Here is a 576716-nt window from a genome sequence, read left to right as displayed (position 1 = left end):
TGTCTTTCCGTGTTCTTTTGAGCGTGATTGGTCAATCTGAACGTCATCCAGAAATCTGGCCAATGACAGTGCGCGCCTTCAGTTTGAATTATACACCCGTTGTCTTGGAGTTACTCGTGGCTCGCGGGGACGCGACGCGATCGCGGCTTCTAATCTTCACGTCGGTCTATTAATGGCATTGCATGGACCATTTAAACCTGTTAAAATCTTATTTTGGACGAATTTTGATTGTGGGATGTCGACTGAGAACGAAAAAACATGAATACGAACAGACTAAGTTTCCAATGGCGGACAGCAGACGGCAGAAGGTAACGTAAATCCCTTTATATTGTTTCTACTGCTCATCAAGATATAACGTTAGTGCATTAAAGTCATATGCTAATCATGATTAACTTACATATTCTGTTTCTGTGTTTTGTTGTAATATTGTTAAGCTAGGGCTGGGTGTTATGGCGATCTGATGATACTGACTATTGTTAGCGATTTTGCTGTAAACGTTAACATTACCTTTTTATATTGCGGAATGGGAATATAGCGTATATAACGCAGCACTGACTGTACTAAAACTTTTTGACATTTTGACAAGGAAACATGCATGAATGTAGAATAATGAACGGGACATGTGTTAAAATAAGCCTCTCTCAGACAGCAGGCGATCCCGAAATCAATTATCTTTCTGTAAAATGCACACAGTTATCTCAGAAACCTTGTCATGTGAGGTATTCACTTGATTTAAACAGTCAGTTATGTCTTAAGTAAGTTAAACAGTTCAAGTTAACGTGGGGAAACCCGGATGCGTGTCATTCTGTGCATCCGTTCTTAAAGGGGCTGCAGCTTTGTCATCATTTTAATAAAACAAAAGAATAGAGAAGACCTTCTGCTTCTTTAAGAATCAAGTGATATTAATTAATTGAATATCATACAGTGAAGACTTTTAAAGCAGTATTATTCTGTAGCATTTTAATAAAATATCCATCAAAATAAATATATTGTGATATCGTTATTGTAAAATATAATTTCTCATGTATGTATAATTATATGGTCATAATGCCCATCCCTACTGTCAGCTAGTTTTAAGATCAAGCTTGTCATAAATGTAACAGAGTTTTGGAAAGAGTAATCTGAGAACACTGTCATGTACACTTGTTCAACAGAGAGGACAGGAATCCACCATACTTGGACTCTGAAGAATTATAGGCAAACCAGGATTTTGGATCTACTGTAAAGTTTTTCTATGGGCCTGGTGAGTATGTTTTGCAAGTCCTTGTCCGTAAGTTGATAATTAATATTAATGTTTTATCAAACAAATTAATATTCATTTGTGTGTGTGCATGTTTCTTCCCCCCTCATGATCCAGAAGTTTTGGATCCATGATCCTGAAGAACTTTTACAGATGTTGACCCTGAATGTGTAAAAGGTAATCTTAAAAATTATTTTAATGTTCTCTGTTTTTTTCTGTAATGTAGACACATGCATTTTCTGTGAAGTTGCTTTGAAACAATATCAGGGTTTTTCCTACATTGAAAAATTTTTGCCGGCCGCCAAAACAAATTTTTGTCCCGCCAAAGCCTTATTTGATCAGTTATTGTGATTTATGAGTGATGTAGAACAGATGAGTGCTGCACTTGAGTTAACTGAGTGACAGAGAGAACGACCAGTGAGCTCCTCTCCCGCGCACACTCTCTCTGTCTTCAAAATAAGCATTCTTAGCTTTCTAATGTTTCACATATTACGTTAATCAAAATCAAAAGGTCGGAAGACCGAATCCATGTTGCACGTGGCGCTATCAGACGATGTTTTCCTTTAATTACCGCTGGGTGTGAAATGCGCTCAAAAAACATTGACTGATTCTCTGACCAGCTGACATAAAGCATACTTTAAATAAACAGGAAACAAATCCTATCCGGTTATGAAGTGTTTTCTGTGTGTTGACAAATCTTTCGCGATGTTCTAAAGACGGGATTCACACACAACGCGTCTGCTAATGTCCGATTCGCCACCTAATGACTCCTTTGAACTGAATCATTTTAACGACTGGTTAGAACAACTGATCTGTCCAACACTGAACTCACGAATTAGTTTAATCATTTACTCAGAACAACACCTGAAATGAGAACACAAGTGTGCTTACACAATTTAGCAAGAGTGGATAGTAAGAATTATTTTTAATTATCAACAGTCTTTCAGCTTATTTATGTTCATAATGTGTAGTAAAATAAATAGCCTAAAATAATTTAGTTTAGACTGGAGTGAGGTGAACCCAGAACAAATTTGTTGTTAGCTAGCTGATTGTATATGGCAGAAAATTAGGCTATTTGTTCATTTTTTTAATATTGATATGATTACCAAAACAAACAATTATCAGTAAATAGTGTAAAAATGAGGAAAAAAAACAAACATCAAGGTATCAAAATAAGATAAGCAAAAGGTACAAACTTTCTTTGAATTTATTTCAAATTTATTGTCAGTTTTGCGCTTGCAGATCAAGTGGGTAGGGTATTTTTTTTTTACCGTGCGTATGTGTGTGTATGGATTACCATGTCTGTCAGCCACCACCGAAGACCATTTTTGACCCAGGAAAAACCCTGAATATGTATTGTGAAAAGCGCTATACAAATACATTTTAATTGAATTGTTTTACTTACTTTTATTGGCATTAACTATATATTATTAATGTATTATTTGGCAGGTCGCAAGATGTATTTTATTTTGTGAGACTTTGCTGAGGAAGTATTCTTTGGCTCAGTCTGAAAAGGCCCAGAAAAGAAACACTATGAAGAACATCACACAGAACCGTCAGAGAAAGAGACGGGTAAGTTAAGAAACCGGTTAAGCTTTTTCCCTCCAGAATGTTACTATACTCCTCTCTGAGTTTTAGTGGTTAATTTACTGTCATGTTTTACAGTTGCTGGAGACCAGGTCCAGGGTTGCGCAAACCAACACAGAACCTGTGGAAGACTGCAACTATAGACCTGATGAAGATGAAGATGATGCTGTTGTTGATGGAAGGCCAGTGTGGATGGTTTGGCTAGCTCAAACAACATTGTGTTAGAGTTGGTCACAATTATTTTATAATTATAATTTTAATATTCAATTGGTCCATTTTATATTTTCTTTATTCCTATGTTTATATACTTATACTTTTATTGGTTCCCATATATAGAACATTTACATATATTTTATATACACTTTTTAATTTATAGATTTCTTTGTCTCGTTTTATATTGTATACTTTGTATGTTTGTTCCTTTTTAGATGTCCATGTTGCTTTTGATCTCCACGTTTTGTATTGTTGTTCCTCTTACGTCGCCTTCCTTTAGAAACATTTTGTTCACTTATCTTTTCCCCCATTCATTTGAATGTATGTTTATAATGCTCTTTGTTCTTTTTATTTGGTTATATTGTTTACTTGGAATATTTATGTGTATTTTATATACACTTTTTTTTTGTCTTATAAATTTATTGTTCTCATTTTATATTGTTTAATTTGTATATTTATTCTTTTCCTTTTTATGTTCACTGTGTATTTTATTCCTTTACATCTGTCTTTTAAATGCATTTTGTTCATTTTTTTCCCCTTTTTGTTTCTTTACCAATTCATTTTAATGTATATTTATGTTCTTTGGACTGTTTATATTTTTACATTTGTTCCTTTACATTTTCATCCCTTTTAAATACATTTAGTTCACTTGTTTTTGTTTCACCATTGTTTTAATGTTCGTTTATAATGCTGTAAAGAATGTTTTTTTTTATTTATTTTTTATACCTTTTTAATAAATATTTCAGACTTTCTCAAATTGTTTTGTGTGTATTTTTCTTTTGGGAGGGAGAGGGGATTCTTTTTTATATATATATTATATATTAATTAGCAAAATCTGCATAGCTGGCCTATAACCAATCAAGTCCCTATGCTACAAAACCTAGTCCACCCTTAGCCTTAGAAGTAACCAATAAAGTCACTTGACTGGGTTTTCAATGCGTCCTGTCCTCCAATAGCAGTCTGGGTTTTGGGAGTGGTTTTAAAAAAAACAACCAATCCAGTTTGAGATGAAGGACCAATAGGGGGTGGAAGGCAAAGCTGTTTAGAGGTGTGAAAATGTCTCCTGGGAAAAACTTGATGGGATTATTTGCCATGGCAACAAATGGCTGTAGCATGGGAGTATACGGCCACAACATACATCCGATTTGGTACCATTTCGGATGAATACGGACATATACGGATCCATGGAATTTGACCTATCCGGCCAGTATACTCCTGGATTCTTCCGAATTTCAGCAGTGTATACAGGAGTATCCTGGTCCGGATACACCTTTTTTCATGCAGTGTGACATCGTCTATAAGCCCAACCATAGGTTGTACTGTTGTAATGCTAAATAAATATAACGGTACAATTGTGTGTATTACTACCTGCCGGGACCCGATGTGAGATCCACCAATCAGAGAGGTTCTCAAATCAATTGATTGGTTACAATGAATGGAGAATATCTCGTGTTTTAACGTGGGTGATCACCCATTTCTTGCACCTACGGTGACATTAACCAACAAGGATGGTTGTTTATCCTTAGTTCATGACACCTAAAGCATTAACTAATATTAATGAATTGAACCTTATTGTAAAGTGTGACCAAAGCACTAGTATCAACACTACTAAAGGACATGCGATCTGAAGGAGACGCATACACAAAACATGACTGTTCCAAAACCAGCAAAGAACTTTCGATTCTCTATTCCCTTTCTAAACTTTCCATTCTTACAAAAGTTCAATATGAGAGAAGGCTGAGGTGCACCTGCGGACAAACACATCATAGCATCCATGGCCTTCACGGAAGGCAAGTTTCCTTTGATTCATTTTAGAGGGAGAAGCTCACACTCAGCAACGCTGCGGATTTCTATATCAAGCCTTTTAATCATAACACGGTATTTGGAATTGAACGAGGCAGAACAACCACCCTGATACAGCTTATCTGGGCTAAACGTCAGGTGTTTTCATTCTCTGGTGTTAGTATCCATGCATAGGCAAACCCGCACACACACACACACACACACACACTCGCACTGATGGCTTTGGGATTTGGAGCTCTAAATTAGGTTGCTTGTCGCATTTTCCCCATAGCGAGCTGTGCTCTGATTAAAAGCGCCCAATCTCTGGTTTGGTTGTAGAGCGTGGTATTGGTCTCTCTCTCTCTCGTGCGCTTAATTCCGTGTCTACCGCCACACTGATCCTGGGATTTCAAGGATCTACGGCTCAATTTATGCATAAAAATATATATATATAACAAGAGCTGTGGAAACCAATTATATAACATCGGCTTCACCTTGGGTGGCTGCTTGCACATCATGTAGCATGAAGGACGTTACCTCCATCTAATAAGATTACCCTTTTGGCTTATCTGGCTGTCAATCACATCCATGCACGTCCTTCACCAAAAGCAATACCTAATAATTTGATCCCAGGCCATGAACGCCATCTGGGTTAACCTGAGATATATTACATTGTGCCAAGCCACAAAACGTCCTGAGGGGTCAAGGTCCAGCTGGCTACGGTTCTTCTGGAGGAAAACATCCTGGCCTGTTCCTGAAAGATGATACGAACCGAGACACGAGGACAAAAAGGCACGTCTGAAGTCATTGTGCAACATCCTTCCTGTCTCGTGTGATGGCTTTGGGGTTCCCACACTTTCTGATGAATTCATTTCCATCATGTTGCTTCCAGGACTTCTAAGGGATTCGAGATTTAAAACAATTTCTATAGAGATTGCGCTTCTAAATGGTCATTTCTAGTGCAAGAAAAACTTTAGAACTAGAAAAAAAATATATACTGAGAATAGAAAAATATCCATGACCTTTTAAGATTTTTCTTATCTCTGACTTTTAAAGGCCACAATTTGGAATTCTCAGATATTTTGAGGTTTTTAAGGAACCTTGAACGCTCCTCTTGCCGATTTCTGCAGGTAGCAGATTCTTCACTGCCTATGATATCCCATAATCACACAGGTGAAAGAGTAAACTTGTCAACCTGTTGCAGGACACACTGGCCAGCCAAAAAAAATAAATAAAAGATGCTGTTTGGATTTAAATAGGCAAATGCTTAAGGGTCAATGATTGGATCATTATTGCAGTGATTATGTTTCTAGCATGTTATATGTTTGGCAACAGTTCTTCTAACCCTTACTGATGGAGTGTGTAGCATTTCATTTCTTAAACAACCATGTAGGAAGACACATCATGGCCATATTCCAGGATGACAATGCCAAGATTAATTAGGCTCACATGGTGAAGGAATGGTTGGGAGGGAGCATGATAAATCATTTTCACACATGAATTGGCACCTCAGACCTTAAATTCATTGAAAGTCTTCGGGATGTGCTGGAGGAGACTTTACGGAGTGCTCGACTCTTGCATTGTCAATACAAGATCTTGACCAAAAACTGATGCACCTCTTGATGGAAATAGCATCACAACATTTATTTTCATCAAGACAAGAGATGGATCAATGTTTGGTCAAGATCTTGTATTGGCAATGCAATGACAAAGCTCACTTGAATACATTTTTTTTATCATTAGGAAGTACTTTTACACAAAAACGCTCCCTGTGAACTCTTTGACGGATTGAGGAGCGAGGAGGTTGTCTTTTCAGACACGTCGCTGCACTCTCAAATGTAGATGGCTGTCACATCACACCTCCTTTCCCTGTGTGTAAGCCCTTCATTCAGCTTTTCAGACGCTAATCCTCTTCACACACACATAGCCACACATCTCTCTCACAGATGTTATGCCCCTCAAATCAATCACAATACATCTAAACGTCCTAAGCCAAGATTACTCTGCACCACCACCCCTGAAATCCCCCCCGTTTTCCATCCCTTACACAATGTTAAAGAACCACAGCCTTTAGCATTCAACTATCATCTTTTTTGGAGTCAGAGGGCTGTTCTCACTCATTAGCTCACAGTTACTTTGATCAGACGGGGCAGATGCGGATTTGACCCGAGATCAGTGCCCCGATATAATGCCCTCTTCGGTGTCTATTGCAACCCTATTGCAAACACATCCTTATGCATGTCCGTGTCCTGATTGGCTTCTAACAAGCTTGCCCGGGTTTGTTAGAACAGGGCTTTAACAATATGCCGCCGATATGTGCTTCCCCCGGAAGAAAGGTCGCCCTTCTCTGCTTTGAAAAATAACACAGACTGAAAAAGAAGATCTGATCAAAGGCCAACACAAACAAGTGCGTCGACACATCAAGAGAAGAGGATGGTGAAGGGACACGGGGGGGAAAAAAGCTGCAATCTCGGTCACGCCCCTTGTTTTTCCAGGAACATTTGTTGTGGTGATAAGAGTCACTGTCGTCAAGGCGACAGCGGGAGAAGAGGCAGCTGGGTGACGGAGCAACAGCTGCTCATTCACAGTCACATCTGGCGACAAGAGCGTTCATCTATGTGCCAACAGAGCAGAGAGTGCCAGCAGAGAGATGGAGAAACAGACAAGAAGAGAGAGAGAAAAAAGTAGGGATGTTTAAACCTGCATATTTTCCAAAATATACTAACCAGTTCATTGCCTGAACAACTAGCTTACTAATTGGCTTTAACGAAGTCCTGCAGAATTAGGCAAGTTTTTAAGAGGGCCTTCATTTCCGACATGTTCTTTTCGCATTAAAAACAAACGCAAGGGACTTTTCCTTTAGCACACATATCCAAGCACAGCTTTATACATATATATATTATATATAACACACAAATGATATGTTAGGGTGTACTCACACTAGGCACGGTTGCCCAAGTGCAATTGTCCCCAACTCCCCCGCTAGCCTGCACTCACATTGCACTTAACGTACCGGGCCAGAGCACGTTTACGTCATTCGCGATGCAACTTTTTGTTTTGAAGAAGACAGGAAGAAAAGTGCTTTCGCTAATAGACTGCCTAATAGATTTATAATTTATGCCGTGCACTGCAGTGATTTTCACTTGATCATTCTGCACGTATCAGAAAACTATTACAGTGGCAGCTGACTTAGATGGAGGAATTTGCAGCTTTCCTCGCAAACTACATTCATGTTCATCAATAAGGTGAGACCCAGGACCGTTATAAACCTAAATATACTTTATTTAATCGAAAAGTGTATCCAAGTTTGGTGTTTGCTGTCTGTTCTGTCACTGTGCTCTGGCACGGTTAGCGCTCACACTGCATGCGAACCGTGCTCGAGCCCAACCGAACCGAACCACGCTCTGGCCCACCTCTTCCAATTCAGCAGTTTGGATCGCCAATTTTCAGCAGTTTGGCGGTTTGACACGCGATCCGAGTCATGATTCGACTCACTGATTCATACCGCTTCGAAGCTTCATGATTCCGTGTTTTGAAATCATCATCACTATATAAGTCGTTATTTAGGGTTTTTTTGCGCACAAAAACTATTCTCGTCACTCCATAAAGTTATTGTAGAACCACTGTAGTGAGATGGACTTTGTAACGACGTCTTTAGTACCTTTTAAGGGTCTTGAGAGTGAACCGTGCCATTGTGCCAATGGAGGCCTTTCAGAGCCATCAGATTTCAACTAAAATATCTTCATTTGTGTTCCGAAGATCAACGGAGGTCTTACAGGTGTCCAACGACATGTGGGTAAGTAATTAATGACAGAATTTTCATTTTTGGGTGAACTAACCCTTTAAACCTATTAAAAACAGACAAAGTAGCGTTTCTCTGTATTCTCAAATACAAATATAGCAGGACTTTTTAAAAACACTGAGTGGCCAAAAAAAAAAATCTTGTATTGACAATGCAAGAGTCGAGCACTCTGTAAAGTCTCTTTTAAGAATTTAAGGTCTGAGGTACCAATTCATGTGTGAAAATGATTCTTCATGCTCCCTCACAACCATTCTTCAGCATTTGAGCCTGATTAATCTTGACATTGTCATCCTGGAATATGGCCATGATGGGTCTTCCCACATGGTTGTTTAAGAAATGAAAAGCCACACACTCCATCAGTTAAGGTTCGAAGAACTGTTGCCAAACATATAACATGCTAGAAACATAATGACTGCAATAATGATCCAATCATTGACTATTAAGCATTTACCTATTTAAATCCAAACAGCAACTTTGCAGGCTGGGCAGTTTATATTACAGGCCTATACATTAAACTATCCTGCTATATTTTCCGTGAGGATGCAGAGAAACACTACATGAAAGGGCTGGAGAATAAGTCCAACTGTTGCAAACTTGTTTTTTGGATTCCTCATGTGCCGTCAATAGTTATTTTGCTTTGCCTCCAAGCATTGTCTGTTCTACCTCAGAATGTGACATCTGTTCTCTTTCTCCATCTGTTTTTTTTCCTCCCTCTTCCACTGTCTCCATCTATTCATCAACATCCGTCTCAAAGAACAACAAACAATGTGTTAAGCAGACCCTCAGAAGCATGAACACACACAGGTTCTCCTCCGGCACACCACGCTGATCATCGCAAAGGGTCAATTTACTGGTTGAATGTCACAAACCTCGTCAAAAACATCTCTAGGTGATATTTCACCCCAAACTCAAAAGAAAGAAAAGCGAAAAATGGTTTTTGCAAGAAAATAAAGCCTATTTTTTTCATTGTGGCACTGTTTTCATTCAAATTAAGCATGATTCTCATTACCGTAATGCAAAAAAAATGTATTTAAGCTGTAAAGTATTTATTAATCTTGGTTATATGTTATGTACTGACTGTACTGCTATTTAAATAATGTATTTAATAATTTACAGTAATGTTTTACAGTACAAATTTGTTTTAATACAGTAATGAGAAGCTACTGAGAATAATTACAAAAGCACATTACAGCATCAAGAATTTTATGGGGAAATTATGTTTGTCATGAAAACGATCACACAAATATTTACCAACTAATCATAAAAATAGGCTTAAATAATAATAATTATTATTATTTGCTTATATTAAATATAGACTTCATAATTTATTACTTTCCTTTTAAACTTCAGAGTGAAATTTGAGCCACAACTGAACCCTAATAAACACAATCTTAAATTTTAATATTAAAAGCTTCTGGGCTACCAACAAATTATTAATCGGCTATTTAAAGAAACTGCGTAAACAAGGTGAAAGATTTCCTTACACGCAGAAATTCTTTCTTGACAGTTACAGCCCTCCTGTGCTCTCCCTCCTGCGTCTACATTATTATTTAATAATGCTTACATCCATTTGTCACACTAAAAGCAGAACACACCGGTCACAATAAAGATGGACTGCCAGCATTAAAAAAACCTTCGAGACCCACGTGCTTCCTCCAACTTGAACTGGCAAGAGTATTCAAAGGGCTGGGCAGCACAGGAGCTTTAACACAATATACAAAAATCTGCACATCAATCTTCACTGGGGCTCACAGGAAAAGGGTACTTCAGCACTTTAAAGAGCCTCTGTGATTTGGCAATCCCCTAGCAAGAGTCTGCGGCATCTCCAAATGGCAGCTTGCTCACCACAAGCTCCGCTGTGCTAATTTCTCACCTATCAAGCAAAAGCAGAGCGACCGTGGCAGGAAAGCCTGGCCAAGCTGGCTCCAGAAGCTCTCGTCTGCAAACTGCACTGGGTGGTCATGCAAACCTATTGGGGGCTAATCATAAAACAAATGGCCTAGAATTGCTTTGGAGGAAACTGGGTGAAAAAGCCAAGTCATGAGCCTTACTGATGTTATCAAACATTTTTTTCGTGCCCTACTTCCTTTTTTCAAAGCCCGTCTAAACAACTAAGCCATGCAGCAGAAGTCATTCAACTCATTTTCATGTCATTTCCTCTTTTTGGTACGCCCAGACTCTTTTTTTGTTTCCCACACCTCCACATTTTTCATTTGCACTAAGTAGGCCCGGAAAGAATTGCAGATTCTTCTGCATTTTCAGGTGCTGATTTGATGGAGAAAAAAAGTGAAGATCCGTGGAACGAATTTAAATATGGTAAAACATGCAAAGTGCGGAACTCTTATTTAAAACTAAAAGCATCATCAGATTTGCTAAAATAGAGGTCATCGACCTTTTTCAGCCCACGGACCCCTTGGTGGATAGAATGATGGTACAGGAAAGACAACCAGTCACCCCTAATTTTTTGTTTTGTTGTTGTTGTATTTTAAGTCTGTCCTCTGACAGTTCCATCATAATGGATGTATGTACAGTCATACATTACATTTAGTTTTACTTGCTTTTAAAATCTGGGAGCACCAATATCAAATTTAAAAAAATATATATAAATAGATAAATAAATGTACACTACCGTTCAAAGGTTTTGGGTCAGTAAGACTTTAAAAAAAGAAATTAATACTTTTATTCAGAAAAGATGCATTATATTGATCAAAAGTGACAGTAAAGATGTTTATAATACTACAAAATAAATAACTGCTCTTCTTTTGGACTTTCTATTCATCAAAGATCCTTGAAAAAAGAAATGTATCACAAAAATATTTCCACAAAAATATAAGTAGCAAAACTGTTTTCAAAATTGATAATAATAATAATAATAATAATAATAATAATAATAAATGTTACTTAAGCAGAAAATCAGATTTCTGAAGGATCATGTGACACTGAAGACTGGAGTAATGATGCTGAAAATTCAGCTTTGCATCACAGAAATAAATTACATTTTGAAATAAAAGTTATTTTATTTTTTGTAATATTTCACAATAATCTTTATTGTATTTTCTGGTCAAAAAGGCTCAGTTTACACTAGCATAAAAACAATTTTTTTTTTACTCACATCTGACATAGATCGAATTTATTGCACATGTGTAAACACAAAAATCCGCCTGAGATTCAATTTTTCCGCACCCGATCTGAGCCACTTTTTGGTTTTATATCTGGACATCCGATGATCCGACCTATACGCCTAAATATCTGATTCCCCTTTCAACTCCAAGCTACCACAAGTCGAGGGCGACATGTTTGCCGACAAAGATAACGTTTTAATGTTGTATTATGAAGCAGGCGTGCCTGTATGCGCTCGCAGCTTTTTTTTATTGAGGTGGAAACTTTATAAAGGAAAGAGATTGCGCGTGCACACAAACATTCAGGAGCTGGTTTTCAACCTCTGCCCCATGAGTTTTTTTAAATAAAACTTTTATTTATTACTGTCTTTATTACTGAAAGCTACATTAGAGGGTATGCGTGTGACATCACCGTCGGACGGAGTGACTGCGGTTACACCCACTGAGTGGCAAAAAGACCAGGTGGCAGCAATGGTTTCGTCGACTGTATGAATAAATTTGACAAGAAATATGAGGTATATTTTTACAGACTGCCAAAAGCTGCAGAAAAGAGAAGTAAATGGATTGCTGCAATTTACCGAAACAACTGAACTCCAGGCAGCGAAAACATGGATTTGCAGTTATGACTTTGTGTCAACATGTTAAATCATACCCTATATATTGTATTGTTATATATTGTATTGACAACTCATCAGTTAAATATTTACCATCATATATTCTGCATAATTGGACGTTTTTATATAAACACTGACAAAAAAAATCGTACAAATTTTAGGGCTGGAGAATATATAACATTGATATAAGTGATCACCCGGATTTACAGCTACCTATATTGTATTTATATAAAGTGTTCACAGGTACATTTTCATAATGTATTTCCACGGCGTCGAAATCAGGCTCATGTAAATGTCAGGAAACACGATTCCTGGCTGCATGTCAATATCCATGGATCACTGGATCTTTGATAAGCTGTAAAGAACACTATATGGAGTCCAACCTTTAGTTTAAGCTTATAATCGTTCATTTAACTGGTGTTTTTGCAGTTTCCCCTATTAACTCCGATCATGCAGCAGCTCTTTTGCCACTCATTCCGGCTGACGGGGCATGATCCGGCGGGAAAGTGATGCCAATGCATACTCTCTATATTTCTCAGCAATGAGGTGATAACTGTGATTAAACCAACAAGCTTCACAATTACTCACTCGTGCACGCTCTCTCTCCCCTTAATTCATTCAAATTCATAATAATCTTACAGCGCTACTTTATTTCACAGAATTTTAGATCAAACGAGCTGTAATTAAAATTACCATTATTTTCCTGTCCGTTCAGTCAGATTTTTTGCTGCAAAACATCCATGACCGCTGTTATCTTGTTCATGCTGGCAAATAATCACGGGCCACGGCACTGGACATGAATTATATAAATAATTTTATAGCACTGCCATTTAAAACCAGAGGGTCTACCATGTGCACAGTAAAGCGATCACTGACAAACATTTTGGGCGGGAATTGTAAACACAGATATCGGATACCAGTCGTGTCTAAAGTGAATGCAAACAGGCGCGCCAAAAAAATGCATCGGATATGGTCAAAATATCGGATATGTGTGCATAAAGACTTGCAGTGTGTAAACAGCCATAAATGCAGCCTTTGGGAGCATAATGGCTCGTTTCCACCGAGTGGTACGCTTCAGTACAGTTAGTTACGGTACACAATTTTTGCCGTTTCCATTGTCAGAAGTTGTGAATGGTACCCTAATTCCGAACCGTACTGTAACCACTTTTTTGGCACCATACCGTTGGGGTACCTAGCTAGGGCTGCCACTAACGACTATTTTTATATCGATTAACCTATCGACTAATTTAATCACAATAATTTTCAACAATTTTACTTAAAAACATTTCATTTAACTTGCAACGTTGGCCTTCAGCAGTGTACTATAAAAAAGTATAAATGTAAACAAGCCCTTGACAAAATGTAAAACTAAAAGAGTAAAAATGTAAAAAGGTACAAATTTGTAAACCAACATAACAAAAAAAAGAGAATATCAGCAAATACTTTTTATATAGAATAGTGTTGTCACAATACAAAAATTATGACTTTGATACGATACCAGACTAAAATACCTCAATACCGATACTGAATCGATACCATGGCAAAAAAACTGTAAAAGTAATTTAATAATATGACAGAACTTACTATTCATTGTTTTATCATTGTTTTAGGGTTAAAAAAACCTAAAAACTCACTTGGCCGGCATGTTCCTGCCCTGCTTCACACAGAATATTAGGTCCGGCCCTTTAAGAGCTGCACGGACCAAATTCATTGTAACACCCGATTTCTCATTCAACTCTGTATACGTTCACTAAAGACATATCCGACTGCGTTTACCTGAATACTCGCCAGGACGAGCATTTGTAAATACTTTTTACCATTCAAACCCAATAATCTGCGAAACTGGCGTCGCAATCTGTCTGAGTGAAAGGTGTGTGCGCGGCTGCGTGCGCTTCAGGTCAGAGTCCGGCAGCGCGCGCGAGCACATCCCACTTTTTCCTGAGCTGCGTGTATATATTTGACTGATCTGCTTCCACTGTTTAGTGAACGGTGGAAGCAGAGCTCACACACACATCCTTAAAGGACAACTCCGGTGAAAAATGAACCTAGGGGTAATTAACACATGGTTACCGAGTAGATCGTTCTCTGGGATGCGTTTTCATGAAAATCGAATGTAAAGAGTTTTATCTCTAAAAACAGATTAGTTTATAACGCTAGTCTATGGGGAATATAATAAGTCAAATTAAATCGACGAATCGAGCCACGAACGCTGTGCTAAGCTGAACTTAATTCCTATCGACCAGCTCACTTAGCACAGCGTTCGTGGCTCGATTCGTCGAGACTGTTTTCCAAGATGGCTCCTGTCTGTATACGCGTAATGTTCTGTCTTTATAAAGTATCTTCTTATTAAACTGTTTGTACACTTACAAAGTTCTCAATGCTTCGTTTTGCATGTAGGGACCCTCATTATGCTACCGTGTTAGTGTGAGGCTATTTTGAGCCTTGTTAGTGGTATTAACTAGCGATTTAATTTGACTTATTATATGCCCCATAGACTTGCGTTATAAGCAAAATCTGTTTTTAGAGATAAAACTCTTTACATTCGATTTTCATGAAAACGCTTCCCAGAGAACGATCTACTCGGTAACCATGTGTTAATTACCCCTAGGTTCATTTTTCACCAGAGTTGTCCTTTAATCCTGTTGTCACACATCGACGCAAATTTAGAAATACTGCTCTTATTAGAGTGCTGTCATTTTTAAAGTACCGGTACTAATACAATTTCATATCGTACCCAGTTGACTAAAAATATTGACGTTGACTAATTAACAGCGTCGACGAAGTCCAATCGCGACAGGCCTATACCTAGCACAGTAGTCTGGTTCTAAAGGGTAGAGCTAGACTCACTGCAGAACACTGATTGGTTGACAGAGAATCGTCGTTTTCGGCTGTGTTTTTCCTTGCAGACTTTGCTCAAACGAAGCTTGTCTTCTTGTGACAACAGCCACATGCGGAGAATCAAGAATGAGCTCATCTGCTGTATGTTGTCCACTGTTGTTTACTGTGTCGCTTTCCTCTTCATGTGAGAATGACGTCGATTGCTACACCACGCCTCTCATAAGGGTGCTGTTGGAGGTGGAAACGCAAGCCGGATCAGGGTTTAGGTTCCCAAATCGTTATGGAAACGAGCCATAAGACACTTCTTTCAAAGACAAAAAAAAATGGGGTACTGTAACTTTTTTCCCCGTGAGAGACCAAACAAACAAAACAAAACTTCAAAGCGGGCACAAATTCCATGTGGAGTGGTCAAAACCTCTCCTCATCTTAAACTCAAGCATCTCAGCAGCGTATAATTGCTATTGACTACAACTCTGTCAGATGCTATAGATAATTACCCTCAATGCAGTGCAAGCTACATGACACGAGGCATTTCAGATAAGCAATCGGACAGACTATTGTGATAGAGTGCGCAGAACTTGTGTTTGAAGAACATGTAGTATCTCACGAGTTCATAAATCCACACCTCAAACTCCAAACGAAGGTGGATCCACAAAGGAATTCTCACCCCTAACAGAAGATGATGGGTGGACATCTCCCGCATGCCTTACAGAAGTTCTCCTGCGCTCCGCTATGCTAACAATAACAGGCTACAAACACATCTCCACCTTCAAAGAAAACCACAAGCTGATTTTTTTGCGGAGCGACGCCTTTAAGGTCCTGTAGCTAAACTAACAGCTTCTAAGAGGAATCTGCTGTGAGAAGTAATAACACAAGTTGTGAGATCTACTGATCTGTGCAGTCGCCGGCAGTTTTTTAGATTTCTTGTAAACCACTTAAACCGGCCCACCACGGAACAAAGCGGTCCGCAGCAGCTACGTTACGGCTACACACCGAGACGTAGCGGTCCTCAATAAGCCTCGAGGTCAGCTGTGAAGAGCAACTCGGAATCTAGAGGAGAGGAGCTCTGATGCCGGCTGAGATCAGAGGCGGAGTGCCATTGATCTGGCCCGAGTTTGTGTCAGCGAGCAGGTACGGAGCTGAATTCGCAGTGGAACCGTGCCTCATCCATCTCCTCCGGTGGCTTTTTCCTGCGGGAAACTCCAGCACCAGGCCTTCCTAATCTTCATCATCACCTCGGCGCTGCTTCTCGCCGACTCTGATCTCCGCTCGCACAAACTCACATCAGCTCATTAGCGGGCTTTACAGACACCTTCACTGTCAGACTCGCACTCCTCTTTCCTGTTTTTAGATTCCTACACTTATAATGAGGTTACCCCACACATTTTTTTCCCGTTCTCCTCTTCGAACTCGTTCAAGCTTAAGTGCCAAAGAGACTACCAATTGAGCTTTCGTTCGTGCTTTCTCACTCAAGTTTACTGTCATTTCTAACCAATTTCTTTTCCACCTTTCTGGCTCTTCAGCTGATTTTATTTTGATCTTCTGTTCCATTTTATTTACTTATTAATTTTGTTTTTACAAACAACTGTTTTCCTTTTTAATTTTCCGGGATTATGAAGTCTAATCACAAGTCATAAAACTTAATTTAAGTCATCATAAGTCAAATTAAAGTTTAACTATTACATTTACAACAACGAAAAGTTTTTTATTGCACTTTACAAATATATATTTTTTATTTTATTTTTGCTGTGCAACTGAACTTTACTGTATAAATTAAAATTAGATGTAAAAATCTAAATTATGATACTTTAAAATAATTAAATAATAATACAAATAATAATTATAATAACATAAAACCATTATTTATTTATTTTTATTATCAATAACAATAATTATATTATTATTATTAAAAAAAGATTAATAATATACTATAGGAATATATTTATATCATAATTTCTTTAACCAAACTTTCGTTTTGGCAGATTGTCATGAAGATTTTTGAGTTCTGTGAGTATTTGACATGCTCATTACTCTCATATGGCAGTCCATTTTGTGGTTTAATAAAAAACACTTCCTCTAGTTCATATCGTGATTTAAAATGTAATTCATTTTAGAGCTCTACTTTGATTTATTGTTCCAAAATTCTGTGACACTCCATGCTACGCAGTTAATTCCATTTTAAAGCTTGGATTCCGCAATTCCGTCCTTGCTTTCTGCATCACGGAAATCACAGGGCCCTATTTTCTGCAGTATCTGTATCCTTCCTCAATCTTATCCTGCTTTTAGTCATTCCCGAGCTTGTTTAGCTTTAACAAAACATCTTTTTTGCCTTTTCTACTTCTTCCCCTCTTGCTTTTCTCGAGCACCTGTGCCTCATTAACCCCCAAAAAGGCCCTATTTGACTTTCTGCTCGTCACTCGATTGCTGATCTTCAATCACGCCACAATTCACATTTAATTCAGATACTCCAAGCTAATTTGTATCAGTTAAAACTGACAGCAGTTTCGGCGGTTATAAATGGTTTACTGCACGACTGCTCCGGCGAATAATAAAGCCACACTTTTCCGGCTCTTTTCAGCGAGCTAATTAATTAGGCAACTCCTCGCAGGCTGTCTTGTGCACATGGACCATACACACGGCTGGTTCCACTAAGAATCCCCTGAGTACAAATCCCGTCTAATAAAGTCTTGTAGCCGTGGCCTGTAATGGAGTCATCAAACCGTTCCCTTTTTACGGAGAAGGCCCTGGACCGTCTCCAGTAAGCGAGTGTGTCCATGTATGTGTCTTTCCCATCAAAGACCGCTCTGTCATGCATGCTCGAGCTTCGCCGTATGATCTGCTGTTGATACTCGGACTGTCTCTGGCCATCAGTGTCATATAAAAACACATTACTGGTGGGTGCTCAGGGTCACCAAAACCAGCTACAGATATTACGACACTACACTGACATCAAGTCGCCTCTATTAAGAGAAGCAAGCTGTTAATTCGACCATAACATGCTAGGTCTATATTTCAGCTCCGTCATGAAATCAATTTGCCCGTGAAACACAAGCAGACTAACACCAGACCTCGGCTAGGCTGACCTTTACAGCTGGACATAATGTCTAAAATGCTACATGCCTATGGATATGCATAAAATACTTTTAAATAGTATTCCAGTAGCTCAAAACTAATTAAAGTATCTGAAAACATATTAAAAATATAATTAATACTATATATATATATATATATATATATATATATATATATATATATATATATATATATATATATATATATATATATATATATATATATATATATATATATATATATATATATTAGGGCTATATATTAGGGCTATATTAAAAAGATTAATCGCATCCAAAATAAAAGTTTGTGTTTACATAATATATGTGTGTGTACTCTGTTAATTATTAATTATATATAAATACACACACATTCATGTATATATTTAAGAAAAATTTGCATGTATATACTGTTTATACATTTATATAATCTATTATGTTTTATATATAAAAATAATATTTTTTCTTATATATATATACATGCTTGTTGTGTGAGTATTTATTAGGGGTGCACCGATCCGACTTTTTCAGTCCCGATACCGATACCGATGCCTGGGCTTTGTGTATCTGTCGATACCCGATACCGATCCGATATATTGTTGAATTAATAATAAACTGTATATCTTCCACCTTATACCTTCCTTGAAGAGACTAAAGGCACCAGACTCTACTAACTAAACATAACTAAGACAAAATAACAGATGTATGTAAGGTGTTGAATTCTTATTTATTTAAAAAACAATTGTGCATTCAAATCTAAAATAGAATGTAATCTAACTTCTTTAAATAAATAAAATGTAGCAGTGGAAACAAAAAACAGTGTATTGGTCAAACATACAATAGTAATCTGACAGTTACCAAACATTTTTTTACACTACAGATAATTGTTTTGGTATATAATCATATCAATATTAAAAAGTAGCATTACAAATTAACAAATAGTCTAATTTTCTGCCATATGCAATTTAATAAAAATTTTCAGCTAGCTAATAACAACTTTGTTCTGGTTTCACCTCACTCCAGATTAAATGATTGTAGGCTAGGCCTATTTATTTTACTACACATTGTCAACAGAAATAAGATGAAATACTGTTGATAATTAAAAATAATTCTTACTACCCACTCTTGCTAAATTGGGTAAGCACACTTGTGTTCTCATTTCAGATGCGTTCTGAGTAAATTAATAAACTGAGTTCATGAGTTCAGTGTTGGACAGATCAGTTGTTCTGGCCAGTCGTTAAAATGATTCGGTTCAAAGGAGTCATTAGGTCACGAATCGGACATTAGCAGACGCGTTGTGTGCGAATCCCGTCTGTTAGAACATCGCGAAAGATGTCAACACACAGAAAACACTTCATAACTGGATATAATTTGTCTCCCGCTTATTGAAAGTATGCTTTATGTCAGCTGGTCAGAGAAGAGTCAATGTTTTTTGAGCGCAATTCACACCCAGTGATAATTCAAGGACAAAATTGTCCGAATGTGTCACGTGCAACATGGTTTCGGTCTTCCGAGCTTTTGATTTGGATTAATATGTGAAATATGAGAGCGAACACTGATTATTTTGAAGACCCAGAGAGCGCGCGCGGGGGAGGAGCTCTCAGATCGGTCTCTCTGTCACTCAGTCACAAGCGCAGCATCTGTTCTACATCACTCGTAAATCACAATAACTCATCAAATTAGGCTTTGGCCGTCAAAAAAATGTCAATGCAGGAAAGACCCTGACTTTGCAGCAATACCCTCGAAACAGCGACGAACTAGTTGGCGTGGCAAGCGTGAAATATCTCCTCCACACAGCCGTGGCTCGCTCCCTTCTAGCATGCGACACACGTGAAGCTGACGAATGACGTAGGTTCTGCTGCGACGGAAAAAAAACACCTGGATCGGCTTGTGGATCTGTTAATTTTTCCGATCCCCGATCCAGCTATTTTGTCAGTATCGCGGCCGATATCCGATCCTAATATCGGATCGGTGCACCCCTAGTATTTATATATAAATAATAATTAACAGAGTGTATATATATATATATATATATATATATATATATATATATATATATATATATATATATATATATATATATATATATATATATATATATATATATATATATGTATATATGTGTATATATATATATATATATATATATATATATATATATATATATATATATATATATATATATATATATATGTATATATGTGTATATATATATATATATATATATATATATATATATATATATATATATATATATATATATGTATATATGTGTATATATATATATATATATATATATATATATATGTATATATGTGTATATATATATATATATATATATATATATATATATATATATATATATATATATATATATATTATAATAATAAATAATTGTATTTCTTTTTTATTTATTATATAAAGATTTAATTGATACATTACTAAGTTTTGGAACAAGCATAAAAATAATAATTGAATTGCGTACAGATAAAGAATTGTAAATTATACAAATTAAATACATAGACTGGTGTGTAACTCTAAAATGTAAAATATATATAATTAAATATAAAAATATTGTATTACATTTACACAAATTATAAATGAACATATTCAATAAAATATAAAATGCACCTCCAAACTGCACTAGCTTGTTGTCATATGCAAACTACAAAACTTGCAGGGCCCGTTTACCATCCGCCTCAGGTGATCTGTTCATAAATGGCCAGCCGAGATACTTTGTTTACACTAGGTGTTACATGTGTCTTAAATATGTCTTTTTGACCACTTATCAACAAACTACATGCACACGAACTTGTGGGATCCATGTTAATACCAGTTGTAAAGTAAGAGCAGAAGTATGCAAATTTGAAGTATTCTACTTCAGAGGTAATCTGTCGACCCTCGGATTGGTTGTCCAATTCTATTTTAACATGGAACGTCAGATACAATCATTCCCACTTCTCCACTGACCTCCTCTTTGCAAACCTCCCTTCCGCCTCAATCCATCCATTTTGCGGGGTCTCTATCTGTCTATCTTTGCTCTCTGCATGTGAATAAATCAACACAAGGAGGGGGTGCGGAAAAGAGGGTGGGGGGAGAAAAAGTAGGGCACTTCAACCTGGTATGGGCAGACCTAAGTAATACCACTGAGAGAAAAAAAGAGCCCTACTCGAGCGAGAGAGAGAGATGTAGTTTCTAGCAGAGAACACAAATAAGCAACACGCCGATGGAAGAACGAAGAGAAGAAAGGGCCATTGGATGTGGAAATAGGAAACCATTTACGCAGCGGGCAAAATGACAGATAGCGTATGAAAGAACAGGGCCGAATCTGGGAGGGGGCAGCGATAAAGAGAAGAGAGGGTAGAATGGATTGAGATGAGGGAATGATAGAGGTGAGCAAATTAGGGGAAAGGATGTCGGCACTGAGAATACAGATATAGACGGCAAAAGAAAAGGGGACTTGAAAAGAGGAGAGAAAAGTAGGGAAAATGAAGAAGAAAAACATTACAGACTGGAGGAGATGGACATGCTAGCTAAAAGACTTTTCGAAATTACAGAAAAGTAAAAGAAAGATGAGGATGACAGATCAGGAAAAGTGCACTAAAAGGTAAAAGTGTGAGTTGAGAGAGCACAGAAGGGCCATGTGTACATAGAGACTGTGTATGAATATCTTATGCAAGCTCTGCAGATGAAAGCACATGGTTCTGACATTCTCTCTCTTTTGCTCTCTATCCGTCTCTCCTGAGGCGGTGTCTATTTAAATGTGTGTTTAATCGGGGAGTGTTACAGCTCTAATCGCGGCTTGCGTCACACAGAACGCGCATATGAACACATCTCCATATCTAACCATGTTTTCACTCTCCTCTGCTTCTTGCATCTATCTCCTAATCATGTCTCTTTTTCACATTGTCACAAACAAGCCAGAGGGAGCGAAAGAAAGAAAGAAAGAAAGAAAGAAAGATAGATTATATGAAACAGAACTAATAAACAAAAATAAAGGAAGGACAAACGAAAGAATGAGGGAGCAAGTGAGTGAAAGAAAGAAAGAAAGAAAGAAAGAAAGAAAAAAGAAAGAAAGAAAGAAAGATTATATGAAACAGAACTAATAAACAAAAATAAAAGACAGACAAACGATAGAATGACCAAACAAAAACAAACAAAACTGTGAACAACAAACTATGGACAAATAAAAGCATGAAGGAAGGAAGGAAGGAAGGAAGGAAGGAAGGAAGGAAGGAAGGAAGGAAGGAAGGAAGGAAGGAAGGAAGGAAGGAAGGAAGGAAGGAAGGAAGGAAGGAAGGAAGGAAGGAAGGAAGGAAGGAAGGAAGGAAGGAAGGAAGGAAGGAAGGAAGGAAGGAAGGAAGGAAGGAAGGAAGGAAGGAAGGAAGGAAGGAAGGAAGGAAGGAAGGAAGGAAGGAAGGAAGGAAACAAATGAAACACTGAACAACAAACTAAAGACAAATAAAAGCATGAAGAAAGAAAGACAGAAAGAGCAATAGAGGGAAAAACAAACAAAAGAGGAAAAACTAAATGGAGCAAACGAATGAACAAGTTTGAACCAAACAAATTGATAAACGAGCAAACGTATGAAAGACAGTATGAATGAAAAAAAGAAAAGAACGAACGAAAACAAAGACAAAGGTACAAATTAACCAAAAAAATGCAAAGAATGACTGAACAAACCAAACCGAATGAATGAACAAAAGCAAGGAAAAACAAAACAAACAACAACAGAACAACCTGAAGTAACAACAAAAAAAAGGAGCAAAGAAGAGGACAAACAGTGGAACAAATAAACACACAAACACAAGAAGAAACAAAAGAGCAAAAGAATGAGAGAAGGGCTGTGAGGCTGGATGGTGGTAATGAAGATGAACTAATGAGTTGCTGACAAACCCTCTTCACACTCAGCGGGGAGTTGACAGAGGGAAGGAGCTACAGGAGAAAAAAACAAACCCCTTTAAAAGGCACAGCAGACGAGTGTTTCCTCTGCAGGCTTTTAATCTGGTTCTGTTCAAAGTGTGCTCGGAGTCACCCCACATGAGAGGAGCATGCAAGAACGAGTAAGGAAAGTAGAGCAATGCAGATTGAAGAAAGGGGTGCTCAAGAGGGGAAGAGCAATTTTCTGGGCACTGAATGAGCCGGCTGCACGGCCAGAACGACTCCCTCTCCTCATCCAATCCCCCCTTCCCATTCCCCTCCGCTCTCCGCTCCCCAAAAACTCGATTACACACTGTACCCGAACACACACACACACACACACACACACTCTCAAGCACACTGAACAAATTATAAACACTGGCTTGCGGCAAAATCATGAGGCCCTCTTAGGGTAATAGTGCGTACGGGTCTCTATGCGCGAGCCCAGAACCGCAGCATTAGAGAGGAAAAGAAAGCGAGTGCAGTGTGCCACGGGAGAGATTGCGTCCATTCTTGTCCATGCGCTTTTGCAAAGCAAGGACAGATGGAGCAGACAGTGTCTAAAGCCCAGAGGACTAGCCAGGCTAAACACTACAGATAAGCCAAGCTATGCTTCTAAAAGCCCTGTTATCGTCTCTCTTCTGCTGCTCTGTTGATAAGCTCTCACCACCCAACAAACACATCCAAACACACTTTACTCGTCTGTCCAGGGGTCGTAACCTTAAACAATTGTCCCTACACGAGCTCGAGATGAAATAATGGAATGGAATGGAAAATGAAATCAAATCTATCGATCCATTAGGGGTGTCGAAATTAACCGTTTCTTCGATGCGTCGCCATGCAGACGAGGACGATTCGGTATCGGTTCAGTAATAGACCATAACCGGTTATAATGTACTGATTCTTTTCTGACGTCATTTGTCGCGGTAGCACACAATGGCAGAGGGAGGCGAGATGTAAATCAACTTTCCCTTGAGCCTTTGATATATAAACAGTCCTTCCAGAAAAACGCGTCTTTTTTTGTGATCGTTGCGGGCAAAAATCCTTGATTATGCGGCACGTTTTCTTGAAAAATGCGATGGAAAATGCGGGATATTTATGCAATTTTATGCGATAAAATTGCGGGAACTTGCAAAAACTGCGGTTTGATGAAAAAGAGAAAAAAGGCACTACATCACAGAAAGTGCTGGGAATATTTAAGTTCTCAACTTAATTTGAGTGCTTCCAATGCACAAAGTGCAAACTCTTAAAGGGTTAGTTCACCCTAAAATGAAAGTTCTGTCATTAATTACTTACCCTCATGTCGTTGGACACCCGTAAGACCTCCGTTTTTTCTCCTTCCATCTGGCCTGAACTCATAAGGATTCAGGAAGATGTGCCGTCGGAGCTACCGGAGGTTCGGGGGAATGGCGTCTGTGCCGTGGGCAGTGTCAGATAGGCCGTGGGCTAGACAGAGGTCACACAGGTCGCTTGAGAGTCAACGTGAAGACTTTGACAAATATGGCAGACCAACCCTGAAGAAAATAGTTGGAGTTATTAGGTGATTCGGAGCGTATCCACACTGGAGTGGGCAATAGCTAGCGCTCAGCTCACCGACCTCCATCTTCGGAACACAAAGGAAGATATTTTAGTTGAAATCCGATGGCTCAGAAAGGCCTCCATTGGCACAATGCACTGTGCACTCTCAAGACCCATAAAAGGTACTAAAGACGTCGTTACAAAGTCCATCTCACTACAGTGGTTCTAAAATAACTTTATGAAGCGACGAGAATAGTTTTTGTGCGCAAAACAAACCTAAATAACGACTTATATAGTGATGACCGATTTCAAAACACAGCATCATGAAGCTTCGAAGCGTTATGAATCAGCGAGTCGATTCATGATTCGGATCGCGTGTCAAACTGCTGAAATACGTGACTTTGGCGATCCAAACCGCTGAATCGACTCACTGATTCATAACGCTTCGAAGCTTCATGATGCTGTGTTTTGAAATCGGTCAACACACCGGGAAACTGCTTTGTGCGGTCTTTTGCTGTTATTTTTGTTGGCAAATGGTAATTTGCGTGCTTCATCATTTCACCGATATCTATGGTTTCACCACGGGGTTTGCAGCTTTTCAATGACGTTCACATTGGGTAATTACGTCACTTCAAAACGTTCCCATGGCAATAGGGGGAAATGGCGGCTCTTGTGTGAAGTAAACGAACAACTTTCTAATATGCTAATATATATGACCTTTTTGCAACGAAAATGCGGAGATTATGAAATCATGCAAGCCACGCATATTTTGCACGCGTAAATAGGCAATTTACGCGGCAAAACTGCGGCGTATTTGAAAAAATGCGGCCCCCGCATAAATATGCGGACATTGGCTGATTATGCATTAAATCATGCGATCGCATAATCACGTTTTTCTGGAGGGACTGATATAAAAGTTCATCGTGATATAAGAATATCCTGTAAGTTTCAGAGCTGAAAACGTCCTTGTTAGTCAAAGAAAAGCTTTTATTGACACCAGGCCCAGAAAACGAGAGATCTCAGAATATGTCGACCACTGACGTCATAGAATGCAGAAGCACCGCCTCAAGCCCGTCCACCGACTAGTGGAGCTAAACGTTTCAACTCACGTGCGTAAGACATTGCGCATTTGTTCGCTTCATTTCACCGCGGAATCGATTGTAAACAAGATACAGGTTGAGACTGGATTACCATACGAAATACCATAAAGAAATTCTAGTAAATTTTTTATATTTTGTACTTTTTGCCACGTGCACAGCAAAAAATGTTCTTATTTAGTATTTTTGTCTTGTTTCTAGTCTAAATATATATACAAATTCTTAAATCAAGATGTATTTATTAGTTAAGTATTAGTTTTCTGTAAAATAAAATGAAATTAAAGTGAGTTTTTGCTTAAAACAGAAACAAGATTATTTTTCTTACCCCATTGGGAGATAATTTTGCTTGTTTTAAGCAAAAACTCAATTTGTTTTGATTTTTTCCCCGCAGAAATAAAGAAAAAAATACCACATGTCATTTTTCTTAGTAAAAGCATATTGATTTATGAATTTTTTTATATTTGGACTGGAAAAAGACAGAAATACTAAGTAAGAAAAGCCTTTTTGCAGTGTGGTTATCTAAATAAAGTACACATTCATTTAAATAAGAATGAGTTCTAACTCAGTAATAATATTTAAATTTCACAGATTAAAACTTTTTGGTTAATGAAACTTTTACAGATATTGTTAAATATCTATGCATTTATTACATATGTGTCATATCACAAGCTACTCTACTGTCAGCTCAAGCTTTTGTCAAATCTGTCATGTTTCCAAGAAACAACACATGTTAGTTAGTATATATAAATAGAAAAGGAACCGGTCCCCGGGTGTCTATACTACACACTGCACCATTAAAGCCAGTCTTATTTATCCTTGAGATTTATTGGTCGACTAGTTGTGCAGGCATCGCACCACTAACTACAAGTGTTGCACATTCCTATGTAAGAGGATTCAGTAAATCTTCTGGTATCTTTGGAGGCAAGGCTGTAGCTTTTCATATCTTTTGGTTGTATTTTTAGAGAAAACATTAGCTTTTAATGCAAGTCTTAGAGCAACATTACTGTCAATTTATCTGCTTGACTCATGCCGCATTTTACCATATATGTTGGCTTGCTTGCTTACTGCTAATGTTCATGTTGCATTATGCATGTTAGTGTACCGAGTAAATGATGTATAAAAAAAATTAAAAAAACTTTTCTGAAGAAAACATGAGTTGTTGCCTGTGCGAAACACACTGACATGATGTGGTTGCTAGAGTATTGTTCGGTTGTTGCCAAGTGTTTGTTTTTTTGGTGCTTCAAAATTGTTCAGGTCACTCTTATGCCTGTTTAAGTCAGATCAATTAGAAAAATAATACAACAAAAAGGAAAATGCCTACGTAAATGTAACAGCAATTGTGAAAAAAATAAAAAACTACATAATTAAAATTATATATTAAATAATAACATGTAATTAATAATATTAATAATAATAATAATAATAATAATAATAATAATAATATTTTACAAAAAAAATGTTGACAATTTAAAATTAAAAAGTTAAAAAATAATTAAAAATAATTAAAAATAAATAATTTTTTAAATAAAGTATTTAAAAAACTGTTAAAATAATTTAGAAATAAAGAAATAAAAAAAATGTCATACGTTAAAAATATTTGTTTTGTGTTGATATCTTTAAATAATTGTGAATTAAATAATTTTACATATGTTAAAAATAAACAAAAAAAATTAATCTATATCTTTAAATAATTCTAAAATAAATAATTTTACATTTGCTAAAAATAAACAAAAAAAATATGTTTTAATAATTTAGAAATAAATAAATTAGAAAAATGTATAGGGAGAAAAAAAAATCTATAAATGAATTCAAAATAAATGAATGTAAAAATATTTTTTAAAAGAAAGAAAGAAATTAAGAAAGAAAGGATCTCTTGATAACAAAAAAATAAAAAGCTACTGCCATGCACTGTAAAATTAACCAAACTTACAATCGCATTATGTATGAACCGTACTTACAAACAGTGCTAGCAATGTTTGCCTTGGAAAATACTACAAATTAAATGCAATTCATACAGTACTGTCATTAAAAATATATGAGCATACTGCTGTGCTAGCAACTTTCATAAGATACACGATTACATCCAGAGATGAGAAAGAACCCTCTGAGAGTTGTCATTGTTTTTTTGCTTCATCTCTCCTCCTCCTCTCTTTCACTGTTGTGTTCTTGGATGGCTGAGCGCTAGCTATTGCCCACTCCAGTGTGGATACGCTCCGAATCACCTAATAACTCCAACTATTTTCTTCAGGGTTGGTCTGCCATATTTGTCAAAGTCTTCACGTTGACTCTCAAGCGACCTGTGTGACCTCTGTCTAGCCCACGGCCTATCTGACACTACACAGACGCCATTCCCCCGAACCTCCGGTAGCTCCGACGGCACATCTTCCTGAATCCTTATGAGTTCAGGCCAGATGGAAGGAGAAAAAAAAAGAAAGAAGAGGAAAGAGAAGAGGAAGAATGTGGGAGGAAGAGAATTAGAGATGATTAAAAAGACACAAAATAACGTGCCGGCTAAAACCGAGAAGGGAGAACGTGAGCGTTTAAGATAGAAGGGAGGGGTGATAGAATGCAAATTTCACAACATCTGTCCGCTTTGTATTTGTAGCCCGGAGAGGAAGTCTTATCAGCAGATGATTGTTAGCATGTGCTTAAATTTAGAAAAATCCGGGTGGGCAGCTGCTAATGACTGCAGCGCTGCCGCTGAAGTTTGAATGGCCGTTGAATTGAAATGTCAGGAGGGCCTCTAAGGAAGACATATCAGGCCTGACCATCTGAAAACGTACATACGTGCACACACACGGCTCACTGGAGGGGAAGGTTAAGTCACCGTCTCTCAAATCCATGGTGTCTGTTCCCTTTTCTCAGATGATTGCGCCCAAGCCACAAGCCCACTTGCCCTTTAAACAGCACAAAACACACACTTCCGCACACACACACCCTTTTTTGTGTCTGAGCCCAATTTGATGACATTTCTTTTTAGCAGAAAGTAGTTCCGGGATGGAATTGGACCGGGATTGGACTATTTGACCTCACTAATTGACAAGTGTTTTTTTGGATTTTTGTTGGGTTTGACCCATTTTTTTTAAACGTATTCTTTATTTTTTATCTTCTAAATGTGTACAAAATGTCTTATGTATATTTTGTGTATTGTGTATTAAATACATGATACAATGATAAACCAACAAACAAACAATTAAATTGATTAAATGAATACAAAACAATATTACAAATAATACACAAACAAACAGACAGACAGACAGACAAAAAAAAAAAAACAACTTACCAACTTAAGACCTGTTCACACCATGAACAGGATCTCTATAATGATAACTATAAAGATAAAGCTCTAAAAATAGTTCTAAATACGGTTGTAGCAATATATCATGTCACAATATATCGCAATACAAAAATGCAATAATATGTATCGTGGATAGTGACAATCTGTATTGTGTACAGTTCACCCAAAATGAAAATTACTGTGTGAGAAAACGTTTTAGTGTCAGTACTATCTTGAATATAATGTATAATAATTCAATGGGAGAATATTTGTGCGTCCTCCTTTAAAATATAAAAAGTCAGTGACAGACTGCAAGCATATTCGTCTGCAATAATTAATTCTGAATTTTCAGCTTCAGAATCATGAACAATTTTATTCTGGTGCCACCAATGTCCTGTGCATTGTCCAAGTCCAAGCCGCTAATGTAATAACCATTTTAGCATTTTAATCAACAGTACATTTTTGTTAACCTTTTACCATATGTCTTGGAGTATCGCATTAATATCGTATTATGAGTTCAGTATCGTGATATGTATCGAATCGTGACATGATGGTATCATTACACCCTAGTTCTAAATATAAAAAAAATAGCGGCCCACACAACTATAACGATATGATAACGGCACGGAGGAACGATATCATTGGAATCACTTTCAAAAAAAATGTTACCAGGTGATGAACGATAAAAACACTGACAGCCAATCAGAATCCATCCTATCATTAAAGTGACAGAAGACATCCTCAACTGGTGTAGACATTAACATACTATAGGTATCGTTACAGTTGTCCTTCTTGGTGTGAACAGGCCTTTACTCCTGTAGTCTTAAGTAAAACCAAAAAACAAAGAAACAAAAATGTAACTCTGCACACAGTGCTTTATTAATCCTATTTAAAGCACTTTTACCCTGGCTGTTGTGTCTCACGCTGTTTTTAAGCATCCTGCCACAAGTGTCATCGGGTACTTTTAAAGATGTTCAGCTGCTTTTGACACCTCAGTTTTTTTTAAAAAGTGTCCCTTTGTACATCCCTAGTGTGATGTGACTGCAATTAATTGTATTTGTTATAAATTTCAATAACTTTTGACTTATTTAAACCACCTTGTGATGGCAGATACATCAAATAAGTACAATTATTATAGATGTAAAAGAGTAATACGTGTAAACAAAATACTGTATGCACTAGGGATTCAACAATACAGTTAGTCCACGGTTCAATACATACCTCGGTTTTTAACCACGGTTTTCGGTTCGGTTCTGATGGCTTGTCACATACATTTTTTGTTATTCTATTCTAAGGCGACAGGAACCGCAAGAGGTTAAAGAGAAAAAAGACTATTTTTTATTGCAATACTCTTTCTTTATTTTACTTAAAAGAATTGAAAAACCTTACTTAAACTTAAAACTTTACTTAAAAAAACCCTTGTACACATTCCTAGTGTATTGTATAATATAAAATAAATATATATAAAGATTTACACTGGCAGCTCAGAGCTGTACAGCAGCATTTAAGTATGAAATTGAATGAATGAATGTAAAAATAAAACACTACATAGACTTCACTATAAAATATACACTTATTCTTAGCAACTGTATTAGTTTTTCAGTCAAGAGCAGCGAGTGATATTCTCTCTTTTGTTGTTGTATTAACATTAAAGGGATATTTCACTCAAAACTGAAAATTCTGTAATCGAGAAATGAATACAGGTTTGAAACAATATTAGAGTGAGTAAATAATGATCCCTTTAAAAAATAATCCCTTTAAGGATCGCGTGTTCACTATAGGCTGCGCCGCTGTCAGTTTAAGACCTCTACACATCTAATATACAGACACGATTGCGATTTTACTTTCACTTTAGACATAACCGACTGTGTTTATGTTAACCTTGTGTGTATTTGACAGTATTAACGCAGTAAGACTACTTAGTCCTGTATTCACGTGTTTGACAGGCTTTTAGTGCGCACGCTCTGAAAAGCGCATGTTAAAACCGCGCACGCGAATGAAACCGGCAAGGCTCTAAAACGCATGCAAATAATGAACTTTCATGATTGTGAATAACTATAGTGTTCCGTGAGTATAACTCTACCACTAATGTGTGATGTGAATGTATGTCGCGTTGTTCAGTATTGGGATGGAGGCAAATTATAGAATTTGTAGAAAAATAATTAATTAAATGCGAAACCGAAAAAAAAACGCAATTCACAAGCGCGTATTGAACCGTGAATGCCGTACCGAACGGTTCAATATTACATTGAGAATTGTGGCATCCCTAGTATGCACTACACTGTAAAATTTGTTAAACCTATTTCAACTTAAACTTAAGTTAAGTTGCTGCCTTAAATTTAAGTTAAAGCAACTTAACCTTTTAAACTCTGCAGACCCTGTACAGGGTCCGGAATGACATCGCCAAGTATATACTTTAAATTTGAAATGTCTGTGGAGGAGCTCTGACCTCATATGTGGTACATTTGAACGCTTAGAATGTCTACTTTATGGGTATGGGGGGTGGGGGGATTACATAAAAAAGATAATATTCCTCCATTCAGATCCATTTGAATAAATCTTGCATACAACGAAAAAAATAATCAATTTTACAGCAATTTTACTGGGTTTTTACAGCTCAGACAACATACACTTACATGTTTATCACTTTCAGCAGTGGTTTATGTAACTTCAAAGGGTTTCCTGTAAAATTACACCAAAATTAGACCACTGTATGTGGGTATGGGAAGCTTTTCAATTTGGGTAGGCCAAATCCAGGCGGAAATCCCCCAAAACGGACCCAGAGCATAAGAGGTTAAAAAAGTCATTTCAACTCACTATATTACAACTTACATTCAACTGACTTACAATTTTGAGTTGAATCTTGTATAACTTGAATTAAAAAGTTGAAATTGCTTAACTTATTTTGATGAGTTAAATGAACTTAAAAACATTTGTTGTAATAACTTATTGATCCTATCATTTTTTACAGTGTACTGTAAGTTTGAGTGTGGGCTAGTGATATAGTCAGTTACTTTATTGTTCAGCTCAGTTTAAGTCAGGGAAAACATGCTCAGATTAAAAAAAAGTTTCTGCACCAGCTCAGCATGAGAATCAGCACCATTTTGATGGAAAACACAAATACAGTCATACTCCGTCATCCATCATCGTCACGGCAAAAAAAAGCTTTCGAACACATGGCTGAGAGCTTGTGTGAAATACTTAACATGTGCGGCTCTATTAGTAACTAGCTAATGCCATCAGCTCGCTCACCATATGCACATTATGAGATTTGTACTCAGTAATGGAAATGTAAGTCCAATCCCAAATGCCCCAATCACATTTCATATTCACACTGGTTAGACTGAGCAGGAAATGAAACTGACACAACCCGCCATGTCACCACTAATGAGATTTTTATAGTGAAAAAGTGAAGAAACCAGCCAAGAACCGCGCATTTAAGTGTCCATGTTAAAGGGTTTACAGACATTCTCCAGAACTGTTTCCAAGATGGACTCAAGATTGATATTCAAGGGGAATTTGCACAGAGAAGTACTGCATTATTTCCCATATGGGGAAATCAATTGAACCATTAGCTCTCGTTATCAGACAGTCTCACATTACACTGTACAGTAAAAACAACGAGTGTCTGATTCACGAGCTTGCTGTAACAGCTCTAAAATATATTGGTGGTAAAAGTTGTCCACCATCATCTCTATTAGCATTTTTTTTTTTCAGATATTGCATGTAAAAGATTAAGCATAGGCAAAAGCGATTTTAAGTACAAGGCAGAAAACGCCTCAACAAAAAGCTGACTTCTGCCTCTGTGCTGAGAGAAACAAACGGCCTGCCAAGTTCACCAGTAAAGACTTAATAAAGCTACACCACAGAGACTGCATGGTTTTTCACCCCTCCCACCACTGCTAAAAGAAAATAACAAAAATGTGACAGACAAGCAAACCGATAGACGGCAAATTAGCCCATTCGACAGACAGACAGATCTATCAGATAAACTAACCCACCAGACAACAAACTAGTTTGTTGATCTCTGATCTTTCTGTGGACACCATTGCATTCCCTCCCTCCCTCCTTACAAACTAGCCCACTAGATATACACACAGAATGATAGAATGAATTCTAGAATAAATGTTTAAATGAAAGTGTGAGAAATGAATGATAGAATGAACATTTGAGACAATACAATTTTGGTTGGACCTTATTGAGATTTTATCAAAAATCTTGAGATGTACTTGGTATCCTTATATAAATTGTTTTGATTGTTTTTTTTTACTTATTTCACTAAATGTATTTATTTGTTTTATTTTTATTAAGTCTTATCTCTATATCTATATTGTGGGCGGATCTTGTTGTAAAGAGTTAAACAATTTAAATGTTTAATAAAGAATCAAAGAAAAAAGAATGAACATTTGAATGACAGAATGCTAAAATGAACAACAGAATGAGCATTTGAATTATAGAATAAATGACAGAAAGAACGTTTGAATGAAAGAATGAACGTTTGAATTATAGAATAAATGACATGAGCATTTGAATGAAAGAATGAACGTTTGAATTATAGAATAAATGACAGAAAGAACGTTTCAATAAAAGAATGACAGAATGAACATTTGAATGATAGAATGCTAGAATGAACGTTTGAATTATAGAATAAATGACGGAACATTTGAAAGAAAGAATGAACGTTTGAATGATAGAACAATAGACATAACGATAGATGTAACAGCAGAACAACAGAGAGACAAAACAAAAGAAAGAGATAGACAGACAGAACGACAGACAGACAGAACGAACGAACGGAACAAACGAACGGATCAAACGATAGATAGATAGATAGATAGATAGATAGATAGATAGACAGACAGACAGACAGACAGACAGACAGACAGACAGACAGACAGACAGACAGACAGACAGACAGACAGAAAGAGAGAGCGACAGAAAGACAGACAGAAAGAGAGAATGACAGAAATACAGACAGAAAGAGAGAATGACAGAAAGAGAGAACGACAGAAATACAGGCAGAAAGAGAGAAAGACAGAAATACATACAGAAAGAGAGAACGACAGTATGATAGACAAAAAGAGAGAACGACAGAAATACAGACAGAAAGAGAGAACGACAGAAATACAGACAGAAAGATGGATGAATGGATGGATGGATGGATGGATGGATGGATGGATGGATGGATGGATGGATGGATGGATGGATGGATGGATGGATGGATGGATGGATGGATGGATGGATGGATGGATGGATGGATGGATGGATGGATGGATGGATGGATGGATGGATGGATGGATGGATGGATGGATGGATGGATGGATGGATTAACAGAATGACAGATAAAACAACAGAACGATATACAGATCCACAGAACAATAGATAGAAGGACAGATAGACAGACAGAAAGACAGACAGAAAGAGAGAACAACAGATCGACAGACAGAAAGACAGACAGATAATAAGGCATGTGTTTCAGGCTGTTAGTCAGTGCAGCAGGAGACTGATGGTGAAGTGAGTAACCTGTCAGAGCTCTCAGCAGGAGTGGGATTGAGACATTTGGTAAAGGCCAGTTCGACTGCAATATGGGAACTGTCAGCTTTACAAACACTCAAACATACACACAGCAGCACGAACACACACAAACACACACATGTGCATAAACAGACTTCATAAAGCCGACAAGTAGATGATTACGCTTACATACACACAAATTACCAGTTAATTAGTCAGAAAGAGGCAAAGAGCAGTCCATACAAACACCCACACACAAGACGGATAAACTACAGAGGAAGATGAATCTAAATAATAGACAACTTTAATGCTAACTGATATAGAACACAGAGAGAACCGCAGCACTTGGCATTTGGCCTGCTGAGAGCACGAGCGCAGTATTAACCGTCAGACTAATGATACCAGCTATACCGGTCCGTCTACTCGCTCTTACATCATCTCATTCCCGCCTGACACACTCATCCCGACTAAACACCCACTAGTGGCCCTGAGCAAGAAGAAACAGACATGTACACATACGCAAAAAACAATATACAAATGAAAAGAAGGTGGAAAGCACCTCGGGGGAAGGAAAGCAGGGAAGAAAGGTGCCGAAAAGAGCTTCTAAGAGAACGTAAGAGAATAGAGAGAATAAACATGTCTCGCGATGACAGTTTTTCAATGATATCTGCTGAGCCAGGCACAAGCTCGCAGTGCCTCGGAATGACAGATTAGGAGTGTATATCCGGAACAGAAGGAGGGGAGAGATAGAGCGGTCTGTTATCATGCACTATAATCATTTATGATATTTACATAGTTTGGTAATAAAATGAGGAGAATTTGTCACACTAACTAGACAGTCGGGACAGGACTGAGCAGAGAGGAAAGTGCATGCGAGTGCGTGTCTGCTGTGCAGAAGTACATATTTCCATAACCGAGTGGTCGGTCTTCTGAAAACGCTGTTCAATTACCGGTAAGCGTATGCATGATTTAGGGTCATGTGTGATCACAAGCAGCTCTTAGTCGCACAGAAAGAATGCATTCTTGTCTTCAAAAAGAGCTAAATGATAGAAAAGTTCAACTTAATGTAGGAATTCAATTTGAAAACAATGTAAATCCATAAATCACTTTTACAGTTGACAAACGTGGCATATTACGTAATATGGTATATTACGAATATTGTTGACTTCTTGAGTAATTGCTTTTGTTTCTCTCTTGTAACTGACAGTACAGATCCACTTTTGCGGTGCGACTGAAGCGTGTTGTGTGCTTGAAAAGTTGAGAAATCTTCAACTTCTGCCGTTTGCAACGCAAGTGAAGCGACGCGATGGAACCCACAATTCAGTTCGTCACCCATTTGCATAAAGATGGGCTTTGGCCAGCTTTTTTGACGCGCAGCATTTTTTTTCAAATGCGGAAGTATCGCACGGACAAGTGGATCTGCACCCTAAGCGACTTTAACGCACCCGCAAAAGCATCCCGGGAAGGCGGCGCTGCATTTGAAAAAATGCTGCGCGTCAAAAAAGCTGGCCGAAGCCCATCTTTATGCAAATTAATCTGTTGAACGCGACGCGACTATCCAATAGAAGTAGATCACATGGAAACTGAGGGAAGTACACATGAGGGGAAGCGTCACAACACCACAAAAGTGGATCTGTACCGTAACACCGTGTCCTACACACGACACGCAACTTGTCTCGGTTTGGATCCACTTGTCCGTCAGGGTTGCCAGGTTTTCACAACAAAACCCGCCCAATTGCTACTCAAAACTAGCCCAAAACAAGCCCAATCACGTTTCAGGGTGGTTCCCCGGTAAAAATTGCATTCGGGGGGTAAAAAAGTTTTTTTTTTGCCAGGGTTCCCTGCTAAAATTCGCATTCCCGGGGTTAAATATCACATAATTGGGGTCGCTTCAACCCGCGGACATGAAAAACAGCCCACGGCTACAGTGGGAAAACCGTGGACTTGGCAACACTGTTGTCCGTGTAATACTTCGGTCGCACCGCACTCCACTTTATTCCTATGGGTGACGTTGCGCGACTTTAACATGGCCGCAAAGCATCCCGGGAAGGCGGCGCTGCATTTGAAAAAATGCTGCGTATCAAAAAGCTGGCCGATGCCAATCTTTATGCAAATTAATCTGTTGAACGCGACGCGACTATCCAATAGAAGTAGAGCACATGGAGACTGAGGGAAGTACACATGAGGGGAAGCGTCACAACACCACGCTTCAGTCGTGCCGCAAAAGTGGATCTGTACCGTAACACCGTGTCCTACACGCGACACGCAACTTGTCTCGGTATGGATCCACTTGTCCGACAGGGTTGCCAGGTTTTCACAACAAAACCCGCCCAATTGCTACTCAAAACTAGCCCAAAACAAGCCCAATCGCGTTTCAGGGGGGTTCCCCGGTAAAAATTGCGTTCGGGGGGTAAAATATGTGGTTTTTTTGCCAGGGTTCCCTGCTAAAATTTGCATTCCCGGGGTTAAATATCACATAATTGGGGTCGTTTCAACCCGCGGACATGAAAAACAGCCCACGGCTACAGTGGGAAAACCGTGGACTTGGCAACACTGTTGTCCGTGTAATACTTCGGTCGCACCGCACTCCACTTTATTCCTATGGGTGACGTCGCGCGACTTTAACATGGCCGCAAAGCATCCCGGGAAGGCGGCGCTGCATTTGAAAAAATGCTGCGTATCAAAAAGCTGGCCGATGCCCATCTTTATGCAAATTAATCCGTTGAATGCAACATGTCTATCCAATAGAAGTAGAGCACATATGCCGCATTTACACTGCAGGTCTTGATGCACAATTCCGACTATATCCGACTATATTTTTTTGACGACCACTATACACAATACACTATACACTGGCGAAACAGCCCAAGACGTTCTGACCAGGAAAAGCCCGTAAAATGGCGCTATATGCAAAGGATGCAGACGAAATGATTATTCAATGTTTTGCTTTCCGCACTCTCTTTAAAGGTCAGCAAAACATTTCTCTCATAAGGCGGAGAAAAACAGAGGATCGCAATTCGTGTCCACCTGAGTTGATGTCATTCGCCTCCGTCCCTTTTTCAATGACGTAAGACTCGCATTTACTGGGGGATATCCGATTTGACCGTTTACATGGCAGACGTGAATGCACGTATCTGAATCATACCGGATTTATTACCACATATGAGTGAGGCCTGAATCCGATCTGAGGATATCGGAATTCATGCGTTTTTTTCCTACTTACATGTTCACATGTCATAGCCGATCTGTGCCACATGAGAGGGAAAAATCGGAATTGGGTCACTTGAACCATGCAGTGTAAATGGGGCCATGGAGACTGGGGGAAGTCTCTCGCGGGTCCTTTGGTCTAGACATCCTACAACAAAATGCTCTTTAGTTCCGAGTACAGAAAATGGAGGAGAAATGAATTGTGCCATTTGCAGCATTTCCAAATCTATACGACCCATCTTTGTTGTCCTTTAGGGACAACGAGCAACGTAATTCTGCCTGGAGGAGGGTGGCAGAGGTCGTTGGAGTACCTGGTGGGTTTTATGAGTTTGCACTGTGTAAAATAAAATGTTAAATTCAAGAGGGAAGAAGTTGGTTTTCGAGAACATTTATTAAAAACACAACATTCCCCACTTGCTCAAAACCACGGCCATAGCAGTAAATTTGAGGAACGCCCATCAACATACAAATGAGGGGAAGCGTCGCAACACCACAGTTCAGTTGTGTCGCAAAAGTGTATCCGTACCGCCTGTCCACACTAGACGCGGCGCGACTACGAGATGCGACAAATCAATCAAAAACCACCGCCAATCAGATCAGCGTGTGGGCAGGCTCTCGCAGCAAGTGTACGGCACCAGAGATTAATCTTGTACTAAAGCATAAAAATGCCATAATGATTGTAGATATTTCGGAAACATGCTAAGTTCACACAAACTTAGAGATGTGCGTTCCGTATCAAAATGTCTGTTTTTGTTTTGGTCTTTGTGATCCCGCCCACTGTCAATTTACCCAATTGTGTTTTGACACCCCGGGTTGCCAGTTGGGAGGAAAACACCGCGTTAAGCAGCCATGGAAGCCAGTAAAACAAAGATATTGCAGATTCTACCTGACCTAAAAATCCTCTGCGTCCATCTAAAGAGCTTTTTGAACAGACTGAGGCATATTAAAACATGAATAAATCAACTTGCAGTATAAAGCTTGTTGCTTTCCATTGTCAATTACACTCGTTTCTGTTGCGTGTCCTCAATCTGGCAACCGTGAACGTCGAGTCTGAGGAGGAGGGGTGCAAACTCTCTCCAATATTTTGAATTTCAACCACTAGCTGTCAATATTACATACTCTGCACCTTTACAGTGGTCATGAACTGCATCATTTTATTATTTTATGTTTCCTAAGGTGCACTCATAATGTCAGTATGATTTTTACATCACAATTTGTCATAATTTAGAAATAAAAGGCCATTTTCCTATCCTGATTTTAGCCCTCTGATTTGAACGATCTGTTTGAAGGGGCATGTCTGCTGTGAGACTTCAGTGTAAACGCCCACTGCTGTGATTGGCTAACATCTTTGCACATCTTTTAGCACGTTTTTACTATTAAAGCTCTCAAGGTTAACTAATCGTGAAAACGGTTGATTATAGCATTATATTTTAACAATTATATTTTATATTTGATCGCATGAATGCAGCAATCTCGTCATTGCAACTTGATTTCTGCAATGCTTTCATCATTAATAACAGTGCAAACATGATGTAACTAAGAGATTTGTTAATCATAATGGGAGTTTTATTTACCAACACATTAACAGCAATAAACGATTTTGGACGTTTTAAGTTATGGAACTTGCAGATGTATTAATTATGTATATATGTATTAATATATATATATATATATATATATATATATACATACACACACACACTGTATATATATATTTATATAATTTATATTATGTATAAATATAACACATTTCCCTAAATATATACATGCATGTGTGTGTATTTATATATACAATTATACACTGTACACACACATATATTTTGTAAAACAAACTTTTATTTTGGATGCGGTTAATCACGATTAATCGATTTGACAGCACTAAACGCAAATCAAACATGCCAAATTGTACAGGCATAATTTTTGGCCAGGCTTTCATAGAAAGAAATTATGAGCACATAAAGGAAAAAATGAGAACCAATTAAATATTAATCATTTAGTCAATGATTATGTGACCTTTTTGCAGCAGTAGTTTGCCTTTTTTTGCCAAACCATTATGTCAGATAAATAATTTAACCAAGTTTAGGGTTTTGTTCTTCCCTCATATTTAAAAATGAAAAGAAGAAAATGTCCTCATATTTTGATGGTTTAAACTTGTAGGGTGGTCATTAAAAATAAATATCCCTTCCGGACATCACTTTTGGCCACTACTGTATAGAATAGAATATAAAAAAAACATGTCTCAGTCAATTTGCCAAGATAGTCACCATTGACATGAGACATGCCATTGACATGAGAGTCACCATTGATCTGTCGATTTAATGTACTAACTTATTGTGATTTATCATAAAAATGTAATAAAATATTTAGGCGATTATGGCAACTAACAATGGTGTCAGGATGCATTTTTATCATGAAACAAGGTCTTAAAAACAGGGCACTCCTGTCACGAGGCATGACACAGCAGAGATGCCAATCTGCATGTGTACATAGATCAACCTTTAATCAAAATGACAAACGGAATGGAAGAATGCACCCTTAAATTATCTTAAATTATTCTCTCAACAAAAATTTGTTGCAATTCATTTCATTAATAACGTATTACGTGGCATATCGTGTACTTTGATTACAATTTTTAATCGATCGCCAGCCCTAATCCTCCTGACCAATCCCGAGTCTGTATTCCGACCGGCAAACTTTAATTATGAGTGAGAGGAGGAGTGGGAATAAGGATAAGGAGAATAAAAGAGATGATTGAGGTGACAAGGGAGGAAGAAAGACAGACGAGAGGGAGGGGAGATTGAGTCAGTCTGTCAGACATCAGGGGACAGAATCTCTCCTTGGGTTGAAGGAGGTCATTGACAAAGATAAGAACTAAAATAGACACACAGTCTTGACCTTCTCAATATACTTACACAAGAGAACCAAACAAGAAAGAGAAACAGGGAGGCTTCATTTTCAGGAGCGCAGAGGTTTTTTGTGTTACAATGTATGAAAGAAATAAGGAGTTAGTGAGTAGCAAGGCAGAGAGAAACAAAACAAGAGAGAGGGACTGGAGATACAGAACGGATGGCAGTGGAAGACAGGGGGCAGAAAGCCAATTTAGCTTTCACAAGTAATCATTCTGCTAAGCCCTTTTACAGCACAAGAACAGAGATATGGTTTTTTTCGCCTGACAGGGCCATTTATGTGTTTTCTCCAGGCTGATGCATTAAAACCCTTCCATTGTTCTGAATCTCAGTAGAGAAAACACTCTAAATCGAAACCAATTCGCGAGCGAACGCAGCAAGGAAATGTCATCAAGGCGAAGGAAAGCGTTTGATAAGAAGAGCGTCAACGATGCAGTTGTTAAAGGGCTGAGCTCTGTTTCTATAACAGAGACAGAACACCTTGGCCCAGGAGACAGGGACCCAATGGCATGTTTTTGCTTGGGGTGTTTGGAAAGAAAATGAACAAGTGCTGGATTCTAAATCCCATACTATCCATATAGAATGCAATATATAGATAAGTGGACGACAAATCATAGTGGTGGGTAATACTAGTCTAAAAAACCATGCACGGATATATTTGGGCAGTTGCGGCTTATCATTTTCAATGGGTTTTACATGTATCCATGCTTGCTTTTAAGGCTAGTATTACCCACAATCCCTTCAAACAGAGGATAAGTGTGGATATGTGATAGTTCTTACTCATCCTTCCCTCATTTAACAGGAATAGGGCCCTATGAAATCCGTTTTATTTTTTCCCAAATTCCATTTTATTTTTTCCCAAATTCCGTTTTTTCCGTTTTAATTTTTGGGAATTCAGTTTTTTTTACCCTTAACTGTTATTTTAGTCGTAAAAAGAGTGTTTTTAATGTTAATATAATAGAACATAAAACATAAAATAGGAATGACCTTAAATTTATTGAGGTAACAAACATCACATTTACTTTTCAGGACAAATACTGCAACATAATACTGCACTCTAAGCACTTCAAGTCACAACTTGATATTAGTGCTGTGAATTGATAATAAAAAAAAAAAAGAATTAATCACATTTTTTTCTGTAATTAATCATGATTAATTGCAATTAAAAACATTGGAGTTTTTTATATTTTGATATTGTAATAATTTCAGTTACTCTCCAAATTAATTTAGAAACAATTTAAAGACAGCATATTTTAAATGTGTGTTGTAATGGTATCTTTTTATGAATGAAGGCCAGTATCACTGATATTAATGTCTATATGAAACATTGATGACGTTACATTACAGTATAACCGAAAGCTACCAATTTCAACATTTATTAGGCTTTAAAAAAACTTTTAATAAATGTTATATTTGCCTGTGGCCTTCCCTCTCAGACATAGTCTACACAGAAATTGAATAAAGTTATCAACACCTTTATTAACTGCATAAATAATGAGTGAAATATAGATTAATCATCATTAAAGCTACAATCTTCTGTTCCCGTTGTTCTTTGAACATTAATGACAGACATTATCAGTGCTACTGTCACTTTAAGAGCTACTTCAGCCAAACATGATGTGGATAATGCTGCCTTCACGTGCTATCGGAAATTTGATGATTCCGACTTATGAAGTCGTGATTACGAGCGCATTGCATTCAAGTTTCAAAATGTGAGGGCGTTCATGTGCAATGTTTACCTAGGAAACTTGTATATTACGATAATTCCGAGAGCACGTGAAGGCAACATAAGACGCGTTGACCCGCGCATCTCATTTCCTCTCAAGTTCATTTAAGGCATTATTTCCCATACAGTACATTAAAGTGCATTAAAAAACAAGGCAAAATACAGCAAGCACTCCCTGAGGGAACTGCTCGGCTCGGTACTGAGGGCTTATCGTTGAGTTTCTTAACTTTTTCGCCGACGAAAGCAGAGCCGTGGAGCCGCTTCGCCATACTTTCAGTGTTTTGGAGGAGGAGCTGAAATGACGGGAGGGGTTGTGTTGCCCAAATTTGCTTCCCCCGGTCTGCATTTCCCCAGACATACGTTCTTCTCCCACACAAAACCGCATTTCATTCCAAATATGTCAAATTCCGGGAAATTCCGCGTTAACAATAGATTCCGCGTTAATATGCCAATTCCGCGATTCCGTCCGCGATTCGGTGATCGCGGAAATCATAGGGCCCTACAGGAAACTCTTATTTTTATTATTATTAAAAATTGAGTGTTCATTGGTGTGGTCTAAGACCCTTGGACTTTTGTCGCACGTAAATCACGAAAACAAAAAAACTTTGACTGGGTTCGAGGAGTTTTGTGCTTGAAAAAAAAAAAAGTAACAAATCCTTCCCTTACAAGTCAATTTGAACCCCTTATGGTGCGTTCACACCAGACGTGAATAAAGCGGTTAGAAGCGAGTGATTTACATGTTAAGTCAATACAAAGACGCGAATAGACATTCTGTGGCGCGATTCGCACGAATGAGGCGTATTTTTAAAACAATCCATGTCAGTCATTTCGCAACGAGATGAGCCGGCTGGCAGAAGCCCCTTCCATGACGCGAATTCGCTTCTGTTGTGTAGTGAATGTCACACGCAAATTAAGCAATTTTCACGCCCAAATGAAGCGAGTAAACTCAAAATGTTCAATCGTCCAACTTTGCGCGAATAGCGCAATTTATTCTCTTCATTCACGTCTAGTGTGAACGCACCATTAGGAATGAATGGAATGTGAGGAATGCTGCAGTACACATACAAAAACTAAAAAGGATCGAAATTCAAACAAAAAATGATAAAACTTTACCAAGAAATTATTTTATAAATGTCAAAATGTGTATCTGAATGCAACCTTAAGGGAAATTACTTTAGGACCCAGCAAAACCGCTCATTTGTCCCATATACAAGTATAACTTTAGAGCTTCGGGTCATTTTGACCCGCTAGGGAAGGGTTTGTTACAAAGTGCGAAGGAAGGATGAGGGTTAACTAATAGAAAAAGGAGAAAAATGCAGGAAAATGGTGGTTTTCAAAATCCTGAACCTACAGTACAAGCTGCTGTCAAAAGTTTGGAGTCTGAAAATTTGGAAGCATTTATTTGATCCAATATACAGAAAAAAAATATATTGTGAAATATGGACATTACTCCAGCCTTTAGTGTTACATGATCCTTCAGAAATCATTCTAATATGCTGATTTAGTGCAGTTGATACATTCTATTTCAGAATTTTCTGATGAATAGAACATTTGAAAGAACGGCATTTATTTGAAATAGTTCTTTGTACTTTCAATTGCTCATAATATTCCATCAATGCTTCAGATCCTTGTAGTAGCCTAGTTTAGTGTGGTAGTAGTTTTGTTTTGAACTTTTTAGCTCTAGAGATTTAATTAACATGCATAAATGTGTTAATTTGTAAAAACTCTAGTTTTGCACATCAACGTACAGTTCATCCAAAAAAAAGAATTCTGAAGAACCCTGGAGTTCAAACCACATTGGACCCCATTGATGTTCACAGTATGTAAACTGACACATCTCTCAAAATATCTTCTTTTTATATCCCACAGAAGAAAGTCAGTCACACAATAAATGATGACACAATTTCCATTTTTGGGTGAACTATCACTTTAAGTGCGTAATGCAAGTATGCAAATCAGAATGCAGTAAACGACTGGAAGAAGGATATTAAGAAGGAAGGAACAAAGTGAAGGGGTTGATGTGGGTGTAGACAGTGAAGGAGAAAGACGAAAGAACATACAAAAGAAGAAAGGAGAAACAATGGAGACAGAGAAAAAAGGAAAAGAGGAAGCGCGATTGATAAAAGGGAGAGGGAAGAGCGAGAAGAGGAGGATCCGATGAGAGAACACTGTGGTTGACAGTAATTGCTTCGTCTTGCTCTGCTGCCCATATATGGTAATGGAATGCGTGACTGAGAGGGGGTAACCTGTATTGAGCGAGAGCATCACCACGTTCCCACACACACACACACACACACACACACACAGAACAATCAGACATGCTGATTACAAAACGCATTAACACTCAGAAATGAGAAGGCCGACACTCAGAAATAAACACTCAACAGAAAAACCTTACAAGAGCTCCTGACAGGCAGAAAGAGACGAGAGATACTCAGTCAAATTAAAATCACATGTAACTGCCATCATCAAATGATTCGAGTCAACAGGAAATGACCTCCGCAGCCCATTTACTTCTGTAATCAGAGGATATTCAACCAGAAAATAAATGCATGGGACTTGACTGGATTGCAACAAGTGTCTCTTCTATACCAAAATGGAGTCAGGCGATCGGAGCGGAGGGGTCGATTCGATTTCGATAAAACACTAAGGACAAAACAAAATTATTTTTTAAAAAATGCTAGAATTTATCATGCACAAAAGGTATTCAAGAACCGCTTTCACACATAATTGAATTTTTCAATTTAGAGGTTGTGTGTGGGCACAATGTGTTGTTGAAATACAGAAGTTGCAAAGCTGCAAAAATTATGATTTTTTATGCCCTTTAAAACAATGAAAGATTAACATTCTTTGAGCATGTACGATGTTAGGGTGCTTTGACCAACATTCATTTTAACACTGTTTTTGTGTTAGAATTTTTGCCACTATCCTTGAAAATTAAGTCATTATTTCATCAAGTCTTAATTATTAAAGGGGTGGTAAAACACATTCTTTCGAAGGCTTGATTGTGTTTGTGGGGTGCACTGTAACATGTGTTCATGCTTCATTTTTAAAAAATTGCATTATTTTTCATATATTTTACCTTTATTCTACACTGCTCTGACCCTCCTTGTAAAAACGGTCTGATGGTTTCCGGATTCTATGAAACCAGTCCCTCAAAAATACGCGATGGGCTCAGATTGGTTAGCTGGCCCAGTGTGTTGTGATTCGCTAACCGCCTAGTGCACGTTTGTCGGAAACGTCACGCCCCTTACCTTTACCGGTAGACTGTGCTTTGGTAGTTTTAGAAACAATGACGTCAATAAAACCATACCAATTTGAGCCCGAATCGGACCCAGACAATTTTAGTGAAGATGATCGAGCAGAACCTGTTCAACCTGTTCAGTCCTCAAGAGTAAAGACTGCAGATCTATAGTGATCGCTACTGAATGGCACTGTTACTTTTGTATTTTTAGAACGATTATAGCCAAATATCTGTCGCAAGAACTATTAACCCAAAACAAACACTAACATTGGCTCTACTATAGTAGACAAATCAAACACAAAACCATGTTTAGCATGCCCGTAGATAAACAAGCATGTGGATAAACAATACATAAAAGCTCTAATCAACGAAAAATTTACACTAATTCAAAGTTCGCTGTTGAGATTTAAAAAAAGTTTGTAACGTTAGGTGTTTGTCGGATAACGTTAAGTATGAATGAGCATTTGACAAACTGGTTTGCAGAGCCAAACAGCGTTGTCATCTGTTTACTTCCTTGCTACAACGTACAATTAACAATACGAACTATTACAGGAAAACACATCGACGAAAAATAAATCATACTTACAGGTTGTGGCCCGTAAACAGCTTCTGTTTTTAAATCCATCTTTCAGGATAAGCCGTTTTGCGAATCCTGCATTGAACTCGCAAAGATTGTGGAAGCTTTCCTCAGTGAAATGTGCAGCGGGAGCCGCGCGCGCCCGTCGTGCATCCACACTGGCAGTGTTTGTCTCTCGCAGCTGAATCGCGGCTCGTGTATTGCAAATACAGATGAATATTGTCCATTATGTCACATTTTCTGGTCTTCTCCTCCGACCCCTGTTTGTCTCGTGCTTTGATTTATGATGGGCAGCATATATCTGCTGCAAATGCGACCGTGTTCCCCTCTGTCTCATACACACATGCATATAACATGTTGTAGGTTAAACGCACTGCAACGCACCCCCGTCCCTAGGAAGGCTGAACAAAGTGGACCTGCAATCCGGATGAAAATAACAGCGTTTCGTCGGCATTGCGGCAACAACATTCCAGCCTACTAACAACAACTCTTCCCCACAGAAATACAAAATGGCCTCGCCCCCCCTTATTTAATATTCTTGGAGGAGGGGTTTATGTAAATATTGGGGCTGGTGATGTCAGAGACCCTGGAGGAATGTCTAGTAGTCTCTAACGGCCGTTTGCTGTAGTCCTTAGAAATTGATTTCTTTAAAAGCAAATATCTCCCTTTGCTTTAAACTTTGAACGTTGTAACTTTGCAGATGTTGTTTATGCTCAAACAGCAACATTACACACTAGCTAAAGTTAGAAAAGTGAAATCGTGTTTTACCACCCCTTTAAGAATGCAACATTAAACCAAGCAAGCAAATAAATAACATGGATTTGTTTAAAATAATATACATATGCTATTTTTCATCAAAATCTTTCATCAAAATCTTTTCATGACTGAAAGCTGATGCGTGTGAGATTAACAGATGCGCTGCATTTACTGCAAAAGGTAATTCACGAAATGTATAACAAGTACGAAAATGGCTATTAAAAGTGGCTACTATCATCCGCTAGAGTAATCGTCATGCTTTTAAGAAATCCGTACAGGGCACTCAAAAACCCATATTGTTCAACTACTACTCAGATATCAGCCAGTAAACTGCACTTTTCATACATTGTGTTGGCTGAATGCAAGCATCCTCATTACTGCAGGTATTTTAAAAGCAGAGATTGTGATACAACTACCTCCCACAAACACTCTCTCTCACACACAAACACCTAGCTACGGCCCCTCTGTGCTGTACGAGCGTGACTCATCCCATCAGACATGAGGCTGAGGACACAGGCATAGCGAGTCTTGGCTATCTCCTCCGTTCCTGCAAGTGCTGGGCATCTGGAAGGGCACCAGGCTACCTCAGCTCCCTGGCATGCCAAGGACGCCCACATGACCGGCCCGGCTCTCGTGCCAACTCAGGACCCCTGCATAGACTCAGCAAGATTTGACAGGATTCTTTTGGGCTCATCTGTGAAGGACTCTAGGACTTTAGTTATGAGCAAAACCAGTGTTGAGGGAAAATGCAGTATGTCGACTAGTGAATGTGAAAAATGCCTTATTGATGTTGGTCTGCAAGCAATATATATATTAGTGCTGTGCAAATTAACGTGTTAACGCGGGCGATTCATTTTTTCAGTTTAACGCATTAAAAATATTTAATGCAATTAACGTAGCATCCATATCCATTTTTGCCCAGTGTTACATTATATGATCACGCTCTCATTCATGTAAATGCTTTTAAACAATCTAAGCGCGACAAGACGTGCGTGTCAGTCTCGTGCACACAAAACAAAAAATAAAAACAACACAGAGAATTTTGCCAAAATGAAAGTTTTGTCGAGTATTCTCATATTAGGAGTTTGAAATTAGTTAAATAACATCTTAAATGAACTTGTCAGAAAATTCGATGCGTGGGACCAGCGCGTCGGATCCGAGTCACGTTCTTAAAGGATTAGTTCACTTTCAAATAAACTTTTGCTTATAATTTACTCACCCCCTTGTCATCCAAGATATCCATGTCTTTCTGTCTTCAGTCGAAAAGAAATGAAGATTTTTGATGAAAAGATTTCAGGATATTTCTCCATAAAATGGAAGTCAATAGACTCCATACGGTTCAAGGTCCAAATGAGAGGTTCAGTACAGCTTCAAAAGGGCTTTAAACCACATCAAACGGTACCAGACGATCAATAAGGGTCTTATCTAGCGAAACGATCGGTCATTTTTTTTTTATAAATAAAGTTTAAGTTTTATAAGCACAAATGCTCGCCTTGATCTGTTCATTGATGCGTGCTCGTGACGTCGCGTAAAACGCAATTACGTTGAAAAGGTCACGCTAGACGCAGGTGGAAAGACGTTTGAATCATAGATATCCATAATAAAGGCTAGATGTCTTACGGCGGAGTCTCTAACGTCAACACCGGCGGCCATCTTGTCACAGGCAGGGCTCTGTGGTCCCTGATGATCTGCATGAACACAAATACTCTTATCTCACTGAAATCTTGACGGATTTACAAATGGTTAGGTTTCTTACAAATACTTGCTATAATTATGGATGCTTGAACAAATTATGAATAATTTTTCATAAGTATGCAGTGTCATAACTACATCTCTGACGTTTATAACAAACCAAACAGTTTGAAAATCGGTCAAAAATTGAGGAAGTTATGGTTATTTAAAAAGTGCAAGCACCCATGAAAACAATGTTACGAGTGAGCGAGCTGCCTGTGACAAGATGGCCGCCAGGTGCGGACGTCGACCTCCATTGGCCAGCAGCGCGGACGAGACATCTAGCCTTTATTATGGATATCTATGGTTTGAATATGTGGATACGGTCCTCATTCCGCTCATTTGTAAACACTGACTCGGTACTTCCGCCTGCGTCTAGCGTGACCTTTTCAGCGTATTTGCGTTTTACGTGACGTCACGAGCATGCATCAATGAACAGATCAAGGCGAACATTTGTGCTTATAAAACTTAAACTTTATTTATTTAAAAAAAAAAGACAGATCGTTTCGCTAGATAAGACCCTTATTGATCGTCTGGTACCGTTTGATGTGGTTTAAAGCCCTTTTGAAGCTGTACTGAACCTCTCATTTGGACCTTGAACCGCATGGAGTCTATTGACTTCCATTTTATGGAGAAATATCCTGAAATCTTTTCATCAAAAATCTTCATTTCTTTTCGACTGAAGACAGAAAGACATTGATATCTTGGATGACAAGGGGGTGAGTAAATTATAAGCAAAAGTTTATTTGAAAGTGAACTAATCCTTTAAAGTGACAGCAGCACTGATGATGTCTGTCATTTATGTTCATCAAAGAACAACGGGAACAGAACATTTTTTAGCATTAATGATGATTAATCTATATTTCATTTATCATTTATGCAGTTAAGGCGAGACACTACAGGTGAATAGGGATTTTTTTTTAATTACAAGATATCACTGTGAAACTTCTCCAGTTTATTACTGGCATAAACATAAGAAAAAAATATATTACAAGTTTTGTGTAAATTAATGTTTTAATATGCAAATAATGCCTTATATACTTAAATATACGCTCATTTGCATACTTTTCCAAAAACAAAATCTGGAAATTGGAAAGGACCATGTTTAAAATTCTTGGTTCTATTTGTTGACATGTTAGATGAGAGGGCTTTTACAGAGGGGATTCTGGATATCTTATTTTGTGCTTTAGTAAATTAGAGAATACTGACAATAGCCTTAAAAAATAAATTTTCGCCATGTTTTTTGGAGTTAAAGGACCTATAACTCAGGATAGGAATGATATATCAACAAATCCCTCTGTAAAAGCCTTCAGAATATAGTTCAGTATAAGACTGCAAAAGTTGGTGCTTGTAGGTGCTACTGAAGTGGATAAATCTGACTCTGAGTGTGAGGAAAAAATCATTTTGAGAAAACGGCCTTTAAAGTTTTATACTGTATAACTGCATACATTTCTATAAAACCCCCAACCTACAAACAAAATATATATTCAGTTAATTAATATCAGTAGTGTATAATATTTAAAACACGTGGAAATTGATAAATGAATAAATTATTAATAGCAATAGCTATTAGAGAACTACCTTAAGAGAACTACCTTAACAAACACCAGTCACAAAAAGTGCAGACAAACTGTCCCTGTTTGTTGTATTGGTCCATCTATAACTATTTTAATCTAATTCTGACGGGGTTTCGTCGTCTAATCTGTTGTTGTTTACTTTCTTTTTACTAGCTCTTGCTACTTGGTCTTTTCTGTGAGCGTTTATGAGCCGATTTCAGCGTTGTCTGCACTTTCTCTCTGGTGGAGAATACACAAGCAAGCGGCAGCGCGTGAGAAATTCACATCGACCAATCAGATATGGTTTTCGGCTGCAAACTTTCGCGGTTGGTCAGTTCTACAAAGGAAATTGCCATATTTGGATTAGCCAGCGCTGTGTGTGAGACTGAGAGCTTTACAATGATACCAAGCATGACACGTTTCTGTGAATGGAGACGGCACGAGAGATCGCGCTAGAATAACTTTTGATGATTTCGGGTAGAAATCTAAAGGCGCACGGTGACGAAATATAATGAAATAACCACCTTAATGTGTAATGTTGACATTTTTTTATTTTGACATGAAAGCTTACATGTTAAGGGAGCAAACTGGCCCAAAATCTCAAAATTGACCACTGCATGAAAAAACGATGTTTTCACCTGCCGTGTCTCGCCTTAAGAAAGGTGTTGATATCTTTATTCAATTTCTGTATAGACTAAGTCTACACAGGGAATGCCATGGGTAAATATAACATTTATTATAATGGGTTTATGTAAAGATTGTTTTAAATTCAATTAAATTAAAAGCTGTTATTTTTTTAAAGGCTAATAAATGTTGAAATTGGCAGCTTTCAGTTATACTGTAATGTGATGTCATTGATGTTTCATAGAGACTTTAGTATCAGCGATTGTTTCTTCATTAATTTGGATATAATAAAAATATTATTTTTTAATTGCGATTAATCATGATTTATTACAGGAAAAAATGTGTATCGATTCACATACATACACACACACACACACACACACACACACACACACACACACACACACACACACACACACACACACACACACATATATATAAAATAGGGGTGTAATGGTAAACAAAACTGACGGTTCGGTCCGTACCTCGGTTTTGAAGTCACGGTTCTGTACGGGTTCGGTACAGCAGTTTTAAAAAAATGGCTTTTTATTTATTTTTTATTAAACAGTGGTTTACTGAAAAAATTGTGTCGGTCCTTAAATTAATTAAATTATAACTAAAAGTTTCTTAAAGATCTAATTTTAAAAATTATGTTTTTTCTCCAATTCGTTGTTGAAATATAATCTTAGTGACTGTCAGTGACTTAGTGACAGATTTATCTGAACATAGCATTAAATAATCAAGACATCACTAACAGGTTAAGTAGAATTAATATATATATATATATATATAGGCTAATATAGTGCATGTATTTAGTGAAAGAGTTGATTTCTCTAGTGAATTAACAGCTGTGGACACTGAAGGACTTCTGACTCTGAGGTAAATGATGCTGCATGACATTGTTTACAAGCTGTTTTTTACAAGCAAGACGTCTTTCCGCGATTGAAACACTGATTGAGCGATTACACGACATATGATACGTGTCAGTAAGTGTTATCCTCAACATACCTTAAGATATTAATTCATGTTTATTCTTTGAAAGAGATGATCGCGTTCACTCGCGGCCCCTTGAATTGACGCTCCTATAAAATGATCAGTCGTCACATTAAAGAGCGTCAAAACGGCATTTATCGTTTGAATTTCGTGATAAAATGGACTGAATATTTAATATGTTTGAGTGGGAACTAGGATTGAAGTGTGTTCCGCACTTAAAACAAGCCGACTGTTAACTGTTAAAGATTGCATTCGTAACCATTCGGAACACACGCGCACCGAACCGAAAGCCCTGTACCGAAACGGTTCGGTACGAATATGTGTACCGTTACACCCCTAATATAAAACGTACATTTCCCCGCCCATAGACCCTCCCCTCGAAGAAATCAGACAGAAGTGGTTGAAAGTGGACAAAAGAGACAGATTAAAACACCAGGTATAAATGGGTATATGTCTCCCTCTCCTACTTGTGTTCCGATCAAACAAAACGCATCTGAACACCAGATGTAAACAGGGCCATAGAGACCACTTTGTATGACATGCATCTTTCCCACCCTGCATTATCATTCTGAATATCCTGTTTATCAAAGTAAAATGGGCTGCAAATGCTGTTTTATGTTGACGAAGACTTTTAGAGAGGCCAAAAGCAGAGGAAATGAAGAAGAGAGAAACACTATATCAAATATTGTCATGACAATCAGCATGCATCTGGTTTTCCAAAGGCAAAGTTTACGATGCCTCTGCCATGGCATTTTATTTACATGTAAAGATGAAATGTTGCTTTTATGCGACAACTCATCTTAACACAGAATATTGGAAGCAGCAAATTAAAGTAAACATAAAATTGCATTCGTTGCCCATTTTACCGGTCTTTTATTTCACAGTGAAACATATTCAACAAGAAAATACATAATGCATCAGACTTTTTATGCATCAGAAATTCACTGGATCAAGAAAAGTGGTCTCTATACGACAGGTGAAAACAAAAACCTCTATTTTTAGTAATATCACACACAGATGAATCACAATAGGAACATTAAGAAAGAAAAACACCTTTGAGCTTATGTAATTTCTGCAGCTCAAGGCTGACTAAACTACAAAATAAAATACTGTTTCAAACAGGTTTTCCCAAACAGCCCTTTGTCTTCTATTGGTTGATAGCGCCGCCCCCAAACTCACGCCATTGGTTGAGACAATGTGTCAGGCTGGTCATGATCGATGCTTATACTTACAGTTTTGGAGAATCAACCAATCAAGTTACTTACTGCTACAAGGAAATATATGAACAAACACTTGAGCTTAAAGTAAAAAAATATATGCACAGCTTAATCAGGACACACTTCATCTCCCTAATCATGACTTCAAAAATAGGTCTAAATATGTCATGGTTGTGACGTGGCCTACGGCAGTGCTTATGCAAAGCAACTAGTGAAGAACACCAAAGCGCAAGAGCGCTAAATCCCACCTCCCTTCATTATCCTAGCTCTCAATGTAAAGCTATCAGGAAATGTGTGAGAGAATGTGTGCCAAAAAAAGAGCTTTATTTGAGGGGGAGAGACTACATTAAAATGACACCTTCAAGTTTAGTTTTGAGCATTAATGAATTGCAGCATTGTGACTAATCAAAGAGACCCCATTTCAGGTATAACACTATACGTCTGCGGCTCAGTGCAAGATTCTGAGCCGCCACTCAAATAACACCACTTCAAAAGAAACGTCTGACGGGTCGTGATGTTATGTTATAACGAGCTTGTTTTTGTGTTGAGTAATATTTGATAGAGTCAGGTTAATACTTGAGCAACGAGTTCAAAGGAGGATTCAACAGGACACGGATGTTTGGATTTTGACATCCAGAAGAAATGTGGTTGTGAAAGCGAAACTGCATATTTATGAGTGGGCACTATCGCACCTTAATCTGGTCATGTGATTAACCAGAAGGCTAACAGCTGATGAAAAGATAAATGACGGGAGTACGATGCATAAAAACACGTGAAATCCAAGAACAGCCTGGTCAAATGCCAGCATGGTGTTGATGATATGTTTATTTCCATACTGTGATATGCATGTAACAAGTATAATAAGTGAAAGTATATTCATTAATGAGGTGTAATTGTCTTTTTTCTTTGAAGTGTAACTGTCTTTATTTTTTAACAACAAAAAAAATCTGTTTTGTTTAATTTACCTTTTATCATCATTTTTTTCTTCCTCATTGATTTTTAGTTGTGTTATGCTACCCATGCTGCGTTCCACTTTTAGACATGCACTTGCAAACTTCCCTAAGCACTTCCCCTCGGGGAAATCCCTGCCGCCGCTTTGAAGTGCGTTCCATTTCGTGAAGTGGACAAGGGAAGTTTAAATGGACAGACCTCTCGCTCCCTTGATTTTGTAACTTAAATGGTAATTCGCAGCATGCATTTGTGGGAAACTTTGATGCTTTTAATAAGAGCGAAATAAAATTGTCTGAATCAGAAGCCATTGATGTGCTGTCAGTCTACCCTCGTCCCCCTCCACTCCGCCACTAAACCACGCCCACTCATAGCATTTTTCAGAACTGTGGTGAGAAATTACGGTTGCTGAAACAGGGGGTTTCATGACCCTTTAAAAACAACCCAAACACACCTATTTACTTATAGAATGCTGCATTAAACAATTTCATAAGGGGAAAAAATTATTATAAATCAACTCCATAGTGGATTCTAAATGATCAAGGGCTTAGGACGTTCCAGTTCAGTCCATTGCAAATGTTCTACCAGTAGTGGGCACTCATGAAACGTAAGCAATGACGCACATCCAAGTGAACGAGACGGAGGGAAGATAGCAAGTGAAGGGCACGACCAGGAGCGCAGCACAAGAGGCTTGTCTTAGCCACACCCACATACCAACCAGCTGTCTTTGATGATCCATGAAATCAACACTTGTTTAAGAAAACCTGTTTGAGCAATTGATACGCGTCCTGAAGAAGGCTTTGTTGCCAAAACGCTTAGATCTACTTTTAACTTTTTCCATAATGGTATGGGCCTTACCCTGTGAACTGGTTTTGCTTCAGATCTCAATATAAAATCTGGTCCTTGAAGCAAAACCAGTTTATGGGAAATTCCAGAAAGGATACTGCATGACTACCCTTGTGAAAAAAACCTTTAGCATACTTGTAAAATTACAGAAATAATAGGCTACTTTGCATTTAGTTTGCACTAAAGTATATTATTTGATGTTTTCAGACACTTAATTGCAATTAAATGAAAAATGTATTATTGCTTACATTTATATTGAATGCAATAAGCTGAACCTAAGCTGTACATAAATTGGAAAAGTGACAATTTCGCTTTCTAACCGTCTCTTGTAACTCAGCTTCGCCTTCTATATTCACCACAAATTCAATACCGTCATTCCAAGAAATGATTTCTTCTCCAGCCTGAGAGGGACTTACACGTTCAATATCCTTCTTATGATTCGGACCACGCTTCCTAATGAAGCCGTATTTAACCTCTGTCATCTGACTTGCAGTCAATTTCCTTTGGCTCTTCTCTCTTTCTTTCCATCTATCACTGTTCTGGGAAATGGCGCAGGATTTGACACTCACCAGTGTGAGAAAGTGAGACAGCGAGAGAGAGAAATGGGCACCTGAGAACAGCCTTGGTTATGACAGTGCAGCCAAACTTTGGAAACTTCTGGGCTTCGGAAACTCAGGCCCACTCTCCGGATCAGAGAGCAGTCACCTGTGCAGTGTCAATGCGCCTGACACTCAACCCACCATGAGGTTTCGCATGACAGACAGATAGGTATCGGATGGAAGAAACGGGGAAAATGAGTGTGCCAATCTTTGCGAGACCCCTCATGTAAGACAGAAAATGAGAAATGAGATTAAATGGAGAACAAATGGAGACTTTGAGAGACATTTTCTAGAAGAAAAGTTGAGCTTTGCATATTTGCGTACTTTGTGATTTATATTCATATGAATCAAAATACATCTGTTTTCCTCTCACAACCTGTGTAAAAAATGATGCCGCATTTACCTGCTGTTGTTTGGCTAACACAGGCAGGCGTCCTCTGAGAAATCTACTCACGTCTGGACAGGAATGTCACAGTTTGCTGGATATTATTTTAACCTTAGTTGGATACCGTAAGCTACATTTCTTATTTTGCTGCCTGGCGCACCTTCAACATGGATTCAGAGATTTTCAGACCTTTTTACCAACTTTCTGGTTAAGATAACAGTTGATCCTGTTAGCATCTCAATCAGGATTAAAGCCAGATGATCTAACTGGTTCACATAGAAAAGGTTTTGTTGAAATGACTTGGTATTGTCTTGGTAGCATTAGAAAGAATAGTTTACCAATTTATGTTTTGCCATGTATGCCATCATTTTCCAGCAAAAAAAGTTAAATTTTAAATTTATTTATGGCTTTCTTTCTAAGAAACAACATTGAAAATGTATGCATGTACAAAATATACTACTACTACTACTACTACTACTACCACTACTAATAATAATAATTTTAAATGAAAAATAAATATTAAATAATATGACCATGTATTAGAGTTGCACGATTAATAGTGTAAAAAAAAAAAAAACAATCTCGATTCAAACACCCACATGATCTCATTCCTAAATCACAAAGATTTGCCTGTGTGTGTCTATTAAAACTTTGACAAAATCATACCAGAACATTCATATTTGCCTTGCTGCTGCTGAGCCAGAGAGAGCAGTTGTTATTTATATCTTTTCAACCACAGTATCAAAATTTCTGTGCAAATATTCAAATTATCACAAAAGTACTGGGATAAAAGTTTATAGTTCAGATATAAACATTGATGTCTACGGAAGCGATCAAAATAGAATAAATCACCTTTTTAAATTAACTTGCCGCTTCAAATAACAATTGTATGATTACATTGTTACGCCAGTTGGTGGCAACAAGTTAAAAATGCATTTGTCATTAAATCATTGATTCAGAGATTCTTTCAAAAACGCTGATTCGTCCAGTAATGAAACAAGTGAAGTCTTTATGAGTGAGTTATTGAATCTCAATCATTTAAATAATTAACTCTAATTAAACATTTTTAAATAGACTGCAGCAATTCATATTTTGTCAGAACCTCTAGTAATTTCCACTATATTATTTAGTTGTCTGTTTAGAATCGTGATCTCTATTTGAAAAGAAATCCAGAATCGTGCAGCTCTAAAATATATACATTTAGAAATTAAAATGTTATATAAAACATAAGACGAAAGTATCTTACAACGTGAACTACTGGTCAGGCAATCAGAAAAAAAAAACACATACTACTAAGCCTAGCTGATATTACCGATATTTCTCCCAAATATAAGTATACATAAAATGTGTTTATTTCAATGGGCTTATGATGCACATCAGAGCAGATGACCTTCATTGCCTACATCCAAAAAAAAAACACAAAAAAAAACAGAGATCACAATCTGATCCCGTCTGAATCAGTGCATGAAATCACAGACATCTGCTGTTAATAACAACTCAAACATCATTTGGAAACCGAATCTCATTTGAATAATACATGTGAGATCAGATTTGCAAAAAACACCAGAGGCTGGTTCCACAAATTGCTAAGGCTAGTCTTAGAAGTTAGCCATAATTTTGTTCTTTAAGAGTGTTCATAACTAAGTCAGTTACATAAAAATGTAGATTGGTCTAATTTGATACCGAAAAGTAAGACTGATTTCCCCTGACTAACTGCTAGTTGGTCATACTAGCTCTTAAGACACAGTCTTATAATGGCTTTGTTTATGCAACTGGCCCATGGTCTACAACCAAAAACTAGTTGAAAACATTTTATTAAATTATTGTTTTTATGCAACTCACATTACTTTTATAGCCTTATACTCTTATCATATGACAACAATATTATTTTTACTTATCTACATCTGAAACTTAGAGTACGTTTACACGTAGGCCTGTCACGATAACTACTTTTTGTTTCGCGATATATCGTCCCAGAAATAATTGCGATAAACAATATTATTGTCATTTTAAGACTATTTTATGCCACTGAATATATAATCCTAATATAACGGAATAATAATGCAATTAGACCTACACCTACACACTTTCAAATGACAAGCTTTTAGTTCTTTAGATCATGGAAATTAAGGGTAAAAAATATATCCTAAATAAAAAAATTAAAAAAATCGAATAAATAGTAAATAAACATTTTTCTTTGTGAAACGGCTTTAACACTCGTCATTCTGCGTTGACATTTATATGTGCACCGGAACAGGGGATTGCGGCTTCGAGTCCATTTGGGCTTATTCTTCCAAACTGTCAGTAGTTGTCAGGAAAACTCTATAACGCCTCAAATGGCGCCTTTAAAACCCTTTTTTTTAATAAGTTTGCGTTTCCAAAATGCCGTTGCTCTGTAAACGAACAGCCAAAATGCACAAAACGTTGTCCGTTTTTAGTTGAAACCGATGTCTTGTAAATGGACCCTAAAACATAACTGAACTCTTGAACTATAAAAGAGCAAAACCTCAGAGCAATAATTTTCTTTTTGGAGTCTGGTCTTTGCACATAAGCCTATATACAGTATCTTATGCATTTGCAAGGACCTACGTAGGTGTGCCTGGAAATGGACAAAGCGCTTGTAGAAAAAAAATCAAATTTGTGCATGTGGGGTGTGTGTTGCCATGGCTGGATAACCTGCGATTCTCAGTATCCAGACAAGTGTGATTCTGTAAACTGCATTTCTACAGTCTGCAGAAGCACGTCTGTTCCTGCTCCATTACTAAAACCTCTTTCAGCCATTTCCATCGCTACAAAAAGCTGAACAAACTGCTTGTGCCATATAACCGCCAAGTCAGCTGGAATTAAAAAGCAGAAACACACACACACACACACACAGGACGGCTAAGTCCAAGGCATCACAGTCAGACACTCAAATAAACATTTATGAAAATTCCCCACGGAAGTCATTTTCCCTTACATCATGACTGGAGGTCCATAGAATCCTCAAGAAGCATTAGCCTTTCACCCTTCAACTCAGAGCTTTGGATGGCAGCAACTCCGAAAATTCTCTCCAGGGTTTAAGTTTCCAGCTTGAGACATGGCTGTCATCTCAATTCACCAAAGCAAACTTAAAAACCATAAAACTTATTTATTTATTTTGTTTTGTTTACTCCCAAGGTCTTAGAATAACAGCTCTGGTTGGAAGTCATTCTCTATTACCCTGGTTATCACCAAAGGGACTCAAAATATTAAAAACGGAGCAAAAAAATGCCCTCTACTGCATCTAAATTGCTCATATGGTCAGTTCTCTACCTCCTTTCGAGTTGCTTTTAAATAAACAGAATCAAAAATTGACACGATTTGCTCATGGTTTTACTGTCGACAGTTCATCGGTGCATGATATTCTGAAATCGACATGTTCATCAAATTGTGACAACTTGCACAAGCCAATCAATTCCCACCTTTTTTCTCATTAAAGTCCCCATGAAATGAAAATGTAAGTTTTTTGGCTTTTAGTATGAATATGTTAGCCTTACTGTTATCTATAGGCTAGTGTGCTCCAAAACAATTACAAAATTTGCATTTAGTAAGCGATAAAAACGTACAATCTCTCACTTCCACCAATATGGATCAATGATTTTTATGACATCACTCAGCACTTCAGCTTCTCATCAGATTTTCTGTCCAATCAAATGCTCTCTAGAATCTAAAGCGTCCCACCCAAGCGGCAACCTCCCGCAGTTCCTCTTAAAGCCAATACGGAAGTGACATATACTGCAATTCATCGACTGGCCACTAGGCTCCAGAAGGGAGCAGAATCTCATTGAGCCCCATGTTAAAATGCCCAACTTTATAGCAGATTAAAACATGTTTACATCCTGGTACAAATTGTGGTTTTGGTCTATACGGCTAATTTTGCCCTTCATGACAACTGTGAGGGGGGTGCATTTTTTTATAACTCGTTCGTTTACATTATATAAAGCATTAAAGTTCTGCATAATTAAGGGCGTGGCCACTTCGAGTGACAGGTGGATAGCGATTTATCTGCTGTCTGTTAGTCATCGCGTCACTTCAGCCCCGCCCACGTCCCGCCTTTTTGCCCATTTTCTGTTATCCGGGAATGAGGCGCGATGACGCACTGCCAAGATGGCAACGGCCATCTCGTCCATACTTCGCGCTTCAAAACTGCTCTTCAGAATTCTATGGGTGACGTCACAGACACTACGTCCATATTTTTTTTACAGTCTGTGGTCCCACCCCCTACATTATAAATAGGCACTGAAGCTGCGGCTAAAGTCACTTGTACACACATTTATCATTTTAGGGGATATGGGAATATGTAAATATTCTTTCCATTGTGTGAATGAAGTCTGGATGTTAGTGTCATGTGAACCGACTCAGTGCTCGCTAGGGGTGGCACGGTACATGGAAAAAAAACGAACCGTTCGGTTCGCTTGTCTCGGTTCGGAGTGTGTGCGTTGCACGGTTCGACGCATGCGCAATGTATCCTCGTGCCCGTATGTTACCTCAGACAGTGGGTGTCATTTTTGCGCGAAATAAGAGGTGTGTGTGTGTGTGTGTGTGTGTGTGACATACAGTAAAGTAAAAGTGGAGTGCTGAAGGTCACGTGTAGAAATGCAAGTGGGAGAGATAAGGAAGGCTGCTCGGAGTTGTTGGAGGATAAGCCAGCGTCGTATAGCAGGCAGGGCAGATGCAGCGGAGAGCGGGAGCCGCATGCGCCCGTTGCGCATACACACACTGGCAGTGTTTGTCTCGCGCAGCTGAACCGCGGCTCGTGTATTGCAAATACAGACAATTATTGTCCATTCTGTCACATTTTCCGGTGTTCTCCTCCGACCCCTGTCTGTCTCGTGCTTTGATTTATGATGGGTAGCATATATCTGCTGCAAATGCGACCGTGTTCCCCGCTGTCTCATACACACATGCATATAACATGTTGTATATAAGTAGTTCACATGATAAATGTAACATTTAAAAGTTAAGATATGCTTCTAGTTTTAATCATTTAAACGTGCCTTTGAAGTTTGGCCAAAAACTTCTGGCAGTGTTGTGTTTTCGTGGATTTTGTTTTTCTTTTTTTTCACACCGCTGGATGTCATATGGTGATTGTGAAACACACGGAACACTTCATGGTGAAATTTGTTAATCAGTCAAGTCAGCTGAATTAAAGCCACAGTGCATTGTTCTGATCAAAATTGATATGATTAACATGAAAAATGTTACGTCAATGTGTCGGACTCGGTAGACAGCCATCTAGGAAACAACTTGATATAACAATTTTTTAATACTGTATCCTAAATTGTGGATGATAAAGCTATATATATCATATGCTGAAGTAAATTTCTGGAGTGTTAACGATTAAAAAAAACAACAACAACAACAAGTACAGAACCGAAAACCGTGACCCTAAAACCATGATACGAACCGAACCGTGGGTTTTGTGAACCGTGCCACCCCTAGTGAGAAATGCTTGTCCTTTACTGAAAATTGCTGAAAATCATCCAATATCCTTTTTATGTTTTAGAATAAGTGTATCAAAATATCCATAAAAACAAAATTGTATTGTATTTAACATAATTGTATGCATTTGAAATATAGAGATGGGTTCTGTTTTAATGTACCCAAGTGTACCTAAAATAAAAAGAGTTTAATATACAGGTTTGTGGCTCTTAATTTCTTTTGAATTACCCACTTGTAAACTCATGTTCACTGTTCTTTTTTATAAATATAGTAGGCTATTTGAATTAAATCTATATTCATTGAGTTGAATCGAAATTGAATCGAGAATCAAAAATCGAATCGATTTGAGAGCTTGCAAATCTAAATCGAATCAAATCGGAACATCTGAATCGATACCCAGCCTTAACGGTGATATAAACTAAACGCTATTGGCCATTTTAAAAAAAGGGGAGGAGCTGTCCGATATCTCACCCTGTCCTCCTGTTTCAGTGCAAATTACGTCAACACATTGAATAATGCTGAGCATTTCAACAAGGGAATGTCACATTAAATGGGTTGCAAACACATGTTGACTTTAAAAAGAGAGCTTTTAATCAAAAACAATCCAGAGCAACAATTCAATTCCCTGCAAACTGATCGTGAAGACCCAAATCATCATTCCGCAAGCGTTACTCAACAAGATTTAATTGCAAATTGCAATTGACATGGTCTTCAAATTCATCTCTCAGATAAAAAGCAGAAGATGAGAAAATGAGATCCTATAAGCCTTCTTTTTTTTTAAATGAACTAATTTATTGTTGGTAATGAGGTTAACACGGTTGTAAATTACAGAGGTCTGCTGAGGTGAAAGTGTGGTTTCTATTAAAAAGGTAGATTAAACACATAAAGTCATACACACACGTTCGCATGCGTTTCGGCACAATTAAAAGCAGCGTGCTAACGACGTGGGGCTAAGAAAGTCAATCAAGCAGAGAGCTTCTGAAGAAGATCAGTCAGTAATTAAGGCAATTTCAGCTCCGCCCTCAAGAGGATCTCAATGAATCAGTGTAGTTTGCGCTAGCTCAGGCAAAGGCTGTTAACACATAATGCCCGCCACCGATGCATTGGAGGGATGGAGGGCCGGCTAACCTGCATGTATGGACACGTTAAGCTAATAAAAAGTCTGAGGTTTTAATATGCCCTCATATTTCTCATCAAATTCTTCCAAGATCAAATTACCTTTGGTGATCTATGCCATCCACATAAATTTTATAGCTCAACAATCAGTTATTCAGATGTTTTCTCTAGAACTCCTGTGAGCAATAAAAACAAACAGAATTGACTTGCATGAAACATAAATGGGAACTCCATTAAGTTTTCTGAGCTATGAAAGAGCAACATTTATGTGCTTCATGTGCTTAATCCACCACCAATACATCTGACAGATGAAAAGACAGCTAACATGAATTTTAAGACACGTTAAGCTGCAAAGAAGAACTAGATTTGCATATTCCTTGAGGAAAAATGTCTACTTGCACAGCAACAATCGGAAGTGTTAATGCTTGAAGTAAGTTTAGGTTTTAGGCTTTGGTTCTGTGGAAATAAAATGCCACAATTAGGGTTACAGTACTACTGTTACCAGTCGGTCCTAAAAAAAAAGCTGATGGTACCAGCATTTCTGTAGTACTGATAGTAGCAAGTGCGGGCTATATAGGGAACCCACTGATAGACGCTGCTTTCAAACGCTATTTACACTGTGTTTTTACAAGCGCTGAGTCAAGTCAAAATCATATCTGTTGAGCGCATGAACACAATGGTCTAGCAGAGGTGCTAGTCAGTAAGCTAGTCAGAATCCGCTGACAACGCACAAGGTTTTGTTTTGTTCAACGCAAGCTGCACGCAGTGTTGGGGAGTAGCTAGTTACATTTAACTAGATTACATAATTTAATTACAAAATATAATGTAACTGTAATCAGGCTACAACCTGTCTGAGAGTTTCCACCATGGCGAGTGATAAAAAGGCATTTCAGAGCTGGAAATTAGAGAAGTAATCAAAAAGTAATCAAATACTTTAATAAAGTAATTGAAATAGTTACACTACTTATTACATTTTCAATAGGGTAACTTCCTGTAACCTATTACATTTCCAAAGTACCTTCCCAACCTGGCTGCATGCTTATTACTAGGTTTGGGAATAGTATGGAAATTTCTGGTTCCGCCAAATGATTCTGGTTCCGTTAAAATCATTAAACAACTAAAAAAATATATATATATATATATATATAGTAGTAGTAAAGAAAAAACTGCACAATACTCAACTCAAACCTTTTTGTGTTTATTCTTTATACTTGTCAAATGAGTTTAACAGATTGGTATGTCAACAAATTCAACATATTACTTAGCAATTTTTGCAAAAAATAATACACTTTTCTGAGGGAAAATCAACATTTCTGCTTTCTCTGAGAGAATTTGGAGACCTCTCCTGGCTTATTGTATCTCCAGGAGTAGAGAATACCCTCTAAGAAGGGGTAGAATATGCTGGAACACACACATGTAAGATCCAGACAGGTGAAGCAAAATATTTATTTATAAATCAGTTTGAATGATTGAGACTTCACTTGTTTCATTACTGGATGAATCAGCGTTTTTAACAAATCTCTTGAATGAATGTTTCAATAAAAAAAAAAATTTAACAGTCACTTGTCTTCATGAACGTTTTGAGGCATCAGATGTAATCGATACACTCGTTATTAGAAGCGACTTTCAAAAGGGGAATTATTTTGGTCGCACCCATAGACATCAGTGGTTATACCTGAACTATAAACTTTATCTCAGAACTTCTGTGATCATTTGAATATTTGTAACACCGAAATATTGATACTGTGTGGTTGAAGCTGTTTCATACCTTTACATAACAACTGCTCTCTCTGGGTCAGCGACAGCGCAAACACATTTAAATGTTCCGGTGTGATTTTGTCAAAGGTATAATAGACACAGACAAATCGTTGCCATTTAGGAATAAGATTGTGAGGGTGTTTGAATCGTGATCGACATCTTTTAAAGATGAATTGTGCAACTCTGTCTTATATACTCACGCTCCTCCCTCTCTCTCTCTCTCTCTCACTCTCTCTCTCTCTCTCTCTCTCTGTTGATATCTGACGCAAAGCGTAGGCTATATGAGTAGGGCTCTTCTGAGCATTCATTACTATATCAATATTCATGAGGCGAGATGTCACAATTAAAGGATAAGCTCCCAGCATTTTGCCCACACATCGCACCAGAACCGTTTTCAGAACCGAAACCTAGGAATGTGGTAAAAATACTACCGGTTCTGGATAAGAACCGATTCTCGGTTCTCAACCCTAATTATAACCAACAAGTGTAAACACAACACAATGTAAATAAGAGATTTCGCAAGAGTGCCACAACAGAGTTGCTTTGCACTCCATGTTGTGTTTTCTGTAGAGCATATGAGTTGTCATTCACATTTGAAAGAAGTCAAGGTAAGGACTTTAATCCTAATGTTTAACTACATTTTAAGTAAAACAATATTTGCATGATTTATAAAATGCAAAAACTGTGCACAACCATTTCTAGCTGTAAACTTATATCCCATCGGGTTAGGAAACATATGTAAGCTGAAACCTATATATTACATTTTAATCCCTAAATGGATAGTTCACAGAAAATTTTTAATTCTGTCATCAATTACTCACCCTCATGTCATTCCAAACCCAGAACACTGCTCGATATGGATTTAATTGACTTTCTCTTTATGAACGTTCTGAAGTATCAGAGTTTTGGGTGAATAGACTTTCAATGGAGGGACAGAAGTCTTTCAGATTTCATTAGAAATATCTTAATTTCCATTTTGAACATGAATGAAAGTCTTATGGGTCTGAAACGACACGAGGGCGAGTAATTGATGACAATTTTCATTTCTGGGTGAACTATCCCTTTAAGTTAGAAACCATGAGGTATATCAATGCAGCACAGCAGTGAGATGGCTGTCGCTCTTTGCTTAAAGGATTGATAGAGATGAAGGCGTTTTAAAGTTTTAAAGAGGGTGGCAAAACCCTTTGAATGAGCTCAGGGTCACGGAAAAAACTGATCTCAGAGCCCACACAAAAAAAATCCCTCTCTTTAGCCATCATTTTATCAGGCACAGTGGTGGGTGATAAGACGGCATGGCTGGCCTCCAGGAGTCCTCCGGCCTTCACTAACGGCACCATATGACCACCTCGGCGCTGAACGGCAGAGGAGGATGATGAGGGAAAAAAAAGAAAAAAAGAGGGAGGCGGGAGAGTCAAAGAGACAGGGAGACTGAGAGTATCTCTAACATGCCGTGAGACAAACAGATAAATCGCGAGGCGGACGGAGACACAGAACAGATTTTCCATCTGTTATGCGGCAACATCTGATTCCCCATTTACGACTGCAGCAAATTTTCAAGTCCAGCGAGCAAGATTGCAGCTATCAAACAATTTTCGGGTTTTGTGCTCTGGAACTTCTCACTCATTTCAAATGTATAATCTACATTACAAAAGAGACCTCGGAAATGGCTCCTAGATAGTAGGGCCACATAATGTGTAAACCATGTGAGACAGAGGTAAATTGAGGACAGGCGGGGAAACTTTTCCGTTAACGCACTCCGAGAAAAACGTTCTCCTGTGCTCCACTCCAGACACTCATAAACAATGGAAGAAGAAGGGACAGAGGGTCTTACAGGCGACCAATCACTAAAGCCACCAGAACAAAGGCTTGAGACAGAGCTCTGAATGCACACTGGGAGAAAAAAAAGGAGGGGTGCGGGGAAAGGGCACTCATTCAAAGGCTAGCAATTTTAGTCCCTTGCATGCTCAACGTGGGTGTGGGTAAGTGTCAGAAAGAAAGGTTTCTTGTGAAGGTGTTAGTTTCATTCTACGCTCTCTTTTGGACAATGCAGACACTGAGGTCTTTTGTTCTTGGAAACCTGTTGGCATAGAAGCATATTGTTCGGCAGGAAGAAAAAAAAGTATACTAGGAAATGATCGCGCCTTTGTGAGAGAGTTGCTCTTTGCCGCCGTTCTGACATTTGTTGCTTCTGACAGTAATGGAAGACCAAAGGGAGCCAATAAGGAAAGTATCTACTTTCATTTGTCGTGCTTCCCTGATCCCAAACTGAATTAAACACTCGGCAATAATGTTTTAAACTCCCCTCAAAGACTCTAAAACAAGATGGATGCCATCAGATCCCCAATGAAAAGAGGTCTCCATGACAACTGTGAGGAACCTTCACCTCACCCCTGAAGATCCCCTCTGAGAACTAATACACAAACCTTTGACACGTACCAACAAGATTAATGGGCTACCAAAACTCTTGCGCGCATGGTAATAACCCTCCGCTCATCCTGAGGTGCAAAACGCCTTATCCCATGAAGAAATTAATAGAGGCGAACCCCAGAGTGTGCCCACGCAAGTTGAGCGGCACTGAAATCTTGCCATGACTAATTGTGGTGCCACGATTCATCCATCCAAAACTCATTTATCCAACGGCCAAGATGCTAGTCTTATTTCTTATGAAATATGTGCACAGGGAACGCTCAAATGAATCGGGATTCATTTACAGGCACCCGTTGCCAGCATCTCGTCGAGTTTCCTAGCCCTACCCATGTACCCGAAAAACCAAGCACGCACTACAAGACTGAAGCTAATGTTGTATGGGAGAGAGCTGCAAAATTAATCGCAACCTCGATTTAGGCGCCCACGCGATCGATTCGCAGTATCAATATTTCTGTTACAATTACTCAAATGATTAATGAATTTATTTGACATTGAATCATTCATTCAAGAGATTCGTTCTAAAACGCTGACTCACCCAGTTATGAACCCATTATGAGTGAGTCATTGAATCACTTATTCAAACTAAAAATTAATTCCAATTCATTAAATTGCTTTTTTCTTTTGTTTTTAAAGAGTGTAGTAATTAACATTTTATTAGAACATCTAGTAAATTCCGTTATTTTGTCTATTAAGAAACGTAGGAGAACCCTGATGTCTCAATTTATCCAGAATCGTGCAGCTCTAAATGGGACTATTATGCAATAAAATACAGATCATAGTTCAATCTAAGTGCGTGCACACTGGTTTGAAACTGGTTTGAAACCTGCCCGACTAGTTGACAGGTGTGCACACCGTCCCAACAAGTGGGGGAGCAGCAATTGAGACACAACGAGTCCAAACCAGCACGCAAAAGAGTAATGCATTAGGAAGCTGTAGCATAGTCTAAAAATTGCTCTACATTTGTAATCCATATTCACTATAATTATTAGCTGTTTTAATAATCACTCTAATTCTAAGAGAGTAATGACATCCACGCCCAAGCTACAACGATAACACCAAAGAGAAACAATATCGTTGGAATCACTTTCAGAACTATTCAGTAGATGAACAATAAAAACATTGACCGCCAATCAGAATGCATTTGCATTAAAGAGCTTGCCACATTTAAAGTGGCAGACGACAAAACTTATAGTCAGGATGTTATCGCCCGTTGGTGTGGACGCATCATCGTTATAGTATAGTTATCGTTATTTACATGAACAGGCTTTTATTTTTCCCCCTTTTAAAAAATGACTTCTGCAAGCTGGGCAGAACTTGTGTACACGAATTTTGGAATCATAGCTTGGACAGCTGTGGAAAAACAGTGATCTTGTAGTTGACGCACCTGCAGTTAGTTGCGCAAAGTGCACACTACACCGACAACACGACACAAAACAAGAAACTTGAGTCTTTAAATACGGGCAAAGCTTCAGTCCTGCAGTGTAGCCTCGGCTTAGACAGACCCGCAGACATGTCTCTCCTTATCAGAGGAAACCAGCCCCTCTGAGACGCCATCAAATCACTGTGATGTTCAAACCACCAGGGAAGAAATGTCTAGGTCCATCACCACTAGCAAGACTAGTGTGACAAACAAGGGGAACAGTGACTTAAAATGCAATTTTGTAGTAGTGGTATCTCAAAATAGCAGAAGACTTGCATAAAATTAGGACATCATTGCATTTTATAGAGTTGCAGTCAGCAATAGACCTGTAATAAACCTTTGTAAGTGTTAACAACTAAACCCTGTTGCATTTCTTGCCTCCACTTTACATATCAATACATATAACAAAAGATGTAATAGATATAAAAGTGTCAAACTGTAAGGTGGGTTATTAGGCAAGACATTACAATTACACCTGCTGTCGTCCAGCCTAAGAAAAAAACTGATCACGACAGGCCACACCTTGCGTAACATGGCGTACGAGACAAGGGATACGGGTTACGGTCAGTGGCTCTTATTAAGTTGACCAGGATAACCCAGATAAGCAGGTAAGCCGTAAAAATCAGCGCGTGCAAGCGTAACACATGCGTGCAACTTGCGTATCAATACACTTGGGACTAGTGACTTCATGTTAAGCGCCTACTAGAGGTAAACATCATGCAAATGACATCTAGGTACTGTTTCAAATTAACAAAAGAGACCGGTTGAGCAGTATAAAGATTAACCCACAAGTTACTGAGTCACATTACCTTGGCTGGACAGAAGGCACGCGCCAAGAATCAGGCAACAGTTTATCATCGTAAAGTCGCTCATTCCGCTCTTGTCCGCGGGAGGTTAAACAAATCCTGAAAACTTTAGCATAAAATCTCTTTCACTTTGCGAGGCGAACCGGGGGCGGTGTGTTGAGGCTCGTCAGGTCGGAATCTCAGTCTTACAGTCCGCTCCAAGTGCCAGTAAAGCCCGGAGTGTGTACAGGTATGTTATTGTGCTCGTGATGGTGCCGAACGGCGTTGAGTCCTTCTGCCTGACTGGCTCACTTGTTCTGTTCGGTCGCGAGCTTCAGAGCGCTACAGATGGAATCCGGCGTGATGTCATCGTCGCGTCATGTCATAGTGGGAATGGAAGGGCTTTGAAGTTTAGAACTTGTGGATTGGGATCCAGGGATACACCATTAACGCGTACAATCAGGATATTCTGGGTTTCCGCGTTAAGGGCACTGTTTTGTTTGAGATTGTTATCGGAATGAGAATGGGGATTTAGACAAAAAATCCCCTGTGGTTCCTCTGGATTTTACCTAACTTGTATAATGCATAGCATTCTATGGCACTATCTGATTCGAAAGTGAATCTAATAAGACATTAAAGTCTGTTGTGACAGTAAACAACCGTATAAAGAACCATTGATTATGTCAGATATTTTAGCAGCGTTTCCTGCCATCGTTGTTTCAGTTGAAGATTTATTTCAGTTTATATTAAGTGACAAATAAACGACACACTATTGTTCACAATTTGCCCTCATAAACGGCGAATGATGAAAATAATGCTTCTGGAATTCAATTCCACGGGGCGACTATTAAATTCAATAACAGAAAAGTTAATTTCCCACACTGGCGAAATTGTCAGACATTATAAATCAGACGACTTGGCATTTTTGCATGTTTTAGTCGTTTTCTGAATCTGAACGTTCATCTATTTTAACTTCGTAGACCTATTGTCGGACTTTCTCACACGGACGCCCATAACTACCGCTGAGTGACTGTCAAAACAATGCGATTTATTCAAATAAGGACAGGAATGAAGGACAGGGATGATGAATTCAGTGCTCTGCTCTTATTGGGAATGGCCTGCATACTAATCAGTGACCTCGCTCTGCCATCTATTGACTGGTCTGTGAAATTGCGCGCTCACGTTCATTAGCATGCAGAGCGCGGGCGATTTCTGTCAATACAGCTTCCCCTCGATTATGCATAAACGGTTGCTTGCGTATACGTTTATAGTTTTAACTAGACGTTCGACAAGGCAGACTTTGATGTTAGCTGACAAAGTTTTGCCTGGAAGCTTAAAAAAAAAAAAGCTTAAAAGGCTGCTAAGTTTGAAGGTTGCAGGTTGTTACCTCAGTATGTGACCCTGGACCACAAAACCAGTAGGCTAATAAGGGTCATTAAAAAAAAACAGGATTTGAGATTTATACATCATATGAACGCTGAATAAATAAGCTTTACACTGGTGTATGTTTGTTACGATATTTGGCTGAGATACAACTATTTGAAAATCTGGAATCTGAGGGTGCAAAAAAATCTAAATATTGAGAAAATCGCCTTTAAAATTGTCCAAATTAAGTCCTTAGCAATGCATCTCTGAGACGTCTATTCGATGTGCATGTTTACATCTGGAAGACCTATTTTTTAGAGTGTTTGCTCATCTGCAATACGTCTATTGGACGTTTCCTGTCAGATGTCAAAGACTTGAAAAACAATGTCTTTAAGATGTTTATGATTTAGAATGTATGTAAAACTGACATCTTAAAGACGTCTATCAGATGTTTGTAAACAGCAGATGCTTTCCAGATTAGGTGATCTTTTACAGACATCTTGCAGACGTACGTGTGCTATCTGGAATGCATTTTACTACTAATAATACATTTTTGTTATATTTACAGTAGGGCATTTACAAAATATCTTCGTGGAACATGATCTTTACTTATAGCCAATGATTTTTGGCATAAAAGAAAAATCGATAATTTTGACCCATACAATGTATTGGTTATTGCCACAAATATAGGCTACCCTTGCCATTTATGACTGGTTTTGTGGTCCAGGGTCACACATGTTTGGTCCAAATGCACATATAGCCTATCCTTAGGAATTCAGGGTGATTGGGACACATTTTCAAAGTGATCTCAATGGCAAAAAGTGTTCCAATCACCCTGAATTCACTATATGTTAATTGTGTTAACTGCTAGGAGTGTATTAACATATGGATGACCTCATGGCTAATAGACATAGACTAAAAGCCACAACATTTTGACTGAAAAGGATGGTCTTGTAAGCGTAAAAAGCAAGAAGAAAAAAGAAATCCATTACCAAAGATACATGTATCTGTGGTGCTCAGCCCTACCTGCATCTGGAGTTCTATCCTCTTTAGTTCCATCACACCTGCTGTAATTTTCACGTAAACCCACATAGACCTTGATTAGCTCGTGCAGGTGTTTGATTAGAGTTGGAACTAATGCTCCATTCCAGACTAGCTACTCAGAATTCTTCCATCTTCCATCTACTCGAAAATAACCTCTGGATCTGGGCTTCAGTAGGTATGTTTACATTCACTTATTTTCATCAATTGTAATGAATCCAATTTCAGATTGAGAACCCTAAAAGTTGCAGTCCGATTCATATATGTTTACATGTGCATTACAGGTATTCCAAACAATATTCCAGCGTATGTGCAGTGCATGTGCATCATGTCCAGAACCAAAGCCACTGAGATAATGTCACCGGAGCTACCCCAAGCAAATTTCCCATTTTTGGCTTAATGTCATTAGAGCTATTTAGCAAATATTTAGTAAGTATTCCGTTTCCTCCACTGACCAGTTCAAGTCTTTAGACGTACAGAAAAAAAAAATACACGTTCGTAAGACATGGGTATGTAAACAGATACGCATCACAACATTCAAGGTATTTTTGAATCAGATTGAGAAAATAGTTGGATTCATGCCTTTTCATGATTTTTATCCCCCTGTTGATTGGATTATTTCAGGATTACACCACTCCTTTCAATCCAATCGAAAGTTAATTCGGATCGAGCTCAATCAGATTGATTGAGGTGTTTACATGAAGGCTTTTCAGTCCAATCCAGTTCTAAACATAGTATTTGGTTGCATGAAAGCATAGCTAGTGTGAAGCATTATTTACAAGATGGTGACGGCATCATCCCATTAGTTATTTTCAAGAGTTCATGGGAAAATTCCAACAGTGTTCCGGTAAAGTGACATTTTGAATGCAGCCTAATAATATTTGTTAATTGTGATTTATTGCAGGAGCCCTAGAACATGTCATCATAACCTTTTGACATCCATATTCATTGTGTGGTCAAGGGTAATTCTGCATGCTCAAAGTGTAGTGCAACCGCACACTAAAAATAAAGGTTCTTGCCTCGATTGTTCCGTGAAGAACCTGTAACATCCATGGATCCTTTCCATTACTACTGCGAATTATGGGTGGCACTTCCAGGTTTGGGGAACTTCTGTTCAAAAAGACTGAAACGAATCATTTTAAATCATAAGATTCCCCTACAAATAAAACGTATCCGTCAGTTTGACTGAATGGCCTGTCAATTTACCTTCATGTTTTTTTTCCAGACATCATGAGAATGATGACGCTTGCTATGTTAACATGACATGTTATAACAAGAATATCTATAGCAAGAGCTCTTTTCTTTTCCTCATGATTATTTTATTTTTTCCCTTTGTATTCTGCTTTAATAGTCTGAAAAAGAACCACATACTAGTCCGTTCTCCCGTTCTGTTCTCTTCAATGCACGAAGAATCTCTCGTTTTTCTCCTCAAATCCTCACGTTTGTTTTCACAGGTAAATAAATGTATTATCTGTCAAAATGACAGAAATCACTTTAAAATAGTATCATGCAATGTTGAAGTTAATGAACATTTTTGATTAAGGCAACACACACTATACTGCCAAAAGTTTTGGGACGCCTGCCTTTACATGCACATGAACTTTAAAGGGTTAGTTCACCCAAAAATGAAAATTCTGTCATTAATTACTTACCCTCATGTCGTTCGACACCTGTAAGACCGTTGATCTTCGGAACACAAATGAAGATATTTTAGTTGAAATCTGATGGCTCTGAAAGGCCTCCATTGGCACAATGCACGAAGCATTATGAATCAGCGAGTCGAATCAGCGGTTTGAATCGCCAAATTTCAGCAGTTTGGCGGTTTGACACGCGATCCGAATCATGATTCGACTCACTGATTCATAACGCTTCGAAGCTTCATGATGCCTTGTTTTGAAATCGTCATCACTATATAAGTCGTTATTTAGGGTTTTTTTACCTTTTAAGGGTCTTGAGAGTGAACCGTGCATTGTGCCAATGGAGGCCTTTCAGAGCCATCAGATTTCAACTAAAATATCTTCAATTCTGTTCCGAAGATGAACGGAGGTCTTACGGGTGTCGAACGACATGAGGGTAAGTAATTAATGACAGAATTTTCATTTTTGGGTGAACTAACCCTTTAATGACATCCCATTCTTAATCCATAGGGTTTAATATGGAGTTGGGGCACCCTTTGCAGCTATAACAGCTTCAACTCTTCTGTGAAGGCTTTCCACAAGGTTTAGGAATTTTTTTTGACCATTCTTCTAGAAGCGCATTTGTGAGGCCAGGCACTGATGTTGGACGAGAAGGCCTGGCTCGCAGTGTCCACTCTAATTCATCCCAAAGGTGTTCTGTCGGGTGGAGGTCAGGACTCCAGTCAAGTTCCTCCACATCAGACTCACTCATCCATGTCTTTATGGACCTTGCTTTGTGCACTGGTGTGCAGTCATGTTGAAACAGGAATGGGCCACCAAAAAAATTTTCCCACAAAGTTAGGAGCATGAAATTGTCCAAAATGTCTTGGTATGCTGAAGTATTAATATGGTATGCATCCGACGCATGTAATGCTTGGATGCAGCTGCACGGCCATGGAAACCCATTCCATTTAGCTCTCTATGCACTGTTCTTGAGCTAATCTAAAGGTGACTTTTGCGCACTGTGCGCCTGGGCATGCGCTGACCCCGCTCTGTGATTTTACGTTGCCTACCACTTCGTGGCTGAGTTGTTGTTGTTCCCAATTGCTTCCACTTTGTTATAATACCACTAACAGACTGTGGAATATTTAGTAGAGAGGAAATTTCACGAATGGACTTATTGCACAGGTGCACAGACAACCTATCACGGTCTCAGTGACCCATTCTTTCACAAATCTTTGAAGAAGCGTCTGCATGCCTATAAGTGCTTGATTTTATACACCAATGGCCATGGAAGTGATTGGAACACCTGAATTCAATGATTTAGAGGGGTGTCCCAATACTTTTGGCATTATAGTGTATTTATTATACTACATTGAAATTTAACCCATCCATTATTGCTGTGGAAAGAATCACGCACTTTTGGGGTTATTCGTGGTCTGTTTAAAATACCTTGTTGATACTCTTAAATGTCATTTTAATGTTTGATGGTTGAAGGGTGAGTAGAATAATGTCATCTCATTTTACCCAGTTTAAAAAACGTATTATTGCGTTCATAGAGCAAGCATTTCACTGATTGTTTACAGCTTAATGGAAGTTACACCCATAATTCGGGCAAAGCGTTATAGGGTGTAGGAATAAGGTGGATAGTGGAAACATTTTCTTTGGATTTTTAAAATGTTCTTCACACTAATAAAAAAATGGTTATTTTAAGAACTGTTCACTGAAAGGTCGTTTGGGGAACCAAAAATCTTTCTTCTGTGGCATCGCTACCAAAACCTTTATTTTTAAAAGTGCAGACTATGTCAAAGGTACATCCAAAGGTTTAAGAAACCTGACAAAGCTGTGTTAAAATGGGCTATTGAACAACATCAAATTAAAGATAGATAATTGCAGTAGGGCTACATATCTCAGTTCCGCGTCTCAATACAAATAATCATTTTCTTCTGGAAATTACCATTATTAAAATCCTCGAGTACACCATTAGCAGCGCTTCGAGGAGTGTCCATTTACTGAGAGCGCCGTAAGGTCAAATGTAACTGCTGGTCTATTAAGAGTCCTGCGAACTATGAGTGGCATATTGTCAGTGGGAGTGGGCTATAAATGCATCTTCAATCCGCGACCTTCTTATGCACTTTTTAAACCACCCTACAGAACATTCAGTAAGATTCCTGATTATGATGTTACCTAACAGCACTCACCCCCTCTCTCCTTAATATAGCTGAGTCACGGTCAGGCGGCACACAGGAAAAAGAGCAATTGAATCCTATTAGAATCTGTCTGTATTCCCCCACTTGGTACTGGGTGTTCAATTGCGCTTGACGATGTGTATCTTATCTGGGCCAAAAAATAGCTTGAATTGCCGCTCACCGGGCCAAACGCTCCTAACGACCACTGACAGTTTGGCACTAATGATACGTTTTCAAGCATTCAATGTCATTGTCTCCAACACACTGTCCTAACCGGAGGTCCAATAGGATGGCAAAATGTCCAAATCTGACAACCCTTTAAAAAAAATAGCCTGAAACCTCCTTCACACTCGCATACTTTGCCCTCCATCTGAGCTTTTTGAGAGATTGTCCCTTAGCTCGGCCCAGCAGGCTCAGATTGATTAAGCTTGGTGGCTGCTTTAATGTGATCATGTATCAGTTGCCTGTCGACACCTTTACCGGCATAACTCTCCGACTCTGACAGACTGATTAATACACTGAAGTGTCCATCCCCCTTCCTTTCTGTTGCCTTATTTTTCTATTCTCCTCAGGTCTCGATCCGGTTGCCTTCTGCCCTTCGTTATTACAGTATATCTTAAGCTCCATTAAACTGGCCCAGCTAAGTGTTGCTCTGCTAATGGCGCTCCGAGGGGCTGCTGATAATACGCTATGATTAAACGCATTAAAGGGCCGAGCAGGGCTACCACCCCACAGCAGGGTTCTTGTACGTTCCGCGTACACACTCACTTCAATGTCTCAGTTCATTTGCCTAAAATTTCTCATTCTTAAAGGCATAATTCACCCAAAAATGAAAATTGTCATGGTTTGTTCATCCTCATGTTCATGCGGTTCAGGTGCTATATTACAAAATTGTCATTCACTGTATATTTTTAGAGAAAAATAGATGTATAATTTGTTCATTCGAGTCAAAACTGTTCCTCTGTTAATTCAGTTCTTATTAAAACCCTATCATTCTGATTGATTTAGTTCTTGCGTTCAATTCGCTGGTTCATCGATCCAGTCTCTACATAAATTTCAGTCTATTTCTTACTCAAATACATTGAATAAGTAAGCAAAATGTTACGATAGGCTGTGCTGTTTCGTGAAGAAATTTTGCACATTGTTACCATGTTTTAACACATTGCTAGCATGTTTTAACCATAGACTGTAAAAAATATGGACGTAGTGTCCGTGACGTCACCCATAGGATTCTGATGAGCCGTTCTGAAGCGCAAAGTATGGACTAGATGGCCGTTGCCATCTTGGCAGCGCGTCATCGCGCGTCACTCCCGGATAACAGAAAATGGGCAAAAAGAAATAACATATTTCTAGCATGAATTAGCACAATGTTAGCATGAATTAGCATGTTTTAGCATGTTGCTAGCATGAATTAACATTGTGAACATGCAACATGTTTTAGCAGATCACTAGCATGATTTAACATCTTGCTAGCATGATTTAGCACATTTGCTAGCATGATTTAACATGTTTTAACACATTGCTAGCAATGCTAAACAAAGCGTGGACAGTCCTAAGTGGACAGTCCACATGTGCAGTCCTAAGCGCCGCATCATCTCAGTATACTGCCCGTTTCTATAGCAACCGGAGCTTCTAACGGCAGCTGCAGTGATGCGATGACTTTGCTAATCACGGATTGGCTCTTTCATTTAGAAGACGGGTCTTTTTCGCCATATTGGGCAATGCACTTTCTCCCATTCATAAGTAATCGGAGTGCACCGTCTTCCTATATATAAACGCTGTGTCCGAAATCGAATACTTCTCTACTATATAGTATGCGAAAAACAGTACACCAAATTCATAGTATTTGAAAAACAGTAGGCGAAAAGTACCCAGATGACCTACTTCTGGTGAGATTCTGAAGTGCGCATTCGATGAACACTATTTACTATCCCATGAGGCCACTGGAGAGGATTTATGAATGGCACTGGTAGGTCATGTGATCATGACAACATGCAACAATGTAGTATCCATATTACATTTTACACACATTCATAGAACATACTTTTTTAACGATCACGAAGTAAGTTCAAATTCAAATGTAGTACCTACTCACATAGTACGGGATTTCAGACGCAGCCAAAGTCTTTGGTGATACATAGAAACTTTGGGTGAAGCAGAATAAAACAAAGCTATTGACCAATCAGAATCTAGGACTGGAACTAACCGTTTTATAAAATGAAATATAGTGCACTATGGACAACTTTTAATATGCTTTCATTGCTTTTTGGGATGTTTTTTGAAAGTTTGAAACCTTCAGTCCCCCAAAGAAACTCATATGGGTTTGGAGCGACAAGTAAATGAAACAATTTTAGGGTGAACTATTCCTTTAAAGCTCCTTTCATTACATTCCTTTTTAGTGCTCTCTCGCTCCATTTATCTCAATTCTGCTTATTCACCTCTTGATTACTGTGATATCAAGCACTTTGTTTTGCTGCTGGTTTGTGGTTCTTTTCATTAGATGCTTCACTGCGTTATGCTTCACTGCGTATTTGTTTAAAATTTGAGTTTTAAGCTCTGTGTGTGTGGGAAATAAATGCGAGGAAAAAATAGCTAGACAGGCATACAGAAATCTTGTGTCTATAATAGTAATAATATCTCAATTTAGCTCCACATTTCAAAGGATTTGGTTGCGGTGTGAAAATAGAAAAAAAGGTGTCGCATATATGTGCTTCTCACACATTTCAATGAATTTTGCCCATTCACATCTTTTCACGGTGCATCTGTTTGCGATGTTCTGTGTGTGTGTGTGTGTGTGTGTGTGTGTGTGTGTGTGTGTGTGTGTGTGTGTGTGTGTGTGTGTGTGTGTGTGTGTGTGTGTGTGTGTGTGTGTGTGTGTGTGTGTGTGTGTGTGTGTGTGTGTGTGTGTGTGTGTGTGTGTGTGTGTGTGTGTGTGTGTGTGTGTGTGTGTGTGTGTGTGTGTGTGTGTGTGTGTGTGTGTGTTGATTTGTGTGGCCGCCTTCTCAGGCCACAATGTACTCAGACACGCACACAATGACTGGCTCACTGTGATCGGCTCACATCCTCTCAACACCCCTCCATATATAGAAAATCCTCCGCCTGAGGGAAACAAACAACATTTGGAAAAAAGGATTAAAAGAGCGATAGAGTGAGGAGAAAAAAATAGCTGGAATTGAATGTGTGAAGCAGGGAAGTTTCTATGTTGCTTTTCACTTCCAATGGGACTGTTCTCGCTCCTTTTATATATTTATACACTGTGTTATTCATGCATTATGTAAATGAATTGAATTGGCAGGAAATAATATTTTGTCTGTTCTGGCTCTTGAGAAAGTTATGTTAAGTGTAAAGAAAGAAAAGTCAATGTCTTTCACTTTTCAATTATTTCTCATGGACAGCAATGAAATAAAATAGAGATCAATGGAATCCTACTTCTCAGGAGGGTTTTTTTCTTCAGAAATATACACGAATACACTAAGTTAATCCTTAAATAAATCTTTGAGATCTTCAATAAGCCTCCAAAAACTGAAAGAGAATTTTGTTTATGTATTTAAAACTATTTAAAACGATCTTCGGATCAGCATATGTATGGTTCCTTTGTTTTATAAAGTAACAGTATATACACTCTGAGGGGCTGTTCACACAGAATGCATTTTTCCATTCCATTGCACTATCTATTGTTTTTCAATGTAAACATGCGCTAGACTTGTTTCCATCTTGCATCTTTTCCATCTAGTGCATGACACGGCATTCTAAAAATGTGGCCCTCAAGTTAAAACAAGTTCAACTTTTAGTGTTCAACAGTTATGCTGTTTTAAAGGTTCCTTGTTTTGTTTTGGAGGTCTCCTTAATAGATCTACATGAAGGTAGAAATGTTTTTGAAAGAAGTCTCTTCTGCTCATCAAGCCTGTGTTTATTTGATTAAAAATAAAGAAATAACAGTAATATTGTGAAATATTATTACAATTTAAAATAATGGTTTTCTGTTTTAATATACTTTGAAATATAATTTATTTCTGTGATGCAAAGCTGAATTTTCATCAGACATTACTCCAGTCCTCAGTGTCACATGATCCTTCAGAAATTATTCTAATATGCTTATTTATTATCAGTGTTGGAAACAGGGGCAGTTGTGGCCTAGAGAGTCGCACTTGTAACATGAAGGTTGCGGGTTCAAGTCTCAGGTCCGGCAGGTGGGGAGAGTGAATAACCAGCGCTCTCTTCAACCCTCAATACCACGACTGAGGTGAGACCCTTGAGGAAGGCACCAAACCCCCAACTGCTTCCCTGGCGTTGCAGCAATATGGCAGCCCACTGCTCTGGGTGTGTTTTCACAATGTGTGTGTGTGTGTGTGTGTGTGTGTGTATGTGTGTGTGTGTGTGTGTGTGTGTATGTGTATGTGTGTGTGTGTGTGTGTGTGTGTGTGTGTGTGTGTGTGTGTGTGTGTGTGTGTGTGTGTGTGTGTGTGTGTGTGTGTGTGTGTGTGTGTGTGTGTGTGTGTGTGTGTTTGTGTGTGTGTGTGTGTTCACTACTGTGTGTGTGCACTTGGATGGGTTAAATGCAGAGCACAAATTCCAAGTATGGGACACCATACTTGGCCACACGTCACTTCACTTTCACTTCAGTTGTGCTACCTTTCCAACAGCAACTCGACAGTTTCCTCCACTATTTTTAGATGCATTTTGCCCATAGAAATGCGCTATTCAGTGCTGACGTGACTAGCGGAAGTTTTCTGTGCACCGTGGTGTAGCTCCCTTGCTTAAGAAAGGATTGAATCTTGGACTGATGATTCCCAGACTTTATTGCGATCATCGTTGGACACCATAAGTATCCCCATGAAAAATCGGGGAATCAACCGTAAGAGCTTTGTACAAAGAAAACAAAACACCAAGTGAATAAATCTTGAAACAAACATACATCAAAACAAAATAAACAAACTTAAAGGGTTAGTTCACCCAAAAATGAAAATTCTGTCATTAATTACTTGCCCTCATGTCGTTCGACACCCGTAAGTCCTCCGTTCATCTTCGGAACAGAAATGAAGATATTTTAGTTGAAATCTGATGGCTCTGAAAGGCCTCCATTGGCTCAATGGCACGGTTCACTCTCAAGACCCTTAAAAGGTACTAAAGACGTCGTTACAAAGTCCATCTCACTACAGTGGTTCTACAATAACTTTATGAATCGCCGATAATAGTTTTTGTGCGCAAAAAAACCCTAAATAACGACTTACATAGTGATGACGATTTCAAAACAAGGCATCATGAAGCTTCGAAGCGTTATGAATCAGCGAGTCGATTCAGCAGTTTGAATCGCCAAATTTCAGCAGTTTGGCGGTTTGACACGCGATCCGAATCATGAACCGGTTCGCTGATTCATAACGCTTCGAAGCTTCATGATGCCTTGTTTTGAAATCAAGAGTGAACCGTGCATTGTGCCAATGGAGGCCTTTCAGAGCCATCAAATTTCAACTAAAATATCTTCATTTCTGTTCCGAAGATGAACGGAGGTCTTCTATGAACGGAGGTTTAGTAATTAAATTGATTTGGATATTTAGTTGAACATTTAGTGTCCCCAACTGAGCAAGCCAAGCCAAAGGCGACAGTGGCAAGGAACCAAAACGCCATCAAGTGGCATAACGGAGAAAAATAAACCTTGGGAGAAACCAGGCTCAGTCGGGGTGCCAGTTCTCCTCTGGCCAATTAACAAACAGTGTATGATTATTATTCTGGCAACTTTACAGGTCAGAGGTCATATTAGATCGGAATATTCGAAAGATCGGAGTCATCACACTGGAGACGGGTTTATTGAGGATGACGTGTCGATGAGGCAATTTCAGGGGGAGTCTAATTGACACGGCCTCTGCAGAAAACAGATAACAGGAAGTCCATAACCGTACCTTGTTCTCCATTTAAACCAGGAGCCAAATCCTTTTAAAACTCCTTGCACCGTAAATGCTATGACCTTGTGTGTCTAGGCCTCATTCCATACTGAACTGCTAGGAGAGCGCTAAATATATCCGCATTATCCGCTCACTCAAATGAATGTGAAAATAAAAGACCTCCGTTATCATAACACAAATGAAACCAAAGAAAATCTGGAAAAATAAATACCATACAAAATAAACAAATAAATAATTTAAGGGATGTGAAAAATTTATGAAAATAAAGCAAACAATATAAAACAAATCATTAACAGGTGGAGATACGTCTAATCGATAAGGACATTTGTTGTCGATGATTTTCGTTATCGATTATTATCGGTTAGGTAGCAGCCCTACGCATGATAGCGCCGTAACGGGGGCAAGCATTAGGACGATTCTAAGGGCCCTGGTCAGACAATGGGCCCAGCAGAACCCCATAATTTCCTGTAATGATATTTTAAAAAGCCACTATAATGAACGGCCATTCATTATAGCCTGTGCCAAGTGTGTGTGTCCTTAAGGCGTGCATGCGTTATTCAGCAGCGCTGTAGTGCACTAGCACTTCAGTTCTGACTCGTCGCGCATCAGGTAGACAGCAAGAGATGGCATCGGCAAAATCAGGAGGAAAGAAAAGCACCAAAAAGAAGAGAGGCAAGACGGGGAAGACAGCTAATCACCCAGTTTTTCAAGAAAAAAAGTGATTTATGTTCCCAAGTGTGTGCTATGATTCTGAAGCTAGCCTGCATGAAGCTGTTTAATTAACATAAAAAAGAAATTCAATCAATTACTCACCCCGATGTTTATCCACTGGAAGTTTAACAATATTTCAATATAAAAGTATGTATGTTTTTCCATGCAATCACACAATAGTTATGGAGCACTGATCGAGCTTCAAAAGAGATGGAAAGTCACCAAGCGACAATAAAACCAGTCAGTGATATATATTCAGGCTTTCCAAAGCATTGGAACCACTTTCTGCGAGGGATCAAAATCTGCGATGTAGTACTAATCTTATACATCTGCTTTAATTGTCTCGGTAGAGTTTATGAAATAAGCATTGTAATGATGTCCGATTCGTGATTGAATCATTTGAGTCGGTTCATTTCGATGAATAGGAGAAACCTAGGCTGCGTCTGAAACCTGGAAAATGCTGCCTTCGGAGGATACATTTCAAGGTAGGAAAGCATCAAGGCACGTCCGAATCTAATGTTAGCTTCCTGTCTCCTGAGATACCTTCATCTGGTCAATTTTTGCATAGATGTATCCTTCGCTGCCTTTGATATGCCACAATCCTGTGCTTTCCATTCTTTGACAGTTGAGCTGGGGAAAAAAGATGGCGTCTGAAAGTCAGTTTGTGTGTAAATGTAAGTTTTTTTACCAATATTTTCCGCTTCTTATGTTATTTCTAGCAAGAAATTACTAATGTAGTTATTAAATATTGGTTTAGCTATCACCAAAGCTCTCTCTATTTTGCTGTAGATCATTAAACTGTTACGCTGCCTCAGTAGTCTGTCCGAAATTAGTATCGTGAGGTGCATTCATTGCACAAAAGCTGCCTCACAAGTCATTGTCTGATAAGGCAGCGAGGCAACGAGTCAGCTGCCTAGGTTTTCGGACGCAGCCCTAGTCTCAGCCTCAGACGTCATGCCCACGACCACTTGCTGAACGTCTGATGTATATGGCACACTTAAGCCGGGTGTCCATCATATAACTGCTCCACACGGCTCCGGGGGCTAATAAAGGCCTTCTGAAGCGAAGTGATGCGTTTGTGTAAGAAAAATATCCATATTTAAAACTTTATAAAGTAAATTATCTAGCTTCCACCAGATCGCCTTCCGTATTCAACTTACGGAAAAAGTGTTATGCCTCTCGCAGTTCAAAATGCCTGACGATATTGCACACCAGTTAAAAGAAAATTTCAGATCTGGCAGAAGCTAGATATTTTACTTTATAAAGTATTAAATATGGATATTTTTCTGAAACAAACGAATCGCTTTGCTTCAGAAGGACTTTATTAACCCCAGAGAGCAGTTATATGATGGATAGATGCACCTTTATGGACTTCAAAAATGAAGCAACAATTCACTGCCATTATAAAGATTGGAAGAGCCAGGACATTTTTAATGTAACTCTGATTTTATTCGTCTGAAAGAAGAATGTCATATACACCTAGGATGACTTGAGGGTGAGTAAATCATGGGGTGATTTTAATTTTTGGGTGAACTAACCCTTTAAGCTTACATGCAGAGGACGAAAACCAGCGGGAACTGGAAAGTCTCACGCAGTCCTACATCACCGGACTAGTTCCCCTTCGAGGGAACTCGAACTGCGTCATCGTGACGACACTTTGGGGAACGCCCCTCGCGTTAAGCGTCTGAAGAAACAGTAGAATCAGCCCAATCCGATTGGTGTTGCGTGATGACGTCGTATGTGACGGCATACCCGGAAGATACAAAGAGACTGAACGAAACAGAGATAGCTTTTTTGCTCTTCAGCGTGAGCGCTCTGTTTGTTCAGTCTGAAGGTGTTGTTACAACGTGAAAGCAAGCATTATTATATATTATGGCGAGCGAGCGAGCGTTTCAGGCTGTGTGTGCACCCGTGTCCGCGCTACATTACGGGCACGGACACACATCAGCTTTGTGTGCAGTGTCTCGGCGTGCAGCACGCCCAAGCCGCTCTTGAGGGGGCGGCTTGCGGTGATTGTGAACTGCTGCCGCTGAGGGTGCTGCGCTCGCGGCTGGCCGTCTTTGAGGAGACCGGTCAGCCTCGTGAGCCCCGCGGTTCTGGGCCTGCGTCTGTTGAGGCAGCGCGGCGCCGTAGATCGTGGGGCTCACAGCGGGATCTTTCAAGAGGATATGGGACTGCTGAGGCATCCTCCCTATCCTCCTCTGAAGATTCTGATATCCTCCCGCCCCGTGTGGAAGCCCGCGATGCGGCTTCTTCCCGCGGGGCGGAGGATCCGGTTCTCAGGCAATTCGAGGATCGAGGTGGATGATGTGGGGCTTTCGCCACCCCACGCATCCGCTGTTGAGGAGCTTGTGGAGGTTTTAACCCGCGCTGTGGCCAAACTGAGTTTGGATTGGCCACAAGAAATAGTGGACATCCAGCCACCATCTAAGCTGGATGAACGCTTTTTCAGGCGTCGGGTTCAACCTCCACGGCGGGGTCTTCCTTTTTTCCCCGATCTGCATAACGAGTTGTGTAGATCGTGGGAAAAACCCTTCTCTGCCCGTGTAGCTAATCCCCCAGTACTCGATTTTGCTAATGTGCTGAGGACGGCTGAGTTGGGTTATGCAGCGTTGCCACAGGTGGAAGAGGCGCTTGCGAGCCACCTCTCACCCGGGGCCGCTGCATCGTTGAAGGCTCCGTCGCTGCCCACTAAACCTTGCCGCGACACATCCAAGTTAGTCGGCAGGGCTTTTGGTGCGGCAGGTCGAGCTGCTGGTTGTCTGTACACCATGGCGGTCCTGCAGGCATACCAAGCCGACCTCCTCAAAGAGCTGGATGAGGGCGAGGGACCATCTCCGGATGATTTCACTGAGCTCAGGAAGGCAACGGATTTGTCTCTCCGCATTACCAAAGAGACGGCTCGCGCTGTGGGCCGCTCTATGGCTGGAATGGTATGCGTTGAGAGGCATCTCTGGCTGACGCTGTCGGGAATCAAGGAGAGCGAGAAACATTTTCTCCTTGATGCTCCGATCTCGCCTTCTGGCCTCTTCGGCGGGGCAGTGGATACTGTCGTCGAGAGGTTTCAGGAGGCGAGGAAGCAGTCAGCCGCCTTCCAGAAGTTCTTCCCTCGCCGCTCGGGCTCTGCAGTTAGAGCAGGCCCGGGTGGGCAGCCCGGACCCTCACCCAGCTCATCGCACCGCGATGTGCAGAGGCAGAGTGTCGCTTCCCGCGCCCCTCCCGAGGGAGCTTGGCAAAGGAGGCGGCGCTCTCGCAGGAAGCCTTCTCAGCCTAAGAGCGACCTGAGGGACGTCATCCAGGCTAAGAAGGCTCCCAAGCGGTCCTAGCTTCGGCAGGATCGCTGAGAGTCGTCCCCCACAGGGTGGAGCGATCGAGGTCGTTTCCACTCTGGGACTCTCGGGGAATCGTTGCTGCGCTCCCGCCGTCCAAGACGTTTCGGGCCGCATCGGTTCCCTGCGCGCGCGCACTGAACCAGTCGCCTCCATTAGGACTTGCGACAGTTCAGCAGCCGCGTGCGCCTCACGGACCTCTTCCCCGACGACACCCTGCCGGTCAGCCGCTTCAGGGCGTTGGGGTAGAGGCTCGAATAACACCCGAGGCTGGCCTCGAGAGGCTAGTTCCCTTAGTAGATTATCTCGGCGCATGGACATGCCTTCCAGGTATATCTGCGTGGGCCCTGCGTACTGTGGAACGGGGTTACAGACTGCAGTTCGGTTTCCCTCCCCCGAAATTCAACGGGGTGGTTCGAACTGTGGTCGGTCCCGAGCAGGTGCGGGTGATGGAGCAAGAAGTACGCTCTCTGCTGGTCAAGGAGGCTATAGAGAATATTCCTCCACCAGACAGGGAGTCCGGGTTCTACAGCCGGTACTTCATAGTTCCCAAGAAGGATGGGGGGTTGCGTCCAATTCTAGATCTCAGGCACCTGAACCGGTCTCTGAGGAGATACAGGTTCAGGATGCTCACAATTCCAGCCATCGTGACTCAGATCCAGTTCGAGGACTGGTTCGTCACGATAGATCTGAAGGACGCATACTTCCATATCTCCATCCTTCCAGCTCACAGGAAGTTCCTGCGGTTCGCTTTCGGGGGCGAAGCGTACCAGTATCGGGTTCTTCCGTTCGGCCTAGCTCTCTCCCCTCGCACCTTCACGAAGTGTATGGATGCAGCACTGGCTCCGTTGAGACTCCAGGGCATCCGCATACAATTCACTGCCATTATAAAGATTGGAAGAGCCAGGACATTTTTAATGTAACTCTGATTTTATTCGTCTGAAAGAAGAATGTCATATACACCTAGGATGACTTGAGGGTGAGTAAATCATGGGGTGATTTTAATTTTTGGGTGAACTAACCCTTTAAGCTTACATGCAGAGGACGAAAACCAGCGGGAACTGGAAAGTCTCACGCAGTCCTACATCACCGGACTAGTTCCCCTTCGAGGGAACTCGAACTGCGTCATCGTGACGACACTTTGGGGAACGCCCCTCGCGTTAAGCGTCTGAAGAAACAGTAGAATCAGCCCAATCCGATTGGTGTTGCGTGATGACGTCGTATGTGACGGCATACCCGGAAGATACAAAGAGACTGAACGAAACAGAGATAGCTTTTTTGCTCTTCAGCGTGAGCGCTCTGTTTGTTCAGTCTGAAGGTGTTGTTACAACGTGAAAGCAAGCATTATTATATATTATGGCGAGCGAGCGTTTCAGGCTGTGTGTGCACCCGTGTCCGCGCTACATTACGGGCACGGACACACATCAGCTTTGTGTGCAGTGTCTCGGCGTGCAGCACGCCCAAGCCGCTCTTGAGGGGGCGGCTTGCGGTGATTGTGAACTGCTGCCGCTGAGGGTGCTGCGCTCGCGGCTGGCCGTCTTTGAGGAGACCGGTCAGCCTCGTGAGCCCCGCGGTTCTGGGCCTGTTGAGGCAGCGCGGCGCCGTAGATCGTGGGGCTCACAGCGGGATCTTTCAAGAGGATATGGGACTGCTGAGGCATCCTCCCTATCCTCCTCTGAAGATTCTGATATCCTCCCGCCCCGTGTGGAAGCCCGCGATGCGGCTTCTTCCCGCGGGGCGGAGGATCCGGTTCTCAGGCTGTCTGATTCTGAGGAATCAGACAATTCGAGGATCGAGGTGGATGATGTGGGGCTTTCGCCACCCCACGCATCCGCTGTTGAGGAGCTTGTGGAGGTTTTAACCCGCGCTGTGGCCAAACTGAGTTTGGATTGGCCACAAGAAATAGTGGACATCCAGCCACCATCTAAGCTGGATGAACGCTTTTTCAGGCGTCGGGTTCAACCTCCACGGCGGGGTCTTCCTTTTTTCCCCGATCTGCATAACGAGTTGTGTAGATCGTGGGAAAAACCCTTCTCTGCCCGTGTAGCTAATCCCCCAGTACTCGATTTTGCTAATGTGCTGAGGACGGCTGAGTTGGGTTATGCATCGGTTCCCTGCGCGCGCGCACTGAACCAGTCGCCTCCATTAGGACTTGCGACAGTTCAGCAGCCGCGTGCGCCTCACGGACCTCTTCCCCGACGACACCCTGCCGGTCAGCCGCTTCAGGGCGTTGGGGTAGAGGCTCGAATAACACCCGAGGCTGGCCTCGAGAGGCTAGTTCCCTTAGTAGATTATCTCGGCGCATGGACATGCCTTCCAGGTATATCTGCGTGGGCCCTGCGTACTGTGGAACGGGGTTACAGACTGCAGTTCGGTTTCCCTCCCCCGAAATTCAACGGGGTGGTTCGAACTGTGGTCGGTCCCGAGCAGGTGCGGGTGATGGAGCAAGAAGTACGCTCTCTGCTGGTCAAGGAGGCTATAGAGAATATTCCTCCACCAGACAGGGAGTCCGGGTTCTACAGCCGGTACTTCATAGTTCCCAAGAAGGATGGGGGGTTGCGTCCAATTCTAGATCTCAGGCACCTGAACCGGTCTCTGAGGAGATACAGGTTCAGGATGCTCACAATTCCAGCCATCGTGACTCAGATCCAGTTCGAGGACTGGTTCGTCACGATAGATCTGAAGGACGCATACTTCCATATCTCCATCCTTCCAGCTCACAGGAAGTTCCTGCGGTTCGCTTTCGGGGGCGAAGCGTACCAGTATCGGGTTCTTCCGTTCGGCCTAGCTCTCTCCCCTCGCACCTTCACGAAGTGTATGGATGCAGCACTGGCTCCGTTGAGACTCCAGGGCATCCGCATACTCAATTATATCGACGACTGGCTGATTTTGGCTCAGTCGTACGATATGGCGGTTCGACATCGAGATGTCGTTCTAGCCCACATAAGGTGCTTGGGTCTCAGACTCAACACGAAGAAGAGCGTGTTGACGCCCTCCCAGAGGACTACGTTCCTGGGGGTTGTATGGGATTCGATGCTGATGCGGGCACGACTGTCCCCCGCACGCGTGGAGTCCATACTGGCGATGGTCTCGAGAGTGAAGCTGGACCGCAGCCTCACTGTGAAGCAGTTTCAGAGACTGCTGGGTCTCATGGCAGCAGCAGCCAACGTGATTCCGTTCGGTCTGCTCTACATGAGACCCCTCCAGTGGTGGCTGAGAACCAAGGGGTTTTCCCCCAGGGGGAATCCTTTTCGCATGATCAGGGTAACGCGCAGATGCCTTCGTTCCCTCGTCATGTGGAAGAAACCTTGGTTCCTGTCCCAGGGGCCGGTGTTGGGAGCGTCGTGTTGCCGGAAGTCCGTTTCAACAGACGCTTCCCTCACTGGTTGGGGCGCGGTCATGGAAGGCCGCTTTTCCAGGGGTCTGTGGGGGACCCGGCATTCTTCCTGGCATATCAATTGCCTGGAAATGCTGGCGGTCTACAAGGCTCTGAGGAGCTTTCTCCCGGACCTCCGCGGCCACTATGTCCTGATACGATCCGACAGCATGTCGGCAGTATCGTATCTGAACCACCAGGGGGGCCTGAGGTCGCGCCCTCTTTGCAGACTGGCGCATCAGGTCCTTCTGTGGTCCCAGGGGAAGTTGTCATCCCTCAGGGCGATGTACATTCCCGGGAACCAAAATCAGGGAGCAGACATCCTGTCGAGGCAGGGGCTGAGGCCCGGGGAATGGCGACTCCACCCCGAGGTGGTGGAGGCTATGTGCGAGCGGCTGGGCCCGGTGGAAGTGGATCTATTTGCGTCTCGAGAGACGTCCCACTGCCCGCTGTGGTTCTCCCTCACTCATCCGGCCCCTCTGGGGCTGGATGCCATGGCTCAGACGTGGCCGAGGCTGCTTCTGTACGCTTTTCCCCCGATCGCTCTGCTCCCGGGAGTTCTGGAACGTGTCCGCCGGGAGGGCGTCAGCCTTCTCTTAGTAGCACCCCGGTGGCCCACTCGGGTATGGTTCTCCGACATCATCGACCTGCTGGACGGTCCCCCATGGCAGGTCCCTCTGAGGAGGGATCTGCTGTCTCAGGCCAGGGGTACGATTTTCTACCCACGGCCAGAGGTATGGGATCTCTGGGTCTGGCCCCTGAGGGGGCTCAGTTCCTAGCAGAGGGCCTGTCGGCAGGTGTCGTGGAGACCCTACTCAGTTCCAGAGCTCCATCCACCAGGAGGTTGTACAGCCTAAAGTGGAATGTATTTTCCACTTGGTGTAGAGAGCGGCAGGTGAACCCAGTTAACTGCCCAGTGGCTTCAGTGCTGGAGTTCCTTCAAGACCGCTTCTCCGCCGGTCTTTCCCCGTCCACACTTAAGGTGTATGTGGCTGCCATTGGGGCTTTCCACGCACCTTTAGGTGATGCGACGTTGGGAAGGCACCATCTGGTTGTACGTTTCCTCCGTGGGGCTAGGAAGATGAGGCCTGCGGCTCATTCCAGGGTCCCAACCTGGGACCTGGCAGTGGTGCTCGAAGAGCTGGCTGAGGCCCCCTTTGAGCCGCTGGAGTCGGCTGAGGCGAGAATACTGACCTTCAAGGTGGCTTTTCTCCTTGCCATCACTTCTCTGAGGAGAGTGGGGGACCTCCAGGCCTTGGCGGTCACGCCGACTTGCCTGGAGTTTGCCCCTGGCATGGTTAAAGCCATCTTGCATCCCAGCCAGGGCACGTGCCCAAAGTGCCATCTAACAGGGCAAGGTCAGTGGTTCTCCAGGCATTCCATCCTCCACCTCACGTGACGGCGGAAGAGAGCAGACTTCACCTCCTCTGCCCCGTGCGGGCATTGAGGATTTATCTGGAGAAGTCTGCTCAGTGGAGAAAGTCAGACCAGTTGTTGGTGTGTTTTGGTTCACCCAAGAAAGGGCTGCCTGCGTCAGACGATTAGTAACTGGATTGTCCAGGCTATAGCCATGGCTTATCGGGTGCGCAACCTGCCTTCACCCTTAGCCGTGAGGGCCCATTCTACCAGGAGCATGGCCTCCTCGGTAGCCCTCCTTTCTGGGGCCTCGATGCTAGACATCTGCGAGGCGGCTGGGTGGGCCACTCCTCACACCTTCATTCGTTTTTATAGTCTGCATCTCCCTGAGACGCCTGGCGCGAGAGTGCTCGCCCCCTAGTTGTGCCTGGTTCCAGCTTCACACTGGGGTGGTTATGATTGGTGCGGGATAGTTGGTACTCGTTCCCCAAAGTGTCGTCACGATGACGCAGTTCGAGTTCCCTCGAAGGGGAACGTCTCGGGTTATGACTATAACCCTTGTTCCCCGAGAAGGGGAACGAGACACTGCGTCTCGTGTCCACCCAATCATCAGAGCGCTCGCTTCATCGCAAAGAACGCTATCTCTGTTTCGTTCAGACGTCTCTTTGTATCTTCCCGGTATGCCGTCACATACGACGTCATCACGCAACACCAATCGGATTGGGCTGATTCTACTGTTTCTTCAGACGCTTAACGCGAGGGGCGTTCCCCAAAGTGTCGTCACGATGACGCAGTGTCTCGTTCCCCTTCTCGGGGAACAAGGGTTATAGTCATAACCCGAGACGTTTGCCTAATCGTCACGGTACTTTATGGGTTCCTGGGACAAATTGGTCCGGGTAATTTCGGTGGAAACGTGGCTTATGTGAACATGCGTCAGACAGACGTGTTTGATCTTTGCGTCTCGCTCATCAATCTGCGAACTAAAAATGCTGTGCTCAACTTTTAAAAAAAACACGCCTCGAGACCTTGCAATTTCCCCCATTCCTCTGCTCGCGTCATGCGTTTTTCTGTGTTCTGTTCTTTTTGTCTCCTTAGAAAAAAGGTTCAGTGGGGTTCTATATAGCAAAAAAATATAGCATAAAATATAGTATGTTCTATATAGCAAAAAAAATTCTTCTCTCAATTTTAAAGAACCCTGCCAAAAATTCCTGAAATGATTGCATAATACTTTCATGTTTAACGAGTTATTTCATTTTTTCTACTGATAAAGTATGTTTAAAGCTGCAGTCCGTAACCTTTTGTGCTCTAGCGGTTAATAAACAGAACTGCATGTGTCTTGCGGAAGAACATTGCAGCCGGAGCTACTTCTCTCTGTTTATGTCTATGGCGAGTCACGCAGGGACTGTGCTCTTCCGCAGCGGTTCTTACCCGACTGGTCTGAAATAGTCCCAATATAAACACTTATTATAACAGTGTACCGTAATGATTCAGGGCAAGACAAAAACACGGTTTGGAAAATGGATTCATGTTGTACATTCTCGTTATATCATTTTTGTAAATCTTGAACACAAAAAAGTTACGGATAGTAGCTTTAAGTGCTGTTTAATTAATAAAATTATGTTAAAATTAAAATGAATTAAAGAAACTAAATCCATAAAATGATCCCAAGATGGGAGCCCTTAGAATGTTCTATACATGAAGCGCCTGACAGAAGCCTTTAAAGCGATAGTTCACCCAAAAATGAAAATTAGCCCATGATTTACTCACCCTCAAGCCATCCTAGGTGTATATGACATTCTTTTTTCAGACGAATACAATCAGAGTTATATTAAAAAAGTCCAGGCTAATCCAAGCATTAGAATTGCAGTAATAGTTGCTCTGTAAAGTCCATAAAAAATGCATCTGTCCATCGAATAACGTGCTCCACACGGCTCTGGGGTGTTAATAAAGGCCTTCTGAAACGAATTGATGCGTTTGTGAAAGAAAAATATCCATATTTAAAACTTTATCAAGTACATTTCCAGCCGACCGCCTTCCATGGAAAAGTGTTGAATGTTGAAAGTGAAACTCAAGATGCGTACGTGACGTCATGACGAGCGGACCTGGTCGCGTTAGTCTTTCGATCGGCAAAGGACCTTTCAACACTTTTTCCATAAATTGAACACGGAAGGCGGTCGGCCGAAACTTTACTTTATAAAGTTTTAAATATGGATAATTTTCTTACACAAACGCATCGATTCGCTTCAGAAGGCCTTTATTAACACCCCGGAGCCGCGTGGAGCACGTTATTTGATGGGCAGATGCGTTTTTTATGGACTTCAAAAACAGAGCAACTATTACTGCCATTATAAAGCTTGGATTAGCCTGGACTTTTTTAATATAAGTCTGATTATATTCGTCTGAAAGAAGAATGTCATATACACCTGGGATGACTTGAGGGTCAGTAAATCATGGGCTAATTTACATTTTTGGGTGAACTATCCCTTTAAGGTTCTTCTATATAGAACCTTTTCTTCTAAGATTGTAGGTTGTTGTTTAGTGATCACGAGATCACTAGTTTCTCCTATATTGCATCAGATTATAAAACACTTCTCAGATCTAATTTTTATGGGTGAATTCTAACAATGAAGAGATGGAAGAACCTGTCAACAGGGCAACCGTCTCTGCAGGACTCCATCCATCAGGTCTGTATGGTAGAGCAGATATACAAAACCCACTTGAGCATTGAGAGCGAGTCAAATGAAGCTTATACCGACAGGTATTTGAAGACAATAAAGCCTGGAGTAGCCTGAGAAAATCTGAAAAAAAAATAGACTCAGCATCACAAGCCAAAGTAAACAGCCGAGCGGCTCCGGAGACGTGTTTCTACAGTAAATATGTTTTAAGACTGGTGTTGGATTGCAACAAAGTTCTATTGGAGAGGCAGAGAAGATTGCATTTACAGATGCACATCCATAATTTCTGACAAAGCTCAAGGAGGCGTGCATGGATAAACAGGAGGAATTTCACAAATTGAAAGATTATTCAGAAACCGAGCCAAAAGGACTTGAAGCTGCAATCACTGCTGTCCTACACAGTTCTGAATGCTAATGTAATGGGATTTCTGTTTTAAATTTAAAATCAATATTCAAAAAATGGCTCAGAATGAGACATTGCGTGATGGGAAAAAAATCAATTGAAATTATTCAGAAATACGCCTAATGCTGCAAAGTGAGGCATTTCCTGAGGGCCTTGTCGAAATAAAATATCACTCTCCTGCTTCCTTTTTTTTTGCTTTTTATTTCATTTCCTTTTGTTTTTCCAGAACCAAATAGCTATTTATCTTATGCACACACAAAAACAAATATCTAACATATCAGCCGTCTTTGTCCTGCGTGTAGCTCATTTCTCATGTCCGCATACATTGTGTCTCGCGTCCTGATGTGTTTTTGCAGTCTGAGCTGCACGTAGTTGTTGGTAAATAACATAAAGCGCTGTGTACAGCCGAAGGAAAGGAGCGGCTTGATTACAGCCCAGCAGTCTTTATCTGCGGCGTGCAGGCAGACTTTGACGCAGATGAGAATGGGAATGAGATGGAGGGATTTTGTCATAACAGAGCTGTGGGACGTCTAGTTGTCAACCATGATCTGCTAGAATGGTCCTGAGTGTGTGTGTGTGTGTGTGTGTGTGTGTGTGTGTGTGTGTGTGTGTGTGTGTGTGTGTGTGTGTGTGTGTGTGTGTGTGTGTGTGTGTGATGGAGAGGAACCAGAGGTCATGTCATTTTTGTCAGTTATGGTCTCAGAGTCATTCTGCGCATGATTTATTGAAGCAATGTGCTTGTGTTCGCTGAATGAATGTGCACATGAAATCCGAGTTTGAATACAAAAGACTTGTCATAAAAGGGACCATGAAAGAAGTCTGTATGACTTATATTCCTAATGTTCTGAAGTTATATGATAGCTTTGTGAGGAACAGACCCAGAATTTCCTCTCTTTCAGTGCTTGAGTGTGAGTCTGAATTGAATTGGCTACAACTAACAGGATGTGAAACTGATATTTCAATTGAAACGAGGAAGCAGATTTTTCTGAATCGCCATGCAAAGAAAAGACAATAACTCAAGAAGAGATGAGAAGAGACGTATAACTGGTAATGGATGTTTCATCTTTTTTGATATCTTGAAGAGTTTGGGGGTAAATAGCATTCTGGGAAAATTAAGCTTTCCAAGTCCATCCAAAAAGATGTTTTACATTGTTATATTGTAATATTCTATTATATTACATTTATATTTACAATAATTATTTATTTACAGTTTATATTTATATTACATTTTAAAATGTAAATATAGGAATTGTTAAATATCATGATTTGTTTTCTAAACACATTTTTTAAATTATTATTAATTAATTATTTATTTATTTGTGTTCATGATTATTTTTATAATTTATAAAAATATATATTTATAATTTTTCAATTATATTTATATTTTATATTTTATTAAATATTAATATTAAATTGTAATGAATTGTGTAATGTTTTGATATTATATGCTATATATATTTAAACTGAATAATTATATACCGTATATATATATATATACTGTATATGTCATCTTTTTTAATTATTTAAAATATATTTATACAATCAATCATTTATATAATCAACATTGAAAATATACTTACATTCACTTTTGTATATAAACATTTTGTATATAAATACTGTATTATATATTCACTGTCACAAGACTTGCAAAAACAAAACATATGGCATACAAAAACATTAATAGTTAGTGTTCGAAATGCTATATATATATATATACAAGGACGTTTTTTTGCACTCTATACTTACCTTTCCACTGTCATTAACAAAGCGAAGTGCAAACCCAGGACCTTATTCTCTGAAATCAACAAACTTGTAAAACCAAAATCTCCTTCTATTAGTGGATCTACCGGCTTATGTGGAAAAAAATGTATTAATAAAATTGATAATATCTACCATTCCTTCTCCACCAGATGATGTATATCCTCCAGATGATGTATCCTCCAGAACTTTCTACTTCCCAGTTAGTCCACCCGCTCACAAACTTTACTCATCAATACATCTACGTTTGAACAGCTGATTATTAAATCTCCTCTTCCTTTCAGCTTGATCAGCTTGATGTATAGCATTTCGAACACTAAATATGAATGGTTTTGTATGCCATATGTTGTGTTTTTGCAGGTCTTGTGATTGTGACTTTTTGTAGCCTATGTTTAGAATTGAATTTAGTTTGAGAACTTTGCATTTTTGGAGCTTGAAAGGCTCAGTTCCCATTTACTTCTATTGTGTGCAAAACAACAGCTATCTCCCTTTGTCTTCCACCAGAGACAGAAAATCATAGGTTTATAACGACATTATGGTGAGTAAATGATGACAATTTTCATTTCTGGATGAGCGATCCATGTAAGAGTTACATACTGACAAGCGGGGGGCTATTATATCTTTGATGAGATGCGATGAGCCAAATTTAGCATCGATTCCTGCATCCAAATTTACTGGAGCAACAGCAGAGAGGTTTAATTTAGTGTGAACACCATCCGACACAACATTCAAAGAGTTCTTCTGCTGAAGTTCACTCTCTATATGTGTCACAGCAGTTCGTATTGTTAGAAATTACACAAAGGACAGTTTTATTGCTTGGGGGTTGTTTTCTCAGAGCTCAGGAGAAAATTCCCCAGGAGAAATACAAATAGACACAAATCAGACAACAGTTGACAGAGCTATAAGCTATAAAATGTATGTGGCTGGCTTTTTTGATACATATTTGGGTTTATAGTGAGAGCTTTGATGTCCGAGCTCATTTTTATGACATTGTGGAACTCTATAGGAGAAATTACTACGGTCTTAAAAATAAAGATTCATTATTGGTATTGATGGTTCCATTGAGAACCTTCAACATCATTGTAAACTTTTCAGTGCACAAAAGGTTCTTTAAAGGGAAAAACACAGGTGTTTCTTCACATATGGGTCATGATGACAGAAAATAAGCTATATTAATAAATACGTTCACACACTCTTTAATATATCTATGCAGGAGTGCATATTTGTATTAGTCAGTGTGAACACTTCCATACTTCAAAATTACAGCTCGATTGGAAATAATGGGCAGTAAAAAGGATATTAACCTTGATTTCTCTTTGTGTTTCAGGTCATTTCATCTGAAGCATGCTCTTCATAGACACTAATGAACGCAGATTCACCAACATCTGAAAAACAAAACCACCTTTTAAGAGGGGAAAAGTTTGAATGAAGAAAACTGACTGAGAAAATGTATATAACAATTGATATAACAAAGATATCGATATAGTTCATCGTTGTGCTACTTTTTAGATCATCATTGCTTTAATAATAGATTTTCATATTAAGATTTAAAATAGAAAAAGTAAAATAAATTCCACACATAAAAGGCATTAGAAAATAAGCAATAATATACACCGATCAGGCATAACATTATGATCACCTTTCTAATATTGTGTTAGTCCCCACTTACAGCCCTGACCTGTCAAAGCATGGACTCCACTAGACCCCTGAGGGTGGACTGTGGTATCTGGCACCAAGATGTTAGCAGGAGATCCTTTAAGTCCTGTAAGTTGCGAGGTGGGGCATCCATAAATCGGACTTGTTTGTTCAGCCCATCCATGGTCCAGTTCTGATGTTCATGTGCCCACTGTTGCCGCTTTCGGCTGTAGATTGGTCTCCGGCTATGCAGGGCCATACACAACAAACTGCGATGCTGTGTATTCTGGCACCTTTCTATCAGAACCAGCATTAACTTCTTGAGCCTTTTGAGCTACAGTAGCTCGTCTGTTTGATCGGACCACACGGGCCAGCCTTCACTCCCCACGTGCATCAATGAGCCGTGGCCGCCCATGACCCTGTCGCAGGTTCACCACTGTTCCTTCTTTGGACCACTTTTGAAAGATACTGTCCACTGCACACCGGGAACAGCCCACAAGAGCTGCAGTTTTGGAGATGCTCTGGCCAAGTCGTCTAGCCATCACAATTTGGCCCTTGTCAAACTTGCTCAAATCCTTACACTTGCCCATTTTTCCTGATTCTAACACATCAAATTTGAGGACAAAATGTTCACTTGCTGCCTAATATATCCCACCCACTAACAGCTGCCGTGATGAAGAGATAATCAGTGTTATTCACTTCACCTGTCATAATGTTATGCCTGATCGGTGTATATGAAGGTATGAAAAGTGTAAGAAACGTAAGAAAAAAATTGCTTTTTGAATAAAAATGAACCCCATACAGTTAATATGCATTGAGAGAACTGAGTGGCCACCCATTGTAAATTCTCCACAGAATTTGGTCTTTCTAAGAGAGTGCAATGGACATAAAACCTCTAGAATCACCCCTGTTCTTTCTGCTCACTGATCTGAAGTTTAGGCATGAGTAAGAGTAATGTGGCAGATATCGAAGCCACTCATCCGTCTCCACGGCGGTGCTATCACCCATCCGCTCACATCAGCCCAGCGATGACTGGAGGAGAAGAGATATTTGCAGACGGACAAGTCAAAGACACCTGAGTCCTGTGCACCAGCACACACACACACATCTCAAATCACCACTCGATGTCTGACTGCACCGTATAAAGCCAGCAGAACCATATCAATACCAAAATCAATAATGCAAAATGTATTTCATCAGGTTCCCTGAATTTATTGATTTGTTTTCTCAAATATGCACAGAACAAAAAGTCTAATTGATGAATTAGTTCAATTGTTTTCCCTTGTTGGGTAGCAAAAATCTTTTTTACATTTTCAGAAGCAAATCTGAGTGGCGCTTCCCATGCAAAACTCTTCACAGTGGTTGCTAGTTTACTGCAATGCTGTTATTAAAGGGGTGATGAATTGAGAAATCAACGTTCCCTTGAGCTTTTGATATAGAAAAGGTCATGGTAATATAAGAATATCCTGTTCAAAGTTTCAGAGCTGAAAACTTCCTTGTTAGTCAAAGAAAAGCTTTTATTGACACCCGGCCCAGCAAACGAGAGATTTCAGAATGTGCCAGGCTATGACGTCAGAGTGTGGTGAAGCACCGAAAGTAATAAAAAAATAACATTCCAATCAATCGCAGGTGGATGAGAGATAAATCATTTGAAGTATAAATCATTGAGCCCTGTGGGACGAATCATTTGGTTTGCCGTTTCTCACAGGCTTTCAAAACAATTCCTTGTGTAGCCTACTCACAGGGGAGCTGAAGCTCATTAAATATGCAAAACTGTTATCCAATCCTAGCCGTGGGCGTTTACTTCCAAGTCTTCAGTGCGGCACGCCCATCAAAACCCAGTGTTTCTTGAGAGAGCCTCAAAACCAGGGTAGAAAATAGCCTATTACTTATTCATTATGACGTTTTTGAATGTAAAAACCAGGCGAACGTCATAAGTTGACCTCAGACAACAGTCTAAAATTTTTTAAAAAGCCAGTTCATGACCCCTTTAACACTGAACTAACTTCACAACAGCCAAAATTCATAATTTTTCTGTTATCACTGCAAAGCTTTGAAACAATCTGTATTGTAGAAAGTGCAATATAAATAAAGATTACGACGTGACTAGTATTCAAAATGTTTTTAGCATGCACTGTAAACCTGAATGCTCAATTTGAGTAGGGCCAACTCAAATTAAACAAATGAGTTCAATCAAATTAACTTTTATGAGTATTTAGAACTTTCTTTTTCTTTTGAGTTCACAAAACGGACACATTTTAAGTAATCTGAATTGTGTCATTGTTTTGAGTTTGATAAATTAGTTTCTTTTAATTTAGACTAACTTAAATTTACCTGAAACTGGGCTGGGATTTCTATTTCCCAGCATGCTTTGCCATGACACTCACAAGAGAGAGTAAATGCTAAAATTAAGTGTTATAATACAGGTTTTTTTGTGCAAGATTTGTGTTAAGGTGGCAATTTAGTAGTGTTTAATGTTTTGCTTCAATCCATCATGGTAACAAGTGTTCAATATTGTTGCACTCATTCAGCAAGTGCTATGCTATGCTAATGCTATCAAAGCAATGTGTTACCGATTAGAAATGTAGCATTTATTGAATTAGCTAGTTAAAGCTCAAGTTTCCACTACTAAAACATTTAAGTTGATAATTTTATGAATTAGCTTATACTCAAACATTTGAAGTTATGAGCTATTAAAATGTATTATTACAATCTGCAAGTTCTGTTTACTTAAACTTTACATTTCTTAACTTTGTTTTGCCAACTTATTTGGGTTTACAGTGTGTTGATATGTGGTTGCTGGTATTCTGTGCAGTTGCTTACTGGTTGACGTCAAAATAGCCCACCTTTAAGGAGTATGAGAACTCTGCAGAATGAAATTTTTGGGCATTTTAAAACAGGAGCTTATAGGCAGAGAAGTCGAAAAATGGTAAATGCCTATATGTAATGATAATTTCAGACAAATTATGAATAAAATGTGTAGCCTATGTAAATATATAGGCTACAGTAGCTCATATAGATCATTCTGTGGATCCTATGAAAAAAAAACTACTGAGTGATCTTTAATATAGAAATCTTTCATAAACCATATTTCGCCTTCTCAAGCTATAAGCTACAAATCATATATAATAATTGATGCTCTTCAAAATATTTGAATATACATGAGTAAAATGTTTGCATACGTCTATATGCAGGCAAAAAAGATGGATGCAGCATAATTTTTTTTTATTTCTCATGATCTCGAGTTGTTTTCTCGTGATATAGACATTAAAAAAATAGTTGCGATCAAGAGAAAACAAGAAAGAAAAAAAATAAATGGCCACTTAGGCTTCCTTACTTGTTTGATTGGATAGTTAAAAAAATCAATCCAGGTTTGCAAACCCCAAAATTGTTCCGCAGAGACCTGTACTTGGCCTTCAAGTGTCTATGATGTTCTCATCTAGACCGTGACTTGTAAAATAAACTTTGATAAAACTAAATTTAATGAAACTGCTTCTCGAACAAGAAAATAAGGTAGGGCGGGATATTGCCAAACGAGAATTGATTGGATTGTTGGATGGTTGTGGATCTCATGTGAGGCCATATTTTAACGATCTGAGCGCATGGTCTGAATCCACTTTTGCTATAGTTTAATGACGGAAAAAACGGTTGGCACATGGTCCAAAAGAGTTGTACCTAGTAATGGGTGTGTTTTGGGCATAACCAGCAATAAACCAATTAGAGTCTCATCTCCCATTCCCTTTAAAAGCCAGTTGCGCTTGCCCCATGGCTGATTCGCTATTTACATGGCGGAATTTGCAAGTAGAAAGACTGAACACTTCTCCAGAGAGAAATCCTTTTATTTTTAATATTTAAAAATGTTTGTGTACTGCTGCGCGTCCCTGTGTGTTTAATAAGCAGAGTGTACGTGCATTGTGCACCCGCCTATAGGCGCATATTACTAATGCGTCCTTTAAATAACACAAAAAATACTGCGCTATTGACTATAGACCATGTTATTGTTGGTCAATGGCACAGTCGTTTTCAGTTGCCTCAAAATAGAAACACGCCAACAATGCACCTGAACACACCTTGTTTTCAGACCAGCACGCCCATGGGTGAACAGATTGGCGCGAGTGCATTTTCTATTTAAACAACGTGGCGCTGGACATGAAAATGATAACTGCGTTGGACTGAAACTAGCAAAAAACACATGAGTGTATGATAGGGCCCAATGAGTTCACATGAATTAAAAAGAAATGTTGTGCATGGATAAATCGTTTATATAAGCACTGCAATATTGCATAAAAACATTTAAATGGTAAATTTGGATTTCAAGACTTTTTTTCCACAGGAATGTATTTCCAAAATGCTTTTTTTAGGCCTGGGAAATACAGGTGGTGTGGAACCTCATTTGTTCACCTGCATCATTTATAAAACAAATTACTAGCCAAACTAATGTTTGCGACTGGTACAGATAGCCTGTGCCCCACAAAGTTGCCCAAAGCGCTTTCGCCCTGAGCTTGCAGAGTGAGGTTGTTTTCCAGAGAGTTCTGTGCTGGCAGCCCACCCTCTCAGGGTTGAATCCCGGTCAGCAGAAAATGGATGCATTTTCAAGTGTCTCCACGCACTGCAATCCCATTAGATCCCTGTCAGTCACCCAGATGATCTGAAGCAGAACCATGTTCAGATAACCTAACCATCTGGCTGCAGTCCATCACGTTTAAGCTGTCAGGTGGGCTATGCCTGCTTTCCAGTTTACATTATACATTATATTGCACGTTTATGCTGCACACTATAAGCACGATATTCTATCATCCATATCATTTAATAATTAATTTTTCTGAATGAATGTATAATAAGATATTTCAAAATAGCATTGAGGGTACTTAGATAATAAACTGAGAAGTGAGTTTTCAAATGCTTTTAGTTTTCACACACACTTTTCAAATGTATATCAGGTTAATAAGTGACCAAAACTAGATTTAGGCTTTTTCTGGAGACAATACATACCGTTCAAAAGTTTGGAAGCATTACTATTTTTAATGTTTTTGTCTCTTCTGCTCATCAAGCCTGCATTTATTTGAAAACCAGAGTAAGTTTGCAAAACTCAAACAAGTGAGGCAATCAGTTGCCTCAATTTTTTAAAGTTAAGAAACTTAAAGTTTAAGCAAGCAGAACTTGCAGATTTTTATTTTGTAATCATACATTTTAATTGCTCTGAACTTGAAACATTTGAGTAAGCTAATTCATACATTTAATTAAAGCTGCAGTCCGTAACTTTTTTGGGTTAAAAATGATCCAAAATATTTTTTTGAGCAAGTACATAACCAGCCAGTGTTCAAAACTATCTGCTTACCTTAGCTCGATTTACAACGGTAAGCTTGTAATAATGTTTTTAATTCCAGTGGTACTGGTGGATTTCCGCGGGAAATTCAAGCATATCTTTGCGTCATTACGTCACATCTGTACACATAAAGAAGATGTCCCGGCTAGTAGGCCATATTGCATGTGAGGATGTTGGAGGTGGAGATTTATAGCCTTTTCTCACAGCACTTGATATAATTAAACTTATCAATTTGAATTAAACTTATCAATTCAAACGACAATCACCAGTGACAACTGGAGATTCACCCGTTGTAAAATGCTAAAGATTTCAGACTTTCGGAGTGGTTACAGAAAAAAAGAGAGACTGCAACCGGGCCCATGCGAAAACAAGGATAATGAAAGGTGGCGTGAAGTGTTTTGAAGGGGTTCAAAATGGACACAGAGACGGCTTTTTTTCTGCTGGACCAGTAAGACATTTCAATGGTTAAATTATGTAATATAAGCACACTTGTTCGCTTAATTCATACAGTTACAGAGTTTTCGTTGTTGTGCCTTTCTCGTTTTGCTATGTGCATTATGGTAAATATCAATTATTTTGTGCTAGCTATGAGAAGAAGCAATTCACCTCTACTCCACATTCATTTGTTGGTATATGACAGTTAGAATTGAGACTGCACAGAAATTTAAACTAAACTACAGGTAGCCCTAATACACATTAAATGTAGTCACACAATGCTGATGTTATTAACATTAACAATTTGAAAACAAACTATAATTTTCACGGTTTGACGTGATATGATAAGCGATCGTTAGATTTAATCATCGCGATTTACTGCAATGCTTTTTTTCGCCTTATTTGGTCAGAACAAAGTGGATGTTATAGCTACTTGTTCAGATAACATATTCCGGTGAAAATTCTAATGTTGGTCATACTTTCAAAAAGTAGAATCTGTGATTCTGAATGACAGTATCCACACCGGCGCGGTGACTGATAGCCGCACATTCTCCTCAAAACATTGGATTCATCCGTGCTGTGCCGAGCCGATGCACAATTCGCGTAAAGTTGATAATTCCGCGTATAACTGCAATTGCAGATTTTGAACAGAGATGGCGACAAACGAGAAAAACTACGGACTGCAGCTTTAACATAAATATCATGTAATCACATTTTTAGTAGCGGAAACTTGACTAGCTTTAACTAGCTAATTCAATAAATGCCACATTGCTAATCGACTTGGTCGGCATTGTGTCATAGCTGGGGGCGTGGCGTGAGGGAAAACAGTCCATTCCACAACAATGGAAATACATGGGGTTAACCCAGTTTAGCCTGTGTAGAATCACTTTTGCCGCTCGGCAGAGCAAGATATATATAGAAAAACTGAGCCATATTGGGTCAGATTGTCCGTACAGTATCTGTGACTGATAAACGACCCAACAGAATCAATGGCCAGAGGTGTCATTTTCTCATCAAAATACATGCTGCTCCGCCGACCCCCAAATAGGTATGACATGCCTTCATAAATCACCCAGTCTTTCCATGAAGACGTTAATTCAGTGTTCCTGAATTTAATGGATTAAAAGTATGTATTACATACATTTAACGTTTTAAAATGATCATAAAACGTGTCTTGTGCTATGAAATTGATGTTTGGAGTTGACATGTCAGTGTCACAATATTATCGTTTTTTGTGTGACGTCACCGCGGCGCCATTTTTGAGGTGTCGCTACTGACTGACTTGTACTGAAGATATTATAAGAGTAGAGATAACAAATAAATAACTCGCAAAACATGAGAAGCAAAAGAAAAATGAGAAAAGGCCGTACCGTGATTAACTCAATAAAGATGCTAGGGACCGTTATCTGGAAAAATTGTCATCCTTTCAGAGCATTGATCCATATGAGCTGACTGAAAGTTGGGAGCACTGACCCCGCATTGCTACCTCGACATTGTCAACTATCTTGTTTATGGTACAAGCGCATATACCAGTGAACAATTTAAAAACTATAAATCTCTTGAAGCCCACGGACATTTCAGCAATGGCTGGGTACAGGATTTATTTACATTCCGACCGAAGGACTGCGACAACACAGTAGCATCAGCAAAGGTGGGCTTGCTGTAGTGATAATGATGTCATGTTAACTGTATAATTCACTAATGATTAAGGATGGCTTGTCTAGTTTGAACGTTGTTTTATCTCAGATACAAACTCAGAGAGAAATATAGTTTCTAGATGGTCTCTTTTATTTAGAACACATCTCCATAGCTTTTAACTTTAGCTTTTATTCTCTGCTTTGAACAGTGCCACAGCCCAACTGCGAGTAGGAAGAATTTTTAATTATTTAATACTAAGTTGCACGCTTTTCATGCATTTTTGTCCCAATAAAATGTCCCAATAAAACAAGGCATCATCATGAAACAACATCTGACATTACTGAAGTAAATCAATGTATGTAGAATTTAATAGTGTATTTTATTATAGTACATTCCGAGATATGTTTGCAAAGGTGATGTTTTTGCGTTGCACCGCTGCAACCCAGGCCATCGGACACCGCTTTATATGCTATCCATGTCCTTTCTTCAAAGTGGGAAAGCTAAAAAACCTTTCCCCGTTGTTTAGTTTTTGACCCTTTCTGTCATGAGACTTACTTGCAGCCTCTCACACAACAAGAACGTACCATTTTATCACTGAAAAGAAATGAATCAAAGGGTGCTTTCACACTAGCAGTTTTGGTGCGCACCCGGGTTCGATTGACGTCAGAGTTCGGTACGTTTGGATGCTGAACACCAAAGAAGATATTTTGAAGAATGTTTGTAACAAAGCAGATAGAGCAACCATTGACCACCATAGTATAAGTCTATTGGTTACACAATGCTTTGGTAGCATTAGCATAGTCCATTTAATACATTTATCTGTTCTCAAACTAAGCTCATGCTCCACTCGTCACCGTGATGGTAACCATACAAAAAAAAAAAAAAAACATACCAGAAACTCTTCTAAACTAGCATAACAAAGCATTAAACACTACTAAATCTCCCACTTAAAGTTAATCGTGCACACAAAAAAAAAAACATTATATAACACTTAATTTTAGCATTTACTGTCTCTTTTGAGTGAAAAGTAGGCTGGGAAATAGAAATCCCTGCCCAGTTTCTGTTAAATTTAAGTTGGTCTAAATTAAAAGAAACAAATACACAAAACTCAAAACAATTCAGATTACTTAAACTGTGTCAGTTTTGAGAACTCAAAAGAAAAAGAAAGTTCTAAATACTCATAAAAGTTCATTTGATTGAACTCATTTGTTTAATTTGAGTTGGCTCTACTCAAACCAATTCATTATTTTGAGCCTTAGGGTTTGCGGTAATATTGTGAAATATTATTACAATTTAAAATAATGGTTTTCTATTTTAATATACTTTAAAATATGATTTATTTTTGTGATGCAAAGCTGAATTTTCATCAGCCATTACCCCAGTCTTCAGTGTCACATGATCCTTCAGAAATCGGCCTCCTAACAGGATTTCTGTTTATTCAGTATTCAGTTTTAAGAAGATTTGAGTCATACATTTGAGGTCATAGGCGAGATGTAATGAAAGGGGAATTGTGCTGAACAGAAAGATAGATTTATGTATCATCAGCACAACTGTGTAAATTAACGCTGGATGATCTGACCCAGAGGAAGCGTGTAGATTAAAAATAGAAGTAGACCAAGAACAGATCCTTGAGGTACTCCATGGGAAACAGAACAAGATTTGTGTTTAATAAGGCCAATGAATTGTTGCCTGTCTGAGAGATATGAGCTTAGCCACTGAAGGACAGTTTCAGTAATACCGCAGTTAGACGAGATAGCAGTACAGAATGGCAAACCGTATCAAAAGCTGCTCAGAAGAAAGAATCAGAAGGCTGAGGACACCCGTATCAGAGGCATGAGGAGGTCATTCACGACTCTTAGCAGTCTCTGTACTGGGGAGAGGACGAAATCCAGACTGAAATGGCTCATGCAGGTTGGTTTAGTGAAAATGGGACTGTGGTTGTGTGGCAACCACCTAAGACTATAGACACAAAATAGAAGGTTGGATATTGGTCTAAAGTTACTGAAGACTGAAGTGTCATCAAGGCCAGGTTGTTTGAGTAACAGGTTGATCGCAGGGATCTATTCATCAAGTGGGTAATAGGTATAATAAGAGAAGGTAAACGTTTTTTTAATAGGTGTGTTGGTATAGGATCAAGCTGAAAGGAAGAGTAGATTTAATAATCAGCTGTTCAACCGTAGATGTATTGATGAGTAAAGTTTGTGAGCGGGTGGACTAACTGGGAAGTAGAAAGTTCTGGAGGATACATCATCTGGAGGATATACATCATCTGGTGGAGAAGGATTGGTAGATATTATCAATTTTATTAATAACATTTTTTCCACATAAGCCGGTAGATCCACTAATAGATGGTTTTACAAGTTTGTTGATTTCAGAGAATAAGGTCCTTGGTTTGCACTTTACTTTGTTAATGACAGTGGAAAGGTAAGTATAGAGTGCAAAAAAACGTCCTTGTGTATATATATATATATTTATATATATATATATATATTGCTCAAATTGCTCAAGAAGTTATTGCTGGTTCTGATTGAAAGGTGTCAGAATATACACAGTGCATTGCAGTTTGTTGCGTATGGGGCTGCATATCCGCAGACCATCAGGATGCCCATGCTGACCCCTGTCCACCACCGAAAGTGCCAAGAGTGGGCACATGAACATCAGAACTGGACCACGGCACAATGGAAGAAGGTGGCCTGGTCTGATGAATCACGTTTTCTTTTACATCACCTGGATGTCCGTGTGCATGCGCATCGCTTACATGGGGAAGACATGGCACCAGGATGCACTATGAGAAGAAGGCAAGTAACATCCCAGCAGAACATTGCCCAAAGCATCACACTGCCTCCGCCGGAATGGTTTGGGGAGCACAAAACAAGTTTGAGGTGTTGACTTGGCCTCCAAATCTCCCCAGATCTCAATCCAATCGAGCATCTGTGGGATGTGCTGAACAAACAAGTCCGATTAATGGAGGCCCCACCTCGTAACTTACAGGACTTACAAGGATCTGCTGCTAACATCTTGGTGCCAGATACCACAGCACACCTTCAGGGGTCTAGTGGAGTCCATGCCTCGACAGGTCAGGGCTGTTTTGGAAGCAAAAGGGGACCAACACAATATTAGGTCATAAAGTTATGCCTATATATATATAGTTTGCTCAAAATACCCCTTGCAGAATCTTAAATTAAGAGGGAACATACAAAAATGCATGTTATTATTTATTTAGTGCTGTCCTGAATAAGATATTTTACATAAAAGATGTTTACATAAAGTCCATGAGCTACTAAAACAGCTGCATTTATAAAAATGACACCATCAAATCAAATCAAAAGTTTACATACCCTCCATGGCTGTTTTTTTGTTTTGTTTTGTTTTGTAATGATTGTTCTCGATCCACTTGTTTGTCCTGAGCAGTTAAAGGGGTAGTTCACCCAAAAATACAAATTCTGTCATCATTTACTCACCCTCAAGTTGTTCCAAACCTGTATGAGTTTCTTTGTTCTGCTGAACACAAAAGAAGATATTTTGAAGAATGTTTGTAACAAAGCAGATAGAGCAACTATTGACTACCATAGTAGGGGAAAAAAATACTATGGTAGTCAATGTTTGCTCTATCTGCTTTGTTACAAACATTCTTCAAAATATCTTCTTTTGTGTTCAGCAGAACAAAGAAACTCATACAGGTTTGGAACAACTTGAGGGTGAGTAAATGATGACATTTTCATTTTTGGGTGAACTCCTTTAAACTGCCTAGCATTCTTCAGAAAAATCATTCAGGCCCTGCAAATTCTTCAGTTTTCCAGCATATTTTGCATATTTCGAACCCTTTCTAGCAGTGACTGTATGATTTTGAGATCCATCTGTTCAAACTGAGGACAACTGAAGGACTCAAACACAACTATTAATACATGTTCAAACATTCACTGATGCTCCAGAAGGAAGCACGATGCATTAAGAGCCGGGGGTGACTTTTTGAATTTGAAGATCAAGGTAAATTGTACTTAATTTGTCTTCCGGGAAACGTACTAAATGAAAAAAAAATTATATTTAAACCAAATTTTAAAAAAAATGACATCTGCATCCTGTTCAAAAAGTTTTCAAGGGTAAAGTTTGCAAAGGTAAAGAACTGGTTCTTTGAATAAGTACAGCGTTTTCTTTACTCACAATAATTTTTTTTTTTTTTATGTGTATATTTTTACTTTACATTCTGGTTGTCAAATAGTTTGGATACTTGATTAAAAAGTCGGGATGAAAGTTGTGATAGCCTTTTCTTCCCTATTGTGACATATATCCGAGTGAAAAAGCTTCTCGAACAAGAATAAATGTAAGACAGGGCTTGGCTTTGTCCACCGGGATGGTTGTGGTTTGCTATTGGTGGATCTCATGTTGATTGTCCCGCTCTCGCGCCAGTAAACACGTCATCAGTGAAGAGATGTCACTGCAAGAGGGAAGGGAAGTTATTTTGAAAAAGATTATGAGGACACACGAGTTTTAAAACAATAATGATGTGTGCGGATAAATAATTTATAATGAATACTGCAATTTACATAAAAAATAATTTCATGGTGATGGTAAAGTCTGTGAGAATGTCCCACCTGTTTTGGATTGAGTTTGTTAGATTGATTAAAAGAAGTAGCATACCTCTATAATTAGTGTGTTGTGTCAGTGTGGATACACTTCATCGGGATAGAAATTATGCAAAAGTACTGAGCAAGAGCCTTGAGGCTCAGGCTAATGGGACGAGTCTGCCCTCTGGTGGCCACAGGAAGCTACCCACACTTATCACGGATCGACATGTGTATTAATCTTCCTATTTAAGCCATTATATTTCGCTTCATCCCTACTAGCTTAATCAGACTCTTAACTAGCACAGCAGTATTCAGCTTTGTGCTCTCGAACCAGTTTGCTTTCTCTTCCAACATTTGTCTCTGTCTCGCAGGTCCTGCCGCAGCCTGCCTGCCACATACTTCCATTGACTGCAAAAAGCATCGCCATGGCAACACGGACAGACTGCAATCCATTGCCCTCATTAGGAAGAACCTGAAAAGATTTCACACCTCTGTTTTATCTCTCCTTGATAGCGTACACAGATGTCAGGTTGACATGGCAACACCTGTAGGCCTACATATAAGTGCACTGGACAGGTGAATTTATGTTCAGGACTAAAGTAGTATGTCCTTATATATAAATCCCCTGTGCTCAATAGCCTACTGGACACATAAAAAAACATTAATAATAGATTATGCTGTCCTTAATTCTGCTGTGCAAATGTATTATGCAGGTTATTTTTTAAATTAGTTCATTATTAATTAATACATATCCTTATCATTGACATTCATAATTATCATTAAATATTAAATGTTGTTAAAATTATCATTATTCCCTTATGCTCAGATTAAGAAGTCCCAAAAAAGGTAACAAAGAAATTAATCTAATGTAAAACAACACTGAAATACACACACACACACGCACGCACGCACGCACGCACGCACACACACACACACACACACACACACACACACACACACACACACACACACACACACATATATATAATTTCATGCAATTCATATGAAATGCATATATCTAATTGTTATTCTACATTATTATTAATTTGTGTATATATAATATATTTATATTTAATATATATGTAAAATAAATATATGTAGAATTACAATTAAATATAGGCATTTCATATAAATTACATGATACACACACACACATATATATATTTACACACTTATATTAGATGCAATTAATCAATTTGACAGTCAAATCGATTCATTGCATCAAACATAAGTTTGTGTGTGTGTGTGTGTGTGTGTGTGTGTGTGTGTGTGAGTGTGTGTGTGTGTGTGTGTGTGTGTGTGTGTGTGTGTGTGTGTGTGTGTGTGTGTGTGTGTGTGTGTGTGTGTGTGTGTGTGTGTGTATCATGCAAGTCATATGAAATGCATATATTTACTGTCATTCCACATTATGTAACTTGTGTATATAATATATTTATATTTAATATATATGTAATATAAAATATAGAATAACAATTAAATATGCATTTCATATTAATTACATATATATTAGTGCTGGGCAATCGATTAATCGTGATTAATCACATCCAAAATTAAAGTTTGTGTTTACATAATATATATGTGTGTGTACTGTGTATAATTATTATTTCTGTATAAATACACACACATGCATGTATATATTTAAGAAAAATATGTTATATTTATATATAAAATATTTATATATAAGATAAATTATATAAATATACGTATATACATGCAAATATTTCTTAAATATATACATGCATGTGTGTGTATTTATATATACATAATAATTATACACAGTACACACACATATATTATGTAAACACAAACTTTTATTAGTGCGGGGTGCGGGGTATATATTAGTATATATATATACAAACTTATTTTTGATGCAATTAATTGATTAATACATTTCACGTAATTTATATGAAATGCATATATTTAATCGTTATTCTAAATTATATATATATTGTGTATATTATATAGGCTATATATATAAATATTTAATTTCATGTATTTCATATAAAATACATATATTTAAGTGTTATATATATATATATATATATATATAAACTATAGTATAATATATATATATAAACTATAGTATAAAAACGATCATATACATACATATTGATAGTATGATATTATACAGAGTTCAATATATATTTAATATAGAGTTTAATATAATGATACCAAATCAAATGCCCTCAGTCCTCCAGATGCATGCCTACAGATGTATAAAATAGCCAGCGTTATTGAAATTCCACAAGACTAGACACGTTTCCCTTTATCTGAGCAGAGGACAGTTAATACAAGCCATCCATCAGAGAGACAGCCTCTGTAATGCACAGGTATGAGTCTCTGCTGACCTCAAACCCACAAGGTGTTACAAATGCCTCCCAGACCAACAGGGATGTTGAAGGAATGGACAAATGTGACGGGATGTGATGTGACAATAGGTGATTCAGACATTTAGGTCACAGACTTCATAAAGGTCAGAGGAATTGTACTGGATTCCACCTGACAAACAGTTCAGCTATACAACAGCAATAATGCGCTCCTGTTCAGCTGCGCTAAGAAAACATGTTTTTTTTATAAATGTCAAAAATCGAACTAGGTTAGGGTAGTGGAGAAATAACGTTGACATTAACTTTTTTCAATACTGACTGATTGAACTTTAAAATCACCAATGTGGAAATTTTGCTTTGCATTCTCATAAAAAACAAACATTATACAAATACACAATTATGATGACTCAAACAATAATTGCAATAATACAACAACTAAAAAAAACCCTACCAATTAAATTACTCATTCTCAGACAAGATGCTTACATTTACTTATTTCCATTCAATATTCTAACTGCCACATAGGCCTACTTTCAAAATGATGACACATTTGTATGATTTAATTTGATGAAGATCAAGACCTCAGAGTCATTTTAAGGGAGTGAATAGTTGTTTTTTTAAACAAGCTATGCTTTTCATGCTACTTAATGTACCCTATTTTAGATTATAGTTTATGTTAAAAAAATACTAAAAATACTAAAGTTTTCTCCTTCAGGTCCAGAAGAGCAACTTTCCTGCACAATTACATTTTAACTAATGAAATGCACTAGAATTAACTAATTAAGGTAGGTTTACCTAAAAATTATAACCAGGTGTGTTGACATGACAGTTTTTAACAAAAAAGTTTGTACGTACATCACAACAGTGTTTTGGGGGACTGAAAACGCAAAACAGGATTCAATGTGCAAGTTTTTGAAAACGATACCATTATTGTCTGAGTGTAAACTACAACGTAGACATCATGGTCATTACGTGTTCAGTCTATGGGCCCTATTTTAACGATCTGAGCACATGTTCTGAAGCGCATGTCGCAGGTGCACTTAGGGCGTGTCCTAATCCACTTTTGCTAGTTTCGCGCCAGGCGTCTCTTAATGAGTTATGGGTGTGTTTTTAGTTGTAACGTGCAATAAACCAGTCAGAGTCTCATCTCCCATTTCCTTTAAATGCCAGTTGCACCATGGCGGATTCGCTATTTACATGGCGGAATTTGCAAGCGGAAAGACTGAACGCTTCTCTAGTGAGGAATCCTTTTATCTTTAATATTTAAAAATGTTTGTGTGCTGCTGCGCATCCCTGTGTGTGTAATAAGCAGAGTGTACGCTCGTTGTGCACCCGCCTATGGGCACATACAGGTGCTGGTCATATAAGTATGAGCATGTACAGCACTCTTAGTTACTTAGTTGGGTCTCCTTTTGCCTGAATTACTGCAGCAATGCGGCGTGGCATGGAGTCGATCAGTCTGTGGCACTGCTCAGGTGTTATTAGAGCATGGAAAATGAAATCTGCATCTCTATAAAGTTGGTCTGCAGCAGGAAGCATGAAGTGCTCTAAAACTTCCTCGAATATGGCTGTGTTGACCTTGGACCTCAGAAAACACAGTGGACCAACACCAGCAGATGACATGGCACCCCAAACCATCACTGACTGTGGAAACTTTACACTGGACCACAAGCAACGTGGATTGTGTGCCTCTCCTCTCTTCCTCCAGACTCTGGGACCCTAATTTCCAAAGGAAATGCAAACTTTACTTTCATCAGAGAACATAACTTTGGACCACTCAGCAGCAGTCCAGTCCTTTATGTCTTTAGCCCAGGCGAGACGCTTCTGACACTGTCTGTTGTTCAAGAGTGGCTTGACACAAGGAATGCGACAGCTGAAATCCATGTCTTGCATACATCTGTGCGTAGTGGTTCTTGAAGCACTGACTCCAGCTGCAGTCCACTCTTTGTGAATCTCCCCCACATTTTTGAATGGGTTTTGTTTCACAATCCTCTCCAGGGTGCGGTTATCCCTATTGCTTGTACACTTTTTTCTACCTCATCTTTTCTTTCCCTTCGCCTCTCTATTAATGTGCTTGGACACAGAGCTCTGTGAACAGCCAGCCTCTTTTGCAAGGACCTTTTGTGTCTTGCCCTCCCTTGTGCAAGGTGTCAGTGGTCGTCTTTTGGACAACTGTCAACTGTCAGCAGTCTTCCCCATGATTGTGTAGCCTACAGAAATAGACTGAGAGACCATTTAACGGCCGTTGCAGGTGTTTTGAGTTAATTAGCTGATTAGAGTGTGGCACCAGCTGTCTTCAATATTGAACCTTTTCACAATATTCTAATTTTCTGAGATACTGAATTTGGGATTTTCCTTAGTTGTCAGTTATAATCATCAAAATTAAAAGAAATAAACATTTGAAATATATCAGTCTGTGTGTAATGAATGAATATAATATACAAGTTTCACTTTTTGAATGGAATCAACTAATTAATTTTACTACAACAAATAATTTTGAGATAAATCAACTTTTTGATGATATTCTAATTATATGATCAGCACCTGTATTACTAACGCACTCTTTAAAAGTGTCATGTACTGGCTTTTAAAAAAATGTATACTGTTGTCTGGGGTCAACTTATGACGTTTGCGTGGTTTTTACATTCAAAAACATCAAAATGAATAAGTAATAGTCTATTTTCTGCTATGGTTTTGAGGCTCTCTGAAAAACACTCATTTTTATGGGTGTGCCGCACTGAAGATTTGGAAGTAAACACCCACGGCTAGGGATTGGATAAGATTCGCATATTTAATGAGCTTCAGCTCCCCTCAGTACATGTGGGGATTGTTTTGAAAGTGTATGGGGAAACGCTCACAGGACTCGCGAAATGCCTTTATCAAACAAACACATGATTCATCTCTCATCCACCCGCGATTGATTGGAATGTTATTTTTGTATCACTTGGCCCACCCGATCGGTAAATAACAGCGACCCGTACACGCGCATGCGCAAGAAAGGAATGTTATTTCACTATTTAAGATAGCCCGTCGGCAGGCCGGTGATACGTTTTGGTAGCCCGTCTGAAAAACACATAGCCCCGGGACGTTGGGCTTTGCAAGCCCTGGCGTTACAAGTCCGAGTCTGATCCTGAATGAACCAATAACACCTTCTCCAGCCTGTGACAGCGTGCTAAGGTATGTAATCAATAGATATCAAACGATCTGTAACAATGCAATTCTAACACATATAAAAAAACATGTTTTACTCACATAAGTGAGTTGCACCGTTCCTGTCGGATCCAATATAGAAGACAGCATTGTGTTTTAATCTCAATATGTCTGCAAATCCAGTCTCAACCTTTATCTTGTTTACAATCGATTCTGCAGTGAAATGAAGCGAACAAACGCGCAATGTCTTACACATGTGAGCTGGAACCAGCATGTTTATTGCTCGGTAGCGTGACCCGTTTAGCTCCACGAGTCGGTGGGCGGGCTTGAGGCGGCGCTTCTGCATTCTATGACGTCAGTGGTCGACATATTCTGAGATCTCTCGTTTTCTGGGCCTGGTGTCAATAAAAGCTTTTCTTTGACTAGCAAGGTGTTTTCAGCTCTGAAACTTACAGGATATTCTTGTATCACGATTAACTTTTATATTTCAAAGGCTCAAGGGAAAGTTGATTTCTCAATTCATCACCCCTTTAAATAACACACAAACACAAAAAAAAACTGTGCTATTGACTTTAGACCATGTTTTTGTTGGTCAATGGCGCAGTCGTTTTCAGTTGCCTCGAAATAGAAACATGCCAACAATGCACCTGAACACACCTTGTTTTCAGATTGGCGCGAGTGCATTTGCTATTCGAATAACGTGGCGCTGGACGTGAAAATGATAACTGCGTCGGGCTAGAACTAGCGGAAAACACTTGTGTCGTGCCAGGTGTTTGATAGGGCCCGATATGCACGTAGTGTTTCTTTACAGTGAAATCGCCATCTACTGGCCTAGCAGCAGAAAGCGTTTTAGTTGTTTTCGCGGATCCGTGTGAACGGGGTTGTTTTGACAACACTGTCGTCTGTATGCGAAAAACACAAAGGAATAACTTTTGTTTTTAGTACATCGCTGTCCTGTAAACATACCCTGAAATGAAACTGTAGGACCAGCAATGAGAGAAAAGAGAGTACTGTATTCATGACGTTTTGAATAATAGGCTACATAAATACAGCTGAAATGTTAATATATCTTCATGAATTTGTTCAAATCATAGATCATGCAAGACTGCAAAAGTAAGAAATGCATGTCATACTATTTTATTGCTATAATAGTATACATTTATATTGACAGCTAAGATTTCTTATTAAACCTGCACATCAAATGAGTCCCATAGTCACAAACAGCTCCTCACTGCACCCTATGCATAAAACTGACAGATCATGTTTTAAATATAGAATTCTTTATTCAGCCCTTGATTCCCAACAAGACAAACATGGTGACAGGAGTCATTTGTCGTTTTTAGAATGTTGAGTTAAAGTGAAGACAGTGAAAGTATATTTGAACATTCATACCACAGAAATTCTATTCTTATAGACAGTTATACATCTACACAGGGTTAGTCAAGACCAGAATCAAAACTTGTGTTAATAACAAGCCACATTACAATAAACAACTGTGTGCGCGATGAAATTTCAAGGCATTTATGCTTTCGATCAAAGCTTCTGGAGTGATTTCAGGTTTAGCTGTTATTACATGTCCTGAAATGAATGTTTATGAAACCATGTGCATGTGTATATTCTCATTGCTCGTTTAAAACCTCTCATACAGTATTTAATATTGTTGGAAACCATTGTTGGTAAAGTATGTTAAACAAGCCCAAGTCTTCCTCAATAATTGAATCCAAAAACTCTAATTCATCAATCCATACTTCTGAAAATATAAAATCCCACAAAAAAAAAGACATTTATATTCATACATATTTTTGATTTGTAGCTTTTAGAAGATTACATCCTTGTGTATATTGAATACATACATCATAAACTGTTAGAAAGCATCCAGTGTCGAGTTCTAATGGGATGCAGTGCGTATTGAAGCTGGTGTGCAAATCCAACACCCTCATCTGCTCCAAATCAGTTTAAATCACCATTCAAAGCAATTAGCACCACTGCAGAAAACATTTACTCGCCATCATTTGCACGGTGAACGCAGAAAAGCAACATATCTGCCAATCCCCGTGAATTTGACTGCAATAACAACAACATCTGAAAGCATTTGGTTTATTACAGAGCCTTAAATGAGAGAGTTTGTCCTGATTGATTCCTGGACTCAGCGGTTCCTGGCTCGGTGGCAGCCGCAGTGGAAGTCTGCGTTGGGGTCGAACAGCAGCGAGTCTCGGTTGTGGTTGTGCGGCAGGCAGTCGAGGTGATACCAGGCGTCGCAGTCGTCACACTGGATCCACTGCACGGTGTCCTGCTGCGGGAGACGACAATGAGCCGCCGCGCAAGGTTCCACGCCCTGGGCGACCCCCACGTCAACGTCGTCCTCGTCTTCAGAAGATGAGGAAGAAGAAGATGAGGAAGAGGAGGAGCTAGAGGAAGATGATGATGAGGGAGACGGCAGGGAAGGGCGTGGCAGCGGGTGTTTTCTAGGCCTTCCACGTCGTCGCCTGCAGGAAAGAGAAAAATAATCAGTAAAATCATACATTAACAAATGCAATCAATTAATAAAATATACTATTAATTAGAAATTTAAAATCGCTTTATTTACATAAAATATTTTAGTATTATTTTAAAAATAGTAATATACTTGTTTTTATATTCTTAAAACCTTATTTTAGAATAAAGATTTGATTAATTTCCTTTACATTTTTCAGACTCGGAAATCATATTTTACCTGATATTAATAAATGCATATAGGGCTGTCAACTGACAAAAAATATTTAATCGCGATTAATCGCATGATTGTCATGAGTTAACTCGTGATTAATCGCAACTTAAGCCCTATTCGCACAGGATTAGTATTATCTGGGGACCTCGTGTGATTTAGAAATCACACCCCCACATCTGAATTTTGCGTGGCGCATTCGCACGGGATAAGCAAGCCTGTGATTTTACTCGAATTTACTGACTTATCTCCCGAATATGATGTCAAGCCTTGTAAATGTTTTTTTGTTATAGATATAGCTGTATGAAATTATAAACAGTCGTATCGATACCATTTTGATTGTTTTATAGTATTAAAAATAATTTAGTTCAGTTAGAGAACAGACGCTACAATTAAAAACTGAACTGAGCAATAATAACAATATACGGCGGAAGATTCAGTTTCAAACCTAAATGTAAAAGCGCCCATTTAAGCTAGTTTGTAATTGTACTGTTCTGTTTTTGTGTTTTTCATTAAGAATAATATTAAATACACCATTCAAGTAATTTACTCCCAAATTGGTGCTCATTTTTAAAGTGAAAGTATAATCCGCACGGCCACACGGAATTCATAACGGTGCAATTGTATGCTGCCTAGCTCCATTCTTCGTGAAAGACAAAGATAAAAATGCGCACAGGAAACAAAAACCTTGCAAAAATTATATACTATCCGTCTAATCTCGGCCAAATCACAGAGATGCCGATTCACACGGGACTAATATTATCACAGGACCTGTGTGTTTGGCGAAATATGGTAGGTAATTTGCGGGGGAATTTTTACTTTTAAATATTACAGACATGGCCGATTCGCACGGGATTAAGATCACAGACATTCTCTGCAATTATTACAAATCCCCAGAGGTCCCCAGATAATACTAATCCCGTGCGAATAGGGCTTATATTGCATTTTTATCCATTCAAAATTTACCTTAAATGAATATTTAAGTTAATAAATTAAGTTTTTAATTCTCTAATCAACATGGGTATGGACAAATATGCATGCTTTATGCAAAAGTATGTTTATTATTAGTGAAACCATACTCAACAGAGCATGAAGACTAGACATGCATCAAAGGTCATAGATGTTTTCAAAGAACTTGTTCATGTCTTCATGTTGTTAAGCCTAAGCTTAAAAATGAACAATAAGCTGTGATTTCTCTCATTTTAAGAATATAAATAAAGGGCGTTTTTACACTGGGAGATAAGTTAAGAACGGGGCACAGTCCGTATGAAAAATTGGTAATGTGATGCTGTCATGCGGACCTGGGAGCGCACTAGGGCACCACACCCGAGACTACCTGGAGGTGTTGCTCTGAGTTCGGTTCCACTCGAACTGTGCCGCAATTCACGTGAACAGTGTGAGAAACACGGACCCGGGGGCGCACTTGTTCAGAAAAGAAACCTGCGCATTCGTTTTAGCTGATTGTAATGTATAGTTCAATAAAGTGGTGATGGTGTTAATGATTTACCTCGGATGTGAGCGAGAGCGAGCTTGCAGTGTATTCGCGCATCGCGCATACAATCTCCTCAGAGTCCCTTTGCAAGCATGCAACAGAGAGGAACCCTTTATCCAATATATTGACCCGCATTCTGTTTTCTATCATGCCCTGTTGATGTTTGTGATTATGCAAGACGCACGCAAATGCACCAGGGTTCAACAGAATCAAGTTGACCAGCGCTGCGGGGGAAACCGAGAACTATCGCGCTCGGACTTGGACTGCAGCAAGCACGCGGAGTGTAAAAACTCCTTGTTCTTTTATTTCAACCTGGAGTCTAATAAAAGTTAAACAGAAAAATGGTAGCTTATGTAGGATATAACGTCACTTGTTTCAGAATAGTAATTTTAAAGGAAATGTATGCAAGATTGTGGCCGAAACTGGTACTGCAATCACTTTCAAATTACTGTAGAGCGGTGTATCCCCTCTCCCCCTGACTTGAGGTTGCCAGATAGGCTGCAGGATCCAGCGGGAACGTAGGCTGCTACAAGGAGCTTCCAATGGCAAGTGACGAGTCCTACACAGTAAGTTTTTTTTTTCATTGTCACAACATTTTTCTGATTCATAACGAGGTCTTTTAGGTTTCGTAAAAGTTAGACATTTTTTATCCAAAAAGTTTATAGCTGCAGCTGTGGTAACTAGAGCAGAGCTGGCAACCCAGATGCCGAAACACTACCGACTTCGTGATTGGTAGATAGGTGGAGGGTGGCACTTCAGGCCAAAACACAACACGTCAACATCAACATCTGTTGAGGGCTGCAACTTCACTTTTAAATGACAATATCCTGGCCGGACTACTGTTGTCAATGATATAAGTATTTGAAATTAACATGATTTCTTAATGTCTAGTGACATATCAGGGCGATTTTATGATTAATTGAAATACATTTCTTACATACAGTTCTTTAATGTTAGCCCTTTACTTTCCCCATTTCTGTTTGCTGCTGCATCCTTTACATCTATGGCTTCTCTCGGCTTCAACTACAGGCCACGGATCAAACAGAAAATGCACGCTAAATTAAATCACACGTTAATAAAATTGGTGCCGTTAAAATGAATTCGCATTAACGCGTTAATTTTGACAGCCCTAATATATATATAATTTTTTTTTTCTAACAGTATCTAATTAATTGCATATATGCATGTACATTACATGTATGAAATATCAGAAATCAATTTGTGAAATCTTTATATATATATATATATTTATTTTTTGGATGATTGTGAGACTCCTGTATCTGACTATCCAGTATTACTCACCCAGTTGAGGCCTGAAAGCGAGAAATCACCCCCCTCGCCTTCTCCGTCTTGGACATCCTCGCTGATGGGGAGGTCAGGTTGTAATTCTCACTTCCCATCCCCAGGGAAGAGTATATCGGAGAGCTGTTTGCTCTTGGTCTCCTTCCAGGACCAGACATGCAGGGTTTCTGCTGGCGGAGGGGAGTCAAATTGATGCTGTTGCCTGTGGTGTGACTCATGTTCACAACATGATTGAACTGCCTGTTTGGTGCCACATTGAAAATGCTGCCGGTGTGTTTCGACACATCAAACTGTGACCGGCAATTCTGCTCCAGTTTGGGTAGAGGGGGTTGAAACACCTCTGACTCTGATTTGTAAAGCCGACGTCTTTTCTTTGCTTGTAATCTCCTCCCGTCCTCCATGTCTCTGCGGGCCTCAGGATCATCCGAACTGTCGTCCTCCAGCAGAACCGTGTGGGCTGACTTGCGTCGGCTCTTTGAGGATGGCGGGACAGACTTGGATGAAATCTCACCAACAGCCTGGAAAGGAGGCGGGGTGGTGGGCGGGGCCAAAGCATTGAATGCTGGAGTATTCAAGGTGGTCGTTTTTTCGCTTTTCTTAAAAGTCCAGCAGCTGCCGTTCATCTTGCTCAGGCTGCCGATGGAGTTGAGGATGACCGTGGCTCTGTTGATGGACAGCTTTGAAATGTCCAGGGCAGGGTCCGGTTTACGGTCCGAGCACGTTCTGATTCGGTTCTTAATGTCAGATGAGAAGGAACCCGCTTTGGGCACAGTGATGGCGTCAAAGTCCAGTGGGCGAACCCGTACTTTCTGAAAGAGGAAGTAAAATTCTGGGCTAGCCCGTCCTGATTGGCCACCGATGGTGAGCGTGTCGCCATCAAACATTTCCTTTAACACCCCTTGTTGGAGGCGCATGTCATTTACCCATGTGCCTGAGGAAAAGAGAGAAACTTGTTAGAAAACATTTCATATCGGAGATTGTAAGAAAATAATCTACACTTGTCAGAGAAAGCAACCGTGTTGGTCATGTTTACATAAAAACAGTACGCTATACATTTAAAGCAGAATATTTTGAAACAAACTTTAATTTCATCAAGTTTATATTATAAAATATTGCATTTGTAATATTTTATATACATATATTGAAATCATAATTAAAAAATGGTTGTATATTGTATTATTAATAAAAAGATATAAATGGATATATAGATACATTCATTTATACCGATCAGGCATAACATTACAACACCTTCCTAATTTTGTGTTGGTCCCCCTTTTGCTGCCAAAACAGCCCAGACCAGTTGAGGCATGGACTCCACTAGACCCCTGAAGGTGTGCTGTGGTATCTGGCACCAAGATGTTAGCAGCAGATCCTTTAAGTCCTGTAAGTTGCGAGGCGGGGCCTCCATGGATCGGACTTGTTTATTCAGCACATCCCACAGATGCTCGATTGGATTGAGATCTGGGGAATTTGGAGGCCAAGTCAACACCTCAAACTTGTTGTGCTCCTCAAACCATTCCTGAACCAGTTTTGCTTTGTGGCAGGGCGCATTATATGCTGAAAGAGGCCACAGCCAGCAGGGAATACCGTTTCCATGAAAGGGTGAACATGGTCTGCAACAATGCTTATGTAGGTGGTACGTGTCAAAGTAACATCCACATGGATGGCAGGACCCAAGGTTTCCCAGCAGAACATTGCCCAAAGCATCACACTGCCTCCGCCGGCTTGCCTTCTTCCCATAGTTCCCATAGGTGCCATGTGTTTCCCAGGTAAGCGACGCACACGCCCATCCACGTGATGTAAAAGAAAATGTGATTCATCAGACCAGGCCACCTTCTTCCATTGCTCCATGGTCCAGTTCTGATGCTCACTGTTGGCACTTTCGGTGGTGGACAGGGGTCAGCATGGGCACCCTGACTCATCTGCGGCTATGCAGCCCCATACACAACAAACTGCGATGCACTGTGTATTCTGGCACCTTTCTATCAGAACCAGCATTAACTTCTTGAGCCTTTTGAGCTACAGTAGCTCGTCTGTTTGATCGGACCACACGGGCCAGCCTTCACTCCCCACGTGCATCAATGAGCCTTGGCCGCCTATGACCCTGTCCCCGGTTCACCACTGTTCCTTCCTTGGACCACTTTTGAAAGATACTGACCACTGCAGACTGGGAACACACCACAAGAGCTGCAGTTTTGAAGATCCTCTGACCCAGTTGTCTAGCCATCACAATTTGGCCCTTGTCAAACTCAAATCCATACGCTTGCCCATTTTTCCTGCTTCTAACACATCAACTTTGAGGACAGAATGTTCACTTGCTGCCTAATATATCCCACCCACTAACAGGTGCTGTGATGAAGAGATAATCAGTGTTATTCACTCCACCTGTTATGCCTGATCGTTGTATGTATGTATGTATGTATACATGTATATGTATATATATTATATACACACATTTTATTAATTTATCTTGTATGTTTTTTTTTACATAGAAATCATTATAATGGTTGTCTATATATCTATTTATAGGTGTTGTATAAATATAAACATATGAATTGATATATAGACCATATAGATATATAAAACCATTTATTAGGGATGCACAGAAAATTCAGCCGAAAATATATGCCGCCTTGCCCCTCAGTTAAATCTGATTCTGTTGCATAGAACTGAATGAAGAAGATAATGATATTTAATATTATACTACTTTAAATACTTTAAATAAAAGTGTGGTTATTTTATTGGCTTCTATTTTTAAAATTCGGATTCAATAAGTTATTGAATTTTAAAAAGTTTAATATTAATACAATTCTACAAAAAAAAAATAATTTAAAATCATTTTTTATATTTTTCTGTGCATCCGAATTTTCATTTCGGTGCATCCCTACCATATATACTGACTTCAATATAAGACTATAATATATCTATATCTATCTATATCTCTATATATATCTCTCTATATCTATATCTATATATATATATACACACACACACCTCTCTATATCTATATATATATCTATATATACATCTATCTATCTATCTATCTATCTATCTATCTATCTATCTATCTATCTATCTATCTATCTATCTATCTATCTATCTATCTATCTATCTATCTATCTATCTATCTATCTATCTATCTATCTATCTATCTATCTATCTATCTATCTATCTATCTATCTATCTATCTATCTATCTATAAAAGCATCATCATTTATAATGTTTTTACTATGTATATTTAGTTATAACACCCACCACAGCTGCTGCGGTCCTTCACTTTAACTTTCCAGCCTTCTTCTCCAGAAGCATCAGTTTCTCTTTCCACATGGAGCTCGGCATGGATACGGGACACGATCATTGACTCCAGAGTGACGTCGCAGAGCTCTGTGGCCCGTCCCAGCCGGAACACACACTGGGCCAGCGCGGGGCGGAAAGTGTACAGGTCACGTGCAGCGTCTGATGACTCATTTCCATGGGCATTACTATTGTTTGTATGAGACAATCCAATCCTCAACAGCTGAAAACACGGCTGGACTCCTGACGACATTTTGACATCCCACAAATAAATGGGGAGAAAATCTGCAACACCGCCGGCAACAGCTGGGCCACTCGCATAACACTGGGCTAAACGTCCTCCATCGAAGACTCTCCACTCAGAAAGACTCTTTTGAGTACGACCCTCATAAATAAATGATTATGCCCAGTAAATAACATCTGACACGCTAGACATTATTAAAATGTTTGGAGGACAAACTAAAAAGTTACAGTACAGATATGTCTGTCTAAATTTCTAGGTAGGTGAAGTATTAGAAGTGGATATGCAGTGCCAGGCCAGATGTCGTCACTTGCTGGTCTTCATTCTGGAAAACAGAACAATACCGCTTTTTAGTGACATTACAAATATTATATTCTTTATTGCATGTTACTTTATTGCTTTTAGCATTTCTACATAGTGAACATTAGTCATTTAGTAGATCTAACCATACATATATATACACATCCATACACACATATTTATATATTATATTATATAATATATAATATATAATATAATATATATTTTACATACACACATACATATATACACGTCACGCACATACATACGTGTGTGTATATGTATGTATATGTGTATATATGTATGTATGTGTGTGTGTGTATATGTATATATGTATGTATGTATGTGTGTGTGTGTGTATGTATGTATGTGTGTGTGTGTGTGTGTATGTATATGTGTGTGTATGTATGTATATGTGTGTGTATGTATATATATATATATATATGTATGCATGTATGTATAGTTGTGTGTATGTCTGTATGTATGTATGTATGTGTATGTATGTGTATATATGTATGCACGTATATGTGTGTGTGTGTGTGTGTGTGTGTGTGTATGTATGCATGCATGTATAGTTGTGTGTATGTCTGTATGCATGTATGTATGTATGTATGTATGTATGTGTATATATGTATGTACGTATATGTGTGTGTATGTATGTATGTATGTATGTATGTATAGTTGTGTGTATGTCTGTATGCATGTATGTATGTATGTGTATGTATGTATGTATGTATAGTTGTGTGTATGTCTGTATGCATGTATGTATGTATGTGTATGTATGTATGTATGTATGTATGTATGTATGTATGCATGTATATATATGTATGTACATATGTATGTATATAAACATACACACACACACACACACACAATATATATACACACACATACAATATATATACATATATGTGTGTGTGTATATTTATATACATACATACATACATACATACACACGTCACACATACATACATACATACATACATACACATACTTACACGTCACGCACACACACACACACACACACACACACACACACACACACACACACACACACACACACACACACACACACATCGCATAGAAGTATGTCCTTATGTATTTTCATATATATTTTATACATAGTACATTTTAATAATGATATTAAACATCACAATAGTTACAGATGGTGTATTGCGCTTTATACAGAGTAATAAAGAAAGGATGTAAGAATATTTAATAAAAAAATACGGAGTCGCTAGGCAACGTGGCGTTGGCATTGCTCCAATAATACATACGTTTCTATAAACTGACGATGTATAGCTTGACCAAATGTCAAAGTTAGTTGTGCATCGTCTATGCACCATCACCGTCTGATTCTGTCTGATTTACAGCATGCACTGTAGCCTATAGGTTTCCTTAGGAAACTATCAACCATATACAAACAGTCGATCGAAAAACCCGTAGAAAGCAGTAGTTTATAAAACAATCAGCGTATTTAGAAAGCGCATCGGTTTGTTTGTTAAACATACTTCGCGCGAGCACCGTCGCAAAAGCTAGTGGTTGTGAAGGCTGAGCATTGGATGGCTCGCGCATAAAGCACATTCACACAAAGCGAGTTGAAAACAGCTGTTTTATAAATACAACCATCTCATTTCGTCGAACATTACGATAACAAAACACTTACAAAAGCATGACATACCTATATTATGAAGGTATATGTTTTGTAAGACGCTACAGTTGTCTTTTATTTGTGCTCCGTGGTACACCATATCGCCTCCTCTCCCCAGGAAGTGCTTTGAAATTTGGCGCGCCAGGACCAGGACGCGCTTCCTTGCGCGAAAATCAACGCCACTTCCGTCATTGGTGTTAAAGAGGGCAATGGAGAATGTGTTTTTAAACCACAGATTAGCTTTTTGTTGTTGTTAACATAATCATTGCGACTATTTTATGTTATAACCGAACCACTCTGATGAAAAAATATTAAATGATTAAAATAAATCATAAATTAAATAATACAAATAGTAATTAAATTTGGTTTTTAAATATATGAATCATATTTATAAAATACTTTGTTAAATTTATAAAACCCTCGTTGGGAATGACTGAATTACTGTATGCGTCTGTTTGGGACCCAGGAATAGACTTTTGTCCACTGTAGTGGACATTATATTTTAGTGAATTTCTCTGACATCAAATGTCACAGTTTCTGGATGTCCTGTAAAAAGCACATGCGAGGCTTTGCAGAGATACCAAATGTTTGGAGGTTTCACCAGGACAACAACTTCTTCTTGGTCTTTAAAAATGGCTGACATTAATGTTTAGCACTCTTATGGAAATATTTTGTAATTATAATTTAAATCGGATACATTTTCAAATTGTTTGTTATAAATCAACATCTCAGGAAAATGTTATGGGGTTTCTAATCAAAATATGACTTTCTGTTACAGAACAGGTCATTGATTTTATAAATGTCCACTGTAGTGGACGCAGGACTTAAATCATGTTTATCAGGCATTTTGGAGACACAACAAGTGAATAGGGAAAGAAATAACATATCAATATTCAACATATATGAAATATTAGATATTACTATGAAAATGTTTCCCATTATTATTACACTTTTTTCATTACGTTGCACCAAAAACACATTAATATGCAAATGAGATGCAGTGTATAGATACATTGTATTGAATGGGAAATTCCAAGTATGTTCATTTTACCCATCAAGTAAAATGGTATATCAATGCATTTCGTTATATCTTTCATAACATAGTTCAGAATCATCTTTAAACAAATTTTGTATTTAAAAAAATCCTGAAACCTAAAAATTGATTGGTGAATTAAAATAAATCCCATTGTTTTTGCCTATACATGCAATTTCATGTCATTTTAACTACAGGACATATCATAATAACATGAATAAAATATAATTTTTCAAAAAATATTCCATTCAAAAAACTTTTTTTTTCTGGGTCCCAGGAGGATATTGCTAATGCAGTTTATAGACGAGACAAACAGACATGAACATCAAGCATGAGATTTTTAAAGTTCTTTTATTTTCATCTTTCATTCACGAGGAAAAAACAAAGTTGAAAGAAGTCAAACTAAGAAGCCACATGTAATACTAAATTAACAAAGCAGCCAAAAAATACAGTTGTTTTGTACATGACCATACTTTGTACATGACTGTGAAGTATTGTTAATATTCATGGTTTTATGGAAGTCAGTTGTTTGCCTGCTATCTGGCTTAAAGCAAATCCATGTGCACTCTCAAAAAAAAAAAAAAGAGTACAAAATTGTACCATTTAAGCATGGGGTGGTACCCTTAAGGGTACATTTTTGTACCTCTAAGTCAGGGGTAGGCAATTTCGGTCCTAGAGAGCTGATGTCCTGCAGAGTTTAGCTCCAACCCTACTAAGCCACCACAGTATACCCAGCATGCATTGCAGCATTAAGTATGTCACCATTGTTGAGATTCATATGCGGATTCTTGATATCTGCGTGCGTATAAACTGTTTCCCCCCTAGAATGTATTTAAAAATCTAAATTCAGAATGCCTGATCTGTGGCAAGAAAGTATTGAATAAGTTGGTGAATATTATTTATTAATAGTTTTAGTCACTGATGAGTTCAGTCAAACATTGTTCTTCATGACAATTTCTGTTTATGGCTTCTTTTGATTTGAACAGATTGTGTGTTTTGTTAACACTGTAACAAAAACCACAAAATCACATAAAAAGCCAAGAGTGAAACTGACCAACTAATCAAAACACTGATCACAATAATGGTGACCACATATCTAAACCTCTGTTAATTCTCAAAATGAGCTTCTATAGATGTCTTTCAGGGTTGGAGCCAAACTCTGCAGGACAGCGGCTCTCTAGAACCGAACTTGCCTGCCAATGGTTAATTGTACCCTAAGGACCAATTGTATACTTTAAAGGTACAGTTATACGTTTTGTTCCCCAAGGAACAAAATTGTACCTCCATTGTACCTTTTTTTCTGAGAGTGTGTGAGTTTCAATGCTCATCCGAAAAAGGAAAAATGCTATAATCACAATTGACAGCTGCAGATGAATAAAGCACTTTGAGAAACCCATCTACTGTCCTGAGAACTCTTGCATGTTAGCTGACAAAAGATCAATTGAAACAATGAAATCAGCATAAATCGATGAAGAAAGCACACACTCCTGAGCTCGTTTGATAATGTGATGCCAGCATCTGTGTAAACCGCTGATCAAACCTGAGCAGATTTACAAGATGGGCTTGTATTGCTACGGTTCCTTTACCACCCCCAAAAAATGGACAAGTCTTTTTACCAGTCACTTTTCAGTGCAATAGGTGCATATTCCTAGAATTTGATTTATCCAGCTCAAACTACTCAGGGTAAAGTTCACTTCACCAAACACAAATGCGAATTTCGACATATTTAAACCACTTAAAGTCTGCGGACCTGGTACAGGGTCTGGAATGACATCATCATGTATATTTTTTTAATTGTAAATGTCTGTGGAGGAGCTCTGACCTCATATGTGGTACCATTTGAAAGCTTAGAGTCTCTACTTTCTGGAGATATGCATCACTTTGGCATTTGTTTTACACAAAGTAACTTATTTACACTAAATTACTCTGGTACCATTTCCGGATTTGGCTTACCCAAATTGAAAAGCTTCCCATACACATACAGTGGTCTAAATTCAAAATGTTGGTGTCATTACCACTGCTAAAAGTGATAAACATGTAAGTATATGTTGTGTGAGCTGTAATAAATGAAATAATAATTTAGATTTTTTTGGTTTTAAATTCATTTTTGAAAGTGTATATCTCAGGCCCTGTGTGCTCTAGCACCCTGCAGAACGTTTTGGCTGCTTCCAGCATATGTCAGAAAACACTGGAAAAAAATGATTAAATGACACTGGGATATTGCATTTATACCACTGTATAGTGCTATGGAGAGGGGGGGGGGGGTCCTCCCTTCAGATCCATTTATATAAATCATCAACAATCAATCAATCAACATGATACAGACAAAAAAAAAAAAGTGGAAACAGCCCAAACTGTCTGCAGGGTGCTAGAGCTCACAGGGCCTGAGTAATCCGGGACGACTAAACAAAGGTCGCCAATGTGAGTGTGCACACCGATGCGCAAAACACCAGGCATAAAAGCGTCATTTAAAAAAAAAAAACGCCTCGGGTTCTTTTTTTTATTTTGACGCGGCGCGTTAAAAACTGTCTGACCAATGAGATCAGCGCTTTTGTTTCCGTGTCTGGAGCTGCTGAAGTGACAGTAAAACACGACTTGGTGGCGCTCAAGCACAAAACGGTCTTGCCAAGCACACATTGATACGACGAAGAAGTAGTAAGTAGACTAGGGCCCTGTCCCAAATGGCACCCTAAACCCTCATGGTCTTCCTCTGAGTTCGCACTTGAGGCTCGGCAGAAGTGCGCATCGAGGGCGCATATAGACCTCAAGGGGGGCGCTCGCGAGTACCCTTCTGAGACCTAAAATGACGAATGGGACACTCTGCGGTCTCGTCGACTTAACGGACATGCGCACGCAGCGGCCATTGTAAGTCCACAAGACCGAAAGTGCACATGAAGTGTGCCATTTGGGACAGGGCCAAAGAAGATGAGCAGCTAATGCTGCTTGCCAGTTAGCAAAAAGTCTGTGAATGGTTTTGGCCATAGACAAATATGTCTGTGGTTTTGGCAAGCACGTAAATACTGTCTCTCTTCTTCTGTGTGACAAACGAGTGTCAGAAGTGTAAAGTGCCGCAGCACCACCTTGTGTACTGGGAGCGCCATCTACTGAATTTGCACGTTCACTCGGCGCATCGCCAGTGAAAATCGCTTTGGTGTTAACACTCAAGACGCGCCGAAAAACGTCACGAAAAACGCTGGCGATAAGCGTGTGCGATATTCGTCCCGGTGTGTACAGGCCTTTACACACTTTCAGTACTGAAAGTTTTTTTTGGTGGGGGCGGGGTTATTACAGCTTAGACAACATATACTTACATGTTTATCACTTTTAGCAGTGTTTTATGTAACTTCAAAGGGTTTCATGTAAAAATGACACCAACATTTTGATGTATGTGGGTACGGGAAGCTTTTCAATTTGGGTAGGCCAAATCCCAAAAATGGTCCCAGAGCTTAAGAGGTTAAAAGCAATGACCTCTGTAAATCTGACTCGCGCTGAACTTTGAGAGGTGAATGCATTTGTTCAAGTATCAAGTTTACACTGTTTATGCACCTGGCTTATGTACACAAGTTGATCATCTGAAAAATTATTTCTGTCCTAGAAAGAAATTTCCTTTTATTGACCAGCTAAGCAGTTTTGATTCTGTTGTGCTCAGTTATGCCTGAGGATTGGAAACGTGTGCACCCCTCAAAAACTGTTTTCTGCTCATAACTGTAAATTGCATAATCCTAAATTCGACATCCATTTTTTTTTTTGCTAACATTGAAAACATTGTCATATTAGCAGCTAAAATAACATTGACATTAAGAATACTTCTCATCAGAGGCAAAGTAATGCAATGAAATCTCATTTCTAGCAGGCAACCTCTAGTTTAGCATGCTTCTGTGATGCTTTTAATTGCGTATATAGATCTATGTCATCAGCGCATATATAGAGAGAGTATAATTAATAAATAGCAATAACAATATAGTCTCAGTGAAATATACCTTGAGTCTTAGCATTATAAAAATCATTCTCAAGTGCAAAGATAAAAAGCAGTCAAAGCATTTTGTTTCTGATTCAGTAAAGCATGACAGTGCTAAAGGTTTCTTGTTTTTTTGTCATTCATTGAGAATCCAGCAATCATTGGATAGAAAGAGTATTGATCATCGACATGCAATATATCTATGTACAGACGTGTTTGTTCACACTGTTGCACCCTGTGTGTGTGTATTTGTGTGTGTACTCAGTCTCATTTGGATAACATGAGCAGAACAAATTTGTGTAAATCAATAATACATTCTTACATAAAATGTTCCACTGAATTGAGTATGAACATTAATGCAAAAATGGCTTTCTGGACAATACACTAATAAATCTGCTCTGCTCGTGTTTGATAAATGAGGCTCAATGCTTTCACACTAATATTGCTTCATAAGGCCCATTGCTGCACATTCAGTCATGTGACATAAGAACAAACCAATACAATTTCTGGAGTGAAGCAATGGGAGTTTAAAAGAAGGCTTGCAAGTCAAAAAATCTAGGGCTTGATCATGAAATATATCTAATAAGTATCAATCCAATATAGAAAACTTTTTTACGTTTAATACAATGCTTTAAAATTACAATCTATACCTGTTCTGAATGCGGTTAGTAAATCAAAGCGAAAAGGGATCCATTTAATTCATAATTTGACCATTTTTTCACCCATTATTTTTTGCAAACCACTATATTTACATTAGCTGAAATTTAATTCACATCATTGCAAGGATTTAGTCTTAAATTGTGCTTTTTTTGACACCCTGTGTCTGTTTTTCCCTCTGTGTGTCATTTAGACATCAAAACATGAGGTAGCATTTTTACCAGCAGCCTAAGCCACGCCCCATGATGTAAGACTCCACCCACCAGCTACAGCTCATTTTAATATTGCAGTATAATCTTCCTCACACATCATTTGCCTGTATAAATGCATTTATCCAGTAGAAACGAGTAGTGTTAACCTAAAAGTGCTGTGAGAAGAATAATGAACTATAGAACTATAAACTAACAATAAAGTTTCCAATTTGGGTTCCCTCAAGAACCTTTAAGTAAATACTAAATAGTTCTGCATGGAACCATCAAAGCCAATAAAGATAAGAGTGTATGGCATGAAGAAGGTTCAGAAAGCGTTGCAAATAAGGTATTCCATGAAACGCCTCAATAGTCTTGAGTTTTCTTCTAGAAAAGAACATGTGACATTATCCCTCATTTAAATTATTCCCGCCAAAGGCATATGCAAAAAAAAGGGGACGAGGCATGGTTGTGTTGTGTTAGGCCCCGATCACGCAGAACGCGTTTTTCAGGTTCGAAAACGCGAGGCGCATCGCACAGCCTTTTTTTCATTTAGAAAATAGCAGTGCAGGTTTTTTTAATGTTGCTAGGAAACCCCCGAATCAGCTGTCCTGTCAGTCTAATTAAGGTAACGGAAGACCCGCCTCTCCATTCATTCGATTGGACAATAGAAAAAAAATGCGATGACGTCTGGCGCTTTTCCGCTCCGAGTTGATTTTTTAACTTCATGCGTTCAGAGCGCTCCTTCTAAAACGCGAGGCGCAGCAGGCGGTTAAAACGCGAGGCGTCCGGGGCGCATAAGCAGCACGTATAACGCTCTCTGCCAACAGAAATCTATTCAAAAGAGGCGCCACTCGCTGCAAAAATGCGTTCTGTGTGATCGGGACCTTAGTAGTGTGTTATAGAAACGCACGGTTATGGTAAAGGGGTGTGACATTTCCGAAACACACTCAAAGTGGTAGACCAATCACAACACACTGGTCCAGCCGACCAATCAGAGCACATTGCGCTTTGCGGAAGGAGGGGCTTCACCAAGACCGGAACTAAACGGAGCATTACTGAAAGACTGGGAAGAGAGCAACAATGGCTTCATCCGAAATCACACTCTCTTGAGTAGGTGCTTACTTTGAATAAGCAATTACTTCAGTATGTTCTATATAGTATGAACGTGTGTAATATGAATGCAATCCGGACATACTACATTTGCCATGTTGTCATTATCATGTGACCTATCAGCGTCAATTACGCTGCTTCACTGCCATTCATAAATCCTCTCCCGTGGCCTCATGGGATAGTAAAGTGTCAATCGTATGCGCACTTCAGAAACTCGCCGGGAGTAGTAGGTCATCAGGGTACTTTTTGCCTACTCTTCTATGAGTACTGTGAATTCGGACACACTTATTTTATCGCATACTGTTTTTCGTCCACTGTACAGTAGGAAAGTATGCGATTTTGGATGCAGCCAATGTCAAATATGTGAAAAATAATGGGGATTTTTTTTACATTCAAGCATAAAAACCTATTCTAGTAGACTTTGTAAAAGGCCGTAATTTGACCTCTTTAAGCAAAATGTTTAACTAGCATGATTCTATGCGGATTCAAGTGTACTGACAGAAATGATTCAAACACAATTGATTCAAACCTACATTATGAAACCATATTGGATATAATGAATATAGATTTTCCTGCACTCAGTTCCCCCTACACTCACTAAGTTCATTGCTTCTTATTGCGAATGCAATGCATGTGATTCTCAAGCTAATTTCTGCAATTTTAGCACGTCTTACAAAGCTCCTAAAATATATTCAAATGAGTGAGAATAAAGGATCATGAGAAGCGGAAGAAAAGAGAACACGGAAAGGCCCAGGTTGTGGAGAAACCCTAGCGGAGTCAGCACCTGAAACTGCTGAGGCAAGCCGTTTCTTCAGCGGAGATCCTCTGAACCAGTGCCAAAACCCTCCACCACAGCTGATCCTATTTACAGTGTTAAGCCACCGTATCAGATACCTTTCATCCATGCGGACCCGATTCATCAAGGTGTTTAGTTTACCATTGGCAAGGATTATCAGCACAGCACTTCAAAGCTGGCAGCGATTGCAGACGGTCGAAAAAGGAGCATTCACACCAGGGAAGCGCTGGGAAAGTATGTTTGCCGGCGAGATGCATCCAGGTTGGTCTTGAAAGGAATCCAACTCGGTGATAAGTGACTCAACCAATATTCTTTTGGCATTTTGAACTGTTTGAAAAATATATAAGATACCCATTTGCAATCCACTTCAGGTGTAGCTCGAAGCGTCCTTGGAGTTTCAGGAAGTTTGACACTCTTGTAAATGTTCTAGCGATAGTGGCATGGCTAAATAACGTTAAAAAAAAAAAGTATTGTCAAGTCTAACAAGTGATGTGTTTTTTCTTCTTCACATGCACTACATGGCCACTCTAATCTAGCACTCGGCTTTAAACTAGTCAAGAACTCCTCAGTAATTCAAATGCATGCATAGTGCAGGACCGTTTCTGTTCTTCAAAGTTTATTTTTGTTTTTTTTGTGAGTGCTGTTGTCTTCTCGCTTGTCTTGCTTATTCGACAAGCCATTTGTTAAGCATCAGATGAGTCCAAACAAGGTGTAGTGTCATTTTAGAAGTGTAAGATGTTGAGATGTTGCGAATGAAAAGTGGCCGCACTGGTGTAATAGACGTTGGTTAGTGTAACTCAATTTACAGTGCTCAGGTCGTGGTTCCATTAGTTGGATCCAATGAAGCGGCTTTCTCAGAATGTGGCGAAGGATCTTTGCTCGTCTTCGCATCCAGCTCATTCACTTTGGCCATTTCCTCAGGCATGGTTGCGCCGATCAAGTCGCCATCTATCTGAGCCCCCGATTTGGTCTGGACAACAGGGCTGGCGCTCAGAATGGAATCAGGGGTGCGAGTGGCACTATGGTCGCTCTCAGAAATGGCCGGGGGGAGAGTGTCAGACTCAAGAAGGAGCTTGTGAGAGGTGAGATAGTCGGGTACGTCTGTGTCACTGTCCAGAGGAAGCCCTGAAGTGGTGAACTCTACGCCGGAGTCGTTCATCTCCAAGAAGTGTTTGTCAGATTGGAGGGCCTGGTACTGACCTGGTTTTGATACCTCAAGACCCTAAAAGTGAAGTTAAATTAGAACCACAGAACTGTGAGATGAATGTCTGAACTATTCAAATAGTAATACAAAAAAAGAAGAAGAAAAAAGTTCACCTAGAATAAAAATTCTGTCATTACTTATTTGTATGTTAATTTAACATATTAATGTTAATGTTAATTTAATTTAATTTAATTTAATTTAATTTAATTTAATTTAATTTAATTTAATTTAATTTAATTTAATTTAATTTAATTTAATTTAATTTAATTTAATTTAATTTAATTTAATTTTATTTTATTTTTTGGTCAGAACTATAAACATTCGTTGTACAAGCTGCATTACAATTCTTTAAATATTTCAAATACTTAATTAAGTATTATTTTTATACTATTATAGTTGTATTAATGTTCTGAACTATATTTTCTTTTTCTTTTTTTTAGTAATTTTGTTGATTTTGTAGTAATTTGTACTAGTTTAAATATTTATTAGTTTAAATATTACCAATCAGGTTTCATTTGCTTTTATTTCAGTTTTAGTTTTTTATTTCCAGTTAGTAATTTTAGTAATTAGTAGTAATTTTTCAACTCAAGTCAACATTTCTAATTTTCATTTAGCTTAAGTTCTTTGAATATTTATACTTTATTTTAGCTTTATTTCAATTTGTTAAACAAATGTATAGTTTAAGATGAATTTGATTATTTTTAGTTAAAGGTGTAGTGTGTAGAATTTATGAGGACCTATTAACAGAAATGCAATATAATATACATATTGTTTTCAGTGGTGTATAAAAACCTTACATAATGAACCGTTATGTTTTTCTTACCTTAGAATTAGCCATTTCTATCTCCATACACCACGGGTCCCCTTACAGTGAAATTGCCATTTTGCGCCGTCATGTTTCTACAGTAGCCCTAAACGGACAAACTGCACTACAAAGCGCTAGTCACTCTCTGCTCTCTCTGACAACAACATTGTTGTCCTGTGTCGGCCACTGTAGCTTCTCTATGTGCTTCGAAATGGACGAGTGAGCGGTGGGCAATTGCAATTCACAACCACACCGCTAGATGCTGCAAAAATTCACACACTGCACCTTTAAAAGTAATAATCCTGATTTTGGACAACATGAGGGTGAGCAAATGATGACAGAATTTTCATTTTTAGGTGAACTATCCCTTTAAAGGTTTAGTTCACCCAAAAATGAAAATTATCCCATAATTGACTCGTAGGTGTGTATGACTTTCTTCTTTTAGCCAAATACAATTGGAATTATATTCAACCGGCCTTATGCAAGTCGAGTTCCAGCCAAAGTGTGACCTTTGACCTGACGCATGACGTATTGAAGAATGCAGAAGCATAGAAGATAGAACAAAACAAAACACTGATCACAAAATATTTAAATGAATCTTTAAAGAGAAATGTAAGAGGAGCTCGAGTTTGTTGCCCAGCCCTACTTGTTTGAACCTACTCTCACCTAAGCTTATGCTACTAACAGTGATTATAGTTTATAAAGTTATAAATATGGATATTTTTCATACAAAAACCCATCACTTTGCTTCAGAAGGCATTTATTAACCCACTGGAGTTGTGTGGAATACTTTTATGATCAGATTTTTATGACTTTTTGGAGTATTAAAAACATTCTATTAAAAGCTCTATTCACTCCCATAATAAAGCTTGGAAGAGTCAGGATATTTTTTAATATAACTCTGATTGTGTTTGGCTGAAAGAAGAAAGTCATATACACCTAGGATGACTTGAGGGCGAATAAATTATGGGATCATTTTATTTTTTGGGTGAACTATCCCTTTAAATGTTTGTTCAACCAAAAATGGAAATATTGTGATACATTTCTAGCGTTCTGACATAGAACCCGAAGCACTGCACTGTATTTATTATGTCAACAGCCTAGGAGACTGACACAGATGAGAAGAAATTGTTGAATAAATTTATTATTTTTGTTTTCTCGCTGCTCCATAACATTAAGGTTGAACCACTGTAGTCACATAGACTATTTTAACAATGTCTTTACTACTTTTCTGGGCCTTGAAAGTTGCAAAGAAGGGGTTCAAAAAGCTCTTGGATTTCATCAAAAATATCTTAATTTGTGGTCTGAAGATGAACAAAGGTCTTACGGGTTAGTAATTAATGACAGAATTTTATATTTAATTTTTGGGTGAACTATCCCTTTAACATCATTTTGACGGAAAAAACAAAATCGCCTACTTTGATCTCAACTTCTGTGCTCTCAGTGTTGTTCTCCCATGTGGACTGTACGGTGGACTCCTCTGTGAATCTAGTATAAACTTCTTGAACCACCTGAAAAACATAAACACACAAGTTAAAAATAATCATACTGTCTGTTGGTGGTCCCACAATAGCATTAAAATCATAGCAAGGGCTTTTTCACACTAGAGCTTGTGGTTCGAACCAGAGTCCATTAAAGGCAAGTTTGGTTTGTTGGGCGTGAAAGCTATTTTTGAACTTGAATACATGCTCGTTCACGGGTCTACTTGAAAATGGCAGTATGATGGATGTTTTATGTGGATTATGTCAGACATTTTTGCAGAAGTGTACTGCTATTGATATTGTGATGTGAACTGTCAATTTTTGACAGTCCAAAAAGTGGCCCGATTTACCTGCATCTTACAATGAATCAGTCATTCCTGTTTGCCTGCAGAAATTGCCTCTGGCAAGTATCCTGCATTCTTTGCTTCTTTTGCCATGACAGACGCAAGTGGCGTTAAAATCTGCTAGTGAAAATCAAAGGGACTAAAATATGAATACAACAATGAATATTGAATTTTGCTTTCCATTTTTTGCCTCCTTCTCCTGAGCTGTTATCTGGCTAGAGTGGCAGACAGCTGCTGTTGGTAATCACATTGGGCTGGTGATGCAAACGTGTCACAGTTTGGAGCCAAATAATGCAATGTTGAAATGTTGTGTGAAAGCAGGGGCAGGGGATGGAAATGAATTCAGGTTCAGACCAACCAAATCACACCAAGTGTGAAAACAGCCTGAGAAATCAGCAGATCCAGAATAAATATTCTGCACACACATTAGGGTTGTTGGAAATAGAATATACTGTATACTGTAACATTGTGAAAACTGGACGATGCAAAGGGCAAATATATCGGATTACTTCTGATTTCAAACACAACAACTCTCCTGTATTTGGCCCTTCACAGTGTCACAAAATATATACAGTATGAGCATTTTGTAAAAACCCTGAGGCACAATAACCCATAATTTGAGGGTAAACACAATGATGTCACAGACAAACACATGGACAACATGAATTTCACTATAGGCTGGCAAATGATTAATTGCTAGAGTCTTGTTTCTATATTCAGAATCGCATACTAGCATACTATTACTTTTTCTGCAGTATTTAGCATATTGTGTGCAGAATGCTTGCTATGGTGAGGGACGACAGCAGTGTGAAATTTGATATCAAAAGAGGGAAATGTTATGAATGAAACTTATTATAACTACAGTTTACGAAAAGAAAATAGCCTTATAGTCGCCTAATGGAAGAGTTTGCGACAAATGTCAAATTAAATGAACGCATTGACAGCCAAATGTTTTTATAGACATATCAGAATTACACAGGTAACACAGCATATGCACTGACAGAATACATTACCTTGACAGGAACAGTTGTTTGAAGTCAGTGGCTTATCTGGTTACACAACATACATCTTAAGAGTGTAAAATATTAATACAGTAAACCAAACACCGCAAAGGAATCAATCTAGTTTCATTTCAAGTCAAGACCATTATAAGCAGTGTTGGGGAGTAGCTAGTTACATGTAACTAGAGTACGTAATTTAATTACAAAATAAACCGTTATCAGTTACAGTTACTGAGGAAAAATGTGTAATTAAATTACAGTTGCTTATGAAAATGTTAATGATTACAAAGGGGGTTATATCTGAATATTTTCTGTATAAAGCTAGGATATGTTGAGTATTATTAATTTGTTGCTTTGCCTGTTTTTGATGTGCACGATGTCTCCTGCCATTTAAAGTCCGTTTAGTAAAGTGATGCTATTCTGATGATTTTGATTGGTTCTTGTTTGAATTTGCAGAGCACCACATCTGCCAATTACATCAATCCACATTACTGCTGAAAGCTTTAGGCTACAACCTGTCTTAGAGTCGCCATGGAGAGTGATAAAAAGGAGATTCAATGCTGGAATTTAGAAAAGTAATCAAAAAGTAATCCAATGTAATCAGTTACATTACTTTAATAAAGTAATTGAAATAGTTACACTACTTATTACATTTTAAATCGGGTAACTTGTAACCTGTAACCTATTACATTACCGAAGTAACCTTCCCAACACTGATTATAAGAATGACCAAACACTTGAAACGGATGAGGTTTGGCGAACAACGCAAACAAACTAATTAACCTGATTAAACTTTCAGTTAAATAAATAAATAAATGTTTGAAATCAAGCTTCCTTGTGTTATTGCACAGCAAAAAATTTCCCACAGCACCACCTAGCATCTAACCAGCGGCATTACCGATACAGTGGGTTTAAAGTCCCTGTGAAATAATTTGTTTTGGCTTTTAGTATGAATATGTTAGCCTTACTGTTATCTATAAGCTACACTTTAAAAAATAAATGCTGGCTTAAAAATAACCCAAGTTGGGTTGAAAATGGAAAATGGGGGCGGGACGCTTCAGACTCTAGAGAGCATTTTATTGGACAGAAAATCTAAAAAGTGCAGAGTGATGTCATAAAAATCATTGATCTATATTGGCGGAAGTGAGAGACTGTATGTTTTGAATGCTTATATCTTCTAAATGCGAATGTCATTGTTTTGGAGCACACTACACTCTGGATTAAAAATAACCCAGCAATTGGGTTGTTTTAAGCAAACATTTATCCCAACCGCTGGGTTAAAACAACCCAATTGCTGGGTTAGTCCATTTTCAACCCAACTTGGGTTATTTTTAACCCAGAGTGTATCACTCTGCACTTTTTAGATTTTCTGTCCAATAAAATGCTCTCTAGAGTCTGAAGCGTCCCGACCCCTACATTATAAATAGACGCTGAAGCTGCTGAAATCGGTCATTGTTCTCACATTTACTATTTTCTACATGGTGAATGGCACATAGGGCACTATATAGGGGATAGGGAACGATTTAGACAGTGTAAATATGCTTTCCAATGGGGCAAATTAAGTCTAGTTTAATATTAGTGTCACGCAAAACGCCGCAGCGCAAACAAACACAGTCTGCTCGGGTCCAGAGACATGAAAGCAAAGTCGCCCCAGACCAAAAAACGTATCGGACCCATTTGAATTCTGCACAGAATGCTATATTTTAAAGCGATATGGAAATTAGATGGAGAAACGGTTAGAGATTAGGAGGAAACTGCAGATTTGACAAGCTCACCGGCTCTGGCCGAGCTGTGATATAAACAAAACGCTATTGGTTATTTTAAAAAAGGGGAGGAGCTGTTCGATATGTCCCGCCCTGTCTTCCTGTTTCAGTGGAAATATCGTCAACACACTGAATAATGCTGCACGTTTCAAGACACTTCAGTGGGCCTTTAAATGTGTTTTTTGAAAATTACATCATTGTGGCAAGTCTAGTGTGAAGTATGCAAATGTTCACTTCCCCAGCTCATTATTTGACCCAAAAATGAAAGTCTGCTGTTAATTTGCTCACCCTCTGGCCATCCAAGATGTAGTTGACTTTTTTCTTCTAAGAAATTAAGTCACCTATATCTTGGAAGGCCTGAGGGTGAGTAAATTATTAGCAATTTTTCATTTTTGGGTGAACTATCCCTTTAAATGTAAAAGAAGAAGTATATATTGTGTAGTATGCAGTATGCTAGTATTCCATTCTGAGCATAGCCTTATATCTATTCTGTATCTAATTTGCAAAGCTAACAATACGAATTGTGAAAGAAAAATGGTTAACAATTACAAAATCTGCAACAATGTCCAAAGCAATTCAATATGAGCAGGACATAATTCAAATATAAAGTGACTCCATTAATCACTGCCAACCATATGTACACATTCACACAGCAGCATATAAACAGAAGTCAGCACACATATACACACATACACATAGATTCATATTTACCTCTCCACATATATTGCATATGTGCATGTGTGTTTAAGCACAGCAGAAGCTTTAACACACAGGTGTATGTACCTTTATACCTATTTATATTAAGAGTTCAAATTAGAATCAGTGCAATACACCTGAAGTTACTCATCTCAGGAGATCTGAGAGGAAAACGAAGGGAATAATGGACAGATACACAGTCACTAAGAGTGACAGAAGGCATTTGGGACTCCTATTGAGCTACCACAACACCAATACAGATTCATCAATTTAGCAATATAAGAAAATACGACACCGGAACGCAAAGCTCTCTCACCCAGCAGGGACTCCGTCAGATGATCCTTTAGGGGGGAGAAATGAAGTGTTAAGCTAACCACCACAAAACCTCTTTCAAATAAATGTGTTTGGATAAAATACACACATTCAATCTCACTTTACACTCCACAGACGAACAGCCAGATTATTTTTGTATCGACTGATGGGTGATAATAGATAAGACTGGCAAGATTGGATTGCTTTGTTGTTGGAAAACAGATGCATTAGCAAGGTTTCTAAGGGCTTCAAACAAAAAGGGGACATTTTCTTAAAGCTACAACAACATGCCATAGGAGGTTTTATCTCACAAGGTTAAAACAGGGTAAACGCAAACTACTAATTACCCAGTAATAGTGAAAATAATTAAACAAAATCATATAAAAATAAGAAATAATTAAAAGGGGTAAATCCGTATGTATGGATGTACAAAAAAAAGAGACTTACATAAACACAGACACATATTTTTGTTCAATTACATTTGCTGAAACTGATTTAATAATCATTATATATTGTATAATCACAACCTACAGTAACGTTTAAAAAGTTTGGGGTCGGTAAGAATTTTTAATGTTTTTGAAAGAAGTCCTTTATATATACTAAGGCTGCCTTTGTTTGATCCAAAAATACAGTAATATTGTGAAATATTATTCCCACTTAAAATAGCTGTTTTCTAATTTAATTTATATTTTTAAAGTATTTTATTTCTGTGATGACAAAGCTGAAATTTTAGTAGCCATTACTCGAGTGTTCAGTATCACATGATCCTTCAGAAATCATTCTAATATGCAGATTTGGTTCTCAGTATATATTTCTTCATATTATTATTAGCAATACTGAAAACAGTTGTGCTTCTTAATATTTCAGGCTTATCTGATGAATAAAAAGAACTTGAAGCATTCTAAATGGATTTTTGTAACAATGTCTTTACTTTTGATATATTTAATGCATCCTTTCTAAATAAAAGTATTAAAGGGGTCGTGAATTGAGAAATCAACTTTCCCTTGAGCTTTTGATTTATAAAAGGTCATGGTAATATAAGAATATCCTGTAAGTTTCAGAGCTGAAAACTTCCTTGTTAGTCAAAGAAAAGCTTTTATTGACACCAGGCCCAGCAAACGATCGATCTCAGAATGTGCCACACCTTGACATCAGCGTGTGGTGAAGCACCGCCTCAACAGAACAATAACAAACGCCTGATATAAAGCTACACCGGATCGAACTTCTAAGCAATAAACATACCGCATAAGCTTCATTCGGATTCCAATATTATGAATGCATGGATGAACTTTATTTTTAATGAATATTCAGCTCACGTGGGGAAGACATTGCGTTCCTTCATTTCACCACGGATTCGTTTGTAAACAAGGGACTGGATTTGCAGACAGGATGAGATTACATGACTGAATGAAGCAACACACTAATGTGAGTAAAAAATATTTTTTTTATATGTGACAGTATTGCATTGTTACAGATCGTTTCATATCTATTGTGTGTCTAACTGAACATACCTTAAGCACACTGTCAAAGGCTGAAGAATACTTTATTTGTGGTGTTGTTGGTTCATTGTGATTCAGGATCAGACTCGGACATTTATGGGCCAGGGCTTGCAAAGCCCAACGTTCCAGGGCTATGTGTTTTCCAGACAGGCTACCAAAACGTAAGCCCGGTCTACCAAAACGTAAGCCCGGTCTGCTTAAATAGTAACATTTTCTTGATGTGCGTTGTTCACTCTCTTGACTTGATATTTGAAGGAAAAATACAATAACGGAATTTTTTAACATGCGGATTTGTCTGACTCTACAGATTTGTGGAGATTGGAGCTTTAGCTTTAATTTCTATAACTGTTTATTTCACACCAACATAATGAATTGTTCTGCATCTGCGAGAGTGTGGGCGGGCTTTTGATGACGCACCTCAACTCCCTGCTATCCACCGCGCAGATTCCGGTCCCGAGAACGCTACTGCGCAGGCTCTGTCCCAAATCTGTGCAAGATGTCAGCGGCGTGTGCGGGCCTCCGAAAGCTTCAACTCTCGTCAGCGGACGCAAATGAAGTCGCGTCGTCCATATTGTTTTATGGTCTATGGAACTGACAGGGGAGCTGAAGCTCATTAAATATGCAAATCTTATCCAATCCTAGCCATGGGCGTTAACTTCCAAGTCTTCAGTGCGGCACGCCCATAAAAACCAAGCGTTCCAGGAGAGAGCCTCAAAACCAGGGCAGAAAATAGCCTATTACTTATAACGTTCGCGTGGTTTTTATATTCAAAAACATCATGATGAATAAGTTGACCTCAGAATACAGTATAAAAAAATTAAAAAAGCCACTTCATGACCCCTTTAATTCATTTTCAAAACAAAAAAATCTTACTGACCTCAAGTTTTGAACGGTAGAGTATTTTCCAACCTTTAATAAACTGTCCAAATGTAGAGGAGTAGCATCCAACATATGTGTGTTTATTGATTTGTGTTCAATAAAAAAGTAAACATTAATTCAGTTTTATTATATGCCTGAGATGTCTGGTTTTACCTGTCTGAAAGCTTCTCCATCACCCTTGCCAGCCTGCTGAGCGATTAGAGAGATCTTACGTTCTCTCTCCGTCCGGCGGTGAACCTTGATCAGACAGGACAGCAGACACACCAACAGCAGGAACGCCAGCAGAGACAGCAAGGAGATGATCGCCACATAGAGTTGTGGCAGCTTATAGGCTGTTATGAGAGAGGATAGGATCATGGGTACAGAAAATAGACCACAATTTGTTAGTCATTAAAATCCAATCCAAACACAATCAACAGTATGTTCTCAAATTCTCTACTTACGCTCCACGTGAAGGTAGACGTCAGCTATGCGGAAGCCTGAGAAGTCCATCACTCGGAAGACACCCATGTCGCTGACTTTGACCTTCTTCAAGTAGAATATGGATCCTTCCACAGACGCCCGACCCTCAAAAACAGACTCAAAAGGCACCGTCAACTCTCCCTGGTCCATGATGATTTGTTCCTTGTGGTCAGAGTCCGGGATGTAGACCATTTTGACTTTGGTGTGGTCCACGTGAAGCTTGATCTTCAAGGTTTCACCATAATTCAAGTGATCAAAGATCTGATGATCTGTGAAATGGAAAAAAGCAAGGATAGCTCAGACTCAAAATTATGGATATATACAGATATTGAATCTTGAATTCAATATTAATGCACCAAATTCCTATGTACCTGCAAACAGCTTACAGTAAGACTAATGAATTATAAACAGAAAGAATATAATTAGAATTATCTGATTAATATATGTATTTAAAATGTATTAAATATTTTAAAGTTTTTTTTTAACACTGGTGTCCTATCATCTCATGCCTAAGAACAGACATTACTTACACTAAAAAAATATTATAATAATTGTTATGCAAAGACGCATGGTTTATTCCTTCAATGACCAGCTGATGTTTTAATTTCATTAGTAAGACATATTTTTAGAATTTAAGACATTTTTATATTCAAGAAATATTTAGATTTAAAATAGCATGTCAATACCGATATCACCATCTTTGTGCTAGTACAGCTTTGTTTTTAGAGTTTATTTTAGATTTATGTCAAAATGTCAAATAAAAACTGTGGTCAGAGGGTCAGTTCCTGTCTAAGCGGACAGTTCTTGACCAGAATAAGCTGGAATGTGGACTAAAATTTGAGTATTTTGTGCTTACATGTCCTTTTTTATCCGTTATTCTCTCTTTTCTTCATTTCCTCTTTGTACTTTTACACTACTTTAAGGCATCGACACATAAGTCATGTAAGGCTTTCTCTTTTATCAAGCGCTGAAACTGTCTCCTCGTATAATGCACTCACAAACATTGATTCTGCACCTTTCACGTTGAGGCAGGCCCTCAATCTGACTTTTTCATCCCTGTCCACGATGGTGTAGCTGCCCTCATCGGCTCCTGTAACCAGATGGAGGTTGACCCTCTTCTCGCCCACGGTGAGGCGGTTCTCGTACTGTTCCGTGGGGATGCCGGTCTGGTTGAGGAGAAGCACAGGTGGTTCCTCTGTGGTCTGGTTAACTGGAGTCAGAGCTCCAGGCCTGAACTCAAGGGTGTATGGGCCGATCGCAGGGTTGATCGGGATATGATATGCGTCTCCATATTTCACCACAGTCTCCAGTGCACAGTCTAGAAGAAAAACAGAACGCAAATACAGGTGAACTGAATACCTATGAGGACATTCTTTTCAACAACTGTGAAATAAAAGTATGAATAAATACTGTTATTTGTTTTATCTGTGATTCAGTGTCTAAACTAACAAAATATTAACATTAATGGTTCCATCTTGCCCATATATATACTGCTCTGAAAATAATAATTATATATATATAATTATAAATAATATAAATAAATAATCAATAATATATATATATATATATATATATATATATATATATATATATATATATATATATATATATATATATATATATATATATATATATATATATATATATATATATATATATATATTATTATTATTATTTTGTCTTCTTGTGATTGCAAAGCTGATTTTTCAGCATTATTACTCCAGTGTCACAGGAGAAATCATCAGAAATCATTCTAATATGCTTCTACAGTATCATTCTACAGTTTGGGGTCAGATTTCTTTTTAAAGACATTAATACTTTTCTTCAGTAAGGACACATTAAATTGATCATAGGTGACAGTAAAGACATGTATAATGTTACAAAATATTTCTATTTCAATTAAATGCTGATCTTTTGAACTTTCTATTGATCAAAGAATCCTGAACAAAATGTATTTTCTACAAAAATATTAAGCAGCAATTACTGTATATACTGTATGTGAATGTATACTGTATTAACTTTTTTGCTCATCAGCCACTGTGGCTAGTGGTTTATCAAAGTTACTAGCCACTAAGCAATTTCACTGGCCAAAATTTTGACATTGATACCATGGGGGAAAACTGCCAAATAGATATGTATTTTTAATATAATCTCATAATTTGGCAGCAGGTATACTTTTGCTACTGTCTCTTTAAGACCTGACGCACGGCTCCATTATACTGTTACATATGCGTGTTCACCTTCACTTAAAACTTAACTGTTTATGTGAATACTCGCCAACAAATGTTGTCATTATTTTGTGTGTATTTGACTGTTAGAGCAAAGGAACTCAATTTAGTACGAGCCCGTACTACGAGGTGGCTTTATGTGCGCATATTTCGAGTGCGAGCACAAAATCTGAGGGAATGAGTAAAATTATGCGCAATACGCGCAATCCCACGAGTGAGTAAAGGGGTTTGTGTGTCAACTCTCTGTCTGGTATCGTGCATCTATTCTGCAGAAAATTAGTAATGGAAGTGCTATTTCAGTATTGATGATAACATGTTCAGTAACAGTATTTTTCATAACATGTAGTGACCATAGCTTTTAATCATTTAAAAAAGCATTTTGCTGAGTGAATTCTATCCAGTCGTTTATGAAATAACCAACAGAGCAAGTACTTATATAGTGGTATTGTAACTTTTACCTCTAACAACAAGAATGATTCGTCTGACATCAGCTGGGGCCGCAGAATTCTTCACCACGTATGTGCCCTCATCCTCCTCGCCCACATCTTCCAGGATCAAATGGCTGATGCGAACGTTCAGTTTGGCTCTTTGATCCAGAATTGTCCCGTTCCGCAGGAGAACCCGCTCTAACAACGGCTCCACCCTCGGCTTGAACAACACCTCTGAGGTGTCTAAAGCCGACACAGGAATATGAACATCCTCTCCAAAGAAAGCAGTGCGGTGTTCATCTTTAGCTGCATAGTGACCAGAAAGACAGAAAGTCAGACAATATAAATTACAGAAAATTGCGAAGCATATATTAATAAAAATGTACATATAGGAGATAGAGGATCTGTCCTTAGTAAGTCGCTTAGTAATTATAATTATTATAATGTCAGATTCATTACCTTTAATGGTTGATGACCAAGCTGAATAAAAAAAAGAAATAAAAAAGGTAAATACAAGTATAATCAAGGCAAACAAAGCATTCATTTTTTAAATATCTATGTGTTGTCTTCATTTATGCTACAATAAAATTACATCCATGAGTGAATGTTGTATTAAAGTTATTCATTGTGATTAATAAAATGCTGGCCAATTTTACCATCTTTTTAACTCATTGATACAGCTTTGATTTCATCTTAATTAATGCAGGTGTTTAATAATTGCTCTTATCTAACTGCAAATATCAGAGTTAAAAAAAAAACTATAACAGAACATCCTATAAAACTGTTCAGAATGCCACTGGCAATATGAGAGTGTATATGTGATCCTGGACCACAAAACCAGTCATAATGCTCAATTTTTTGAAATTGAGATTTATACATCATCTGAAAGCTGAATAAGCTTTCCATTGATGTATGGTTTATTAGGATAGGACAATTATTTGGGCAAGATACAACTATTTGAAAATGTGGAATCTGAGGGTGCAAACAAATCTAAATATTGAGAAAATCACCTTTAAAAGGTGTCTAATTGAAGTCTTAGCAAGGCATATTACTAATAATAATACATTTCTGATATATTTACGGGTAAAAAAATATGGTATAGGAATCTTCGTGGAACATGATCTTTACTTATGTCCTAATGATTTTTGGCATAAAATACCTTTTTTTAATTTTGACCCATACAATGTATTGTTGGCTATTGCCACAAATATTCCTGTGTGACGTATGAGTGGTTTTGTGGTCCAGGGTCACATATATGCTCAGGTGACAGATCAAATTTCTATTAGATCAAATTTAGCTTATCTATATAACTGCAGCAAAATAGCAATGAATTTGCTCTTATGCTCTCACCAACTAAATCCCTTTGAACTTGGAAATCAGCAGTTATGAAGGAGAATAACATGGAGACAAGTCTCTCTCTCTCTCTCTCTCTCTCTCTCTCTCTCTCTCTCTTTATCTATATGTATGTATGTCTTAAATATGAACAAAATCTTAAAACCTTGAATGAAAAACTACTATTGAAGTAATTTACTCCTAACTCAAAAGACAAACACAAATGAAAATGCAAACATTGTGCTTTTAAAAACCAATGGCCTGAATATACAGGCTCTAAAAATATATGCCTTTTTGCTGACGATAAAAATACACTGGGAAAAGAGTTTCCCTTCTCTGCAGCACGAACAATATGAAAGGACTATTAGGAATGCTGCCATGTCAAACTGCCAACTGTGCACTTTCAGTCCATCTTAAGATAAATTATGCTGCAAATGTTGCCCTTGTGAAATAAAGCAATTTAGAAAACAATGCAAATGAAAAGCATTAGTTGTACCAACATTTATTTTTACACTTCAGAAATGTGTTCTAAAGAGGTTTTCAATCAGTTACCTGAACACAGGAGGGTTGTAATGACTGCCACACACGTGATGCTCATTTTGGCTGGATATCTGTGTAAATAAATGAAACTGTGAATGGTGAAACAGTGAAACAAGCAAAACATCTATCCAGGAAGATATGAGATGAAATAATAATTGATGATGCCTAATATAGCATATGAAATGGCCTATAACATTTTCACTTAATTTGATAAATTATGTTCACCGAATTAGAATATGGTCTCTCGAGCTATGCATTTAAAATGAAGCCAAAAATTTCAATTCAATACATAAAAGGATTTCATAAATTCTTGATGCAAGATGACACTAAGTGAAGAGGCTTAAAAGAGATTCTGGTCATATAGCGCTAGTTATCTAACTAAAGGCCTAATCCTGAATCATTAATGCGAACTGAATCCACCCTCGTACATCAAATGAGACCACTATTGCTTTTAGGTTAAACAGACTGTACAGCAGAGTGACAGTTTGATCAGTGTCTCTTTGAAACACTGTAGATCTGACTAAGGGAGGTGGTTAGTTGGCTGTCTTTCAAACAGTAGCTTTGTAATGAACACTGACCATAATGCCATGACATCCAGTTTCTGGCAGAAGCTACTTGCCCAGACTGAAGGCAGCTGACAGTGCCACTTCTTCCAAAAGCCCAGAAATCTCTACCAGACTCTATCTCTCCCTTATAAGGTTTACCTTTTTAATCCATTCTTAACCAATATGTTGAGCCTATGGAGGGCCTTATTCGGAGTGTCTATTTACATTAAGTGCAAATAGCCCTCCTTGTTGGCAAATGCTATATTTGCACCAACTCTGCCCACGGATGCCTGGTTGGGCCTGACAGAAGGACGGAAGACACTGGTTAGTGTGCAGCAGTAGTATAAGGGGTAAAGCGTGCGGCAGGAAGTTTTGACACAATCGAGGGTCGAATCCGCCTTTTGCCGAACTAGCTCTAATCTTTTCCCCATCACATATCAGATCGAAAAAGGCATTTATTTTCAATAAAAATTAAGAAAATATTAGAAAAGTGCAAATAAAGAGTCTAACTTGTGTTTATCGGTTAGGGATAGGTATAGGGAGGGCTTTATTGTCCCAAGAAGGCAGCATTCATTTAATAATTTAAACAAATATAATCATTTACACTCTTTTAATTTTTTGCATCCTGTTTATTGTACAACAACACTGAAGTGTAAATAGTATCTGGCACTATTTATAAGTATAAATATCATCTAACTAGTGTAAATAGCATCTAGCGCTAAGAAATGCTGCTATTTTCGCTTAAGGGCGCTTTCACACCTACCATGTTTGGTCCGGATTTTCAGACTTTTCAGTTTGGTCCGAATCAAAATTACAGATGTGAAACCTCCCCCGGACCACGGTCCGCACCAAAGAGACGAAATTTGGTCCGACGAAAAGAGGTAGTCTCGGTCCGGATCAAACTGAACAAAGGTTTGGTTTGTTTCTAGTGTGAAAGTATTTTCTGTATGGTTCGTACTTTCAGACCATTTACAGGAAGTTCCTGTTTATGTTTAAATATTATAATGTTATTTTTAAATTTCATCTAGGCAACATTGATTATGAAAAGTGAAAAAATGCGCAGAAAGGTCAGAAATGATTTTGATAGAAATTTTGCATGATTTTGCTTAGAAAGCCTTTCTTTAATGTGAATTTCATTTGTATAAATTGTATCTTATTTTTAATCAACGTTTAATCATATAATTGCATGGATTTAATAAATAAGAAGCAAATAATCTATAGCAGCCAATAATCGCGGGAGCGATCACATGCTTTGTGCATGAACTGGAGCGGGTCTCAAATAAACCAAAGCTCAGCAGGCTACTCGTCTCACAAACATGAGAAATATGTGTATATAAAGCTTGAAATGTCCACTTTTAAATTTAACGAAAAGAAAATAGTCAAGCAATGCGCACTGTTCAATAGTGGCAACGATATGCGTCCGTTCATTCATTCTTGTTAAAGACGCTGACGTCAGACACACGTCCGTTTACAAACCAATCAATGTCAAGATGCAGCAAACATAGATGATGACGAGTGGACGCAAGTGTGTCATGTAAAGTTCTTTAGTCCACTCGCATAATTGCAATGTGAAACCAAACCAAAACTAGCCAAATGTATAAAATGTATCAAAACATGAACTTCGGTTCGGACCTTGGTGCGGACTTTCAGGTGTGAAAACGCTGTGTTAAAGGATTAGTTCACTTCAAAATGTCCTGATAATTTACTCACCCCCATCTCATCCAAGATGTTTGTGTCTTTCTTTCTTCAGTCGAAAAGAAATTAAGTTTTTTGAGGAAAACATTCCAGGATTTTTCTTCATATATGTATTTCAATGGCAACCAACGGGTTGAAGGTCCAAATCAATACAGTTTAAAAGAGCTTCGAAGGGCTCTGCACGATCCCAGCTGAGGAATAGGTTTTTATCTAGCGAAATTATCTGTCATTTTCAACAATTATTTATTTTTTTAAATAATTTTTAACCTCAAATGCGCAACTTCGGAGTTGTGATTCTTCACGACGCATGACGTCATGTCGGAAAGGTCACGGCCGGGACGTACGTGGAAGTGCCGACCCAGTGTTAAAGGTGTCATGAACTGGCTTTTTAAAAAATTTTATACTGAGGTCAACTTTTGACGTTTGGGTGGTTTTTACATTCAAAAACATCATAATGAATAAGTAATAGTCTATTTTCTGTCATGGTTTTAAGGCTCTCTGAAAAACGCTCGGTTTTGATGGGCATGCCGCACTGAAGACTTGGAAGTAAGCGCCCACGGCTAGGGATTGGATAAGATTTGCATATTTAATGAGCTTCAGCTCCCCTCAGTACATGTGGGGATTGTTTTGAAAGTGTCAGGGGAAACGCTCACAGGGCTCGCAAAATGCCTTTATCAAACAAACACGATTCATCTCTCATCCACCCGCGACTGATTGGAATGTTATTTTTGTATTACTTGGCCTGCCCGATCAGTGAATATAACCGCAAACCGTACACGCACACACACGCACAAGCACAAGAAAGGAATGTTATTTCACTATTTAAGATAGCCCGTCGACAGGCTGGTGATACATTTTGGTAGCCCGTCTGAAAAACACATAGCCCCGGGATGTTGGGCTTTGCGAGCTGGCGTTACAAGTCCGAGTCTGATCACGAATGAACCAATAACACCTTCTCCAGCCTGTGACAGCGTGCTAAGGTATGTAATCAATAGATATCAAACGATCTGTAACAATGCAATACTAACACATATAAAAAACATGTTTTACTCACATAAGTGAGTTGCACCGTTCCTGTCGGATCCAATTTAAAAGGCTCAGCATTGTGTTTTAATCTCAATATGTCTGCAAATCCAGTCTCGACCTCTATCTTGTTTACAATCGATTGCGCAGTGAAATGAAGCGAACAAACGCGCAATGTCTTACACACGTGAGCTGGAACCGACATGTTTATTGCTCGGTAGTGCGACCCCTTTAGCTCCACGAGTCGGTGGGCGGGCTTAAGGCAGCACTTCTGCATTCTATGACGTCAGTGGTCGACATATTCTGAGATCTCTCGTTTTCTGGGCCTGGTGTCAATAAAAGCTTTTCTTTGACAAACAAGGACGTTTTCAGCTCTGAAACTTACAGGATATTCTTATATCATGATGAACTTTTATATATCAAAGGCTCAAGGGAAAGTTGATTTCTCAATTCATCACCCGTTTAAAGCGAAAGTGCAAAGAATAAATCAAACGCCTTTCACAAAAATAAAGGTAAAACAACGATGTTGGACAATTTTAAAGTTGGAGGAGTTTTTCGGCACTGGGTCGGTACTTCCACATACGTCACACATGACCTTTCCGACGTGATGACGTCATGCGTGGTCACGCATTTGAGGTTAAAACATTTATTTATTTATTTTTAAATGACAGATCGTTTCGCTATAAGACCCTATTCCTCGGCTGGGATTGTGCAGAGCCCTTTGAAACTGCATTGATTTGGACCTTCAACCCGTTGGTTGCCATTGAATACATATATGAAGAAAAACCCTGGAATGTTTTCCTCTAAAAACTACATTTCTTTTCGACTGAAGAAAAAAAAACATGAACATCTTGGATGAGATGGGGGTGAGTAAATTATCAGGAAATTTTCATTTTAAAGTGAACTAATCCTTTAATAGCATCTATTGCTATTTGAACTTAGTGTAAATAGCATCTATTGTTGCTGCTGCCGTCATTATTTTCAATAGTCTGAATTAAAAAAAAAATAGAAAGAAAGATTCACTAGAAAGATTTTTTAGATTTTTCCACCACTTAAATATTTAATGTTATGTGGCAAAAAGGATCAAGATTGGGAAGCGTGAAAGAGAAAAATACAATCTTCTTTGTTCTAGTCCTTTGCCAAAGTATAGGCCTACTCTTTGGCCTCATCTTGAATCAGAACTGAACGCCTCCGCGTGTAAACGAACTGCATCTGCTCCACTTCCACTTGATTAACAATCGATTTCATAACACCGCATATTTAGAATAAATCTGTTTGGTTTTTATAGGCACTTCACCCGAAACCACGCTCATTTCTCATTCTTAATAGCGTAAGATATTACGTTAAGGTGTTTTTTTTTTTTGTTTGTTTGTTTTTTTGAATGAAATAGAGTGAGGAGACGCTGACAGGTCATGTTTCAGCGCGTGCATGCCTTTTAAATCGCTGACTCAGTCAGATGATTGTGATTTGTGACTCTACTAATTAAACGACCAATTAAATTATCTTTCATAAAGGATTCAGTCGGTATTTTACATGGTTAACAAATACGTTCGTGAGGGAACGTTGCGCTTTAGACACCTTTTTTCCTTGTTAACCACACGGGCCCGCTGATGCGACAAGGGTGTGTCACAGTCTTCTGCTGGACCTGTCCCATCAAAAGGATTCTGAGGACCCCTTTTAACACGAAATATTTTCGTTCTTTTATGCAGACATACAGGCCAAGCTTCAACCAAGCAGGTTACATAGCCTACAGAAACGAAAACACGCACGACAAAACGTGGCGACCACCGCTCTTTTATTTAGCGAGATGATAAACAGACACTGAAATAACGCAATGTCTGTCGGTTGTCTTATGTAAACGAACTGGTGCGTCGGGAATTGTGGTTATACAGTAGCGCTCAGCGGCATGGCGATAATAAAGTCACGAGTGTCCACTAGCCTTTGAGAGCAGTGTGTCATGGTATGGGCAGACAGTGTTTGATGTCCCATTCAGGAGGAAGCTGCATCAATCGTCAATGAATTATGAATCAATATTTTCTCTTGTTACCAATACGGCCACTTCCACTGCACTGAGGGCACGCTACAAAACCAAGATGCTAAATTATGTTTTGATACAAACGAGCAATAACAAATGAACAGTCGCTATAAACCTAAACCTGCGCATAAATACAACATTCTAATAATTGTGCCAAAAGGTTTTACGTCTCCACACAGTTCTGCATTTAGCCTATTATAACAAGGCTATTAAAATGTAAGGAAAATGTCCCGACGCGAACTGTTTCTTGCTTGGTAGTATCAATAGAAACGCCCTAAATCATCTGTGTATCAGTATATCTGCATCTAAGAATAAAGTTATAAAGCAGTAAACGACAAAACTACTTGATTTATCCCTATTATTCATGTTGCCTTAAGCATCCGGATTACACATTCTTAAATATAGCTAATAAAGAAGTGCTGAAATTACCTTTGTAGGCTGAAATCCAAATCAGCAAAAGGACTGGCACGCTATATGAAAGAAATTGTGGTTTAAAAGGATGTTTTTCGTCCTCCTATTTCGCAACCCTTCTTCGTCGCCCCCAATCTGCCAAAGAAAGACACTTCTGTTTTACAAATCGGCGTTATCTGGAAGACTTCGGCTGATTTCGCTTTAAAGACAATTTACGATCGGCTTTGCTCGGATGCTGTCGTTCATTTCCGGGAAATCACTCTCGCCTATTCTTTACAGAGAGCAATCACGTTTGCACAAATCCTATAGCTAATAGATAAGCGTAAATCCGTGTAGCACAGAACAATCCAGTCTTTATGCTCCTGCTTTGCTCACTGCTAAGAGCTGAAGTAGCCTCTAAAATATGTGAGCTGTCAGCATCTTACATTAAAGCACTACTTAATGATTTCATCTTCTCTATATCTCAAGAGGAATTAGAAGAGGAAAGCAGGCGAAGGAGGTAAAAAAGCTATCGCTGTTTTGTGCATTTCAATACGAGTGAGTGCTAATGCACAGCAATAATAATAGTCAATAGATAATTTTTGCCTGTTTCGGCAGATAGATATAGATTTACTTATGTCAAATCCAAATGCTTATTTTCATAAAACATAAGATTTCCCCCCACTCTATACACACAAAGAAAAGGGGTGTCAAAATTGTACCTTTAAAGGGTAACTAAACCCCTGCTCAGGGCTTAACTCCACCCACTGGCAATTTTTAAAGGGTTAGTTCACCCAAAAATGAAAATTCCGTCATTAATTACTCACCCTCATGTCGTTCGACACCCGTAAGTCCTCCGTTCATATTCGGAACACAAATGAAGATATTTTTGTTGAAAGCTGATGGCTGAGAAAGGCTTCAGACAGGCCTCCATTGGCATTCAGTACATTAATACTCCCAAGACCCAGAAAAGGCACTTAAAACGTCTTACAAAGTCCATCTCACCCATAGACCGTAAAAAAATATGGACGACGCGACTTCATTGACTTCCGCTGACCAAAGTTGAAGCTTTCATAGGCCCGCTCACGGCGCTGACATCTTGGGACCGAGTCTGTGCAGTAGCGATCTCGGGACCGGAGTTGCGCAGTAGAGAACAGGAAGTAGAGGCGCGATTATCAAAAGCCCGCCCACACTCTCGCAGATGCAGAACAATTCATTATGTTGGTGTGAAATAAACAGTTATGGAAGTGTAGAAATTAAAGCTAAAGCTCCAATCTCCTCCCAAAAATCCAGAAAAAAGTCCGTTAGTGCCTCAGTGACAAGTTCACTCAGAGAAGCCGTCAATCTCAGCTGTCAATCATGACGTCACACCCCTCGTTTTTATAGCATCAAATAACTCACTAAAACTAAACTTATTTAAAAAACGAACACTTGAAATGAAATTATTGTAATAAAAACTGCCTAAAATGACAGAAACCATCTTTAGGAAACAATTATTTGAAGTGTAATTAAATTGTTTAGTGTGTCTCGCGCCCATTCTAATACATGGAGAGGCGGGGTTTAGGAGCTATACTGGGACCGGCCACCGGGGGGCGATCGAGGCGCGAAAGCTTCAATTTCTGACTGAAGCACTACAGGCTTGATCTCACCACAGTGACTCTACAATCATTTTACGATGCGACGACAATAGTTTTTGTGCGCAAAAAAAAATCTAAATAACACCTTTATCCAACTTGTTCTTGTCTTCCGTGTGTGCCTCCACGACGCATGCGCGAGAATATGACGTAGCTCCGGGGTTCGGGAATCCATGAAATGCACACTTTAGTCCCATTTTGAGAACTACGCCGAGACCTAAAGCACGATCAATGTAGAATCCAACAGCTTAGACACGCGCGTCTTCCTCTGCTTGTCAACAAATCGCTTCTGGGTCATCTGTCCGAACGCCGGATCTGCGTCATATTCTCGCGCATGCGTCGTGGAGGCACACACGGAAGACAAGAACAAGTTGGATAAAGGTGTTATTTTGATTTTTTTTTGTCGTCGCATTGTAAAATGATTGTAGAGTCACTGTGGTGAGATGGACTTTGTTACAACGTTTTAAGTGCCTTTTCTGGGTCTTGGGAGTATTAATGTACTGAATGCCAATGGAGGCCTATCTGAAGCCTTTCTCAGCCATCAGCTTTCAACAAAAATATCTTCATTTGTGTTCCGAATATGAACGGAGGTCTGACGGGTGTCCAACGACATAAGGGTGAGTAATTAATGACAGAATTTTCATTTTTGGGTGAACTAACCCTTTAAAAAATGCTGGAAAAGTGGGCAGAGCCCAGCAGAGACAGAGGGGACGAACCGAGGGCGGAGCTGAGCGGAGGGTGTGCACCTGAGACCCGCAGTGACGGGTTGATTGACAGCTGTCTGACTCGCGAGTCGCAAAGATGGAGAATGACGCCAGCTTTGCAACAGAGCGGTCATTATATATTATTATATTTAGGAGTTTACTCCTAAAAATGTGCATACTAGTTGTAATGGGACTCTACTGGTTATGAAAATTAGTCACCAATATGGGGTGTCTAGTCAGGACACGGAAGGCAGGGATATTCATTGAAGGGTTTAATATATATCATTTAAAAAACAGATGCACAGGCACTATTCTCTTTGGTGCTTTACAGTGTAAGTATGGTTCTAAAGGAAAGGAATAAACATAGATATTAACTATCATAAGCACAATTGAGGCTAATAACTCTCCCTAGCTACTTAAATAAACAGTCCTGAAATGTAAACTACAATAAGAATAGCATACAAGCTACACATACAGTACAACAGAGATAAAGGCTGTCACTGACTGTAAAACGCAACCATAAATTACTTATATTAACTTATCTATATATGTGATATAATTATAACTTACTTGTGGTCACTGACGCACACAACCTGAAGCTTAAAGGGGTGGTAAACCACGATTTCACTATTCTAACTTTAGCTAGCGTGTAATGTTGCTGTTTGAGCATAAACAACATCTGCAAAGTTACAATGTTCAAAGTTTAAAGCAAAGGGAGATATTTGCTTTTAAAGAAATCCATTTCTAAGGACTACAGCAAACGGCCAGTAGGCGACTACAGACATTCCTCCAGGGTTGGTGACATCACCAGCCTCAATATTTACATAAACCCCTCCTCCGTGAATATTAAATAAGGGGGCATTTTGTATCGCTGTTGTTGTGGTATAGTGGTATAGGCTGGAGTGGTGTTGCTGCAATGCCGACAAAAAACTGTTTTTTCATCCGGATTGCAGGTCTGGGGATGGACGTTTAAAATACAGCATGTTGCATGTGTGTTTGAGACAGAGGGGAACAGGTCTCAGATATATGCTGCCCATCATAAAGCACGAGACAGACAGGGTCGGAGGAGAAGAATATTCGTCTGTTGCAATTCATAAGCGGTTCAGCGAGACAAACACTGCCAGTGTGAATCATGCACGACGGGCGCGCCTCCCGCTGCACATTTCACGGAGGAAAACATCCACAATCTTCGCGAGTTCAATGCCGGATTTGCACAACCTCAGCTGCGCGAGACATACACGGCCAGTGCGTGGATCCACGACGCGCGCGCTGCACATTTCACGGAGGAAAGCTTCCACAATCTTCGCGAGTTCAATGCATGATTTGCACAACGGCTTGTCCTGAAAGCTGGATTAACAAACAGAAGCTGTTTACGGGACACAACCTGTAAGTCTGATTTATTTTTCATCGATGTGTTTTCCTGTAATAGGTTAATTGTACGTTGTAGCAAGGAAGTAAACAGATGACAACGCTGTTCTGCAAACCAGTCTGTTAAATGCTCATTCATACTTAACGTAATCCGACGAACACCTAACGTTACAAACACTAACGTTAAAATCTCAACAGCGAACTTGGCATTAGAGTAAATGATTCTTTGATTAGAGCTTTTATGTATTATTTATCTACAGGCATGCTAAACATGCTTCTGTGTGTGATTTGGCTACTAGTAAAGCCAGTGTTTAGTGTTCGTTTTGGGTTAATAGTTCTTGCCACAGATATTTGGCTATAATCCTTCTAAAAATACAAAAGTGCCATTCAGTAGCGATCACTATAGATCGGCAGTCTTTACTCTTGAGGACTGAACAGGTTCTGCTTGATCATCTTCACTAAAATGTTCTGGGTCTGATTCGGGCTTAAATTGGTATGGTTTTATTGACGCCATTGTTTCTAATACTCCCCAAAGCACAGTCTACCGGTAAAGGTAAGGGGCGTGACGTTTCCGATAAACATGCACTAGGCGGTTAGCGAATCACAACACACTGGGCCACTTAACCAATCTGAGCCCATCGCGTATTTTTGAGGGACTGGCTTCATAGAATCCGGAAACCATCAGACCGTTTTACAAGGAGGGACAGAGCAGTGTAGAATAAAGGTGAAATATATGAAAAATAATGCAATTTTTTTTTAAACGAAGCATGAACACATGTTACAGTGCACCCCACAAACACAATCAAGCCTTCAAAAGAATGTGTTTTACCACCCCTTTAAATATTATAGCTGTGAATGAGAGAATACATTAAATATTTTTTTGAGTGCCCATTTGCTCAAATAGCAAAAGAAAAACGCCATAATAGTGATTTCACAACTTTCAAAAAGAGGGTCAAAATAGAGTGAGATTGATAATGGCAGTCAAAAGAGAGAAATATGTTAATTTTTACCATCACTCTCATAGACGCTGTATTAGAAACACCCTCACAGCAGCGATACCTTTTTTGCAATTTGAGGTAAAAGTAATAAAATACAAAGTATTAGTTTTATAAATGTACATACATAAAAATAAAAAAATGAAAATACAAAAAACGTTGCAGGATTTATGATATTGATGACCGTTAAAACACGTCATCACAGTCTGTGAAAAGGGTCTATCAAGCAGACTGCTTCTACAAACATTTGTGAAAGAATGGGTCGCTCTCCTGATAAGTCCATTCGTGAAATTTCCTCACTACTAAATACTCCACGGTCAACTGTTAGTGGTATTATAACAAAGTGGAAGCAATTGGAAACAACAGCAACTCAGCAACAAAGTGGTAGGCCACGTAAAAAACACAGAGCGGGGTCAGCGCATGCTGAGGCGCACAGTGCGCAGAAGTCACTAGAGCAGTGGAGACGTGTTCTCTGTAGTGACTCTGTCTGGCAATCCGATGGACGAGTCTGGGTTTGGTGGTTTGTGGAAAGCCTTCCCGGAAGAAATATACACATATATATACACACCGATCATTTCACACCTATTATTTGTTATTCCTAATATTGTGTTGGTCCTCCTTTTTCTGCCAAAACAGCCCTGACCCCGTCGAGGCATGGATTGACTCCATTAGACCCCTTAAGGTGTGCTGTGGTATCTGGCACCAAGATGTTAGCAGCAGATCCTTTAAGTCCTGTAAGTTGCAAGGTGAGGGCTCCATGGATCGGACTTGTTTGTTCAGCACATCCCACAGATGCTCGATTGGATTGAGATCTGGGGAATTTAGAGGCCAAGTCAAACTCTTTGTTGTGCTCCTCAAACCATTCCTGAACCATTTTTGCTTTGTGGCAGGCGCATTATCCGGCTGAAAGAGGCCACAGCCACCAGGGAATACCGTTTCCAGTTCCAGAGTTCTGATGCTCATGTGCCCACTGTTTGCGCTTTTGGCAGTAGACAGGGGTCAGTATGGGTACCCTGACTGGTCTGCGGCTATGCAGCCCCCATACGCAACAAACTGTGATGCACTATGTTTTCTGACAACTTTCTATCATAACTAGCATTAACTTCTTGAGCAATTTAAGCTACAGTAGCTCGTCTGTTTGATCGGACCACACGGGCCAGCCTTCGCTCCCCACATAGAGACAGTGCGTATTTAGGCCACGCCCACAACGGGGGGGGGGGGGGGCAATCCAACGCTCTCCATTGACTTTACATTGTGTGAGGCTGCATTCTTGTCATTTTGGAATTATAATAAAAAACAGAACAATGTCTAAAAGCTGATATGTGACAAAGTGTACAGCAAACAAGCTAAAAAACACAGAAATAAGTTTTTATAAGCTGTCGACCCAAAAAACGAGAGTTTAAGGAGACAAAAGTGGATAAAGGCAGTAAAACGTGACGCTTCAGCAGGAAGAATGGGTACATTTTGGGATCCTGACACTCAGTATGTCTCAGTATGCCTATGTGTGCAGTAAATATGTTGTCACTGTTAAGTCAAATATCCAAATGTCAGGTTTATATGTTATATTTCCTGTCTCTGATGACGTTCCCCTGTAGTGTGTGTACTTCTCAGTGTAATATAATGTCTCAATGGCCTGAATCCACTTTTTTGTCCTTAAACGCTCGTTTTTTGGGTCAATAGCTTATAAAAACTTCTGGGTTTTTGGTTGTGGGTTTTGTTTAGCTTGTTTGCTGTACACTTTGTCACATATTCGCTTTTAGACATTGTTCTGTTTTTTGTTATAAGTCCGAAATGACAAGGATGCAGCCTCACGCAATTCAAAGTCAATGGAGAGCGTTCGATTGTTTTCCCCCCCAGTGGGCGTGGCCTTCAGATTATGACGCGTGTCGCTCTGTCTCTATGCATCAATGAGCCTTGGCTAGTGTAAACAAACTTGCATCACCAAGGCAACGACTGACGAGTGTTAATTACAGTCCAAAGAGCGGCCGTTATCAGCCCCACAGTGGAAAATGAAACTGTAACCATACCGGCTGGCCCGGATCGCCACGGTATGGAACGGTTACGCAATGAGAACCGTTCAGCCGGACGGTGGAAAAGCAGCTATAGTTATGTGTTTGACAAATTGTGCTAAAAGTAAACATGTATTACGTATCTGGCCTTTATCACATTTAGGAACAAAGAGATTACTACATAAAGGAACTTTATCACATTTAGGAAAAAGTCATTATAAATAGAGGCTTTATTCCATTAGTTATTAAAATGAGGGCCATTATTTAATTGAGAATAGCCTATTTTCATTTTCAATTGACCCTACTTTTACTTTCTTCACTGACACAAACTAAAATGAAAAAGATTGACACAGTTTTTAAAACAATTAGCAATTTTTGTCCTCCATTAAATAAGAATTTACAGCCCATTTTATCCTGGTAAAATGGGCCAGCAATTACTTAATCTTTTTATTAATCAGAGATGGAAACGACTCACCTTCAGCAAAATTCACTGGTTTGAGCCACCAAAATCAATGAAACAGGATGGATGTTTGATGACCAGACGGACAGCGGGCAGTTCAGAGGGTCGAGTTCAACTGATTGCTCTGCTGGTTGATCACATAACTACACCATTCTGCAAGTAAAATGCATACATCAGCTTGATGTTTGAATCATCCAATCACAAACATATTTGGATCCTGTTTACACCAATATTGACAGATACAGGTGAAATGGACCTTCATAGATGTAAAAGTGGTCTAACTGTGTCTAATAAAGTTTTCCTCTATTCGACAGTTAGGCCACATTTACATCTACAAAGGTGCTATATTAAAAAAGCGAATCTGAAAGATTACACAAGATAACCATGTGTAATTTCCCAGATTTGATGGCAATAACACAAGAATGACCGATTTGACCTTTAGCATGTTAAAGATTTAAAAAAAACCTCTGTTGCATTCTGCCATTAAAGGTGCAGTGTGTAAATGTTATATCTAGTGGTGAGGTTGTGAATTGCAACCGTGCACTGCTCACCCCTCCCTTTCGAAGCCCAGAGAAGCTACGGTGGCCGACACAGGACAAAGATGTCATCGTCTGACACAGCAGAGAGCAGCTAGAGCTCTATAGAGCAGTTTGTCTGTTTAGGGCTACTGTAGAAACATGTGGGCACAAAAATGGTGACTTCACTGTAAGTGGACCCACGGTGTATGTAGATAGAAATGGCTCATTCTAAGATTATTTATTTATTTATGATCTAATGACATATCAGCAACAATGGCTATATTCATGGCAATAAGCAATATCAATTCAATACATTGTTTACAATAATTTTACAATTTTGTCTTAAAAACAATCACTATACAAAATCAGGCATATATACCAATAACAACAACAGTAATAATCATTCTAAGGTAATAAAAACATAACGGTTCATTATGAAAGGTCTTTAAACACAACTGAAAACATAGTTATGCATATTATATTGCATTTCTGTCCATAGATCCTCATAAATATTACACACTGCACCTTTAAAGGTGGGGTCTAATGCTATTTCATGCATTCTGACTTATTTACACTGTTAAAGAGTTGGATGCTCATGCTAAACATGGCCAAAATGAAAAAAACAAAACAAAGAGTTGTATGTATGACAGAGTATTTCTGTGCCAAATACACTCCTTCCAAATTCAAACAAGTTTTGGAAAGTTTTTTTCGAATATGGCCATGAATTATGTCAAAATGTGTGGAATTCCATGTATGGGCACTTCTCCCGGATGAGCACGTGCGCACCCATCAACGAGCTTCGTGTTACGGTTACAAAAGCCTTCGGCAGCGCTTTGTTTTTAGACCAAAAAATCCACAATGTCACTAAAGAAGTGTGTTTTTGGTTGTGAGGGAAAGATCATATGGTTATCATATGGTTATTATGGTATCGTTGCCTTGTACCTGTACTTGTGTAATGACAATAAAGTTGAATCTAATCTAATCGAATATGTTCAGCTTCCCAAATAACCCAGCGTTAAGGAAACAGTGGATGCAGTTTGTTTCTCCGGAGCAGCAACATAGTTCTGCAAGTGTGTTTGTTTGTTCCCGGTCATGAGTCGAAACCACAATCAAATGTCTGTGTTTTGTTCGCAATCGGCACGTAAGTGCATATAATGTAAACAACACGAACGTATAGTGAGTCCAAAGTTATCCAGGGAGGGATAATGCCATGAATGAATTGTGAGTGCATGTGTTCGTCATAGGTGTGTGTGTGTGTGTGTGTGTGTGTGTGTGTGTGTGTGTGTGTGTGTGTGTGTGTGTGTGTGTGTGTCTTTAGCTCTGCTCACTGCACTCCTCCACGAGTTTGGCTGTTTTCGGAAAGAGTCGGTACAGCTTTTCTGTCTTATATAAATCTAATAAAACTAAAGACTTTTTTGAGGTATGAAGGATGCAATATTACTCTGTAGGTACTCACGATTAACTTGAGATTGGCTGAAACTGTGTGTTAAATTAGGGTGCAATCTATTACTTTGGTTTACCTTTCATCTCATCTCGCTTGTATTGAACTTGCACTGATTTTTTTTTTTTTACACTGATCTTTTAATGTTCATTTTAGATTGGAAAGAACTGGAAAAAAATTCTGCCAACCACTTACCATCAATGTGGAACGCATTTCATTCAACAAGCAAGCAGCACATGAGAAATAACACCAGAGAGAAGCCTTTCACCTGTTAAAACAGTTTCAGTGTGAAAGAATAGCTCAAACTTAACATAAAAATTCACAGAGGTGAGAAGCCTTTCACCTGATTTCAGTGCGGAAACAGTTTCACGCAACAAGGAAGCCTTAAAAGTCACATGAGAATTCACACTGGAGAGAAGCTTTTCACTGGAGAGAATGATTCTTGTCATGTTTTTCTAACGCTGTATAACCTTATGTTGTCGAAAGAATAACATTTAAGCTTCATGTGCAAGGCTGAACTGAGATTAAAATAATAACGGCATCATATCTACAAGATAAGAGGTATTCAAGGCACTGAAGCAGAAAATTCCCATCACTTCTTGTTTTAAGAACACGTGTTTATGTGCAGTCATAGCTACACAAGATGAGTTACACAAGACTGCTTATTTCGAATAGTTCATTTTCTGCCTCTTGATCTTCCACTACATCAGTCAACACAATAGTTAAATTGAAAAAAAAGTTTTAATAACTTTGAATATCAGATAAACTTTATTCAGCAGAACACCTCTGTTATGGGACAATGACAAATTTAAAGAAATTTAATAACAAGCAGCTGCAAAACAGAACGGCAATGTTAGTATATATATATACATACATACATTCATACATACATACATACACTCACATTGCTGTCAAACTGTACCTTGCCATTGTGTCACAGGGTTTTCAACTGGATAACGTACATTTAAACTGAGAATGAAGTGCAAGGTTTTTTTGTTTGTTCGTTTATATGAACTTAAAGGCACAATATGTAAGATTTTTTTATTTAAAATATCCAAAAACCACCAGAACAATGTTATATAGGCCTATTTTGTTGACTTGTGTACTTACATTGTCTCAAATGTTTCCAAGAATGTTTAAATCCAGAGAATCCAGTTTTAACCAGGACACGGGCCGTGCGTCGCCTATCAATGACATCATACGTGCGTTACCCTCGATTTTCCATGGAAACACCAAATACGCTTTAATATATTGTGTGTTAACTTTTATTAGACAGGTGAGCAACTGTTTGGATACATTCGTCGACAGAAAACATCATTGTTATATTGCTCAACAGTCTTATTTTTCATATCTGGTTTTCTTGATTTACCGTGAGTACCATGCCTAATATAGCTTACTGCAGTGAGCAACAAGTGTCTAGCAGAACCCGAGCTATATATAAAACATAACTTTCAACACACGCAAATGTATCAAATGTGATAAAACAGCGCCGCTGCATAATAAAAGCTCCGCGAAATCAAGGCGCCATCAACCTACGCATTTGTTTTGAATAAGCGTCCTCTAGCGGCGAAAAAAAACCATATTGTGGCTTTAATGCGGGAGAAGCGAGAAGCTGCAAAAGCTATGAGCTCAAAAGATAAACAATATACGTATCAGTCGGTGTAACGTAGGCCTAAAGGAAGTTTGATGATAAGCCTACAAAAACGCGTTCTGTGCGAATGCCACGTATTTTAATAATTCCCGATACGATGGAAAAAACTGCATCAAAAACATATATTTGTATTTATTTATCCTAGGCTACGGAACACACTTTGTGAAGTAAAGAACTGCTCTAATTAAGTTTCACCATGAGATGGCGCCAGTACGTCTGTGTGATCCGGGCGGGGCGCCATCATCACATCACACACTGCTGCTGTTACAGTCTGCTGGGTTACCGCGTCTTTATCTTGCATCGTTTAGAAAAGAACCCAATATCGTGCTATTATCAACTCGGTTCATATTTACTAATCATTCACCCAACGGTAAGAGTTTTTCCTGATAATTATTTTCCTGTTTTCTCTATGCAGTCTGTCCCGAGAGCTTTTACGCTGTCGTGACGTGCTGGACGTAAACACTGGATTAATAATATTCTGTTCGCTGCCCAGTACAATATTGCGAGTCTATAGGCGCAGTTATTGTTTTACATTCCGTCTAGCAGGGAAATACAGTTTGCTGTTGTTGTAGGAGGTTAAGATAATAGACAACATTTGGATTTAATGACATACTAATGTAATTATCAGGGCACCTCCTAGTGCACGCTGATGACCGCACTCGGGATCATATCCAATATATAAAAAATATACCATAAACAAAACAAATAAATACAAAATAAAACACAATGTATGTGTGTGTGTATATATATATATATATATATATATATATATATATATATATATATATATATATATATATATATATATATATATAATGTATGTGCGGTGTGTATTTTATGAGTATTTTTTTTAATATAATAAGCTAATGTAGCTACTTATACTGTATGCTTTTTCCTCCGGAAATGTTCGTTAGACGCTTATTTAATAAGCCACCAAGCCCATCATTTCCGAGAAGCAGAATCGCATGAAGTCAATCGATACGATAGCCTACTACTTTAACGCATGACCGGATTCATGCATATTGCAAGATATTGTGCATTATTGTATACGCTATAAATACATATTTTAATAAAATTTGACTTAAATAGAGTTTTAAGTGTTCTATTTGTGGTTTTTGCTGGTCTAATTTGAATAAGTTGTTTTCAATTTTGGTGTTTTATGCATGTTATGTACTTCAAATGTATTTTTTTAATTCTATGAATCATATTGGACCCAAATTATCTCACATACTGTTCCCTATGATAACATACAATGCCATATGTGAGTAAAAGCCTCTATGATGTATTTTTGGTTTCCTAATACATGCACTTTAAACACCTGTATTACTTCAGACTGCAGCAATTTGTTTTGGCAAGTATAGTGGAACTGATTTATTGTTATGGTTATACAAATCTTATTGAATGTTGCAATAAAAAGAGATTTATTTTACAAAATACACCTTTACTAAAATCTAAATTACTGAGAGCAGAATAATACAGTTGTTGTTTGTGTGAGATATTAGGAAATTAATCCAATTTTGTTCCTTTGCATATAATTCTCAAATTTGCCCCACGTTCTGCTGCTTTCCTTTCCCACAGTGTGGAAATGTTTTACACTTGCGGTCCCAATGAGGCCATGGTGGTGTCAGGTAAGACTAAACATCACAGGAATGTGTTTATACAGAGATATATTTTCAGTAGAAATCATGAAAACATGTTCACTTGTGTGATTTGACTCCTCAGGTTTCTGCCGCTCCCCACCGCTCATGATATCTGGTGGGAGAGTGTTTGTTGTCCCATGCATTCAGCAGATTCAAAGGTATTATTCACTCCATGTGTTTGTGTATATGTATGTGGTTTGCATAAACAAATCTTATCTTTTCTCTCTCTTCCATCACAGGATATCTCTGAACACTATGACGCTAAATGTAAAGAGTGATAAAGTCTACACGCGTCATGGAGTGCCCATCTCTGTCACTGGAATTGCACAGGTTAACACACACTCTAATAAGATAAACAACATGACATATGGGTTTTGGTAATCAGAACCTGTTTTTGTCATTTATTAAGACTTAAAGGATTAGTTCACTTTTAGATAAACTTTTGCTGATAATTTACTCACCCCCATGTCATCCAAAATGTCCATGTCTTTCTTTCTGCAGTCGAAAAGAAATTAAGGTTTTTGAAGAAAACATTCCAGGATTTTTCTCCATATAATGGACTTCAATGGGCTCCAAACGGTTCAAGGTCCAAATGACAGTTTCAGTACAGCTTCAAAGGGCTTTAAACGATACCAGATGATGAATAAGGGTCTTATCTAGCGAAACGATCAGTTTCTGCAAGAAACCGAGTAGTATTTATGCTTTTATTTTACCTCTTATCAGACGAACGTGATCATCTCTGAGCTCAGCCATAACTTCCGCTAAGTGAGGTAAAAAATACGAGCGTGGTCATAGATATATCGATCCTAGATGCCTCATTCTCATCCGTGCAATCGCTAATGAGGCATCTACGTATACATCTATGACCACGCTCGTATTTTGACCTCACTTAGCGGAAGTTATGGCGGAGCTCAGAGATGATCCCGTTCGTCTGATAAGAGGTAAAATAATTGCATAAATACTGCTCGGTTTCTCGCAGAAACTGATCGTTTCGCTAGATAAGACCCTTATTCATCGTCCGGTATGGTTTGGTATAATTTAAAGCCCTTTGAAGCTGTACTGGAACTGTCAGTTGGACTTTGAACCGTTTGGAGCCCATTGAAGTCCATTATATGGAGAAAAATCCTGGAATGTTTTCATCAAAAACCTTAATTTCTTTTCGACTTTAGAAAGAAAGACATGGACATCTTGGATGACATGGGGGTGAGTAAATTATCAGCAAAAGTTAATTTAAAAGTGAACTAATCTTTTAACTTTTTTGTAGAAAGTCATTCTGGTTGATTGTTATGTAGCTAAAGTGAACATTCTCTCTCCTACAGATGAAGATTCAGGGGCAGAATAAGCAGATGTTGGCTGCAGCGTGTCAGATGTTCATGGGAAAATCGGAGGCTGATATTGCTCACATTGCCTTGGAAACACTGGAGGGCCACCAGAGAGCCATCATTGCTCACCTGACCGTGGAGGTAAATGGATAAAGTGCACAAATAGTGCTCACCTTGCAAATGTACGACACTCTGCAGCAATACAAACAGTAAAACAAAATATAGGGCCAGGTTTGCTAACAGCTTGCGCCAGCACAAACCCTCTTTTGGCATTAAAAACTACTGAATAGAAACGCAGCAGGAAATTAGCAATGAAAATTGCTTATGCATTTGTTGGAGTTTCACTTTGAGACACGTAATTTAGGGGACACATAATTTATCGTTTCCACTGAGCGGTATGATTCGGGACACTAAACTAAACACCTCCAACAGCACCCTTATGAAAGGCATGGTGTAGCGATCAACGTCATTATCGCACAAAGAAGAACGCGACACAAACAACAGTGGACGACTTACAGCAGATCTCGTTCTTGCTTCTCGGCACAAGAAGAAGACACACATGGTTTGAGCAAAGGCTACAGGCTGCAAGGAAAAACAGCCAAAAAATCATGTGCAAGTGATAATTCTCTATTTACCAATCAACGTTCTGCTGTGAATCTAGCTCTACCCTTTAGTACCGGACAACTGAGCTAGGTACCCCAACGGAAGGGTGCCAAAAAAGTGGTAAGGTATGGAATTAGGGTACTTCTGACAATGGAAACGGCAAAAATTGCATTCCGTACTGAACTGTACTGAACCCTACCACTCGGTGGAATCAAGCCATTTGATGGTTCTTTACTAGTAAGGAACTAAGTGGGTTGTGTTTGTTCTTTAGGAGATATACAAAGACCGCAAGAAGTTCTCAGAGCAGGTGTTCAAGGTGGCATCATCCGACCTTGTCAACATGGGCATTAGTGTGGTCAGCTACACACTCAAGGATGTTCACGATGACCAGGTCTGTTAGTCGGTTACTTTAAAAGCTTTAAAACGGTATGAACGGGTCTGTGTGAGTGGTAAATCAAGCCGTTTTCTTTCAGGATTACCTGCACTCTTTGGGAAAAGCCCGTACGGCACAAGTGCAGAAGGATGCACGTATCGGGGAAGCCAAGAACAAAAGAGATGCAGTGATCAGGGTGGGCCTTTCCTCAACTCTATTCCAAGCCAAATACAGCCTATTTTCTCAATATTACTGAGTATTTCATGTTTTGCCTCTTGCTCTCTGTAGGAAGCCCATGCTATGCAGGAGAAGATATCTGCTCAGTACTTGAATGAAATCGAGATGGCTAAGGCTCAGAGAGACTACGAGCTAAAGAAGGCTGTCTACGACATTGAGGTCTTCACCAAAAAAGCTGAGTCTGAAATGGCCTATCAGCTCCAGGTAAAACTACAACCATCAATGATGTGAAAGACTTTCTTCAATGTATCTTTGGGGTTCTTGTTAACGCTTCCCCCGCCATTGACAAGTTTTTCCGGCAATCCGTGTTTTCACTGTTAGACGGTAGGGGGCGCTGTTACAGATCTTCTGAAATAGTACAGCATCTCCGGATCCAAAAACAAGAGATAAAAGATCTGCATAAACCAGAAGGAGCAGATAGAAGTTGTTTACGCACAAGTAAGCTAACGTGTTCACCAATCATTCAACAGCATAAAAACTGCCTAACATTACAGGTGAAAATGAACCCAGGAAGAGGTATACGACTGTGAAGCTTTGGGGTGTTGATGGACTCAATCTACCCGATCAGCTTTATGTTTGATATGTTGTTTTTATGAAACTTAGTCACATTCAGTTATTGATGAAATAAGAATGAATGAAGTTGACTAAAATATTTATTTTGTTGTTTAAAAGCTCTGTTCTTTCTTTTAAAGGGGTCATAGAATGGTACATGCACTTTTACAAGTTGATTATACGGAAATGTGTGTTGGCAGTGCCTGTACACAACCATCCTATAATGATAAAAATACATCCAGTGTTTTTTTTAAATCTCCTTATATGTTTTCCCCTGTCTCAAATCGAGCCGTCTGACCGTGTGACGTTACACGGTGTACGCCCCTCCTAAGATTGTTGATTGACAGCAGCGTTTCAACACAGACCCGCCCTGAGCGAGCTGTCATCCGTCCGCCATTGTTGATACTCTGGAGCAGAATGGCGTCTAAGCGATTGTGGTGTTGTGTTGTTGGGTGTAATAACGAACACAGCAGTCATTTTGATGTTCCTAAATCCGAACCGCTGAAGACCCAGTGGCTGCTGAGTTTTGTTTTAGAAGGGAATATTCCCCCGATCAACGTCAATGTTTGCGTGAATCATTTCTCAGCAGACTGCTTTATGAACGAGCGTCAGTATAAAGCAGGTTTTGCTAATAAGCTGCTCTTGAAAAAAGGATCGTGTTCCTGCTGCACATCAGGAAGATGTGAGTGTAACGTTTTATTAACCTTTATATTAATCTTTGCAAATCGCTTGCACGCTTCACGATGAATGAGACTAAAGTTTACAGGGTAAGTTACATTACGGCATGCTTTCTGTGTATGACGTTCTCAATATAATTCATAATCCCACGTTTATAATGAACAACGCGTTATGTTTGTTTTTACAAACTGTGTACTCGGGTGCTAAAGTTAACGTGGTAACACTACACTAAGCTTACTTTTGTACATGGTTTATAACGGTGTCTGTTACTGATTAAGAAGTAATGTAAAAAAAAAAATCTTATAACATAAAATCAATCTGTCAATGAACTAACACATCAGTAAACACATAGCAACTACGCTACTCTGCCAGTACAAAGATAGATCAAAGTGACATGACGTTAACCAACCATTCAGAAACGTCCTGTTCGAACTTCGATGGGTTCGTCATCTGTTCCTGGTCCGACTCCGGTTCAAAATGATAAGGTTGCTCAGATGTGTCCTCACAGACTCCCGTTGCCATTATTTCTCGAAAATATACCCTCAAATGTTGTCAAGGCAACACTCCACGTGTGTTGTGGTGTTGTCGAACCGAACGCCCCACAGAGCAGAGGGGGCGGGGTGAGCAAAGCTCATTATCATTTAAAGTCACATACACTGAAATGAGTTGCTGAAAACTGAGCTGGTTTTGACCAGGTAAATTGAGTGTTTTCTTACAATACTAATGAGAATTTTTAATTAAAGTATATTACAAACTTTTCATTTAGACACTAAAGAATCATATTAACTTGTACAAAAATGTCATTCTATGACCCCTTTAATATATTGACTGTTAAAGGAACACTCCACTTTTTTAGAAAATAGACTCATTTTCCGACTCCCCTAGAGTTAAACAGTTGAGTTTTACAGTTTTCGAATCCATTCAGCCAATCTCTGGGTCTGGCGGTAGCACTTTTAGCATAGCTTAGCATAGATAAATGAATCTGATTAGACCGTTAGCATCTCGCTCAAAAATGACCAAAGAATTTCTATATTTTTCCTATTTAAAACTTGACTCTTCTGTACATCGTGTACTATGATCAAGCGGCAACCTCCGGCAGTTTCTCTTGAAGCCAATACGGAAGTGACTTAAACTGCAATTCATCGACTGGCCGCTAGGGACATGCTCCAGAAGAAAGCAGAATCTCATTGAGCTCCATGTTAAAATGCCCAATTTTACAACAGAAAAAAACATGTTTACAGCCTGGTACAAATTATGGTTTTGGTCTATTCGGCTAATTTTGCCCTTCATGACAACTGTGAGGGGGGTGAATTGTTTTTATAACTCATTTGTTTGCATTATATAAAGTTCTGCATAATTAAGGGTGTGGCCACTTTGAGTGACAGGTGGATAGCCATTTATCTGCTGTCTGTTAGTCATCGCATCACCTCAGCTCCAGTCACGTCCCGCCTCTTTGCTCATTTTCTATTATCCGGGAGTGACACATGCTGCCAAGATGGCCATGGCCAGCTCAACCCTACTTTATGCTTCAAAACTGCTCTTCAGAATCCTATGGGTGACGTCACAGACACTACGTCCATATTTTTTTTTACAGTATATGATTATTACGCAGGAATGAGAGTATAGTACCTAGCCATATCGGCCTAGAAAATCACAACTTTTTCATTTTCCTTCGTACACTACAGAAGAGTCAAGTTTTAAATAGGAAAAATATTGAAACTCTTAGGTCATTTTTTTTAGCAAGATGCTAACGGTCTAATCAGATTCAATGATCTATGCTAAGCTATGCTAAAAGTTCTACCGCCAGATCTGGAGATCGTCTGAATGGATTCGAAAACGGTAAAACTCAACTGTTTAAGTCTAGGGGAGTTGGAATATGAGCCCATTTTCAAAAAAAGTGGAGTGTTCCTTTAACATATTCATACAAGAAAATATTCTGTCGTGAAAATGTTGTGAATACGATCAAAAATGCTACCACTGGCTGGCAACTTAAAAATAAAAAGCTAACAGGGAAAGAGTTAATAGAGTAATTATCTATTTTAGAAACATAATTATGTGACGTGATTTCTTTACATTGACTTACATTTATTCAGTAGATCTTCATCCTGCTGTGTAATTGTTGCATTAGGTGGCAAAGACGAAGCAGCAGATCGAGGAGGAGAAGATGCAGGTGCAAGTGGTGGAGCGTGCGCAACAAATCATGCTGCAGGAACAGGAGATCACACGCAAGGAGAAAGAGCTGGAGGCCAAAGTCATGAAACCAGCCGATGCCGAGCGATACCGGCTGGAGAAACTGGCTGAAGCCGAGCGGTGAGATGGATGCGCCTTCAGTTCAGCTACATGTTTGTTTTAAAATGGCATATAAAATGAAGGTCAATTTCCACAAACATTTACCAATTACTTTTGTCTTAAAACTGAAGTGTGTAATTTCTGCACTAGTGTCATCATACGAGATTGCAAAGACTATATTTTAGAATTAAAGTGCCCCTCCTATGCTTTTTCAGATATTACCTTACATGTAGTTTTTAATATTGTAGCTGTTTGTAAATGTAAAAGGTCTACACATTTGATAAAGATCAAAGTGCACGACAAATGGAGTTAATGTCTATTAAAAGAAAGAATCGATTCTGAACTGCCTGAAACGAGTCGTCAGCAGTTCCAGTCTCACTTCCTGCACGAACCTACTTAGGTTTGTAACAAATTTGCATAATGCTCGCCTATGGTCTTCATTGGCTGCTTGCGAACATCATCTACTATGACCTGCTTTCAAAGACTGTAGATTTAGCTGAGACCTGGAAGAGTTTGGTTTGTGTTGTTGAAATGTTGAGAAGACGCTCCGTTTTACATGCGCTTCCAATTGATGAGGACTCGAATTGATAGTCACCATCGTTACGGTTTGTTTCACTGTATATATAATTGCTGACAGAGCCCTCAGAGCTGAAATTTAGATATGGGAATGGACGTTTCGTTTCTACATGTGCTGTAAGTGGTAGATCAATCGCAGCAGCACACAAACATTTTTAAATATATAAAATAAAAGGATTCCTCTCTGGAGAAGCGTTCAGTCTTTCCGTTCGCAAATTCCTCCATATAAATAGCAATCCGCCATAGTGCAAGCGCAACTGGCTTTTAAAGGGAATGGGAGATGAGACTCTGATTGGTTTATTGCACGTTACACCCAAAACACACCTATGACTCATTAAGAGACTAGGGACAACCCTTTTGGACCATGTGCCGGGCGCGCTGACCATTTTTTCCATCGTTAAACAGACACGCCCTAAGTGCACTTGCGCCGTGCGCTTTAGACCATGCGCTTAGATCGTTAAAATAGGGCCCATAATCTTTTATCAAACTGTTTCAGACACTGTGAGAAAAGAGGAGATGCTGAAATGTAAATTATGAGAAAATCAAAGTGTTTTTTGGCCATGGGCACATGTAAACCTATTGTAGGAGACTGCATTAAAATAGCATAAAAAGCATTAAAACATATATGAATAACAGTGCTTTTCAATTAAAAGTTAGGTAAATATAGGTAAATATATTGAATATATGTTATGACTGTAAAGAGTCCTCTCTGACTTCATCTGGCCTTTTTATGCTCTCCACCAGACTTCAGCTAATCATGGAGGCAGAAGCTGAGGCCGAATCCATCAGAGTAAGTGATCGGCCACCTCTAATTAGATCTATATTTAAAACAAAGCTACTTGTGTTATACATTATCTGCGTCTCTAAACTTCAAAAAGCAGATATTGTGTTTGTTTGTAAATGAAGATATGTTAGCTCACACAGTTACTCTGATCAGGTGAGAGGAGAGGCCGAAGCGTACGCTGTGGAGGCTAAAGGCCGCGCCGAGGCTGAGCAGATGGCGAAGAAGGCTGAGGCCTTCCAGCAATACAAAGAAGGAGCTATGGTGGACATGCTGCTGGAGAAACTGCCACTGGTAAGATGATGTTGTAGAGTGATTTTCACCCTGTAGGCAATATAGAAAGATATCGCATTGTACGGAAAAAAGGGAATCATCCTGGGTTACACTTTATTTTGATGGTCCACTTTAGACATTCTATCTACATAATGCAAAGTTATGGCCTGGACCAAAAAAAAAAAAACCTTTAGTCTTGGTCCACTTAGCGTTCACATTGGTATTTTAACACCGAATCTAAAGGCATAGGGATATGTTCACAACCTGATTGGTCGGCTTTTATTATGTATATTTCATGACGGAACTTGCTGAACATCCAAAACAATGCTGTGTGCTGGGCTAAATGTGCTTGTTTTACACTATATTGCCAAAAATATTGGGACACCCCTCCAAATCATTGAATTTACCTATTATTTTTACGACCAAGATGGCGGCGCGAGTAGATCGCGAGGCTCAGCGTCTCTCCAGATTCTGCAATTTTGCGGTATTTTTCTTGTTCATCTCGGGTCTGTTCGTACAGAACAGTTGTGCTTTTACATCGTACACCCGTTGTGAGCTTTTGGATATTGGTTTGCGAATTTCCGACAGTTTTATGGACAATCTTCAACTCCTTCCTGAGATCGCTAGGACGCCCGAGGCGATGCGCTCTGCCCGGCCGGGCGGAAGTGCTAGAAGGCGGCGCTGTGATCGTAAACAAAGGCGGGGTAAGCGTGGAGGTCTAAGAGCTAAGCTAAGGCTAACTCCTTACCGGCTCTCTTTACCCAGCATTTTCCTTGCCAATGTACGATCGCTAGTGAACAAAATGGAGGAGATTCGACTCAGCATTACACACAGTAAGAAACTTTTGAACTGTAACGTCCTAATCTTCACTGAAACCTGGTTAAACAGCGGAATACCGGACACCGCTATTGAGCTAGCGGGACGCCACACACTCCGGGCGGATAGAACACTAGATGGCTCCGGGAAGAGCAGAGGGGGTGGATTGTGCATTTATATTAACAAAGCTTGGTGCACAAACTCTGCTATTGTTGGGAGTCATTGTTCAGCTAACCTGGAGTTTCTCATGGTTAAATGTAGACCGTTTTATCTACCGCGGGAGTTCACCTCCACTATTATCACTGCAGCCTATATTCCCCCGGATGCTGATGCCAAGCTTGCTATGAAAGAACTTCACGCAGCCATCAGTAAACAACAGACTGATCACCCGGAAGCTGCGTTTATTGTTGCAGGTGACTTTAATCATTCAAACCTAAAGTCAGTGCTACCCAAGTTTCACCAGCATGTTTCCTGCCACACCAGAGGAAACAAAACCTTAGACCATGTTTACACAAACATGGCTGGCGCTTACGTTGCGACACCCCTCCCCCACCTGGGACAGTCAGACCACCTCTCTTTGTTTCTATCACCCAAATATTCACCCCTCATCAACCGTGTGAAGCCATCAGTAAAGACCATCAAGGTGTGGCCTGCGGGGGCAGACTCCACACTCCAGGAAAGGTTTCTAAACACAGACTGGAGTATGTTTGCTTCTCAAGCCACCAGTGGCGCTCACACGGACATTGACTCATTCACTTCCTCTTTATTGGATCATATCAATACCACCATCGACAGTGTTACAACCCAGAAACAGATCACCACATACCATAATCAGAAGCCTTGGATGAACAGGGAAGTTCGACTCCTGCTGAAGTCACGCAATACTGCCTTCAGATCAGGTGATGCACAAGCCTACAGTACATCCAGAGCTAACCTGAAGAGGGGCATCAAAAAGGCCAAGCACTGCTACAAGCTAAAGATAGAGGGTCACTTTTCCAACTCTGACCCTCGACGCATGTGGCAGGGCATCCAGGCCATCAGTGACTACAAACCCACCCACTCCACCCCCGCAGCCACTGATGTCAACTTCCTGAACGAGCTAAATTACTTTTATGCTCGTTTTGAAAGAGACAACAGAGAAACTGCCACCAAGCTCAAACCCTCAGCTGACCACCCACCAATCACACTCTCCTCCACAGATGTCTGCAAAGCACTGAGCCGGATCAGCGCACACAAGGCTGCTGGACCAGACAACATCCCTGGACGTGTGCTCAGGGCATGTGCGGAGCAGCTCGCTGGGGTTTTTACAGACATTTTCAACCTGTCTCTTGCCCAAGCAGCTGTACCGACCTGCTTTAAACGCACTTCCATTGTGCCAGTGCCGAAACACTCTAACCCGAGGTGCCCTAATGACTACCGCCCTGTAGCACTCACACCCATCGTCATGAAGTGCTTTGAGCGGCTGGTCCTGGAACACCTAAAAGACTCTATACCATCCACATTGGACTCACACCAGTTTGCCTACCGCAGCAATAGGAGCACAGAGGATGCGGTTTCCATGGCACTGCACTCTGTGCTCACCCATCTGGACCATAAGAACACGTATGCACGCATGCTGTTTGTTGACTTCAGCTCAGCATTCAACACTGTCATCCCATCCAAGTTAATAGCCAAACTTGGAGACCTGGGCATCAACACTTCAATGTGTAACTGGATTTTGGACTTCCTAACTGACAGACCCCAGAATGTTCGTTCAGGATTCACCTGCTCCACATCCATCACACTCAACACTGGTGTACCACAGGGCTGTGTGCTAAGTCCGTTTCTCTACTCCCTCTTCACCGCCGACTGCAAGCCTGTGTATGGATCTAATTCCATCGTCAAGTTTGCGGACGACACTACGGTGATTGGGCTCATCAGCAACAACGATGAGACTGCCTATAAAGAGGAGATCCAGCACCTGGCCACATGGTGCGCTGATAATAACCTGCTCCTCAACACCACCAAAACGAAGGAGCTCATCGTGGACTTCAGGAAGGAGTCAAGAGGCACACACGACACCATCCACATCAATGGAATGGCTGTTGAACGTGTCTCCAGTTTCAAGTTCCTGGGGATCCACATCTCGGCGGACATGTCGTGGACGACCAACACCTCCAGCCTGGTCAAGAAGGCTCACCAGCGCCTCTTCTTCCTGAGGACACTGAGGAAGAATCAGCTCTCCTCGGCTATCCTGGTGAACTTCTATCGCTGCGCAATAGAAAGCATCCTGACCAACTGTGTGGCAGTATGGTATGGGAGCTGCTCTGTTGCGGAGCGCAAGGCACTGCAGCGGGTGGTGAAAACTGCCCAGCGCATCACAGGGACTCCACTACCTGCCATCGAGCACATCCAGAGGAAACGCTGCCTGCATCGAGCTCGCAGCATCCTCAAGGACTCCTCTCACCCAGCCCACAGACTGTTTTCTCTCCTGCCCTCCGGCAGGCGTTTCAGGATCCACCGGACCAGGACCAGCAGACTAAAGAACAGTTTTTTCCCCAGAGCTGTCTCTTTACTGAACTCAAACCCCCGTTGATCCACTTCCCTCATAAACTGATAACTCTCCTACCTCACATCTTCCTTCACTTTGTTATTTGCACTACTGACTGTTTATCACAGTAACAACTGTTTACATATGCATCTTACACTGCCATATCTTAACTGGATTATGCTCATTTGCACTGCCGACTGTATTTATAGTACCAATGTTTACATTTGCATTTTGCACTGTACTTCTAACTGTAATATGCAACCACTTTCCACTGCACTTTACACTTTTTTTTTTCCGGATAGCTCTGTCCATAATTTATTGCACTACCCTAATCCACTGCTATTCCTCATATTAGCCTAGCATATTATTGTATACCTCTATCTGTAAAATTCTGTTTATAGTAATAGCCATCTGTATATTTATTCACTGTACATATTCACCTGTAAATTCAGTTCTGTTTATAGTAATAACGTCTCTCTATTTATACATATTTATACATATTCAGTACATATCCATGTCCTGCACTTACGCATCCATTGTATATCCTGCACTTGCTGCTATTGCACTTCTGGTTAGACCTAAACTGCATTTCGTTGCCTTGTACTTGTACTTGTGTAATGACAATAAAGTTGAATCTAATCTAATCTAATCTAATTCAGGTGTTCCAATCACACCCATGGCCAAAGGTGTATAAAATTAAGCACCTAAGCATGCAGATGCTTTTACAAACATTTGTGAAAAAATGGGTCGCTCTCAGGAGCTCAGTGAATTCAAGTGTGGTACCGTGATAGGTTTCCTCACTACTAAATTTTCCACGGTCAACTGTTAGTGGTATTATAACAAAGTGGAAGCAATTGGGAACAACTGCAACTCAGCCATGAAGTGGTAGGCCACGTAAAATCACAGAGCGGGGTCAGCGCACACTAAGGCGCACAGTGCACAGAAGTCACCAACTTTCTGCAGTCAATAGCTCCAAACCCTGTGTGGCCTTCAAATTAGCTCAAGAACAGTGCATAGAGAGCTTCATGGAATGGGTTTCTCTCTTTGGGGATGGCCCATTTCTGTTCCAACATTTAGTGTGAAGGAACTTGACCGGCGTCCTGACCTCAACCTGATAGAACACCTTTGGGATGAATTAGAGCGGAGACTGCAAGCCAGGCCTTCTCGTCCAACATCAGTGCCTGACCTCACAAATGCGCTTCTAGAAGAATGGTCAAAAAATCCCATAAACACTCTTTTGGAGTTCTTTTGGAAGCGGACTGAGACCCATCTTTTCAGCGGGCTCGGTCCACTTGTTTTGTTTTCACCAGGGTTAAGATGGTAGCGTTCACACTTATTCAAATGGTAAATGGACTGCATTTATATAGCGCTTTCAACAGACCCATGGCCATCCAAAGCGCTTCACATATTGCCTCACATTCACCCATTCATACACCAACGGCGGTGTCAGCCATGCAAGGCGCCATCCAGCTCGTCGGCAGCAGCTGGGGTTAGGTGTCTTGCTCATGGACACCTCGACACTTGGTCAGGTGGAACCGGGGATTGAACCACCAACCTTCCAGTTTGTAGACAACCTACATGAACCACTGAGCCACTGCCACCAAATGAACCGCACTAACAGAGCAGTTGCACTAGGGTTTGTTTTAATCAAACCAAACATGCCAAGTGTGAACACACCCAAATGCCGAGTTCACACTGCCCGATTTTAGCCCCGGTTTTGACTCGCCGTCAGGTTTTGCGAAATCGCAGACAAATGCCCGAAAATCCTTGGCAAATCGGTGCTCGTGCAAGCGAGTGACAATCACACAGTATGAATGATCAAAGACGCAATCAGAGAGAATCACAGATGAGTCGCAGACGCCCGTGAGATATTTGGCATGCTAAATATCTGGACCGGTCAGCGATTCAAACTCCTGCTGTGTGAAATGTGTTCTGACTGAAATAAACATTGGCGATGACCTACAGCCAATGAGAGAGCAAGCTACAGGGCAGCGGGAGGTTCGGGAAGGAGTTATGAATTAGAATATCAGTATTTTAATAGATATATTTACAATTCTATCAAACAGAAACAAAGCACAAACATTTGCTTGACTCTCAACTCTCTTTGCAGAACACTATCATTGCTCCCTGTGTCTCCACCAAGCGGCAACCTCCCGCAGTTTCTCTTGAAGCCAATACGGAAGTAACATAAACTGCAAGAATTCATCGACTGGCTGCTAGGGACAGGCTCCAGAAGGGAGCAGAATCTCATTAAGCCCCATGTTAAGATGCCCAACTTTACAGCAGATTAAAACATGTTTACAGCCTGGTACAAATTGTGGTTTTGGTCTATACGGCTAATTTTGCCCTTCATGACAACTGTGAGGGAGGTGAATTTTTTTCTCATTCGTTTACATTATATAAAGCATTAAAGTTCTGCATAATTAAGGGCGTGGCCACTTCGAGTGACAGGTGGATAGCGATTTATCTGCTGTCTGTTAGTCATCGCGTCACTTCAGCCCCGCCCACGTCCTGCCTTTTTGCCCATTTTCTGTTATCCGGGAGTGACGCGTGATGACGAGCTGCCAAGATGGCGACGACCATCTTGTCCATACTTTGCACTTCAGAACGGCTCATCAGAACCCTATGGGTGACGTCACGGACACTACGTCCATATTTTTTTACAGTCTATGGTCTCCACCCATTTCCTCCGCCATAATCTTTTGTCTTTTTCTCCTTTTCGCTGAAAATCAGCGCACAGACAATTTGGATTGTAAGATTTCTGCAGTCTATATTTTTAATAACAATCCCAGTCTGACGCACGTGTGATCTCGCGTTGTTTCCTTCTCACTTCTCGCGCGTGTTTGCTTGTGAAACGTAGTTTGCGGATGGGACAGAGTTGTCAGCGATTCTTCCTCTTGTACAGTCATGCAGTGTGAAACCCCCTGTCGCCTATCCATCGTGCAGTGTGAACACAGCAGTGACTGAATGCTACCCCAGATAGGCATGCAGTGTGAAAAGAACAGTGATCCGACGAGTTTGAAAAATCGTGCAGTCTAAACTCGCCATTAGTTGTAGCTAGTAGTATGTCTGAAGTGGACCATCGAAATAAAGTGTGACCTCATCCTGCAAGGATTACAAAATCCACATTGAGCAAAAAGTAGTTTGATCCAGTTTGAGTTGACATTGAGTATTGATGGTAAATTGTGTTTTTTCGTCCATTAGATGGCAGAGGAAATCAGTAAGCCTCTGTCAGCTGCCAATAAAGTCACCATGGTTTCCAGCGGAGGTTCAGAGATTGGCGCTGCCAAGCTGACAGGTGAAGTGCTTGACATCATGACCAAACTGCCTGAAACCATCGAGAAACTGACCGGCATCAGTATTTCCCAGGTGAAAACATTTCAAATGACGCAAATACAAAAGTTGTTTTCATGTAAATTATCATGACTATGGTTTGTTCATCATGTCGGTTGTGCATATTTTTACATGTATAATTGACACTGAATTTCTCTTCCCCTTTAGGTGGCCCGAACCGGTTGAATCCATTCTCCAACAGAACATTTCTGTATGCATGCTTTATGGATCTTTCCCTTTTATAATTTTCTCTTACTTTCACATTTCCATCATTTTCTTGTGTACTCTCTCCTCTTTCTGTAACAATGTATTGCTCCTTTAATCTTTCTTGTCTTCCACACTGCATCTCTTTTGTTTACTCTTTCCCATGTTTCTCTCTTGAGTCTTGATTTACACTTCCTGTGTAAGTCTTCATCTGTCTTGCCTTGCTGCCAAAACCCAAAGTGCATTTTAATCTAAAAACTCCAGGGAAGAATGCGGTTCTTTGTATTTTTTATGTAATCATCATAAGAAGACCGCGAAGTCCAGGGATCTGTTGAACGCCATTAGACACTGCAACATTTTGAAATGTTACATTCACCTTTAGTTTTTCGTATAGAGCACGTTGGTATGTGCACTAAGAGTTGAGCTTTCCATTAGTTACCCTTTTGGAAGCCAAAGTAACATGAAGGGAAGCATATTTATAATGACTGATTCTGTCATTTGTTTCTGTGGGTTGAATAGGATATACTTTCACTTTACCTCAACAATGTATTTTAGCTATATTAGATGTGTAGGAATTCTAGCAGTTATCTGCTTCAAATGGTACTGTGCTTTCGAAATCTGAAGACACTGCCAATAATCTCAGATCAACATTGCCTGTGTTTAGGTGTTTATTCAAATGAACAATCAAATGTCTTTATATGTAATGCAGAAGTATAGGTCAGTAAATATTCGAATAGTTATTTATTTATTTCACAAATATCATTTTAAGGATTTTTGAAGTGTTTTCATGGCATGACTCATGGGTACGATTATACATTTGTACTGTGTTTTGTCCTAAAGCAGACCATATTGTGTTCATTAAAGGAGTCAGAGACTGAATTATCAAAATAGTTTCAATACCCCTTTAAACTAAAGGGAGTTCAGTAAGAAAACAGAACACTAACATATTTATTTTGTTTGTAATAATACAGTATTTAATATTGGTTGTACTATGTAGTTCTTTACATCATAAACATTATTGTGATGAATGTTCTTTTTTTTTCAAATGTTTGAATGTCAGTACAATATGTCGACACTTGACTTCTTTCATTATATAAGCATTCATAATTCATAAACAGTAATGACACTATTTGTCCTTTGCATTTAATAATGACTAACATTAGAACTGGTGTGTAAAAAAACCCACTATAGATGTTGTTGTATGTAATGCAAACTCAACTAACCACACATGATGACACTTTTGTATTTGTTTCTACAATGTTCATGTTTAACGGACTAATATTTTTGAAGTAGAACGCATTCCTTGAAGGCTAAATATGAACTTGTTTTCATTTATTATTGGTGGGCACATATTAGTTAAGCCTATACAGTAATGTTTTAGTATGCAGGGCATTAGGTAGACCTACTGTTATGCTGTGTAGGCTAGGGCTGTTATGTTAGTATGCTGGAAGAAAAATTGTATTTGTCAGTAGAGACTTTTTCTATTCTATACAAAGTATGATACAATTATGTAAACGAATCACCCATTTCATCTGTTTCAGCATGCATGCAAAGACTAACAAACCAAAACCATTGTATTGTCGATTTGTGCTTATGATGCCTTAAAGTAACCTGCCCACTAAAATAAACATTTAACTAAACTGCTATTTGTTCTGTCTACATCAGTTCATTTCAACACACATTTCCTGCAGGAGAATGCCAAACCCTAGTAAACGTGAACATGGTAAAGTGATTGATGGTCTAGGCTTATTGCCCAAAGTTTACTGAAACCTTTGCAACCACATTGAATCTAGTTTATTGCCTTCCACCCTATTAAACCCCCTTACCTAGCCAAATTGAGGTCTCACTGCTTGACAAAATAGGACTCCACCTAGGCCTAGGCTCCGGTTGCCTCAGTCTGCCATCCACCAGACACTGCATGGACAAAAAGGACATCAAATGTACAGATTAGCATGTCTAACACACTTGTAATGCATGAACTGATAATATACTAAGCTTACTAACGTTAGTTGTATTGTATAAATAGTTTCAAACAAAGTCAAAGGAGAAACAAATGTTCCTGAAAGAATCAGTGTTTTGAACAAATCATCTGCGTGAATGATTCAATCACTCACCTGCGGTTCGTGAACGAATCGTTCTTTTGAACCGGTTCACTTTAGTGTTTGGACTGGAGAGAAGAACCGGTTAGCGGAAAATAACCAGACTTCCCCTCACTATAAAGGTACATTAAATTTGTTCTTCCATTATAACGTTATTACAAAAATCGTTTAGCACAATAGATTTTCTTCTTTTCTTTAAAACAAGAATGCAGCCCCTAAAAAGGTTGAATCAAAGATTATATCTTTACTCGTTAAAAGCCATACAAAAAAAAAATATTTAGGATCTAATTTATCAAAATTGCTGTGGCAGTGATTTTTCTCAGACCTGGTTTATTGTCAGTTTCCCCACACCGACTCGAGGAAAAAAACGTTAGAGTTTAAACTTTTAACGTCACTCACGTGTGAATTACTGTAATGATCTGCCCGAAGAGCTTGTGATGGGCCGAATACCAAAACTAATACATTTTGAATGACCTTTACTTTAAAATAAGTCTTGATTCAGTCAAGAAAAATACTTTTTCTATGTCGATGTGATGCGGTGAGACCCAGTCAGACTAAGTGAGGGTGAAATTATTAGATTTTAGTACATAATAAAATTAGTAATAACAAATAAAGAATACATTTGAGTAAATAAGAATCAAACTTTTAATAATTGAGTACAATACTGAAATGAAATAAATGACAGAAATCTTAATTCAAAATAAATGAAGTATAAATTCAAAGTCCAAGTCTGAGATCTGAGTATATAGCCTAATAATATTGCAGAGAGAGAAGTGAAGGGCCCTTGTAGCAGGAATCCTCCTATGCCTGTGTGTCAGATAAGAAAGGTCAAGTGGACTATCTATTAGGTCATTTATTTGTGTAACAGCGGTGTGACCTGTCAAATGGTAGAAACAGCTGAAAAGCATTTTCAAATACCTTATGTCCTACTAACACTTGTTCTGGAAAAGCACACCTACCTTGAACTACCAATTCTAAGAAGCATCAATAGCTTACAAAAACTCAAGTAACTAGGATATACACTGATCAGGCATAACATTATTACCAAAATATTGTGTTGGTCACCCTTTTTCGTCGAGGCATGCACTCCACTAGACCCCTGAAGGTGTTATGTGGTATCTGGCACCAAGATGTTAGCAGCAGATCCTTTAAGTCCTGTAAGTTGCGAGGTGGGGCCTCCATGAATCGGACTTGTTTGTTCAGCACATCCCACAGATGCTCGATTGGATTGAGATCTGGGGAATTTGGAGGCCAAGTCAACACCTCTAACTCGTTGTTGTGCTTTTCAAACCATTCCTGAACCATTTTTGCATTATGGCAGGGCTCATTATCCTGCTGAAAGAGGCCACAGCCAGCAGGGAATACGGTTCTCTTTCATCATCTCGTGTTCGAGATCCACCTATGGGAAGGGCATCCGTACCTGACCTCTGCAGAAGCATCCAATTTCACCAAGTCTGGCAAGACAGACAGGAGCGCGCAGCCAATGCCCGGTAAGGCCCCTCCCCTTACCTGCGGGCATATATAGCCTGCACGCGCTACTGTACTCCAGTTGACATTGGCTTCTCGCGATCTCTGCGTGTACACAGCTCGGTTGAATTGACGCTGCTTTGCGAATTTGTCGCTTATTGTCTGCAGGAGGAAATATATTTTCGATCAGCCTCCGCCAGGCGTGACAGTTTCTATTCCGCCAGGTTTTCTGTGTCTGCTCTCGGAGCCGCCCATGCTCTCTCGCGTTTTCCTGTCCCACGGCTGCCCGCCACGGATTTCTCTAAGTTTTTCGCCGGTATGTCGCTCTCTATCCCTGCTTCCTCTGCCACCACAGGCCTGCCCGGCCACGTGTGGTGCGCTTATCGCCGCTAAGGACCTTCACCCGTTCTGCGTGGTTTGCTTGGGGCTCAAGCACACGGAAGAGGCCTTGGAGAATCCGGAGAACTGCAGCCACTGCCTCGTGCTGCTTAGGAAACTCCTGCGACGCTGCCTTAAAGTTGCTGCTACCCAGTGCGGCGAGCTCGACTTTTCGGATTCGGACGTGGGACACAGTGACGACAGCACGCCACCGGGGGCCTCCCGGGACGCGACTTCTCTTGTTTGGGCTGACCAGCCTAACTCTGAGTTCCCCGAAGAGGACATCTTAGTGGGCAACCTCCCGCTCGCCGACGAACCGGCCGGGTCCAGTGACGACGACATCGCAGGCCTTCTCGGGGTCTCCGAGAACGAGGAGGCCATCCCGCCCTCTGGTATTCCCCAGGCCAGCGTCCCCGCGGCCTTCCAGTCTATTCTCCTGGATGTTTGTGAGCGAGCGGCCGCTCGTCTCAATATTGAGTGGCCGGCACCGAGCACCACCGACCAGGAGAGAGACATTTATGATGGGAAAGTGTTGGGAGCGCCTCCTGGCCCAAGGAAACAACTCTTTCCCGTCGTTCCAGCGTGTGCTTAGTACATGAAACATTACGGGAAGGATCCGCTCGACTTCAAACACGGTCTCGCGGACCTGGAGGTTAAGGACATAGCGGCTCTTGGCATGGGTGAGCCGCCCGCTATAGAGCCCTCTATCGCCAGGCACCTCATTCCAGCCCAGGGAGGGCTGCTCGCCCCCCCCTAAACCAGTTCTTCCTAATAAGATGGACCGTTTTTCTGCCTCGGTGCACCTCGACAAGGGATCTCCCTCCCCTTCACTATGGAAGGAGATCATCACGGTGAACGATCTCGTCCTCCGCAGCGCTCGTCAGGCCGTCCAAGCCTGCGGGCGCTCCATGGTGCTTTCTGTCGTAGGGGAGCGCGCGCTCTGGCTCAATCTGTCAGGCCTCCCGGACAGCGAGAAGAGACGCATCGCAGGCGCCCCGGGGAGGGTCTCTTTGGACCCTCCATCGCACTAATGCAACAGTGGTGCGACGACAAAAAGAAGGAGGACGAGGCTTTTAAGTTATGTCTTCCTAGGAAGGGGGGCTCCACGCCAGGCGCCCCCTGCGCGTTTGATTAACCCCCGGCCCCGGCGCGTCACTTTCATCAGGGCAAGGAAAGGCCCCGCAACAAGCCCGGCCCGCAACGGCAGAGCAACCCACCCTCAACCAAGCCCTGGGGGAAACCTACTGCTGCCGCCGTGGGAAAACCCCCAAGCTCTACCCCCAGCGACTCTAAACGCAAGCGGCCTGCCTGATGTTTGGCCGCAGACTTTTACGCACAAGGCACCGTCCTGGGGACGGTAATGTTGCGGAAAGTTGTGACGACAGATGCGTCCTTAACAGGCTGGGGTGCCACCCAAGAGGGCAGAACTGTGAACGGTTTGTGGCCGAACAAACTACGTTCAGAGCACATCAATTATTTAGAGCTTCTGACCATTTGGAAGGCTCTGAATAATTTTCTGCCTCGTCTGCACGGACATCATGTGCTCGTACGCTGCGACAATTCCACGGCAGTGGCTTATATCAATCGTCAAGGCGCCGTGCGCTCGTCAAAACTTCATGCCCTAGCTTACAAGCTGCTGGTATGGAGCAGACGTTTTTTTCCTGTCGCTACGTGCAACTTATGTTCCGGGAATCCTGAACAGAGGCATGGATCTTCTATCGAGGGGGAACCCGCTCTTCGGAGATTGGCGCATTCACCCTCAGACAGTGAGCATGATATGGATGAGATTCGGACAGGCGTCCGTAGATATATTCGCCTTGCGCGAAAACAGCCATTGTCCTGTTCTTCTCACTAAAGGACTTGGACGCGCCCCTCGGGGTGGATGCACTGGCCCACCCGTGGCCCAAAGTGCTGCTGTATGCCTTTCCTCCCCTGTGCTTGATAATTCCTACACTGGCCAGGGTGAGAGAGGGGGGCCTGTCTCTCATCCTGATAGCTCCCAGGTGGCCCAAAGCACCATGGCTGGCGGAGATAATTCCTCTGTTACATGCTCAGCCGTGGCGCCTCCCCCTCCGCACGGACCTATTGTCTCAAGCGAACGGGGAGATTTATCACCCACACCCGGACAGGGTAGCTCTCTGGGCCTGGCCTGTAAAAGGACGAACCTGAGCGCGTTAGGGCTTCCCCCACACGTGGTGGCTACTATACAGAATGCCAGGGCCGTTTCTACAAGGTAATTTGTGACGTAAGAAACACCGGTGATTTGCATTTTTGAGACTGTCTTTGGTTCACTGGAGATTTAAGGAGAAAATACACAGCAATGGTGTTGACTTATGAATTTACACATGGTTAGTCTTAAAAGTATATTAAAAACACCGCATAGACACATAAACAACATTAAAAACTTGATTTTCACCACAGAGGGTCTATTTTATCTCAGAGAACTGTGCAATTACACAAATCAGGAGGGGAACTATAAAATATGTGCATGCAAAAAGACATTTTTCAAGATTCTCTTAAAAAATCTAAAAGAAAAGTCAAACAGCAAAATAACACGACTTTATTCCAGATAAAATGTGTTTATCTTTTTTATTGTTCATATTAGGAGAAACGGTTACGTCAGATGAATGAGTGTTGATCTATACAGCAAAGTCTTCTTAAAGAGTAGTTAATAATAAGTATTAGGAGTGACAGAAGTAACATTAATAATAATATTGAGAATCGTGTTATTTTCCAAAGACATATATGGATACAACGAGGAATATACGCGGAGGACCAGCCAATCACCTGGCTGCTTACTGGACACAGATGGCATCATGTAGGTCAGTGATCGGATGGTTTAGCAATATGTTAACATCCCGTACTCTGATCTCTAATGTTGCCTTTAATACATTTTTTAAAAATCATATTTCAGCTGGACCAGAAAGACAATCCTTCCCTTTTTGAATGAACACGTCATCTCTCTCTATATATATATATACACACAGAGTAACTCCCAATGTATAATAATGATGATAGTAATAATTGCATAAAAAAGAACAGTTAATATAATAATAACTAGTATTAAAGGTTTTAAAAAAACACTACTAAATAGTACCTGGTAACCAAATTGTTGTCTGCACAATTTTTTCCCCCTCCCTTCCTTTCTGAAAAACAAAAACTCTTTGTAAGGAAGGTCAAGAAAATATAAAATGACTAAACTTCAGGTTTTTTTAAAAAAAGAAATAAAATCTGACAACTTTATAGATGTTTTCACACATTCATCTCCTCCTTAAAATGTTCTCTTTCAACCAAGCCTTCACACACTCAAACGCATACAAACAAACATACACATGGACGATAGAAAAATACATATGATAAATGGCTAAAATGTAATGACGAAAACAGAAACGATGGATAAAAAAGTTCATTTAAGTGCCATCTCCCATAAACCATTAGCTTCTGTCCTTTTAGTGCAGTCTTAGCCACCTCTTTCTCTCGACTGGTAGTCACAAACCAGTTGCGCGTTTACTTGAAATGTCAATCAGCAGGCCTGCAGTGCAGTGTCATAAAAGGCTTTAGCACTTCATAAGTGCTTACAAAGTCATACGGATTTGGAACAACAAGAGATTTTGGGTGAACTATTACTATTGACCTGTGTAAATGCCACAGGTTGTGTGCATCTTCCTGCAAAATACATAATGTAAACTAGTTGCGATTCATTTACGGGATACTTTGGTTGTCCATTTTGTTTACCAGCATTTGTAACATTTATAAAGGAGAAAAAAGTAAACGTGCTGGTTTTCACAGCTTGATAAAAGCATGTGGTAGTCTTTGTTAACTGCTACTTAAAGTTGTCATGAAGTTGCGATAAGTCTTTTCTTCTCTGCTGTGACGTATATTGGAGTGTTTTTATTCATACTCGCACAGTTCCTGAAGCAAAACTCATTTTTGTGTGTTCATGTAGGTAGTGATGGTCAAATCAAGAGAAATAAATATTAGATCATAGAATTCAACCAATCAGATGATGACTTAGAAACCTGAAGTGTTTCCAGACAAGTGTGCGATTTACATCATGGTCCGTGGTCTGAGGCTGAGACTATGGTCTTGGTTTCCAGAAGTATTTTTCCCATAGGGATTTTTAGAAAAGTCTTTGTTAAAGAGTTATAAACCATGAACCAAACCAACCAGCTATCGGGTGAATCATCATTATAAATAATTTCAAGCTTTGACTTTGAAGCAAAAAAATAAATAAATTCAAGTCGTATTTGAATGTGGACTGATGGATTCAACAGAAGCATGTTAGCCTGACGTCGTCATACTCAATTCTAGTCAGAATTTGAGTCTGATACTGCTCCGTTGGGCTGTGATTATGGGGCGTGTTTCAACCGAACCAGGAAAGACCTCAATTGGATAGACCTATAACCAATCAGAGCAACGGAGCGACGCATTACGTTAGTTGTCAAATGTCAACAGAACTCAACTGCACTGTGTTGCCAAGTCCGCGGGTTGAAGCGACCCCAATTATGTGATATACAGACCCAGGAATGCGAATTTTAGCAGGCAGCCCTGCCAAAATAACATATTTATTGCCATTTTTTTCCGGAGAACCCCCCCGGAAAGCAATTGGGCTTGTTTTTTGGCTAGTTTTGAGTAGCATATGGGCGGGTTTTGTTGTAAAAACTTGGCAACCCTGTCTGCCCGCACGCTGGAATAAGTAAAGTTAGAAGAAAAAGATGAGTGTAAACTATCTTTGCCGGTGTTGTAAAAAAAAATGTAAGGATACACGGAGTACTTACCAACACGATCATCATTTCTGAGAGAAATAGTAAAGGTGAATGTATATACGAACAAGTTCTCCGTTTAGGATTAGAAAAAATTCAACCCAAGCGGTCTTTGGTGACGTGGATGATTACGTTACTGTTTATCATCTGTCCATCATCGTCTAAAGCCCGCCCTGACAATTTCAGTGGTCCGAACAGTTTCTGTTCGGATAATTACTTCCCTACTGATCAAGTCCAGACCGAACTGCCCGAGTTAAAATGTTGTGGGCGGGGCTAAGTTCGGCTGGCATCCAGGCTAGAAGCATGTACCATTGATCAACAGTCTTGGAGCTCACAGTAGGTCTGTTTTGAATGACTACAAGATATTGTTAAAGGGGACCTATTATGCCCAATTTTACAAGATGTAATTTAAGTCTCAGGTGTCCCCAGAATGTGTCTGTGAAGTTTCAGCTTAAAATACCTCACAGATCATTTACAAATCCATGTTGTAAATACCCATTTCTGACTACAGTCAAGAACAGGCTGTTTTTGTGCATGTGCCTTTAAATGCAAATGAGCTGCTGCGTGCCGCCCCCTCCACACAGTTCCTGCGAATCCTGCCTCAATCGGATTCTCTGTCCAATACTAACAAGACATCTGCTTAGTTTTGATGATCATCTATATCGCGATTACTCTCACGGATAGCTATAGTTTTTCTTTCATTATTAAAGTTTAGAATTTCCACGGTTTTAAAGCTATATTAGTTTAAACTTCTAATGGATCGTTTTCTGAGCGCACTTATCTGAAGCACACGCACACAGACAACTGGCTGTCAGACATAAAGTCTCATGAGTAACTTCTCTTTCATATTTTATGTTGTGTTTAAACTGTCAAATACACACAAGGGTCTTGTTCACTGTCGTTTGCGAAAAGAAAATGGCGCCGTGGGTGGAAACGTGCAGATTAAGGGGCGGTAATTTTCACGTTTTCTGAGTTCCTAGATGCACCAGGGACCCGATTACAGCACTTAAACACGGAAAAAGTATTGAATTATTGTTGAGTATTGTATATATTTAAATATTTGCTAACTGAAAATAGTCATCATGAAAGCTTGAGACCTTTTTGTGACACTGCAAAGCAAGTCTAAAGAAAGACAACTCAAAGAGTTAATTTGCTCCTCCTTCATCTCTCCCTTTCTCCTCCATCTGCCATCTTTCCCCCCCTTCGTCCTGCCAGTCTGTATTTGGAAATCCTCCTCTGTGCCAAGGCAGTGTTTTTATTTCCTTCCCAACTCATGGTCCATTTCTCCTCACCCCACCTCCTCGCTCTCATTCTCCTCAAGTTCCTCTACGAGTTCATGTGCTCCACCTGAATGGCAGAGGTGGAGACGGTGAGGCAGAGGTCTTTGTGGGCCGTCAGGTCGGCCACGCTGACAGGCTTGTACTGGATCTCTCCAGCCGACACGGTCTTGTACTGATGCAGGTCGAAAGGGCAGGGTATTCCCTCCGTAACAGAGTAACTGGTTGGTGGGGTGGGATTGGGCTGGTTCTGCGCTTGCGCCGCTATTCCCGCCCCGGCTGCCGCGGCTCCGGCCCCCCTACCTCGCCCGCGACCCCTGCCGCTTCCTCCGCCCGAGGGCTGAGAAGGGTTCTGGCCCTGCTGGGCTTGCTGGGCAGCCACTGCGGCCGCTACCGTCAGAGGGTCTGGGTTGTGTTTTCGCATGTGTTTCATCAGGTACGTCTCCTAGAAAAGTAACATAAATAGAAAAATGCGTCAACTTCTAACATCTCTGACCAACTCCTATTTATAATGGTAGGAGAATGAAACCGAAGAATAACAAGATAATGAAGGATTCAGGCATTGTGGGAGGGATCTTACAGATGTGTACGCGCGGTTGCAGAGGCCACAGGAGTAGAGTTTGGCGTGTTTCACCGTATGTGTAGACAAGTGAACCTCCAAGCTGGTCGCATCTGTGTACCCGCGGTTACAATTGTGACATTTGTATGGCTTGTCCTTGTTGTGCTGTCTTCGATGAGACTGAAAAAATTAATAAACAACTGAATTAATAAACAACACTTACAAATTACAAATTATTTGTCAGTATATGTCAGTTTAGTGTCAGTTAGGAATGGGAATCATAAGAAGTGCAATGCAAATTTAATGCATTTACTGCCCTCTGTTGCAAAATTATGAGAATTTCAGATTTGACAAATCAGAATTTAAAAAAAAAATCAAATTCTTGCAAAAGGCCTGTTTACAAACCTAATGACATAAATGCAATCCAATATTTGGTCCCAACTGCACTACGCTTCAAGAATTTGGGGTCAGTAAGTTTGTTTTTCTTTTAAATATATATTTTATTAATTCAGCAAGGGCCCATTAAATTGATCAAAAGTGACAGTAAAGACTTTTATAATGTTAAAAAAATATTTATATTTCAAATAAAAGCTGTTCTTTTCAAAGAATCTTGAAAACATGCATGAGTTTCCACAAAAATATTAAGTGGCACAACTGTTTTCAACATTGATAATAATAATACATGTTTTTTGAGACACAAAAAAGCATATTCGAATGACATGTAGCGTTCACACCGGACGCGAATCATTTTGTGCGAAGTTGGACGCTTGAAAATTTTGAGTTTACTCGCTTCATTCGCGCATGACATTCACTACACAACAGACGCGAATTCGCGTCATGGGAGGGGCTTCTGCCAGGCGGTTCATTTCGTTGAGAAATGGCTGACATGGCCTGTGTTTACACGTATTTTTTGTTAAAATTCTACTGTTAATGTGTGACAAAACGTCGTTTTAAGACTTTTCCAGGCGATAATGTAATTGTTTAAAGCTCAAATCTGTGGTTTATTTATAAAAAGAGTGTCTATTTGAACATTTTATCTGCCGTTTTCGGAGTTGTGAGCTCCAGTGGATCAGCGGCGCTCCGTACTCATTAACCCCGGCGAGAGCAGCCTTTCCTCGGCTAGTCCTTCAGACATTTGCCGCTGGCTCTGATGTCTCTGTGGTATCTCAAGCTATAATTCGTCTTGTGTATATGTAACGGGCGATCTTTGGTCTCATGGATCTATAATTTGTTCCCTGGTAAATCGTTTAGGCTGAGGGCAAAGTGAAGTTTCATTACTTTTTTATTTTTAGGCTATTTAACTTTACGTTACTGTTGCTAGCTTGCTAGCAGCCTACTAGCACTGACTTTGAATGTTTGACTGAATTGTTAAAAACTTGCATTTAACAAAAAGAGACTGGGTTGTGTTTCATGTCATTTAATGTTATCACAGTGATAATCATATGCACACTTGTCTGAACCAGATATTAATATATGATTAATATAAACCAGATTTTCTCCTCATTGTTGTTACTACTAGAGCAAGCTCCTGGTTGGTTAACGCGGCACGAATATCCGCCAAAGTTCCGATTTTTCAACTTGCGCGAATTGCACTGCAGAATGTCTATTCGCGTCTTTGCATTGACTTAACATGTAAATCACTCGGCGAATCGAGTCATTCGCGTCCGGTATGAACGCACCATTATGAAGGATCACATGACACTGAAGACTGGGGTAATGATGCTAAAAATTCAGCTTTGTCACTAACACAAAGAAAAACGCGTATTTACACATATAACGCATATTTTCACATATGAACAACCAGTTACTAAACTGATTTAAAGGGATAGTTCACACAAAAATGAAAATGATCCCATGATTTACTCACCCTCAAGCCATCCTAGGTGTATATGACATTCTTCTTTCAGACGAATACAATCGGAGTTAAATTAAATATGTCCTGGCTCTTTCAAGCTTTATAATGGCAGTGAATGGCAGGCCAAAATTTGAGTCCGGAAAAAAAAGTACATCCATTATAAAAGTAATGGGCTTCAATTTTTTGGGCTGTCATTTACTGCCATTATAAAGCTTGGATTAATATATATATATATATATATATATATATATATATATATATATATATATATATATATATATATATATATAAAATATAATATAATATATATAATATATTATATTTTTTAATATAACTCAGATTGTATTCATCTGAATGAAGAATGTCATATACACCTAGGATGACTTGAGGGTGAGTAAATCATGGGGTCATTTAAATTTTTGAAATAAAATAATGCAGCAATCACTCATACTGTTTCAGAAGAATTTTTGATTCACTAAAACAAACCGAAGAGTCAATCATTTTGGAATTGAAGTGGACTTGCATATGCATATAGCCTTCTTGAATGGTAATTATTATATTTTTTAAATCAGTGTACTTTAGTGAAGTGTTTAGTCCGCAGTGGAACCAAAGCTCATGAAAAATCATTTGATACAGTAATACAAACTCAGTTCACAACCCTAGAGTCAGATTATGCTGATCAGATACAAGTTTCTTGAAGGACAGGGTTTGAGTCACTTATGCAGAAAGCTGAAATGTGTGAAAGCATCTATAAATCAGTTGAAGATGGTTACCTGGAGGTTGGATAGTTGGGTGAAAGCTTTCTCACAGCCGGGATGGACACACTTGTACGGCCGATCACCAGTGTGAATCCTTCAAAAAACAAAACAAAAACAGAAGCATTTAACGCTAATTAGAAATCTAGGATCTAAATGTAAAGTTCATATGAATACATTCTACATTCTGTCTAAAATACCACAGGAGTTTCCAGGAAGCCTACACAATCCTCACAACTACAGCATGACAGATGACAGACAACAGAGGAGGAAGGAAAGAGGAAAAGGGTGCAAGGAGCTGTATATGGTCCAGTACTGTTTCTATCTCTCCCTGTCTGTTACCTGTTATGCTGCTGTAAGTGACTGAGCTGCCTGAAGGTTTTCTGGCAGTAGGAGCAGGTGTAGGGTTTGGCCCCGCTGTGGATGCGGATGTGCTGGGACAGGTAGCTGGAGTTGGCAAACGATTTGGAGCAGTGAGGACACTTGTGCGGTTTGCCCTCTGTGTGGTTTCTAACAAGGGGTAAAGGGAAGGGGATGAAAAGAGAGAAAAAAACAGAGAGAGATTTACCAAAAAATCAATAAATGACCCCTCTATGTGGATCAAATCATGATGATTGTATCAGAAAATGTGCTGTAGGTTTCATGCTTTTAGCAATGTGACGGTGCTCTTTGTGGTGTCTGGGTTATGAAAACGCAGCACACAAAAAAACACAAGGCACTTCATTTTATCCTCTCTCTCTCTCATTCTCTCTCTCACCAGCATCCTTTTCCCCTCCCTAAATATAGGAAGCATCCCAGAGCCTTTAAACCACAGCAGAATGAAGCAGATGAAACAACAGGTATGACGAAGATAAAGTGAGACGGAATTAAATTAAAGACTCATTCTTGTCCAAGTTAATAGCATAAAAATAAAAATTAGAGGAAAAGGGCAAGACACAAGCCATATAATTTAGAGAAGAATCACAGGTAATACAGAAGCAAGCAAAGATGAAATGACATGCTTTCAAAGGGGACATATCATGAAAATCTGACTTTTTCCATGTTTAAGTGCTATAATCGGATCCCCGATGCATCTACCTACCCAAAACATTTGAAAAAGGACAACCCAGTGACTTTGTTTTGGTAAGCCTTTCTCTGCAAGCATTTCTGTAGTCAGAAATGGGTATTTACAACATGGTTTACATAAATTATCTGTGAGGTATTTTAAGCTGAAACTTCACAGACACATTCTGGGGACACCGGGGATTTAAATTACATCTTGTAAAAATGGGCATAATAGGTCCCCTTTAAGCCTTCAGGCCAGCTAGGCTTTTACTGTCAATATGGTTCCCATTCATTTTTACAAACTAAAGGAACTGAAGTCAAAAATTATTAAGGCTGACCCCAATAGTTGACGAGAGGAGGCTTGGTCGATTAAATTTTAATAAGTCGGTTAGTCACAGGGGAAAAAACTCCACAGGAACTGCTGTAGTCATGCCGTGACAGATCGTAAACACGGCTGGTTCATGTGGTAATACGTCTGGCAGAAAATCAAAAGTGTGGGAACACTTGACCACCAAAAGGTGAATTGCGATATCAAACATGACTTTTGAAAAACATGTAACGTAAAGACACTTAACATGGCCGGTCACTGTAGCGTTAAAGTGATAGTTCACCCAAAAATGAAAATTCTGTCATCATTTACTCACCCTCAAGTTGTTTCAAACCTGTATGAATTTCTTTCTTCTGCTGGACACAAAAGAAGATATTTTGAAGAATTTGGTCGGTAACCAAACGCTTTTACATACTATGGAAGTCAATGGGGTCCATCAACTGTTTGGTTACCCACGTTTTTCAAAATATCTTTCTCTGTGTTCAGCAGAACTAAGACAAACATACATGAGGGTGAGTAAATGATGACAGAATTTTCATTTTTGAGTGAACAATCCTTTTAATGTTAAGTCTAGTTATCCAATCACAGCCTCCGCTGAGGCAAAGTCAGTTGAGTTTTTTATATATAAAAAACTCGCTAGAGTTTAAAACATTAAATTTAAAAAAAACTTTGTGAAAAAGCATAATGAAGAATTTAATGGCAACAGGACATTGACAAACCTAAAGGGTTCCAATTGAAGAGAATGAAACAAAAAACAGTTAGTCATTGTGGTGTGAAATAAGACATGCAGATGAGATTAGCATGAGCCAAAAAAGACGTGTCTCTGTCTCCAGATAGATATATAATACTGTCCTGTTTCAATTGGATGGCGTATCACTAGAAGTGTGTGCAAGCTCAAATGTCAAAGCATCAGGGTAGGAAAGGGCAGGGAGGTATAAAGAGAAAGAGAGAATGGAAAAAGTGAAAGATAAACATGCTTATCCTAATCAAAAGCACAACTAGGCCAACCAAACAATGCCCTGGAAAGATGTGGGCCCATCCTGTAGAAGGTGTAGTAGTACATCCGTTAGCAAGATACACACACACACACGTACCGTGTATGTTGCTGTAGGTGGCTGAGCTGTCTGAAGGTTTTCTGGCAGTAGGAGCAGGTGTAGGGTTTGGCGCCGCTGTGGATGCGGATATGCTGCGCCAGGTAGCTGGAGTTGGCGAAGGATTTAGAGCAGTGGGGACACTTATGCGGCTTCGCCTCCGTGTGTGACTTGGCATGAATCTGCATGTCTGATTTGCTGAAGAACGTCACCGCACACATCCGGCACCTACGGAGAAAAACCAGCAGTCCTCACAAAATCAACATTTTACAAACACTAAAATAGCCTCGACTCTGTGATGGAAATGTTTTATGTAATGGCCTCAGCATGGAATGTGCAGAAACGTACAGACTAAAGATGCTCAGATCAAAGACCATCTATATCTACATACATCACCTAATCAAAGAATCTAGACTTAGATCATTACAAACCAATCACCAGATCGGTATAGCCAATTACAGTGAAGAAGACTTGAGTGACATTGATTTTTAGGCTGTAATTTTTAGTATTATTGTTAGTATTAATGACCCATTGTCTGACCATCTGAGAACGACGGTGAGAGTGTATAGATGCTAAAGACCTGGTGCTCATGTGTGGTTTGAGGTAGTGATAGTAGCTTCTTGATGGGACACAGTCACCATACTTCGGGAGGGGAATTACCTTGAAGTATTGTATTGTATTCAAGAAGGAAATTACCCTGTAATACTGTAGTATTATATAGAGGTGTAACGGTACACGTTAGGGCTGATAGATATGGACAAAATTTCATATCTCGATTTTCATGCCAGATATCTCGATATCGATACAATACGATATGACTACGTGTTAGGTGAAAACCAAGCATTTCTCAGAAAAATAAAAAGATAATAATACAAAAAAATGTGGAAAGTATAGTTTTATTTTTAAGAACAAGTCATCAACATTAACATAAATTACCAAAAAATAAATTACAAATCAAACCTTTTACTGCAGCTCTGCTTTAACAATAAATAACAAATGCAGCAGCTGGTGGAACATTGAAAGTGCATTGAAGTGCAACAACATTTATATTCTTACACATTGTGTAAGTAACTTCAATGTTTACTCTATTCTATTCCCAGTTCACCAGCCACTTACTTTTAAGTATTTCGGGAGAAGTGGATGAATTCACGTGTTGTAAACATAGAGGTTGTAAATCCAACAGATCCGATTCTCTGAACTGCGTCTGCGGCACAAACTAACACGCGCATACAGCTCAACTAACGCGATCGTTATAAAGGTGTTTAAACAACAATATACTTCCTCTTGCATGTATTTGACAATTGGAATATCAGATATTTCATGCCATAGCTAACACATTTGTGAATATTCTGAATAAAAAAGGAAAAAATGACATAAAAGCAGATCATCATTCATTCAGCGCTGTTGCTGCTGCGGTGTCACGTGACAAGCAATGACGCGTCACCATGGAAACGCCGCCGCCCCTCCAACTCCCCCCCACACACAATATAGTTCCCACGTCCCTGGTAGTGTGTGCGCGCTGGCTTTAGCGGTGCATTCAAGGGCACTCGTAAAACTGATGTTTGTTGTGACTGCCAGAGTTGTATGCAGGGCGAGCGCGGAGAGGGGAAATCTATATCGTCTATATTGTTGCTTTTTTCGATAGTAATATCTTGAAAGTTCATATCTAGATATAGATACGATAACGATATATCGTTCAGCCCTAGTACACGTATTCGTACCGAACCGTTTTGGTACAGGGCTTTCGGTTCGGTGCACGCGGTTTCCGAATGTAATCTTTAACAGTTAACGCGCGTGCGTGAACGCGATCAACTGTGAGCGCGATCGATCATCTCTTCCTAAAGAATAAACATGAATGAACATCTGAAGGTATGTTGAGGATACATTACAACGTCATGTATCATATGTGGTGTAATCGCTCAATCAGTGTTTCAACGGCGGAAAGACCTCTTGCTTGTAAACTAAACAATGTCATGTAGCATCACATTTACCTCAGGCAGTCATTCAGTGTCCACAGAATTGTATTCACTAGAGAAATCAACTCTTTCACTAAATATATGCACTATATTAGCCTATATATTCATTATATTCTACTTAACCTGTTAGTGATGTCTTGATTATTTCATGTACGTTTAAATAAACCTGTCATGAAAATGACAGACAGTGTGTAAAAATGATTTTTTTTCAACAACGAATTGGAGAAAAACTTTTATAATTAGATTTAGAAGTTATTGCAAATACTGCCTTATGTGAAGTTTACATGTTTGCGTACTGTGTTATTTGAGTGTTGATTATTATACCTAAAAATAAATAGCAACTGAATTTAGGCTAATAGTTTGGGCTCTGTTGTTAACCTTTAATATAAATGTGCAAGGGCTCCCGATATATTGTTTACAGCAATATCTTGAATAAACTTTTAGTTATAATTTAATTCATTTAAGGACAGATACTTTTTTTTTCAGTAAACCAATAAAAATAAATAAAAATCAATTTTGTAAAACTGCTGTACCAAACCGTGACTTCAAAACCGATGTACGTACCGAACCGTCAGTTTTGTGTACCATTACACCCCTAATATTATACTGTATTATATTGGGGACTGGAATTACCCCGAGGTACTGTAGTATTGTAATTTCAATAAAATTATGGCTTCTTGTTTTTAAGTATCCAAAAACTGAAGAAAAAAAACTGAATTACATGAAAAATGTCATGTTAGATTTACTACAGTTTTTTACCATATAGAGTAAAGAAACACTATTAAAACATTAACAGGTTAATATGGAATTTTACAGCCGTTTGCTATTAAAATTACAATAATTTTTTTTTATAGTCTGCTAAGTACACACTAAAGTTAAATTGGATAATAGAGTATTAAATTAAAACCACAAAATAATTTGTTTTCAATTTGTTCTCAAATCTTTTCCAAGGTAAAAGCAAATATTGAAGGAAAATGATCATATATTACAGTAATTCCCTGTTTAAACTAAGATATTCGTTAACCAATAATAGGTACCTGTAGGACTTGTTCCCATCTTTGCTTTGATGATCATCCTCATCGTTGGAGAGGTCGTACGGGTCATTTGTGTTGTGCTGTAAGTGAGAAAACTGCAGTGAGCAGCTTAGGATGAGTTAACTTTTACTTATTCATCAGTCAACACCTTTAGTAGGGAAGCATGTTTTGAGTCTCTTAATGGTCCCATGGCATGGCATTTTTCTATTATTTTATAATGTTTCCTGAGGTGTACTTATATTGTTAATATGATTTGTACATCATAAAATGTCATAATTTAGAAATAAAAGGCATTTTTTCAATACTGATGTTTGCCCTGTGGCTGAATGCCCTGTTTCAAGAGGCGTGTCTGCTGTGAGACTTCAGTAAAAACGCCCACTGTTGTAATTGGCTGACATCTTTGCATTTGAAATGAGCGGAGGGGGCGTGGTTTAACAAGGTCTACGAGGCACGAGCAGGCACGAGCTGCTGCCAGAGAGACGGATGGACCGGAGGTCACTTCACATCAGTTCTCAGCACATCTCAGTTCAGTGAACTGTTGTAGTTACTAGAATATACTTCAGGTTATTAGTTTATTTCTAGTCGGAGGGGCTGTCACTCATGTCAGAAAGTTAGTAACTTTAGTAAATTATGGATCAGCGCTGACTCGAGACGCGAACCCTTTAGAACGATTCAGTCCGATTTGGTGAACTGATTCGGTTCACTAAAAAGAACCGGTTCAAAAGAATGATTTGGCGAAATCACTAATATCACTAATGTACCAGAGACGGAGAGATTGCTAACAAAGTTATTTATAGTAACTACTGAGTTATGAGAGCGCTGTCTGTCAGCGCAAGTTTATTGTGTTTGTATCTGAGAGTTCTGAATAAACACGAGTCCCAGTCACACCGAGTCCGTCTTCATCATTAATCTACCAACTTTGTAACACATGCAATGTACCATTAAAGCTGTCGAGATGAACGAGTTATGAGTAAGTGTTGATTATAGCATTATTTTTAGATATGTTCCAATCATATGAAAAGCGTCAGTGACGCACATTGAGTACACAGCGCAAACAAAGACACAACAGCAGTAATCGAATGTAATCCAGTTTATTGTGGGAATAGCTGCCTAGCCTAGCCCTGCTTAATCTCGCGCCGCGTTTGGTGCCTCCGCTGTGGGCCAGATGCAGTACTGGGGGTCAGGGATGTTGAAGGCCGACCGGTCAGTGCAGCCCGAGCCTCGGCATGCGTGAGGTTTATCTCTAAAGATGTGACTCTGCTGATGTTGAGCAGAAACTCACGACTGTATGTAGAACAGATAGGCGCGACGAGGACGTACAAAAACACTGACTCACAAGATAGAAAACACGAAAACACCGTTCTGTTGGGAGAGAGAAGCCGCAGCGTGTGCATGAATAATAAATAATTAGCTACACATAAGAAATCACTGATCACAGATCAGAAGGAACTGAAAAAAGACTTCTGTTTTCATTTGTACATCCAAACACTGAGAAACTGCCAGCATTCACTCATTCACAAGCCATGATCTCTCGAGCGCCTGCTTGGGCGTGCCAGATTCTCTGGGCGGAGGAAAGGGAGGTAACCGTTCCTGTTTGGATGTCATCACAGGAGACTTCAGGATTGGCTAGTCTGGCCTGTCATTTTCTCAAAGGCAGAGAAAGACAGCCAGAACTCGGTTTACACCGATCAACATTTCTATCCACTTGGGGACAATATTCAGGCTAGGGGAACTCATATTAATGTTGAAAAACCTCATAAAATGAAAATTTCATGCCATGGGACCTTTAACAAATAATAACACTACAATAATAAACTTGGTCTATTTCTCCCCATTTTAGTTGAAGGTAAAATTATGACACCTCAGCAACATCTCACCTGTCCCCCAGCGGCCAGGTGCGCAAGAATCAGCGCATCACTTCCTGTAGCGAGTGCGTGGGCTGAAACGGGTCCTGCTCTTTGCATCATGGACTTCTTCTTTCTCCCCCGTTTTGCGGGAACTGGCATGACTACAGCGGGTGGGATACTGCCGTCCTCTTTCTTGTCTGTTCATGTCAGGAGGGCAAAAAACGAAAGAGTAATGTAATATTGATAATAAAACTTAATGTGCATAATTTCTTCCTGTTACTGCATTCAGAAGATAAAGGCAATGAGGAGTTTTAAACTTGTGACAGAAGCTCTTCACTGCACTTTTAAATGGTCTGACATGACCTACAAACTGACATTTGGCCAATCATTTAGTAAACCTTTCACATAAATTTGTGACCTAAATGTGTGCTAAAACCTAATGCAACGTTGCAATGCCCCGATTTTTAAAGGTCTGCCATGGCAAAACATTGTGGTTTCCCAAACGGACCCAATTTTAAAGCTAAATGGTTAGTACATGACAATGTTGTTCCTATATGAATTTACTAAAATAACTGAAATCTTACCACAGCAAGTGGTTGCTGACAAGGTTATGTAAATACTATTCTAAGTCAATAGCCATCACATTGCTAATCCATGTATTTAAAATTTAAATTCTGTCATCATTTACTTGCACTCATGTTGTTCCAAACCTGTATGAGTTTCTTTCTTCTGTTGAAGACAAAATAATATATTTTAAAGGATGTTGGTAACCAGATAGTTGACAGTCCCCATTGACTTTATTTTTAATCATCATTTCAACCTTTTTATTCCTACTATGGAAGTCAATGGGGCCTGTCAACTGTCTGGTAACCAACATTTGTCAAAATATCTTCTTTTGTGTTCAACAGAACAAAGAAACTCATACAGGTTTGGAACAACGTGAGGGCGAGTAAATGATGTCATCATTTTTGGGTGAACTATCCCTTTAATACCACTAAATTAATACAAGGGGTAAATAATCAGTAATTTCATTGCAATAATGATGATGTGTTTGTCATTGACGGCAGGTTTCTGGTAGAGATGTACATGTGCTATTATACTTACAGTGGCTGTGGAGATAGAGGGAAGGGGGCCGGACAGCCTCTGACAGGAAAAAGCAGAACATACTCAACATATAGAGCTCGCTGTCCCTCCCTCTCTCCATCAATCATCCATCCCTTCTCACTACCTCCCACAGTCACTCTCACTTTCACTTCCAACAGCTTCTTTGGCTCTGAGAACGGCTGAGTAAGCAAGCATACGTGTCTGTGTGTCTGGTGTGTTAGACAGTGAAAGAAAAAAATATATAGGGTATCTGCAGGTATCAGCACTTCCAATTTAAAACTTTATTAAATTTAAGACCTGCACCTCACTTCCACCGACGATACGAAATCACCCAGCTCAACAGAGATATACGAATGAGCAAAGGAGATTCAACTATATCACCATAAGGGCTATAGAGGTATATAAGGAGACCATATAATTAGAAATATAATTCTGGCATTACCGTTTGCTCCAAAGGTGAAAGAAAAAAAATCCACTACTACCTGCTTATGACTTTCCAATAGATGAAAAAGACATAGAGAGATGGATCATGGCAGTCAGACAGAAAGATGTTCAATTCACTATCACTCCCTCAGTAGCTGTATTTGAAACACCTTCATACTTATAAATGTTCATGCTTATTTAAAAGAAAAAATATTTACAAATATTTTGTCATATTAAATATATGTAAGTAGGAAAATGTTGGCGTTATTTGGTCACTTATTGAGCAGTAGGCTAGCTGGAGCCATTTACCTCCAGTCTTTGTGCCAAGCTAGGCTAGCGGTGGGTGCGTCAGACAGAGTTATGGCACGCACGGAGATGAGTGGTATGTATGGACTTATCTAACTCTGGGGGATATGGTGAATAAGCCAAAGTCCCAAAAAGTTGCCGTGTTCCCTTAAGACATAACCACCTGTGTTTATGTTACTCATCAAATTGGGCATTTTGACACATAAATGTGTGCATTTGATCGGTAATGTGCAGGAGAGCTGAATTGGGTGCTCGATAGTGATGTGTCGTTCATTTTGAACTAATCTTTAATATGACTCGAGAACAACGAGTTGTCTCAGAGAGCGATTCGTTCATCAAGTCCCAGCCCCATTAGGCAAGGCACTGGAAACAGAAAAGATTAGTTCATCTCTCGAGTCTTCTCGTTCGTTCAAGTCCCCATAGGCTGAATGCAGAAACAGCTCATCTCTCGAGTCTCGTTCTTTTGTCATGTGACGTGACAGCCGTGTTGGATACAGAAATGAGTTAATTCACAACCTTCCTTACAAACAAGTGCGTAGTTTTTTTGTTTGTTTATTTCAGTTTTTTAGCTAGTATAATCGTTTATTTTCCTATGAAGACTGGACAGATTGGGTTGGTCGGAATGGATAGGCATAACAAATGTTTATTGCACATATCTTCTGATGATTTTATAATAATAAATATATTACAACATGCAGTCAATAATACAACTGTAATTTCGACTGTATATGTTGCAAGACACTGAACCGGGAAGTAGTCACGTGAAAAAAGAACGAGACTCGAGAGATGAACTAATCATTTCTGTTTCTGCATTCAGCCTATGGCGACTTGAACGAATGACTTGAACGAGAAGACTCGAAAGATGAACTAATCTTTTCTGTTTCCGGTGACTGCATTGCCTTGTCTATGGGCCTGGGACTTGATGAACGAATGACCCGAGACTCGAGAGATGAACTAATCTTTTCTGTTTCCGGACGCATGTATCAATTTACATATGAGGCGGTCACGGTGACAAAAGAAAGAACGATTTGAATCGGGAGGTGAGGTGAACTAACAGACTGCATACATAGCCTGAAGCAAGCTATAGCAATTAATTAATCATTTCTTTCTCAAAGTTTGGCCATGGCTGCATTAGCTTATAGTTTATTTTGTATTCCAAAAGTACTAAATGTGTTGAAAATGTAACATGTAACATTTTAATTAGATTCTGCTGAAATGAACGAAATGACTTGAATAAAAGATTCGTTCTTTTTGCTGAACGAGATTCAAAGATCCGAGTCAGTAAAATGATCCCAAATTCCCACTACTAGTGCTCGAGTGCTGGCAGACATCTTTCTGTGCGCGTGCTTCGAGTGTGTGTGCGCGTGGAGGGCTGCCTGTCTGAGTGTGAGAAATGAATTTGTTCTCGTGCGGTGGATTGCACTTTTAATAACTTTAACACGTTGCAAGTCCATTAGTAATTTTCTTGAAAATGCTGGAAACTGAATTTACAATAAAAGTTGGGTTTTTTGCTGTATGGACATTATAATTTTATTCAGTAAGGATGCATTAATTTGATCAAAAATGACAGTAAATACGTTTATAATTTTACAAAAGATTTCTATTTCACTGAAAATTCAGCTTTGCATCACAGGAATAAATTACATTTTAAAATAAATTCAAATGGAAAACTATTTTAAAATGTAATAATATTTTGCAATATTACTGTTACTATGATCCAATAAATAAGAGATTTATATGTATATGTGTGTGTGTGTATGTATGTACAAAAAAACATTAATTATGTTACAATGAATAAATACAAATGTAATGCTATTTATTGAAGTTCTATACATAACAGTTTTATTTCTAACATTCTACTTTTGATTTTACCACCATTAATTTTTATTTAAAGGTGGATATAATGGAACAGTCTGTCAAATTGTTTACCTGAGTTTGTTGGGTGCAGAGCGGACACAATCATGGTCGTTGTTGGCGGTCCAGAAACAAAAGACTGAGAGGAGGCAGGAGGAGTGACCAGTGTGCCCTGAGGAGTCGTGATCACTAACCCCGCTGAGAAACAGAAGGGAAACACATGATTTTGACCAAATTTGAAGACATTATTCACATGTGATTTCTGTAACTTTTAGTTAATATCTCTTTAGTTTGAGATAACTTTGAACACCCACCTGCCGTCATGATGCCAGTAGATGGAACGGGCACCACTGTGATGTTCTGGGACGTGTGAGGTGGGTGCAGGTGTGCTCCCACGGCAGTCATTTGCGACCCTGCTGTCCCGCCCCCTCCTCCTCCACCACCACCACCACCACCCTCTTGCTTTGGCACCCTCCCGATGGCTCCCGTGTCCATGGCGACCGAGCCTGGCACCGTCAGCACCGCCGTAGGGTAGTGCGCCGTGGACGAGTGCGGAAAAGAAGCGCCCTTGTCCGGCCCCAGCTGTTCTTTCATCTTGTTCAGAAACATGGCGTTCTCGATCTAAAATCGCAGAGGGGAATGAATGGAAAAAAAAACAAGGGGAAAAAAAGGGAAGGAGGAAAGAGACGATGGATTGAGAGATAAACACAGATGAAGGATGAAGGGGGAAAAAGGAGAGAGCAGCGAGGGAAGGGTTACTTTTTCTTAATGCTTGTGCAGGGCTTCCAGTGTGTAACTTTCACATGGATCAGTGCGAGGCTGGTGTTAGCCATCCCGGACTGGTATGCTTGTTTTGTTTTTTGATTTACTAAATTGTGCTCAATAAGCATGGTGTGTCTGTTAAAGACACAACGATGTACTGTACAAGAGAGTCCAATAATAAGGTGTCTACCTGTCCTTGCACTGTTGGTACGGGAGACCAAAAGTATGATGAGTTGAAATGGGAATCTTCCATTATTTCTGCAATTGAAAAGCAACATAACTTGTAAAACACCCACTCTGCCTTTGGCAACAGTTGTGAAATGACACCTCGCCCTTATGTTTCTCGTGTGGCCTGAGGATTTAGTCACTCACTTGGACAATACGTATTCATTTTGGCACCCAAGTACCTTGCATAACATTTATTTTCTTAATTTCTATCTTTGAAACATCTGTCAAATGTCATGCATTTTTATTCTCTAGACTTTTAGACTCTAGAATGTATCTTTAGGCAAAGGACAAAGGAGCATCTTTCCGGTGGATGACACTATGCTTGGCAAAGAGGCATTTTGGGTTAGGAATCACGATACATGCACAACCCAATGTGTAAAACATAACTGACACAAATGAAAATAAAAAATTATTAAATGCCTGCATGCCCACTCAGCCTGCATATAACCTCCCTGCAGGAAAAACAGCTTGAACCAGACAACCAGTATAAGATGGTTTGTCTCTCAGTCTAGCCAAGCTGTTGCTTAGCTGGTTTAAAGTCTGCATGAAATGGATTTGCCCTAGGCTTTTCTTCCCTATTGTGACGTATATCTGAGGGAAACGGCTTCTCAAACAAGAAAAAATTAAGGATGGGAGTCATGGGACATTTAAAGGAACACGCCGACCTTTTGGGAGCTTATTCACCGTATCCCCCAGAGTTAGAAAAGTCCATACATACCATTCTCATGACGAACCCACCCAGCGCCGCCGCTCACACCACACGCTGCGCATAGGACACCAAGTGCTGAGGGGGGCACCAAAAGAATCCCCCCCCCCCCCCCCCCGCTCAGCTCTACAATCATCGCAGGCACCATAAAGTAGTTACACTGGCACCAATACGGCCAGCAAAGGGACTGCATCCACAGCTAGCCTAGCTTAGCACAAAGACTGAAGGTAAATGGCTCCAGCTAGCCTACTGCTGCGTAATATCATTGCGCCGCTGCACCCATGGTATGGCAGCAAATTTCATGGATTATTACGCAGGAATGAGAAAATAGTTACTAGCCATATCGGTCTAGAAAATCGCAACTTTTCATTTTCCGTCGGTCCTAGTACACAATGTAACTATACACATTACAATAGGAAAATGTTGGCGTTATTTTGTCACTTATTGAGCAGTAGGCTAGCTGGAGGCGTTTATCTCCAGTCTTTGTGCTAAGCTAGGCTAGCGGTAGGTGCATCAGACAGAGTTATGGCACGCACGGAGATGAGAATGGTATGTATGGACTTATCTAACTCTGGGAGATACGGTGAATAAGCTTAAAGGGTTAGTTCACCCAAAAATGAAAATTCTGTCATTAATTACTTACCCTCATGTCGTTCGACACCCGTAAGACCTCCGTTCGTCTTCGAAACACAAATGAAGATATTTTAGTTGAAATCTGATGGCTCTGAAAGGCCTCCATTGGCACAATGCACGGTTCACTCTCAAGACCCTTAAAAGGTACTAAAGACGTTGTTACAAAGTCCATCTCACTACAGTGGTTCTACAATAACTTTATGAATCGGCGAGAATAGTTTTTGTGCGCAAAAAAACCCTAAATAACGACTTATATAGTGATGACGATTTCAAAACACGGCCTCCTGAAGCTTCGAAGGGTTATGAATCAGTGAGTCGAATCATGATTCGGATCGCGTGTCAAACTGCCAAACTGCTGAAATTTGGCGATCCAAACTGCTCATTCGACTCACTGATTCATAACGCTTCGAAGCTTCATGAGGCCGTGTTTTGAAATCGTCATCACTATGTAAGTCGTTATTTAGGGGTTTTTTTGTGCACAAAAACTATTCTCGCCGATTCATAAAGTTATTTTAGAACCACTGTAGTGAGATGGACTTTGTAACGACGTCTTTAGTACCTTTTAAGGGTCTTGAGAGTGAACCGTGCATTGTGCCAATGGAGGCCTTTCAGAGCCATCAGATTTCAACTAAAATATCTTCATTTCTGTTCCGAAGATGAACGGAGGTCTTACGGGTGTCGAACAACATGAGGGTAAGTTATTAATGACAGAATTTTCATTTTTGGGTGAACTAACCCTTTAAGTCCCAAAAAGTCGGCATGTTCCTTTAATACGCGGGGAATTGATTGGATGTTTGTGGTTTGCTACAGCTGTGATGTTATGTGAGTGACAAGTTGTCCCGCCCCCTGCACCAAAAAACATGTCATCAGAGAAGAGGGCTGCGTCGAATACTGTCTTGAGTAGGTACTTATTTTGAATAAGTAATTACTTTGCGACTGCTAAAAAAAAAAAGTATGTTCTCTATAGTATGAATGTATGTAGTATGAGTGTAATCTAGACGTACTACATTTGCCATGTTGCCATTATCACATGACCTATCAGCGTCAGCTACGTCTCTTCAATTCACAAATCCTCTCCCGTGGCCTCGTGGGCGTCGGAAGCAATAACAACAACAAAAAACAAACAAAAAAGTGGGTGGGTCTTTCCCCAGAAAATTTTATTGGAGTAGATGCCATTTACATTAAATGCAAATAGCCCGCCTTGTTTACTAAACGTCTGGTTGGGCCAGACAAAATTACACTTCTGGCGACTGCATTTAGGTTTAAACTTAAAGTGTCGACAAACTAGTCTACCAGCTAAACCCAGTCACGCCCATACTTTGACATCCGAGCGTAACAGATTATTGGAGAAGGAAAAAAGTAGGGCAGGGCATTTTAAGATGTGGGTGTTGCACTCAAAAGTAGAGGCAGATGAACATGAGCTTGAAGGGGCAGAGTTTAAGAAAACTAAATGATTGGAGAAGTCCTGCATACATCACCAGAGAGAAGACTTGTTTTCACTGGAAATCATTAAACATTACTAGGACACATGCACTGATGAATTGTTCACAATAAAATGTATCACATGCATTTAGAAAATAGGGTGAATTTTCATTTCAACAGAGTATAATGACCAAGCTGGGAGACCAGCAAACCAGGCAGGTTTATTTTTTTCAGCAGAGCTAAATTTGTGATTTGTTTTTAAGTTGTCAAACAAAGATGCAAAATAAAAGTATGACACTTAAGAGTTTTTTTTTTATTTTCTTTACAAACCCCCCACACACAAGTTGCTGCTGTCTGTTGCAACTGCACAGCAAATTGTTTAATTGCACGAGAGATGCAGAGCTTGCATTGAGAATTGTGCGCGCTATAAATAGGCATCAAAACAAAAGCAGCGATCCTGCGCCAAATCTACATGCGACGTTGATCGTAAACAAACCAGATCAAATGTGCAGACCTCCAAGTCAACTTTTGTGTATATCTAACCGTCTTTCATTTCCTATGCATGCCAAAATAAAACCAAGGGAGCCGAACAATGTCGCGTTTTATTCGTTTTGTAAGGGTTGCATGCGTGTTTTGCTGCAATGACAGCTCATTTTGCATGTTTCTATCTAGTGGGACAAGGTTAATGACATATGCATGAACAATCTAATAAAGGAAATGTAGCTGGAAAGGCACAAAACCATCCATTAATGATATCAGGGCTTCCTCAACCAGCCTCCATTAAAATGTCAGCTTTTGTTATGCACGCAAAGAAAGAAGCACTATCCAAAAGCTATGCAACATGTAAACTTCCGCTTGCAAACAATAATGCCCCTATGCCTCCATCCCTCTCTCGGTTAGTCTCGCTGAGAAAATAAAAAAGAAAAAAAAACTCGAGGATAAAAAAAAACGAAGAGAGGAAAAAAAAACGTCGACGCCAATGCGAGAGAGACGCAGCTTCATGCAGACTTCCGGCTGGCGAGACAGGGGGAGAAGCGCCCGCGTGAGTTGCTCAAATTTGGAGAAATAATTCACAATTGACTCATAACTCTGTGTTAATTACCGGTGCTGGCGATTCCCTTTCAACCCCCAAGGCTCCTCCGGGCCGGGACAGTTCGGAAACTTCGTCCAAATCCGCCCGAACCCCTTGGATTCACCGATTTTTTTCCCTCAAATTTTTTTCTATTTTTTTCTCTCGCGAAGGGTTGTCCGACTCCGCTCGACTACACTTCCTGTGTATGAGGTCAAAATTACAACAAGCGTACCGCCAAATTAACTTCCGCCATGTGAGGTCATTTATTTTTTGCAAAAATGTTAAAAATCACGATGTATTTGACACGATGTACAAATCATGCATCTTAAAAAAATATTATTATACGAAGAAACGTGAACACGTTGCCACCTTTTCCACGATTGTTTGGTTAATATAAATGGAAATGAAATGTATATGAAATATGAATGCTTGTACATGATGTATGGTGCATTGTCATTGTACATTTATTTTTTTATATATATTGTATAGCTTTATATTTGTAATACAGCCTGTTCGTTTACGTATGTAAGTACTTATTCTTTACATAGTGTATTTATGTATTAATTATTGTATGATAAGATGTTTACTTACATTTAATTGTCGATAAGTACTGTTATCTTTGTGCACATTTGACAAATAAACATTTATAAACTAAAATTGCACAAAATAAAGATGCGTGGGCGGGGTTATTGCATGCTTTGTATTGATTGGTTCCGAGTCGGCCAATGACCGACCAGCGGGAAAAGCAACCACACACACACAATTTCAATTTGAAATCCAAACGGCTACGTGAGATTATTTTGCTGGGGTGTGTTTTCATCCAGTGTAATCACCTCGGTATATAAAAGGTTTGTGGCTTTTATATATATATACACACGCACGCACACACATCAACTGTAAGTATGATAGTGAATGTTTTTATGTTAATGTGACGAATAAAGTTAATTGGATAAATATGCGCGGTTTTCTGTGAAGTTGCTCGAATGACGTCGGCTAGGCTGCGATGTTTTTAGCCACTGTTTGTTTTCGTTAATTCACATTAAACCTGTTTTATAAGTAATATATAGGTTGTTGATTTCAATCTGCTCTTGGTGGAAAAATGTACCTTTTTTACTAACGTTAACTAACCTTTTTAATGTTTTGGGCTTTGTGTTTATTTTGGGCTTGACTTCAAGAAGAACGGAATACGATCCATGAACAAAGAGGTGAGATTATAAACATTGAAGTGCATTGGGAGATACAGATTTAACGAGTAAAAAAACAACATGCATGCATACAGAGCCCAACCTACTTGTCATTGCTGTTCAGTTTAGTAGATGCAGTACATAAAATAGTATGCACCACATCAGCAATTTAGCTTAAAGGGATAGTTCACCGAAAAATTAAAACTAGCCCTCAAGTTGTCCTAGGTGTATATGACATTCTTCTTCCAAGCTTTATAATGGCATTGAATGTCTGTTTCTGTTTTGAAGTCCATAAAAGTGCATCTATCCATCATAAAAGTCCTCCACACGACTCTGGGAGGTTAATAAAGGCCTTCTGAAGCAAAGAAATGCATTTGTGTTAGAAAAAATATCCATATTTAAAACTTTACAAACTAATCTCTAGATACTTTTATGTACTTCTAAACAGAAACAGCCATTCACTGCCATTATAAAGCTTGGATTAGCCAGGACATTTTTTCACAAACTCCGATTGTGTTAATCTGAAAGAAGAATGTCATCTACACCTAGGATGGCTTAATTTTCATTTTTGGGTGAACTGTCCCTTTAAGTTCTGAAAGCATTATTCTTAAAGTAAAACTCATTTGTTTTCATATCTCTGAAATGGCTTTGCTGTCACGTGTACCTTTGAAAGTCTGTTCATGTCATTGGTTCTTTTGCAGAATACAACATCCCGTCTCCCGGTTATGTCTGGGAAACGGGCTCACACCAACAGCACTGATGTGGAGCAACAACAGCCTGCACAAGTGAGTTTGTAGTTCCTTCAGATTTCACATGCTTCAACACAAATTCTCACTTTTGGATGGGAATCTGTATTTAATTATATTTATGAAACATCCTCATTTTTGTGCAGAAGAAGATGCGGAAGGTGGATGCAGAGCCGCCTCAGCGGTTCAGACCTGCAGCCAGTGTTGCGCCCCCGAGACGGCCTGTGCCAGTCAAAGCTCCTGGTAAGTTGTATTCAAATTTAGTACGTTATTTTAGGTTCCGATTTTGGTGGCCGTTTGGCTAAAATGGCAAATGGAGTCTTCATGTTTGTCGCTCTTCTTTCAGCAAAACTTCTTCGTCCAACTGGAGCTGCAACAGTGGCCGTTGCCCCCTCAAGAGGTATTGCAAAAAATTTGTTGCTGTTAAAGACAGCATGAAATAAAAATTTACTTTTTGTAATTATGCAATTTTTATTATAAATAATTTATCCATGCACAATGTTATGTATATATTTTTTAGATTCATATGTCCTCCTAATCTTTAATCTAAATGACTTCCCCTTTTTCTTGTAACATCTTTTCCGATGATGTGTTTACTGGCACAAGGGTGGGACAACCTATCATTCACATGAGATCGACCAATAACAAACAACAACAATCCCTTTTTTTTTTCCTTTTTTTTTTCTTCTTCTTGTTCAAGAAGCAATGTCACTTAGATTTACGTCACCATAGGGAAGAAAAGACAACTTCCATTTCATGCTGACATTTGCTAGTCATAAGCATGAAAAACGCATTTAAAAAAAAAAACTCTTAAAGCTACTAAACCCAGGTCACAAATGTTAACACATTTATCTGTCTGCACCGGTGCACCCCATTTGTAAATATCAATGAACTTGGATATTTTAGTCACCAATAAATATCTGAAGTTGAAATATGTCAACTTAACATCAACATTGTCTTTCTATCAAGGTGACCAGAGAAGACCAGTTGCAGCAGTTGCTAAAGGTAAAAAAATTTATATTATGTGTGTGTATGGGTTGAAATATTTTCCTACGTTTCCGTTTGTAAATGTATTTGAATTTACAAAACTTTAACATAATACAATAGACTACTAATGGTTAATTTATCCACTTTCAGCAACTGCATTTTCAGGTGTGTCACGAAGGCCAGGATGGGACCTCAAAGGCAAAGTCACTGATATGGAGGCTAAAGTCCATAACTACCAGAGCAAAGTAAAAACTGTAAATCAGGAAAACGAGTGTCTCAAAGAGTCCGTAACCAAAGCCCAAAAGCACAAGGCTGAAATCGAAGAGGAGAATAATCGCCTAAAAAGGCGTCTCGGGTAAGTGGGTTTAAAATAACTCCATAACAAATCAGAACCTGGTGCTCCTTCATTTATTTGTCTGATAATATTCCTGATTCTGTTGTAGGGATTGTGAACAGGAGCTGGTAAAGCTAGCTACTGTGAAAGATGACCTGGCGCAAGCCTCTAAAGAGAGAGATGGTCTTAAGAAAGACCTCAGCAAGCTAACTGAGGAGCATAAGGTTTTGGAAGGACTCCGGGATCATTTGGAGTCTGAGCTGCGCAATGTACAGGTACACATCTACACGGCCCCATTTACACTTGATATTAATATCTGTCTCAAGGCATCTGATACTATCAAACTGTAATATCCTTGTTTGTTTGTTTTTCTCAGACTCAGCTCTCCATTCAGACCTCTGCACTGGGCCGGTGTCAGGACAGTTTGAAGGAGAGCCAAGAACTGGTCAGGAACCTTGAGGAAACAGTGTCCAGTCAACGAGAAGAGCTCTACCTTGGCGAAATGGAGCGAAGGAAACTCCACAACACAATTCAAGAGCTCAAGGTAAGCTGTGATCAAGACCTGTAGGCAATTTTTGGTGAACAAAATGAAACAGTATTGTTAATTTGTTGTATGATAGACCCTAACCATACATGACCGAAATGCATTCTGTAGTTTCTATTTGTCGCATTGCCTGTGTCTGAAATCGCATGCTTTCTGAGTAGGTACTTCTTTTGAATAAGTAATTACTTCACCATGATGTCTTTGTCATGTGACCTACCAGTGTCAGTTGTCACTTCACTGCCAAGCACAAATCCTCTCCTGTGGCCTCATGTGATAGTAAAGTGTCCATCGTATGCACACTTCAGAATCTTGCCAGAAGTAGTTGGTCTGGTTTTGCCAGCTCTTATGAGTCCTATGAATTCAGACAAACTCCTCATCACTTTTTTTCAGTACTGTATAGTTGGGAAGTATGCATATGCAATGTCGGATGCAGCCATTGTGCTGAGTATCTTTGAACAAAGTCAGATCATGTCATTGGTCCAAAATCCCACTACTATTTTAAAGTATTGCTATGTATGTGCATATATGCATTAAAAGTATAGTTTTATGTACTTCCTAGGTGTATATGACATTCTTCATTCAGAGTTATATTAAAAAAAAATGTCCTGCCTAATCCAAGCATTAGAATGGCAGCCCAAAAAAGTGCATCCATCCATTATAAAAGTATTAATAAAGGCCTTCTGAAGCGAATCGATGGGTTTTTATAAGAAAAGTATCCATGTTTAACATGTTATAAAGTAAAATATTTAGCTTCAGGCGGACCGCCTTCTGTTTTCAACATATGAAAGCATAACTGGCATGATGGTGACGTAGCGTAAGCGTTTTGAACTGCGAGAGGCGCTACACTTTCTGTGGATTACTTTTATAATGGATGGAGACACTTTTTTTGGTCTGCCATTATAAAGCTTGGAAGAGCCAGGATACTTTTTAATAAAACTCTGATTGTATTCATCTGAAAGAAGTGTCTTATAGAAGTGTGTGTGTGTGTATATATATATATATATATATATATATAATATACCTAGGATGACTTAAGGGTGAGTAAACTATCCCTTTAATCACACTGTTTCTTTTTTCTTTCTTTTTTTAGGGCAACATCCGAGTTTTTTGTAGGGTCCGCCCTCTGCTGACAGGCAATCAGTCTGATATTCTGCACATCCAGCTGCCAGTCCACGACAACAAGGCTCTCACTCTTGCCAAAATGGAAGAGGTAAATGTTTCCCATCATGCTTCTGGTTTTATGGAGGTTTCTTCCTGGTATAACCTAAAGCAGGGGTTCTCGACTCTAGCCCTCAATGTCCAGTTTCCTTGGAGTTTAGCTCCAACCCTAATCAAACACACCTTAACAAGCTAATCAAGGTCTTCAGGATTACTAGAAAGTTACAGACAGGTGAGTTTGTTCAAAGCTGGAACGAAACTCTGCAGGAAAGTGGACCTCACGGATCAGAGTTAAGAACCCCTGACTCAAAGTATGACAGAAAACCCCTCCAATTTCCACTTTTCTTCCCCAGTCGCACACAGGTCGCACGGCTGACACACAGAAGAGCTACAACTTCAGCTTCGACCGTGTGTTTGGGCCACGTTCCTCTCAGCGTGAGGTTTTCGACGAGATTTCCCTTCTGGTGCAGTCTGCTCTGGATGGGTACAACGTTTGCTGCTTTGCATATGGCCAAACTGGCAGCGGGAAAACGTTTACCATGGAAGGAGGCGATCTGGATGATTTGTCTGGGGTCATCCCACGTGCTGTCCAGCAAATCTTTAAGTCTTCCAAAGCACTCCAAGAGCAAGGGTGGCAGGTGAGGGCTACATGGTTTCATCAGTTGTCCAAAAGAGGTTAAAACGTGTTGTGATGGATCTTTTCAGGGCATCCACTGAGTGTTATTGCTTTTGCCCTCATGTTTTGTTTTTTAATGGACTATTCCTGGGTTTGTATTTTTAGTACACCTTTACCGCCAGCTTTGTGGAGATTTACAACGAGACCCTTCGGGATCTTCTCTACAAGGGAAAACCAATCAAGAGACCCGAGCATGAGATCAGGAAGGTCTCCAACAACGAGATCACGGTTACCAACCTGACCTACCAAAAAGTCAACAATGAGGATGAGGTACTGCTCGTTTAAAGTGCATTGTTTATTATAAATAATCTATCAGTACACATTAGTGTTAGTTTTATATATATTTTAAGGTCTTTTTTGTCCTCTCTTTCGATAAGCCGATTAACTTTGATTTGACACAAAAGGAAAAAAGCTGGTCAATTTCCTGTTATACATTTTCTTCCTAAAGCGTAGTTTTTTTCCCCCCTCATGTCTCAGGTGCACAACTTGATCATGTTGGCAAACCAGAACCGGTCCACTGCCCGCACGTGCATGAACGATCAATCGTCACGTTCTCACTCTGTGTTCCAGCTAGACATAGAGGGGGAAAACACGGCTCGAGACACCAAGTGCAAGTGTAAGAATCTTATACTACCGGCATCTATAATAACTTGCTATAATAGATAAACTGCTCTTCTTAAAGGGGTGTAGATGTCCAATTTAGAGTAGTCTTCATGTGTAATATTGAGTTTATCCACACTTTTAAAGTCCGATATGATATTTCACATTGATACCTGACTTTGAATATGTATCGATTTGTTTTTCAGCCACTCTGTGTCTAGTGGATTTGGCCGGCAGTGAAAGGGTGCAGAAGAGTCAGTCTCAAGGAGAGCGTTTCAAGGAAATGACCGCCATCAACTCTTCGCTCACCAACCTGGGAATTGTGATCGCTGCTTTGGCCAACAAGGTACATTTTAAGCTAACTATATGGAACCTAATGCTGAGCTATTGGAGAATGTAGCTTTCTCATATCATATTTATTGTTTAAAATATATTTACAAAACAGGTCTTCTGAAATTCTTGGTACATTATGCATTATTAGATGTAAGCTATAGATGTGATGGTGTCTTCAGCATTAAAAAAAGACTTGCTGTGCAATAATTTCACACACAATTTTTACCTCCACTTTTCAGGAGAGCTTTGTTCCCTACCGTAACTCAAAGCTCACGTACCTCCTCCAAAACTGCCTCGGCGGTAACAGCAAAACGTAAGCAGAATGCTCAAGTACATTTAAAAAAAAAAAAATGTATAGCCTGTAAAAGAATTGAGGTTTTGCATAATATAATTATTTAATTATTGTTTAAGGAACATGTGACTTATTTCTTTACCTCTGTACAGTTTGATGTTTGTGAACATATCACCTGAGGAAGAGAGCTTCAGCGAATCGCTGAATTCGCTCCGATTTGCCAGCAAGGTGAGTGATGTAATGCGATCACGACTGTTATTTGATGAGAATATACGACAGTCTATAACTCGTGTTTACTGTGTTGCAGGTGAACGACTGTGTCATCGGAACAGCCTCAGCCAATCGGAAGTAGTTTAGCTGTAACATTAATTGTGGTCGTTTTTAAATGTTTTTAACTTTTATCTAAACTTCAACTATTTTATGTTTATCCTCATCTTTCCTGTTTTTGGCATCTTTATATTTCTGTGATGCATTTTAATGTAAAGTACTGGCAGACAATGTTTTTTATGAATGTTTTACAACCATTAAATGCATGTTGTACTTCATCTTGTAAGAGTTCAATAAATTTTCCATTTTGGCCAAATGGAAGTGCAGTTGTAAGCCTGAATATGATGCCAGGTGGACAAAGTTTGGACAGTTTTGTTCTTGTGACTGCTTATTTTGTTTGCTGTGAAAATACAAATGAGTTGTTTCCCTTACAAACTAATAGTAAACATGGTTTGTCAAAATACTTGTTACTATAATAAAACGGGTTAATTTTTGTGGCACTTAAAGTAAAATGTCCTTAAGGTTTAGGGATTATGTTGTTAAATGCAATTAATACTCGTAATAATTATACCAACATGAAACATTCTACAAAAAACTGTTTATCTTAATGAAGTCTTGCTACTGTGAAGTGTCATATAAACAGCTCGAATGTTGCTGTAGACAAATGTGGTTAATTGCTACCCAGTTAATTATGAACTTGCTGAATTTATTAATAGTATTTCCCCCATGTGCTCCTTTGTCTCCATTTTGAATAGCCAATTAATCGTTTGTTATGGGACTGTGTATTGCAAAGTATTCAGGGTTAAAACCTTTTAACAAAGTTATCTGTCTACAAACTTCTGTACGAGCCTAAAAATTGTTTTTGGTGACTGAAATTAGTAGTGTTGTAGTCAAGACCAACTAATCCATACCAAGACCAAAGCAGGATGAGACTGAGTCAAGACAAGACCAGCACTCCTTCAATTCATAGAGATCCACATTACCACCTGAGAAATGACCTATAACTTCTAATAAATATAATTAGAATAAGATACTATATAGAGCTGTTATCAAATGAAATCATTAGCAACAAAATTCATTTTTGTGCTACAGAGGTGATGCAGAAGATGCATCTGAATTGGTCAATTACAAATGCATAAATAATGTTGAGGATAATGTTTTAAACAAAATATTGAATGTTTGTTAAAGCAATATCATGTTTGCAGTCATGATCAAATTTGTCAAAACAGCTCTTTTGCTCTTGTGATATTGGTTAATTATATCACATGTTATAAATCCAGATCTCATACAAGAACTTTTTGCAACAATATTTTGTGAGCATTTGTATAATTTTTTTTTTACATTTTTGACAATCCCTAATTAGGTTATAATAAATCGACAAAAATAAATAAATCAAATTAGAAATAAGTTATTGATTGCATCTGAAGCAGTATGTTTTACATCCAATCACATTAAATCGGGCAATGCACTGGCAATTTAGTAATATCCCAGTTGTGGTCTTGACCGGTCTTGAAACAAAATCCAGTGTCCTCTTAGTCTGAAACCAAGACAAGACCGAGTACAATGTGGTCTAGACCAAGACCGGTCTTGAGTACTGTAACATTAGAAATTAGATCCTTCTTGTAAATTTGTACTTAACTTACTCCTTTTTCTTGCTAAATTTTACATTCACAAATGTAAATTTTCACCAAATTAATTTTTTTATTTTTAAGAAAACTTTAAAAACTAAAATGTATGTAAGACTGTTATGGTGAGAAAGATTTAAGCTAGTTTAATATTCGTTATAATATTAATTAACCAATTATATATTGGTTTTGTTTTTTATGTAACCCTCGTTATTGTCCATTATTGTTCATTACGGACTTGTATTGTTTTTGTATTTGTTGCATATTTAAATGTTTTTACCATGGTAATTTTTTGTAAGTGGTACGAAATGGTTATACATTTTATAGTTGGAGCATATCTTTTTTTTTTTTGAAGGATATATATGCTTTGAAGCAGCACTTGTTGCCATGACAATTGAGAATGGGATCCAGTGTTTGTTTGGTTCCATTTTTTGTCGGCCGAGTCTAGAGCAGCTGTCTGGGATTTCTTAAAGGTAAAACCCAGACTCCAAACCAGATGTCAGTCCACCATTACCCTCGGCATTCCCGAACGGTGGGAAACCTCGATTTATCATAATGAAAAACCCCCTTTTGAGTGCCTGACGGAGATATTAAAATCGGTAAGATATCTTCCTCGATAAATAGACACGGATTTGTGAGACGATCCGCTTTCATGGTTCTTAAGGCCATACGGATGCGTTTCGCAGCGGCTGGCTAACGTAAATAAGAGCAGACCGCGAACCCCCCTGTTTTCTGACGCGAACAGTTTTAAAAGGATGTGTGAATTTATACGTGGCGAATTGTATTTTAATACACGTTGATAGCGAGGGTGCAACACCACGAAATGTTTGTTTATCAAACAGCAATGCAACTTTAATAGATGGCAAAATATCCACGTCATCCGAGGCATAATAACCGGATCTGAGAGAACCGTATTCATGAAAAATGGCATTATTAGAAAACGGAAAGGCTTCTTGACACGCCAATAAAGTGTTTACATACAGTGCCTGGTCAGTGCCCCTTGTTCTTTGGACCTACAGTATCATTTGCTGGGTCCAAAGAGAATTAATGCTGTATTTTGTCTGTGGAACATCAAAACCTCAATTTTCAGCAGCTGTTCGTTTATATATAGGCCTACCTACACAATTATATATACATATTTTATAAAATAAGCATAACATATTTCAACTATTATATGCATTGTTTAGAATTATTATATAGTGTTTTCCATGTCAAAGTGACTGGAAATTTCAGTTTTATGCAAATTAACTCTCAACACTCAGTGAGTCCAGTGTTTTTAAGGGAATCAGTTTGATTATGTAATGCGGTTGTCACTCTGGTTTACAACTAAACTGTGTGTGAATGCACATATTCAGCACTTATTATATTCTGCTTATGTGTAAATGTTGCCTGTGTAATGTACGTTTGGATTGAAATAAATTATTATGTGATGGATATTTTGTGATGCTCATCCTCTTGCAGGAATGCAGTCGGCCACAGCGGACCAAGGCTATGGTGACTCGGTGGGTTCAGCCACTGGTTCAGTGGTGCAGGTGTGCTTTCCCAGCGTGCAGACATCAGTGCTGGACAGCCTGAATCGGCAGCGTGAAGAAGGCCATCTCTGCGACCTCTCCATTCACGTTCAGGGCCAGGTGTTCAAGGCCCACCGATGTGTGCTGGCTGCATCATCACCCTACTTTCATGACCAGGTATGGCTTTATGTAAATGTTGTAAAAGAGTCATGTCCTGTTGACATTTTTGACGTTCATTGAAATTCTAAATGGCCCGTCCCCTTGGTTACTGTTGCTAGGCCTGACAACATTTCTTATTCAGCTACTGAAAACACAGAAAGAAGTCAGATTGAGTTTGTTAATCTGCCCACGGTAGACTTCCTGTTCACATACAATGTTCTTGTATTCCATTCTCACTATTTTTTAAATATACACATGTAGAACGGGGTGTTTCCTTACAAGGGCGACAAGGGAGGCAGTATCTCCTCAAAAAAACTGGATGAGAAAATAATCAATATAACAAAAATAAAACAACAGGGAAAGTCACATGAGAGGAGGCAATGCTTGGATATTATTGGTTTATGCGATAAATCCTGCTTCTTGTTTTTGATGATTATGGTGGTTTTTAGTGAGCAATCATCTTGGGACATCTTTGTGTCTGTGACCAGTTGACGTTTTTAAGGCACAAATTAACGGGTAGCCAGTTTTACAATTTCAGATTAATCTCTGCAATCTTTATGAGCCATATCAAAGTTCTTAATTTCTTGCTTGCAAGGTGCTGCTGAAGAACATGTCCACTGTCTCCATCCCGGCGGTCATGGACCCTCTGGCATTTGAGAGTGTCCTCAGTTGTGCGTACACTGGCCAGCTGCGAATGCTTCGTGAAGACATTGTTAACTACCTCACTGTTGGCAGTGTGCTTCAAATGTGGCACATTGTGGACAAATGCACTGAGCTTCTCAAAGAGGGCAGGGGAGGTTCCAGTGGACCTCAGGGATCCGGAGACAAGGAGAATACAGGACACAGCAGCGGAGGCAACAAGGTCGCCCAAGCGGATGGAGGAGACGCACCTTCTACTCCTCAACCTCCTAGTCGACCTTCCTTCAGCGAAAGCCAGTCCCCAAGCAGCACCAATTACTTCAGTCCTAGAGACGCAAACTTTGGCGGGGCCATGGTGACAACCGGAGCAGTAGGAGAGGGTGCCATACACTCCACCCCGACCTACTGCATGCCCTCCGGTGGAGAGGAAGGTTTCATGATTGAAGAAGATGAAGACGACGACGATGAGCTCTTGTTTCCCAGGAAAAGTGATCGGGGAGGCAAACGTAAGGGCTCAACCTCAGTCTCCGATCAAGAGGTTGGGGTGAGCGACAGCTTTGGCGTTTCGTCGTATCAAGATGGAGATTCCTCCTCACCGACCCAAAAGCGGCCGTCGTACAGTCAGCCGAGCATTATGCCCAGAAAACAGTGGGTGGTGGTGAAGACGGAGCACTCGAGAGACGACGACCTGATCGTGGTGTCGGGAGGAGAGGAAGGAGGTGATGATGAAGATGAACGAGAGATGGAGATGGTCAGAGAGAGGGACAGGACATTTAACATATCAAACGTTAGGACCCTCTCTGGATTTAGAGAAAATGCTGAAATGGAGGCACAGGTGAGTCAGTAGTTTTCCTAAAATTGCACAAGGTTTTGTAACTAGGGCTGAACAATATATTGAATATTATCGATAAAATCTATATGAATTTGCTTTCAATAAAATGGTGAGAGCATTAAGATGGAAGGAGGCGCTATACTAAATGGCTACATCTAAGACATTACAGAAAAGCCTGACAGAAAATTTTAAAGGGATAGTTTACCCAAAAATGAAAATTCTGACATTAATTACTCACCCCCATGTTGTTCTAAACCCGCAAGACCTTTGTTCATCTTTGGAACACAAATTAGGATATTTTTGATGAAATCAGAGAGCTTTCTAACCACCCTAAAGACAGAAATGTTATTACCACTTTAAAGGCCCAGAAAGGTAGTAAAGAGATCGTTAAAATAGTCCATGTGACTCCAGTGGTTCAACCTTAAAGGGATAGTTCACCCAAAAATGAAAATTCTGTCATTTACTCACCCTCAAGTTGTTCCAAACCTGCATGAGTTTCTTTGTTTTGCTGAACACAAAGGAAGATATTTAGAAGAATGTATGTAACCAAGCAGATAGAGCAACCATTGACTACCATAGTAGGGAAAAAATACTATGGTAGTCAATGGTTGCTCTATCTGCTTGGTTACAAACATTCTTCTAAATATCTTCTTTTGTGTTCAGCAGAACAAAGAAACTCATGCAGGTTTGGAACAACTTGAGAACTTGGAACTTTTTGGGTGAACTACCCCTTTAATGTTATGAAGCGACGAGAATACTTTTGTTGCCAAAAAAACAAAACAACTTTATTCAACAATTTCTTCTCTTCCATGTCAGTCTCTGATGCTGTTCACGTTGTAAACACACTGCAGCACTTCCGGGTTCTACGTCAGAACGCCGGCCCCCTTTTTTTTTACTCTCGTCATAACATTAAAGGGTTTGTTCACCCAAAAATGAAAATTAGCCCATGATTTACTCACCTTCAAGTCATCCTAGGTGTATATGACATTCTTCTTTCAAACGAATAAAATTGGAGTTATATTACTAACTTCCGGCGGATTGCCATACGCATCGATTTACGGCGAAAGAGTAACCCTTGAACCCTTGACACATGCGTATTGACTAATGCAGAAGCACAGAGGATAGAGAAAAACAAAACACCGGTCATGATTTTTAATTTCTAAAGAGAAATGGCGGAGAATTACGATATAAGAGAAGAGAGGCTTGAGTTTGTTGCCCAGCCCTATCTGCGAGATGCTTCTATACATTGCGTCAGGGGATACTCTTTTGCCATAAGTCGAATTGCGTACGGCTTTCCGCCGGAAGTTAGTTATTTTAGCCTATTAAGTTTCAAATATGGATATTTTTCTTACACAAACGTGCCACTTCGCTTCAGAAGGCCTTTATTAACCCCCCGTAGCCGTGTGGAGCAGTTAAATGATGGATAGATGCACTTGTATGGACTTCATAAACGAGACAACAATTCACTGCCATAATTTGCCATAAAGCTTGGATTAGCCAGGACTTTTTTAATATAACTCCGATTGTATTCGTCTGAAAGAATAATGTCATATACACCTAGGATGACTTGAGGGTGAGTAAATCATGGGCTAATTTAAATTTTTGGGTGAACTAACCCTTTAAGTTTGAACCACTGTAGTCACATGGACTATTTTAACAATGTCTTTACTACCTTTCTGGGCCTTGAAAGGGTGAGTGACAACATTAATGACAGAATTAAAAATTTTTGTTGAACTAACCCTTTAAAGCTACACTATGTAACTTTTCCGTCCACTAGAGGTCGCCTGTTCAAAACAAAGGCGTAGTTTGATGACGGCACGTTTGAGCGCAGAATCTTGGGACATGTGGTTTTCACCTCACAGCCGGTGGAACAGAGTCAGGATAGGACTCGGGCAGAAATCATGTTCATGGATGCGATTATTAACATTACTGTAGTCTGAAGCAGAGCAGGATCGAGTGTTGTGGAGCTGAGCCGCAGGAGCGATTGAAGAGCGGGACTGTTATTATGGCATAGTCGCTGGCGGGACTTTTATTATGACACGGTTGCCGGCGCTACTTCCTCTTTTCCAGTCATGAGTCTGAGGTAACGCAACTCTGTTTATCGGATTAGATATATCTGAGTGTGTTGAAAAGGAAGTTATGACGTTCGCTCGGCGGCTGCTATGACACTTGTTCACAATGCAGTGAGAGTAAAGTGTTTCACTGAATAAAACCGGAGACCGAGGGTGACGCAGATATGACGCAATCGACAGGCGACTCCCTCACACGCATAGCTCACACGTCCCGGTTCCTTGGTTAAAATAGCAATTTTCTTACGATTTACAAATAGTTTAAAACATTTGGGATATTCTAAGTACTCAACTGAACAAAATATATAACACTGGCCTAGTGGTTTCTGGATATTTTACTGCAAAAATCCTACATAGTTCACCTTTAAGTAGAATATTTTCAAAAATTTGAAAGATATTGTGTTTTTTGGCTAGCCTGACAAGCCAGACCCACATCAAGAACTCACCATTGGCAGGGCTCAATCCGAGCGGCGGGATAAACGGTTGTCTTTTAAATTCGCTCTGCGTGCAATAGGATAGCGCTGTTTTGTTCTCTCAAAGAAAAGCTTAACTCCAAGTCTTCTAGAGTCGCGGCCAAAGCCGATTAAAGACTGCTGTTCGCCAGCTTCTTTGTTTACAAGTAGCACGCGGAACCGCCGCAGCTCTGCCGTCATTATGTTAAGCCCGCCCACCGACTCTATACACGATGTGATTGGCCTGACGAGAGTTTGGTTTTTCCAGCTCGCAAGCCAACGGAGAGTTGCTAAACGCCCTGGCTGCAAATTATATTTCCTGCCGCTAGGGTGCGTCTAGATTTCTCTGCAATTTTTTGGCTATATATTGACCAGGTCAACATGCAACAAGACCAATACACTCATATAGTGCTCCCAAAATGTATTTGGACAATTAAGCAGTGTTGGGGGAAGCTACTCTGAAACAGTAGTTTGACAAGCTACAAGCTACTTATACATGAAAGTAGTTAAACTACAGTCAAGCTACCCTTCTGAAAAAGTAGTTAGATACACTACAAGTTACTACCAAAATGTAGCTAGCTACATCGAAACTACTTTGAATTTTTTTTTTTTTACAATTAAATTGCATTTACAAATAACTGAATAATCGTTAATGAAGAATGTTTTAAGTTAAATGTGTGGGGTTTAAAACAACACAATGCAATACAATTATGATAAGAGTAAAGTTTTATTTTGTAAACTATCCAAATATACAATACTCAAATGTAGTCTATATCTCAAACTGACTGTCAAAGTGCAAAATCATGTCACTTCAATGCAAGAACAAAATATAAGCAACTTTGATAAACAGGAGTAGACAAAAATGCATATATATATACAGTGTTGGGGGTAATCAGTCCCTCCAGAAAAACGCGATTATGCGATCGCGTGATTTAACGCATAATCAGACAAAGTCCGCATATTCATGCGGGGGCCGCATTTTTTCAAATACGCCGCACTTTCGCCGCATAAATTGCCTATTTCCGCGTGCAAAATATGCGGGGCTATCATGATTTCATAATCCCCGCATTTTCGTTGCAAAAAAAGTCATATATATTAGCAGAAAGTTGAAAAATTTTCGTTTACTTCACACAAGAGCCGCCATTTCCGCCTATTGCCATGGGAACGTTTTGAAGTGACGTGAATACCCGACGCGAACGTCATCGAAAAGCTTCAAACCCCGTGGAGAAACCATAGATACCGGTGAAACCATGATGAAGCACAAACTCCCATTGGCCAACAAAAATAACAGCAAAAGAGCAAAGCAGTTTCCCTGTGTGCTGACTGATTTCAAAACACAGCATATGAAGCTTTGAAGCGTTATGAATCAATGAGTCGATTCAGCGGTTTGAAGCGTTATGAATCAATGAGTTGATTCAGCGGTTTGAAGCGTTATGAATCAATGAGTCGATTCAGCGGGTTGGATCGCCAAAGTCACGTATTTCAGCAGTTTGACACGCGATCCGAGTCATGAATCGACTCGATGATTCATAGCATCATGATGCTGTGTTTTGAAATCAGTCATCACTATATAAGTCGTTATTTAGTTTTTTTTTGCACACACACACTAACCCTTTAAGAGATTGCACTTTGTGCATTGGAAGCACTCAACTGTCTGTTTTGTATAGCGACATCTGTAAAACAGGAAGTTATTTATTAATTTTTTCAGAAGTTGTAGCATATTCCTTTTGTAAAGCTACAGAACTTGATTGACTAAATGTTTTGTAAATTTGAGCCATTATTAAGGTCTTCAATAAAACAAGATGAGAACTTAAATATTCCAGCACTTTCTGTGATGTAGTGCTTTTTTTCTCTTTCTCATCAAACCGCAGTTTTTGCAAGTTCCCGCAATTTTATCGCATAAAATTGCATAAATATCCCGCATTTTTCATCGCATTTTTTAAGAAAACGTGCCGCATAATCAAGGATTTTTGCCCGCAACAATCACAAAAAAAAGCCGCATTTTTCTGGAAGGACTGGGTAATGCATTACAAGTAACTTGAGTTACGTAATAATATTACTTTTTCAAGTAACTAGTAAAGTAATGCATTACTTTTCAAATTTACAACAAAATATCTGAGTTACTTATTCAAAAAAGTAACGCAAGTTACTTTTTCACATTTATTTGACTGACAGCTCTCCTGTCCCCATGTTGAGAAAAGTGAGAGTAAGTGCAGAGGTGTGTAAATGTGTTATTGTAGTTCTAGACTAAATGTGAGCATTTACTCATCTCACTTGCACAATGAAGATTCTGTACTCCTCAAAATTAATAAAATCAGTCAAATGCAAAATCAGAGTACTATGCAAACCACAAATATATAAATGTTAAATAAAACAAATATTTTTATGCATTTAAATCTACCTTTATTGACCAATGTCGTGCTGCTAACCTTTGATGATTCAGTTAAGCCATGAGCAAAAATTACTAGATTTTTGTTTTTATTGGTAAAACTTTTTTCTCTTGCGTCCTATTCTTCCATTATCCAGAATGGCAGCACATTTTTACCTCAGCCTTAGGCCTATTATTTAAATTTTGGTATGAAAAGGTCTTTACATTTGCACAAAAAATTACTTTTTTTGCTATTAAAAAACAAAATAAAAAAAGCAAGCCCATCCCAGGTGAGAAAAAGTAACGCAAAAGTAACGTAACACATTACTTTTCTTAAAAAGTAACTAAGTAACTCAATTAGTTACTTTTTAAGGGAGTAACGCAATATTGTAATGCATTACTTTTCAAAGTAACTTTCCCCAACACTGTGTATATATATATATATATATATAGCAGTGTAATCAATTTAAAAAGGCTATTGTTCACCTGTATGTGCTTGAAGTCTTTGACGCAGTCAGCGTTTTAATCTTTTGTTTGTATAAATTAAGTGTAACCTTTACTAGTCGATTCGTGTTAAGTTATCAACCCACTCCTGTACGTCCTGTACATAATCATCAGACGATCTCTTCTCTGTGAACCGTAAAGCCGCAAGATGCGCGATGAAACAACAGATGGCGGTAACGCATGATTTTAGTATGTGATCAAATAAGAAGAAAACACTGTGCTGCTTCAATGCATTGCAGGCTCGTCAAAACACAAAATGGAATGTAGCTTTTGGTCGCACTACACAGCAACTTGCTGGAAAAAGTAGTTAGCTACTGGAAAAGCTACATTGTTTCAAAAGTAACTGAGCAACTGACAAGCTACTGAAAAATGTAGTTAAGTTAGTAGCTTAGCTACTTGTAGTTAACTACTCCCCAACACTGCAATTAAGTCAAACTTAAAATAGAAAATATCAAACCAAGTTGCATCTGTAAAAAATTATGCTAGAGCCTTTCTCAGAACTAACTTCACTTTTCTGAGCCACTTTTTCACTTTTTGTAGATGTAAAATTTCTCTCAAATTCACACAGGTGTCCTAACTGAATAACCAGCAGTTTATTTTATCACATCAACAAATGAACATGCTCCAAGACTTTTTGTCTTTTATTTTGAACAATATATCTACTGCTTCATATTTTGAAACCAAATATTTTAAAAACAAACTTTGTACATTGAAATGATATACATTGAAAATGTGCTTGTGTTACTTGTTTTGATAAATGTTTTTGGTATATAATGCAACAACATGGATTTATAATTTTTAATTGTCCAAATATTTTTGTATATGAAATATCACCAAAAATGTGGAGACAATAAAAGTCAGTGTTATTTGCCACATACATTAATAAAAGACTAACGCAAACATATATACAGACAAACACACAAAAAAACATATAGACAACTGACAGATTATCATCAAATCAGTGATTGAGATCACTCATACATAAAATTGGATTAGAATAAGAGATAATAATAAGACAAAGTGGACAGCTTATTAGGTAAACCATCAACAACTTAACTTTCTCCATTACCTAAATGTCTTTTTTTTCCTGTAGGTTGACTATTGCCAGTCTTCGGAAGACTACCTCAAGTTTGAGAGGGGTTTGATTGACCAGACATCCTCTCAACACCCACCTGAGAATCCCGGTCAATGCCCCAACAGGGCTGTATCTGCCCTGCTCGGTTCAGTTCAGTCAACGGCCACCAGAGCTCAGCTCTTCCCTCTGGATATGCAAGGAAACCAGATTCTTCTGTACAATCAAGCCGCCCTGGAGTCTACATCTCCATTAGGGCTTGCAGGAGGTATGTCCGGGGTGTCTCTAAAAGGAAGCCTTGAACACGGTGCGGTCCACTTACCCGGCCAAGGTGCTTTAGGTAGCGGGATGGAAGGATTAGATGGCGGCATGGCAGGCAATTCAGGCAAGGTCTTCATGTGTCATTGCGGGAAGACGTTCACACACAAGAGCATGCGGGACCGCCACATCAACATGCACCTGGACTTGCGGCCCTTCAACTGCCCGGTGTGCGCCAAGAAGTTCAAGATGAAGCATCACCTGACAGAGCACATGAAGACCCACACCGGTCTGAAACCCTACGACTGCCACGGCTGCGGGAAGAAGTTCATGTGGCGCGACAGCTTCATGAGGCATCGCTCGCATTGCGAAAGACGAAGCAGGGCCGACGGAAGAGCGGGATCCGAAAGATCGGTTATCTCTCCGCCACATCACCTGAAGCTCCCATCGGCCAGCGAGCCCAATCAAGGTAGCATTGGCACCAGAAGTGGGATTCCTGTTTTATCTCAGCAACATTCCATTAGCAGCAACGGGGTCTCGTGTCTCAGCATGGCAGCACCTGGGTCTCTTCTAGGAATCAGTTCTCAAAGTGGGCCGCACAGCCTTGGTTCTGGCATTCTGGGCATTGGCGGTAATCGTAGTGGGGGTGTAGAGGAAGTCTGTGAGGGTAACGTTGACGAAAGCAGCGTCACATAGGCTGTTTCCTCCCAAGACCACCGTTCCGCAAAACCTGAACACTTGTCTTTGGTTTCAAAGGGACCACGTGCACAGTTGTCAGATTCTTTACCTCATGTCGGTGAGTGCGCCATACAAGATGTCCCATGTGTGCAATGACCAAGTGCCCATTGCTAGCTCACTTATTTATCTACTTAAAGACCAGGCTGCTATGGTGACTGTCAAAACCGTATTCTGGCCAGGAATATGGGTCAGTCGCCATCACGTTCAAGCTGCCTCACTAGCACAGAACATTTGTTCACGGTTGCTCTGAAGTGCCATTCTGTTAGGTTGTACCATATTATGTTGTACAGAGTTGTACATTACTGTAACTCATTTGGTCCGTCTAGATGTGAAGTTTTATTGTACCGTCACTCAACTATATACAGTATATTCACTTTCAAAGGTTTAATATTTTGATTTCTAAAATAAGAGACAAGAATATTACTTCCTCTGCACTTTGGTATCTTATGGCCCCTTCAGACCAAGATCGGTAATTATAACTATAAAGGACTGTTTACACCAAAGACGATAACTATAACAATAACTATAAAGTTTTAATAATTGCTCTGAGAATAGCGAAGTTCACACCGCAATTATAAAGTAACCACACAAGAAACAATAAAATTGGAATTTCTTTCAGAATACCTTTTTACAGCTGATGAACGATAAAAACATTGACAGCCAATCGGAATCCAACCATTTTCAAAGTCCGTTGGCATTTCATGAGTTTGCACTTACAAATAATTAGATTGAGTAAAGAGTATGCGTATTTGCCGTGCTGTCCGAGGGGAGGGCTCCAAGTCCGGAAATAAGCCCGAACCCAATGTACTCCCCCGTATCCCTGGATAGGATAGTAACCAGTCGAGAGTGAGGAGTTGGGTTGGTGGATGGATGCAGAAAACTGTCCAGGAACATGTGAGTCGGCTATGTATAGCCGCGTTTCCACCGAAATTACCCGGAACAATTTGTCCCAGGAACTTTTTTTCCCCCACACCTGTTGCTGTCTGCGTTTTCATCATAGCCTAAAGTATCATGACGAAATTAGTCCAGTGACGTAGAACTGCGCGTGACTTTCCAGTTCCCGCTGGATTTCGTCCTCCGCATATAAGCTTAATAAAGCCTCAACCTCGTCGTCTGCCCATTGGTCGTATTTTTTTAAACTCCATTGTTGATTTGAATAGTAAACAACTCTCATGCACCGCAACAGACTTTTAAAAATGGTGGTTGAAATAAAATGCTCCGTAGAATCAACCAATCAAAATGCTGCGTGAACTCAACCAATCAGCATGTTCAGCGCCCAGTCCCACCCCCGAAAGTTCCTGAACGTTGAAAAAGTACTACCTCGCCTGAGCAGGGACTTTCTAAGGGGGACATTTTTACCCAGAACTTCATAGACCCTGGTCCTTGTGAGTAGAAACACACTTGCGGTGTCAGAAAACGCCCCATATATACCCTTAAATAGGGCATTATTTGAGGGGCATAGTGGACGTTATTGAGTGCACTCATTCAACCCCACAATGCACCACAATAATGAGTGTACAACTGATGTCCAAAACCTGGAAAATGCTGCCTTCGGAGGACACATTACAAGGTAGGAAGGCATCAAGTCACGTCCGAAATCTAATGTTAGCTTCACTTCCTGTCTCCTGAGATACCTTCATCTGATTGATTTTTGAAGGCAGCATAAATGTATCCTTCGCTGCCTTTGATATCTCACAATCCTATGCTTTCCATTCTGTGAAAGCTGAGCTAAAAAAAAAAATGGCATCCGAAAGTTGCGTTTGCTGGTCAGTTAGTACGTAAATGTACATTTTTGACCAACATTTTCCACTTCTGATTTCTAGTGAGAAATTACTAATGTAGTAATTAAATATTTGTTTAGTTCTCACCAAAGCTCTCTCTATTTTGCTGTCGATCATTAAACGGTTACACTGCCTCAGTAGTCTGTCCGAAAATCAGTTTCGTGAGGGGCCTTCATTGCACAAATGCTGCCTTACAAGTCATTCTCTGATAAGGCAGCGAGGCAACAAGTCAGCTGCCTAGGTTTTCGGACGCAGTCGTAGGCTCAACGGCTAGAGAATACCCATAATGCACACTGTGAGGCGCCTGCAGCTGAATTAATCATCAATCCATTTTCCAAAACGTGCTGGTTTAGCGTAATATTATACAGGTATAAATTCCTTTAATTGATTATTAAAATTGTTGAATTATGGTTTATACATGCTAGTTTCCATGCCAGAGTTCAAGATAAATCTTTTCATTACAGCTGGATCTGCCAGTTTGCTACGTTTCAAATAATTATTAAACATCGAGTAGAAACTATGTAAAAGCGACAGCCCTTCCGGCACACTCAGTGTCTGAATTCTCTCACTCGTTTTCATTCACTCCTTCAAGTGGACCACATTAGTGGAGTAATGTAGGGAATAGTGAATGAGGGTATAGGGGCGATTACCACGCATAGATTGTAAATAAATATGGACGTAGTGTCCGTGACATCACCCATAGGATTCTGAAGAGCAGTTTTGAAGAGTAAATTAGGGTCGAGCAGGCTGTTGCCATCTTGGCTGAAAATGGGCAAAGAGGCGGGACGTGGCTGGAGCTGAGGTGACGCGATGACTAACAGACAGCAGACAAACGACAATCCACCTGTCACTGAAAGTGGCCACGCCCTTAATTATGCAGAACTTTAAGGCTTTATATAATGTAAACAAATGAGTTATAAAAAAAATTCACTCCCCTCACGGTTGTCATGAAGGGCAAAATTAGTTGAATAGACCAAAACCACAATTTGTACCAGGCTGTAAACATGTTTTTTTCAGCTGTAAAGTTGGCCATTTTAACATGGGGCTCAATGAGATTCTGCTCCCTTTTGGAGCCTGTCTCTAGCGGCCAGTCGATGAATTGCAGTTTAAGTCACTTCCGTATTGGCTTCAAGAGAAACGGGGGAGGTTGCCGCTTGGTACCTAATTCCTGGGGAAAGTTCCTGCAGTGCCTCCTCTCATGTTGATTGGACAAGTAATTTGAACGTGTTCCTCCCAAAGTTTGTTAATAAAACATAATTTAAAGTGGCCGATGATAAAACTGCATTGCACTTTTAATAAACAGAACAATATATTGTTATTATTACAGTTAGTGTTTTTGGTGTGAACAGGCTTTGAAGCTTTAGTAATCATTTTGATTCTGTGAAAACAGCGACACGACAACTATAATGATAATGGCACAGAGGAACGATACCTTTGGAATCACTTTCAGAACCATTTTTTCCCCCAATTGAGGAACGATAAAAACTTTGACAGCCAATCAGAATCCACCCAACTTTGAAGAGTTGAGCATTTAAGCAGATGACATAACTGCAGCTCATGCTTATAATAAATAGAACATTATTGTGTGTTGGTGTGGACAATAATAAAGTTATCGTTCTTGGTGTGATTGGGCCTTTTCTGCTTGTAGGGCAGGGATGTGCAGGTTTTTGTAGGTAGTTGGATCACTAAATGAATCAACTCAAAGGGCAGTTTGGCTTGACTGTATGTCTTTTTACCCATAAAACCACCTTAAACTTTGAGGGGGACACGTCCTCCCCATATTCATCCCCATCAGATTATCGGTCAACATGACATAAGCACCTAGCATCCAACTACTGAACTCCTGCGGTATTTTTGATGTAGCCTACAGTGTGCCAGTAGTGATAGTTTACATGTTTGCCTTCCATGAAGGCCGAGACCTGATTTGCAGTGTTTTAAAAATAGAAACGAATAGATGAAAAGCTTGAATGAAGTATGCAAATGACATGCCAAAGTAGCATGAATGTCTACAACTGTCAAGACCGTTAAAGACATGAAGGTGATTCAATGGATCCTGATTTGGATCCATTAAGACTGTTTGGATACGCAAATGCAGTGATCAGTAGTTGCCTTGTACCACAGATGAATATGTTGACCATGAAAACCGCATACCTCAAATGTTTGTGCAACTATTCAATATATTACAATAAATAAACCAGGATCTGGAGATTGTGAGCTTGAAGGAATCACGTATCTGTTGCTTATCCACACATATCAAACCTCTGTGCATTTCAGATTAGTCGAAGTGAGAACAATGAAGTAGAGAGCATTTGAATTATAATTTAAAGACAACCAGTAGGTAAAAGCATGATTCAGTGCTCACTCGATGAGTAATCTGGTTAGACATCTGTATTTTGTACTGATAAATAAAAAATATTTGTTCCGTCTACATCTGTTGTGGTGAATCTGAACTAAATATGCGATGGGTGGTAGCAAACTACACAGTTCCCTGATGTGGACAGAGTACGTCAATGGTTTCACAAGATTCAAGATCTTACATTGAAAGAAATAAAGTACCTTGTGCACAAATTACGACTCATGGATTTCTTATTGTTGGCTATTTCAAATTGAGGTGTCAGTTGGTTTTAGAATTGTTTATCTCCTTTTTGATTCTTCAGTTTACCCTGAATATTTTAAATTGATAGTTCACTAAAAAATTTAAATGGTCATGTTCTTGTATGACTTTCTTCTGCAGAACACACACACTAAAATATATATATATATAATCTACAAATTATTTTCTTTTGTGTCCTGCAAAAGAAAGCAAGCCATTTAGGTTTAGAACATGACAATTTTCATTTTTGGGTGAACTACTCCTAAAGGGTTAGTTCACCCAAAAATGAAAATAATGTCATTTATTACTCACCCTCATGCCGTTCCACACCCGTAAGACCTCCGTTCATCTTCGGAACACAAATTAAGATATTTGTGTTGAAATCTGAAGGCTCAGTGAGGCTTCCATAGGTGGCAAAGCAATTTACACTCTCAAGATCCATTAATGTACTAAAAACATATTTGAATCCATCCGTGTGAGTACAGTGGTTCAATATTAATATTATAAAGCGACGATAATATTTTGTGCGCCAAAAAAATATATAGGGATAACCGATTTCAAAACACTGTTTCATGAAGCTTCGGAGTGTATCGAATCAGCGAGTCGATTCAGTGGTTCGGAGCGCCAAAGTCACGTGATTTCAGCAGTTTAACACGGTTTAACACACGATCCGAATCATGATTCGACTCGCTGATTCGATACACTCCGAAGCTTCATGAAGCAGTGTTTTGAAATCGGTTATCACTATATAAGTCGTTATTTAGTTTTCTTACATTATTTTCATTTTTGGGTGAACTAAACCTTTAAGTACATAATAAAAAAACACTTATTTTTAAAAAAGGCATTATTTAATATGCCCTTTTCAACCAGTATGGTGGAATAAATAATTAAGGTCTTAGAACATTTCACATTCAAATTTTGCACATAATACAAATTCTGTTATTAATATAAAAAGTACAACCTTCTACAACAGATTTAATGTTCTCTTGATGTACCTTGTCTGTTCTCATGCCAGTTAAATCCTCGATTAGTTAAAGCTGCACTATGTAACTTTTCCGTCCACTAGAGGTCGCCTGTTCAAAACAAAGGCGTAGTTTGATGACGGCACGTTTGAGCGCAGAATCTTGGGCAGAAATCATGCTCATGGATGAGATTATTAACGTTACTGTAGTGTAGGGTGACCACCATCAAACAAACCAAATGTGGTTTACGATTACCAAATTTGTGTGGGACAATGTGGGACATGTTACCAACACTAAACATAACCTGAAACTGTTATATAATCTTAAATTCAACATCACTGAGCCCAAAGGCAGCAGGTATCATGCAGATAACTATTTTTGAAACAGTTCAGCCCAAGTGCAACTAAAATCCAACTAAATAAATAATGAACAAATAAAACAAAACAACATGAATTTCAAATCTATTAATTTATATACAGAATTATCCATTCGTTTTCTGACAGGGAACACATGGAACGAATCACCGCTCCACATTTTGTTAGCCGTCACAACCTACTAGTGACCGTTTTTACTCCTTTCCTTTCAACCATTGGATAGGATTTAAAAAACGGCTGTTTTATTTGTGTAAGGCGGGATGTTACTCCTGACGAAGCGCTGTTAAATATAGGTGAAAAATAATGCCGCAAAAATAATATATAAAATGCTTTCTTAAAAAGGCAAAAGAACGCCTGCATGTTTTCTCAATATGATCATTAAAAACCAACAGACTGATGAAAATGCGGGACATTTTCTCAATATGCGACATGCGGGACAAGGGGTGAAAATGCTGTGCGGTACAACGCAAAGCGGTACGGGTGGTCACCCTACTGTAGTGTGAAGCAGAGCAGGACTGAGTGTTGTGGAGCTGAGCAAGGCCGCTGGAGCGATTGTTAATCAGATGACCGCAACACACGCCTCGCGAGCAGCGGGACTTTTATCATGACACAGTCGCCGGCGCCACTTCCGCTTTTCCGGTCATGAGTATGAGGTAACGCAGCTCTGTTTATCATATTAGATACATCTGAGCGTGTTGAAAAAGAAGTTATGACGTTTGCTCGACAGCTGCTATGACACTTGTTCACACTGCAATGAGAGTAAAGCGGTTCTGCAAAATAAAACCAGAAACCGAGGGTAACTCAGATATGACGCTATTGACAAGCGACTCCTTCACACGTCCCGGTTCCTTGGTTAAAATAGCAATTTCTCACGATTTACAAATAATTGGAAACATTTGGGATATTGTAAGTACTCAACTGAACAAAATATATAACACTGGTTTTTGTATACTTTACTGACTTTTTTTACATAGTGCACCTTTAAGCAGCGTAATTAAAAACAATTATTAATATGACAATATTGATCAATTTAATAGATCAATCATCAGCAGTTTACACAAATCATTTCAATATCAAACGTCAAGTGTAGGAAGACACTTAACTCTTGTGCTTTGTCACCTGAGGCCAATTAAAGGGATAGTTCACCCAAAAGGAAAAATTCTCTCAATATTTACTCAAGTCGTTACAAATTTATACTGTTATTTTTCTGTATTCCACAGAAGAAGAAGAAACATAAGATTGAGTCATTAATGTCTGAATTTTAATTTTTTGGGTAAACTATTCATTTAAGATGTAATCTGAAAACAAACATTCCAATACTTGTGAGATAGAGCATATCAAGTTGCTCATAAATTCATTTGGAAAATGATTCCTACAGCTGTTTAAAGGAACACGCCAACTTTTTGGGACTTTAGCTTATTCACCGTATCTCCCATAGTTAGATAAGTCCATACATACCATTCTCATCTCCGTGCGTGCCATAACTCTGTCTGAGTTAGCCTAGCTTAGCACAAAGACTCCAGCTAGCCTACTGCTCAATAAGTGACAAAATAACGCCAACATTTTCCTATTTACATGTTGTGATGTGTATAGTTACATCGTGTACTAAGACCGACGGAAAATGAAAAGTTGTGGCTAGGAACGATATGGCTAGGAACTATACTCTCATTCCTGCGTAATTATCAATGAACTTAGCTGCTGTACCATGGGTGCAGCGGTGCAATGATATTACGCAGCCCCGAAAATAGTCCCCAGCATGCAAGCAGGTTGTCACGGTTAAGTTAGCCTATTTTCAGGCGCTGTGTAATATCATTGTGCCGCTGCACCCATGTTACGGCAGCTAAGTTCATTGATTATTACGCAGGAATGAGAGAATAGTTCCTAGCTTACTCTGTCAGACAGAGTTATGGCACGCACGGAGATGAGAATGGTATGTATGGACTTATCTAACTCTGGGGGATACGGTGAATAAGCTAAAGTCTCAAAAGTTCAGCGTGTTCCTTTAAAAAAAAATCCACAGAGCACTGTACAAAGTAATCAACATCAAATCAACACTACAAAAAAAATTAGAGCATTTATTGACTTGAGGAGGGAAAGCTCACTTCCCCTTATGACTCTTGGCACAAATGAGGATTGCATCTAAACCCTCAAACTAAAAACATAAATACAATACAAGATAAACCCTCGGAGTAAGAATATTTAGAGGCAAGACCCATTTACAATATACCAAAATACCTCTAAAAAGCCAGAATGAATAACGGCATGCCATTTTCCCTTGTATAAAAAGTAAACAGTGGCATTGCGGATAAGTTCAAAAAGCGGTGGTTCAAAAGCTTTGATTGAACCAGTCCAAAATAAAATAAAAATGTTTTGCTCTATGTTCACATTAGCAGGCACTATTGGAACAGGAAGCTGTCTGAGATGCCAGCTCAGTACCCTGTGACGGCAAAGCTCACTCTGAATCTGAGAGAACGATCACTTCCTCTGGGTCGCACTGAGTCGCCACGTTCACCTGTCAACACATGAAACACAGGAGTTAGTGCTTTGTTTAATGGGCCTGTAATGCTGTATATAACGCTGTATTTCTGCAGTTGGATTGTTATTAACTATTAAAAACGATTAATTTGGTAATAAAAAATAAAAGATTTGATCAAAATGAAATAAAATAAATAGTGCTGTCAAATCGATTAATCACATCCAAAATGTTTGTTTACATTATATATAGTGTGTACTGTGTATAATTATTATATATATATATATAAATATACAGACATGCATGTATATATTTAAGAATAAAATATTTATATTTACATATAATATAAATTATATAAATATATATACACATGCAAATATTTCTTAAATATAAAAATGGACGAGTATGTATTTATATATACATAATTATACACAGCACACACTAAACACACATTTCTTATGTAAACACGAAACTTTAATTTTGGATGCGATTAATTGATTTGACAGCGCTAAAAATAAAACCCTTAAGTTTACTTAAGCAACTATTTCAGTTAGTTGCCTAGTTGACATTTGTAATGTTTAGTTTGATTTAAAGGCACAGTATGTAAGCTTCGCCACTAGAGGTCGCTTATTCAAAACAATAAAGGCGTAGCTTGATGTGTAAATCATGCGTGGAATCATGGGAGTTGTCGTCTTCACCTCCAAAGCTGATGGAAAGCAATCCGAAGTGACTCTTTCAAGACATCTTTTTACATTACATTACATTTTTGTAAATATTACTGTGGTTTGAAGCAGGGTGGGGCCAAGAACGGGAACGGCACACCGGCCTCGAGTCCCATGGATGAGCTCCGGAAGGATATAAGAAGGAATGACAGCAGTGAAGGGCGAGAGAGGACCAGGCCTGGGACATTTTACCTTGGTTGTTTTTATTATGCTTATATGCCATAATTGTCCACTGCCGCTCCTTTCCTTATGTTGTTTATGTCTATTGCAATTTAAGGTACATTTAAAGATGCAGTGTGTAGTATTTATGAGGATCTATTGATATAAATGCAATATAATATACATAACTATGTTTTCAGTGGTGTATAAAGACCTTACATAATGAACTGTTATGTTTTTATTACCTTAGAATGAGCCATTTCTATCTACACACACCGCGGGTCCCCTTACAGTGAAGTTGCCATTTTGCGCCGCCATGTTTCTACAGTAGAACTGCTCAACAGAGCGCTAGCTACTCTCTGCGGTCTCAGACGACATCTTTGTCCTGTGTCCTTCAAAAGGGAGGGGTGAGCAGTGGGCGGTTGCAATTCGCAACCTCACCACTAGATGCCGCTAAAATTTACACAATGCACCTTTAACGTTTGTCCGTTAAACGTTTGTCAAACCCTTTATTTGACTAATTAAAACTGGGATAATGCACTAAATTACATTTGAGTGTGTTGAAAGTTATGTTATAACGTGCATTCGCTCGGACCGATATTGGAATATCATATTAATAAAATCTGAACGACTTGTGTCGCTAAATGGAATGCAATTAATTCTAAAATATACAAAATAGCATCGTCTCTGAGGCATGGTACAAACATGGTACTCGCGGTAAATCAAGAAAAGAGATTCAAACAATAAGACTAACCATGTTAAGCTATATAACAATGATTTGTTGTCTGTTGATGAATGTATCCAAACAGTTGCTCACCGTCTAATAAAATGCATAATATATTAAAGTGTCTTTAGTGTTTCCGTGGCTTTTACGGAAGTAAAAGGGTAATCGAGGGCAAATCGAGATTACACTGGTTATGATTGTTGATATCTCTGGATTTAAACATTGTTGGAAACATTTGGGATAACATAAGTGCACAATTGAACAAAATATATCATCACTGTGCTAGTGGTTTTTGGATACTTTAATGCAAAACTCTTACATATTGTGCCTTTAAATTGAAGTACTAGTACTAATATAAATATAAAATTACATTAAAAAAAAATTTAAAACCAACAAAAAAGTAATTATTACTAAAATGTAAACTAAAACTATAAAAACTAAATAAAAATATTAGTATACTATCCCCCGGTTTCACAGACAATGCTTAAGCTAGTCCTAGACTAAAATGCATGTTTGAGCTGTTTTAACTGAAAGAATCTTGCACTGACAAATCTTAAAATATGTCAGTGGCATTGTTTTGTCTCAAGATGCACACCAGTAATGTTTTTTTCTTGGGCATGTTTATAAAAGTTACTTAAATGTCCTAATTGAACTAAGGCCTAATCCTGGCTTAGTCTAAGCCCTGTCTGTGAAACCGGGCCTATATTAATTATATTTGCAGTAAAACTAGCCAGGCTGCGAGAGAGTGCGTTCAATGAATTATACGGCTGTTTAACAACATACCGAATGTTCAGCTCACAAAACGACTTTCTGAAAATACTTTCAGTAGCTAAAAACTTGAGTTATGAAAAGTATGTGATATTTTATGCAGTGCGTGTCATTGTAAAGAATGCAAGTCTATCCCACACAGCTTCGTGTCTGACTAAGGTCTCACAGTCATGCAAAAATATTTCTGAGCTGTTAAAATCAGCCTCTTTGCTGCTGGAATAGTGCAATAACATGCAATTTACATTTACAATTTAACATGAGTTTTTCAATGCAAGCTAAAACCTAAGTCACCTTATTTCTCTTCGGCGGCGGTGTGGCTCTCGAGCTCCTGACCATGCCCTTTGTCGGAGTCATTGTCCTCTTCCTGGTTAAGTCTTCCCGCTCGGTTGAGCAGATCACACCCATATCCAGAGGAATATCACTGAGATAAACACGAGAAAAACAGCACTGCATAAAAAAAAAAGTAATAGTTCACCTAAAACTGCCATGTTGTTCCAAACCGGTATGGCTTTCTTTCTTTCGAGGAACACAAAAGGAGAAAAATCTTGACATCCGCTGATCAGCAGCCGTGGCTCTTCTTGGCACGTTCATGAGAGACATGGCAATGCCCAAATCACAAACGAATCAGTTCTTTTCAGTGAAATCACATGATCTGCTTTACAAAAACTCTGAAAAAAAGTCTGAATGATTTGGTTCTCAAGTTCAACTCAAACAATGAATCAGCTCAACGGCTCACTGAAGGTGAAGACTCAGTGACTGACCGATATTTCATTCAGTTTCTCACAGAAAACTATCAAATGTTTTCAAATGACTCTGTATATAATGTATGAGTTGTGTGGCCCTTAATGACATTTATGGTATTTTTTTAAATGTATGGAGAAAACAAATGACCAACACAGTCTTCAGAAACTCTCCTATTGTGTTCCACAAATTATTTTGTTCAAAATGTAGATCAACATTGCAGTTTATTACTAATATTGTTATATTGGTACATGTTAATAAAATGAAAAATCAATTTTTTTGATACTTTAAAATTTTTAAATGTAGGGTGAATTCAGGGTGATTGGGACACTTTTTGCCATTTGAGATGCCTTGGAAAAAGTGTCCCAATCACCCTGAATTAACCCTACTTGTCTTGACAACATAGGCCAGGTTTGGTCAAAAAAAGATTCTTCTGATAAAAGAAAAAAGTAACTAAAAAGCAAAAAAAATAACAAAAGAATTGCTAATAAATAAATATTAATAGTGATACAAATATTAATTATGAAAAACATTTTCATTTCCAAGCCTAAACAAAGATTTTCTTTAAGGTTAATAATTAAAAAGTTAGTAGCTTAAATGGTAATTAAAAAGGGTTAGTTCACCCAAAAATGAAAATTCTGTCATTAATTACTTGCCCTCATGTCGTTTGACACCCATAAGACCTCTGTTCATCTTCGGAACACAAATTAAGATATTTTTGTTGAAATCAGATGGCTCAGAAAGGCCTCCATTGGCAGTAATGACCCATAAAAGGTACTAAAGACGTCATTAAATAGTCCATCTCACTACAGTGGTTCTACAATAATGTTATGAAGCGACGAGAATCGTTTTTGTGTGCAAATTTTTTTTTCTTGTCTTCCATCTGGGCCTTTAACATGAACTCATGAAGCACCATGACCTATGCGTGTGAATATGACGTAGAGCTGGCGTTCTGTTGAAATCTACATTAGCTGCGTTTCCACCGAAATTATCCGGAACAATTTGTACCAGGAACTTTTTTCCCCCCAGACCTGCTACTGTCTGCGTTTCCACTGCGGTCTAAAGTACCGTGAAGATTAGGCAAATTAGTCCGGTGATGTAGGACTGCACGTGACTGCTCCTCCCAGTCAGAGACGGACCATGATCATTTTTGTGCGATACTGTCTGCAACAATAACAAGTGGAGGAGATGCAAGCAGCGCTGCTTTTGCTGGCTATGTATTGGTTTACTAAAGAGGTCATTAACAAAACTGCGGAAAAGAGACGAGCACTGATACTAAAGTGTATTCTGAAAGCTCGTAAAGCTAGATTTAAAATAAGACAACGTATGTTATTATCAGCTATTACGGACATTGACCGCGCGATTGCTGAGACGAATGCGTGCCATCGGACAGAAAGAGCAAGACTGATATTTACTGAACGCAGAACGAACCTCGCAAAAGACTTTTAAAAATGCTGGTTGAAATAAAATGCTCCGTGAGTTCAACCAATCAGCATGTTCAGCGCCCAAGTCCCACCCCCCAAAGTTCCTGAACTTTTAAAAAGTACTACCTCGTGAGCAGGGCCGTTTGAAGGGGGAAATATTAACCCGGAACTTCATTTAGACCCTGGTTCCTGCAGTCGAAACACACCGAGTACCACCCCAAAGTTCCTAGTTCCTGGGGAAAGTTCCTGCAGTGGAAACGCGGCTATTGATTGTGCTGACAAATTTACGAAGACTGTTTGATGTACAGAACGATCAATGTAGAATTCAACAGCTTAGATATTGCACGTCTTCCTCTGCTTGTAAACAAAGTTCCTCGCTTCTGGCTCTACATCATATTCTTGCACATGCGTCTTTGGTGCTTCGTGCTTAATTTGTGTTCCGAAGATGAACAAAGGTCTTACAGGTGTCGAACGTCATGAGGGGAAGTAATTAATGACAGAATTTTCATTTTTGGGTGAACTAACCCTTTAAATTAAAATTATAATTTTTGGGGCTCAACCTATTCTTGTATTCACGCTTGAAATGTTCAAACATTTCATTTTCCCCATATTTTACCTTTTTGCAGCTTCTCTCTTCCCAGTCAGTAACACTCTGTTTAGTTTGTTTCTATGAAGCCCCTTCTTCTAAAAAGCACAGTGTGCTCTGATTGGTCAGCTGAACCAGTGTGTTGTGATAGGTCAAGTGCTTTGAATGTGTTTCGGAAATGTCAAGTCCCTTACCATAACCATGAGTTTCAACACACTACTAACACCTTTTGTGGGAATTATTTAAATGTGGAACATTGTGACGTGTACGTTCCAGGAAGAAAACGGAAGACTACAACTGAGGCGTTTCAGGGAGTTCAGAAACAGTGCTCACCGAAACAGAGAATAACTCCTTTTGGAGTGACTTTGTAACTTTGCAGACCTTTTTCAACCTCAAACAGCAACATTACACTAAAGAAAGTTGAAAATGTAAAACCGCATTATAGGACCCCTTTTAATAGTAAGTGATTAAACAAACAACTTCTCATGGTACGTTTGTACAATTCCTTCAGTTTTACCTGTCCTGTGTGCAATTCCCATTGTAGGCGGCAGTTTGTTTTTTAGTCGAGGTGCGTTTCCTTTTCCTGTAGTTACCCGTCTCGTCGATGAGTAAAGGGCTTGTTGGAGGTAGTGGACTGCAGTTGGCTGATCTCATGGGGGTTGGAGATGATTCCCGATTGGTGGCGACAGTCTCAGTGCAGACACTGGTGCTTTTAGAAACAGGCTTAATGTGATTAGTGGAAATAGGTTCTGCCTTGACGGTGGGCAAAGAGTCCATTGTCTCTGTCTGACTGATGTCCTCTGTGGACTGGGGGCTTTGTTTAGCAACTCTGCCGTTGGTTTCCACAGATCCTGCCTCGTGTGTGCTGCTGGCTGGAGACTGCTGGTCGTCGTCGCCCGGATCATCCTCTGTATCCTGTATGGATGATTTGATTGACAGAGGAGAGTCCTCATTGATTGGCTGTTCATTGTCACTGTTGTTCAACTGCTCCTCTTCGATGTCCTCTTCATCATCATCTGAAACACGCCAGCAAAGGAGAAATTGGTTCTCTCACCGTGAAGTGGACACATTTAATACAAGCAACAATGTTTTAGATGAAGGAGATGAAGATTTCTTCACTCCATACCTGGACCAGCTTGTTCTCGACTGGCTTGGATCTCCTCTTCAATATCAGGATCAGAGGAATCATCCGTTTCTTCATCCTCCTCCTCTTCTTCCTCTTTTTCTGCCTCTTTTTCTTCCTCTTTTTCTTCCTGTTCCTGTTCCTCTTTTTCTTTTTCTTTGCCGTCACCTGGCTGCCCATTAAGTGCCTGCAAACGTGAAGGATTCAAAATTGCTCATAGTTTCAAGGACATTTTGTACAAATGCAGATTGACTTCCTTTTAGACAATGCAGAAACAGGTGTATCTATCTATATATATATATATATATATATATATATATATATATATATATATATATATATATATATTTTATATTTTTGGCAGTTTTTATCTTTCGGCCAAAAACCAAAGCCGCCCCACCCTGCCCAGTCTCAGTTTTCAGTCTCGCTCTAGCTGTTATCACTGCGCGCCCCGGTGAGATGCCGCGCTAAATATTCCGCTCCATGCACTATGCGAGCGCTCAGTTGCTCACGGCCCATGGGAACGCTAGACTCATTTACCACTCATGCTCATTGAAGTAGCAAAATTCGCTCAAATAATGCGCCAACAAGAAACTTCTCTGTAGTTGTTTCTGTTTGCAATTGCCCTACTGTGCTGTAACATGGTGTGGTATAGCCCTGCTGGGCAACACTGGTTAAATTACGCTACCCAGTCACAGTCTGATCACATGCTCTGATAATAATAGCTTTGTTGGACTATATATTATTTGGAAACTTGGTCAAAAAATAAACCTGTTAGATCTGATTCTGTTGCATAGAACTGAATAAAGAATAATATATTGATATTTAATATAAATATATTTTCTGTCCAATTTTAGTGTGCTACTTTTAATAAAATTGTGATTATTTTATTTTATTGGCTTGTTTTAGTTTTTTAATTCAGTATCATTAAAATTACTGAATTTCATTCAAACGTTTAATATTAATACAATTATTTAAAAAAAAGCTAATTTAAAATAATAAATAAATAAAGTTGTTTTTCGGCCTTTGGCCAAGTGCATTCTGGTTTTGGCCCTGAATTTTCCTTTCGGTGCATCACTAATTTATATTTTAAATAACTATTATATACATTTTAAATAGAAATCAACAACACAGCAATATGTGCATCAAGAAAATGTTTAATTAAATTAATTAAATATTAAACGATATGAAATATTTTAAAATATTATTTAATTTGTTAATTAAAATAGAATACCGTAACTTTTTTTAAATTATATTAATTTTATATTGTTCTCAAAATATAGATAAATATTGCTGTTATTGCTATATCATGAAGTATAAATAAAAATAATTAAATATTTAAAAACCCATGGTAAACCTGTTTTGATAAAAAAATACAATTTTAATTATAGCTTTTAATGTTTTCATTGTACTTTGTAAATTCAGTAAAAAAATATTCTTGTGATGAAATAAGCAAAAAAAGTAAATAGATTAATATTAATCATAATAAAAATATGAATGGTGAAATATTACTAACAAAATTATAAAAAATGTTTTAAATAAATAATTATTTAATTTATTAACTCAAATAGAGTTGAATTCATTTTAATTAATATTTTCATATTTTTAGAAGTGAGTTAATATCTTATATATAAAATTAAACGAAATTCTTTCTTGATGCAAATATATTATTTTATTATTTATTATATTTTGATTATTTTATTAATATTTAAAATCATATTTAATTTATTAAAATGCATTTCATTACATTTAAGCATAATTCAGTTTGATTTTATGACTGAATCACAGTAATATTCCTCTAGTTCTCTGTAGATTTTAGAACAAAATGAACAATAAGAATGTTGTACTTTTACCTCTTTTTTCAGTCTCTCTCGCTCTTGTTTTTTCCTAATTTCCTCGACCTCCATGTCTTCCTGTTTAATGGCGTATTTGTTGATCACGTCCTCCAGGCTGCTGAGGGCCATGTCTCTATTGGAGCGTAGTTTGCGATGCAGTGTTGGGTCAGTGAGTGCAGGATCAAATGCTGGAAAAACACAGGGAAAGTCACATGATTAATTTACAATCAATAAATATTACTGTTGTCTATCCATTATTACATCAATCCAGAAATGTACGTAAAACACTGATGAATTTGAAGCATCAAAGAAGCAGGGCATCAGACTAATACAATGTGACTTCCTAATCCTCTCTAGCTAAACTGGATAGTAATTAAATTAATTACTAGGTTTATATGAATCCGTAAGGTGGGAGCCAAAGTTGTAGACCATGTCAAGGTGGCGTCTCTCCTGCAGTTTGTTGCCCGTCTCTCGGAAGGCTTCTTGAGAGATCTGGGTTATCTGTTTGCGGGCGAGCTGGAGACTATAGCGGTCGTTGGCGCGCTGCACCACCTTCAGGATATCCGTGTAGTCTGGAGGATTGTGAAAAGCTTCTGAACTGTTAATGTACCGTTCAATCTACAAACCAAAGAGAAAAGAAGAGAATACAAATAAAACATTAAACATTTGGATTATTTTTCATTCTTTTAATAATACTTTCCCCCTGGATTTCATTCCATGAAAATGTTTTACCTTTATGAGGGTTTATTTCAGCTAGCCATATAAAACGTGTGGTTGATATAAAAAAAATCTCCATCTCAATAATTTTTTGAAAATTTCACATACACCGATCAGGCATAACATTATGACCTAATATTGTGTTGGTCCCCCTTTTGCTGCCAAAACAGCCCTGACCCATCGAGGCATGAACTCCACTAGACCCTTGAAGGTGTGCTGTGGTATCTGGCACCAAGCTGTTAGCAGCAGACCCTTTAAGTCCTGTAAGTTGGATCAACTTGTTTGTTCAGCACATCCCACAGATGCTCGATTTGATTGAGATCTGGGGAATTTGGAGGCCAAGTCAACACCTCAAACTCGTTGTTGTGCTCTTCAAACCATTCCTGAACCAGTTTTGCTTTGTGGCAGGCGCATTATCCTGCTGAAAGAGGCCACAGCCAGCAGGGAATACAGTTTCTATGAAAAGGTGTACATAGTCTGCAACAATGCTTAGGTAGGTGGTACGTGTCAAAGTAACATCCATATGGATGGCAGGACCCAAGGTTTCCCAGCAGAACATTGCCCAAAGCTTTCCTATAGTGCATCCTGGTGCCATGTGTTCCCCAGGTAAGCCATGCACAAGCAACCGGACATCCACGTGACGTAAAAGAGAACGTGATTCATCAGACCAGGCCACCTTCTTCCATTGCACCGTGGTTGACACTTTTGGTGGTAGACAGGGGTCAGCATGGGCACCCTGACTATGCAGCCCCATACGCAACAAACTGCGATGCACTGTGTATTCTGACACCTTTCAAATAAGAACCAACATTAACTACTTGAGCAATTTGAGCTACAGTAGCTCGTCTGTTTGATCGGACCACATGGGCCAGCCATCGCTCCCCACGTGCATCAATGAGCCTTGGCCGCATGACCCTGTCGCCAACCACTGTTCTTTCTTGATAGATACTGACCACTGCATACCAGGACCACCCCACAAGAGCTGGATTTTGAGAGTTTTTTTTCCGGCTTTCAATTGAAAAACATTTTCAATTGCTGCCTATTTTATCCCACCCACAAACAGGTGCCGTGATGAAGAGATAATCAGTGTTATTCACTTCACCTGGTCATAATGTTATGCTAGTCAAGTTCATCTTTTAGGCCACGTTCACACAGCAACAGAATACAGGTGTCAGTCCATATTTGAGTCCTTAATACGGTTACGTTCACACATAATATGGTTATTTATGGGAGTGACAACCGCATTCTATAACCAAACTCACACCTGTAAACTTTCAGGACTCACAACTGCATTCTCGGAAAACCTGCGCTGTCTGTGAACGGAACCACACAAGTAGTTGTCTGTCACGTCACAGTGTGAGAGAGCTACAAAGATATACAGTAAAAGCTGCTGTCGGTTAATGAAGATTTGACGGATGAACTAGCAGCTCGCTTGGACTCTTGTCGTGTCAAAAAGTGATTTTACAGACATTGCCGTCTTTGATATTACTATGGTCACTGTTGTGGTGACTGGTTGGAGAATACGGGCTTGACTCCCGTTGCACGCTCACAAACAGTATTCAAGACACTACTGTAAGTTGCTGTGTGAACAGGACATTTCATGACTCACACCTGCAAGTAAATGCGGTTGTCAAATCCCCAAAATTTAGGGGACTCCCGCATTTAAATGGGGTTGTCACTTCTGAAACTGATCTTGAGGGACGTGACTTCACAAACAAAAGAAGAACCTTTTTGTTGATCTCTGGGTAGCGTGTTCCACTGTAGGCAATCTTCTGCTCGATCACTCGACCCGTCAGCGTGTTGCATTCCTTCAGCTCGCACAGTTTTTCATAGATCTTCATCATCTGAGACCACAAAACGAGCATTAAAGATAAAGATCAGAACAAGACCATCTAAAACCCAATAAAATATCATTATTTCAATGTAATTTGACTGCATTAAAACATATCATGAGGAATCAAATTGTCATTGATCTTTTGCTATAACAGAACTTCCTGTCCATTCCAATAAGACCATTTAACGAAAAACAAGCTACAACAACAACTTGTTCTTAACTTCCACAATGGATTTATTTGAGATACATCAGCGAGACAACAAATTATAAAACAAGAACCTTGCGTTTGAGCTTGTGCTCCTGAATATAACTGGAGTCTTCCTTCTCCAGATCTTCCACACTCAACTCCCTCTCCTGAAGCCGTCGGATCTCCTCATTATACACCTTCAACAGGTTTTCCAGGTAAGCTATCTGAAACGAAACATGAGACACACAAATTACAATGTACATATTAAATATTAATACATTTACATGAACATGTTTGCATATACTCTCAGAAAAAAATCTCTCAACTAATTTCAATGAGCACACAAGTATAGAAAACAACAGTGGGATTAATTTCTTATTATATGTTATTTTTAGCAATAACATAACATTTTCAACAGACATAACATGAACAGACATTAAGCATTAATATATGATACTGTAGCCTACTAATATGTATTTGCATATATGGGAATATTTTATGTGGTCATTTTTGATATAGTTACATGCTTCATTAGATGAAGAGTACAAGCCCTTATAAAATTAAGTACAGTCTTGTACATTTGTTCTACACACTTTTCAAATACTTTTTTGCTTCAAATCTCAGTTTGAATGATTGGTTTGTTTCATGGCTTATTCTGCATTCTGTTTACCTAGGAAAGTCAAAATTCCCATTTTCCTACTTTGAAAAGTGTTAAAAGACTCAAAGACTTTGTAATTCATGCAATAAAACACTTTTACGGTCAGAAGTTGTTGCTTTCAAATAGGAATATGATATCACACATCCAACTTTAACTGAAACACAACATGCAAATTCTTTCCTGAAGACTTTTCTTTTTTTTTTTTTTATGGAGAAAATTATTCCAGAACCAAGGTCTGCTGAAAACCAAGACCACCGACATATCAACCTTCACAACATATAAATGTTGTGTATCTGCTATGATGGATTGCTACAGTACCTGTCTCCTTGAAGCCCTTTTTGTTTTCTTCGTTCCTTCATCCTCTTCTTGCTTTTCCTTTTCCTCCTCTTCTTTAAACTGTACCTCCTCCTTCACATTTGTCCCATTGCTCTTCTCCTCGGGTTTTGCCTGAGAAGGTAGAGACTGTATGGAGCTCCGTTTCCGAGCTGTGTGCTGTTTAAGAACGGTGCAGAGTTCATTAATGTAGACGAAGGTTTTGCCCGTGTTGGCCTGGGCTCGGGTGAGGCAGCGACCCAGAGTGTTTCGAAACTCCACCGACGACAGGAAGGTCGGCAGGGCCTTGGAGTATCTGGTCTGCAGGTAGGTCACGACCTCCGGATGATCTTGCGAGTGTTTGGCGCAATGTTCCACAAACTGGACCATGGGATGAAAGGGTGGAATTTGGTTGGATTAGAAGTGAACGAAAGGACGAAACCCCTCAGAATGTTATGTACAAGTTAACGTTTCTAAACTGGTGTCCTGTTAAGATATTTTTGCAATATGTAGTTAGCAGGGCTTGACGTGTGGCGTGTTAAAGTATTCACTCCTACAAGCCACTTTGCGGGGTTGAATGTTATATATAATATATACATTTTTCAATTGTAGTCTCTTAAAAAGGCATCTGAAATAAACTAAGTGCAATGTAGTATTGTCAAAAATATTGATTTTTCGATACATATCAATACTGAAATGCTTCCAATCCTCATTTCCCACAGAATAGATGCACGATACCAGCTGCGCTCTCGCTCTCTCATCTCTCCAACAGTGTGTTGACACACAAACCCGCCTCCCCTCACTCACTCCTTTCATTTGCTCCGGATGAATATTGTTGCTGTTGCGCATAATTTTACTCGCAAGTGTGTGTGCACATAAAGCCACCTTTCAGTACTAAATTGAGATATTTTTCGCTGCATATTGCGCTTAAACAGTCAAATACACTACACAAAATAACGTCAAAATGCCCATCTTGGCGAGTATTCACGTAAACACAGTAAGTTATGTTTTAAATGAATGTAAACAGTTGATGTGTAACAGTATAATGTATCCATGCATCAGGTCTTAAAGTGACAGCAGCCTAAATATACCCGCTTCCACATTAAGAGATAATATTGAAAATATCTATGGCAGTTTTTCCCCATGGTATCGATGTCAAAATGGTGGCTAGTGAAAATGCTAAGTGGCTAGTAACTTTGGAAAACAACTAGCCACAGTGGATGGCGAGCAAAAAAGTTACTATATTATGTTAGTATATTATGCACAATATGCTCATTTTCTGCATGAAATATGAATGATCTCTTGGTAAATATTCATAACAAACATACCTCCGCAAACAGTTTTTCATTCTCCACTTTCAGGACATGAACATCCTTCTTTGCAGAGGCAAACGGAGACTGTGAGATGTGTGTCGGACGTGGCAGCTGATTCTTCAGAGGCGTTTTTGACTGGCAGGTCGTAGCATATGAACAGGACGCAGATGTGGAAGCTTCTTCATCGTCATCATCAAGGATCACAATGCTGTCCATCACTGCTCCGGCCATCCGGAAGGGAGGAGAAAGAATTTGCTGGGGAGTAACGAATGTGGAGGTGTCAGGCCTGCATGTCAACTACACCAATACCTGGAAACACACCAGTTTCTCTTTAGGATTTCACTTTTTGTGCAAGTGTCTCAGTAAACAGGCCAGTTATATTTAGTCTTGATGATTCAGTCTCTCTGTATCTGTACCATGCATATCACAAGTGTTTTTTTAATATCTCAATCTACTTCTGTGTATTTCATATTTACTTGTTCAGCATTTCTGTACCTACTTGAGCAGTGAGCATTGAAGTGACCAAGAGCGTCAAAGTCCAAATTGAGATCCCAAAATCTGTACCTGTAGAACAACATATTCATAAGCGCCATATTTCTGCATATACGAGACAATTGTGTTATTAAATGTAATATTATGGTTAAATCATTTCTCAAAGACACGAGGAAGTCATAAATTAAACAGCAAAATGCTCTTTAAAAATGTTTTGGACGGACATTATGTAACGTTAACTACGTGGGACGTGACAACTATGCAATAACATACTGTCAATCGACATGATTTGCCGTAAGTTACATACATTTTACATGTTTTCCATCAAAATCATATTAAAATTTAAAATTAGTATTAGTCCCCACTGTAATAAAAAAACAAACACCGAAATTACATACACACGTAGCGACTATGGTATTTTGGCGGTAACCGTGTCTACCATGGTACACTTTAGTGATGGACTTCAAGGTTTTTAAATTCCCTAGGAACCATATTTACTGCTTGACTGAGCCAATGAGATCTGGACACTAAAATAATTCATATTATGTGGATATAAATATAATATTTTAGGTTACATTGCCTGCTGATCTTGTGACTGTAGCTCTTTAATTCGGCCATGCAGTACACTTCCGTTTATTTGTTAAATGCCTTAAAACATCGATCATAAAGAGTAACTTCCCAACATGTCAAGTTCCTAACAATCTTCACAAACGCATCATAAAGATAATTTTCATAAAAACTCGTTATTGATCAATCAATAAAAGGACAATTAGAAACAACTTACGCGCTCGGATCCTGAAACTCGGCGCTGGATGTATGTACAGCTCAACATGAGACGCGTTGATTCGCTGAGGGCCAGTAATCTGATCGTTCATTGGCTGAGCGTGTCGTGTTTCTTCTGCGTTTTGTTTTCAATGGTGTTCATTCAGATGCTTATCAGCGCCACTCAGGGAGCCGGAGATCCTAACAGAAACTCAATGTTATGTTTCTTCAATTTACAGTAATATGGTGGGACAACAAACAAAATTGTATTGACCAGATGTGGTCTGATGTGCATCTTGTATTTTGTTTCTCCAAAAACAAAAGTGATAGTGATCAGGTGCACACTATTTGGGAGTGGGACACAGCTATAGTGTAGCCTAATATGTTTATATCACGCTGGAGGGAGGCTTGAACGTAATTAATTTAGATGTTATGAATGGCACTGTTGCTCCAAGCTTTCCTTAAAAATAAACATTCAGTGTGCTCTAGTTTTTCCTTAAAAAATAATCATTATTTTTGGGGCATTGATTTTCTTTTGAGGCTTTGATCCATCAAAACTAAATTGTAAATTGTCATCATATTGGAAACTGATAATCAAACACAGTTTTCCCCCACATATTTGTTCTTTGTGATATAATAAGTGTATCCTTATTAATAGGAAATCTGTTCATTCAGGGCTGGATGGATAAAAGTATCTGGCCCATTGTACACAGATCGTGAAGGAAATTTACCTAGTTAGGCTATGACAATTTTTTGGAAAAATACAATATTATTTGTACTCTGGAATTTTGTGTCTTTGTTAAAAGCCGTTCCTGATGGTTTGTTTTAGCTGGTTAAAGGTGCAAGGTGTTATTTACGTGTGATTCCTGAGTAATTTAATAATTTCTGGTCTTAGTTTTATGGAGAAGAGCTGTAAGATTACATTTTTAAGAACATTTGTAAATAATACAGAGACTTTCCCTTCTAAAGTTATAAAGAGACCTCTTGTTTTAAATTTTCCTAAAGATAAAGTGGTTCAAATTAGATGGAAAATATTTCTCACTTTCCCACTTCTACCAAAGGTATTGGTTCAGTTTAAAATTATTAATGATGTGTATTCTTGTATTGATTTCCTCAGACAGATTTAATTTGTGTTGTAATGAGTCCACCTTTTGTGAAGCAGACATAGAGTCATTGGAAATTTTTTTTTATTTATGCAGTTTTTCAAACCAATTCTGATTACCTTTATGTTTGGTAAAGTTTGAAATATTTTATACCTGACCTGTATTTTTTATGCTAACCCCCTTGTGTAATATTTTATTTATGTAGGCCTATTTTATTGATTTATTTGTTTGTTTGTTTGAATGTTACTTTAGTTTTGTGTTGTTTATTCTTTGTTTGCTGCTATTTGGACTTCTTGTAAATTGTCTCTTTTTGAGGTTTGTTTGGTGTCTTGTATTTCTTCAAGCAATAAAACAAAATCCATCATTATCATTATATCTTTATTATTAATCATCATTATATCACTCTTGAGTTTGTTTCACAAATTAAACTAAATATTTATCTGCAACCTGATATCATTTTATGGACCCAGTCAAGGGCAAAAAAAAACAAAAAAAAAACAGGCAAGATCCCTAATATTTTTCAGCCTTTTTGAACCATCTTAAGTTGATATCTCACTTCAGTGACCAGTGTCCAGCTAATGCAGTCATAAATTCTGCCTAATGATTGATTCAAATCCTGTTGCGTGCAGGAAAAACTATACTCAGTCTTCATACTCAATTAAATTTACTATTAAAGAAAAATAGACCAACTTTCCATTTTGCTTTTTTATTTAACATGTTTGTATTTCCCTAATCATTTATTTATAATTGTTTATTTATTTTCACAAATGTATTATTACATATGCACTCACCTAAAGGAATATTAGGAACACCATACTAATACTGTGTTTGACCCCCTTTCGCCTTCAGAACTGCCTTAATATACGTGGCATTGATTCAACAAGGTGCTGAAAGCATTCTTTAGAAATGTTGGCCCATATTGATAGGATAGCATCTTGCAGTTGATGGAGATTTGTGGGATGCACATCCAGGGCACGAAGCTCCCGTTCCACCACATCCCAAAGATGCTCTATTGGGTTGAGATCTGGTGACTGTGGGGGCCATTTTAGTACAGTGAACTCATTGTCATGTTCAAGAAACCAATTTGAAATGATTCGAGCTTTGTGACATGGTGCATTATCCTGCTGGAAGTAGCCATCAGAGGATGGGTACATGGTGGTCATAAAGGGATGGACATGGTCAGAAACAATGCTCAGGTAGGCTGTGGCATTTAAACGATGCCCAATTGGCACTAAGGAGCCTAAAGTGTGCCAAGAAAACATCCCCCACACCATTACACCACCACCACCAGCCTGCACAGTGGTAACAAGGCATGATGGATCCATGTTCTCATTCTGTTTATGCCAAATTCTGACTCTACCATCTGAATGTCTCAACAGAAATCGAGACTCATCAGACCAGGCAACATTTTTCCAGTCTTCAACTGTCCAATTTTGGTGAGCTCGAGCAAATTGTAGCCTCTTTTTCCAATTTGTAGGGGAGATGAGTGGTACCCGGTGGGGTCTTCTGCTGTTGTAGCCCATCCGCCTCAAAGTTGTGCGTGTTGTGGCTTCACAAATGCTTTGCTGCATTCCTCAGTTGTAACGAGTAGTTATTTCAGTCAACTGCTCTTCTATCAGCTTGAATCAGTCGGCCCATTCTCCTCTGACCTCTAGCATCAACAAGGCATTTTCGCCCACAGGACTGCCGCATACTGGATGTTTTTCCCTTTTCACACCATTCTTTGTAAACCCTAGAAATGGTTGTGCGTGAAAATCCCAGTAACTGAGCAGATTGTGAAATACTCAGACCGGCCCATCTGGCACCAACAACCATGCCACGCTCAAAATTGCTTAAATCACCTTTCTTTCCCATTCTGACATTCAGTTTGGAGTTCAGGAGATTGTCTTGACCAGGACCACACCCCTAAATGCATTGAAGCAACTGCCATGTGATTGATTGATTAGATAATTGCATTAATGAGAAATTGAACAGGTGTTCCTAATAATCCTTTAGGTGAGTGTATTTATTCATGCCCAAATTTCTAGATTTATTATATATTACATATTATATATTATTATATACAGTTATTTCATTATTATTTTTGCCAAATTCGTCCTTCATACTTAAAATTTGTAAGTATGACAATTTGTATCATCTAATGACTTTATTTTGTTTTCACTTTCATCAATCCAATCTAAGAAAACCTCATAGTGATTGAAGATGTTCCTCTTGTCCTAAAAATCTAATGGCTAGAATTTACAACCGAGAAAATATTTCAGGCTCAATTTTGAAGATGTTTTGAGTCAAAGTCCAGACATGCAGACTGTAGTTCTTCTGCTCCTCGGAGTTTGTCTCGTCTCTGCAGGTGAGTACATGTGAGTAGGCCTACTATAAGTAAAACTGTATGACTTGGTATTTATATGCACTAAAAGCAGCTGCAGAGTCCACATCGACTTTCTTTCTTCTACTATGGAAAGAAAGTAAGTTCTTTTATGGGGCAGTCATGGCCTATGATTAGAGAGTCGGACTTGTAACTGGAAGGTTATGGGTTTGAGTCTCAGGTCCGGCAGGAATTGTTGGTGGGGGGAGTGAATAACCAGTGCTCTCTTCCACCCTCAATACCACGACTGAGATGAGACCCTTGCACCGAACCCCCAACTGCTTCCCTGGTGTTGCAGCAATATGGCTTCCCACTGTTGTGTGTGTGTGTGTGTGTGTGTGTGTTTGTGTGGACTGGTAATCCCTACGTTATGGGGACAAAATGTCCCCACAAAGATGGCAATATCCGAAATCCTCATTCTTGTGGGGACATTTTTAGGTCCCCATGAGGAAAACATCTTATAAATCAGACTAAGTGATGTTTTTTGAAAATGTAAAAATGCAGAATGTCTCCTGTGATGGGTAGGTTTAGGGGCAGGGGCAGTGTAGGGGGATAGAATATACGGTATAAAAACCATTACGCCTATGGAAAGTCCCCATAAAACATGAAAACCCAACATGTGTGTGTGTGTGTGTGTGTGTGTGTGTGTGTGTGTGTGTGTGTGTGTGTGTGTGTGTGTGTGTGTGTGTGTGTGTGTGTGTGTGCACTTGGATGGGTAAAATGCAATACTTTAACTACGAAACATTAAAAAAAATATTTATAATAATTGTAAATGTATTTGTATAAAATATATTTGTATTTTTATCAAATATATATTTGAAGATTTGTTTTTCTATGAAACATTATGAAATACTTCTACACTGTCTGGAGACATTGACTTCCCAGAGTTCACTAATGTTGGTCAGGTCGATGAAGGGCAGTTCATTTTTTGACAGCAACACAATGAGAGTTGTGCCAGAAACAGAGTGGATGAGACTGAAAGGAGCAGATTACTGCCACACAAACACAGTTTACAGCTGGAACTCACCAGGCATTCAGAAACAACATCCAACTCACAAAAGAACGGTTCAACTGCTCAACGGGTATCTTCATGAACACACATAAATACACACAACATACTGTACCAGGATATAGTACTTCTACTTCTTCATGTGCCCTCATAATCTTTAATCAAAATAATTTCCCCTCCTTCCTCCAGCGACATCTCTTGTCTTCTCTGATGTACTGGCATGAGGGCGGGAAACCTGTCACTCACATGAGATCCACCAATAGCAAACCACACTACCACAGCCATTCAATCAATTCCCCCATGGACAGAATCAAATCCTGCCTCACAGTTTTTCTTGTTCGAGAAGCCGTTTCACACATGATTTACGTCGCAATAGGGAACAAAAGACTATCGCAACTTCCGTTTCATGCCGACTGTATAGCTGACAGACAAAAATCTCTTAACTTAATGGTATCATAATTGTTGTTTCTTACCCTAAAAAAAATCTATCCAGCAGGTCTGTGGTGGTGGGCGTTCTGGCACAATATGGCTGCTGTCGCAATCGCATCATCCAGGTGGATGCTGCACATTGGTGGTGGTTGAGGAGATTTCCCGCCTTCCATGTAAAGCGCTTTGAGTAGCCTACCCAGAAAAGCGCTATATAAATGCAACAAATTATTATTAGTCTACTCTAGCCAATGAGCAAGTGCAGTGTACACTGAAAAAAGGTCAGTAAAAATAGGGTTTTTCTGACACTTTATAGATTAGCAAATACACTGATTCTAAATTGGCTGCTCTAAAACTATTGAATCTGTTCTGCTGAATGGAAAGATCAAAGATGGCTCATATTCTTTTTATTTTACTCTGACTGTAAACAACGAGAAGCCTCTCTTTTGTCAAGTTTCTGGTCAGTGAGACAAAAAAAATATAAAAGCATTTATCGGCAATTTGAGTTTTTTTTTTTTTTGACTAATGATTTTATTCTGACTGTATGAATTGATTGTTCATACAATATACATAGTCTTTTTTCATCATGTGTGCACACATTCCATGAAATGTACAGCTGTGAGTTGGATAATCAGATTGGAGCAACAAATGTGTTCTGCAAGGAAGGTTATGATGGGGAGGACCTTCTGTCCAGCAAGGATTCATCACATTTAATTTGAAAAATAACAGAGCTTATCTTGAGAGCAAAAAACATTACTTCAGCACTGTGTGCATTGAGTGGTTGAAAAAGTCGTATGGAAAGAGCAGCCTAGAGAAAACGGGTATCCAGCAGTGAGCATGTGCATGTTTTCATAAACAGCCATATCACCCTGCAGCCCAAGACGCTAAGCAGAGTTGAGCCACGGTTAGTACCTGGATGGGAGACCTCCTGGGAAAACTAGGCTGTTGCTGGAAGAGGTGTTAGTGAGGCCAGCAGGGGGCGCTCACCATGTGGTCTGTGTGGGTCCTCAACATCCCAGTATATGAGGACACTATACTGTAAAGAGCACCGTCCTTCAGATGAGACGTTAAAACGAGGTCCTGTAATTTCTAGTAATTCCTTCCATTGGCCCTTATCAATCATGGCCTCCTAATAAACCTCATCCACTGAACTGACTCGATCACTCTCTCTCCTCTCCACCTAGAGCTGGTGTGTGGTGTGCACACAGACTATTGATTAGGACTTGCCATTTAAAAGCACTAGTTCATTTCACCCAAACTTTTAGATGCTGTTATTAAAATATCATCCTTTAACTTTGTTTTTTTCCAAAAGCATACATTTTCTTTGTACTTTCTTTTCAAGCCCTTTGCCTTTTTCTCCATTATAAATAATCGTTTGATCTTTCTGACATCATACATGTTTGTATACAGTATTTATGCTTGATAACAGAGGTTTGCGCAACAAAGCAACTCAAATTCTAGGCCATGCTTATATTACAAAATTAAACCTATAATTGTACAATACGATCATTTGTTTTGTTGGTTTTGTTGGAGTTAGTTACAGAAAATTCAATTCATATATAACAAAGAATGAAGCAATAGGGAAGCAATAGGTTTGGCATGAATGTGATACTCCCTTCACTCTTATCAGGTGACTTTACATTGTATATTCTCTGTATTTCATCTGTTTATTCAAAGTAAAAACTTTTTTCATATGTTTCATTTGCAATCCATCTGCTGCCTGATCCCTCTCAGAGACTCCATGACATGAGAAAGGCAACTAATGATTCTTAACACACAGGTCATTACTTATTTCAAGCACTACCTCTTCTCTCTAAACAATTCATGTTCATATGATTAATAAAAAAGCTCAAAGTTCAGTCCCAAAACGAAATAACAGCAACAGTACTGCAGTATTTAAAATAAAATAATTCACATCATTATTATTGTTTCCAGAATTTGTACAACTAAAATCTTTTAATATAAAAATGCTAGCAGAGAGTAACCAACCCAAACACAGCAATCTGAAATTCTTAAGAAAAGACTGAAACACAACATCACTATTCTGAAAGGATTATTTACAAGACCAGTTTCTCTGCACATTATTCAGCCTTCAAAATCAGCTCCGGGTCCAGGTTTACTTCACATTCTACACAAGAGACAAATATAAAATAAGCAGACAGACAGTTATACAAGAGAACTAAAGACAGCATCAATGAAATTTAAAAATTAAATTTAAGATTGTGATTTGGAAAAAGGAGATGTTATTTACATTATCGTTTAATTCAGTGTCACCGGAGTCTAAATTAAACAAAAAATGACAAGCTTGAATATTTAATAGATTCCAGGGCATCCCATATTATATATATATATATATATATATCAGGTTCATATCAGGTGTCAGTGCTCCTTCTATTGAGGACTCTATGGCGATGGTCACTGTTGCTCTGGTGCTTTACGGCATGATAAATATATATATATATATATATATATATATATATATATATATATATATATATATATATATATATATTTATCATGCCGTAAAGCACCAGAGCAACAGTGACCATCGCCATAGAGTCCTCAATAGAAGGAGCACTAACACCTGATATGAACAAAATATACAATCAAGAGCTGCAGAACATTCTCACGGACATAAATATTCTTTTGGAAATGAATCAGATCAGACTGTCACTTGTCGCCACCTAGAAGAGAAATCTGTAGAAAGAATCACTGAACATCCCCACCACTAATGCACAGTGTCTGTCTGGTAGGGGTGCAACGTATTGCAGTTGATCCTGATCCATACTGATCAGGTGCCACAGTTCGGAACGCATGTGATTCACGGATTAACTGCTAAGTTTAACCATAAAAGTGGAAGAAGAGGCGAAAATCTCTTGCGCGTTGTTATCTGTGCGCACAGCCACACACAAGAAGCACGTGTGTGTGTGTTTCAGATAGCCCTCAAATACCGAATCGATTCCTCTTTAATGTTTTCTTGCACTTGAACGGACACATACACACACAATTATGCCAAAATACCCATCTCTGCAAGTATTCTCTCGGTTATGTTATAAGTGAACAATTGAGAAAGAAACTGTATGTTTGTCAGTTGCATTCGGTCTTAAAGTGACAGCAGCCGAATATACCTGCTGTTGTCTGTGTCCTTAATGTTAATAAAACAACAAAATACAGCTTTAACCAGTATGAACCCATATTTAATTTCTACATTGAACAAATAGTGTTATTTTACATTTAGGCCTAATTATTTATTTCTGTACCTAAATATTACTGTTAGATTACTGTTGTAACTTTGTTATTTCGTATTCATCTCTGCTTGTAATTTGTGTATTTGTTCTTATTTTATTACTGACTGTTCACATATTTTTTTGATCCGTTGCACCACTACTGTCTGAAATATAGACAAGTGGAGTGGACTGTATATCAACTTATTGGAACGCTGCTCAGCCAATCAAATTCAAGGGCCGAAAATAACTTTATTTCTATCTTTTATCCACTATATATGAAAGCAGTGCAAGTTCTGTGTGTGTGTTTGCGCAATCATTAATGACCAGAATGCAGCCAATAGGAAAGCATACTCTTTCAGGTCACTTCCTCACTGAGAAATCAGGTTGGGCCGAGAAATAACTGAATGTTGATGCATTTATTGGTGTTCAAATCATGTCAGAAAGGTCATATTTAAAAGTTGAGCGCACATTAACGCCACCACAATGTCTTAATACGTTTCCAAAATGGGCGTCAGTGAGAAAATATGCTGGATAACATAGATAAAGCTGTGATAACGCTGTACCCTACCATAGTGCAAGCGTATTGAACTGCAAGAGGCGCAACACTTTCTGCGTAAGTTGAATACAGAAGGCGGTATGGCGGAAGATAGCCTTTTCTTACAAAACCCCATCGATTTGTTTCAAAAGGCCGTTATTAACCCCTGGAGCTGTGTGGAGTATGATTATAATGGATGGATGTGCTTTTTTGAGCTTCAAACTCAATGGACCCCATCACTGCCATTATAACGTTTGGATATTTATTAATATAACTCTGTGTTAATCAGAAAGAAGAAAGTCACATACACCTAGGATGGTTTGAGGGTAAATCATGGGATAATTTCCATTTAAAAGTGAACTACTCCGTTAAAGCAACAGTTTTTCAATAACAGAATAATATTTAAAAGTATGGTATTTGGAAGGTATGATATTTAACATAACAAATAGTTAGCTGACTTTTCCATTTGTTGACATGACATGGTTACATTCAGATGGTAAATATCATATATTAAGTTGGGTGTCCACCTTAGAGATAATCACCATATTTATAATGAAACCATCATATTTAAACTTATGATATTAATCATATCATATAATAAAATATAATTTATTGTTACTACTGTAAATCTATATTAAATTATTATGAGATCTTCAATGTTTTCAGAATCTTTAATTTATAAAATTGTTTTGTTTTATATTTTTTTTAATATATTTCTATTTTAACATATTTTAATGACAGCATATTTTTTGAACTTTTTATCAATAGTTCAAACTTTGCAAAAGAGATTGTTTTGAACAAGTATTAACTTAGACATTATTAAAGACATATTATTTTAGCTAAAGTATTTGTATCAATAGCCTACTGCCTTTTGCCCCATGCTGGTCAGTGTGTGGTGTAAAAGGCTCCCCTCGACACCCCATACATTTATAAAGTTTTGAACCAAAAATAAACAACTTTTATGATTCATTTTCACACAAAATCTGCATAAATGTTTAATACAAACATATTTTTTTCTGCAATCGTAGCCTACTCTATGGGAGTATGAAAAGCAATTTTTTTACTTAAGTTGTGCCTTTAGCCCCGCTGTACCCTGTTAATCTGTAGTCTTCATTACAAACACCACCTTAGCACGAAAACACAATATAAACGCAATGATAGATATCTTATATGGTCGAAATGTCAGACATCGTTGCTTTTTAAGTTTAAATGATATCTCTTTGCATGTGGTTTTTGGCGTGTTAAAGATCAACCGTTAGCCTGGTTAAAACCAGACCATTCTCAGTAGTAACTGAGTTATGGTCTGGCAAAGCTTCATAGACAAATCATTTCCAAAGGGGTGTCACCAACGGGCGTCGCTCAAATGCCTCTCGGCGCAATTGGACAGACCTAAAACCAATCAGAGCGATGAGGGAGATGACGTATGCAGAGCGACGGAGAAACAGCTGAGACTCTCCAATATTTTCTCAATATGCGTTCTTGTCTGTAGCCTACTTGTGTTCTCAAATAGGAAATGTCCCCGGTTTCCATTTCAGAAATCTGGTCACCTTACCTAAACCACATATTAATGTTTAATATATTATTTTTAAAATGTAAACGAAAAGAGGCAGGGTGTTTTATACTTCGTTTTATTATAAATATATAAGATAATCAATGTAGGCCTAGCTACGCGTTGCCTGAACCACATTCGTGTGGCTATTATTATGTTTAATTTTTATTTTATTTTTTTATGAAATGAGGCAGTGGTGTTTTATGACATATTTCGTACGCGAACTTCTGACTTGCGTCCGTGACTTACCAAGTTTGACTCCGGAGAATGAACTCCCGAGGACGGGAGGACACTAGTCCGCCTAGTCTGCTAATGGACAAGCAGCGTTCTTGACAGTATCACTCAGTATATATGTAGTGCAGGCAATGCATATTATCTTTAATGCATGTTTATAACAAAACGAAATATAAAAAACCCAGCCTCTTTTCGTTTACATTTAAAAAAACACACTCACAAAATATAGGCATAATATAGGCTATGATTATCACTGTAATAAATTAAATATGACACAAAACACAACCCAGTCTCTTTTTGTTAAATGTCAGTTTATGTGTGATCATCAATAGCAATTATAAAAGTATAAGTAAAAGGTATAAGAAGCTATACAATAAATAAAGCAATTCAGTCAAAGTCAGCGCTAGGAGACTACAACGATAAAGTTTAATATCTTAAAAATATAAAGTAAAGAAACTTCACTTTGCCCTCAGACAAAACGATCTGTCTAGGAACAAATTATAGATTAATGAGAGCAAAGATCAGCCGTTAGATCTACACAAGACGAGACGGTTTAACCACTACAGAGACATCAGAGCCAGCGGCAGACGGCAGAAGGACTGGCCGAGGAAAGGCGCCTCTCGTGGGGTTAATGATCGATTGAGCACCGCTGAACCACTGGAGCTCACAACTCCGAAGACGGCAGATCAAATTTGAAAAAAGGCGCTCTCTTTATAAATAAACCACATATTTGAGCTTTAAACAACTACATTCACGCCTGAAAAGGACTTAAAACTATATTTTGTAAAACATTTACACTACCAGAGGGCTCTCGCTAAGACCCATTCGTTTATCCACCAAAGGGCCAAGCTGGTATCAGACTTTTGCCGAATCCAGTCGTTAAGACAGCGATAACATATTTTTTAGATATGAAGGCTTCGAGTGTTGTTCTTTGCTCGGGTTTTAACGAAAAGGAAAAGTTTAAATCGCTTAAAACAGACGCGATAGCTGATTCGAACGAGTGATGCTCGACGTACAAATCTGCTTCAATGTCGCTGCGCTGTCGTCATCGTGTAAAGCCCGCCCCAACGTTTCTAATTGGTCCCGCAATTTCTAGGGTTTAGAAATGGGCTTGAATGGGCTCTTTGCCAGACTACTTGCTGAGCAAATCTAAATTTGCCGGAAGTTGTCTGGGTTTTCCCAGGCTAGGATTTCCCCATATTGGCAGTCTGATTCTGTGGCTATTAATCTGTTGGACGTCTCCGTACAGATCTGATCTCTTCACCCAAGATCAGCCGGGCAGACACTCGCAAGTGCCCGATTTTTTGCCCTGGTTACCTGACCGCGGGCGGAACCAATCCAATCTAGGTATTATGGTCCCCAGACCAATCTAGGTCTTATTTATTCTCAGACCAATCTAGGTCTTATTTATACCAATCTAGGTATTTAATCGCCCACGTGATTTCAGTTCTTTTTTCTACCTCGTAAAAAACGTTCGTTTCGTTTTCTCTGATTCCAGTGTCTGGACCCTCCAGACACCCCAAAGCAGTCAGCCCTTCTCCCTCAATCCTTCAGGGTAAGGCTGTGTCCAGGATGATCAGTCGCTGTCTGCTCTCGGGGTCCAGAAGGCACATCCAAGGAATCCCTGGCACATCCAAGAAATCTTCTGACACCAAAATTGTTATGGCAAAAATTAATTCATTGACATCACTAATAAGAGACAAACCATAATCCAATTGTCTTTATAAAGATTTATTTTTCTTGCAAGAAAGAGCCACGGTCAGTGCAGCCATTCGAGGCTACCTTGAGTGTGAACTGGAGACAAGACACCACAAGCTTCTTATACCCCCAATGTCTAAACACCTCTTCTCAGTAGTTTTCCATTTCCACACAAGGTAAAGGCAAGAAACACAATACACAAATGGTCCCTCTTTGTCTTAGAACTAATTTAAATTATGCGACACCTTTGGTTCACGAAGGCTCTCAATCTAGATGTCCCGTTGCTACCCCCCTGGGTTTCCACAGACACTGTCTGTTGAGCTTAGAAAAGTGTATTGCATGGCCGAGACAGATGTTAAAGCTCCCATGGCATGGCATTTTTCTATTATTTTATAATGTTTCCTGAGGTGTACTTATATTGTTAGTATGACTTTTACATCATAAAATGTCATAATTTAGAAATAAAAGGCATTTTTTCAATACTGCTGTTTGCCCTGTGGCTGAATGCCCTGCTTCAAGAGGCGTGTCTGCTGTGAGACTTAAGGCCCATTTATACTTCTGCGTCGAGTGTACGCCGTAGTGTACGCCGTAGGCTATGCGCGTAGCCGACGCCGTCGTGAGCATTTATACTTCTGCGCTGTTGTCTGCGTCAATGTGCAATTCCACATGCAGACACTAGAAGGCAGTGTCCTCGGGCATGTTGGTGTAATCAAGACAACAGCCGAAGAAGAAGCAGCTTGATGTGTAGAATCTGTACATTCATGTCGGAATATCAGCAGCAGTGAGAGAGCGGCTTTTCTTGCAGTTGTTGTATCTAATACAAATTAAGCATCTCTAGTTGATTAGTAAAGTTAAATAAGGCGATCTGGGGCTGGAATGCGTTTGTGAAATCATGCGGAGCTCGTGGCCGCTATTTTCAGCAGCGGTGGCTCAGCAAGCGATTGTTGTTGCGGAGACTTCATTCACTAAATATACCCTAATGTGTCCCTGTTCTTGATATACAATCACTGATTAACATCTTTGGTTTTAATGAGAAAATAAATAAACTATATTCAGCGGATCTATGTATTTATTTACTACCATAAAGAATCGCTGGACTGCAAAATAGTGTGTTATAGCAGACGTAAGGAACTATCATCCAATTTCTGGACACACACACACTCCTATCGCAGATTTTTTATTTATTTATTGACCTGAGGGAAGGGTTCTGGCAGACCAATCACAGCGCTTGCGGTCCGCGTAGAATTGACGCGTTGTTACATTTTTGGAGAGGTGCGCGTCAGGCTACGGCGTAGGGTACGGCGTATCCAACGCGTCTATGCGTAGGGTACGCCGTACCCTCTGCGTGCACTCGACGCAGAAGTATAAATTGGCCTTTAAAAACGCCCACTGTTGTGATTGGCTGACATCTTTGTATTTTAAATGAGCGGAGGGGGCGTGGTTTAACTTGGTCTACGAGGCACGAGCAGGCACGAGCTGCTGCCAGAGAGACGGATGGACCTGAGTTCACTTCACATCAGTTCTCAGCATGTCTGAACTGTTGTAGTTACAGCATATACTTCAGGTTATTAGTCTATTTCTAGTCGGAGGGACTGTCACTCATGTCAGAAAGTTAGTAACTTTAGTAAATTATGGATCAGCGCTGACTGGAGACGCGAACCGTTTAGAACGATTCAGTCCGATTTGGTGAACTGATTCGGTTCACTAAAAAGAACCGGTTCAAAAGAAAGATCGTTCGCGAACCGGACATCACTAACGTACCAGAGACGGAGCTCAGCGATCGCTAACAAAGTTATTTATAGTACCTACTGAGTTATGAGAGCGCTGTCAGTCAGCGCGAGTTTATTGTGTTTGTATCTGAGAGTTCTGAATAAACACGAGTCCCAGTCACACCGAGTCCGTCTTCATCATTATTACCAACTTTGTAACACATGCAAAGTACCATTACAGCTGTCGAGATGAACGAGTTATGAGTAAGTGTTGATAATAGCATTATTTTTAAAATAAAATAAAAGCGTCAGTGATGCGCGTTGAGTACACAGCGCAAACAAAGACACAACAGCAGTAATCGAATGTAATCCAGTTTATTGTGGGGCTAGGCTGGCTAGCCCGAATATGCTCACGCTTACCCCCCTCTGCTTAATCTAACGCCGCGTTTGGTGCCTCCGCTGTGGGCCAGATGCAGTACTGGGGGTCGGGGATGTTGAAGGCCAACGGCCAGTGCAGCCCGAGCTTCAGCGTGTGTGAGGCCGATGTTGAGCAGAAACTCATGACTGTATGCACATTTTAGAACCGATAGACGCGACGAGGACGTACAAAAACACTGACTCACAAGATAGAAAACACGAAAACACCGTTCTGTCTGGAGAGAGAGAAGCCGCATTGTGTGCACGAATAATAAATAATTAGCCACACATCAGAAATTACTGATCACAGATCAGAAGGAACTGAAAAAAGACTTCTGTTTTCATTTGTACATCCAAACACTGAGAAACTGCCAGCATTCACTCGTTCACAAGGAATGATCTCTCGAGCGCTTGCATGGGCGTGACAGATTCTCTGGGCGGAGGAAAGGGAGGTAACAGTTCCTGCTTGGACGTCAAACCAGGAGACTTCAGGATTGGCTCGTCTGGCCTGTCATTTTCTCAAAGGCAGAGAGAGACAGCCAGAACTCGGGTTTACACCGATCAACATTTCTATCCACTTGGGGACAATATTCAGGCTAGGGGAACTCATATTAATGTTGAAAAACCTCATAAAATGAAAATTGCATGCCATGGGACCTTTAACTTCTGTGTGAACTCAAACATAAATCTTCTGTGATTAAATTTTTCCCCAACAATAATATATAGAACAAATTATTACAAATAAATGAATTTATTTCAATGTACAAATTTAAATTGACATGACAAAATAAATGTATAGAAGTATTTGTTCCATGTACAAATTATAACTTGCTTTACAAAAATGTACAGAACAATTACTTATCTTTTATTGACACATTTGAAGTTACATAAAAATAATCAGTGTACAGAAATTATTGTAGGATTTTAGGGTGCACCAGACACAAATAAATCTTCCAGATGATTTGTTCAAACATAAATCCATTAAAAAATAAACCCAACTCAACACTCCAGACCCCAAAATCAACAATCTATGACCATAAATAAAGAGGGCTCCATCCACTCTGACACAGATAATATTTTATAATATCTGCGTACACACAAAACCACTGATACTGACTCAAAACGATGTATACATGCCAGACCAGTATGTTGTGCTGTAATTCTGCCACAGAGATACACTAAAAACAGAGAAGAAGACTTGGAGCATGTGTGATGACATCACCGTTTCACAGAATATATGGATTGGCTGAACACATGAAAACGCAAGGGTGTCATTTTCAGATTTATCCACTCTTTTTTTTTTTTTTACTTATACAGCTAAACGCGTCTCTGTGTGGACTGGACCAGAGTGTTTTTTCATTCCATTGAGCTACTTTTCCAGAGCTGCAAACTTTTCGAAAAATCTTGGAGTGAGATTTGGTGGGGCCAACCAACATTTTTTCGCTGTACAAAGCAAATTTTTTTTTGCCTCATTCAGCATATACACACACACACACACACACACACTTCAGTGGTTCACCACAGAAAACATTCTCTCTGCATCAGTATTTGAATGGGGTAGTATTGTTTTTTTGTTGTTGATTTCTTTGTCTATTAAGACAAAATGCATCTATAAGACACAATTTTAAAGCATTATGTAGAGGCATGATTTTGTCTAAACAGAACTGCTTTAACTTACAAGCTACTTGTAAGTTAAACTAGTTGTTACATTCAAGCTACCCTTGTAGAATATCCTATACACAGTGTCAGAAATGTTGATTTATTGCTTTATTTATGACCATAATTATGTCAAACTGACAGGTCAGTGGCTGTCAATGGATGTATTTATTGGTGTATTTATGAGGGGCGTCACCCTGATTGGCAGGTCACGAGTGTCAATCAGATATAGGGTCAGTTGGATTTATAGTGAGATATATGGGTATATTTATGGGGGGTTACATATCACCCCAGATTGGCGTTTTTACAACATTTGTTGAACCTAGCTCTCTGGCTCCTTTCAGTCTGTTGGAAACTGTTTGTGATTGTGTTTCCTTTGATTGTTGGGGGGTGAAAGACACACAAGCAAGTTTTTAACTTTATGTTGACATCTCAGCAGGATCAGCAGTGTTTGATATGGTATATGTTAATTGTGTCAAGACATACAGGAATACCATTACCCCTATGCAGCACTGGCCATATCCATTCAAATAACATGTATGGGCATGATAGATCAACTGTGTGTGTATTGCCACCACATTAGTACCTGAACTATAGGTTAATGTTAGTGTTTAAGACAAAGAATCAGAAATAATCATCAAGTCAGAGTCCTCATTAGCGACATACCCATACAATTTTCTTCTCAACAATTTTGAAAACGTTCTAGAACATCTGAATCTGTGTTTCCAAACACAATGATAGGATCTATATTAAAAATACAAAAAGAATTAAAAACATTTATTTAACTCAAAATGAAGGTGTTTGTGAGTCGATCTGGTGGGGGAAGAGAGCATCCTAAATGTGTGAATGGATTTACGACAGTTGCTTTGTCTAGATGTTTAACGAAGTTTAAAGACATTTTATCAAAACCTTTCTGGTAATTCTGGGATCTTATAGGGATTTAGTGCACATAGTTTTGTCTTTATTTTTTTATTTAAGAATTTTTGTTTCTAAAGAAATGTTTTAGCTTTTAATCCAACCATACACTGTGTGTGTGTGTGTTGCAAAAGAACAAATACACTTTTGACTTCCGAGTAAAATGAGATATACACGATTTAAAAAAATATATATAGTTAGTTTGCCTCAAAAGCAAAGCATGTTGTCTATTTTCTTTTAATAAAACTTTGACTTTGACTATTTTTATTCTCTAAATTCTTATTTAACAGTCTGGTGACATGTATTTTTTCTTCAGGAGTGATTAGCAAAGTCGAGTAAAAACTCTTTGGATATGTTTTTGGCAAACACATCATTTTCACTTAGAAAACTTTTTAATGTTTGGACTGAACCTTTTTCTTTTGACAAACCTATATTTCAGATGATTTACCTGAGGTATTTAACAACCACAAGGGATACATGTTGATCTCTATGTTTCAGGTAGTGCAAACATGTGATGTTCAAGAAAGCTAATCTTGGTTTGATCTTTGTTAGGCCAGAACACAAAATTTTGTGTTGGGTGATTACACTTTGCAAAACAACAACAGTGTTTCGTAGAATCTGCTGTAATGTTAGAGAACTAACAATCTAACACAATCTATGGTGTAAAACAAAATATAATACACAACGATTTACCAGCAAATTACTTTATCACTTTTGTTTAAAGAAAAGGGTTTCTGAATTATCTCAACAACTGTGGTGTTTTATGACTAGCCTACTGAAGCTGTCACATTCTTGGGGCGTCCCATTCTTTGATGTTTCGCACCTACTGGCCCTACCTAGTAGAGCTAGATCCCTTCGCTTAGTTAGGAAACCCAGATTGCTTGTGATAACAGAGCACTGTTTGTAGAGTTTATCAGGACAGGGGTTGGGGGGGTTTACCTTGGGTTTACGGTTGTTGTCAGGAAGTCATAAATAACTATGTAAAATGAAACATTTTTTTTTTTTTTTTACAACTGCTGACAAGCATTTTACCAATAGATATATGTTTACCCATATATAAATAAGCATTTACCAGTAGATAAGACCAGAAAAATCCATTTATTTTGGTATTGGGTAAGCTTGTATGAAAAGAAAAATGTAAGCATTTTAAAATCGTATTAACTGACTGCATATTGCGTGAATACAACATGAATTGTGTTAATGGTATGGTCACAACAGATGGATGTTGAGGTAATTGTTTAGAGTTTTGAAGATGTGACAACAGTTTGGACAAAAGGCATTGAGGCAATTGCTAGAAATTGAAAAAGACAACAACTGTTAAGTCGCGATCGAACAGAAATAGACACATGTAAAAGTCCTACATATGTCACCAGAGAGAAGTTTATAATTTTAACTCATGCACATGGTGGATTGTTCGGAATCATAACATGCATTTAGAAAGTAGATAGGATGGCATTTCATTTTGTGCAGCCTTTCAGTTAACTTTCACCAAAGAATATTAAGATGTTCCATTAGTGACATCATCATATTAAATTGTCTCAAGTAAAATTATAACGCAATGTATTGCGTATAACACATCGATAATAATTGGAATGTTTTTTTTTCTTTTCTTTTTTTCAAAAATATACAAACACTTTTAAACAATTTTCAACAATCTGAATAAACTATCAATAATAATCATTGTATGCTTGATTTTCTTTGAGGTGTTCCTTGCACAGACAGAGTTTCCAGGTTCACATTTTTAGTCCAGTCCCAGAGTTTTGGTCCAACGATTTTCACAGTAAGTAGTAGGCCTATTTCATTATGGAACATCATTCAATATAGTAAACAATCTGTGGACTGATTTAAGAAAATAGTGGTTATGAAGCATTATATAATATGCTTAATGCTAGAACATTTATATTTGGTTATGGATGTTTTTTTTAATCTTTACTACAGAGACATCCCTTCTTTTTGCTAGCTTTAATAGTCTCTAATTCTCTATGCAGGAAAAACCCTGCGTGAGACGCAAGAAGAAAGCAAAAATATATATTTTTACTAAGGAAAATGACAAAAATAGTAACTCACAGTGGATAAGTAACACTCTTGGATAAGTTACTTTAATCTGATTACTGGTTTGGAAATAGTAACGCGTTAGATTACTCGTTACTGGAAAAAAGTAGTCGGATTAGAGTAACGCGTTACTGGCATCACTGGTCGATAGTCACGGTCGTGAGCCCAAATGTCAAAATATTGGGGTAGTAAAATCTCTATATAATCTTTATAATCATTTAAATGTCTATAACTCCAAAACCATAAGTAGGAAAATTATGAAATTTGGCAGAATTGTAGAGATGTTCATCAAAATATGTATTTTTATCAAATATAAATATATTTGAAGATTTGCTTTTCTATGAAACACTATGAAATACTTCTACACTGCTGTGTCTGGAGACATTGACTTCCCAAAGTTCACTATTGTTGGTCTGGTCGATGAAGGGCAGTTCATTTACTTTGATAGAAACACAATGACAGTTGTGCCAAACAGAGTGGATGAAACTGAAAGAAGAAGCAAATTACTGGCACACACAAACACAGTTTACAGCTGGAACTCACCAGGCAGGCATTCAGAAAAGTCACAAAAAAATGGTTCACTGTACCAGGATATAGTACTTCTACTTTTTCATGTGCCCTCATAATCAAATCTTTAACATCTTTAATCAAAATAATTTCCCATCCTTCCTCCATCGACATCTCTTCGAATGACATGTTTACTGGCATAAGGGCAGGACAACCTGTCACTCACAAGAGATCCACATATGGTGCATATAATTAGCAAAAGGCTTCTCTCTAGAGTTAATTTTTCTAGCTGACTAACAAGTTTATGGACACTGGATATTGTTTTTCTAAGGAAAATGCGACGTTACATGATGACATTGTTTACAAACCGTTTTACTTCTTTCTGCGGTTGAAACACTGATTGAGCTATTCTATGTGACATGATATGGATTTCGGTAAGTTGTCCATCTTTTAACACACTTTCAGATGCTCATTCATGTTTATTTCGCGCTGTTACTGGTATAAGGCGGGGAAGAGAATATCCGTTCATGTTTGCTCCGCGCTGCCGGTTCTCTAGAGCTGAGCTGCGGCAGAGCGATCTCGAGCCACAGCGGCATTTATGTTTTTGAATTTCGTAAACAAATAGTCGTAATTTGAAATCTGAGACTTTGTTTCATATCAATAGTAATAAAACACAAAGATTACTGCGATTTATTGGATGAGAGGTGCGCAACAATGTTTATTTCATTCAAAACTGAAAACAGGATGATTAATCGATTCTTGGGATTTGAATCAATATTGTTTTGTAAAAGTGAGAATCGATTAAAATCGAGATTTTTTACCCAGCCCTAATCATAATTGTTGTTTCTTACCCTCAAACACTAATATATATATATATATATATATATATATATATATATATATATATATATATATATATATATATATATATATATATATATATATATATATATATATATATATATATATATATATATATATATATATATTAGTCTATCCAGCAGCCATATCACCCTGTAGCCCAAGACTGGTTTCCCACTGAAGCTAAGCAGGGCAGAGCCTGGGCCGGGTTTCCCAATAACGATGTATCTTAGCTCTAAAGAGCATGTTCTACGAGCGAAGATACGATCACTCGTAGCAATTCCACGTGCGTTTCCCAAAAATGTACTTAACATGAACGCGCGAGAACGCGCTCTAAGTGCTACTTAAGAGTCGCTGTCCATTTGCGAAGTGCTGAAATATAACCTTATATGGAATCGTTTCCTCTGAACGTTTCACCTAATAATTATCATCTGATGTGGATTAGCAATCAAAACACGTCTAGGCTATATAAAACAACTACCTACAGGTTGAGGCACTGACAAAATGGCTGAACAAAAAAAAAACCCACGAAAAGATACATTTCAAAAAGACGAAATAAATATCCTCATTTAATTCAGATGTGTAATTATAATTTTTTAGTTTGTTACCTGCCCTCATAAAAAAATAAAAATAAAATCCAGTGATCATAAAGTCAGTTTCCACAAAAATATTAAGCAGCAGAACAGTTTTTTTATCAACATTGATAATAATGAGAATATTAAAATAAAAATAATAATAAAAAAGTGTACAATAAAGTACAATCAAAACCTTATAGTATTATCACAATGCACTTGAATAAAGTTAAAGGTGTAATCTGCCGGTTGTCCTGTAGGTGACCTCATAACTCTGTCTTCTTACAATACACTTAGAGCTTTATGATTACTCCAGAGCACTCGTAGATCTGAGATAATTTTCAAGTGCTACTTAAGTTACGATGCTTTTTTTGGCGCACAAAAACTATTGTCGTCGCATCGTAAAATTATTGTAGAGCCACTGTGGTGAGAGACTTTGTAACAACGTTTTAAGTGCCTTTCATGGATCTTGGAAGTGTCAATGTACTGGGCTGCGTTTCCCAAAAGCATCGTAAGCCTAAATTGATCGTAAAAACGATCGTACGAGCAGTGGCGGTTCTAGACCACGGTAACTATGGGGGCCAGGCAGGGGCCACTTGTGCTTTTAGGGGGCACACGTTAACATTTATCTTAACCAGTAGATAATTAGGTAGTTCACCTGAAAATTCTATCACCATTTACTCACCCCCATGTCGTTCCAAATAGGACTTTCTTATGTTGAACACAATATTAACTTATTTATTTTATTAAACTGTTGTATAAGATCAGTAGGCCTATCGCATTTGCACTCATGCTATTCTGGGTAGAAAAACAGAACTTGTGTGATATTGCACTCGTTACTCATGTTATAGGCCTATTGCTTAGTCTATATCATGATGTAAATGTGAGGGCGTTTTCACACTGGCAGTTTAGTTTGAATAATTGGTAATGTGAAAGTTGTCATGCGGACCCGGGTGAGCTGAGCTCAGGGGAACTGAATTCGAGACTGCCTGAAGGAGGTAGTCTGAGCTCGGTTGCGCAAATTGCGCTCGAGCTGTGCTGCGATTCATGGGAATTTGAAAGCAACAAGCTAATACGACTAGCGGGCCTGTGGCGGACCACTGGAGGCAAAGTTGGCGGCCCGCTGGCATTTTGCTCATCGTTTTCCTAGCGGACCACCGGCGGCAGCCACCACTTTTCCGACAGTGGTCCGCTACCGAGCCGCTGGTTTATAATAAATGTTTTCTGGCCACCCACGGACGATCCACTGGTCATATGATTCACAACTGGGTAATTATAGTTAGATCCAATATAATAATATTTAATGCAATAATGAATCAAAAACAAAGTACACAACTGCTAATAACCATTGTATATGTATTTTTTTGGATAGAGGCAACACAAATGCGTAGCTAAACAAATGGAAATAAACATAAAATAACTATAAACATTATGATAGCCTATTCAAAATATGTACTTTTGTTAATATATATATATATATATATAAACAGGATACATAAGACTGTATTATATATTATAAGATTAAGACTCGGGTGCGCAAGAAAAGTAACCTGCGCATGCATTTTATCAGATGACGGTGTATTTAGTTCAATACAACACATGTGTAAGGGATGATAGTGTTGATGATTTACCTTGGATACGAGCGAGAGGGAGCCTGCGGTGTATTCGCGGTGTAGAACGCGCTCTGACGCGGACCACAACAAACGTGCCCAGTGTAAAAACGCTCTGAGTCTAAAACTCAAACAGGGGCATTTCTGCCGCATATCTTGAATTTTATGGACATTCTGGCACTGAAATGGTTTGGTTAACGACATTCTAACAATACAGGTTTTGGAACAACACGAGGGTGAGTTACATTAGGTGTTTTTATTTTCTTTTAGGGGGAACTAACCCTTTATTTTATTCCCAGATTATTGAAAGTCTTTTATTTGGCCATGTACTGTATCACTCGATCTGCAGTCTCTACACGTGAAGTAAAATCATTTCAAGTTCATTTATTTATTTGAAAAGTAATGTATCTGTAATATGATTATGCATGCTCAATTTATAAAAGTAAAACTAAACCATTTATTTTACATGTTTTGTAGCCTACCTGCTCTCTGTTAGCAGACTCTTCGCAAAGTTAGCATAGACATCAAAACAAACATCTAATACTCTATAAGCAACACTGGACAATTGGATAAAATAATATTATTTCTCGCTATATGTGAACAAGACTGAAATTACATTATTCTGTATCTTTTCTCGGGTATGCCTATCTCTGTCATATTCGCACATGAACGGTTCTTTCATTGCGTTGGTCATAATTTATCTTTGGCTGCATCTTCCTAATTCGGAATATGATCAAAGATTACATATGTGGACATGTTCGGAGAAATTAGCCATTGAAAAAATATATTTTAACTACCAGTAAATGAACGAAATGACTGAATGGAATTCAAAGTCGTCAAGTCAGTAAAATTAATCTCCAGTAGCTATCTCTGCTGCGTAAGGGTGCAGTTACATTCAACACAACGTGTATAAAGAGAGCTTATTTTATCTATAATCAAGAGCGTAGCAACCGCTATAGCCCGCGTTTTACAACTATTTGAGCGAATGCAGACTGAGTGACGAATCATTCATAAACAGACATCACTTGCGCGCCACAGCGCGCAGCCTCCTCATTGCTTCTCTGCATTGGTTATTGGTTATGACACAATAAAGTGCTCTTTTCATCACACACCGCCACAGCAAAAAACGCACATTGCAACCAGTTTCAGAACATTGTTTGGTGCGATGTGATTCCAAATTTACGGGGGCCAGAGGGGCAGTGGCGGTTCTAGGGGGGTGGCCAGGGGGGCAGGTGCCCCCGTGTCAACAAGCCTGGCCCCCCCTCTGGCCCCCGTAAATTTGGAATCACATCGCACCAAACAATGTTCTGAAACTGGTTGCAATGTGCGTTTTTTGCTGTGGCGGTGTGTGATGAAAAGAGCACTTTATTGTGTCATAACCAATAACCAATGCAGAGAAGCAATGAGGAGGCTGCGCGCTGTGGCGCGCAAGTGATGTCTGTTTATGAATGATTCGTCACTCAGTCTGCATTCGCTCAAATAGTTGTAAAACGCGGGCTATAGCGGTTGCTACGCTCTTGATTATAGATAAAATAAGCTCTCTTTATACACGTTGTGTTGAATGTAACTGCACCCTTACGCAGCAGAGATAGCTACTGGAGATTAATTTTACTGACTTGACGACTTTGAATTCCATTCAGTCATTTCGTTCATTTACTGGTAGTTAAAATATATTTTTTCAATGGCTAATTTCTCCGAACATGTCCACATATGTAATCTTTGATCATATTCCGAATTAGGAAGATGCAGCCAAAGATAAATTATGACCAACGCAATGAAAGAACCGTTCATGTGCGAATATGACAGAGATAGGCATACCCGAGAAAAGATACAGAATAATGTAATTTCAGTCTTGTTCACATATAGCGAGAAATAATATTATTTTATCCAATTGTCCAGTGTTGCTTATAGAGTATTAGATGTTTGTTTTGATGTCTATGCTAACTTTGCGAAGAGTCTGCTAACAGAGAGCAGGTAGGCTACAAAACATGTAAAATAAATGGTTTAGTTTTACTTTTATAAATTGAGCATGCATAATCATATTACAGATACATTACTTTTCAAATAAATAAATGAACTTGAAATGATTTTACTTCACGTGTAGAGACTGCAGATCGAGTGATACAGTACATGGCCAAATAAAAGACTTTCAATAATCTGGGAATAAAATAAAGGGTTAGTTCCCCCTAAAAGAAAATAAAAACACCTAATGTAACTCACCCTCGTGTTGTTCCAAAACCTGTATTGTTAGAATGTCGTTAACCAAACCATTTCAGTGCCAGAATGTCCATAAAATTCAAGATATGCGGCAGAAATGCCCCTGTTTGAGTTTTAGACTCAGAGCGTTTTTACACTGGGCACGTTTGTTGTGGTCCGCGTCAGAGCGCGTTCTACACCGCGAATACACCGCAGGCTCCCTCTCGCTCGTATCCAAGGTAAATCATCAACACTATCATCCCTTACACATGTGTTGTATTGAACTAAATACACCGTCATCTGATAAAATGCATGCGCAGGTTACTTTTCTTGCGCACCCGAGTCTTAATCTTATAATATATAATACAGTCTTATGTATCCTGTTTATATATATATATATATATATTAACAAAAGTACATATTTTGAATAGGCTATCATAATGTTTATAGTTATTTTATGTTTATTTCCATTTGTTTAGCTACGCATTTGTGTTGCCTCTATCCAAAAAAATACATATACAATGGTTATTAGCAGTTGTGTACTTTGTTTTTGATTCATTATTGCATTAAATATTATTATATTGGATCTAACTATAATTACCCAGTTGTGAATCATATGACCAGTGGATCGTCCGTGGGTGGCCAGAAAACATTTATTATAAACCAGCGGCTCGGTAGCGGACCACTGTCGGAAAAGTGGTGGCTGCCGCCGGTGGTCCGCTAGGAAAACGATGAGCAAAATGCCAGCGGGCCGCCAACTTTGCCTCCAGTGGTCCGCCACAGGCCCGCTAGTCGTATTAGCTTGTTGCTTTCAAATTCCCATGAATCGCAGCACAGCTCGAGCGCAATTTGCGCAACCGAGCTCAGACTACCTCCTTCAGGCAGTCTCGAATTCAGTTCCCCTGAGCTCAGCTCACCCGGGTCCGCATGACAACTTTCACATTACCAATTATTCAAACTAAACTGCCAGTGTGAAAACGCCCTCACATTTACATCATGATATAGACTAAGCAATAGGCCTATAACATGAGTAACGAGTGCAATATCACACAAGTTCTGTTTTTCTACCCAGAATAGCATGAGTGCAAATGCGATAGGCCTACTGATCTTATACAACAGTTTAATAAAATAAATAAGTTAATATTGTGTTCAACATAAGAAAGTCCTATTTGGAACGACATGGGGGTGAGTAAATGGTGATAGAATTTTCAGGTGAACTACCTAATTATCTACTGGTTAAGATAAATGTTAACGTGTGCCCCCTAAAAGCACAAGTGGCCCCTGCCTGGCCCCCATAGTTACCGTGGTCTAGAACCGCCACTGCAGAGGGGGGGCCAGGCTTGTTGACACGGGGGCACCTGCCCCCCTGGCCACCCCCCTAGAACCGCCACTGCGTACGAGTGATCTTAATATTAAGGTCTGTTTCCCACAAGCATCGTAACTTAAGTAGCACTTGAAAATGATCGTAGATCTACGAGTGCTCTGGAGTAATCGTAAAGCTCTAAGTGTATTGTAAGAAGACAGAGTTATGAGGTCACCTACAGGACAACCGGCAGATTACACCTTTAACTTTATTTAAGTGCATTGTGATAATACTATAAGGTTTTGATTGTACTTTATTGTACACTTTTTTTATTATTTTTTTTATTTTAATATTCTCATTATTATCAATGTTGATTAAAAAAACAGTTCTGCTGCTTAATATTATTGTGGAAACTGACTTTATGATCACTGGATTTTATTATTTATTTTTTTTATGAGGGCAGGTTACAAACAAAAAAAAATTATAAATACACATCTGAATTAAATGAGGATATTTATTTCGTCTTTTGTAAAGGTATCTTTTCTTGGTTTTTTTTCTTTTCTAGTTTTGTTTTTGCCTCAGCCTGAAGGTAGTTGCTTTATATAGACGTGTTTTGATTGCTAATCCACATCAGATGACAATTATTAGGTGAAACGTTCAGAGGAAACGATTCCATATAAGGTTATATTTCAGAACTTCGCAAATGGACAGCGACTATTAAGTAGCACTTAGAGCGCGTTCTCGCGCGTTCATGTTAAGTACATTTTTGGGAAACGCACGTGGAATTGCTGCGAGTGATCGTAACTTCGCTCGTAGAACACGCTCTTTAGAGCTAAGATACATCGTTATTGGGAAACCCGGCCCTGGTCAGTACCTGGGAGACCTCCTGGGAAAACGCTTCGGTTACTAACGTAACCTCGGTTCCCTAAGATGAGGGAACGAGTATTGCGTTTGCTAAACGCTATGGGGGAAATTCCTTTAATTTTTATCCAAAAAATACCATGTACACGCAGTGCAGCTGCACAGCTCTCAGCAGGAAGCAGCTGCGTGCTGATTGGCTGTGCCGCTGCAACTGCAGCAACCTATGGCGAGACCGCGGGGCGGGAGGGACCAATCAGGTCCTTCTAAATTCCTGCCACAAGGGGCAACAGAATTTGCATAGCCAAGGGTATATAAGACCCTGTCTCGCAAGGTTAGTCAGGTTAATCGACTGAAGCGACTCCTGAGCAAGCAAGTACGGTCAAGCAAACGCAATACTCGTTCCCTCATCTTAGGGAACCGAGGTTACGTTAGGTACCTGTATTGCGTTTGCTAAACGCTATGGGGGACCAATGCAAAACGCTGTGCTTGCTTAACGGCTCTAAAGCCGACGACACCAAACCCAGGCCAACCTAGGTGGGCCCGTAATATGATATCATGAAGTCCCAATCTGAGTCAGACCTGAGTCGGGCCCTTAATGTGAATGACACACGAGATACGTGTAGTAAAATATATGTATAGACCAGACATAGTCGGGCCAAGAATAGTGAATGGCCAGATAATTCGAGCCGTATAAGGAATGTGCTATGACTTATACAATATTTAACCCAGGCCAGACTTTTCGATAGCCTGGTTTTACCAGACTCTCGTACATTTCATTTGTACATAGAGTCTGGCCACTCTCCATTGACAAGCGTTTACTTCCTTGAAGGCGGGTTCTCTGTTTAAGTTTAAAACTATTGGATCTGCCAAGAGTCACTCTGGATCTGCCTAAACAATCACTAACGTTTGGTCGTGACGTATGTCACGCACCGTTCGCCTTTTGATTCTCACATTAACTGCGCACACCACCTCAGTATCAGTGATAAAACCTCGTGCATTCGGATTGTAATTTATTCACGGTGGAGGAGAGTTTTGTGATCGGAACGCGCTGCTCTCGTGGTGCATATCTCGTGCAATCATAACATGATTGTATGCTGTCAATAAAATGTCATATGCGTTGTATGATAAGAATAAATGCTGCCGTGAATAACAGCCCAATTCAAATGTTTACGTGCTTTTCTTCTTTTATTTTTTGAGCGGTGATGAAATATTTTGCTCTTGTAAACACTTGCCAGTATTTAAAGAAATACAAGTCAAGAAATGCAAATTACAGCTCACGCAACCGCACAGTGCTCTGAAAGGGTCTATAAAGGATATAAACAGTGAGTTTTCAAGAATATATCACTTCAAAACTCAGAGGTGTGGATTCGGACAGCAATTACATTACCACACGACCTTGGTGTTTGTCAAAAGCAGTCGATAATTCAGCCTGGGTTTTTCTCGCGGGTGGTGGGAGACGGATGGCTTCAGCAACTCCTTCACCACTAACGGAGCGAGCTGAAAAATACTTTTCCCGGACCACAACATCAGCAGTACAGCAGTGATTGCTCTTGCTCCGTGTAACGGGAGTTCGTTTGTTCAGGGAAGAAGGAGGCGGGAACCGGCGAACGTTTAACAACTTTTAATCAAATAATAAACACAAAATGAAAGTAAAAGCGGCAGCCCCTCACGGACGACTGCCGCGCACAAACATAACAAAACACAACTTAAAATCCAGACATGGTCCTCTCTCGTCCTTCACCAGTGTCGCTCGTCCTTATATTCCTCCGTGCTCCCTCATGAGAGGACTCGAGACCGGTGTGTCTCAATCACGCACACCGATCTCGCTCGCTCGTCCACCTCGCCACACTCCGGTTTTAACTTCTGGACATTCGTCAGCGCTGCCACACACTCGCATCTTTCACCGCCACCATTACTGAACTACAACTCAAACTAGTGCACGACATCAACGTCATCGCTCTCAGCCACTCCCTCTGTTCGCTGATTGGACCGGTAAAAAATTGTTCGGGGGAAAACCTAAGCATACACCGCAGTCCCAGACGTAGTCCTGAAGGAAAATGAAAATTGAGCGGAAGTACGTAGGAGGGCGGAGCCAGGCTAACTTTTCGAGCCTTAAGGGGTTAAATCTGTTACACAGCCAGAAGCCCAGCCTGTAAGGCCGGGACATCTAAATTATAAAATCTGATAAAAGTGGACGGGGAGGCCCAGCCTGCCGCTGCACAGATATCATTCAGAGAATGCCAGTAGACCAAGCCCACGAAGAGGCCATGCCTCTAGTAGAATGGGCTTTGATGCCTAAAGGGCAGCTGAGATCTTTAGACTCATAAGCCAGTGAGATAGCATCCACTATCCATCGTGACAAGGTCTGCTTTGTAACCGCGCACCCTCGGGTGCGGCCGCCAAAGCATACAAAGAGCTGTTCAGTTTGCCTAAGCAGCGGAACGCTCTATGTATATCCTCAGCGCTCTGACAGGACAGAGCAAATTAGCATCTTTTTCATCTAACGATGATGAAAGTGCTGAAAGTGAAATGACCTGTGCTCTGAACGGAGTTGAAAGCACTTCAGGTACATATCCATGTCTTGGTTTGAGGACGACTTGGAGTCGTTTGGCCCAAATTCCAGACAAGAGGCACTCACTGAGAGCGCGTGCAGATCACCCACTCGCTTAACTGACGCGATCGCCAACAGAAAGCGGCCTTTAGTGACAGGAGCTTTAAGCTCACCGAATCCAGAGGCTCGAATGTAGAGCTCTTCATGGCATACAGGACCCTGGACAGGTCCCATATAGGGACTGAAGGGGGGCGAGGTGGGTGAAGCCTTCTAGCCCCTTTAAGGAAGCGAACAATTAGATCGTTCTTTCCCAGTGACAGTCCGTTCACTTGAATGTAATACGCTGCTATAGTGGCCACATAAACTTTGAGCGTGGAGGGGGAACGACCCGCGTCCAGAAGCTCTTGTAAAAAAGTCAGCACTTCTGACACTTCACAATCATGCGGGGTCAGACTTCGTGCTTTACACCAGTCCGAAAAGACTGACCATTTGCCTGAATAGAGCCGCCAGGTCGCGGGGGCTCTAGCTTCAGTAATAGTATTTAATACTTTTTTAGAGAGGTTCTCATGTACCCGTTGATGGGCCAGACATGAAGCGCCCATAGATCGGGACGGGGATGCCAGATCTGCCGTTCCGCCTGCATGAGGAGGTCTCTCCTCAGCGGGATCGGCCACGGAGCTGTATCCGACATCTGACTCAGTGGTGAGAACCAAGGTTGACTTCTCCAAAGCGGGGCTATTAAAAGCACAGGGCATTTGCTCTCCCTGATCCTCTCTATGACCTGAGGTAATATTGAGATTGGGGGAAAAGCATAAAGAGGAAGGTTGGGCCATTCGTGGGCCAACGCATCCTTGTGCTGGGAGAATTATATTCGACATAGAGCATTGTCTTGTGAGGCGAAAAGATCTACTTTTGCCTCTCCAAACCTGCCCCAAATTGTCTGAATCGTATGTGGGTGAAGAGACCACTGTGCTGGGGACACTTTGTCCCTGAACAGCATGTCCGGACCCAATTCAGAATGCCTGGCACATGAGTCGCTCTCAGCGAGCTCAGGTTGTGCTCTGCCCATATTAGGACTTTTTCCGCCATTGCGTGCAGATCGATAGATTTCAGACCGCCCTGGCGATTTATATAGGCTACCACCGACCTGCTGTCCGTTTGGACCAGGACATGGTGGTGCTTTATGTACGGAAGGAAAGCTCTTAGCGATAGCGTGACCGCTTTCATCTCTAGACAGTTTATGTGAAGGCTCCTCTCCGAGTCTGACCCGAGACCGGAGACTGGCCTGCCCTGCCCTCGTGAAGGGCTCCCCAACCTAGGTTGGATGCATCTGTCAAGATAACTTTCCACTTCGTAACGGTGCCCAAACTCACGCCCGTCTGGTACCAGACGGGATTTTTCCAAGGGGCCAGAGCCAACACACAGCTGTGGTCTACCTTGATTTACAATCGGCCCGAGAGCCATGCGTGAGCTGGAACGCGGCGATTCAGCCAGAGCTGTAGGGGGCGCATGTGTAACAGACCTAGTCTGAGAACTGGCGCCGCCGAGGCCATGAGACCCAACATCCTCTGAAAGTGTTTGAGAGGAGTGAGTGCACCGGACCTGAGGGAAACCGTTCGGTTCTGAACAGAGAGCGCGCGCTGTGACGTCAGTCGCGCGTTCATCTGCAGTGAGTCCAATACTGTTCCCAGAAACGAAACTTTCTGTGCGGGAGACAATGAACTCTTTGCCACGTTGATTCTGAGTCCCAAGCATTCTAAATGGTTGAGAAGCCAAGATCTGTGGTTTAATAACTGTATCTCTGACTGAGCTATTATGAGCCAGTCGTCGAGATAATTGAGAATTCTCATTCCCCGAAGCCTCAGCGGGGTTAGCGCCGCTTCCATGCACTTCGGAAACGTGCGGGGAGCCAGAGATAGACCAGAGGGTAACACCCTGTTTTGGTTAACTTTCCCCTCGAAGGCGAATCTCAAAATGGCCTGCGATGGGGGGCTATTTGTATGTGGAAAAGGGCATCCCCTAGATCCACAGTGAAAAACCAATCTCCCGGGCGAATGCGCGCAAGGATTTGTTTCATGTCCAACATTTTGAACGGGCGCTTCATAAGGGCCTGTTCAGATGTCTGAGATCTAGAATGGCCTGAGACCACCACCCTTCTTTTGGCACAAGGAAGTAGCGACTGTAAAAGCCTGACTCGCTCTGTGAGGGGTGCACGGTTTCCACCGATCCCTTTATTTAACAGTTTGATATTTCGGTTCGAAGCACGTGACTCATGTTGCTTCTCACCGCTGTCTCTACCACAGTGCGAAGCACAGTGGTCTGCGAGCGAACTGTAGCGAGTAACCTTGTTATCGAAGCCAAGGGTTGAATAAATTTGTGGGGCAGGTCACTGAGTAACAGGGACCTGTTAGCCCGGTTGCATTGTGCTAGTAGCACTGTGAGAGGCGGCGTGCACTGAATGGTGACGCACGCCTTATTTGGGTCGCCGTGGAAGTGGCGCTTACCAAGGGGGTTGTGTTTGTGTACAGGAGAGCACGTTGCTCACAGGCTCGTAGACTGTGGAAATAATGTTCCCAGCCGCCTGAGTGCAGGGGGCCGGAGAACGCAGAATAGCGGCGAACGCTTTAATTGTGTCGCCGGGGAAATGGTGCATGTGTACAGGCGAGCGCGTTTGTTTGCGGGCTCGTCGATTGTGGGAATAATGTTTCCAGCCGCCTGAGTGCAGGGAGCTGGGGAAAATAGGGAAGTGCTTGAGTGTAGGGGTACAACTTGATGTTGGCACACTGCCTACAGATGAACTCGTAACACTGTGTTTGGATAGTGTTACTGTAAAGTGGACGCATTCTTGCAGATTAGTCCACGTGCACGTTAGCGGCAGGGCTAATGGATAGTGCGTGCTCTGCAGGCGTGGGTCTGCCTAGCCACTAGAAAAGCTCTGATTCATTGTAAATAATGTGTGGTGGCGCGCACTGTATAATGGGCGCCACTACATTAGAGTACTCGCGGCGTACGCCAGCGAGCGAATTCACAGAGGTAAACGGCTAGTTATTGCAATATTACATCTCCAGTCACCTGAACTAAGGGAACTGGGAGAATATCAGGTTTATTGAGTGATTTTGTGACATTGAATTAACAGTGCTTATGCAGGAGTGCACACTATGTAGTGGACACATTACCTACAGTGTTGAACCACTCCAGCCGCCTGAATAGGGGGACTGGGAGAAGTGGTATTTGAGGGGAAAAAAAAGGCGCAGGGTTGGCAGCCATTTACGACACCGTTATGCTCTAGACGGAGAGCGCGTGTTATGACGCACTCTAGTCAGCGAACACGTGCTGTGCAGAGAACAATGCAGCGAGAACGGCTGTGACGTAAGCGCGTTCTCGATATATCCAGCAGCCTGAGTTCGCTTGTCTACTCTAGCATTCTCTGTCCGCAGCCATATCAGGGCGGCGGAGCGAGAGATGGAAGAGTGAGGAGAGCTTAGGTTGAGTTCACTAGTATGCAGAAGTGCACATCTTCTGTCCGTGGCGCTATCCGCGCGGCGGCAGTATAACATTCTCTGTCCGCGGCCATTTTCAGGGCAGCGGAAGTGAGAGAAGAAGGCGAGTGAAGAGCCCCGTATGTCCGCGGCGCCATTAGCACGGCGGGGATATAACATTCTCTGTCCGCGGCCATTTTAGAGCGGCGGAGGGGAGAGAAGAGCTCCGTATGTCCGCGCCGTCATTAGCGCGGCGGGGATATAAAATTCTCTGTCCGCTGCGCTTCTCAGCGCGACGGAACGAGAGAAAAGGAGAGCTTCGTATGTCCGCGGCGGGGATATAACATTCTCTGTCCGCGGCGCTTCTCAGCGCGACGGAACGAGAGAAAGGGAGAGCTCCGTATGTCCGCGGCGGGGATATAACATTCTCTGTCCGCGGCGCTTCTCAGCGCGACGGAATGAGAGAAAGGGAGAGCTCCGTATGTCCGCGGCGGGGATATAACATTCTCTGTCCGCGGCGCTTCTCAGCGCGACGGAATGAGAGAAAGGGAGAGCTCCGTATGTCCGCGGCGGGGATATAACATTCTCTGTCCGCTGCGCTTCTCAGCACGACGGAGCGAGTGAAAGGGAGAGCTCCGTATGTCCGCGGCGCCATAGAGCGGCGGGGATATAACATTCTCTGTCCGCGGTGCATTTCAGCGCGACGGAACGAGAGAAGAGAGGTGGAGAGCTAGTAAGCTCTTAGAAGTGGCGTTGCCAGCAACGCACACACATGTACACACATATACATAGTATAAAGGATATTTTGACGCCGGATGGCACAGCTGGAACAGCAGGCGGCTGAAGGCGGAGACCAGGTTGGAATCCGGCGTCCTCAGGGCTGCAGGGATTCCGCTGGTAGCTTTTCGACGGCGGGCTTCGATCCAGAGCTCAGCGAGGGCAAGTCGCTGAAGAAGAATTAATCTGACTAACCTTGCGAGACAGGGTCTTATATACCCTTGGCTATGCAAATTCTGTTGCCCCTTGTGGCGGGAATTTAGAAGGACCTGATTGGTCCGTCCCGTCCCGCGGCTCTTCTCAGCGCGACGGAATGAGAGAAAGGGAGAGCTGTGCAGCTGCACTGCGTGTACATGGTATTTTTTGGATAAAATTTTTGCTTCAATATCTCGAGGAAAGGAATTTCCCCCATAGCGTTTAGCAAACGCAATACGAGAGTACTCTCGTAAGGGAACCAGGCTGCTGCTGGAAGAGGTGTTAGTGAGGCCAGCAGGGGGTGCTCACACTGTGGTCTGTGTGGGTTCAGGGGCGCTGCTTGCAATTTTGAGCCCTATGAAATAATATGATGTTGGGCCCTCTACCACACCAACCTAGCTATCCAAAATCTTTGTCTGCAATTTAATAATACTGACCAATTAAGCTCCGCTCGCTCAAACCAGAATGCCCCAATTGGCTGATGAAACATTGATTAAAATTAAGATACAATTTATGCAAAACAAAACTTCACAATCATGTCTGATCAACTCCATTCATCTTATGATGTGTCCTATCTCATGCTGTTCACTTTTCATAATCGACATAGATTGACAACATAGACAAAAAAAACAGCATTATAATATTTAAACATAAATATAAAAATAAATACCTACCTGCAACAATTATAGCACAGAGAATTTTCATGTCGGAGTGGGATTTGAGTGAACGTAGTTTTACCGGTGAGCGTGAGCGGTTCATGAGTGGAGCGTTTTGCTGGATTTTGCCGGAAATACCATCATTTTTTTATATTTGTAACTCTTTGGTAGATTATACATTTATAATACATTACTACTAGTACTGTTACTACTAATAAAACCAATCTTTGGGGGCCCCAAAAGTGTGTGGGCCCTTAAAATCATCCTAACTCACCCCCAACCCCCCAACCCACGCCCCCCCTACCCCCTTAGCTGCGCCCGTGGTGGGTCCTAACCATAGCCCGTAGCTCCTAACGCCCCAGTATAGTGATGGGGACACTTTACAATCAATAAGCACCGTCCTTCGGATGAGATGTTATACCGAGGTCCTGACTCTCTGTGCATTCGATCACTCTCTCTCCTTTCCACCTAGAGCTGGTGTGTGGTGTGCGCATGGACTATTGATTAGGACTTGCCATTTAAAAGCACTAGATCATTTCACCCAAACTTTTAAATGCTGTTATTAAAATATCGTCCTTTAACTTGAACCAAAAGTACAAATTTTCTTTGTACTATGCAATTTCTGTTCAAGCCCTGTGAGGTTTTCTCGATTATAAATAATCGTTTGATCTTTATGACATCATACATGTTTATATACAGTATTTATCATGCTTGATAACAAAGGTTTGCACAACAAAGCAACTCAAATTCTAGGCCATATTTGACCTACAACATTTGACCTATAATTGTACAATACAATCATTTGGTTTTGTTTGAGTTAGTAACAGAAAATTCAATTCAAATATTACAAAGAATTAAGCAATAGGGTCTTTAGTTTGAGAACTGTTAAATTTTTCTTTACTTTGTCAGATACAGTAGTAAAACAGTGAGTTTGGCATGAATGTGATACTCCCTTCACACTTATCAGGGGACTTTACATTGTGTATTCTCTGTATTTCCTCTGTTTATACAAAGTAAAAACTGTTAATTTGTTTCATATCTAATCCATCTGCTGCCTGATCCTCCTCAGAGACTCCATGATATGAGAACGGCAGGAAACTAATGATTCTTAACACACAGGTCATTACTTATTTCAAGCACTACACTATCTCTATAAACAACTGAGTTCATGATTAATAAAAAAGCTCAAAGTTCAGTTCCAAAACTAAATAACAGCAACAGTCCTGCAGTATTTAAAATAAAATAATTCACTTCATTATTATTATTTCCAGAATCTGTACAACTGTCACTAAAATCTTTTAATATAAAAATGCTTGCAGAGAGTAACCAACCCAAACACAGCAATCTGAAATTCTTAAGCAAATTCTGCAACACAACATAACTATTCTGAAAGGATTATTTACAAGACCAGTTTCTCTGCACATTATTCAGCCTTCAAAATCACCTCCAGGTCCAGGTTTACTTCACCTTCTACAAAAGAGACAGATATAAAATAAGCAGACAGTTATACAAGAGAACTAAAGACAGCATCGATTAAATCTAAAACTTAAGAATGTGATTTAGCAAAAAAGAGATGTTATTTACCTTATCCTTTAATTCAGTGTCACTGGAGTCTAAATGAAGACAAAAATTGACAAGCTTGAATATTTAATACATTCCAGGGCATCCCATATTACAAATACAGTCATTATTATGTTTATTTTTTTACAATGGATCGAGTCATTCTATTGTCAGTTCACTTGTAAATAGCACTTCTGTGTTGCAGTGATGTTAGAAAACTGACTTACCAGAGGAGCTGAATGTCCAGGAAAGAAACTTTATCATGCCGTAAAGCACCAGAGCAACAGCGACCATCGCCATAGAGTCCTCAATAGAAGGAGCACTGACACCTGATATGAACAAAATACACAATAAAGAGCTGCAGAACATTCTCACTGACATAAATGTTTTTTTTGGAAATGCAAATATGAATCAGACTTTCATAAACACTGCCACTACTAGAGTAACCTGCAGAATGAATAACTCAAAATCCCCATCACTAATGAGTCTGTCTGGAATATAGACAAGTGGAGTGGACTGTATATCAATGTATTGGGAATGTCACTCAGCCAATTCAATTCAAGTTCAAGGGCTTCTTTTATCCACTATATATAAAAAAAGCTGTGCAAATTCTGAGTGTTTGTAGTTGTGCAATGTTGACTCATAAATGAAAGGAATACAGCCAATAGGAATGCACCTCTATCAGTTCACTTCCTCACTGAGAAATCTGGTCAGACTGAGAAATAACAATGTTGATGCTTGTTTTGGTGTTCAAATCATGTCAGAAAGATTGATGCCAGTCTAGGACAGTATAACTCACCAATCACATTGAGTGCAGCAGTAGCTCGCCGTGTTCCTCCGTCATGTTTGGCTACACAGGTGATGTCACCACCACGACCAAGACCCAGTTTACTCGAGTCCAGCGCCAGATGGCTGCCCTGACTGAAGGTGCCATCTGACGCCAGTCTGTGACCCGTTACACCACCCTGACCCAGAGAGCGCGACTTCCCATCAGCCCCGGTGAACTCCCAGACCAGATCCAGAGTGTGAGGAGCAAAACCAGACGCCTCACACTGGATCACCAGAACCTGCCCAGGAACCAGCAGAGGAAGAGGAGAAGGGTAGATGGAGAGAGATGGAGGCTCTAGAAAAAAAAAACAGGCAGTGGTTACTATTCTATATATATAACTGTAGTTAAATATAACAAATGCAGTTGATAAATCAAACATTATATACATAATCTATGAAAATCTGACTTGTCTATGGCAGCTCAAAATATACAATAATCTCACCAACTATCTCCAGCTCCACGGCTACCTGAGCCAGCAGGTGTGGAAGATACACTGAGCAGATGTAAACTCCTGAGTGTCTCACTTGAGATTCTTCCAGAATCAGAGATGCATTTCCTGTTTCATAGAGGCCTGTGATGTCAATATCGGCTCCGGTCTCTGATGTCTCTGCAAACCGATCGTTCTTGCCATCGTAAGCGAGGACCAGCCGTCCTTCACCCCGGAACTGATAACGCCACTCGACAGAGAATCCAGAGCTGTGAACTGGAGAAGACGGGTCGATCCAGAACCCACAGTCTAACAGAACCGGCTCTCCCAGTCTAGAGCGGACCACAGGAGTTTTACTGGAGACACTGAGAATGACTTTAAGAAAGAGAGAACAACAGGAAGCATAGTGAGTGAAAGAAAGTGTTTACCATCATTATCACAGACGAGTCAATCAAAATATAAGATACATGGATTGCACAATCTAATTGGAATGGATTTTTTTTTAATTAAAATGCAAATAAATGTTTTCTGCAATATCCAAGAAACTTGGGCTTTTTACCTTTTGGCTCTTTAGAAGCTGAAGGCGCTCGCATAACATTAGACAATGTCAGCTGCTCGTCAAGCCCCTGCACTGCCACTGAGAACCAATCAGCTTGCAGATAGACTGGACTTTGGGCGGAGTCAGTGAGAGCAGATGCCCATCTGACCATGGAGGCGTGAGGCATGAAAGGGTTAATCTCACACTTTGGTTTGTTCACAGAGCCTTTGGGTGGGTTCAGGGCGGCACTGCAGAACGTGCCAGCTGGATCTGGAGGAGAGCAGTGTAAGTTTAGTTGTCATATAACTGTTGTTTTACACTCTATAACATGATGTGACATTACTCTATATGACATCTGTGGCTGTTGGATCTGGTCATTGTACAAAAGATATTTAAATAATTTAAATACAGTAGCCTACTTTGGCCTATATACTATTGGACAACATAGACTATATTAAAGGCTACTACTGTATCATAAACATTACACTATTTATTTAATTTAGTATCAAGTGAGCACAACATTATGTAAATCTTGACTGACTTATTACAGCCTATTTAAACAGATTATATAGTCCACAAATCAACACAAATCTCTTTAAAATCACATGCAGTATTGACACTGACCAGTCACATAGTAAATCCTGGATGGGCTGATGTCTGCAGGAGGATGAAGATCAGACATGGTCTCTTCACTGTAAGCTTCAGTTCTGATGAACATTAGAGATTTCTCTTGACTCATTGGTACAGAGAAACCTCCTCCATGACCGGGCTTCTCCTGTACAAACCAGCACTCCAGAACCGGACATCCAGAACTTGACACTGTAAGAAAAGATAAATGATTCTTAATTATGTTTATAGTCCACATAACTAAATGTAGGCCTATAGTTTTTAGTAGTTACCAAAATGCAGCAAAACTTACCGCCAAAAAACAATGCAAATTCGATAATAAATATCGTATATATGCTCGAAATATCAGACATCGTTGCTCTTTATGTTAAAATTAACTGCGTTTGCTCGGTGTGCTTATGATCTGTCGGTTTTCCCCACAACATTCGTGCAACTTTAGAGGTTTCACTTTCAGTTCAGTGCGCATGTGCATTGTTAGCTAAAAGCTAAAGCTATCGTAGGCTGTTTGTTTTGCGCCAATGCATAATGAAGGATTTTGTTACAATCGAAAATATAACAGTTCGTGGTCGCTTTTGATGTAAGTGTCTTTTAACCACTTAAATGCACTAAAAAGATTTCTCGACAACGTTCATTTAGCCTTTCTAGGAGATTATTGGTGTCCACTAGGTGGCGGTCCAAGCCAACAATAAGTGTTCCAAACTCGCCGTAAATCTCGTTGTGTTTTTTTATAAACCATATCACGTGATTTCTCGGAACAGAGTTCAGTTCAGGACAAAGAGGACTACCACTTATTTTGTCTCTCGTTGCGTGGTGGCAAGTTGGCAACAACAACCAAACCTGTATTACCAGTGTAGGTTTTTTTGTATTATTTAGCTACACACCTCAGGCTAGCCTACTTCCTACTTCAAAACTTGCTCAAACTAATTTGGAAGGATTTGTAAAAAGGTTAGAAATTCCTTCAATCACAAAGGTTAATTTTGTTAAATGATAAACACATGAAAACTCTATAAAAGTTTGATGAATTCTGGGCCCTTTGAAATCTGGTGCTCTGGGCCCCCTGTACTCAGTTCCTATATTCCAAGTTTTATGATCAAAACTTTAGATCTATTGCCACTACCACATGCCCTTGACCAAATGTTTGTCATTGAGAATGTGGATGTGACACAGGATGTGAGGTTATAATAATAGAAGATGTTTAGCCTAACCTCCTTACTGTCATGTAACAGTACACTAATGAAAAATGGTTCTAAACAGTTCCAAATAAGGTTTAGCTTGTACCAATTGCAGAACTGATTTTGGTGCTAAATAGAACCCTTTTTATAAGGTTCCAGCTTTGGAAATGCTAAATAGGCCTTTAATGTTGTTATAAGTCACCATTTTAATATCAGTGTATTTGCATTAATATTAGTATATTCATATTATCATATATTAATATTGTTATTACCACTCTACCTGCCTGGTCCTATAATATCTTGTAGCCTCTATTGGGGTTTTACATAAACAAAATCAACAACAAAATGTTTTGTCAATTATACTTTTAATTTTTTATTGTCATGATCCCAGCCTGTGTTCCCTGTGTTTTGTGTGAGGATTGTGTTATTTCCTGTCTTGTGCAATGTTTTGTAGTTCTTTGTAGTTTTCTTCTTGATTACTCTTCAACGTGTGTGTCTTTTTAGATGTTATCTTGTTAAGCTTGTTTGCTTCTTGTGTGTTTATACACCTGTTTCCCTTGCTCAGTGTCAGTCGATGTTTCACTGTAGATGTTCTTGTGGTGTGCTCAAACTCTGTCTTTACCTGTGTTTGTTAATAAACCTAATCTGCTTGTGGATCCGCCTCATCCTGCTTTTGTTCATCCTATCATTACATTTATTGTCATGTGACATTGTAGCTAAAATTACAGTTCTCTAAAAACAGTTACTAGCTGAATACATTAATAAATGACAATTGATGTTGAACATGAATAAATACATGAAGAAGTAAAATAAATGGGCCCCACTTTATATGTCTTTAACTAACATATAAATTAATCATTCAACAATTCACTTATGTTCATACATGTTTTTTATATTGTACTTAATTTCTGTAAGTACATCTGTAATTACACTATTTTTGACCCTTCCCTTACCTGGCTTTTAACCCACCCTTAAACCCATACCACAAACCTGTTCCTAAACTTACCTGTATCCCACCTCAATAGCAGCAAAAGTGTTTAGGGTAACACTTCATTTTACAGTGTCCTTATGCTACAGGTCACATGTTGTTACACATGTTACATGTAGTTAGTAATAACTATAAATTATGCATTACATGTAACTTACCCTAAACCAACCCCTATTCCTAACCCTAACCATATACATGTTGTTAATTATTATTGCTACTTAAATGTATAATTACACTACAACACAGACACCACCTTAACATAAAATGTAACAGTGTTTTGCTATACAACATGAACACAATAAGTACATTATATAAGTATTATATAAGTAATATTATTTTCTGATGTAAATACAGACACACCTAATATAAATTGTGATCAATAGGTGTAAATGAAGATCAAGTTCCAGTGGAATAGCTTCACAATCCCATAGGGATGTCTTTAAGTCCATCATTTTGGTGTAATTGAGTGGCAGTTTCTCTCTGCAGATGATGTTGTGAGATGTAACAATAAATACACAACTGAGTTTAGAGTTACAGTGGGACTCTTGTAAAATTTACAAATTGTTTTTTGGCCAAAAGTAGCAATAATAGACAATATATGTGAGCCATTCACATGGTTAGAAGGAAAAAGTGATATAAAGGCATGGCATATAGGTTGTTTTGTTTTGTTTCTGCTGTGTGTTTATGTCACTATTTTCTCTGCACTATCGGTGATCAGCACAGTAGAGGAAATTCAGCATAGTAACTTGTGACGTTGAACGTGCAGAATTTGTAGTTGGCTGGAAATTCAGAGCTTGTTTAGGCGTTGGTGTAGGCAGTTGGAAGTTCGAACGTTTGTTACCAAAAAGCGGAGTGATTCCTCTAAAATGATTTTTAATCTAATAAGAGCTATATTTCAGGACTATCCAAGAATGCGGGTCGAAGTGGTTATGCTCCTCGGAGTTCATCTTGTCTATGGGGGTGAGTTATTTTAATTTCACATAGTGCCACAGAAAGCTTTCTCTTTTAAAGTATAGCGTTATTGTATGGTATGTTATTTACATATTACATATTGTGTAAATAGTAGCCTACATATTGTAGCCTATGTTATATTGTATGTTATTGTATCAAATACTACATTGTATTTGTTGCTTTATTATTTGTTGGTTTTAAGTTTTTTTGTCTATGCATTTTCGTTTCTAACCTAAGAAACACTTTTTTGCCTAGAGACTGATGATGGCCAACTTGCTAAAAACCAAAACATTGATTGTTATGTTCTGTAATTAAAATTATGTTGGGAAGAACCGAAATTTTGGGTTACCATAATTTTTGGCCGAAACAGCTAGTTTCGGGGTGAAATGGTTTTGAAGTGACCAAAACAGACGTTTAATTAGCGCTTAATTTTCTGATGGCACGTTTTGACTGTGTTCGTGCACAGAACGTGTATATATCAGGGCTATCAATGCTAAGGATCTTTTTCAGGGGTTAAAATGTTTACTTTCCCTGCCAAAATTTTCACTGGCCCCACCACAAAAAACAACAACTGATAAATAAAATAAAATAGGCCTAGTATTGTTTTTGTTGTTTTTGAGCCACGTAACCTTAATAAATAAGGTTATGACTCTAAAACCTATTATATATATATTTTTTGTTAAAGACAGTCAGTAATAATAAACAAATAATCAAATTACGAGCAAAAGCACAAATAAATACAGCACAACAAACATATATAAATGAAATAAACAGTTCTTTTCATGTAGGTCTAAGCTAGATTGTCAGGTACAAAAATAGTAATCAAATGTAAAATATCACTGCATAGTCTGCATAAAATTATATGTCACTGCATATAAATATAGATTAACCCTTATTAAAAGTTATTCAGTCAAGAGCAGTGAGTGATTTTTTTGTCTTTTGTTATTTCGATATTTATATAGCCAATGACGATATTTTCCGGCTTTCCATGTTTTCACTGTTATACGGTAGGGGGCGCTATTGCGCATCTCCTGGACGAGTACAGAATCTCCTAATCAAAACACAGATGAAGAAGCAGCAACGTGCGATATATGTAAGCAGATTCATATGTAAAATAACGCGATCATCAACATTAAAGGGGCTATATGCGTTTTTCTGAAATTTAAACTCGCGACTGACACCTGTGGCCAAAAAATAGAACTGCTCTTATTTTCTGCTCGCTCTCGCAGCAGTGGTGACGTCACATCCGCAGACAGCGCGGGAAAAACCTACCCGCCAGAAAATAGAAAAAATAGGATACAGGCTTATAGGTGCACCCACTGTGAGCGGACAAGGTGTCAGTATGCTCATCAGGAGATGTTTGAGTCATAAATGATAAAATAAAAAGGCTATTGTTACGTTTATTTTGGGGAAAAAGTTGCATATAGCCCCTTTAAACAGCATATAAATCAAAACTGCCTAATGCTATTGAATGAAATGTAAACCCAGGACGAGCTATAGGACTGTGGTGTTGATAAACTCAATCTACTCCATCTGTGTTTTGTTCATCATTCATCATTCGGACGTAGTCTTTTACAAAAACGTGATTTTCTCAGCTTTTTGCTAAAAATGTTGCTTTTTCATGAAACTTGCAACATTCAAGTGTTGATTTAAAAAGAATGTATGAAGCTAGAATAGAACAGAGGGTCTGTTACTCTGTTCTTTCTTTTGATATATTGCATGTTTAGATATTCATAAGATATTCTGTGGGCTATGAAACTTGTGAAAATGACCATAAATGCTGGCGGTGACTGGCAAATTTCATGTTTACGTTAACGACATAACCGACTATGTTTACAATGTAACTCAACAAGACAGGCATTTTGATATAATTATGTGTGAATATTCGCGTGCTGTGAGACGCGTGGCCATGCTTATGTGTGCTGTTGCTGCACTAAGTAACAAACTGAGAGACACTTTGTCGTCTATGTGCCGTGCGGGGGCAATGGTAGGGGAAACACTGCAGTTCCCTGAGATAAGGGAACAAGTACTGCGTTGATAGTCGCACTGGGAATTCTCTAATTCTCGAAATACTGAAGTAATTTGTAAAATCACACAGTGCTACTGCCCAGTCAAAACATGCTATTGGCTGGCCAGTGGGAATTGCATGAACTAATGGCAGAACAGCGTAATCTGAGTGAACCAATGGCACAAAGCCCGTGAAGCTGAGCACAAAATCCAGCGAAAGGTAGACTGGGTTAACCCAGCCTGATTTGCCAGCGATTTGATTTCGCCCGGCAACTCAGTCTGGAAACCAGGGAACCAATCACAGACTGGCTTATCCACCTGGCCCGCTATTGGAGGGATTATCACGATGACGGATAGAGAAGCGATGGGTCGTTGCCTGTTGATCACGCCTCTTGTGGTCTGATTGGTTGAAGGACTATCCAATTGCGTTAAAAGAGTCATTTAATTTATGCGCATTTATGCTTGCGTGTGCAGTAGAAAATACAGAGCCGACTCCCCAGACCAATGTTTAATCTTAAATTGAGCTTGGTCTGGTGATAGCCAGACAAAGCGAAAGGGGCATATAAAGTACGCTTTAACTGTCAAAAATGTCAGGTTAAATCGACTGAAGCGACGATCACCCGTTGTCAGCGCCATAGCATGGCCGTCTACGCAGTACTCGTTCCCTTATCTCAGGGAACCGAGGTTACGTTAAGTACCGAGTACGTTCCCTTTCGAACGGTCAGTCGTCCTGCGTCAATGTCACATCCACGCCTGTCCCGGACTCCAGTTCCCATGATCCTCCCTGTCTCACACCTGAACTCACTTCATCGTTATCTCTCCCACTCTCCCTGGATTCCCTGCACCTGGTTGTCTGGCCATTAGCACTCCTTTATATTGTATTCACTCCCTGCAATCCCGGGGCCCGTTCTTCGTACCTCGCTAACTCAGTTAGCTGGATTTGATTGTTGACGATTTGGCATTGTTGGGGAAAAATTTAATCACAGAAGATTTAATCTTCCAGACCTGTTTTCTCTATTGTGTTTTAAATGAGTCAGATCAAAGAGGCCCCATCTGTGGAAGCCATACATTGTCCCTTTTATCTTATATGGCTCTTGGAATCTGAGTTCCTGGCTAACATGCTTTGTTAGATGAAGATGAAGGACCACTGTGTTTCTTGCTTTTAATTCAAATGAGATCCAAGACAGGAGGGGGACCATTTGTGTATTGTCTCACCTCTTGCTCAAGGCGAAACCTTCAGTGGGTTTCGCCAGATGTATGGAAAATTACTGAGGGGGTTGTTAAAACATTGAGGGTATAAAAGTTTGTGCTTTCTTTTGTTTTAGCAGTTCACACTCAAGGTAGCCTCGAGCGGCTGCGTTTGACCGTGGCTCTTCCTTGCAAGGAAAATAAATCTTTATAAAGACAATTGGAATATGGTTTGTCTCTTATTAGTGATGTCGACGAATTAATTTTTGCCATTACAGTTGGTGTCAGAAGTTTGGGATTCCTTGGATGTGCCTTCTGGACCCCGAGAGCAGGTCGGTGGACTGATCATCCTGGACGTTAGAGTCACAGCCTTACCCCGTAGGATTGAGGGAGAAGGGCCTGACTGCTCTGGGGTGTCCTGAGGGTCCAGCCACTGGAATCAGAGAAAACGAATCCGATGGCAACGGGGCGCTTCTGGTAAGAGACAAACTTAAAAAAAAAAAAAAAAAAAAAAAAAATTCAGGGGGAATTTTATTTTATTTTTTAGAATTTGGTTAAATTGAAAATTGAATTGATAGGGATAAACCATAGGGGGAGTCTGGCTCTGTGACGAATGCAACGTGGTTGATATGTTTATGGGATAGAAACTGAAATCACGTGGGCGAATTGGAGGACTGAGTTGTGTGCGGTCCGGGGACTGAGTTGTGTGCGGTCCGGGGACTGAGTTGTGTGCGGTCCGGGGACTGAGTTGTGTGCAGTCCCGAAAAGGGCACTATTGCGAGTGTCCGCCCGGCTGATCTTGGGTGAAGAGATCAGATCTGTACGGAGACGTCCAACAGATTAATAGCGCGCGCGCGAAAAAGCCACAGAATCAGACTGCCAATATGGGGAAATCCCAAAGCAAGCTAGCTGAATATGAGACACCGGTATTTTATCAAATGAGAAAATTATATGGCCAGAAATGCATGCAACGTATACGAAGTTCATTAAATGTCATGATTTGAGTGTCACCGCTGAGTGACCGGACTGGGACTGTGAAAGAGTCAGTTGAAGGAAAAGGATAAATCGATGGGCTGTTGTGAGAACGCGTGTGAGAACTGTGAGCAGACACCGAAATGCTGGGTGTGAGAGGCATTGACTGTGGAGAAATGAAACGGAGAAATTAAAATGCCACAGCTGTTTAAAGATCGCTGGTGAGTATGAACTTTGACTAAATTTTAGCTAACAATTTGAGTGATATGATCAGTAATTTGATTAGTCGGTATAAAGATTGTAAGATGAACAAGAGCAAATGCTGTAAGCAGCTCCGCTCTGAAACCCTGACTTCAAAGAAATTTGCTGGACTGATGAAGATAATGGGCAGAAATGTTTTTATTGTAATTGGAAGTTAACTAGCTACAAACAAAGAGAGAACAAGAGAATTCAAATTTGTAGATGTTTGTGCGTATTCATTAATTTATAAAATGGGGGAGGTGCCATAACCGAAGGGAGATATACAATTTGAGTAACTAAAAATAATGTTGGTGAAAAAGCAGATAAACTTTGATAAAGCACCATAAATTGCAAGCCATTGTCTGTTTTATTGGACCTCGAGCGAGCTCTGTTCTCAAACAGACTGCCACTTTTGAAGCACACAGGTTGCTGAACGTTGCTCCATAAGCTAAAGATGAGAGCGTTTTAATTGTGCTCAGCTGGGCCATTGATTTTGCGCGTAACTGTGTCTGAACACCCATAAGGTGTAAAAAGTGTGGCAAATCAGGCCACCAGACTAAATTCTGTAAATGAAATCAGTAAAAAAAAAAAAAAAAAAAAAAAAAAAAAGAATAAAACAGATTTACACTAAGAAAATGAGAAAATAATAAGCTTGATAAATTCTTTAGTGATTATTTTTGAAGGAAGGATTTGAGATAATTTTAATATGAGGTTAAAATTAAAGTTAAAGATGATAAAACATGTTGTAAAAGATATATAAAATATATAAATCCTGATTAACCGAGTTAAATGAAAAAGATATAATAAATATGTTCTTGCTCTTCTCACCTTTCAAAACTCTGATAATGATGATTTGACTGAATATTGGGTTGTTGAAATAACTATAGGTGTTAAAATGTTGAAAACCCTAGAAATTGATGTTTTGGTTTCAAAAGATAAGCCTGTGCTGAGCTGAAATAAACAATTTGTAATCTCAATCCGGCCACCACGTGGCCTAATTTGAGTAACAGAGACTCAATCTGAGTGAAAATTATAGCTTCTGAATTTATTTTGGGGGCAAAAGACAAATATAAAGTTATGATCACTTGAAAATGTGATTTCTGTCTAAGGATAGAGTTAAAAGGAAAATGTCTTATATTTATTTGAAAACAAAGCCAGATCTTACACTGAGCTAGTGTGAGGAGTGAAAGGTTTATGAAAATGCAGTGTAGCAACCCTGAAGGCCTCAGAGTCTCTCTCTCATCCCAGACCAGCTCAAAGCTGATATATGAGCCTGTGCCACAGATGATAGAAGATATTGATGAGTAAAAGCACAGGGCATTATGTGAACACAATAGACAGTTATTTGTTAAGATATAAAAAAGGTGCCATCAAGAGGGCAATAAGACGGAAATTGAACTGAAATTTTGATTAATGTATGATATGACCAGTAACTTCTGTCTACTCTTAGCCTTCACCATGTACAGAACTGATGGCCTTAGTCACAGATGTAGCAGAACATTAAATGGAATGGAGAGTTGTTTTGGCTAAATTCACTGAGTGTAATCCACGCACTGTTAGGTTGCGTCTTTGAAGAAGTATGATGGATTTTAGTGATTAAGTTGTGTTATAATTAACCTGTCTCCATGTTTTTGCTAATTTGAAAGCAGACCAGATGGCTCTGATGACTCTTGAATGCACTTTCCGAAAGGCTCTAGAAAATATCGGATCCTGTTTAGGGTCAAAGATCTCAAAGCGATGACGAGGTTGAGCACGATGTGGTTGTTCCCGATGACGGGTAAGACTTCCTACGGCCTGACAGGATAGCAACCCAAGCCAGGGGAATCACGATAAGTCGCCTTGGACCCCCTACCAAAAAAAAAAAAAAAAAAAAAAAAGGAGGAGGAGGGGGTTTTATGTGAGGTGTGTATGAGAGGTGAGGCAGATGTCTGTGAGGCCAGCAGCATCTCTGTTGGGGGGGGAAGCTGTGTTTCGTAAGGGCCAAGGTCAAGACTGGACACAGCAGCCCCTGCCCTAATATTGGCCCCTCTATACCGCTCACCAAATACCGCATAAATTGAGAGCCAGGAAACACCCTGAAGGAAAAGAGCTATGAATGAGATCGGCATTCAAGAGCCAGCTGAGACCATGCTGTGATTGTGATTGATAACTTTGTGGAGCAGAACAAAATTTATTTGGATTAGTAAAACTGTATGATATTGAACTAATATGTCTCTATCATAGTCTTAATCCTGCAGGTCATTAGGATGGCAGAGGATAATTTGGAGACATGGTGATGGCTTTAAGATGAGGACGGCTTTTGAAGTTTAAAGAGAAGGTCTGAATAACAAAGAAATCTAAACTAAAGATAACTTGAAACAATAAGTTACACTACGAAATTTCTAAACTTTGTGAAGGATTAATGATTTAAGGGTTAATGAATTTAACATTATAGTTAAAGTCTTAGAAGACTGTTGAAAAGATTATCTGGGTGTGAGAGAGAGAGAGAGAGAGGCTGGAAACAGGGATTGTACTCTATCTGTTATTGCTCAGTTAAAGCTGAGACTACACAAAAACAATGATATCAGAACAAAACAACCCAGCTGACTTTTCTAAAAATAAACAACTAATGAACGAACATATTTGAAACTGGTTAAGAGACCATGTAAAAGCACATCTTGAGAATGAGCAGTTCATATTTATGTGTCATGATTGAGTGTAGTGTGTCAGTAACCTCTGGAATTAGTGTCTTTATCATTACAGATGAGTTAAGTTAAACAAAACAAAAAAAACTTTAGAGGAAGTTGATTATTCTGAGTGAAACTGATGAAAAGATGATCAGAACATGGGACGAGCTTTAAGTGGATTGGACATCCAGCTCTGTCTGTCACTAGTAATTATGACCAAATTTGTCATGGATGAAGACTATTTTAATTTATCTTTGGATTAATTAAGAGACAAAGTGACAATTTAACCGAAGTCACTATCCAAATGATCTAGAGACTCCCTCATAGTTACGAAAGGCCGGAGGGCGAACCAAAAAGATAACTTCTAAAAGAATATCTAGATAACTTCTAGACATATTTTGATTCATACAGGAAACAAAAAAATAAATAGAAAATAAAAATAAAAAATTAGGATTTCTGACAGGGATTGTGAACAACCAAAGACAAATTAGGCTAAAATGGATATTGAAATATGAATGCTTTTAAAATAGAGACTGGTTTTAACCAGCGTTAAAGAAATTGATGTGGCAAGTTTGATGATAAGAATCACTGCCAAATTACATGATATAAGAGGAGTTTTAATGGACAGGGCATGGAGAAAAGGGTACTTTAAAAGAAATCCTAATTGATTAATTAATTAATTTTGTTTATTGATAACAGGAGCTGAAAAGATTTTGATAAAGAATTGGGTATTGAGTATGATTAAGTATGATGTCACGAGATAAAGATGAGTGAACGAGCTGATTGAACGTAATACAAATTGATAATTTTGTCATTTTGATGAAGTATATTTAACATTAACAAATTTAGATTTATATTTGTTAATGGTTAAATATGAGGTGGGCTATGATGAGTGAAAATGGTTCTGTTGGAAATAGTAAGTAGGGAAGTTTGTGAAGAATTGTGTTGAAATGACTGACTGAAGGAAGGTTGATAAGAATGTGATGCACAGTGAGAAACTGTGGGCAAAGCACAAAATGTAAACTGAAGGATGTTTTATGTAGAGATTTAAGGCGCTAAGATGGATTATTATCTATCTTACTTATTTGTATTGTTTAGTTTGAGTTTGAGTGAATGCCAAAAAGGTCTGTTATGATTTTGATTAATCAAAAGAACCACTGATTGTTTGTTTTCATATATGTTTTCTAAAGTGTTTAGTCTCTGAGGAGTGACTGTGGGTCTGACCTAGGGATGTGTGTGTCGTCAAACGGTTGATAGCAGAAAGTTGGCATGTTTGGATTTTGGAGGTATCACACACCCCTAACATGATGGGAGAGCAGTGACAGTGATTGCTGACTTAGCCTGGCTTACAGAGATGAAATACGGATTTGTCTTTCATTTTATTGGATATTTTCAGTATGTTTATGGGAAACTTTCAAGTTAAGACTTAAATGCGCAGCGTAACTAACAACAAAGAGTTTATTTCAACAGGAAACCGTGAGAGCAGATGCGGCTGCGAAGGCCGCGGCAGCACAGCAGTCAAAGGAACCAGAATGTATTTTATTATCTGAAACTAACACAAATGCTTTGCTTTCCTTACAGAGTATGCAGGCATTTGCCACAGCAGCGGAGAAGCACCTGTGGAGACGTGGCTGGAAATTTATGAATGATGTGTGAATGTGCAAAATGGCGTCTAGACAAGAAGTGATGGCAAGCCTTGTTTACCCCAACAATATTTTCAATGATTATGATAAATGGCTGCATGGGCGAGCCTGCAGCCAAAGGGGGAATGGTAATGGTAATGGTACTCAAATGAATGAAGTTTATAAGGGGGTTACAATATTTGCTGAAAATTTCGCATTTTGATGCATATTGAAATACATGAAAACGAGAAAAGGCCTTGAGTAAATCTGAGCCCGTTTGAGACATTTTTTTTTTGGAAGACCACCATTCATGGGAATGGAAGGGGGTAAACAATAGCTTGCATCAATAGAATTGTGAATTATTGCAAAGAAATGTCTTCTCTGTTGTCTGGTGTATGTGTGCAGGCGAAAGCTGCTACAGGGGAAACCGGCTGAGACTCCCTTGCACAACATCAAGCCAGGAGATCACGTGGTAAAACAGGACCTGAGTACGAAGAGCTGGAAGACGGAAAGGTGGATAGGGCCTTTTGTCAGGCTTCTGACGACACTGCCGTCACGGTAGCGGAGAGAGATCGACGTGGGTGCATGCGAGCTATTGTAGAAAGGTCCCACCAGTGATCGGGGAGGAGGAGCCGAGAGGAGAGAGAAGCAGGAGGAAAACGTCTGTGCGGGCAGATATATAAACATCATTTGCCGTTATCATCTCAGGAGCAGAGACACTGGCACAACGTGGTGCTGAGCCAACCAGTTTTCAAGTTAAACCCTATTTCAAGCCTACAGAATCCAGTAGGTGGTGCTTAGAGCTGCAGCGGACATCGAGCAAGGGAAGATTCCAACAAAACATCCAACGTCTGCTCGAAAGAGAACGCAGCGGTACAACCACACAGACATGTTGATTACACCAGTGAGAGTGATGCATGTTCAAGGAGATGTGTGCGTGTGCTCACGAGACTGAAGCTGAACGTGAAAGCAGGGTGTTCTGACTGCAGAGTCAGAATTGACATCAAGAATTCGACCACAGGGAACTGCACAGCGGTGATAGGCAGTATCACAACAGGTTTTACCTGTACGTTTAGAAAACCAAGTGACACTTCGCATGCGGTAATTTGGGTCCGTGGTGACAGAAACCATTTCATGCCACAGAAAGACTCGACAGGTTGCTGTTATCCAGCTTTAATGAATGTGATGAGTGACTATTATTACTACTTCTATTTTTATTATATACACATTTTAAATTTTTCTTTTTTGCAAGTTATCAAAGAATGATAAAAGGGGGAAATTGTTGGGGAAAAATTTAATCACAGAAGATTTAATCTTCCAGACCTGTTTTCTCTATTGTGTTTTAAATGAGTCAGATCAAAGAGGCCCCATCTGTGGAAGCCATACATTGTCCCTTTTATCTTATATGGCTCTTGGAATCTGAGTTCCTGGCTAACATGCTTTGTTAGATGAAGATGAAGGACCACTGTGTTTCTTGCTTTTAATTCAAATGAGATCCAAGACAGGAGGGGGACCATTTGTGTATTGTCTCACCTCTTGCTCAAGGCGAAACCTTCAGTGGGTTTCGCCAGATGTATGGAAAATTACTGAGGGGGTTGTTAAAACATTGAGGGTATAAAAGTTTGTGCTTTCTTTTGTTTTAGCAGTTCACACTCAAGGTAGCCTCGAGCGGCTGCGTTTGACCGTGGCTCTTCCTTGCAAGGAAAATAAATCTTTATAAAGACAATTGGAATATGGTTTGTCTCTTATTAGTGATGTCGACGAATTAATTTTTGCCATTACAGCATGATCTTGGATTGTTTGGTTCTTCGAAGCTCATCCTGGACTTGCTGTCATAGTAACATGTAGTGATGGGCAGACCGAGGCTTCGTGAAGCACTGAAGCAGTTGAAGCAAATGTGTCATATTGTTTCGAAGCTTCGAATCAATCTGACACCCGTCTCTATGGCGACACCTAGTGGTCATTTCCATGTGTTGATCTGAAATACCTTGACAATGATCCATGTAAAAAAAATTGTTTTTAACATCTGTCTGACAAGTACATGATCTTGGTTTTGTAACCTGTAGCCTCGTCATTGTAAAGAACTATATATATTTTGTTTGTTATACAAAATGAACATTAATAAAATAAATAAAGCCACAATGTGTCACATTTGTCACAAAACATTTTTATTCAAAAATATGAATTGCTCTGCTGTTGAACGACTCAGCTGACTTCTTTTTTTACATATAATTTCTCCAGCCTTTGAAAAAATCCTCTCACAAGGGACACTTGTTGCTGGCATGCACAAATATTTTTGGATGATGTAAATACATGGATGATGTATTGTTGCAGAAGGCTAGCTGCCTATCACAATACACACATCTCACTTTATTTGGTGCTTCCAAATGGAAATGCTCCCACACCACAGATGTACGGCATCTCTTGCGTGCAGCCTCCATTTTTATATATTCTATTAATATATCTATCTATATATCACCTATGAATCTATATCTATATAATTCTATATATCTAACTTATGCTGTGCTATCTATCTGTCACTATCTAGCTTAGCCTATATGAATGTGTCACTATATCTATACTACACTCTAAAAAAAAAGTCTCGTAATCATAAGGGAACCTTTTTTAGTGCTATATAGCACCAATTTTGGTGCTTCAGTGGTTCTTCAGAGGTGCTATATAGCACCTTAGTCAAAGAACCGGTGAAGAACCTCTGAAGAACCGGTGAAGAACCTCTGAAGAACCGCTGAAGAACCACTGAAGCACCAAAATTGGTGCTATATAGCACTAAAAAAGGTTCCCCTATGATTACGAGCCAAGAACTATTTTTGGTGCCATATAGAACCTTTTTTTTTTTAGAGTGTATATGTCACTGTCTATACCTATCAGTCAATATATCTAATTTAAATCTAGCCTAAATATAACTAACCAAAGCGCACTATAAATCCCCCTGCTATCACAAAATCACTGCTATCACAAAATCACTCTCCTCTCACAAAAACCCACGAGGTGAAGATGGATTTACTTCACTTTTAAACTGTGGTGAATTAGGTTTACAGATGTGTGACTGTGTGGCTTGTTCCCGCCCCCTTTAATCAACGCAGTTTCGGAAGGCGCCACCTGATGAAACACTTTGAAGCTTCATTTAGCCATAGTCACGTGACATGGGTGTTTCGAATCACAGTTCGGAGCAGTGTTTCGAAACATCTGCGCTTCGGGATCTCGGCAAAGCCCCGAAACGTCTGTTTCGCGTCTGCCATCCCTAGTAATAGTCCGTAAGCTTAAACCTGCTCGGGAGCGGCTTATTTCATGTAAACAGGATTAGATTGCATCTTGAGGTGATACTTAAAATCTGTCCCAGCCACTGCTACTTTATTACAAGAGTGCATTACTGAACCAGGGGCAATAATAATAATTTTAAATAATAATATAAAAATGTTATATTGTATGTATATGAGAATGTATAATACTATAGATACAGCCACTTGATTGAGCGATTTATTTGTGATGGAATAATTACTTTATATAATTTTATTTTTATTGGTTTACACATGTTGTACAGTTAATCTGAGCCGTGCAAGTATGTGATCACGGATATTATGGGAGTGGCTTGATGCAGCGCAAGAGAGGATAATTTGATCTTGACCCATAAGAAACTTGAATACTGTCACGTTACAAATCTGCTTCAAATTGAATTAAAAATTAAATTACAACATTGAAATAAAAATGTAAAGGGTGTACAAATACTGTATAAACTCGTGAATATAAATAATTGGTAATCATGTAAAAAAAAAAAAAACATTTATCATTTATCTATTATAACTTTTATGTTGGTTTGGTCGTTTGGCTATTTCCTTATAAAGGTTCAGAAATTCGTGGGGGTTTTTTGTGTAATTTGTCAATTTTTTTGCCAGGTGGCTTTTTAATTATATGATGTAATTACGTTGCTGTCTTGACGCCAGCCAATCGCTGCATTGCTGATCGTGGTTTCGAGTATCGATGCATCTGCCCTCTTCAGGGAAAAAAAGAACGCTCAGTAATCTTAGATCATTTAATCCAGATATTTTAATCCAATCCGCAAATTCGTTTGAAGAACCAAATTAGCCAGAGATCAGTTATCACGATTAAAAGATATGGGATCTGTCAAATCATCTTAGATGTATTAAGCGAGGTACGAAGAACGGGCCCCTGGATGTTGATGTTGTTAAGTTGCCTGTGTTTGCTATTCTGTTTCTAGTACTTATTAAATACCTATCTTTGTTTGAAGTTCTGCATCCTGATTTCCTGCTGCCTAGGCGAATCGTAACAGTCGACAGACGCACTGGGAACCTGTTAAATCCCGCCGTGCTATGATAAGCACAATGACATGAACTCCCTCAAGTTTGAACACTTATTAAAAAAGGGCCCTAGTCTAGAGTTATTGACACATCATTTTATGAATATATATGTACACACACATATATAATATATATATATATATATATATATATATATATATATATATATATATATATATATATATATATATATATATATATATATATATATATATATATATATATATATATATATATATATATATATATATATATATATATATATATACACACATACATACAGGTGCTGGTCATATAATTAGAATATCATCAAAAAGTTGATTTATTTCACTAATTCCATTCAAAAAGTGAAATGTGTATATTATATTCATTCATTACACACAGACTGATATATTTCAAATGTTTATTTCTTTTAATTTTGGTGATTATAGCTGACAACTAAGGAAAATCGAAAATTCAGTATCTCAGAAAATTAGAATGTTACTTAAGACCAATACAAAGAAAGGATTTTTAGAAATCTTGGCCAACTGAAAAGTATGAGCATGTTCAGCACTCAATACTTAGTTGGGGCTCCTTTTGCCTGAATTACTGCAACAATGCGGCGTGGCATGGAGTCGATCAGTCTGTGGCACTGCTCAGGTGTTATGAGAGCCCAGGTTGCTCTGATAGTGGCCTTCAGCTCTTCTGCATTGTTGGGTCTGGCATATCGCATCTTCCTCTTCACAATACCCCATAGATTTTCTATGGGGTTAAGGTCAGGCAAGTTTGCTGGCCAATTAAGAACAGGGATACCATGGTCCTTAAACCAGGTAATGGTTGCTTTGGCACTCTGTGTAGGTGCCAAGTCCTGTTGGAAAATGAAATCTGCACCTCCATAAAGTTGGTCAGCAGCAGGAAGCATGAAGTGCTCTAAAACTTCCTGGTATACGGCTGCGTTGACCTTGGACCTCAGAAAACACAGTGGACCAACAACAGCAGATGACATGGCACCCCAAACCATCACTGACTGTGGAAACTTTACACTGGACCTCAAGCAATGTGGATTGTGTGCCTCTCCTCTCTTCCTCCAGACCTTGATTTCCAAAGGAAATGCAAAATTTACTTTCATCAGAGAACATAACTTTGGACCACTCAGCAGCAGTCCAGTCATTTTTGTCTTTTTGGCTTCTGACGCTGTCTGTTGTTCAAGAGTGGCTTGACACAAGGAATGCGACAGCTGAAACCCATGTCTTGCATACGTCTGTGCGTAGTGGTTCTTGAAGCACTGACTCCAGCTGCAGTCCACTCTTTGTGAATCTCCCACACATTTTTGAATGGGTTTTGTTTCACAATCCTCTCCAGGGTGCGGTTATCCCTATTGCTTGTACACTTTTTTCTACCACATCTTTTCCTTCCCTTCGCCTCTCTATTAATGTGCTTGGACACAGAACTCTGCGAACAGCCAGCCTTTTTTGCAATGACCTTTTGTGTCTTGCCCTTCTTGTGCAAGGTGTCAATGGTCATCTTTTGGACAACTGTCAAGTCAGCAGTCTTCCCCATGATTGTGTAGCCTACAGAAATAGACTGAGAGACCATTTAACGGCCGTTGCAGGTGTTTTGAGTTAATTAGCAGATTAGAGTGTGGCACCAGGTGTCTTCAATATTGCACCTTTTCACAATATTCTAATTTTCTGAGATACTGAATTTGGGATTTTTCCTTAGTTGTCAGTTATAATCATCAAAATTAAAAGAAATAAACATTTTAAATATATCAGTCTGTGTGTAATGAATGAATATAATATACAAGTTTCACTTTTTGAATGGAATTAGTGAAATAAATCAACTTTTTGATGATATTCTAATTATAAGACCAGCACCTGTATATTGAAAGATTCTGGAATCTACCGCCGCTTCAATATAATTTTGTATATATATATATCCTACTTAAATTCATAATCAAAGCCTCAATCAATATTCATCCTCCCATATAATTATGATGATTTTAATGATTCTTTCCAGTTATGATTTTGATTAATCAATAGGACCAATGATTGTTTCTTCCTTTATATTTTCTAAAGTTTGTATTTGGTCTCTGAGTGGTGACTGAGGGTCTGTCCTAGTGATGTGTGATGTTTCGCCAAAACACTTGATTTCAGAACATGTTGTCGTGTGTTTGGATTTTGGAAGCATCACACACCTCTAACTCAACAGGAATGCAGTAACAGTGATTGCTCATTTAGCCCGGCTTCCAGAGATGAAATATGGATTTGTCTTTCATTTAATTTTATTTAATTTTATATTTCCTTTTACTGAAACCCTAAATAATCAAGATGAAAATGGTCTGTACTATTGTCTGTATCTCTCACTGAGAGAAAAGCATATGTTATCAATATGTTTTGGAAAACTTTCTCTGGTTGGGACCAGATCTCACCAACTCCAACCTTGGAGAGACTGTGTATCTGTGTATGTGCGCAGTATTCTGTGTTACAGATCAGTATTGGATGTGGACTACGGGCATCCTAAGAGACGGGTGGACTTGTTGTTCTGGTTAAGCTGGCGCCTGCCAGCGTCAACAAGTGATATATGGACACGTGAATCTGATTAACTGACATATATATATATATATATATATATATTTATATATTTATTAGGGGTGTAACGGTACACGTATTCGTATTGAACCGTTTCGGTACAAGGCTCTCGGTTCGGTGCACGTGTGTACCGAACGGTTATGAATGCAATCTTTAACAGTTAACAGTCGGCTTGTTTAAAGCGCGGAACACACTTCAATCCTAGTTCCCACACGAACATATTGAGTATTCAGTCCATTTTATCACGAAATTCAAACGATAAATGCATTTTAATGCTCTTTAATGTTACGTGACTGATAGATGCGTATCAGTTCAACTTCAAGCGGCAGCGCGCGCCGCGCGAGTGAACGCGTCGCGATCAGGAAGAGAATAAATATAAATTAATATCTTGTTGAGGATACATTACAACTTACTGAAACGTATCATATGTTGTGTAATCACTCCATCGGTGATTCAACCGCGGAAAGACAATAAAACAGCTGGTAAACAATGTCGTGTAGAATCACGTTTACCTCAGAAGTCAGTGTCCACAGCTGTTAGCTCACTAACGTTAGAGAGATGAACTCTTTCACTGAATACATGCACTATATTAGCCTATATATTCATTATATTAGCCTATATATATTCATTCTATACTACTTAGCCGGTTAGTGATGTCTTGTTTATTTAATGTATGTTTAAATAAACCTGTCATTAAAATTACAGCCACTAAATGAATATATTTTTAACAAAAAATTGGAGAAAAAATTATAATAATTCGATTTAGAAGTTACTGCAAAAACTGCCTTATGTGAAGCTTATGAGTGTTGATTATTATATCTAAAAATAAATAGCAACTGAATTTAGGCTAATAGTTTGGGCTCTGTTGTTAATCTTTAATAGCAATATGTAAGTAAGGGCTCCCTATATAGTTTACAGCATTATCTATAAGAAACTTTTAGTTATAACTGAATTAATTTAAGGACAGACACAATTTTTTTTCATTAAACCACTGTTGAATAAAAATTAATAAAAAGCAATTTTGTAAAACTGCTGTACCGAATCCGTACCGAACCGTGACTTCAAAACCGAGGTACGTACCGAACCGTCAGTTTTGTGTACCGTTACACCCCTAATATTTATATATTGCTAAAACACATTTCTTGAAACCTTCACCCATATTCTAAAAACTTTAAACACAAAACACAGTCTTTAAACTACATTCACAAAACCCCTGACTCTTCTGGCAAAATCAAACACTTGCCTCAAAACCATTTGATCTGTGCTCAAAATCAAACAATGCTTTCAAAACATAAACAATGCCTGTCAATATATAAACACTCATCAGCATTCATTAGACACTACATCAAAAAATTGAGAACACAGCGTCCAGGGCATGTAGTTACAGAGAAAAAATGTTTATTGCATATAGAAAGCATTTCTGTATTTTCAGCATAAAAATAAAGTAAGGCCAAAGAACAAATACAACTCTAAATGAAAAGTGTATTACACAAAATATTGTGCAATTGCAAAATCAAAGTCAATGAGAGTCTTGCTGTTGGGAGAACAAAAGAGTCCTTCCACCCTCATTTGGTAGTCTTGCAATTCTACACAAAGGAAAATGCTCTTACAACTGTATACATACAGAAACAATAGTAATGGACATCACATTCATATGTAAAATGCATTGTAAATCTTTTTTTCTTTTTCCCCCACTCCCTTTCTATTGACAAACTGATGTACTATATCAAATGTATACAGTAAACTTTCAGTGGCACAAATTAGAAAAACAATACATTTACCTGTTCTCTTCTCTGAATGTCCTGATTATGGTGGCCACAGAGAATCTGGACAAATTGGGTTGTAATCTTTGTCCTGCTTCCCTCATTGTCATTCCATGAACAAGAACATGGTCTATCACAGTTGCCTGAATTTGATCTGAAATTATTACTATTCTTGGTCTTGCTCTTCATTGTCCTTTTACTCTTCCTCCTCTGCCTCTCACATTGTTTCCATCCATTGAGGTATCAACACTCACCTGGGCCACCTGTGTACTCTGAACTGGCTTATATTCTAGACAACTGATTTGATCACGTGTGAGGGAGTCGCCTGTCGATTTCGTCATATCTGCGTCACCCTCGGTTTCCGGTTTTATTCAGTGAAACACTTTACTCTCACTGCAGTGTGAACAAGTGTCATAGCAGCCGCAGAGCGAACGTCATAACTTCCTTTTCAACACACTCAGATATATCTAATACAATAAACTGAGTTGCGTTACATCATACTCATGACTGGAAAAGAGGAAGTGGCGCCGGCAACCGTGTCATAATAAAAGTCCCGCCGGCGACTATGCCATAATAACAGTCCCGCTCTTCAATCGCTCCTGCGGCCTTGCTCAGCTCCACAACACTCGGTCCTGCTCTGCTTCAGACTACAGTAATGTTAATAATCGTATCCATGAACATGATTTCTGCCCGAGTCCTGTCCTGACTGTTTTCCACCGACTGTGAGGTGAAGACCACATGTCCCAAGATTCTGCGCTGAAACGTGGCGTCATCAAACTACGCCTTTGTTTTGAACAGGCGACCTCTAGTGGACGGAAAAGTTACATAGTGTAGCTTTAACTACCTGAACTTGTTTAAGGTTTTGCCTACAAAGTGACTTATTTGACAAATGGGTTTAGGCCACTGAGCATTGGGTTCAGAGAATGGGGTTTAGTGTTTTAGCGATTGTGAAATACTGTATTAGGCCAAACATTACTGTTGTATACAGTAGCATACAACAAAACCATAAACATAAGTAAACCAAAAGTATATTCTTTAGTTTCCTCAAATGTCACCTTGTAAAGTTGTTTCATCATCACTTGGTGCCATTGGAGGATACGTGTATGGTCGACAGGATTACAGCATTGTTGTTGTTAAATATGGTGTCATTATTCAAGATATGCTTTCTCATCTTTCAAATCCTAATTGCATTATTGGCCAAAACCATATTTATAATTGCAGTCTCCTGTACATCTTTAAACAAGTGTCCTTGTCCTCCATGATGTCTTTGCCTTTCCACTCTGTACAGAATTCAAACACAGTGTTCAGCATAGGAACTAATTTACAAAAAAAATGTAGTACAGTATGATAACCAACCTCATTCATTCAATGCAGTGCAGTAAATGGATGGCTTAGAGTTACAAATGTTTATACAATACTATACAATCATACGTATTTTATAGTACATTACTGTAATGCTAAAATAGTCATTAGATAGTTGCATACCTGTTCTCATTTCTGAAGGTTCAAATTATGGACGCCACTGTAAATCGACTCACATAATCAACAGGTGTTGCCCTAATCTCATCAGAGATGGCTCTCCTTCCTTCTCTTCTTTGCCCTCTTCCTCCTCCTCCTCCTCCTCCTCCTCCTCCTCCTCCTCCCCCTCCTCCTCCTCCTCCTCCTCCTCCTCCTCCTCTTACAACTCTTTGTCTTTGAATTTGTCCTTGTTGTTGTCCCCTGCTTCTCCCTCCTACTCCTCTTGCTCTCTGTCCAGTATTAGCATCCATTGTTCAAAACAGGTAATCTGACCTTTGACCTAGTTATAGGCCTATACTACAGTAAAGCAGTGATTGGTTAGTGATCAGATAAGCAATTAGTGTTTGCACATGTGAGGAGTGTGAATGACCTGGGCTGCGTTCAGCCCCGACAAAACGTTGCAAAACGTTTTTTAAACGGTAACGGTACTGCCTTGAACACCCTGTTCTGTTGACGCAAGAGTTGTAACTATGACAGCCGAGAAGGCCATTCTTTGTGTTCTTTTGAGGAATTTTTGGAGCCTGATGAAATCGATATAAATACGTGTTTAATACTGCAAAATACATGCAATCACTGCAGGGGCGGGTCTAGACAATTTTTCGTGGGGGGGCCAGGCTGGGGCACAGACTCAGAGAGGGGTGGCACATTTAAATACATGTAAACAGTGAACCAGTATAAATAGCCCTACACTGGAGGTAATAATACTGTATATTATTGATAACAAAACGTATTAAAATGAGTGAAAAGGAATTAAAAATGAGCAACTTCAAATGTGATATGAAATAACAAATAACTCAACAGTAGTAGAAGAACATGGGTTGTGGTAAATGCAATGCAAGCATGATTTTTTCCATCATAATTGTATATAGTTGTAAACAAGATGGACCAACATAATTGACAACTGTAGAAAGGCGTTTGAGCTCAATTAGAAGCTGTAGCAGTGTTTATTCATATTCATATTTATATTACATAATAAATATATTATTTTGTTTCCCACAGGATTTTGTGAGACTGTGCTGTATAGACATTGGTCCCTCTTGGCTAGGGATGTGCTCCCCAAAAGAAAATTTTGTTCATTTTAAATTTAAATGCATAAATCTGGTGCATTTTGAGAGAAAAATTAAGTGACTAGATCCATAAAGAAATTTGTTTTTTGTAAACAATTTTGTACTTTAGTAGTAATTTATTTATTGGTTGCATAGATATGAATGGTGATGGTATAGGGCACATACATGATAGTTCATAAATGGTAAAACATGGAGAGTATGCATTCAAACCATCAAAAATATACAGCAAAAGAGGTTCCCTTTCAGTCGGTCACGTTCGACGTACGTCGGAACTGACCGACGAATTGGGATCTGTTTTCAGAGACCGACCTACTTCGAGTAATTAAAAACGAGCCAATAAACATTGGCATGCGATCACGCATTCCACGCACCGCCCCGCGTTGCGGGTATAAATAAGGAAGTGGAAGTGCCGCATACCGCTTTCAACTTCGGAGCCGAGCATTCAGTATTCTGGTGTTCCTACGGAGAGTTTTTTCATCTTTCATCTTACGAGCGGAGAGAAGAAAAGTCCTACCTGTTCCGGTCCAGTGTCGGTGTGACGGTGCCTTGCAGCGGTGGTCGCGAGACTCCGAAGAAAACAAACAGCTGTTTCCACAGCTCGCTGGGCGTTTTCTCATTGAGTGCTCACAGCGGGCTTGCACCTTTGAACTGCTGTGAGCCGCGGCCATTTCCCCTGTGTGCCTCGGCACTGTCGGAGCGGTTTTTTCTCTCACTAAAAGAGCAACACGGTTTGACCCTGCGTCTTTTTCAAGATGTCATTCAAACCGTGTGTTTCTGGATGCCGTCGATTTCTGTCCCCAGTTGACGGACACGATCGCTGTCTCTCGTGTTTGGGCGTTCAGCACGCAGAGGCGGCTTTCGTGGATGAGTCATGTTCGCACTGCGCGAACATGACCATCGCAGTGCTACGGTCTAGGCTCCAATACCTCAAAAGGGGCGGAGTCCCATTGCGTATCCCCCGATCTAGTGGTCCTCCCGCTGCAAAGCAGAGGGCTGCTACTTTGGCTGATACCTTTGGTGGAGATCTGAGGGTGACGGTCAGGGCAACCCCGCCCAGTCAACAGGCTGCTCGGGCCCCTCCCCCCTCCGCTGCGCCGGCGCAGTTCCCGGAAGATCGCGGTGGTCCTTCCCATGGGGGGCCACCCGTTTCTTTCGGGGCTCCTGCTGAGGACATGTTATCGATAGCTGCATCGGGGGACGAGCTAATGGACTCTGGAGATGAGGATTCGGCTGCGTTGCCCCCTTCGGGTGTGGCACCGTTGCCCGAGTCTGATCCAGAGCTCACGGCTATGCTTTCCCGGGCCGCCGCGAGTGTCGGGCTCGAGTGGAACCCTCCACCGTGTCCCGAACCCTCGCGGTTGGACGATTGGTATCTCGGGACGGCCCGTGCTGGTTCTCAGCGCCCCGCCCCAGTACCATTCTTTCCGGAAGTGCATCAGGAGCTCACGAAGTCGTGGACGGCGCCCTACAGCGCTCGTGCACGATCAGCGAGTTCCTCCGTCCTCACTACCCTCGATGGAGGCGCGGCTAAGGGTTACGTGGACGTCCCTCCAGTGGAACGGTCGGTTGCGATGCAACTGTGTCCTAAGACCGGCTCCGACTGGCGCGGGCATCCACGTCTCCCCTCCCGGGCGTGTAGGTTCTCGTCCAGTCTAACGGGCAAGACCTACACAGCCTGTGGAGAAGCCGCGTCTTCTCTGCATGCCATGGCGCTCCTGCAGGTCTACCAGGCCAAGGCGCTCAAGGAATTGCACGAGGGTAGTTCCGACCCAGGGGTTATGCAGGAACTGCGTACCGCAACGGACCTCGCCCTCCGGGCGACGAAAGTTGCCGCACGCACCCTGGGTCGGGCGATGTCCACTCTGGTGGTCCAGGAACGCCACCTTTGGCTGAACCTGGCAGATATGCGTGAGACCGACAAAGTGCGGTTCCTCAACGCCCCTGTCTGTCAGGCCGGCCTCTTCGGCGACGCCATCGAGAGCTTCGCCCAGCAGTTCTCGGTGGCACAGAAGCAGACGGAGGCCATCAAGAACATCCTGCCCCGGCGACCTGCTGCTGCCTCCACCCAGTCGCTGGCTGCACCTCCGCCTGCTCGTCGCCGAGGGCGTCCCCCTGCGGCCGCCTCCGCCCCTGCTAAACCCAAGCAGCAGCCTCCACCATCGGGGAAGCAGGGTGCCGGCCGTCAGGGTGCCGCCCAACCCGTGTCGGGGCCCGCGAAGTCGGCAGGCAAGCGCAAGGGCAAGCGGCCCTGACACGGGGAGCCCAGGGAGAAGAGGAGCTGCTCCAGGGGAGGTGGTGTCCGCACCCCTCCTCCCCCCGGAGGAGGACCGGGGGGAGAATGTCAAGACTGGTACCGGAAACATCCTGCCGCTGGCCCTCCGGGGTCCAGCGGTACCCACATTCTCAATAAAAGAGCAGTTTCTTCCCTCCCTGAGCCCCGAGAGGGACAGGTTGGCAGTGCGCGACGCCCCCGGGCCTTGCCACTCCTTTCCTTCCCTCTCACCCCTCGCCAGGGGGCAGCAGAGTGGGCACCGAGGACGCCCCCGGGCCTTCTCACCCACTCTCTGCCCCACCTGGAGTATTCAGACAACACTCCGGGCCGCCTCCGGGCCTCCCGAGTCGGGTCTGAATACTCCACCTCGCTGCCTCACCCCGGGTACGTCTGTGGTGCCGTTGGTCCCGCTAGTTCGGTCTCTGGGGGCCTGGCTAGGTCTCCCCAGGCCGTCTCGCTGGCTCATCCGTACCATCAGACTCGGCTATGCGATTCAATTCGCACGCCGGCCTCCCAAGTACAAGGGCATCCTCTTCACCTCCGTGCGGAGCAGCGATGCCCATGTCTTGCGGTCCGAGATCGATGTCCTGCTGGCGAAGGGCGCGGTCGAGCCGGTTCCTCCTGCCGATATGAGGTCGGGGTTCTACAGCCCCTACTTCATTGTACCCAAGAAAGGGGGTGGGTTAAGGCCAATCTTGGACCTGCGCATTCTGAATCGGGCCCTGCACAAGCTTCCGTTCAAAATGTTAACGCAGAAACGCATTTTCCAATGCATCCGTCCCCGAGATTGGTTCGCAGCGATCGACCTGAAGGACGCGTACTTTCATGTCTCTATCCTTCCTCGACACAGACCGTTCCTGCGCTTTGCGTTCGAGGGGAGGGCATATCAGTACAAAGTCTTGCCCTTCGGGCTGTCCCTGTCGCCTCGCGTCTTCACGAAGGTCGTCGAGGCAGCCATTGTTCCGCTCAGAGAACGCGGCGTTCGCTTACTCAACTATCTCGACGACTGGCTCATACTCGCCCAGTCTCGGGAGCAGTTGTGCAAACACAGGGACATGGTGCTCAGTCACCTCAGCCTGTTGGGACTTCGGGTCAACCGAGAGAAGAGCAAACTCTGCCCCGCGCAGAGGATCTCTTATCTCGGTATGGAGCTGGATTCGGTCAGCCGGACAGCGCGCCTCACTCCAGAGCGCGTCCGGTCAGTGTTGAACTGCTTGAATACGTTCAAAGGCAGGACAGCGGTCCCACTGAAATTCTTTCAGAGGCTCCTGGGGCATATGGCATCTGCAGCCGCGGTAACGCCGCTCGGATTGCTTCATATGAGACCGCTTCAACGCTGGTTGCACGACCGAGTCCCGAGATGGGCGTGGCAGAGCGGTCAGTACCGGGTCCTAGTTACTCCTTACTGTCGCCAAACCTTCAGTCCGTGGTCAGACCCCTCGTTTCTCCGGGCCGGAGTGTCCTTAGAACAGGTGTCGAGGCATGCTGTGGTCTTCACGGATGCCTCATCCACGGGCTGGGGGGCCACGTACAACGGGCACGCAGTTTCGGGTCTGTGGACGGGGCCCCAACTGCGTTGGCATATCAATTGCCTAGAGTTACTGGCGGTACGTCTTGCCCTGGCCCGGTTCAAGAAACCGCTTCGGGACAAGCACGTACTGGTCCGTTCGGACAGCACTGCGGCCGTTGCGTACATCAACCGTCAGGGTGGTCTACGCTCCCGTTGCATGCTCCGGCTCGCCCGCCATCTCCTCCTGTGGAGTCAGAAGTTTGTGAGGTCACTTCGTGCCATTCACATCCCAGGTGCGCTGAACCAGACAGCCGACGAGCTCTCTCGCCAGTCGACACCTCCGGGCGAATGGCGACTCCACCCCCGGAGCGTCCAGCTGATATGGGACCACTTCGGAGTTGCACAGGTAGACCTTTTCGCTTCTCCGGACTCGACCCATTGCCAGTGGTACTACTCCCTGACCGGAGGTACCTTAGGCATAGATGCACTGGCGCACAGCTGGCCCCGGGACCTACGCAAGTATGCGTTCCCCCCAGTGAGCCTTCTCGCACAGACACTGTGCAAGGTCAGGGAGGACGAGGAGCAGGTCTTGTTAGTTGCGCCCTACTGGCCCAACCGGACCTGGTTCCCAGAACTCACACTCCTCGCGACAGCCCCTCCCTGGCCGATCCCCCTGAGGAAGGACCTGCTTTCTCAGGGGCAGGGCACTCTATGGCACCCGCGTCCAGACCTCTGGAATCTCCATGTCTGGTCCCTGGACGGGACGCGGAGGTTCTAGGTGGCCTACCACAAGCAGTGGTAGACACCATCGCTTCAGCTAGAGCCCCCTCTACGAGGCGCCTCTACTCTCTGAAGTGGAACCTGTTCGTCGAGTGGTGCTCTTCCCGCCGGGAAGACCCCCGAAAGTGTTCGATTAACGTTGTGCTTTCCTTCCTGCAGGATGGGTTGGATCGAAGGCTGTCTCCCTCCACCCTCAAAGTGTACGTCGCAGCAATAGCGGCGTATCATGATGCAGTAGACGGTAAATCCTTAGGTAAGCACGACTTAATCGTCAGGTTCCTCAGAGGTGCGAGGAGACTAAATCCTCCTCGTTCTACCTCGATACCCTCTTGGGACTTAGCCCTGGTGCTCAGAGCACTTCAGGGCCCCCCATTTGAGCCTTTGCAGTCTGTTGAGATAAAAATCCTGTCCATGAAGACAGTTCTCCTGATTGCATTGGCCTCAATCAAGAGGGTAGGGGACCTGCATGCACTCTCGGTCGACGAATCGTGCCTAGAATTCGGGCCGGCCAACTCTCACGTTGTCCTGAGACCCCGGCCTGGATACGTGCCCAAGGTTCCTACCACTCCCTTTCGGGACCAGGTGGTGAACCTGCAAGCGCTGCCTTCGGAGGAGGCAGACCCAGCCCTAGCTTTGTTGTGTCCCGTCCGCGCTCTTCGCGCTTACGTTGACCGGACTCAGAGCTTCAGATCCTCACAGCAGCTCTTCATCTGTTACGGAGGCCAGCAGAAGGGAAAGGCTGTCTCCAAGCAGAGGTTGGCCCACTGGATAGTGGATGCCATTGTCTTGGCCTACCAGTCCCAAGACGTACCTTGCCCGTTCGGGTTGCGAGCACACTCAACCAGGAGTGTTGCTTCTTCCTGGGCGTTGGCTCAAGGCGCCTCGCTGACAGATATATGTAGAGCTGCGGGCTGGGCGACACCTAACACGTTCGCTAGATTTTATAGCCTCCGTGTAGAGCCGGTATCTTCCCGCATTCTCGCCCCCAGTGGCCAGCAGCGCTAAGTGCCCGTTCTAGTGTCGGCTTGCATACGCCACTCCCGCCCTCTGGGCCGGATACGTGCGTCTATTTTTGCTCCAGTCGTGTTCCCCGAAGTTCGGCTAACCCTGTGAGTTCCTCCGTCACCCCTGCGGTGCCAGACGTTGCGGCCGTCTGGCGCCAGGCCTGCACCCGTATGCTTGTGGAACGTGTGTGTAGGCTGGGTTCCATATGTTGCGGTCCCCTCACGGCTACCCCATATGTGTATTCTCCACGGTATCTGCTACCCTGCTCGGTTAGCCCCGTGTCTTTCCCTCGACAGCGCTTCCTCTGTCGTCTCTGGCTGTGTTCTCCCCCCCCTGGAACCAGGTTGGGTCCACTCCAGAGACTGCCATTTGTTGCACTACCCTGCTAGGTTAGTCCTTATGTGTATTCCACCTCTCCTTCCATTGAAGGATGTGGTCCGCAGCGTTCCATCTCCCGAGACGGGCACGCTTTCCCAGCGTTATCCAATAGTCACGCTGAGTGGGTCTTGCAGGAACAGCAGTGACTGTCCTTCCCTGCCCGGAGCCCTGACTCCCACTCTAACATAGGAGTGGTCCAGCGAGCTCAGGCAGGACGCTGGAAGGGCCAGCCTCCTGGCGTGTTGGTAGGGATCCCAATTCGTCGGTCAGTTCCGACGTACGTCGAACGTGACCGACTGAAAGGGAACGTCTCGGTTACGTATGTAACCCTCGTTCCCTGAAGGAGGGAACGGAGACGTACGTCCCGTCGCCAGGGGCTGTGCTTCAGCTGAAGGCCCGAGCCACTTATCTCGGCTCCTCAGTTGAAAACGGTATGCGGCACTTCCACTTCCTTATTTATACCCGCAACGCGGGGCGGTGCGTGGAATGCGTGATCGCATGCCAATGTTTATTGGCTCGTTTTTAATTACTCGAAGTAGGTCGGTCTCTGAAAACAGATCCCAATTCGTCGGTCAGTTCCGACGTACGTCTCCGTTCCCTCCTTCAGGGAACGAGGGTTACATACGTAACCGAGACGTTACCTTCGATGAATTAACTTATTTCTAGGATAATTAGTGGGGGCCTGTAATACATATTTATTATGTGAATATTTAGGCTATAGGGTCTAACTGTTCAAATTACTCATGGTTCAGTCTGTATGTGCTATATTCAGGGAAAAAAGAACTTCTGTCAAATAAAAATAAAAACAAATAATCTAACTATGCAAAAGCACAAATAAATACAATCAGAGCAAAGATACTTATAAAATAAACTGTGCTTTTCCGGTTTTTCTGGTAGGTCTAACAGTAGTTCTCAGAAATGGAATATCAAATGTAAAATTGCATTGCATATTTGACTGTATAAATTAAAGACTGTTATTAAAGTTATAAAAGCTAAAGCAGTGAGTGATTTCCTTGTCTTTTGTAGTTTGATTAACATTAAAAACACAGACAGCAGGAATATTAGTTTGCTAGAATACTCAAGACGATCATGTTGACAATTTTTGTGTGAATTTGTCAGTTTAAGCGCAAGACTCGAAAGAGAACTCAATCTTTGCTCGCTATCTGAGACGCAGGTTTGTGCGCTTCGGACGAACACACACACACACACACACACACACACACACACACACACACACACACACACACACACACACACACACACACACACACACACACACACACACACACACACACACTCTCTTCTCACAGCGCGCACAACTTCTCATTCGCGTCTTCTAGCTCCTGAATTGGCTTAGTTTTAGTTTATTTTTGTGCTCAAATGTTTTTTTATAAGCTTTAAAGTAGAGAAACCAACCACCGCACTTCGCCGTCCGTTTGCGCCCATTATTTACTCCGATAACAACACGTCACAGTTCCTCTCCAGTGCAGAGGCGCTCCACAACCAGAAAGTTCAAGAAAACCGCTGGAACTACTTGTAAAGAATTAATACTGACAAGTCCAACAACATATTACCTTCCGACTTTGATGGGTGGGGGGGCACTTGGGGTGGCCAATTGGGTGGGGGGGCACTTGGGGTGGCCAATTACATTTTGGGGGTGGCCCGTGCCACCCCAGGCCCCCCTCTGGCCCCGCCCCTGAATCACTGCCCTTGCCGTCCAGAATAAAAGACAACACCCCAATCCCATTTAATGAACCTTTTTTATCTCCTGGTAATCAATTCTAACTTAAATCATTTTATTTCTAGTTCTTAATTTTTTAATAGCTTGTATTTTCTTTCTCACTTTATGTCAAGCAATTACCATATAGGAAATTTGGTATATAAATAAACTTGCCTTGCAATGAAGCTAAATATATAAATAAATAAATCATCATGTTGATGATGTATATATATAAAACTCTTACGACAATCATGTCTTCTAATATCTTCAATTGTTGTGTATACCGAGCTGCAGTGGACACATTTGTAAACATCTTTACTTGGACCCATTGTGTGAGCTGTCTCTTTAATACCGCGTGGTTTATATACATGTTGCTGCTGATTGGGCTGACATATTTGACACACCCACCAAACGAGAAAAAACGCATCTCAAACCCGTTGCACACCGTTGCACACCGTTTCCAGGAAACTTGACGTTCAACCGGAAACCGTAGCAAAACGTTGCGCACCGGTTTGAGCTTTGAACGTGCCCCTGGTGAATAAGTGTAGCATTTTGATTGGTTATGTTTGGAAAAGGAAAGCAAGTCACTTCCTGTTTGATTTTTGTGTTTTAGGCAGCGAATTGTGTGTAGCGTAGTGTTGTCAAAAATATCGATATTTCTGTGCTCTCCTCTCCTCTCCGACCGACAGCGAGTTGACACGCACCCGCCTCCTCTCATTCAGTCCGTTTAACCCTGTGAACACGCCGAACTTGTTTTCTGCTGGATTTTTCTTCATGACAGCGCGTTAGTATTGGTGTGACCGGTCTTGCGCGGGATTGCACATAACGTTAATTCTACTAATTCCCGCAGATTTTGCGCTCGCATCTGAAGCACACACACACATAGGCCTACCGTAATAAAGCCGCCTCTGACATACACGTGCAAATCTGAGCTCCTTTTTCCAGCTTATTACTGGTCAAATACACTCAAAAAATGTCTCAATGCCCATCTTGGTGAGTATTAATGTAAACACAGACGTAACCAGTTCAGGAAGAATGTGTAACAGGAACAGTGTTTGGGATCCATGCGTGCGTCAGGTCTTAAAGGGGTCATAGAATGACATTTTTGTACAAGTTAATATGATTCTTTAGTGTCTAAATGAAAAGTTTGTAATATACTTTAATTAAAAATTCTCATTAGTATTGTAAGAAAACACTCATTTTACCTGGTCAAAACCAACTCAGTTTTCAGCAAGTCATTTCAGTGTATGTGACTTTAAATGATAATGAGCTTTGCTCACCCCGCCCCCTCTGCTCTGTGGGGCGTTCGGTTCGACCCGACACAACACCACAACACACGTGGAGTGTTGCCTTGACAACATTTGAGGGTATATTTTCGAGAAATAATGGCAACGGGAGTCTCTGAGGACACATCTGAGCAACCTTATCATTTTGAACCGGAGTCGGACCAGGAACAGATGACGAACCCATCGAAGTTCGAACAGTTTCTGACGTTCGACGTTTCTGAATGGTTGGTTAACGTCATGTCACTTTGATCTATCTTTGTACTGGCAGAGTAGAGTAGTTGCTATGTGTTTACTGATGTATACGTTAGTTCATTGACAGATTGATGTTATGTTATAAGATTTTTTTTTTTACATTACTTCTTAATCAGTAACAGACACCGTTATAAACCATGTACAAAAGTAAGCTTAGTGTAGTGTTACCACGTTAACTTTATCACCCGAGTACACAGTTTGTAATAACAAACATAACGCGTTGTTCATTATAAACGTGGGATTATGAATTATATTGAGAACGTCATACACAGAAAGCATGCTGTAATGTAACTTACCCTGTAAACTTTAGCCTCATTCATCGTGAAGCGTGCAAGCGATTTGCAAAGATTAATATAAAGGTTAATAAAACACAACACCACAATCGCTTAGACGCCATTCTGCTCCAGAGTATCAACAATGGCGGACTGAGGACAGTTCGCTCAGGGCGGGTCTGTGTTGAAACGCTGCTGTCAATCAACAATCGTAGGGGGGGCGTACACCGTGTAACGTCACACGATCAGACGGCTCGATTTGAGACAGGGGAAAATATATAAGGATATTAAAAAAAAACACTGGATGTATTTTTATCATTATAGGATGGTTGTGTACAGGCACTGCCAACACACATTTCCGTATAATCAACTTGTAAAAGTGCATGTACCATTCTATGACCCCTTTAAAGGGACAGCAGTTATTTATTATTCAAACTACAAAAAGACAAACGATCACTTACTGTTCTTGACTCATTAACTTGTGTAACTTTAATGGATTAATCTGTATTTCATTTTTTTCCATGAAGATTATCCAATGTTATTTTAAATTTGATTACTTTGGTTTTCTTTATATTCAGTTTCTTACCTGAATACTGTTAGACCTACCTGAAAAAAATAAAGCAGTCTATTTCATTTGCATCTTTATTCTATTGTATTTATTTGTGCTATTGTTTGTAATTTGTTTATTTGTTCTTATTTTATTACTGTTTACTCATCTTCTTCCTTGTGCTGTATGTAAGCTATTGCAACACAATTAGTTAGCAAATATTTGTGATATAATTGTAATGGTAATTGATCAACGTTTATATATGAGAAAAATCTTAAAAGCTTTATCATATAAAGTGATCTCTTTAGAAGAATTTTTAATTGCCTAGAGTCTAGACTTTCAATAGACGGACAAAAAAATATATGTGTACATATATATGTGTGATCTGAGAAATTATTATAATGTTAGTCCAGAGTATCGTTTTGCTGTTGACACTAGAGGACAGTGCAGGATTAACAGTTAATTATTATAGTACTGTAGATTAGAAAGGCCCTTCAGGGAGTTTACAGAAAAAAATGCAAAAATGGCTCTACCAAAATATCTTTCAATGACGGGGTGAAGGAATCAGTTATTGTTTTCATTATTAAGGCATTGATTTTATTCTGTTTCTTTCTTTTCTTTCAGGAACACATTCCCTGCAATACTTCTACACGGCAACATCTGGTTTACAAAATGTTCCACAGTTTGTGTCAGTAGGAATTGTAGATGGACAGCCTTTCACATATTATGACAGTAACATTCGCAGAATGACTCCGAGGCAAGAGTGGATGGCTAAATCTATGGAAGAAGACTACTGGGAGCAGCAGACTCAGGTCTCAATTGGGGCTGAACAAGCCTTAATGAACAACATCAATGTTGCCAAAGATCGCTTTAATCAGACTGGAGGTGAGCACTACTGTATAATACTACAAATTCCAGGAAAAAAAATGCAATAATTATCAAACAAATAAATCAATGAATAAAGGGGAGTACTGAATACTACTCAAGATTAGCATGAATATTTTTCTAGTACTCTAACTTTTTATAAACATAATATTACTCATAATAACTCTTATTATAACTCTTAACATAATTACTTACAATTACTCAATTTAGGTTAATGTGGTTGCAAGTTATTTCTTTGTGCCTTTTGTGTATTACTAGCAGAAGCTGGATTATGGCAATTATTTGACTCTGACTGTAAACAAAAAGAATCTGCCAGATTATTGGCAATTTATTGCCAGATTGAATACTTGCTGCGTAGTATGTTTTGTGGGGTCACAATATATAGACATGTTGTTTGTTTATCATTTTTGATAACTCACAATTCAGCTAAAATAATATATATATATATATATATATATATATATATATATATATATATATATATATATATATATATATAATATATATTATTGAATAGAGGCCAAATTACCAAAAATATGTTGAGTCAGAATCATTTTGAGTCATTTTGAGACTTTCTGACTGACTGATGATTTTATTCTGAATTTATGGATTGATTATTCATACAAATACATTCAAATTGTGTCTTTCCTCAGGTGTGCACACATTCCAGCGAATGTACGGCTGTAATTGGGATGATAAGACTGGAGCAACAAATGCGTTACGCCAGGAAGGTTATGATGGAGAGGACTTTATGTATCTGGATTTTAAGGAGTTTAGATGGATTTCCCCAGTCCAGCAAGGATTCCAGACCATACAGAAGTGGAACAATGACAAAGCTGATCTTAACTATGAAAAACAGTACTTCGACACTGAGTGCATTGAGTGGTTGAAGAAGTATCTGCAGTATGGAAAGAGCAGCCTAGAGAAAACAGGTACATCAGTTCTTATCTAACATTGAAAATATAGCCTTACATGTTTTGTTAAACAATCTTGCACACTAGAAGTCATTGTAAATAAAAAAAATTGTCACTTTAAATATTTTAAAATGCAGTTTTCTTTATTTCACAGTATAATTTTTCTTTATTTTAAGCAATACAGATAATGTGGTTTGTAGAAATGAATAATAAAACTATTCTATGAATGGATTACTAAAAAAAAAGGTAGACTTTTGTTAATTACAGTCTTTTTACAATCGCTATGACAATTTTTTCAACACTTTTAACAAATTTCCTAAACTCTTAACGCACCAACACACCTACAACACACAATTGGCAAAACGGTTAATTTCATGTTCAAAATCACACATTGTAAACTAAACTCTAACACTAATTTTCTAAATAAAATAATACACTAACACAATACACTATGTCTACCAAAACACTAACACATGTTCTCTTCCAACTGGAACATTTAGTCAATCATAGCGCAATGTTATAAAAACACTAACACTAGATGGAATTACAGAAACTGCATTATTTTATGTGTCAGGTCTGCCCTTATATAGACAGTGTATTTTATTGATCATAGATTGTGTGTCGTTTGAAGACTCTCCACATTTTTGTTTTGTTGGGTTTAGTAAATGCATGCATTTTGTTTCTTTTGCAGCAGAAATTCAATACAAAAAATGAATGACCCATCTCAGGGTAGCTTTACAGAATTCCCTTCAGTTTTATTTCATTATCAGCAATCACCATTTTGACAATAGCAAGTTGCTGTTCTCCATTTGAGGGAGGTATGTTGAATCCTAGTAGTGTAGGGGTAAGACGCACGGCATCTAGTTTTGACACAAATCGACCCGCGGTTCGAGTCCGGCTTTCGCCGAAATAAATCTTCTCCGTTTTCCCATCACATATTAAATCGGAAAGGCATTTATTTTCAATACAAATTAAGAAAATATTAGAAAAGTGGAAATAAAGCGTCTAATATGTGTTTAATAATAAGTGTTTATCGATTAGGGGTAGGTAAACAGACATGTGCTGAATGTTAGAGACGATAAAAGTGAGTGGGTCCAATATCATTGATCGTAAAAAGTGGGTGGGTCTTGTCCCACACACATACAATGGTTCCGACGCCCATGTGTGTGTGTGTGTAGCCATGAAAGTTAAGTGTCGCTGGTGTCATATTTGTGCAAAGGAGAACTTGGAGAACATCATACCGGATCATTTTGAGGTTAGGATTAGGAATAAATCAACGGACAGGGAGAACAGCTCCAGTAATAAATGGTTTGGGCGCAGGTTAGGGTTAGGAAACAGCTAAGACTAATCTAAACAGGCTATGCAATTGTGAACTTGAAATATAAATCTGAAGACACGCACATATAGCGCTTTTCTTAGTAGGCTATGTTGGATTGACTTCGTTTAACGACGATCAAAACAGACTAGCTGACAGCCTGCCATGAACGTGAGATATATAACCAATCGGAGGAGAGCCCTTCTAGCCAATCATAGACGAAAAAGGCGGTACCTTCTAGAGGTGTGCGATACCGCTAGATTTGGTATCGATCCGATACCAAGTAAATACAGGGCCAGTATCGCCGATACCGATACCAATATCGATACTTTTTAATAATTAAGGTGGATGCGTCTTCAACCTAAATCTAAATGAATTTTCATGACTTTTAATTTGTTTTTGTGATTTGCATTTTGGGTTATTAATCAGTACTACAAAAGCTTTTGTTCAGAAACAACTTTTGGTTACTTCTGTTTTATTTAAATAAACAAAGTTACAAAATGATTACTTCACAAATATAAAAAATGTAAAAACAAAATCTCTTTTCAAGTAGCATGTTAACAAAAAATGTTTCTCCTCTTTAGTGCACTTCTTTTCAGGATTTTTTTCTTAAATAAACAAAGTCACAAAGTTTTACATACAACGCTCCTCTTTCTCTCTGCTGCCATTCTCCGCCTCTGACTGACTGCTGTTAGAAATGCGCGGCTGAGCGGCGCGCGCGCCTGGCTGCTGGTGGTAGCGCTAGTGGTGAGTCACGTGACGGTACAACACAGGAGAGGGGGAGGAGAGCAGTGTCGAGCACGAGCAGCACTCTTGAGAGCTTCCTCTGCTCTGTGACAGCAGCAGCATTTTGACAAACACGGCCAGGTCGCAAAACGAGAGAAACTGAAACTTAAGTATCGATATTTTCACGTTGGTATCGATCAATACCGATACCAACGTTGGTATCGATATTATCGATATTAGTATCGATCTGCCCACCTCTAGTACCTTCCCCTACCATCCTGGGAAAAAAAATATCGCGTCCGGGACCAGTGGATTTTGTGAAGGGGCAAGTAAAAGATAATTTTACTTGCCCGACGGACAAGTAGCCTGATAAAACGTCATTAACAAAAATAACTAAGAATGATTCTGCATTCATTACTGTAAGTGGTGATTGACAGTGGTGATAATAATGTATAACTCACGGTAACTAACGTTGCACTGTTGACGCTCGCGCTGCCTCTCGAGGAGAAATCGAAACAAATGTGCACCGCTCACACAGAGAAACTCAAACACACTGCCGTAAAAATGTGGAGTTTATTTATATTTATAACATGATACAGTTGCAATGTCACATTAGAGAGTGCTGTTCCCTTTCGAACGGTCAGTTCGTACTGCGTCTTAAGACGCTGTATGGGGGTAGGTTCTCCTACTCTCGAATATACTGAAGTAATTGTAAAATCACGCAGTGCTACTGCCCAGTGTCGAGACATCTCGCACGCTATTGGCTGGCCAGTGGGAACTGCATGAACCAATGGCAGAACAGCGTAATCTGAGCGAACCAATGGGCACAAAGCCCGCGAAGCTGAGCGCAAGAGCCCGCGAAAGGGGCATATAAAATACGCTGTAACTGTCAAAAACGTCAGATTAATCTCCTTCAGCGACGATCTACGGTCCTCGCTGATAAACGCGAACTACACCACCTTCACCGTGAATTGACGAGCCTGCAGCGGAATAGCGAACTAACCAGCCCGGACGTCCTGCGAGAGTCAGCGGCCTGCTGTATTTTCAGCGCGCTCAAATCGCCAGCGATCCCGCGAGCTGTCACGCCTTTCCCCTGCGCTCTTTGGTGAAACACTACGGTGTATCATTTCTGTACAATACTGAGAAAAACATATCAACTTGTGTGCAGTACTTACCTGCACTAGGAGGACAACCACGACGGGTGCGTGATCTGTCTGGGCAAGGCCCACGCGGACGCTGCTCTCGCCGGGTCCGGCTGCTCTCACTGCGAGGGTATGCCCATTTCCTCCCTCCGTTCGCGGATAGCGCTCTTTTCAGAGCGCGACCCCGGCCCTCGCGCTCTCCCGTTCCCCTTTCCGCCCGAGCCTCGGCGGGAAAGAACGGTGGAGCCAGAGGGCTGAGTATACCGAGGCTAGCGAGTTCACGTCGGCCCAGTGCCCGCGTGACTCGTCTTCACCTCAGAGAGACGTTTCCCCTGTGACTTTCCCTCGATCGGACCTGCTCCCTCCGCTCGACGCCGAGGGCTTGGTCTCATTCGGCGGCAATGAGGAAGACGAATCCGCACGATTACCAACGTCTCGCTATTCCTCTTCTCTCATTCGGGCCGCGCTAAGAAGCGCCGCGGACAGAGAATGCCAAAGTGGACGAGCAAACTAATGCCGGAGTTTCCTGCATTACTTTCTCTCAGACTGCTGGATATATTGAGAGCGCGCCTTACGTTACAGGCTGTTGTCACTGCAGCTCGCGCTTCCTACAGCGGCAGCGCGTGCGCCCCTCTCTCTCCCAGCGCGCTCACTATAGAGAGCACGACTTACGTCATTGCTGCCTCGCTGTCTAGCGCATAATGGCGTCGTGAATGGCGGCCAAGCCCTGCGTCTTTTCACTCTATCACTTCTCTCAGTCCCCTATTCAGGCGACTGGAGAGGTTCAACAGTGTAGTAAACGAGCCTGTTATGAAACACGCACGCCACACACACTGAAAACACCGTCAAGAGCGCGACTTACGTCATAGCCACGCCCTCTGCTGTTATGGTGTACTTCGCACACAGGGTTGCCGGTTCGAGCCCCGCTCTCACAGGTTTCTCAGTGAGTCTCAATTTAGTGAATGGCGGCCAAGCCCTCCACCACTTCTCTCAGTCCCCTATTCAGGCGACTGGAGAGGTTCAACAGTGTAGTAAACGAGCCTGTTATGAAACACGCACGCCACACACACTGAAAACACCGTAAAGAGCGCGACTTACGTCATAGCCACGCCCTCTGCTGTTACGGTGTACTTCGCACACAGGGTTGCCGGTTCGAGCCCCGCTCTCACAGGTTTCTCAGTGAGTCTCAATTTAGTGAATGGCAGCCAAGCCTTCCTCCACTTCTCTCAGTAAACGAGCCTGTTATAAAACATGCACGCCTGTACACAGAATGCTGTATTAACGGTGATCCTAATAAACAATTAAGAGTTCTTTCCTCTGTTATGACTGCAGGCAGTGTGTCCCCTACATAGGGTGTACCCCTTCATATAAGCACTGTTAATTCAGCGCTATAGAACCACTCAAAAGTCCTGCTGTGGCCGGATTACCACTACAGACTTACTTTACATTCTCTCAATCCCCTCGGTTCAGGCGACTGGAGATGTAAATATTGCAGTCAACTAGCCTGTTGTCAAACACGCTCGCCTGCACATCAACGCTGTGTTTTAACAACGACCTTACTAAAATACATGCACCTTGCACATAAGCACTGTTCTCACAGACTACTGCTCACGCCGAGAGCGCTCTATATGTAGAGCACGCGCCCACTACAGGTGTGTGCCGCTACACATAAGTGCTGTCCACACAGTGTCACATCTCTCCCCACGGCCCGTTTTTGTTCCGGTCAGGGAGAAAAATACTGTTCTGAATGTTTTTCATGCAATGAATGTAAACTACGAGTCTGCTTTAATGCGTGCTCCCCTGCATTCTACCGCCATAAAGGCGAGTTAAAAAAAATTCCAGCTCAGAGCGAGTCAGGGTTTTTTACAGCCGCTACTTCCTTGTTCCCAAAAAAGATGGCGGCCTCAGGCCCATCTTAGATCTCAGACACCTGAACAAGGCTCCATCAAAAGGCCTTTCAGAATGCCGACATTAAAACAGATCATCGCGCAAATCTGCCCGATGGACTGGTTTTTCTCATTGGATCAGAAAGATGCTTACTCTCATATCCAAATTATCCCACGTCACAGACCGTTTTTGAGATTCGCGTTCGACGGGAAGGCTTATCAGTACACAGTCCTGCCATTTGGCCTGTCCTTTCACGAAGAGCATGGATGCAGCTCTCTCCCCCTTAAGACAAGCGGGAATGCGCATTCTGAACTACCTCGACGACTGGCTCATACTGGCCCAGTCAGAGGAAGAAATAAAATCTCACAAATCTATGCTACTCAGCCATCTAGAATGCCTGGGTCTCAGAATAAATACAGCCAAGAGCTTATTGCTTCCCAGGCAGAGAACCTCCTTCCTGGGAACGATTTTAGACTCAGCCCAAATGAGGGCGTGGCTATTGGACGAACGCGCTCTGACTACACAGCAGCTTGCATGTTCATTCAAAATGGGAACCAACACACCCCTAAAAAATTTCAGAGAATGCTAGGCCTAATGGCAAAAGCTTCTCCAGTACTCCAGTACGGAAACAGTTTCCAGACGGATGGTGGTCACCACGGACACCTCCAACTCAGTTTGGGGCGCTCTGTACGAGGGCAAACCGGCCTTCGGCTCATGGTCGAGCACGGAGTCACGGTTGCACATAAACTGCCTAGAAATGCTGGCAGTAGTGCTAGCCCTCAAGACTTTTTTACCACGTCTCTCAGGTCACCATGTTCTAGTCCGCACGGACAACACGACTGTGATCTCCTACATAAACCGCCAAGGCGGGCTCAGGTCGAGATGGCTCAACCAACAGGTCAGACATCTCCTCCTATGGGCAAAAGGCAAATTACATTCACTAAAAGCAGTGCATGTGCCAGGCAGACTGAACCAGGGAGCAGACACGGCGGGATTTTACAGGTTCCCATACAGCGTCTTAAGACGCAGTACGAACTGACCGTTCGAAAGGGAGTACGTTCCCTTTCGAACGGTCAGTTCGTACTGCGTCTTACTTAACGTAACCTCGGTTCCCTGAGATAAGGGAAGGAGTACTGCGTAGACGGCCGTGCTATGGCGCTGACTCGGGTGATCGTCGCTTCAGTCGATTTAACCTGACGTTTTTGACAGTTACAGCGTATTTTATATGCCCCTTTCGCGGGCTCTTGCGCTCAGCTTCGCGGGCTTTGTGCCCATTGGTTCGCTCAGATTACGCTGTTCTGCCATTGGTTCATGCAGTTCCCACTGGCCAGCCAATAGCGTGCGAGATGTCTCAACACTGTTTTGACTGGGCAGTAGCACTGCGTGATTTTACAATTACTTCAGTATATTCGAGAGTAGGAGAACCTACCCCCATACAGCGTCTTAAGACGCAGTACTCCTTCCCTTATCTCAGGGAACCGAGGTTACGTTAAGTAACCGAGTACGTTTTCCTGAATAACATCACGACTGAAAATGACACTGATTTCAAATGACAGCTCCATAAACAATTATTAACATTACGTCACTTACATTTTGATGCAATATTGAGTGTTTCTGTTCTATTTCAGCAGCGAAAATAGTTCCAAAAGATCACAGCAGAACGAGTGTCACAGCAACAGCGTGTTGTGAATGATTCAGCGTTTTGAATGAATCGATAGAATCAAAGATTCAATGAACTATTCGTAAACGACCGTCTCATTCTGGAATGAATCAGCGTTTGAACGAATCGACTCAATGACTCACTCATTCAGACGGTCACCTGCTGCCCCCTACTGGGGGTTTAGTTTCATCGTTCCAACATTTCTTATTTGTATATTCAAAAAATATTTAAAACAATCTCATAACATTATTTAATGCAGTTGTAATTTTTCAGTGTAAATTATTTCATTTGACTGGTAACAGCCAGTGTCGTCTTCTAATTTAATTGATTGATCCAATTTAAGAATATAAAAGGAAATCTGAATCATAGCCTATATTTAATAAGATTAGGGGAAATGCCCTTTATAAAAGGTAAAAATATCACAAATATGCATATGTCAAAGCTGATTGAACATGGTGAGAATATTGCTTCAGAATAAATTTTATTTACAACACACACAATTTATTTTTATTTTTTTCTCGGACAAGCACATTTTTTACTCGGACAAGTGGATGACAGATTTACTTGTCCGAAGGACAAGCATGTGAACATGCTTAATGTCGAGCCCTGTCTTTGCTATTATGAAACCATAAGAGAGAAAACGCTGCTGTGACACACTTAGTTTCCTGAAGGTCTCCGATATTCCAAGAATGATGAACTGGGGTTCAGGTTTGATTGAAGTTTTTATGACCTCAGACATAATGTTGCATATATCAATCCAGAATATTTGTACCCTCGGGCATAGAGCAAAACAATGGAGAAGTGTTGCTACAGAAGAGTGGCACTTATCACACATAGGTGACACCTCTGGGTATATGCTATGTAGTTTCTCCTTTGAGTAATGAAGCTATGCATAATTTTAAATAGGATAAGACAATGTCTTGCGTTATCGGAACAATTATGTATGTTTTCAAGACTTTCTTCCCATAAATCATCTGGGATAAATTCACCAAGTTCCTCTTCCCATTTACGTTTATAATTTTCAGTCGATGGGGAGCTTATTAATAAGAGATTGTTATAAATGCGGGATATCAGTTTGCTTTCGTTAGGAGACAATTTCAGACAGTCATCTATTTTAGATTGTGATTCAGTTTCAAATTCTCTTAAGTATTTCCGAACGTAGTCCCTAATTTGTAAGTAACGAAAGAAGTTATTATTCCCCAGTTCATACTTCCTCTGTAGTTGTGTGAATGAGGCAAAGATGCCTCCCACGTATAAATCACCAATACATTGGACACCCCTCTCACTCCATGTAGAAAAGGCTCCATCCAGACTGGAGGGGGCAAATGTGGGATTTCTAGTGATGGGTAACAGAAGAGAGATTGGTTTAAAATTAATGGAGGTCTTGATTTGTTTCCAGGTGCAGATCATGCTATGTATGATGGGATTGTTATTATACAGGGACTTATTAATTGTGGCCGGAGCTAGTAGGACCGCGGCCATAGAATACGGGTGGCAGTCTTCCCGTTCCAGCATTAGCCAATCAGACATTGGTATTGATGTGTCCAACCAAAAGGTAAACACCTTAATCGCTGAGGCCCAGTAATATAACAAAAAGTCAGGGAGTGCCAATCCCCCATTTGGCTTTGGTCTACAGAGATGTTTTTTACCTATTCTGTGAACTTTGTGTCCCCACAGAAAAGGAACTATTAAAGAATCTAGGTGTTTAAAAAAGGATTTTTTTAGAAATATTGGGATGTTTTGAAATAGGTATAATAATTGCGGGAGGAAAATCATCTTTATAGCATTAATTCTCCCAATTAAAGAAATTGGAAGCGTGTCCCAGAATGATATTCTAGTCTGTAATCGCTCTATTAGAGGGGGAAGTTTGCCTGGAATAAAGATGAGTACTGCTTTGTCACTTCTATCCCCAAATAGGTAAATTTTTCTGGAGAGACTGCAAATGGAAAGTGATCTAGGTGTGCTACGTCACTCATATGGACCGGCATTAAAACGCTTTTAGTCCAATTGATCCGATAACCCGAAAAGGTCCCAAACAGGTTAATTTTGTCAAGAAGATTTGGGATGGTGACTTGAGGCCGCGTTATATATAGGAGGATGTCATCCGTGTATAATGATATCTTATTCTTTGTGTCTTTAGTCGAGTATCCATAAATCTGGGGCTCCAGTCTGATACATTGGGCTAGAGGTTCGATAGCCAGTGCAAAAATTAAAGGGGATAGTGGACATCCCTGTCTCGTCCCTCTATGTAAGCTAAACGGGGAGGAAATTGTCCGGTTTGTTAGGATTTGAGCCGTGGGATTCTTGTAAATTAGTTTAATTAGTGATAGTAACTTATTTCCCGAAATTGAACCTATTAAGAACTTCAAATAAGTAACACCACTCAATTTGGTCAAATGCCTTCTTGGCGTCAAGTGCAAGTATGACAAGATCAGTAGGTGGACCTCTCTTTGTATATATAATATTGAAAAGACGTCTAAGATTTAAAAAAGCACTCCTATTTGATATGAAACCCGTCTGGTCCATATGAACTAGTTTTCCCAATAGAGGATTCAGCCTGTTAGCCAGTATCTTGGCAAATAATTTCCCATCGACATTAAGGAGGGAGATAGGACGATAAGCGCCTACTTCCTGTGAGTCCTTCCCTTTTTTGTGGATTAATGTGATCACAGCCTCAGTTAAGGTGGGGGGTAAATTACCCTGTATCTGGGCATGTTCATATAATTTCAACAGGTAAGGGGATAGATTTTCACTGAATGTTTTGTATAATTCCCCTGGAAGTCCATCAGGACCAGGTGTCTTATTACTCTTTAGGGAGGCAATGGCGCTCCGAACCTCTGCAATTGTGAGGTCAGAATTTAAAGAATTACAATCTTCCTCACTCAGTCTGGGAAGCTCACATTTGTCTAAGAATGCATTAATAGTTATAGAGTCTGAAGTGGTCTTTGAGGTATACAAATCCGTATAAAATTCAAGAAACCTGTCATTGATATCTTTAGGTTTTGTAAGTATTGTATTATTATGGGCTTTTATCTTGCATATCGTTCTGTCGCTTTCCATTTTTCTGAGTTGTCTAGCTGTAGTTTGTGTGGTTTGTCACCAAATTCAAAATATTTTTGCCTAGTATATAGGAATGCTTTACTTAGTTTTGCAGAGATAATTTTGTTATATTCATACTTAAGTGTTGCTATTTTCGAGTGCAGTATAGTAGAGGGGGAATGTGCATTTTCTATGTCAAGTAATTTAATTTGATCTTCTAACTCTTTTAATTTGGTCTTATTTACTTTTCGCCTAGAAGCTTCAAACGAGATGATACAGCCTCTTATGTAAGCCTTGAATGCTTCCCAGAGGATGGAGGGAGAGGTATCAGGGTTGTCGTTTACTTCAAAGTATAAAGAAATATGGTCTTTCAAATATTCGCAAAATTTATTTTCAGTGAGTAAATGAGAGTTCAGTTTCAAAGAGGCATGTGGCTTAACTACATGGTCTAAACATACCGAAAAGGTGAGCGGGCTGTGATCTGAAATCACAATGCTGTGGTATTTAGCATTCAATGTGGACGGTATGAGTTTGGTGTCCACCAGGAAGTAGTCTATCCTACTGTAGGAGTTGTGTACAGGTGAATAAAATGAATAGTCTCTACCTGAAGGGTTCATCGCTCTCCATATATCGAGTACATTTGTGTTATTAATGAACGTATTTAAAAATTGTCTAAGTTTGAAAAATTGTTTTGAATTTAAAAATTCAAATTTAAAAAAGTTTGAATTTAAAAATTGTCTAAAAAGCCATGTTTCACAATCATCAAGCCTAAGTCACATCATCTAGCCTCTGGCGTTCCCCAGGGCTCAGTGCTTGGACCACTTCTCTTCTCCATCTACATGTCATCATTGGGATCGGTCATTCAGAAACATGGCTTTTCCTATCACTGCTATGCCGACGACACTCAACTCTACTTCTCATTTCAACCTGATGATCCATCGGTTGGTGTTCGTATCGCTCCCTGCCTAACAGACATTTCAGCCTGGATGAAGGAACATCACCTGCAACTCAACCTTGCAAAGACAGAACTGCTTGTGGTCGCAGCCAAACCAGCACTGCATCACAATCTCTCCATTCAGCTAGGATCATCAACCATAACTCCGTCCAGGACAGCCAGGAACCTTGGGGTTGTGATTGATGATCAGCTAAAATTCACTGACCACATTACTGCAACAACCCGGTCCTGCAGATTTGGACTATTCAACATTAGGAAGATTAGACCCTTCCTATCAGATCATGCCACACAACTACTGATACAAGCTCTTGTTCTGTCCAGACTGGACTACTGCAATGCTCTTCTAGCGGGCCTTACGGCATGCACTATCAAACCCTTGCAACTGATCCAGAATGCAGCGGCGAGGTTGGTCTTTAGTGAGCCTAAGAGAGCACACGCCACGCCTCTCCTCATCAGTCTGCACTGGCTACCAATAGCCGCTCGCATTAAATTTAAGGCACTGGTGCTCGCCTTCAAAACATCCACTAGCTCTGCACCAACATACCTAAACTCGCTCGTTCAGACTTACACACCCTCCAGGAACTTGCGTTCTGCCAGTGAACGACGCCTTGTGGTGCCATACCAGAGAGGCATGAAATCGCTGTCACGGACCTTTTCCTGGACCGTTCCCACCTGGTGGAATGACCTGCCTATCTCAATTCCTGCGGCCGAGTCTGTAGCCATTTTCAAAAAACGTCTAAAGACACATCTTTTCCAGCAACACCTGATCGATCGAGAATAGCACTTATCATTCTATTCATTGTCTGTCTGTCTAATTTATTTATAAAAAAAAATAAAAATAAAAAAAACATTCTGTTCTGTGCTAGATTAACTGAGACTTGTTACAGCACTTGCATATTGTTGATATTGTTGCCCTTGGACTGCTCATTTGTAAGTCGCTTTGGATAAAAGCGTCTGCTAAATGACTAAATGTAAATGTAATGTAAAAATTCACTAGAGGCGTTTCTTGGGAGTCTCTTCGTGGAGGACCTATCAAGATATGTATCAAGGACAGTATTAAAATCGCCCCCAATTATCAAGTGTGTTTGTGAGATGTCTGGTATCAGTGAAAAGACCTTCTGAAAGAATATGGGGTTATCTATGTTGGGGGCATATATATGTACTAGAGTGAGGGAAATGTTGTGAATTTCTAGCCTGGCGTGGCCATACTCAATTCTAGTCAGAATTTGAGTCTGGTACCGCTCCATTGAGCTTTGATTATGGGGCGTGTTTCAACCGAGCCAGGAAAGACCTCAATTGGATAGACCCACAACCAATCAGAGCAACGGAGCGACGCGTAACGTTAGTTGTCAAACGTCAACAGAACTCAACTGCACTGTGTTGCCAAGTCCGTGTTTTTCTCCATGTCCGCGGGTTGAAGCGACCCCAATTATGTGATTATATAAACCCAGGAATGCGAATTTTAGCAGGCAACCTTGCCAAAATAACATATTTTGCCAACCAAATGCCATTTTTTTCCGGAGAACCCCTCGGAAAGTTATTGTTTTGGGCTATAGTTTTGAGTAGCAATTGTGCGCGACATTGCAAAAACACTTGGCAACCCTGTCTGCACGCACGCTGGATTAAGTAACGTTACAAGAAAAATATGAGTGTAAACAATCTTTGCCAGTAATAAAATAATTTAAGGATACACAGAGTACTTACTAACACGATCATCGTTTCTGAGAGAAATAGTGAAGGTGAATGCATATACGAACAAGTTCTCCGTTTAGGATAAGAGCAAATTCAACCCAAGAGCCTTCGATGACGTGGATGATTACGTTACTGTTGATCATCTGTCCATCATCGTCTAAAGCCCGCCCTGACAATTTCATTGGTCCGAACAGTTTCTGTTCGGGCATAATTACTCCTCTATGGAGCGAGTCCAGACCGAATTGCCCGAGCAAAAAATTTTGTGGGCGGGGCTAAATTCGGCTGGCATCCAGGCTAGTGAATTTCACCAATCACTATAATATAGTGGCCCTCTTTGTCAGTGGATGTTTTTTTTCTGTAAAAAGGGCACACCTTTTCTCAGTAGAATGGCTGCACCTCTTGCTTTGGATGAAAAGTTTGAGTGGTAGACTTCCCCTATCCAATTTGCTTTTAACCTGCTATGCGAGCAACTCTTCAAGTGAGTTTCCTGTAGGAACATAATGTCTGAGGTCAGTGATTTTAGGTGGGTCAGAACTTTACCTCTCTTGACTGGGTTATTTACTCCACGTACATTCCAGCTGGAAAATGTGAGACCTTTCATCCCTCTGTTGCGATTGTTTAAACTATCATACATGCTAAATCTGTGATCAGTACAGTATCTGTAGCAGTATAGATGTGAATATGTGGGATTTGAGTGAATGGTCTTCCTATCCCTCCCCTGCCCTCTACCCCGATCCGCCCCATAACAGTTATCAAGGTCAGCACAGTCCCCGTATTAACAAAAGAAAACAAAACTACTCTAGCCAATTCGAAGTGAATATGGCGCGAGTCTTCTTAAGGAAGTACAAACAAACCAATAACTTAAGTTACTTCCCCACACCTTCTGGTGGCCTGATGCTAACTCCTAACTGTGGTCCCATAGCTTGGCAACTTATACAAGATTTTAGGTAGTTTAGTGAAGACTAAAAAAAAATTAAAGAAAGTTAAAGAAAAAACAACATAGTTTGAGTGCCATAGTAATATAGTATCCATGGGTATACACCATAGACTGTAAAAAAAAATATATACAGTATACACACACACACACACACACACGTGCACACTCCTACACACAAATATAAACATATACACAGGTCCACACACCCATACATATACCCATATATCCAATATCTATAGCTAAGAAGGAAAACTGTAATCAGACTTTCCCCAGGGTGGGGATTCGCATAATCTGTGTAACGGGAAAAACAAAAACAAAAAAAGAGAATGAAATTTAAATATGTATGACCAAAAAATGTACTGAGTTGCAACTTCAACGGAGGCAATAACCCGATATCTTTCAGTAACAGTGAGCCATTTCACACTTTAAAGAACTAGCTGAACAATTGTCTGGGCTCTAGATAGAATATCAGGGGGGGAAAAGAGTGTAAAATAACAGTGCAAACCCCGAACTGTATGATGTAGGACATAACATTTTCCAGTTATTATTCTGATGAGAATGGCGGTTTTACAGTCAGATGGTGAGGCACTAGCTGTGTGTGTGCACGAGTGTGTAACTCACGTGGATAGGTGACAGCTAGTGTTGTGCTAACGCTAGCCATAAAAGCTTACTAATAAGCAACAGTACATAACCACCATTCTGAATATCTTGATTCTCCGCATCAGTTTAAGTGTCCTTCTGTCCCACTCCAGTCGAGCCCGATGTAGAGAGGCGTTCGGCGTATTCCTCCGCTTTTTTGGCATCTATAAACGAGATCTGTGTGCCGTTGTGAGTTATCAGGAGTCTAGCAGGATAGAGGAGGCCGTATCTGACCCCGGGTCTGCCCCATAGCAGCTCCCTGGTGCGGTTGAATAATGCCCTCTTTTTAGCCACGGCAGGCGGGTAGTCCGGAAAGATTTGGATCCTTTTGCCACCGTGGTAAAGCTGTTTCGCCGCTGCAGCTTTGCGTAGGATGTCCTCGATCGTATGGAAATAGTGTAGCCTTAGTACAAATGGTCTAGGTGGCTCATGAGGTTCGGGCCGTCTTCGGAGGGTCCGGTGGGCTCTATCAATGAGAGGCTTATCATCCAGGGATAGCACCTCTTGCAACAACCCGGCGATAAAGTCTCTCGGCCTGGGTCCCTCGGTCCCCTCAGGGACTCCGATGACCCGCATGTTGTGTCTCCTCGAACGCCCTTCTAGGTCTTCGCATTTCTCCGTTAGTTTTTCCACTTCGGAGCTGAGGCGGGTGACTTGATGTTGAAGCACAGTGACATCGTCCGACTGGTGCGAGGCGGACTTCTCTATCTCTTCAATAGTGTTAGCATGCGAGGTCACGGTTTTCTCCAGGTCCGTAATGGAAGTCTGCAACTCTTCTTTAGTTGTAGCAGATTCGCCTCTCAGCACGGTGTACACAGTCTGAATACGGACATCGATAGTGGCGCATATGTTGTAAGGTGGAAAATAATCAAAGATATTTGAAATAGAACAAAATCATCTGCTTTGCTGTTAGCAGCCATCGTCGTGATCAAGATATTGAAATTGACTCAACCCCTTCCCCCCTTAACGCCATCAGAGGGGCCAGTTGGAGTTAGAAGAACAAAAGAATGGATGGCCAAATGGTCCACACCTTTGATACAATGGGGGAAGTTTTGTCTGATTGGTTACTTTCAAACGTTTTACGGTTTGGTCTGTGTAGTAAAGGTTGTTTGTACGGGAAGAAGGAGGCGGGAACCGGCGGACAATCAAAACATTTAATCAAAATAAAATGGCGGCGACAGCCCCTCACGGTCGACTGCCGCCTACATACAAACAAACACCAAATGAAAATAATAAGCTGCAGCCCCTCACGGACGACTGCAGCGAACACAAAATAAAACATAACACAAAATCCAGGCCTGGTCCTCTCTCGTCCCTCACTGTCGTCGCTCCTCCTTTATACTCCCTCACTCCTCCGCAAGGGCCGAGATCGCTGCGGCTCGCAGCTGGCGCTCATCCTCTCTGATGAGCGCCGCCTCGTCCCGCCCTCACGGTCCCTCGGCCTCGCTGCTCGCCACAGTCTGATTGGTCAGTTTTAAAAGAGACATATTTGAATTTGGTGACATCAGGGAAAAGGATAAAAGAGGATTTCAACTGTAGCTCGCGCTCTTTGGATTCTCTGGCTTTCTCTAGAGAGAGAGCTGTTCTTTAGCTCTCTCTCTCTTTCTCTCTCTCTCTCTCACAGGTAACATTCTAAGCAGAGGCCTACTGAGCATAATTAAGGGTTTATGTTTACATTTATTTGAAAACTATTTTAAGTGTAACCATAACTAGAATTTTTGTTTCCTTTTAGAAGAGATTTATGTCTCTGATGTAATTGACATTTTACATTTACTTGATTGTTAATAAATTGTTACTTTTTGATCCTTTCTGAATGAATCTGTAATTATTAACTATCTCCAATGTGGAACGTTATAATTGTAACAAAGGGTTAAAACGGAACGATCAAATGTATGATTAACTATCAAATATAGATGACCAAACAACCGGTTGGGATTCTCTTCTAAATGCGACAACTATGATAAATGGAGTCAGATAAAGAATATTATAATCAAATCCATTCTTCCAGCTGAAACACTGAACGCGTGCGGCTTTCACCGCGGTTCGCTACCGATCCTTGGAGCGAATTCATGCGGTCTTACAATGTCATCTTTAATCTGTGTAATTTAATTTCGTAGCGCCACAATAGCGGCCAGCACAGCCCGGTTTGGTGGGTCCGCCTCTTCACTTAGGTCGTCGGGCTCAACCACCTCAGTTGAGCCCGAGGGTTGATCAAGGCCTGATTCTTGTTGGTCGTTCTTTTTGGATTTTCCCTTTTTTGACATTGTTTTCTCCTTTTAAGTTTAGTTTCCCGCTTGCTTATGTTTTCTTATGTCACTCCAAAGCAGTTTTAGGCGGATATACAGGTGTTTAGTGTATTAATAAAGGAAAAGTTACTGGAGCTATGCAAAACACGTCTCACTCCTCCATTGCTCAACAGCGCCCCCAACATTTGTTTTTAAGATGTGCAAGACTAAAAAGTATTTTTGAACTTCTTGAGGAATGGTTCATTAAATTTGACAAGGTTTTTTCGGATAAAGTGTTCATTGGAGGGTTAAAGTATGGGTTTTTGATGAGGAAGAAAGTAGGGCTGTGTATCACCAACAATGTCACGATACGATACGCATCACGATACTGAAGTCATGATACGATACATATCACGATATGGGAATTAAATTTCTTTTCAGCAGAGTGTTATCTGTTTATTGAATAACCTGTGTTATAACAGTTGTGATAACTGAAAAACTATTTTGTTTTTGTCATTTAAAAAACAATGAGTTAAATGAAATAAATAAATTGTCACAAAAAAACTTTGGAACGGCTTGGTTCAATATTGATTATTTTGGATATATATCAGGTACAATACATGGCAAATTTTTTAATGTAAAACAAATCTTGTGATAAATCTAAAACAAATTTGGGAAAACAAATCTCTTAACTAATGCTGTAAACTAAAGGTAAAAATTAACTGATTTTTACAAACACTTAAATTACACTAAATTACACTATGATTTTTTTAAATAATAATAATAAAGTTATAATAACTTTACAAATTACATAATCTTATTTCTACTCCGATTCGTTTAAAAAAATAAAATAAACATTTAAATGGTGCCTGTCATAAAAACTTGGCAGATTAATTCAAACATGCATTAAAAATTGAAGAACATTAAAAATGATAATGAATATGGTGCATATATCTAGCAAAATGCTCCTCTCTAGAGTCAATTTTTCTAGCTGGCTAACGAATATGGACACTGGATATGTTTTTTTCTGAGGTAAATGAGATGTTACATGACATTGTTTACAAGCTGTGATACTGATGCCTCTCTGTGTTTGAAACACTGATTGAGCGATTCCATGTGACATGAAACTGCTGTAACTGGTATTAAAGGAACACTCCACTTTTTTTGAAAATAGGCTCATTTTACAAGTCCCCTAGAGTTAAATAGTTGAGTTTTACAGTTTTTGAATCCATTCAGCCGATCTTTGTATCTGGCGGTAGCACTTTTAGCATAGCTTAGCATATATAATTGATTCTGGTCAGTCCATTAGCATCTCATTCAAAAAATGACCAAAGACACTTTCAATATTTTTCCTATTTAAAACTTGACTCTTCTACAGTTACATTGTGTGCTAAGACCAACTGAAAATGAAAAGTTGCGATTTTCTACACCTATATGGCTAGGAACTACTTTCTCATTCCTGCGTAATAGTCGCGGATCTTCGCGGCCGTACCATGGCTGCAGCGGCGCAATGATTTATTTGGTATTCTGTGAAACATGGTGGTAGTAAACACCTTCGACTTACTATCACAGCCCTTTACAACACACAGAACCATGGCTAATCACACAGGTAAATCCACAACACAATTTGTCGGCTGCAAGCCTGAAACTTTCTCTGCAACTACACGAACTTAGTGCCGGTCACATTGAAAGTTACCTAGCTGGGGGCTACTTTCAGACTCTGCGTAATATCATTGTGCTGCTGCAGCCATTGTACGGCCGCGAAGATCCGCGACTATTACGCAGGAATGAGAAAGTAGTTCCTAGCCATATAGGTGTAGAAAATCGCAACTTTTCATTTTCAGTTGGTCTTAGCACACGATGTAACTGTAGAAGAGTCAAGTTTTAAATAGGAAAAAAATTTAAAGTGTCTTTGGTCATTTTATGAATGAGATGCTAATGGACTGATCAGAATCAATGATGTATGCTAAGCTATGCTAAAAGTGCTACCGCCAGATACAAAGATCGGCTGAATGGATTCAAAAACTGTAAAACTCAACTATTTAACTCTAGGGGACTTGTAAAATGAGCCTATTTTCAAAAAAAGTGGAGTGTTCCTTTAAGTATTAAGGAGAAGATCCGTTTACTTGCGAAGCGTACAGCCGCTTCTCTAGAGCTGTGCTGCGCCAAAGTGATCTCACGTCACAGCGCCAAAACAGAATTAATGTTTTTGAATTTTGAAATAAAATGGACGTAATTTGAAATCTGAGACTTTGTTTTATGTAAATAGCAACAAAGCACAAAGAATATTGCTATTTAATGGATGTGAGGTGCTTCAATGATCCGTTCATTCATTAACTGAAAACCTCTTCTCCATTTTGAATGTCACTGCTGCTCGGGTTGCCTTGGTTACCGTCAAAAGCACACAGTATCAATACGGCAGCTGCTGTATCGATACGCGCATCGTCAGGAGTTCATGACGATGTATCATTGTATCGATATTCTGAGCAGTCCTAGAAGAAAGTGTGTTTATTAAGTTATCTGATTGGGACTGCAAAATTGGCAGTGAGGAAGACCAGGAAGAACAAAGGCTTACAATTTGGAAGTACGGATCCTGAAGTTATGTTTAGGAGTTTAGTGGCTGGAAGGCTTAAAGTAGAGTATGCATATTATAATATTGTAAACAATGTCAGGAGTTTTATTGAAATATGGTGTGTCAATGATGTTTTATGCACAATTTATGAAAAAATTTAATATTTTTAAATTTTTATTATTATTATTGATGTGTACATTTGTGGTTTATATATGTTTTCATTTTAATGTGTAATGTTTGAATAGTAGTGGATGAGTTCTGAAATGTAAAAAATTAAAGAATTATAAACCTCTCTCTCTCTCAGTCTCTCCTCAGGTGTCTGTGTTGCAGAAGGATTCCTCCTCTCCAGTGACGTGTCATGCTACAGGCTTTTACCCCAAAGAAGTATCAATCTCCTGGCAGAGAAATGGACAAGAGCATCATGAGGATGTGGATCTTGGTGAACTTCTTCCCAATGAGGACGGAACCTTCCAGAAGACGAGCACCCTCAGAGTTACAGCTGATGAGCTGAAGAAGAATCAGTACAGCTGTGTGGTGGAACATCAGGGCAGGAGCGTGACAGAGGATGAGATCAGGAAAAATGGGGGTGAGAGAAATTAGATGAGTGAACTCCCTCCTTGATCCATCCATCTTTGAGTCTGAGAGGGTTTTGACTCACCAAAAAATAAATCCAAAATATGTACTTTTCTTTTTAAAACAGACCAATGCTTTATTAACCAGGATTTTTATTAAAATTAAGAGTTAAAAAGGATGAAATTAAAGTATTTCTCAATCAAAGAATCTATGCCATATGAGTGTGGTCAGTCACAGCCTGGCTTCTTCTCTTTAACAAACAGCTTAACCTGCAGAGAGAAAACAATCACAAAACAAACAATAGCGCACAAAAACCATATGATTATACCTTTATTGATTGTATATATTGCACATTGTCAGTATGCTGATATCACAATCATTGACACTGAGTTTTTTCACCACTACAGGGGTGTGTTTCCCGTACAACGGCGTAACTCACTGCTTAACTACCATAGTACATTGCATCGTTGAAGAAATCAACTAGCTAGTCACGACTGTTTCCCGAAACCGTATTGTCGCAAATCTGTCGTTCAACCATGTTGGTTAATGATGTCACGCAGGTGGTAATAACTAGGGTTGCACAGAATCCAGATTTTTGGGGTTCGGCCGAATACCGAATCCACTGGTTAAGATTCTGCCGAAACCGAATACCGAATCCTACACCCATCCTCAGTCCATTATCACAGTAAACACATTAATGAAGTAAACAACGTCCACAGCAGTGTTGGGATGCTTATATTGACCGTTTAACCGTTAACCGAGAGTAAGAACTTTGACTGATTAAAACTATCAGTTAAACGAAACCATGTTTGTTTGCTGCATGGTTAAAGAAAAATATGTATTTGTTCACTCACAGAGCGCATCGACACGTGCAACCACATGTCTAACCAGATATATTTCACAAAATGAAGCAATGAGAAAGAAGAAGCCTACTGTGTGGGACCATTTCGATAGAAAGGGCGACGAAGTTACCTGCAAAATATGCTACGCGGTATTAAAATACAGCAGTAGTACAAGTTCTTGACTGGTGGAAAGCAAATGAAAGGCGCCTCCTGAGGCTGGCCACTCTAGCGAGGCTTTATCTCTGTATTCCCGAGACATCAGTGCCATCTGAAGCCTTGTCTTAGGCTTTTCCAGGGTTCCTACTGTCATGAAAAACCTGGAAAAGTCATTGAATTTAAAGTAGCAATTTCCAGGACTGGAAAAGTTTTGGAAAAATAAATAAACCAGAAAGTTTTGTAAAAGTCATGGAAATTTGTTTAAAAAAATATATGTAATAGAATATATGTTTAAGTGATAATATTGGTTAAACAAACTTTGAAACTTCGTAAACAAACTTCATTCCTTCGATCAACCCAACTGCTGCATTCCGTCAGATTTCCTTTTGCAGCATTGAGCATTATAACCAAATCACACGCGTTTCTGTCGAGCGTGATTAGAGGCGTTCAGATTAGTCATCGCTGAAACAAAGAGTTTTGTTCAGTGTGCGCACTCTCTGACTGAATTCTTACTGAAATTTGTGAATTCTGCTGTCATCATAAACAACAAAGTGCAGATGTAAGAGATTTATTTCGCAGTGTCGTCAGCTTCCGTGATTTTAAAGGGAGTGTTGGTGAGAGCGCTTAAATTCGCGCTAGACCCAAGTTATGGACAGCTTCATGATCGGTCACATTCTCTGCTCCCTTTCTGTATAGTTTATTCTGGTTAATATAATTTATTCATCATGCTGGTAAGATCACACAAAGTCTTCATTTTCTAATGCATAAAAAGCATTAAAATAATTTGTAAATGTTTGTAGTTTTATCTGTGTAGTCAGAATATGACGTGCAGTTTCCCCAAACACAAAAACATTTTATGTATCTGTTAATCGACAAATCATTATTAGCCTATAATATCAAGAGCATATCAATAACTGACAATGACTCTGTAAAGAGTTCCTGTTCATTTTTTAATTTGAGTAACATTAAACAGTCTGTGGAAATAAACATTTAAGCTTTCCCTTTCGAAAGGGAACTCTCGCTGCGTCTAGCTGACGCTACGGGGAACGCCCTCTGCGTGACTGGTGTCTGAAGCTACTATCGAATCACGGCAAAGTCTTTGACCGACGTCAGCCCATGACGTCATCGTCGTGCGACCCGGAAGTATATAAGGGCGCTGTGCCAACACAGATACATCTTTTTCGTCTTCAGGGACTGTCTGTTTGAAGCGGTATCTGCGGATCTGGTAAAGGAAAAAAAAAAGTTCTCTTTTAGAGTGTGTTATAAGGGACTGAGCGCTGTTGCGTCAGTTGAGATGTGGATGACGGAGGTGCGTTGCTGAAAGCATTGTCACCTCTGGCTGTTCACTACGTGATTCTAGCCGGTTGTACCATCCCTGAGTATGTTAGCCTCCTCTCATTGAGAGTCGTTGGTTCAAGTAGCAGCCAGCTTGGCAGAAAATTCTGGCAGTTGCTTTTCGCCTATTGTAAGACTCGTACAGCTTGTAGGCTTACAAGCCTCCCTGGGAACGGGTCCCCATAGCAGTGCAATGGGTAGTTATTAGTCAGCCAGTGGTCTAACTGTCAAGGTTTTCGTAGCAGTCAGGGTGAGCTTGCTACCAGGTGGTAGGCCTCACCAGGCCTCCCTGGAAACGCGTTCCTGAGTCAGGTACTAGGGGAGCTAGCAGGGCTTGCTATCAGGTAGTAGGCCTCATCAGGCCTCCTTAAAGGCCAGGGCCGATGGTTGACATCGGTATGGCTAGCCTGACGGGCTATCACGTGGTAGGCCTCATCAGGCCTCCGTGGAGACGAGCCCCTAGGGTCTTTTTTGTTACTCTCACTTTGTGAAAGCAAAATGTTTGTTATCAGTTGGCAGGCCTCTAAAGTTAGGCCTCGCTGGAGGAGTGCTCTGAGTCTCAGTCACTTGACGGTTAGCACGGTTGAGTTTGTGCTAGCAGGTGGTAGGCCTCACTAGGCCTCCCTAGTAGGCTTGCGATCAGATAGAAGGCCTCATCAGGCTTCTTTTTGAGGGTGAGCTTCCGGAGTAGGTTCCCGTGCAGCTAGCATGACTTGCTATCGGGGTAGGCCTCACCAGGCCCCCTGGGAGGAGGGCAAGTATCGATGCGGGGCATCGGGAAGAAATAGCCCGGCCGGCTATCAGGGTATAGGCCACGAACTTAGCCTCCCTAATGGTTGGCTGTTAGGTGGAAGGCCTCAGTCAGGCCTCCCTGGAGGCAAGTCCCGATGTTTGGGCATCGGGACTATTCTAGCTTGGCAGGCTATCAAGTGGTAGGCCTTATTAGGCCTCCCTGGAGGTACCGATGTTTTGGCATCAAGGTAGAGCTAGCCTGGCTGGCTATCAGGTTATAAAAGAGCCATTACGCTCCCCTGAGGGTCGGCTGTCAATTGGAAGGCCTCAATAGGCCTCTTGAACAAGGCACATTATCAGTTGGACGGCCTCGACCAGGCCTCACTGGAGGAAGTACCGATGGTCACATCGGGACAACTAGCCTGCCGGCTAGCAGGTTGCAGGCCTCATCAGGCCTCCCTGAAGGCCTGTTGTAGTTGGAAGGCCTTAACAAGGTTTCTCCAAAGGCGAGCACCGGCGCACGGCGTCCGGGTCTGCGGCTTAGCAGGTTATCAGGTGGAAGGCTTTACAAAAGCCTCCCTGAAGGTGAGTTCCCAGGTTGTGGTCACTAGAACAGTAGCATAAATGGCTATCTGACAGTAGGCCTGCACCGGGGTGATCCAGAGGCAGGTAGTAGGCCTCATCAGGCCTCCCTAAGGCGTTCCTGGGGCCCAGTCACTTGAGAAACAGTTAGCAACAAGGTGCAAACAGGTAGCAGGCCTCTCCAGGCCTCCCTAAAGGCTGGCTATCAGGTAGTAGGCCTCAATAGGCCTCCTTTGAGGGCGAGCTCCTGAATCTGGATACTCGGCTAGCCTGCGTAGCTTGACTGTCAGGTAGTAGGCCTCCATTAGGCCTCCTTGAGAAAACAAGTTAAGAAAACAGTTTTCCAGTTACCTTGACAGACAGCTTCAACTGTTATCAGGTGGCCCACGGGACCTCCCTAGAGGTAACCTCAGCAGTTAGCATGCTTCGCTGGCAGGTGGTAGGCCTTTATAGGGCTCCCTGAAGGTGAGCTTGAACGCTCTTAAGGTTGGCATATATTGCTGTCAGGTAGTAGGCCTCACTAGGCCTCCCTGAGGGTTGGATTCCCGAGCCAGGACACTCGAGCAGCCAGCATGGCGTGCTGTTAGGTAGTAGGCCTCTATAGGCCTCCCTGGGGGAAGAACTCGCTATCAGGTAGTAGGCCCACGGGGCCTCCTTGAAGGCGAAGTTCCAAAGTAGGCACTTCTTGGTTAACAGTTTTCTGCACTCTAAAACCGGATAAGTTGAGTTTACTTAAAAAATTTGAGGAAAGTGGTTGCCCTAAAAAATTTAAGTAATGATTACTTGATAAACTTGAGTTAAATTTATTTAAAGATATTAGTCGTTCTAATAACTATTTTAAGTTGAATAGACTAAATACTTTAATTTTAAGTAATACCGCTGTTTAATTACTTCACTTATCTTTTTAATTGCATTAAGTTGTTCTTACTTAAACCGTTTAAGTTTTGTCAACTTAATTCTATCTGGGATCTGAGGAAGTGTACTCCCAGAGTGCATTGTGGCATGAATAAATTAATTGCTTCGTTTTACTATTTTTGCCTTTATTTTACTATTTGTCTTTTGTCAGTATAACCCCAATAATGACAGCAAGTAAAATAGTAAATGTCGTATTAATAATAAAAATAAAAAAAATAAATAAAAAAAATCCTTGTTACCATTGTTGTGTTTTGCATGCTTAATGTTGAAGTGTGTGTGTGACACACTCGAGCATGGTCAAATGATATTGTGACAAACATAGAGGGATTATATCAACTCAATTAAAAGGTTATGCCATAAATATTAGCAAAACAAATGTTAAAAGGTCATTATTTGACATGAAAAATAGTTATGTTCTATATCATTAATGGACAAATATTACACATATATATATATACAGGGAGTGCAGAATTATTAGGCAAGTTGTATTTTTGAGGATTAATTTTACAACATTAATAATTAAACAACAACCATGTTCTCAATGAACACAAAACTCATTAATATCAAAGCTGAATATTTTTGGAAGTAGTTTTTAGTTTTAGCTATTTTAGGGGGATATCTGTGTGTGCAGGTGACTATTACTGTGCATAATTATTAGGCAACTTAACAAAAAACAAATTTATACCCATTTCAATTATTTATTTTTTACCAGTGAAACCAATATAACATCTCAACATTCACAAATATACATTTCTGACATTCAAAAACCAAACAAAAACAAATCAGTGACCAATATAGCCACCTTTCTTTGCAAGGACACTCAAAAGCCTGCCATCCATGGATTCTGTCAGTGTTTTGATCTGTTCACCATCAACATTGCGTGCAGCAGCAACCACAGCCTCCCAGACACTGTTCAGAGAGGTGTACTGTTTTCCCTCCTTGTAAATCGCACATTTGATGATGGACCACAGGTTCTCAATGGGGTTCAGATCAGGTGAACAAGGAGGCCATATCATTAGATTTTCTTCTTTTATACCCTTTCTTGCCAGCCACGCTGTGGAGTACTTGGACGCGTGTGATGGAGCATTGTCCTGCATGAAAATCATGTTTTTCTTGAAGGATGCAGACTTCTTCCTGTACCACTGCTTGAAGAAGGTGTCTTCCAGAAACTGGCAGTAGGACTGGGAGTTGAGCTTGACTCCATCCTCAACCCGAAAAGGCCCCACAAGCTCATCTTTGATGATACCAGCCCAAACCAGTACTCCACCTCCACCTTGCTGGCGTATGAGTCGGACTGGAGCTCTCTGCCCTTTACCAATCCACCCACGGGCCCATCCATCTGGCCCATCAAGACTCACTCTCATTTCATCAGTCCATAAAACCTTAGAAAAATCAGTCTTGAGATATTTCTTGGCCCAGTCTTGACGTTTCAGCTTGTGTGTCTTGTTCAGTGGTGGTCGACTTTCTGCCTTTCTTACCTTGGCCATGTCTCTGAGTATTGCACACCTTGTGCTTTTGGGCACTCCAGTGATGTTGCAGCTCTGAAATATGGCCAAACTGGTGGCAAGTGGCATCTTGGCAGCTGCACGCTTGACTTTTCTCAGTTCACGGGCAGTTATTTTGCGCCTTGGTTTTTCCACACGCTTCTTGCGACCCTGTTGACTATTTTGAATGAAACGCTTGATTGTTCGATGATCACGCTTCAGAAGCTTGGCTATTTTAAGACTGCTGCATCCCTCTGCAATATATCTCACTATTTTTGACTTTTCTGAGCCTGTCAAATCCTTCTTTTGACCCATTTTGCCAAAGGAAAGGAAGTTGCCTAATAATTATGCACACCTGATATAGGGTGTTGATGTCATTAGACCACACCCCTTCTCATTACAGAGATGCACATCACCTAATATGCTTAATTGGTAGTAGGCTTTCCAGCCTATACAGCTTGGAGTAAGACAACATGCATAACGAGGATGATGTGGTCAAAATACTCATTTGCCTAATAATTCTGCACTCCCTGTATATATATATATATATATATATATATATACATATATACATATACATATATACATATATACATATACATATATACATATATACATATACATATATACATATACATACATATATATACATATATACATATATATATATATATATATATATATATATATATATATATATATATATATATATATATATATATATATATATATATAACTTCCCTTGTTTTGAAATCAATTTCTTGTTGCATTGCTGCATTAATAGGAAGTTCATTACTATAATATGAATGAAGTTCCAAGTGTCCAACCAAAGGGAACACTAATCACAATTATGGTGAGAAGAAGTGGAGGAAATGAGTGATAAGTCTAGAAAAAATTGCCCCGCCTCAAAAACACTTTACCCGTCCGCCCGTCCACCCGCTTGTTTTTTTGCTTTGGCAAAATGGTACTTAAACCAGTCAAGTAATGTTTACTTGAGTTTTCTAAGTAACGAAGGCATAGCATGCAAATAGTTCAGATTACTTACTTGTTTTAAGTAAGGTCAACAAATTATTGGACATTAAGTAAAGTTTACTAAAAAAGTCTTAGTAAGAACAACTGTTGGATTTTAAAGTGTGTGGTAGAACTTGTGTTAGTTGGGCCTACTGCTGAGGGTTACCCGCCAGGCAGGTTCAGTTGCTTCCCTCACTGAGGGTCGTCTATGAGCATACAGCCGCCTGAGCCTGGTCAGACGGTCGTAGGCCTCTTGTGAGGCCTCCCTGTTAGATCAGTCCGTAGGCCTCTCCGGCCTCCTTACTGCTTTGAAACACAAGCACCTGATAGATCCTTGATTTGAGCAGGCAGACTCCCCTCGCTAGCAAGGGTTGTAAAGCGCTACGCTGAGTATTGCTCTCTTGGATAACCCGTCTCTGAGTTCCGGGCTAAGTAGGACTGCCAGTTTTTCATTCCCTTAGTTTGGATGCCTCCTGGGCACCATCCAGAGGCTCTGTTTCTGAACAGACAGGGTTGGCTAAACCGAAGTGTCCATAACACTTAGGGCACCAGGTCAGGCCTCCCTGGTGGCACTCGAGAGAACTTTTTTTCCGAGCAGTGACTGGCTGGGGCGCCTTCGGGTCCCTTGGCCACATTCCCTTAAAGGGACCCCTTCTGTCAAAGTAGTGGTCCCGGGCCTTTGAGCTGTCTAGATAAAACCTCACGCAGTGGCGTTAGGGTTCCAGTTAGTCGCATAGCTTGGGCTATGACCGTAGGGAGTGCTGTCGCTGACAGCCCAGTGTGACCTGAGGGGGAGTTGCTCAGGTTTTTCAGTTGAATTTACTTGTGTTGACAGTTGTCACTGCCAATAGGCAGACACTCCCCTCAGCATGGCGGCGTTGGTATATCGTTCCCCGTAGCGTCAGCTAGACGCAGCGAGAGTTCCCTTTCGAAAGGGAACGTCTCAGGTTACGTATGTAACCTCTCTTCCCTGAGAACAGGGGACGAGCGCTGCGTCTCGTTGCCATGCTTCAGGGCCTATCTGCCATACAGTCCCTTCAGACGAAAGATGTATCTGTGTTGGCACAGCGCCCTTATATACTTCCGGGTCGCACGACGATGACGTCATGGGCTGACGTCGGTCAAAGACTTTGCCATGATTCGATAGTAGCTTCAGGCACCAGTCACGCCGAGGGCGTTCCCCGTAGCGTCAGCTAGACGCAGCGAGAGTTCCCTGTTCTCAGGGAACAGAGGTTACATACGTAACCTAAGACGATTTCAGATGCAGCTTCTGTTCCACCTTTGCAGTCTAAAGATGGCTTTTGTCAATGATACAATTTTATTGGTAACGGTCTAGTATTCTGACTGATTTAGTTAAATTTAAGTATTTGACGACAACAAAGGTAATCATTAAAAATTGCACTCATAAATAAATAAAATGCTCTTGAAAATCAATTGCAAGGAGCCCCTTAATGGAAACGTCTCGGTTACGTATGTAACCCTCGTTCCTTGAAGGAGGGAACGGAGACGTACTTGGGATCTGATCTCAGAGACCAATCTACTTCGAGTGTATTAAAAACGAGCCAATGGAGATTGGCATGCGATCCACGCATTCCACGCACCGCCCCGCAGCGCGGGTATAAATAAGGAAGTGGAATGCTTGATCATTGCTTTTTTCTGCTGAGGAGCCGAACTAGTGACTCGGCCCCCTAGCGGAAGCACAGCACCTGGCGACGGGAAGTACGTCTCCGTTCCCTCCTTCAGGGAATGAGGGTTACATACGTAACCGAGACGTTCCCTTTCAGTCGGTCACGTTCGACGTACATCGGAACTGACCGACGAATTGGGATCCCTACCAAAACGCCAGGGCGCTGGCCCTTCCAGCGTCCTGCTTGAGCGCACTGGACCGTCTTAGATGGTACGGAAGTCAGGGCTCCAAGCAGGGAGGTCAGTCACTGCTGTTTCTGCAAGACCCACTCAGTGTGACTATTGGATAACGCTGGGAAAGCGTGCCCGTCTCGGAAGATGGTACGATGCGTAGCCACGTCCTTCGTAGAAGGCTAGGTGGCAGAATACACATAAGGACTAACCTGGCAGGGTAGTGCAACATATGGCAGTCTCTGGGGTGGTTCCAGCCTGGTCCCAGGGGGGAAAGAACACGCCCAGAGACGACAAAGCAGGCTCTGTCAAGGGAAAGACACGGGGCTAGCCGAGTAGGGTAGCTGGTACCGTGGAAGAATACACATATGGGGTAGCCGTGAGGGGACCGGTACATATGGAACCCAGCCTACACACACGTTTCACAAGCATACGGGTGCAGGCCTGGCGTCAGACGGCCGCAACGTCTGGCACCACAGGGGTGACGGAGGAGCTTGACAGGGTTAGCCGTTTCCGGGGAACACAACTGGAGAAAAATAGACGCACGTATCCGGCCCAGAGGGCGGGAGTGGCGTTGCAAGCCGACACTTAGAACGGGCACTTAGCGCTACTGGCCACTGGGGGCGAGGATGCGGGAAGATACCGGCTCTACACGGAGGCTATAGAATCTAGCGAACGTGTTAGGTGTCGCCCAGCCCGCAGCTCTACATATATCTGTCAGCGAGGCGCCTTGAGCCAGCGCCCAGGAAGAAGCAACACTCCTTGTTGAGTGTGCTCGCAACCTGAACGGGCAAGGCACGTCTTGGGACTGGTAAGCCAAGACGATAGCATCCACTATCCAGTGGGCTAACCTCTGCTTGGAGACAGCCTTTCCCTTCTGCTGGCCTCCGTAACAGACGAAGAGTTGCTCTGAGGTCCGAAAGCTTTGAGTCCGGTCGACGTAAGCGCGGAGAGCGCGGACGGGACATAACAAAGCCTGGGCTGGGTCTGCCTCCTCCGAAGGCAGCGCTTGCAGGTTCACTACCTGGTCCCAGAAGGGAGTGGTAGGAACCTTGGGCACGTATCCAGGCCGGGGTCTCAGGACAACGTGAGAGTTGGCCGGCCCGAATTCTAGGCACGATTCGTTGACCGAAAGTGCATGCAGGTCCCCTACCCTCTTGATGGAGGCCAATGCCGTCAGAAGCACTGTCTTCATTGACAGGATTTTAAGCTCCACAGACTGCAAAGGCTCAAAGGGAGGGCTCTGAAGTGCTCTGAGCACTAGAGCTAAGTCATTTCATATATTCATTTCTCTTCATCCCCTATGGGACATAAGGCTTCAATGAGCACTCTCCATTGTATTCGGTCCCTGGCAGCATGTTGGGCCTCTCCCCATGACAGGTTCATCCGTTCCAGCTCTTGTGTCACAGTTCTGCGCCAGGTGGTTTTGGGTCTCCCTGGTTTTCTTTTACCAGGTGGTGTCCATCTTAGGGCAACTTTTGTGATGCTGTCCTGCTCCATCCTTAACACGTGTCCTAGCCATCTCAAGCGTCTGTGTGTAATCTCCTTGGTGATACTCCAGCTTCCCGTTTTCTTGTACAATTCATTGTTGGAGATGTTATTAGGCCAAAAAATCTTGCATATTCGTCGGAGGCATCCATTATGGAACACTTCCATTCTCCTCATGTCAGTTTTAATAATTGGCCAGCTCTCTGAACCGTACAACAAAACAGACTTTACATTACAGTTATATAGGATCATCTTCGTTTTAAGGCTGTATTGTTTTGATCTCCATATAAGACGGAGTTGGGAGAAGGCACCCTGAGCCTTTCCCAGCCTTGCTTTAATATCTTTAGATGCGCCACTGTCCTTACTGATAAGACTGCCCAGATAGGTGAAATCTTCCACAAACTCAAGTGGTTCCTCATTAACAAGGATGGGTGCTGTGGGGGTAGAGTTGACACACATCACTTGTGTTTTGGAGGTGTTAATACTGAGCCCAACTTGTCTGGCAAAGTTGTTCAGCCTATCAGTTTTAGCCTGCATGTTGTACTGGTTGGTTGATAGGAGAGCAAGATCGTCAGCAAAGTCAAGATCTTCCAGCTGGGAGAACAGAGTCCACTGGATGCCTCTGGGTCTGTCTGCTATGGTGTTGGTTGTGATCTAGTCTATGGCGATCAGGAAGAGAATAGGGGAGATGATGCACCCTTGTCTCACCCCGGACTGCACGGGAAACCACTCAGAGAGGTGATTTCCTATAATGACACTACACTTAAAATGTTCATAGAATGCTTTTATGATTGAGATGATCTTTGATGGTATTCCATAGGAGTGCAGTATCTTCCAGAGGGTGTGTCGATGGACACTGTCAAAAGCCTTCTTGAAGTCCACAAAGTTGATGTAGAGTGGTGTATTCCATTCCAAGCACTGCTCTATGATGTTACGCAAAGAAAATATCTGGTCCATACATCCTCTTCCCTTCCTGAAGCCTGCTTGCTCCTGTCTAATCCTGGTGTCAATGGCTGTCTCAATGCGATTGAGAAGGATTCTGCAGAACACCTTACTTGGAATAGACAGAAGAGTAATTCCACGCCAGTTGTCACAGTTCTTAATGTTGCCTTTCTTGGGGACTTTGACAATGAGGCCTTTTGACCAATCTTCAGGGATGGTGTTACTGTTCCAGATGTTTTGGAATAGATCTGTCAGCACTCTTGTTGAGGTTAGAATGTCAACCTTAAGCATTTCGGCATGAATAGCATCAATGCCACTTGCCTTGCCACTTTTCAAGGTATGGATGGCAGCTTTAACTTCAGCAGAATCAGGGGGGTTGGTGTTGATTTCCAGGATATCCTCTGTTGTTATGATGTTGGCTGGTTGTTCAGGCTCAGGGAGGTTGAGTACTTCCTGGAAGTGTTGAACCCATCTGGCTGCTTGTTCGCTCTCTGATGTACAGATGTTGCCATTCTTATCCCTAACATGGGTAGTTTGGTTTGTGCATCTGCCGCAGAGTCGCTTTGTGATTTTGTACACTGTGCCCAGATTTCCATGGGCTGCAGCTTTCTCGGCTTCACTTGCTAGGTGTTTAACAAAGACCCTTTTGTCTTTTCTAGCACTCCTCTTCACCTCTCTGTCCTTGTTTTTATAGGAAATCTTAGTTTTCTCGAGGAGTCGTTGGGACTTGGTGTTCAGCATCTTTGCCTTCAGCTGTTTCCTCTCTTCGATTTTCAGCCAAGTGTTAGTGGATATCCATTCTTTGGCCCCTTTCTGTTTGAAGCCCAGGACTTTTTGTGCTGTTTCAGAGTATATGGTTTTGATAGCATTCCATTTGCTGTTTATGAGGTTTATGGTGGTGGGTTCTTCTTCCATTTCAGAGGAAGCCTCTAGCATGCTGAAGCGGTTTCTGAGTTCCAACACAAACTCCTTGTTTTTCCTTGGGTACTGGAGTTTTACAATGTCCAGTTTTTTCTGCCAGTGACTTTGTGGGATTAACTTCTTCAACTTGAGTTTAATGGTGGCAGCGATTAGGTAGTGGTCACTATAGGCATCTGCACCCCGGTAGGTTCTAACATCTTGTAGTGACCTGCGCCATTTACCGTTAATGATGATGTGGTCGATTTGGTTGAAGGTCCTACCATCAGGTGACTGCCATGTGAGCTTATGGATGTTTTTGTGTGGGAAGACGGTGCCGCCGATGACCAGGTTGTTACTCATGCAGAAATCAACAAGGCGTTCACCATTGTTGTTTCTGTCGCCGCATCCATGTCTACCCATTACTCTCTCATTGTTGAAGTTATTGGTTCCGACTTTGGCATTCATGTCACCAGTTAGGAGAAGAACGTCATGTTGGGGTACTTTGGAAACCGCCATTTGCAGTTGTTCATACCAGTCTTTTTTGACCTCCTCCTCAGCCTCGTTGGTTGGTGCATAGCACTGTAAGATGGTGAGTTTACAGAACTTTGAGTTGAGGCGTATTCGGATCAGTCTTTCACTTACTGGTTCCCACTCTAGCAGGGTTTTGGCCTTCTCCTTGGAGGAGCTAAAGTCTAAGGAGCTAAAGTAAACTAGAGCTAAGTCCCAAGAGGGTAACGAGTTTGGACGAGGAGGATTTAGCCTCGCACCTCTGAGGAACCTGACGATTAAGTCGTGCTTTCCTACGGACTTACCTTCGACTGCGTCGTGATACGCCGCTATTGCTGCGACGTACACTTTGAGGGTGGAGGGAGACAGCCTTCGCTCCAGCCCATCTTGCAGGAAAGAAAGCACGACACTAACCGAACACCTTCGGGGGTCTTCCCGGTGGGAAGAGCACCATTCAACGAACAGGTTCCACTTCAAAGCGTAGAGGCGCCTCGTAGAGGGGGCTCTAGCAGAAGAGATGGTGTCCACCACTGCCTGTGGTAGACCACCTAGAACCTCCGCGTCCCGTCCAGGGACCAGACATGGAGTTTCTAGAGGTCTGGACGCGGGTGCCATATAGTGCCCCGTCCCTGAGAAAGAAGGTCCCTCCTCAGGGGGATCGGCCAAGGAGGGGCTGTCGCGAGGAGAGTTAGTTCTGGGAACCAGGTCCGGTTGGGCCAGTAGGGCGCAACTAACAAGACCTGCTCCTCGTCCTCCCTGACCTTGCACAGGGTCTGTGCAAGAAGGCTCACTGGGGGAAACGCATATTTGCGCAGGTCCCGGGGCCAGCTGTGCGCCAGTGCATCCGTGCCGAGGGTGCCCACGGTCAGGGAATAGTACCACTGGCAATGGGTCGAGTCCGGAGAAGCAAACAGGTCTACCTGTGCGGCTCCGAAGAGGTCCCATATCAGCTGGACCGCCTGGGGATGGAGTCGCCACTCCCCCGGAGGTGTCGACTGGCGAGAGAGCTCGTCGGCTGTCTGGTTCAGCGCACCTGGGATGTGAATGTCACGAAGCGACCTCAGATGCTTCTGACTCCAAAGGAGGAGCGAGTTGGAACATGCAACGGGAGCATAGACCACCCTGACGGTTGATGTACGCAACGGCCGCAGTGCTGTCCGTACGGACCAGTACATGCTTGCCACGTAGCGGCCCCTTGAGGCGGCGCAGTGCCAAGTGTACCGCTAACAACTCGAGGCAATTGATATGCCAATGCAATTGAGGTCCCGTCCACAGACCTGAAACTGCATGCCCGTTGTACGTGGCCCCCCAGCCCGTGGAGGAGGCATCCGTGAAGAGCACAGCATGCCTGGACACTTGTTCTAAGGGCACCCCGGCCCGGAGAAACGAAGCGTCGGACCATGGGCTGAAAGTTTGGCGGCAGTAAGGAGTCACTGGGACCCGGTACTGGCCGCTCTGCCACGCCCACCTCGGGACTCGGCCATGGAGCCAGTGTTGAAGCGGTCTCATATGAAGCAATCCGAGCGGCGTTACCGCGGCTGCAGATGCCATATGCCCCAGGAGCCTCTGAAAAAATTTCAGTGGGACCGCCGTCCTGCTCTTGAACGAATTCAAGCAGTTCAACACCGACCGGACCCGCTCTTCCGTGAGGCGCGCAGTCTGGCTGACCGAATCCAGCTCCATACCGAGATAAGAGATCCTCTGCGTTGGACAGAGTTTGCTCTTCTCTCAGTTGACCCGAAGGCCCAACAGGCTGAGGTGACTGAGCACCATGTCCCTGTGTTCGCACAACTGCTCCCGAGACTGGGCGAGTATAAGCCAGTCGTCGAGATAGTTGAGGATGCGAACGCCGCGTTCTCTGAGCGGAACAATGGCTGCCTCTGCGACTTTCGTGAAGACGCGAGGCGACAGGGACAGCCCGAAGGGCAAGACTTTGTACTGATATGCCTTCCCCTCGAACGCAAAACGTAGGAACGGTCTGTGTCGAGGAAGGATAGAGACATGAAAGTACGCGTCCTTCAGGTCGATCGCTGCGAACCAATCTTGGGGACGGATGCATTCGAAAATGCGTTTCTGCGTTAGCATCCGGAACGGGAGCTTGTGCAGGGCCCGATTCAGGATACGCAGGTCCAAGATTGGCCGTAACCCACCCCCTTTCTTGGGTACAATGAAGTAGGGGCTGTAGAACCCCGCCTTCATATCGGCTGGAGGAACCGGCTCGACCGCGTCCTTCGCCAGTAGGACATCGATCTCTGACCGCAAGACCTGGGCATCGCTGCTCCGCACGGAGGTGAAGAGGATGCCCCTGTACTTGGGAGGCCGGCGAGCGAAATGAATCGCGTAGCCGAGTCTGATGGTACGGATGAGCCAGCGAGACGGCCTAGGGAGCTGAAGCCAAGCCCCCAGAGACCGTACAAGCGGGACCAACGGCACCACAGACGTACCCGGGGTGGGGCAGCGAAGTGGAATAGACAGACCCGACTCGGGAGGCCCGGAGGCGGCCCGGAGGCGGCCCGGAGTGTTGTCTGAATATTCCAGGGTGGGGCAGAGTGTGGGTGAGAAGGCCCGGGGGCGTTCTCGGTGCCCACACTGCTGCCCCCTGGCGAGGGGGAGAGGGGAGGAAAGGAGTGGCAAGGCCCGGGGGCGTCGCGCACTGCCAACCTGGCCCTCTTGGGGCCCAGGGAAAATAGAAACTGCTCTTTTATTGAAAATGTGGGTACCGCTGGACTCCGGAGAGCCAGCGGCAGAGATGTAATACCAGTCAGAGCCCCCCGGTCCTCCTCCGGGGGGTGGGAGAAGGATGCGGACATCATCTCCCTCAGAGCAGCTCCCGTCTTCCCTGGGCTGCCCGTCTCAGGGCCGCTTCCCCTTGCGCTTGCCGGCTGGTTTAGCGGGGCCCTGAGCGGGTTGGGCGCCTCCCTTACGTCCGGCACCCTGCTTTCCCGGTGGAGGTTGCTGCTTGGGCTTCGCAGGGGCGGAGGCGGACGCAGGGGGACGCCCTCGGTGACGAGCAGGCGGAGGTGCTGCCGACGACGACTGGGTGGAGGCAGCAGCGGGTCGTCGGGGCAGGATGTTTTTGATGGCCTCCGTCTGCTTCTGGGACACAGAGAACTGCTGGGCGAAGCTCTCGATGGCGTCGCCGAAGAGGCCGGCCTGACAGACAGGGGCGTTGAGAAACCGGACCTTGTCGGAATCACGCATGTCTGCCAGGTTCAGCCACAGGTGGCGTTCCTGGACCACTAGTGTGGACATCGCTTGACCCAGGGAGCGTGCAGTGACTTTCGCCGCCCGGAGAGCGAGGTCAGTCGCCGCACGCAGTTCCTGCATAACACCCTGGTCGGAACTACCCTCGTGCAATTCCTTTAGCGCCTTGGCCTGGTGGACCTGCAGGAGCGCCATGGCATGCAGAGTTGATGCGGCTTCCCCGCAGGTGGTGTAAGCCCTGCCCGTGAGACCGGACGAGAACTTACACGCCCGGGAGGGGAGACGCGGGGTACCCCGCCAGTCTGCAGCGGTCTTGGGACACACTTGCATCGCCACAGGGGCTGTAGAACCCCGCCTTCATATCGGCTGGAGGAACCGGCTCGACCGCGTCCTTCGCCAGTAGGACATCGATCTCTGACCGCAAGACCTGGGCATCGCTGCTCCGCATGGAGGTGAAGAGGATGCCCCTGTACTTGGGAGGCCGGCGAGCGAACTGAATCGCGTAGCCGAGTCTGATGGTACGGATGAGCCAGCGAGACGGCCTAGGGAGCTGAAGCCAAGCCCCCAGAGACCGTACAAGCGGGACCAATGGCACCACAGACGTACCCGGGGTGGGGCAGCGAAGTGAAATAGACAGACCCGTCTCGGGAGGCCCGGAGGCGGCCCGGAGTGTTGTCTGAATATTCCAGGGTGGGGCAGAGTGTGGGTGAGAAGGCCCGGGGGCGTTCTCGGTGCCCACACTGCTGCCCCCTGGCGAGGGGGAGAGGGGAGGAAAGGAGTGGCAAGGCCCGGGGGCGTCGCGCACTGCCAACCTGGCCCTCTTGGGGCCCAGGGAAAATAGAAACTGCTCTTTTATTGAAAATGTGGGTACCGCTGGACTCCGGAGAGCCAGCGGCAGAGATGTAATACCAGTCAGAGCCCCCCGGTCCTCCTCCGGGGGGTGGGAGAAGGATGCGGACATCATCTCCCTCAGAGCAGCTCCCGTCTTCCCTGGGCTGCCCGTCTCAGGGCCGCTTCCCCTTGCGCTTGCCGGCTGGTTTAGCGGGGCCCTGAGCGGGTTGGGCGCCTCCCTTACGTCCGGCACCCTGCTTTCCCGGTGGAGGTTGCTGCTTGGGCTTCGCAGGGGCGGAGGCGGACGCAGGGGGACGCCCTCGGTGACGAGCAGGCGGAGGTGCTGCCGACGACGACTGGGTGGAGGCAGCAGCGGGTCGTCGGGGCAGGATGTTTTTGATGGCCTCCGTCTGCTTCTGGGACACAGAGAACTGCTGGGCGAAGCTCTCGATGGCGTCGCCGAAGAGGCCGGCCTGACAGACAGGGGCGTTGAGAAACCGGACCTTGTCGGAATCACGCATGTCTGCCAGGTTCAGCCACAGGTGGCGTTCCTGGACCACTAGTGTGGACATCGCTTGACCCAGGGAGCGTGCAGTGACTTTCGCCGCCCGGAGAGCGAGGTCAGTCGCCGCACGCAGTTCCTGCATAACACCCTGGTCGGAACTACCCTCGTGCAATTCCTTTAGCGCCTTGGCCTGGTGGACCTGCAGGAGCGCCATGACATGCAGAGTTGATGCGGCTTCCCCGCAGGTGGTGTAAGCCCTGCCCGTGAGACCGGACGAGAACTTACACGCCCGGGAGGGGAGACGCGGGGTACCCCGCCAGTCTGCAGCGGTCTTGGGACACACTTGCATCGCCACAGGGGCTGTAGAACCCCGCCTTCATATCGGCTGGAGGAACCGGCTCGACCGCGTCCTTCGCCAGTAGGACATCGATCTCTGACCGCAAGACCTGGGCATCGCTGCTCCGCATGGAGGTGAAGAGGATGCCCCTGTACTTGGGAGGCCGGCGAGCGAACTGAATCGCGTAGCCGAGTCTGATGGTACGGATGAGCCAGCGAGACGGCCTAGGGAGCTGAAGCCAAGCCCCCAGAGACCGTACAAGCGGGACCAATGGCACCACAGACGTACCCGGGGTGGGGCAGCGAAGTGAAATAGACAGACCCGTCTCGGGAGGCCCGGAGGCGGCCCGGAGTGTTGTCTGAATATTCCAGGGTGGGGCAGAGTGTGGGTGAGAAGGCCCGGGGGCGTTCTCGGTGCCCACACTGCTGCCCCCTGGCGAGGGGGAGAGGGGAGGAAAGGAGTGGCAAGGCCCGGGGGCGTCGCGCACTGCCAACCTGGCCCTCTTGGGGCCCAGGGAAAATAGAAACTGCTCTTTTATTGAAAATGTGGGTACCGCTGGACTCCGGAGAGCCAGCGGCAGAGATGTAATACCAGTCAGAGCCCCCCGGTCCTCCTCCGGGGGGTGGGAGAAGGATGCGGACATCATCTCCCTCAGAGCAGCTCCCGTCTTCCCTGGGCTGCCCGTCTCAGGGCCGCTTCCCCTTGCGCTTGCCGGCTGGTTTAGTGGGGCCCTGGGCGGGTTGGGCGCCTCCCTTACGTCCGGCACCCTGCTTTCCCGGTGGAGGCTGCTGCTTGGGCTTCGCAGGGGCGGAGGCGGACGCAGGGGGACGCCCTCGGTGACGAGCAGCAGCGGGTCGTCGGGGCAGGATGTTTTTGATGGCCTCCGTCTGCTTCTGGGACACAGAGAACTGCTGGGCGAAGCTCTCGATGACGTCGCCGAAGAGGCCGGCCTGACAGACAGGGGCATTGAGAAACGGGACCTTGTCGGAATCACGCATGTCTGCCAGGTTCAGCCACAGGTGGCGTTCCTGGACCACTAGTGTGGACATCGCCCGACCCAGGGAGCGTGCAGTGACTTTCGTCGCCCGGAGAGCGAGGTCAGTCGCCGCACGCAGTTCCTGCATAACACCCTGGTCGGAACTACCCTCGTGCAATTCCTTTAGCGCCTTGGCCTGGTGGACCTGCAGGAGCGCCATGGCATGCAGAGATGATGCGGCTTCCCCGCAGGCGGTGTAAGCCCTGCCCGTGAGACCGGACTTACACGCCCGGGAGGGGAGACGCGGGGCACCCCGCCAGTCTGCAGCGGTCTTGGGACACAGTTGCATCGCCACAGACCGCTCGACTGGGGGGATTCCCACGTAGCCCTTAGCCGCACCACCATCGAGGGTAGTGAGGACGGAGGAGTCAGTCGACCGTGAGCGAGCGTTGTAAGGCCCTACCCACGATTTCGTGATCTCCTGATGCACTTCCGGGAAGAAAGGAACCGGGGCGGGGCGCTGAGAACCAGCACGGGCCGTCCCGAGAAACCAATCGTCCAACCGCGAGGGTTCGGGACACGGTGGAGGGTTCCACTCGAGCCCGACACTCGCGGCGGCCCGGGAAAGCATAGCCGTAAGCTCTGGGTCGGACTCGGGCAACGCTGTCACACCCGAAGAGGGCAGCGCAGCCGAATCTTCATCCTCAGAGCCCATTAGCTCGTCCCCCGATGCTGCAATCGACAGCATGTCCTCAGCCGGAGCCCCAAAAGAAACGCCTGGGACCTCCCGGGGGAGGCCAGCGCGCTCTTCTGGAAGCTCCACCGGCGCAGCGGAGGGGGGAGGGGCCCGAGGAGCCATTTGACCCGTCGGGGAAGCCCTCACAGTAACCCTCAGGTCCCCACCAAGGCCATCAGCCAAAGTAGCAGCCCTCTGCTTTGCAGCGGGAGGACCACTAGATCGGGGGATGCGCAAAGGTGCTCCGCATCTTTTGAGGTAATGGAGTCTGGACCGTAAAACTGCGATGGTCATGTTCCCGCAATGGAAACATGAGTCATTCACGAACGCAGCCTCAGCGTGCTGAACGCCCAAACACGTGAGACAACGAACGTGACCGTCAGCTGGGGACAGATATCGACCGCATCCAGAAACACACGGTTTGAATGACATCTTGAAAAAGACGCAGGGTCAAACCGTGTTGCTCTTTTAGAAAGGAAACTGCTCTTTTATGTGCTGAAGCACTCAGGGAGATGACCGCGGCACCACACAGTTAGGGATGAAACGGTATGGAAATTTAACATCACGATTATAGTAACCCACATTATCACGGTTATCAATATTATCACGGTTTTGTTCAAATGAGATGAAAGTTTTCAAAAAGAACAGATGCACACACTTAAAATATTTAAACAAGTTTTATATTTGAAAATCAACAAACAACAAATAAATCAAGCAGCTCTATGCACTTTTTTCAGATTCTATTCTGTGGGATTTCCTTCCTTATAATGGCCGTCGTCAATAGCAACGCATAACGCATAAATAATAATAATTTGTCGTAAATATAATCTCTAATATTATCTCTGTAAATATATTCAAGCAAAATTCTCATCAGTGTTCAGCAATGATGCATTTTAATCTAGCATATTTTGTGTAAGAGCCCAAACAGTATCCTAGTGAAATAATGCATATCCATATTTCCATATGATTTGACAGTTTATTTTATTAAATATCAAAAGGTGTGCATCATACCTGTACACCTAGATGAACACTTTACAGTCAGTTTTATGACTGTCATTCCCTTCAAATGCTATTGAAGTCAGAAACGTGTATAACGTTACCAATGTTGTATGCAGTGTTGGGGGAAACGCATTACAAGTAACTTGAGTTACGTAATAATATTACTTTTTCAAGTAACTAGTAAAGTAACGCATTACTTTTCAAATTTACAACAAAATATCTGAGTTACTTTTTCAAAAAAGTAACGCAAGTTACTTTTTCACATTTATTTGACTGACAGCTCTCCTGCCCCCATGTTGTGAAAAATAAGGCGTTGTGTGTGAACATGATGGTTATTGTAGTTCTAGACTAAATGTGAGCATTTATTTATCTCACTTGCACAATAAAGATTCTGTACTCCTCAAAATGAATAAAATCAGTCAAATGCTAAATCAGAGTACTCAAACCTCAAATATATAAATGTTAAATAGAACAAATATTTGTATGCATTTAATCTACCTTCATTGACCAATGTCGTGCTGCTGACCTTTGATGATTCAGTTAAGCCATGAGCAAAAATTACTAGATTTTTTGTTTTTATTGGTAAAACGTTTTTCTCCTGCGTCCTATTCTTCCATTATCCAGAATGGCAGCACATTTATACCTCAGCCTGAGGCCTATTATTTCAATTTTGGTATGAAGAGGTCTTTACATTTGCACAAAAAAGGACTTTTTTTGCTATTAAAAAACAAAACTAAAAAGCAAGCCCAGCCCAGGTGAGAAAAAGTAACCCAAAAGTAACGTAACGCATTACTTTTCTTAAAAAGTAACTAAGTAACTCAATTAGTTACTTTTTAAGGGAGTAATGCAATATTGTAATGCATTACTTTTCAAAGTAACTTTCCCCAACACTGGTTGTATGTAACTTTAGAGACGGTCCCTAAATTCACCAGCGTTATGCCAGTCATATCAGATGCGCTGTGGGTCTGCTGTGTTTTTTTGAAACCATGTTCGCTGCTGAAATGGAACAAAAACAGTCGATCACTGTATGATGAGTGAATCTCCTGCATACATCGCACTTTTATCTCCGCTTTGAGAGATTTCAGCGAGTGAGAGCGGCGCGCGCTCCGAACAAAACTCGGCCTAATCTGAACGCTAGTGATGCACCGATCATGATTTTACATGGCCGATTCCGATACCGATTTTTTTTCAAGAAAACTGGCCGATTCCGATACCGATTTCCGATTTTTTTTTTTTTTTTAACACAATAAAAGAATAAAAGTATACATGAACAAGATGTTTATTTGGTATTTAACAGGCTAAATTGGCTTTTGGCTAATGAAAACAAGTCTGCAATCTGAAATTAACAAGAAATTTAATTGGAAATTAAAGGCTGAAAGGTGAAATTAAAGGCAACAACTGCATATTCTGCAATCCAAACAAAGATGTTACTTAAATCAGCATTTGTTTTTAAATTCAGTGTAAAGAAAAAAAGTCTTTACCAGTGAAATTAAATAAAACGATACTCGGTTACTTAACGTAACCTCGGTTCTCTCTAGAAGAGGGAACGAGTATTGCGTAAGTTCCTTACGCTACGGGAAAGTATTCTTTCTTCGAGATTTCTGAAAAACCCAAAATTATCCTTAATTTTGTAACATTGTCAACGCAGTGCGGCAGCCTGGCAGACCATAGCAGGCTATTCCAGCGTGCTATTGGCTGCTCTGCTGGCAACTGCAGCAGCCTATCGGTGAGCCCGCGTGACGTGGCGACCAATGAGGGCGCTTCGCGCCCACCTGGCTTCATTTGCCTACAGGTGGGGCGTGGCCACGTGTATATAAGCAGGGCTCACGGGCTGCATATTCGGTTTTCGTAGTTCTGAAGCGTAAAAGCCCGCGGGGCGCACGGCAAGGAACGCAATACTCGTTCCCTCTTCTAGAGAGATCCGAGGTTACGTTAAGTAACCGAGTATCGTTCTCTTACGAGAGGTTCTCTCGTATTGCGTAAGTTCCTTACGCTACGGGAACATATTGTCAACGCCGTGCGCGCCTCGCATACAGCATATGTATCCCAGGGAACCGGGGAAAAAACACTGCTCGGGCAGGGTGGCCGGTAAAGAAAACGGGCCACCACATATACAAACACTTCATTCGAACTGACGGGTGGTTACGACGGGTGGTTACAACACCCTGTCCCATGAATGAGGGAACGGCACCTGCCGGTCTCCTTCAAATTCACCACACCTTGTCTCATGAATGAGGGAGCGGCAACGCCGGTCGCCTTCAAGTTCACAATATCTTGTTATATGAGTGAGGTAACGGCACCGCCGGTCACCTTCAAACTCACAACAGCTCGCCTCGTAAATGAGGGAACGGCACCGCCGGTCTCCTTCAAATTCACATGAGCCTAGTACCGAACTTACTACCAGTATGTGAGCTATGTCTGCGCAGAACCACTGGGCAGAACCAACAGCCCTATTGAACTGATAACACTTTCGCCTGTAAGGCAGGAACTTCCAGATTGTAAAATCTCACGAACGTAGACGGGGAGGCCCAGCCTGCCGCCATACAGATATCGTGGATGGAAATCCCTCTGGCCCAAGCCCACGAAGAGGCCATGCCTCTGGTGGAGTGTGCTCTGACACCTAGCGGGCACTGCAGGTGTTTGGAAGCGTATGCAGTTGCAATCGCGTCCACTATCCACCTGGACAGGGTCTGTTTCGAGGAGGCGAGACCCTTAGTGCGCCCACCAAACGAAACAAATAGCTGCTCAGAACGCCTGAAGGCGGCGGAGCATGTGACATAAACCCTCAATGCCCTGACAGGGCAGAGGATATTGCCACCGTCCCCCTCATCGGATGCTGGCAGAGCCGAGAGGGAGATAATCTGCGCCCTGAAGGGAGTGCCGATCGCTTTGGGGACATAACCATGCCTCGGTCTGAGAATGACCTTAGAGTCATTAGGACCGAACTCCATACACGTCGGGCTCACTGAGAGCGCGTGTAGATCCCCCACGCGTTTCACTGAAGCCAGAGCTATCAGAAACGCTGTTCTTAGCGAAAGGAACCTTGGTTCCACAGTCTCGAGCGGTTCAAAGGGATGAGCCTTCAGGGCCTCTAGGACCAAGGCCAGATCCCATATAGGAACCGACGGGGGCCGCGGGGGATTCATCCGTCTGGCTCCTCTGAGGAAACGGATGATGAGCTCGTTCCTTCCTAGCGTGCTACCCAGCGTCGTCTGAGCGAACGCTGCTATAGCCGCCACATACACTTTGAGCGTGGAAGGGGACCTGCCCAATTCCAAAAGCTCTTGGAGGAAGGAGAGCACCCACTGGACCCCACATTGCTGTGGGTCCAATCCCTTGGAAACACACCACTTAGTGAACACCGACCACTTAGAACTATATAACCGCCTCGTCGAGGGGGCTCTAGAGTGTGAAATCGTGTTCATAACCCCTTCGGGCAGGTCAACGGGTATCCGTTGGTCACCCATACATGCAGAGACCATCGCTCTGGATGGGGATGCCAAACTGACCCTCCTGCTTGAGAGAGAAGGTCTGCTCTCAGCGGAACTGGCCAGGGGGTTGAGTGCGACAGCTTCACCAGCTCTGGGTACCTAATCTGGTTCTCCCAGCGCGGTGCTATAAGGAGCACCGGGCGGCGCGTTTCCCTGATTTACGCTATGACCTGGGGCAATAGGGAAATCGGCGGGAAAGCATACAGCGGGAGGCTGGGCCAAGTTTGGGACAGCGCATCCTCGCTTTTGGACAGAAACGTCGGGCAGCGGGCGTTCTCTTTTGTTGCAAAGAGGTCGAGCTCCGCTCTGCCGAACAGGCGCCATACCAGCTGGACTGTCTGGGGGTGCAGGGACCATTCTCCTGGGAGAATGAGGCCCCTGGACAGCTTGTCCGGGCCCACATTGAGGTGGCCCGGCACGTGCGCAGCTCTCAGCGAGCGCAGCGAGCTGTGTGCCCACACGAGCAGGCGTTCTGTCAGATTGCCCAGACATCTGGACCTGACACCGCCCTGCCGGTTCACGTAGGACACCACTGTGGTATTGTCCGACCGGACTAACACGTGGTGTCCTCGTATAAGCGGGAGAAACTGCCTGAGCGCGTTCTCTACCGCTATCATCTCCAAACAGTTTATGTGTAGGAGTTTTTCCTCGCTCGACCAAAGGCCCGAGGCTGATCTGCCCTCGAAAACGGCGCCCCAACCCGTGGTGGAGGCGTCCGTCGAGATGACCTTGCGGTGTGAGATGGCTCCCATCGTCACTCCCCTCTGGTACCAGTCGGCTACTAACCAGGGCTCTAGGGCTGACACGCAGCCCTGAGTCACTCTGATCCTGAAGCCTCCGGACGCCCAGGCTCTGTGAGGCACTCGGGCGTTTAACCAGCATTGCAGCGGGCGCATGCGCATTAAGCCCAGCTGGAGCACAGCTGCAGCTGAGGCCATACGTCCCAGCATCCTCTGAAAAAGCTTGAGAGGTGCGATTTTGCCCGGCCGGAAGTACGCAGCCATGCGCCGAACTTGACGCGCGCGTTGGGGTGACAGGCGGGCTGACATTGCCACAGTGTCCAGATTCAAACCCAGAAATGAGGTTGATTGCGTGGGCACTAATGAGCTCTTGGTCCAATTGACCGTGAGCCCTAGGCTGTCCAGATGGCTGAGCAGCATTGCCCTGTGGGCGAGGAGCTCGGCCTCCGACTGCGCCAGGATGAGCCAATCGTCCAGATAGTTCAATACTCGCATCCCTCGATTTCTCAGAGGAGCGAGGGCCGCGTCCATGCACTTCGTAAATGTACGGGGTGCTAGTGACAGGCCGAACGGAAGGACGGTGTATTGATAAGCCTGGCCGTCGAAGGCGAATCGTAAGAATGGCCTGTGACGCGGCGTTATCTTGATTTGAAAATATGCATCTTTCAAATCTAGGGAGATTAGCCAGTCTCTCGGGCGAATATGCGCGAGGATCTGCTTGGTCGTGAGCATCTTGAACGATCTTTTCATAAGAGCTTTGTTCAGACGCCTCAGATCCAGAATCGGTCTGAGCGACCCATCCCTTTTTGGCACGAGAAAATACCGGCTGTAAAAGCCTGACTCGCTCATAGAATGGGGAACCGGTTCTATAGCCCCTTTGCACAGCAGCGTGGCTATTTCTGCTCGAAGTAGATGTGCTACTTCCTCGCTCACTCTCGTCTCTGTACGCGCACAGAAGCGCGGAGGGCGGCGAGCGAACTGCAGAGTGTAGCCGTGCTTCACTGTTTTCAGCACCCATTCTGATACACCTGGAATGGCTTCCCACGCTCTCGCGTGCGCCACACGGGATAGAACGGCCTCCGGGCTCGAAACGCTGCGCTTCGCGGGTTTGACGGCCTGTATAGGAGGGGCGGGCGCAGTGCGTGCGCTCTCTGTGCTGTGGGCCAGCCGATCGCTCGCGATGGCTGGCCGCCCTACACACTGCATCTCTGCCGCTTCGAGCAGGGAGTGGCTTGTGTGCGGCCCTACACTCATCGCTCCGGCCACCCTGGGCGGGAAACAAATGGTGTGTGGCGCGGCGCGTGGCGCCTGAGGCATAATGTTCGCGAAAATGTGTGAGCGCGTTTGAGCGGGCACAACTCTTACGCGTGGAACATGACCGGTTAAGAGTGGCTGTGTGACAGCGCGTGTGGTGGTTAGTCGTGGACGCAAACAAGCGGACACGTGACCTAACTCTAGCACTCGAGCGGCCGGTGGCCGCTTTATGTGAGTGGGGGACAGGGGGTTTATAGTGCTTGTGTGCAGGGGTGAACACAGAAAAGTGGGCACATTTACTGCATTTGAAACACATACGGCGTGAGCCGTGCAACCAGAAATTATGCAACTTTTGTGATTTCTCTGGTTCGCCGTAAAAACGGCGGTTATTGACAGGCGAGAAGGCGTTTTTGCCGGCTCGTTGGCTGCGTGAAATCCATCTGCAGCAGCCACAGTGGTGGGGGCTGACAGGAAAGAGATTTTTGACGGTGGTCCGGCCGCGGCGGGACTTAACCGTCGTTTCTTGCCTCTGGCTAGGAGGACTTTGGAGGCTCGGGCTTCAGCGCGATCCTAGGCTGGGGGCCCCGAGGTGGAGGCGGCTTACCACGGCTGGAAGAGCGCGATCTGGGGCGGCCGCTCGGTCTTCGCTGAGACGAAGGGGGCCGCGCTGGGCGCTGCGCGGAGCTCGTTGCTGGCTGGTCACGAGGACGGCGAGCAACGGAGCTATTGCTAGCGCCGGGGCGTCGAGGCAGGAAAAGGTTCATGGCCTGCGTCGTTTTCTGCACTTCGGAGAAACGGTCGACGATCCCCTTGACCGCTGGTCCGAAGAGCCCAGACGGAGAGAGCGGGGCATTTAGGAAGGCCGCGCGCTCTGTTTCTCGCATGTCCGCGAGCGTGAGCCAGAGGTGGCGCTCAGCTACCGTGAGGGAGGCCATAGAGCGTCCGAGGGCCTGTGCTGCGGTCTTGGTGGCGCGAAGGGAGAGATCCGTCGCGCTTCGCAAATCCGTGATTAACTCAGCGTCACAGCTTTTCTCGTCCAGGTCGCGGAGGAGATTAGCTTGGAGGATTTGCAGCACGGCCATAGAGTGCAGAGCAGACGCAGCTTGACCGGAGGCAGCGAAAGCGCGGCAGATCAGCGATGACGTCACTCTGCAGGCCTTAGACGGGAGGGCAGCCTTTGAGCGCCAACCGGAAGGCGGGCAAAGGTGCGCTGCGACCGCCTCTTCCACCGGAGGGATAGCGTTGTAGCCTTTCTCAGCCGCGCCGTCAACTTGTGAGAGCGTCGAAGAAGCCTGAGACGAGACCCTCGCGGAGAATGGCGCGTTCCAGGACTTTGCGAGCTCCTCGTGAAGCTCTGGCAGAAAGGGTGCAGTCCTGGAGGTGGGCGCACGGCGGCGACTGTTTAGGAAGCATCCGTCAAGTCGGTTCGGCGCTGCCACCTTGGGCGGGGCCCATTCGAGGCCTAGCTGCTCGACAGCCCGGGTGAGAAGGCGCAAAAGTTCGGCGTCCTCACCCGCTCGAGAGCGTCCGGAGCCCCGGACTGAAGAGGTCGCGGAAGACCAGTCCTCGCTGTCGGAAGCCATGATGGAGCAGCTGTCGGCGTGTTCCGCGGCCGCATCCGCCTCATCCCCGGAGGCGGCAACAGAAATGGCGGCCTGGGGTGGGGGCGGGGAAGGCGAGAGTGAAGCGGGCGGGAAAGGTTCCGGCGAGCTTCTCTCGGCGAACTCCGGAGTCCGCTGCGAGCGGCACTTCTTTCTGCGCGGCGTAGCAGGGACTGGAGGGATATCATCGTCGAACAGGACGAGTCGAGCCCGCAGGGTCGACATCGTCAGTTCTTCGCACTCCTGGCATCCGCCGGCGAGAAGTGCGGCGGCGGCGTGATCACGGCCCAGGCAGAGAGCGCAGATCACATGGCGGTCCCCGGAGCTGAGCTGCGCGTGACACGAGCCGCAGGTGGAACGAGACATTTTGCATCAAACGCTCGGCTCTTTTTGTGAAAAGTGTGACGCAGCGGCGACAACACTTGAGCGTAAAGGATATGGGCTGCCGGATAGCAGAGCAGGCACGGATGGCTGAAGGTGGCGCGATGCTGCCGGCTTCCTCAGGCGCTGTCCTCTGCTTGCTTGTCTGCGCGGTCACGGCGGCGGGTTCCAGATCCAGCGATGCGAAGGGCTTCGCTGAAGAAAAGAAAATCGAATATGCAGCCCGTGAGCCCTGCTTATATACACGTGGCCACGCCCCACCTGTAGGCAAATGAAGCCAGGTGGGCGCGAAGCGCCCTCATTGGTCGCCACGTCACGCGGGCTCACCGATAGGCTGCTGCAGTTGCCAGCAGAGCAGCCAATAGCACGCTGGAATAGCCTGCTATGGTCTGCCAGGCTGCCGCACTGCGTTGACAATGTTACAAAATTAAGGATAATTTTGAGGTTTTCAGAAATCTCGAAGAAAGAATACTTTCCCGTAGCGTAAGGAACTTACGCAATACGAGAGAACCTCTCGTAAGAGAACCAAAGTATATAATTGTTCCAAAATGTTAAATCAAATAATGTTTAGTGCAACGAAAAAAAACTAAGATGCTACAGCAGGTGCTTTTTAAATCAAATTAAGTCAATGTAATTAAGGTAAAATAAAAGGTAACACTTTAGAATAATGGTCATTAGTTAACATTAGTTAATGTATTAACTAACATGAACTAGCCATGAGCAGTACATTTGTTACTGTATTTGTTCATCTTTGTTAACGTTAGTTAATATAAATACAGCTGTTCATGGTTTGTTCATGTTAGTTCACAGTGCATTAACTAATGTTAACGAGATTTTAAAATGCATTAGTAAATGTTGAAATTAACATTAACAAAACCTCCAACTCAGTTTGGGGCGCTCTGTACGAGGGCGAACCGGCCTTCGGCTCATGGTCGAGCACGGAGTCACGGTTGCACATAAACTGCCTAGAAATGCTGGCAGTAGTGCTAGCCCTCAAGACTTTTTTACCACGTCTCTCAGGTCACCATGTTCTAGTCCGCACGGACAACACGACTGTGATCTCCTACATAAACCGCCAAGGCGGGCTCAGGTCGAGATGGCTCAACCAACAGGTCAGACATCTCCTCCTATGGGCAAAAGGCAAATTACATTCACTAAAAGCAGTGCATGTGCCAGGCAGACTGAACCAGGGAGCAGACATGCTCTCCAGGGGCCTCGTGTCCCCGTGGGAATGGGCCATCCATTCCTAAAGGGTTCAAATGATATGGAGTGTTTTTGGGAGGGCAGAGGTCGACCTCTTCGCCTCCGAAGACAACTGTCATTGCCCAATCTATTTTTCAAAGAACAAGGATGCGCTGGCCCACAAATGGCCCAGCTGCATACTTTATGCTTTTCCACCAGTACCGCTCATTCCCCAGATTTTAAAAAGGATCAGGGAATGCGAGCACACAGTCCTGCTAGTGGCTCCACTCTGGCGAACCCACATCAGGTTTCCCGAGTTGATTCAGTTACTATCAGCAGCCCCATGGCCAGTTCCCCTAAGGAAAGATCTCCTTTCTGAGGCGAACGGGACAATCCGGCACCCCCACCCCAAAATTGTGGGCGTTACATGTTTGGCAACTCAAGGGGGGCTCAAGAACCTCCCAGTGGTTGTCTTGAGCACCATCAGTGAAGCTAGAGCTCCATCTACTAGACGTCTCTATGCCCTTAAATGGTCAGTGTTCTCTGACTGGTGTTCAGTCAGGAACTATAACCCAGTGTCATGCGAGATATCACAAATTCTTGTTTTTCTATAAGAGATGTTGGATGCAGGACACACTCCATCCACACTCAAAGTCTACACGGCAGCTATCGCCGCATCTCATACGCCTATAGCTGGCCAATCAGTACGCAGACACACCATGGTCATAAAATTCTTAAAAGGAGCCAGGAGGCTTAACCCCCTTCTCCCTCCTACGGTGCCATCCTGGGACCTTCATTGGTCCTAAGAGCACTAAAAAGACCTCCCTTCGAGCCGTTGCAGACGGCTGAATTAAAGCCACTTTCGCTGAAAACTGCCCTGCTACTAGCACTGGCATCTGTTAAGCGTGTCAGTGACATTCAAGCGTTATCTGTGAACGCGTCATGTTTAGAATTGGCCCAGGCGATTCTAAAGTCATCCTCAAACCAGGGCATGGTTATGTACCTAAAGTGCTTTCAACACCGTTCAAAGCACAGGTAATCACTCTCTCTGCCCTCCCCACTTCGGAGGATGAGAGACAGTTACACCTGCTCGGCCCTGTTAGGTCGCTTAGAGCATATATTGAGCGGTCCTCCCACTTTAGACAGTCGGAGCAGCTCTTTGTAAGTTTTGGTGACAGAACTAAGGAACTTCCGGTCACCAAACAAAACCTAGCCAGATGGCTAGTGGACGCGATAGCGTTAGCATATGACACTATGGGCCTCCAATGCCCCATAGGTGTCAAAGCTCACTCCACCAGAGGCATGGCCTCCTCTTGGGCGTGGTCTAGTGGAGTTTCTATGGGTGACATTTGTAGATCGGCAGGTTGGTCCTCACCATCTACTTTAACCAGATTCTTCAGTCTGGATGTCCCTGCACTGCAGGCACAAGTCCTCGCTGTATAAAAATACTAAGACGGCCTAACGAATATCAGACGGCCTTGTAAGCCCGTCCCCGTCATAAGTTGGCATTGGGGCCTTCATATGCTTCAATGCTTACACATTCCTTATAGTTACCGGCCTCTATGAGCCCAGTAGTATAAGACGTGTGTACATATATATTATTAATATAAATGATGTGTCAGTAACTCTAGTCTTGAGCCCTTTCTAATAAGTGTTCAAACTTGAGGGAGTACATGTCACTGCGCTTATCATAGCACGGCGGGATTTTACAGGTTCCCATACAGCGTCTTAAGACGCAGTACGAACTGACCGTTCGAAAGGGAACGTACTCGGTTACTTAACGTAACCTCGGTTCCCTGAGATAAGGGAAGGAGTACTGCGTAGACGGCCGTGCTATGGCGCTGACTCGGGTGATCGTCGCTTCAGTCGATTTAACCTGACGTTTTTGACAGTTACAGCGTATTTTATATGCCCCTTTCGCGGGCTCTTGCGCTCAGCTTCGCGGGCTTTTTGCCCATTGGTTCGCTCAGATTACGCTGTTCTGCCATTGGTTCATGCAGTTCCCACTGGCCAGCCAATAGCGTGCGAGATGTCTCGACACTGTTTTGACTGGGCAGTAGCACTGCGTGATTTTACAATTACTTCAGTATATTCGAGAGTAGGAGAACCTACCCATACAGCGTCTTAAGACGCAGTACTCCTTCCCTTATCTCAGGGAACCGAGGTTACGTTAAGTAACCGAGTACGTTACCCGCATATTCTCTGATCAGCACCTTGTCTCCCCCTACTGTCCACATGAGGGTATTACGCATCACAAATACAGAATAATGACACTAATAGAAACAATATCATGAACACGATGAAACAATCAAATGCTTAGAAAATCAAATGCTTAGAAAAAGGAAAAATAAATAATTATTCCTGTGACTTAACCTACAGGGTGTCACACATCCCTACTGAACGCCTCTGATTATGAGACGACATCGCTTTCATAAACTCAATAGAAACACATGTAAGTGGTTATAATGCGCAACGCGATTATAACAGATGGCTTTTGAGAAGACTATAATAAGTTCAACAGCCAGAGTGACTAATGTGCAGCCGAAATAACGTTACACCCGCAAATGGCGGTTGTTAATGTCAAGCCCTGATTATTATCCCTTAAATGTCACCCTAGTCTTGACTGAATTTGTTCGTTCGCTTCACGTTATTATTTCCCAGACGTAGTTTTGGTATTGAGGTCAAAGTCCACTTGCCTTGCGTTCGTAGTTTTGAAGTGTTTCCCCTATTACAGCGACTTTCTTCTGGCATGTTCTGCAGACAGGGTGACCATCTGCGATTAAGTTTCCCTCAGGACTTTTGTAAAAGCCAAAATATGACAACGCCTCAGATTTGGTCCTTTTAGAACTCCAGGCGCTGTCACTGCCTTCTGCCATTTCTTCTCATTCAAAAGACAGCTCTGCGCTGCACCAGACTGACGCTGACTGGACAAGATTTACCGCGAGTTTTCACAATTGTGATAATCACACGCGGTTTAAATGATAATTAAATTTTATACGATATTACTAACCGTCGCTAAATTTTATCGTGGTTTATCGTGAAACCGGTAATCGTTTCATCCCTACACACAGTACAAAGGTGCAAGCCTGTGTGTGCACTCAGAGAGGAAAACGCCCAGCGAACCAACAGCTGATCTCCGTCTGAAGCGGCACTCGCTAACGCGCCGTCACACCCGCACTGGAAGCAGCAGATCCTCTCACGAGACTCGTCTTGTAAAACACTCTTCGTAGAAACAGGAAGCATTCACTGTTCGGCTCCGAAGTAGAAAGCAATGATCAAGCATTCCACTTCCTTATTTATACCCGCGCTGCGGGGCGGTGCGTGGAATGCGTGGATCGCATGCCAATCTCCATTGGCTCGTTTTTAATACACTCGAAGTAGATTGGTCTCTGAGATCAGATCCCAATTCGTCGGTCAGTTCCGACGTACGTCGAACGTGACCAACTGAAAGGGAAAGTTAATTTCTGACCCTGGCATGGGGGAATGTCTGGCATTTGCAGTTTGTATATGTGTAAATTGCAGAAATAAAAAAATAAAAATTCAAAATAGGGACATTATCTTGTTAATGATTGATGGTTTTCCAATGATATGAATGGTAAATACTAGGAGGCAAAGCGGTTTTAAAATCTTCTTAGTTACCCAATTCTGTATTCCAAATGTTTGTCTCTAGCACTGCCACCTTGTAAAGTTACTGTCAATGTCACTGGACACTTTAATTTACTTATTTAGTTAGTTAATCCATTGCTAGGGTCAGACAGTATTTTATCTAACCGTTTTACTGGTGTGTCAGCGTTATTTTGTTTTAAACCATAAGATTTACGTTAATTAGTTAAGAATTAGAATTTGACATTTGAACATGGATTTTTCTTATTTTACATGTATTCACAGACTTTCATGGAAGTCATGGAAAAGTCATGGAAATGTATTGGTAGAAATGTGTACGAACCCTGCTTTTCGTAGTGTGGTTTTGGTCAAGTTTACTAAAGTAAACATTGTCATGTATGTTCTTCTCGCCGCTGTTTCCTGATGGTTTATAGAACAATTACCCCGAGTCACCCTCTGTCGTTTCAATTAAAGAACAACAGAACGGCGAGCACAGAAGGCAGCGCTGTCGCACTGTGGAGACAGACGAAAGGATAAACAAGCCTTGAGAGGCTGTCTTCTGCCACGGGTTTAACTGTCAACAGCCTGCGCTCCAGACTAACCCACATCACGTAGACATGTTACTTAAAAAAAAAAAAAAAAAAAAAACTTATGCTATGCTAAAAACCTGCTATTTTTATTTGACAAAAAATCTATTCTGCTGCATTTTGGCTGCTGTCTGTAGATTCCTTCATGCACAACTCGTATTCTTTCGGATGTTTCATACGCAAATGTTTTAACAGCGGCTGTTGTTTAGGGTCCTTGCCACCAGGAGACAAATTGGCAAAATGTAGCTCGACTTGAATCCCCTTCTTTTGACTGAAAGTACTGCCAAAACAACATGTTTTATGTTCACGAGTTCCATTTTCCCTTTCTCACAGCCTATTGGATTCGAACGGTCCACCCAGTAAACACCATCCCATAATCAACGGCGCCATCATTATGTCGACCAGCGGAGCGTGCGTAGTGCAAGCGTGGGGTTCGGTTTGGTGGAAAAAAATTCTAAGGTTCGGCAGAAACCGAACCCCTCCAAAAAGCCCAATATCTGGCCGAACCAGAATCCTGGATTTGGTGCATCCCTAGTAATAACTGCTTTTAATTATTTATTTAGAGATCGAATTCATGTTAGATTTTTGCTATAAATTATGGACATGGCACCTGAGGACTAATTCTTATTTTCTCAGTTATTTTGCTTTATTTCCAGATTTAAATATGCTCATTCTTACGTACTAGAGCACGTCCGCACATGCACACTCTTTAAAAAACAGTGCTTTAAATCTCTTGACAAACTTATAAGACATAAATGACATATGTATGTATTCGAAATAGAAGATATAGATTGTACTAAATGTCAGCTTGCTTATTTTGCTCAAGATAAGGATTTATTAAGTATTAAGTAAATGTCATGCAAACAAGAAACTATATGCTTCTAACCACAGGTCGAGAGCTGTCGTTGCAACCACACAAGTTTGCGACGCTGTTTGCGAATGTTCGTTGGAACGATGGTTTTGGGAAACACTGACTGGTTGAACTATGCTGATAACGATGGAATTTGCAACCATAGATGGCTAACGATGCTTTTGGGAAATGCACCCCTTGTTAGTAACATCAGGTTCTTTGAGTAATCTGATGTTTTCCTCTGATCAAACAGGAGAGTCTGTTTCCATTGGCATCATTATTGGTGCTCTTGCTGCTGTTGTCCTGTTGATTGCCATTGGTGTCACTGGGTATGTGGTGTATAAGAAGAAACAAGGTGAGGACAAATTCGTATAGGTGCCCAAAGGTCCTTAAAAAATATTAAAATGTCTTAAATACATTTTTCTATATTTTAGACCATACAAAGTATCTTAAATAGCAAATGAGAAATATCAAATGTTGCTTGTGAAGGGCTTAATCTAAAATGTAAATTCCTTAAATTGCTTCTTGGTAATGTTAACTTTTGTGGTTGAAAATAAATATCTATACTAAATAAATATTTATATGCATATACATAAAATATTTATGTTCTTTGGATTTTGTGTTGACTTTTTTTTTTATTGAAATTGCTTAACTTACAGTTCACTTCTATGATTGTTTTTCAGGCTTTAAACCTGTCAGTGGTAAGTTCCTCATAATCACAAATTATGAAAATCATGATGAGTTCTGCCATTGGTCATGATGTGGTAGTAGTATCTTCATATATCTAAATCCTTAATGTAATGTTTTGATAATGTAAAATAATACAGTAAATAAAGTTTTGTCCTGAAACTTTTCTCTCTAATGTAGAACTTATAAATATGAAAAAGTATAGATACAGAGCCACTGCTGTGCTGATCTAAACACTCTTGTACGAGCAGTCTCATGTTTTATGTTGTTTTCTGTTTTAGGATCTGATGATGGTTCAACCAGCTCAGCTAATGCAGTTCCACAAGCATAAAGATGTACATGGGTTTTCATCCATCAGTGTAATGTTTTCGATCATGTGAAATGAATTAAATGTAATATGCATCTTCTGGCAATTTAGGAGACCTGGGGGGAGAGATCAAGCTAAAAAATTATGCTTGTGCACGCACACACACACACACACACACAGACACACACACACACACACACAGAGAGAGAGAGAGAGAGAGAGAGAGAGAGAGAGAGAGAGAGAGAGAGAGAGAGAGAGAGAGAGAGAGAGAGAGAGAGAGAGAGAGAGAGAGAGAGAGAGAGAGAGAGAACTTTTGTGGTTGAAAATAAATATCTATACAGGTCTAGTAATTTTCTATTTTTAAGAAGGGGAATAGTTCACCGGAAAAAGTGAATGTGCAATTGTTACGTACTTAGGACGTATTATGTGTATGCAGGTTTTTGAATATGTATTTTACTTTCTGTTGGAGTAGTTTTGTTATGTGCTCTCTCTCCCTCACTCTGCTTGTCTTGCAGTTAATTAGCCACACTTGATGCTTGTTAAGGAGCACTCAAAAAATGAGTGCTCCTTAAAAAAAATATCTATACTAATACATATAAAATATGTATATGGTTTTCATCCATCAGTGTAATGTTTTCGATCATGTGAAATGAATGAAATGTAATATGCATCTTCTGGCAATTTAGGAGACCAGGGGGGAGAGATCAAGCTAAAAAATGATGCTTGTGTGCGCACACACACACACACACACACACACACACACACACACACACACACACACACACACACACACACACACACACACACACACACACACACACACACACACACACACACACACACACACAGAGAGAGAGAGTGAGAGTGAGAGAGAGAGAGAGAGAGAGAGAGAGAGAGAGAGAGAGAGAGAGGTTTACACATCTTTATTTTTATCCTTGATCATATTTCATTCCAATATCATTCAAAAAACTACAAAACCTTAAAAAATTCAAAATTACAAAAAATTTAAATTAAAATAAAAACAGCAACAAAAACGTCCAATCAAAAAAGATTTTCACCCTTTCATTAAATCTTTAAAACCAACACTTCATCCTGCCCAACCTCACACAAACCCCTTCCCACAGACCATATTGCAGAAAATTCTATAATATTATTAACTAATTTAAAATAAGCAAATTCTATTTTGATTCGAGCAGCCACCATCCCTTTCAGAACTCTTTCTGCATCAACTGAACCAGTACCCAATGTTTTGTTTTTCCTAGTTCTCCAAATTGCCATTTTGGCTGATCCCACAAGGTAATTTAACAAAACCACTTTTTTCCGTTCACTGACTTTGTACATTGGACCACTGATAAAAACTTGATAGGAAAATTCTTCACCCATACTTTCAAAACAATCCTTTAAAAAATAAAAAAGACCTCTTAACCTCCCACACTGGATAAACAAATGATCAACCGTTTCATCCATCCCACAAAAGAGACACTCCCTCCCTACTTCTGGATTCAGGTGCGCCACGTGTCTGTTTGTTGCTATTATGCCATAGATGAGTCTCCACTGTAAATCTGCTGTACGTTTCTCAATAGGAGGCTTGTACAGAGATCTCCAGCATCCTCTAAAGTCTGGCCCAAACACTTCTGGCCACCTCCATGTTCTGACTCTTCTCAAGACAGTCTGATGTGACACTTTAACACACACAACGTATAGAGCCTTTTTACCAATGTCTTGAAATAATCCCAACTCTGGAGTTTTAAAGGATAAAAAGGTATCTTCATTCTGAATTTCCTGTGCAGCAGAGACTCTTATGGGTGGAAAACTGTAGCTCCGTTCTTCCAAAGGAATTTCTAATGCTTCTCTGCCTGCTCCAGGCAGCGCTGCACGTACTTCCATTAACATCTGGTCCAGCAGACGTAAAGAGCGTATTCCTGTCTCGTTCCGGATCGAAAGTGCTGTCCTCCACTTGTTGCCGTCTCTTAGATGTTCGATTTTTATGCATCCAGCTCTGACCAGACAGTTCCTCACACTGCTTGAAGACAACATTTTTGTTGGTATCAGAGGGTTATGAAACAATGGTTCTTCCAATAACCAGTCCTGTGGTCGCAACATTTCTCTGGTCACAGTAAAAGTCATATTCCACACTTTTAGCATGGATTGGTAAAAAGAAGTCAAATGGTTCAAATCCAGTTCATTCACTTTCAGTAAGAACAGCTGTCTGTCATATCCCAGATTCGATGTTCTCCTTAACAGAGCGCATGCCACATTTGTCCACTCCACATCCTCTTCATATAATAGTCTCTGCGCTGCTTGTAATCGGAAAGTGCAAATCCTGCTTCTGATGTCAATCAGACTTTGTCCGCCCTCATGGGTTGGAAGATACAAAACTGACGCAGGAATCCAGTGCTGCCCTGTCCAAAAAAACTCCACCAACTTTCTCTGGATACTTTTAACAAGGTCCTCTGGTGGCTCTAAGACGCTCAATCGGTGCCATAACATGGAAGCAGCCAGGTTATTTATAACCAAAACTCTACCCCTGTAGGATAGCTCTGGCAATAGCCATTTCCATTTAGACAACTTGGCAGACACCTTCTCCAGCAAACCTTCCCAGTTCTTATCCCTATAACTTTCTACTCCTAAAAACACTCCAAGAATTTTTATACCTTCTCTTCCCCAAAATAATCCCCCAGGAAGTGAAGGTGGCCCACCATTCTCCCACTGACCAACAATAAAACCATTACTTTTTCCCCAATTTACTTTAGCCGAAGACGCTTTCTCGTAAACATCTAGACACTCACATACAACATTTACATCTTTTTGGCTGGTAACAAAAACAGTTACATCATCGGCATAAGCAGACAAAAAGCATCTTGAATCTCTTGGGTCACCTGGAACCATAAAACCCCTTAATTCATTCCTTAGTTTACATAAAAGGGGCTCAATTGCTAGGCTATAAAGCTGCCCTGAGAGAGGACACCCCTGCCGAATACCTCTTCCCACAGGCACTGGATAAGTTAGACCAGTCCCCATCTTGAGCATTATTGAAGCACCATTATATAACAAACGTATCCATGAGATAAAAACATTCCCAAATCCAAAAGATTCCAAGACTTTAAAAATGTACTCATGACCCACCCGATCAAAAGCTTTCTCCTGATCGATAGAAAAAAAACCCACATCACAATTTTCATTAATAGACACATCCATAACATCTCTTATTAAAAACAGATTGTCCATGATTGTGCGACCCGGAATACAATATGTTTGGTCTCTTCTGACCACAATATGTAAATATTTTTTTAACCTATTGGCTAAAACTTTAGCCAATATTTTATAGTCCGAGCACATCAAAGACACAGGTCGCCAATTTTTTAATAAACCTAGATCTCCATTTTTTGGTATTAGAGAGATCACAGCCCTCTGACAACTAGTTGGTAATGTGCCTTTTTCAAAACACTCACAACAAACTTCATACAAATCTTCACCTAAAACATTCCAAAAAGTCTTATAGAATTCAGCAGGTAAACCATCTATTCCTGGTGCACGCCCAGTGGAAAGTTGTTGGACTGCATCTGAAAGTTCATTAAAGTTGATCATGATATCGAGATTTTTCTTATCTTCAGGTTGCAACTTTGGTAGTCCTTGTAATAATTGTGCCATATTCTCAGAGTCACAGTCAGTGTGTCCATACAAATCAGCATAAAAATCCATTGCCATTTTCCTCATCTCTGTTGGATTTGATGTTAATGTTCCATTTTCCTTGCGCAGATGAAGCATTCGCTTTTGTTGTGCAACTTTCCGCTCCAGATTAAAAAAATAAGAAGTGGGAGAGTCAATGTCCTTGATAGAAGAAATTCTTGCTCTAATTAGAGCACCCTTTGCTCTTTCCTCTAAAATAGATCTTAATTCAAATTTCTTATTCCTTAAACCATTTGGCAAACCCAAGACATTTACATCCATCACACTTTCCATAGCTTTTATTTCCTTCTCCAACTGCTCAATTCTCTCTTTTACACACACAGTATTGCTATAGGAAAAGTTCTGACAAAAAACCTTTATCTGCGTTTTCCCCACCTCCCACCACTGTATCTTTTTTTCAAAATTACCTTTATTCAATTTCCACCTTTTCCAAAAATCACGGAATTTCTCACAAAAAGACCCATCCTGCAGCAGTTTAGTATTAAAATGCCAATAAAACCTGGGGCGTGCTGAAGCAATAATATTAAAATCCATGGTCACAATGTGATGATCAGAAAAACCATTAGGGAAAATGTTTGCATTGAATACTCTATTCATAGATGTTTTACTTATATATATTCTGTCTAGTCTCGCTCCAGTAACATTAGAGTCTAATATTTTAACCCATGTATATTGTCTAATTGTTGGATTCATATTCCTCCACACATCCATTAGCTCAAACTCCTTAATAATATCCAGAAGAGCATTACTTGACAGTGGATGGGATTCCTCCCTGTTCCTATCTAAAAGAAAATTTGTGGTGCAATTCCAATCACCGCCCATTATTATGCAAGAATCATTATCACATTTTCTTAATGCACTCTGTAACTTTCTAAATAATAATACACGATCTGATCCATTGTTTGGAGCATAAACATTTATGAAAGAACATTTTAACTCATTAACTACTCCTGTGACCATTAAAACTCTGCCCTTTTCTATTTCTTCAGTTGATATAATTTTCATGTTCAAATTTTTTGAAAAAAGAATAGCTACCCCAGTACTCATATTTGACCCATGACTGAAAACACTCTCAGCCTCCCACCATCTACGCCATTCTAATTCATTTTTACAATCTGTATGCGTTTCTTGCAAAAAAGAAACATTTACATTCTTAATTTTGATTAATTCTGCCACCATTGCTCTCTTGCTCCTGTCTCTCCCCCCATTAATGTTAAAAGAGGCTACCCTTATCATCTCCATAGAAAATATAAAGAGAGGGAAAAGGGAGACAAAAAGAAATAAAGAGTATAGTAAAGTCACCCTGAGTGGTATATAAAACATTGATTCAATTATTTAAATTTACGTTTTGTAGGGACTTTACCCTTTCGCAGTTTCACAAGAAACTTCTTTAAACGAAACCTCTTTCTTTGACTGAGTCCATCTTCTCCAACCTTTCTCTGCCAATAAAGAACAGAGGTCTCAAACCTTTTCAGATCAGAAAAATAATTCCGCACATCAACAGATTTTCCAAACGTTTCATCCAAGAATTTGTTTATTTCATCTAGTGAATAAACCTGCTCACATCCTATTTGTGAAACGTCTGACACGTCTGAGAAATCAGACAATACACCACCACCATCATCATCATCATCATCATCATCATCATCATCGTCCTCATCAGCATCCATTTCCTCACCAACCATTTCTGATTGCACTTTCTTAGTCAAAGATACGATCCTTCCTCTTTCCAAAACATCACCTTTCACAGCGTTTGCACCATCATTCTTCTGGCCTATTTCCTCTGGATTCTCCACAGCCTCAACCTGCTCAGACACTTGTACCATAATACTTCTCCCATCAGAAGCAACAGTTACATCAGTTCCAACATCAACTTTATTCATTTTTCCCTGTTTTGTCTTAGGATCAAGACTTATCTCTGTATTATTTTCCTTCCCAGTTGAAACCACATTCTGATCTTCATTAATCACCATTACTGCTTCATTTGATTCGATAATCTTTTGCACATCATTTTCCTTCCTCTCACTTGAAATATTACTTGGGCCTGCTTCATTCTCAGATTCAACTCTATGAGGACAAGACAGCCGAACATGTCCAATATTCCCACAATCAAAACAGCGCATCTCTCCAGTGCTCGCGTACATCATATACGATTTGCCCTCAAAAACACATCTAAATGATATATTCAGCGTTGGTGTATTTAAAAACATGAACACCTGCCGCCTGAACGACATTACATGTTTTAAAGCGGCATGTTTACATCCAAGTGGAACCGTTCTAATTCCACTGGCGAGTTTACCAAAACGAGAAAGCTCTCGTTCAATGTCAGCGTCAGGTATAAAAGTTGGAACATTAGAAACAATCACCTTCGTCGTGATTGAAACTAGTGGTTGAACAGGAATAAAAGTGCCACTCACCGAAATCCCGCTCTCTATCAAACTATGGACAAGATTTTCTTCCTTCAAAAATACCACCACAGCCCTGTTCATCCTCGACGCCGAAATGATATTGTCATGCCCCACGCGCTCTGCCACATCCAGTAGCACGTCCTCCACCGGTACACCTGTTTGGGTCACACACCTAATCCCATGCCGAAGCGACAGGGCTGACGCCTGCACACTCGCGTGAGACGCCATCCCTGCCTCCAACACGAGACAACTCTCGCAAAAAGTTTTTTTTTTTTTTTTTAAATTGAATACAAGAAAGTGAAGAAAGAAAGGAAGAGAGAAAAAAAAAAACAGTGGTATTATTTTTCCTGTAAATTACCTCTCACCTAAGCACTCTCCCAAGCATTCCCTACCCAATTCCCAGCATGCACCGAGAGAGAGAGAGAGAGAGAGAGAGAGAATAATAGATAACTGGAACTGATGTGTTAATGGTTCTGAATGATTTACATCTTAAAAAAGTAATGTTTTTGTTTCTTCACACTTTCTGTTCATCTTATAGTTTAAATTTTACCATCTAGGAATACGACAAATTGATCACAGAACCTGATTTAGAAAATGTGTATATTTCTCTTTAGTGACAGGAGAAAACAAAGAATACAAATCATTGATTGAAAGTGTTGATTGACCATTAAAAAGAAATTTCAAAAGAATTTAGAAACCTGAAGTGTCACCTGCAGCTCAGATAATTTTTTTTCTATGACTATGTATTGTTTGTAGAGACTGATTCTGTGCGAGGTAGAATATGAAATAAATCAGGGGAAGGCTGATAAAAAGCCCTTGAAAATTGTTTATCCACAGCAACATTTAAAAAATCTTTCATTAAACATTAAAATGGTATAGATTGAATGATTTGTGAAATTGGTATTTTCCATTTTTTTCCCCCTTTTATGGAATTATTGGGCTTTTTCTGTTTGTATATTCCTGTCTTTATTATTAAAATTTTATTTTTAATTGTTTAGATAAGCTGTAGTACCGAATTATAGATTATTCTTGCTAAATAATTTTAGATGCTGTACTATAAAACTTTTACATCTGGACAGTACAATAACATATAGATATTTTCCTTTATTTGAGTTACTAAATCTAAATTGAGTAAATTCATGCTTTTTTTGTTTTTGTTTTTGTATATCAGTTGCATTCAAAACGTTTTAATGCTGCTTTGATTCCCTTAAAATAAATAAACCTCACAAAAAGGAGCAAGTGGTGAATGTCTTACATTAAAGTAGCAGAATTAATATTTCATCAGAATCTATGAACTAACTATAGAATGAAGATCCAAAAAGGTAATACAGGATTTAGATATAGTAAAGACAAATTTTTAAATACTAATAATTTATTAAATATTTAATAAATAAACATGTATAGATGACAACAGTGAGTGTGGTGGTTCGAGCTATCACAGAACATGCATTTAGTCTGCAAGATAGAAATATAATTACAGGTCTAGTAATTTTCTATTTTTAAGAAGGGGAATAGTTCACCGTAAAAAGTGAATGTGCAATTGTTACGTACTGAGGACGTATTATGTGTATGCAGGTTTTTGAATATGTATTTTACTTTCTGTTGGAGTAGTTTTGTTATGTGCTCTCTCTCCCTCACTCTGCTTGCCTTGCAGTTAATTAGCCACACTTGATGCTTGTTAAGGAGCACTCAAAAAACGACTTGTTGAATTTACTCAAAAAAGCATCAAGTGGTTCCACACAACTATATTGAGTAATTTTTTGTTTAGTTATATGAACAAAAGAAATTCAAGTAAAGCTGATAAATACAAACCATTTGAATTTGTCACTGTTGCATAATATTTATATATGCAGTTTACTTAATAATGTTATGTTAAATTTATAACAGTTATGGTGAACACATTTATCTATTTAATTGACATTATTAAATAAACGATTTGCTCTACAAGTGTAAGTGGAAAACAATTAAATAACAAGCAAATTTTTTAGAAACAAAATGCAAAAATAACTCATTGGACTTAACTTAATTGAGGGTAGGAATTCCATCCAATAAATTTGTATATGTAGTGCCCACAGCCTAAACACAGGCACCACTCTTCTGCATAATGGTAACCACACAATTTCAGAAACTTCTCTAAATGTCCAACATAACTGAACATTGCACTAACATAAACTAACAACATCTTTCCCTTTACTGAAAAACACATAAAATAACACTTTAATCCCTAAATTTACTCTCCTAATGCAGTTCCTTGCAAAGCATGTTGGGAACTACAGATCCACTGCCCAGTTTGTTCGTTTCACTCAGCAAGGTTAAGTTGCCCGAACAAACACTTATTAAGTAAAGCTGACAATACTCATTTTTAGTAGAAACAACTCAGTAAATTTAAGTTCATGTAGTTACATGAGCTTTTTAAGTAATGTGATGATTTGAGTGCAACCAGGGCTTGACATTAACACCCGCCAGCCTGCCAAATGCGGGTAGATTTCAGCTGTGGCAGGTAAGGCAGCCACACCCACTAGCCACTTTGGCGGGTTGAATATAATTTCAGCCTATATAGCCAAATTAAATGCCAAGATGTGACAGTCATGGAATGACCGCATCTCTAATCTGGACTATATATGTATAAATTAACTCTTTCACACGTGCACACACACACGCACACAGAGACTGTTCACTGACATAAGAGTTTATTATGATAACCTATCGAAAGGAGCTAATGAAATACCTGTGGTTGTTGTGCAGTATTGTTTGTCCCATGATTTTAGAGTTCCAACGGGGAAACAGTGGCGGGAATCTTCGGTTCCGCTAATGTGGGGACTGTATAATTTATTAATTGAGCGTGGGTGTTTCAGGGACAACGCGGCCGAGTTGCTTCTGTTAGTATTCCTGTTCAATGCATGTTAAATGAGATCTGTGATAACATAAGAGAATATTTATTTATTTTCAATGCTATGTCAACATGTTTCTCCTAGACTATATATATTTATGGGAAAATGTGTAAAGTGTTGTATGTGAGTTCGTCCCTCCCCATGGGGTAATGGTGCTGGCTGCCAGTATAAATGTGTGTTTGTTTAATGGAGTTAGTCTGTGTTGGTTGCTGCAGTGGAGAGTGTGGCCTGAGGGCTGCAGGTATTTTCAATTTTTTTTATTTTCTTTTTTTGTATTCTTTGAGGAACTTAATTTTTGAAAAAGATTGTATTTTGCATTATTTGTTTGGATTCTAATTTGGATGTTTATTGAATAGGCCTACTTATTTTTGTAATTTATTTCTTATTTTCTGGTAATGTTATATTTTTGGGGGTTGGGTTATTTCTACTTTTCATGTTTAAATAAATATTCATTTAAAGGTCCCATGGCATGGCATTTTTCTATTATTTTATAATGTTTCCTGAGGTGTACTTATATTGTTAGTATGATTTTTACATCATAAAATGTCATAATTTAGAAATAAAAGGCATTTTTTCTATACTGCTGTTTGCCCTGTGGCTGAATGCCCTGTTTCAAGAGGCGTGTCTGCTGTGAGACTTCAGTAAAAACGCCCACTGTTGTGATTGGCTGACATCTTTGCATTTGAAAATAGCGGAGGGGGCGTGGTTTAACGAGGTCTACCCAGGCACAAGCAGGCACGAGCTGCTCACTTCTCATCAGTTCTGTCAGTACGTCTCAGATCAGTGAACTGTTGTAGTTACTAGAATATACTTCAGGTTATTAGTTTATTTCTAGTCGGAGGGGCTGTCACTCATGTCAGAAAGTTAGTACCTTTAGTAAATTATGGATCAGCGCTGACTCGAGACGCGAACCCTTTAGAACGATTCAGTCCGATTTGGTGAACTGATTCGGTTCACTAAAAAGAACCGGTTCAAAAGAATGATTAGTTCGCAAACCGGACATCACTAATGTACCAGAGACTGAGCGATTGCTAACAAAGTTATTTATAGTAACTACTGAGTTATGAGAGCGCTGTCTGTCAGCTCGAGTTTATTGTGTTTGTATCTGAGAGTTCTGAATAAACACGAGTCCCAGTCACGCAGAGTCCGTCTTCATCATTATTCTACCAACTTTGTAACACATGCAATGTACCATTACAGCGAGATAAACGAGTTAGTAAGTGTTGATTATAGCATTATTTTTAGATGTTCCAATCATATGAAAAGCGTCAGTTGTTTTGGAAATAATTCTATTCGAAAAATGAGGAGGAAGGAATACAAATCCAAACCTTTGAAAAGTCAAAGTATCAAACATGATTTTATTTCTTGCAAGAAATAGGCAGTTCACATACAGAGAATGTCTGTCATGAGAAGGGCAAAGTTTGCTCTCCGGGGTTCCATTATATACCCTTCATACATCCTGAGTGGGTTGCATCCAATCTTGTTTGCCTTAAAAGGAAACATCTTTATTCAAAACCCCTGTTCAGCATAAATTCTAACTAGACAACACAATATTCATGTCTGCAGAAGTTCCTGTTCTTAAGCTACGTTATTGTCACATATCCTGTCTATTCCTAGTCTAATTACAGCCGCGCACATACTTGTAAAGTACGATATGTCATCTTGACCTCTTGCACTACCCAGCTTCCTTGCAACAGAGTACTCTATCACTCAGAACAATATGTTCCTGCACTTAATATATGCATTTCTAAAAGCTTGGTTACATTTCTTTAATAATGATTAGTACAAATACATGTTCAATGTTAATAGTTCAATGTTAACAAGTGATACACATCTAGGAATAAAAGGTTAAGGTTCACATCTAAGTAAAAACACCTCTAAGTAAAATGAACACTTCTAAGAGTTAAAACCACATCTAGATGAAATAAAAACACATCTAATAGTAAAACACATCTAAATGTAAAATTTCCTTCACAATCCACCCCATGTTCATTTTAAAGAACATACACACAAAATTTGACATTTACTCCTCCATAATCATAGTAATTTACACTAGTGCTCGTAGGCTGTGTATGGAATTCTTCTTCCGTTGCAGCTACCGCATGAGCTGATACCTCCCGACAGTGCTTCCCATGAATCCACGGAGCCCTCTCCGCAACTTTCACCGCAGTGTGAGTTGTCAGCAACACTTGAAATGGCCCCTGCCACCTCTTTGCTCTCCAGTGTTTTCGCCTCAGATCCTTTATCAGCACGAAATCACCTGGCCTGATGTCATGTAAGGAGTCCCAGCTGGTTTCCTCAAATTTTACCTGCACACAGACCTTAGACAACAGAAAAGACATCTCTATGCAATAATTCACAATTCTATTGATGTAAGCTATTGTTTACCCCCTTTGGCTGCTTGTGGTCGCCCATGCAGCCATTATTCATAATCATCGAAAATATTTTTGGGGTAAACAAGGCTTGCCATCACTACTCATCCAGACGCCATTTTGCACAGTGCGGTCGCACTGTTCCCATCGCTGCGTTTCTCTGGCCCTGAGTTGAAAAACTGCATAGTCTATAAGGAAGGCAAAACATTTGTGTTAGTTTCAGATAATAAAAGACATTCTGGTTCCTTTGACTGCTGTGCTGCGGCTGCTGCTCTTACGGTTTCCTGTTGAAATAAACTCTGTTGTTAGTTTCGCTGCGCATTTACACATAGCTACATACTAGTAAAGTCTTAACTAGAAAGTTTCCCATAAACATATTGAAAATATCCAATAAAATGAAAGAAATCCATATTTCATCTCTGGAAGCCGGGCTAAGTCAGTAATCACTGTTACTGCACTTCCGTCATGTTAGGGGTGTGTGATACCTCCAAAATCCAAACATGCCAACTTTCTGCTATCAACCGTTTGACGACACACACATCCCTAGGCCAGACCCACAGTCACTCCTCAGAGACTAAATACTTTAGAGAACATATTTGAAAAAACAAACAATCAGTGGTTCTCTTGATTAATCAAAATCATAACAGACCTTTTTGGCATTCACTCAAACTCAAACTCAAACTGAAACTAAACAATACATAAAACATCCTTCAGTCTACATTCCTTGCTCTCAGTTCAGATGACACATCTGCCCATGCAGGGCATAGTTCCAAAGCACAAATTTCTATCATGCACCGATTCTCTTTTGTGTGTCTACCAATGGGGTCACTTCGCTCTCTACCTCGATTTCATGCTACAATCTTATCTACATGCGCACAGTTTCTCACTGTGCTTTACATACTTATCAACCTTCCTTAAGTCAATCTTTTCAACAATTCTTCACAAACCACCCTACTTACTATTTCCAACAGACCCATTTTCACTCATCATAGCCCACATCATATTTAAACAATTAATGAACATAAACAATTTTAGATTTATGTTAAATACACTTCATCGAAATGACATAATTATCAATTCATATTACATTCAATCAGCACGTTCGCTCATCTTTATCTCGTGACATCATACTTAATCATACTCAATACCCAATTCTTATCAAAATCTTTTCAGTTCCTGTTATCAGTAAACCATTCAACATCAATTCATCAGGGCTCTTTTTCAAATTACCCTTTTCTCCATTTCCTGTCCATTAAAACTCTTTGGACGTAACTCTTTCCAATTGGCCCAAAATCTTGAACCTCTTAATTCATGTCATTTGGCAGTGACACTTATCATCTTGCAAATTTTCCTAATCTCCCATATCACTTTATAAAGTATTCAAATTTGTACTATAAGTCATCATCCATTTCTTTAAAGCCATTTCAAAATGATTTTTCAATTCATATATGTCTATTAACACTTGTGTTAGGGTGTTCATAAATCGTTCATAAATCAATTTTCCACCAAAAAATCTATCTTTTCGGGTTATTTCTCTCTTGTTTTAACTTGTCACATTATTTGTCTCTCAAAAAGATGCACCATATGCTCATTATTGTTTCTTATCTCTACTGCTCTGCCGAAACCAAAATGTTATATTTCTCTTATCCCAATCCCAGTCACAGAAAGCCTTCTCTGCCTGCTCCTTCAGCCCTTAATACAGAAATAGAAGCTCTCTTAGACATCTAGTGTCATGCCTCCATTCAGAGGAAACATAAAATAAAACTCTTTTGTTTCTTAGAAGTTCTCCTTTTGTTCACCCTCTGGCCTTTCATAAATACTAGGGAGTCTCTTGATATTTTAGATTATAGTGACTTTAGTTAATTTGTCTCCTTGTCTCTGCCGTCCAGTCTATAAAATTTACATTTGCCATTCTTAATCAATTGACATTATTTAAACTCCGACCCTCTGTTGAATTTATACAAGGGTGTTAAACCCATGATGGGCGGCAATCTCTAATTATTCCCCTTTAACATATACACTAATCCATAGATTAATTCAAAACAACATCATAAAGGACAAAGTAGTCATAATTACCATTAACAGACTGAGCTGGATACCCATCCATTTACAGCTCGTCCATGTTCTGGATCATCTTTTCACCAGATTCGCTCAGAATAATCAGCTTCTTTAGCGTTTGTCGTTTGACTTAACTAACCCATCTGTGATGATAAAAACACTCATTCCAGAGGTTAATTGCACACTACACTCAATCAGGACACATAAATATGAACTGCTCATTCTCAAAATGTGCTTTTACATGGTTTCTTAACCAGTTTCAAATCTGTTCATTACTAATATATTTTTAGAAAAATCAGTTGGGTTGTTTTGTTCTGATATCATTGTTTTTGGTTTGTCTCAGTCACAGGCAGAGTACAATCCATGGTTCCATTCAAGCAGTCTCTCTCTCCCTCTCTCATCCACATTATCTTTTCAGCAGTCTTCTAAGACTTTTACTATAATGTTAAATTCACTAACCCTTAATTCATCAATCCTTCACAGTTTAGAAATGTAACTGTTGAACTTTCAAATTAGAACATCTCCAATAAGTTATACTGTGAAATTGTTTCAAGTTATCTTTAGTTTAGATACCTCTGTTATCCAGAACTTCTCTTTAAACTTCAAAAGCCATCCTCTTAAAGCCATCACCATGTCTCCAAATTATCCTCTTCCATCTAATGACCTGCAGGATTAAGACTATGATAGAGACATTTTAGTTCAATATCATACAGCCTTACTGATACTAATACATTTTGTTCTGTTCCACAAAGTTATCAATCACAATCACAGTATGGTCTCAGCTGGCTCTTAAATGCCAATCATTGCTCTTTTCTTCAGGGTGTTTCCTGGCTCTCAATTTATGCGGTATTTGGTGAGCGGTATAGAGGGGCCTAATTAGGGCACGGGCTACTGTGTCCAGTCTTGACCTTGGCCCCTACGAAACACAGCTCCCCCCCCAACACAGAGATGCTGCTGGCCTCACAGACATCTGCCTCACCTCTCATACACACCTCACATAAAACCCCCTCCTCCATTTTTTTTTTTTTTTTTCCTTTTTTTTTTTTTCGGGGGGGTCCGAGATGACTTATCGTGATTTCCCTGGCTTGGGTTGCCCCCCGTCAGGCCGTAGGAAGTCTTACCCGTCATCGGGAACAACCACATCGTGCTCAACCTCTCATCGCTTTGAGATCTTTGACCCTAAACAGGATCCGATATTTTCTGGAGCCTTTTGGAAAGTGCATTCAAGAGTCATCAGAGCCATCTGGTCTGCTTTCAAATGAGTAAAAACATGGAGGCAGGTTAATTATAACACAACTTAATCACTAAAATCTATCATACTTCTTCAAAGCTGCCCCATAGCAGTGCTTTAGATTATACTCAGTGAATTTAGCCAAAACACCTGTCCATTCAATTTAATGTTCTGCTACATCTGTGACCAAGGCCATCAGTTCTGTACATGGTGAAGGCTAAGAGCAGACAGAAGTTACTGGTCATATCATACATTCGTCAAACATTTCAGTTCATTAAAAGTCTGTATTTTTAAAACATGTCTTATTGCCCTCTTGATGGCACCTTTTTATATCTTAACAAATAACTATATATTATGTTCACATGATGCCCTGTGCCCTTACTCATCAATATCTTCTATCATCTGTGGCACAGGCTCAGATATCAGCTTTGAGCTGGTCTGGGATCAGAGAGAGACTCTGAGGCCTTCAGGGCTGGTACACTGCATTTTCATAAACCTTTCACTCCTCACACTAGCTCAGCGTAAGATCTGGCTTTGTTTTCAAATAAATATAAGACATTTTCCTTTTAACTCTATCTTTAGACAGAAATCACATTTTCAAGTGATCATAACTTTATATTTGTCTTTTGCCCCCAAAATGAATTCAGAAACTATAATTTCCACTCAGATTGAGTCTCTGTTACTCAAGTTAGGCCACGTGGTGGCCGGATTGAGATTACAAATTGTTTATTTCAGCTCAGCACAGGCTTATCTTTTGAAACCAAAACATCAACTTCTAGGGTTTTCAACATTTTAACACCTATAGTTATTTCAACAACCCAATATTCAGTCAAATCATCATTATCAGAGTTTTGCAAAAGTGAGAAGAGCAAGAACATATTTATGATATATTTTTCATTTAAAACTCGGTTAATCAGGATTTATATATCTTGTATATCTTTTAAAACATGTTTTATCATCTTTAACTTTAATTTTAACCTCATATTAAAATTATCTCAAATCCTTCCTTCAAAAATAATCATTAAAGACTTTATTAATCTTATTGTTATCTCATTTTCATAGACAGAGTGTAAACCTCTGTTACTTTCTTTTTACTGGGTTTCGTTTATAGAATTTAGTCTGGTGGCCTGATTTGCCACACTTTTTACACCTTATAGGTGTCCAGACACAATTACGTGCAAAATGGCCCCGCTGACCACAATTAAACACTCTCCTCTTTATCTTATGGAGCAACGTTCAGCAACCTGTGTGCTCCAAAAGTGGCAGTCTGTCTGAGAACAGAGCTTGCTCGGGGTCCAATAAAACAGACAATGGCTTGCAATTTATGGTGCTGTCTGCTTTCCCCCCCCCCAACATTATTTTTAGTTACTCAATTGTATATCTCCCTTCGGGTATGGCACCTCACCCATTTTATAAATTAATGAATACGCACAAAATTTTGAACAAATTCAACAAATTTGAATGTTCTTGTGCTCTCTTTGTTTGTAGCCAGTAAACTTCCAATTACAATAAAAACATTTCTGCCCATTATCTTCATCAGTCCAGCAAATTTCTTTGAAGTCAGGGTTTCAGAGCGGAGCTGCTTACAGCATTTGCTCTTGTTCATCTTAAAATCTTTATATATACCGACTAATCAAATTACCGATCATATTACTCAAAATGTTAGCCAAAATTTAGTCAAAGTTCATACTCACCGGTGATCTTTAAACAGCTGTGGTATTTTAATTTCTCAGTTTCATTTCTCCACAGTCAATGCCTCTCTGTCCTTCTTTTTGACGAAATGAGTCGCCCAATTTACTTTGGTCTGTGTCAAATTTGACACACTTAAACCCCCGTTAAACCCATATTGACTTATCAAATACGGCACAAAAGCATGATACCAAGTTCCCATTATTCTGTCCATAGCTTTGTATGAGCTCTTAGAGAAATTAACCTGTTCCTCCTCCACGCTTTTCGAACTCTCTTTACCCATTGTTTCTATTAACAGTATTTATATTTGCGTAATTGAATCCTTTCTCTCACGTGGTCACCACGTGCTATATTTACTGTGTTAATTCTTTCCCCCAGCGTGGCCACCACGCCTGCCTAAATTCGTCAATTTAGGACTTTCAAAAATGCCCACATCCGTCGATGCTAGGTCTTTTTCCCAAACAAGTGCCTTACTCAATGTTTGAAAGTTACTGTCAGGCTTATTTCAAACTGCACCTTGTTTGGACGCTCGAGAAATTTCTAGCTTATTCTCGCAACTTCTGGCCCTTTTGGGGAAACAATTAACACTTGGCATTTGAGAAACTCTTATTCTCAAACCCTCTTTGGAAACTTACTCTCAGGCTTATTCCAAATCTCTTACCCTTTTAGCAGAAATATTCAACACGCAAATATTTACTTAAACTTATATTTACCCTACCACGTAAATAATTTTCTCTCACCGTCTTTTGATGACCTCGTGAGTTCAATTCTGGGAGTGCGTTCACCTCCGCTCGTCGTGATGAGTAGGACAATTCTCTCTCCTTAAAATTGAGGATATTGAGCCGCAGAGTTTGATCTCTCGGGATGATCAGTCAATTGCCCTCTCAATCACGCCGATCGGTTGGTTCACTGCATCCCATCGTCCTCGTCGCCATTTGTTGTGGAAATAATTCTATTCGAAAAATGAGGAGGAAGGAATACAAATCCAAACCTTTGAAAAGTCAAAGTATCAAACATGATTTTATTTCTTGCAAGAAATAGGCAGTTCACATACAGAGAATGTCTGTCATGAGAAGGGCAAAGTTTGCTCTCCGGGGTTCCATTATATACCCTTCATACATCCTGAGTGGGTTGCATCCAATCTTGTTTGCCTTAAAAGGAAACATCTTTATTCAAAACCCCTGTTCAGCATAAATTCTAACTAGACAACACAATATTCATGTCTGCAGAAGTTCCTGTTCTTAAGCTACGTTATTGTCACATATCCTGTCTATTCCTAGTCTAATTACAGCCGCGCACATACTTGTAAAGTACGATATGTCATCTTGACCTCTTGCACTACCCAGCTTCCTTGCAACAGAGTACTCTATCACTCAGAACAATATGTTCCTGCACTTAATATATGCATTTCTAAAAGCTTGGTTACATTTCTTTAATAATGATTAGTACAAATACATGTTCAATGTTAATAGTTCAATGTTAACAAGTGATACACATCTAGGAATAAAAGGTTAAGGTTCACATCTAAGTAAAAACACCTCTAAGTAAAATGAACACTTCTAAGAGTTAAAACCACATCTAGATGAAATAAAAACACATCTAATAGTAAAACACATCTAAATGTAAAATTTCCTTCACACAGTGACGCGCATTGAGTACACAGCGCAAACAAAGACACAACAGCAGTAATCGAATGTAATCCAGTTTATTGTGGGGATAGCTGGCTAGCCTCGCCGGATACCCTCACGCTTACCCCCCTTCTGCTTAATCTCGCACCACGTTTGGTGCCTCCGCTGTGGGCCAGATGCAGTACTGGGGGTCGGTGATGTTGAAGGCCGACTGGTCAGTGCAGCCCGAGCCTCGGCGTGTGTGAGGTTTATCTCTAAAGATGTGACTCTGCTGATGTTGAGCAGAAACTCACGACTGTATGTAGAACAGATAGACGCGACGAGGACGTACAAAAACACTGACTCACAAGATAGAAAACACGAAAACACCGTTCTGTCGGGAGAGAGAGAAGCCGCAGTGTGTGCACGTAATAAATAAATAGCTATACATAAGAAATCACTGATCACAGATCAGAAGGAACTGAAAAAAGACTTCTGTTTCCATACATCCAATGGTACATCCAAACACTGAGAAACTGCCAGCATTCACTCGTTCACAAGCCATGATCTCTCGAGCGTTTGCATGGGCGTGCCAGATTCTCTGGGTGGAGGAAAGGGAGGTAACCGTTCCTGTTTGGACGTCAAAACAGGAGACTTCAGGATTGGCTAGTCTGGCCTGTCATTTTCTCAAAGGCAGAGAAAGACAGCCAGAACTTGGTTTTACACCGATCAACATTTCTATCCACTTGGGGACAATATTCAGGCTAGGGGAACTCATATTAATGTTGAAATACCTCATAAAATGAAAATTTCATGCCATGGGACCTTTAAACTTTAAACCTCTTGTAGTCACTCTGCCTCTGTTTAATTTGGCCACACCATTCTTTTTTTTTTTTTTGCCCATCTTGGGTAACCGTTACACAAGACTGTCGTATCACAAAATTAAAATTCTTTATTGATTAACTATAGCAGTTAGTGAAGGCGGGGTAGACGGAATCGCCTTGAATGACACACAGAAGCGCTCTCTCTCTGTCGCACGCGCAATCAGTTCTCCTTGCGCCTGAATAGTCAAATACACGCGCACACAGATGTCAAAATGTCCATCGTGTGAAGTATCTCGCATGAACACAGTCGGTTATGGCTTAAGTGTACGTAAACAGGTAGGTAATAACTCGATATGTCAGAATATTACGTCCATGGCATTCAGCAGCCCAATTAAATACCTGTCAGTCATTAATGTTAATCAAACAACTACAGGTGTTAAATAAATGTATACCTATTAAATAAACCTACTGTATCTGAAAAAGTATTTTTTATTTTTAAATTTACTACTGTTTTTTTAATTGGCTTATTTGTTCTTTTGTATAGCCTAACAAAAATATATCCTATCATATTACATTTCTCATATTAGCCTATGCTCATATTGCCCACCTGCACATACCAGCTGATATGTAGTCTTGATTTGGGTGGTCACTCTGCATTTGAAAGTTTTAAAGGGTTCTAAATCAAGTAATTTAAGCATGCCAAAGTCAACTTTAATCATATAAAATATTATTTCCAAACAGCAAAATTGTGGCCAGTGAAAATGCTGAGTGGCTAGTAACTTTGGAAAACCACTAGCCACAATGGATGGTGAGGAAAAGACCCTGCACCAGAATTGTGTCTGTTTAAAATTGAGTGTAAAACTGGTGTGTTGACCTTTTGTGTTGCAGTCCATTTGCAAACCTTGTGGTTTGTGTGTGCCCTGGTGTGAAAACAGTGCTGTAATCTTTTTGATATTTTTCTTTCTTTTGGTTACATTGTTTCGGTATTAAAAGGTATTGTATTAATCTTATATTAACTATTATGTTATGTGAAGCTGTAGGGAAAGGGTGCCACAAGGCATTTTTTTCTCTAAATAATTTTGTTATGGCAACTAGTAAATGCACTAAGTTTCAGCATGCTGGCATGTGTGGAAAGTTTTAAACCGTGTGTTACAACTAACCCCGCGGGTTGTTCCCCACTCTCCCCTACTCCTTATCTATCTGATTATACGGGTGAATTTGCAAATGTGTCAGAAGGAAATAGAAGATTAACTCAATGGTGTGGTTTATAGTTAAATGGAGATGCAAGAAATGCAGGTGAGAGCAGCAGAGTGATGGAGAACATAAGGGAAACACTTAACTTAGAAATAACAGTTCTTTGTATTTCAGAATCATACCTGTCAAGTATCCCGTTTTGGCCGGGAAAGTCCCGTATTTTACCCTTCTTTCCCGCCGTCCTCCCGTATTAGTATTTTCCTGTAAATCTCCCGTATTTTAACCTGCGTTATTAAAAAACAATAATACCGGAGTAAAAAAACAAAAACATTTCCAATCTGAGCTCTGTAACTAGCCTCGCGATAACTCCCATCTGCAGTAGCCTACAGTATAGGTGTCAGTTGTCGCGAGGTTAGTGTGTGAGGTCAGATGATGAGTGACAACGCGGGAAAAAAAACAAAACAGAGACGGATGATGGACGTAACGATAGAGACGGATTAAGGCACTCTTGCCAACAACAACAACAACAAAAAAACCCTATTGTCAATACCGTGATCAATGGGACAGCGGATTTAATTATAAAAATGTAAGTGACTTAATGTTAATTAATTGTTTATGGAACTGGCATATGAAATCAGTGTAATTTCCAGTAGTGATGGTATTCAGGAAAACAACACTCTTGTTAGTGTGATGTTGCTTAACTGTATCAAATGTTATAAATATAATAACTTCACCATTTTAACCGTGTATGTTAACTGAGTTTCTTTGTATGAGTGGCGCTCATTTGTTTTCGATTTTCTCGTCGAGAGGCTGCGCGAGCCTCAACAGCACAACCTTGTCAGTTCGTTTTATATTATCCACTACCGATCGCCACTTACACTAACTGAATGCAGAATCATTATTGCACTTTGGTGATTCCCTAGTTATTTTTTGTTTTGACATTTTACTCAGGATACTTGTCCGTTGGGCAAGTAAAATTATTTTTCACTCAACAAGCGTTCATGTCGAGCCCTGCCCATAGCAATGCAAGTTCAGAAAGGGTATTTATGGTACGAAAGATTGTTACAGAGAATAGGATGACATTAGACAACAGAACAGTTTGTGCTCTACTCTCATGTAAAATGAACCACTCTGGCCCAGCCCACAAATACCCTCCTTCCAAAACAGTCTTAAAGAATGCAAAGTCTGCAACAAATTTGTACAATAACTCACTAAAAGAGTAAAGAAAAGTTATGTGAAATGAAAAGAAAAACTGTAAAAGAAAAGCAATATGAAATGAAAAGAATGTGTGGAATGAAAATAAAATGTAACAAGTAATGTTTAATGAACAGAAGTAGTTATTATTCTACACCGAATGTCAAAAATAATGATTGATGGTGACCCCGTGACCTTTGTCTTTGAAGTTTTTGACCTCTGACCCTGGGCCCCACCCCTAGGTGTCAACCTTTGACCTTGAGTTATGGGTTATGAATGGGTTATTGTTATGAAATGTGTTGTCCATTGTCTTTTGACAATCTGGAATTGATCAGCCCTCCGGCATGGGGAAATACCAACGTTGCCCTTTGTACGTCCAAATTGGATATGATTAATTTAGTGGTGAGGTCATGTTAAATTGAAGGTTAAGGGGTAGCGGATGTGCAGACAATGTGACGGCTTCCGCATTCCAACAGAGTGGTATATAAACAGAGGGTCCACACCAGTGCCACAAGTAAGTGATCGGGGGATGAACCTAAGTAAGTAAAAGAGACAAAAATATGTTTTAACATAGCATATCATAAGGGTGAAACTCAATATGATCTCTCTCTCTCTCTCTCTCTGCAAATGCAAATGCAAATGTGTTTCAAACGATTGAGTGAATTATATTTTAAATTAAATTACTATATATATATATATATTACGCTATGATTGTCCTCATACTAAATCACTGAAACACAGAAAATTACCTGAGCAGTCTGACTTTCTTTCTAACTTTTTCCAAATACATTATAATGTTAAAATGGTTCAAAGTCTAATCTTAAAAGGTTAAATTGGATGTAAACAAATCTTTAAAGTTTGAATAAATTTGTATATTTATCTCCCTATAAGACTGTTGAATAATCCAACACAGCTTAAACCATTACTATAAATATACCATTACTTTAACTTTTCTAGATATAATATATACCCATTAAGATTCAAACAAATAAATCGACATGTTTTTAAATGAACTTTGTATGTTTTTAAAAAGATTTCAAACTGTATGAAACATCACAGAGGCATCTCTCTCAGGACACGTGAGCCAGGGTGTCACACACACACACACACACACACACACACACACACACACACACACACACACACACACACACACACACACACACACACACACACACACACACACACACACACACACACACACACATACACGCACACACACACAATTTCAAAACAGCTGAACTATAAAATATATTTTTAAACGAAATTATTATATATCATGTTGTATAATATTCCTCTTACTAAAATTACTGAAACTATAAAAAATATATTTTTCTTTCTTTTTTTTTCAGAGAGCAGGAAAACCGGCCCTTGCGCTATGTATATACACACACGACTATTAATTTTTTCCAGAGCAAATGATTAATAGTCAAAACATTTTTTCAAAGCCTAATCTTAAAAGTTTTTTAATTTAGATTCAAATAAAAGCTTTAAAGTTTAAATAAAATCACATCTTATATTTATCTACCTATAAGACTGTTGCATAAAGCAATTTTGTTTAAACCTAAAGTGTATTGGTTATTAAATAGGGCCTGTTCCATTACTTTAGTCGTTCTAGATTTCATTTATAAATAAAATCAAACAAATAAATCTACATGTTTTAAAATAAACTATAATATTTAATTTGTTTTAAAATATGAAGGCATCTTCTGGGTGTTTGACGCAGCACAGATGCAACTCTCATGTCACCTCAAACAAGGACTCAACAATGCTCTTAGTTTCAGAAAATCACCCCCCCCACACACACACACACACACACACACAAACACTCAAACACCCCCCCCCCCACACACACACACACACACACACACACACAAACACTCAAACACACACACACACACACACACACACACACACACACACACACACACACACACACACACACACTCAAACACACACACAGTAAAGTTAACTTTTCTCTATTTTAAATTAAATAAATGTAAATTAAATACACAATGAATATTAACAAATATGTTACTAAAAAGTATTTGAGCACTTTGTTATAGTTTTAGCTAAATATAATTATAAATATAAATAAATAAATATGAAAACAACTTACATTTTCAGAGTTGAAGTAGTAGTTCTTTATGAAATGATAGATAGCAAATATTTTAACATGTATAAAACAAAACAACCCCAGATCATCCCAGGAAGTCCACTATGAAATGAATGCTTTAGACCCACACAGAGACGGGAGGAGTTACCAGATGAACCTCTGAGCATCATGTCACAGCACATGTGAAGTTAGCCTGCTAACTCATTTCCACAGCCAATGTTGTTTGTATTTATTTTATTTCAAGGCCTAATCTTTAACGTTTCAATTAGATCTAGATATTTCTTTTTCCCCCCTTTTTTCATAAAAATCGTATCTTCATCTTCCCAGAAGACTGATAGCATCTGATGACCCATGGTAGGAATGATTTTGCTTAATTTCTATCTAAGTATAATTTTTACTAAACAGCATCTGTTCAAAAACTTTAGACTGTGCTTAGTCTTCTTAGATCTTATTTTACAAATATTCAAGCTTGATTAATAACCATTAATGTATGAATCCATGATATGAACCATGTTGACAGTGGCTGTTTTTAAAAATAAACAGAAATTGTTAAATTTCATTTGTTTTAAAAAAGATTGCAAATATGAAGGTGTTTGACGCCCCAAAAATGTTTCTATTTAGTCAAGAAAATCACCATACTGGTCCTCAACAAGCATTAATCATAGCTTCAGGCTATGGGGGTGATATGGCGATTTACAGACCAAATGTTCCTCTGCGGGCAATGACATAGCATAAGTAACGCTTGTCTTGAGTTAATTTTTAATTTTACTCGTCTTATGTCTAAGCATGATCTTACTTTAAACTTTAATAATAAATGGTCATATCTTATACTACTATAATATTTGACATTTTGTGGTGGCCGCAATCTAGGATTGCACGTATAAGTTGAATATGATTCTACTTTTCTTGTGTCTTCCAAACTGGCCTTTATCAGTGTGAAACATACCCTTTACTGATAATATACTATCGGTTATCTACTCAAAAATACGTAGGATTTTGAAAATGTAACCCTATGTTAATTGATGAGACAGTTTGTCTCTAGGCCAGCATGAACAGACTTTGGAGAGAGCTGCAAGCAGGGAGAATACCCTTTGACCCCAATGAATGTGTAGGGTGTTAAAGACCCTACAAGGAAGTCATTCATGTCAATTGTTATTCACAAAACAGCATATTTCAACTGAGTGAATCTTTAACATTTAAAATTGGGGTTTTAAAATCTTACAATTAATTTTTAAGATGGTACATGTCTCATGGATCTATATGATTTTACTTTTCTTACTTCTACAAAGTTTCAATATAATAAATGCTTAGTAAATATAAAGTAAACATATGATAACACACAAGAATAATGTTGGCAATATGTTTGTTGCAATGCTACTCCAAACAGCTCCTCACACCACTGTAAGATACACTATGTATACATATGTAAGATATGTATCTGCAAAATCAAACACAATGGCATTCATTGGTACTTTTTGTTTTATAAAATGTAGCCTACTTATCTTATTTCTGCAACATATCATGCTAGTTTTATCAGCCAGATACATATGTTAATGCATTATGAAACAAGATAATAATGCGACCAAATATATTTGACACATTTTATTTGAAAATGCAACTAAACCAATTTTTTTTTTTTTTTTTTTTGGACAAACTAGACACACATTGTTTTCCCTGGGGTGTTGGAATGGAGCTTTTTTTTCCAGGTATGTTAAAATCATGCATTACAAGAATTCAGATGAAACTACTTACCAAACAAAGTATGTTTCAACATGTGTTAAGCATATTTGTACACTAGTATCACGCTTTCATGCCATTTTTAATAGACTTTTTACTTATGCGTTATGCATCAGAATCCAGCTAGTTATCAGTTAAGTTTGTTTTAGCCTTTTTATTATTATTGACTTTTTATTTAGTTTTCCTTTATTACTTTTTGCTCAAATAAATATACTTATATTGAAGCTTATTGTAATAGCTTTTTCCCTTCAGATAAAATCCAAACATGTTCTTTGTAGGAATTATGTGTGCACAAAACTCAAGAGGCCTAGAGTAACAAAGAAGGCAATGACATTGTTTAAGAAAAAGTGTCAACTTTATTGTGATAGGCGTATTTTCCCCATTGCCTATTCTTAGTCGTATTATCAAGATTACTGTGTACATTTTATTTGTCAGTCTGTATATGTTTTTAGGTAAAGATTCCTATCTGGTTGTTGTCAGAGCAAGTTTGTGCAAATCATCACATGTATGATGAATAAGGACCTTTCATTTTAAGCATCTTTTTAAATGTATGACTATACTTTTTGGTTTTCTTATGACAAACCTACGTTTCAAATGATTTACCTCCGTCGTTTGACACCTTTTGTTGGTTTTGTTGGACTTTTGTTTGTTTTTAGCAAATATTCTTCTTTGAGAGCCATCAACGTATAAGAATAAATTAAAATTAAGAAATTACGTGATAGTCTTTCTATTTGTGAGTGTTTGACTAAACTGATATTTCTTTTAGCGTCAGGTTCCATCCATCCATCCATCTACAGTGTGGAATCAGATGAACCATCAACTTGAAAAGTAAGTCTTGCTGTTTTACAGCCGAAGCATATACGACTGTAGCATTCGTATGAGTTTGAGCTTGTTAAACAAAGTTCCACTCTCTTGTAAAGGTTATAGATACATTTCGAACATTAGTCTTATACGAGTATTATCTATGCACAAATCCCTATATGTAATTCGAGAGGTCAATTTACGAAAGTACCATTTTATAATCATTTCAGGAAAAACATTCACAAGCAATTGTGAAAGTTTGTCAATTTTGGATTTGTAAATTATGTTTTTTACTAATCCACTAGATAGTCATCAGATTTAGATGATTTTAAATGTGTGAAACTCTTCTTTTGACAAACCAACATTTCAAATTATTTAACTAATCGTTTCTTTCAACACCCCACTTGACATTAAAGATTGTGACATGTTTTCAACTATTATCGACATCTGACCCTGACGTACTACACATCGGTTGTAATAAACATTTTACAATGTGTAAATGGATGTGCTTAAAATTTTGTCAGATTTGTTAGTGGGATTGTACCATATCAACATAACCTGTCCCTTGTTTTAGGTTATAGGTAAATTCAAACATAATCTTTATAAAACAATTACGCAGGCACAATTTACTACAAATGTGGACTATGGATAAGAAAAGAGACATTTAGCTATAATGAAAACATAATACAGAAATCCTCTCTTCTGATCTATTGTAAAAGTTTGTAATGTTGATTTTTCCCCGCCAGTAGCATTTTGTTTCTTTGTACAGTTTTTAGATGAAGACTACTCTTTGAGTACAGTCAAACAGAAATATGATGTTCTTTTAGGTCATCCTTCTGGTCTGTCTACGAAGCGATCACAAGACACATAATGCGTCAACATGAAAAGCGAGTCTTGATGTTTTTCTTACATTTACACTTATTGCGCTTAAAACACATCCAACTATTACACTTAGTTACAACATGTTACATTTGAGAATGACCTGGTAACACTTTATTTTATTTTTTACACGTCTCTAAACACGACTCCCATAAAAAAGTAAGCGATTTTAGTAGTTATTTTAAGTGAGAGGTTAGTTGATTCAGGCAGTTTTATTTTGTCCGTGCCAGTACTATGTCTTTTAGACATCTGCCTTATAGTTTTGATCCATGAAACAATGTGTCGTCATGTTTGTCTCAATAAATTGTTCTACTTTTAGGAAGACATGATGTAATTCGTTTTTTTTTTTTTTTTTTTGTGTCCTTCATCAGCAAAATACCAAAATTGTCTAACATCACTTAATGTATTTATTTTTAAATATTTGTTCAACTTAAATATTAGTTTTAGTCATTTACAAAGGTGTCAGGGAGGATATCTTTTTTTTGTTTTAAATTAATTATTAAATTACTAAACCTGTAAGCGGTAAAAAAATAACAGTAAATGAGAGACGTGATTAGGTCGTTGTCTGTTAATAAAACAGTAGCTAAAACAGTAGATGTAGCTAACCATGCAAAACTTTATGGGAATAGGTAAATAAAATAAGGCCTAACATAATATACACATAAAAACTCCTTGTTCTAACTCTTTCACACACCTCAAATACCTAAAATCACACAATATACTCATCGTGCACACATAAACCGCAAATTTTTTCATCGCGGTACTGACCAGGACAATTTTTTCCTTCTTTGATTTTGTTCACGTTTTTTTTCTGAAACACAGTGTCACCATGGTTTATTTTTTTTAAACATCACCATTCTTTTTTGTGTGTAATTTTAATGATGTGCATGTTTGTTTGCTTTCCTTTATCGTTTTCCCTTTCCACTTTGTCTGAACTTTGTGTCCTACATTTACCTCTCTGTTATGCTAGTGAGCGCTTGGTGTTCTCCACATCTCTTTGTTCGTATACAGCATTTGGTTGATTTAATAAAATGTTGCATTATACCAGCGTATTCACTTGAATCATTTACATTGTATATTAATCCAGTTCGTACTACCTTAAATATATGTTTGGGGGTATAGAATGTGGCGCAAGTTTCTTTAAAACATTTTATTTTTATTGAGCTCGGACACATCCATAAAATAAAATCAAAGTTAAGTGATTCAGCATTTTATTTCAAAAGTGTATTGATGAATATACAAACATTAATTGAAGTATTGAAGAAAATTATAGAATTGAATTACATAAGTAAAACATTAATAATGACATTACAGATGATCTAGCCAGAAAAGAAAATCTCTGCAGACTATCATGTTTTTCTCTAGTATGTAGATGACCAGCGTTTTAACAATTTCGCTGATGGTGATATCGTCAGCATTTTTTGACACCAGTAATACACATAGATCTGATACATATGTACACATACAGAGTACTTCGGTAACTCCTAACTCGTCGCTACAATCAGCCATCACATCCAGAACTTTTCTGAGGATTACACAGATAGGTTATTTGCTAATAAACAAGCTTGTCACAACAGGCAATGCATTTGTTAGGGCTCTTATGCCGTCCATTTTATTTTTGAGATTTGTTACGCATTTGGTGTCCCCTGAGCAGTCATTATCCGGTTTGCGTGCCGCATTGATAATCTTATGCATCAATCTGCCCATCTGGCCTCTTTAAAGGTCTTTAAACATAGAATCTATGAAGTTCTTGCGGCTGCATAGGCTACAAGGTTTCCAGCGTCTTGGTTACAGTCCAAAAGCTTTTGTGCCGCCATTTCACAAATCCACTGTATTGAAGACGCCTTCTTCAGAACTCAACTTTGTGCACGGTATAAACTTTGTCCCCTATTTGATGCTGAAAGATTTTAATAGTTCCTGGAATATGGGTGAGTGAGTCCTTGTAGCACACTTGTCCCTTGCGCGTCAATGCTCTGTAGTTGGGGTTTTTGGGTCTGTTTCCTCAAAGTGTGAAATCGAAGAAGAGCAGTATGCGTCAGGCTCAGACGAACAGGAATGTTGACTTTGGAGGTCAGTATAACAACTAGACAGTATTCCTTCAACTTTTGACATTGCTGTAGCTCAACCGTTTGCACCAATGCAGTCGTCAAGCCTGATATTGAGAGTCGCTTTAGATCCCTTTGGTCAGGAATCCCGGTTGGTTGCGAGTTTATCGGGAGGATTGTTTGGGGACCGTTTTTTTTTTAAATTATACAAACAATATTCTATCATCAGAATAAATGGCAGTAACAATTAGATTCTAGTTTTCAGATTCAGTTCTTATTAAACAAAATCAATTAAACACACTGCAGGGAACATGGATAATGTCTAGTAAGATGAAAACAGAAGGGTTCAAACAATATTAGGCAAATAGTGTTTTTGTTGTAACACATTAATCTTTTCAATACATATTGAGGCATATCACCATGACTTAAAATGAATTCAAATCAACTCAGCTTAAACATCTTGTCTATTGTTAAACAGACGGTGTGTAACATAGGCATGCCACTCCACAAGAGGACAAGACTCTTTGTACAGCATTCGAAAGGGTCGCGATCCCACTCATTATCAGAGTCATCGCCGTTGCTTTGAAGCCATTAGTTCATTTCGGCCTCCTCATAGCATTTACGCAACTTGATGCGGTTTTGGTCATGTAGCGCCTTGTTCCTGCAGGTTGATATTGGTACGCAATCATTAGGCTTTGGTTCCTAGTAACATTCTGATCTTTGTCACCCTGTACCGCATATTTAGCATCGTTCCATCCCTCATTGATGTGAAAAGTTCTACTAGGATCCCCATTAAGATCGAAACAACCACGATTGTAGAAAAATGACCAGTCTTTTGCGGGGAAAAGCACACAAGGTGTCTCTGATGTAAATTCTTCTTCAAAAAATTCCATAGCGTAAACAAGTTTGACTGTGTGTGATGCCTTGTCAAAAACACATCCGCCTAAACATCACCTAAATTCCTGTTTCACAAAATCTTCATCTTCATGAAGAACCTTGGTCAAACGGATCATGCATAAAGAAGGTTTTCTTCCGTTTCAAAAGAACTTGTTGTTCTTGTTGGTGTTACACCCATCACAGATGTTTCAGTAGCCATTGTAACGCTAGAGTTGCAGACCGTTTCCTAACTTCTTTAAATACCAAATTCAGTAGGTATGGCCTATAGCTTTGAGGTGACTAAAGAGAATGCATATTCATCAATACACTTTTGAAATAAAATGCTGAATCACTTAACTTTGATTTTATTTTATGGATGTGTCCGAGCTCAATAAAAATAAAATGTTTTAAAGAAACTTGCGCCACATTCTATACCCCCAAACATATATTTAAGGTAGTACGAACTGGATTAATATACAATGTAAATGATTCAAGTGAATACGCTGGTATAATGCAACATTTTATTAAATCAACCAAATGCTGTATACGAACAAAGAGATGTGGAGAACACCAAGCGCTCACTAGCATAACAGAGAGGTAAATGTAGGACACAAAGTTCAGACAAAGTGGAAAGGGAAAACGATAAAGGAAAGCAAACAAACATGCACATCATTAAAATTACACACAAAAAAGAATGGTGATGTTTAAAAAAATAAACCATGGTGACACTGTGTTTCAGAAAAAAAACGTGAACAAAATCAAAGAAGGACAAAATTGTCCTGGTCAGTACCGCGATGAAAAAATTTGCGGTTTATGTGTGCACGATGAGTATATTGTGTGATTTTAGGTATTTGAGGTGTGTGAAAGAGTTAGAACAAGGAGTTTTTATGTGTATATTATGTTAGGCCTTATTTTATTTACCTATTCCCATAAAGTTTTGCATGGTTAGCTACATCTATTTCACCGTATTTATGAATACCGTTACTGCGTTTGTCCTAATGACGCTGAAATGTTTTATTAACAGACAACGACCTAATCACGTCTCTCATTTACTGTTATTTTTTTACCGCTTACAGGTTTAGTAATTTAATAATTAATTTAAAACAAAAAAAAGATATCCTCCCTGACACCTTTGTAAATGACTAAAACTAATATTTAAGTTGAACAAATATTTAAAAATAAATACATTAAGTGATGTTAGACAATTTTGGTATTTTGCTGATGAAGGACACAAAAAAAAAAAAAAAAAAACGAATTACATCATGTCTTCCTAAAAGTAGAACAATTTATTGAGACAAACATGACGACACATTGTTTCATGGATCAAAACTATAAGGCAGATGTCTAAAAGACATAGTACTGGCACGGACAAAATAAAACTGCCTGAATCAACTAACCTCTCACTTAAAATAACTACTAAAATCGCTTACTTTTTTATGGGAGTCGTGTTTAGAGACGTGTAAAAAATAAAATAAAGTGTTACCAGGTCATTCTCAAATGTAACATGTTGTAACTAAGTGTAATAGTTGGATGTGTTTTAAACGCAATAAGTGTAAATGTAAGAAAAACATCAAGACTCGCTTTTCATGTTGACGCATTATGTGTCTTGTGATCGCTTCGTAGACAGACCAGAAGGATGACCTAAAAGAACATCATATTTCTGTTTGACTGTACTCAAAGAGAAGTCTTCATCTAAAAACTGTACAAAGAAACAAAATGCTACTGGCGGGGAAAAATCAACATTACAAACTTTTACAATAGATCAGAAGAGAGGATTTCTGTATTATGTTTTCATTATAGCTAAATGTCTCTTTTCTTATCCATAGTACACATTTGTAGTAAATTGTGCCTGCGTAATTGTTTTATAAAGATTATGTTTGAATTTACCTATAACCTAAAACAAGGGACAGGTTATGTTGATATGGTACAATCCCACTAACAAATCTGACAAAATTTTAAGCACATCCATTTACACATTGTAAAATGTTTATTACAACCGATGTGTAGTACGTCAGGGTCAGATGTCGATAATAGTTGAAAACATGTCACAATCTTTAATGTCAAGTGGGGTGTTGAAAGAAACGATTAGTTAAATAATTTGAAATGTTGGTTTGTCAAAAGAAGAGTTTCACACATTTAAAATCATCTAAATCTGATGACTATCTAGTGGAGTAGTAAAAAACATAATTTACAAATCCAAAATTGACAAACTTTCACAATTGCTTGTGAATGTTTTTCCTGAAATTATTATAAAATGGTACTTTCGTAAATTGCCCTCTTGAATTACATATAGGGATTTGTGCATAGATAATACTCGTATAAGACTAATGTTCGAAATGTATCTATAACCTTTACAAGAGAGTGGAACTTTGTTTAACAAGCTCAAACTCATACGAATGCTACAGTCGTATATGCTTCGGCTGTAAAACAGCAAGACTTACTTTTCAAGTTGATGGTTCATCTGATTCCACACTGTAGATGGATGGATGGAACCTGACGCTAAAAGAAATATCAGTTTAGTCAAACACTCACAAATAGAAAGACTATCACGTAATTTCTTAATTTTAATTTATTCTTATACGTTGATGGCTCTCAAAGAAGAATATTTGCTAAAAACAAACAAAAGTCCAACAAAACCAACAAAAAGTGTCTTGAAACGTAGGTTTGTCATAAGAAAACCAAAAAGTATAGTCATACATTTAAAAAGATGCTTAAAATGAAAGGTCCTTATTCATCATACATGTGATGATTTGCACAAACTTGCTCTGACAACAACCAGATAGGAATCTTTACCTAAAAACATATACAGACTGACAAATAAAATGTACACAGTAATCTTGATAATACGACTAAGAATAGGCAATGGGGAAAAAATGCCTATCACAATAAAGTTGACACTTTTCTTAAACAATGTCATTGCCTTCTTTGTTACTCTAAGCCTCTTGAGTTTTGTGCACACATAATTCCTACAAAGAACATGTTTGGATTTTATCTGAAGGGAAAAAGCTATTACAATAAGCTTCAATATAAGTATATTTATTTGAGCAAAAAGTAATAAAGGAAAACTAAATAAAAAGTCAATAATAATAAAAAGGCTAAAACAAACTTAACTGATAACTAGCTGGATTCTGATGCATAACGCATTAGTAAAAAGTATATTAAAAATGGCATGAAAGCGTGATACTAGTGTACAAATATGCTTAACACATGTTGAAACATACTTTGTTTGGTAAGTAGTTTCATCTGAATTCTTGTACTGCATGATTTTAACATACCTGGAAAAAAAAGCTCCATTCCAACACCCCAGGGAAAACAATGTGTGTCTAGTTTGTCAAAAAAAAAAAAAAAAAACATTGGTTTAGTTGCATTTTCAAATAAAATGTGTCAAATATATTTGGTCGCATTATTATCTTGTTTCATAATGCATTAACATATGTATCTGGCTGATAAAACTAGCATGATATGTTGCAGAAATAAGATAAGTAGGCTACATTTTATAAAACAAAAAGTACCAATGAATGCCATTGTGTTTGATTTTGCAGATACATATCTTACATATGTATACATAGTGTATCTTACAGTGGTGTGAGGAGCTGTTTGGAGTAGCATTGCAACAAACATATTGCCAACATTATTCTTGTGTGTTATCATATGTTTACTTTATATTTACTAGGCATTTATTATATTGAAACTTTGTAGAAGTAAGAAAAGTAAAATCATATAGATCCATGAGACATGTACCATCTTAAAAATTAATTGTAAGATTTTAAAACCCCAATTTTAAATGTTAAAGATTCACTCAGTTGAAATATGCTGTTTTGTGAATAACAATTGACATGAATGACTTCCTTGTAGGGTCTTTAACACCCTACACATTCATTGGGGTCAAAGGGTATTCTCCCTGCTTGCAGCTCTCTCCAAAGTCTGTTCATGCTGGCCTAGAGACAAACTGTCTCATCAATTAACATAGGGTTACATTTTCAAAATCCTACGTATTTTTGAGTAGATAACCGATAGTATATTATCAGTAAAGGGTATGTTTCACACTGATAAAGGCCAGTTTGGAAGACACAAGAAAAGTAGAATCATATTCAACTTATACGTGCAATCCTAGATTGCGGCCACCACAAAATGTCAAATATTATAGTAGTATAAGATATGACCATTTATTATTAAAGTTTAAAGTAAGATCATGCTTAGACATAAGACGAGTAAAATTAAAAATTAACTCAAGACAAGCGTTACTTATGCTATGTCATTGCCCGCAGAGGAACATTTGGTCTGTAAATCGCCATATCACCCCCATAGCCTGAAGCTATGATTAATGCTTGTTGAGGACCAGTATGGTGATTTTCTTGACTAAATAGAAACATTTTTGGGGCGTCAAACACCTTCATATTTGCAATCTTTTTTAAAACAAATGAAATTTAACAATTTTTGTTTATTTTTAAAAACAGCCACTGTCAACATGGTTCATATCATGGATTCATACATTAATGGTTATTAATCAAGCTTGAATATTTGTAAAATAAGATCTAAGAAGACTAAGCACAGTCTAAAGTTTTTGAACAGATGCTGTTTAGTAAAAATTATACTTAGATAGAAATTAAGCAAAATCATTCCTACCATGGGTCATCAGATGCTATCAGTCATCTGGGAAGATGAAGATACGATTTTTATGAAAAAAGGGGGGAAAAAGAAATATCTAGATCTAATTGAAACGTTAAAGATTAGGCCTTGAAATAAAATAAATACAAACAACATTGGCTGTGGAAATGAGTTAGCAGGCTAACTTCACATGTGCTGTGACATGATGCTCAGAGGTTCATCTGGTAACTCCTCCCGTCTCTGTGTGGGTCTAAAGCATTCATTTCATAGTGGACTTCCTGGGATGATCTGTGGTTGTTTTGTTTGATACATGTTAAAATATTTGCTATCTATCATTTCATAAAGAACTACTACTTCAACTCTGAAAATGTAAGTTGTTTTCATATTTATTTATTTATATTTATAATTATATTTAGCTAAAACTATAACAAAGTGCTCAAATACTTTTTAGTAACATATTTGTTAATATTCATTGTGTATTTAATTTACATTTATTTAATTTAAAATAGAGAAAAGTTAACTTTACTGTGTGTGTGTTTGAGTGTGTGTGTGTGTGTGTGTGTGTGTGTGTGTGTGTGTGTGTGTGTGTGTGTGTGTGTGTGTGTGTGTGTGTGTGTGTGTTTGAGTGTTTGTGTGTGTGTGTGTGTGTGTGTGTGTGTGTGGGGGGGGGGGGGGTGTTTGAGTGTTTGTGTGTGTGTGTGTGTGTGTGGGGGGTGATTTTCTGAAACTAAGAGCATTGTTGAGTCCTTGTTTGAGGTGACATGACAGTTGCATCTGTGCTGCGTCAAACACCCAGAAGATGCCTTCATATTTTAAAACAAATTAAATATTATAGTTTATTTTAAAACATGTAGATTTATTTGTTTGATTTTATTTATAAATGAAATCTAGAACGACTAAAGTAATGGAACAGGCCCTATTTAATAACCAATACACTTTAGGTTTAAACAAAATTGCTTTATGCAACAGTCTTATAGGTAGATAAATATAAGATGTGATTTTATTTAAACTTTAAAGCTTTTATTTGAATCTAAATTAAAAAACTTTTAAGATTAGGCTTTGAAATTTTTTTTTGACTATTAATCATTTGCTCTGGAAAAAATTAATAGTCGTGTGTGTATATACATAGCGCAAGGGCCGGTTTTCCTGCTCTCTGAAAAAAAAAGAAAGAAAAATATATTTTTTATAGTTTCAGTAATTTTAGTAAGAGGAATATTATACAACATGATATATAATAATTTCGTTTAAAAATATATTTTATAGTTCAGCTGTTTTGAAATTGTGTGTGTGTGTGTGTGTGTGTGTGTGTGTGTGTGTGTGTGTGACACCCTGGCTCACGTGTCCTGAGAGAGATGCCTCTGTGATGTTTCATACAGTTTGAAATCTTTTTAAAAACATACAAAGTTCATTTAAAAACATGTCGATTTATTTGTTTGAATCTTAATGGGTATATATTATATCTAGAACAGTTAAAGTAATGGTATATTTATAGTAATGGTTTAAGCTGTGTTGGATTATTCAACAGTCTTATAGGGAGATAAATATACACATTTATTCAAACTTTAAAGATTTGTTTACATCCAATTTAACCTTTTAAGATTAGACTTTGAACCATTTTAACATTATAATGTATTTGGAAAAAGTTAGAAAGAAAGTCAGACTGCTCAGGTAATTTTCTGTGTTTCAGTGATTTAGTATGAGGACAATCATAGCGTAATATATATATATATATATATATATATATATATAAGTAATTTAATTTAAAATATAATTCACTCAATCGTTTGAAACACATTTGCATCTGCGTGAGAGAGAGAGAGAGAGAGAGAGAGAGAGAGAGAGAGAGAGAGAGAGATCATATTGAGTTGCACCCTTATGATATGCTATGTTAAAACATATTTTTGTCTCTTTTACTTACTTAGGTTCATCCCCCGATCACTTACTTGTGGCACTGGTGTGGACCCTCTGTTTATATACCACTCTGTTGGAATGCGGAAGCCGTCACATTGTCTGCACATCCGCTACCCCTTAACCTTCAATTTAACATGACCTCACCACTAAATTAATCATATCCAATTTGGACGTACAAAGGGCAACGTTGGTATTTCCCCATGCCGGAGGGCTGATCAATTCCAGATTGTCAAAAGACAATGGACAACACATTTCATAACAATAACCCATTCATAACCCATAACTCAAGGTCAAAGGTTGACACCTAGGGGTGGGGCCCAGGGTCAGAGGTCAAAACTTCAAAGACAAAGGTCACGGGGTCACCATCAATCATTATTTTTGACATTCGGTGTAGAATAATAACTACTAACAGAAAATATGCAAATAAGCCTTTAAATAAATGCTCATCATATGTACCCTTTTGTGTTTTCATTTGGGCTATAACACCTGTCTTAAAATGTAAGGGATACTGGAGCTTGGTTCTAGGGGGTTCTAGGTCGTGCTGCAGCTCCCCCTATAATAGCCATAGCACCTGCCCAGCAGCACCCCCAAGAAATGTCTGTATTTTTTTTATATTTATATTTTAATGTCATGTTTGAATATTATTTTTCATGTTTTTAAAATAGGAATTAAATAATAATTTAAAATTGTATATATTTTAGTCTAAAATAACATGAGGCCCAAACAGGTGATCTTCTTTGGCCAATGGGCTCGGCGCCCGCGAACCTCTGACCTTAACTCATTTCAACTTGTTTTTGATAGCGAGTTTTAGCAAAGTAAAATAAAGTTACACCAAAATGGATCGTTTTTTGCTCCCTAAACGTCCACGTTCTGAGTCACATCCTGAAACGAGAAACGAGACTGTGAAGGTGCAGACACAACACTCGTCGTCACAGATGAACTTGAAGACGGAGAATCGGCGGCGGCGGTTTCCATTGAGGATGCTAACGTTACGGTTTGTGCTTGCTAGGGTTGCCACCCGTCCCGTAAAATACGGAATCATCCCGTATTTACAAGCAAAATGACGCGTCCCGTATCAAACCAATACGGGATGCAAATTGTCCCATATTTTACATAGGTCCACACATGGATCAATTAACATACAGATTTTGCAGTGTGGAGAATACTGATAGCAAATATAAAGAAATCAATTTCACAATAAGTAGCACAGGAGCTCATTTGTGCGTGCTTGCGTTTTAGCGGCTTTGTTGCCATAGCGGTGGAGTCTCGAGAACATGCGCTGTGCAGTGTGCCTAACTTGAGCGTTTTTAAAAAAAAAAAAAAACATGTCGAGCTCGCGTCGCGTCCACCGTTTCAACGCAAGATCTCCAGATATAGAACTGAATATCAAAAAGAAAAGGTATCAATGGGTCTGTCCAGTAACTCATGATGAACTTCAGGCCAACTGCACACTTTATGAGAAGCATTTCAGTGTCTCAGACTGACTGTCTTAAAGCAACAGCAGTGACAGGCCGGTCTATGTGACAGACACATCCGTGCTTCTAAAGGTATAGGCCTATAGTTTTTTTTAATGGATAATATATAATATAATATTCCATACATTATCAGAGCTTGGCAGTCAGAATTATTAATTTTTTAGACAGGGTAATTAATAGATTATAGCCTAATAAATGTTATTATTAATTTATAATTTAGGCTATATTAATCATACATAATAAATAATCCTGTCATATAGTTTATGACATTTAAAAGTTTATGACATTTAAAAAATATTTAGATAAAAATGGGACAAATAATTACATTATAATATAGTCATAATTTAAGTAAATAAATAAAAAAATTAACATTTTTGAAATTCAAAAAAGTGATTACTGGTTCAGAATGGCTGCTTAAAGGGACAGTTCACCCAAAAATGAAAATTCTGTCATCATTTACTCACCCTCAAGTTGTTCCAAACATGTATTTCTTTGTTATGTTGAACACACAGGAAGATTACTATGGAAGTCAATGGTGCCCCCAAAGCAGCCTGGTTACAAACTTTCTTCTAAATATCTTCTTTTGTGTTCAGCAGAACAAAGAAACTCATACAGGTTTGGACATCATGAGGGCGAGTAAATTATGACAGAATTTTCATTTTGGGTGAACTATCCCTTTAAAGTGCACCAAATAGGCTCTAAAGAGTTCTTTAGAAATAAATGAATGGGTGTCCCTTATTTGGCCACACTAAAGGTGGCAACCCTAGGTCAGACTAGTGTGTTGGTAACTGGCTGTGTGATTTCGTGATCTGAGCATTTTAGGCCGAAGCATGTGTCTGTTTAGAGGTTTACATTGGCAGGCTTATGTATGTTGTATCTATAGCCCTTGCGTTGAATACTTAGGCCTATTATAATATATATATATATATATATATATATATATATATATATATATATATATATATATATATATATATATATATATATATATATATATATATATATATATATATATATATATATATATAGTTGCGGAACGAATATAGTTAATGCGGGCGTGTACGCATTAATTTATACCAGGGTGGTCCAATGCGACTCCATAATGCCATAATGACGCCACAAAATTCAAAGCACCTTCTCTTAAAGTCCCTGTAAAGTCAAAACTAAACATGTGTTCTGAGTTCCTCACACCACAGATAAATGTGTTATTAACCACCCAGCCAAATTTGAATCATAAAAATCCGGGAAGTACATAAAATAGCTTATCAAAAACCTGAAAAAATGAGCAGCATTCTCTGCTCTCAAATGCTGGGAGTGTGTCCGCTGTCGGCGCCGAAACCACGCCCCCTCGCGGGAAAGCGGCTGTAGCACTCAAGACAACACTCACTGATCACGAGCGTCTATGATCACGACGTACCAGATGTCGGCGGGACGGGAGGATGAAGGCCTGAGCGGGGGATAGTCGGTTCTGCAGCGGATTATCAGTGAATCCCAGTTGTCTCCGGTGAAAGTTTGTAAAATGATCCGGTGTAAAGTCACTGCAGAGGTAGGTGTCGGTGATGATCCTCAGCTCTCCATCAAGGTTGCTGTTCACAAAATTAATCCACCTCTTCATCGTTTTTGTTTTGTAAGCTGTTATGTAAGTTGTTGACTATAGTAACTAACAGTACTAACAGTAACTCGCGATCGAACTGATGCGAATGTGCTCTAGTTATGATCGTGTTAGGGGAGGAGCCAGGCTCGGTGGCTCCAGTGCGTCATCGAGCCACCGTTTTAGCCCCGCCCAGAAAATCCTGAACACAGCAACGGTGAAAAACTGTTTAACGGTCTAACTTCTGAATTCAGTACTTCATAGTTCACAGTCTTTGTAATGTGTTTCAGCAATACATTTCTAACATTTATAATGTGTTTAGAAACAAATCTCAGAATTGCCTTTACAGGGACTTTAAGTGTTGAGCATCCCCATAGCACCTGCAACAGAAAATCTCTGGAGCCGCCACTGTATAGAAACACGTGTGATTGGTTATAATGCGCAACGCGATTATAAGAGATGGCTTTTGAGAAGACCATAAGTTCAAAGAGGTCATAGAAAGGCATCTATAGGTCTGGCATCGCCTGCAGGAAGGCCCATCTCCAATACTGGATCTGCACAAATCATGCAATGCACACACACAAAAGCTCCAGAGAATAACAGTTTCCTCAAGGTTGAGAACATCTTAACTAACTATCAACAAAGCACTTCTCCAAAACATGCTGATACTACATTTAGTACAGAAGTGAATTTATTCTATTTAGTAAGAAAAGCATATAAAAGAGGTACATTTCTCTGAGTCCCCAAAAGTCACGTAGACCTGTAACATATGTGACCCTAAGGTCACTTTAGGAAGACGTATAGTTAAACACATGCTGGGCCCTTCTCACTCCCAGGGTGCTTTACACACCAAGGCCAGTTGCCTGTCAGCACGTCCTGACACAGACATCAGAGCAGCACCTAAAGAATGTGGATCCAAAATCACACAGCAAATATAATACTAAAATCTCCAAAATCACTCATTAAATATAGAGAGGTTATATGTGAACTGATTTATCAAATGTAGGAAATGGTTGTAACTTGATTATCATTGATTCTTATTTTAATATTGAACATAAAATCATTCTTGAAGGATATGTGTCTGATGAAGAGGCAAGTCATGTTTGACTTGACCCTTGACCCTTCAGTTGATGCCTGTATTGGTGTTCAAATCATGTCAGAAATGTTGCATTTAAGAGTTGAGCGCACATTAATGGCACCACAATGTCTTAATACGTTTCCAAGATGGCCGTCAGTGAGAAAACATAGATAAAGCTGTGAGTACATACGTGAAATTATTCAGGTTTAATAATTTATCGTAAACACTGTCTGAAAATGATGTGTCAGTCTAGGACAGCATAACTCACCAATCACATTGAGTGCAGCAGTAGCTCGCCGTGTTCCTAAGTCATGTTTGGCTACACAGGTGATGTCACCACCACGACCAAGACCCAGTTTACTCGAGTCCAGCGCCAGATGGCTGCCCTGACTGAAGGTGCCATCTGACGCCAGTCTGTGACCCGTTACACCGCCCTGACCCAGAGAGCGTGACTTCCCATCAGCCCCGGTGAACTCCCAGACCAGATCCAGTGTGTGAGGAGCAAAACCTGACGCCTCACAGTGGATCACCAGAACCTGCCCAGGAACCAGCAGAGGAAGAGGAGAAGGGTAGATGGAGAGAGATGGAGGCTCTAGAAAGAAACGAGGCTGTGGTTACTATTCTATTTAATACTGTACACGCTGTTGACAAATCAAACATGTACATAATAATCTATGAAAATCTGACTTGGCTATGGCTGGTTCAGAGTATTCAATCATCTCACCAACTATCTCCAGCTCCACGGCTACCTGAGCCAGCAGGTGTGGAAGATACACTGAGCAGATGTAAATTCCTGAGTGTCTCACTTGAGATTCTTCCAGAATCAGAGATGCATTTCCTGTTTCATAGAGGCCTGTGATGTCAATATCGGCTCCGGTCTCTGATGTCTCTGCAAACCGATCGTTCTTGCCATCGTAAGCGAGGACCAGCCGTCCTTCACCCCGGAACAGATAACGCCACTCGACAGAGAACCCAGAGCCGTGAACTTGAGAAGATGAGTCGATCCAGAACCCACAGTCTAACAGAACCGGCTCTCCCAGTCTAGAGCGGACCACAGGAGTTTTACTGGAGACGCTAAGAATGACTTTAAGAAAGAGAGGAAAGAAGAAAGCTTAAGAAAATGTTTTAACCCTCAATAGCTCAGAAGGGTTAACAGAGTTTAGAGTTTTCTTATTTAAATAGATCAAAATATAAGACATGGATTGCAAAATATGATTGGAATGCAAATAATTTGTTTTTTAAAATGCAAATAAAATTTGAAAATAAAAATAACTTGTATGTAATTAATGATATAATATCATTATAATATATTATGTAATATATTATGCAAATATAGTATATATTATAATATATAGATGATAATGATATCTTTTCTGCAATATTTAAGAAACTTGGGCTTTTTACCTTTTGGCTCTTTAGAAGCTGAAGGCGCTCGCATAACATTAGACAATGTCAGCTGCTCGTCAAGCCCCTGCACTGCCACTGAGAACCAATCAGCTTGCAGATAGACTGGACTTTGGGCGGAGTCAGTGAGAGCAGATGCCCATCTGACCATGGAGGCGTGAGGCATGAAAGGGTTAATCTCACACTTTGGTTTGTTCACAGAGCCTTTGGGTGGATTCAGGGCGGCACTGCAGAACGTGCCAGCTGGATCTGGAGGAAGACAGGCCATTTAAGCATAGTTATCATCTAATAGTCATTAAAATGTGTCATCTGTCGCCAGTGTTGGGGAAAGTAATGCATTACAATATTGCGTTAAAAAGTAATGCATTACAATATTGCGTAAAAAAAAATTTCCTTAAAAAGTAACTAATTGAGTTACTTAGTTACTTTTTAAGAAAAGTAATGTGTTACGTTACTTTTGCATTACTTTTTCCTCACTTGGGCTGGGTTTGTTTTTGATTTAGTATTTTTTATAACAAAAATTTTATATTTTTGTGCAACGATAAAGACCTCTTCATACCAAAATTTAAATAATAAGCCCCAGGCGGAGGTAAAAATGCAAATTCACGCATGAACAGTAGAGGGCGCAGCTCTGCTGTACTGCCATTCTGGATAATGGAAGAATAGGATGCAGGAGAAAAAAGTTTTACCAATAAAAACAAAAAATCTAGTAATTTTCATCATCAAAGGTCAGCAGCATGACATTGGTATATTAAATATAAAGATAGATTATGCATAAAAATAGTTGAGGTTTGCATAGTACTCTGATTTTGCATTTGACTGATTTTATTCATTTTGAGGAGTACAGAATCTAATCAACAGTATGCAAGTGAGATAAATAAATGCTCACATTTAGTCTAGAACTACAATAACCCTCATGTTTACACACAACGCCTCTGCACTTATTTTTCTCAACATGGGGGCAGGAGAGCTGTCAGTCAAATTAATGTGAAAAAGTAACTCAGATATTTTGTTGTAAATTTGAAAAGTAATGCGTTATTTTACTAGTTACTTGGAAAAAGTAATATTATTACGTAACTCAAGTTACTTGTAATGCATTACCCCCAACACTGTCTGTCGCTGTACTTGTGCATCTGGGTGGTGTACAAATAGATGTAAAGGTGCAGTAAGTGATTTCTGAGAATCATTGTTGAACACTTGATATTTGAAATCAACCTAAACAAACACACCCCTCCCTTCATTGCTCCGCCCCCAAATGCATGAACACACAACACAAAAGTGGATGTCTCTTTATCATAGCTGAAGCAAAGCAAAATAATGCTTCACGGAAAGTGGTGCTCCAGCTGATCCACTTTCAACAGGGTTTTTGAGAAATCACTTACTGTACCTTAAAATACAGCATTTTTATATTGCCAGACAAATAGACTGCATTATGCTACAATACTATAATAAAGGATGCAGTTTCCATGGCACTGCACTCTGTGCTCACTCATCTGGACAATAAGAACATTTATGCATGTATGTTGTTTGTTGACTTCAGCTCAGCATTCAACACTGTCATCCCAAATAAGTTAATAGCCAAACTTGGAGACCTGGGCATCAACACCTCAATGTGCAACTGGATTTTGGACTTCCTGACCAACAGACCCCAGAATGTTCGATCAGGATTCACCTGCTCCACATCCATAACACTTAACACTGGTGTACCACAGGGCTGTGTGCTAAGCCCGTTTCTCTACTCCCTCTTCACCTCCGACTGCGAGCCTGCGAATGGATATAATTCCATCGTCAAGTTTGCAGACGACACTATGGTGATTGGCCTCATCAGTAACAACGATGAGATGGTCTATAGGGAGGAGATCCAGCACCTGGCCACATGGTGCACTGAAAATAACCTGCTCCTCAACACCACCAAAACGAAGGAGCTTATCGTGGACTTCAGGAAAGAGTCAAAAGGCACACACAACACCATTCATATCAATGGAATGGCTGTTGAGCGTGTCTCCAGTTTCAAGTTCCTGGGGATCCACATCTCGGCGGACATGTCGTGGACAACCAACACCTCCAGCCTGGTCAAGAAGGCTCACCAGCGCCTCTTCTTCCTGAGGACACTGAGGAAGAATCAGCTCTCCTCGGCTATCCTGGTGAACTTCTATCGCTGCGCAATAGAAAGCATCCTGACCAACTGTGTCGCATTATGGTATGGGAGCTGCTCTGTTGCGGAGCGCAAGGCACTGCAGCGGGTGGTGAAAACTGCCCAGTGCATCACAGGGACTCCACTGCCTGCCATCGAGCACATCCAGAGGAAACGCTGTCTGCATCGAGCTCGCAGCATACTTAAAGGGTTAGTTCACCCAAAAACGAAAATTATGACATTAATTACTCACCCTCATGTCGTTCGACCCCCCTTAAACCTCCGTTCATATTCGGAACACAAATGAAGATATTTTTGTTGAAAACTGATGGCTGAGAAAGGCTTCAGATAGGCCTCCATTGGCATTCAGTACATTTACACTCCCAAGACGCATAAAAGGCACTTAAAACGTTGTTACAAAGTCCATCTCACCACAGTGACTCTACAATAATTTTACGATGCGACGACAATAGTTTTTGTGTGCAAAAAAAAAATCAAAATAACACCTTTATCCAACTTGTTATTGTCTTCCGTGTGTGCCTCCACGACGCATGCGCGAGAATATTATGCAGATCCGGCGTTCGGACACATGACCCAGAAGCGATTTGTTTACAAGCAGAGGAAGACGCGCGTATCTAAGCTGTTGAATTCTACATTGATCATGCTTTAGGTCTTGGCGTAGTTCTCAAAATCGGGCTAAAGTGTCCATTTCATGGATTCCCGAACGCTGGCGCTACGTCATATTCTCGCGCATGCGTCGTGGAGGCATACACGGAAGACAATAACAAGTTGGATAAAGGTGTTATTTTGATTTTTTTTTTTGCGCACAAAAACTATTGTCGTCGCATCGTAAAATTATTGTAGAGCCACTGTGGTGAGATGGACTTTGTAACGACGTTTTAAGTGCCTTTTATGGGTCTTGGGAGAGTAAATGTACTGAATGCCAATGGAGGCCTATCTGAAGCCTTTCTCAGCCATCAGCTTTCAACTAAAATATCTTCATTTGTGTTCCGAATATGAACGGAGGTCTTACGGGTGTCGAATGACATGAGGGTGAGTAATTAATGACAGAATTTTCATTTTTGGGTGAACTAACCCTTTAAGGACTCCTCTCATCCAGCCCACAGACTGTTTTTCCTCCTGCCCTCCGGCAGGCGTTTCAGGTGCCTCCGGACCAGGACCAGCAGACTAAAGAACAGTTTCTTCCCCAGAGCTGTCGCTTTATTGAACTCGAACCCCCGTTGATCTACTTCCCTCATATATTGCTAACTCTCCTCTCCTACCTCACATCTGCCTTATTTGCAATACTGAATGTCAATTTGCACTACCGACTGTTTATTACAGTAAAAACTGTTTAAATGCATCTTGCACTACCATACCTTAATTGGATTATGCTCATTTGCACTGCCAACTGTTATTTACAGTACCAACTGTTTATATTTGCATTTTGCACCGTACTCCTAACTGTAATATGCAATCACTTTCCACTGCACTTTTACACTTTTTTTCGGATAGCTTCTGTCCATATTTTATTGCACTACCTTAATCCACTGCTATATTCCTCATCTTAGCCTAACATATCATTGTATACCTCTATCTGTAAAATTCTGTTTATAGTGATAGCCATCGGTATATTATATTATATTCACTGTACATATTCACCTGTAAATTCTGTTTATAGTAACAACCATCTATATATATATATATATATATATATATATATATATATATATATATATATATATATATATATATATATATATATATATATATATATATATATATATATATATATATATATTTTCAGTACATATCCATGTCCTGCACTTATTCAACCATGGTATATCCTGCACTTATGCAACCATTGTATATCTGGCTGCTGCTATTGCACTTCTGATTAGACCTAAACTGCATTTCGTTGTCTTGTACCTGTACTTGTGTAATGACAATAAAGTTGAATCTTATCCAATCTAATCTAAACATTACAGTAAGCATTACTGTACGTAGGCCTATTTAAGCACAACATTATGCAACTCCTCTTTGACTGATGCAAATGTTTTTAAAATCACATGCAGTATTGACACTGACCAGTCACATAGTAAATCCTAGATGGGCTGATGTCTGCAGGAGGATGAAGATCAGACATGGTCTCTTCACTGTAAGCTTCAGTTCTGATGAACATTAGAGATTTCTCTTGACTTTCTCTTGTGGCAGGATGGGCTATTATCCCCTCCCATTGTTTGTAATTTGAGGTTTGGCCAATGGGCTGTGACTATGGGTGTATAAGAGTACGGTGTGCCAGTTGTAGGTGTGTGTCACTTTCGAGGGCCGTGACGTCATCGATGCGTCGCCGCCGCTACTTGTGTTGACATGTGAATGCGGGTCGTAAAGACCGCTGAAGCTTCTGGGCCACTGACTGTGTTGTTTACTGGTGTGTTGCCGGCTGAGGAATCAAATGTGGACATTTGAGACGTTGTAGTGTTTTGATTTTATTTTATTTTTTTCCTTCTTTGGAAACAGAACAGCAGCTTGGTGAAAGGGCAGGTGACTCCTTCTCGGGGGGGGGTTGGAGGACGAATTACAGGAGTTGCGGGAATTAGTTGCTCAGCTAAGAGCTGATAATGCCAGGATGCAGCAGCTACAGGCGCCAGCTGGTGTTCCTGGGGGTGATGTAGCCATGTCAGAGGTTTCTAATGCTCCACCTGTCGTGCCTCAACCTTCTGGTGCTAGTGCACCGGAACGATTGGTCTTTGTGCCCCGCGAGCGTCGGAGCCCAAAATTTAACAGTAAATCCGGTTTAAATATCGATGAATGGGTCGAGGAGGTACGGGCGTGTATGAGAGCACGGTATATGGGGATCGCAGAACAAGCGTTTTTTTTATTTGACCACCTGGAGGGGGAGGCCAGAGAGGAGATTCAATATTGTCCTGAAGCAGAGCGCGGAGATCCCAGTAAAATTATTAAAGCGCTAGAGCTTTATGGATGTTCGCAGTCGTACGTCGCGTTTTCAAGAAAGCAACAGGAAGGTGAGGCCCTGTTGGAATTCTCCCTTGCGCTTATGGCTCTTTTAGAGAGGGTTAAGACCCAAGCATGCTATTACGAATACTGAAATTGTATTGCGGGATCAATTCGTGGAGCATGTGTCCGATAACACTTTGCAGCGTGAGCTTAAACAGTTGGTTCTTTGCCAGCCCACTGCTACGCTATTAGAAGTTCATGGAGAGGCAATTAGGTGGGAGAGTGAGGTGATGCCAGGGGGAGCAAGGGGGCGTAGTCAGTCTGTCCCAGTGGCCTGCGGTCTTCAGTATGGGGTACGGGGAGGGACCTCAGCTGATAAAAGAAAAGTCTCCACAACATTCTGAGATGAGCGAATTGCGAGAAATGTTTTGACAGCAACAGCAACAGTTAAATCAGCTTAAGCAGACCATTGCTCGTCTCCAAACCTACATGCATAATCGCTCGCCACGGTCGGGTCCAGTTATATGTAGACGTGTCAGCGGCTTAGGCGCGGTACTCTCCCAAGAGTGCGACGGGAAGGCGTGACCAATAGCATATGCCAGCCGAAGCTTGAGACCCATTGAGCGTAACATGAACAATTACAGTTCCATGAAATTGGAGTTTCTGGCGCTCAAGTGGGCCATGCTGAGTTGGCTGCCTTTGACTTCGAGGTGAGGTATAGGTCAGGGAGGAGTAATGGCAATGCGGACACTCTGTCCCGGCAGAATTCTGCCTCCCTGGATGATATCGAGGGTTTGGCCACTGGCAGCTCGGTGCCTGAGTCGCTATAGCAAGCCGTAAGGGCAGGTGGTTTTGTGCAGGTCATGGTGAATGCAATGAGCGCCTTACCTAGTTATTCTGTCTCCGACTTGCACGTTATGCAGGAGGTTGATTCCATCATTGGTCCGGTGTTACAGTTCTGGGGACGGGGTAAGCGTCCGATGCCCAAAGAGCGGCGTCAGCTGGCTAAGCCAGTTCTTACCCTGCTGCAACAGTGGGACCGATTGGTGGAGAAGGAAGGAGTACTGTATCGTCAAATCTTCCGTCCTGATGGGGGAGAAGATTGTTACCAGTTAGTATTGTCAGATTTAATGAAGCAGGAAGTTTTAGAACAGCTGCATCAACAGCATGGTCATCAGGGAGTCGAGCGTACTAGTGAGTTGATTAGACGTCGTAATTGGCCAAGTATGTTCGCGTATGTTACATGGGCCATTTGCTTGCTTCTAGACCTAATGAGGTCCTTGCCATCGATTTCACGGTACTTGAACCCTCTCAGTCGGGGCACATTTTGGTCATGACCGATGTATTCAGCAAGTTCTCAATGGCGATACCTACCCGTGACCAGCGAGCCGAGACGGTGGCTCAGGTCCTGGTTGAGGAGTGGTTTTTCAAGTTTGGGGTCCCGGGCCGTATCCATTCTGACCAGGGTCGCAATTTTGAATCTGCTCTGATTCGGCAGCTCTGTGAGCTTTACCAAATTAAAAAGTCCCGTACTACACCTTACCATCCGGCTGGAAATGGCCAGTGCGAGCAATTCAATCACACATTGTACACCTTGTTGCGAACCCTGCCTGGCCCAAGGAAGAGAGATTGGGCCTCATGTTTATCATAGGTACTCTTCTGTTATAACACCACACCTCACCAGGGGATGGGAGAATCTCCGCACTACCTGATGTTCGGTCAAGAGCCTAGGCTGCCGGTGGATTTTCTGCTTGGTAATGTGTCAGAACCAGCGGCAGGTAGTGTGCAGAGTTGGGTCGTAGAACATTGAAGGCGTTTACAGGTTGCCTTTGAGGGAGCAAGGGGGTGCCTGAAGGCAGCTGCAGATCATCGGAAGGAACGACATGATTTACATGTTCGTGACCTACCCTTGTCAGAAGGTCAGCTTGTTTATTTACGAGATCATTCGTTTAGGGGGCGTCATAAGATTAAAGACTTATGGAGCCCGGTGTTGTTCCAAGTGGTTCGTCCTCCTGAGGCGGGAGGTGTGGTGTATACTATCGCACCTGTGGATGATCTGAGCAAAGTCCGCTGTGTCCACTGCTCGTTATTGAAGGCTTGTGGCCGGAAGGAGGTCCTGCCGAACGGTCAGCTTAGTGTTGGGGTAGAAGAACGGGAAGAACCCCAGGTAGATGAGGAGGGAGATGATGTTGACTTGGTTGTGCTTGTACCAGAGGGACAGAGGGACCAGTCACCCGACCCTAGCCAATTCTGGTATGGACCGGTTGCCATCGGATCTTCCCTTTATAAGCGCAGTTGGAGGAGAGTCAGGCGAACAGGGCAGGGAACAGGTGGTGAGGGAACCCGCAGTGTCTTCTAACTCTCAGGGTGATAGGGTTGTTACCCCTTGGCGGACAGGCTGAATTGGTGCTAGCCGGCATACGAACTTGCACCATCTTCCCCAGATGGTAGGAGAGATGGGAAGCAGGGTCGCAGCTGGACCTGAGGTAACTGCTGCTATGTCGGTCTTGTTTAGGCCGTGATGTTGGTGGCTCTGTATCGAGTCCATCGTCGGGGCGCCGATGCAAAAGGGATAGATGTGGCAGGATGGGCTATTATCCCCTCCCATTGTCTGTAATTGTCTGTGTCCCATTGTTCGACGCCTCAGGAGGGGGAAGCAGTGCCCTACCAACACTGTTTACAGTGGAGATGGGCACCTGTTGACCTCAACTGGGGATATCGTCGGGCGGTGGAAAGAATACTTCGAGGATCTCCTCAATCCCACCGACATGTCTTCCGTTGAGGAAGCAGTGGCTGGGGACTCAGAGGTGGACTCGTCCATCACCCGGGCTGAAGTCATCGAGGTGGTTAAAAAGCTCCTCGGTGGCAAGGCACCGGGGTTGGATGAGATCCGCCCTGAGTACCTCAAGTCTCTGGATGTTGTGGGGCTGTCTTGGCTGACACGCCTCTGCAGCATCGCATGGCGGTCGGGGACAGTACCTCTGGACTGGCAGACCGGGGTGGTGGTCCTTCTTTTCAAGAAGGGGGACCGGAGAGTGTGTTCCAACTATAGGGGGATCACACTTCTCAGCCTCCCCGGGAAAGTCTATGCCAGGGTACTGGAGAGGAGAATTCGGCCGATAGTGGAACCTCTGATTCAGGAGGAACAGTGTGGTTTTCGTCCCGGTCGTGGAACACTGGACCAGCTCTATACCCTTTCCAGGGTGCTGGGGGGTTCATGGGAGTTTGCCCAACCAGTCCACATGTGTTTTGTGGATTTGGAGAAGGCATTCGACTGTGTTCCTCGTGGCATCCTGTGGAGGGTGCTCTGGGAGTATGGGGTCGGCGGCCCCCTGCTTAGGGCTGTTCAGTCCCTGTACAACCAGAGCAGGAGCTTGGTCCGCATTGCCGGCAGTAAGTCAGACTTGTTCCCGGTGCATGTTGGACTCCGGCAGGGCTGCCCTTTGTCACCGGTTCTGTTCATAATTTTTATGGACAGAATTTCTAGGCGCAGCCTTGGGCCGGAGAGTGTCCGGTTTGGGAACCACACGATTTCGTCACTGCTTTTTGCAGATGATGTTGTCGTGTTGGCTTCCTCTAACCAGGACCTTCAGCATGCACTGGGACGGTTTGCGGCCGAGTGTGAAGCGGCTGGGATGAGAATCAGCACCTCCAAATCCGAGGCCATGGTTCTCAGTCGGAAAAGGGTGGCTTGCCAGCTTCAGGTGGGTGGAGAGTTCCTGCCTCAAGTGGAGGAGTTTAAGTATCTTGGGGTCTTGTTCACGAGTGAGGGGAGGATGGAACGGGAGATTGACAGACGGATCGGTGCAGCTTCTGCAGTAATGCGGTCGATGTACCGGTCTGTCGTGGTGAAGAAGGAGCTGAGCTGCAAGGCAAAGCTCTCGATTTACCGGTCAATCTACGTTCCTACCCTCACCTATGGTCATGAGCTGTGGGTCATGACCGAAAGGACAAGATCCCGGATACAGGCGGCCGAAATGAGCTTTCTCCGCAGGGAGGCTGGGCGCTCCCTTAGAGATAGGGTGAGGAGCTCAGTCACTCGGGAGGAACTCGGAGTAGAGCCGCTGCTCCTCCACATCGAGAGGGACCAGCTGAGGTGGCTCGGGCATCTATTTCGGATGCCTCCTGGACGCCTTCCCAGGGAGGTGTTCCAGGCACGTCCCACCGGGAGGAGGCCCCGGGGAAGACCTAGGACACGCTGGAGGGACTATGTCTCCCGGCTGGCCTGGGAACACCTCGGGGTTCCCCCGGAAGAGCTAGAGGAAGTGGCTAGGGAGAGGGAAGTCTGGGCGTCTCTGCTTAGACTGTTGCCCCCGCGACCCGGCCCCGGATAAGCGGAAGATGATGGATGGATGGATGGATTGTCTGTAATTTGAGGTTTGGCCAATGGGCTGTGACTATGGGTGTATACGGAGTGCAAGTTGTAGGTGTGTGTCACTTTCGAGGGCTGTTACGTCATCGATGCGCCGCTGCTTGTGTTGACATGTGAATGCGGGTCGTAAAGACCACTGAAGCTTCTGGGCCACTGACTGTGTTGTTTACTGGTGTGTTCCCGGCTGAGGAATCAAATGTGGACATTTGAGACGGTAAGGAAAGCCTTTTGTATGACGACGTTAGTATAGCGGGTCTATGGGTTGTGTCAACTGAGTGGGTGCTAATCTGTATGTTTCACATAGTCTAAAGTTCATCTGTATTCTCGACCGAGTCTTATCCGGATATCGTGCTCCATGCGTTGCTGGAATTCGGGATTCTAACCCCGGTGCAGTGTGATCTATCGTGAGTATATCTGCTCGAGCCTGAAGTCCAGGGAGAATGAATGGCAGTGTAACATTTTATGTTTTGTTGTTAGGCACGTGATGAGGGCAATGGCTGCGTTCTAGTCAAGTGCTGTAATCTCCAATGCTCTGTGCCTCATAAAGTTGCTGTTCTGTGTAGGGTCTTAGGGTTACATATATATTTAAATTAAAAATGAGCTCAATAGGGAATTATGATTATTAATATTTAGGGATTTATGATTAATCATAATGGGTTATAATCTAATCACAAATCTCCAAAATCACCCAAAAGGGGAATACCTAACCTCGGTATTTTATGCAATATACAATATATATATGGTTAACAACAAATTATTGCAATTAACTACAGATATATCTATATTAAATAATCACAGAATAACCTAGGGAGCTGATTCAAAATTCCTCTCCGTTCCGTTTAAAGAACGAGCGGAGATTCTTTATCCACTCACCAGGTCTATTCTTTCTACCCAATTTTCGGGAAGTTTATCCCTCTGGCCACAAAGGACAAACTTTCCGAGTTATGGTATTAATTAAAGCATTCAACGATGCTTATAAGAGCTCGTAGCTTAGATCTGACATTAAAGGGACTCGTGTTCCGTGAGCAAACAATGACAATCAAAACGTGAATATCATGGTTTTAATAAAGATTAATACTACGATTACATATGACTACATAAAGAATACATGTATTTACAGAATAGTGGAAAGTAAAGAGGAGGATGAGGGGAAGGAAAAGGAAGGAGGGTATGATCGTGTCCAATCCGACACCTTCCCAGACATAACCATTAAAGCCAGCAAGAACTATATCACCTTAAACAGGGGTACAATCTTAAAACGCATCTAAATTTCGGTAGAATTGATACTTGCATGGTTTCTTGGTGTTGTGTAAAGCAAGAAGCGTGCGTTGGCGTTTCTCAGAGTGTTTGTGCGATGAAGCGCTCTCTCCGTTTGGTTCATCCAGAGCTTCGTTGGTCCGCGGGACTTTTAAAGGTGTTTGGGAAGGGAGCGTCTTGGAAGGGAAAGTTCATCTCGTCCAGCTGACTGCGTCGCGGAGCGCGTCGATCTTCAAAGGAAACATCAGCTTGGCTGGACCGCGCCGGCTCGCAGGTCGAAGCCTGCGAGCCGCGCTGATGAGATGGGAGGAAAAGGAAATTTGTCTCGTCGGGGTCCTTGCAAGTTGACAGAGCAACAATGTGTGGGTGTTTCTGTCCTTTAAAGTCCATTAACTACGCCCATTTTCCCTGAGACGACCAATCGTTGGTGTGAATTTCAGGCGGGAGAGACTTTCTTTGTTCGGACTTTATTACTCAATGGAATGTTCTTGCTGGAAGCCAGAATTAGTAAAGTTTCACTCCAAAGTCCTAACCATACTAGTGGTACATCTCATAATCATATACTTTGTACCATTGACTAAGACAGAGAAAAAGGAACATTTAGACATCAGACATGCCTTGGTTTACAGACATGAAGGCAGTGCATCTTCTATACAGAGCAATTTGGAGCGTTTAAGATAGCTCTTACATCACGCAAGCATAAGAAATATAGGGAGCATGCATACACTTAAGAAATCATCATATATGTAATTTCTGGGATAGTTTAATTAAAGGCTAAATAGAGGGGAATGCTTGTGTGTGTGTGTGTGTGTGTGTGTGTGTTTGTGTGTGTTTGTGTTAGAGTCAACCCCCCATGGCCCCTCCAGACTGAAGGGTGAGGGAACTGTTCTGGCTGATTAAAATCTGATTGAAGTTCAGAAAGGGCCATCGCTAGTATCTTCTGGTCATCTTCTAGCTGGCCATTAAACAGTCGGAGGTGCCATTTGACTCAGACCCGCCGGAGCCAGTGGGGCAGAAATTTAATTTATATGCAGAGCTGTTTGGAGGAAAGCATCTCTGATCACTTTGATCCTAGTTGAGAGACACTCCAGACGCTACATCTGTTTCCTGTACGGGATTGTTTCGCATTTAGCATGGGCCTGAAGTGCTTCCTATAAACTGTCTACGTCATTGTTTTTAAATTGAGATTTGCTGTGCTTTTGAGCTCTGCGTGTGTATCAGTGCTATACTTTAAGTGTCCTTTTGGTTCCTTTTCTGGTTTATTTCTTTAAATCGGTTTTGACCGGTTTTGTATTTCTGAATTTGTATCTTGATTTCAATTCATTTACTGTGATTTAATTGAATATATATTGATTCCATTTAACGTTTAATATGGTTGGGATACGGCAAAATTGATTTAGTTATTGTATAGTAGTTCTTTAATTTGAGTTTATTAGTGTTTGGGTTTCTTTGTTTTTTGTATTTTTGATTTGTGCAGACCCGGGTAGAACTGAGTAGTTGGTTCTTGCCTGGAACTGCTTTTGAGTCTATTTCTTATATTGTCAAATTATTGTTTTGCTCATGCATATCGCCATTTTATTTTAATCTCTCTTTCTTTCTCTCTCTCTCTCTCTCTCTCTCTCTCTCTCTCTCTCTCTCTCTCTCTCTCTCTCTCTCTCTCTCTCTCTCTCTCTCTCTCTCTCTCTCTCTCTCTCTCTCTCTCTCTCTCTCTCTCTCTCTCTCGTTGTTGGCAGGACCTGGGCACTGGGGGCAGACGAGTGACCTTCTTTGTGTGGTGGCATCCTTCACTGTGTCGTGCTCTTCACTGACATTAGTCGGTGTGTGTGTGTCTGTGTGCACTGTGATCTGAGTGATTTTCATGATTTAAGGGTGATTATTCTATCTGAGACTGCCCCTGTCGGTAAGCCCCAGTTCCTTTGCCAGAGATAATTGAACCTTTAATGAGATGAGTGTGGCTGTCTTTTAATGTCCTTTTTGTACCGTTAATAAAATATGTTTGTATGATTACTTAAAGGGATAGTTCACCCAAAAATGAAAATTTGACATGTATCTGCTTACGTCCAGGCCATCCAAAGTGTAAGTGTCTTTGTTTCTTCAGTAGAACACAAATGGAGATTTTTAACTTCAACCGTTGCTGTGTCACTCATATAATGCTTGTCAATGGTAATTAAATCTATTAGGGTAAAAAAAACATGCACAGACAACTTCAAATTAATCCATGCGGCTCGTGACGACACATTAATGTCTTAAGATATGAAACAATCGGTTTGTGCGATAAACCGAACAGTATTTATATCATGTTTTAACTCAAATACAACAGTACTGAAAGCGCAGCACTTCCGCAAATGCCAGAAGTGCTCTCGCGCTCTTCTTCTTCTTGTTTTACGGCGGATCGCAAACAAAATACGTGCATTACCGCCACCTATGTCAGAAATGCTCTTGCGCTCGTATACAGTAAACAATGAGTGACGTATACGAGCGCGAGAGCATTTCTGACATAGGTGGCGGTAATCAACCCATTCTCACTCCCAAGGCGTCAAAATCCGAAGCATGGTCAAGTGCTTTCAGCGTCACAATAAAGACGCCAAAGTCACCCCCAGGCGTCACTATATTGACGCGCTGGGTGCTCCATTGATTTCAGTTGTTTACCCAATGCGTCAGATCAAGACGCATTTTATTCTTTGCATTTGTAAAAGTATACATGATTTTATTAATAATTTATTCATATTTAAAGGTTACTTTTATATTTTGGAGCAGCTAACCCAACTCCTACCCTAAACCTACCCACTCCTAAACAATGTAGAAACACATAACAGGCAAATAGAAGTACAGTCACATCTATTTATTGCAAAAACTGACTAAAAACAGTATAAAAGTATTAACTCATGTTGCATTCCAAGTCTTCTGAAGTCACACGATGTCTTCATGTAAAGAACAGAGTTGATCTTAATGTTTTAATCGCTGAGATTATGATCCCGCAGCTCCGTTAACGCACTCATTCATATCTCATTCAAATAATACACACGCCTCTTTAGTATGACGCATTCGGTCACAAGACACACGAGAACCAATGACATTTTACAATCAAAGCTGACGTAATGACGCAATTGGTCACGAGACATACTAGAGCCAATGCAATTTCACTATGAAAACTGACGTAACGGGCGGCAATATTTGAAATTGTATGTGTTCGTGATCTTCTGCGGATGGAGACGCTGATCGCTTTTGGGGATTTCCTTCACACAAATCAATCGCTTGGCCTCGGAATATTTGTATTTTTTGAATAAATTGTGCATGCAGTCGACTCTGCCTGTTATATCTGCGTTTTATACCACACAAATGGGTAGGTTTAGGGATGGAATGGGGTTGGGTTACATGTTAAAACGTGTCTAGATAGCGTAAATAAAATGATGCTGGCTGATTAAATTGAGAATCACAGTCCAACATGTCATAATGGCAAAATCATAACCCAATATATGATCATCATGACGATAACTTTCCCATGCCCAACGCGTCTGTTTCTGACGCCAAAGGTTTCTCATTGAAATGAATGGAGCACTCGGCGCGTCAATATAGTGACGCCTAGGGGTGCCTTTAGCGTCTTTATTGTGACGCGGAAAGCACTTGACCATGCGTCGGAATTTGACGCCTTAGGAGTGAGAACGGGTTGCGGTAATGCACGTATTTGTTTGCGATCTGCCGTAAAACAAGAAGAAGAAGAAGAAGAGCGCGAGAGCACTTCTGGCATTTGCGGAAGTGCTGCGCTTTCAGTGCTGTTGGACATGGTGTTGTATTTGAGGTAAAAAATTATACAAATACTGTTCGGTTTATCGCACAAACCGATCGTTTCGTGTCTTTTCACGATTTCACTATTCTAACTTTAGCTAGTGTGTAATGTTTCTGCTTGAGCATAAACAACATCTGCAAAGTTAAAACGTTCAAAGTTTAAAGCAAAGGGAGATATTTGCTTTTAAAGAAATCAATTTCTAAGGACTACAGCAAACGGCCAGTATGCGACTACAGACATTCCTCTAGGTTTGGTGACATCACCAGGCTCAATATTTACATAAACCCCTCCTCCGTGAATATTAAATAAGGGGGGGTGATACATTTTGTATCGCTGTTGTTGTGGTATAGTGGTATAGGCAGGAGTGGTGTTGCTGCAATGCCGACGAAACACTGTTATTTTCATCCGGTCTGGGGATGGGCGTTTAACATACAGCATGTTATATGCAGAGCCGGATTAACGCAAAGGCAAACTAGGCACGTGCCTAGGGCCCGATTGGCGGGGTAGGGCCCAGACAGAGGGACAAAAAAAATATATATATATATAGCCTATATAATAATAAATAAAAAAAATTGTACAAATGTCCTATCTACAATTTATTTCAATATTTATTAATTAACTAAAAATAGTGACGATGTTTATCTTAACCATAGACTGTTACATAACGTCACATTAACGCCAGCCCATGACTGTATTTATATAGAGGCGCCAGCCAGTTAAGTCCGAGGAGACGTCAGCGGCGGTCAGAGCGGGACAACAAAGCTAGCAGGCAGGTGTGTTTTGAGTAGGCTAACATTCAAGATGCTTTCGGGTGCGGCAAAACGTAAAAAGAAAAAAAACGAAGAGGAACAAAAGAAGAGACAGCGGGGGGCTTTACAGAAGTTTCTGTCGGGCAGCCGTCCGACAGCTGTGAACCTGCTCGAGTCAGCAGAGGCCGAGCCAGGCCCGGAGACACGGCCCGAAGACGCGGTGGAAGATGCGGCGGGAAATGTTTGGCACAATGTGGTATTTTGAGATTAAACCGTTCTGACAAACAGTTTATGACATCCTTCCAGAACTTCTGTATATCAGAACATTCCCATAGACAGTGAATTAGAGTTCCTTTATAATTTTGGCATTTTGTACATATATCTGGAATATTGCTAGACATATGATTGAGTTTTTCAGGTGTTATTAAACCCATGTCAACCATTTATACTGTAATAATTTAAGCCGCGTGTTTATGATTTGTTTTTGCGCCTTTAAACATGCTTCAGTCCATTCAAATTCCTCTATTTCTTCTTGAATGGCTTTCCTCCATGCGTTTAATTTGTCTACAGCAGACTCTTTAGCGTCAGACATTATTAAATTATAATATTTTGACAATTGGCCCTTTTCACCTCTTTTTTCAATTATTTCCTCAATTAATGACAGTTTGGGAATGTACATAATATCTGTAGACCTGGAAGACATAAAACTTTTAAGCTGTGAATATTAAAAAAAAATTTTTTTTGAGGGAATCTGGTGTTTATCACACAATTCTTGAAATGTAAGAAGTATTCCATCCATATAGTCTTTAATAGTCTGAATACCTTTAGTTTTCCATAGTTTAAATCCTCCATCCTTATATTTATTATTATTTATTGTTAGACAGTTTCTAAATTGTCTTGATGAATGTGAAGGGGTCATGTTTGCCTTCTTGTTCTTAATTACAACATTTATAAATGTTGTAAGCTATTGGATTTTGCAGAAAATTTTAATTACAACATTTATAAATGTTGTAAGCTATTGCATTTTGCAGAAAATCTTAATTAAATGTGTTGATTAAATGTAAACAGAGCAAATAATGTAAACAGAGCAAATAAGATAAACTTATTTGCTCTGTTTACATAGTTTACTGAAACCTATGTGGACACTCCCAGTGGATGAGGATAATTTAATAGCATTTAATAGAGCCGTGTAATGACGTATAAATAATGAATATCAAAAAATAGTCTGATAGACTGTTTAATATACAACACAACCAATTTGTAACCAAAGACTAGGCTATGTAAAATGTGAATTAACTTTTATTAGTAACTTTGGTAAGTTTCAGATTTCAATTCATAAATAACATCGATGGAGGGGGGCCCAAAAAATGCAGCCTGCCTAGTATAGTCCATTTATTTAATCCGGCTCTGGTTATATGCATGTGTTTGAGACAGAGGGGAACAGGTCTCAGATATATGCTGCCCATCATAAAGCACGAGACAGACAGGGTCGGAGGAGAAGACTGGAAAATGTGACATAATGGACAATATTCGTCCGTTGCAATTCATGAGCGGTTCAGTGTGAATGCACGATGGGCGGGCCTCCCGCTGCATATTTCATGGAGGAAAACATCCACAATCTTTGCGAGTTCAATGTCGGATTTGCACAACGTCAGGTGCGCGAGACAAAGGCTGTGTCCCAATTCGCCTACTTATACTACGTCCTAAAAGTATGTACTCTTTTTGTGAAGAAAAAGTTCATACTTTTGAGTGTGTAGCAGAAGAGTATGCAAGCTTTGGGACATAGGCTACTACTTCGTCATCTTTAACGGACTCTGTTACGTGCGTCCCGTCACCGTTTAAACTGCCCTGTCAATCATTGTCGCAGTTCAAATCCCCCACTTTCAATTTAATTTCCTACCGTATCGGAGAGAAATGTAGTCGCTCGTTGATCTGCCTTTCGTGGGTCTTTAATGCAGAGACTCCTCTCATGTGTTTGCAAAGTTAATGGCCAAACGTATCATTACAAAAGTTCTCAATCCTGCTGAAGGAGAAATATAATGTGGATAATATTGAATAAATATCTTTTCGTCAGGTTAAATACTGATAATTGCTCACTCAAACCCAGGGCCGGCTCTGTAAATCTGGGGGCCCTAAGCAGGATAATTTTGGGGCCCTGCCTTGCAGTGAATAATGGAGTATTGCACTGCAAACCAGCAACTGTATACAATCTAACACTTACATATTTCATCTGTATATCTTTTAACATGATTGCCTACAATTATTTTACTGCTTATTAAAGTACACTCACTGAAACAGTAAAAGTAAAGATTATAGATTTGCAAATTTAAGGTCAATTTGTTGTAAACAAATAAATATTAATAATTTAGCATTAACAATATATAGCTAACTTACAACATTAGCCATAGTGGTATGCGGCTCGCTGCTCTACTGAAGCAGCAGTAGAGTCACCTCCTCCAGCTGTTGAGATTATAATATAATTAATAATAAATACAGTATGCAGAGTAGATAAAACACATTCATTTTAAATTAATATTAAAGTACAATTAGACAACATAGTGAATTATGATTATAAAACTAAATTTTTTATTGGCAAGAGGAAAATTAGCTATGTTGAAGTTGCGCACAAAACTATTCAAAAGAAAGGCAGTGGGAAATATTTACTTGTGTCATGTCTGGTGTCAGCCTCATGAAATGTTTCTCCACGACCACCAAAATATTTAAGAATGGCTCCTCCTGAGAAAGTGACATTTTGTTTTTTACAATTATGTTAAGGGTAAATGAAAAGAAATCCAATGTTAAATTATATTATTTAATTATTGGTTGATTAACTCTTACATACTGTTCATATTTTAAACCTTCACAGCATGGAGTGAGATATTTTTTACCTTTTATGATTACATACAGTAATACATTCACTGTAAAAAAAAAATCAGGTGCCCAATTGAAAATTTTCTAGTGAGCGATCACATCTAAAATTTTCAGTTGGCCAAATTTAATTTCTTGAATTTTAATTGAATTAAAATGCATCAATTCACATTAATTCAATTTGGCCAACTGAAAAATTTAGATGTGATCGCTCACTAGAAAATTTTCAATTGGGGACCTGCTTTTTTTTTACAGTGTTCTTTACTAAAATTTACCACAAATCCATTTTGCTTTTAGGTGTCTTGTATCGATCATCATTCAATAATGTTTCAGAGAGGACAATGTGTTTTCTTTAGGTTTAAATGGTCTGGGCGATTTAGCTTAACAATATATAAAATATTTCATAATAGTATATAGATTAATATTTATTAATAATCTTTAATTGCCTATTCAATTAAGACCATAAGAAAAAGCTTGTATTTAACCGCTTTATTTTAAACTTCATTTTGATTTTGACTGTCAAATGATTGCTCTTTCTCTTCCTATTACTTTCTTTCTCTCGAATGTTCTTAAACTATTTTTTTATTGTAATAATTTTATTGTAATTCTATTGAGACAAAGATTTTTCGTTTTTTTCTTTCCCAGAACTAGTGTAGGTCATGTAACGTTAACTGTTAAAAAGAAAATACATTCATAGGAGGTGGGTCTGTCTCTACGCGGTCTGTAGCCCAGAGCTGGGGCCGACGGCTGGACCATAGCGCAAGCAATGTTGATTCAGCATAATCGACGGACAGCTAACGTTATGCTGCGTTCACACCAAACGCAAATAGAGTGTCTGGCGCGAGTGATTTGATTTCAATGTTAAGTCAATGGAAAGGCGCGTTGACGCGCGTCTAGAGGTCCCGCGGCGCGGAAGGCGCTTTTCGCGCGGTGCGAATGACGCGAATTGAGCGTCTTGCGTGATAAACTGCGGCAACGCTGGTGAGTGCAATCTGTAGTTAGGGGGCCCCCTAGTGGCGGCGGGGCCCTAAGCAGCCGCTTAGTTCGCTTATAGGGAGAGCCGGCTCTGCTCAAACCACTTTATCTAATCCTCTCCACTTAACCGTCAGACTCGCGTAACCGTCATGTTTGTAGTTTTTTTTTTTTTAATTATCCGCGTTTGTAGTTCTAATCGAATCCTCGTCCATCTCGCAATGGGTTGTGGGCAATAGAGTGCCGAAGTAATGACGTCACTTTGTAGGCAAAAACGCGGAAGTGAGTTAGCATTTTAGCCCTGGTTCCCTCGCCCTAAAGTCTATGGGTTTTTGTGTTAAAATCTACTGTTAATGTGTGACAAAACGTAGTTTTAAGACTTTTTCAGTCGATAATGTAGTTGTTTAAAGCTCAAATCTGTGGTTTATTTATAAGAAGAGTGCCTATTTAAACATTTTATCTGGTGTTTTCGGAGTTGTGAGCTCCAGTGAGTCAGCGGCGGTCAGCGCTTGTTTAGCCGGCGAGAGTTGACTTTCCTCGGCTAGTCCTTCTGACGTCTGCCGCTGGCTCTGATGTCTCTGTGGCGTCTCCAGCTATAATTAGTCTTGTGGAGATTTAACGGCCCATATTTGCTCTCATGGATCTATAATTTGTTCCCTGGGAAATCGTTTAGGCTGAGGGCAAAGTGAAGTTTCATTACTTGTTTATGTTTAGGCTATAACTGTACGTTACCGTTGTAAGTTAGCCGACTAGCACTGACTTTGAATGTTTGACTGAATTGTTTGCTTTATTTCATGTGTAGCTTATTCCCAGCTAACAGGGAACGTTTCCATAACTTTCACTAACGTTATGTAAAAGTTATGTAAATGTTAGAAAAAAACATTCCTAAAATAATGTTTCAGGAACATTCTTCTAATGTTTTCATAGTTCAAAAACATTCTCGTAATGTTGAGAGGAAACATTCTTAGAACAACATTGTTGGAACGTTTTTATGATGTTATTTGTGCTTGACTGATGTTCTCATAATGTTGCGCAAAAACGTTCTCATAACAATGTTCTTGCAACGTCTTTATCATGTTATTTGTGCTTGACTGATGTTCTCATAATGTTCAGTGAAAACGTTCTCACAACAACGTTCTTGCAACGTCTTTATCATGTTATTTGTGCTTGACTGATGTTCTCATAATGTTCAGTGAAAACGTTCTCACAACAACGTTCTTGCAACGTCTTTATCATGTTATTTGTGCTTGACTGATGTTCTCATAATGTTCAGCGAAAACGTTCTCACAACAACGTTCTTGCAACGTCTTTATCATGTTATTTGTGCTTGACTGATGTTCTCATAATGTTCAGCGAAAACGTTCTCACAACAATGTTCTTGCAACGTCTTTATCATGTTATTTGTGCTTGACTGATGTTCTCATAATGTTCAGCGAAAACGTTCTCACAACAATGTTCTTGCAACATCTTTATCATGTTATTTGTGCTTGACTGATGTTCTCATAATGTTCAGTGAAAACGTTCTCACAACAATGTTCTTGCAACGTCTTTATCATGTTATTTGTGCTTGACTGATGTTCTCATAATGTTCAGTGAAAACGTTCTCACAACAATGTTCTTGCAACGTCTTTATCATGTTATTTGTGCTTGACTGATGTTCTCATAATGGTCAGTGAAAACGCTCTCACAACAACGTTCTTGCAACGTCTTTATCATGTTATTTGTGTTTGACTGATGTTCTCATAATGTTCAGCGAAAACGTTCTCACAACAATGTTCTTGCAACGTCTTTATCATGTTTTTTGTGTTTGACTGATGTTCTCATAATGTTCAGCGAAAACGTTCTCACAACAATGTTCTTGCAACGACTTTATCATGTTATTTGTGTTTGACTGATGTTCTCATAATGTTCAGCGAAAACGTTCTCACAACAATGTTCTTGCAACGTCTTTATCATGTTATTTGTGTTTGACTGATGTTCTCATAATGTTCAGTGAAAACGTTCTCACAACAACGTTCTTGCAACGTCTTTATCATGTTTTTTGTGTTTGACTGATGTTCTCATAATGTTCAGCGAAAACGTTCTCACAACAATGTTCTTGCAACGTCTTTATCATGATATTTGTGTTTGACTGATGTTCTCATAATGTTCAGTGAAAACGTTCTCACAACAACGTTCTTGCAACGTCTTTATCATGTTTTTTGTGTTTGACTGATGTTCTCATAATGTTCAGTGAAAACGTTCTCACAACAACGTTCTTGCAACGTCTTTATCATGTTTTTTGTGTTTGACTGATGTTCTCATAATGTTCAGCGAAAACGTTCTCACAACAACGTTCTTGCAACGTCTTAATCATGTTATTTGTGCTTGACTGATGTTCACCGTAATGTTGCGCGAAAACGTTCTCATAACAACGTTCTTGCAACGTCTTAATCATGTTATTTGTGCTTGACTGATGTTCTCGTAATGTTGCGCGAAAACATTCTCATAACAACGTTCTTGCAACGTCTTTATCATGTTATTTGTGCTTGACTGATGTTCTCGTAATGTTGCGCGAAAACATTCTCATAACAACGTTCTTGCAACGTCTTTATCATGTTATTTGTGCTTGACTGATGTTCTCATAATGTTCGGTGAAAATGTTCTCACTACAACGTTCTTACAACGTCTTTATCATGTTTTTTGTGCTTGACTGATGTTCTCATAATGTTGAGCGAAAACGTTCTCACTACAACGTTCTGGCAACGTTTTTATCATGTTTTTTGTGCTTGACTGATGTTCTCAAAATGTTGAGTGAAAACGTTCTCACTACAACGTTCTTGCAACGTCTTTATCATGTTATTTGTGCTTGACCGATGTTCTCAAAATGTTGAGTGAAAACGTTCTCACTACAACGTTCTTGCAACGTCTTTATCATGTTATTTGTGCTTGACTGATGTTCTCATAATGTTCGGTGAAAATGTTCTCACTACAACATTCTTACAACGTCTTTATCATGTTTTTTGTGCTTGACTGATGTTCTCATAATGTTGAGCGAAAACGTTCTCACTACAGCGTTCTGGCAACGTTTTTATCATGTTTTTTGTGCTTGACTGATGTTCTCAAAATGTTGAGTGAAAACGTTCTCACTACAACGTTCTTGCAACGTCTTTATCATGTTATTTGTGCTTGACCGATGTTCTCAAAATGTTGAGTGAAAACGTTCTCACTACAACGTTCTTGCAACGTCTTTATCATGTTATTTGTGCTTGACTGATGTTCTCATAATGTTGAGTGAAAACGTTCTCATAATAACGTTCTTGCAACGTCTTAATCATGTTATTTGTGCTTGACTGATGTTCTCATAATGTTCAGCGAAAACATTCTCATAACGTTCTTGGAATGCCATAATTTTAGAAGTAATGGGAACAGAAATTATTATATTATAATATTAACAATTTTACTGATCTTTCTTTAATTAACATGGCTGCAGCTTTTATTTTTTCTTACCTCTTAAGTTTAACTTAAGAAATAAAATACACTCCTGAACAAGAACCAATAACTTTTATTAGGGCCCAAGCCCTGAAAGGGCGCAGAGCCCTATTGTTCTTCCTCAGATTATTCTTTGTTTTTTTTTTTTTTTTTTTTTTTTTTTTTTTTGACTTCTCGGGTACTTTTGGGGCACTTAACATGCTCGAAAACTCTTGAAACTTCGCACAGGCGTCGGAATGCGCGGCCATCAGAGCCGGGCTGAAGCTGGTACCCGGGCGTGGCAGGGGGGCTCGACAGCGCCCCCTAAAGTGGGGTCTGAAAACTTGGTCCATATATCAAACACACTTGCACGTACATGTATGAAACTTGGTACACATTTAGATCTCATCGGGCCGAACAACTTTCGTGCTCATAGTTATGTGTCAGCCCAACAGGAAGTGAGCTATTATGGGTTGTTCGGAAAACGCATGCTCTGGAATTTAATATACTCCTCCGAGGCCATTGTTTCGATCATTGCCAAACTCGGTCAGCATTACGTGAACATATTCAGGATGCTAAATTGCGAGCGGATTTTTGATATCTCGAAAAGTCTGGCCGTGGCGATGCAACGAATTTATGGCGAGAAAAGGGAAACAGGAAGTATGTTATAACTTGTGCAAACATTGACTGGTTTGGATGAAACGTCAGCTGTGTGATTGTTATAAGAAGCCGATCACATGGATATGACTTTTGTGAGTCAAAGTTATAGCGCCACCAACTGGCAGCAGGAAGTGTGTCACTTTCAAAAATGCTTTGAATCACCATCTTATTTTCACCAGATTTATTTCAAACTTCATCAGTATAATGTGAAAACATGACAGATAGAGACGTATGAAATGGATTCCTGAAATTTCAAATACTGTTGCCATGGCAACGTGTCAAAGTTTAATAATCTTTTGGCTGTTCTGAGGCTCTTAGCATGCTTGAAATTGCTTGAAACTGCTTGAAACTCAACACACACATCAGAGATGTCAGTCAGTACACATGGGCAAAGCCTCAGAAACGGGCGGGGATGAGGGGCTCTCTAGCGCCACCTTTTGACAAAAGTGAAGGGCTTCGTTTCATCTACAATCACCAAACTCAGTATATATATTGACCTCATCGAGCCGGACAACTTTCTAATTTACAGTCATTAGCTCCGACCAACAGGAAGTCAGATATTTTGGTTTGAAGGTAAATTTTTGGTTAAATCGGGGTCTGAGTTTTTACGTTCTCCTCGTAGGCGTTTTATTCAATCTCCACCAAACTCGGTCAACATGAAACAAAGATACTGAAGATGCTAAAATGTGAACGGATATTGGATATCTCAAACGGTGTTTCCATGGCAAGGGATTAAATAAGGACAAAAAAGGGGAACAGAAATTCTCTGTGTCTGCTGCTCTCCCCTCAATGAACACAAGATGGCAGCATTGTATTAGTTTTGAAGCAGGATAAAAAAAAAACTTGTTTCTCTCTCTCTCTCTCTCTCTCTCTCTCTTGTTTGTGATTTATGAGGACACAAATTTGTATAATGACATGGGTATTACACTGGTATTACAACGTGTATGTGTGTGTGTTTAAAAACATACTAAAACAATGTTTTATTAAAATGTAACCAAATAGCTTTAAAATAATCATACTATTTTTCAGATCAATATATTTATTTTATTTAATATATTTCTTCTGAATATTTATTCTCTGTCTGCCCTCCCCTCACTAAAAGGTAGCAGTGTTGTTCTGAGGCTCTTAGCATGCTTGAAATTGCTTGAAACTGCTTGAAACTCAACACACACATCAGAGATGTCAGTCAGTACACATTGGACAAAGCCTCAGAAACGGGCGGGGATGAGGGGCTCTCTAGCGCCACCTTTTGACAAAAGTGGGGGGGTTAGTTTTATCTTGAGTCACCAAACTCGGTACATATATTGTTCTCTTCGAGCCGGACAACTTTCTAATTTACAGTCATTAGCTCCGACCAACAGGAAGTCAGATATTTTGGTTTGAAGGTGAATATTTATGTAATTCAGGGTCTGAGTTTTTACGTTCTCCTCGTAGGCGATTTATTCAATCTCCACCAAACTCGGTCAACATGAAACAAAGATACTGAAGATGCTAAAATGCGAACGAATATTGGATATCTCAAACGGTGTTGCCATGGCGAGGGATTAAATAAGGACAAAAAAAGGGGAACAGTAATTGTCTCATATCTTGTAAAATAATATTTTGATTTAAATTAAATTAAGATTGTATGTTTGGTAATTGAACTTAGATTAATTTAAAATGACTGTACTATTTTTCAGATGAATATATATATATTTTATAAACATTTATTTGTATAATGTATTGTGCCCGTGTGTGCTGCCCTTCCCTCAATGAACACAAGATGGCAGCATTGTGTTAGTTTTGAAGCAGGATAAAAAAAAAACTTGTTTCTCTCTCTCTCTCTCTCTCTCTCTCTCTGTGTGTGTGTGTGTGTGTGTGTGTGTGTGTGTGTGTGTGTGTGTGTGTGTGTGTGTGTGTGTGTGTGTGTGTGTGTGTGTGTGTGTGTGTGTGTGTGTGTGTGTGGGCATGTTTTTGTGAAATATCAGGACACAAATGGACACCCAACACCCAACCTTTTTTCAGTCATTTTATCATACGTTACGCTAGGGGTGTAACGGTACAGATTGCTCACGGTTCGGTTTGTATCACGGTTTAAGGTTCACCGTTTCGGTACGGTTCAGTATTTGTTATGTTCAGGGAAAAAAGGACTACTGTCAAATAAAAAAAAAGAAAATAATAAGAACAAATCATTTAAATACAAGCAGCAGCACAAATAAATACTATTGAGCAAAGATAATAATAAAATAAACTATGCTTTTCAGGTTTTTCAGGTACGTCTAACATTAGTTTTCAGGTACAGAAATTGATCAAATGTAAAATAACATTGCATATATGACTGTATAAATTAAAGATTAATCCTATTAAACTTACAAAAGTTATTCAATCAAGAGCAGTGAGTGATGCCCTTGTCTTTTGTTTGACATTAAACAGACAGCAGTAAAGGCTACTGCCCCTTTAAGACCTCGGATATGCGTCCTCTTTTCTGGACTGTATAAAGCTTACTTAAGCCATATACAGACTATGTCTGCTAGAATACTCATCAATATGTTGACATACTTTTTGCGTGAGTTTGTCCGTTCAAGAGCAAGACTTGAAAGAGAACTCAATATTTGCGCGCTGAGAGACGTGTGCGCGCTCTCGGATGAGTGCACGGAACATTTTCTCACAGTGCGCGCGACTTCTCATTCGCGTCTTCTGGCACTAAACCAGATAGTTGCGTGTTCTGAGTTAACACAATCAGAACTTAAAAATACGGGATATTTTACGGGAAAATACTAAAACGGGAAGACAGCGGGAAAAGAGCTAAAATACGTGAGAAACCCGGAAAAAACGGGAGGGTTGACAGCTATGGTGTGTGTGTGTGTGTGTGTGTGTGCGATATGTAGGCTTAGGGGTAGTGTAGGGGGATAGAATGTACAGTTTGTACAGTATACAAACCATTAAGTCTATGGAATGCCATCTGCCTGTCTTTCCCCTTCCCCCTGTCTATCTGTGTGTGTGTGTGTGTGGGGGGTCTCTCTCTCACCCTGTGAGTTTGTGTGTGTGCCTTTCTCTCAGTCCTTCCCCTCCCCCTCACTCTCACTCTATCATTGTGTGTGTCTGTGTGTGTGTGTGTGTGTGTGTGTGTGTGTGTGTGTGTGTGTGTGTGTGTGTGTGTGTGTGTGTGTGTGTGTGTGTGTGTGTGTGTGACTTTCTCTCTTGATCATAATTTAACCCTTTCATATAGGCTATCACAAATAACTATCACTTGAAATAAAAACGTCATGTGATGTGTTTGCCAAGATCACGTATGATGCACATGTCTTTAAATTAATTATTTACTGATATAATATAAATGTATTCAAACATAAATTTCACATGATTTTATAAAAGTGGCTATTTATAATAAACTTCCATAAAATGTAGACACGCATCTTACTCTTACCTGACACTGATATTAAAATCATCTTTGCAGTTTCTGTGATTTGGCTCCATTTATACATTTTTTATTAAAAAAAATTTATTGGACCACCCATATTGAAATGAAAGCATGTTTTATGGTGCATAAGATTGGTGCACAAACGGTAGCTAAGGTAGCTCAAAAACACATGAAGAGAAGTGTTAGAATAAAACAACATCAGCATTCGAATGGTATTCTGAACTCATTCCAATTTGACCTTTGACATAATCTGACATGAAATTCATATAAATTTAATTGATCTCATAGATGTGGCTGTTGTGGTTTGTGGTCATAGCAGCACCAACTGCTGCAGTTAATGTGGTGAATTCAGATGACTTTGACATAGTCCTTTTATGTTTTCCCATTTTAAATGCCTATTGCCTGCCGTGCACAGTTAAACTGATGCCACCGGGGTGGCGGTGCCACCGGCTTGGGCCCGTCATCGCTGCTCGCAGCTTTAATTCTATTTGTTTCCCTATATTGTCCTAATGACAAATTTATGATTGGTTTATAAACTACCCACACTCTGTAATAACTCATCATGTATTTTATGAACAAAATGTAATTTCTTAGCACAGAATAAGCCAGAACATATAGGCTATATCTTATTTTATATTTTCTGTATTTTAAAGGTTATGTCAATAACCACTGCATTACTGTAAAAAAGGTCGTTTTTCAAGCACCTTATTAAGACCTATATTTACACGCGCCCTCTAGCCGGCGTAAAAATAATGACAGTCTGTTGTCATTAAAAATGTTACCAATCAAAATGCGTGTTCATTTAAACGCAATGTGTGGACTTTACGTGAACATTTAGAATTTTTATGTATTTATTTTATTAACGACTACACTTTCCCCATCCCTAAACCTACCCTTAATGATCTAGTGCATAGAATCTTTATGAGCACATGCGTTCCGTTCCCTGGGATCGAACCCACGATCACATGATCACATGATTGTATATTGATATTGCAATGCTCTGCCAACTGAGCTACAAGAAACTGTAAATAGGCTTAAATTTAGGTTCCTATAGGTCCTATTTCAGGGGCGTGACAAACGACTTATATAGGCATATTGGTTGGAGAAAATGTTGCATTGTGAATGGATCGTCAGATTTTGTTTCCCAAAGACTTTTTTTATTCTTGAACACGGGTCGGCAGAATACACGTCTGTTCGCTAACCACTTGACTACCACAGCCAAGGTAGCGCAAGTGCATTGATCTCGCGGCAGTGTTAATTTTGACAGCATATTTTGATTTAGTTTTAGTCATAGTCTTTTGACTAAAAAGCCATTTAGTTTTAGTCATATTTTAGTCACCTGAATTGTTTTTAGTTTTAGTCGACTAAATATCATAAGATTTTTGTCGACTAAATCTACAGTAGATTTAGTCTCCTAAAACCTATGAGTTTAGTTAAATTGTAATACATTAAGCATTTAAGTATTACATAACCGACTGCACTTGAACTGACATTTTGACATAATTTTGTTTTTGACATTAAAAATACACGAAAGAGAGCTCAATTCACTTTTTTGTTTGTTTTTAAAAACATCTATATAGTTTTTATAACTTTGCATTTCTGTTTTAGTTAGTATATCATGTTAAGCTAAAGCTTCAAATAAGTTTGTTTGTTTATTTTTTAAATTTCAGTTAACATTTATTTAATTTCAAGTAACAAAGATTTTTTTTAATGGTTTTAGTTAACTATTATAACCCTGACACTTTATTTAATATGTGTCAAATACTGGTCTTTCCTCCTGACTATGAATTAAATGGGAATTAAATTAAATACAGTTTATTGTGTAAGCAAAAATGAATGTATAATACGGGACTTTTAATTATAAACCAGCTGGAAATACACCGGGACTCTTATTTTGAAATCTCGGCTTACTATTGAAGTTGCAGGAGTTCATTCAAGTTCAGATGAGGAGATAAAATATGCATTGTTACAACCGTCTAAAACATATTACTATATAAACATCGTAAAGTTAACATTGTCATTATTCATCAGCATTAGTTCATAAACACTGGTCTGGCATAAATGTGTGTTATTGATTGATTGAGCCGCTCTGGAGCGCTGGATTGGGGCGATCCTGTAGGCCGTGTGTTTTTCAGCGGTTAGATCAGTTCAGATCAAATGTGCTCATCTGTGACACAGGACATCAGTTCTGACCGCATCTCTTCCCTAATCCACCCTCACTTACATTTTCGTCTCGTTTTTATTTGTTGACGAAAATGACAGTTGATTTTCGTTATAGTTTTTGTCATCCAAGTTCCAACACTAGTTTTTATTTAGTTATCGTCTCGTTTGTCTCGCGGTCATACACCGATTGGTCTGTGCTGTGGCCCAGATAACAATTTTTGGTTCCCAGAACGTTCTGGGAACGTTAGTTTCTGGTTCCCAGAACGTTCTCAGAACGTTCCCAGAACAGACATCCTAACGTTCTCGATTGGTTAGCCAGGAAAGTTTTCTTTACGTAAATAGAACGTTCCCTGTTGGTTTGGAGAACGTTCCCCTAACCTTCCCAGAACGTTCTCAGAACGTTCCCGGAACGTTCCCCTAACCTATTTACTCCGATATAATTTACCCTGCTGTGCGTCAGTAATCGTCCAGCAATGCCCGCGTCCCATATGGTATAAGCGGCATGGAAAACGGATGAATGGACGTCAATAATCAGTTGCCTACTACAAACCATGTCTTGTTTTGAACTTATTTAATCAATAGAAATAATTCAAGCACATAAACCTTCATATGGAGGATTAAATAAGATTGAATTATGCATTTCGTAACTTGTATCACTGACGACACCACAACCAGGTACGTTTAAGTGCCAAATAACAATGACTTCAACACAATATGTGGTTTTAAAATATGAATTTTTATTCACAGACATTAATAATTAATAAAGATTACTTTAACTGGGATAACTGCATTATTTTCTTACCACTGAATTAACGGAACGTAGCCTTCTCTCTTTTGGTCAGTAAACCAAATGTCCTCGGTTAACATCATGTTGTCTTCAATTACTTGTCAAATCTCTGTGAAATCACACTATTTACACTGGTATATTTATTAATTATAACCCATTATTAAATAAAGATCGATAAACTAATGTTAGTTAGTCGGTAAAAACGAAATGACCGTTAATTTTTAAATTACGCGAGTGCGCGTCTTTCTGTGGATGACGAAAGAAAGCGCGTGCTGGAGAAGCGCGCACAGATCAGAGGCGCGCAGTAACGAAATATACAAATAAACCTGCGTATATATTATAAAAAATTTTTTATCTAAAAATAACCTGCAGGGAACGTTCTGGGAAGGTTCTCTTTAGGTTATAAAATAAACCCCAAAAATAACCTGCAGGGAACGTTCTGGGAAGGTTCTCTTTAGGTTATAAAATAAATCACAAAAATAACCTGCAGGGAACGTTCTGGGAAGGTTCTCTTTAGGTTATAAAATAAATCACAAAAATAACCTGCAGGGAACGTTCTGGGAAGGTTCTCTTTAGGTTATAAAATAAACCCCAAAAATAACCTGCAGGGAACGTTCTGGGAAGGTTCTCTTTAGGTTATAAAATAAATCACAAAAATAACCTGCAGGGAACGTTCTGGGAAGGTTCTCTTTAGGTTATCAAATAAATCACAAAAATAACCTGCAGGGAACGTTCTGGGAAGGTTCTCTTTAGGTTATAAAATAACACCTCAAAAATAACCTGTAGGGAACGTTCTGGGAACGTTCTCTTTTGGTTACAAAAACACAACCAATAGAGAACGTTCCCAGAACGTTCTTATTTGGTTCCCTTCAAAAATAACCAAACGGGAACCATATGGGAACGTTAGGGGAACGTTCTGTGTTTATTGGGGGTTTACTGTCTGTGGTGCTGTGCACTTCAAATCAAACATGCCATCTTCCACGTTCTGACGTCACCTCGGTGTATACTCATTGTGCAGCGCCATTTTCAAATCAATGGTATCCAAAGTCTGCAGTTCACCTTTCTATTTGTCGACTTCTGAGGCCAGATCGCAGACCTTCTAAAAGGTGAGTCGATTAGACGTTAGTGTTTTTTGTTGTTGTTTTGTTATTTATGCAAAATTTGTATGACTGGGTAGTACTGCAGTCATTTCTGGGGGAGACAAATATGGGCTAACAGTTATTTGTTGTGATGTGTGATTTATTTTTAAATGGTTGGCGTGTGTTAAATTGAACTACTATTTGAGTGCAGATGGGCTTTGCCGCTTTATATTTTATGAATTAGTGACTCTTACATGTTTCATAATATCAATTTTAACTTAAAATACTTATTAATTAACATTAGCCGTTTCCCCCCTGTTGGACCAAAAGCAAGTGTGCCAGGGCGTGCTCTCTCTGTTGCTCTGGCAGCATTACTATTATCATTATTACCATTAGAAATAATTGTATGTTTAGTCTTAACCTGTGAATTTAATGCCATCAAAGTTCCATTCAGTTTGTAAAAAATTGTCAACAATATTTTCCCCTTGTTTGTTCTTTTGAAATATAAAGGCCATTAATGTCTTTGTCTGTAAAACAAACAAACATTTATTTGTCTGTAAATGTCATCACTAATTTTAATAAAATCAGGTTATTTAATTAATTCATATTTTATAATAGTTATTATTATTATTAAATTATTATTAAAGTTAATTTAATTTTTAATTGCTATACATTTCTGAAACTGTTAGTTGAAAGTTTAATTAGAAAATGAATCATCTGTATGTCAGTACTTACACACACTCTCTTCTCACACACACAGTGATTTTTCAACAGTTTCTCAAACCTATCCAAATGGAGTTCGACATGAACAGTTTATTTTTTAATAAAGCAACTCAAATATATGTACAAATACAATTATGCAAAGAAAAAAATCAGGCCTATAACAAATGCTGGAAAAAGGGCAAAAATATTCCAACAAAGCACTGAGTCAACAGATACAGTATTTCAGAGCAAGCTAGTCCAAAGACTGCATATGAGGTATTGAGAAAATGAGCAGTATATTGTACATACTGTATGCTTAATCTTAATTTATTGTAAGTAACAGTAACATGTTTGGGTTTTGTGTATCTTTACTGGATTTTTAAGATGCCTGTCGTCGAACACACACCAAGGTGGTGGAAAAAGTAATTGAGGACTTCATATCAGAAACACTGAAGTTTGCTCCACACAGAGATAAGGTAAGGCTTTTGTAATTTTTGTAGTTTGTAAAAAATTAATAAAGAAAACAATGCAAATGATATGCAAATGATATACTAATACTATGTTTTGTTTCTACAGATGTCTCAATTTAAGGTGTCACTTCAGCCCGAAGCAGAGACTTCTGGAAAAGAGGACACACAACACACTTAATTAGTTGTTTTACACACAAAGTATCTCGTTATACGATTTGGAATGTTTCAGTTTGTGGAATGTTTGAGGATACAAAATGTGAAGGCAACATAAGATATCAGTTATGATATTGTTTTCATTTAGATGTACTGTATGTTACAATGCACTTATCCTTGGCAAAAGGTTGACAAATAAAATGTGAAAATATATTAAAATATGAAAAATGTTTGTGTAGTGTCTTACAGTTTTTGGTGTTGACAAATATAAGTAGTAATGTTTTATCAAATGTTATTGTTTGAATTGATATTTCTTTAAAAAAAAATTCCCAGGGCAGTGTTTGGAGGAAAGTTAAACGTTTTTCCTTGCATTCTCAAGATGACAGAAATGAATGTTCCTTTAACGTTCACATTAACCTAGAAAAACACATTAATACATGGAAAAAAACGCACATTTTAAACACTTAAAGAACATTAACTAATAACATTTTCATAACGTTTTCAAGATGATAGAATGGAATGTTTCTGTAACGTTCACATAAACCAAGAAAAAACATTCTTAATACATGAAGAAAACGCACATTTTAAACATTTATAGAACATTAACCAATTACGTTCTCATAACGTTTTCAAGATGATAGAATGGAATGTTTCTGTAACGTTCACATAAACCAAGAAAAAACGTTCTTAATACATGAAGAAAACGCACATTTTAAACATTTATAGAACATTAACCAATAACGTTCTCATAACGTTTTCAAGATGATAGAATGGAATGTTTCTGTAACGTTCACATAAACCAAGAAAAAACGTTCTTAATACATGAAGAAAACGCACATTTTAAACATTTAAAGAACATTAACTAATAACATTTTCATAACGTTTTCAAGATGATAGAATGGAATGTTTCTGTAACGTTCACATAAACCAAGAAAAAACGTTCTTAATACATGAAGAAAACGCACATTTTAAACATTTAAAGAACATTAACCAATAACATTTGCATAACGTTTTCAAGATGATAGAATGGAATGTTTCTGTAACGTTCACATAAACCAAGGGAAAACGTTCTTAATACATTAAAAAAACTGGACATTTTAAACATTTAAAGAACATTCCGTAATAACGTTTTCATAACGTTTTCAAGATGATAGAATGGAATGTTTCCGCAACGTTCACATAAACCAAGAAAAAACGTTCTTAATACATGAAGAAAACGCACATTTGAAACATTTAAAGAACATTCCGTAATAACGTTTTTGTAATGTTTTCAAAATAATTGAATGGAATGTTCCTGTAACGTTCGCAGAGACCCCACAAAAAACGTTCTTAATACATTAAAAAAACTGGACGTTTTGAACGTGTTCAAAACATTCCCAAATAACGTTTTGATAACTTAAAGGGAATGTTAACAAAACGTTCTGACAACAAATTTTTGTTAGCTGGGTTATACATTTTGTATTATTGATCATACATAAACTTGCATTTAACAAAAAGAGACTGGGTTGTGTTTCATGTCATTTAATGTTATCACAGTGATAATCATATTGTCTGAAAAAACATTAACAAAAGATAAATCTCAGAGAGGCACGCATAAACAAAATTAGTTTATAACATTTTTGGAAAAAACGAATGGGCAATATTTCTCATGAAAAAGTGGATAAGTTTTCATACACAGCGCAGATCATAATGAGCGAGCGTGCTTTTAAATAAAGTTTGAGAAGCTTGATGATGACGTTGACCCGCGACCATGGTGTGCTGTAGTCCGTTTATAGCCTACCGTTAGCATTTTATATCTGACGGCTTTATTTGGGCTTCAAAATGTATACATTTTGGATTAACTTGTAAAGATTATCTTGGTAGACAAAACGTGTAAGGGTCATAACTCTTTGTTGAACACAGATCTTATTTTTTGCGATTTTCCAAAAGTCTATGCAAATGAATGGCTTTTTGATCGAGGGAACCCATGCGCCGCTAACTTCCGGGTTGGCCTACAAAGTGACGTCATTACTTCGGCACTCTATAGGCTTGTTTGAGATGCGCCTCGCCTCGCCTGAAATTCAGCCGAGACTAGGCGGCTGCAGTGAGGGGAGGAGTGAAAAAAGTGCAGGCAAGACGGACAGTTCTCTCTTCTCGTAGTGGATCCGACACCTGCGAGATCAAAGGCGGATATCGCGGGATTCACACTTGTGCGCTTTGTTGCTGATAAACTGGATGTAATTTAAGTTATGTAACTTTTATATGAAAATAAATATAATGAACAAGACACCCAAAGTTTTTGTTATTTATTTCCATTCGAAAGACGTGTTTATCAATCATTTTTACTTTAATTAGGCCTACATACACGTTTTTTTATATATATATTTTTTTATAAATATGAAAACAATCACATAACCCACAGAGAGATCGCCTTTGTTAGAGAGTTTGGGAATATTCACACATAAAAACATGATATCAGAGTTTTAAAATCAAACATTTTAAAAAAGAACCATCAGCAAGTCGTTTCCCATCATGCTTTTGCTCAGCGCAGTCTGTGGAGAGCAGCTGCGCTCGACTGCAGAATCCGACACATCCGCCTTTCGCTCGCGAGAGTTTTTGGACATACGTCGGCATGACATCAGAGCAAGGCGGACCGCCCTCGGACACTTTTCTAACCGGCATGCATCTCGCGCTGATCACCGGTGATCGGTTCTGCGCAGATTTTGCTCATCTCAAACAAGCCTATTATCAGCCGTTAGAGTGCGCATGGATCTGCACTTCGGATTCTGACCGGAAATAGTAAACCATCAGGGAATCTTTGGAATACTTTTTTCAACACACTAAGATTTGGGACATACTAATTCTTTTTTCGAATACTATTTAGTACGGATAGTATGCGAATTGGGACGCAGCAATACACTGCCAGTGCGTGGATGCACGACGCGCGCGCTGCACATTTCACGGAGGAAAACATCCACAATCTTTGCGAGTTCAATGCCGGATTTGCACCTCGGCTTGTCCTGAAAGCTGGATTTACAAACAGAAGCTGTTTACGGGCCACAACCTGTAAGTCTGATTTATTTTTCGTCAATGTGTTTTCCTGTAATAGGTTAATTGTACTGTAGCAAGGAAGTAAACAGATGACAACACTGTTCTGCAAACCAGTCTGTTAAATGATCATTCATACTTAACGTTATCCGACAAACACCTAACGTTACAAACACTAACGTTAAAATCTCAACAGCGAACCTGGCATTAGTGTAAATGATTCTTTGATTAGAGCTTTTATGTATTATTTATCTACAGGCATGCTTAACATGGTTCTGTGTGTGATTTGGCTACTAGTAAAGCCAGTGTTTAGTGTTCGTTTTGGGTTAGTAGTTCTTGCCACAGATATTTGGCTATAATCGTTCTAAAAATACAAAAGTGCCATTCAGTAGCGATCACTATAGATCCGCAGTCTTTACTCTTGAGGACTGAACAGGTTGAACAGGTTATGCTCGATCATCTTCACTAAAATGTTCTGGGTCTGATTCGGGCTCAAATTGGTATGGTTTTATTGATGCCATTGTTTCTAATACTCCCCAAAGCACAGTCTACCGGTAAAGGTAAGGGGCGTGACGTTTCCGATAAACGTGCACTAGGCGGTTAGCGAATCACAACACACTGGGTCAGCTAACCAATCTGAGCCCATCGCGTATTTTTGAGGGACTGGCTTCATAGAACCCGGAAAGCATCAGACCGTTTTACAAGGAGGGACAGAGCAGTGAAGAATAAAGGTCAAATATATGAAAAATAATGCAATTTTTTTTTTTAAACGAAGCATGAACACATGTTACAGTGCACCCCACAAACACAATCAAGGCTTCAAAAGAATGTTTTACCACCCCTTTAAGACATTAATGTGTCGTCACAAGCCGCATGGATTAATTTGAAGTTGTCTGTGCATGTATTTTTTACCCTAATAGATTTAGTCACCATTGACATGCATTCTATGAGGGACACACAGCAAGAAGTTAAAAATCTCCATTTGTGTTCTACTGAAGAAACAAAGACACCTACACCTTGGATGGCCTGGGGGTAAGCAGATAAATGTCAAATTTTCATTTTTGGGTGAACTATCCCTTTAAGTCTCTGGCTCAAATGGTGATTCGAACCTGTGCGTGCCTTTAGAGGGCGCACTTAATTCCTTGGGTGCAATTCCCAAGGTGGCGTAGTCGGAAAGTGATATCAACTTGAGTTTGCTAAGCACGAGTATAATTAGTGCTCCGCCCCACCCTATAACACACGTTTTGCCACAACTCATTGGCATGAGAATCCCCCCTCCATAACACCGGGCTTCTCCTGTACAAACCAGCACTCCAGAACCGTACATCCAGAACCAGAAGCTGCAATATATAAAAGAGAGAATATTGCGTTCATTTAGTCAAACACCTTTTTTAAAGACCACGTGGTCTCGATTAACAACACTTACCACCGCAAAACAATGTAAATGCGATTTTAGAAATCTTGTATATGGTCGAAATCTCAGACACCGCTGCTTTTGCTTGAGTATAGATGTGCTTTGGTGTGTTAAAAGTTCGTCGGGTTTCCCCCCAAAACATTAGTGCAGTACTCTACTGTTTACAGCGCATGCGTCTTGACTGCTCTTTAGCTCAACATATAATTCAGGCCATTCATGTAATGTAGTAGGCCTATGTAACATACATAAATGCTTTATTTGTGATCCCTCACATTAAACTCAAATACATTTCTCTAAAACGTGCATTGTTTGTAGCCTTTTTAGTAGCTAATAGTCTCCACTAGGTGGCGGTCTAAGCCAACACACATTTCAAACTCGCCATACTGTGATAAGAGGCTGGATTGCCATGATATCACATGGTTTCTCGGAACAGAGAGCAGTTCAGGACACAGGGAAATTATAGGACTACCATTTCTTATTGTATCTTGTACTAACTATGGTAACAACAGATAACCAAACCTGTATAGCATGTGTTGTATTTATCATATACATTTGCATAATTTTCCAATGTATCAATTAGTGGTGAAGTTTGTGACAGACTACCTTGTGTAACTTGCTCACAACAAGTTGGTGGATTTGTACTATATATATATATATATATATATATATATATATATATATATATATATATATATATATATATATATATATATATATATATATATATATATATATATATATATATATATATATATATATATATATTATATATATATATATATATATATATATATATATGGTTTTGTTTTGTGTGTGTGTGTTTTTTTTAAAGAGTGTAATTTGGTGTGTCACACTGAAGAATGTTTACTTGGTCTGCCTCTTTGCAAAACTTTGTCTTTTGTTTAAAATTTAGGTTTATAGTTCTCATATATAGGCTAATCAAACGCCTACTGCATACATGCTGCACTTTAGAGACATATCATAAACGTTTATCATGCATAATTAACAAAAAATTCTAGATTCAGTACAGCGTCTCTTCCATAATGGGAAAATTAGCTGTCTCAAACTGATTCATCATAAACAATTTTGTAATCATAGAAATGGTTAGATACTGATGCATTTGAAATTTTAACGCACTAGCCAAGATCTTGTCTTAGTTTTATGCTCCGTTCATAGGCCAACTTCCCAACATGAAATGATAAATTCATAAAACTCAAAAGCAGGTTAATGAATTAAGATTCAGACACCTTTAAGCTAGTGAATTTTCACTCAAATTTATAATTTCTGTATGTACTGGGCAACAAATGTTGTAATTACTTGAAATAGTATTGTGTAATTAAGTCATATAGTGTATGTAGCTTAAAACTAAAGAAAAACATTGTGATACTGGAATTATAGTTTGGAGGAAAAAAATAGTCTAATTTAGAAACTAGAGGTTTCAAACTAATTTGTTCACATTTTGTGTGTTGGTTTCAAACAATTATTTGTTTAAAATATAGTTTGTTTTGAAACCAGCGCATAAAAAACATCTGCTAGAAAATACATAGGCCTACATAAATTATTTTTTGAGCCAAAACCTTATAAGAATTGTGTTTTATTTGTGAATGTTTTGTTTACTTTTGTATTAAAAAATCAGAATGTGCAACAATGCCTATTTGAGATTAGCTAAAGTGAGATTTTATTAATTTACTGAGACTTATAGACGTAGCCTGTCTAATGATTAATAGGCTTATTACACATAATAGTCGAGGTGCTACATTAAAGTAGTTTCAGCTTGAAAAACAAAACCAGTTTAAAATTATATTTTCAAAAATGACTGATGGGTAGGCTATGCCAAGCATTTTGAATCCCTCAAAGATGGTAAAAGAACAGTTGGGAATGGGATTGAAACATTTGAACGACCTATTTGGGAGGATATGTTTCCCTCAATGGTGGTAAAGGCATTGAAATAATTTATTTTGATTTCGCTTTCGTCAAACAACCCAGTGTTTGAATCTCATCTTAGAGACTGATGACGTCGAGTCTTTCCAGAATATCTATTGGCTGCTGCTTCAGGAGATATATGTATTCGCGCTGCGATATTTGACCAGTTTTAGACAGGCGTCGAGGCGTCGCAACACGACAATTTAAATCTGTAAAAACGCATGTCTGTAATTAAAAAAGTAATCATGCAGTCCGTAGCTCTTCTGATCATCGGGATACAACTCGTTTATGCTGGTGAGTAGCTACATTACATGGTTTGATGGTATAGTGCTATTTCATTCACAAAGTTAATTATATTGACACCGATTAGTAATACCGTAAATCTAGGTTTTAATGTTGCGCTTGTCACTGATTTAAAATGAATAGGCTACTTAAAATATTAAAAAAGTAATATGGGCTATTTCTGTTTGCTGAAAAGACAAGTTGACTTTAAAATATATATATATATATATTTAGGCTAATTTAATTTTGATGACCGGACTAACAGATTTAATGTTCAGAAAAAAAACCTGTGGCCTGAACTGACTTAAATGTGTATTTGAGCTTCATCCATTATAACCAACGACATATCAGTTGACCGTGAGCATTTGTAACCTGTATATTAAATAATAATAAATAGAAACCATGCATTGATTGCCATGGAGTCGCCTGTAGAATAATTTCTTTGAATTTTTAATTGAGGACGAATTTGTGTAATAGCCTATGCTAGACCTTAACGGAATTCTCCTATAGCCATAAATAATTGATTACTCACAACGTGTTTCTGTTGATAGACATGTTTTATTGGGCTACATGCATGTATCTCGTAGAGATGAATTAGAAGAGAAATCTTCAATTTCTATTGGTACGAAGTTGTTCACGTTGTCCACTGTAGGCGTGGTCGTCATTAATTACTTAAAATGCTTTGTACTTGAGTTTTTAACGTTTCAGTTTGCGAGTGATACACTTCTTAAATCAAGGCGGATACTACTGTAGACATGCATACGTTTTTTTTCATTTTTTTTTTCTTTATGTGTAGTGCAAGAGCTGGTAAGATTTCATTATCAATTAATGTTCTGTTATTTATCTTTAGGTTATTAAATATATTTATTTTAAATGCATAAAAAGAATAAAAAACATTTTAAATACTTTTTCTGTTATGTTGTTTCACAATTAGGATGATTCTAAATTTGTTGAGTGATGGGGTACATGAATTGTAGTCTTTCAAATGATACAGTTTACAGTACTTACAGTTTTTCCACCGTTGCTTTGGTACATTTCTCAAATCATCTTTAACATTTTGCAAAACATTTCTTGAAACAATTCATATCCAGCAGCGCAATGCAGTGGATTACAAAAGCTTGTAACTTGCCCCAAATCCTTAGTTTATTTTTCCAAAGTAAATATTTATGTCAGTGACCAATATGAGTGTCATCGGAATGACACAAACAAGATCAAAATGTTTAGCCATGTTGTCAACATAGCAGTGTACTTTATTATTTCCTTATGACTATGGCTTGGATGACAATGATTGAAAATGCACAAGGCTGCTCAGTTTTTAAACAGTTCAAAGTTATCCAACCTTTTAAAAATGTTGTTACAATTAGCTATCACAATTAAACTTTTGAGTAATTGTCCTGGATTTAACTTGAGATAGCTAAAATATCCAAGTTAACACATTTCAAGCTGAATAAACTTAAAATAAAACAAACAAACACTTTTTGAAATTGAAACAAAATATTTTTGATTACAGTGTAGGTGGGATATTGATCGAAATAGACTATTCAGGACACATTTACAAAAAAGGGTAATATAAATGCAAATATGCTTGACAGATAGTAAGACTATTCAATTAGTATAATATATTTTGATCAACATGACAGACAATTGTACATTTAATCAAGCAATTTGATGGCAATTTGTTCAAAAGAAAGAGAAGTTGCTTTTTTGATGTGCACAGGGTAGATGATGTGGAGGTTCAACAGACAGTTTTGAGAATTTCAATTTAATCTGAGAAATGTAACAAAGCGACTGAGGAAAAACTCTAAATGGGGAGGATATTAATATTGAGGTTACTGTAATAATGTCCTTCAAGAGTGTATTTTTGCTCTTGACACTAGAGGGCAGTCCAGGATATATGAAAAATTGTTGTTATTATTAGTGTGCACTTTGAGTTGCATCAGGAAGTTTGAAAAAAAGTTTCTTTAGTTTAGTTTAGTTTCTTAAATTAAGTTTACACAATAAATGTAAATCTGCCATCAGTTCTGCAAAAATTGCTCTACCAAATTATCTTTTGATGATAGAGAGTGAGAGGAAACTCAAATATTGTTGTCATTATAGAGGCATTGAGTTTTTTTCTTTTCTTTCAGGAAAACATTCCTTGCAATACTTCTACACAGCAACATCAGGCTTACCAAATGTTCCACAGTTCGTGACGGTAGGAATTGTAGATGAACAGCCTTTCACATATTATGACAGTAACATTCGCAGAGAGACTCCCAGGCAAGAGTGGATGGCTAAATCTGTGGGAGAAGATTACTGGGAGCAGCAGACTCAGATCTCAATTGGAGATGAACAAAGCTTCATGAACAACATCAATGTTGCCAAAGATCGCTTTAATCAGACTGGAGGTGAGCACTACTGTATATAATAAAAATTCAAGTAAAAAAAAAAATATTTTTAAGTAAACAAATAATTCAATAAATGAACAGATGTTATTCCTGAGAGGAGTATTGATCTACTAAGCAAGATTAGCATGACTATTCTACCTTTTACAAACTTTTAATATTTTATTCAATTCATGCTAATATATTTCTTTGTGTCCTTTCATGCATTATATTTATACACATAAGATTGATTATTTTTAATAATCTGGGTTGACACAAAAGATTTGATTTGAAACACGTTTATTAGCTTTGGTATTAAAGGCTGTGCAGCTACATTTCACTTGATACTAAAAAGAAAAAGGACAGTATATTATGTAAAGAATAATTGATGATGGGCCGTTTAATTATTAGAAAATTATGCACACCTTAGGTGGTAATGAATAAAGGCCTGTTCATAAAACATGGTCAATTCTCGTATATAGACGGTGCACAGGGTCACACACACATACACACAAAACACCATCAGAGTAACACACACAACACTAAAATAATGTAATAAACATAAACTAAACAACAGAAAATGTAACTCAAAAACACACTAATCTATATTATAACAAAAAAAGAAAATTATTTATAAAAATGTAAGATGTCATGTGTCACGAATGTTCTTTTACTGTTACATAAATTATATAGTAATTCATAGGTTTTAAATGCAAAAACCATACATTTGACAGTAATTTACAGTAAAATGAATTAGTAAAAATAGTTTTTCAGTGTGTATGGTAATGTAACTTACAGTTAATCAATTAACATGTTTTTAGAGTTTTTCTGTAAACATCTTTTACTGTGTAATGATGTTTATACTGTACAAATTGTATATTCTCTCCCCTAACCCTAAACACAACCCACACAGAAAACATTCAGCATTTTTACATTTTCAAAAAAAAAAAACATCAAAGCTTCAAACTTAAAGCTTTTTAAAGGGATAGTTCACCCAAAAACGAAAATTTTATGTTTTTCTGCTTACCCCTAAGGCATCCAAGATGTAGGTTTCTTCGTTTCTTCAGTAGAACACAAATGAAGATTTTTAACTCCAACCGTTGCTGTGTGTCACTCATATAATGCTTGTCAATGGGGTCTAATTCTATTAGAGTAAAAAAAACATGGACAGACAACTTCAAATTAAACCCCGCGGCTCGTGACGACACATTGATGTCTTAAGACACGAAACGATCGGTTTCTGAGAGAAACTGAGCGGTATTTATGCAAATATATCACCTCATATCAGACGAACGCTTCAGCTCTGCAGACTGCCTTCACTTCCCGTGTGTGAGGTCAAAATTCTGTCCGGGTCATAGATATATACATAGATACCTCATTAGTGCCTGTGTGGATCATGGCGTGGATCGCTCGAATGAGGATTCAATGTATACATATCTATGACCCGGCCAGATTTTTGAACATGATATTTTTTTTTTGTAAGACATAAAATGACTTGAGACTCGACTCGGACTCGTGAATAAAGACTCCAGACTTGACTCGGACTCCAGATGAAAGACTTGTGAACATCTCTGCCTCCTAGTCCTACATCAATTATAATTTCCACAGCTCATGTTGTCTGGAGTTTTTTGAGTACTGAAATCTCTTGAACAGATATTTTTGCAGTGTTTTGTCAGCAGAACAATCCGAAATCACCTTAAATATCAGAACAACTGAAGAGATTCATGTCTATCCCTCATGGCCTCGCTTTCATTCCCGTTAACAATCACAGGTGGCTGCTGTGAATAAGCTCTATTGAGAACAAACCAGAGCAAACCTTTTCAACCAAAATTAATTGATAAAATTTACATTTATAATTGGTTATACACCAATTATGTATAACTTATACTTACTTATCCAATATTTTTTTAATAAAAAATACTAAAATACATGATTAAATAATATTGAGCTGAAACTAGAGCAAACCAATTGAACCCAAATTATTAAAATATAAATTAATTATTGATTTATAATAATTAATACAATAATTTTTTTATAAGAATACTAAAATACATGATAAAATAAAATAGAATTAATGATAAATGACTTAATCTAGAGGCCATTATTAGTGTGTATTGCTTTCTCGAAAAGAGCGATAAACCTCAAGTAGGCACTGTATGTGTCAGTATTTCATTATTGTATTTACAGTTTCTCACATCTTCAGTTAATACTGGAAAAAACTCAATGTGGATGGACTCTATAAGAAATGCTGTTCATTTATTTATCTGTGATTCAAGAACCTCGCTTTCCCCTACATGTGTTGTGTGTCTTCTGCTCATCAGAAGTGTACAAACACACACACACACACACACACACACACACACACACACACACACACACACACACACACACACACACACACACACACACACACACACACACACACACACACACACACACACACACACACACACACACACACACACACACACACACACACACACAGCTCAGAGGAACACTGATGTTGATGTGTTGATCTGCTGAACTCAGAGTGTGTGGATGTGTCTCTGCAGAGCTCAGCTCCAGCTTTGCTCTCTCACACCCGACTGTCATTGTCCAGTCGTCCCGAGTCGGAGATCGGCTGAATCTGCTGGGATTCAGTAGGACTGGAGCTCAGATCTGCAGGATGATGGTCCTTCAGGAGTAGATTAAATAACGCTGATTTACACTGCTATTGTGGTACATTTGAGTCGCTCTTCAACAGTGTGAAGAGTCTTAAAAAGTATAATATCCTATTTAAGATTATGAATTTGATTTACGATAGATAGAACGGTTTTCCCACAACAGATAAAATCCAACAGACGAACACTGACAGAACGTTCAAACAACCAAGACTGTTAAAACTCCAACTGAAACTCCAACTGTCAAAAAATTAAAATGTAACCACACACACACACACACAGGCTGCGTCCGAAATCGCGTACTATGTGAGTAGGTACTACATTTGAATTTGAACGAACTTCGCAACCGTTAAAAAAAGTATGTTCTATATAGTATGAATGAATGTCGTATGAATGTAATCCGAACGTACTACATCCGCCATGTTGTCATGATCATGTGACCTAACCAGCGTCAGTTGCGCCCCATCACCTCATTCATAAATCGTCTCCCGTGGCCTCATGGGATAGTAAAGTGTCCATCGTATGCACACTTCAGAAACTCGCCGGAAGTAGTAGGTCATCCGCGTACTTTTCGCCTACAGTTTTCCGAATACTATGAATTCGGACGTACTACTCTGTTGGCGTACTGTTTTTCGCATACTATATAGTAGAGAAGTATTCGATTGCGGATGCAGCCACACATCTGAACATCTGACTGTTAGGGCTGTTCGATTCCAGGTTTTTTTGGAGTCGACTCCGATTCCCGACTCCCACTGTAAGAGTCTATGGAATCGACTCCATTTAATTTACATCAAAACAGCGTCAGAAATAAGACAAAACTGCAGTTGTTACACACTTAAATTATTTCCCCCCGACACAAATCCTTAAAATCCCCTTATTAAAACCACTCACTTTTAGCGTGACCGTCCAAATTAGTCCAATTTAGCGATGACTTGATGAGTGGCTATCAGCGCTTCTACCTAGCTGTTGCCGATACCTAATTTTACGGAGGAAAAAGTCACGAAAAAAAGCTGTTGTCGAGTGACGGCGCTAAACGCACATGATCATTGTCTTAAAAGGTGAGTTAAATATACTAAATACTAAAATGCACGCAATAATGCACACTTATTGATGTGTTTCTTCTTGATGTGAGTTTATGATTTATGGTTAGTTTAATGATTATGAACACAGGGTTAACCATGGAAAACCAAATCTATATTTATTGCGTTAATATACCATCAGTTAAACTAAAGCTAGCATGGAGGAAGCCTATGTAGAATTACAAACTAAAGTCGCTGTGACTGTTTTCCATTTCTAAAGTAAGCACTCAAATAAATGTGCGTGCGACAAAGTTTCTGCGACAGCTCTCTGACGCGGCGTATTACGTCAGTGTCTGAATTCCTCGCTTCATTTCATTCGCTCCTTGCTTATAGTGCGCTCAACCGCCATGCACTTTATAGGGATTAGAGAATCAGTAAACAAGTGAGCGATTTCGGACACAGCAACAGAGGCGACACCGAGAGTCGATTCCTGTGCTGGAGTCGACCCCGACTCTGAGGCTATTCAAAGTCGAGGAATCGACTCTTTTGGAGTCTACTACCGACTGTCACTCTTATAGGAGCTCCAGAATGATCAACTATTAAAACTTTGTTCAACTTTCAGACGAGGCTTTGTGAAGGCAGCATCAGAGTTTATCGCGATGAACCTTAAATATCTAGTTTTGTTCTGCGATCAATCAAATGCAGTTTTGGTTTGGTTTTAATATCATGTAACCAGAGTAGGTTTCTTCAGAGACGCCTGCTCTCTGCTGTCAGGAAAACTGTCCTTTCTACTGTTACGATCCGTTTAAATAGTGAAGAGATACAAGAGTGTAAAAGAAGGAAGATAGATGAGAATGGATGGGAATCAGAAAGAATTTAACAATTCTGTTTCTGAGACACGGTTCCCGTTCATTAACCGATCCATTAACGATTCTTTAAAAAAAAGAATCGATCCTAACTAGAATCAGCAAACACACTAAACAAAAACAATATTACGTCAGGCAACGTTTCTTTGTAAATTTAAGTCGCATTTATTATGACGGAACGTTCTTCCTAATGTGTGTCTTCAACAAGCAGTCGGTAACTTCACTGGTTTAACTCGCACACGGCTAAAATACACACAACACAGTCACAGTTCCCGGTTCATTTTGATTGGACGTGATGAGAATCGCATGACACCCGCTGCAGTGAATGAGTCAACGACTGCTCCGAGCGATTCAGTCGGTGAGTGATTCAGTCAAACCGATCATTCGGAGCGCTTCATCAGAGTCGTTCATCCGTGAGTCAGATTACACTGATGGCGCAGGACGTTTGCTGTCGTGTTCATCCAGCGAGGACATCGCGGTAGAAATCATGTCGTCTGTTTATTGTCTTTGTGTTATTCCGCAGCACGCTGTCTTTCTCTCTCATCATAATAAATTCAGACGATGAACTCGCATCTCAGTTAAATAATCATTTCTGTCGCTGTCGATTCGGCGGTTAGAAAACACGGTCAGAGTATTTCAGCACAGCGTCTGTCAGCGTCAGTGGAAGAGCAACCGACTGAACCGAATCTCACAAATCACTCAGTTCTGTTTTAGAGGCAGAGGAGAAAAAGTGAAACCGTTTGAGCTGAGATGCTTCAGATGAGCTGAAGTGATGTGACAGGACGTCCTGCTGAATGAACTCATGATTGATTCTTCAAACAATCTATTTTATATGAATCACAGGAGCTTTACGACGTCAAGCGTGTTTTATATTGCGTCTCCGTCTGTGTCGTGGTTCCTCAGAATAAGATTGCTCTCCTGTGATTGGTTTAGCCGCTGCTGAAGCTCAGGATCAGATGTGATTCGTCAGACGTCACGTGAGGCTGCTTTGCTCTTATTAGAGAAGCAGAATGAAGTTTGATTAGTTGTTTGTTATTGATCAGAAGGTCTCAGTGTGATCGGTCATTCTCAGCGCTGACAGCTGTCCGTCGAACTCCATAGCATCAGATCTCTGAACCTCATCAGGGTTTGGGTTTCTGTTAGCAGACGCTCTGACTGTTGTGTTTGATAGAAATGACAACAATTCACTCATTTCTGTCACAGAAATCTGCAGTGACCGTTTAATCAATAGATACACGCCATTATGTGTATTACGTTTTGTATTTGACTTTCCATTGGATTCTATTGTTTTTTTACTGAGCCAATGATATTTTCTATAGCCTAAAACCTAAACTTAAAGGGACAATTCACCCAAAAAGGAAAGTTTTGTCATCAATTACTCAGTTTCATGTCGTTCCAAACCCGTAATTATTAATAAATCTGAGATGTGTGACTTCAGGTTTTACTGTTTTTGTTAAGACATTTGATCCCTATTGTAAGCAAAACCCCCCACACACACACACACACACACACACACACACACACACACGTTGGTGCAACTACATTATGAGGACATTCCATAGGCGTAATGGTTTTTATACTGTACAAACTGTACATTCTATCCCCCTACACTGCCCCTACCCCTAAACCTACCCATCACAGAAAACATTCTGCATTTTTTTATTTTTAATAAAACATTGTTTAGTATGTTTTTAGGGCTATTTTTATTATGAGGACACAGGGAATGTCCTCATAAACTATGTTTATGCTGTAATACCAGTGTAATACCCATGTCAATATACAAATTTGTGTCCTCATAAATCACATAAACAAGCACACACACACGTTGGGTTTCCATGTTTTATAGGGACTTTACATAGACATACTGTAACATGTATGTTGTGTCCTGTGTTCCCTGTGACCTAGTTTTGCTGTCTGGATAATTAGTCATTATGTTCACATGTCGTTTCATCAATGATTAGTTCCCTTTGTTTGCTACTGTATTTATATCATGTGTTCTCCCTCATTCTCTGTTTGTTCTCATCGATGTAAAGTTGTGTTAAGCTCTATTCGGACAGTAATTGTTTCTCGTGGGGTCGTAAGGTATTTTCCGACTTAAATACTGTTTTTAGACAAACACCAAGGTTGTGTGGTAATTTAACTGCCATCCGAATCCACATCTCTGAGTGTTCAAGAAGAGATTGCTTCAAAATTCACTGTAATATCCTTTTTGACCTGCAGAGCACCATATCGTTGCGCTTCGCTGTAATTTGGATGCATTTTAAAGATCTAGCCTACAGTTTTATTACTAAAATGCTGGAAAGTATTTACAAGAATAATCTTTTATTACCGCTCAAAAAAGAAAGAGAAGAAAAACTAGTTAACATTTAAAATGGGCCGTTATTGCGGCAGTAATTAATGTTATACCTATACGTTAAATTATCAGCATTATGCTCATTTCCATGTGGAATAAAATTACATACTTTATTTTGAGATAAAATACAAGACAGAAAACCATTTTAACTATAACGTGCGTCTATATTCGTCCTATTTGTAAACAGATTTAAATAATAAAATAATAATTAGGATATTATTAAATTATGTGCATTTATTCTTATTATTCCAAGCATTTGACATTTTTTTACAGCATTCAATCATGTTATTTACCACGTGAGCAGCGCGTTCCCAGGTGCGCATGATCACAAAATATCATGTATATATTATTCCAAGCATTTGAATTTTTTTTTACAGCATTCAATCATGTTACTTACCGCGTGAGCAGCGCGTTCCCATGTGCGCATGATCACAAAACTCATTCCTCCACCATAAATAAATCACCATTCGAATGCACGAGTTTTATTACGGAGTTGCATGCAAATGTATTTTTACGGACTTCCACGTGAGAAACAATTACCATCCGAATAGGGCTTTAGTTACCTGTCTAATCTCCTATCATTTGTCATTAAATACAAGTATTCTTATTCTCCTTTGTCTTCGTGAGTTTTACACTAACTGTTATGTGACACATATACTGTAAAAAAAATTCTAATTTATGGTAATAAACTGGCAGCTGTGGTTACCAGAAATTCCTTGTAAAATTACTGTGACAATGTTTCCAGTTATACAGGATGCCTGTATATTTTACAACTTATAACCGTATATATTTCATTAAGTGGTATAATGTTAATTTAATATACTTACTTTTACTACTTTTAATCTGCCGTTTTACCTTAAAATGTCCAGATAACCACTACAATAATACAGGTAGCACAATAGAAAGCCACATGATGAATCAGAGTTTATCATCAGAGTAACACACATCACACTAAAATAAGGCAATAAACAGAAAACAACAGAAAATGTAACACAAAACACACTAATGTATATTACTTATAACAAAAATAACAAGAAACTAAATGATTTATAAGAAATGCAAGTGTGGTGTGTAACGCAGTGATTTATGGGAATGTCTATCTATTTATATATCTATCTATCTGCTAGCATGGTAACTGAAACATGCTTATGATATGTATAAGCAATATCCTAGTAACTGCATAGCCACACCTTAGCAACCACCCCAAGCACCCTAGTAGCTGCATAGTAAGACCCTAGCAACCACCCTGAATATCTTAGCAACCACATACAAACACCCTAGCAACCACATAGCAACATCCTAGCAACCACCCAGAATACCCTAGCAACTGCATAGCAATGTTGGCTGGTGTCTGTGTGTTGTGTTCTCCCCTTCATCTCTTTGGTCACAACTCTTTCCTCTCTATCTTCTCTCCTCTACACTGCTGATGGATGTTGTCTACAGAGCTGAATTATGGCACATCTAGCAATTATTTTACTCCGACTGTAAACCAAAGCCGTTTTTCTTTCTCTAGTCACTAAAAACGGATTTGACATTAGAAATGTCACAGCATCCCACACACAGGGAAGCACACACAGGCTTAGTCTGGTGTATTCACACACAGAGACCGAGGAACAGCCAAGACAGCTGAAAACATCTGTTGAATGTGGTGTATACGTTACCATAGCTGCTTTTTTTATTTAAAAAAATGTCAATTTCTTTATGAAGTAACTCTGACATCATGAATACAACTTTGATCAAACGTACCGTTTTGGGTGTCTGTTACATCCCAAAGATGGGTAAGGGCATGAGGGAACACAACATAAAATAAATAAATAGATTCCCGGATCTTTTAACCCTGGGAGACGTTATCGACTGTGCTGGTGCAAAAAGAATACAAGAGCAAATGGAGGTTAAATGAAAAAAAACCCTGGTCGGAATATAATATATATTTTTTAAATCCAATGAAAGAAAATAATGATTCAACGTATCAAAATAACGCAAGGTCAAACCACCAAAAGAAAAAAGACAAATTAGCTCACAAACAGAAATCATACTCTCAAGGAGCTAACAAAAATGAAATGAGAACAAACACCCAAAACACGAAAAAAAACAAAAAAACAAAGCATGGCAAAACAAAAGATCACGCTCCCGCCTCCTCTTCCTGCTATTTCCGGTTTGCGTCTACCAATGGTTATTATGTTAATACATATTCGTCTATTCAGTTATTTTGAATCATAGAATATGTTACTATCTACAGTACCAATCAGTTCAGTCCAATTGTCCCTGTATAAATACTCATCTTTATTAGGATGCTTGGTTTTGTTCCTAAAAAGAAGATGGGGAAAATGACTTTTTATGTGTGTATTAGAGGAAAGCAGGAATGGTAATTGTGATATGTGTTTTCTGTTCAGGTGTTCACACATTCCAGTTCATGTACGGCTGTGAGCTGGATGATGATGGCAGCACTCTAGGACGTATGCAGTATGGCTATGATGGAGAGGACTTCATCAGCTTTGATAAGACCACCCTGACTTATATTGCTGCCAGTCCACAAGCTTTCATTACCAAGACCAAATGGGATGACGATAAAGCTCAAAAGGAAAATCGGAAGTCATATCTAGAAAACGAATGCATCGAGTGGCTGAAGAAGTATGTGGGTTATGGCAAGGACACTCTGGAGAGAAAAGGTAGAAATATCAGTTGCTTTAATAGTCACTGACCTTTTATTGTTTGTTTTTTACTTAGCTGGCTCTGAAACAAATATTATTCTAAACATTTGATAATACATCTCATTTACTCACTGTATAGAAGTTCAAAAAAGTTAACTTTTCTTGGCTTTCATAAAAATAAAAGGAGAACAGAATATGAAAATGCCATACATAGTCCTAACTTTAATAATTACTTTTACACTATGATAACGCTATTTATCAGAAGGACTACATCAACAGAAAATGAGAAATAATGTATTAACTAGCAGAATCATGTGCATGAAACATCAATCAAACTATTGGAAAGTGATAGTGTTAATTTTTACATTTGTTTTGTTTCACAATTCTTTACTATTGACAAAATTTTCTTTAAATTTAGTCCATATTTACTAGTAAAACTACGACTGTAAGTATTACTGTAAAAACAAAGCAATTCATACTAAAATGTCCTTAAAAATGCTCATTGTATCAGCCCGGTACTCTGTAAACACAATTCTGTTTGACTGATAAAAACTATGCACAGTTAGATTGTCTTAATTGTAAATTGTATTATTGTAACAATTATTTGTCACCATTGGTTTCATCAAACCTAATGTATCAGAAAATATTTTTTTTGTTTGAAATTTCATCTCTGTCTCATCTCTCCCATCCTCATTATTGTCCCCACCCAAACCTTCTTGTAGATGCACCTGAGGTGTTTCTTCTGCAGAAGGACCCTTCCTCTCCAGTTTTATGTCAAGCTACAGGGTTTTACCCCAGCAACATAATGATGACCTGGCAGAAAAACGAAGAGGACCATTATGAGGATGTAGCGGTTGGTACAACTTTGCCAAACATAGATGGAACCTTCCAGAAGACCATCACCCTGAAGCCTGAGGAGTGGAAGAACAACAAAGAGGCCTTCAGATGTGTGGTTCAGCACGTGGGAGCAGCGAAGGACATCGTTGTCACTGTGAAAGATATCCGGTCCAACCCAGGTATGTGTGTATAAGATGAATAAAAAAATTGTAGTATGAAAATAAGAGCACTGTGTGCATTTCCAGAATCATTTGTTTCATGTTTAACTCATTTGTCAAGTTTAACATACAACCCCAAATCAGAAAAAGTTGGGACAGTATGGAAAACGCAAATAAAAAAAAAACAAGTGATTTCTAAATTTACTTTGACTTGTATTTCATTGCAGAGAATATGAACACAAAATATTTCATGTTTTGTCTGGTCAACTTCATGTCATTTGTAAATATGCATCCTTTCCTGTCATTCAGACCTGCAACACATTTAAAAAAAAGTTGGGACAGTAAAGCATTTACCACTTTGTAATGTTGCCATTCCTTTTCACAACACTTAAAAGACATTTAGGGACTGAAGACACCAAGTGAGGAAGTGTTTCAGGTATAATTTTGTCCCATTCTTCCTGCAAACAAGTCTTAAGGTGGGCAACAGTACGGGGTCTTCGTTGTCGCATTTTGCTCTTCACATTCTCTATTGGAGACAGGTCGGGACTGCAGGCAGGCCAGTCAAGTACCCGTACCCTCTTCCTCCGCAGCCAGGACTTTGTAATGTGTGCAGAATGTGGTTTTACATTGTCTTGTTGAAATATGCATGGACGTCCCTGGAAAAGATGTCTTCTTGAAGGCAGCATATTATGCTCCAAAATCTCTATGTACTTTTCAGCATTAATGGTGCCTTCACAGAAGTGCAGGTTACCTTTGCCAAAGGCACTGACTGTTGTTCAGCTTAGGCTTGCGCCCTTGTCCTTTACGCACTGAAATTCCTCCAGATTCCTTGAATCTTTTAATTATGTTATGCACTGTTGAATGTGAAATATCCAAATCTCTTCCTATCTTTCTTTGAGGAACATTGTTTTTAAACATTTCAATAATTTTCTCACGTATTTGTTGGCAAACTGGCGATCCTCGGCCCATCTTTGCTCCTAAAGGATTAGACCTTTCTTGGATGCTGCTTTTGTACCAAATCATAATTACAATCACCTGTTAACATCACCTGTTTCAAATCACATCATTATTTAACCATTTTACCTCATTACTAGCCCTAAATTGCTCCTGTCCCAACTTTTTTTTAAATGTGTTGCAGGTCTGAATGACAGGAAAGGATGCATATTTACAAATGACATGAAGTTGACCAGACAAAACATGAAATATTTTGTGTTCATATTGTCTGCAATGAAATACAAGTCAAAGTAAATTTAGTCACTTCTTTTTTTTTTTTTTTGCGTTTTCCATACTGTCCCAACTTTTTCTGATTTGGGGTTGTATAGTTCTACTATTTGATTGCAGGTTCGGACAATACCGTTGCAATAATTGTGGGCTGCGTGGTGGCTGTTGCTGTTGCTGTCCTTGCTGCCATCGTTGGGTTTGTTTTGTGGAAGAAGTCCAAGTCCAATCCAAGTAATTTTTTTTTCAAGGGAACCTAAATTGAAAATCATTATAATTGATTGCAAAGTGGTACCTGTTATCACAATATTAATACAATTATTTTCTCTGCAGGCTATGGGAAGGCAAGCAGTAAGTATTGTCTTCTTATGAATTAACCTAAGGAAGGCCGCATTTACACTGGGCATAATAATGCAAACAACATGTTATGATCGAGCAGATTGTATTAGCCAATCAGGACACATTGCATTTAGATGTGCCCACATCAAGTGGCTTCTGTATCTGGATAATTAATCAGATCTCTGAGTTCCATGCAACATTTACTGTAAATCAAGTATATCAAGTATAAAACTGGTGCCAGTGCAAAGTCAACTTTCCTGTGAAATACTAGGGTTTCTTTAAAGGTCCCGTTCTTCGTGTTTTTTTTAAGCTTTGATTGTGTTTACAGTGTGCAATATAACATGTGTTCATGTTTCGCGTGTAAAAAAAACAGTATTTTTAACACAATTGACTTATCTGTATACCGCTGTTTTCACTCTCCTAAAACGGCTGATGAGTTCCTTTATTCTATGAAGTCCCTCCTTCAGAAATACGTAACGAGTTCTGATTGTGTCAGCGGTTCCCGTGTTGTGATTTGACCGCAGCTTAGCAAACGTGGCACGGTTCCTGTGTTGTGATTCGACAGCAGCTTAGCGCACGTGGAAAGGTCACGCCTCTTAACGGGAGATATATGCGCTTAGTGATCTCTACAGCGTCCCTGGGAAAGCCAAACAAAGGTGATTTGACTCCGGGATGAAAATAACAGCGTCTCGACGACATGGCGACAAACACACTCAAACGCAACACTTCCTTTTCTCCACGCGACACGTCTTCTCCACGTGGGGCAGCAACAAGACCACGCCCCCTTTTTTTTCGCGTAGTCTTGTGGGCGGAGGTTAGTCTGTTCTACTGTTCTACTGACGTCATTTATGAAGGAAGTACCAGGATGTAGTCCAAGCCGGCCGTTCGCTGTAGGCTTTGAAAGGGAACTTCTGTTAAATAAAATATCTCGCTTGGCATTGAACTTTGAGCTTTATAATTTTACAGGTATTATTTATGCTCTAACAGCAACATTACACACTAACTAAAGTTTCAACAATGGGATCACGAAGAACGGGACCTTTAAAAAACTCTCTTCAGTCACAGGGGTGAGCATTTTGTGTCTCATTAAATGAAAACAAAAAAGATGGAAAATATCTTTTTTTTTTTTAGATCTTTTTTTTTTTATGATAGTACATACTGTATATGATGGCTAGGTCACATTTAGATTGCCCTGAGATCTAATGGAAAAGCACCCCTAACTATCTCTGGGCCAGGATATGATGCAGATCAGATAACATTCCAATCACAAGCACCTTTACACTTTTGTATTTTAAATATATGTGATCAACATCTGGATACTCGTTGCATGTTAATGCCAAGTGTAAACATGGTCATAGATTGTTTGCATTTTGATCTCTTGAGAAACTATTTGTTCAAAAGGAAGACATGTCTTTTAATGTAACCTCGTTTGTCTTTTAGCCAAAGATTCTGATTCTGAAAATTCAGACCAACAGCTGGCACAAGTAACTTCCAAGTAGGTGATATTGGGTAAGTGGATTTTACTCTAGCACACTTTCTAATTTGTGGAAGAGATTGTATATCCCTGTTTGTACTAACTTGTGTAATGTTTATTTTTGTAGGTCTCTGTCTTCACCGTATTCTTCCTCTGACAGATAATTAAATGAAAAATGGCTTGGCATAAATGAGTTCTAAAATGAGGATAAGGAATGTAAAATGTTTTCATCCAAATTTTTCTTCCACAAATTCATTACAGATCTTCTGTCTTTGGTTTATTTCTGATTATTCATATTGTTTACCAGCTTAATGAACCTGTTAAAATTATAACAAAACTTGTAATCTAATAGTCATTAAATAATATAAAGGGGAGCTATTATTTCACTATGCCCTTCCTAATAGGAGCCATAATGGCTTAATTCATTATAACACAATTATTCTCAACCTCTACATGTTGTAATTCAGCAGAATTATTGGTTTCAATAATGGAACTAAATTATTTTAGTATTGTTTAACAGGTGAATCTTTTAGTGCTGCTGCATGAATCTGAGGCTTTAGCTATGGCAAAGCACCTTTCCACAGACCATTTGAACTCTGTATATGCTTTCCCTCCTTTAATAAATGTAATTGCTTTTCATTATCAGTAAAATAAATTGATAAGGTAAGAGTTGGTGATGGGCTGTTAACAGTTTAGTTATTATTTCATGTATGTGTATGATCTTAAATTTAAAAACAAGCCTTTATGCATAACATTATTTTCCTATTATGTCATTTTTATGTTGAGTTATTTTAAGGGTTAAATATAATAATTGCTTCAAAGGTTTCTTTATGTTGACATTGGTTTTTTGTTTTTTTTTCAATTGTAAATTCCAAATTGAATAAAATATAGTGACAATGTCTTTGTTCTTGTTTAGATCTCTGGTTGATCATTTGAGTTTCAAGGAGGAGCTCTAAAAAATCCCCCTTTGGTTCTACGGGGGTGCTAGAGGGTGCTAGTTTTGGATTAATGTAATTGTGCTTACCATCTGTGGCCCAGTTTACATTCTGACTTCCAATTCTGGTTATCTATCAGGGTGATCTGCAGAGTTAAATAGCATTATTCTGAAGCAATATATTCTCGCTGTTCAATCAGCTTTGATGTATTTAAATCTGCATATTTATGATATTTTTACCTTTTATAAAGGGCATTTTTTTCCCTAATCTTATTAAATATTAGCCTGGCTACACCCTCCTACAATCAGGGTATCTTCCGTCCATTCCAAATCCGTTTTCAATTAAAAAACAGAAAATAAAAAAACTAATTGTTTAAAAAAAATGTCAGAAACACTAAAAGCGAGATTTCGGCTTGATTTTTCCTTTTCCGTTCAGAGGTAGAAAGATATGGAGGACCAGGAGAGACACTTAAAAATAAAATGAAGAATCAATTTATCAATTTAATAATTCAAACATGAAAATCTATATAAATAAATCACTTTTAAATGGACAAATTAAAGGACATTTAAAACGGTTTATATAACTAATGTTTTAAAACGTATATTAATAAAACAATAAAAAGTACATTAAAGGTCCCATGGCATGACATTTTCATTTTATGAGGTTTTTTAACATTAATATTAGTTCCCCTAGCCTGTATATGGTCCCCAAGTGGCTAGAAATTTTGATAGGTGTAAACTGAGTTCTGGGTATCCTGCTCTGCCTTTGAGAAAATGAGAGCTTAGACTGGCATTAGAGAGTTATAGAGGGCACTATATGCCATATTTGAGTGATTTATGGCCCCCTAATTAACATTACACCCCCCCCCCCACCCCCCCTCCCTCCCTCCCACCGGACTGGACACCTGTTCCGGACACCTGTTCGAGACACCTGTTCCGGACACCTGTTCCGGACACCTGTTTTGGCCATCTGTTTTATTATCCTCCCCCTGCTATTCAAAGGAATTTATGACTGTTTGTGACTTTGTGTGTTTTTCTAAAAAGTTCGAAAACGATCAAAGAATGTTTAAAAACAAATGTGTTTGAAACGTTTTAAAATGTCAGACACTGTGTTTGGATAACAGTGACAAGTGACAAGAATAGTTTTTGTTTTTTTATTAAACAAAGACAGTATTTCACATACATTTGAACTTTGAGACGTTTAAAACATTGAAAAGGATGTCGTTAAATCAAGACAAAAACATGTAAAAACAAGTTAAAGTTTTTCTTTCACATAAAACTTTGTAAAAAGTTCAATAATTTAAAATGTTTTCATAAATATAAAAACAAGTTAGAGAATATCTTTGACGTACGGTTTGTAAAGATAGAGTAAACACTGTTTTCAAACAAGTATAGGCATTAAACATATCAAAGAAATGGGGTTAAAATCACATGAAACGAATAATGTTAAGTTGTTTCACATTACATCTTAATGTTCAAGTTTTTCTTTAGCTTTAGTCAAACAAATTTTCTCTTACGGACTAAGAAGCGAACTCGTCCTGCCAGGTTGATGACTGACGCCCGTTTCACACATACTTCGTCTGCAGTGCGTATGCGGTGCGTGTTGCGGTGCGTATGCGGTGCAGGAGCAGCACGCGCTGTTGTGCTTTCATATATGCTGCGTTTGCAGCGCGCAACTGATCCGCGGTTGTGTCCACAAACACAGCATTTATTCATTATTTTTATTTTTATTTCAAATCCAAAAGTTGTTACTGAACATGGCTTGTCAGAATTGCAATTCTCTTTGTTTACACTTTCATAGATGTCACGTTTTAACGTAGTAGCCTACATTTAAAAAACGTTTTATTCAATTCATTACTTTAGCCTATATTTATATAGCCTATATTTTAGATTTAGCTCACACAAGTGGCAAAACATTTAAATATAACTTATAGCCTATAAACATTTTAAATTAGAAACTTACAATAGGCTATATAGACCTACAAAAACAGCCGACTCTCGTCTTTTCTTTCGTTTTTAAATCCTTTTAAAAGCAGGTCATAAAGACCTTTGTTTTTCGACCTCGAGGAACGTGCTCTCCATTATTTCATTTTTTTTAACCTAAATGCCAGGTAAGGTGTCGTTTCCTTGCTTTACCCGAGAAAAAAAAGCCATGTGTTGACTTTGAAACAGAGTATATTTTAAATTATATGCATATGTGGTAAAATTACTAGATTTTCGCGTTAGTACATGTTTATTTTAAAGCGAACAATGTGCTGTCGCTTTAATTCCGCAGTGCAGCACAGCAAAAAATAGACTCGGTACGGAAACGATCGCCGGACTGCTGCAGACGCACCGCACCTGGAACGGACTGACGGACAGCATCCGCGCGCAGTGTGAAAGCTGTAATCCGTTAACATGGGTACGGAAAAAAATACGCACTTTTTTAGTGCCACTTTACAGCTATCTATGATGTGGAATCGCATGAAGCATCAACACAAATTAATTTGTGTATTTTACACTTAAAACAATTACAACTGAATCACATCTGACTATTGTACTGAACGCTACACATTCATTAAAGTTTGAGGTTGTTAAACAAAGGTACAACTCTGGTAAAACCCGTAGACAAAATTAGAAAAAAAACAAAAACAAAAGATGAGTGTACAACACACCATCTAAATTCATGACCCCCAAATAACAAATAAAATATAGCTCAAACATACACCATACAAGAAAACCACTGTTTATAATGCATACAGAAAATCCATTTATGAGCAATTTGCTAGTTTGTTACAAGTTTGTAAATGTGGATTTACAAATTATTTTTTTTACTCCACTATGATCCTACTTGACAGTAGGGGTCAAAACAGGTGTCCAGAACAGGTGTCCAGTCCGGTGGGATGGAGGGAGGGAGGGAGGGGGGTGGAATGTTGATTAGGGCCATAAATCACTCAAATATGGCATATAGTGCCCTCTATAACTCTCTCTCATATACAATTACATTTTATCCAAAGCAGCTTACAAATTAAGAGTATGGAAGCAGCAATAAGTGCAGTGACAATTTCTAGTCTAGCACAGTTTTTTGTTTTAGTTAAACAGAAAAGTGCTAGTTTTAATTAGTTAAGTGTTCACAAAAAAGATGCATCTTTAGCAGTCTATTGAAAATTGTGGGAGTATGTCAGGTTATTCCACCAGCAAGGAACAGTCCATGTAAAGTCTGTGAAAGTGATATTGTGCCTCTTTGGGATGGCACCACAATGCGCCATTCACCTTCAGAATGCAAGCTTCTGGAGGGCGTATAAATCAGAAGCAGTGAGTTTAGGTGTAGGGTGCAGATTCAGTTGTTCTGTAAGCAAACATCAGTGCCTTGACTTTGATGCCAGTGGCCAAGAAAGCATTACAATAGTCCAATCTGGAACAAGAGCTTGGATGACAAGTTGTGTAGCATGTTCTGATAGGAATAGCCTGATCATCCCAATGCTGTAACAAGGTAAATCTGCAAGATCGGGCAGTTCCAGATGTGGTCTGTGAAGTTTTACTGGTCAATTATAACACAAAGGATGGGCTGGCTGAAACTAGAGGTCTGTTGATTAATCGGTTTTGCAGATTAATCGGTACCGATAGTTGATTGGTGGAACAATCATTATGGCAAAATCTATATCAATATCAAAAATCAATGAGAGCTCTGAGAATGTCTGCTGGCATTATATAGCAGAGCGGCCTCTAGAGGCTAAATAAAAACTATCACTGACGTTGTTTATATCCACACTTGAGGCTGCGCGCTGAACGGACAGCGAAACGGTATGAATACAGAAATCTACTAGCCTAGAAATCTAGATGCACCCTAACGGCAGAATATGTATTTTGCCGCGAGTGTAGTCTAGCAACTCTTGGTAGACCTGAGAGCTGGAAGGCCAATCACAGCATGTGTAGAGTCGGTGGGCGGGCTTAACATAATGACGGCACGTCACGGCAGAGTTGCGGAGGTTCTGCGTGCTACTCCTAAACAAAACTGACGAACAGCTGTCTTTTGAATCTGCTTTGGCCGCGACTCTGGAAGACTTGGAGTTAAGCCTTTCTTTGAGAAAAGAACGGCACTGAAGTCATTCTTAAGAAAAGAAGATATGTTCGAAGTTTTGCCTATACCGGATACGGCGAAAGTCTATCAACTAACATTAGCTCGGCTTCACCTTCCTCTTCGCTCTGGTTGGTTGTGGCACACATGGCGCTATCCAATTGCGTGCAGAGGGAATTTGAAAGACAACCGTTTATCCCGCCCCTCGGATTGAGCCCTGCCAATGATAATTAACATCTTGATGTGGGTCTGGCTTGTCAGGCTAGAACTCTACAGTACTTGTTGCCAAATCATTATAAAGTAATGAATTTGTTGATTAGATGCTGCATTAGCAGGGAAAGAACAGCAGTATGTATGCACTTTGTACTAGTCTGAGGGGACATTAGCATTTGGATTACATTAGCAGTAGCCCAAGCAGTTAAAACAATGTAACAACTCGTGACCTGAGAAAGCAAACTGTATCGTCAAGCAGCCGACAGAAATATAAACAAATCAGAAACGTATTGGATTTCAATACATATTTAGTTGTTTTGATTAGATAATTGGCAAATGTTCTAAAAAAGCTGACTGTTTGGATTTATATGAAATGGTAACACTTTACAATAATATTCCATTTGTAACAATAATAAGTATTGTTCATTGTTAGTTTTATCTATTTACCTTAGTTAATGCACTATGAACTAACGTGCATTTGTTCTGTTAAAGTTTTTTTAATGTATCTATTTTTACATAATTTAGAAATTTTCATGGTTCAGTACTGTTTTTTATTTCTTGCAATAAAGTTCAGCACTGTTATGTTTATTTATTTATTTAGTCTTATACAGTACCCATTTTAAAAACTATCGGTTATTGGCGAGTCGAGTATGGTCCAACCTAGTTATCAGCATCGTGGTCGACCTCTAGCTGAAACCATGAGCACTTCCGTCTTGGCAAGGTTGGGTTGAAGGTAAAGGTCATCCAGATGAAGGTCAGAAATTTCTATCAAGCAGGCTGAGACGTGAGCAGTTAGCGGCTGATCATCCGCCTGGAATGAAGGGAAGGGATGTGTCAGGATAGCAGTGATAGGAAAAGTCATGATTCTAGTTACAATTACAACAAACATACTGTACAAAACAGCTGCATGATAAGAGTAAACAAAGAATTTGTTGAATGAGAAGAACAGTGCACTATTCCACACCTGCATTGCAATGCTCATCTGCTGTAGATCTCCAGTCTTTCCACATGACCTGCAATCACAAAAAATAAACATAAATAAATATTTATTAAAAAAATATAGGTCTATTACATTAATTCAAAATGCCAGCATATGTTTTACTGAGACAATGCAAAACCTCGACCTACTGTGATCTGGAAGCTGAGCAGGAAAGGCCAGTTATATTTTCAGCTGCCTTGTAGTTTTAGCTAAATTTATAGTATTTATAATTAAAGTAAAATTATTTTACTATGACTTAACATTCGCTGCATCAAATTGCTGGCTCAGCGAACTGTTGTGGGCATGACTACCGAAAATTAACAGGCGGCAAATTTGAATCTGCGCGCACACACACACACACACACACACACACACACAAAGCTGCGCATTTGCAACGCGATTAGGAAAACCATAAAAAGAACATGAATAATAGATGTGGTTACGAAATTTAGGGGAGAATTAGTGTGCAAAAAAATATCAAAATGACCATCTTTTTGCAAGACATTAGTAAAATAAACAATACATAAATGTATAATACACTTAAGCCTAGCTTACTATATGTACAAATACTATTATTAGCCTAAAAAATCACTTTAACCTACACATTATCTTAAATGGGAAGAAAAACATGTTGAATGACTGCTGATTTCTCTAATTATACATTTGTTTCCTTTTTTTCTATTTTTCAGAAAAAATCTGCAAAATGTTAATCAAAATATTATGTAAAATTACACATTATTCTGTAAAAATACAGAAAGTTTCCTCTTAAAAAACAGAAATTTGATGTAATACCAAAATACAAGTTTTGGTCCAAACCATCATTTTGGTTGAGATTGACATTTTTATTTTTAAAGTATTTTGGATCAGCATTGAAATTGTGATGAAAGTCGACAGCACCAGTGATTTAGTTGAAAAAATCATGCAGGTTTGTATCTCTGCAGAACACTAGTGGGTGTTCCCCAATCAGTGGGGCTTTTTCAAACCATGATGGGTATTTTCAATCGCTTTACCTACCTGATTTGCTCTAATCCACTGGGGGCTTGGTTTAGGGGTGGAAAAATGGTTGAAAACATCTATTGTAGTTTGAAATTGACACCCATTTTGGTCTAGCATGTGTACTCCTCAGTAGCCTAATTGATGCTTCTTCTTTAGAGAGAAAACACAGGTGGATCCTATACAGTCTTGTGTGTTGAACCACCTGACATACATGACTTCTCTTGTACAATTTCAAACAATGCTTCATCTACCTTATTATTTATCTGTACTTTATTTGCGTGCTTGTTATTTGAGTTTGATTTGTATTGTTACTGACTGTTATTAGAAAAATGTTTCTACATTCTTAAAAATGCATCTGGCTTTAGTAATGTTCCTGAATAAAGTTCTAACATCATTTAACAGATTTCTTGAAGTGCAAGAGTCATGAACATGAGCAGGAATGTCACACTGCACACAGCCCATGTCTTCATCCATCAGTGCTTGCAGAGCACATCTCTTTTAGTAGGAGCGAAGGAGGATGAAGATGGACAATTAAAAAAAAAGAGAAGCACCCTCCTGATAATGCTGACATTGTCGACAGCATAATCACCTGACCTGCCTTATCTCCTGCTCCCTTAATTACTAATCAGGTAATTATTCATATTCCTGAATCACTATTAAATTTAGGGAATATATCTGTTCTCCGTTTAGTTTAGCCTGTTTCCATTGAAACACAAATTATAAAAAACGTCTTGTGTTTATTGAGAAAGTGACTGACATTTGTGATATTTAAAGAAATTAAGTTTCTTTCTTCTACTGAACACAAAAGAAGATATTTTAATGAATGTTGGTAACCAAACAGTTGATGACAGTCGTTAACATCCATAGTATTTTTTTCCTACTCTAGAAATCAATGGCTACAGTCAACTGTCTGGTTACCAACATTCATTAAAATATTTTCTTTTCTGTTCAGCAGAAGAAAGACACTCATACAGGTTTGGAACCACTTGTATATTCAGTTTCAACAAAAGTGATCTAGAATCAACATCACATTGTAACATTGATCCAACAATTTAACCATTGATTATTTGTGTTAATTTCAGTGTTGAATCAATATCAGAGATGTAGAATCAACACCATAGTGTAACATTGATTCAACAATATTACCATTATTACCATTATTTTTGTTAATTTCAATATTGATTCAAGTCAAGTCAAGTCAAGTCAAGTCAAATTTATTTATATAGCATTTTTAACAATGCAGATTGTTTCAAAGCAGCTTTACAGTGTTAAACAGGAAAATAATGCAGCATAATTTTATTCAACCGTCTAGCCATTCTGGAGAAAACGGTTATGTCATCAGTTCATTTCAATTATCATACAGTGACAGTGTAGGCTTTAGATCAGTAATTAGATCAGTAATTTAGTTATACGGTTAATTTAGTTTAATAATTAGATTTATTTGGATAGTTAGTTGAAAATTTAGAAAAATGTAGTGTCCCCAACTGAGCACGCCAAGCCAGAGGCAACAGTGGCAAGGAATCCAAAACCCCATTAGGTGACCTAATGGAGAAAAAGAAACCTTGGGAGAAACCAGGCTCAGTCGGGGTGCCAGTTCTCCTCTGGCCAATTAACAAACAGCATATGATTATTATTCTGGAAACTTTCCAGGTCAGAGGTCATAATAGATCTGAATATTCGAAGGATCGGAGGCAACCAGCCGGAGACAGGTTTATTGAGGATGACATATCGATTTAAGTATTATTCAATTGTAATATTCGAACAATCGGAATCATCACGCCGGAGACAGGTTTATTGAGGATGCCGTGTCGACGATGCAATTTCAGGGGAGTCTAATTGACACGGTCTCTTTGGACACTTCAGGGTCATGCGTTGGTCTTCTCTGGGCGCAGGTCCACCATCTGATCTGGATACGGCCCGGATCCGGCTGACTGCAGTAAACCTCGGGATAAGTTTAAAACAGAGAGATTATCATTAGCATAGATGCCATTCTTCTGATGATGTAACGAGTACATCAGGTGTTATGGGAAGTGTTCCTGGTTCCGGTTGACCTAGTTAATGCAGCCTAACAATCATTTAATTGAAAAAGTGTTTAATGTACATGCCACAGTAAAGAGATGTGTTTTTAGTCTAGATTTAAACTGACAGAGCGTGTCTGCTTCCCATACAATGTTAGGAAGACTGTTCCAGAGTTTAGGAACTAAATAGGAAAAGGATTGACCGCCTGCAGTTGATTTCGATATTCTCTGCATTATCAACTGGCCAGAATTTTGAGACTGCAGTATACGTGATGGAGTATAATATGTTAAGAGCTCGCTCAAGTATTGGGGAGCTAAACCATTTAGTGTTTTGTAAGTAATAAGCAATATTTTAAAATGTATGCGATGTTTAATAGGCTGCCAGTGCAGTGTTGACAGAACTGGGCTAATATGGTCATACTACCTTGTAAGAACTCGAGCTGCTGCGTTTTGGACCAGCTGGAGTTTATTTATTAAGCGAGCAGGGCAACCACCCAGTAGAGCATTACAATAATCTAACCTTGAGGTCATGAACACATGAACTAACTGTTCAGCATTTTGCATTGAGAGCATGTGCCGTAATTTAGATATTTTTAAGATGGTAGAATTCAGTTTTACAGATGCTAGAAACGTGGCTTTCAAACGAAAAATTGGTATCACCCAGGTTCTTCACTGACGACGAGGACTTGACAGAGCAGCCGTCAAGTGTTAGACAGTATTCTAGGTTACTACTTGTGGAGCTTTTTTGTCCAATAATTAAAAATTCAGTTTTTTTCTGAATTGAGTTGCAGGAAATTACCGGTTATCCAATGTTTTATATCAGCTATGCATTCGGTTAATCTTGTGAATTGGTAAGTTTCTTCAGGACGTGAAGAAATATAGAGCTGAGTATCGTCAGCATAACAATGAAAACTAACGCCATGTTTCCTAATGATATCTCCCAGTGGTAGCATGTACAGGGTGAAGAGCAGCGGTCCTAGCACTGAGCCTTGCGGTACTCCATACTGAACTTGTGATCTGTGTGACATCTCTTCATTTACTGCTACAAACTGATAATGGTCACATAGGTATGATTTAAACCATGACAAAGCAATTCCACTAATACCTACATCATTTTCAAGTCTATTCAAAAGAATGTTGTGGTCGATAGTATCGAATGCTGCGCTAAGATCGAGTAACACTAATAGAGAGATACAGCCACGATCGGATGATAAGAGTAAATCATTTGTAACTCTGATGAGAGCAGTCTCAGTACTACGATATGGTCTAAATCCTGACTGGAAATCCTCACAGATACCATTTCTTTCTAAAAAGGAACATAATTGTGAAGACACTGCCTTTTCAAGTATTTTTGACTGGAAGGGTAGATTTGAGATTGGTCTATAATTGACTAATTCTGTAGGATCAAGTTGCGTTTTTTTAATAAGTGGTTTAATAATAGCCAACTTAAAAGTTTTCGGTACATTTCCTAATGACAAAGATGAATGAACGATTTTAAGGAGAGGATCTATGACCTCTGGTAGCATCTCTTTTAATAGCCTAGTCGGTACTGGGTCAAGCATGCATGTTGTTGACTTTGATGATTTAACGAGTTTAGCCAATTCTTCTTCTCCTATAGCATGATTGAATGATTGTAGTTTTTCCTCAGTGACACTACAATGCTCTGTCTGATGTGATACTGTAGTAGACGGCTGCATGGTTAAAATTATCTTCCTAATATTATCAATCTTACATGTAAAGAAGTTCATAAAGTCATTACTGCCGTGCTGTTTACATTCATCAGAAGTTGAAGCTTTATTTTTGGTTAATTTAGCCACTGTATCGAATAAATACCTAGGGTTGTGTTTGTTTTCTTCCAAGAGAGTTGAGAAATAAGCAGATCTAACAGTTTTTACGGCCTTTCTATATGTGATCATGTGCTCTTTCCACGAATTACGAAAGATCTCTAGTTTTTAGACCGCACCATTTTTCTGGCTGCTGTTTTAAGGGCCCGAGTGTGCTCGTTGTACCACGGCGTTGGACTATTTTCTTTAATCTTCTTTAAGCGCAGGGGAGCAACTGTGTCTAAAGTACTGGAACAGTGAGAGTCAATAGTTTCTGTTGCAACATCGAGTTCTTCAAAGTTATCTGGGATGCTGAGGAGATGATACTGATGAGGAAGATTATTTAAAAGGCAATCTTTAGTGGCGGCAGTGATTGTCCTGCCATTTTTGAAGCGAGGAGGTGGCTTTGCAACCTTAGCTAAATTAAGTATACATGATACTAGGTAATGATCTGAGATGTCATCGCTCTGCTACAGAATTTCAACGGTATCAACATTTATTCCATGTGACAATATTAGGTCTAAAGTATGAATATGGCGATGAGTGGGTCCTGACACGTGTTGCTTAACTCCAATAGAGTTTAGTATGTCTATAAATGCTAATCCCAATACGTCTTTTTCGTTGTCTACATGGATATTAAAATCACCAACAATTAGTACTTTATCTACGGCCAGTACTAACTCTGATAGAAAATCAGCAAATTCTTAGTCTGTATTATGCCCTGGTGGCCTGTATACAGTAGCTAACACAAATGTTAAACAGGTTTTATCATGTACACTACATAACGTTACATAAAGCACCAAAACTTCGAAGGAATTATATTTGAAACTAGACTTCTGAGTAATACTGAAGATATTATTATAAATTACAGCAACCCCTCCCCCTTTACCTTTCAGATGCGGCTCATGTTTATAACAATAATCTTGGGGGGTGGACTCTTTTAAAGTAATGTAGTCAGGTTTTAGCCAGCTTTCTGTCAGACACAGCACATCTAGATTATTATCTGTAATAATATCATTAAAAATAAGCGCTTTTGGGAAAGGGATCGAATATTCAGCAACCCAAGCTTTATCAATTGTTCATCTGTATTATATCTGTTGTTTATTTGTTGGACATCAATTACATTTTTACTGTTGAATGGTTTTGATGTTTTTTTGTATTTACTAATTCGGGGAACAGACACAGTCTCTATATGATAATATCTAGGTGAAAGAGTCTCAATGTGCTGGGATTTATCTGACTCCAGTAACGTGAGACAGCTAGCAGACGGTCGGTTTAGCCATTTTGTCTGCTTCCTGACCTGGGCCCTAGTGAGTCAAGGTTTAGCTCTAAGACTATGTGCCAAATTACTGGAGAGAAGAGCAGAACCACCCCAGGAGGGATGGATGCCATCCTTCTTCAACAGGTCAGGTCTGCCCCAAAAACTTTTCCAATTGTCTATGAACCCTATATTATTTTGCAGACACCAACATCAGTGATGTATACATAGTGTAATGTTGATTCAATAGCATTACCATTACCATTTTTATCTCACCATTGATTCAACATTAAACGTGGGTGCAAACGTGATATTAAACTAACATCAGTTCATTCAATGATTACAATTGATTTGTGGTTGAAATCTCAACATTGCTTCAACATTATCTGAGGGTGCAAAAGTGATGTTAAAAAATATCACTTTGTAATGTTGAATCAATGCTATTACACTCTAAAAAAAAGGTTCTATATGGCACTAAAATGTATTCTTGCCTTGTCATCATAGGGGAACCTTTTTAAGTGCTGTATAGCACCAATTTTGATGCTTCAGTGGTTCTTCAGCGGTTCTTCAGCAGTTCTTCACCGGTTCTTTGACTAAGGTACACAGCTACCATATACAGAACATGTTAAGATATGGTGCTATATAGCGCCAAAAGTGGTTCCCCTATGATTACGACCAAGAACCACTTTTAGTGCCATATAGAACCTTTTTTTTTAAGAGTGTACCATTGATTTATGGTTGAAATCTCAACATTATATCAATATTATCTGAGGGTGCAAAAGTGATGTTGAAAAAATATAACTTATGTTGTAATGTTGAATCAATGATATTACCATTGATTTGTAACTAACCCTTATGTGCTGTTGGGGATGTTTTCATCCACTATGGGGGGTTTTTGAGTCTTAATTTGGCCATAACTTTCGAAGCAGCGAAGTGTGGCTGCATAATCATTTCTAAAAACTTCAAGCCCCTTCGCATGTTGCTTGCTGCTCTTCTCACCATCAAGTGACCAGCAGGATGGCATGCAAGTGTGTAAATCCACTTACCTTGTTTTTGTTTAGTCTGCACTTCTCACCATCAAAAGGCAGCAGGTGAATAAATACACTTACTTTGTTTTTGTTTACGCCATGTAGTTCTGAGAGCTGAGGTGCATATTTTGATTTTCTCAGATACATCAAGGTAAGTTGACGTAAGGTCTCTCTCTTTCTCTCTCTCTCTCTCTCTCTCTCTCTCTCTCTCTCTCACACACACACACGCACGCACACGCACATGCACACACAGACACATACACACGCACACACACAGACATAATAATATGCTGTTATACTCCATATAAAAGTCCATAGAAAACTCCATTGAAAAGCCAGAAACTAAGCTTCTTTTGCACAGTCCTATCAAAAGGGTTAATGTTGCCACCTGTTTATCAACTGTAAAATTTACAAATTTTACCTCTTCCCAACAGGGAAAACCATTAACAATTGTTGGGGTAACAGCTTAGGACCCAGGACCAGTAGTGAAAAATGAAGACCAGGAGTCAGGAGTCAGATTAATTAAAGAAAATTTTACTGAAGAATAGTTAGCAGTTTCATCAGCAGAAGCCAGCTCAAGAGGAGTTTGTAGGCCGCGCTCCCTCTAACAGTCTCCCCGCCTCCGTCTAAGAAGACATATAGTTAACACATGCTGATCTCGTTTGACTCCCTGGAGTGTTATTACTACACCAAGGGCATCTGCCTGCCAGCACGTCTTGACACAGACATCAGAGCAGCACCTCAACAATAGGAATTCAAAAGCACAGCAAAAACACTTCAATCATCCAAATCACTCATTGAATACAGAGAGGATTAAATATAAAGAGGTTATATGTGAATTGATTTAGTAAATGTAGGAAATGGTTATAAATTGATTATCATTAATTCTTATTTTGATATTGAACATAAAATCATTCTTGAAGGATATGTGTCTGATGAAGAGACAAGTGATGTTTGGCTTGACCCTTGACCCTTCACAATCAAAAATGGTGTCTATGGTGTCATGGCGTTGCAATCAAAAAATGTGGTTATAATGGAAGTTAATGGGGCAAAAACAGCCACGAACAGTAAATGAGGGAGACAAATTTTAATCTGATGCTGATCAAAGCCAATGTTGTTTGTAATCTTTGACATGTCCAAGACTGTGATAAAAGGTAAAAGAATCCAGTCCACAATCACTTTTTATATTGAAAATATATTTTTTTCCCCAAATCAGTAACATCATTTATGAATTTGGCAATTAACGAGTTAAAATCCTGATTTTTTTTTTAAACATTTAGTAGTTTTGATCAGGACTGAGGTTGATTAATAGATTTATGCAAAAAAAATTGAAAAAAATATTTATCTGATACATTTTTACCGCAGTTTAATTTAGTGACTGTTTTCATCCATGAAAGGGTAGTGAATTTGAACAATGCACAAGGGTAAAATATCATTATTGCTTCAATATTAACTGAGGGTGCAAGAGTGATGCTAAAGCAACATCACTTTATAACGTTAATTCAGTTAATTCAATGTAACTGGCGTTGACGTATCAACACTGACTCAACATTGTGTGAAATGATTACATGCCATCTGGGAAGTTTATGACATGCCCATCCTGGAAATTGGGGTATCAAAATTATTTCCGAACTTCCCAGTGGTAAACACGACATCAGAGGGCGTTCATGAGCAATTTTTACCTAGGAAACTCGTATTTACGATAATTCCGAGAGCACGAATGGCAGCATTACGCTGCGTTCCTGGCAGGTTTTTGAGCCTGTAAGTTACGACTTCAAACCACGACTCACGACTTTGTAGCATTCCAGGCAAAGTTACGCCAAACTGCCTGAGCAGTAGCTAGATGTAAACAAAGAATGGCAAACCTTACGGGGCTTATGCTCATTTACAATCATTTCTATCGCCAAAGGTGCTTACACCTTGCTTATTTGAGGGAAACGGAGGAGAAAAAATGATGCATAAGGCAAGAGAAGCTGTAATACCTTTTATTTTACGTTATTTGTATATTTGGAAATGTATTTGGTATTCATTTATTCTTGCACTCAATGGCCTGAAAACGTACTCGGTTATTTAATGTAACCTTGGTTCCCTGAGATAAGGGAAGGAGTACTGAGTCGAAGACGCCATGGGAATTCTCCTATTCTCGAATATACTGAAGTAATTTGTAAAATCACGCAGTGCTACTGCCCAGTCAAAACAGTGTTGAGACATCTCGCACGCTATTGGCTGGCCTGTGGGAACTGCATGAACCAATGGCAGAACAGCGTAATCTGAGCAAACCAATGGGCACAAAGCCAGCGAAGCTGAGCACAAGAGCCTGCGAAAGGAGCATATAAATACACCGTAACTGTCAAAAACGTCAGGTTAAATCAACTGAAGCGATGATCACCCGAGTCAGCGCCATAGCACAGCCGTCTACGCAGTACTCGCTTCCCTTATCTCAGGGAACCAAGGTTACGTTAAGTAACCGAGTACGTTCCCTTTCGAACAGTCAGTTCGTACTGCGTCGAAGATGCAATGGGAACCTGTAAAATCCCGCTGTGCTATGATAAGTGCTGTGACATGTACTCCCTCAAGTTTGAACACTTATTAGAAAGGGCTCAAGACTAGAGTTATTGACACATAATTTATATATATAATATATATGTACACATTATATACACTGTATATATATAAGCCTTATACTACTGGGCTCATAGAGGCCGGTAACTAAGGAATGTGTAAGCATTTAAGCATATGAAGGCCCCAAATGCCAACTTATGACGGGGACAAGCTTACAAGGCCGTCAAATATTTGTTTAGCTTAGCATTTTTATATACAGCGAGGACTTGTGCCTGCAGTGCAGGGACATCCAGACTGTAGAATCTGGTAAAAGTAGATGGTGAGGACCAACCTGCCAATCTACAAATGTTACCCATAGAAGCTCCACTAGACCACACCCAGGAGGAGGCCATGCCTCTGGTGGAGTGAGCTTTGACACCTGTGGGGCGTTGGAGGCCCATAGTGTCGTATGCTAACGCTATTGCCTCCACTAGCCATCTGGCTAGGCTTTGTTTGATAACCGGAAGTCCTTTAGTTCGGCCACCAAAACTTACAAAGAGCTGCTCCGACTGTCTAAAGTGGGAGGACCGCTCAATATATGCTCTAAGTGCCCTAACAGGGCTGAGCAGGTGTAACTGTCTCTCATCCTCCGAAGGGGGGAGGGCAGAGTGAGTGATAACCTGTGATTTGAACGGTGTTGAAAGCACTTTAGGTACATAACCATGGTTTGGTTTGAGGATGACTTTAGAATCGCCTGGGCCAATTCTAAACATGATGCGTTCACAGATAACGTTTGAATGTCACCGACACGCTTAACAGATGCCAGTGCTAATAGCAGGGCAGTTTTTAGCGAAAATGGCTTAATTCAGCCGTCTGCAACGGCTCAAAGGGAGGTCTTTTTAGTGCTCTTAGGACCAATGAAAGGTCCCAGGATGGCACCATAGGAGGGCGAGGGGGGTTAAGCCTCCTAGCTCCTTTTAAGAATTTTATGACTATGTCCTATCTGCCCACTGACTGGCCCGCTATCGGTGCATGGGATGCGGCGATAGCTGCTGTGTAGACTTTGAGTGTGGATGGAGTGTGTCCTGCATCCAACATCTCTTGTAGAAATACGAGAATCTGATATCTCGCATGACACTGGGTTATAGTTCCTGACTGAACACCAGTCAGAGAACACTGACCATTTAAGGGCATAGAGACGTCTAGTAGACGGAGCTCTAGCTTCACTGATGTCGCTCAAGACACTCACTGGGAGATTCAAGCCCCCCTTGAGTGGCCAAACATGTAACGCCCACAATTTTGGGGTGGGGGTGCCAGATTGTCCCGTTCGCCTGAGAAAGGAGATCTTTCCTCAGGGGAACTGGCCATGGGGCTGCTGATAGTAACTGAATCAACTCGGGAAACCTGATCTGGGTTCGCCAGAGTGGAGCCACTAGCAGGACTGTGTGCTCGCATTCCCTGATCCTTTTTAAAATCTGGGGAATGAGCGGTACTGGTGGAAAAACATAAAGTAGGCAGCTGGGCCATTCATGGAAAATGGTCGACCTCTGCCCTCCCAAAAACACTCCATATCATTTGAACCGTTTGGGAATGGAGGGCCCATTCCCCCAGGGACACGAGGCCCCTGGAGAGCATGTAGGGTGTGCGTGCTTCATAACAGGCTCGTTTACTACACTGTTGAACCTCTCCAGTCGCCTGAATAGGGGACTGAGAGAAGTGATAGAGAGTGAAAAAGGCGCAGGGCTTGAATTCACGGTGAAAGGTGGTGTAGTTCGAGTTTATCAGCGAGGACCGTAGATCGTTGCTGAAGGAGATTAATCTGACGTTTTTGACAGTTACAGCGTATTTTATATGCCCCTTTCGCAGGCTCTTGCGCTCAGCTTCGCGGGCTTTGTGCCCATTGGTTCGCTCAGATTACGCTGTTCTGCCATTGGTTCATGCAGTTTTCACTGGCCAGCCAATAGCGTGCGAGATGTCTCGACACTGTTTTGACTGGGCAGTAGCACTGCGTGATTTTACAAATTACTTCAGTATATTCGAGAATAGGAGAATTCCCATGGCGTCTTCGACGCAGTACGAACTGACCGTTTGAAAGGGAACTAGCTATCACTAGAAAAGCTGCTGATAATGCATAACACCGCGTCCATAGGGGCTACCATTAGGCTTGTTTGAGATGAGCAAAATCTGCGCAGAACCGATCACCGGTGATCACCTCGAGATGCATGCCGGTTAGAAATGTGTCCGAGGGCGGTCCGCCTTGCTCTGATGTCATGCTGACCTATGTCAAAAAACTCTTGTGAGCGAAAGGCGGATGTGTCGGATTCTGCAGTCGTGCGCAGTTGCTCTCCACTGACTGCGCTGAGCAAAAGCATGATGGAAACGACTTGCTGACAACACAGCTTAATGCTTATTGGTTTAAACAACCATGATGTATGGTTCTTTTTTTAAATGTTTATTTTAAAACTCTGCTATCATTTTTTTTTATGTTTGAATAGGCTATTTATATACTCTATGTGGGTTACGTGATAGTTGTCAATCATATATAAAACAATAGGCTATATTAAAACTGGTATGTAGGCTGATTAAAGTAAAATGATTGATAAACACGTATTTCGAATGGAAATAAATAACAAAAACTTTGGGTGTCATGTTCATCATATTTATTTTCATATGAAAGCAAAAGAACTTAAATTACATCCAGTTTATCAGCAACAAAGCGCACGAGTGTGAATCCCGCGATATCCGCCTTTGATCTAGCAGGTGTCAGATTCACTACGAGAAGAGAGAACTGTCCGGCTTGCCTGCACTTTTTTCACTCCTCCCCTCACTGCAGCCGCCTAGTCTCGGCTGAATTTCAGGCGAGGCGCATCTCAAACAAGCCTATTGTTGCTTCGCGGGCTATGTGACGTCAGATCTCGTAACTGGGAGTACATCGATCTAGTACGAGTTCACAGGTGGGAAGTCACGGGTTTGACTGCCGTTCCAGTGCACTTTCACACATTAGTCACAAGCTCTGTTTAATACCTTTCATTGGCTAAATATTTGTAAAACATTTGCAAACCACACACATACATCAGTCAAACTACAAAGAATTTTTAAGAGTCACTATTCACCATATTAAGGTGTTGATAAACTTGAATCTCTTTACTGATTATATACAGTCCCAGACAAAAGTCTTGTCGCTTGTGTAGTACAAATTGACCTGAAGTGCCGCTGAAATATATTTCTAATCAAGATTTTTTTTTACAAGAAATGGCTCATTTTAATCCCAACAGCTTTTGTAATAATGTTTCAGTGCAAAACAAAACTGTGAAAAAGTATTCTAATATTCACAGCTTGGTAAAGCCCATTGAGTCAATTTTTGCAAAGACATAAGTGTTGTCGCCTTGTCATATGAGCTTCACCTTTGACTAATAATGGATCAATTAGGTCTCAGGTGTGTATAAAAAGAACCCCAGTACACTAGACCTTCACATCAACTGCAACTAGACCTCTGCAAACATGCCTAAGATTCACCCTGAGACTAAAGTTTTGCTTATCAAGAGGCTGAAGACCAGATCCACTGCTGATGTGGCAGACACCTTCAATGTGTCTCAGCGTCAAGTACAGAGGATAAAAAAAAGATTTGAAGAGACTGGAGACGTTTTTTGACTTTTGACTTCATCAATAAATTGAATGAATCCTTGCCAAACCGCATGGATGTAGTCCTTCAAGCTCATGGAAGTCATACAAGATATTAAATTTGGATCTCACAGCACCACTACTTAATTTGCTGACATATATTTGTATAGGCGACAAAACTTTTGTCTTGCCAAAATTGGACCTTTCTGTCTTGATTAAATGATAAATCTTTTTTCAGTGAAACTAATTTATTTCAGTACATTAAACATAATTTGGGAGGGTTTTAGCTTTTCATATTAGCTATTTCTAACACCAATTGATTAATTAAAAGTCAGGTTTATAGCAGGTGTTTCTACAAAATAGATAAGCGACAAGACTTTTGTCAGGGACTGTACATGATTTGTCGTAATATCCAGTGACTGTGGTAGTTCTAATAAATTTTGTTGCATCAGTGAATTATTTCTATATTATATAAATTAATTTAGCTGTATTAGAGATTATTAGGCTACTGCACGCAAACACCTCACACAACCTGCCTCGATCAATTCTACCTAGCAACCGTTGACCCGGTAATAGGATTGGTCAAACATTAGCTGGCATGCAAAAACAGCGAATTCTGTCTAACACTCTCGTTCATAAATTTAATTGGTTTGTATAGTAGTACATAGCAATAAAATAAACACCTAATAATAAAATGTCCTGAATGATTTTTGATTGAACCTGAATATATTGCTAGGCTCATTGTATTTTTAGATTATCTTCTAGCTTTTTTATTTATTTTAACATATAGGCTACAGGCCTATGTATATGACAAGAACACAAACAGGAAGAAAAAAATAATGGTAAAAAGTAATGAGACAAATTAGAACACAACAGGTAGCTGTAAATTATAGTAAATTACACTGTAGCAGTTCCATTTCCATTTATAAAGGATAGCCTATATATATATATATATATATATATATATATATATATATATATATATATATATATATATATATATATATATATATATATATATATATATATATAGGCTACTAACGAAACTACAAAAACAAACAGTGTATGCTTATAAAAAGTCATTTTAGTTCATGTTTGGTTCATATTTTTATGGGGGGGGGGGGGTTATATTCATAAATCATGGAAATGCTATTTGATGCTATTTTCCTTTCATCTTTAAATACAATGATAGCCTATTTGAAAACGATGATAAGCATATAGGCTAATTATAGCCTATTGCACGACCTCTGATGGGCTTTAGAATTAGCCTAACAAAATCTAGCTACTCCTCACGGAAATCCCCATCTAACTAAATGAAACTGAAACTAGAAATTCGAGAGGAAAATGAGACATGGGTAGCTTGTAGTCTTCGAAAAGGACAATTACCATTTTAGTCTTAGTTTAGAAATAAATAAACGTTTCAAGATGGAGCTCAAGATGCAACATGCAAAAGCGCTGCTCGTGGATCTGGCGGTAAGCTGTGTGCTACATTACAGCACAAATGCATTTTTAAAGAGCAACAACAGTCTGTTTCTCCTGACTCATCTCTGGTTCGTGGCTGGCGTGAAGTGGATAAGTCTCAGGTGTTTTCTGCTCGGCAGCTGGAAAGATGCATCCGTGCGGCGCTGTGTGGCGGTGACATGCTTGATGTGTCCGGTTTATGAAAGCGGACTGACGCTCCTCATGAACACGCAGCCAGAAAACTGGAGCGGATCTTTGTCTTGCCCTGGAAAAACTATTACTTCTACAGCTGCTACGCTTATAGCGTGTTTGTTCTGGGAAGTAAGTTTTCCAGATACAAAAAGGAAAGCGGAAAGTTCAGAATGCGCGAAGACGAAACAGAGAAACCGGGCGCTCTTCATGCGAGTGGTCCGTTATTCCAAACCCGACGCCCCTTTACTGAGTGGAGCGTTTGTGTTTCTTGCTCTTGCGGTCATATGTAAGTATGGATTAAGAGAGAATCTTTGTAAACAGACATTTCAAATAAAGTAGGCTACAATAGGCTATTGTAAATGTTGATTTTTATTTTTGTATTTTAAAGGTGACATGTGCATTCCATATTACACGGGAAAGGTCATAGACATCCTGGGTGATCATTACCAACCAAACAGCTTCATGTCAGCAATCTTTCTCATGGGTCTCCTCTCATTGGGCAGGTAAGCTACTGAATGTTAAAAGTAATGTGACCCAGCTAACAGGGAATGTTCTCAGATCTTTACCTATATAATGTAGGTTCTCTTATGTAGGCTATAAGTTAAGAACAAACAAAAACGTTATAAAGTTATGAACAAACATTCTTCCAGTAACATTAATAGAATGTTTGTTCAAAGTTATCTGATCATTAATAACGTTAGCAAAACATTAGCACAAAAACGTTATTTATATATGGTTCAAGAAGCATTTTTTCTGAAATGTTTTAGTTGGATGTTTGTCTAACGTTTAAATGTTACTATTTGTTTCAGAACATTCAGAATATTCCCATAATGAAGAATGACAGAATAGAATGTTTCCTTGATGACCAACAAAAAACGTTTTTAAAACATTTAAAAAAAAAAACATTTTGAACATTGAGGGACCTTTCAGACGTTTTCATAACTTAATGGGAACAATGAGAATAATATTACACTCTAAAAAAAAAAGGTTCTATATGGCACCAAAAATGGTTCTTCGCCGTAATCATAGAGGAACCACTTTTGGTGCTATATAGCACCATATTTTAACATGTTCTGTATATGGTACCGGTGCTATATAGCACCATAGTTAGCGGTGCTATATAGCACCTTTGTCAAAGAACCGGTGAAGAACCTCTGAAGAACTGCTGAAGAACCACTGAAGCACCAAAATTGGTGCTATATAGCACTTAAAAAGGTTCCCTTATGATTACGAGCCAAGAACCATTTTTGGTGCCATATAGAACCTTTTTTTTTTTAGAGTGTATTATTTATCTTCTATGTTCCAATTTTTTTTTTTAGCTGCCTGGAGCTATCACAGTTTATGGTTATAGTTTAATGGTTGTGTCAAAAGGTTTGAATCCATAACTATATTATAATACTTTATATAATACATATACTATAATACTATATTGCCAAAAGTATTGGGACACCCCTCCAAGTCATTGGATTCAGGTGTTCCAATCACTTCAATGGCCACAGGTGTATACAGTCAAGCACCTAGGCATGCAGATGCTTCTACAAACATTTGTGAAAGAATGGGTCACTCTCAGGAGTTCAGTGAATTCAAGCATTGTACCGTGATAAGTTACCATCTGTGCAATAAGTCCATTCCTGAAATTTCCTCACTACTAAATATTCCACGGTCAACTGTTAGTGGTATTATAACAAAATGGAAGCATTTGGAAACAACAGCAACTCAGCCATGAAGTGGTAGGCCACGTAAAATCGCAGAGCGGGGTCAGCGCGCAAAAGTCGCCAACTTTTTACAGCGTCAATAGCTACAGACCTCCAAACTTTTCTGTGGCCTTCAGATTAGATAATAAACAGTGTGTAGAGAGCTTAATGGAATGGTGGAGGGGGGATTATGGTGTGGGGTTGTTTTTCAGGGGTTGGGCTTGGCCCCTTAGTTCTAGTGAAATACATTTTTCATGCTTCAGCATACCAAGACCTTTTGGACAATTTCATGCTCCCAACTTTGTGGGAACAGTTTGTGGATGGCCCCTTCCTGTTCCAACATGACTGCGCACCAGTGAGCGAGTGGATGAGTGAGTTTGGTGTGGAGGAACTTGACTGGCCTGCACAGAGTCCTGACCTCAACCCGATAGAACACCTTTGGGATGAATTAGAGCGGAGACTGCGAGCCAGGCCTTCTCGTCCAACATCAGTGCCTGACCTCACAAATGCGCTTCTAGAAGAATGGTCAAAAATTCCCATAAACACACTTCTAAACCTTGTGGAAAGCCTTCCCAGAAGAGTTGAAGCTGTTATAGCTGCAAAGGGTGGGCAAACTCCATGTCAAACCCTACGGATTAAGAATGGAATGTCGTTAAAGTTCATGTGCATGTAAAGTTTTGGCAATATTGTGTATGTGGTCCATTAATGTGGAGAAAAATGATGTATACATTAATATCCTTGACTATTTTCCTCATCCATAGCTCTTTGTCCTCTGGGTTGCGTGGAGGTCTCTTCATGTGCACTCTGTCCAGACTGAACAAGAGAGTTCGTCTGATGCTCTTTAATTCTTTGGTCAAACAGGAGATTGGATTTTTTGAGGATAAAAAGACAGGTAGGACTAATTATTTGCTCAAGAGTTAAAGCATTTATGCATATGCTGATTACAAATTTGAAGGCTTTGTGTTTAAATATTATCTCAAATATTATCTTAAATATTAGATATTATCTTTTTATCTGTTGTCAGGGGACTTGACATCACGTCTGTCTGTCGACACCAAGCTAATGAGCCAATCAGTGGCAATGAATGTGAACATCCTTCTGCGCAGCTTAATCAAGAGTGTTGGCGTCCTGTATCTGATGGTTAGCCTGTCCTGGAAACTCACGCTGGTCACTTTCATCGAAGCCCCACTGATTGCCATCACTCAGAAGATTTACAATACACACTTTGAGGTCAGATGAACTGATTTAAATATAGAAATGTAACTCAGAGGTGAAATGACTGGAATTATAAAGCACATTTTAGATCAACACTGATCCAAGGTAATGTTCAAATTTAAGATCAAGTTTAGGCATCTCATTCTGACCTTTGCACTCGTTTTCATCAAGTCTTACTTCATTAACATTTCATTATGTGGACCCTTCACCTACTCCTGACCAATATATCTTCTGTATCTCTGTCACTTTTCATTTCTAAGTGATTTTACGGTAACACTTTAGAATAATGGTCCGTCAGTAACTATGCAGGAAGTAATGCAGGACTAATGACTAGTACTACATACATTAACTCTTCACCTACTACTATTAACTAATATAGAAACAAGCTTAACTAATCAGTAAGTAATTTCGAATTCAGGACTAATATAGTTCCTTATTAGGTAATCAATAATTACTGAAGGAGATTGACATCCCTAAGAGCCAATAGGTAACTGACAAATCATAAAGAATTACTAATTAATGACTAATCACAACATTAACATGTCTGAGATGTGAGCAATTGTCTTTTTTTACTCTCAATGTGGTCATACAATGCATCACTAATTACTCAAGTGTTACATAGTCACTACGCAGGAACTACTAGTGACCTGGACCATTATTTTAAAGTGAAAAAGAGGTTTTTAAATGTTTACACTGAACCAAACCATCTCGTTGTGCAGCAATTATCAAAAGAAGTTCAGGACTCCGTGGCCAGAGCCAATGAGACAGCAGGAGAAGCGGTTGCCGGGGTGAGGACTGTACGCAGTTTCCGCATGGAAGCCTGTGAAGCCTGTCGTTATGACGACCGATTGACTGACACTCACAACCTGAAGACACGAAGAGATACAGTGAGGGCCGTCTACCTATTAGTGCGACGGGTGGGTTTACTGCATTGGAGTCTTCTATCCTTCAATTATATAATTCAATTTTAATATATAAAATGTAATTAATATATTTAATTGAATATATTATTTTAATGTATTTCCAATAGTTTAGTAAACATTTAGTAAAATACAATGTTAGCAGATATTGCAAAATATTCACTGATAGAAATGATTCTGTGGTGAATTAAATACTACAGAAAAAAACATGTAATTTCTACCTGAATAAGTTAGTTCATGCAAGAAAGTAAATTCTATATTAGTACTCAATTTAAGCTTGTATAAATTAAAGCGTAAATATTAATGTTATAAAATTAAGTAAAACCTACTCGAATTTGTGATATTTGTTTTCCCATCATGCACTGGGGAATGAATAATTAATAAGGTTGCATTTTTCAGTTTTCCAGCTGTATTTATACTGTTTTATCATTGCTTTTGCTGTTAGGATTAGTAACCTGCTGTTTTGTGACATCTGGAGTTCATTTTCTACTCAAAATAACATTCGTACTCAAAAATGATCCAACAAATGTTGCTGTTATTGTGTATTGTTATACTGTTTGAGTAAAATGTGCTTGAAACAGAGTATTGCAAAAAAATCTTCAACTAAGTATAAATTACACAACAACCTTTAACTGGCCGAGTTACAGTTACTTATTTTCTTTGTTAATTTAACTTAACTTAGTTAAGTAGATTTTGATTAATTCCATATGTGAAATTTACTTAAAATATATGCATAAAATAACTTGCAAAAGAAAAATTAAGTCAGTTTTACTGATTGTTTTTTTCCCCAGTGTAGAGTAGCTTAAATATACAATACATTAATAAATCAAATGTATCACATACTAATCATAGTTCACACTCTGCTCATCAATTAACTTTTCTAGAAGCTGTACAAAATAATTGATGTTTCTATTCATCATCAGTCTGAGCATGACATATAGCATTAGGTTTTATTTAACTGTATTATATTTATTATATTTGCAGCTGATGTCATTAGTAATTCAAGTCCTGATGATGTACTACGGTCGTCAGCTCATCAAATCAGGCTGCATGAGTACAGGCAACCTTGTGTCCTTCATCCTCTACCAGGGTGACCTGGGATCATACATTGGGGTATGGACTCATTTTCTTTCTTATATAACCACTGTCTCTTTCTTAGTACATTCATTCAAAGCCCTTTCTGGATGTGAATAGTTTTCCTGAGGAGGTCAGGTATATTTGAGTTTCACAGTTTTTGTTGTTGAATGCATTTTAATAAAATTACAGCCTATTCATGGGTCCTCTGAGAAATTTAATCCAGTATGGAAATTGTGGTGTATACATGTGCAGTCATGTGCCATGAATGTTTTAATTTGACCTTCATCAGGTACAATGGGTCCTATTTTAACAATCCGAGCACATGTCTGAAGTGCATGGTGCAGGTGCATGTCCAAATCCACTTTAACTAGTTTAACAACGGAAAAAATGGTCAGTGCGCCAGGCGCATGGTCCAAAAGTGTTGTACCTCTCTTAAAAGGTCAGACGGATGCGTTTTTCAGGTTTGAAAATGCGAGGCGTTTTTTTTCAATTTAGAAAATAGCAGTGCACTGCGTTTTTTTTTATGTTGCTAGGAAACCCCCGAATCAACTGTCCTGTCAGTCTCATTAAGGTAACTGTCAGGGTCCTGCCCTGTCAGTCTTGTCTGTCTTGTGTCTGTTCAATGTTTCTTTGTTTGTCTTGTGTCTGACCACATGGTTCTGTCTTTGTTTGTGTTGGCCATGTGCTCCTCTCGTCCCACCTCCTTGTTTCCCTTTACCACGCCCCCTTGTTTAGTCCTCGTCTAGTCCTTGTTTGATAAATTGTGTTCACCTGATCCTCATGTGCTCTTCCCTTTTATATTGAGCTCATTTCCCTCTTGTCCTTGCTGGTTCGTTGTGTGCTTTTGTTGTATGCCTCGTGTCTAGCTAACCTTGTCCTGGTGATAGTAGTTTATCTCGTCTAGTATAGTTTTTGGTTACTTTTTCCCTATCCTTATTTTCTCTCTCTAGTTTCCTGCAACGTTACAGATTTAGTTTCTAGTTCCAGTTATTTATTTTTAGTTTTTATTTATTTTGCCTTTTCTCTCTTTTGAGAGATCTTTCTTCTGTTTTCTTTTTGGATTCTAGTTACTTTGTTGGCATTTATCCCTATTCTTAGTTTTGCTTTTTGCTCATGTTTGTTTCTCTTGTTGTCTCGTCTTGAGTCTTGTGTGTTGTCTTGTGGTGTTTCCCGTCCTGCATCCTGTTCCACCCTGGTCACCCTGGACTCTCCTGGCCTGGCAACCAGTCTGGTTTCACAGCAAGTCACATCACCTACTGTCAAGCCTGGTTCCTCGAGCTGCTGCCTCGTCTCCATCATTGGTCATCCCATCCCTGCTGTCTCTACCCTGACCAGCCACTTCTCCCATTGTGTCCTGCCCCTATTGTTTGGACTTTGTTCCTGTCTCACCAGTCTTGTCCTAAGTCAAATATTGTTAATAAATTTCACCCCCTGCTCATTCTGCATCTGGGTCTTCACTCTCAGTATCCTGACAGTAACGGTCACCACAACGGAAGGCCTGCCAATTTATTAATTCGATTGGACAATAGAAAAAAAACGCGATGACGTCAGGTGCTTTTCTGCTCAGAGTTTTTTTTTTTTTTTCAACTTCATGCGCTCAGAGCGCTCCTTCAAAAACGTGAGGTGCAGCAGGCGGTTAAAATGCGAGGGGCCCTGAGCGCATAAGCAGCACACATAACGTTCTCTGCCAACAGAAATCTATTCAAAAAACGTGCCTCTCGCTGCAAAAATGCGTTCTGTCTGATCGGAGCCTCATGGGTGTGTTTTGGGCATAAAATGCAATAAACCAATCAGTCTCATCCTCCATTCCCTTTAAAAGCCAGTTGCGCTTGCACCATGGCGGATTTGCTATTTACATGGCGGAATTTGCAAGGGAAAGACTGACCGCTTCTCCACAGAGGAATCATATTTAAATAATATTTAAAAATGTGTGTGTACTGCAGCGCGTCCCTGTGTGTAATAAGCAATGTACGTGCGTTGTGCACCCGCCTGTAGGCGCATATTACTAACGTGCCCTTTAAATAACACAAAAAATACTATGCTATTGACTTTAGACCAGGTCTTTGTTGGTCAATGGCGCAGCCATTTTCAGTTGCCTCAAAATAGCAATGCGCCAACAATGCGCCTGAACACACCTCGTTTTCAGACCAGATGGGTGCGACTGCATTTTCTATTTAAACAACGTGGCACTGGACGTGAAAATGATAACTGCGTTGGGCGGAAACTAGCAAAAAACACTTGCATTGCGCCTGCCGTCACATTGCGCTGGGTGTATGAATAAGGCCCTATATGTAGAGGCATAAAATGCTAATTAAATAGTCTGAAACTGCTCAGAATGAAGTGTAATAGCAGTTTTAATCTTAATAAGTTCATTTATGTTAGTTATGTAATGTTTACATACACATCCAGACAAAAGTTCTCATTTCAGCGTTTTAAGGTCGATTCACGTTTGCAATGACAGACGGCGACAGATGGCAACAGACACTTCGGATCAGTTACCCCGTTTTGATGTCTGTTGCTGTATATCGGAGCTTGTTTTCGCCACTTAAACATGCTGAATTGGAATTAGAATGTGAAGTGACGTGCCGTAATCAGGTGACTGTCGGCATTGGTCTGCATCTGTCGGTGCAGTGTAAATGGGCCTTTAGTAAAATATATTGCATCCATATAATATTATAAATTTACATTTTTTATATTTTGTATAAAACTGTGCAGTCAGTGATCTCTTGTTCTGTCTTTCCACAGTCTCTTGTCTACATGTATTCTAACATGCTAAACTCTGTGGGTGCGGCTGCTAAAGTTTTTGAGTACCTGGACAGAAAGGCACTGGTGGGCATGGATGGAAGTCTTCATCCTGAGACCTTGACTGGCAAAGTTCACTTCAACGACCTCACTTTCTTCTACCCATCTCGACCAGATCAACCAGCCCTCAAGGTACAATGCATTCAAAATGTACAGTATATTATAAAAGACTGTATTATAAAGAATATATACAAAATTGTTTCTTAGATTAATTTATTCAATTAGATTAATATAACTACAATGAGATCATTAGATTACTATAATTCATTAATGTATTTTTTAATCTCCTATTTTTTTTTAGTCACTTAGTAAAACTTTATATTTGATATACCCTATATATCCAAATAAATGTGTTTGTATATTGTATACAAATTCTGTATATTTGTTTAAATGAATATGCTGTGTTTGATTGATTTCAGAACTTCTCTCTGGAGTTGAAGCCGGGTCAGATGACGGCTCTGGTGGGAATGTCCGGTGGGGGGAAAAGCACCTGTGTGAGTTTGCTGGAGAGATTCTACCAGCCTCAACAGGGACACATTCTGTTAGATGGACAGCCACTGCAGAACTACCAGCACAAATATTTGCACCAGAAGGTAACAGTCATTTCGGGATCTTATTAAATCATTGCATTGCATTAGTATGTCCATTGTGGAGTCTAATGCTCTTGCTCTTTTATTCCATAGGTGGCCATGGTGGGTCAGGACCCTGTGCTTTTTTCTGGCTCCATCAGGGACAACATAGCTTATGGTTTGACTGATTGTGATCAGAAAAAGGTGGAGGATGCAGCCAAAGAAGCCAATGCCCATGATTTCATCAGTCATCTAGAAAAAAGATATGACACAGGTACACCTAAAGAATCATTGTTCCACTGATGTGCATATATGCTAATACATGCATTGCAATTACTATTAGTCCTATGTTTCTCTAGAAATTATAATTTTAAGAGTATTTTATCATACCTAATATCATCTTTATCTTGGCATATTACTTAAAGGAGTAGTTCACTGTAAATTTTAAATTTTAAAAGGAAATTTTATTAAAGGTCCCGTTCTTCGTGTTTTTTTGAAGCTTTGATTGTGTTTACAGTGTGCAATATAACATGTGTTCATGTTTCGCGTGTAAAAAAAAACTGTATTTTTAACACAATTTACTTATCTGTACACCGCTGTTTTCACTGTCCTACAAACGACTGAAGACTTCCTTTATTCTATGAAGTCCCTCCTTCAGAAACACGTAACGAGTTCTGATTGTGTCAGCGGTTCCCGTGTTGCGATTTGACAGCAGCTTAGCGAACGTAGCACGGTCCTGTGTTGTGATTCGACAGCAGCTTAGCGCACGTGGAAAGGTCACGCCTCTTAACGGGAGAAATATACGCGCTTAATAATCTCTACAGCGTCCCTGGGAAAGCCAAACAAAGGTGATTTGACTCCGGGATGAAAATAACAGCGTCTCGACGACATGGCGACAAACACACTGAAACGCAGCACTTCCTTTTCTCCACGCGACGTCCTCTTCTTCTCCACGTGGGACAGCAACAAGACCACGCCCCCTTTTTTCGCGTTTTCTTGTGGGCGGAGGTTAGTCTGTTCTACTGCTCTACTGACGTAATTAAAGCAGGAAATACCAGGATGTAGTCCTAACCAGCCGTTCGCTGTAGGCTTTGAAAGGGAACTTCTGTTAAATAAAATATCTCGCTTGGCATTGAACTTTGAGCTTTATCATTTTACAGGTATTATTTATGCTCTAGCAGCAACATTACACACTAACTAAAGTTTGAACAATGGGATCACGAAGAACAGGACCTTTAAAATGAAAGATTTACTCACCCTCAAGCCATCCTAGGTGTATATGACATTCTTCTTTCTGATGAACACAATCAGAGTTAAATGAATAAATATCCTGATGCTTCCAAGCTTTATAATGGCAGTGACGGGGTCCATTGAGTTTGAAGCTCAAAGAAGTGCATCCATCCATAATAAACATACTCCACGCGGCTCCGGCGCGGGGTTAATAAAGGCCTTCGCAATGGGGTTTTGAAAGAAAAATATCCATATTTAAAACTTAAAGTAAAATATCTAGCTTCCACCTGACTGGCTTCCGTATTCAACTTTCGCAGAGAGTGTAACGCTAGTAACGCTTTTCTAGTGATATAACATTTAAAATATGGATATTTTTCTTACAAAACCCCATCAATTCGCTTCAGAAGGCCTTTATTAACGCCCTGGCGCCATGTGGAGTAGGTTTATTATGGATGGATGTGCTTTTTTGAGCTTCAAAGTCAATTGACCCCGTCACTGCCATTATAAAGCTTGGAAGCGTCAGGATATGTATTAATATAACTTCGATTGTGTTCATCAGAAAGAAGAAAGTCTTATACACCTAGGATGTCCTGAGGGTGAGGGTAATTTTAATTTTAAAGTGATCTACTCCTTTAAGTTTTGAGTTGTGACCTTTCAATAAGTCTGTATATGGATATTACGTGCATTAGATGTTGGAGAGCGTGGTTGTCTTCTCTCTGGGGGTCAGAAGCAGCGCATCGCTATTGCCAGAGCTCTAATCAGACAACCTCAGGTGCTCATACTGGATGAGGTCACCAGCAGGCTGGACACTGAGAGCGAACGCGCGGTACATTTTTTTCACCTCTTTTTTACTACATTTCAAAACAACTTCTGGTGAATCTGTTCTATTTCTGAAAAAAAAAGCCTTTTGATACTTATCTCAACTTTATTCCATTTATAGGTTCAGGATGCTCTTGCCCGTCATCCAAACCAGACCTTGCTGGTGATCGCACATAGGCTGAAAACAATTGAAAGGGCAGACCAGATCATTGTGATTGACAAAGGGGAGGTTGTGGAGCAAGGGACGCACCAGGAACTGATGGAGAAGAAGGGCAATTACTATAAACTGAGAGAGAGGCTCTTCACTGAGGAAAAAGAAGCTGACGAAGAGGCGGTCAAACAAGAATGAGTTTCTCATTATATGCATCTTCCAAGAATACGTCACTATTTATAATAACAGTCACATATTCACCATGAAACAGAATTTGTTTCCTTTTAAAATAGCATTGTATTCTTTAAACATTTAGCTTTTTGTTGGCTAACCGTTTGTATTTTTTTCCACTTTGAACATACTCTCTCTGGTTTGAAAGTCAAGAAAAACAGTAAAAGCAGTAAAACGGCAATCAATGCCAAAATTTATTTATGTGTGTCATGTCAATAGAGACAGAGTTGCATGTGTCATAATCTGAAAACCACGCCCACCGGGGAGAAAACAATCCAACGCTCTCCATTGACTTTGTATTGCGCATTCCTTGTCATTTATGATGCTTCATGTCTTATTGCCTGTATCCACCTTTGTCTCCTTAAACTCTCATTTTTTTGGGTCGACATCTTATAAAAATGTAGTTCTGTGTTTATTAGCTTGTTTGCTGTGCACCCTGTCACATTGCAGCTTTTAGACATCGTTCTGTTTTTTGTTACAAGTCATAGATGACAAGGAGTCCACTTTACGCAATACGAAGTCAATGGAGAGCGTTTGAATGCCCCCCCCCCCTCCCCCGGTGTGGCCGGGGCCTAAATGCGTTCTGTCTCTATGGATACTTCTTACGTGAATATGCACCTATTATGTTTCATGACTCATTTTGTCATTCTGACTATTGTTGAAGAATTCTCTTTCCATAAAAATTACTTTGCATATGATTAAAGATTTCAGAAAAGGCTTTATTCACACCAACCACACAACAAAGCCTGGGGGTTCTTGCAAGGACCACACCACTCTTTGGACTTTCTGTTACATATATACCACAGTTGTTTTCCTATTATGGTAACAAGCTTTAAGCACCTGGCTCACATTTCACTGTATTCCAAGTTCTTTTTCTGGAGGACACAAATCCTATGCTTGTCATTTTAAAGGACTTTCTCAAAGTCAATGCACATGCACAGCACACAGTTAAACATAATAGTGTCTTTTCATTAGCCTTAAACTGCTAATTTTTAACTAATAAAATCTTCTACATTCCCCCCTCTGGGGCTTAACTAAGCCCCACCTTTACTAACCTTTTCCCAGATGTGTAGGTTTCAGAATCCAGTTTTTTCAGTTATGCTACCTAATGACTTAAAATAAGTCACTCAGTTTCACTACCAATGACTAGATTATGCAACCACACTCCGGAGGAATATTAGAACCAAACATCTCCTTCCAGATTTTGCTTTTGTTCTCTTTTTCAGGAATGGAGTAAAAGATTCTAATTTCCCTAATTCCTATGTCTTATCATCAGTACATTGTTATAAGCGTGAGTGTGCACTTTGTTCAGCCTTGCCTGTGGTTGTCACAGTTATGTAGAATAATCAAACATCAAATCATACATTATACTATCAAAAGTTCTTTTTATACTGTAGTCATCTTCTTCAACCCAGATACTTTGCGCATCGTAGAGGGTCACCCTTTGGGGAGGGGTTAGGCTAGCACATACACCCAGGGTCTGGCTCATCATTCATCTTCTTCGTCCTCATTGGAGGTACTTGAATCAACTTCCAATGCTTGCAAAATCCAGTTTGATTTATCAGGCCAGTCTTTATTGTCCATTGGTTCTCATGGTCCTGAATACCCTCAGATACACCTGGCCACCTGGGTCAACTGGACAAGATGTTTCTGTCTCCTCACTGGGCTGCTTTCTTTTTTCCTGTAAATATATAGCTTTACATATTGCAGTTAGTTTCCTCATATAAGATCTTAATTCCATTTGCAATTGTTCTATAGGCGGTCCTTTGTATCAATCAATTTTAATCAATCTACCTCTGCAATATGGTACAGGCATGGGTCGACCCGTAAGCATTCCATGCGGTGTTAAATGTATGATTCTGTTAGTTTGCATGCGACAAGTCATTAGTGCAAGTGAGGCCCTTAAATGCAACCAAGTCTTTGTTTTATCCTAAGTTGCTGCAATACTTGTTTTACAGTTTTTGAATAAATGCCAACCTGTTATCTGAACTTATTTCTGATGGTATTCCAAATCTAGGAATTTACCTCTTTTGTTAGGAATTTGATTACTGTTCCTGAACCCTCATCTGAAGATGGTATAGCTTCTATCCATCTGCTAAATCGATCAATTATCACAAGCATATATCATTTACCTTGTACTCGCTTTATTATGTCCACATAATCCATTACCAGATGCCTAAAATTGTCTACCATCGCGAATTTTCGTATTACTTCCCCCCTCGCGCAGTGATCAAATCCCTGCGCATCTGAAATGAGAATGTTCAAAAGCATTGTTGGTGCAAAAATCTGTCCTTCATGTGAACGCCAAATATCGTTTTCATCTTTTTTGCCCACCTCTGATGCCACATAGAATGTTCATAAGGGCCTGCTTGTTGCTGTATTCGAACAATATCTTCCAATTGTGGTTGTGGTTCTATCAAAACTACTGGAGTAAGTATTGCCACTAAATATCCTTAAATAGCTCACTCTCAACAGTCTCTATTGATTGGGATTTTGCTATCATTTATGTTTGTCCTTTTTGATTTATAACAATCTCTTGAGTAATCCCCATTAATTTTGTTTCACACAAGACTTTTATGAAATTTTTGTCAACAGAGTAAAAATTTAATGGATTTATTGTTGAATTCCACTGGCATTGTTCAGCTTTTTTCATCATTGGCTGTAAATCTTTTGGCTTCCTAATTCTTTCCTGTATAAAGATATGTGGAACAGACTATGGTACATTGAACCAACTTTTTTATAAATTCATTTTCAGTTATTTTCATTACTGCTCACTGTTTACCTATTATGATGTCTTTTGAGGTAATCTCAATTTTTTGACTGTCCGTTTCTTTTTGCCATTTCTTTTCTATTTTTTCATCTCTCCCATCGTCATATATCATAGTACAGTGAAATCCTGACTTTGGTAACTGCGCTTCAGAAATCTGCGCTTCAATAAACTTTCCCCATTTATTAATGATTTGTCTTACATCATTGTCTATTTGTCCTATCCAGTATACATTTGCTTTTGGCTCAGAAATCATCATTTGAGTTTTTATTCCTTGTAAGTCTATATACACTCCTTCTGGAGAACACCAAATTTGAAGTCCTAATTTGCATAATGCATCTCTTCCTAACAAATTTACAGGAGTTTGATTTGATACAAGAACTGGTAAGGTCACACTTTTATTTTTAGTCTGTAAGCAAACTGGAGCTGTCATAGGAATTAACTGTTTTTGTCCCGAGAATCCTATTGTCTTTGCAAATTTTCCAGACAAAGGGAGGTGTGTTGCATAATCCGAATTAAGACAAGTTAGTACGGCCCCCGTATCAATTAACATGGGCGTGTCTTTACCCTCTATTTTTACTTTTAACATTGGATCTTGATCAGCATTAGTTGTTAAAATTGGAAGCTGAATTTCCCCATAGGATTCTCTGGGCACCCCTAATATCCCTGATTGGGACCTCCCCATGGGTTTACTGGGCCTCTACATGGACTTTGATAGGGCTGTTGCCACCTCCCCCACCTTCCACCCCTGAGTGACTGTTGCCATGGATTGTTTGGGCACCTGGTTTTGTTATGTCCAGGCTGTCCACACCCCCAGCACAGAGAAAGAGTGTCTTTTCCTCTTTGTCCTCCTTCTATTGGATTTCTTTTCCATCCTGCTGGCCCTTGTTGCTGAGCATAGACATTGACCATGGGTGCAGGAACCTGTTGTAAATTTGGAGGAATTGCTGCAGATGGAGGAAGCTGCATAGTCAGTGGGTTATTTACAGAGGTATTCACAGAAGCATTTGCAGGAGTCATGACAGCCATCTGCTCTGACTCTTCTCTTTTTAGTGTAGCTTGAGTCTTTTTCTTATGGCTGTTTATTAAATGTTCAATCTGCAACTGAGTCAACTTTCTTTGAAGCTCTTTTTCTTGATTTTGCAGTTTTTGTTCATTTTTTCTGTATTGTTCTACAGCATGAGTCACATGATCACAGAACTCCTTGTGCGTTTTGGAGTTTAAACCGACCACATCTTCCAGTTTGCTTTTTACTGCTTGTGGCATAGCATCGACCACAGCATTTCTAAACAATGTAGCCATCAATGGGTCTCCTTCTGGATTCCCCTCAGTCTCTTGCTTCCATTTTTTTAATTGTCTCTGCACATATATGATTGGACTTTCAGTGTCCCCCAGCTGTTCCCCTTTTAGCGATTTAGGATCTACCCGAGTAGGATACTCATTTCGCAAAGCCTGCCATATTGCTGGACGATATGCATCAAACACAGTCCCATCCACATAGCAAGAGTTCACAGCTCTGTCTAGGTCAGCAGCTTGAAGAATTTCTTCCATTTTTGATCCACCTAGAATTTTCGCCAGAAGTGCTTTAATGTCCCCCACAGATAACAACTTCCCCATTGTTTCTTCCTCAAACATTCTAATCCACTTTCCAGCCCCCTCATGAATGTCAGGTAGGGACGTGACAAGGCCCATTAAGTCCTGTGACTTCCAAGGTACGTAAGAAACTTGAGCCCCCCGAATTAAAATAGGTAATTGTTTTGTCAGGGTTCTTAACTTCCCTGTCTCTCTCCCCTGTGACCACCTTTCCGCATTTTCCTCTTCTATATTTAAACTATCTAATAGTCTCTTTCTATCACTCGCCCTCCTCTCTGTACGTTTTATCAATTCTTCTGTTTCTTTGATACTTTTATCTAAGTCTTCTATTTGTGTTTCTGTTTCAACTTCTTTTCTTTCTGCCTGTTTATCCGCATACTTAGTTTTTAGCTGCTCTAATGCTTCTCGTGCTTGTTCATAACAATCTAACGGTACATTTTTCTTAAAAGTTTTACTTTTCTCCTTTTGTCTCACATCTTGTCTTGTTTGTTTTTCGTTTTCTAACTCCACCTGTCCTTCCATTTGCATTTCACCTATGACCTCTACCAACCCTTTTAGAACTGGGAACTGCCCTTCTGGAGTTACATTTGACAGAGTGTTAGAAAACATGTTGTCTTTTTTCTTTGTTTCCTTGTCTACTTCTTTTAAAATCTTCCTTGCCTGTCTTATGTTTCTTAATAATTCTTCTCCTTCTTTTCTGAACAATGCCAGCACTGCTTTTTCCTTTTCTCTTTTAATTTCTCTCTTCTTTTTCTTTAAACTGTTCTTGATTTTGTAATTTTTTATCAAGGTTTCCATTTCTTCGCATAATGTTACATCAAATGTCCCTTCTTTTGGCCATTTGGTTATCATATTCTGAGTTCTTTTTTGCCATTTATTTGACATCTCATCTATTAATTCTTTACAAAGTGGGTATTTTGAGCCTAACATTTCCACCGGAGTGGCCATAATTGTCCTTTAATCAATAACTATTTTAATAAACAATTTCTAGACCTGATTCACTTCTTTAACTTACTTTACTTTACTTTCTTTAACTTTAACTTGTTTTCAAATATAATTTTCAAATTAATCACTTATTTATTTCTTTTATTTTATTTACCTTTGCCTTTTTACTTTCATCATATACAATATCTGCTAATCAACAGCTACTTTTTAATTTTCCAATTTTTAATTTTACTATTTAACTTTACTTTACATTAATAAAATTATTCACCAATTGTCATATGGCTTCTTTATTTTGTTCTAATTCTGCAACACCACTCTTCCTAACTGAATGTCTCTCGGGCTCATTCAGACATTCTTTTATCTCTTTCTCAAATGAAATGTGTACCTCCAACACAGAATGCTGGAAGACACCCTCACAAGAGGAAAAGCTTATTTTTAACCACTGACACTCAAACTTGCACACACATACACACACACTATTCTTAGCCACAGGCAGTCCAGCAAACACACTCTATTCTATACTTTTAAGAAAATAATTATTGTTTTACTCTTAATTTTTTCCTTATTTATTTAACTTAATCAAATCGATACACTTCCTCAACACGATTTGTATTTCTTATTTTTTAATTTAATCAAATCATGCACTAATTCTTATTGTCAAGTCTATTGATACACTTCCTCAACTCAATAACTTACAATTAAAACTCTTTTTGTCCAATTTATCAATACACTTCCTCAACATGATAAACCACAATTAAAACCTTATCAATACACTTCCCCAACATGATAAAGCACAATTAAAACCTTTTTATCAAGTTTTATCAATACACTTCCTCAACATGATAAAACACAATTAAAACCTTATCAATACACTTCCCCAATATGATAAAGCTCAATTAAAACCTTTTTTTCAAATTTATCGATACACTTCCTCAACACGATAAAACACAATTAAAACCTTATCGATACACTTCCTCAACACGATAAAGCACAATTAAAACCTTTTTTTCAAATTTATCGATACACTTCCTCAACACGATAAAACACAATTAAAACCTTATCGATACACTTCCTCAACACGATAAAGCACAATTAAAACCTTTTATCAAGTTTTATCAATACACTTCCTCAACATGATAAAACACAATTGAAACTTTATCAATACACTTCCCCAACATGATAAAGCTCAATTAAAACCTTTTTTTCAAATTTATCGATACACTTCCTCAACACGATAAAGCACAATTAAAACCTTTTATCAAGTTTTATCAATACACTTCCTCAACATGATAAAACACAATTGAAACTTTATCAATACACTTCCTCAACATGATAAAGCTCAATTAAAACCTTTTTAAAACTATCTGGCTTGACAAGAATACACATAACCTAATTTACACTTCTACATATTTTCTTAAAATCCCCAAGGCCTTTTTGTTAGAAATTATACAGCATGCATTTATTCTGAAATCAAAAATCCTTTTCAGTTCTTTAAATTTGGAGAAGCTGTCTCACCACAACAGGTACATTTCTGGCGAATAACACAAACTTTAAGCAAAAACTGCTTACCGTGGCCACTTGTTTGTGCTGATTCGTCCAGGAACACCCTGCCGCGGTTCTTTATCAGCTCCTGAGCCAGTCCCATCTGGGGTGCCAAATATGTTGAAGAATTCTCTTTCCATAAAAATTACTTTGCATATGATTAAAGATTTCAGAAAAGGCTTTATTCACACCAACCACACAACAAAGCCTGGGGGTTCTTGCAAGGACCACACCACTCTTTGGACTTTCTGTTACATATATACCACAGTTGTTTTCCTATTATGGTAACAAGCTTTAAGCACCTGGCTCACATTTCACTGTATTCCAAGTTCTTTTTCTGGAGGACACAAATCCTATGCTTGTCATTTTAAAGGACTTTCTCAAAGTCAATGCACATGCACAGCACACAGTTAAACATAATAGTGTCTTTTCATTAGCCTTAAACTGCTAATTTTTAACTAATAAAATCTTCTACACTATCTATATGTTCTTGTGGAATTTTCTCATTTTCTTTAGAACAACTATCTGCATGTTCTCTAGGTTAACACAAGGTGCAACAAGAGTTACAAATTATTAAAAATTAACACTGGGCAAAGAAAAAAGAGAGAAAGTTTTTATTAATAAACCCTACAAATGCATCAAACATCATTTTGTTCACACTTTTGCTGCCTTGGCTGGCTCCATTATATCTGGATCATAGAATGTAGGAAGCTGGTTTCCCAGAACGCATTTCTCATCCACGCCTTCACTGTCAATGGTAACAAGATAGGCCACACCCCCACTGGAACCATCTCTGCTCATTGCCAGCGACAGACCTGGAAGTACAAGGCACATTGTAAATTAGAAAAGATTCACAATCCAAATACTGCAGATAATATGATTTTAGAAAGAGCCAAATTATATTGTTGTTGACTGTTCACACTGATATTCATGATCATTTTGCAACAGGCACAGCATTTTAAGCAGGCCTCACCCAAGTGGGTCCCTTATACAGTAAATTACTCTGCATGGTAAAACATTTAAGCAAAGCATGTGACTTGTAAGATGTGTAACCCTGAAATACAACTATAGAAAGAAAACTGATTTATATATGTGACCCACTGTTGATCACAAACTCTTGGCTCTCCTGTCTGGTCATGCCTGGTTTGTATTCAGCATCCACAAATCCATAGATATAGAAACTTCCAGAGCCACCCACTGCAAATGGCTGTCTGGTAATTAGCCCATTAAGGGTTGCATAGACCTGCACAGACAAACACAAAGTAATGAGGTACATTCATTAAACCTCTACTCAAGATTTACTGAAGCACTACTTAAAATTTATTTTGTTAAAATTTTATGAAAATCCATTACTGAGAGAGGACATAAAAATCAGTGTTCTGCCAGTGATCCTACAATCTTATTTTACATTTTTAGCTATATGATCGTTTTTATTGAATCCTAAACAAACAACACAGAATTTACATACAAGTAAAAACTTAAACTGTAAAAAAAAAAATGAAATAAAATAAAATAAAATAGAATAGAATAAAATACAATTAAGACAGCAGTTCAAAGTTTTACTTTTCAATTAAGTTTAACTCTTTAGCAAATATAATTCTATATAGATTTGTTATTATCAATATATTTAAGAGAGTCAATAAACGTAAGAAATGTATCCATGTTCTTGTGTGTATGAAATTCACCAAATAAAAACACAAGATTACAAATATATTTAGATTCAAAATACATAAAAAAATCTTTGCAAGTTATGTCAAATTATGCCCAGATATCTGTTGAACAAAAGTTTAAAAATTAACAACTTTCATCAATATCCAAAGATTTTGATAATGAGCTATGGGATCTTATTTGATAGGAAATTATGGATTAATGTCATGTCCGTAAAAAACGATGAGAAATAATGTCCAGCTACTTATTTGGGCATGAATGCTGAGGAGCTAAAAAATAAAGATGGCATCTGAAAGGTGCGTGGTCCGTTTGTGTGTAAAAAATGTACACTTTCGACCAACGTTTTCCACTTTTGATGTAATTTCTAGCAAGAAATTAGTAAATAAATATTTGCTTAGTTTTCACCAAAACTCTCTCTATTTTGCTGTAGATCATTACAGTTTTTTCTGAATGCTTAAGCGCTAATCGTGATTCTTGTAGCACAATTTCTAAAACTATTAATACGTATAGCAAAACCACTCACTGAGTTTGCAAAACTAAAAGCACAAACACTGCTTTGCACTCAGTTTGCAATTTTGTAACACACACTTTGCAAAACTGTAGGCACAATTCACTGCACAACACTCTTTTTGCAGAACTTTAAACACAACTCACTGCTTACACTCAGTTACCAAATTTCCAACACACTCCTAGCAAAATTATACACATGTATGGCTATCATTAACACTATTTTGCCAACTGTCTGGCACACTTTCACATGTGAAAACTGTTTTAGATAATTAGTTCACTTTGCAATCAGCCTAAGCACTATAAATAAGCCACAGGTAAGCTGTCTGTGTGGAGTACAATCGAGGGAGCAGGAAGAGTGAGAAGAGTGAGAATCAGAGGAGGCCGAGGGAGAGGACGTGGAGGTGAAGAAAGAGGAGGAAGAGGACGCGGAGGTGAAGAAGTAGGGGGAAGAGGAGGAAGAGGACATGGAGTTGAAGAAGCGAGAGGGTTAGAGGAAGTTAGAGGAAGAGGACAAGGAGGAGCAAGAAGAGGACGAGGAGGGGAAAGAGGAAGGGTAAGAAGAGTAAGAAATAGAATAACTGATGACATCAGAGCTACAATAGTGGACCATGTCATCAACCATGGGATGACCCTGAGGGAAGCTGGCCAACGGGTTCAGCCTAATTTGAGCCGCTACACTGTGGCAAGCATCATTAGGACATTTCGAAATGAGAATCGGTAAGTACTTTGTAGCACTGCCATACTCTAATGAGAAACACAACAGTACCATACATGCAGAAATACATGAAATTGTTACTTTACAGAATTGCTAGACGTCCAGATGTTGGGGGCAGAGGAAGAATGTTCACTCCAGAGCAAGAGACCCATATAGTGAACATGGTGATTGCCAATAATGCAATAAGACTGCGCGAAATACAGCAGCGCATAATTGATAATGACACCATCTTTCAAAATATACACAGTGTAAGCATTTCTGCACTAAGTCGTGTACTTGCGCGCCACAGAATAAGAATGAAGCAAATTTACAGTGTTCCTTTCGAGAGAAACACAGAACGTCTAAAGCAACTGCGATATGACTATGTGCAGGTAAGCTATAGTGTAATTGGTTCTGAATTTGGAAGTGCATACTGTAGTGCTGTGCATGGGCCTGATGTGTTGCATTTGTTTTGTCTTGTCCAGAGAGTGATGGAACTAGAAGCAGATGCCATGGGACATGAGCTACTTTTTGTAGATGAGGCCGGTTTTAACCTCAGTAAAACCAGGAGACGTGGCAGGAACATTATTGGACACCGTGCCATAATCAACGTCCCAGGACAACGTGGTGGTAACATAACCATGTGTGCAGCTATAAGCCAAAATGGTGTTGTTCACCATCATGCAACCATAGGCCCATACAACACTGCACACATTATTGCATTCCTGGACACCTTACATGACATGCTCACTGTTCAGAGACCAGAGCATACCCGATATGTCATCATATGGGACAATGTTAGTTTCCATAGGGCTGCTTTGGTCCGCAACTGGTTTACAGACCACCCATTCTTCATGGCACTCAACCTCCCTCCATACTCTCCATTCTTAAATCCCATTGAGGAGTTCTTCTCTGCCTGGCGCTGGAAAGTGTACGACCGTCATCCTCATCAACAGGTAGCCCTTTTACAGGCAATGGAGGAGGCATGTGGAGATATTGACCAGGCATCATGTCAGGCCTGGATACGGCATTCAAGGAGATATTTTCCCCGGTGCCTTGGACTGGAGGATATCGCATGCGATGTGGACGAAATTTTGTGGCCGGACCCAGAAAGACGACATGTAGGCTGATTGGTTTTTTTTTTTCATGTTTTTTTTTTGTGGAATTACTATTTTGTGTTCTGACTTTGTCTTGGTTTTGATGAGTGTGAATAAACACCAATACTTGAAGTTTGGATCCTTGTATGTTTACATGACACTATGACAAAAGTATGACCTCAAATTGACATCTGTACACAGAGAAAGCAAAAGCCAGATGTGTTTTGTATTCATACAATCAATGTGTAGTTGGCACATTGTGTGCTTAGTAGATGATGGCTTGTGTTTACTGTTTGACACGAAAACACCCTTTTTACGAAGGTGTGAAGAGTTAATCTAGCGGTGTTCGCTTTTGCAAGAGAACTACAATGTTTTGATAATTGGGTGAAAGGTTTTCTTATTTGTGTGTAGAGTTTTGCAAAAATAGCCAATAATTACAAAAAACGTGCTTAAGCAATCAGAAAAAACTGTAAACCATTGCCTCAAAAGTCTGTCCGAAATCAGTTTCGTGAGGTGCCCTGCAAAGTCATTGCCTGATAGGGCAGTGAGGCAACAAGTCAGCTGCCACGTTTTCAGACAGAGCCAATGACATTTAATGAATGGCAACTCTCTACCTATGGGGAATCAACCATTGTCACAAAAAAATGTAGAACTGCAAAGAATATTCAATCAAAAGGGGAAAGTGAAAGAGGCCAGAAACAAGATCTTAAGCACAGTGGTGGATAGGGTTGCCACCTTTAATTTGTGAAAAACCGGGACACTTTTTTTGTTTTTTGGGGGGGGATCAACCCATATTTGCAAATATACTATGTTAACAGTTGTAGGACTCCCTATTGCCTCTCTTACCTATATTTGTAGGTTGTAAATAGTTTTTTCTTTGACACTGGTGGCCGATTTTGTTGTGTTATCCTCCTCGTCCGTCCCTCCCCCCATTTCACAAAACTGAGTTAATATAATGTTTTAAAAAAGCTAGCTTGCAACCGAACACTGTTTTATCCTGCATGTGTGTGGAATGGATGGATGCGTGCGACCGACCGACAGCACAGGCAGTTGCTAGGGGATAAGTTGAGCTTCCAATCAAATAAAAGGAAACGCCTTTGTTTACCCGTTTTTACCTGTTTACGGACACAGGATTGGATGTACACAACCATGAAGAAAACACAGTAACAGTATAAGGAAACAGTTTAATTTGAAGCCAGGAAATTCTACTTTAGAAGTACATTTTCACAAAAAAACGGGACAATTCGTGTCCCGGGAAAGAATATAAATTTTCCGGGACAGTTGCTCAAAAAAGAGAACAATCCCTGGAAAATGGGTAGCAACGCTAGTGGTGGATAGAAATCCTGCTCAATTTGTATTTTTACAGTGATCACCATCAGGATTTCTCCAACCATCAGATCATCTGCTCATACGAACTTCTCCTGAAGCATTCAATTTTATGTTTCAACCACAGATGGCGATAGAGAGGCCAATGTTCCGTATGAAGTCACGATGAAATGTCTCGCATTGCCTCGCATTGGGCTACTTCAACACTGTTGCCGCGAGCTGTTTTTCATGTCAGCGGGTTGAAGCGACCCCAATTATGTGTTATTTAGCCCCGGGAATTCAAATTTTAGTAGGCAACCATGCCAAAAAAAACATATTTTACCCCCCAAATGTGATTTTTACTGGTGAAGCCCCCCTGAAACGGGCTTGTTTTGGGCTAGTTTTGAGTAGCAATTGGGTGGGTTTTGTTGTGAAAATCTGGCAACCCTGATTGCCAGACCTTCAGACTGACTGCAGAAGGTCTGGACTCTATCGCAGCTTTCATTGGTCGCGGACCACCCAAGAGGACATTTGACTGACATGTAACGCAACCAATCACAATTCGTTTTTTTCTTCGTCATGTTTGGAGGCGTGGAAATGTAAAGTTGATGCCCCTGGAATAACAGGCATAACAGTGCATCTATAAATTATTAATTCAAGAACGTTGCTCAAGTTTACTGCAACAATGGAGCCGCAAACTTCACATACTTTTGAAATTCCAGCGTTTAGTTGATCTTGTTAAGCGCTCATTGTCACAGTTGTAAACACGACGGCGTTCTTCTCCCATGAGGGAGTTTGACGTCACGCCATTTGTTTTCAGGCGGACCTTTAAAGAACACAACACAAACGTCTCAAGGACATCCTGTTGAATTCAACCAATCAGATGCCAACTTGAAACTCCTGAAGTTTCCAGATAGTGTGCCATATGCATCAGACGTTCAGCCAACGGTCCATGGGCGTGACTACAGTTCTTATTTTTGCATGGAATACTACACAACTTATTATAAATGATGCATCTGTACACATCAAATTAATGTACCTTCATAATCTTTCATCCAAATAATCTAATCTTTAATCAAAAAATAATCTCTTGTCTGGTGATGTGTTGAAATTAATAGTTTCTTCGATGCATCGCGATGCAGACGAGGACGATTCGGTATCGGTTCAGTAATAGAACCATAGCCTACTTTTAATGAATATGATTGTACCTGCACCTACAACTTTACTTTCGGTAGTTTGTGCATTTACTTGTTGAAGAGATACTCAGCCGCTCATCTGCGGGATGCGTGCTTCAGTAGCGCCGTCATATCTGGCTATGTCATATAACTCATAACTTTTTTGCATTGTTGGTTACATATGTGGTTTCAACAACCAGATGCATTTAGCCTCTAGTTTTGACTTTATTGAGTGGAGACCACCTCCTGAAGTGGCTTTTAGTATTTTCTATTTGTTCTAAATGCTCCTGTTGTCTTCTGTGTCCAGACTTGAGTTTCACGAGTTCGCACTTACATATAATTTATAGAGAGTAATTCAATGCGTATTTGGCGTGCTGTTCGGGGGGAGGGCTTCGAGCTCAGAATTAGGCCCGAATTAGGCCCGTATATGTAGAGGAGCGCGGGGCACAACCTAACGCGGGGTTAGTTGTAACGTGCATGTTTTAACCCTTTCCACACATGCCAGAATGATGAAACTCAGTGTATTTACTAGTTGCCATATCAACATTATTTAGAGAAATATCTTGCCAGAATTAAAAAATCTCTGTAAGATATTACTGAACATGTATTTAACCATAGCAAAAGTCAATTTCTTACTTAAGTTTAGTTTTCATCTCTGTTTTTTGTGTTTATTTAAAATAAGACAGATCCGATATTATTTTAGTCTTATATCTGTTGTTTGAAGGTTGAGATCGTTCTTTAATGCGGATCTAACAGGAGAAGACACGGGCCGCGATTTAAATCCCAGTTGCGCAGATGGGGTGCGTTGTAACACTGCGTTAAAATGTGCCCCTATTAGAAATATGCCATTATATTCTATACGTTTATGAATTCTTTTGAGAAACCATGAGAAAAGGGTGAATAATGACAGAGCGTTAATGTTCAGAAATTATTAATTCTTATTATGTTTTGAACTATGCTGTATAGCTGTATTTAACAATGTGTTTGTAGTCAAATTCAAAAATGCTTATATTTTTAATGATTAAAAAATGCCGTTATTTTATTTTAAAAAGTTAATAATTGTATTTTGTTGACAAAATATTTTAGTTTGTCTTGTATATTTTTTTGATTATATCAGGTAACATTATAAGCTGTTATTTGGTCATGTTACATTGTGTCCCACCACATGTTAAAATGTACCCCACCTATGGGGCATGTTGTCACATTTCACTTCCATTCTTTCGGGGTAAATCAAGAAAAAAGTATACACTGTATTAATGAAACAAAACCACATAATTGTAACATAAAACATGTGTGCAATTAATGTGGGAAAAAATAAATACTCTGAACCCCAAGTGGATTTACACAAACTGAGAAAGTCAAAAAGCGTTAGGTTGTGCCCCGCTCTCCCCTAAGTGGTTTTAGAGTTAAAAGGTGTGGCGAAGGGGTGGTGGAAGGGTTGCTGATAACTGTCAACAAACGGAGGTAGGACTGCTGTGTGTATATATACCTCTATTGTTGATTAGCTGAGTGCTCTCCACCTGTGTCAATTATCTGAACGTGCTTCTCCCGAACCTTGTTTATAAAACATCATTTTGTTTGATACATTCAAAAAGCATGTTTTCTTTGAACAGGTAAAATGAAAGGTTCAGTTCATATAACTGACTGACAAAATTGTATGAGGATACAGTGAATCGTCAATGCATTGTGATCCATCGTGATATCGAATTAAACCGAATCAATGGCCTGATAATCGTAATCGAACCAAACCGTTAGACCACCCCTAGTGTTTACTGATGTGGGGGAGGGACAACCTGTCACAAGTCACGACGCATGCGTATGATGATGACGAAGGAGATGCACTGTATTTACAATGTAAACTGCGGAGACTGACAGACTAGAAGAAGGGAAATGTTGAATAATTTTTATTTATTTTTTGCGCACAAAAAGTATTCTCATCGCTTCATTAAAATTAAGGTTGAACCACTGGAGTCACATAAACTATTTTATCAAAGTTTTTATTACATTTCTGGACCTTAAAAATGTTAATTAAATAGCTGTCTATGGAGGGGTCAGAGAGCTCTCGGATTTCATCAAAAACATCTTAATTTGTGTTCTGAAGATGAACGTCTTACGGATTGGGAATGGCCTTGAGGGGGAGTAATTAATGACAGAAATTTCCTTTTTGGGTAAACTAACCCTTTAAGGCCTACGTATAAACACAAATAACCACTTCGTACCTGTCCCCCTTCTTTCTTGTCCCATCCACCCACAATGAGATGAGCAGAAAGTTCCTCTTTGTATTTGTAAGTGATGTTTTTAACAAGAGTTGCTGCTGAGCACACCAGGGGGTCCTCGTCCACCTCAATGCTGATAAACAGATTCGCAGACAAAGAATCAGCAATATAAAATGTGTAGTGTTCCTATGAGTGCAATACCTTCTGTATGAAAGTGTTCTGTTTACCTGTGCACATCCAGTTGGTAGTTGACTATCTCAGCAATGGTTTGAGCATCTGCTGCTGATCCAGACAGAGCACAGTAGATCTTGTCATGGAGGGGGGAGAGCTTGTTCATCACACGATTCACCACTGACGCCCTGGAAAAACAAAACAAGATTAAATTAGGCCTAAAACGATCCAGATACGTGTTTAGAAACTAGTGGTAAGATGGAGTAGCCTGAGGCTCACCCTGCAGAAACTCTAGAGTCGGAACCAAGCACTACTCCACCATCGAACTCTATGGCTATTATTGTCGTCTAAAGATAGAATACAAGGAAAACAGCGTTTAAATATTTCATTATAAAAAAAATTACAATTGAAAAGCAATATTATTTTGTTTGACGGAATAATTGAGATCGACTTACTCCCATTTTGAGTCCTTTGGACCCGCCATAGTCGCAATAACTCCCTTGCATCGTGTCTGACTTTGATCGTCCGGTACAGCTATATCACAATTACAAAATATTTGGTTACGTTCGTTAATTCTTTAAAAACGAATCGAAATGTGTGGGCAAAAAGACAACTCGGCAGCCTACTTTCACTTTCGTGTGCTAACGCGTCACGACGCTGAGCTGTGCCTCAGAGCGCACAAACGGCATCCACGTCCTCATTTTACGCCACCTGCTTAACCATTGTTTGGTTTAGGCTATACCAAAATATCAAGTCATTTTAAAAAGTTGTTTTCTTTCTGTCGTTTCCTGTAATTTTGCACATAGAATCTTAACAGCAATTATGCATTGAAGACCCAAAAAGGGATTTTCGCATCTGTATGCCATAGAACCAATAAAAAAAACTTATTTTTTTTTCATTTGTAGGCTACTTAGTGTCATATAGAACCTTGAATTGTAATTTGGAGTGTGAAGAATAAATAATATTTTGTGCAAAAGCAGCATCCTATCACTCAAAATTATTTTGATCGATGAACTTAAATTTAAACATTAAATTGAGAAACATTGGAAAAACAATTATACAGTTAAATTCCTGTTACAAGACCAGAATTTTAAACAAATACAGTTTTAATTGAAACAATGACTTAATTGAAGTTCTTGTGTGGTTAATACCTAACTAACTAAACACAAAGATGTATGTGTTTTTGCCCCACAAAATGTACACGTTAAAAATAAAAAAAATAAAAATGTTGAGAAAACTCAAAACCTTGAGGCAAACAGCTTCAGGACATATTTGAATTTACTCAACTCAAAATTGTGGTATCAACTTAATTAAAGTTTGTCTGTGCTTTCATCAAACACAATATGTCCACAATTAATTATGCTTTTACTTAGATCCACGTTCAGTCAGCTTGCATTTTAAGTTGATATAAGTATTGATATTATATAATAGTGATAGAACTTTTTTACTTTATCCAACTTGTGTATCAGATTGTTGAGCTAATTGAAAAGTTATATAGAATTACTTCTATACACCAAAGCACATTGTGTATATGTGCTGAAATGAAAGAAATCTCACTGGAGAAAACACTAATCACTCTAATGGTGACTTGAAATGTAACTCTTATACAACAAAATATAATTAAAAACACTACATGGAGCTAAAACATGCGTATAAACAAACACAAATATAAACGCAAATATTGCTTATTGTGTAAAGCTCATGTTGAGTGAACATAAGTTGCAGTAGCTGATTTTAATTAATTGAACAAGCAGTACAACATTTAGTTTTGGGTCATGTGTTAAAGAGTCTTTAAAGGGATAGTTCACCCAAAAATTTAAATGACCCCATGATTTACTCACCCTCAAGTCATCCTATAGGTGAATATGACTTTCTTTTTTCAGACTAATACAATCTATATTAAAATTATGTCCTGGCTCTTCCAATTTTTATAATGGCAGTGAATGGCTGTTTCGGTTTTGAAGTCCATAAAAGTGCATCTATCCATCATAAAAGATATCCACACGGCCCCGGGGGGTAAATAAAAGCTTTCTGAAGCAAAGCGATGTGTTTGTGTTAGAAAAATATCCATATTAAACACGTTATAAAGTAAAATATCTAGCTTCCCGCAGACGGCCTACCCAAGTCGACTTACGGAAAAAGAATAACCCCTGACGCGGTGTATTTTTATGATGGCCATTATAAAGCTTGGAAGAGCCAGGACATTTTTTTATAAATAACTCCGATTGTATTTGTCTGAAAGAAGAATGTCATATACACCTAGGATGACTTGAGGGTGAGTAAATCATGGACTAATTTTCATTTTTGCATTTCAACCGCATGCATAACAAAGAACCAGTTATAGTTTGCCCATATATGAATATTCTGTCATCATTTATTCATCCTCAAGTTGTTCCAAACCTGTATGAGTTTCTTTCTTCTGCTGAACACAAAAGACGATATTTTGAAGAATATGGGTAACCAAACAGTTGATGGACCCCATTGAAATCTATAGTATAGGAAAAAAATACTATGGAAGTCAGTGGGGACCATCAGCTGTTTGGTTACCCGCATATTTATAAAAAAAAAAAAAACACTCTCACAGATGTTAAAGTAAAAGTGTTACAACCCTTCGATGTCTCCTTTATTTTATCAATTCTGTACCCTGAATTTCTGTGTTCAGATTTGTTTTATAAAGCATGTAGGATGTGTTATTTGTATAACTGTGAAAATAACAGCACATATTAGCAGATTTATCCAATAACATCAACTTAAGCTATTTCTGAAATAATTTCCCCCTAATATTTGGGTTTATTATACAAAGAATACAAATGATTTTATGACATACACAAAGAAACACAAAAAGTATGTTTTTGGCCTTTTTAATGACTTACTAATTAATGTAAGGATCAATGTTTACAGTGCAAAATTCACAAGAACACACACAAGTGAAAACAACAACAGGTAAAAATGCTGACACTTATGCTAGGCGCTGTAGAACAGGCAGTTTGTTGCCCGGAATCACCTGCCTCTCCGCACCCTTCTCCGACACAACGGCAAGATGCACAACGCCGCCACTCACATTGTCCCTGTCCATAGCTAATGAAAGGGCTGGGAAAAATAATTAATAATATGTTAATAGTTCTGTGTTCAAAAAGTACAGTGAAAAAGAAAGTAAGAGAAACAGACAAATGGAAAGGGAATGAGTGCAGCTGAAATAAAATAAACTCTGCAATTATCCATACCATTTGTTGTGAAAGTGAGACACTCTTCTCTGGTCATTCCAGGCTTGAATTTGGCATCTGCATAGCCATAGATATAGGTGCTACCAGACCCACCAATAGTAAACTCCTGCTCCACAATCATGCCTCCAAGAGACACCTGGAACACCTTTGAAAAAAAAAGTAACAAAGGCGTCATTATTTTTATATTTTATCACTGAAAAATACAATGTATGTATGAAATGTAAAATGACATTACAGACCTGAGGGCCCTTCTTGCGATCCCAACCAGCCACAATAAACCCGGCACTAAGTTCGTCTCGATGGGTATAGCAGAAGCTCCTCATAATGGCTGCAGCAGATTGGACCAAGGGGGGTTCCTCCATTTGCACACTAAAACAAATTCATCAACAGTTAGCATTAAATATAAAGTAAGTAATTTGACTACACAGATAATGATAGGTTGGTTGCTATGGCATATGGGAATATTCATGCTCTTTTTGTCTCTATGATAGGCCTAATTATGTAGGCTATTTACTCACCTGTGAAAACCGAGCTGATGGATGACAGCATTTGTGACAGCCTGAGCATCAGCCAGGGATCCAGCCATACAGCAGAATATCTTGTCATGAACCTGGATAACTTTGTTGATCACTCTTGATGATACATATTCTCTGAAAACAGAAATATCCACAGTAGGCTATTAGACAAGACAGTGCTCCATGTGTAACTTCAAAGAAAGAAGAAAGAAGAAAGAGCACTTACTCTCCCATTGAGGCTCGTGAATCAGATCCAATCACCACTCCTCCGTCATATCTCACTGCTATAATTGTTGTCTGAAATGTAATTCATTAAGATATCAGTGTTTCGATATTAGGGTCTTGCTAGTGTAACGTGCATCTTACTGTGCTTTCGCTTTCAATTTGCATTTGATTAAAACTCAAAAAATGTGGCGAGATCTGCGTTATTTACAAACGAGGTTGTATATTTTAATAGTGAGTATGCACAATACACAATAAAAGTGATCAAAGTTGAACAACACTTGTCGAAAAAACATATTTACAGCTCCGATGAAACGTGTAGTTTTCAAATCGATCGCCTTACCCCTGTACTGACTTTGGATGACCGCCATTCACCATTGACACTCATTTCACTCATTTTTTGGTTTTATTAAAGGCTTTTCTACCGTCGACGTTGCACCTTCGGACACCTTCGCTGTTTGATGACGGTTTTGGAGAGAGCCGTGACGAATTTCCTTACAGCGCGTGCGCCTCCATTCCGTTTGACATCGTTTCATTCGGGATACAAAGTTGCGGGTGGCAATGTCTTCTCCTTACGTACTCGAGCTCGGTAGCGGTGGCTTCAGTTTTGAAAACTGTATCAGGTAGGTTTTACAGACTAGTCAATCGTAATCGCAGATTTAAACATTTGTGATAAATTATAATATGAATCGTCTCTTATAAAGAAGCTATAGCTAAATGAAAGTGAAAGGAAATCACACATAAAGTCCTGTTTAAATTGGGACGTCTTTTTTAAATTATTTTTTTAAAGAACAACAAGAGATAATTGTATTAAACGTACATTCTCATTAAAAGAACCAAATAAACGTGCAAAATTGTGAAGCTGCATAATATGCAATGATACAGCATCTGTTGTCAACAGAAACTCAAGGCTTCAGACTTCAGGGGAGAAAAGCACTAAGTTCAAGGTTAAAAAAACTGGAACAACAATTGCTGGAGTGATTTTCAAGGTAAAACAGTTTGCATAATTGTACAACAATTGGCCAAAATGACATGTGATCAGTGTTTTTCTCTATGTTCTGTTTTTCTTTCCTGCTCAGGATGGTGTGGTTCTTGGTGCGGACACTCGTGCTACATCTGGCGAAGTTGTGGCAGATAAAAACTGCAGCAAAATTCACTATATAGCCCCGAATATTTAGTAAGCATCTATTACTGACAGAGGTATTGCAAACTCTTTTCCAGGAGACAGACACTAAATAGATGTAATGTTACTCTTGTGCCATTGCCTCCTGCAGTTGTTGTGGTGCTGGCACTGCTGCGGATACAGAGAAAACAACAGATATGCTGCGCTCAAATCTGGCTCTCCAGATCCTCGCCATGGGCCGCAACCCCCGCCTCATTATGGCCAGTCGCATTTTGCAGGACTTTCTTTTCAGGTAAAAAGATTGATTGCGTTGGAGAACTGGACGATTGTTGGCCTAATGTTTTGTTTTACCGTAATAGCACTACGGACCCTTTTCACAGACAGTGAAGATGCACATAAACATTTTAAATATAGCAATGTTTATGTGTACATTTATAAGACTATACTTTGTTATATTACCTTGGCATTAATAAAAAACAAAAACAAAAAACAGTTAACACTGCTGCAAGGGTGTTTCTAAAACAACCGCTGAGGCAGTCATGGCACATTTGACATTAGTCCGGTAATCAATCCCTTGATATTTTTGGTCTTGGTCTTTTGGAAAGTCATAGACACTCTACCATGGATTTTTCTTTTTCTATTGGAGAAATAACTTCCACCTCTGATAACCCTGTAATCTCTTGATATTTTTTCCTTTAGAAAGTTGTAGAAATGCTGTCATTTTATTATTAGAGCAAATTGGAATACAACAATTATATTTGGAAGTTACTATGGAAGTTTACCCAACTATGAAGACTTCCGCCCTGAGAACCATATGAGAGAGCCCTCATTTTAAAATCTGAACAAACTGAAATTGACACATGTCCAGGATTCTCAGAGGCAGAAGCCATTGCTCAAACAGCAAAAGAAAATCCACAATAGCCTTTTTATGACTTTCCAAAAGAGGAAAATATCAAGAGATTGATGACGAGGATCAGAAGAGAGAATTTTTTTTATATATGTTGTTACTCCCTAAGCCAATGTATTAGAAACACCCTCACAGTAGTTTTATCTAGTTTAATAGGTAATATAACACAAAGTATAGTGTTAAAAATGAATTACTACAAAAATTCAGTTGTCTTTTAATGAAACATAGATCAATCAGATCATTAAATATCACTGGGGCCTCTTAATTAATATTAATCATGCAAACCAAATTGTAAAGTGATTGATTCACTGAAAAAACTGGAGACAAAAAAACACTAAAAGACCGGATCTTGTTTGTTTGTTTTTTCTCTTTTAAATATAGGCACAAGGGCCAAATCAGTGCCATGCTGCTGTTAGGTGGGGTGGACTGCACAGGACCTCATATCTTTACTGTTGGTCCCTATGGCTCTGTCAACAAAGCTCCATTTGCAACAATGGGTTAGTATCTCATGTTAATTTCCCCCATGTAACTCTTACTCATTAGATATTAAGAAGATGTTCAGACAACAAGCACAGGTTCTTCACTTTAAATTAACTTAAAGAGTTATTTCACCCAAAGATGAAAATTCTGTCATTAATTGCTCACCCTCATGTCGTTCCAAACCCGTAAGACCTTCGTTCAACTTCGGAACATGAATTAAGATATTTTTGATGAAATCCGAGAGCTTTCTGGTTCTTCCCTACAGTTGTTCATCCTTAATGTTATGAAGCGACGATGATACTTTTTGTGCGAAATACAAAAACAAAAATAACGACATTATTCAACAATTTCTTCTCTTCCCTTCACTTCTCTGGCACGGTTCACGTGAGCACCACAATGTATGCATGTGGTGCTGACGCAGGATCTGGCTAATAGTGAGCCGGCATCCTGACGTAGAAGCGCTGCACTGTGTTAACAGCATGAATGGCTTCGGAGAAGTGAAATGATGTCATTGATAGGCAAAGCACGGATACGGTCCGTGTCCTGGTTAAAGTTTATTTCTCTGGATATAAACATTCTTGGAAACATTTGGGATAATGTAAGTACACAAGTAAACAAAATATATAAATGTTCTAGTGGTTTTTGGAAATTTTAATCCAAAAATCTTACATGTTGTGCCTTTAATTGTGTTCTGAACGAAGGTCTTATGGGTTGGGAAAGACATGAGGGTGAGTAATGACAGAATTCACATTTTTGGATGAACGAACCCTTTAAAATAAACCTTGACAAAAAATAAATAATATTCTATAGTTAACTATATGTTGTATTATTATTTGGGGGAATATACAGTATATGTATATTTATACTATATAGAGGAAACCTCTGCAATGAAGGTTTTTTACCTCACTTGTAGGATCTGGTGATCTGGCAGCTTTGGCTGTCTTTGAAGACCGTTTCAAACCCAATATGACAGTAGGTTGCTGAAGTGTAATGTATTTGTTTTTGTCATCCCATACTCTGCATATATGTGGTGTGTATGCATTGTAAAGACCACACCAACCCCATAACTTAAAACTCAATGAAAGTTAGAGTAAAACATTCTTAAACTATCCACTAAAGGAAAATATTTCAAGTGTGTGTGTGTTTACAGGAGGAGGAGGCAAAACTGCTGGTTCGAGATGCAATAAGTGCTGGAATCATGAATGATCTTGGCTCTGGAAGCAATGTAGACCTGTGTGTCATTAGAAGGAATGAGACAGAGTACATACGACCATTCGAGAGCTCAAACTACAAAAGTGAAAGGTAAAAAAACGTATCTTGTCTTCTGTCTCTTTTTTTCATTATCTTCTCAGTACAGTTCACAGAAGCATGATATAGTGATTAAATTGGTAAAGCTGAGTAATCCTTTCATTATATTTTTCAAGCGAGTTTTAGCAGGTGTCAACAGAGACACCAGTTGTGGTTAATAACATAAACATAAGCCAGATCTTTTTTTAAATGTCAGATCTGCATAAATGTTTTTTTCTTCTTCAATTCTATTAAGCTTTTGACATTATAACAGTCACACTGCCATAGAAATGCTAAACAAATTTTAAACATCTAACTTTTTCAAAGGAAGATTAACATTCTTAATAATGATCCATCTTTATAACCTACAGGCAGAGAAAATACAAATATCCAGAAGGAACAACTTCTGTCATCAAGGAACAAACCATAAATCTGGATCTGGATTTAGTAGAGGAGACAGTGCAGCAAATGGAAGTAGCACAGTAGCTCAATATTTTACATTGAAACAATATGCTATGGTCACCATGATATTGTTTTGTTCAATGTGAATGTGTTATGTGAATCTTACTGCAATTCAGTAAACAGTAGTTAACAATAAAATGTGATAACTGGTAGGCTGCATAATTCCATTCTCCCTTTGTAGTACATATTTGCTTCAGGGGGAAGGACTGTTTTTCTGATGTCATATTACACAATGCAAATTTTCAAATAAATATTTTCTGTTTTGAAAGTGTCGTGGAGAAATTTCTTTTTTAATATAAAATATGTGCTATATGTATTAGGCTATTTTCCTTATACTCCCTATTCAGTGAAATGTGTGCATATAGCATTTTGTTCCAAACTAGCATCCTTACAAAGAATAGCCTGCCTTACAGACCCAAGGTAGCAAACCAAAGGCAATCGTGGCCCTTGGCTTATTACATTAGCCTATATATTATGTTTACCATAACAATTTAAATCCCGTAGTGCAGGTTTTTTCAAACTTTATGATGACAAGGACCCCCAACTATAATGAATATTAAGAGGGACCCCTTCCTAAAATTCATCTGTATATGTATGAAAAACATTTAAACTGTTAGATAAATAACTGTTAGATAAATAACATATTGTTTTCGAATTTAAATTGGCTATACATAATGTTGGATGTATAAACCTGAAGAAGAACGTTTTCAATTAAAAACTATTTGTATAAGCAACTTTAACAATAAATGCATGTAAGCAGCTTACGTGCCTACGCGTACACTGCCTTACAAGTGAGCAAGATAAAGGGGACTATAGTGAGAAAAACTCACGATACAAAGCAAACATATACAATTCTGGAAAGTATGTATACGGCAAGAAAGGAGAGAAACATTTCGAAATGAAACATCCATTTTTGTTTTTTTACTCTCTGAAAATTTCTGGGGACCCCTTAAAACCTTCTGGAGGACCCCTGGGGGTCCCTGGACCTTCAGTTTGAAAACCCCTGTCGTGGTGCACCTACTGTATTATTTCTACCTCATTGTGTTGGAGGAACGTAGAATGTCAACTTCTGCCAAGTAACCGATTGCACAAGTGACCACACTCCTCTCTGATTCGCTTATGATTTTGGCATATTTGTTGTTGAACTACACAAAAAAAAACTATTAAATTACTATAAAATTATAATAATAATAAACGAAATTAGAACTGTTATTTCTACGCTGAAATGTATATCCTATATAAATTCCAGCGTTGAAATGTAGTCTACACAATGCACGTTTCGTAAAACTATGGGCTGGCACACTGAATACAGGTGCCCACATAAGTGGATGGGATGTTTGACCTATTAAGACATAAATAGGTCGAAAACAAAAAAAGTAAAATAACTATATGTTAAAACCTTATGTGTTAAGAAAAAAATATTTCTATATAGCAACGTTGAATAGCAACGAATAGCATCAGATGCGCAAAGCACTGCAATGATTATTTCAGTTTCGATTTCAAAGAAGAACGAGGAAGACATAGCCTAGCTATATCCGTTGCAGGTAGTCATATTAACTGAAAATGGCTCTTCTAGACGTTTGCGGAATATCAGAATGGGTAAAAGAAGACTCGTTCAGCCCAGATAGCGCTTCACTTGACAGAGTTAGCCACTTTAATTTCGCAGCACGAGAGCCAGAGTTGGCCGTTCCGATCGGAGTGGACGTGAGTGGCATCTTTCATTATCATTCTGATCACGAGTAGCTTCATGTAGCCTAACTATTGTATCAATGACTCTTTTTTTATATGAGCGTTGGGGAAAGTGATATCTCTGCAGAGTAGGCTACTTATTACAAACTTCAATTGTTAACTCTTTGTGGGTGTTAAACATAGCATTGAAATGTAGCGTTGTAGCTATGATTTCGATCTCAATTGTTCTGACGGTTTTTTTTTTTTTTTTTCAGCCAGCTGAGTTTCTAAAACCTTTTACGGACTGTGAGGATGGGGTTGAAGGGGTCACGATAAAGCTGGAACATGGCACCACCACTCTGGCCTTTAAATTTCAGCATGGGGTGATGGTGGCTGTGGATTCAAGAGCTTCTGCAGGGTCTTACGTTAGTAAGTGACAAGACACTTAAGATAGGGACATAAACATACTGACAGACAAAGAGGCCTTTCAACAAGGTCGAACAAGCAGTTTAAATATTAAAATGTGTTTGAAAATATATATATTAAAACACCCCACACAGACACTATTAATGAGTGCAAATCTAGCCAACATACACAAATAATGCATGCATATATATAGCCTATGGAATTTTATGCTTAAATTAATGTAGCCTGAATTCATGTCTGCTGCTTGACTTCACTTTTTCCAGGCACTCAGATGTTCAAGAAGATAATTGAGATCAACCCCTACCTACTGGGAACCATGTCTGGAAGTGCAGCAGATTGTGTGTACTGGGAGAGGGTCCTGGCCAGAGAGTGCAGGTGAGCATCAATGTATAGGCCATGTCAGGACTGAGAATACTGAGACTTTAAGATGTTTGTGAATGGGCTGTTACATACAGACTAAAACAAACATCTTACATGTAACATATACATGCAACATCTTTTTTCCTTTTAAGCACTTGTATATAAAGTGAAATGAACATCAACAATGACGTTAGTTTTACCGTATTAATTCAAGCTCAAGCCTTCTGAGCCCTCATCCTTTGGAAGTACATGGGTCAATGACAAATACGTTTTTTAAGATAAAAAAAGAATAATTTTAAACAAAACAGTTTTAAAATGCATTTTTATGTCCACATATTGGTTTTACAGCTTTTAAGATTTTACCACCCAGAAAATGTCAGGTGGTGCGAACATATATTCATTTAAAATAATATACATATAAAATATACATATGAATCATTGTAGTGTCTAAAATGCGTATCACATGGTAAATTCCCTTTCCATTTCTTTATGTATTGCCCTTTTAGTCCAATTCATATAAACTGAAACTTTTCTGTGTTCAAACACCCAATTTTCCATAAGGAGTTTTAATGTTTTGTTTTTAACTGTAAAAATTATTTGTATACATTAAATGTAAAAACAGTTTACAGTTATATTTCTTACTCCATTTTGCAATTGCAGTGGGAAATGATACTTTTAAATGTAAATTTGCTGGTTGCACCACCTGACATATTGGTCGCACCACCTGACATTTCAAACTCAATTAAAATCTAACAGGCATTAACTTGGACACCTATACAAATGTTTGACCATATGCTCCAGGTTACATACATTTTTTTTTTTTTTAATCAAATACACATTTTTATAATAACAACACATTTTCAAAGTTTTCCAGGGGTCATACCACCTGATATGATAAATTGAATCAATCTCATCATTACTCAAAAATGTCAAATTATCTAATATTTATGGGAGGGTGACTAACATTGTTACTGCATCAGAGGGGTCCTCTGGGGTCTTCTGTGTGATGTCATATGCTGTCACATGGTTTTCTTAAAGTAACATTGCATAAAATGGCATTTTATGTCGGTTTCTCTCCCTGATATTTGGAGAAGTACAGTTTTCGGAAGTTTTTTAAGCAATAGAATTGTTTTGAAATAGGACTGATACACTATTTTTCCTCATTTACAAGGAATTTAACGTAAAATCATGTCAAACTATTTGATTAAGAATTTTACTGGGAAAGTGAACCTTTTTATTGCAGTTTTGTTTTCTGCTTGTACGTTCGGACGGTCGCACCACCTGACATTTTTGGTCTTTCAATCACCACAACTCAAAAAGTCAATTTAATTTTTAAAAAATGTTCTTATAAAGGAAATGTTGTAGATCAATTTGATATATGACATGTATTTATCTTTTTAGAAAAATTATGAATTTGGACACAAAAAATACATGTCATGTCATTGACCCACATACAAAGTAGATTTGCTTTCGCAGCACAGAAAACTGTGTTATGAGGACATGTTGACAAGGCAAACCACATACTCTGTTTTATACTAAAATATCCTTTATAAGAAATAAGAAAATAAGTAAGATAAGAAAATCCTTTATTTTCTGCTGATGTTTAACCCATTGAATAGTATGAGAATAAGTCGAAATTAAACTGTTTAACTTGTATGAACTTATTGCAAATTTTCTTTCAGGATTTACAAGCTGAGAAACAAGGAAAGGATTTCTGTATCTGCTGCCTCTAAGCTGCTAGCTAATATGGTAGCAAATTATAGGGGCATGGGTCTTTCTATGGGTACCATGATCTGTGGCTGGGACAAGAAGGCAAGTTCTTAATTCTACATGAAACAAAACAGGTTGCTGGATTTTCGTTCAAGTAAATTAAGAAATAAATACCACGTTCCATATCTTAAAACTGCAGGGTGTAAATTCTGAATCTGTTAGCTAAGTACATTTTCACAATACATTATTTGAATTGTGTTCTTAATCATAATATAAACATTACATTCAATTTATGTATTTGTATGTATCAGGGTCCTGGGTTATACTACGTTGATGACAACGGTTTGAGGCTCAGCGGGAACATGTTCTCCACTGGGTCTGGGAACTCTTACGCCTATGGTGTCATGGACAGTGGTTATCGTTATGACCTGACAGTGCCAGAAGCCTATGATTTGGCCCAGCGAGCTATATTTCATGCCACACACAGAGATGCCTACTCTGGAGGAACAGTGAACAGTAAGTGCACAAAAATAAGTATTATGAAGAATGCTACAGTGAGATTCTTTTGACAAGGGAAATGTTTAATGAACGATTCTCATCATACCTTCACAAGTCCATATAACAAAGTGTTTTCTCTCGCAGTGTACCACATGCAAGAGACCGGCTGGATTAAAGTCTCTCAGGAGGATGTTGGGGACCTGTATCACCGTTTTGCTGCAGAGAAAAAATGAAAATTGACATTTACACACTTTTAATTGTTGATTTACAGCAGTGAAGATACAATAAACAAACAACTTATTGACAACTTATTTGTCTTTTGTTATAGCATACCTTATTAATTGCTCTTTGTTCTCCTTTTCAACTCAGAAGACATTGTACATTTCTTGCTTTGTTGTTTTATCCAGTAACATTAATCACTGATATTTTATGGTACATTGTCCTAATACAATTTCTTTAAATAAATTAAGATAGTGTGACCAATTGATAGAATAGAGTGTGTATTTAAGAATATTTATTGAAGAAGTATTGTTTTTGTAAATGGCTTTTCCCAATCTTTAAAAGCTTTTATAATTTAATTTTCAAACAGCTTTCTGTTTTGTCAATCTATTATTTTGTTTTCTTAACACTGAAGAAGAGTATTTTTGACACCTTTTCCCTAGATCCCATAGTAGAACTCAATTGCAGGCCAATTTGGCTTAGCAATTGTCTTTAAAGGTGAACTGACTGGTTGGTGTGGTTCATGTGAAGTAGAGCAGGACCATTTATAAAATAACAATGGACCAATACCTTAACTCACCTTCACAGTATATGAAAACACATGTGAAAACATATCCACTTATGGTTATTTACCCAGCATATCAAGCTCTTATTTTTATCAGTTTATATTAATATATTTAATCTTTGGTTTGCTAAAAAAAATTAAAATGTGCATGATGGCATAATAGTATTAATCCTATTGTTGTTTTCCTTAACATTCAAATTAAGTATACAGCACTGTAAAAACTGTGAAATATGCAGTAATTTACTGTGTTTGTGCACAGGGAATTACTGTATACCAGTTCACAGTAGAATACTGTAGATGCAGTCAAAATTGAGTAATGAAAGAAGTACTGTGAGAGTCCCAGTAACTAGCAATGTCCTGTAGAAAATCACAGTAACCAACAACGTTCTGTTCAGTAACCTTATGTGTAGCCTATATATAGATAGAAAACCCAGTACACTGGCCGCTGGGTTGCCAGCCAATTACTGCATTTAAATTGACCTCACTGTAATTCAATTACATTTACACTCTGAATAGAGAATACAGGAAGCAAAGGTCACTGAAATGTTATTGTTTTCAACACATCTAGCGGACCCACTTTATATTAAGTGTCCTTAACTACTATGTACTATCATTTGAATTAATCATTTGATACATTGCACTTATTGTGTACATACATGTTTTTACATTGTACTTACATTTTGAAAAATACCTGCATGTAATTACATCTGTAATTAATTTCTGTAATTACATTTGTAATTACACTGTTGACAATTCCCTTACACCAAACCCTACCCTTAAACTTACCCATACCATCACACCTGTCCCTAACTTTACCCGTATTCCACCTCAATATCAGCAAAGGTGTTTTGCAATACAATTTGAACACACTAAGTACATTGTACTTATTTTTGATGTAAGTACATAGTAGTTAAGGCCACCTTATATAAAGTGGGGCCCATCTAGCAATAATTGAAGAATGAATAATGAAGCTTGTTATAACTGTAACTGTCGGTAAATAGATATTCATATTCATGCAATATGCATTACATATTATATGCATTTATTTGGGCTGAAACAATATAATTAAACAGCACTTAAACATTAAGAAACAGTCAGTGCCGATAACCTAGTGGTTAGCACACTGACATATAGTGCAATTGCGCCTCTGGTGACCCGAGTTCGATTCCTGCCTCAAGGTCCTTTACAGATCCCATTCCCCTCTCTCCACCCGATGCAGGAGTCAGAAGGCAGTGCGGAGTCAGAAGGCAGTGCAGAGTCAGAAGGCAGAGCAGAGTCAGAAGGCAGAGCAGAGTCAGAAGGCAGAGCAGAGTCAGAAGGCAGAGCAGAGTCAGAAGGCAGAGCAGAGTCAGAAAGCAGTGCAGAGTCAGAAGGCAGTGCAGAGTCAGAAGGCAGAGCAGAGTCAGAAGGCAGTGCAGAGTCAGAAGGCAGCGCAGAGTCAGAAGGCAGCGCAGAGTCAGAAGGCAGCGCAGAGTCAGAAGGCAGCGCAGAGTCAGAAGGCAGCGCAGAGTCAGAAGGCAGCGTAGAGTCAGAAGGCAGCGCAGAGTCAGAAGGCAGCGTAGAGTCAGAAGGCAGTGCAGAGTCAGAAGGCAGAGCAGAGTCAGAAGGCAGCGCAGAGTCAGAAGGCAGAGCAGAGTCAGAAGGCAGAGCAGAGTCAGAAGGCAGAGCAGAGTCAGAAAGCAGTGCAGAGTCAGAAGGCAGTGCAGAGTCAGAAGGCAGAGCAGAGTCAGAAGGCAGCGTAGAGTCAGAAGGCAGTGCAGAGTCAGAAGGCAGAGCAGAGTCAGAAGGCAGCGTAGAGTCAGAAGGCAGAGCAGAGTCAGAAGGCAGAGCAGAGTCAGAAGGCAGAGCAGAGTCAGAAAGCAGTGCAGAGTCAGAAGGCAGTGCAGAGTCAGAAGGCAGAGCAGAGTCAGAAGGCAGTGCAGAGTCAGAAGGCAGCGCAGAGTCAGAAGGCAGCGCAGAGTCAGAAGGCAGCGTAGAGTCAGAAGGCAGCGCAGAGTCAGAAGGCAGCGCAGAGTCAGAAGGCAGCGTAGAGTCAGAAGGCAGCGCAGAGTCAGAAGGCAGCGTAGAGTCAGAAGGCAGTGCAGAGTCAGAAGGCAGAGCAGAGTCAGAAGGCAGCGTAGAGTCAGAAGGCAGAGCAGAGTCAGAAGGCAGAGCAGAGTCAGAAGGCAGAGCAGAGTCAGAAAGCAGTGCAGAGTCAGAAGGCAGTGCAGAGTCAGAAGGCAGAGCAGAGTCAGAAGGCAGTGCAGAGTCAGAAGGCAGAGCAGAGTCAGAATGCAGTGCAGAGTCAGAAGGCAGAGCAGAGTCAGAATGCAGTGCAGAGTCAGAAGACGCAGAGTCAGAAGGCAGTGCAGAGTCAGAAGGAAGAGCAGAGTCAGAAGGCAGAGCAGAGTCAGAATGCAGTGCAGAGTCAGAATGCAGTGCAGAGTCAGAAGGCAGAGCAGAGTCAGAAGGCAGAGCAGAGTCAGAAGGCAGAGCAGAGTCAGAAGGCAGAGCAGAGTCAGAAGGCAGTGCAGAGTCAGAATGCAGTGCAGTCAGAAGGCAGTGCAGAGTCAGAAGGCAGTGCAGAGTCAGAAGGCAGTGCAGAGTCAGAATGCAGTGCAGAGTCAGAAGGCAGTGCAGAGTCAGAAGGCAGAGCAGAGTCAGAATGCAGTGCAGAGTCAGAAGGCAGAGCAGAGTCAGAAGGCAGAGCAGAGTCAGAATGCAGTGAAGAGTCAGAAGGCAGAGCAGAGTCAGAAGGCAGAGCAGAGTCAGAAGGCAGTGCAGAGTCAGAATGCAGTGCAGTCAGAAGGCAGTGCAGAGTCAGAAGGCAGTGCAGAGTCAGAAGGCAGTGCAGAGTCAGAATGCAGTGCAGTCAGAAGGCAGTGCAGAGTCAGAAGGCAGTGCAGAGTCAGAATGCAGTGCAGAGTCAGAAGGCAGTGCAGAGTCAGAATGCAGTGCAGTCAGAAGGCAGTGCAGAGTCAGAAGGCAGTGCAGAGTCAGAAGGCAGTGCAGAGTCAGAATGCAGTGCAGTCAGAAGGCAGTGCAGAGTCAGAAGGCAGTGCAGAGTCAGAATGCAGTGCAGAGTCAGAAGGCAGTGCAGAGTCAGAAGGCAGAGCAGAGTCAGAAGGCAGTGCAGAGTCAGAATGCAGTGCAGTCAGAAGGCAGTGCAGAGTCAGAAGGCAGTGCAGAGTCAGAAGGCAGTGCAGAGTCAGAAGGCAGAGCAGAGTCAGAATGCAGTGCAGAGTCAGAAGGCAGAGCAGAGTCAGAAGGCAGAGCAGAGTCAGAAGGCAGTGCAGAGTCAGAATGCAGTGCAGTCAGAAGGCAGTGCAGAGTCAGAAGGCAGTGCAGAGTCAGAAGGCAGTGCAGAGTCAGAATGCAGTGCAGTCAGAAGGCAGTGCAGAGTCAGAAGGCAGTGCAGAGTCAGAATGCAGTGCAGAGTCAGAAGGCAGTGCAGAGTCAGAATGCAGTGCAGTCAGAAGGCAGTGCAGAGTCAGAATGCAGTGCAGTCAGAAGGCAGTGCAGAGTCAGAAGGCAGTGCAGAGTCAGAAGGCAGTGCAGAGTCAGAAGGCAGTGCAGAGTCAGAAGGCAGTGCAGAGTCAGAAGGCAGTGCAAAGTCAGAAGGCAGAGCAGAGTCAGAAGGCAGAGCAGAGTCAGAAGGCAGTGCAGAGTCAGAAGGCAGCGCAGAGTCAGAAGGCAGCGCAGAGTCAGAAGGCAGCTCAGAAGGCAGAGCAGAGTCAGAAGGCAGAGCAGAGTCAGAAGACAGAGCAGAGTCAGAAGGCAGTGCAGAGTCAGAAGGCAGAGCAGAGTCAGAAGGCAGAGCAGAGTCAGAAGACAGAGCAGAGTCAGAAGGCAGTGCAGAGTCAGAAGGCAGTGCAAAGTCAGAAGGCAGTGCAGAGTCAGAAGGCAGAGCAGAGTCAGAAGGCAGTGCAGAGTCAGAAGGCAGCGTAGAGTCAGAAGGCAGCGCAGAGTCAGAAGGCAGAGCAGAGTCAGAAGGCAGTGCAGAGTCAGAAGGCAGTGCAGAGTCAGAATGCAGTGCAGAGTCAGAAGGCAGTGCAGAGTCAGAAGGCAGTGCAGAGTCAGAAGGCAGTGCAAAGTCAGAAGGCAGTGCAGAGTCAGAAGGCAGTGCAAAGTCAGAAGGCAGTGCAGAGTCAGAAGGCAGAGCAGAGTCAGAAGGCAGTGCAGAGTCAGAAGGCAGCGCAGAGTCAGAAGGCAGCTCAGAAGGCAGAGCAGAGTCAGAAGGCAGAGCAGAGTCAGAAGACAGAGCAGAGTCAGAAGGCAGTGCAGAGTCAGAAGGCAGAGCAGAGTCAGAAGGCAGAGCAGAGTCAGAAGACAGAGCAGAGTCAGAAGGCAGTGCAGAGTCAGAAGGCAGTGCAAAGTCAGAAGGCAGTGCAGAGTCAGAAGGCAGTGCAGAGTCAGAAGGCAGCGTAGAGTCAGAAGGCAGCGCAGAGTCAGAAGGCAGCGCAGAGTCAGAAGGCAGAGCAGAGTCAGAAGGCAGTGCAGAGTCAGAAGGCAGTGCAGAGTCAGAATGCAGTGCAGAGTCAGAAGGCAGTGCAGAGTCAGAAGGCAGTGCAGAGTCAGAAGGCAGTGCAGAGTCAGAAGGCAGTGCAGAGTCAGAAGGCAGTGCAAAGTCAGAAGGCAGTGCAGAGTCAGAAGGCAGTGCAAAGTCAGAAGGCAGTGCAGAGTCAGAAGGCAGAGCAGAGTCAGAAGGCAGTGCAGAGTCAGAAGGCAGCGCAGAGTCAGAAGGCAGCTCAGAAGGCAGAGCAGAGTCAGAAGGCAGAGCAGAGTCAGAAGACAGAGCAGAGTCAGAAGGCAGTGCAGAGTCAGAAGGCAGTGCAAAGTCAGAAGGCAGTGCAGAGTCAGAAGGCAGAGCAGAGTCAGAAGGCAGTGCAGAGTCAGAAGACAGCGCAGAGTCAGAAGGCAGTGCAGAGTCAGAAGGCAGAGCAGAGTCAGAAGGCAGTGCAAAGTCAGAAGGCAGTGCAGAGTCAGAAGGCAGTGCAAAGTCAGAAGGCAGTGCAGAGTCAGAAGGCAGAGCAGAGTCAGAAGGCAGTGCAGAGTCAGAAGACAGCGCAGAGTCAGAAGGCAGCGCAGAGTCAGAAGGCAGCTCAGAAGGCAGAGCAGAGTCAAAAGGCAGAGCAGAGTCAGAAGACAGAGCAGAGTCAGAAGGCAGTGCAGAGTCAGAAGGCAGAGCAGAGTCAGAAGGCAGTGCAGAGTCAGAAGACAGCGCAGAGTCAGAAGGCAGCGCAGAGTCAGAAGGCAGCTCAGAAGGCAGAGCAGAGTCAGAAGACAGAGCAGAGTCAGAAGGCAGTGCAGAGTCAGAAGGCAGAGCAGAGTCAGAATGCAGTGCAGTCAGAAGGCAGAGCAGAGTCAGAAGGCAGTGCAGAGTCAGAAGGCAGTGCAGAGTCAGAAGGCAGTGCAGAGTCAGAATGCAGTGCAGTCAGAAGGCAGTGCAGAGTCAGAAGGCAGAGCAGAGTCAGAAGGCAGTGCAGAGTCAAAAGGCAGTGCAGAGTCAGAAGGCAGTGCAGAGTCAGAAGGCAGAGCAGAGTCAGAAGGCAGTGCAAAGTCAGAAGGCAGTGCAGAGTCAGAAGGCAGTGCAAAGTCAGAAGGCAGCGCAGAGTCAGAAGGCAGCGCAGAGTCAGAAGGCAGTTCAAAGTCAGAAGGCAGTGCAGAGTCAGAAGGCAGAGCAGAGTCAGAAGGCAGTGCAGAGTCAGAAGGCGCAGAGTCAGAAGGCAGCGCAGAGTCAGAAGGCAGCGTAGAGTCAGAAGGCAGCGCAGAGTCAGAAGGCAGAGCAGAGTCAGAAGGCAGTGCAAAGTCAGAAGGCAGTGCAGAGTCAGAAGGCAGTGCAGAGTCAGAAGGCAGTGCAGTCAGAAGGCAGTGCAGAGTCAGAAGGCAGAGCAGAGTCAGAAGGCAGCGCAGAGTCAGAAGGCAGCGCAGAGTCAGAAGGCAGTTCAAAGTCAGAAGGCAGTGCAGAGTCAGAAGGCAGAGCAGAGTCAGAAGGCAGTGCAGAGTCAGAAGGCGCAGAGTCAGAAGGCAGCGCAGAGTCAGAAGGCAGCGTAGAGTCAGAAGGCAGCGCAGAGTCAGAAGGCAGAGCAGAGTCAGAAGGCAGTGCAAAGTCAGAAGGCAGTGCAGTCAGAAGGCAGAGCAGAGTCAGAAGGCAGTGCAGAGTCAGAAGGCGCAGAGTCAGAAGGCAGCGCAGAGTCAGAAGGCAGCGCAGAGTCAGAAGTCAGAGCAGAGTCAGGCAGAGCAGAGTCAGAAGGCAGTGCAGAGTCAGAAGGCAGTGCAGAGTCAGAAGGCAGAGCAGAGTCAGAAGGCAGTGCAGAGTCAGAAGGCGCAGAGTCAGAAGGCAGCGCAGAGTCAGAAGGCAGCGCAGAGTCAGAAGTCAGAGCAGAGTCAGGCAGAGCAGAGTCAGAAGGCAGTGCAGAGTCAGAAGGCAGTGCAGAGTCAGAAGGCAGAGCAGAGTCAGAAGGCAGAGCAGAGTCAGAAGGCAGAGCAGAGTCAGAAGGCAGTGCAGAGTCAGAAGGCAGAGCAGAGTCAGAAGGCAGTGCAGAGTCAGAATGCAGTGCAGTCAGAAGGCAGAGCAGAGTCAGAAGGCAGTGCAGAGTCAGAAGGCAGTGCAGAGTCAGAATGCAGTGCAGTCAGAAGGCAGTGCAGAGTCAGAATGCAGTGCAGAGTCAGAATGCAGTGCAGTCAGAAGGCAGTGCAGAGTCAGAAGGCAGTGCAGAGTCAGAAGGCAGTGCAGAGTCAGAAGGCAGAGCAGAGTCAGAAGGCAGTGCAGAGTCAGAAGGCAGAGCAGAGTCAGAATGCAGTGACATAATAACCCCCTCAAAGTTGCATTGGATTTTCTCCTTAGCATAACGTTTGAGAGGCCTGTCTATCTGTTTTCCATGTTTGTAGAGTCAAGTAATCTTTATTTATATAGCGCTTTTTTCACTGCCTGTTGTTTCAAAGCAGCTTCACAGTGTTAACAGGAAAATAATGCTACAGAATTTGATTCAGCTGTACAGCCGCTCTGGAGAAAACAGTGATGTCATCCAGCTCAGTTCAGTTCTCATATATATAGTGTCAATGCTAGCAGATCAGTAAAATAGTTGAATAATAGTTGAAAAATAGTTGAGTTTAATGTCCCCAACTAAACAAGCCAAAAGCCAGAGGTGACGGTGTGCAAGAGTTAGTTTGTGGAGTTAATATAGGCTTTTAGGCTGTACACAGCCTTTTAAAAATGGCGCGGGCTACCGTGCTGTTTCGCATGCATTCGACCAGTCAACACAATATGCAAACACACCTCTTAAACACGCAGAATAAGGTAAGAGGAATTTTTTGTTTTTTTGGACGATAATGTAATCGTGGCATCCGTAATCGTAATCTCGATTAGAAATTTGATTAATTGTGCAGCCCTATAGTAGACAGGCTTTCAGCTACTTTCACCACAATCATTTACGGAATCAAAACATTCCATCTCCCCCACTCCCAAAACAACATCAACAGGCAAAACAATCTCTTGTCCAAAGAGAACCTTATATGGTGAAAACTTTGTAGTAACATGTGTGTTGTTCCTATAAGCCATCATAACCTCCATCATGACGTAGGGCAGGAGTGTCCCAATTCAGCTGGTTACTATCTACAAACAAAGACAGCATGGAAAGCAAGGTATGATTAAACCGTTCGACCATTCCATTCAATTGTGGATGATACGCTGTCATTCTTGTCTTATGCATCTGCAGCAAATTACATAATTCCGTAAATAATGTTAATTCAAAGTTGCAAGCTTGATCAGAATGAATACTGCGTGGGACCCCAAATCTACACACCCACTCCTGCACAAAAACCTTAGCTATAGATGCTGCCTCTTGATTTGGAAGGGCAAACGCTTCTGTCCACTTTGAGAAGTAATCCCCAATCACCAGGATATACTTATTCTTCTCCTCGGTTAAGGGCAGAGGCCCCAAAATATCTACCTCTACACATTCAAAAGGCAGAGAAACATAAGAAAGCTGTAAAGGGGCACGAGCATTCAGCCCTGAGGACTTACGAGAGAGGCTCATTCAGTACATTCTCTGCACCATTTCTTTACATCCTCAAACCAACCGGACCAATAAAACCAGTCTTTTACCTTTGCCTGTAATTTTTGCACCCCAAGATCGCCACCTATTATGCAACATTTTCAATGCATCTGGGACCATCACCTTTGGAAGGATCACCTGAATTTTTGATGCCACATCAGTATTAAGGGGTGGTTTAAGCACTAACTGACCTCGCTCAACCTCCAATTGATTCCACACAGACAAATATCCCCTCACTTCCGCTCTTGTCTGCACTTCCGTGAGCCCCTCCTCCCCTTGTGACCACAACTGTACTACGTGCCGTAAAACAGCATCCGTCTTCTGTGCCCCTACCAACTCCTCGTCAATCTCTATCTCTCTTCCGAAGGAGACGATTTACGCCCAGTGCAGACAGAAATGCTACCATCCAGACGCGGATCTAAAGAATCTTCACGCTTAACATGGGACGATGGCAATCGTGAAAGCGCATCCACATTACCATACTTTTTCCTGGGGCGGTGCACAATTGTAAATGGAAAACTGGCCAACTGTTCAACCCATATCGCCAGCTGTCCCTCCACCCCCTGAAAGTTATGAAGCCACCTTAGACAGTGTTGGGGGTAACGCATTACAAGTAACTTGAGCTACGTAATCAGATTACTTTTTCAAGTAACTAGTAAAGTAACGCATTACTTTTCAAATTTACAACAAAATATCTAAGTTACTTTTTCAAAAAAGTAACGCAAGTTAGTTTTTCACATTTATTTGACTGACAGCTCTCCTGTTCCCATGTTGAGAAAAATCAAGAGTAAGTGCAGAAGCGTTGTGTGTAAACATGATGGTTATTCTAGTTCTAGACTAAATGTGAGCATTTACTCACTTGCACAATAAAGATTCAGTACTCCTCAAAATGAATAAAATCAGTCAAATGCAAAAACAGAATACTATGCAAACCTCCAATAATTAAATGTTAAATAAAACAAATATTTGTATGCATTTAATCTACCTTTATTGATCAATGTCTTGCCTGTGACCTTTGATGATTCAGTTAAACCATGAGCAAAAATTATTTTTATTTTATTGTTTTTATTGGTAAAACTTTTTTCTCCTGCTTTCTATTCTTCCGTTATCCAGAATGGCAGCACAGCAAAGCTGCACCCTCTACTGTCCATGCGTGAATTTGCATTTTTACCTCATCCTGAGGCTTATTATTTAAATTTTGGTATGAAGAGGTTTTTACATTTGCACAAAAATATAACTTTTTTGCTATAAAAAAACAAAACAAGCCCAGCCCAGGTGAGAAAAAGTAACGAAAAAATAATGCAAAAGTAACGTAATGCATTACTTTTCTTAAAAAGTAACTAAGTAACTCAATTAGTTACTTTTTAATGGAGTAACGCAATATTGTAATGCATTATTTTTTAAAGTAACTTTCCCCAACACTGACCTTAGATAGCTGTAGTCTGTAAGCAATACAAATTATTTTCAGAGCAAATAATGTTTGAAGTATGGCATACTTGCGCTCCTGTTTCGTTAAAGCACGGCTAGCATACACCACAACCTGCTCTAATACCCCTTTTCCACCAAAGCAGAGCCAGAGCTAGATCGGAGCCAGAGCCTAGTTTCTAATCGGTTCTTTGTGTTTCCACACCCAAAGCCCTAGCTCCGAGCCAGGAAAAGTGGTTCTTAAGTAGCACCAAAACATTGCTGGGCTAGAACAGGGCTAGAAGTAAGAACCGATTACGTCAGGCGCTGGGGGCGGGGTCAACAAGATGAACACAAACTTGAGATCCGCCATTGTGAAATAGCAGCTAATGGAGCTAACAGCTACTGTTCGTTTGTAATCTCCGTCTATACAAATTACGGCGAACTGCATGAATGCGTTGGATTCGCTGTGTTTGCGTTGTGTTTTGATGCCGATGTAGGATCGTAAAGCCATGTGAATCAATAGTAACGCAACGTTTGCATTGTTGATGGAAGGCTTGTTCGCAGCGGTGCTGTGCAGAGACCGATCGCCGTATGATAACGAGTCCAGCGAGAGCACATGACTCCTTATGCTTTTGATTCACTCATGCGTTTTTATATCATATGTGGATCGGTCTGGCAAGCGCTGATGCGTCTCGAACAAGCCTGGTGTGTGTGTGTGTGTGTGTGTGTTTCCCGGCAGGGTTGCTAGGTTTTCACAACAAACCCGCCCAATTGCTACTCAAAACAAGCTCAAAACAAGCCCAATCGCGTTCCAGGGGGGATTCCCCAGTAAAAATCACATTTGGGGGTAAAATATGTGTTTTTTGGCATGGTTGCCTACTAAAATTCGCAATATGGGGCTAAATATCACATAATTGGGGTCGCTTCATCCCGTGGACATGAAAAAACAGCCCGCGGCAAAACCACGGACTTGGCAACATTGCCGCTGCCTCGCTAGCTTTGCTGAGAGAGATGAGACGTATACAGTGACGTAAGACCTGGCTCTGTTGTGGCTCTCAGCCCGTGGAAAAGCAAACGGTTCTTAGAAAGCTCCACAGTCGAACCAACTATGAACTGGGACTAGCTCTGGCTCTGAATTAGCTCTAGCACTGCCTTGGTGGAAAAGGGGTATAAGCCATCCACCTCCTGTGACAGAACTGCACTGATCCCCACATCACTCACGTCAGTGTCTAGAATGAATGCCTTATGTGGGTCTGGATATGCGAGAAGTATAAGGAGTGGTCACAAGGGCTGTTTTAAGCTGTAAAAATGCCTGTTGGGACTCATCGTCCCACTTAAATTTCCAACATTTCTTCATGAGGTGGCGTAATGGTTGCGCAATTTCAGCTAACCCCTTAATAAAAATGCAGATAATAGGATGCCAAACCCACAAAGCGTCGCACCTCAGATTAATTTATCAGTATGGGCCATTGCCTCACTGCATCAATTTTAACTGGATCTGCTCGTACTCCGGCCGCTGATATAACGTGTCCTAAATAACGAACCTGAGTGACAAACAATGCGCATTTTGATGGCTTAACCTTCAGATTAGCATGGCGTAATTTACAGAGGACCTCATCAAGCCGTTGTAGATGTTCTCCAAATGTTCTGTAAAAGACAATAATATCATCTAGATCAGTGGTCGGGAACCTATGGCTCGCGAGCCACACCTGGCTCTTTGACAAAAATAATGTGGCTCATCTCTCACCCTGTAAATGATCGATAAAAAAAAATTAGACACATCAACAGAGATCCGCTCTCTGCAGAAAAAAGCAGCCAATTACAATTCCCTTGTTGTACAGCCAACCGAAGTTAATGAAACGTATGATAATAACTAATATTCAAGTTGTACCGGCCGCGCACGTTCAGTGCTGTTAGCGAGTGTCACGAGTCGCGAGTCTCGCGACAGCAAACAATAACCACTTGCGTTTCTGTGGTAACAGCTTCTGCTCTGGGATTCAAGCAGCTGTGGCTTGTTTAAGGTAACCGAAAACCATTTTTAGAACAGCAGCGAAAATATAAAAGTAGGCTATACAAACTTTAATATATCCTTTTATTGAAACTGGTGGTCTGTTGTGGAAAGAGACATTTCGAAACATTTCACCCGCGGGTACTTTCGCTTTTGCCGCAGAGACCCTTGTGATAAATAAATGTGTATTTATGATAATCCACGCAGATTTCAGTTGACGAAAATGAATGATAAAAGCGTGATAAGTCACGAAAGACAATTGAATTAGTGACAGGATGTTGTGCACGCGCTCCGAGCGCAACACGGACAAGCACAGCTTTGTCCTCGGCTGCACGTCAGATTAATAGACTACAGAAATATATCAAAATGCCAAGTCGAGTATTCACGTAAACACAGTAGATGTTCACACACACAAAGAGGATTTATAACTCAACCTCACAAAGCCCTGCACAATTAATTCCATATTGCAATTTATTTATTGTTTTCTGCATATGTGTTTTTTTTAGTTATGGACCTAATAATTACTATTGTTGAAATTTTATTGGGGAAAAAAGCATGTTTTTTAATAATAATTTAATATTATTTTTTTCTGTGGCTCTTTTGGAAAAATGCATTAACCAAAAATGAAAAAATGGCTCTTTGGTCAAAAAAGGTTCCCGACCCCTGATCTAGATAAACAAGGCAAGTGGTCTACTGTAAATCCGCCAACACCAAATTCATAAGGTGCTGGAATGTGCTTGGTGCGTAGCATAATCCGAAACTTAAAATATTAAATTCAAATAGCCCCTGTCGTGTTATAAATGCGGTCTTGTGTTTATCTTTAGGGTCTACCTTGACCTGCCAGTAACCACTGGCCAGGTCAAGAGTGTAAAACCACCAGGCATGAGCAAGGCTATCCAATGTATCATCAATACGCGGTAAGGGGTACGCATCTTTCTTTGTTACGTCATTCGGCTGCCTATAATCGACACAAACTTGAAGTGTCCCATCTTTCTTCCATATGGAACCACACGTCACTACATGACGGATGTATAATTCAGTTTACCTGCATATCCTTAATATGCTCAGTCACTTCAGCTTGTAAACGGAGGGGAACACGGTGCTTAGGTAATGTAATAGGCTTAGCATCCCCCGTCTCAATCTGATGCGTTTTTACTAGGACACAAGATTCAGATTACTTGTGTCCTCCCTATATCTGCATAATTGAAAATAAAAACGGACATATGTGCATTTCAGCATTCCCAAAACTTTTTATGTAGATTTAGCCGCTCTATAAGCGAGTCAACGGAGAGTATGGTACCCATAGAAACACAGCCTTCCTCCTCTACCACAGCATCACAAAATAATGTACCAACTTTCATTCCATGTTTTAAAATATGAGTGTCATCAGTGACATTAATTACACGAACGGGCAAAAGACCCTGCTCTACCCTACACACTACCCTTGCAACTAAAAGGTCACAATGGGTACCTAGGGAGGCTGATAGCTCTAGCATGCCCTGCAAACTGTCAGACACCGCCCCTGTAATTAGAACCTTGCTACGAGGTGGATCAGATGTATCAGCGTGCACAATCACATCACAGGACTGAGTATAATTGTACACATGAGGGGTATTCGTTTTCCTATCAACCGGCAGCTCTTTTGATCAAGATTAATAACAGCGGCAAAATTTTTTTAAAAATCAGCGCCGAGCAGAATTTCTTGAGGCTCCAACTCCACCACAAGAAACTCTGCGATGACTAGACTGGGTAAACCCAGCCTGATCTGCCGCCGATTTGATTTCGCCCTGTAACTCAGTCTGGAAACCTGTACATTAATTTCTACTGCTTCTGTTACATTTTTGCGGGAACCAATCACAGACTGGCTTATCCACCTGGCGCATTATTGGTGGGTTTAAGACGATGACGGATAGATAAGCGATAGATCGATGCCCGTTGATCACGCCCCTTGTGGTCTGATTGAAGGACTATCCAATTGCGTACAGAATCATTTGAATTATGCTCGTTTATCACGCCTCTTGTGCAGTAAAAAATACAGAGCAGACTCTCCAGACCAATGTTCAATCTTAAATTGAGTCTTGGTCTGGTGATAGCCAGACAATGCGATGACAGCAAGGGAATCAAATTGGCAAACGGTTTGCCAATGCCCCAGTAATGGAACTGCCTCTAGGAGTTGTTACAGGTTTTTTGTAACATCTGAACTTCATTGCGAAGCACATCCACTACACCCGTTAGCGCATCTACCTTACTTTCTGCCGCAGAAATTTGCAGGCCACAAGCGGCCGTTTAGCGTTTCCCCACAATTGAGCTCTTGGCACACAAACACTCACCCAGCCGTCTTGAAAGATACTCAAACATTCCTTAAATAATCAGGGTTCACACGCATCACCTGTGAACATTGATTTCATTAAAGAGCACCCATTTACATTAACTGAGGGGGCGTGTACGTTAAACATAGCCACATTCCAATAATTTCCTACTACAGTATAATGAGTTTCGATGGAAAAAATGTTTAATGAAAAACCTTGTGTTGTATTTATATTCTGTGTTCATCTGCTTGCCTGTACAATGTATGCATCATCAATAAGGTGTATATTGAATTTGGTCTTATAATATCACTGTCTTACTACATTGAAATGACTGGCGGTCAATGGAGGAAAGCCTTGTTTTGGCCTCCAGGTGGGCGTTCCTATAAGGGTGTGACGTCACGTGAAATCTATAAATTACTTCAGGTGAGATTCTGAAGTGCACATATGGTGGACACTTTATCATATGAGGCCATGGGAGAGAAAGCAATGCATCTGACGCAAGCTAGTAGGTCACATAGTAACGATAACATGACGAATGTATTAGATCCAGATTACATTCACACACATTCATACTATATAGGCCTACTGTTTTAATATTTGCAAAGTTCTTATTCAAAAGACCTACCTACTCAGAGAGTGTGCAGTTTTGGATCCAGCCAAAGAGAAATCTGACAGTAAAAGCCCAATGGCTTGCCACTGAAATACATGCCCATAAAAACAAACATACCATTCCAAAACTTTGTAAATAGTTAATCACATTTCTTAAGATCTGTGGTTCTGTGGTACTGACCTGTGGACATACACTATATTGTCAAAAGTTTTGGGGCGTCTGCCTTTACATGCACACAAACTTAAGAAAAGAGGGCATCGGAATAGTAGAATAGGGAAAAGGAGAAGGTGAAGAGATGGGTAAAGTGGAGGGCATTGGTTTAGTGGAAAAATTAAGAGGAGAAATTGTAAGACGAGATGAAAAGACAGGAAGGGTACAGCAAGATGGAAGGAGAGTGAAGAGACGTAGAAGGTACATATACTTTCAAATGAAAGGCGCAATTGCACTAAATGTCAGTGTGCTAACCACTAGGCTAATCGGCACCTACTGGTTCTTAATGTTTAAGTTCTGTTTAATTATATTGTTTCAGCCCAAATAAATAAATAAACATAATAAGTAATGCATATTGCATTATTTGAATATGAATATCCATTTATCAACCGTCACAGCAAACCGCTCATCATTATAACAAGCTTCATTATTCATTCTTCACTTATTGCTAGATGTGTTGAAAACCATACACTCTCTGTGACCTTTTGGCATTTTTGACATTTTCTGAAGTTTTATTAAAAAATACATTTGGTTCCTGTATTCTCTATTCAGAGTGAAAATGTAATTGAATTACAGTGAAGTCAATTTATATGCAGCAATTGGCTGGCAAACCAGCTGCCAGTGTACTGGGTTTTCCTTCTTTATATACACAGGTTACTGTGATTTTCTACAGTACATAATTGGTTATTGTGTTTTGTACAGTATATTGGAAGTTACTGCGATTTTCTACAGGACAATGCTGGTTACTGTGACTCTCACAGTACTTCTTTCATTACTGCAATTTTTGACCTAATCTAAAGTATTCTACTTCTAGAGTAATTTCCTGTGCACAAACAGCGTAAATTACTGTAGATTTGTTTTTTACAGTGTAGCTGAAGCGTTAATGTACTTGTCCTGCCTTACTTCCTGCAGTTAACAATTAATAATGGACCATTATTCAAAAGTGTAACCGAATACTGTTCAAAGTTAGTATGAGTGCTAACATATACTTTACTAGGTCAGAAATTGTGCACAGTTGGTTTGTGAAACCATGTCACTTTCTGGAATGCCTAAGCTGGCAGTCCTGTTTGCTGGCACTCTGCCTGGCAGCACCTTTTGTCATTGTGATAGTTGACCTGATTTGAATGTGTCGATGCAAAACAAACACACATACACTCAATAAATACAAATGTAATTTAAAGTTAATAAAATGTGTTGGTCACAACAACCTTATATAATAATGATATAAAAATGAATAATGTATTTTAAGAATTTTTAGGACAACATAAAAAACAGTAAGCAGACTTTAGCTATTCCAGCTTTATTTGAACAATAAACATCATAAACAAATCGATCTGACCTCATTTCATGTCATCACATTATCAAAGCCAACAATGCTCCATAATTAAATTGTTTTAATGACCCTTATGTTGAGCAACACACAACTGTACATTACTATTGATCAATATGCAGGTGAGAACCTAATGTTAGATTTTGACTAACACAAATTCCTTTTGCATGGCTGTGTGGTAAATTTAGCACGCACACATTTGATTTTTATTTTGGGCTGTGTATCTATCACATGATCAACTATCAAACAAGCAAACCCTGTTTTGCTGGAAAGTCCCTATTGTTGTTTCCACTGGTTACACACTTGTGTGTTTGGCTTGGTGCCTGGCTCTACCTGGCTCATGCCGTGATGCACTACCCCCCACTGCCAGCGGGACAGATATGACAAGATATGGTGTCCATTTTATAACACTGCCAGCGGTCTACCTCAAAATGCATTTTTTCAATTATGTATATATTCCTTCATGGTTTTGTTTTATGTTTTCCTACAATATGAAAGCAAGAAAGTGTTTCAGATAAAAATTGCATTGAGTTGAGCATGTCCACTATATTCTTCGAGTACATTTTGGTACCTAACAAGCTTTATTGTTAGAAATGTATAAAGTAGTTAAAATTGAATACCTATACCTTTCACAAATCAAATGTTTATTACACACAGTAGGAAGGTAGAAGGATATTTTCTCACTTACAGGGATGCTTTAAATAAATAGAAGGTTTTTTTTTTGTTTTGTTTTGCGGTAAACAAAAAAGAAAGCGATTGGCGATGAATGAGTTAAGTGTTTGCAGAGTTTTACATGCCAGTGAAGGTGCACAATAGGTTTCGGGAAATCACGTGACTTTCGTGAAATGCCCAGGTTGCCCATGTCCAATGATCTTATTGGCAGCACCATTTTGTGATTGTCTGCCATTTTGTGATATGAAATAATAATAAGCTGAGTTCAGGTGATAGTGAAAGGATCTCATCACATTCTAAACATAGTATTCTCTTCAGTAAGGAGAGTATGCATATGCACAGATTCTTTCCTTTCACATCCCGGAATTTTGCAGATTTTCAATGCTTGCTATTTTAAAACCATACCAATATTTATTACCATACCACTGTTTGCATTCACTTTTTTTTGTTTTGTTTGTTGTTATACACCAATTTAATTTCCCCTAAATATTCAGAGGGCTGCTGTATTTATAGATCACATTTGGGTTGTTTTTTTAATCCGAAAGTCCCTATTGTTCTTCTTGTTTTAGTAGTGCAGAGCTGCAGGCCTGTTTATCTTACTGCTTGGTTATGCCTTACTCATGGCGTGTCCACAGTTGCAATGTTGTTTTATCACCCCCTATTGGAAAAAATACTGTCGACAAGAAATGTGTTTTCAAAATGAATGTTTTGGCCTTCATTACAAGGCACTGCCTCAAAATGACTGCCATTACATTGCACAATAAATAACTGTTGCTGACATATTTCTTAAATGGAAACTGAGTTAAATAACCGTTTTCAGTAATTATGAAACTTCAAGCTATCAGTCTTTTCTGTTCCACTATTTGGCCTTTAATGAAATTTGTGAAAGTGTAACTGACTGATATGTCAGGACACAAAATGGAAGGGTGAAGAGTGATGAGATATAATAAAATGGCAGACAGGTTTTTAGGTACTTTTTTAGTTTTGCCACACACATGCTACAGAAAAAACAACAACAGAAAACATATACTAACATTTCACGAATCAAAATTCTATTGGTCTACACACCAGGACGGCAGAAGCATGAAGACTTTCGCTTTCTCATTCTCGAACTTAACACAGGAAAGCTATAAGATAATTGAAAGGTTTTTTTGGGGGGTTTTGCTGCAAAAAAGAACGAAAGCAAATGGCCATGAATGAGTTTGCAGAGTTTTACATGCCAGTAAAGGTGCACAATTGGTTTCATGAATTCATGGGACTTTTGCCAGTCAGGTTTATCTAAGCTCTTATTGGCAGCACCATTTTGTGATTGCCGGCCATTTTGTGATCTGAAATAATAATTTGGTGAGTTCAGGTGAAAGTGAAAGGACCTCATCACGTTCTCTTCAGGAGAGGGAGCGTGCATATGCAAATTTTCTTTCCTTTCACATCTTGAAATTTAGTTTTTCAATGCTTATTGCTGAAGCAATTTTAAAACCATACAACTAATGGTTGCCTAACACAACCAGTATTTATTACTTTTTTTCCCCTAGTTTGTTATGATACATCAATCTAATTTCCCCTAAAAATTTTGAGAATGCTGCTGTATTTATTGATCACCTTTGGATTTAGATATTGTTTTGTTGGAAAGTCCCTGTTGTTCTTGTTTTGGTGGTACATGCCGTGGCTATGCCTGTCTGATGGTGTGTCCATGATTACGCTGTTATGTTTTATAACCCTCTATTGGAATATATATATATATATATATATATATATATATATATATATATATATATATATATATATATATATATATATATATATATATATATATATATATATATACAGTGAGAAGTATTTGAACACCCTGCTATTTTGCAAGTTCTCCCACTTGGAAATCATGGAGGGGTCTGAAATTGTCATCACAGGTGCATGTCCACTGTGAGAGACATAATCTAAAAAAAAATCCAGAAGTCACAATATATGATTTTTTTACTATTTATTTGTATGATACAGCTGCAAATAAGTATTTGAACACCTGTATATCAGCTAGAATTCTGACCTTCAAAGACCTGTTAGTCTGCCTTTAAAATGTCCATCTCCACTCCATTTATTATCCTAAATTAGATGCACCTGTTTGAGGTCATTAGCTGCATAAAGACACCTGTCCACCCCATACAATCAGTAAGAATCCAACTACTAACATGGCCAAGACCAAAGAGCTGTCCAAAGACACTAGAGACAAAATTGTACACCTCCACAAGGCTGGAAAGGGCTACAGGGAAATTGCCAAGCAGCTTGGTGAAAAAAGGTCCACTGTTGGAGCAATCATTAGAAAATGGAAGAAGCTAAACGTGACTGTCAATCTCCCTCGGACTGGAGCTCCATGCAAGATCTCACCTCGTGGGGTCTCAATGATCCTAAGAAAGGTGATAAATCAGCCCAGAACTACACGGGAGGAGCTGGTCAATGACCTGAAAAGAGCTGGGACCACCGTTTCCAAGGTTACTGTTGGTAATACACTAAGACGTCATGGTTTGAAATCATGCATGGCACGGAAGGTTCCCCTGCTTAAACCAGCACATGTCCAGGCCCGTCTTAAGTTTGCCAATGACCTTTTGGATGATCCAGAGGAGTCATGGGAGAAAGTCATGTGGTCAGATGAGACCAAAATATAACTTTTTGGTCATAATTCCACTAAACGTGTTTGGAGGAAGAAGAATGATGAGTACCATCCCAAGAACACCATCCCTACTGTGAAGCATGGGGGTGGTAGCATCATGCTTTGGGGGTGTTTTTCTGCACATGGGACAGGGCGACTGCACTGTATTAAGGAAAGGATGACTGGGGCCATGTATTGCGAGATTTTGGGGAACAACCTCTTTCCCTCAGTTAGAGCATTGAAAATGGGTCGAGGCTGGGTCTTCCAAAATGACAATGACCCGAAGCACACAGCCAGGATAAGCAAGGAGTGGCTCTGTAAGAAGCATATCAAGGTTCTGGCGTGGCCTAGCCAGTCTCCAGACCTAAACCCAATAGAGAATCTTTGAGGGAGCTCAAACTCCTTGTTTCTCAGCGACAGGCCAGAAACCTGACTGATCTAGAGAAGATCCGTGTGGGAAGTGGGCCAAAATCCCTCCTCCAGTGTGTGCAAACCTGGTGAAAAACTACAGGAAACGTTTGACCTCTGTAATTGCAAACAAAGGCTACTGTACCAAATATTAACATTGATTTTCTCAGGTGTTCAAATACTTATTTGCAGCTGTATCATACATATAAATAGTTTAAAAAATCATACATTCTAAGTGGGAGAACTTGCAAAATAGCAGTTTTTATACAGTATTTTCCTCACTGTATATATACTGTATATCCGTTAAGTGATGTTTTGGCCTCCAGAATCCATTACAAGGCACTGCCTCTAAATGACTGCCATTGCTTTACACACTGAATAATTGTTGCCGACATACAAGCTGATTATATATCTTTAGGATTTCTAATACATCAATTGTGCAATATTTATTTTAAATTTTCATTGAAAATGCTATTCATTATGAGTTTTTATTATATGCTTATTATCCAAGAGTTATTATATAACACTATTGAACTGCATAACAGACAATCCTGAATATCAGGATTTATTTTGCCAGCTAAACTTCAAGCTATTAATCTTTTCTGTTTCGATATGTGGCTTTCAATTAACTTATTGTATATTTGTTATTGTTGTAAAAAAAAAAATTGTAAATTTCAGTGGTAACTGACTGCAATTTCAGGGCACAAAATGGAAGGAGGTAGCTAGGAAGGAGGAAGAGTAATGACATAAAATGGCTGGCAGGCTTTTCTGTACTTTTTTAGTTTTGCCACAAACTCGTAATGGAAAAAATTAAACAACAGCCGAAACAAATGATACAATAGCTTACTTTAAGTTAACACAACAGAGCATAATTTTTAGTGTGCCGTGCAAAAGTGTGTTTAAAGCATCTATTTTTTGTCTCTTTGAGTCCTGACAAAGCACTTTAGAGTTTTCCCGCGTGTTCTTCTTTTGGTTTGATTGTATAATCACGCCACCAGCGGTTGAATATCACATGCCAAGCATAATGACAACACCCTGGAAAGTCCCGGGCCAGCACTCTTTCGCTTTCTTTTCTACTGTATCTTGTTGGTGATGCCACGCCAATGCCAAGCTTACAGTCCTGTGATGGGGGAGGGAAGGGACTGATAGATGGATAAATGCAAACTAGCCGCTCCCTTGCAAAATGTATGAACTTTAAACACTGAAGTTATTTTGAATCTAATCAATGATTATTCAGTTTTACTGCCACTAGATCAGTCCATATAAAATGTATTGCTAAAAAAAATTATAACAAGTGATATTGTGGATGACAGGACAAGGAAACTTGGGGAAATTCTGATCATTTTTAGCATGCCTGCTGTACATGGATCTGAAAGAACCTGCTTCAATGAGTAATCACAAATAAAAGAAAATGGTTAGTTTCCAATAATTATCTGTGATAATGAAACTAAGCAAACCACTGGGCCGGGCTTTTAACAACAGTCCTGAATGTTACCAACACTATGGAGAACTTAGCCTACATATTCTAACCTACATTACAAAACAAACAAACAAAGAAAGGGCAGGACATAAAACTTATGCTAAATGTAAATAATATTTTTAAATATTAAATATTTCTACACTACCCTCAATGTAATTCACCATGACATACATTTCTATTGACAAAATTATATTATGCACTATAAACAAATAATTATATAAGATACTGAAATTGTTATAATTCAATAAGATGTTGTTGTTATATACATTTGAATGTAAAGGTTTATGAGCAGACCACACAGGGCATTGTGCCAGTTTGGTTAATCGATTGATAATCCCCCAAAGTTCTCAAAGGGGGATTTGGAGGGGTGTGTAGCGTTATGGTAACATCAACAGAAATGTGGTAAACGGCGTCATTCACAATCAGCTCTTTTAGTTTGGGAAGTCCCTTAGGCTAGTTGTTTTGGGTTTGGCTGATAAAGAGCTCCCTCAAGAGACTAATAAATACATTTCACTTCTGACCGATTAGCTACAATATTTTTGTCAGTAGATAGGATATATTAAATAATTTTGGTCCACTTTTCTTTTATATTCATTTTTATATAACTTATAGTGTTGTCATTAAATTGTGTCAAAAAAGTATGTATTTTCATATATTAGCTAAAAAGGCAACATACTTGTTTCCTGATATTCCGAACCTGATCCTTCCTCGCTCACATGGCGACTTCTTACGAATCATGCACCCAATCAAAAGTAATAAAACAAATTTAAGGCGCCAACTCTGCTAGTTCACCAGCTATCTAATGCACGGACATTGGCGCCATCTTGTGAACACAAATGCATTTTCTCAGCGAGATGGCATGACACAGCGTTTCTATAAAAAACCCTATTTAAAATCCCTTACATAAACTATATTAACAGTTAACCTTGTAAAATATATTTATTTATTTATTTATTATTAGTATTATTATTATTATTGGTATAATAGGCTATTTAAAATGTATTGCTCAAATTAGGTTTCTAATCTGAATCTTGCAACAAGTGGTTTGAGGTGTGATGGTTGTGGTTATGTGTTATGACAGAAACATGCTAAGGTAGGGATGTGGTTATGTTCAGGTCATATGGTAAATATGGGTTATTGGGCACGTGCTAGTGGGTTCTTTATTGTTCTGTTTGATCTCCTCAAATTCCATACAGCCTATAGGGGTATGAATATGGTTGCTAACTTTTTTAGACATTTAGATTTAGACTTTGCTAATTTAGACTCACTTCGAAACAAAACAAACACACACACACACACACACACACACACACACACACACACACACACACACACACACACACACACACACACACACACACACACACACACACACACACACACACACACACACACACACACACACACACACACACACACACACACACACACACACACACACACACACACACACACACACACACACACACAGGGTATATTGGGTAAGAAACATTTGCTAAATTGTCATAGCACAAAAGATTATAGGCCTACGGCCATTTTACCCCACTATAGGATGACCTCGTATCTGAGGCAAGAAGGAATATGAATAATATACATATTTAATTTCCTATATTTAATTGACTTAATCTTTTGGTTTAAAATTATCTGCAAATCCAGCGTCGAACTGGGCCTTGTTTATAAAACATTCATCACCAAAATGCCGGGAACAAACAAACACACACTCCGGAAAAACAAATTGCTTACTGTTCTCCTTAGCGCTGGATTATTAGGGACGCTGAACAAGGTTATCGTTCCCTCACAATCAAAAACACACTTCTTTAGTGACATTGATGATTTCGTGGTCTAAAAACAAAATGACAACGCTGCCGACGGCTTCGGTAACCCTAATAAAACACGCTGATGGGCTCTTGCTCTCGCTCTGGTTGATGTGCGCACACGCTCATCTGGGAGAAATGCCCATACAAGCAATTCCGTCCTTTATGACCTCATACAGGGCCATACTCAATAAAAACTTTCTGGAACATAGTAGAATCCTGAAGGAATGTATTTGTAACAGAAATTCTCCGTCATACGTCCTTCTAATTTTTTTTTTAAACTTTGGCCATGTTATCATGAGATTCCAACTTTTTAACAGTGTAGCTAAATAAGTCAGAATGCATGAAATAGCATCCCTTTTAAGGCTTTGCCAAAAGAGTGATTTTCAGTTCTTGGTAAGGTATTGTCGTGTTATATCGTGTCTACATGCTGTTGCATTGCCATTATGCCTGTGGATTTAGGCCCTCTTTAGTTTTTTTCTAGATGGGCCATTCTGAATTGGTGCAAACTGCTGTCCCACTTCCACAAAACACATCTGAGAAGCATTTAATTATTCAAATTTTAGATGTTTACTAAGATCCTTCAATTATCTATTGAAACCCACAATAATATTTAAAATATCAGTAAGCTTTATATATATAAAATCATAATTTATTGGGTACTTTCAATTGAGAGGTGGCTGTCCCGAGCCCTAACCCTTAAATTTCAACTTATGAAAATGATATTGAAAAATTTTTTGCAATTTTTTCCATTCTTGTTTTTAAACAAATCTTTTTTATTTATTTTTTTTAATCAAGAAACTTTATGTAAAAAAAATGTGTCCCGCATTTTCACGTCACTACCGAAACAGTGAATGTTTAGTCCACTGGCTGAGACTGAGATTTTACCCACACCCCTACATGTCCCTCTCTCTCATATGCTACTTGATGATTAGATTGATCCCATCATTTTGAGGTAAATGTGTTCTAAAGTCTGAAAATCTGTGTGTAACTTTAAGGAACGTCACTACCAAACAAATTTTTTCTTGCGATTAGGAAAACTTTTTGGGATGTTATTCCATCAAATTTAGTTTTTATATACAACTGTTCTGGCCAGTGATTGCTAACCATGTGCTGATTAGCATCTTTGAGCTAGGCTCAAAATGATCTAAAATTGTCACTACCAAAACAGTCAAGACCGAAACATGTCTTGAAGTTTTGGTTGTGACATCATTGTTTTGGTAGTGACAAAATGGAACAAATAATCCTTTATTTGGAGGAATAAACAAAATGTTATTACAGTTATGCAAATAATTAGTATTGTACAATGTTTTAGAATTTTAGTATGCAAGTTAAAATTCTGTAACCTCATAACATTACAATTACTTAAAGGTGCAGTCCATGATACTAGCGAAGGGTTGTTAGATTGTTGTCAGTAATTTCTATGATTAACTTGACAGGGAGAATGACATAAAACACAAACATGCCTAAAAAAAAATAGAAAAACAACAGAGAGACAGAGAGAATAAACAAAGGTTCAGGGAAGAACCAATAAAAAATTATTCTTAAATTAATGTTTTATGTAAACACACACACAAACACACACACACTTTTTGTGAAATGTGGTGACATTCCATAGGCATAATGGTTTTTACCGTACAAACCGTATTTTCTATCCCCTTATACTGCCCCTGCCCCTAAACCTACCCATCACAGGAAACTGCAGAGTTTACTTTCTGTGAAAAAAAACCTCATTCTGTATGATTTATAAGCCTTTTGAAAAGTGAGGACATGGGTAACGTCCTCATATTTCACCCTCTCCTTGTAATATCTATGTCATACCCATGTCATTATACACATTTGTGTCCTGACAAAAACATGCCCACTTACAAACACACACACACACACACACACACACATACACACACACACACACACACACACACACACACACACACACACACACACACACACACACACACACACACACAAACACACACACACACACTCACTCACTCACTCACTCACTCTCTCTCACACACACACACACACACACACACACACACACACACACACACACACACACACACACACACACACACACACACACACACACACACACACACACACACACACACACACACTCAACCACTCACTCAACCACTCACTCACACACACACACACACAATCACGCTTTATAATGGCAGTGAATTGTTGGGTCGTTAAAGTTGTTGAAGTCCATAAAAGTGCATTCATCCATCATAAAAGTGAATCTATCCATCATAAAAGTGCATCCATCCATCATAAAAGTGCATCTATCCATCATAAAAGCGCATCCATCATAAAAGTGCATCTATCCATCATAAAAGAGCACACATCCATCATAAAAGTACATCCCTCCATCATTAAAGTGCATCTATCCATCATAAAAGTGCATCCATCATCATAAAAGTGCATCCTCCATCAAAAAAGATAATCTGTTTATAATAAAAGTGCATCCCTCCATCAAATAAGAGCATCTATCCATCATAAAAGTGCATCCATCCATCATAAAAGAGCATCTATCCATCATAAAAGTGCATCCATCCATCATAAAGGTGCATCTATCCATCATAAAAGTGCATCTATCCATCATAAGAGTGCATCTATCATCATAAAAGTGCATTCATCCATCATAAAAGTGCATCCATCCATCATAAAAGAGCATCTATCCATCATAAAAGTGCATCCATCCATCATAAAAGTGCATCTATCCATCATAAAAGTGCATCCATCCATCATAAAAGTGCATCTATCCATCATAAAAGTGCATCCATCCATCATAAAAGTGCATCTATCCATCATAAAAGCGCACCCATCCATCATAAAAGTGCATCTATCATCATAAAAGTGCATCCATCCATCATAAAAGTGCATCTATCATCATAAAAGTGCATCCATCCATCATAAAAGTGCATCTATCCATCATAAAAGTGCATCCATCCATCATAAAAGTGCATCTATCCATCATAAAAGTGCATCCATCATAAAAGTGCACCCCTCCATCAAAAAAGAGCACACATCCATCATAAAAGTACATCCCTCCATCATAAAAGTGCATCTATCCATCATAAAAGTGCATCCATCCAACATAAAAGTGCATCCTCCATCAAAAAAGATAATCTGTTTATCATAAAAGTGCATCCCTCCATCAAATAAGAGCATCTATCCATCATAAAAGTGCATCCCTTATCATAAAAGTGCATCTATCCATCATAAAAGTGCATCCATCCATCATAAGAGTGCATCTATCATCATAAAAGTGCATTCATCCATCATAAAAGTGCATCCATCCATCATAAAAGTGCATCCATCCATCATAAAAGTGCATCCATCCATCATAAAAGTTCATCTATCATAATAAAAGAGCACCCATCCATCATAAAAGTGCACCCATCCATCATAAAAGTGCATCCATCCATCATAAAAGTGCATCCATCCATCATAAAAGTGCATCCATCCATCATAAAAGTTCATCTATCATCATAAAAGAGCACCCATCCATCATAAAAGTGCATCCCTCCATCATAAAAGTGCATCCATCCATCATAAAAGTGCATCTCTCCATCATAAGTGCATCCATCCATCATAAAAGAGCATCTATCCATTATAAAAGTGCATCTATCCATTATAAAAGTGCATCTCTCCATCATAAGTGCATCCATCCATCATACAAATACATCTATCCATCATAAAAGTGCATCTATCCATTATAAAAGTGCATCTCTCCATCATAAAAGAGCATCTATCCATCATAAGAGTGCATCATCATAAAAGTCCATCCATCCGTCATAAAAGAGCATCTATCCATCATAAAAGTGCATCTATCCATCATAAAAGTGCATCCCTCCATCATAAAAGTGCATCCATCCATCATAAAAGTGCATCCATCCATCATAAAAGTGCATCTATCATCATAAAAGAGCATCTATCCATCATAAAAGTGCATCCCTCCATCATAAAAGTGCATCCATCCATCATAAAAGAGCATCTATCCATCATAAAAGTGCATCTATCCATCATAAAAGTGCATCCCTCCATCATAAAAGTGCATCCATCCATCATAAAAGTGCATCCATCCATCATAAAAGTGCATCTATCATCATAAAAGAGCATCTATCCATCATAAGAGTGCATCATCATAAAAGTGCATCCCTCCATCATAAAAGTGCATCCATCCATCATAAAAGTGCATCCCTCCATCAAAAAAGAGCATCTATCCATCATAAAAGTGCATCTCTCCATCATAAAAGAGCATCTATCCATTATAAAAGTGCATCTCTCCATCATAAAAGAGCATCTATCCATCATAAGAGTGCATCATCATAAAAGTCCATCCATCCGTCATAAAAGAGCATCTATCCATCATAAAAGTGCATCTATCCATCATAAAAGTGCATCCCTCCATCATAAAAGTGCATCCATCCATCATAAAAGTGCATCCATCCATCATAAAAGTGTATCTATCATCATAAAAGAGCATCTATCCATCATAAAAGTGCATCCCTCCATCATAAAAGTGCATCCATCCATCATAAAAGAGCATCTATCCATCATAAAAGTGCATCTATCCATCATAAAAGTGCATCCCTCCATCATAAAAGTGCATCCATCCATCATAAAAGTGCATCCATCCATCATAAAAGTGCATCTATCATCATAAAAGAGCATCTATCCATCATAAGAGTGCATCATCATAAAAGTGCATCCCTCCATCATAAAAGTGCATCCATCCATCATAAAAGTGCATCCCTCCATCAAAAAAGAGCATCTATCCATCATAAAAGTGCATCTCTCCATCATAAAAGAGCATCTATCCATCATAAGAGTGCATCATCATAAAAGTGCATCTATCCATCTTAAAAGTGCATCTATCCATCATCATAAAAGTGCATCTATCCATCATAAAAGTGCATCTATCCATCATAAAAGTGCATCCATCCATCATAAAAGAGCATCTATCCATCATAAAAGTGCATCTATCCATCATAAAAGTGCATCCATCCATCATAAAAGTGCATCCATCCATCATAAAAGTGCATCTATCATCATAAAAGAGCATCTATCCATCATAAGAGTGCATCATCATAAAAGTGCATCCCTCCATCATAAAAGTGCATCCATCCATCATAAAAGTGCATCCCTCCATCAAAAAAGAGCATCTATCCATCATAAAAGTGCATCTCTCCATCATAAAAGAGCATCTATCCATTATAAAAGTGCATCTCTCCATCATAAAAGAGCATCTATCCATCATAAGAGTGCATCATCATAAAAGTCCATCCATCCGTCATAAAAGAGCATCTATCCATCATAAAAGTGCATCTATCCATCATAAAAGTGCATCCCTCCATCATAAAAGTGCATCCATCCATCATAAAAGTGCATCCATCCATCATAAAAGTGCATCTATCATCATAAAAGAGCATCTATCCATCATAAAAGTGCATCCCTCCATCATAAAAGTGCATCCATCCATCATAAAAGAGCATCTATCCATCATAAAAGTGCATCCCTCCATCATAAAAGTGCATCCATCCATCATAAAAGTGCATCCATCCATCATAAAAGTGCATCTATCATCATAAAAGAGCATCTATCCATCATAAGAGTGCATCATCATAAAAGTGCATCCCTCCATCATAAAAGTGCATCCCTCCATCATAAAAGTGCATCCATCCATCATAAAAGTGCATCCCTCCATCAAAAAAGAGCATCTATCCATCATAAAAGTGCATCTCTCCATCATAAAAGAGCATCTATCCATCATAAGAGTGCATCATCATAAAAGTGCATCTATCCATCTTAAAAGTGCATCTATCCATCATCATAAAAGTGCATCTATCCATCATAAAAGTGCATCTATCCATCATAAAAGTGCATCCATCCATCATAAAAGTGCATCCCTCCATCATAAAAGTGCATCCATCCATCATAAAAGTGCATCTATCGTCATAAAAGAGCATCTATCCATCATAAGTGCATCCATCCATCATAAAAGTGCATCCATCCATCATAAAAGTGCATCCCTCCATCATAAAAGTGCATCCATCCATCATAAAAGTGCATCCCTCCATCAAAAAAGAGCATCTATCCATCATAAAAGTGCATCTCTCCATCATAAAAGAGCATCTATCCATCATAAGAGTGCATCATCATAAAAGTGCATCTATCCATCTTAAAAGTGCATCTATCCATCATCATAAAAGTGCATCTATCCATCATAAAAGTGCATCTATCCATCATAAAAGTGCATCCATCCATCATAAAAGAGCATCTATCCATCATAAAAGTGCATCTATCCATCATAAAAGTGCATCCATCCATCATAAAAGTGCATCCATCCATCATAAAAGTGCATCTATCATCATAAAAGAGCATCTATCCATCATAAGAGTGCATCATCATAAAAGTGCATCCCTCCATCATAAAAGTGCATCCATCCATCATAAAAGTGCATCCCTCCATCAAAAAAGAGCATCTATCCATCATAAAAGTGCATCTCTCCATCATAAAAGAGCATCTATCCATTATAAAAGTGCATCTCTCCATCATAAAAGAGCATCTATCCATCATAAGAGTGCATCATCATAAAAGTCCATCCATCCGTCATAAAAGAGCATCTATCCATCATAAAAGTGCATCTATCCATCATAAAAGTGCATCCCTCCATCATAAAAGTGCATCCATCCATCATAAAAGTGCATCCATCCATCATAAAAGTGCATCTATCATCATAAAAGAGCATCTATCCATCATAAAAGTGCATCCCTCCATCATAAAAGTGCATCCATCCATCATAAAAGAGCATCTATCCATCATAAAAGTGCATCCCTCCATCATAAAAGTGCATCCATCCATCATAAAAGTGCATCCATCCATCATAAAAGTGCATCTATCATCATAAAAGAGCATCTATCCATCATAAGAGTGCATCATCATAAAAGTGCATCCCTCCATCATAAAAGTGCATCCCTCCATCATAAAAGTGCATCCATCCATCATAAAAGTGCATCCCTCCATCAAAAAAGAGCATCTATCCATCATAAAAGTGCATCTCTCCATCATAAAAGAGCATCTATCCATCATAAGAGTGCATCATCATAAAAGTGCATCTATCCATCTTAAAAGTGCATCTATCCATCATCATAAAAGTGCATCTATCCATCATAAAAGTGCATCTATCCATCATAAAAGTGCATCCATCCATCATAAAAGTGCATCCCTCCATCATAAAAGTGCATCCATCCATCATAAAAGTGCATCTATCGTCATAAAAGAGCATCTATCCATCATAAGTGCATCCATCCATCATAAAAGTGCATCCATCCATCATAAAAGTGCATCCATCCATCATAAAAGTGCATCCCTCCATCATAAAAGTGCATCCATCCATCATAAAAGTGCATCTATCGTCATAAAAGAGCATCTATCCATCATAAGTGCATCCCTCCATCAAAAAAGAGCATCTGTCCATCATAAGTGCATCCATCCATCATAAAAGTGCATCTATCCATCATTAAAGTGCATCTATCATCATAAAAGAGCATATATCCATCATAAAAGTGCATCCATCCATCATAAAAGTGCATCCCTCCATCATAAAAGTGCATCCATCCATCATAAAAGTGCATCTATCCATCATAAAAGTGCATCCATCCATCATAAAAGTGCATCTATCCATCATAAAAGCGCATCCCTAAATCATAAAAGTGCATCTATCATCATAAAAGTGCATCCATCCATCATAAAAGTGCATCTATCCATCATAAAAGTGCATCCATCATAAAAGTGCACCCCTCCATCAAAAAAGAGCACACATCCATCATAAAAGTACATCCCTCCATCATAAAAGTGCATCTATCCATCATAAAAGTGCATCCATCCATCATAAAAGTGCATCCTCCATCAAAAAAGATAATCTATTTATCATAAAAGTGCATCCCTCCATCAAATAAGAGCATCTATCCATCATAAAAGTGCATCCCTTATCATAAAAGTGCATCTATCCATCATAAAAGTGCATCTATCCATCATAAGAGTGCATCTATCATCATAAAAGTGCATTCATCCATCATAAAAGTGCATCCATCCATCATAAAAGTGCATCCCTCCATCATAAAAGTGCATCCATCCATCATAAAAGTGCATCCATCCATCATAAAAGCGCATCCATCCATCATAAAAGTTCATCTATCATCATAAAAGAGCACCCATCCATCATAAAAGTGCATCCATCCATCATAAAAGTGCATCCCTCCATCATAAAAGTGCAACCATCCATCATAAAAGTGCATCCATCCATCATAAAAGTTCATCTATCATCATAAAAGAGCACCCATCCATCATAAAAGTGCATCCCTCCATCATAAAAGTGCATCCATCCATCATAAAAGTGCATCTCTCCATCATAAGTGCATCCATCCATCATACAAATACATCTATCCATCATAAAAGTGCATCTATCCATCATAAAAGTGCATCCCTCTATCATAAAAGTGCATCCATCCATCATAAAAGTGCATCCATCCATCATAAAAGTGCATCTATCATCATAAAAGAGCACCCATCCATCATAAAAGTGCATCCCTCCATCATAAAAGTGCATCCATCCATCATAAAAGTGCATCTCTCCATCATAAGTGCATCCATCCATCATACAAATACATCTATCCATCATAAAAGTGCATCTATCCATCATAAAAGTGCATCCCTCTATCATAAAAGTGCATCCATCCATCATAAAAGTGCATCCATCCATCATAAAAGTGCATCTATCATCATAAAAGAGCACCCATCCATCATAAAAGTGCATCCCTCCATCAAAAAAGAGCATCTATCCATCATAAAAGTGCATCTCTCCATCATAAAAGAGCATCTATCCATCATAAAAGAGCATCTATCCATCATAAGAGTGCATCATCATAAAAGTGCATCTATCCATCATAAAAGTGCATCTATCCATCATAAAAGTGCATCTATCCATCATAAAAGTGCATCCATCCATCATAAAAGTGCATCCCTCCATCATAAAAGTGCATCCATCCATCATAAAAGTGCATCTATCGTCATAAAAGAGCATCTATCCATCATAAGTGCATCCATCCATCCATCATAAAAGTGCATCCCTCCATCATAAAAGTGCATCCCTCCATCAAAAAAGAGCATCTGTCCATCATAAGTGCATCCATCCTTCATAAAAGTGCATCTATCCATCATAAAAGTCCATCTATCATCATAAAAGAGCATATATCCATCATAAAAGTGCATCCATCCATCATAAAAGTGCATCCCTCCATCATAAAAGTGCATCCATCCATCATAAAAGTGCATCCATCCATCATAAAAGGGCATCTATCATCACAAAAGAGCACCCATCCATCATAAAAGTGCATCTCTCTATCATAAAAGAGCATCTATCCATCATAAAAGTGCATCCATCCATCATAAAAGTGCATCCATCCATCATAAAAGAGCATCTATCCATCATAAAAGTGCATCTATCCATCATAAAAGTGCATCCATCCATCCATCATAAAAGTGCATCCATCCATCATAAAAGTGCATCCATCCATCATAAAAGTGCATCTATCCATCATAAAAGATCACCTATCCATCATAAAAGTGCATCCATCCATCATAAAAATGCATCCCTCTATCATTAAAGAGTATCTATCCATCATAAAAGTGCATCCATCCATCATAAAAGTGTCACGGTTCATGAATTCACCATCTCATTCTTGTGTGTGTATGTGTATTTGTATGGGGCGGAGCCGCTGGTTGGCATTACACCTGTCGCAGCTGATCAGCGCACCCTATTTAGTCTCTCTGTGTTCTCTTTGTCATTGTCAGAGCGTTGTTGGATGTGTTGTGTGTTCTTCCGCCTGTGCTCGTTGTGTTCTTCCGCCTGTGCCCGTTGTGTTCTTCTGCCTGTGCCCGTTGTGTTCCTGCGTTGCCTGTTTCCTGTGTCTCGTGTGCACCCTGGAGTGCCACCATCACCGTTTTCACCGTCGTCACCAGACTGGGTTGTCCCGTGGTCTTTGCCCTGTGCTATCTATCATCATAAAAGTGCATCTATAACATCATAAAAGTGCATCTATCCATCATATAACTGCTAAACACGGCTCCGGGGGTTAATAAAGGCCTTCTAAAGCACTCTTATGGACTTCATAAACGAGACAAGAATTCATTGCCATTATAAAGCTTTGAAGAGCCAGGACATTTTTAATATAACTCTGATTTATTTTATTCGTCTGAAAGAAGAATGTAATTTACACCTAGGATGACCCCAAATCATGGGGTCATTTTAATTTTTGGATGAACGAACCCTTTAAGTGAGACCATTTTGTACACTAAAATAATTGTGTTGTCTAGTGCAATGGACATTTGTGAAAATAAAACAAAGTGGTTCTGAAACAATCTAAACTGTAAGATGTTTTTTAGGTAAACACTTGCACTCTTCTCACGTGCACCTCAAGACCCAAAGTATAGAATAGCTCTGGGTGTTCTTATCAGATATTTACTGTCAGATGTGTCTTCTTGTGCTGCCTGCATATGTGCGATATAGTTAGTTATTTGTATTAACATAAAATGTTGACAGTCTGATTCAGCAATGGCAAACAAAGTATTGTGGTCACTACCAAAACATTACTGTCACTACCGAAAATGTGCAGTCACTACTGGGATGTTTTGTCAAAAATAAAGTATATTGAATTATCATCTAAGATGTTATGATAGTGTTTGGTTCAATGTATATTCAAACTAATGAATCCTTAACTTTGAAATCAGTATGATAAACTGAACAGACGGATCGGTGCAGCTTCTGCAGTAATGCGGTCGATGTACCGGTCTGTCGTGGTGAAGAAAGAGCTAAGCCGTAAGGCGAAGCTCTCGATTTACCGGTCAATCTACGTTCCTACTCTCACCTATGGTCATGAGCTTTGGGTCATGACCGAAAGGACAAGATCCCGGATACAGGCGGCCGAAATGAGCTTTCTCCGCAGGGTGGCTGGGCGCTCCCTTAGAGATAGGGTGAGAAGCTCAGTCACTCGGGAGGAACTCGGAGTAGAGCCGCTGCTCCTCCACATCGAGAGGGGACAGCTGAGGTGGCTCGGGCATCTGTTCCGGATGCCTCCTGAACGCCTTCCCGGGAAGGTGTTTCGGGCATGTCCAACCGGGAGGAGGCCCCGGGGAAGACCAAGGACACGCTGGAGGGACTATGTCTCCCGGCTGGCCTTGGAACGCCTCGGTGTCCCCCCGGAAGAGCTAGAGGAAGTGTCTAGGGAGAGGGAAGTCTGGGCATCTCTGCTTAGACTGTTGCCCCCGCGACCCGGCCCCGGATAAGCGGAAGAAGATGGATGGATGGATGGAAACTGGTAACACTTTACAATAAGGTTGTATTAGTTAAAGGGTTAGTTCACCCAAAAATGAAAATTCTGTCATTAATTACTCACCCTCATGTCGTTCGACACCCGTAAGACCTCCGTTCATCTTCGGAACACAAATTAAGATATTTTTGTTGAAAGCTGATGGCTGAGAAAGGCTTCAGATAGGCCTTCATTGGCATTCAGTACATTTACACTCCCAAGACCCATAAAAGGCACTTAAAACGTCGTTACAAAGTCAATCTCACCACAGTGACTCTACAATAATTTTACGATGCGACGACAATAGTTTTTGTGCGCAAAAAAAAAATCAAAATAACACCTTTATCCAACTTGTTCTTGTCTTCCGTGTGTGCCTCCACGACGCATGCGCGAGAATATTACGCAGATCCGGCGTTCGGACACATGACCCAGAAGCGATTTGTTTACAAGCAGAGGAAGACGCGCGTATCTAAGCTGTTGAATTCTACATTGATCGTGCTTTAGGTCTCGGCGTAGTTCTCAAAATGGGGTTTAAGTGTGCATTTCATGGATTCCCGAACCCCGGAGCTACGTCATATTCTCGCGCATGCGTCGTGGAGCCACACACGGAAGACAAGAAGAGGTTGAATAAAGTCGTTATTTTAATTTTTTTTTGCGCACAAAAACTATTGTCGTCGCATTGTAAAATTATTGTAGAGTCACTGTGGTGAGATGGACTTTGTAACAACGTTTTTAGTGCCTTTCATGGGTCTTGGGAGTGGAAATGTACTGAATGCCAATGGAGGCCTATCTGAGGCCTTTCTCAGCCATCAGCTTTCAACTAAAATATCTTAATTTGTGTTCCGAAGATGAACGGAGGTCTTACGGGTGTCGAACGACATGAGGGTAAGTAATTAATGACAGAATTTTCATTTTTGGGTGAACTAACCCTTTAACATTATTAATGCATTAGTTAACATGAACTAACCATGAACAACACCTCTGTTCAGCATTAGTTAATCTTTGTTAACCTTAGTTATTAAAATCCAGCTGTTTATGGTTTGTTCATGTTAGTTCATTAACTAATGTTAACAAGATTTCAATAATGCATTAGTAAATGTTAAAATTAACATTAATAAAGATAAATAAATGCTTTACAAGTGCAGTTCGTTATTAGTTCATGTTAACTATTGTAGTTAACTAATGTTAACTAATGAACCTTATTGTAAAGTGTTACTGATAAACTATTTGCCTTCTACAAAAAAGATTGGATTCAAAATACAACAAATCTCATAAATTACAGTTAAAATATTATTAAAATAGTAATTGTTATTGATTTAACCTGTAAAAACATTTTTTAAAAAATAGAAAAAATATATATATTTACAAGGTAGATGTAAACAAAATCTTAAGAGGTAATTATAAGCCTTCTTAAATTATTATTTATTATTTTGTTTCGGTAGTGATACATTTGGGGAGAAGGAAAATATTTCAGCATTTTCTGAAAATACAATATTAACTGCACAATTACTAGAAATGGGTACCTTGGATATTACACAATTTGCATACATGCAAAATTTGAGAGGAAAAAATAAAACATTTCAAGATGTTTCCACCTCTAACTTTGCACCAATTCTGTAGAATGGCCCATATAGAGATAGATATGAGAACCTAATTGAACCATTTGATTTGCAAAATGATTCATTGTTTCTAAGCGTTCGAAACGCCACACGCTGATGACCCCTGTGGTCAGAACAGTGTAAATGCAACAAAAACTCAAGCCAAACATGCATATAAAAACACTTTTTACAAAGCCATTGCAAATGTTTTATTGAAAGTAAAATCTATCAAATGCAATTAACTAGTCATCAAATAAAATTAAATATCAAGTGTACGTATAATATGTGTTCTTTTATCAATTTCCAGGGCATTTTTTTGTTTGTTCCATGGATGGACTCGGCTAAACAGGTCAATAACAGACAATTTACTACTATTATTCCTTTTAATTATACTAATGTCTAATTAAAATGTCTACAAATGTATAAAACTGATTAGAGATCAGTTAAACCATAGACTGTTTGAAACAGTTACACTCTTAAAAATAAAGGTGCCAAGAAGAACCAAAAAGGGGGTTTTCACGGCGATGCCATATAAGAACCATTTTTGGTTCCCTGAAGAACCGTTTTGTGAAAGGTTCTTTAAAGAACCATTTTTTTCGAACCATTTTTGGTTCCCTGAAGAACCGTTTTGTGAAAGGTTCTTTAAAGAACCATTTTATATTATAAAGAACCTGTCTACACTAGAAAGAACCTTTTGTGCAATGGAAGGGTTCTTTGGATATTACGGTTCTTCATGGAACCATACACCCTGCCAAAGAACCTTTATTTTTAAGAGTGTATGACGTAATGAAGCCTCATTTACTGAAATCACGTAACGTTTGCAGTTGATACATGCTCCAAGCCACTGATTCGAAAGGTTTCAAGGCTGACTAATGACTAATTTTATATAAAAAATCATCAGACCTAAACCGTTATAGAATACCGACCACAAAGTGAATACTATGGAGATTGCATCCATTAACGTTGCTCCATTGGGGTGCTCTCCCAAGCCTAATGGGTCTATGATTTTCATTTTTCAAGGATGAAGACTTGGCGGACTATGTGGACGAGTTCATCGCTGTCAGCCACCTAGCCGTGTACTATGAAATCTCGCTAATGGAGCTTTTCTGGTATCGGTTTGGACGACGAGATCTGGTTTGTCATGCCGCGTGGAAACTCCTTATGGAATGGCTGAGTACATCAACTTCGCCCTGTGGGTTGATGGATCTTCTTTTCCTGTGGACAAAGTAAAAGAGGATCCCGCTGCCAGCGTCCAGCCCCACTCAACTTCCGTCACCACCCCAGAGCCAGACCCAGTGCCCACATCTACTGCAGATAAGGAGCCAGAGCCCATTGCAGACTGAGATACCCAGCCATTACCCATCACAGCCCTTATGCCTGAGCCCATACGCAACGGAGCCAGTGCCAGCTACCAGCTGCCAAGTCCATCCTGGATGCAAAGCCTGAGGTCCTGACCTGGTATGTGAGCCTGCCACAACATCTGTGCCAGTGGAAATATTGGTGGTGCTGGATGAGGAGGAATGGCTGATCGACTGGGAGACGGAGGTAGTGCTTCCCACCCTGCCCAACCTGCCCACCCACAAACCTTCTCTGCTGCTCGTCCCTTCCTGCACTAATGTATATTCGTCACCTCTGTCTTCATAATTGTTGCTGGTCCTGTCCAGCCCTAGTTCCACACCCAGTCTTCCTCTCCTGCATGCTCCAACGAAGCAGCCATTCCCTCAGCTCCGCCTCCACTGACTCCCTTCAGTCCCTCAGCTCCACCATCAGCCCTGTCATGCAGCCCCGATGTGCCTTGGGGCTTCAGGTCCCCAGCTCTGCCCTGGCATAAGGAGTCCCGGGCTTGGCCTTGTCCATCAGAGCCCTCAGTTCCACCTCAGCCCATCGACCATTCGGCTCTACCCTGGCTCCTCGCCCCCTCGGCTCAACCCGGGACCATCGTCCTTCCGGCTCCACTTTCCGGGCTGTCTGTTGCGCTTCATTCCTTCCCCCCTAGGGAACCATTGGGTTTCTCCATCACTCAGGCTCCAGCGTGGTCCTTACTCACTCCCTCTGTCATCGATGTAGTCCTCTGCCTTCCAGTCCACGGGGGGCCGTCCTCCTTCTGGCTCCATATTCCGGGCTCCTGGGTTCCTCCATCACTCAGGCTCCACCGTGGTCCTTACTCACTCCCTCTGTCGTCGCTGCAATCCTCTGCCTCCAAGTCCACCCAGGACTGTCGTCCTTCCGGCTCCACATTCTGGGCTGTCTGTCGCGCTTTCCTTCCTCCCTAGGGCACCGTTGGGTTCCTCCATCACTCAGGCTCCACCGTGGTCCTTACTCACTCCCTCTGTCGTCGTTGCAGTCCTTTGCCTTCCAGTCCTTCAGTGTCACCGGGTCTCTCGGTCCCATGGACTGTCATCGCTGTCGGTTGGGTTGAACACCAAATGACCACCTTGGCTCTTCCCTCCATCACTGTTGCCATGGGTCGCCTTCGTCATGGCCATCTTTCTTTCTTTCTATTCAGTTACTGTTGCTTTTGTTTAGTTGTCATTGACATTCATTTAACAAGCACAGCTGTTAGTTATTTAGTTCTTTATCATTGTGTATTTAAGTTCCTCTTTCTCTGTCAGTTCTTGGTCAGGTTGTATTGTTGTTATGTTTGTGTCTACACGCTGCTGCGTTGCCATTTTACCTGTGGATTTATTTTAGTTTGTTTTATATAATAATAAATACCTTTGTTTTTGGAAGCATTTCCATATTTATCATCTTCACCAGACCTAAAATGTTACAGTATGACCTTCAAAACTGCTATTCTACTGATATTATGTTGTAAATAAAAATGATGTGGTAAAAAAAGTGTATGAAAACTTAAAAAAGTTTATTCCATTATTGTCATATCTGTAGTGACATCAAAAACAATATGTGGAAAAGATTCTGCTCTACACTGTTACACACAAGCTCGAATTTTACATTTTACATTTTAAGTTTTCACCATCATAAACACTAGATGTCACTGCTGTACACAAAAATGTACATATATATATAGGCTATGCTATCCAAAAGTATTCTATATTATTTTATTTTCTCTACTTCATTATTTGTTCATCATTCTGACAGATGACTTTGCACAATTAAGAACTAGCAAAAATTATCTCTCACTAATTTGATGCTGTCAGAAAGACAGTCAGGGATAAGAGAGACAGCTCAACAGAGAAGTAAAAAAAACGTATGTATTTATGTATGTGTGTGTGTGTGTGTGTGTGTGTGTGTGTGTGTGTGTGTGTGTGTGTGTGTGTGTGTGTGTGTGTGTGTGTGTCAGTGGTGTATGTATTTATTTCCCACCACTGTAGCCCCTGCTTAATGCAAAATTTAACAATGTATACTAAATGTATTATGCATATTGTATAATTCCTGGTGGAATCTGTTACTGTTTGTTTGATAACTTTGGTTGACTCAAGGTTGATGAATTGCATACTTGAATAGATGCTGTGTTTCCCTTTCAGCAACATATCTGAAGGCATATTGAAATATATATATGCCATCCACATACATTGAAAGGGACAGTATTCATCTTCACTCAACACATTCAACAAAGCTAAAATAATAGGCTGAAAAAATATTTTATCCCTTATTCTATTCACTGCTATTGAACAAGTCGTATTCAACCTTTCACAGCCTCCTGGACAACAACCAGTCTGGTTTTAAAAGCGCACATGATTGCAAAGGGCTTGTTGAATTCTTTAATGCAGAGGTAAAATACTGTGATAATGTAACAATGGTGCAGCATACTAACACTTCACACCTGTGCAGAGTAGAGCCATTGGCATTCATTGTGTCTGGGTTCAGAATAGAAGTGCAAATGACTGTGAGAATCACTGTTAATAGCTCCACAATTATAAGACTAGTGAGGTTTTTACAGATAAGACCTCAAAGAATAGGCTTCTAGCAGTGGTTGCAGTGTCAGATATGCCTGCATGGTAAAACAAGTACTTAATCTGATTCTAAGGGGAAAAGATTATATACAGAAAATTAGCTCTTTAAAATGCTATATGCTTCATCTGACCATCACTTAATTGCGCTACTTAAATCAGCAACGGATACACTCAAAAATATTTTGACCTAAATTTAAGACTTGCATTTGAAATATATCGGTAAAATGTCCATCCATTTTATATGCAATTCAAGTACCTAAATCTTACATGTATACCTTTTTTGAGTGTAGAAAGGCTCAATAGAGACTGGGAATACAATTATATACATTAAAACAATGCACATGCATAAACATTTAAATTAAAACTATTTCAAGTTTTTATCAAGAATTGCACTGACTGTAAAAGTGTGTGCTTTTTTCAGCACTATTGCCATGAACAGCCAGCTATTAGGAAAAAGAAAGAGTATGTGAGCGAGAGCCTCCATAGCAACTGTTTCCCCTGCTGGCCAAGTTGTCTTGTGACGCTGAGTCAGACTGGGTTAGTGCTGGGACTGAGTGACAGGCCAGACTTGGTATGGAGGCTTGCGTTTTCCCATTTGTCATGCTGTTCTAACAGATGTTGTGGTATATAGTACAACATAGTCAAATACCTGACAAATATTCAAATGTATTATTTTAAAAGTAAGCCTCTGGATGTGATATTTTGTTAAATAATAATATTTGTGAATATATATATATATATATATATATATATATATGTGTGTGTGTGTGTGTGTGTGTGTGTGTGTGTGTGTGTGTGTGTGTGTGTGTGTGTGTGTGTGTGTGTTAAAAATTATCTGTGTTTAAATGTTTTTATTTGGTATTTCAGCA

At 39.9% G+C, this 576716-nt stretch overlaps 17 protein-coding genes across 30 annotated transcripts in view; 8 read left to right on the top strand and 9 right to left on the bottom strand.

The window, feature by feature from the left end:
* Positions 1-69344, bottom strand: part of pvrl2l (PVR cell adhesion molecule related 2 like) — a 235736-nt gene extending 166392 nt beyond the window's left edge. For 2 of the 3 annotated variants that reach the window (XM_079830090.1, XM_079830088.1), the window contains exon 1: positions 68898-69344. In XM_079830090.1, coding sequence (XP_079686216.1) covers positions 68898-68961 — 64 coding nt within the window. In that variant the 5' untranslated portion in view covers positions 68962-69344. The remainder of the gene's footprint in view (positions 1-68897) is intronic. The other variant, XM_079830089.1, reaches the window with a different exon arrangement.
* Positions 69345-114935: 45591 nt separating this feature from the next.
* Positions 114936-124787, bottom strand: tcf19l (transcription factor 19 (SC1), like). Its single transcript, XM_079829158.1, has 4 exons — positions 124683-124787; positions 122422-123026; positions 119167-120097; positions 114936-116154 (listed from the first exon to the last, which is right to left on the bottom strand). The coding sequence occupies exons 2-4, from the start codon at positions 122711-122713 to the stop codon at positions 115815-115817; spliced, it is 1563 nt and encodes a 520-aa protein (XP_079685284.1). The 5' UTR covers positions 122714-123026; positions 124683-124787; the 3' UTR covers positions 114936-115814.
* Positions 124788-133030: 8243 nt separating this feature from the next.
* On the bottom strand, positions 133031-153300 carry LOC307134023 (uncharacterized protein). Its single transcript, XM_079829447.1, has 9 exons — positions 153099-153300; positions 147384-147442; positions 145959-145979; positions 145530-145805; positions 143859-144161; positions 142825-143112; positions 142535-142713; positions 135825-135917; positions 133031-133619 (listed from the first exon to the last, which is right to left on the bottom strand). Exons 2-9 carry the CDS (start codon positions 147427-147429, stop codon positions 133209-133211), a joined length of 1617 nt encoding a protein of 538 aa, XP_079685573.1. The 5' UTR covers positions 147430-147442; positions 153099-153300; the 3' UTR covers positions 133031-133208.
* Positions 153301-164066: 10766 nt separating this feature from the next.
* flot1a (flotillin 1a) lies at positions 164067-181692 on the top strand. The gene is made up of 13 exons (XM_079830241.1): positions 164067-164209; positions 165418-165467; positions 165562-165637; positions 165719-165809; positions 166799-166942; positions 167676-167795; positions 167878-167973; positions 168066-168218; positions 171373-171554; positions 172854-172899; positions 173047-173184; positions 179714-179878; positions 180011-181692. Exons 2-13 carry the CDS (start codon positions 165425-165427, stop codon positions 180026-180028), a joined length of 1272 nt encoding a protein of 423 aa, XP_079686367.1. The 5' UTR covers positions 164067-164209; positions 165418-165424; the 3' UTR covers positions 180029-181692.
* A 4869-nt stretch (positions 181693-186561) lies between these two features.
* On the bottom strand, positions 186562-209230 carry znf384a (zinc finger protein 384 a). Of its 7 annotated transcripts, none has more exons than XM_079829826.1 (12): positions 209060-209210; positions 205159-205226; positions 204521-204827; positions 204282-204404; positions 201624-201662; positions 200550-200716; positions 198676-198767; positions 195666-195890; positions 193542-193709; positions 193218-193296; positions 190611-190769; positions 186562-190475 (listed from the first exon to the last, which is right to left on the bottom strand). In XM_079829826.1, exons 2-12 carry the CDS (start codon positions 205219-205221, stop codon positions 190080-190082), a joined length of 1818 nt encoding a protein of 605 aa, XP_079685952.1. In that variant the 5' UTR covers positions 205222-205226; positions 209060-209210; the 3' UTR covers positions 186562-190079. The 7 variants fall into 7 exon arrangements, with proteins under 7 accessions (XP_079685952.1, XP_079685953.1, XP_079685955.1 ...); XM_079829827.1 differs by having other exon boundaries at positions 198676-198752; XM_079829829.1 differs by lacking the exon at positions 205159-205226 and having other exon boundaries at positions 198676-198752; positions 209060-209230.
* On the top strand, positions 208815-216653 carry kifc1 (kinesin family member C1). 3 transcript variants are annotated; one of them, XM_079829823.1, is made up of 17 exons: positions 208815-208999; positions 210208-210234; positions 210915-210998; positions 211106-211202; positions 211306-211359; positions 211929-211964; positions 212097-212301; positions 212390-212555; positions 212657-212824; positions 213915-214034; positions 214336-214620; positions 214764-214928; positions 215136-215274; positions 215465-215604; positions 215831-215904; positions 216036-216111; positions 216191-216649. In XM_079829823.1, the coding sequence occupies exons 1-17, from the start codon at positions 208937-208939 to the stop codon at positions 216233-216235; spliced, it is 1944 nt and encodes a 647-aa protein (XP_079685949.1). In that variant the 5' UTR covers positions 208815-208936; the 3' UTR covers positions 216236-216649. The 3 variants fall into 3 exon arrangements, with proteins under 3 accessions (XP_079685949.1, XP_079685950.1, XP_079685951.1); XM_079829824.1 differs by lacking the exon at positions 208815-208999 and adding an exon at positions 209211-209877 and having other exon boundaries at positions 216191-216652; XM_079829825.1 differs by lacking the exon at positions 208815-208999 and adding an exon at positions 209747-209877 and having other exon boundaries at positions 210205-210234; positions 216191-216653.
* Positions 216654-218230: 1577 nt separating this feature from the next.
* On the top strand, positions 218231-232723 carry zbtb22b (zinc finger and BTB domain containing 22b). Its single transcript, XM_079829622.1, has 4 exons — positions 218231-218374; positions 219237-219463; positions 220041-220919; positions 227403-232723. Exons 2-4 carry the CDS (start codon positions 219239-219241, stop codon positions 228333-228335), a joined length of 2037 nt encoding a protein of 678 aa, XP_079685748.1. The 5' UTR covers positions 218231-218374; positions 219237-219238; the 3' UTR covers positions 228336-232723.
* A 2297-nt stretch (positions 232724-235020) lies between these two features.
* Positions 235021-251002, bottom strand: daxx (death-domain associated protein). 2 transcript variants are annotated; one of them, XM_079830270.1, is made up of 12 exons: positions 250940-251002; positions 250163-250227; positions 249679-249972; positions 248357-248731; positions 247473-247604; positions 247087-247203; positions 245029-245260; positions 244661-244830; positions 242811-242994; positions 242202-242700; positions 239225-239354; positions 235021-236599 (listed from the first exon to the last, which is right to left on the bottom strand). In XM_079830270.1, the coding sequence occupies exons 3-12, from the start codon at positions 249892-249894 to the stop codon at positions 236540-236542; spliced, it is 2115 nt and encodes a 704-aa protein (XP_079686396.1). In that variant the 5' UTR covers positions 249895-249972; positions 250163-250227; positions 250940-251002; the 3' UTR covers positions 235021-236539. The 2 variants fall into 2 exon arrangements, with proteins under 2 accessions (XP_079686396.1, XP_079686395.1); XM_079830269.1 differs by having other exon boundaries at positions 249679-249918; positions 250940-250983.
* Positions 251003-257864: 6862 nt separating this feature from the next.
* LOC307133382 (tapasin-like) lies at positions 257865-290077 on the bottom strand. Of its 2 annotated transcripts, none has more exons than XM_079828449.1 (8): positions 289651-289819; positions 289356-289550; positions 288753-289001; positions 288209-288568; positions 287737-288060; positions 287165-287266; positions 286962-286990; positions 257865-257945 (listed from the first exon to the last, which is right to left on the bottom strand). In XM_079828449.1, the coding sequence occupies exons 1-8, from the start codon at positions 289709-289711 to the stop codon at positions 257934-257936; spliced, it is 1332 nt and encodes a 443-aa protein (XP_079684575.1). In that variant the 5' UTR covers positions 289712-289819; the 3' UTR covers positions 257865-257933. The 2 variants fall into 2 exon arrangements, with proteins under 2 accessions (XP_079684575.1, XP_079684574.1); XM_079828448.1 differs by lacking the exon at positions 257865-257945 and adding an exon at positions 285986-286847 and having other exon boundaries at positions 289651-290077.
* A 2195-nt stretch (positions 290078-292272) lies between these two features.
* Positions 292273-379245, top strand: LOC307133384 (major histocompatibility complex class I-related gene protein-like). Its single transcript, XM_079828451.1, has 7 exons — positions 292273-292478; positions 323066-323326; positions 323980-324258; positions 343334-343615; positions 377884-377985; positions 378314-378331; positions 378599-379245. The coding sequence occupies exons 1-7, from the start codon at positions 292385-292387 to the stop codon at positions 378646-378648; spliced, it is 1086 nt and encodes a 361-aa protein (XP_079684577.1). The 5' UTR covers positions 292273-292384; the 3' UTR covers positions 378649-379245.
* A 4636-nt stretch (positions 379246-383881) lies between these two features.
* On the bottom strand, positions 383882-424583 carry LOC307133478 (tapasin-like; the record flags this gene model as incomplete). Its single annotated transcript, XM_079828560.1, has 7 exons — positions 383882-383905; positions 383997-384381; positions 418652-418721; positions 419168-419491; positions 419624-419983; positions 420304-420552; positions 424526-424583. The coding sequence occupies 7 exons, from the start codon at positions 424581-424583 to the stop codon at positions 383882-383884; spliced, it is 1470 nt and encodes a 489-aa protein (XP_079684686.1).
* A 34175-nt stretch (positions 424584-458758) lies between these two features.
* On the top strand, positions 458759-475749 carry LOC307133383 (class I histocompatibility antigen, F10 alpha chain-like). The gene is made up of 8 exons (XM_079828450.1): positions 458759-458922; positions 461037-461297; positions 470565-470840; positions 471545-471838; positions 473159-473269; positions 473369-473386; positions 474815-474883; positions 474976-475749. The coding sequence occupies exons 1-7, from the start codon at positions 458850-458852 to the stop codon at positions 474871-474873; spliced, it is 1092 nt and encodes a 363-aa protein (XP_079684576.1). The 5' UTR covers positions 458759-458849; the 3' UTR covers positions 474874-474883; positions 474976-475749.
* Positions 475750-495521: 19772 nt separating this feature from the next.
* tap2a (transporter associated with antigen processing, subunit type a) lies at positions 495522-509631 on the top strand. Its single transcript, XM_079828445.1, has 11 exons — positions 495522-496255; positions 496358-496472; positions 498425-498555; positions 498688-498893; positions 499598-499795; positions 500783-500911; positions 503621-503809; positions 504097-504270; positions 504361-504520; positions 506166-506302; positions 506417-509631. Exons 1-11 carry the CDS (start codon positions 495742-495744, stop codon positions 506642-506644), a joined length of 2181 nt encoding a protein of 726 aa, XP_079684571.1. The 5' UTR covers positions 495522-495741; the 3' UTR covers positions 506645-509631.
* A 2648-nt stretch (positions 509632-512279) lies between these two features.
* Positions 512280-523036, bottom strand: psmb9a (proteasome 20S subunit beta 9a). 2 transcript variants are annotated; one of them, XM_079828447.1, is made up of 7 exons: positions 522987-523036; positions 522816-522894; positions 522640-522707; positions 522417-522548; positions 522193-522322; positions 514626-514767; positions 513687-514339 (listed from the first exon to the last, which is right to left on the bottom strand). In XM_079828447.1, the coding sequence occupies exons 2-7, from the start codon at positions 522864-522866 to the stop codon at positions 514179-514181; spliced, it is 684 nt and encodes a 227-aa protein (XP_079684573.1). In that variant the 5' UTR covers positions 522867-522894; positions 522987-523036; the 3' UTR covers positions 513687-514178. The 2 variants fall into 2 exon arrangements, with proteins under 2 accessions (XP_079684572.1, XP_079684573.1); XM_079828446.1 differs by having other exon boundaries at positions 512280-514339; positions 522816-523029.
* A 1045-nt stretch (positions 523037-524081) lies between these two features.
* On the bottom strand, positions 524082-526805 carry psmb12 (proteasome 20S subunit beta 12). The gene is made up of 6 exons (XM_079829852.1): positions 526665-526805; positions 526326-526396; positions 526103-526234; positions 525824-525953; positions 525585-525729; positions 524082-525450 (listed from the first exon to the last, which is right to left on the bottom strand). Exons 1-6 carry the CDS (start codon positions 526716-526718, stop codon positions 525320-525322), a joined length of 663 nt encoding a protein of 220 aa, XP_079685978.1. The 5' UTR covers positions 526719-526805; the 3' UTR covers positions 524082-525319.
* A 24-nt stretch (positions 526806-526829) lies between these two features.
* Positions 526830-530845, top strand: LOC307134259 (proteasome subunit beta type-7-like). Its single transcript, XM_079829851.1, has 8 exons — positions 526830-526944; positions 527223-527310; positions 527401-527498; positions 527596-527736; positions 528733-528848; positions 529745-529803; positions 529982-530133; positions 530490-530845. The coding sequence occupies exons 1-8, from the start codon at positions 526883-526885 to the stop codon at positions 530602-530604; spliced, it is 831 nt and encodes a 276-aa protein (XP_079685977.1). The 5' UTR covers positions 526830-526882; the 3' UTR covers positions 530605-530845.
* Positions 530846-531876: 1031 nt separating this feature from the next.
* psmb8a (proteasome 20S subunit beta 8A) lies at positions 531877-536190 on the top strand. The gene is made up of 6 exons (XM_079829100.1): positions 531877-532284; positions 532524-532677; positions 532938-533049; positions 534717-534846; positions 535056-535260; positions 535387-536190. The coding sequence occupies exons 1-6, from the start codon at positions 532144-532146 to the stop codon at positions 535473-535475; spliced, it is 831 nt and encodes a 276-aa protein (XP_079685226.1). The 5' UTR covers positions 531877-532143; the 3' UTR covers positions 535476-536190.
* Positions 536191-576716: the final 40526 nt, after the last annotated feature.

Source organism: Gobio gobio (assembly GCF_949357685.1).
Source record: "Gobio gobio genome assembly, chromosome: 11".
In the NCBI taxonomy this organism is placed as follows: domain Eukaryota; kingdom Metazoa; phylum Chordata; class Actinopteri; order Cypriniformes; family Gobionidae; genus Gobio; species Gobio gobio.
This window is presented reverse-complemented; position numbering and strand designations above follow the sequence as displayed.

Bases quoted from the DNA above. Each gene is read 5' to 3' on its own strand.
- kifc1 (XM_079829823.1), top strand. From the start codon at position 208,937: ATGCGAGAGAGACGCAGCTTCATGCAGACTTCCGGCTGGCGAGACAGG. The intron at 211,965-212,096 runs GTAAAAAAATTT...ATCCACTTTCAG, and splicing joins AGTTGCAGCAGTTGCTAAAG to CAACTGCATTTTCAGGTGTG. The intron at 216,112-216,190 runs GTGAGTGATGTA...ACTGTGTTGCAG, and splicing joins CGCTCCGATTTGCCAGCAAG to GTGAACGACTGTGTCATCGG.
- LOC307134023 (XM_079829447.1), bottom strand. From the start codon at position 147,429: ATGAGCATCACGTGTGTGGCAGTCATTACAACCCTCCTGTGTTCAG. The intron at 143,113-143,858 runs GTGCAGAATCAA...TCCATTTCACAG, and splicing joins GGCCTGCCTCAACGTGAAAG to ATCATCAGATCTTTGATCAC. The intron at 142,714-142,824 runs GTAAGTAGAGAA...CTCTCATAACAG, and splicing joins CGTCTACCTTCACGTGGAGC to CCTATAAGCTGCCACAACTC.
- LOC307133382 (XM_079828448.1), bottom strand. From the start codon at position 289,711: ATGTCTGATATTTCGAGCATATATACGATATTTATTATCGAATTTGCA. The intron at 288,569-288,752 runs GTAAAAAGCCCA...TCTTTCTTAAAG, and splicing joins AGCTTCTAAAGAGCCAAAAG to TCATTCTCAGTGTCTCCAGT. The intron at 288,061-288,208 runs GTGAGATTATTG...TTTTTTTTCTAG, and splicing joins CGTGGAGCTGGAGATAGTTG to AGCCTCCATCTCTCTCCATC.
- psmb12 (XM_079829852.1), bottom strand. From the start codon at position 526,718: ATGAGTGAAATGAGTGTCAATGGTGAATGGCGGTCATCCAAAGTCAGT. The intron at 525,730-525,823 runs GTCTGTAATGTC...TTTTTTTCAAAG, and splicing joins ATCGCAAGAAGGGCCCTCAG to GTGTTCCAGGTGTCTCTTGG. The intron at 525,451-525,584 runs GTATGGATAATT...TATTTTTCCCAG, and splicing joins TCTCACTTTCACAACAAATG to CCCTTTCATTAGCTATGGAC.
- znf384a (XM_079829826.1), bottom strand. From the start codon at position 205,221: ATGGAAGATTCCCATTTCAACTCATCATACTTTTGGTCTCCCGTACCA. The intron at 201,663-204,281 runs GTAAACAATTTG...TTTTCCTGTCAG, and splicing joins TCTGCACCCAACAAACTCAG to AGGCTGTCCGGCCCCCTTCC. The intron at 190,770-193,217 runs GTAACCATCTTC...TAATTTTTTCAG, and splicing joins CCCAACTATCCAACCTCCAG to TCTCATCGAAGACAGCACAA.
- LOC307133383 (XM_079828450.1), top strand. From the start codon at position 458,850: ATGTCTGTAATTAAAAAAGTAATCATGCAGTCCGTAGCTCTTCTGATC. The intron at 461,298-470,564 runs GTGAGCACTACT...TTTTCTGTTCAG, and splicing joins TCGCTTTAATCAGACTGGAG to GTGTTCACACATTCCAGTTC. The intron at 470,841-471,544 runs GTAGAAATATCA...ACCTTCTTGTAG, and splicing joins GGACACTCTGGAGAGAAAAG to ATGCACCTGAGGTGTTTCTT.
- psmb9a (XM_079828447.1), bottom strand. From the start codon at position 522,866: ATGCAAGGGAGTTATTGCGACTATGGCGGGTCCAAAGGACTCAAAATG. The intron at 522,708-522,815 runs GTAAGTCGATCT...TTCTATCTTTAG, and splicing joins CCAAAGGACTCAAAATGGGA to ACGACAATAATAGCCATAGA. The intron at 522,549-522,639 runs GTGAGCCTCAGG...TTGTTTTTCCAG, and splicing joins GACTCTAGAGTTTCTGCAGG to GGCGTCAGTGGTGAATCGTG.
- LOC307134259 (XM_079829851.1), top strand. From the start codon at position 526,883: ATGTCTTCTCCTTACGTACTCGAGCTCGGTAGCGGTGGCTTCAGTTTT. The intron at 528,849-529,744 runs GTTAGTATCTCA...CCTCACTTGTAG, and splicing joins AGCTCCATTTGCAACAATGG to GATCTGGTGATCTGGCAGCT. The intron at 530,134-530,489 runs GTAAAAAAACGT...TATAACCTACAG, and splicing joins TCAAACTACAAAAGTGAAAG to GCAGAGAAAATACAAATATC.
- tcf19l (XM_079829158.1), bottom strand. From the start codon at position 122,713: ATGTCGTCAGGAGTCCAGCCGTGTTTTCAGCTGTTGAGGATTGGATTG. The intron at 120,098-122,421 runs GTGGGTGTTATA...TCTTTTCCTCAG, and splicing joins GAAGGACCGCAGCAGCTGTG to GCACATGGGTAAATGACATG. The intron at 116,155-119,166 runs GTGAGTAATACT...TCTTTCCTGCAG, and splicing joins CGCTTTCAGGCCTCAACTGG to GCGACGACGTGGAAGGCCTA.
- psmb8a (XM_079829100.1), top strand. From the start codon at position 532,144: ATGGCTCTTCTAGACGTTTGCGGAATATCAGAATGGGTAAAAGAAGAC. The intron at 532,285-532,523 runs GTGAGTGGCATC...TTTTTTTTTCAG, and splicing joins CCGTTCCGATCGGAGTGGAC to CCAGCTGAGTTTCTAAAACC. The intron at 535,261-535,386 runs GTAAGTGCACAA...TTTCTCTCGCAG, and splicing joins CTCTGGAGGAACAGTGAACA to TGTACCACATGCAAGAGACC.
- daxx (XM_079830269.1), bottom strand. The intron at 247,204-247,472 runs GTTCTTGTTTTA...TTGTGGTCTCAG, and splicing joins AGCACAAGCTCAAACGCAAG to ATGATGAAGATCTATGAAAA. The intron at 244,831-245,028 runs GTAATTAATTTA...GTGTTTTTCCAG, and splicing joins TACGGATTCATATAAACCTA to CATTTGATCCTGCACTCACT.
- tap2a (XM_079828445.1), top strand. From the start codon at position 495,742: ATGGAGCTCAAGATGCAACATGCAAAAGCGCTGCTCGTGGATCTGGCG. The intron at 499,796-500,782 runs GTGGGTTTACTG...TTATATTTGCAG, and splicing joins TCTACCTATTAGTGCGACGG to CTGATGTCATTAGTAATTCA. The intron at 504,521-506,165 runs GTACACCTAAAG...TACGTGCATTAG, and splicing joins AGAAAAAAGATATGACACAG to ATGTTGGAGAGCGTGGTTGT.
- LOC307133384 (XM_079828451.1), top strand. From the start codon at position 292,385: ATGATTTTTAATCTAATAAGAGCTATATTTCAGGACTATCCAAGAATG. The intron at 292,479-323,065 runs GTGAGTTATTTT...CTTTTCTTTCAG, and splicing joins AGTTCATCTTGTCTATGGGG to GAACACATTCCCTGCAATAC. The intron at 323,327-323,979 runs GTGAGCACTACT...GTCTTTCCTCAG, and splicing joins TCGCTTTAATCAGACTGGAG to GTGTGCACACATTCCAGCGA.
- zbtb22b (XM_079829622.1), top strand. From the start codon at position 219,239: ATGCAGTCGGCCACAGCGGACCAAGGCTATGGTGACTCGGTGGGTTCA. The intron at 219,464-220,040 runs GTATGGCTTTAT...CTTGCTTGCAAG, and splicing joins CACCCTACTTTCATGACCAG to GTGCTGCTGAAGAACATGTC. The intron at 220,920-227,402 runs GTGAGTCAGTAG...TTTTTCCTGTAG, and splicing joins ATGCTGAAATGGAGGCACAG to GTTGACTATTGCCAGTCTTC.
- flot1a (XM_079830241.1), top strand. From the start codon at position 165,425: ATGTTTTACACTTGCGGTCCCAATGAGGCCATGGTGGTGTCAG. The intron at 165,638-165,718 runs GTATTATTCACT...CTTCCATCACAG, and splicing joins TGCATTCAGCAGATTCAAAG to GATATCTCTGAACACTATGA. The intron at 165,810-166,798 runs GTTAACACACAC...TCTCTCCTACAG, and splicing joins CTGTCACTGGAATTGCACAG to ATGAAGATTCAGGGGCAGAA.